The sequence below is a fragment of the Sitophilus oryzae genome, unplaced genomic scaffold (genome assembly GCF_002938485.1).
Source record: "Sitophilus oryzae breed Bouriz unplaced genomic scaffold, Soryzae_2.0 scaffold_1188_pilon_pilon, whole genome shotgun sequence".
Classification (NCBI taxonomy): domain Eukaryota; kingdom Metazoa; phylum Arthropoda; class Insecta; order Coleoptera; family Curculionidae; genus Sitophilus; species Sitophilus oryzae.
In genome coordinates this window covers 190205-766920 of record NW_022145824.1, presented here as the reverse complement: position 1 = coordinate 766920, position 576716 = coordinate 190205, and the positions used below count along the sequence as shown (strand labels likewise).

The window sequence follows — 576716 nt, the reverse complement described above, 5'->3', positions numbered from 1 at the left end:
TGTTACGGTTAATATCTAAAACCTGCTAATGTTAACTAGAGTTCAATAATATTAATATTTAGATTGCAAAAATAGTTTTCTTTCAACATTGGGAGAGAAATATGGAAATTATCTAGCCAAAGTCTGAAGTAATTATAAAAATTAAATGTCTTTAATTGAACATTAGCTAACTTTGTCATACTAATTTAGCATACATATAGGTACATAGTTAATATAGAATATAACTGAATAATTCTGATGTTCAAATCGTGTTCAAATTTCAGGTATTAACTACCTATAACAGCAACAGCTGTTTTATTCAGCAGATATTAGCCATAACATACACAATTTTTAAGATATTTATAGCGGTTTCGAATGTTAGTTGGTACTTAGATATAATATAAAAAAGGTTTTTAAATGTTAAGTTGAGAACAGCCAGTATTACCTCTGAGCATTTTTTACCACCAACTGTAACAGCGAAATGGACAAATACTTAAAATAATTGACTTAAAACGTAGATCGGTTTTGCCAAGGTTTTGCCTGAGGTCTAACTGAGGATAAGTCTAATTTCACAATCAAAAACGACAGCAAATAAGAAAATATACGTATTTTTGTAATAATCTACTTATAACTAAAAGTACTTAGATACGCTACTGTAAAGGCATTGCTAAAGGTAAAAAAATGTAATAACACTTACCGTCCAAATATCAATCAGGAGTTAGAATAGTCCACCTTTAACAAACTATGCACTGGTGAACCATTGTAGATAGTTAAAAAACTACTTTAAATAGTTTTCTTTGCAATAAACACTAATAATTATTCGAAAGTTGTCCGAAATCCACAAACACTTCCAACGGTCGCAGAAAACTCGCAACAATGCTCCGTTGGACAAAAGTTGAATGAATACGTCAAATGTCAGCGTAATTTCTACAGATTCCGACAATTCGTAGTAAAAATTAATCCGTAGCGATGCCGGATTGTCTTAGTAATTTCCCTAATATATTTTAATCGTAATTTTAATATAATTTAATTAGAAAACTAATAATAATTTCAAAGGTATAATCCTAGTATAATTAATGTATTATAATTAAACTTATATATCTACACAAATATTTAGTCTAATGACCTTGTAATGACAATAGCATTTAGAACTCAAACCGTAATCAACCGAAATCTACCACCGGTCACTTAAAATTGGCATCATCGATTTTTGTGCAACACGGTTCGTGATCGCGGTAAAATGTAAATTGTTTCGTCTCCTTTTATTTAGATGTCTTTGGTCAGAAGTTACAAAACAAAAAGAAGAAAAACATAGTAACAAGTCGAGGCATGAAACTGATTATGGTAAATTCCAATGTTCTTTTAATATTTGGCATTTTAATTATTTTGATATACTTTTAGAACCTAAACAAAATGCTGAGACCCGCCTTCAAGCCCTCAAATTCGACAATTTAACATCGGACCCACTTGATGCAACTTGGAAGGCCTGTTGAAAATTCGTCTAGACGTTATCAAGTCTAACAATACAGCTAATATAATGAAGAAATGGTCTTTTTATAGAAATCCCTCAGGATATCGACTGGTAAATTAATTTTCTTATTATAATTTACCCTAAAATTAATAATAACATTACTATTCTCTTCGTCGATTCGATATTTTTTTAATTTTTAACTTGTATTTAAAAGAATTCATAAATTATTATTAGTTCATTGCACTTGTTTTTTATTGTCCTATAATGGAAAAATTTACTGTGCGCGTCAGTAAGTCGGCACTATTGGTAATTTTGTTACCTTTGTAGCTAAGGGCTTGTTCAAATGGAAATCTATTTATAGTAGAATTATTTTAGGTAGTTGGCTGGGAAATGACTATCAATGACATTTCATATCAATGACAGGGATCTTCATCATCGATTATACGGCACAACAAGAGGTACTAATAGTGTCGACTTTTAAATGTATAACTAAACAGGTTATGAAATTGTTTTACTGTATTAAGATACGGTTCATTAATATAAGGATTTGGGTATATTATATTAATGAAATCTGTTCTTTGTACCAATGAATGTGTTCTTCAAATTAATGAACACTGTTCTTGATTTAATGAACTTAAAGTTCACAGAGTTAATGAATTACTTTTCATTGTGCCAATGAAATCGTTCATCGGCTCAAAATTAATGATTTTATTCATTATATTAATGAACTTTTTCCATTATATTTATGTCGACTTTTGGTTCAGTGTATTATTGATTTTAGAAGTTAACAACTACTTCGAGTATTAACGTATGTACTGCAAGCTTGATATACAGGCTGGTCCGAATTTTATTCAGAAAACTTCGGCAGCATATTCTGCAGATAAAAATAAGCAATAAATATATCTTATAAATGTATCTCCTAAAATGATTCGTTTCGGAGATACAGGGTGTAGGGGTTTCATTTTTATTTCGATTTTTTCCAAATAATATCTGAAATAACGTCAATATTTGGATGAAAATTGGTGTCTGCCAGTTTTTTGACATGACAAATTTGATTACGGTGTCAATCCTACTTGTAGGGGACACCACCTACGTATTTTATAATTGGAGCAATAACTTTTCGTCCGTACCTGTACAAAACTGCTGAGTGAGGAAATATGCATTTCGGCCGGTTTTTACATAAAAAGGTATCTTGGTAAAACTTGCTACGAGTTATTTAAAATCGAAATAATCAATACATTATAACAATTTTTAACGGTTATTCGTAGTGATTTTTATCAAGAGGCCATTTTTGTGCAGAAATGTATATTTTTTCACACAGAATTTTTATACAGGTACAAACAAAAAGTTCTCTTCAAACCAGTTAAAACTTATGTAGCTGACGCCCCCTACAAGTTGAAGTCAAAAAAGTACAATGATATCAAAATCAAATTTCCCATGTCAAAAAACATTCAAACACTAATTTTTATCCAACTATTGACATTAGTTCACAAGCTATTTGAAAAAGGGTGAAATAAAAATGAAACTTCTGCACCCTGTATCTCAAAAATGAAGCATTTTAGGACATAAATTTATGTGAACCTTTTTTACTTATTTTTATCTGCAGAATATGCTCTGCCGAAGTTTCCCGAATACAATTTGGACTACCCTGTATATGTTATTACAAATACCTACCACATTCATTACACCGAAATTTCAGTCTAAATAAAATATTTTTTGATATAATAATAAAACATTATTTTTTTAATAGGGCTAGGACCCCCTATGACAATTAACTAAACTTTGTGACTTAAGTTTCAAAAAATGTGTTAGAAATTAATACAGAAAATACAAGGATAGTATTAATATATTAACGAATATTGCTATAAAAAGGTAAAAATAAAAAGGGACTTTGGATTTTTGTTTTTGTTATTTCAAATAAATTTAGTATAAAGTTTTTTTAAGAGATCCATTTTAATTAAAAAGTTTTTACAAAGTTCTTATAGTATCTTTAACAGGAGTTAGTAATATAATCCGCGATATCATGAGCAAGGTCTTTCATACATCCCTTATAATACTCGTCACTCCAAAGCAAATCTATCATGGCTTTTCTATTATCCTTAACGTAGTAATCAAACTTCTCTGGATCGAACAACATTTCCTCTCTACTTTTTGTGCTCATTTTTGCCATATGAGATAATATACACGTAGCTGATAAGACAGCTGATTTAATATATTCTATACTTTCATTAAACTCATCTCTTGAAAAAACTTCTTCCGGGTCGTATTGAAAATCTCTTAAATATTTGCTAATGTCCTGATAATAATCGTCGACAAGCTGATCGATGTATTTTAATCTAGTGTCTCTTGACGAACAAGTGTAAATAAAAAACAATAGCTCAAAAACTGGAGGTACGTAACGTAAAACTTGGAAATCTACTAAGATAGCTTTGGAAACGATATCGTTTTCATCGGAAGAGAACATCATATTTCCTAGATGCACGTCCCCGTGAGTTATGACATTTCTAAACTTATCAGAGGTTAAAATCTTCTTATAAACCGACTCGTACAGTTCATCGGTTCTACGAATAATTTCTTCATGACCCAAACCAGTTTTTTCAGTAATTTCTGGGGACCGTTCTAAAAGGTAATGTATAGCAACTCTATTACCATTGAAAAATTTTCCTATTGGCGTTTCTGTAGTATTTAGGTATATAGTTTCCCTGAATTTTCCTGGAAACAGTTTATCCATACGAACTTTTTCTCCATTCTTCCTGGTTAAAGTTTCTTCTAAAATTAATGTAGAGGCTGCATACTTAGCTAGCAATGACACTATCGCCTTTAGACGAGAATAGTCTAAGTTTTGGTTAAGTTCTAAACAACGAAACCCTTCCTTTGCCAGATCTTCTAATACTAACATCCAGTTTTCTCTGCTCAGAAAGCACTGTGGAGCGAAATCTGATAAACCTTCCAAACCGTGTTCATTATACAAGGGTAGAAGAGTATTGTAGAAGAAATGTTCTTTCTCGGTTGGACCATTTTCGACAATTGCTCTTAAAAACTCATTATGGGGAATTATAAGTTTTACAAAAAGCTGTAATGACTGAGTTTCCCCGTTAAGATTAACTGTAATACTTAAATTAAAATACTGTCCTAGATGACCGCCATTGCTGTTTAACTGTTTCATGTCGTAGTCAACCAGTTCGAAATCAGTAGAGTGAAATTTGTTTTTTATAATTTCGTAGATGTCTTCTTGATTTATGAGAGGGTTCTTCAGAAATCTCCAGATATTTAAAACCAGATCTTCAGGTTCATGAGAATTAATTGTTTTATTTGAATTAATGATTTGAAATTTTAATACTGGGAGTAAAACTCGTACTGACGTTTCCCTGTAATAATTAGTTAATTTTGATGAGTATTCTGGGATGTTGTCTTCTATAGATTTCTCTAGTTGGCTAAAATAAGATTCTAGTAGCTCCGAAAAATGTTTTTGACGAAATTTTTCGCTACTCAAAACAAACATGTATAATAAAGCATCGAATACTGGTGGAATCCTGTGTACATTCCAAGATTTTAACTGTACATGTTCTCTGTTATTTATAGGAAAACCAAGACTGTTTACTAGTAATCCAGATTTAAATACTTTGCCGGCATCCAGTTCTAAACATTGCGTTGCTTTATCCAGAGTGTCTTGCTTGATATCCTTAAATTCATATGTCGAACTAGTGGTGTCAAGCAGCTGTCGCAACTTGTAACTACCCGTTTCATCTACTAAAGTCTCTTCAGAAAGTATATTTCGTGACTGATATTCTGCCAAAGCCTTTAATATATCTTTCAAATAACTTATTAGGCTTTCTGGTTCCGTACTCGATCGTTGGAAGGCTATATATTTTTCTGTGTCACTACGTTGAAAAGTAAATACCTGGGGCAATGTAGAATTCTCTTTAACATCTTTAAACCGTTGGATTTTATCTGAACAGATCGCTTCAACCGTCACATATTGTTTTCGCACTGAATTGAACTGAAGGTCGAGAATCGATAAAAATGTTACATTTTTGCACGGTTTTAAAGTAACGTTAAAAGGTACATCACTCGGTAAATCAAACACGCTTTGAACAGCACTTGTTATGTCGAGAGCGGCCATGTTAAAACTAATGAATGTTGTTGTATGGTGTGGGTTTTATATTTAGATTTTACCTGCTGATATAAGTTCCTAAAATCCTATCTCAACGGTTTATTATTGTTTGGTTGGCAGTTAGCTGTGGCCATTAGGTGAACCGATGTTTAACGATAATATTGTGTAAAATGTAGTCATATAATCGATAATAAATTTCGATCAATAAGTAATATTTGGTTTATGCAATCGGTATCTAAAGTATTTATTAATTAGTTTAAATACCTGACGTGTGATAAATAAAAATAAGATTTAGTAAAATATTTCACAATAATGCAAAATGTTTCTTTTATATAGGCTCTACGCTGAAAAAAAATGTAGGTAATTTTACAAAAAAAATTATTGATACATTAGAGTATTAATGTATCAATATTTTTCAATAAGAAACTTGTAAAAATAAGATTTTTTTACATGTAATTTTTAAACAGTTTATTAATATTAATGATTATTACTAAACGATAATATTTTCACAATGATTTTGTGAGTTTAAAAATTAAATTTAAATCAGAAATACAATCTTGTAGTAAAATCGCATCTCTCTAGACATATTCACAAAGCTTGTGTGATTTAATTAAATTCGCACGTCGCGTGACTTCTTGTGGAACTGATGCATATTAGCATAGTATAAGGTAACGAGTAGCTTTACTCCTTTTGAAATCCTTTGTTCTTTTTCTGCCATTTTATATGACCTTGTTTTCGCGTCCCGTGACCACTGACGTTGCTGTATAGTCGTGGTCTATAACTAGGCAAAGTATAGTCGTGACACTCGCCATAGTTTCACAGAGATGTATTTAGGAAAATATGAGTTAAAATAAAATAAAATAAAAAAAAAACTGATCATCGAGTAAAAATTTGCTTAAAAACAGAATATTTTCACATTTTGTGTAAGTAACAATTCTTCTGTATCTGAAGGGAAGAATGCGGAAAAAATATATAATGACATATTTTTATATTATTATCTATTTCAAAGATCTTCTACAACTTTTTTAATTTAAAACAAGTTCAATTTTAACATGGTTATGACACGTTATAGCGTTTCCGGAACCGGAGCTATTTTTCGGAACCGGTATTTCCAGTTTTTTTTTCTGTACTTTCGGTACTAGCAAATTTTTGTTTAATGATGGTGCAGTTCGTTAAACAGCAAGCAAGAGATGGTTGTCAAAAGCAAAATCGATAAAAAAAATTGAGGTTTAAATCTAAATAATATCAAATTATTAAGTAGTAATCAGTCATGAAAAAATTAACCTGAACACAAGCATGATCACAAATGACTCTCAAACATTTTTTTTAATTATTACTACAACCAATAGCAGCACACAGTAAGGCACTCATTTTTTGTCAATCCCTCTCTGTGCTGGGACGCAACGCTCGAACCTCGCTGATCCACGGACGCAACTCAACTGAAACGCTCTGCAATCTGCCGATATTCGACAGATTGTAAAAACTGGCAGAAAATATTTGGGAGAGTGCAATTACTCTTTTCCTTCTACTATAGTATTAAGTCATCGGTTGAAAAATGTAGTTAGAGGAAAGACGAAGAACATTTTAATCTCAGCACTTTTTTTGAACAGGTGGGAGTTTCAGTGCATGAGTGATTAGTGTTTTTATAATTTAAGGATAAGATATTTAACTAATTATGTTTATATGTAGTTTCTGTAAATATAAAGCCAGCTCTCTTAGAAAACATATTCTCCATTTATTATAATTATTTGCATTTTAATTTTAGCGATTTATTTATGTAAACATAATTGTTCCATGATCCCTCTATATCAACATATCTCTAAGTACCGTATGATCGAATAAAAACGGCGTCAGCGATGGTTATGAATTGAAGATCTCTGTCATTTTATATGAAAAATTATATGGGAATTGTCATCGATCGTCATTTCGTGGTCATCGCTGACGCCGTTTTTATTCGATCATACGGTATTATTTATTCTTTCAGACTATTTCTGAGGAGAAATTTAATAGAGAACCAAAGTAGGGGACTCTATACATCCATAGTCTCTAAGTTGGTAAGTTGACTGTTTATTAGATACTAAAAATAGATATTTCTTGCATATTTTTTTTATTTATTATCTAATGACAGTTTTGTTCCTATTTTGGTTAGGCGCAGAATGCCAGTTAGATTCTCCTAGACAATAGATGCAGAGTATCTTATATAAGTTCTATTTTGTGACTTTTTTATTAACCTTTATAATAAATATATTATAAACACACGATTTATTAAACTTATTAAAATTTATTAACGATTTATGAATTTACAAAAGTAATAGAAATGTTCACAAAAAAATTAAAACGTGCCTACTTCTCATTTAGTCATTCATTATGACATTAAAACTCAGTATGCTAAATTTCATAACATTCCATAAGAGGCTTATGCCTCAAAAATCCGTGCGAAATTATCGTTATCATTTGAATCCGCTAAACGCGGCCTGACGTCACTGCTTCGATCGGTATTTCCGCGCGAGTAAACGGTGCTGTCTGCACGCTGTGGAATTTCTAACAGAACAAGCTAGAATACGACATATCGCGTTGTGCTCGGATGTAGTTTGCATATTAAATTTGGTTTATTGTGATTAATATTTGGAGTTTATTACTAGTTTAAAAACAAAGATACTTAGTGAGATGGAGGACGGGTTTACTTGAAAGCGATAACAAACAACACTTGGTTTTTGACAATACAAAATTATTGAGTTTTTGAGCTGTCAGAGGCCCGTATTTAGGAGGAGGTGGCCAAATTTTAAATTTTAATTATCATATTAAACTGAAAATTTGCATGCGTATATAGAAGCTAAGACAATGTAAAATTATCGTATTGTTGATCTGATATAGGGCCGTATTAAGGAGAAGGAGCCAAATCTTAAAATTTAATTGTATTGATCTGAAAATTCGCACACGAATACAGGGTGTCCAGTTTAAAATGAGGTACTTACATGGGGAATAATGGGGATCTTGAAGACCGTTAAAGTTAGAAGATCGGTTAAATAGAAGAAAAGTTGCGTTTTTGTGTGTCCAAAAATAATCTAGGTCTATTTTATTTCATATTCATATACCGTTACGTAAATACAGGGAGAAAAAGAAAAATGTGCATTTTCTAAACACCACCATATTTTCTGTATTATTAGAGCTAAGGTCATCAAAATTTTTACATAGGGGTAAGGCAATATGGAAATTTTAAAAATCATGTTCAAAAAAGTCTAGGCTTACTACGTTGCGCATGGCCGAAGTGCACTTTTGCTTTTCCTATGGACGCCATATTGAAATACACGGTTGAAAACATTTTTAATAAGGATTTTTAAAACGCCAAAGTTAAATATGGCGCTCACAAGAAAAATAAAAGTTGACCCCGGCCGTGCGCAACATAGAAGGCCTAGGTTTTTCTTGATATCATTTTTAAAATTGCCATGTTGCCTTGCCCATATATTGAAATTTTGATTACCTTAGCTCCAATAATACAGCAAATATGGTGGTTTTTCGAAAATGTTAATTTTTTTTCTTTTTCACCCTGTATCTACATAACGGTATGGATTTAAAATAAAATAGACATAGATTATTTTTGGGCACACAAATACGCAACTTTGCTTCCATTTAACCGACTTTGTATCTTCATCGGTTTCCAAGATCCCCATGTACCTCATTTTAAATTGGACACCCTATAGGACCCATATTAAGCGAAAAATTTACAAGTGAAAAAATTGATAAAAAAACTTTTTAAAAACAAGCTTAAAATTAAATGCACTTAAAAGTAGAAAATAAGAATTATACGCAAAGTAACGATTTAAGCTTCTGTGGATTATTTTTTGAAGTATTAATACACCCAGGGACAAAACACCACTTATTTGAACTCATTTTACTTCTTCAAAATACCAAAACAATGAAAATAAACAATACACCTTCGCGAACGTCTGTAAAAACAATGCGGCAAGTGCACGATCGTACGGACGCCATCGATCGGTCAAAGCAGTGACGTCAAAAACAGGTAGCCTCGAGCCGGGTACGTTTTCTAGCCTTGCTGCATTTCTCAATTTTGTTTTGCGTTTATGTGAGAAAATTATAGTTTTTAAGAAAAATTTTGAGTGCCACGTTTTTTACTCATATGTAGCTATCCAAATTCATTGAAATTAGAAATTAGTGAACATGTCTATTGAAGTTACTCCTCTCCCCTACCTATACCTGTTGGTATGGTCGGCTAAAAATAAAAAAGTTATAGAGGTGAAACACACATACTTTTCACACATCTTGTATAACTATATTTAAAATTCTTTAACAGATTGTTAGATACTAATATCATACTCAATAACACAGTACAAAGTTCAAGGACTAAATCATAAAAATAGAACTAATTCCGTGGCATCCCATTCATTATTTTAAAATTAGTATTGCCTAATAAATTTACATTTTTAAAATTATTGGTAAATATACGAGGACTGATTACATAATAATAAAACTAAATATGTATAAGTATCTGCTTTGAAATTAAAATAAAATAAATACATATCAATAGCAGCGCTAATTATTATAAAAATATATTTATTGATATGAAAACTAGGAACTAGTGGAGTTGCAGTCCGAAGGGTTTGAAATCGAATTAATACACTTTGTTAATTGTCAAACTTTCGGAATTTATTTAGTCCTTTCTCGGGACACTGAAATGGAAATACATAAATAACGTGTTTCCATTTCAGTGTCCTGAGGAAGGAATAAATAAGTTCCGAAAGCTTGACAATTAACAAAGTGTATTAATTCGATTTCAAACCCTTCCGACTGCAACTCCACTAGTTCCTAGATTTTCTTTCTCACTAGTCAGTCGATACTACTGTCTGTTTATTGATATGTATAGAGTGATTCAAATAATATTTAAGTATAAGCAAACAATAAAATAACTCAATTATTTTTTGAATTTATTTGAAAAACGATAAAGAGAAAATACATTTCTTTTATAGAAATCTACCAGCCCGGAAAATATTTGTACTTATTAAAAACTCCTTCCCCTAGGAGATGCAAGACCTTGTCTTTGGTGGGGAAGCTCCTGGTCAGGTGCTGGGGGGAATCCCCTAGCGCTTGGCTTGGTCTAACAAGCATTTCACTCATCGTCTTGTCCCTGGCTATAGTGTCATGGCCAGAGAATTGCACCAAGACATATAACGATGCCGGACGAGGCTACCCCTATCCGTCATACCAGGCACCCTCTACTGACTGTGGTCATATCTCGCGGGTAGAGGGTGTGGGGGGGGGGCTTGGCTCAACCGCCTGGACCAAGAGGAGACAACCTCACCAAAAACCTAAATCCTACGATGGCGGGACCAGGTCAAAGGGATGCGTGGTTAGATAGAGGACTAGCCATTATTGGCCTCAACCTTGGGGCATCAGGGGGCACCCCAGTGTATTTACCACTTACTTCTACATGCGAGGCTCTGTAGAAGTGGACCGACTATCCCTAGCGACTCATGGGAACACTATGAGATCTAGCATTAAAGACACCACCGGTGAAGCTGTGGGGAAGCCCTCTAGCAACACTGGGAGCATTACAAATGAAAGTTCCAAGGGACCAAATCGAAAGGAAACTTAGAAGAGGGGCGTCTGATACTTGCTTGAGATCATCCTCCACAAGTGGCACACAAGCTACCACCTTCTCCAGCAATGGTCGAGAGCCTACCTCTAGACCCAATAGGCGACACAAGCTACCGTTTCGTCTACCCGGCCTGGGTCAACCAGGCGGGCTAGACGATCCTCTGGGAGTAGGTCGTAGCAGAGCAGAAGCACGGAGATACCTCCGACTGCTCGACGAAGGACTTGCTCCAGAGGAAGCAAAAACGAAAACACTCCTCCGAAAAGGGGAGTGTAAAGAAACCAAGAAACAACCTGACTCATCTCCATCAAAGGGCAAGAGAGGGAGCGAGAACCTCTCACCATGGAAAGCCGTCCAACACCAAGAGGTAAGCAGGGACGTATCAGCTATGCCGGTATTGTTGGACAAGTGAAAATGGCGGTGCTGCCAAAGGATTTCCCATAGGTTGCTCTCACCACCGACTAGCAAACGTCTCTAGAAGAGGCTGTACTGGACGAAGTAGTGGCGATCGGATTGCAACACAACGATCTGCAAAATGTGAGTCAGCTGCGTTTTGCGGGGATACACTTTCGGGTAGGCATGATCCTCAAATCGTAACTATGTGGAAATCGCACCTAAGCGTAAAAATTGGCAGGGGCCGGAACTGGTTGCAGTGAAGGGAGAAAACAGGAATCCCTAAAGGGGCGGCCATCACGGTCTTTCTGCCGAGGAGCAAGGGGAAAGACACCACCTACCTGCTGAGCCTTATCCAGGGTCAGAACTTCAATGTAAGGTCATCGAGTTGGCGAGTCATCAACTCGAGGGAGGAGGCTCATGGTCAGGTCCTCACAATAGGAATTGACCTCAAATCCAAGACAGTAATAGAGAAAGAGGGACATATCTCTATTATAGATACGGGACAACACAGGTTGTCTAAGGAGAGACTAAGTTAAAGAGATGGAGAAAATGGAGACAGATCCTCCAGCCTCCATATCACGGATTCCTCAGCTGGAGGCAAGCTCCTCGACTGTGAAGGGCGGCACGGAGGGCCAAACTCCAACCGTGGAAGGGTGTGTACCCTCGGAGGAAGAACTGTTGTCAGAGGGTCTGTGCGATGACAAAAGGAAGGGGGCACAATAGATCTTTAAGGTCGCAGTGATTAACCCCCACTCTTACTCATTCTACATTCTACATTTAAAACTCACCCTGTATATACACTCAATTTGTTCATATTAGTTTAGTTTTAAGCATCTGCTGAATTATTTTCATATTCATTAAGTCCATAATAGCGTTATATTTGTTCATTAAAAATGCATGAAAAAATTATTATTTTTTAGACTTGTTGCTAAAAGTCTGATCATTATTTAACACACTTTTCTTTTCTATAACTTTATTAGGAAACATAGTTTTACAATTTTATAAAATTAAAGGTTATTAAAACTAATATATACTGTTAGTGATATTCAGCAATAAAATCCATAATATCTCGAACCATATCTTTCATGCACTTGTTATAATACTCATCATTCCACACCAAATCAATTAAAGCTCTTTTGTTTTTATTAACATAATAATCAAACTTCTCTGGATTAAAAAATACATCTTCTCTAATCTTAGGCTGTAATTTGGCCATGTGAACTATCATACAAGTAGCTGATAGGACAGCTGATTTAATATATTTGATACTTTCAATAAACTCATCTCTTGGAAAAACTTCTTCGGGATCGTAATGGAAATCTCTTAAATATTTGCTAATGTCCTGATAATATTCCTCGACAAGCTGATCGATATATTTCAGTCTCGTGTCTCTCGATGAACAAGAATAAATAAAAAACAATAATTCAAACACTGGAGGTATGTAACGTAAAATTTGGAAATCGACTAAGATAGCTTTGAATACAGCATCGTTTTCGTCAAAATGGAATAACATGTTTCCTAAATGCATATCTCCATGGTTCATTACGTTTCTAAACTTTTCAGATGTTAGAATCTTTTTAAATAACGATTCGTACATTTCATCCGTCCTGCGATAAATTTCGTCTTGTGTCAAATTACATTTTGCTGTGATCTCTGGACAGAGATCTAAAATATAATGTATAGCGTCTTTAGTACCATTGAAAATTTTTCCTATTTGGGTTTCTTTATCATCTATGTATATGGTTTCCTTAAATTTTTCCGGATAAAGTTCATCCATTCGAACCCTTTTTCCATTACTTCTCGACAAATTTTCTTCTAAAATTAACGTTGATGCAGCGATCTTAGCCAACAACGATACTACCGCTTTCAATTTGTTAAAATCCAAGTTTTGATTTACTTCCATCCCGCGGAATCCAGCCTTTGCCAGGTCTTCTAATACTATCAACCATTTTGCTCTGCTCAAAAAGCATTGGGGTGCGAAGTCTAGTATATCCTTTAAACCATGTTCTTCATATAAGGGTAAAAGAGTGTAATAGAAGAAATGCTCTTTCTCAGCTGGACCACTTTCAACGGTATCTCTCAAAAATTCGGTGTGAGGAATAATGACTTTGACAAATAGGTGCAGAGTATTACTTTCGCCTTTACGGGTAATTTTGATAGTTAAATTGAAATACTGTCCTAAGTGGCCATTTTTAGTGTCCAACTTTTTCATATAATAGTGGTCCAGTTTATATTCCTTGGAATGGAATTTGTTCTCGACAATATCATAAATATCTTCTTGGTTAATAAGTGGATTTTTTAGAAACCGCGATGTGTTTAAAATAAGGTCTTCAGGTGCTTGTGAATTAATCACGATTTGAAATTTTACTATGGGAAGTAAGACTCTGAGTGATGTTTCTCTGTAATAAGTTGTTAGCTTTGATGAATGTTCTGGAAAGTAATTTTCTATCGATGTCGTCAGTTGCTGAAAATAAACTTGAAGAAGCTCAGAAAAATGCCTTTGTCGAAATTCTTCTGTAGTACAAATAAAAATGTACAGCAAGGCATCGTATACAGGAGGAACAGCTGTATCACTCCAAAATTTTAAATGAGCATTTTCTTTGTTTCTTACAGGAAAACCAACACTGTTTACTAGGAAACCGGCTGTAAATATTTTCCCGCCATCTACCTCCAAAGATGTTACTACAGTATCTAAATTGTCTTTATCGGAATCTGTAAATATATTCGTTGAAACTGATGTGTTAAGTAGGGGTCGTAACTCATAACTTTCAGTCTCTCGTGGTGCTTCTTCGGAAGCTAGATTTCGTGATTGGTAATAAATAGCTAAAGCCTTCAAAATATATTTCATATAAATTTGTTAAGCTTTGTAGTTCTGTGCTGGTCCTTTCAAATGCTATATATTTTTCTGTGTTTTTACCTTGAAAAGTCACTACTGGAGGCAGTGTGGAAATATCTCTAATATTACCATATTTACAATATCCTTTGATCTTATTTGTATTGATTTTTATTGATATAATATTTTGTAGGAGTATATTTCAACCCAGAAACATGTATGATGTTTTTTTCGCGAAAGAAAATATTTTGAAAATTTGGATTTTTTTGAAACAAAATTTGGAATTTTTTTAGTTTTTTCGACATTCTTTAGTAAAGAATGTCAAATATGACATTCTTTAGTGAAGAAAACCCAGAAAAGATCCAGAGGTTCTTAAAATTTAAGAAAAGATACCTATATATTTTTTAATTTTCAAAGTAAAATAACTCAGTTATTTTGAACTTGAAAAACATTAAAATGAAGACAATATGTTTCTTTTATTGAGATCTTACCAACCCTGAAAATATTTGCATTTATTTAACACTCACCTTGTATATACGCTCAATTTGTTCATATTAGTTTATCTGCTGATGATGCTAACATGGTTAGAGAAACGCGCCTTCAGTGTTAAAATTAAAGTGGTGTGGTATATATTGTAGTTAATTTAGTAATTATGTGTTCCATTTTTAAATTATTTTCATATTGATTAAGTCCATAATAGTGTTATATTTGTTCATTAAAAATGCACGAAAAAAAATATTCTTTTTTAGACTTATTGATAAAAGTCTAAGCATTATTTGACACACTTTTCTTTTCTATAACTTTATTAAGAACATATTTTTACAATTTTATAAAATGAAAGGTTACAAAAATTAATTTATACTCTAGTGATCTTCAGCAATAAAATCCATAATATCTCGAACCATATCTTTCATGCACTTGTTATAATACTCATCATTCCACACCAAATCAATTAAAGCTCTTCTGTTTTTATTAACATAATAATCAAACTTCTCTGGATTAAAAAATACATCTTCCCTAATCTTAGGCTGTAATTTCGCCATGTGAACTATCATACAAGTAGCTGATAGGACAGCTGATTTAATATATTTGATACTTTCATTAAACTCATCTCTTGGAAAAACTTCTTCGGGATCGTAATGGAAATCTTTTAAATATTTGCTAATGTCCTGATAATATTCCTCGACAAGCTGATCGATATATTTCAATCTCGTGTCTCTCGATGAACAAGAATAAATAAAAAACAATAATTCAAACACTGGAGGTATGTAACGTAAAATTTGGAAATCGACTAAGATAGCTTTGAATACAGCATCGTTTTCGTCAAAATGGAATAACATGTTTCCTAAATGCATATCTCCATGGTTCATTACGTTTCTAAACTTTTCAGATGTTAGAATCTTTTTAAATAACGATTCGTACATTTCATCCGTCCTGTGATAAATTTCATCTTGTGTCAAATTACTTTTTGCTGTGATCTCTGGACAGAGATCTAAAATATAATGTATAGCGTCTTTAGTACCATTGAAAATTTTTCCTATTTGGGTTTCTTTATCATCTATGTATATGGTTTCCGTAAATTTTTCCGGATAAAGTTCATCCATTCGAACCCTTTTTCCATTACTTCTCGACAAATTTTCTTCTAAAATTAACGTTGATACAGCGAACTTAGCCAACAACGATACTACCGCTTTCAATTTGTGAAAATCCAGGTTTTGATTTACTTCCATCCCGCGGAATCCAACCTTTGCCAGGTCTTCTAATACTATCAACCATTTTGCTCTGCTCAAAAAGCATTGGGGTGCGAAGTCTAGTATATCCTTTAAACCATGTTCTTCATATAAGGGTAAAAGCGTGTAATAGAAGAAATGCTCTTTCTCAGCTGGACCACTTTCAACGATATCTCTCAAAAATTCGGTGTGAGGAATAATGACTTTGACAAATAGGTGCAGAGTATTACTTTCGCCTTTACGGGTAACTTTGATAGTTAAATTGAAATACTGTCCTAAATGGCCGTTTTTAGTGTCCAACTTTTTCATATCATAGTCGTCCAGTCTATATTCCTTGGAATGGAACTTGTTCTCGACAATGTCATAAATGTCTTCTTGGTTAATAAGTGGATTCTTTAGAAACCGCGATGTGTTTGAAATAAGGTCTTCAGATGCTTGTGAATTAATCACGATTTGAAATTTTACTATGGGGAGTAAGACTCTGACTGATGTTTCTCTGTAATAAGTTGTTAGCTTTGATGAATATTCTGGAAAGTAATTTTCTATCGATGTCGTCAGTTGCTGGAAATAAACATCAAGGAGCTCAGAAAAATGCTTTCGTCGAAATTCTTCGGTAGTACAAATAAAAATGTACAGCAAGGCATCGTATACAGGAGGAACAGCTTTATCGTTCCAAGATTTTAAATTAGCATTTTCTTTGTTTCTTACAGGAAATCCAACACTGTTTACTAGTAAACCAGCTGTAAATATTTTCCCGCCATCTACCTCCAAACATTTTACTGCGGTATCTAAATTGTCTTTATAGGAATCTGTAAATATATTCGTTGAAATTGCTGTGTCAAGTAGATGTCGTAACTCATAACTTTCAGTCTCCCGTGGTGTTTCTTCGGAAGCTAGATTTCGTGATTGGTAAATAGCTAAAGCCTTCAAAATATCTTTCATGTAAATTGTTAAGCTTTGTATTTCTGTGCTGGTCCTTTCAAATGCTATATATTTTTCTGTGTTTTTACCTTGAAAAGTGAATACCGGAGGTAGTGTGGAAATTTCTCTAATATCACCATATCCTTTGATTTTATTTGAACTGATTGCTTTTACTACCACGTATTGTTTCGCTCCCGTACCGAACTCGATATCAAGAATAGAAAAACCTTGTTCGTTTTTGCACTGTTGTAACGTAACATTAAAGCGCGAGTCGTTGGGTATTTCAAACACACTTCGAAGCGTACTTGTTATGTCGGGAGAAGTCATTTTAAACTGATGAATCTTGTTGTAGTCTACTGAATATATACATTTAGTATCTGTATCTAAATAAAGAATAGGTACCAAAATTTTTATCGTAACGGATAATCTTATGCTTATATTGATTTACCTGTTATTTATCAATGATTAATAGATATTTATGTAGTATTGTATAAAATGCGTGTATTATATTAATTGATAAAATCTAATTAATATGTGACTCATAATATCCTTATGTCGATAAACAAAAGTATGTGTCATAGTTTTAGGAAAAAAATAATATAGCCGATAAATCAAATTATAATATTGTGTTAAAGTATAGAGCTTATGTAAAAAAATGTTAAAGACACGTTTTTCGGAAAGCAAGAATTTGCTCAATTAGGAACGATTACTTGGGAGTGTTTGAGAAAATGTCTGAAATATTTCTTTTTCCCATTTTTGTTTCTCTGTTTTACGACTCAGGTAAGATTTCGTATGGCATATCATTGTACTCTGGAGACCGAGTTCTTTCAAAACTTGAAATACAAATTGCAGGTCTGTATTTAAAAAAATAAGTTGGGCTTTGTATCCCACAAACTATCAGCTAATTTGAAAATCTAAAAATACTATCAGATAGCCCTAATAAAGTGACTATGGGAATGTGCAATTAGTTTTTTGATTTTCTAAAAAGTAATGACAGGAAAAAATATAATCTTCAAAAAATCATATTTTCAAAAAAACTCCGCAATCCTTGAAATTTTTTTACGGCATCTTGGTGAACATCTCAAAGAGCAACTTTGCCTCAATTTAAAACCATGTTTGTATCTATTACGTTTACCGAGATATCAATGCTCGTACCTCGAATTTGTAGCACCCTGTATATATATCCGTCATGCGTCGTCGCTTGTTGTTCTTAAACAGTCTTATGTTTTTTTTTCCAAAAATGACAGATCATATTCCAATATGATTGAAGTGACGAGTATCTCGACTTAAGATTTTTGTAACTTGTCAAGCTTTTATCAAATTAAAGGTTATAATTTGTGCCAAATTATGCGAAACAAACGGTGTTCTGGAAAATAATAAATATTTCCCAAGTAGCATTTTTGGACATTTTACGTAGTGTTTCTAATAATTATTGTGTCTGTTTCTTGACACAAAAGGGAAGCCACAAATAGGAAACATTTTCGAAACCTATATATTTTATATGGCTTGACATGTATTTCCAATGTGGTGGCACTAGCCGTTTCCTCAAATGTTTCGATGCGGAATCAAAATTTTTAGAGGAACGGTTTCGAAACATTTTCTGCAATTTGTGTCCAAGTTTTCAGAAGCCACTGTTTCTAATTTGATTTCTTTTCATATTTTGAAATAATCATTCGTAACTAAAATAAAATTATATTAATTTCCTGCTTTGCATTCCAATTGTATCAACTTATTTCTTTGTAAAATAAAATAAACTCTTTGAAATAAAAATGACAGACACATCTATCGCTGTAAAGGGTTTTGGTATTGGAGAGACTATATTAAATTGAAAAATTTTAATGAGACCTATGTATATATCTCTCCATTAATGTTCTTTTCAGACAAAATAAAACAACAGTCTATCTTCAATGCATTCAAATATTTAACTATAAATTCCGGACACGTATTTTGCTAACCATGTAAGCATTATCAGAAATCCAGGGCAAAATATATAGACTTTGTGTATACATATATATATATATATATATATATATATATATATATATATATATATATATATATATATATATATATATATATATATATATATATATATATATATATATATATATATATATATATTAGTCGGTTTAGAACGTTTATCTACGTTGTCCGATACCCAATTTCCAGCCTGTTCTATTCGTACAATCCTCTGTTGACAGGTTTCTTTCATCTTATCTTTGACTCTGACCTCTGACTCATCGCTTTGTGTACGCTTTTTTGCCATTCCAGGTTTGGTCTTCCCTGTTTTCTTCTGCCCTTTGGTTGCCAATTGATTATTTTCTTGGGCCATCTAGTGTCCTTCATTCGTTCTACATGTCCGTACCAGATCAGCTGCTTTTTCTCTATATCCTGTGTTATCGTACCTTCTATACCCATTTGTTGTTTTATGGTATTATTTCTTATTCGTTGTTGTCTTGAAATTCCCATTGATCTTCGAATGACATCCATTTCTACGGCCTCTATCCTCTTCTTGTATCTCTCAGTTATTCTCCATGTTTCTGCTCCATACAGGAGGTTGCTCTTTATCATGGTTTCATATATATTGAATTTTCTTCGCTTTGTTATTGATTTGCTCCATAAGATGCCATTTTGACATCCGATTATTTTTTTCGCGTTGATAATCCTTTTCTCTACTTCTCTGCCGTCAGTTCCAGTGTTCCAGTGTGTTCCAGTATAGACTTTGTCCAGAGTACAAAATTAGGTCTTTTAGTGTGTTGTGGTGAACTAGTTTTATTTCGTTGTTGTAACGTCAAAAGTTCCAACCTCAAATGTATTCTATTCAGTAGTTTTTAAAAAGAAACAGTTTTTGTTGAAAATACAATATCGAGAAAAATAAATAACGAATGAAGATATGAAGACAAAAATCAACTTCCAAATAACTCAGAAGTGATATTCAATTATTCAATTCCTTTTTTTACTAAGAAAACATTAAATTTTGATGAACCCCCTCATAACTATGTATATTTTGAACCTTAAACTTTGAAATCTATTGGATAAAAAGCCATGAAATGGAAGTCTCTGCGGCTTGTGCGCATATATTGTCATTCTGTAAATTAATGAAAATTGATAATATAACAATTTACTCAAAAATAAAAAACAAACAAGAGGATACTCACAATTTGTATCATAAGAGAGATTATATTAAATTAAAACTTCTAATTAAAATTTAGGTCGAATAATTAAATCTGCATATTTCTTTTACATAATAATATGTTTATAAGTTCGTCATTTTATAGACATTTAATAATTGAGTAACGTCAGTAGTTCTAATAATATTTTCAAATGACATGATTACCTTAACCTTGGACGTTGCCAAGGATAATTTATCTATTACGATCTGTCTATTAAACCAGCTATATCAATTGATATTTAACATAACCAAATATAGTAGCACACTTGATATGTATATAAATAATTCACAATTGCGCCACATATTAACTAGTGATTTGGTTAAGATGCATCTCTAGGAATATCGTCATTAACACATTAGATAAAATTTGACAACAACGATTGTCAAATGGCAAAAGAAATATTTCAAACATTTTCTCAAACACTCCCAAGTAATCGTTCCTAATTGAGCAAATTCTTGCTTTCCGAAAAACGTGTCTTTAACATTTTTTACATAAGCTCTATACTTTAACACAATATTATAATTTGATTTATCGCCTAATTTATCGTCTGATTTATAAGCTTATAATTTGACTTTAGCTAAATTATTTGACTTTGTAGTATACCTTTCTAAATTAAAAATTAATGTTTCCATCTGTCAGTTATACGAGGGAACAATAATTTTTGAATACCTGGTAAAAGTTTGAAAAACCATGTGGAATGAGTTAAAAAACCACGAGGAATTTGAAAATAATTTTATTATATCGGTGCATGTTTTCTCGATAGTTAATTTTTTTAATATATAATTGCAGCAAATCTATAGTTTCGTACATGCGTTTTTGTCTTTATTGCCTCGAGGTGTTTAAGTAAAGAAATGGCATGACATCGTGCGCTGGAAGAACATAAAGACCACTTCGAAAATCCACCAGCTAACAATAAACAACCGCATCATTTTTCTTTAACATATCATTTAAAGCTCAAATATCACCGTGGCACAATACATTACAATGCTTTTTGGATGGTTCAACTTGTCGATAAATTTTATATATAGATATGTTTATAGAAAATCTAGGAACTAGTGGGGTTGCAGTCGGAAGGGTTTGGACTAGCAACTCAACTCAGTTGCTTTGCGCCTACATGCCTTAGATTGAGATGCAATTGAAATGTGCTCGAATATCTCGCAAGTATTTACAACGTTTTATTTAATAATCAGGCGGCTTAATTGCCCCAAGATATAGTCTGTGAAACGAATATCTTTGAATTTGACAGTTCCAGCGGGCTTTTCTAGTGTTAATTTTATTAGGTTAGCAACTTGCGGCCATGCTGACGCAATGCCGTCTCTAATAGAACAGCCTCGAAGAGAGATTTATAACGTCACGCTAGTTAAATACTACGGATTAATAAATATCTTGTAGAATACATGGAAAACATAATAATTCCTCGTATTTTTGGTTTGTATTTTAAAAATGATATAGTTTACATGAAATATACATAATATACAGTTAATAAATACAATATATATATACCTATTTATAGTAATAAATAACTTTCGCAAATAAACCAAATAAACTATGAACCATACAAATGCAGCAAATGTTTTACAATATACAAATAATGAATAGGTACATAAGATAATGGGTAAAATGTAAAATATATTTTAAATTTTGGTGTTTGAAAATCGATCTAATTTAACAAACAACATTCAATATCTACTACTTACTATGGCTGAAATCGTATTCCATAGTCAATGTAGATAGTTTTAGTGTCAAGAATAATAACTTAAAAAATACGTGGTCATCTTTTGAGAAGTTTATGTTAGTTTATTAATTGCAGTAAACATTATGTGGTGTGAATATTTTATATGTAATTTTTTGGATTATATTCGACACTATTTTTTTCATATAACACAACTCTGCTGAAGGCTATAATGTTAGCCGAAACGTTTTTTTTAACCAAAAAGAAATAATGAAAAAACAAATGAAAACTTAATCAGCGTTTTTCCCGAACCTAAATCCCAAGAAAATAAAAAAATTTAGAATAATTTTACATATAAAATGACAGCGATCTTTATTTCATAGCCATCGCTGCAGCCTTTTTTCTATGATATTGTATTATTTGCAAATATAATTTTTCGAACATTGATACTGGCAAAATATACATATACATTTTGTGAATGCAAATAATAATACATCACTATTAGTAGATATTGAATGTTTTTTGTTAAATTAGATCGATTTTCAAACCCCAAAATTTAAAATATATTTCACATTTCACCCATTATCTTATGTACCTATTCATTATTTGTATATTGTAAAACATTTGCTGCATTTGTATGGTTCATAATTTATTTGCCAAAGTTATTTATTACTATAAATAGGTATATATATATTGTATTTATTAACTGTATATTACGTATATTTCATGAAAACTATATCATTTTTAAAATACAAACCAAAAATACGAGGAATTATTATGTTTTCCATGTATTCTACAACATATTTATTAATCCGTAGTATCTAACTAGCGTGACGTCATAAATCTCGCCGAGGCTGTTCTATCAGAGACGGCATTCGTCTGATATTTAGAAATGTCAAAAGCTGATGACATTTTACTTTTGACAATTGTGTTGATTTTTGTAAGAAGAGGAAGAACTGTCACTTGTTTTATTATTTTCCTTTTCTATTTCACGAAAGTAAAAAGAGTTACCTATCTGATTCGTTCAGGCACTCAATTTAAAGAATTTCAGTAACTTTTTGACAGAGGAATTTTATATTTACCATGTTGGTAAAAAATAACGGTCAAAATTCAAAGTTATTCATTTTATAGACTATAGCACTTAGTGTGGTTGACTGGTCAGTGATGTTTTTCCTGTGGAGATCCAATGTATCTCTCAAGCCTATTTTTTAATGTAGTTCTTAATGATGTTTTTTTTTTACCACGTTGATGTCCTGAGGATGGAATAAATAAATTCCGAAAGCTTGACTATTAACAAAATGTATTAATTCTAGTCCAAACCCTTCCGATTGCAACCCCACTAGTTCCTAGATTTTCTTTCTCGCTAGTCAGTCGATACTACTGTCTAATATTTTATATACACTCACCGGCAAAAAAAACCGGCCACTAAAACTAGTCCCAATTTCAGAGTTGGATTTCTCGCGAACCACCCATTAGATTTTGATGATTTTTTTTTTAAATTGTAAATTAATTCCTTCTTAACGGATGCTACGTCAGAAATTTTTATTCCGAATTTATTTTGAGCATATACAGGGCACAACAATAATACGAAGTTTTTTGCTCGAACTTTGTGACACCCTGTAGGGTGCAGCAGTTGTAGTAGCTATTGCTACTGCAACAGCTTTGTATGTATCAAATCACATTGTAGCCTCATCTTTTGTGAGCATTTTGTTTTTTTTTAATCACGACATTATGTCTGTATGTACTGGAGATACGCTGCTTTAAAACGAACGTCTCGGAAAAATGCTTTGCAGGCAAAACCGCTATCAAACCAATTCACATGTAAACGCGCAAACTGAAGACGTGCTCAACGATGTCTTGAAAGTAGCTGGGGTCCTGTGGCAGGCCTCCTTGCAGACAAGCTGTTTTCTTTTAGTCTTCGTTGGATTGTTCCCTCACTGACTTGAGTTTTACGCACGCTTTGTAGCAGATGTTGATTCTGAAACGCTGTAATTCTACGATTTCGTAAAGTATTCAAGACAATAAAGCGGTCGTCAATTGCATTTGTCTTCCGTTTTCTTCCGGAGCCCACTCGCCTGTTGAAATCTCCCGTTTCCATATACCGATTCCAGGCATCCTGGACTGTTGTTCGAGCCTTCGGCCATCCTCAATTAAAGCGACAATACGAGCAACATCCGTCACAGATAATGACATTTTTTAATTTGACAATCGTTGTTGTCATATTGCAAATACTCATAAATCCGTTTTCACCTATATCGCCTTGAACATAAAACTTTCTGCCTGCGAAACATTTTTCCGAGACGTTCATTTTAAAGCAGTGTATCTCCAATAAAAAGTGAGGTAATGTCGTGATTAAAATACAAAATGCTCACAACAAATGAGGCTACAATGTGATTTGATTTAGCAATAACTACTAGAGCTGCTGCACCCTACAAGGTGTTACAAAGTTCGGGCAAAAAATTCCGTCTTATTGTTGTCCCTGTATATGCTCAAACTAAATTCGGAATAAAAATTTCTGACGTAGCATCCGTTAAGAAGGAATTAATTTACAATTTAAAAAAAATCATCAAAATCTAATAAATGGTTCACGAGAAATCCAACTTTGAAATTGGGACTAGTTTTTAGTGGCCGGTTTTTTTGCCGGTGAGTTTATATTTAGAAATATTTTTTTCATGCCTTTCAAGAAGTTCTGACTACTCATTAAAGTTTCCGGCATTTGAAACAACCTTATTCAATAAAGAATCTTTGTTTGGAAAGTCGTCACTGTCACAATATAATCCTTTAATCTGTTTTCATTGCCATTTATTATTCTAAATATTTCTCCAAACCGATTGGACTTTTGTTCTTCGTCGATAAGGGAACTAGTGTGAAGTTGCGCTAGAGATTGCAGAACAACTAAAACAGTACTAAAATCGAAACACTTAGATTTATCTGGCATTTTATACCCTTCTTCTAGTAAATTATCCAGTAATAGATAATCATTCGATTTTAATAAATATTCAAGTTTATTTATGTAAAATTAGTGAATAAATAATGAATAATCGGATGAAAATGTGACATTAATTGAAGATATTGTCAAGCATATACAGTTGAAAATTTAATATAATTTTTCGAAAATGCAACTAGATTTAGAGAGAGATATTTGGTAAGAAATAATTTAAATATAAACACAACCTCTAGTTGGCCTTATAATATTCGGTTAATACGTTGTACCATTTGTAGAATTTTATTATATAGTTTCATTATTTTCAATTTGGAAAGCTATATCGCCTTACTTATGAGCGAATTTCATGTTGTTCAAATTTATATTTATTCGAAAAAACATACTTAAATTTTTATTAGTTTATTTCAATGTGATTTTGGTAAGTATGGTAGGTTATTTGAGTAAATATTTTATTTTTATTGAGACTATATTATCATAAAGAACATAAGTTATGGAAAATCTAGAGACCTGTACGATACATATCTCTTAGATTTTTTGTCCGTCGCCCAGCATTAGGCAGAAATCCTTCAGGTGAATGTGTTAAGACCTTTCATTTCTTCTGTATTTTACATATACCTTGCTTATTTTCTTATTAGATAAATCAAGCAGTTTTATTTTTATTTAGCTATTCACTATTTAAACTTTTCTTGGAATACCGATAAACGAGTCAAGACTATCCTATAAAGTTAAGATATTCTATTAACCTCAATGGTCTGTAAACTTTGCTAATACATTTAGATTTGTAGATTTATCAGTGTTTTCATAAAACCAGATAAAGTATTATCTAAATAATAATTAATCAAATTATGCGGCTTGTAAAAAGTAGACAGCTTTCAGAAATTTTATAAAGTTTATTATAAATCATAATATTATATTATTACATCTTGAAAAGTTGATTGTATAAAAATATTAGAGAATTTAATTCAAAATACTTTACAGTCGATTAAAACGATAGCCTGTTTGTTAGAATTATTTCAATTTCCAGGAAACAATTATTACTCTGTTTTTATATCATAATAATGGCACATAAGATTATTTAGCCAATATTTAAGGCTTATATTAAAATGATGTTACACAATGTAAAAATATATTTATTTTTATTTTGAATTACAAAAAGTACAAATATTTGCTGTGAGATTTTACTGAGTAAATACAGTTTTACGAACACATTGTTATGCTACTTGTTCACATTGTTCCCGAAGGTCTTCAATAGATTCCTTTGCTCGTTCAACGTACCACTTGTACTTCTGATTTTCATAAAATAAGATACTTCTATCACCTCTGAACACCTTATTATACAGCTCATTATCACACAGAAAATTTTCGACAATATCTCGATCTGCCAAGATTAATGGTATAATATTTGCAGCTAAAAGTACTCCAAACAACTTTTGTTCTTCACAGGAATCCAAAAAAGCATCAAATGTAATGATTTTATTTATTGCAAAGCCGGCGTTTTTCAGATATTTTTCTAAATAATTGTAGTAAATGCCGATAGCTTCGTACATGCGTTCTTGTCTTAATTGCCTTGAAGTGTTTAAGTACAGGAATGACATGACATCGTGCGCTGGAGGAACGTAACGACCACTTTGAAAATCTACCAGCTTACAAGAAACAACCGTACCATCTTCATTTTCCTTTAGCATGCAATTAGAAGCCCATAGATCACCGTGACACAATACATTACGGTGCTTTTTAGATGATTCAACTAGTCGGTAAATTCTCGGAAATAATTCTTCCACGCGTTTCATAAAGTTCTTACCATTCTTTAAAGTTTCCGGCATTTGAAACAACCTTATTTCACTTTGAATGCATTTGAAAGTTGCATCTACCGAATCTTTGTTTGGAAAGTCGTCACTGTCACAATATAACGTGTCCTTTAATCTCTCTTCATTTCCATGTAGTATTCTAAATATTTCTCCAGACCGATTGGACTTTTGTTCTTCGTAGATAAGGGAACTAGCATGAAGTTGCGCTAGAGATTCCAGAACAACCAAAACAGTACTAAAATCGAAACACTTAGATTTATCAGGCATTTTATACCCTTCTTCTAGTAAATTGTCTAGTAAAAGATAATTATTCGGTTGGTAAACATAGCACCGGGGAGTGCATTTAGTAATAATATCAATTTTATCGTTCCTAAAATCTGAAAATAAATCATATACAAATTCTTCTCTAGTAAACGAGCCAGCACCCTCAGCGAACCCTTTTAAGCACTCTTGTTTGGGGAACAATTTTGTAAAAAAGCTCACATTGATTTCATTATTCGAATCTCGATTGAGAACGTTGACCCTAACAAAACCATGATCTCCTAAAAGTCCTACTTTTTCTTCTACATAGCTAGTATCATAAGATAAAATCTCAAGGTTACTAGTGCCAAGTTTCGTAACTAAAGCTGTTAAAATATCATCTCTAGATATTTCAAGCGACATTCTAAAATTGAATTGTATTTTTATAGAAAAAATAGTTGTTAATTTGCATGCAAACCTACCTTAAGAATATTTTATAACCTTATATGGATAATTTTCGGTCAGTGCACACTCTAACGCTTTTTCTAAAAATTATGTATATTTCAAACATATAATTTTGCCATATTATTTCTTATCTATTTTCAATGATTCTGCTTATCTCTTATCAAATGTAAATATTTATTGTTCTTAATTACATAATTAAGAATGGTATTCACTCTGAACATCGTTTTTTAAACTTGTAAGATCATTCAAAAATTCTACCTAAATAAATAATCTATATGACCGCAATAGTGCGTCGGGCATCTGTAGCTCCTAGAATAAAAAACTTGAGAATTTTGTTTAAGTGTAAACCTAAAGTATGTACCAGGATGTATTTCAGGAAAATAGTTTAACTTCTATAGGGTGTTAAAAATTCTATAGGCTTCTTAAAAAAAATATTAAAAATACAAGAACTGTTCTGAAATAAAAATTATAATAGGTATTTGCTTTAGATGGTCTGTACTTACTTTGCTATAAATATGAAAATCGGAAATCATACAGGATGTTCAAGATTCTAGGCCAAACTTTCTAAAATATAAAATAATACTTCTTCGTTTTTTTTAATGGAACACCCTGTATATTATTTTTTTTTTTGAACAGACTGAGAATTAAAAAAATGAACATTTTTGTATTTAGAGTATGCGGTATTTGCGGTTTTATATTTTATATGGCATTTTCCACAGTAAATTTTTATCAAAGCCACCCAATGATTTTTCTCTCGTATTTTACCATTGAAAGCGCCATATTAAATAATACTGCGTGTATCTGCGAAACCGTTAAAAATTTTGAAATACTCTAAATACAATCTCTCCACCTAATAAAAAATAATATACAGGGTGTTCCATTTAAAAAAAAACAAAGAAAACGTATTTTATATTTTAGAAAGTTTGGCGTAGAATATTGAACATCCTGTATGATTTACGATTACCATATTTATAGCAAAGTAAGAACAGACCATCTAAAGTAAATACCTAATCTAGTTTTGATTTCAGAACAGTTCCTGTATTTTTAATATTTTTTTTAAGAAGGGCTCAAAAATATATACAGGGGGGTCCGAACTGTATTCCGGAAACTTATCAGCAGCATATTCTGTAGATAAAAATAAGTAAAAAAGTTCGTATAAATGTATGTCCTAAAATTCTTAGTTTCGGAGATACAGGGTGTAGAAGTTTCATTTTTATTTCGATTTGTTCCAAATAATTTCTGAAGTAACGTCAATATTTGGATGAAAATTGGTGTCTGGGAGTTTTTTGACATGAGAAATTTGATTTTGATGTCAATATCAATCCTACTAGTAGAGGGCGCCACCTACATATTTTTTAACTGGTTTGAAGACTAATAACTTTTTGTCCGTACCTGTTTAAAACTACTGAGTAAAAAAATATACATTTACGACACTTTTTACGTGAAACAGGTCTCTTGGTAAAAATCGCTACGAGTAACGGTTTTCGAGATATTTGGAATCGAAATTATCAATACCGGTCATGATTGACATAAATTAAACAGGTTGATTAAATAGTTATTAGACTGAAATGATAAATTTGAAATATTTTTGTGCCAAAAATTCAACAGAAACTGTTTTATCATCATTTTTTGCAGAAAAATTTATGATTAATTTAAAAAAATAAAAATTTCACAAATGTATTATCTCAGTGAAATATAACTATCTATTCAACGTGATTATTTTTCGTCAATAATGACATGTATTGACTATTTCATTTCTAAATATCTTAAGAACGGTTGCTCGTAGTGATTTTTACAAAGAGATATTTTTGACGTAAAAAGTCACAGAGATGTATATTTTTTCTCTCGGTAGTTTTATACAGGTACGAACAAAAAGTTATTACGCTTCAAAACAGTTAAAACACATGCAGGTGGCGCCATCTACTAGTAGGAGTGATATTGACATCAAAATCAAATTTATCATGTCAAAAAACTCCCAGATACCAATTTTCATCCAAATATTGATGTTACTACAGAAATTATTTAGAAAAAATCGAAATAAAAATGAAGCTTCTACTCCCTGTATCTCCGAAACTAAGCATTTAAGGACATAAATTTATACGAACTTTTTTACCTATTTTTATCTGCAGAATCTGCTGCCGAAGTTTCCGGAATACAGTTCGGACCACCCTGTATATTGAATTTATTTTTTAATATCTCTGAAACTATCGAAATATATTTATTCATATCTTAGGGTTATGTAAAGTGATCTGAAAGGAAGCCAAAAATGCAATAATATACAGGGTGTTCCATTTAAAAAAAAATCATCCAGGTCCACTCACACTTTTTTGAGCCACCCTATAGAAGTTAAAATATTTTCCTGAAATACATTCTGGTACATACTTTAGGTTTGCACCTTAAACAAAATTCTCACATTTTTTATTTAGCGGAGCTACAGATGCCCGACGCACTATTGCCGGATCCTGTATGTAGTTTAACAACAATAAAAATGACAATAAAAAAATTGTTAAGTCACTATGGGTGCATATGAAGTGAAACTTCCCACTAACAGCTCTTAAATTGAAAGACTTGAAGGACATATTTGGAAAAATGTAGTTTGAAATGTTGAAAAAGTAATAAATTAAAAGAATATTTTTACGCCTAGAAAATAGTTTTTTACGTGTAACAAATAGCTTTTAACGTGTCACAAATAGTTTTTTACTAGCAAAAAATATTTTTTTTTTGTGAAACAAATATTTTTTTACGTGTAACAAATAGTTCTTTACGTGTAACAAATAGTTTCATATTACGCGTAAAATAAAAAAATTAAATAGTTTTTACGTGTAACAAATACTTTCTTACGTGTAACAAATAGTTTTTAGGCGTAAAAAATAGTTTTATATGCGTAAAATAGTTTTATATGCGTAAAATATTTTTTACGCGTAAAAAGTAGTTTTTACGTGTAACAAATAGTTTTATACGCGTAAAATAAATAATAAAATAGTTTTTTTACGTGTAACAAATAGTTTTTTACTCGTAATAATTTGATTCACTTTCACAAAATTTGTATTAAAACATTTGAAATGTTGAAAAAGCAAAGAATATTTTTTTAAGCGTAGAAAATAGTATTTTACGTGTAACAAATAGCTTTTTACGTGTAACAAATAGCTCTATAAGCGCAAAAAACTATTTTTTGCACACAAAGTAGTTTTTTTGTAGTTGTAAAAAATAGTTTTATATGCGTAAAAATACTTTTTACACGTAAAAAGTAGTTTTACGTGTGACAAATAGTTTTATACGCATAAAATTAATAATAAAATAGTTTTTTTACCTGTAACAAATATTTTTTTTACTTGTAACAAATAGTATTTTACACGTAATAATTTCACGGAAGATTCACTTTCACAAAATTTGTATTAAAATATCAATATTTTTGATAAACATGTGGATTGCTCACCAATACAAGCTACGGCTGTCCTTGCCACTTTTCGTTACAACTAGCTCGTGTGTCACGGCCTTGTCTTGTTATTATGTTATTAAAACAAGTAAAGAAATCTTATCTCCCTATATAGTAAAGTTACATCATTATCAAAAGGAAATTCAGCATGTTGCATTTTTATAATGTATTTTCTTACCTTATAGGTACTACACAAAAATCATACGAAAATATACTTATTAAATCAGCTTTTAAATATAGTTTTTTTTCTTTAATTCGTAGTTAGTCGGACAGCTGGGGCTAGATATAGACTAAATAATGGTCTAGCTCTCCAAATAGACTATTAAAATAAATACAGGTTTTATAAGCTATTTAATGCCTACGAGGTGAACTTCATAACTTGAAATATATTCAGTTAAAGAGAGAAAGAGAGATAAACCGTGAAAAGTTTTTTTTTTATTTTTTCGGAAAATAGGTCGATTATTATTTGAAATTGCAGTATTTTTCACTCAAGAAAATTTTATACACTCCCAAATTTGGGATATTGTATTTATTTACCATCAAATTTTTTATCCAACCTTATTTTTGTTTATTATTAAACTTAACATCTACATACATAAGCTTGACGAATTTTAAATTTTTATTCCTATAAAAATGGAGGCCAATTATTGATGGCTTAAAAGAATGAATAATAAGAGAGGAATATAATTTATTTTCCGGCAAAGTAACCGACAATAGCTTTTATTGACTGAATCTATTACTGGTTAGAGAATCACCCTGTATATATCTATCTAAATATTGGAAATGCCAATTTAGAGTAAATAAAACTAGTCTATTTGCATGGATTTATGATCTAGCAACATAACGTTGAAAGCTGAACTCATTTGAATTTTTTTTATTTAATTTATTGTTTTAAAATGAGAATTAAGCACTATCTATAATTACATATTTTAAAATAAAATTTTGATATTTATTATCTTATAAATAAAAAAATGATCATGCTACAATTTATGTATATTTTTATACATATTTTTTATTACCCTTTATTACGCTGATTTATTAAGGCTGAAAATTTAATTATCTAGGAATAACAAGCTTTATGTGATTATTTAATTTATTACCACTCTATAAATTATCAAATAAAATCCCTATATTTTGCATTGTACATACTTATTACTTGACTTGAAATTATTGACAAAATGGTGAATGAGATTTGCTGGCTTTTTAATTTATTTATTCTTCAAAATAATAATATACCATTAAAATCAAAGGTTAAAATTACATACCCGCCAAATAGTACTAAAAAATAGTAAATAAACGAAGGTCTCTATGAGATCTATAAACAACTTTGATTTTAGAACACATTCTTTTTTAGGCTCTATATTAAATTTAACACACGTTACTGTTTCAGAACGAGATCTATCGATTAAAAATATTTTCAATATGGCGGCATTTCCGAAAATACCGTAAGTTGACAGCAACTTTCTTATTTTAAATGGCCATTATTCTTATTTAAACCCCCATTTTTTATTATATACTTAAATTCTCTGTATAATTTTATGAATTTTGATATCAAACACCATACCTAACATTAACCGTTTTTGAGAAAAAAAATATTTAAAATTTTTGGAGGAAAAAAATGTGTATGGTCTAAACGACAATTTTAGTGATTACCACAGCCACTGTGACATAAAGAGAAGAGATGGCTATCTATTTCAAAAATTAAATTGTTCGAATGTCATATATTATTGGCAGTAGCTGTGATGAAATTGAGAGATTAAAAAATTATCATAAGTCATTTTACTTTTAGCTTATGCCATCGACATATTGCAAGGTGATTAAAACATAAATTTATTTTAAATTTCATATATGTATTTAAATTGTTTAAATTCAATCGTAGATAGCTCGTTATCTTGCTACTATGACCTACCCGAAATTCAAGATGTATTCATTTTTCTGCTTTTAATGATACTGAATAGGTCCTAAATAACAGTGATTTAAAATATACCGGGTGTTTTTCAAAAGTGGCAAGAGGAAACAACCTCACCAAAAATCTAAATCCTATACGATGGCGGGACCAGGTCAAAGGGATGTATGGCTAGATAGAGGACTAGCCATTACTGGCCTCAACCTTGGGGCATCAAGGGGCACCCCATTGTATTTACCCCTTACTTCTGCATGCGGGGCTCTGTAAAAGTGGACCGACTATTCCTAGCGACTTATGGAAACACTATGAGATATAGTATTAAAAACACCACCGGTGAAGCTGTGGGGAAGCCCCCTAGCGACAATGGGAACATTACAAATGAAAGTTCCAAGGGACCAAATCCAAAGGAAACTACAGGAGGGGCGGCTGACACTTGCTTGGTATCATCCTCCACAAGTGGCACACAAACTTCTCCAGCAAGGGTCGGGAGCCTACCTAATAGATTCAATAAGAGACATAAGCTACCGTTTCGTCTACCCGGCCTGGGTCAACCAAGCGGGCTAGACGATCCTGAGAGTAGGTCTTAGCGGAGCAGAAGCACGGAGATACCTCCGACTGCTCAACGAAGGACTTGCGCCAGAGGAAGCAAAAGCGAAAACACTCCTCCGAAAAGAGGAGAGTAAAGATACCAAGAAACAACCTGAATCATCTTCATCAAAGGGCAAGAGAGGGAATGAGAACCTTTCACCTCTTCTCCGACAAGGAGAGAAAAAAGCCAGAATGGAAAGCCGTCCAACACCGGGAGGCAAGCAGGGACGTATCACTAGCTTTGCCGCTAAAGGATTTCCCAGAGGTTGCTCTAACCACCGACCAGCAAACATCTCTAGAAGAGGCTATACTGGACGAAGTAGTGGCGATCGGATCGCAACACAACGATCTACAAAATGTGGGTCAGCTGTGTTTTGCGGGGATACACTTTCGGATGGGCATGATCCTCATAGATTGTGTATCTCAAGAATCGGCGAATTGGTTGGTGGAAATCTCTCCTCAGCTTAAAAATTGGCAAGGGCCGGAACTGGTTGCAGTAAAGGGAGAAAACATCCCTAAAGGGGCGGCAATAACGGTCTTTCTGCCGAGGAGCAAGAAGAAAGACACCACCTAAGTGCTAACCTGCTGAGCCTTATCCAAGGTCAGAACTTCAATGTAAGGACATCGAGTTGGCGAGTCATCAACTCGAGGGAGGAGGGTCATTGTCAGGTCCTCACAATAGGAATTGACCTCAAATCCAAGGAGGCAATAGAGAAAGAGGGACATATCCTCTATTATAGACACGGGACAACACCGGTATCAAGTCTAAGGAGAGACCAAGTTAAAGAGGTAGAGAAAACGGAGACAGATCCTCCAGCCTCCACCTCACGGGTTCCTCAGCCGGAGGCAAGCTCCTCGACTGTGAAGAGCGGCACGGAGGGCCAAACTCCAACCGTGGAAGGGTGTGTACCCTCGGAGGAAGAACTGTTGTCAGAGGATGATGGGAAATACCCTGTCCCCTCTACAACAGGGGTCTGATGTGTTATAGATTGTGTGATGACTCAAGGAAGGGGGGCACACAATATATCTTTAAGGTCGCAGTGATTAACCCCCCTCTTACTACATTCTACATTCAAAAGTGGTTCACATCTATAACATTTTTCCAGACAAAAAAAACAAGATTCAGTATATTAGTATACTACTTAAATCAGGATTGATTGAGGTATTCAATTATTTGCTGTCAGTTCCTGTTTCACTGGGAATGTTGTGTTTGCACTTTATTTGTTTGTCTCAATAAAATAAAAAAGTTATAGGGGTGAGACACTTGTGAAAAACACCCGGTAGGTAATAAGGAAATCGGCAATCAGTAATACAAGAAAATTTATATTAACATTTCAAAAATAGGTACTTAAATTGAATTTTGACGGTCTTGACTTGACGATAACTGTTATTTTAATTTGAGTAATTTTGCCAACAACTAAAACCACAGTCACAGATCATACTGCTTAAATCAAAAAGTCTTTAGAAAAATAACTTGACTTGAAAGAGAATTATTTAAGTCAAAAATTTAAGAAATCATTTGAACTTCATGTTAATAATGACTTAAGACTTAAGTTTTAAGTATTTTTTAAACTGATTTGTTGCACCTCTGAAATCAACTGATGCATGCAATATGAACTGCGACATATTAAAAAAATATAATAAAAATATATTATTACGATGCAGTGCCGTTTTAACATTTTTTTATTATCATAATATGTCTATAGTTTTTTAATTCTTCACACTTTATACATTTATATAATTTAATTTTTTTTTTATTTTCCATTGTATATTTCTGATAAATAAACCACTTTTATTAAAGTTTATTTTATAAATCCGAACAAAAAGGAAAGGAAAGGTAAAAACAATACATATAAAATCCTTTGGTTTCATATATTATTTGCCATACACCTATTATTATTGTATTTTTCCTTGTTCTTTAGTTTATCTAAATTATCATATATCTAGAACTATTTTTTTTAGAAAAATGATGAGATAAATATACAGGGTGGTCCGAACTGTATTCCGGAAACTTCGGCAGCATATTCTGCAGATAAAAATAAGTAAAAAAGTTCGTATAAATATATGTCCTAAAATGCTTAGTTTCGGAGATACAGGGTGTGGAAATTTTATTTTTATTTCGATTTTTTCCAAATAATTTCTGAAGTGACGTCAATATTTGGATGAAAATTGGTGTCTGGGAGTTTTTTGACATGAGAAATTTGATTTTGATGTCAATATAAACTTAGTAGTAGAGGGCGCCACCTACATATTTTTTTAACTGGTTTGAAGAGCAGTAACTTTTCGTCCGTACCTGTATAAAATTACAGAGTAAAAAAATTTACATTTACGATATTTTTTACGTGATAACGCTCTCTTGGTAAAAATCGCTACGAGTAATGGGTTTCGAGATATTTGGAATCGAAATTATAAATACCGGTCATGATTGACATAAATTAAACATGTTGACTAAATAGTTATTAGACTGAAATCATAAATTTGAAATGTTTTTGTGCCAAAAGTGCAACAGAAACTGTTTTATCATCATTTTTTTTGCAGATAAATTTATGATTAATTTAAAAAAATAAAAATTTCCCAAATTTATTATTTCCGTGAAATAACCAAAGATATTTTTTAAGTATCTTTGTAAATAACTATCTACCCAACGTGTTTATTTTTCGTCAATAATGACATGTATTGACTATTTCCATTCTAAATATCTTAAGAACTGTTGCCTGTAGCGATTTTCACAAAGAGATATTTTTTACGTAGAAAGTCACAGAGATGTATATTTTTTTATTCGGTAGTTTTATACAGGTACGGGCAAAAAGTTATTACGCTTCAAAACAGTTAAAACATATGTAGGTGGCGCCCTCTACTAGTAGGAGTCATATTGACATAAAAATCAAATTTCTCATGTCAAAAAACTCCCCGACACCAATTTCCAACCAAATATTGACGTTACTTCACAATATATTTAGAAAAAATCGAAATAAAAATGAAACTTTTACACCCTGTATCTCTGAAACTAAGCATTTTAGGATACAATATTAATTTATACAAACTTTTTTACTTATTTTTATCTGCAGAATATGCTGCCGAAGTTTCCTGAAAACAGTTCGGACCACCCTGTATACTTATTCTACGTGCAACTGATTTATGATATTTAACTATGTCAACTCCCTTATCAACTATAATAATTAGTCGACTGAATTTAAAAACAGTTTATTTAAAAGCAGTAAATTATTTCTCTAAGGATTAAATCACATGTCTGAGTTTATAGTATATAAGTTAATGTATTTTTCCAATTATAAAATATTCGCGTTTGGTTTACATTTATCAAAATCCCCGAAAAATATCATATTTCAAACTAGAGGCACTCGAACTTTAACATCCTGTAGCTACGAAACAAATCAGAATAGGACCTATGTTGATATGAAAAATAAATCTTTTTTAGGTGAAGAATCTCCCCACGAGGAAATGGCACATGTTTTTTGAAACACCCTGTACCTTACCCTGTATTTCTGCTAAAATCAATTATATTTTGTCTTTTATTCTACATTCTTAGCTCAATTACAAAATAAGTTATATTCGTATTTATTAAGAACAATATCCAAAATAACCTTTATCTCAAAAATAATAAATAATATTGCATGAATTCAAAAAATAAATATTAACTGCTGCTGCTACTAAGCTTCTGTCATTATGTCTATGTTTGTATATTATCATAACTTTTGTGTGAATCTCGGTTAATTATAAGTTTATCGAGCAAATGATATATTCTATTCGAAGCTATTACTGCTCAAGTTAATCTTATCGATTAAGATAACTACGCTTTGTTTAATGCGGGAACAAAGTGCATATTTTTGCCAGTCATTCATGGCTTCGATCAAATTTTACGCAATGTTGTACAATTAATATTTATTTTATGCTCGGTAAGTGTATAATAGATTTGCTGATTTATTTTAGCTCTATTATCAAGTTAGATAATTTAATACATTTATTTAATCCCAATTTAGCGTCGGTTAGGTATAAGTAGACAGTATATCTGTACAACTCTCACTCTGAAACATATAATCATATTGAATAGTCAGTTAAAAATAAATATGTTTCAGGAAACGGTTATTGCTAAGGTTATTTTTAATTGCAAAACACGTGACAAAGTTAGTGTTACGAATGATATCAATTCGTTTAACTTTTCTACATTTAAAAATAATTTATCGTTTCTTAAGTTAGTTCTATCGTCGTTGGTGGAATGTCAAGAGAAAGTGTTTGAAGAAAGACTCAACGTTCAAGATAATGATTACAAAATGGATGTGCCAAAGGAGCTGTTCGAGCATTTCACAGATAAGTCCGAAATTGAGAAACAAATATCGTATTTAGAAAAAGAATTCAATCAGTTGCCAAAGAAAAATATTTTCATTCCGACCTTTGCTCCAGCTTTTCTAAATAGAGCTTCAAAAGATGACAAGAAGAAACCAATTATGTATGATGTATTAACCATAATATTTACACTGACTGACTCCAAATTTAGACAGAAACATTTTAGAGAGTTACTGAATTATTATTATCAAACATTTAGTAAGTCTGCTACTCGACTGAAAACTGTTAGTGATAGAAATGAACTTGACTATCAGTTAAAAACTCTTTTACCTCTGGTGAAATTTGAAACTTTGATATATTTGCTAAAGTTTGAAAATACAACTGAACAAAAAGAACTGGTAAATGATTTGAATTACTATGTTAAATATCCTCAGTTGAATAGAGAAGATTGTATTCAAATAATATCGAAAGAGATAGGAACATGCGAATTTGAACTTATGGATTACGAAATAGTTCGTTTGGGTCAAACTCATGGCTATTTAGGAGCGTATTACTCCTTTAGACCCACAGTAAGACATAACGGAGAAATAGAGAAATTTAAACTGTTTGTTAAAGTTTTAGTAGCTAGCAACGAACAATTAACAGCAATTGCACAATCCGGTGCGGCAAAACTAGAAGATATTTTTTATAATACCTTAGTGCCAGAGTTTGCAGAAAACGGTTTGGGCCCTTTACTAGACTTTGCACCCAAACAATATTTCAGCAGACATAATGATGTTTTAGTACTAGAAGATTTGATTGAGCTGGGTTATAAAGCAATTCCTAATGATGCAACGCTAAGTTACGAACAATTAAAAGCCTGCTATATTGAATGTGCGAAATTTCATGCTGTATCATTTATTCTAGAAGACATACACTCCAAACGGGAAGGTAAAATAGTTCGTATAAGCGACCTCTATGGTGAATTTGAAGACTGGATTTTTTTGGATAGAGAAGGTATTCCTACCACTCCACTCTGCACAAAAAATAGTGGTCCTGGTACTTTAGCGCTCATAGATAGTTTTCCTCAGTTTTCAGATGTACTTACCAAGGATGATTTAAAGAAAAAAGTATCAGAAGTATTGGCGAATATTTCTAGTAAGTTGAGTGCCCACAAAACGTTTAGAAATGTTCTTTGTCACGGAGATTTATATGCTAGTAATCTATTATTAAAAGAAAACCCAAGCGATAATTCATGGAGATGTAAATTAGTTGACTTTCAAGCAATGCGTTACGGTCCTCTATTCCAGGATATATTGTTACTTCTCTATTCCAACGCGGAAAAAGAAACTAGAGATAAATATTTTTATATCTTGTTGGACGACTATTATAACGCGTTAACAGCCTTTTTGAAAGAATTTGATTTAGATATTAAAGAACATTATCCACGAAAGGAGTTCATGGAGGAAGCTGAATATATGAAAGGTATACTACTTATTGTCGGAAGTCTATACGTTCAATTACTTATTACACCAGAAAAATTGAGAAAAGAGGTACTGCAAGATAACGAGAAATACCATTATTATATAAAAGTCAATAGGGCAGAGTACATGGAACGATTATTAGCACTTTCCGAAGAATTTTCCAAATATACGGAAGGCATGGTTCGAGATATGTACGATTTTTTTAAAGACTAAATATTTTCTCTATCTTATAGAAATAAGTAAATTTATTAGTACATAGTTTTATTTGTATATACAAATAGATTTTTTACCTAAATAAAATAGTTTATAATTCACTATTGTACGTTTATTTTACTAATGTATGTTTATTGTATTTATGTCTTTTAAAATGTCTGCATTTTAATTTAACTAATTATTTAAAGTTAGTAAAGCGGTAGTTGAGGTGAAGCAGTCAACATCGGAAGATATACAAATCAGACGGGGTGTTCGGTAGGGTTGCGTCTTGTCTCCGCTCCTGTTTAACCTGTACTCGGAGACTATATTTAGAGAAGCACTGGATCGAATCCAGGGCGGAATCAAGTTCAATGGAATCCCAATAAACAATATCAGATATGCCGATGATACGGTTATAATAGCCAACAATATACAAGAACTGCAAAGCATTATAGATTCCGTAGTCCACTATAGTGAGATGTTTGGACTGCATCTCAATGTCTCCAAGACCAAACTATTGGTCTTTTCTAAGACTCCAATAAATGCACACCTGCGTGTCAAGGGACAAACAATCGAACAAGTGACCTCAATAAAGTATTTAGGAGCTAACATCAATAGTCAGTGCGACCCGAAAAGAGAAATATTTTCAAGAACTGAGCAAGCGAGAAAAATCTTCGTGAGAATGAAATCATTTTTTACAAGAAGAGACCTCAGTGCGGATCTCAGAACTCGAATGGCCAGATGCTACGTCTTCTCTGTGTTACTCTATGGATGTGAGAGCTGGACACTGGATTCACAGACCGAGAAGAGAATAGAAGCCTTCGAAATGTATATATATACAGACGGATGCTGCGAATCTCATGGGTACAAAGGATCACCAACAATGAAGTACTCCAGCGCATGTAGAAACAAAAAGAGATACTGAACACCATCAAGGAAAGAAAAATGCAATACCTGGGTCATGTGATGAGAGGTGGTAGATACGAAATACTGCGCCTCATACTTAATAGAGGGCAAAGTGCAAGGGAAAAGATCAGTAGGAAGACGCCAGAACTCATGGCTGAAAGAATTGAGGAGATGGTTTGAACGCTCGTCTGCGGAAATCTTCCGGGCTGCAGTTTCCAGAGCCACAATTGCCATTTGGATCGCCAACCTTCGGCAGGAGAGGGCGTAATAGGAAGAAGAAGAAGAATTATTTAAAATCAGAAATGTTTTAAAAAGTTACTGGATTATTCATATCAAACATTTAGTAAGTCTGCTACTAACTCGACTGAATACCGTTAGTGATATAAATAAACATGACTATCAGTTTAAAATTCTTTTGCCTCTAGTTAAACTTGAAATTTTGATATATTTGTTACAGTGTGGTAGTACAACTGAACAGAAAGAACTTGTAAATGATTTGAATTACTATGTTAAATATCCTTAATTCAATTGAGAAGATTGTATTCAAATAATATCGAAAGAGATAGGAACATGCGAATTTGAACTTATGGATTACGAACTAGTTCGTTGGAGTCAAACTCATGGCTATTTGGGAGACTATTGCTCTTTTAGACCCACAGTAAGGCACAACGGAAAAATAGAGAAATTTAAAGTGTTTGTTAAAGTTTTAGTAGCTAGTAACGAACAATTAACAACAATTGCACAATCCGGTGCGGCAAAATAGAAGACATTGTTTTTATGGTACCTTTGTGCCATTAAAAAATAAAAAAAAATGTATTTAGAGTATTATTTTCGCGGTTTTATATTTTATAAGGCATTTTCCACAGTAAATTTTTTATCAAAGCCACCCAATGATTTTTCTCTCGGATTTTACCATTGAAAGATTGTTCATTTTTTAATTCTCCTCTAATAAAAATATAATATACAGGGCGTTCCATTTAAAAAAAACAAGAAGAAATATTTTATATTTTAGAAAGTTTAGCGTAGAATTTTGAACACCCTTTATGATTTAAGATTTCGATATTTATAGCAAAATAAAAATAGAGCATCTAAATACCTAATACAGTTTTGATTTCACGACAGTTCTTGTATTTGTAATAATTTTTTGGTTTATTTTTTAATATCTCTGAAACTAATTGAAATATATTTAGTATCTTAGGATTATGTAAACTGATCTGAAAGGAAGCCAGAAATGCAATAATATACAGGGTATTCGATTTAACAAAAATCAGCCCGATCCACTCACACTTTTTGGAGAAGTTGTGTACAATATTTTCCTGAAAAACATCCTAGTACATGTCGATAAGTTATAAGATAACCAAGATAACGAACGGGGTCAAAAATGCAACATTTTCAACTAGCCATGTATTTCAGTAACCAAAGGGTCTAGGAGAACAAATCTATCTGTAGCATCTTTAGTTTTATAAAAAAAAAACGGCACAGAGATGTGAAAACGGCATCTTTGTATCTCTATTGTTAAACGAGAAACCCTGTAAAATAGACGAAAACTAGACATCCTGTACATATAATTAATAATTAGTGCACTTGCAGCTTCCGATTGAAACTGTAGGTGTCAACTTTTGATTTACTGCGAACTGCAAAAATGACAACTGATATTAGACGTGGAATATTCAAAGACAATGAAATTAATTTTCTTCCCCTCTTTAGAAAACAAATTAAACGGGGTGCAAAATCAAATTTATTACCTACCAATGTAACTGAATTGTAAGTACTCATGAGAGACAACGGGATAATTAATTTAATTTTTTAAATCCTTTAATTTGGTGATTGGTGATTGGTCTTATATGGAGGTAGTCGTGTGGCATTCACTTTTTTCCTAAGGTTGTACACCCCCAAGTATAGAACTACGTGCCTAAAAGTTTATGTAATAGACAGACAAGTTATAAATTAGTTCGTGGTAATAGTTTTGTTAAAGATTATTTTAATCTCATATATATTCAAACCTTCACCATTTTATCAAGAATTATGGAATTATTGATTCATCGGAATGGGCAGAACTGAGAAAAGGAACTATAGAAATGTAGTTCTAGAGAAAAGCTTAATAGAGATTTGTTAGAACTTAGTAAAGGTATTTTTATTAGATAAAATACCATTGTAACTGACAAACGTACGAACTCACCAAGTGAGTTGGCTGGTTCTTTCTTTTTATTCTTAATCTAAGATTCTTTCCTCTTTTTACTTGACTTGCCTGCTGTTTTTTCTCTATAGTTGTTATATCCTTTATAGTTTTGACTTTAACGCTATATATCTTCTGACTAGGGTGCTTTTTTCCTAATTTAGCGGTTTCTAAAGATGCTTATACTCACTCTATACCAAATGCACCGAATAAATATAGCTAAAACATTGACTTATCTGCTTTTTCCCCTGATCCTTCATTTTGATCATAAATAATGTATTCATAAATAGTTAATACTTTTAAGTACATTTTTTATTGACGGTGAGTAATAATTTATATAGGGTGTTTCAAAAAACATGTGCCATCTCTTGTGGGGAGATTCCTCACATAAAAATAAGATTTATTTTTCATATCAACATAGATCCGATTCTGATTTGTTACGTAGCTACAGGGTGTTAGTCTTAATATTTTTTTGATTTATTATAATTTTCTTTCAAGTACTTTTAGCGTTTCGAATGAAATTTTGATGCTAAAAGTAACTATAAAGGCGACATATGTTAAAGCTAAAAAAAGTGTCGACATGTTCACCAGGAACGTGCATATGGGTTATCACTAGAATATTTTTCAAAAATGCATGTACGCCACTGACTTTTTTTCTCTTGTTAGCAAAATAGTGTAAGCAATTTAATGCCGATTAAAAGTTGTCTCTTGATATTTTGTCGATTTCGGCCTCCTTGATGAGATAAACGCAATTTTATTAATTTGTCTTGGTCCAAGTCGATAACAACCTTTAAAATGTTTTAATATCATTAACTTGCGAAAGTTTTAAATAAGTACTCATTGATTCTTCATCAAAAATATAAAAAAAAGTTCCTATAAACATGGGTATGGAAATGCATAGTTTTAGAGTCTATCTCTCGGTTTATCTTAAATACCATTATTTTTTTATTTGAAACTGCTGTATGTTGTATATTGGATTAATAGTAATAATAACTTATAGTAATAATATTAATAATAAATTAGGTGAAATATATAATTTATTATTTTAATTTTAATTTTATTAATTGTGATTAATAAAATTGCGTTTATCTCATCAAGGAGGCCGAATTGGACAAACTATCAAGAGATAACTTTTAATTGACATTAAACGGCCTACACAATTTTGATCACAAAAGAAAAAAAGTCAGTGGCGCACATGTTTTTTTGAAAAATATTCCAGTGATAACCACGTCCCTGATAAATTTATTGACATTTTCTTAGTTTTGGTTGGGTTTGGTTATTATCATTAAAATATGTAACACTTATAGTAACTTTTACCCCCAAAAATTCATCCGAATCACTAAAAGTACTTGGAAGAAAATTATAATAAATCGAAAGATTATTAAGACTTTAACACCCTGTAGCTACGAAACAAAGCAGAATCTGACCTATGTTGATATGAAAAATAAGTCTTATTTTTACGTGAGGAATCTCCCCACGAGAGATAGCACATGTTTTTGGAACACCCTATATAAAAGTCAAAATTAGGTATTTCAATTTTTCAATACGAATAGAAAAAAAAAATTATAAAAATCTAACATACAGTTTTTGATCAGTTCAGAACAAAATATTTTTTAAGATTTATGAATGATGGTACAACAGCGTTTGATGGAGTTTATTTTCAGAAAAGTACTAAAATAATCTCCTTATCTAAAGAAGTTTATTTTCAAATACTCTTTAAATAACTACAGGATGGATCCAACCTGACGCCCTGATTAATTTTCAATAAAAATACAACATTGGTTGACGCTATTAAAAATGATATTTTTTTTTGTATACACAGGGTAAGTCTTAATATTTTTTTGATTTATTATAATTTTCTTCCAAGTACTTTTAGCGTTTCGAATGAAATTTTGATGCTAAAAGTAACTATAAATGCGACATATTTTAAAGCTAAAAAAAGTGTCGACATGTTCACCAGGGACGTGCATATGGGTTATCACTAGAATATTTTTCAAAAAAGCATGTACGCCACTGACTTTTTTTCTCTTGTTAGCAAAATAGTGTAAGCAATTTAATGCCGATTAAAAGTTATCTCTTGATATTTTGTCGATTTCGGCCTCCTTGATGAGATAAACGCAATTTTATTAATTTGTCTTGGTCCAAGTCGATAACAACCTTTAAAATGTTTTAATATCATTAACTTGCGAAAGTTTTAAATAAGTACTCATTGATTCTTCATCAAAAATATGAAAAAAAGTTCCTATAAACATGGGTATGGAAATGCATAGTTTTAGAGTTTATCTCTCGGTTTATCTTAAATACCATTATTTTTTTATTTGAAACTGCTGTATGTTGTATATTGGATTAATAGTAATAATAACTTATAGTAATAATATTAATAATAAATTAGGTGAAATATATAATTTATTATTTTAATTTTAATTTTATTAATTGTGATTAATAAAATTGCGTTTATCTAATCAAGGAGGCCGAATTGGACAAACTATCAAGAGATAACTTTTAATTGACATTAAACGGCCTACACAATTTTGATCACAAAAGAAAAAAAGTCAGTGGCGCACATTTTTTTTTTTGAAAAATATTCCAGTGATAACCACGTCCCAAAATTTCATCCAAATCACTAAAAGTACTTGGAAGAAAATTATAATAAATCGAAAGATTATTAAGACTTTAACACTCTGTAGCTACGAAACAAAGCAGAATCTGACCTATGTTGATATGAAAAATAAGTCTTATTTTTATGTGAGGAATCTCCCCACGAGAGATAGCACATGTTTTTGGAACACCCTATATAAAAGTCAAAATTAGGTATATCAATCTTTCAATACGAATAGAAAAAAAATGATAAAAATCTAACATACAGTTTTTGATCAGTTCAGAAAAAAATATTTTTTAAGATTTATGAATGATGGTACAACAGCGTTTGATGGAGTTTATTTTCAGAAAAGTACTAAAATAATCTCCTTATCTAAAGAAGTTTATTTTCAAATACTCTTATACTACAGGATGGATCCAACCTGACGCCCTGATTAATTTTCAATAAAAATACAACATTGGTTGACGCTATTAAAAATGATATTTTTTTTTGTATACACAGGGTAAGTCTTAATAAGTGCAAATATTTTCTGGGCTGGTAGATCTTGATAATAGTATATTGTAGTAAGAGTAAAAATGATATGAGAATTGTGGCGAGGCTGTACGTTTGACGTACGACATACAGCCGAAACGTTTGACGTACGACATCACAAACGAAACAAATATTTTTTTAAACAATTTCAAACGTTTCAAATAATATAAAAATATTTAAGTCATACCTTGCATGTAATTATACCGGGTGCGTCTCAAAAGTGGCTCACACCTATAACTTTTTTTATTTTTTGAGTTAAAAACGAGGTTTGGTATGTTAGTATATGACATAAAGTAGGATTGATTGACGTATTCAATTGTTTTTGGTCATTTCCTGTTTCACCGGAAATAACTGCAACTTTTGATGTTTAAATGACACCCTCGCTATTTTTTTACTTTAATCGATAGAAAATAACACTCTGAATAGAATGTCATATCATATGTCAACTTTTGACATTTTCGCATATGGTTTATTTGACATTATAACTTGCGGCTCGTAATGAAAATTTGACTCAAAATACCACGTGTATGGTATCAAATTATTCGTAAAAGGATGCTTTTTCGAAATATGCTAATGAGCCACACTCCATCCATTTGAAAAAATTGAGATATTATTAAAAATACGATTTGACCATTTTCTAACTGGCCAGGACAAGACACTAAAAACATTAGACGATCAAATCTATTTTTCCATGGCTCCTTGATTAAGAATTAGTGTTTTTAACATAGCCATGGCACACTAGATTGAATTTTAAAATACGATTTTTTATTAAGCGAGAATGTCAAAAGTTGACATATGACATGTTATTTTATTCAGAGTGTCATTTTTTGTCGAATAAAGTAAAAAAATACCGAGAGTGCCATTTAAAAATCAAAAGTTGTAGTCATTTCCGGTGAAACAGGAAGTTGACCAAACCAAAAGCAATTGAATACGTCAATCAATCCTAATTTATGTCATCATATACTAACACACCAAATCTCGTTTTTCTTTTATCTGAAAAAATAAAAAAGTTATAGGGGGTGAGCCACTTTTGAGACGCACCCGGTATATCGAGAACTATAGTTACGCTCGTTGAATTTAACACTTTATGTCAGTTTAATAATATATTTTCGTACTTTTATGCTTAGGGTAAAAGTTGCGTAAATGTGCTTTACCTTTATGCCTAGGCGTTAAAACGATTTTTTTATTTTGTCAATCAGGTCGCAAAAATTAATATTTTGGTGACGTTTGAAAAAAAAAATTCTGTTTGCCGTTTTTGAAATAAGTCCATAATAGTCAAGTTATTAGATTTTAAATATACCCTTTATTAACTTTAGAAAATTTATACATAAAAATTATTTTTCGCTTTAATTTTGAGAACTACGGTATTTTTTTATTTTGTTGTTCTTCTAAATTTGACGTACTACATATTATGTTGCCATATTATCAAAATATAAACTTTTTAACTGAAAATTGCTTTCGCCACTTCAACCAACCAACCAAAAATATTTAGAGGTTAAACGACTTACCTGTAAGGAAGTTCAATCCTCAATTATACGAGATAGCCCCGTCCGAAGAGATCACAATGTAGTCTGTGCTACTCAGCTTTTTCGGCGTAATGTTTACAAAATTAAAAAGATTTATGTCCCTTGGTCGTCGCCAGTGTAACACAGCCTTTTCATTTTTCATTATGTTTTTCTATTTCCCCGGATCGAGAATTTCTTGGGCTGCACCGCTGTAGTGGTGCGCGGGGAAGGTGGGTGTGATCTCTTCGGACGGGGCTATCTCGTATAATTGAGGATTGAACTTCCTTACAGGGAAGTCGTTTAACCTCTAATTATACTTCGATAGCCCCGTCCTCGAGATCACAATGTAGATGTTGAAAGCATATGTTCTCGATCTGAGTCTGTACTTTCATGTTCACTACGAGAGTAGTTATATTTGTTGTTTAGTTTTACTTGAACAAAATATTTATTCACATTATTTTAAAATGTGATGCCTATTACCAACAAAGTTAAATCTAAAGTAAATGATAAGTTTGTATATAAAATTTTGATTAGTTTAAGTTGTCTTTATTTTCCCATTATTAACGAAATATTGTGCTTATAACTTAGAGCCTTCATGTAGAGGCCTATTATAAAATAAATTAAATGTATTGGATTTATAGCTCTATCCAGCTGCACCTCGAATGTTTTCGATATTTAGTCCTCGTTGAAAGACTGCTGATGTTGATGAGTGTCTCGTACTATTTGATTTTAAAATAGATGCTATGCAAAGACATGGATTTTCTCTAAAATATGGGAGTACAATTTTTGGTTAACATTTCCTCGTACAGACGGTTTTATAATATCTGTTAAATTTTTCTCTAGTCTGTCCTCAAACTGTTTTATATTACTACTAACTGTTTTATATTGTTACCTAATTTTCGTGTTTGTATTCTCTGACTTGTTTTAAAAGCTAGTAAAACTATAGATTTGTAGGTTAGTTTTTGAAAGGCAAGTGAATCTTAAGGTTCTAATGTTTCTAAATAAGAAACGGATTTTCGTCCCATGTCTCATTGTACCTTGGGAAAATAAGTCTTTGTCTGAAAACCTCCTTCATAAATCTAGTTACTGATGCCCTAATATGGGGAATCAGACTTGAGATTACCATTAAGAAAATATGACAATTCCTTTAGCTTTTCCAGCTATTATCTTCTTTAAAGCCTTATTAGTAAGAAGGGAAAACGATGGAAAAACCAAAAAAAATGTTTTAAAAAATTTTATTGTTGATTCACAAATTTCTTTGGTTACTGTATTTAATTCTGGAAATTTTATTCCTCCCATTCGATTTACATAACAGATTGTAGTGGTATTATCCATTCTCAGTAATATAAATATATGGCATTCTCTGTGCATTTTTGAAAAGGTTTTTAACCCGTTAAAAGCCTTATTGGTTCTAAATGGTTTATATGAGAGGTGCGTTCTACATTATTCCAAAACTCTCTTGCCCTCACACGTAGCCCCCATTCATAAATACTAGCGTCCGGGGTTAGCGAATATATTTCCTTTCTGAAGCTCGTTTTGCAATCAGATATTTGCTAACCACCAAGCGAAAACTTGCTGTAACTTTTTGGTATTTCTATTGTTTCGTCGTAGTCTCCGTAAAATTTATTTAAAGCTTTATACTTTTTTTTTCAAACATTTTATATGAGCCCAACCATACTGAATAGCTGGGTAAACGGAGACGAGGACGCTCCCTATTTTCGCATATTTCCTAATTTGGGTATTTGTTTTTGCTTAAGATTTTTTTTTAAGTGAAATTAAGTTTTCGACCTTTTCTTTGGGTAATGACATTATCAAATTATTGCTGCTGTTAAACTAAAGGGCAGACATGTGAATTCCTAAAATTGATCGTTATTATTAAACTTTAAATATTTCCTTTTTTTTTAATAATAAGAATAAGAAAATATGCATCTTTTAAATCTATGGTTGTCATTTTTCTGCATAATTTGCGTAACGGTTCTGAAATCCAATTTAGAGTGGGGACTCTCAATGTTTATTCCTCAAGAAATAAGATGATATTCATGAATATTCATTTTACAATGTTTCGTTTTTGAATAACACCTATTTTAAGCAGGTTATTTATGTTCTCCAGTATTTCTGTTAGCGAATTACTTTTAAATATATTTAAAAAAATATTCCTCTGGACTGGTCGCTTTATGAAAGGAGTTTTATATCCTTTCACTCAGCTTAAAATTACTTTATTTGTGCTGATTTTTTCTCAAGTGTGAAAAAAAAACTAATTTTGCCTACATAGCTTATCTCCAGTGTCGTCGGTTTCTGTTGGTAGCGGTCTGGAAAAACCTAAAAAAGGCCTATATCCAACACTGGATGGAACAAGGCTGAAAAGAGGAAGAAGATAAAACCTTTGTTTCCCGCGACCCTCTATGAACGTTAGATGTGTTAAGCTGGCTTGTGTGCACGCGTAATCCGTGCACTCGTAGCTTGATGATATTGATAGCTTGTGAGATTGATATTACCGTCAGATTGGGACTAGTGTTTGGAATTTTGGGTGTGGCTTAACACGACAGGTTCGGGCTAGGCAGATTTCTGAAATATAATATATGTTTCCTTCGGCCACACACCTGCTTTACCCGACCCCTGACAGCGACCCGAACAGTACAGCGTAATAAACTCGTAACGCCAAATAAAAATTCGACGAAAATTTTGTATATACGTTTTTCGTATGACGAATTGTTTTTGCAGTAAATAATACTAATGAGAGAAAGACAATTTTTTGTCTCAATGAAAAGTGATGAATTTGAATCACCTTATACAAGATATAAATATATCAATAAATGCGTATTTCATTAATATTTTATTTTCATAAGTGCTTAATCATGGAGTTATTATTTAATAAGTAGGTAATAAAAAATGGCTTTTCTCTATGCATTTATAAAATATATTTACATAAATATATATAGGTATGTATTACTAATTATAAAAGCAAATGTTACATACTGTTAATCAGCAAAATTTTATTTCAAATTCTTTAATACAAAATTGACTTAAATTAAATATGTATATAACGTTATATAAATTAAATATGTATGTAAAGTATAAAGTTGATAAATTTCTGTAGATCCTTTTCACAAATACCAGGCTTTTCACAAATACTAGACTTATCTCTAAACCCTCATTGTAATTTTTTCAGTAAAAATTAATTCCATAATATTTGTGCCTAACAACTAACTAAATAGATATGTCACACAAATTTGCTAAATTGGAATACATTACAGTTTATGAAGACCCTCTTCACAAACATCACATAAATCTTCTATCAAATCTTTCAGAGTTTTCTTGTAATAGGGATGCTTCTCCATCATCTCTTTAACAAATTCCGACCTATCTTTAAGCATTATTACATCGAACTTTTCTTGGTTTGTAAACACATCTTGCCTCTCTTCCACCAAATTGATTGGACCATAAAGCAATGCTTGGCATATTCCCTCAGCTTTCATATAATCGCAACTTTCCAGGAACTCCTTTTTTGGCAAGATCTTTTCGATATTTAAGCCAAAATTATCGATGATATTTGTTAGGTTTTTGTAATAGTCTTCAATGAAGAACTGTAAGTATTTCGTTCTTGATTCTTTTGCAGTTGTGAGGTAGATATGCGACATAAGATCCTGAGCTGGCGGACAGTACCTGGTCAGTTGGTAGTCGACGATTTTACAGTCTATGGGACTTTTATTTTGGTTAAACTTGAATAAAACGTTTGTAGTCCAAACGTCTCCGTGACAGAATGTGTTACGGAATTGTGAGCTCGGCTTTAGTTTGATATAAACGTTTCTAAAAGCTTCTTGACTCCTTTTGATAAACTCTTCCATTGAAATTTGTTTCGGTATGTCGGTAAACAGAGGAATCAGATACTCTGTTATAGCCTTAATACCAACTATCGTCATTTGAGCCACATTATCTACCTCTTCTGTTTGGAACAATATTTCTTTCAGATATTTCCCAAATGTACGGTTCATTCTAAATTCCTTGCCTTGTTCGATTGATTTCATTTCCTCGTACACCAAAGAACTTGCGTGCAGTTTAGCTAATTGTCGGATAGTTAACCTTGTCATGTCGAAGGTGTAAAAAATCGGAGGTTTAACCAGTTCGTAATTTGATAAAGCTAAATTATCCAAAATCAAAACATAGTTCACTTTGCTAAAGTAACACTTCGGAAAAAAATCTAAATACGGTCCTAGACCTACCCGCTTAAAATCCTTTACCAAGGCTGTGTAGAAGAAGTCTTCTTTTTCTGAAGGTCCACTTTTAGCCATAGAGTTAGTAGATTCGTTTAAACTTGGCAAAAATTTTGAGAATAAGTTTATTTCTTGATCTGTCCCATTTATTCTATAATGTATGTTTAAAATGTAGTAATCACCTAAATTACCTTCACGTTGGTTAATTGAATTCCAGGAAATAGTCTTCAGTTCAAATTCCGAATATCCTAAGTAAGTTTTCAATATTTCGCGACAATCTTCGTTGGATAATTTAGGAGAAAATGTTTTTCGTGAATCACTTTTATTTTGTTGACTTTCAGCGGACTCATTATAATTCGTTAAACTCTGTTTAGAACTATTGTCACTGTCCATCTTTCACCGCAGACTGACGAAAAATAAATGAAAAGCAACAACTTGGCGTACCTGATATAAAAAAGAAATTATTCGCTGCGCACTCGTTAAGCTAATCATCGTGGGAATGAAATGACTATTTTTAGCTTATCGCATATAAAGAGAACGGTTGGTGTACAATAGTGCTGTTTTAGTAGAATGTAGATATTACATATTGTTAACATTTTTTAACCAAATAATTATTTTCCGCGGTAACATACCTAAGATCGCGCATTTGAAACGTTAACTTAATGATTTCCATGTTTTGTCGATACTACTTACTTTCGGTACTAGCAAATTTTTGTTCAATGATTATTATTGCAGTTCGTTAACCAATAAGTAAGGAAGGGTTTCCAGAAGTAAAAGCGATAGAAATGAGTTTTAAATGAAAATTATATCAAATCATTATCAAATTATTAAGTAATCTGTCATGAGAAAATTAACATGAACACAAATGAACACAAGCGCATAAAAAAAAACGAAAAATTCGTAGGTATCTTATACATCAAACAAAACACCGAATAAAAACGACGTCAGCGATGGCTATGAAATGACGATCAATGACATTTCCCATATAATTTTACATATAAAATGACAGCGATATTCATTTCATAGCCATCGCTGACGCCGTTTTTATTCGATCGTACGGTATAAATCAACTTAACCAAATTTGAAAATGAACCCTAAAAATTCCTATAAAAATATAATATAAATATAAGTAATACCATATGATAGAAAAAAACCGGCGTCAGCGATGGCTATCAAATTAAGATCGATGTAATTTTATATGTAAAATTATATGGGGAATCTCATCGCCGTTTTTTTTTCGATCAAAAGGTACAATTTAGCAACATTATACTAACTAATAAAATAATATATTTACACATTTACACAATAATTGCTAATAAATATTATAGGAACTTCAAAAGAACTTCAGAAGTAAGAACAATAATACCGGGTGCGTCTGAAAAGTGGCTCTCCCTATAACTTTTTTTATTTTTTCAGATAAAAATAAACGAGACTTGGTATGTTAGTATATGACATAAATTAGGATTGACTGACGTATTCAATTGTTTTTAGTCACTTCCCATTTCACCGGAAATGACTACAATTTTTAGCCGACCATACCAACAGGCCTGCCTGCCTACCCGTCTGTAACACGATAACTCAAAAGCCGCTAAACCGATTTTAACCAAATTTGGCACAAAAATACTGTGGCACCCGAGAATCTGGCCATTAGATTTTGGTGGGGGTGGGGGGTTGGTAAGGGGATATGGGAGGGGGTTAAAAATTTTAAAAAATCGTAACTCCGAAATTACAGTAGCTAGCGAAACGCGGTTTTCAATTTAAGATTAGGAATAATATTTGCAACAAAATTTGGAATAACATCAAAATCAGTCAAAGTCGCAGTTTTTGAGATAAAAAAAATGGAAAAATTCGTTTACTTTGAAACTAAAATAATAATTTCGAGTCCCGGTTCTTGTCCCGGTATGTTGGTGAAGTGTTACGTGTTGCTATATAAAATAACGGCTTTATAAAGACGTCAAAAATTGGTTTGGCGTTATTATTATTAGCGCAAATAAAAATAGAATGGATTGAATATTCAACTAGCCAATTTAGGGAGGCGGTTATAAATTTGGTCCAGTTAAACTATACACGTGGCAAACTACATGGACCTTGCCGGATTAAACATATCCTCTTTCCGATAATGATAAAAAAAAGGATGGGTTAATAAAAAAAATTATATACAGGGAGGTCCGAACTGTATTCCGGAAACTATGAACGACAGTCGGACGACTGTATGAGTACGTTATTTTAGCCAGCGTAGTTCACACCTTTCCGATACGTGATTCATCCCCGCTTCTACTCGATTCCGTTCCTGCATCCGTTCGTGTTCCGATTGTCAGTCTATTCGTCGATGCCGGCTGTAGGACGAGTGTCGTTTTGAACTATTTTGTTTGTTTTTGTTTTTGCTGTGTTATTTTTAGTTTTTTACTAAAATAATAAAAAATGTCAACAAGAAAACCGGAGGAATTAATTGAAGAAGTGAGGAAATATCCAGTGCTGTATGTCCAGACCAAAGAGCAGTACCGAAACTCCGACTATAAAGATATGAAATCTGCTTTTTTGGCTGTTCTCTATAAAAGCTTTCCCATTTTCCTCATCTTCTTCTTCCAAACAAAGTTCCACCATGGCTAAATCACTGTGGCTGAAATTATTAAACATTTTGCGCACACGACTTTATGCGATGATTGTTGAATCAAGACTGGCGATTGTATCCAGCCGAAGCCCGAAATCGTGAAGGAGTCGGAAGCATGTATGACATGTGTTTACTCACTATTTCCGATCCCACAGCGATCCGCTTCTGGGGCAAAATCGGACCGGAGCCGGATCGGAAACGTGCATGATAGGTGTGTCCCGGCCTTAAAATAACGTACGATTTCCCTCTCATACAGTCGTCCGACTGTATGATCGGAGCCGGATCGGAAACGTGCATAATATGTGTGTCCCGGCCTTTATACGTAATATTGTCATAGATGCTTCCGACTCCTTCGCGATTTCGGGCTTCGGCTGGATACAATCGCTACGATGTAGGGCCCCAGTAATTATTAGTAAATAGTCTAATAAATATTTAATTACTAAAAATGAGAGACTTAAAAATAGAATAATAGGTAGCTAAATTTTCTTTTCTAAAAAAATTCTATTAGCTGCAATAAAATGTGTTGGGCACTAGACGAAATGTAATGGTGTACTTTCAACAGTAAAGAAAATCGTGCTAGAAATCCTTCAAATATACTTTTGAACAAAAAAGATCAAATTTAGCGATTTCTCATGTCTAAGTTAAAAAGGTTCTTCTTCACTTATCTCTTGAAAACTTCAAATACAGAACAACATCCTTTTCTCTAACCACTCGAGACTAGAGCGAAAATCAATTTTTCGATAAAAGTATTAATATTTGAAAAACCTCTTTATCACCTGATACAATTTTTTATAAAGTCGAAGCACTCATCAAAGACTTTATCTATTCAGGAAGAAATCATAAGGTATTAGCTTTGTATTAGATAATTATTCTGTTAATTGCTTGTATTTATATTGATGATCTTAAGTATTGTTCAGAAATATGCATATAGAACATTAAGTGTAATATTATCCATTTCTTCTAAATTCTGTCCAACGAGTCAGAAAAGATTTCGAAGACGACATCCAAAAAAAGACACATTTAATATGTGCATTAAAATGACAGACAGAACTGTCACTATCGTGTATCCTCTCGATAGACAGACCATACTTCACACTTAAGGCCGTTATGTACTAATAATAGGAATTCGGGATAAATAAACGAGATGTAGGGACAACAATATACAGGGTGAGACTTAAATAAGTGCAAATATTTTTAGGTCTAGTTAAATTTACAAGATAGATTAAATTTACAAGAAAGGAAATCAAGAAAAGATCCAGTAGTTCTCAAAATTTCTTTTATCGAGATCTACCAGCCCTGAAAATATTTGTACTTATCTAAGACTCACCCTGTATAGCATATATTTAACTTGTGACCTATATAGAGGGTGTTTCAAAAAACACGTGCCATATGTCGTTGGGAGATTCCTCATGTAAAAATTCTTAACAACCTTTAACTACGATTTATTATAATTTGCTTCCAAGTACTTTTCGTGATTCGAATGAAATTTTAAAGGTAAAAGTTACTATAAGTCCTACATATTTTAATGCTAAAATGTGTCGATAAATTCATTATGTGCGCCACTGACTTTTTTTTTCTTTTGATATCAAAATTGTGTAAGGCGCTTAATGTCAATTAAAAATTATCTCTTGATATTTTGTCGAATTCGGTCTCCTTGATGAGATAAACGCAATTTTATTAATCACAATTAATAAAATTAAAATTAAACTAAATTGAATAAATTATATATTTTACCTAATTTATTATTAAATAATATTACTATTAGTTATTAGTATTATTAGTCCAGCCTACACAATTTCAAATAAAAAAATAGTGGTATTTAAGATAATTACAAAAAACTTAATTTTAAAAAATGTTAACATCCTGTAACTCTAAAACTATGCATTTCCATACCCATATTTATAGGAACTTTTATTCATATTTTTTTTTATAAGAAAGCAATGAGTACTTATTTAAAACTTTCGCAAGTTAATGATATTATTTTTTAAAAAGGTTGCTATTAGCACAGATTAGGTATACTATATGTATACAGATAAAAATCTTATCCCTAATTCGTGGTACGAAAATTGTTTTTATGACGATGTGCAAACGAGTAAAATTTCCTGTGCGCAAAAATAAACTCGCGTAAAATAACAATAAACAGCGTAATAGAGAGATATCGGAAACCGAATAGCGTGCATGGACGTTAATAAGGCCAGATGTTATTTCCTTTACGTGAGGTGGTACTAACTCTCTTCATTTATAGTTATCGGATCGGAAAGAATTCTGTTCGCGTCGCGTCGCTATTTAAACTTAACCTAACTTTGAAATTGTTTTGTTTACTAGCTATTTTAAAACTAAAGGGCTAAAGTGCTTACTTCCAGTGCTTTATTGTTCAACGTCTGCCAGTCGGTTTAGGGCAACAAGCAACAAATTCTCTTAGAAGGGCTAAGTCGTCTTCTGCTGTAAACCTAAGCCTCTTTATAGGTTCTTTAATATTGGAAGAGGTGGAATCCATATTTTGGGCCATATTTATTTAATTAACACTAATCCCAGCTACTTAAATATCAAATTACCTAATAAAACTAAAGTAATAATTCCAAATAATTCAAACATAACCTAAAATAAAAGATCTCGCCGGCCGGTCCCGGTTGTCAAATACCCGCACATGTCCATTTAAGCAATTTTTAAACGTTATTTTAGAAATAGCGCTTGGCGTAATTGATCCGCAAATTACGTCAGGCGGTAACGTTATTAGCGGGTGTTGCGTTAAAAATTGACTCGCGCATATCGTAACCATGATAAGGTACACGTAAATACTGCATGACGCTATTCGGTTTTCCTATATCTCTCTGTGTGTTCCTATATCTCTCTAACTGTGCCGGTCAGGCGCTGTGCACAATTTTAGAGGCCATAAGTGGGCGTGCTATGTGCGCAAACTAGTAACCTAACTAATGCCCGATTCCGAAAATTGGACCCACGAAAAACAATAAAGAAAAAACAAAGTTTATAATCTGTGCTATTAGACTTGGACCAAGGCAAATTAGTAAAATTGCGTTTATCTCATCAAAGAGGCCGAAATCGATAAAATATCAAGAGACAACTTTTAATCGGTATTAAACTGCTTACACGATTTCGATTTCTAATAAGAGAAAAAGAAGTCGTGGCGTACATACTTTTTTCGGAAAAATATTCCAGTGACAACCCATATTCGTCGGCTTTATGAAAAGGCGTATCTCGATTTTTGGCGATTTTGAGATATCAACGTCATGACATACCCAATGGGTCATATTTTAACATAACGAATTTGCGCATCTCAATATTGTACCTTTTTTGTTTTATATTCATTTAAAAATTTGCCCCATCTCAAATACTACAATTCTTCGTTATGACGAAGAGACGTATGTTGAGATAGGGCTCTTTGTTATATCAATTGTTACACCAATTGTTATACTACAAGAAAGATGGAATTTGAGATAGGTCCTTTTGTTTTAAGTTATGAAAATGCATGCGAGGGAAAATCACGCCATTCTCCCTAATTATTTTCTGATGGTTGCTTGGGACAAAATAAAACTTCTATCATGGCAGCAGCTCTCTTTTACAGTGTGATTTTAAGTCTGTTTTTTTTTGCCAAAAACCATTGTTAGAATGAGCTAGACTCTGCACATAGCTGTATCGGGTATGCAAACGATTGTCCGAGAATAAATGGCCGAAGAAAAATTGATCGAAAGCAAAACAACGAAACGAAAATTGTCCTAATCGAAAAATTCCCCAAATTATAATTACCCTAAGAACATTTAAGCGAACCAAAAACTTGCCCGAAAAATACAATAATTTTTATCTCATTATCATTGTCAGACCATTGGCATTGTTATCCCTCTCAATTTTTGGAAAATTTTATTTATTGTGCCTATCATCATCCTGCATAAACAAGTAGAATGGAAGTCGAATTTGTTATCATTGAACAGAAACTGTTAGTCCACAGTTATTTGTATCAAAAAGGCACGAATGAAGAAACATGTTTTGTTTTTGTTTAGTTTGGTTTTTATTAAATGGACCGTCAGTTTAAATGCCTTGTATTAATGCCCTCAATTAATTGAATAATTACTAAAAATATATTAGTTAAAAAATGTATTTTTGTATAAAAAACAATTTATTAAAATAAACTAGATAAGTGTATTTTAATTGATTATTGTCTTTGCTTCTGGAATAAAAATTGTCTTTGTTTTCAGTTGATTTAATCCAACGCGAATAAAAGTATTTAATATTTGTTTCTGATTTTTTGGTGATTTTCAGATTTTTTCTGTATGTATTGTATTTTCTTGTATGTATTCCATAATGTGAATATTGATTTTTTTTTTCCTTATTAAGAACACTTTACCATCATTTTTAAATTTATTTTACATGGGCGTATGTATACTATTCGTTCGGAAATAAATTTATTATTATTACAACAAAAAGGCCTATCTCTATTAAACAACTAAAAAGAAATTATTTATTAGAATTTACGCACAATTTATCTTCAGAACGTTTCCTCAATGTCTCCGTTTAAGTGTTAATACAAAAACACTATTAAAAAATTAAAGACTTTACATTTATTGGCCAAATAAAGTAAGTGATTTTCTTTAAATTGCTCTGCTGAAAAGTAGCAAAACTCGAGATACGCCTTTTCATCATCAAGCCGACGAATATGCACGTCCCTGGTGAATAGGTCGACACTTTTATAGCTTTAAAATATATCCCATTTATAGTAAATTTTACCCTCAAAATTTCATTCGAAACGCTAAAAGTACTTAGAAGAAAATTATAATAAATCGAAAAAATATTAAGACTTTACCGGTTGCACACCCGGTAGCTACGAAACAAAGCAGAATCGAATCTAGGTTGATATGAAAAATAAATCTTATATTTACGTGAGGTATCTCCCCACGAGAGATGGCAGATATTTTTTGGAACACCCTATATATATAGTAAAAAATATTTTGTCTCGTCTTGGTTTAGTCAATTAGCATTTAAAATGTTTAGCAACGTAAATGCAATTTTGACTGAGCTATTCATTTCAATTATGTCCTCTTAATAAATCATTTTAATTTATTTTTATTAGAAATTAGTGTTGGGTACTTACCTGTGTTTTGTGACGGGTATCTCGAATAGCCTTAATCATGTGCAATCCCATTTCGACGCAGCAGTGTGCATGATTCGCTCGTGGGACAGGCAACCCTGATACACAATAGTAGCAATCGCCTAACAATTTAATCCTCAAGCAATGGTTTTCCTGCAAGGAATTTAAAATAATTACATAATATAGTATTTTGTTCCTACATTATTTAACCGTGTGTTTTTCCGAAGAGGTTCAACCCTATAACTTTTATATTTTTGTATTTTTTTATTTCTGTATTTATGTATATTCAGACAAAAAAAAACGAGATTTGGTGGAATTTTTTCCGGTATTTCCGCCATATTGAAAATATTTTCTTAATCGATAGATCTCGTTGTGAAACAATGATGTGCAAAAAATCTCCGGTCTAGATATTGTGGTTCTCTAGAAACTGCTAATGCATGCTCAGCCTGGAACACCCTGTATTACATTAGGAAATAATTTATAGAGTTGCCCAACAACCTAAATATTATTATCTGCTCTTAAATCAAATCAAAAACTAAATTCTAAATACGTTTTCTTACCGCTGCTAACTTATCAAATCTTGCAAATAGTTCATTCAAAATCTTGACTAGTTCCTGAGCACTGCATTTGGTAGCCAAAACTGAAAACAAGTATAAATAAATTACTTGATACGAATAAGTTTTAAAACTAACCAGTAAAGCCCTTGATGTCGGCAAACAAGATGCTGACGTTCTCGTATCTGTGTATGTAAATTTTGTGAAATTGATGGGGTTGAAAATGTCCTCCTCGTTCTTCTTTTTCGATATCTCGAATCATTTCTTTGGCAACAAAATCTGGAAGCACTAATAAAGAAATGCATTAATTTGGCTTAATTTATCTATGTGTAATCAATTGGTGATTTGTTCAAAATTTATTAATGTCACTATTTTCCGTAAATATTAGTTTTACTTATGTAATTCATCACACATCATTATTATTATTATTACCACTTATATTTATAAAAATGTACCTGACAAGAGTAATTTTTCTTGTTTATCATTTTCCACCTGTGTCCTAAATCTAGTCTCCATCGATCTGTGCGTTTCCAAAAATGCTTTCCTTTGACTTCTGTCAGTTAAATATTTTGTATACATGCCTGCAAAGTTGACGCAGATGTAGAGAATAATATTGGCTACTATTCGCTTGATTTTGCAAGCGTCTTCTTCCTGCAACTATACAAAGAAAATTAATAAATAACGGAGCACAACGGTTTCTTTAATCTCTCTAAAGTTTAAACAGTGGCGGATCTAGGCGTGGGCAATGTGGGCACCTGCCAACGACGCCAGGCGCCAAAATATGTCCGAAAGCAATAGGTGAAAACTCTAATCACGTACCGCATGCACACATAAGGTATGTTAGTAGTTTCTGCAAACATCATACCTACAAGTAAAATTTCGGCACAGGGGCGGAAAAATATAAGTATGTCCGAAACCAGTAGTAAAAACTCTAATCACCTTTTATATCATACAATAAAATAGTAAAATTTAGATAGAAGACGCTACCTAGAGCGTGCGGCAGGCACTTCGCTCATCAGCGAATTTTCGGTGAATGCGCTGGAAACATCTATGATGTGGCAATAATTTTCCGATTATCCCATGTATTTACCATTGCTTGCAGCGGTACGGGGGGGGACGTGTCTACACATTTTTTGAATTGTGGGGGCGCCAAATTCTGTCTTTACCCACGACGTATTTTACCCTAGATCCGCCACTGGTTTAAATAATACTGTAGAGTAAATAAAATATAAAAACAATATTTTAAGTAACTTAACCATTAATAAAATGTTATTAATAATCCCTCAATTAGTAATATTATTAATTATTAATTTAATTACGAACACAAGATAATGAGAAATGGAGACAGTTGGGGAACAGATCTATACAGGCTGTCCCAGAAATAACTGCAAGTGTTTTAAGGGATGGTAGATCTCGATAAAAGAAACATATTCTGAACTTTCAAAATTTTTTTTTCGCGTAAGAAACCTCATAGACGTGTTTCTGGAGTATACTACCAGTTAAAATACTTGCACTTATTCCTGCGACACCCTATATAATTCTCTAAAATATAATCGTCATAATTCTCAACTCATTTTTTTCCATTGATACATATAAATTATATTTAGAATCTATATTTCCAATTTATTGGGCCGTCATTATCTTTTATTTCAACATGTTCAGTCTACTTTTGGTTCTCTAGGCGCGGCACAGACGTCCACTGGTCAATATTCGTCGTTTGTAACTAATCAAAATCTTATTTGAACAGATATATTGACAGTTTGTCCCGAAAGTACTACATCTTAATCTACTCCTGCCAATAAAATTAATTTATTATGAACTATACTATAGGCATGAATCAACGTATCTTCCAAGGGAATTAGATACCCTTATTTGCTATAGAGTACACTACTTTCCGGGAATATTTATTTAAATTAAAAAAGTATGTAGTAGCTGGAGGAGCTCGTAAAAGTGGACAGGATCGATTAGCTAATTTACGACACCCAATAAAAATCACGTTAAAACGTGCCACCAATGACCTATAATGACATCATATTACCACAGATATTACTTAATAGGGCTCATTAAATCCACGGGACCAACACAAACACAATATTAATACTGTTCCCTAATTATTGGGGAATAAAAATATAGATTGCTCAACTAACATAGCCAAAAGTTTATAGCCTACTTGCAAGCAAAATTTAAAAAAAAAGAAATTTCTATATTTTTCGTTTAAAAAATATAACAGGACTTTTAAATTTTAACAATATTTTGTAATTTCAATTAAAAATTGGAAAATCGACAGCCAACAGCGTTCTCTCTATAAATTACTATAGCGAAATATTATGCATCACCGAAGAAAAAAACTAAACGATGTCAATAATTTATTAATTAGTGTATTTTAGTTTAATTTTTGTAACTTTATTGTATCAATTTTGCTTGCTGGGATTAATGATGGGATTACTCAAATTGAAAATAATTTATAATTCATATTACAAGAATAATAAAAGATACACATAAAATAATCAAAGAATTAAGAACAAACTGTCACACAAGACGTTACTTTGCTCGAGTCTGATATTTTTGAGTACGACTCGGAGATAGGCCAGAAATAGCCAAGTATCATGAGTGGCATCGACTTCAAATAAAAATATTGGACCAATGAGAATTTATTCCTTACCAAAATTAGCCCAAGCATGTGACAGGGCAGAGGTCTCTGATAGAGCTGCATCTGAATATAGTTAATTCAAGTGATACATCAAAAATAAATGACAGAAGTAATAGATAAAGGAAATAAAATTAGATTGGAATGCCCGTCAAAATTTTGGGTCGCGAAATTATTTTGGGTCCCGACCGTTGTACGCGATCTGGCGCTGGTATAGCGGTGCTAAGAAAAACCGCAAACAAAAACAGAAATAATTTTCTGTTGTCCATATCTCTTGTCAAAGTCAGATTCTCCAAAAATTATAAAATCTTTTAAAATGTAAACCGCTCTCATTGAAAAAATTCCCAAAAATTTTTAAAGCGTCCATTTTCAAAGTAATTATTGCTATCTTGTGAGTTTATTTTAAGTTTTATTTACTCTAACCCGTGATAATTGTGAAAAAGTGGCATTAAAAACTTAAAAAGGTGTGCTGTGAACTGTGAACTGCAAAAACCATCGTCGAACGTGGCATAAAGTCGCCGTCGGTTTCCAATGTTTCATAGGTACTTCATACCATGTCCTTATATAAAATAAAGTTTCTTGTATGCAATACACTGTATTTTATTTATAAAATTAAAAGAAAATAATAATAAATTTGAATAAAAATTATTTGGCGATAAAATTCCCGAAAAAGCCGAACCGCTCCGAAAGTTTCAAAAGCTATGAGTCGCGACCGTTGCAAGAATAGCGCCAAAAAATAGTGTTTACATTGTCCTTATGGGCACTTTCCAATCTAAACTTGTTTCATTTATATATGTTATTATCGTAAAATCAATGTAACAGTTTGACAGATCATTGACAATGAATGGCCAAAAAAGAATTTTATGACTGTAAAAAAACATGTAATGTGTTACTTACTTCGTACTTTCCAAAATAATACACCCTGACGCACACCAGTATAACATGACTTATAGCAGATATGCATCCGGCCATTATACACCATCTTAGTGGCAAAGGCAACATAGCATAAGATACGAATATGATAAAGAGGACGTACCATACCATACTCTCCTTCAAACCGAAACCAATACCTTCGCTGCAAATGCCTAAAATAATAATAACATATGTAATAATATTTATAATTATAAAATAGATTAGTGATAGTCGTAAGGCTCCAACCAAAAAAATGACTTTTTTGTATAATGTTTCAACTAAAAAAAATATATATATTTGTAAAATGTACAGGGTGGGTCAAATTCGACGCTTTTAAATGGAAACACCCTTTTCTATAGGAGATAGACGAAAACTAATATCGGTGTCTGGAGCTCAATTTTCATCAAAAACATGATGGTGAAAACCGCACATCGATATCTGTTACCGTTTATGAGTTACGGGGTGATTTTAAAAAATGTGCATTTTTAAGAGATTGCTGTAACTTTTTTGCTATGGAAAATTTTGTATTTCTATGAAAACATTTCCAAAGCACCTTTTTACGTAGAATTTAATTGTTTAAGTATAATTTTTTTAAAATTAATAATTTAAGAGTTATCAACAGAAAAATTGATTTTTTATTTGGGACACCCTCTATATTTTTAATTAACTGAAATGAATTTAAAATTACTTTTGCAAAAATATAGCACACTTGATATTTTGTTATAATTCTCTTCGAAATACAGAATTTTTCAGTTCGCCACTTTTAAGTAGTAGGCTTTGGAACCCTTATTGATGATATGCCCTTAATGGAACTCGAAAACATATTTTTCCAGCAAGACGACGCACCGCCTCTAAACGCTGAAGTTATCAGCAGATTTTTGCAGCCAATTTCAAGAATAATTGAATAGCTAACCAAGATCCCAGCCGTTGGCCGTCGAGGCCGCCTGACTTAGTGCCCATGGATCTAATCCTATAGATATATTTGCGGAAGAATAAAGATTCCTTATTCTTCCGTATAATTTAGACAAGAATTAAAAATACTTAGCAGTTATGAGAGGGTATCTTTCACCCCCACTGAGTTAATGATTCCGAGAGAAATGTTCAAAAACTGCCCCGTCTGTCCATAACAGAAGACGGTCGATATGTCGAACACCTGTAGCAAAATCTCATGTTTTGGTTTGCTATTTATTTTTATTGTTATTAGATATAGTTTAGATGTGTTGATGTTGGTTACATATTTTTTAAATTGTTATAAAATTCTGCATCTCTCATAGCAAATATTATTTTCGTTTTAATTGATGCTTACAGATAGATTTTTTTTGCATTACAGCCGGTGCCGTTCAAAGCCTACCTATTTAAAGCGGGCGAATTTTTATATACTCTATATCTCGAAGAGGAATCGAGCAAAATATCAAGTGTGTTATATTTTTGGAAAGGCAATTTTAAATTATGTTCAATAAATTTAAAATATACAGGGTGTCCCATATAAAAAATCAAATTTTCTGTTGATAATTGAAGGGTCGGCCGTAACAACGTTGTATATAACAAAAGGAGTGAATGGAATAAATCACGAAAAACGATAAGAGGTCATTTAGGTGATGATAAAACTTCGTATTTAGTATAGTTTACTAAAGTTGCTATAACTATACTGATTTATAATTTTTAAAAATGCTTATTACGAAATATCCAACTATAGAGGTCATTATTGTGGAAAATGCATGTAACAACGTTGTATGTTCATGTAACTTACAACGTTGTTACACGTAAGCAATGTATATTAAATTAAAGCAAATTATTTTTTAATAAATTTACTATATTAATAAAGGTTTTAAAGAAAGAACTTACATAACGCAAACATTATTTTCAAAAAACTGGTTTTACAAAATAAAATCTTAGTACTAGATAAATTAGAATATTGCTCTTCGGCATCTCTTGAACGTTTTCTCGCGTTTTGTTTCCAGTTCTCTATATTTAGTTTCCTTTTTCTCCCCTATTTAAGTGGGAAATATCCGCGGGTGAAAGTTGCACCGCCCTCTTACTAAGCGCTTAAACGCACGTACAACGTTATTATCGGGAATGCAAGGCTGGCACTGACTGAAGGTCGCCCTATTGCCAGACATCGGGCAAAATTTTTCGGTTCCAGTTGCGCCAATACATTCAAATATGCTTATAAAACGTTGTTTTAGGGAAACATCACATTTCAGCAAAATGTTACATACAACGTTGTTACGGCCGACCCTTCAATTCTTAAATTATTAATTTAAAAAAAATATACTTAAACCATTAAATTCTATGTAAAAAGGTGCTTTGGAAATGTTTTCATAAAAATACAACATTTTCCATAGCAAAAAAGTTACAGCGATTTGTTAAAATGCATACTTTTGAAAAACACCCCGTAACTCCGGAACGGTAACAGATATCGATATGGGGTTTTTATCATCATGTTTTTGACAAAAATTGAGCTCCAGACACCGATATTAGTTTTTGTCTATCTCCTATAGAAAAGGGTGTTTCCATTTAAAAGCGTCGAGTTTGACCCACCCTGTACTAATGCTGGTATCCTCAGTATAAATGTTAGTGACAGATCTGACCAAAACCTTGCGTAAAATTTCCAATTTAAAGGAACATCAGTCCGAGAAGATATTAACTTTTTCAAATTGTACGTATTTATATATTTAGAAAAGAGATAGGAGTTATGAACTAACTAAAGATTATGCTTTTCTATAATTTTCTACGCTATGGAACTCAATATAATTATAAAGTTGACGTAACTATTTCTAAAGTCTCGTTAGAAAACTTACAACCGCGCTTGTTAACGACTTTCACGGCGTTGCGATGTCCAATTTGCCAAGAACAAAACTTTCACGCTTCGCCGTGATCTCCCTTTGAAACTTGAACCAACTAATTTGTTTCGAACCAAAACTTACGTTATAATTACGAAAATAAGTCTCTTAAGGTAGGTACTATATCGTGGAGGAGCAGAACTAAATGAAAAATGAAAGATATGACAACCTATAGTAAAATCTTTGGTAAAATCAAGGGTAAAATCAAGGGTAAAATTAAGATGTATAATTTTATGTTGTATGTTTTTAGATTTTTATAGTTGTATAATAAAAATATATATATATAAACTTCTCGTGTCATATTTTCTATGGTAATATTTAAGAAGAATAACCATTTGGAATTTTAATTACTTGATACTTTTTTAATCATTATACGATTTTTAAACATCCAAATAAAAATTACATATGTCGACATCGAGGTCGACAACAAATACTAAAATCTGTTATTCCCTGAAATGCATAGTCGTTCCGCGTATTGCCAAATAGCGTAGCTCTTTAATTAGTACATTGTTTGACTGGATGGATCTTTATTTATTTTTTCTAATTTTGCTGATATTTGACATTTTTAAGCAATACTCGCATTGGAAAAACAATAGTTTTACCTTTTCACCATGTTAAAATATCGAAACCTAGTTCAAATAATTTATTGTATATACAGGGTGATTCCTGTAAGTCGGTCATGCTTTCGAGGAATGATAGGGGACGTCGAAATATTAATTTTGATATAGCACACTATGGGTCGGAAATGCCTCTTACGCAAGATACAGGGTGTTAAAGCCTTTGAAAAATTAAAGATTTTCTTTAATAGTTTTTTAACAGTTGAAGGTATCGTTATAAAATTTTATTATAGGAATCTACCTAACAAAGACACTTTAAATGTAAATAGAAGAGGTTTTAGTTTCAACCAGTTGCGTAGCTGTGATACGCATCGGGTAATTTTTTCAAAAAAAGATAGTACGCAACTGATAAAAATAAAAATTTGGGAGTTTTTTTATTTACTCGGTTTTTTTCCAAGAAAAAATGTCTCTTGCAACTTTCTACTATCTAACACGATTTTGTCACAATTTCAAAATAAATAAATTTTTTAACGAGAATCTTAAATACAGAATTATTATAACTAGAGGGCAGAAACACATGTGCCTCGTTAGCTCCCTTCATCTTGGGTAACTTTAGTACTTTTTACTATTAGCACTAAATAAATTTTTTAAAAATTATAAATTTAAACTAGAATTTTTTTATTGTTAATAATAAAATTCGTAGTTTTAAGGTAGTTATAATAATTCGCATATTTAAGGTTATCATTAAAAAAATATTTATTTTTAAATTGTGACAAAATGGTGTGATATAGAAGAAAGTTGCAAGAGACATTTTTTCTTGGAAATAAACCGAGTAAATAAAAAAACTCCGAAATTTTTATTTTTATCAGTGGCGTACTATTTTTTTAACCATTTCCGACCCATAGTGTGCTATATCAAAATTAATATTTCGACGTCCCCTATCATTCCTCGAAAGCATGACCGACTTACAGAAATCACCCTGTATACATCACTCAGAAAAAAAAACAGTTCTGAACATTATAGGCTGTTATAATTAGCGATGATCTCTATTTCTGAGGAATTTTTTTTTTGATAAATAATTTTAAAAAACTATCTAGTTCATCAATTATAATACGTTAAGTACACTAAAACTAAAAAATTGGCGCCGGGAGGCACGTATAGCCGCCCATACTAAAATAATATTTTTTATTAACATATTATATTATTAACACAACTTTTTATTAACATATTACGTTAATAAAAAGTTGGTAGGCAGTTCTTTTAGTTTCAAAGTAAAGGAATTTTTCCAATTTCTTTTTATCTCAAAAACTGCGACTTTGATTTTGATGTTATTACAAATTTTGTTGCAAATATTATTCCTAATCTTAAATTGAAAACCGCGTTTCGCTAGCTACTGTAATTTTGGAGTTACGGTTTTTTTAAATTTTTAACCCCCTCCCATACCTCCTTACCAACCCCCCACCCCCACCAAAAACTAATGGCCATATTCTCGGGTGCCATCATGTTACAGACGGACAGACAGACGGACGGGCAGCCAGACACAATGAAAATATTTTGTATTTAGGTCATTTATGTGTGAAATTAAAAAATCTTTTTTTTTGCCGATCTTAATAGCCTACCATACCTATTGGTATGGTCGGCTAACAAAAATATATATATTGGCCACTAAAACTGTCCTATAATGCACTTAATACACGGAAAATCTTTAGAAAACAATGTAAAATTGTTTGTAAACAGTAAACAACTGCTGAGAACAAAACTGCTGAGCACCACACGATGACGCGCAATATGGCGACAAATGTCAAGTTACGAGGCAACCTGTTTAATTTAAAAGCCTTGTTTAATGCCAATCGAATGTCACAGTATTATGGTGACTTTTTATGATACTGTTTGATTTTCTCGTCGACGACAAACATTGAAATGTCACGTCAAAAGCTAAAAGTGTTCTTTAATCCAAAATTTTGGAATGAAGCTGAAATCCAGCCTATAAAAAATCTGCTATACGCCTCCTATGGGGATAGACGGAACAAGTCATCCAACCAACTTGTACTTGTAAGTATACTGGGATTTTCGTTTTAATTCGACGACTGGGAAGTTAATATAGATAACGGAAGACCGGCCATTTTGACTTTTCGCATGCTAGAAGGAATACATTAATTTACAATGGAGAATAGGTACTCTGTAAACAAACGACGCGACGGTTCTTTAAAAAACGCGTGTTATTATTTTACCTCACCTACAAAAATGACCCCTAGCCGCCTGCACTGATCTAAATATCGCCATAGATCTTGGATTACTATTTGCTTTGATATAGCTTAAAAATAATCTATCGATATTTTAGACATGAATTTCATTATAATAAACAATTTCTATCTCGTTTTACAACTTTTCAGCGTCTGTCAGTAGGTATTATTTTTAATTTCTTAGAAATGAAGGCATTTAAATTAAAAATCATATTTCAAAAGAATAATGGCAACTTTTATGACAGAATTCGATAATAATTAGCCTTTGTGGTTTGTTTGTTGTACTAATAGAAAAATATATAAATTGAATACAGTGGAAACGTATACAACCACTGCGTATAAACGAATAACTTTTAACATTTATAATTACATATTTATTTAATGCTAAATTAATGTTGACTAATTAATGGAATATGGCGATAATTAGATAGAGGAATGTGTTTAATTAGGAATATGAGACCACACCTGCATATACAGGGATGCACTGACACTAAATTTCAGGTTTTGACAAATTTAATTATTAGCAGCGTCTTATTTTGTTTCTGTACCGGTTGTCAAGTTGAAAAGAGGTAGCATGTGATATTACCTGTAATAATTATAAGGGTGCAACTGTTGAAGCGTTTCTTTGAATATTGTAGACAATATAGGCCAATCAAATTAGGGGGTTTACTTGGAAAAAAGTGTTGGAAAGCTAATTATGATCTTGATCTGTTCAGTTGATATGAAAGATAAGTATCCTAGTTTTACACGGTTGCTCGACCGCCGCTCGACTCAGGAGAGCCAAAAGATGGTAAAATTCTTCGACTTTTTTTCAGATTTTCGCCTATAGTTCCGAAATGTTGCGTTCTAGCCTAGTTCAATTTGTTCAATTCGGTCTAGTAATATGGCAGAAATCGAAAGATGAACAATGGTGATATTTACCTATTTTGCTGATAAAGGCATTAAAGTGCCTTTCAAACGTTGGTCACACTAAAAGTTCTAAACAGATCTATTGCTCTCAAAGAACATGGAGATGGACCGGGTTTCTCATACGTGGTTACTTCTAAATTTACAATATATAGCTGTTATTGTTGTCCTAACAACGATATAGACGACTTAGATAGCACTCTGTATGAAATAGGAAGGCGAATCAGATTCAACAAAAAGCATGCAATAGTTGCTGGCGACTTCAATGCTAAACCTCTGACGCTCGTGGACTTGCTGTAGCAGATTGGGTTGCCGCAAATGATCTTATCATATCAAATCAAGGTAATAAGCCGACATTTCAAAGACAATATGCAAGATCTATACGGGACTTGACTTTCTCTACCTCATACGAAACAACCCTTATTTCTAAATGGGACGTTAGTGATTTAGTAGTAACAGTAGTAGGTATGTCCTATGTATATGAAAAATAGGTAGTAAATAAACACTGTTTTTACATTTTTAGATGCAAGAAAATGGTGTTATAATCTCTTTGATCGGCGATTTTTTTGAAAATGGAAACAATTTACAGCAAGGTAAGATCATTTTTAACTATAGCCAACATTAGTTATCTCCAGTATGTGCGATTTATTGTGAGTAATGCAATAAATCGGACTGATAATCTGATTATGTTATCCGACTAAAGTCTCTTTTTGCTTCTTTTTGATTTATAAGCCAGGTCTCTTTGGGAATAATAGACGCTTTTTTTAAACAGTATATTTATATTTTTACATTGTTAATTTTAGCATAAAAAAATTGTTTTTCTGTTTTCAGGTTTTTGTATAAGGCTCCCGTTTTCATGTTCGTCCCAGTTTTCTGTCTCTGATGGCTGTGAATACGTGTATTTATTTACAAATTACTGTAAGGCATGCTGATACCTTACTAATTTATGTTAAAATTGCATATAATTAAGTAATTGCTGTAGAAATCATTCAATTCTTTATTTTTTATATTTATTTAGTCACGTTGTCTCATATTTCAAATAAATATGTTTGAATAAAATTTTGTTTTGTTTTATTTATGATAAGAAAGAGTACAAAATAATTTAAACTAAAAGAGGGCCCGCCATTGCATAACCGGAAACGGAAATAAAAATGAAGCCATCATGTCAACCTGTCAATTGGAAAATTAGTTCTCCAGACGACAACGAAGGCTTTCGGTGGCGTATCGTGTTTCCACGATTTAACACAGAATTGAAACTTCTTTCTAGTTAATTATTTTATGGTTTAGGCCTCCAGTTGATGACGTCACGAATAACCTGTCCAGCCTTGTTATTACGGTGGTTACGGCAAAACTAGGATACTTATCTTTCACATCAACTGAACAAATCAAGACCATAATTAGTTTTCCAACACTTTTTTCCAAGTGATCCCCTATAATAGACCTTATTTGACTGGTCTAATAATTCAGTATTGAAACTTAAAAATTCGTACTTATTTATGTTTACCTAATAATTTCAAATTGTGAGGAATTCAAATTATTAATGAAAAACAGAGTTTTCCTCATTCTGTAAATAAAAACTATTTTTTTTTTAATTTACTTATACGTTACACTATAAAACTATTACGCATTATACTCTGGAGTAATAAAGTTACGGTTAAATAAAAAAACCCTACTTTAAATTCAAGAAACGTAGAAACATCACAGAGAAGCGGAATTATTCAAAAAATATTTTTCAGCTGGCAAAGTAAAAAAAAGTCCACGGAAAAATATGTCGCAAAAGCAGAAATATCTGAAAGGTATAAAAATTAAGAAATACGATGAAAATATGGTTGGAAAAGATGGATATACGAGAATAGAGATATGCGCGTTTAGGACTAGAATATATTGTAATTCTTCTTAAAAAATATTCCAATGGTGTCAAAAAAAAAAGAAAAGAACAGAAATCGAAACCTACTTCGACGTTTTGCTTTATTAAAACCTGATGAGTATTAAATAATAATTGGAATATACAATTGGAATATACAAATATACGAATATATCGTATATATGTAAAATACTATTAATTAAATATATCTTAAAAACGTGACAACATCCATAGTAAATTAAAATTAGAAGAACAAATTACAGATAAATCCGGTGGCTCTCAAAATTTTTTCAAAAAAAAAACATTTTTTTTAAATTTTCATACTTAAATAACTCGGTTATTTTGGACTTATTTGAAAAATGACAAAGATAAAATATGTTTCTTTTATTGAAATCTACCAGCCCTAAAATATTTGCACTTATTTAAGACTCACCCTGTATATAAGATGCTTCCTACCTACTATAAAAAAACCCATATTCATTTTAAATTGGATACTCCACAAATTTTGACACTGTTCACATCAGTTCCTTCCTTCGTCAAAAGAATTTATAGCGTGAAAGACAAATAGACTTCTTAAAAGCAAAAACGAACTTCAAGCTTTATTCAATTTAGACAACAAAGATGTGAAATATATCAAAAGTCCAATTTAAAAATCAAAAACACAAAGTGTTGCTTATTCATATTTACAATTGTCTTCATAAATGTAGTTTGATTATCATCGTTTATTTTTGCGTAAATCATAAAAGGAAAAGGATTATGTTTGAAAGAAAAAAAGTTTATATGAACATCGGGTCTAAGTACAATATGATCGAAAAAAAACAGCGTCAGCGATGGGTATGAAATGAAGATCGCTGTCATTTTATACGTAAAATTATATGGGGAATATCATGAATCGTCATTCCCAAGCCAACTCGACGCTGTTTTTTTTTTGATCATACGGTACTTCCTTTTCGAATTTAATTGCTTTAAAATAAATGGTATACCGCTGCGTTTTTCTAGGAAATATTTTTTTCTTGATTTTCAATATTTTTTTTTAACAAAATTGATCTCTAGAGTTTTTCTTGTTCATTGAACGGTTTACGAGAAAAAAAAATAAGGATGGACAATTAAGACAAAAAAAAGTTTTCTCCTAAAAAGCAGTAGCGTACCAGTTATATCAATCAAATAATCTATGTATATACGTATACGCACGCCAATGGTTGGAAGTAGGAAAACAAGAGTTGATGAAAGCGAACCCTTTTTATACCTAGAAACCACATACCAAAACTGAAGAAAATATCTATGTAAAGTAGTTTCCGACATAGTGCAAAAAATTCGGTTTGGTGACTACAACACCCTGATGTAGTCCAAAAAGGAACACTTTTAGAGCCCATGTTTGTATAAAACTCCTTTTTTTAAAGCATATGAGAAATCATTCTCTGAATTTTTTTAGAATACCCCCCCCCCCTGAAGCTCCCTGAATATTGAATACAAATGTAACATACCTACAATTCAATAAAAGCAACTTTTCAGGCTATAAACTTTCCTAACCGTCCAGTCGGAAAAATGTATACGGTCATTAAAATATTGTATTATTAAAAAAACAACGCCAGGTTGGCTTGGAAATAAAGATCGATGCCATTTACCATATACCTAATTTGTATATTAAATCATCTAGTTTCATTACAATAAAACATCTATTTTGATTTCCAAGCCAGCTCTGATGCGTTCTTTTTTTGATCGTATGATTTATTAATATTGACTATTATTGATTATTTCTGTACAAGTTTAGATTTTCTCAAACATTCTAACCAAAAAAGACAGACATACAGAGCATACCCTAAGTTACTTATCCCTCTTCTAATTCACACCACTCTCGATAAAGAAGGATCCTGTTTCTCAAATACTGTAATATGACCGCTTCTCGCTCCATTTTGGAGAAGGTCTTATGTTTCAGAGTAGGGGAGTATTTCATAGCCAAATTGTTTTATCAGAGTTTGCATATATTTTAAAGAAAATTGGGAGTTTATGCATACATCAAAAAAATTGTATTCTTTCTATATATTATATAATTTTTTACGATGCTGTTTAAATAGTTGTCTGAGTAAAAGTAAATACAGGGTTGTTCACCATATACAACACGGAGTATCGTAGCTAAACGATTAGATTTTTACAAATTGTAAGTTTTGGGTTCGTTGAAGGACTATTAGAGCTACAATTAAAAAATATTTTTTTAAGATACAGAGTGTCCCAAATAAATAAAAAATATCAAAGTTGTATTTTTTTAAATGGAACACCCGCTTTGAATTAGGTCATTCATGTCTTGATTCATGACTAATTGCCCTGGCAAACTTCTATGATGCCTTGAACCTTTTAACCTATTAACTTTTTTATACGAAAAGAACAGATAATTTGATTTTAAAGTGTTTGTTTTAGAGGGGAATTTTCCAAGGAGCTTAAAACTCCGATGTAATTACCTATAGTTCTGAACTAGTTCTAGTTTCAAAGAGACTTCGCAGCTTGGGCGTCTTGTCTCGGTAAATTAGGCATCAAAATACCATAAAAATTGTTAATAAGTACTTAATTAAGTTTATAGAGGTAATTACTGCAACTTTGTAGTTATATTGAGTTTTAAATGAAGAAAAATGCAGATGAATGGGCAACTGATTTTCTTTTAACTGTTCTTATCTTACAAATTGGATATAAGTAAGTAGAAAAATATGATCAATTAATTATTGTTGCAGCGAGAATAAGAATGAATTTTAAACAAAACCATAGAGGGTAATTCCAATTTGACCCCAACTATTAGGCTCGAAAACTATAGGAGATACGAGGATAGTTAAATTAGGGAAAAGTAGTGCATTGATGTGTCTAATAATATTCCGTTTAAAAACATCTAAAATTCCAAGTAGTTCCGGCAGTATTTGAGATCAGGAGATTGCGTTGGACATTTAACAGGTCTTTTATTTTCCATCCATCTATATGTTGGAATTTTTGGTTTAAGTAATATTTTATTTTGTCATTTTTCAAATAAGTCCAAAATAACCGAGTTATTTAAGTATGAAAATTTAAAAAAAAATGTTTTTTTTTTTTGAAAAAATTTTGAGAGCCACCGGATTTATCTGTAATTTGTTCTTCTAATTTTAATTTACTATGGATGTTGTCAAGATATATTTGAGAGAAGATACGTTTTTAAGATATATTTAATTAATATTATTTTACATATATATATATATATATATATATATATATATATATATATATATATATATATATATATATATATATATATATATATATATATATATATATATATATATATATATATATATATATATAAAAATGAATTGTATCAACCTAAAAGCACTTTTGAAACTAGCAAATACATTCACTTCGAATTTTAAAACTGCTTCAAGTAGTTAATTATTTTATGTTTCAACTGTTTTATGAGTTTTACCTACTCTACGATAGGGGCGCTGTTAGGCTTTAGAGTTGTGCTTAATAGTTATTTTCAACTAATTCGCGCAAACTAGTTTCAGAGAGAAACACCTAGTTTATCTCTGCTAGTTCATTTAGTTCTCATCAGAGACAATCCCACTAAATAATAGTTCTAATAGGTCGTTCGCAAACTACATACATCTACGCAATTAATTTAGTCCTAAATGATCTTAAAACGTTCGCCGCGAAATAGTTCATTTTATATCTGCATAAGGATGCCGCTCTCTAATAAGATATTACGCCAAAACTACACAAAACTATCAACGACTTTGACAGTTGACACAGTAACAGATAACAAAACAATGTTAACTATTTTAATTATAAAATAAACGAATAATCGTTTTTAATTTTGTTAATTAAGCTCATTATTTTCTTATTTGAATTGCAATGTCACAAGGAGATAGATAGGAAAAATTTTGTTCGTGCAATTTGTATGAATTGGGAAAAAGTGTTTGGTATTTCACGGATTATGTATCTATAAATGAGTGCAAAAGTATAGTTGGTTTGGTATATTGTGGAGAATTAGTGTTTTATTTTGATGTTGTAACACCAAAAGTTCCAAGGTTCCAACCCTCAACTGTAATATAAATTAGGTACAAAAGGTAAGACACTTAAAATCGAATAAAAACAATTTATTATACTCAAAACACACGTTTTATGTATTCGTTATTACAGGTAGGGTTAAAAAACATATATAAAATACTCAAAAGGCTGTGAAAATACCAAAATAAAGCAGTAGTTCACCACAATACACCAAAACACTTTACTCACACCAAAAACGGCAATGCCAAATAATTATTATTTTTATTAATTAAAAAAGAAAGAATCACGAAAAAAAGTTGAAACCAAAACAAACAAAACCCATTCCTGCAACTAACTGTTGTTATATTTTTGGAAAGGTAATTTTAAATTCTTTTCAATAAATTAAAAATATACAAGGTGTCCCATATAAAAAATCAATTTTTCTGTTGGTAACTCTTAAATTATTAATTTAAAAAAATATATACCATTAAATTGGAAATGTTTTCATAGAAATACAAAATTTTCCATAGCAAAAAAGTTACAGCAATTTGTTAAAAATGCGCGTTTTTGAAAAACACCTCGTAACTCCGAAACGGTAACAGATATCGATATGCGGTTTCCACCATTATATTTTTGACAAGAATTGACCTCCAGACACTGATATTAGTTTTTGTCTATCTCCTATAGAAAAGGGTGTTTCCATTTAAAAGCGTCGAATTTGACCCACTCTGTACACTCTACTGGTATTTTAAAGTTATAATCTAGTATAAATCGTTAAGTGGGCATGTTTATGTCTGAAACATAAACCAAACATAATCTCTAAATAATCAATTGTAAATATTTAAAAAAATCAATCTATAATGTCGCTGGACAGTAAATATTTTTGTTCTTTCAAAGAGACATAATCCAGTATTATATCTTAAATTACAGTAAAGGTAAGTCTACGACAATCTAAGATAAATACACTAAATAACTAATAAAACTAAAGTATTTTAAGTTAACGTTTCCTTTTTCGTGCTAAGGCCAATCTGAAGGGGGTCTATATTGTTTAAGCGGAATCCAAACTGCGATCTTCGCCCATATCATTTTCAATGGCCTATACCGACTTGGTGAGTGTCTAAATCGTCTCAGATACAGACAAAATCTTCATTCAGAATTCCTCCTCGCAATTAGTGGAATAAATTAGTGGTTTCAATTAAGCTTCACTCAGAACCTCACAATTAGTGGTTTCAATTATTAGCGTAGAAGTTTGTTCCTCTAATTTTAATGTAAACATTCGCAACGTCAAAATTAGTGGTAGTAATTTTCAATTTGTGGAAAAAGTTAAAAAAGTTGTAGCTTCTCCACTAATTATACTTATACAAAATTTGCGAGGAATGTCATTTGCGCCATCATCCGTCAAGTAACAATGCGGTTAGAAATCAAATGTTTATTATTTTATAAGCTGAATATTAGGTTTTCTCTATGAATACAACTGATTACCGCAAGCTGTTGCTAAGATTCTATTAATTTAAATTGTGTTTATTTAGACATTGTGAATGATCGTCAAGTAAAAAGTATAAAGTGTAATTGATACCACTAATCTATTCCACTAATTGCGAGATTCTGAATGAAGCTTTAAGTTTGTTAGCGTAAAAGTTTGTTAACTTTTTTCACTAATTGATTACTACCACTAATTTTGACGTTGTCAATGCTTACATTGATATTAGAGGAACAAACTTCTACGCTAATTGAAACCATTGATTTATTCAACTAATTTTGAGGTTTTGAATGAAGTAAAAAAGTTACTACTTCTCAAACCAGTTAAAAAATATGTAGGTGGCGCCCACTACAAGTACCCTCATCGTTTTGACATCGAAGCCAATTTTCTCGTGTCAAAAAACTACCAGTTCACCTATTTTCATCCAAATATCGACGTTAGTTCACAAATTATTGGGAAAACATCGAAGTAAAAATGAAACTTCTCCACTCTATATCTCCTAAATGAAGAATTTTAGGACATACATTTGTAGGTACTTTTTTACTTATTTTTATCTGCAGAATATACTGCTGAAGTTTCCCGGGTAGAATTCGGACCACCCTGTATATTCGATATCTAAGTAGTATTTTTTGTCTAAGGGATATTATATATTGATTGCTACTTTTCAAATTGTTACCCTGTATAATTTATATAAATAAAAGATATAAATTATTTTCCTTTTATAAAGTTAAAGAATGGATATATCTTTAACACCAATATTAATAAAAAATCGATTACTATGTAGGTTGTGGCGTATTGGCTTTTTAATTATAACGATCTAGACCTTGAACCCTTATAGAGAATATTTTCTCAATGATTCTATTTTAATAGGGCTTTGATCTAAACCTTAATATATTACTTCTACATGGCTGGCAATAAGCAAAAGAATAATATATTTTAAGGGCACGGAGAAAAACCAACGCTTAATGCCTCTTTCTATTAATATTTATTTCTATTTTATGTTTACCCTGAATTAAATGTGTAAATGTACATACATCAAATATAAACCCAAAGATCTCACTAATTTGAGATTTCAATTTATATTTATGATGTACAACTTAACAAGTATAGCTAGAGACGTGAGAAATATAAATTAACACGCGACCGGTGCTATCTCCAAGTCTCTTCCTATATTTATACAACTGTACTTACAATTATTTCTTTTCTTTTAAGTGAAATAACTAATAACGTTACGATTTAAGAACGATTAATTTTGCAGTAGTTATTTAAAAAAGTTGAAAGAGTCAAATTACAACATTGTAAAATATATTTTAAAATATTATTTGAAATATTTTTAAAATTAATATCAAATGACTCTTAAGCGGCCCATACATTATCAAACAAATTGCGCAACACAGGCTGTTGCGCAACGAGTTGCCAATGTATGGTAACGTTTGATGTGTTGCGCAACTGTTTGGTAAGTTTCAAGAATGTTGAATTCTTTTGTGCAACAGGCGTTTGCGCAGCGCGTTGTGTAGTGTATGTGTGAGTTGCGCTTCGTTCTGCAATGTTTTAGTTTTTTCATCCAAATGCTTTGTTTTCATTTTCGTTTTTTGGTTTGGTTCATTGACATCATCTAGGGTATATACTATAATAATTGACCCAATGGCAATTGAGGACATGATTATTTCTCAAACAATGTTCAACTTTTAATAAAAAGTTTGATCAAAATTTTACTAAGTGCATGGGTGATGTAGTTGTGCAACGGAACGTTGCGCATCGCTTTGTTGCGCAACTTGTTTGATAGTGTATGGACCGCTGAATCATTTGTGCAACGCAACGTTGCGCATCGCTTTATTGCGCAATTTGTTTGATAATGTATAGGCCGCTTTAGCCGATCTGATTATACAAGGTGTGTCTTAAATAAGTGAAAATATTTTCAGGGCTGGTAGATCTCGATAACAGAAACATATCTCGTTAATAGAAACATATTTTCTCTCTACTGTTTTTCAAATAAGTTCAAAATAACACAGATATTTTACTTTGAAAATTAAAAAAAAAATATTTTTTGCTTAAATCTTGAGAACCAGTGGATCTTTTCTGGGTTTTCTTCCTTCTAAAATTAATATACTACATAACTTGCCATATTATCAAGAAATGATATTTTTTAACTAAAAAAATTTCCAAGAAATGTTTTCAATTTTTTTTCGGGAAAAAACACTCATAATCGTATTTCTGGAGTCGAAATATACTGCACCTAAAAATATTTGCTAAAGTATAATAAAAATATAAAAAATTGTTAAAGTACAAACAAATTATATTGACGAGTATTTGTAGAACTTCGCTCTGATTAAATTCTTTATGATGGCCATAATGTTTTGTTATACATTGTGTCAATTTTAAAACTTCCCACCCTTAATATCTTTCTTGCAGTTAAAAATATGAAAAATCGGAAAGACACGTCAATTTTATTTTTAAAGGGGGCACTTTCAATGAATATTTTTAGCGTTTTTCTTTCAACCCCCTAGGAGACGTAGATGTCACCTTTACAATCTTAAATGGGAATGGGGGTCACGTAGCACATCGTTTTAGAGGGCGTTTAATTCTCTTTTCAGTGGTATCCTACTTGTGGTGTTGCTTTTTTTCAGAGGTTTCCGAATAATCGCGTTTCAAAGTTGCAGAAACAATTAAACATGCCTGCATTGAGATTTTGGTTTTCACGCTAATGTTTACATAAAAATCATTGCAATGGATCTCCTTGTGGTACAGATGACTAGAAGATTAGGTTACACCACTTACGCCCTATCTTATAAGTTGTTCAAAATGTTGCCCATTTTCCTGTAAACAATAATTAGTTAATGTTTATGATGTTTTCTGTTAATTAGTATTTCAACCCCCCTAGAAAAATGTAACGACTACGTCCATGCTGCCACCTAATCTTCTAATTATTTGTACTACAAGGAGACCCATTGCAATAATTATTGTCAAACAGGCATGTGTAATTGTTTCTGCAACTTTGAGACGCCATAATTCGGAAACCCCTGGACAAAAAGCAACATAGTAGGATACCACTGGAAATAGAATTAAACTGCCTTTAAAACGATGTGCCACCTGATCCCCATTCCTATTTAAGATTGTAAAGGTGACATCTACCCTTCCTAGGGGGTGAAACAAAATGGATAAAAATATTCATTTAAAGTGCCCCCCTTACAAATAAAATTGACGTGTCTTTACGATTTTTCATATTTTTAACTGCAAAAAAGATATTAAAGGTGGGAAGTTTTAAAATTGACACAGCGTACATACAATAAATACCATACCATATCAATGTTTTTCTAATACCGATATTTTGGATGAAACAGCTTTACCTATGTTTCTTTGAATGTGATTGACAATGATTCAATATTGATACTAAAAGGCTTTCGGGCTTCTACTTTCGGGCGCCATTTTTACTTATATTACACAACGTTTCGGTCAGATTAACCCTAACCGTTATCAAGTCTAAATAAATAAAAAAAACTATGATGCCTATCTAGAGAACATGTATACAGGTCCACCTGTGACGGAGTAGGGTATAGCTGTGGGTATAGTCAAGCGTGGAGTTGTCCACCTAGGATGCCAGTATTGGTACATTTTATAAATCGTTGCCATATTATAGAAATTTTTATACTTCGATTACTAATCATGTTAACTCCATACAAAAATATATGTACACCACAAATACAAAAAAAATGAAAATCTCTACGTATAAACAATATTCTAATCGTTTCTTCACAGATTACTAAATATTTAGTAATCTGTAGTTTCGTCATTTATAAATTTTACGATATAATTAATTTTGGTAGTACTTACTTTGAATTGTGAGCAGCAACCAAGTGCAAGAAGCAGCCCAATGCAAATAATTGTTTGCGAAACATCGCCACCAGCCCAAGACGCAGACAGCGATGTTAATGGAGATGCAACAAACGGACCAAATTATCTCATCAGTATAATGGTAGAGATTCAGTTCTTGTTCGTTGCTAGCCCAGACAACTATTAACGCCACCTATAAAAATAAAAGAAATAATAGTTGTGCAGAAATGAACGGAAAATCAACCGTTGACTTTATGCGTATATTACATATTATAACCAATACTTTTAAAAAGGCAGTTTATTTACGTATTATAGAGGTATAACTCTTGTCTACCAATAAGGTCGTTGTTTCGAATCCTGCACCAACATGTCTTCAGTCACCTCATTTTGGTGACAATAACAATAATTTGGGTATCTAGGTTGACTCAGCCTTTATTTAGTACCTAGTATTCATCATCCTTAAGAAAATAAAAAGAGATTGAAGCATTACTAGTCAGACTACCTACCTATTATACCAAGCTCTAGTATAGCAAGTTTTACCTTCCTACTCTCAAGGTATATAAACGCTATACGTGGAATAATCTATATCACTACATACATATAAATATGTAAATTATTTCGTTGAAGTAATCATAATTGAATTGCAAAATAAAACACTAATTCACCACAATACACGAAAACAATTTATTTTTGCACCGGACGCGCGTTTCGCTAACCATGTTAAAGTTATTTCTGAAAAATTCGACTTTTCAAGTGAAGAAAGATACGTCAAGTTATTTTCAATACCGATTGATAGAGAGTTATCCCATGGTTTAAAAAGAATTTTTAAGAATGTCAATTATAAACTTGTGTATATTGCTAATAATAAATTACAACAATTATTATTAGGTAATCCTAAAGAGATAACACCTCCACTGGAAAGGTCGGGTATTTAGGAAATTTTGTATAAAGATTGTTATCAGAAATATGTTGGGCAAACTAGAGAATAAATAATAACTAGATTTAAAGAACATATGGGTCAGATAAGATATAGCAAACCAGATAAATCTCGCATTGCTCAACATATTTTTAATAAAGAACATTGTATAGTTATTAATAATTTAAAAAATTAATTAAACAAGTCTCAAATTACAGTTAAAACATTTTTAACGAAACGCGCATCCAGTGCAAAAGTAAAATGTTTTTGTGTATTGTGGTGAATTAGTGTTTTATTTTGCTGTTGTAACACCAAAAGTTGTAACCACCCTGAACTGTAATCATAATAATTATTGGATTCTTTGGATTTTATTTCTTTTTTCTAATCTTTCATGCAGACAACTCTACAGCGACAAAATGTTCTTATTAAAGCATCAATATCAAAAAATAATACCCAATCTTCTGATATGCTCTGTACACAGCGTAGATGACCTGGTGCATATCATCAGTACTTCACAAGTAAAGGAGAAACGTTCAGCGATGACACAAGATAGACATAAAAATATGAAAAATATAACTTAAAATACTAATTAAACAACAATAATATTCATTATTTTAAATAATAAAAATCCTCAGCTGGCGGGGATACACTTTAGGGTGGGAATGCTTCTCATAGATTGTGTATCTCAAGAAACGGCGGATTTGTTGATGGAAATGGCACCTAAGCTTAAGAACTGGCAATGGCGGGAACTGGTTGCAGTGAAGGGAGCAAACATCCCAAAAGGGGCGACCATCACTGTCTTTCTACCAAGGAGCAAGAAGAAAGACACCATCTACGTGCTGAGCCTTCTCCAGCCTCAAAACTCCAATGTATAAGGACTTAATATAATTACTCATAATAGGAATTGACATCAAATCCAAGGAGGCAATAGAGAATGTGTCATATCCTCCATTATAGTTTTGGGAAAACACCTGTATAAGTTCTAAGGAGAGACCAAGTTAAAGAGGTGGAGAAAATGGAGACAGATCCTCCAGCCCCCATGTCATGGGTACCCGAGAAAAGCTTCTCGGCTGTGAAGGGTACAGAGGGCCAAACCCCAACCATGAAAGGGTGTACAACCTTAAATAAAAAACGATTAATTTAGGAAAATGTATTATGAGTTATAACTCACGGCACAATCAAATATTTAAAGTCGCAGTGATTACCCCCCCCCTAAATTAATAAATTATGAAATTTGCAGATATTTAACTAAAATTTAGTTTAAAAGGAGTCAATTCTAACCGTACATAATTTGGTTTGTAGGATAAAATAAACATCTTATATGAACGATATATTTAAATAATATAATTGCAAAATTAGACATTAAGAAACAACTACAATGAAAATAAGATCAGTCCAAAATAAGGTTTTCAGCAATTAATCAGAAAATGGCGAAATATCCAGGGTTTTGCTGATAATTTTTTATATAAAATACGGACTTAAAAAATAATTCAAATATTAAATTAATGTTCAAATTAAAAAAATATCTTAACCTGTAAAATATAAATAATATACAATTATTATAAAACTTAAAAATCTATACATATCTATATTAATTGTATAAGTAAATCTAAGCTAACTAAAATGATCAAAATTAAAATGATTTATAAATAACCGTTTTTACATAATTGTACAAATTCAACTAAAAGTTCTTTCATTGCTTGTTTATATTTCTCACTTTCCAATCCCACATCAACGACAGCTCCCCTAGCAAGCATTTGTTTTGGCTTTTTTTCGCCAAAAAATAGTTCTTCTCTAACTTTGGGATCCAATTTCATAACAACAGAATAATATAATGACTGCATTACAGCTTCAATTCGCATGTATTCCATACTTTTGACAAAATCTTCATGTGATAGGATGTTATCAGTAATAATACCAAAATTTTCTAAATTCTTAGACAGGTTTTCATAATACTGTTCAGTTAATTTAGTTAAATATGTATCTCTCGTTTCTTTAGAACTATTTTCATAAATAAAGAGCAATAAGTCTTGAACAGGAGGACAGTATCTTAGTAGCTGAAAGTCGACAAGTAAGATGTCCTGACAGATAGTACCACCATAATATTTTAATAATACGTTGGCCACGTGCATATCTCCATGGCATATTACATTGCGAAATTGTTTGGATTCCTTAACTCTTTCGAACATTAATTTCCAGCCTTTCTTCAATTTGTCTTCAAGTTCCATAAAAGTGAATTCATCATATATATTAGGAAACTTTTCTAGCAAATATAATAAGTTATCAAAAGACCTATCGAAATTTGGGGTCATAGAATGACTTTTATTGTCTATTAAAAATGCTTCGCAAAGATATTCACTAAATACCTCCTTAAATGTTATTGGATTTTTATCGTTTCTGTTCCAAAGCTCCTCTAGAATGATACACGAAGAGTGAAAATTTGCTAATTTTGAAATTGTTAAGCTTAAACAATGAAAATCCAAATTTGTATTAGGTGTAACACCTACATATCCCGCCGTAGCCAAATTATCTAGAACAAGAAGATCATTTTCTCTGGACAAATAGCATTGTGGTGCAAAATTTTGAAGACTTTCAAGACCGTATTCCTGGAGCAATGGCAAGTATGTTAAATAGAAAAATTCTTCCTTTTTGGAACATCCGTTTTCTATAATATGTTGTAGATGGTCTGATTTGGAAAAAATTGATTTAACGAAGAAATTATAATGTTCTATATTATGTTCAAATTCTAGGTCAACTTTTAAACTAAAATAATCACCCAAATGTCCATTCCTTTCTTTCAGTTGGACTAGATCATATGAAATCAATTTGTAATCACTGGATTTCAATTTATTTCTGAGAATAGCATAAACGTCCTCCTTGTGTATTTTTGGGTATTGGAAAAAAAGTTTTAAGTTGCCTAAAAGCTCTTTTAGTCGTATTTTGCATCCAAATTCTTGAAATATATTGCACACGTCGAATTTAACTATAGGCAGAAGTGTCTTAAACTGTTGTTCGTATGCAATTTTTGTGGGTGAACCATTATTTTTTAAACAACTATAAAAATATTCTTTCAAATCGTTGAAATTAATTTGGCGAAAGCTCTCGTCAGAATAGGTAAAAATATAATACAAAGCTTCATATACAACAGGAACTAATACATTCTGAAAATTACTTCGAACGTAACTACTCGACTGTTCAAAATTTTCAATAGAATTTTTTATTTGCTTGATTTCTTCTTCTATAACTTCTGTTTTGATATCGGGAAATAACTTAAACCAACGCGCTTCGTTAATTGAATATTTTTCATAACTGCTTTCAGCGGCATTTTGTGTTTGATAACCTGCCAAATCATGTAACTTCTGTTTTATGCCTTTCAAATCGTTCACTTCACATTCACCCATTTTAATTTCCACTGATAAAACAAATAGTTAAACCATACATTGCACTGTTAATATTTTTTAAATAATGAACAACTTGACAATATTACTATTTATGTCTAGCTACTATTTGCTAAGTAATCGTTATTTAAAAAGACTGGTTCAGTTGTCAGGTGATGCTGTTATTTTATATGTAGATTTTGTTTAAATATTGTGAAATAAAGAATGAATAAACGCAAATATAAGTAAAGCTCACCTAAAATTAACAACATATTTTTGTTGATTCTTAGTTCTCATTAATATGACCATGTATATTTTTATAATTATAGTGAAAGATAGTAAGGATTAAAGTGTGTGTTGTTGCTTTTTAACATTTAAAGGAAGAAATTATAATTTTGTGTGTCATGATGAACAAACAAAAATAAATTGAAATATAATTAGGATATTATTAATTAATAAATACTATCTATTAACTAAACCAAAGTATTTTTTGTGATAATGTCATAAAATTAATTTAAAGTGGATATGTATTTATAAAAAACATCAAATCTAATTAATAATTTACTGCAGCAGAAATTGAACATATTCAATTATGTGTTTTTGTAGTATAGGTATATAATTTTAAATAATATAAATTATTGGAGATATACACTATGTCCCCGGATTGTATTTAGAAGAGGAAAAAACTTTTTTATTGTTGGTATTTTGAGAAAAATGCATTTTTCATAAACTTATTTGCTTGTTCTAAGTGGTTAATCTTCCTATCTACCCTATATTATATATTTATACTTTTTTTATATTATTATTAGGTGTGGATATTTGGAAAAGTATAATCGGGATTAACCACTTTAGAACAAGCAAAAGTTTTTATGAATAATGCATTTTTCTCAAAATACCAACAATAAAAAAGTTTTCCCTCTTGAAAAGACAATTCAGGGGACATACTGTACATTGTAAGCCAAAACTAGTTATCTTTTTTATCTTATTTTCTTTTGCTAGTTCAAACACGCTTTTTTTTTGTTTGTTACACTATTTGAAATAGGAATGAAGAAAATGTAATATCTAGTTTTTACTAGCGCATACACTAAGTGATATATTTTAGATTGAAACTCAAGGCCAATCAGAGGTATAATAAAATGTTCCTTTAATAACCTCTACACTACTCGCAAAGTAACCCGAAGTAGGTCAAGGTTAAATAGTGAAAAGGGTTATTTCGTATTTCCTCGCCTAACTTTGTCTCGCCTTAGCTTATTTTCATTCGGCGGGAAAACACGAAATCTTCATTATTCGACTTTGACCTAGTTCGGCTTATTTCGCGAGTAGTGTAGTGGCCGATTTTCAGTTATTGGTCATATTGCCTGTTATTACCTAAAATTTATTCAGACAATCGAAACTATACTCCCATTAAACATTTAGAGTTCATCTGTTTTAAATTAAATAAAATTTATAATTAATGTATTGGGTTACTACTATAATCAAACAACAGTAATCATTATTATTTTATTTTATAAAAAATACATTATCATTAAGATATTTAACTAAAAACTATTTAAATCTAACTGTACATATTTTAGTTGTTTATAATTTTAATAACGACAGTTTGATTATATCAAATAACTATAATATATTTGATCATTGAGGTAGGTATAACTTAAATAGTAGACTTAGATTGTAGAATACTGTTACGTTTTTCGTCGGTTCCGTGTGGATAGAAAGTCACAATTTATTTAAACACTATTTATTCAACACTAATTAACAAAACTAATAACGATAAACGACTTATAGAACTATTTACAAACGATTTATAACTAAGAATTTATTTTGAATTTTAGCGCGTCAACTGTATATTTATAACTGCCCTCTCTAGGCCACTGCCGCCGGCTTTTATACCGACAGGTAAAAGAAATCTAGAATAGTCCAAAGATCGTTAGGCGCATAGAGAAGGTTTTCGAATGTTCTCGTATGTACGAGTCCATTCTAGTGGGTCTCGATTCTTCTCGAACGAATGAATCATTGCGGTGTCTGTGCGATGTTAAGGTCATCCGAGGGCGGGCCATATTGTGAGGTTAGGTCGAGTCCACACCGGCTCGCAACAATACAAATACAATTAAACATTGAGGCACAAACACCATAACAAATCAATATGATATATTTTAAAAAGGTCCTTATTTATTAGTTACTCTGATGGTCAAAAAATGCCAATGGACATAAAATTTAGTAAGATTTTTGGTAAAGGTGTGGATCCGGTGGCTGACCTTGAAGCCCATATTTGCTGCATTTGATCATCGATACTACGCAAGCGCACATCGTCGATATTGCCAAATTGCACTTTATTTTCGAATTATTTGCAGTTGAAAATTTTCTTTTGAGTGTTAATCAATAATAATACAAATTCTCTAATTAATTTTATAATTTCAGATTTATCTTGATATCCAAACTTAAGGAATAATATATAAAATTGTAATATTAATAACATTTATTTATATATTTACATTAGAATTAAAAATTATCATTTACGAATTTTTTCTTAATGGTTTTAAACTTATTAGAATTATTTTATTTCTTTCAAATTATTTAATTTCTAGTTATTTACAGGCAACAATAGTTCTGATTATATGTATTGATGTATTGAAGTACTCCCATGACGAGTCTTATAGAACAATACACGTCAATGGGAGATAGAGGTAACATTTTACCTATAATGTTACTAATATAATATACTTTGATTATAATGTTTGTATCATAATTTCTTAAAAATATCAAGTTAGTGGATTAATAGCAATTTTAGACATATATTTTATCGAAGAGTGTGGTGATAAGACTAAAATAAGCTTTATGTTTTATCTTTTTCTCTTTATAAGGGAGATGGTTTGTGTCGTAGAATTACAGTATTTAATATCGTGTAGTTTGATATTCTTTTCTTAATTTACTGTAATTTTTTGTTTCCTATAATGCCAAATGTTGTCAATATGGTGAAGGTTGAGTTTTTATCTTATTAGTTTTATACCTGTGTTTATACAAGACCAAATTAAGACTTAGTTTGTGATTTATTAAGATCTTTCTTATAATATTTGTTATGTCTTAATCTTAATACTATATTATGCTTTGTCTGGAAAATAAATGTTAAATATCTTAATTTTGCATATCCTATTCCATCCTTCCATTAGGAAAAATATGGTTTATAAATCATATTTTGCTAAGAAAATCACATAAATTAGGTGTAAGAATAGAGATCTTAAGGTAGCAGAAAAATTAATGCAATATATGTATAAGCAGGATTAAACAAGGTAACTGTTAATGTTGCTGAAGCTGATTCTACACAATTTTAATTACGGAGGCTAAAAGGCCTTTTAAGGCCTCCGTAGTTTTGATGGAATGTTAAAAAAACTATTATGAACATGACATGAAGCTACAGCATTTAAAAATTAAAAAAAAAAGAAAAAACTTGGACACATCCCTTTTAATTTCCCGAATTTTTAATAAAGCCCTTTTTAAACGTAGCATAATAATATAGAGCAATTAGATTAATTATAGGAATCTAGAGTTTTATTTCTATTTAATTTTATTGACTATGAAAATACATAATAACCGTTCACGTGTTGTGCGAAATATTAAAATAATAATATAACTAATGCCGCGTACTATGATTGAAAAAAAATAGCGGCAGCGATGATTATGAAATGAAGATCGCTGTTATTTTATATGGGAAATGTCCTCAATCGTCATTTCCCAGCCAACTGGACGCCGTTTTTTTGATCATACGGTATATATTGACAAAAAAACACTGAAAAGCATATATTTGTTTTCTACTGAAAATAATTCCAAAATAACTTGCAATCTGGCAACATCGAAGATGTGCGCATGCGTAGTGTGACTATATGCAGCAAAAACTCGTTTCAAGGTCAGCCACCGGATCCACACCATTACCAGATTTTTTATATAATGTAAAGCATAGCCAAAACCTCGCAAGATTTGAACGAAATAAAAGTAATATTGATTTCAACAAAATAATATACAGGGTGAGTCTTAAAAAAGTGCAAATATTTTCAGGGCTGATTAATCTTGCTAAAAGAAACAGAGTTTCTCTTTACCGTTTTTCAATTAAGTCCAAAATAAACGAGCTATTCAAGTTTGAAAATTAAAAAAAAAAAATGATTTATTTTAAAAAAAAATCAGGGTCACCGTATTTTTTTCTGTATTTGTATTCCTTTTAGTGCTGTAACGCCTTTATCCATGGTAATATCAGAAACTAAGAAATTATATCGTGGAGACATTTACGGTAACGGGCAGTTCTAAAAAGTGTTTTAAAATATAGCGGAAAATTTAAAAGAAAATCACAATTTTCAACATTTTTTTGGCGAAAAAAGCCTCATAGACGTGTTCCTGGCTTCGAAATATACTACCACTAAAAATATTTGCACTTATTTAAGACTCACCTGTATAGTTAAAGTAAAATTTAGATTTGCTGGTGAAAATAGTTGCTATTATTTTTTTTATATACATGTCTTTATCTGCGCTGGATGTCTATATCTCTGTTGTTTATAAAGTCGCCTTTTTTGCTTAGTTGGTCACATTTTATATAAAGTAAGAACTAGATAAATAAAACAGTTATAATAAATCTACGTTTAAATTACAAAATATTTTAAAGTATAAATATTACATACAAATTATTTAAAAGTATAAACAGAATAAAATTTAAATTTAAATATTAATATTAGATACAAAAATTAAACTAAACTAAAAGCTATACAAATAAATTAAATTAATTTATAGATAACCATTTTTACATAATTGTACAAATTCAACTAAAAGTCCTTCTAGAGCGTTTTTATATTCATCACTTTCTAATCCTATCTCAACAAGACCTCCCCTATTAAACAGTTTTTTTGGCTGCTTTCCACCAAATAATACTTCTTCTCTAGTTTTGGGATTTATTTTTAGGATTAAAGAGTAAAAAAATGCATGACTTATAGCTTGAACTCTCATGTATTCCATACTTTTGATGAAATCTTCATATGATAAAATAGTATCGATATTAATACCAAAGTTTCCTAAATTATTAGACAGAATTTCATAATACTTTTCAGTTAATTTAGTTAGGTATGTATCCCTAGTGTCTTTAGAGCTATTTTGGTAAATAAAGAGCAGTAAATCGTGAACGGGTGGACAGTACCTTAGTAACCTGAAAGTCGACAAGTACGATGTCCTGACAAATATTACTATCGTACTTTAATAACATATTGCCCACATGCATATCTCCGTGGCATATCACATTATGAAATTGTTTAGATTCTCTAACTCTTTCGAACATTAATTTCCAGCCCTTTTTTATTTTCTCCTGTAATTCAGTAAGAGTAAACTCGCCATATAAATTAGGGAACTTTTCTACGAAATATAACAAATTATCAAGAGATCTATCGAAATTTTGGGCCATAAAATGATCTTTACTGTCTACTAAAATAACTTCATTAAGATATTCACTATAAAAATCCTTGAATTTGATTGAATTTTTGTCGTTTCTATTCCAGAGTTCCTCTAGAATGATACAAGATGAGTGAAAATTTGCCAATTTTGAAATTGCTAGGCTTAAACTGCGATAATCCAAATTCGTGTTAGGAGTAACACCTATATATCCCGCTGTAGCTAAATTATCTAAGACAAGAACGTCATTTTCTCGGGACAAATAGCATTGTGGTGCGAAATTTTGAAGACTTCCAAGGCCATATTCATTGAGCAACGGTAAGTATGTCATGTAGAAAAATTCCTCTTTTTTGGAACATCCGTTTTCTATAGCTTTTTGGAGATGTTCTTTTTCGGAGATGAGAAATTTAACGAAGAAATTAAAATGTTCTATCTTGTTTTCAAATTCTAGATCAACTTTTAAACTAAAATATTCACCCAAATGCCCATTCCTTTCAGTCAATTGAATAAGTTCATATGAAATAAGTTTATAACGAGTTGATTTCAGTTTATTCCTTATTATGGCATAAACGTCCTCCTTGTGTATTTTTGGATAATGGAAGTAGAGTTTTAAGTTATCTAGAAGGTCTTTTAACTGAACTTCGTGTCCAGTATCTTGAATTATATCGTTGCACACATCAAATTTAACTACAGGCAGAAATAACTTAATCTGGTTTTCGTATGCAATTTTTGTTAATGAACCATTATTATTTATACAACTATAAAAATATTCTTTTATATCGTTAAAATTAATTTGTCGGAAACTTTCATCAGAATAGGCAAATATGTAATACAGAGCATCGTATACAACAGGAACTAATACATTTTTAAAATTACTTTCAACAAAACTATCCGATCCTTCTAAATTTGCAATCAAACTTTGTACTTGCTTGATTTCCTTTTCTATAACTTCTCTCTTGACATCAGGAAATTTCTTAAACCAATTTTCTTCGTCGACTGAGTATATTTCAGAATTTCTTTCTGTCGTATTTTCCGTCTGATGTACTGCCAAATCCTGTAACTTCTTCTTAATGCCATTTAAATCGTTTACTTCACATTCGTCCATGTTAACTTTCACTGATAAAATAAGTAGGTAAAGGTTTTATAAATTTCACTGTCCAGAATATGTTTTTCCAATAATTAAAATATTCCTGCTTATGACGAGTATTCGTAAAGCATATTCTTCAAATAATATCGAGAATATACTAAAACTGGTTTAGCTCCCAGCCGATACTTTACTTCATATATATAGCGATATTTTTTCTAAATATTGTGCAATAGAGAATAAATAAATGCAAAGTTAGATAATCTTCCCATTTAAAATTAATCACGCATGATGTGTTGTTGATCTCTAATACGCGGTAAATTAGAATGGCCATGGATTCTTATCAACTGTATTGAGAGATATTAAAGATAAAAATAGTTGAAGTTTTTAACAAACATATACAGGGTTGTTCACCATATATGACACGGAGTATTGTAGCTAAACGATTAGATTTTTGCAAATTGTAAGTTTTGGGTTCGTTGAAGGCCTATTAGAGCTGCAATTTAAAAATACTTTTACAAGATACAAAGTGTCCCAAATAAATAAAAAATATCAAAGTTGTATTTTTTTAACAGGAACACCCTGTATATTATTACATTTTTAGTTTCTACAATTAAAATAAAGGTAAATTCGATTAAGGTTTACCGCATTTTAATCTTTTTTATCGTTTTTGAAATATTTAGGTTTTTCTCAAAATACAGTACCTAATAATTTTAAAGCTTTATTTCTCCAGGCGTATTTCAGTTTTTAAAACCAAATATTGTACTGAAGTTTTGGTATTTACTAAATTTTGTGTGGCGATAATAAAAATTATACTACCTTATACAGGGTGTCTAAAAATTTATTTTAAATAATTATTAACTGTAAACAGCATTAACCTGTTTAATTTAAACGGAGCACCCTGTATATTTTACTAGAATCAGATGCACAATTTAATTGTCTATCAAATTGTATTTTTTACCTATCTCTTCAACTTTTCGTAGAAAATACATTTTCTTATAATATAGACCTCATTTATCAATATACCCATGGAATATTGACATTTTAGATTATTTTACAAGATGTAACAAATTTTCAAAGAGTAAAGATACTAATATTGTCAATATAGATAGCTTATTTTATTAAAAAATAATAAACCTGTTTAAATATTTGTTAAAGAGGACCAATTAATATGATCCTAGTATTCAAACTACATTAATTGACTGTTTACGTTAATTAATAATAACTGATCCAAATACTAAAAAACTGAATTTTGTATTTTGTATTTGTATTATACAGGTAAAAAGTAACACCTTATAAATTTTATTTAAATTTTTGATGAATACTTATTTATAACAACAGCGGCATTCATTTTCATAACTTATTATTATATTGGTTTCTGATTCAAATCCACATTTATTTAGTATAATTTTTTTAACAAAAACAATGGAATATGTCATTAACTATTTTTTGGGTGGAAATAATGGTGGTATATTTAATTGGTATACTCTTTTACAAAGATTTAAATAGTTTTCTTTTTGTAAACAAATGGGCTTGCAGTATTATCGTTTTTAGCACCTCCGCATTTTATATATTTGTTGCTTTAAAAAAATCTAAAATCTCAATATTCCATAATATGGGTATCTTGATAAATGAGGTCTAAATTATAAGAAAATCTACGAAAACTTGAAGATATAAAGAAAAAGGTAAAAAAATGGTATAATACAATTTGATAGACAATTAAATTGTGCATCCGATTCTCGTAAAATATACAGGGTGTTCCATTTAAATTAAACAAGTTATTGCCGTTTAAATCTAGTAATTATTTGAAATAAGTTTTTAGACACTCTGTATAAGGTAGTTTTAACACAGAAAATTAAAAATATTTAAAAAACGGTAAGGTTTAAGCAAAGTGTGATAAACCTTAATTAAATTTACCTTTATTTCAATCGTAGAATCTAAAAATAGAATCATTTTCACGGCGTTCATTTAAAAAAATACAACTATAATATTTTTTACTTATTTCAGAAACTAAAATCTTGTAAAAATATTTTTAAATTGTTGCTCTATTAGTCCTTCAACGAACCCAAAACTTACAATTTGTAAAAATCTAGTCGTTTAGCTACAATACTCCGTGTCGTATGTGGTGAACAACCCTGTATTATAATTTTTAAACTCATGCGATGATCAAACAAAAATAAATTAGAAGCGATGCATATTGAATATCATTTTTTTTAATTTCTTAGATATTGATAAATTAATATTACCTATTATCTTAAACAAAATAAAACTTCGTTAATATAATGTCATCACATTTATTTTTAATATATAGTTTTTTTATAAAAATAATATAAAATTAAATCTGATTAATAAATTAATATATCGTAAATCAAAATCCTAAAATACACTTTTATTAATTTTATGTATAGTTAATGTATTATCTATTTCATTAAATTAATTTAAAAATAATGAAATAAAATCTATCTATATATAATATACAGTGTTCCTGAAAATGTGCTATATTTTAAATTTACTAAGTTAAGCTGTTTAGTATACTAAAGTTTTCTTTTTGTATTATCCTTATAGTTGTTTTGAAATATGGTACAAATAAACTAAATGACAGGCTACGGCAATAACGACCTTGTTGTTGACAATAGTTGGTCCAGTTTTGTAAACAGCTTTTAAATATCCCCTTTTAAAATAAGTCGAGACTAGATAAATCTGGGGCATTTTAGTATTCTATTAATTGGTGAATGCACACTGCAGTCACCAACTATTAGAATCATATTAATTCTCTCTGATGTAGGATAAGTTTCCATTTTCGGCAAATTTTTGAGATTTTTGTTGTTTTAGCTGGCACAAAATAATAACTAGTTGTTAAAGTTGAACTAATGTGACGGCTATGTTGAAGTAACGTCAGACATCAAAGCCACTTAGATTTTGTCAAATAATAAAGATCTACTGGCGCTAAATCATAAAAATCAAAATATCTAGAAAAAAATTTGTTTGAGGGATATGTAACCTTAATAGTATTTTGAAGAGATATAAATTCCCATTTGAAATCGGAATAATATACTGAATATTCTATTTAAAATAATTAAGTATTTGCTGTGAAAGGCGACCAATGTTCAATATTAATTTTGTCTCACCCTGTGTAACTTTTTGAGTAAATTTTTGATTTGATTTAAAGTCCAATATAGTTGTTTTAACTACTACAGTTTAGGTGGCTTTTATTGAAATTTAAAAATTGTTCTTCATTTCTAGAAAATGTTAATTATGTCACCGTAATGAAACGCACCTTTATTTTTCTTCTAGAATCCGAAAATCAATGAATATATAGGGTGTCTGATTATAAAAAAACACTAACTTAATCTGTAACTTTTTTTAGAGACACCTTGGAAATCTCTCTATTTTCTTAAAAATTGCTCTAAATTAGCCTTAAAATGCATTTTATTTTAATAGGAACTGTCGTTCTCTTTGGAGCCTCCGAGTCGTATGAAAGGCGCCACCCTGTATATTTAAAGGAAAACATTAGATATGTTTTTCTTAATATATAATAATTACTTAAAGACAAACTTTTAAAAAGAATTTTACACAAGTTTACAAAAAACCTGACATCAAAATGTACAAAAAGTTACAATTTGAAATATCCTATAGACATAGTTTTGAAAAAAAAACTATCGGAGAATTTAATGACAAAAAGCTATCATTTGTCAAAGTCTGGCCAAGCATATTGAGCGTAACCCAGAGGCCTCTCCAACATTTTTTATATGATTATAAAAAACTCGAGGGAAAAGAAAAGAAAAACTCATTAAAGATGATTATTATAGAGTGAAAAAGTCCACGAAAAAAGAACTAGAAGAAAAGACGAAGATTAAGCTCGTTAATCATATTACTCAGAGATATTATACCTCAACTATAATTCCGGATATACAGGGCGCATGTAATTTCACAGAAGAATTTTTCTTAGTATACATGGTGGTCCGAACTGTATTCCGGAAACTTCGACAACATATTCTGCAGATAAAAATAAGTGAAAAATTTCGTATAAAAATTTATGTTCTAAAATGCTTAATTTCGGAGATACAGGGTGTAGAAGTTTCATTTTTATTTCGATTTTTTTCAAATAATTTCTGAAGTAACGTCAACGTTTGGATGAAAATTGGTGTCTGGGAGTTTTTTGACATGATAAATTTGATTTTGATGTCAATATGACTCCCATTTGTAGGTGGCGCTATTACATGTGTTTTAACTGTTTTGAAGAGTAATAACTTAACTACTGAATGAAAAATATACATCTCCGTGACTTTTTACGTATAAAAAATGTCTCTTGATAAAAATCGCAACAAGTAACCGTTTTCAAGATATTTAGAATGGAAATAGTCAATACATGTCATTATTGACAAAAAATAAACACGTTAGTTGACTGAAATAATAAATTTGGTATGTTTTTATTTTTTTAAATTAATTTTAAAATTTTCTGCAAAAAGATGATGATAAAACAGTTTCTGTTAAACTTTTAGCACAAAAGCAGTTCAAATTTATGATTTCAGTCTAATAACTATTGAGTCAACATGTTTAAATTATGTCAGTGATGACAGGTATTGATAATTTCGTTTCCAATTATCTCGAGAACCATTAGTCGTAGCGATTTTTACCAAGGGGCATTTTTACGTAATGTCAAAAATATATATTTTTTACTCGGTAGTTTTATACAGGTACGGACAAAAAGTTATTACTCTTCAAACCAGTTAAGAAATATGTAGGTGGCGACCTCTAGAAGTAGGAATCATATTGACATCAAAATCCAAACTTCTCATATTAAAAAACTCCCAGACACCAATTTTCATTCCAGATATTGACGTTACTACATAAATTATTTGGAAAAAATCGAAATAAAAATGAAACTTCTACACCCTGTATCTCCAAAACTAAGCATTTTAGGACATACATTTATACAAACTTTTTTACTTATTTTTATCTGCAGCATATGCTTCCGAAGTTTCCGGAATACGGTTCGGACCGCCCTGTATATTACCCTTAATAATAAAGCTACCCCGTCACGAAAAACGAAACGCAACATTAAAAAAATTAAATTAAAACGATATCTTTGTACGACATTATACATATAAAAGAATATAAGTTCAAACCACAGAACTTTTAAGTACTATAAAAAAAAACAGGGAGTATCCCAATTTCTTGTGTTTTTCAGGATTTCTAGTTTATGAGTTAAGATACAATGATTTGTAGTTTATTTTTATGAAACTAATGATATAATATAGATATGTAAGGTCGCTGTGATTAACCCCCCTCCCACTCATTCATTCTAACTAAGGATGCTACACTGCTACACGCAAATTTGTTGTATTATTATATTATACCAATAAACTAAATTGCCTAGAATCTATATACAGGGTAAGTCAAAACTAGAAAAAAAATCTTCATTTATTACCCAAGTGGTCTCACAATTCGACTTTGACCTACGGATTGTTTCGTAGAGGCCGTTTTTCAGTTGGAGGTCATATTGCATGTTATTACTGTTATCTTAAAATTTCTTCAGACAAATTTCAAATCAGACAAATTCAATTCAGACAAATTTTCAAATCTATACTCCCATCAAACATTTAGATTTCATATGATTTAAAGCAAATAAAATTTATAATTAATATATTGGGTTACCGTTATAATCAAACAACACTAATCATTATTGTTTTATTCTATAAAAAAATACCTTTACATAATGATAATTAACTAAAAACTATTTAAATTACTTATTACATTATAAACTAATTATTTAAAAAAAAATTGAAAGCCACCGATTTTTTTTTGTTTGCAACTAACTATACCGTGGGAAAATTTGCGGTGAACAGGCAGTTCTAAAAAGTTTTCTAAAAAAAGAAAGTTTTACAAAAAATTACAAAAAAGTTTTACAAAAAACATCATAGACGTGTTCCTGGGGTCTAAATATACAATTAAATACCCCTAAAAATATTTGTATTTACTTAAGACTCGCTTGTATAGTTACTCAGCATATATGTGGTATTTGTCATTTAAGTTCAAAAGTAAATTTTATATTTGCTGGTGAAAATATATATTGTTAATTTTTTTTAGATGTCTTTATCTGCGATGGATGTCTTCGATGGACATGATGTGTATAAAGTCGCCTCTTTTGCCTAGTTGGTCACATATTTTTTTCTGGTATCGATCACCAGGATCATTAGCCATATACAACTTGTATATTAATAATGCAATTACAGGGATCTATCTCAATATCCTCAAAGAAGTTTATTCTTACAAAGAAAATTCAAAATTTAAAAATCAACATTGACATGAACATTACAAGTTGGGTGACAAAGGATGAAAAAATAAACACAAAAAAAGTAGAAATACAAAATTAGTCACATATTATATAAAGTAATAACTAGATAAATAGAACAGTTCTAATAAATCTAGGATATCTTCATATATCTTTAAATTACAAAATATTATAACCTATAAATATTAGATACAAAATGTATAAACAGCATAAAATTTAAATTTAAATATTAATATTAGACATAAAAATTAAACTAAACTGAAAGCTAAACAAATAAATTAGAATAATTTATAGATAACTATTTTTACATAATTCTATAAATTCAACTAAAAGTCCTTCCAAAGCCTTTTTATATTCGTCACTTTCTAATCCTATCTCAACAAGGTCTCCCCTATCAAACAATTTTTTGGGCTTTTTTCCACCAAAAAAGATTTCTTCTCTAGATTTAGGATCTATTTTTAGGATTAAAGAATAAAAAAATGAATGAGTTATAACTTGAACTCTCATATATTCCATACTTTTAATGAAATCTTCATATGATAAAATAGTATCGATATTAATACCAAAGTTTCCTAAATTAGTAGACAGAATTTCATAATACTTTTCAGTTAGTTTAGTTAAGTATGTATCCCTAGTTTCTTTAGAGCAATTTGGTAAATAAAGAGCAGTAAATCGTGAACGGGTGGACAATACCTTAGTCCCTGAAAGTCGACAAGTACGATGTCCTCACAGATATTACCATCGTACTTTAATAACATGTTGCCCACATGCATATCTCCGTGGCATATTACATTACGAAATTGTTTAGATTCTTTAACTCTTTCGAACATTAATTTCCAGCCCTTTTTTATTTTCTCCTGTAATTCAATAAGAATGAACTCACCATATAAATTAGGGAACTTTTCTAACAAATACAATACATTATCAAGAGATCTATCGAAACTTTGGGCCATAAAATGATCTTTACTGTCTATTAAAACAACTTCATTAAGATATTCACTATAAAACTCCCTGAATTGAATTGAATTTATATCATTTCTATTCCAGAGTTCCTCTAGAATAATACAAGATGAGTGAAAATGTGCCAATTTTGAAATTGCCAAGCTTAAACTGTGATAATCCAAATTTGTGTTAGGAGTAACACCTATATATCCCGCTGTAGCTAAATTATCTAGAACAAGAAGGTCATTTTCCCTGGACAAATAACATTGTGGTGCGAAATTTTGAAGACTTCCAAGACCATATTCATTGAGCAACGGTAAGTATGTCATGTAGAAAAATTCCTCTTTTTTGGAACATCCGTTTTCTATAGCTTTTTGGAGATGCTCTTTTTCGGAGAAGAGAAATTTCACAAAGAAATTAAAATGTTCTATCTTGTTTCCAAATTCTAGATCAGTTTTTAAACTAAAATATTCACCCAAATGCCCATTCCTCTCTGTCAATTGGATTAGTTCATATGAAATCAATTTGTAACGGCTTGATTTCAGTTTATTTCTTATAATGACATAAACGTCTTCCTTGTGTATTCTTGGATATTGGAAGAAGAGTTTTAAGTTATCTAGAAGGTCTTTTAACCGAACTTCGCGTCCAGTATTTTGAAGTATATCGTTGCACACATCAAATTTAACTACAGGCAGAAGTATCTTAATCTGGTGTTCGTATGCAATTTTTGTAAATGAACCATTATTATTTATACAATTATAAAAATATTCTTTTATATCGTTAAAATTATTTTGTCGAAAATTTTCATCCGAATGGACAAAAATATAATACAGAGCGTCGTATACAACAGGAACTAATACATTTTTAAAATTACTTTTAACAAAACTATTCGGACCGTCCAAATTTGCAATCAAACTTTCGATTTGCTTGATTTCCTCTATAACTTCTCTCTTGATATCAGGAAATTTCTTAAACCAATGTTCTTTGTTGACTGAGTATATTTTAGAATTGCCTTTGGTCGTATTTTCTGTCTGAAGTACTGCCAATTCATGTAACTTCTTCTTAACACTATTTAAATCGTTTATTTCACATTCACCCATATTAACTCTCACTGATAAAATCAGTAGGTAAAGGTTTTATAAATTTCACTATCTCAGAAAATGTGTTTACAACAATTAAAATATTGCTGCTTACGCCGAGTATTCGTTAAGTATATCTTTTAAATACTAAAACTGGTTTAGCTGACAGTCCATACTTTACTTCATATTACAGATAGCGTAACAATATATAAATGCAAACTTAGATAATGCTACAATCGTGCTTCCATCTAAAATTAATCTCCAATTTGCGGTAAATTAATATGGCCATGGATTCTTATCAATTATATTGAGAGTTATTAAAGATAAAATTGATTTGATGTTTTTAATAATCATATATTATAATTCCCAGACTCTTGATTATATAAATTCTATACGAAAGTACAACTTTAACTCCTCTTCAAAAAATCTAATATAATTTTTTTAAAATTATCTGGGGAGATAATATTTGACTTTTTCAAAATTTACATAGGATTTCCTATGTCCCGCGTGTTCCGGTGTACCACATGGTACTTATTTCTCCAAAAAAATCCTTTATAGGTATTTCGCCACTGCACTGCAAGAAAATCTACAAAATAAAATATGTAGTTACTTTTTGTAAACACTTCTGCGTTAAACCTAAACGGACACTGCTTGTCAGAAGTTATGTTTACAGTTATACAAATTTGCCCAACAAAGAAATGCTTAACGTTTTGGAAAGTTTATCTTTCCGTCGTCGAAAGCAAAAAAAAACATTTTAAGAGAACGTCAACGGTTTCTTGTAGACGTATCTGTTTTAAAAAAGTAAAGTGTTCTCGAATAGTTCAATTTAAATATTTTAATGTTTTTTTTTTCTTTATTCTTTGTATTTTTTTTGCTTCCGACGACGGAAAGAGATAAACTTTCCGAAACGTTAAGTATTTTTTTTTCTTTGTTAGGCAAATTTGTATAACTGTAAACATAACTTCTGACAAGCAGTGTCCGTTTAGGTTTAACACAGAAGTGTTTACAAAAAATAACTATTTTATTTTGTAGATTTTCTTGCAGTGCAGTGGAGAAATACCCATAAAGGATTTTTTTTTGGAGAGATGAATCCGCCACATGATATATAAAAAATATATTTATGTTTAAACATGACAAAAATTATATAAATTAAGATAAACTAAGAAACTTGCTATTTACCTTTAAAAGTAAATCCACTATATTCACAATAATGAGCGCTTTCTGCCTTTGTCTATGCGAATATCTCAGATAAGCCAACTCCAAATGTTTGCAGTGAAAACTGTTGGTTAAACTCGGCCAGTAGATGCCCTTGTACATAAGACCTTTTTTGAATACCGTGGCAAAATCTATCAGGAAAAAAATCATTACTTATTAGAATTTTCACTAACTTTATACTTTACTTTTGTCAGTACTGTCCTCGAAATAATTCCTGTCTTGTTTTAGACAATCGCTGAGCAGTTCCAATCTGCTCTCCACAGTGCCGTTTGAAGGAAGAGAGTCGTCGGCTATCGGAATTCTGGTTTCATTATTTAGTCTGTTGTTTTGCTTTTCCTAACAATAAATAGATAAAATAAAGTTTATATATTACAGTGTATGTAAGAGGTTTAAGAAGTAATAATTGTGATCTCATAAATATTGGTTCGTTACTAGCAACCAAAAGATATTCATGGTAACTTAAGTCTGACAAATTTTCTATATTTATATCTAATCTGAGGAGGATCGGGATATCTCAGGAAACCAACTTAAAGCAGAATTCAGGAATCTGGAAGACTCCATCCGTAATCTGGAATAGGAATTCTTCAAAGACACTCGAAGAACCTTCTCAGAAGTTACGACCGAGAAAAATCAAAGATTTTCCTAGATTTAACTAAGAACAATCTTCGGATTGTCACGGTTTTTTTTTAACAGGACACTGCTTCTTAATGAACACCTCAGTAGATTGAAGCTAAGAAACAAAGGCGAATGCAGATTCTGTGGGGAAAATGGGGTAACACCAGAACAACCATTGGTCCCATAAACTTTGGTACGACTGATATCGGAGACAGAGAACTAACCTCTGTAAAACCGTCTAAGATACTGGTTTTTGTCAAAGCCTTGAGACTGTAGGACAAAATGGATCTGTAAGTTGTTTTCGAGTGTCTTAGCGACCTTTGTAAGGTCGCAATTAATTGGTGGCCAACAAATCACTAGAATGGTGAAGAAACTCACCATTACACACAGACCTGATTACACACAGACCTGATAAGCAAAAGGAAGACAGTCAAAGCTGTTGTGGATCTACTAACAGGGCCTTATAAGCAGAATAGGCATCTAAAGCTAATGGAATTGACGGACAAAGCCATGTGTAGATTCTGCCAATCTGAAGAAGAAACGACAGAACACATTTTATGTCGGCACGGCAGTCTGGCAAATGTGCGGTTCTCGGTAATAGGCAATGATGTGTCACTGCCAGGGAGCTGCATGAAAGGTTCAGCCTCCAAGTTGCTAGACTTTGTAAAAAGGATAGGACTGGAAAGTGTAACCTAAGGATCAGAAGAGGACAATAGATCTGAGAAAGTCGCAGTGGAACAGACCGATAGCCACCTCTAATCTAATCATTTTCCCATACATTTTACATTCTACATTCATATCTTTTTATTTCTAATTTATTTATTAATGACCTGAAAACAGTACAATAACTGGCACCGAGGCCTAAAATCTGAGTGAGAATCTGAGCCTAAGGAAAATAACAGGCATTAACTCGATATTTTGAAAATATGTTCTGGATAAAGAAAAACGAAAATAATTTATCCAAATTTTAAGTAAGATTAGAAACACTTTACCAACTCAATGAAAATGCATACAAGACGAGAACTGCAGAAGGTCGGAACGGCTAGCTTGACGTATTTTGTGCCTAGGAACCTTCGTTACAAAATCGTGGAAGTGTCGCTAATGTAACGCAATACATATGTATGGAATCGATATTCCGATCACTAAGTCTCAAGCAAGTAATGCAAATAAACACAGAAGGATTACTTCTAAATTTAAATTTGGTATATATACAGGGTGTTTCAAAAAACAAAGCAGAATGGGGCCTAAGCTAATATAAAAAATAAATCTTATTTTTTACGTGGGGAATCTCTCCATATATATTAATTTGGTAGAATATTAATTTTTATCATAAAAAAATGCAATTTCTTGTTTAAAAAAAAACATTGAATAGTAAAAAATAAGAAAAGGGTCAAATATTATTTTATACTAATGGTTTATCCACAAAATCGACAAAATTGTAAACCCTTTTTGCCAATTTTGTGAGTTTTCCTTTTCGCGTATTTATTTTGTATTAATTCTTGAGTATTTTATAATTGGTTTTATGCAAATGTATTAATTTAGAATAGCAGAATAAATTAAAAACATTATTATTATTACAAAATGAAATTATGTGTTACAAATAGTAAATCAATTATGATCTTCTTAGTCAGCTAATTATGATTAAATTCTTACGTTTTACATTTTTTACTAAATATCAAAAATAAATTGGATACACATATTTTTTGAAAATTGCTTTTTTAGTTGTTTCACTAACATAATATCTGCATTTTTGTTGATAATTAATTATTATGATTGTTGTTTGTTCCCAGTAGTTAGTACGCAGAAAAAAAATCGTGGGTGTTAGGGAAGGCTCGAAAGGAAACAATTATGTTTTTGCGACATTTCGCGACTTAATTGTCGCTTCTTCAGGCACTTCAGGTATATAGTACGACATACACCTAGCATCGGTGTGCATCGGGCAAAAAAAATAAGTTTCTGTTCGTTCCCCAAGTTTCTGTTCGTTCGTCTGTACGTGTCTTAGTGTTGGCGGTTGGAATCGCCATGAATAGGCATTTGGATTAATGTATGTTTCAGGTAAGTGGCTAGCTGATTTTGTTTTTATATTTTTAAAACATTGCTTCCCCTATAGTGCCTGAAGAAGCGACAATAAAGGGAAAACAACATAATAGAGATCGAACACTCCGAACTAATGCGTACCTACCCTAGCATCCTACAAGCAGAAGACTACGCTATCGAAAGATGATTATAACTTATCTTAGATAGAAACTATCGGAAACAAGAAATAGCCATCTTATTTGATATTCAAGCAGCGTTAAAAGCGATCAACTCAGTATCAATCCATTCGAAGTTGGTGAAAGAATGCCTAGAGAAGCTGAACAAATTAGGCAAAGTCCTCCTACCCTGGATGCCAGCTCACCTAGGGACAGAAGGCAATGACGACATACACCTAGATAGAAAAGGCGCGAACACTCCACTAACTGGACTATAACCGTTCTGCTGCCCAAGTGGAAACCAACCAAAAGCGGAACTCAAGAACTCAGAAAACTTCATCAGTAACCTGAAATGAGAATGCTGCAACGGTCTAAGACACTCGAAGAAGTTTCTCAGGACTTAGGACCGAGGAAAAGATTGATTTAAGTAAGAACAATCTTCGTATTGTGTCTTCAATGAACACATCAATAGATTTAAGCTAAAAACGGTGAATGCAGATACTGTGGGGAAAATGGTGAAACACCAGAACACCTGATCACTGTATGCGCCGAGACGACAACAATTCGTACCATAAATTTTAGTACGACTGATATCGAAGGTGGAGAACTATCCTCTGTAAAACAGTCTCAGATAATTCGTCTCCCGAAGTTTTGTCAAAGCCCTGGAACTGTATGATAAGTTATAGCTCAACAAAGGAGGACATAATAAATCTGTAAAGTCGCGGTAATTAACCCCCCTCCCTCTCATTCTACATTACAACATTTATTGACCCATCGTAATACAAAATCAGCAATTTATTAAGTCTACCCTACTTTATATTTTAATAAAAAAAATAAGCAAGTAGATTGGAGTTCTAGTCAGTAATATTATTACCCCATTATAGCCTCATTAATTTTTATACACTCCTTTCTTAGATTTTTAATTAATTATTAAATGCGCATAAATTTATACTTACGTTATTCATGGCGGTGGAATTAAAGTTTAAGCTGTTGATTCCGAAATTCTTAGGTGATGATGGTGGAGTGAGAGTGATGGAAACGTTTTGGACCTTGTGTTTATCGACTAAGGATATGGCCACGCTCGATAGCTTGTACTTTTTCCTTTCCTTGGACACCGTCCTCACTGCCTTCTCCCATAATATCTTGGTATTTTTTCTATTGCTGTAAAGAAATAAATAATGTAGTATAGTCTACGGCCTCAAATTTATAAATATAATTTGTAGTATTGCTCATTAATCTGGCAACATCATTAATATATCGGGCTGATAAGAAAATTAACTTATTAATTAAATTAAACCTAGTAGTTTGCCAAGCTTCGTTATAAGTGGTACCAAATGAGTCAGATTAGAACACACTGAATTTAGTGATAAAAATTCTAAAAATTGTCATAAGACCAAACCAAACCAAACCAAATTAACTAAGTTACTAATTAAATTAACGATAGTGGCTTACCAAGCTTCTTTATCAGTAGTACCAGATGGGCCAAAAAAGAAGGCACTGCATTTTTAGTGATTAAAATTCTAAAAATTCTCTAGATTTTATTATGTGTGTGACTTATTTATACCGGGTGGTGCATCGAAACACGGGACATAGGAAATCCCATGTAAATTTTGAAAAGGTCAAATATTATCTCCCGAGATAATTTTATGCAAAAGTTGTATTAGACTTTATTGAAGAGGCGTTAAAGTTGTATCTTTATCTAGAATTTCGTTTTATTTGGAATAATCATTTAAAAGTTATTTGCAAAAATCTACCTTCAAATTAGTAAAATTTGTAATACGGTCCAGCAAAAGCTACAAATAAAAATACCAGCAAAAATGTGATTGTGTCATTGTCAAATTCGATGTCACATTTTTTTGTTTACAAGAATAATTACAAAAGAGTAATTTTGTATAAAATAATTAAGATTTTAGCAACTTCTCAAAAAATTACGATGGTTAAACGGAATTTTGCTGGAATAGTATACAAGGCATACTGTATCAGATTTGTTCGCAAATCAGTCTCCGGGACCCCTATACCAAATAAGTCAATAGTTTAAAGAACAAACTAGACAGAGATTTGAAACTAAAGGTACGGTATTAATCCCATGGAAGTGTGAAGACAAAAAAAATTGAACAGGAAGAAAACAACAATGACTTGAATATTCTTCTTGTTGAAGAAAAGGAAAACATTGACTCCCGTGTATGAGGGTTACAATAGGAAAATTTAATAGGAAAAGACCACAGGATCTTTCGCCGAACGACTTCTTCCTGGGGAGATCACTCAAAAACCGTCTTTATGGGCATATTAAATACAGAAATTTAGATGAACTGAAAACGACATCTCTGTGGAATGCTAGAGATTCTCTCATTAACAGCTTGTTTAACCTTTGTATTGTAAGGCATGAATTTTACAATCATTTAGGGTATTGTTTAGCTATGAATGGGGGATTATGTAAATATTTTATTAATTTGTATATTTTAATAAAGTTCCTTGAGTTAAAAATATTTCTTTTATTAGTTAAATTATTGTGGATGTATGTGGATGAGAGCCTATGGCGCCATCGCCAGCCTGAATTTCTTCAAAAAGCTATATCTACCTTTGTGAAGACCATTTTTAATGTAAGTATTTAGTTAAATTTGGTTTAGTTTTGTTTGATTTGGAAATTGATCGATCAGGCCGGATTCTCACCAGATCGGACCGACCCCAATCGTCCAGATTTCGATCGCGCGACGAAGATCTTGCACCTAATCGCAAATGGGTACGTGTCCACTGACAATATTTCAGTCGTGACCGATTTTAAAGAAGTGTCTAGCCCTAGTAGCTAACTGCTAAAGCTTGACCAATCAGGCTGGTTAGCGTGGTTATTTGGAGGGTGTTAATTCATTTGTGTTTGTCAAAAACTCTAACGTGATTGGTCGGGCTTAATAGTTGCCTGCTAGGGCTAGACACAAGTCATTTTAATCGGGCGATATTAGTCGTACGCGACGCTGCTTGCAACGTCCTTGGTCGGTAGTTGGGTCTGACAACCTGTTGTGTTTGGTGCACTATTTATGTGTTCTTAATGTTATGAGAACTCTTTCTTCCACTGACACACATTTTCTGTAATTTGTATCTCGTTTGGAAATATACTGCCGCACCATGTTACATAATAGGTTAAAGCTGTCTTTCCACATGCGGTACATAGCTCTGAACTTGTCGTCGTGGTATGCCAATTCACGAGCGCAAATAAAAGCACCTCTGTTTTGATTTTGTGCTATGTACGGATGTACCCAAAACCGGCAACGACGGCGGCGTCCTCGTCTTACATACGCGAGTGCTACAACAACTTCGTCTTCACTTGACGACATCTTGGAGGATCTCCACTTTAAAATAAATCTGACCATAATCTTCCCGATGCAATCCGATGAACACATTCAATCGATTACGGTCGGAACGGCCACAATCGAATCGATCTGGATCAGGACGATTATGGTCGGTCCGATTTGATGAGAATCCGGCCTTCTAAAGCCAGATTTTTCGTTGTTTCTCTTCGATAGGCTAATGTTAAATGTTTTTCCAGGAGTGGAAAGTGTCATACCTTTGCAACCTGGTACCGTACAGTGTCGATAAATCATTTTGCATTCGAAAATTAGTAAAAAACCTCGCCGAAAATCGTAAATGTCAAAACAAAATAGTACCTCGTGACGTCACTATCAGAAGCGCGGTCAAAGCCGACGTTTTAGCGGGCTTCTCATCACTTTGAATTTTAACCATTTATTACGACGTTAATACACCAGATAATTTTAAAAATATTTTGCTTGGGATCTAAATGATCATTTTAAGACAATAAAAAAATACCCGCAAGAGGCCTATTTCACGACTAGTTTTGAGGCTCTTTTAAGAAAGGAAAGTAGGTCGAGACAAACCGAAATAGGTCAAGGCAATCAGAGAAAAGCCGAAACGCGACAAAGTTAGGCGACGAACACGATCCTGGCCTACTTCGTACTATTCTCCGAATAGTGTAGAGCGTGTATTAAATTTAATATTAGATAAAATTATTTTTACTTTATATTTGGTAGACAAATCCTTTTTGTATGCATTAGGTATACGCACGCCCCTGGACGACAAATTTCATCAAAACAACATTAAATACCTCTGATAGCATATTTTCTTCTGTTTACGCCACATTTCAAGTACACAAAAATATAAAAATAATCCTCCATGTTATTCAATAAGTTATTTCCAGTTTAAAATAGACGTCCCTAGTGAAAGGATAATATGTATTCCGCAGAGAGGTAAACAGAAAAAGAGCATTTCTTACATAGAATAGACGTAAACCCATTTCTGAAGACTTATTGTTATAACATTATTTCCCTCACATAACCTACTTTTACTCGGCAGGTAGAAAAAATTCGTTGTTTTTTCCTTTTCTTCATAGTAGAATGAAATGGGAGAAGGAAAATAAAACTGAAAGAGTATCCGGAGGGACTTATTTCCGGCGTTATTTAAAATTTAATATCGGAACGCTTAGAAAAGTTTCTGTATCTTTTCGAAGTACGTTGTTTATGCTAATTATTGTATTAAGATTCCCTATTTTAAATTCATTTCTTAGTTCATACTTATCTGCTATAGAGTGTGACTCGAAAAAAATCATCGCAGGATTCCTCATTCATATTATATTAACTACAAACTTTTTTGTAAATACATGCAAGCAATGCAATGGGGCCGATTTTCAAAGATATACGAGGATGATTCAAATATATTTATGCATTTAAATTGTAGTTTCTAAATGCAATGTTGTATATTTTAATATATTCTGTTTTTTTTTTCTCAGGTAAGATTTCGACAGTCGGTGACAGAAGAAAAGCAAATGAAGTCCATACCATTCTATTTATTTCAATAAAAAAAGTTTCTAATATTTTTTAAGTTAACCATGGACAATGGTTTATATATAAATCCGTCATGCGTCATCTCTTGTTGTTTTTAACCAGTTTTATTGGTTTATTTCAAAAATGACAGATATTATTTCAATATTATTGGTTTGACGGAACGATGAACGACAAACGGACGCTGATGCGTATAAACTTGACTTAAGATTATTGAGACTTGTCGAACTCTTGCCAAATTATAGGTTATACTTTGGCAAGCATTAAAAACACCCCCGGTGAATCTGTGAAGAAGCCCCCTAATGACACTGGGAACATTACAAATGTTCCAAGGGACAACCAAACCAAAGGAAACTACAAGAGGGGCGGCTAACACTTGCTTGGGATCATCCTCCACAAGGGGTACACAAGCTACCACCTTCTCCAGTAAGGGTCGGGAGCCTACCTCTAGACCCAATAATCGACACAAGCTACCGTTTCGTCTACCCGGCCTGGGTTAACGACCATAGGCGGTACCACGGGCTAGACGATCCTCTGTGAGTAGGTCGGAGATACCTCCGACTGCTTCACGAAGAACTTGCTCCAGAGGAAGCAACAGCGAAAACACTCCTCCGAAAAGGGGAGAGTAAAGAAACCAAGAAACAACCTGAACCATCTCCATCAAAGGGCAAGAGAGGGAGCGAGAACCTCTCACCTCTTCACCGGCAGGAAGAGAAAAAAGCCAGGATGGAAAACCGTCCAACACCGGGAAGCGAGCAGGGACGTATCACCAGCTTTGCCGCTATTGCTGGACAAGTGAAAATGGCGGTGCTGCCAAAGGATTTCCCAGAGGTTGCTCTGACCACCGACCAGCAAACGTCTCTAGAAGAGGCTATACTGGACGAAGTAGTGGCGATCGGATCGCAACACAACGATCTACAAAATGTGGGTCAGCTGCGTTTTGCGGGGATACACTTTTGAGTTTGCATGATCCTCGTAGATTGTGTATCTCAGGAATCGGCGAATTGGTTGATGGAAATCGCACCTAAGCTTAAAAATTGGCAGGGGCCGGAACTGGTCGCAGTGAAGGGAGGGGCCGCCTAAAGGGGCCGCCATCACGGTCTTTCTGCCGAAGAGCAAGGGGAAGGACACCACCTACCTGCTGAGCCTTATCCAGGGTCAGAACAATGTAAGGACATCGATTTGGCGAGTCATCAACTCGAGGGAGGAGGGTCATGGACAGATCCTCACAATAGGAATTGACCTCAAATCCAAGGAGGCAATAGAGAAAGGGGGACATATCTTCAATTGTAGATACGGGACAACACCAGTATCAGGTCTAAGGAGTTAAAGAGGTTAACGAGGTGGAGAAAATGGAGACAGATCCTCCAGCCTCCACCTCACGGATTCCTCAGCCGGAGGCAAGCTCCTCGACTGTGAAGGGCGGCACGGAGGGCCAAACTCCAACCGTGAAAGGGTGTGTACCCTCGGAGGAAGAACTGTTGCCAGAGGAGGATGGGAAATACCCTCCCCCTCTACAACAGGGGTATGATGGGTTATAAACTATTTGATGATTCAAGGAAGGTCGCGAAGGTCGCAGTGATTAATCCCCCCTCTTACACATTCCACATTCTCTACATTCTACATAGGTTATAATTTTGTGTCAAATTATGTCAAGTAGAATTGGTAAATATTTTGCATATTGGACTGTGTTATTACGTGTGTTTCGTGTTTTTTAAAGTTAAGTGGAGGAAAACTCGAGGGAAAATTAAGTGTTGACACAGACCATAGTTTACAGTTAATATTTCGGTGCCTAGATACCGCCAGAGACAATGGCCAGAGAGTTGTATTAGCTACAAACAAAGTTTGTATACTATCTCGATAGGTACCAAAAACTGGAGTATCTGAAATAACATCTCCACGATAGGTAAATAATTGATAAATATAACAATAAATGCAGGAAGTTGCTTGAGCTTGAAAGTAAGAAATATTTATTATTTTATTTTTTGGCATGTGGAATTTGTTTAAAATATACCCTTGCATGCTTTGTATTAACACATATCGTATTTTTTAATAAAATAACTCGATTAGATTTTTTCAGTTTTATATTTTATACATTTTTTTTCAGAATATTTTTAAGTAATCACTGGACACTCAAATTTTAAATATATTATTTATGCGTTCCAATTGTACCCAACTTATTTCTTTGTAAAATAAAATTAACTACTTTGAAATTAAAATGACGGACTCATTTATCACTGTCAAGGATTTTGTTGTTGGACAGACTATAACTGTGAATTATTTGTCATAACATTGCCTTTCCAAACATACAATCATGTCATAATCTATATTGTATGGTTGTAATATGATTAGTTTTATCACAAACTAAGTAAGTATGTGGTTTTAAGTCCCATACTAAATATGCGCTGATGCGATTCTTATGCAGTTCGGCAATGCGTCGATTTGATGCGCCAATGGGTTTTTGCGATGAGTTGTGCGGCGATTCGACGGAATGTCGTTTTTTGAGCGAACCATTAAAAGAAACATCTCGAATACAATGGACGATTTTCCAAACTAGCGAATCGCATCGAGATAAAGCATCATACTAGTTATGCGTTTATAGGTGCATGAACGCATCAAATCGATGCTTCAACGCTTATATGAAAAATTATACTATTTATTTTTATTTTTTGCACAATTAAAGCTCTTTCAAGTTAAAATGTAATATAATTAAGTTTTGCTATTTTTAACATCATATCTTTTGATCCGCTTAATGGATTTATAAAGAGACGTTTTGTTTATACCTCCGCAACATAGACTTTTCAGAAATAATTTTTCTATTCACTCTGTCTATTTAGATGTATTTCTTCGTAGCTCCCGCTGTGACAAAACGTATTTTCTCATTTCATGTAAATATAAAATGTATTTTGCAAGTAAATATCTTAATTATGTTTACCCATTTTAATTATGTTTGCTCCCTGTTTACACGCGGAAATTGTAAAATAAATTCCCGAGTTTAAATTTAACTGTAAAATTAATCCAACCATTTAACTCTAAATGTAAAATTTGTTTACTTCGGTAATCTCTAATTTTGTACTAATTATCTGCTTTAACTAAAGATAACGCTGAAACAGGAAAAGATTTATTTTAGTAAACAGCTTTTCTTATGATCTCTAATTACTGGCAAATTTCGATATACGCATCTCTACTACAACATACAAATTTAAGGAGATAAAATGTATTGCATTCACTTTTTTTTTAAATTAATGCAGTTTATTGTGTTATTTATGTTTAAACATATTATAGACATAATAAAAAAAAATAAAATAAAAATATTACTACATACATGCAATAATTTTAAGCATGTGTGCAGAATGTTTCCCTTTTATTTTTAATTAACATAGTCATGGATAGAGATATCTATGTTTTCAGAATTTTTACCAAATAACGTAAAACGCGTCAAAACAAAAGGCAGCATCGATATTTTGTACGCCCATTGTTTTATGAATAAAGCCTGGTTGATTAGTTTTAATTCAAACTCTCTATTAAATGAACTACGCTGACACTTTTTTACTAAATTTTCGTATTTCGTGTTAATTTTCATATTCAGTACTGTGAAACTATTATAAAATCCAATATTATAACATAGAACTTCTTTAATTTAACAACTGAATTAGAGTCTAAATGAAAAAATATAGTCTATTAAAGATTACATTATGCATGTAAAGATGAGGTATAGTCCATCCAACGACCAACGAGTCATGGAAGATTTTGTCACGCAACGTTACTGATTTATTATATTCATTATTTATCGATAATTTAATACAATATTCTATAAATAATTTTTATTATGAAATGTACAGCAAATGACGTCGTCATCAAATTCATCTTTTTATACACATACAATATAATCGAAAAAAAAAAGGCGTCAGAGATGGCTATGATATGAAGATCGCTGTTATTTTATCTGTAAAATTATATGGGGAATGTAATCGATGGTCATAGAGATCTCTTCAAGATAGAGAACTCTTCCACGAAATAGTCATGGAGATTGCCAACGCCTGAAGACAGGCACAGCACCGCAAGAAGAAGAAGATGACTGCGCTCTAGTTGCAAAAACGTTGTAGCAATTACAAGGAATGTTGAACACATATATCTGGGCATACGAGGCTTTGGGCCTCAAGCTGAACATCGGCAAAACTAAAATCATGTGCACTCCCCCGGAAGATCACAACAATGCTATAAAAATCGGAGAAGAACTATTGGAATATGAATATGAAGAAGTATTCAATTACCTCGGCATCGGCAGTTTGATTTCGGAAAAGGCCAATATCGACTCTGAAATTCAGCACAGGATTAGCAGCACCTCAAGAGCATTCTGGAAATGAAAAAACAGGGTTTTCTACAATCATGACTTGAGCACAAAAACGAAATTTACAGTGTACCGAGCAATAATATGGATAAAATTCCATATAACACCATTTCGAAACTGGGTGCCGTACCGCCGACACATGACCGCATTAAACAAGTTGCAACAGAGACATCTTAGACAACTCTTAAGAATAAAATGGTTCCATCATGTCTCAAACGTATCGGTCCTTGATAAAACTAACTGCGAGAGTATTGACGTCATGATTACAAAGTCCCGCTTAAAATGGTCTGGTCACGTATGCAGAATGCAAGAAAACCGCATACCAAAATCGCTGCTTTACGGTGGGCTTGTAGACGGAAGAGGAGGCCGGGTGGACAACTCAAAAGGTTCAAGGATATTTTCCACGAAAACTTAAAGGGAATTAACAAGCAGAATGAGTGGGAAGAGGCAGCTCACAATAGAACGGAATGGAAAAAAATTGTAAAGTCAGTTAAGAGCGACAACCAAAAAGTAAAGAGGCAACAAAGCAATGAGATTTTTGAATGTCTGGAGTGCGGTAGACAGATAACATCACGTATCGGGCTTTTCAGTCACAGAAAAGCTCATGAAAGAAAACGCCTTGCGTAACCATCTTCTGATGCGTGTCAAATACTCGTCAGCGAGTAATGGAAGTAAATGGTAATGGTAATTATTAATCCTGTAACACTGCTAATTATTGTACGATTTTTTTGGTTTACGTAACAAAATACAAATAAGCAAAGGATTTCCTATACAAACAAAGTTTAATTCTATTTATTCAAATGTCGAATAGTATGTTTGAATTTGAGATGATTTAATCTTATCTAGAAAACCTATTAAAGAAACATAAGGTTTGCGAAAGTTGCAACGACAACCGCAGTTTCTCAAACTTTTAATAGATATTTGCAGTACCTGGTATTTAATACAAATCTCGGAATTTACTCAGAAATTCAATATTCCACGGATATTCAACTTAAAACTTTTACGTAATTACGTTTTCTTCGAACATGCTTCATTGTTACGTAAAACAATGTAGACACATGAAATATTGATAGCTTATCTCTTTAGGTACTAAATATTAATTCACCAGTATCGATTATTTTATGTCTTTATACTTTATTGGTAATAATACGTTTTACGGGAGGTAAAGCCCGAATCTATTTAATAATAGATTTTATATATGAGACAAGTATATCAGTATGGTTAATGAGGATTAAACAAACGTATATTTCTGGTCAAGATACTTAATCACATTAGAGCTCACTTATTCCACGTTTGGTCCAAAGACAATGTTTGTAAATTGTAGAAGAATAATAAGCATTTCCCACTAAATATCGGCCCGAATCTCCCAGTTAGAGGGAGGATAACATTGTACAAGAAATAAAAGAAAACAACTGCAATGATACGGTCATTTACAGCGAATGTCTGACGAGAAAACCAACGCAAGCAAGTAATGCAGGGGAGACCTACAGGTCTAATAATGTTTGTGATAATAAACTTTGAGAAACACCTCACTGTAGTATTGAGTAATAAAAAGGATTGGAAGAAAGAAACGCTTACTCAGCATATAAAAGACCATACCATCACGTGGTATACTGATGCTTCCAAAACCAAAGCAGGGACAGGGATAGGAGTATTTGGGCCGAAAACTGAATACTCCGAACCAATGGGCACCTACCCCAGTATCCTTCAGGCAGAAATTTGCGCTATCGAAAGATGCGTACATTTTATCTTAGATAGGAACTCTCGAAAACAGGAAATTGCCATCCTATCCGATAGTCAAGCAGCACTTAACTCGATCAACTCAGTAACCATCAATTCGAAGTTGGTCAAAGAATGCCTAGAGAAGCTCAACAAATTAGGCAAAGAAAATAAAGTCCTCCTACTCTGGGTGCCTGCTCACCAAGGGATGGAAGGCAATGAAAAATCAATTATCTAGCTAGAAAAGGAGCGAACACTCCACTAACTGGACCAGAACCGTTCTGTTTTCCAAACGGGAACCAACTGAAAGCGGAACTGAAGAATCTAGAAGACTCCATCCGTAACTTGGAATGGGTGTCCTCCAACGGTCTAAGAAACTCGAAAAAGTTCCTTAGAACTTATGACCGAGAAAAATCACAGGTTTTCCTTGATTTAAGTAAAACCAATTTTCGAATTGTCACGGGGTTTCTAACAGGACACTGTCTCCTCAACGAACACCTCAGTAGGCTGAAACTGAGAAACAACGGCGAATGCAGATTTTGTGGGGAAAATGGGGAAACACCAGAACACCTTATCACTGAGTGCGCCGAGACGACGACCATTCGTGCCATGAACCTTGGCACGTCTGATGTCGAGGATGGAGAGCTGGCCTCTGTGGAGCCGTCTCAGATACTGGCTTTTCTTAAAGCCCTGAGTTATAACTCGTTATAACTCAAGAAAGGGGAACACACAATAGATCTATAAGGTCGCGGTGATTAACTCCCCTTCTAAACATTCTACATTCTACATTGTGATAATACTTTTAAGTAAAATTGCCCAATATTAGTTCTACATAAAATAAATTGTGAGTAATCATCGACTATGCGTCTATAAATAAATCAATTTCTAAACTTATTTCCCCCCAATATTTTTATAGTGTTATATGTTGTTTTAATGCCTTCGAACGACTACGTTTAATGTTATTTTCGAGTGTGCGATAAATGATATCTGATAAGAACGCCATATGTTCTAAATGGTTGTACAACCATTTTGGATTAGAGAAAACAAGGGATAATATAGATGATTTCTCTTTGTCGCAAATGCAGAAATTGCGTGAAATATAATTTAAATATCTATTGTTTTATACAAAAAATGATTTTTTTTTAACTACTGATTTTTTTAAGAAATATTTCCAAACACAACATCCAGTGTTTTAGAAATAAATTCAAATTTAATTTTATTAAATCTTAAATCAGTGATCAGATTGGAATTAAATAGGTGAATTAATGCTAAAGGTCTCCGACTGTCTAGTCTAGAGCATGCACTATGCTTCCAATTAAGAGCAATCAACTCAGTAACTGAACAACAGAGAAGCTGGACAAATTAGACAAAGAACATAAAGTCCTCCTACTCTGGATGACAGCCCACCAAGCAAAGGATAGAAAGCAAACGATCTAGCTAGAAATGGAGCGAACAGTACTAGACTAGAACTGTTCTGCTTTCAATCAAACCAACTTAAAACAGAATTCAAAAACCTGGAGGACTCCATCCGTAAACTGCAAGGAAATTTCTCAGGACTTACGACCGAGCTAATTTAAAGATATTCCCTGATTTAAGAGTCTATCGCGTTGTACTGTTCGGATCGCTCTCAGGGGTGGGGTAAAGCGGGTGTGTGGCCAAAAGAAATATGTATTATATTTCAGAAATCTGCCTAAGGCTTAGCCCGATCCTGCCGTGTTAAGCCACACCCAAAATTCCAAACAAACGTGCTTTGATTAAAACTTAACTATGATTAAAATTAATCTAAATTATCAGTGTAATACTAATACTTACAATTGAATAACAGAAATTTTGATCAGACAAATATTGTATCTTTCTTTAAAGTTTTATTAAATTAATTATTTTTATTACTACAAAACTATTTTTTAAAGATTTTCTACGTAGAAATTAAATTCAGTAGAAATGTATAGAAAAGTGCAAGACGTGGAAGAGCCTTGCAGCAAGACCCAGATCAAGACCGCTTCTTATCTGCAAGACCAAGACCAAAGTGAGTCTTGGTCTTGATCTTGCATTTGCTCATCACTTCTTATTTTCTAGTTTTCGTACATGATTATTTTGTCTAAACTTCTGATCAATTTTGCATATTCTGTGATAATTGTATGATAATTAATGAAATTCTAAACCATTTCAGAACAAGCAGAAATTTGTACGAATAATACATTTTTCGCATAATGTAAATAATAAAAAAAAGTCTTGTAAAAATCTTGTAAAGCCAATCCGGGGACATACTGTAGATAGATATTAATTGTATGTAAATGTGTAATACATTATTCTGATATTAACATATTATGTTATTTAGACACACCTAGAAGGTGGGTATCACAGTTTTACCACAATTTGAATTACCAAATATTTATTTATGCAATTTTAAAACATCTATCTCAATTACCTAATAGATTTTTTTCGACTGCTTAATAAGTGTTTACATCCAGATTGATAAAAAAATCCAACAACATCATTACAACATAACAAAAAGAAATAATGTACTCGATTTGACAAGCACTCGAACAGTAATAAAGTGTTCCACGTAAAATTTCAGTAACGCATTCTGTTTTCCAGCAAATGTCCGTCCGTTGGAAGAAAACCTCTTTGCCGAAGGTGTATCGAAAAATAAATGAGACAGTCGACAATCGAGTGCCCTTTTTTGCACAAAACTCTCATGTACAAATTTGGGAAATTGAACGAAACGTTTTTTACGCATTTCTTATTTGTAAGCAACAAAAGGAACCAGACTAACGTACCGAAAAAAAAGCGAACTGAATATTTTAAAAGGAAACATACATATTTTATTTTCTTTCGTGTGGTTACATCCATATAATACAACACGAAAGAGATAAAATTAAGAAATTTCTTACGACTGTTGCTGTTTATTATCTGATGTTAGTCCAACAATAAGAAAGATATACAGGGTGAAATAAGTGGAAATATTTTTAGACGTGGTATACTTCGACCATTGGACCCCCACCGTCGACCCCTGAATACCCCACATGAAAATTTGGTGTTAAAATAATGAATTATTTTACTTCATAGTTAAAAAACATAATATCTTAATAATATAGCAACATTGAAGAAAAAGAACCAGAAAAAAAATAAGCAAAATAATTTGGTATGTTAGTATATGACATAATTTAGGATTGATTGACATATTCAGTTGTTTTTGGTCACTTCCTGTTTCACCGGTAATTACTAGAACTTTTGATTTTTAAATGGCACTATCGGTATTTTTTTACTTTATTCGATAGAAAATACATCCTAAACATAATGACATATCATATTATGTCAACTTTTGACATTCTCGCTTAATAAAAAATCGTATTTTAAAATTCAGTCTAGAGAGCCATGGACTATGTTAAAACACTAATTCTTAATCAAGGAGCTCTGGAAAAATAGATTTGTTCGTCTAATGTTTTTAGTGTCCTGGCCAGTTAGAAAATGCTTAAATCGTATTTTTAATCAATCTCATTTTTTTCAAATAGAACGAGGGTGGCTTATTAGCATATTTGGAAAAAGCATTTTTTACGAATAATTTTATACCACACACTTGGTATTTCGAGTCAAATTTTCATTACGAATTGCAAGTTATAATTTCAAATAAACTATATGCGAAAATGTCAAAAGGTGACATATGATATGTTATTCGATTCAGAGTGTCATTTTCTATCAAATAAAGTAAAAAAATACCGAGGGTGCCTTTTAAAAATCAAAAGTTGTAGTCATTTCCGGTGAAACAGGAAGTGACCAAAAACAATTGAATATGTCAATCAGTTCTAATTTATCTCATATAATAACATACCAAGTTTCGTTTTTTTAACTGAAAAAATAAAAAAGTTATATGGGTGAGCCACTTTTGAGACGCACCCGGTATATTAAAGTATGGTAGATTTGCGTCCTTATGTTATATATGAAATGGCGTTCGCAGGTTTAGGACCAGAAAATACCTTTTATTTAAAAAATTGCCGACGTTTTGACGTGTATTTTCCGTGACTAGCTGAAAATAGCCTTGATAAAGACGAAAATACAAGTCAAAACGTCGGCAATTTTTTAAATAAAAGATTATTTATTTCCTGGTCCTATACCTGCAAACGCCATTTCATAACTCGATTACTTTGGAGATATTTGAAGAACGGTAAAAGGAAAATATTTTATTATAAGTTTCTTCTTTATTATATATTCTTTTTATATATTTAATATAAGTTTTTTCCATAGCAACTGTTAAAATTGCCTTATATATATCAAAAATAGTAGATAAAATAGTACTTTAACCGCAAGGGTAGATTAAATGATACTTTAACAGCGAGGATAGGTTAAAAACTTTATTTCTTCTCGCACGCTTTTTAATTGCTTCCATTTTTGAAAAATTTTGTGCGAAAAAGCGAATGTGCCATTTAAAAATCAAAAGTTGTAGTCATTTCCGGTGAAACAGGAAGTGCCCAAAAACAATTGAATATGTCAACCAATCCTAATTTATATCATATACTAACATACCAAATCTCGTTTTTTTATCTAAAAAAATAAAGAAGTTATAGGGGTGAGCCACTTTTGAGACGCACCCGGTATCAAGTTAATATTTGTAGTTCAAATTTCTATAAAACGACAAACTGTAGAAAATAATTTATATATGTGTATATTACTTTACAGATGTTTGGTATGCCAACTCAACTATCAGTTAATTGACTCAGCATTTGAACCGAAAGAATTGAGACGAAACTTTTTGGGGAAACAGCGAAGAAGAAAACTCACAGGAGAAAAATGATTTCACTTCTTTCCAAATAAGATTCTGTTCTTTAAAAAATGGGACATATTAAAATAACGATATAAATAGATGAAAAAAACACATTTTAAGTCCACAAAAATAAAAGTATCTGTATAAAGTAAAAGTACTTACGTTTAGGAAATTAGAATTGTAAAACAAAATAATTTATAATAGTACTTTTTGTATCGTATTTTGCTGGAACAAGCAAAAAGGTATTTAATACCAAATAAAAATCAATGTAATAATCTTTTTTACATGAAAATAATTTAATTTTAAAGGCACTCAACTTATGACGCATCCATCTCATAGATTGTTTAAAAATAGTGTAAAATGCCAAAAACCAACTACTTAGGCGAGTACCTAAGTAATAATAATGGAACAAGTATTACTATATATTTAATAATGTATAAATTGTAAATATTTACTAAAATAGAAGATATTAAGTATGCATTTAATATGCATCGAAAATTGAGAAATTGGTTCGAAATTTAAACACATAATTCGCAATTACCTATTATAAGAATAATTTTTAAGAAAATTAAACATTTCTTTACCATTTTGTCCATGAATAGACATTTTTAAAAAGCCAGAATTAATATTTAAAAGCAGTCATTTAGTTCTATTCGAAATAACTTCGCACTTATAAAAACGTTTCTAAAAATAAAGTGTGTATCATAAAATATAAAATTATGATAAATTGTGAGATTCTGTAGAATGTAAAAATAATGATATAGTTTTCGTATCCTGTAAAAAAATGTAGTTTAATTACCTATAAAAACCAAACTATAAAAATAATGTATAATATAATATAGGTAGATTAATTTACTAAGGTTTCGTATACCAATTCAATAAATATTGTTGTATGTAGAGATTATATATGAAAACCTTACAAACCTCACAATGTATAAGAAGCAATACGTATATTACTAATTAATTCAATAAAAAAAGTGATAAAAATTATTTTTTTAAATTATAGTATTTTAAAATATAAGTGTATATTAATATGTTTAAAATAGGCGCGAAATATAGCAAGTGTTTTATAAATTAGGACACTATTTTTACTAGTACACTTTGAAATGATAAAAACTGATATTAATATTAATAGCACAACAAATAGAAATAAGAACCAATATTCAATATACCTTTCGTTGTATTGAAAAGGAGAAAAACAAAAATTAATTTGCAATCGGCCATATAGTAAAAAATAAGCCTAACATTGTAGTACACCTCAACGTCTCCTAAAATTAGATTATTTAAATACTAAAGCAAAATCGCTGTTAATGCCGCTAAGGTCGGCACACGCTTATAATATTTAAAAAGTAGAATTGTTGAATATTTGAATAAAGCTTTTGAAACATTTCTTAGTAATATTTTATTTGGCGTTATAAGGTACTCATGTCAGATTAATAATTAAAAACTTGACACTTTTTTGACTTTAACGCCTGTGGAGATGTCTATGTGTGGGCTTACACAAGCTGAGGCTTACTTTGATTGAACAAGACCAGGGTAGTAATAATAGTATATAGTATAATAATTTAGTATATAAGTGTTGTAGGAAGTATTTTATACAAGCAAGAAAGTAGTTCGAGCATTTAATTTTCTTTAGTACATAAAATGCATCTAAAATATGAACGTTTTATCCACAAACACAGGTATATATTTAGTTAAAATTTCTAGGAAAAAATTAGTTGAAAGCATTATTTTTAAAACTCGAATTAAGAGAGCGTTTATTGTTATGGTAACTATTTCGTTTAATATTACGTTGTGTCTGGGTGCACGTTAACGTGTACCCTATTATAATATTTAGGTACACGAGAAGCACTAGAAGCTTTCCGCACTAAGCAATGCCTAGCTATAGCCTGGTTACAAAAGCGGGTTAGGGTTACATACGCTTGGTTCTAGCCTGGTTACATACGCCGCGCCGTAGGCGTGTTTTGATTGCGTTGGTTAATCTCTGGGGTTAATTTTTTTTTTGTTTAAATTGCACGCGAAATACCCGTTTCGGGTGCACCAAAGTTTTATTTTTAGTTCACGTTAACGTGCACCTAGACACAGCGTCAATGTTAATACAAACAGAAGTTTCACAAAAGTAAAATTCGAAGCTTGTGTCATAAGAATTTGCAGAGGCAATTTTAAAAATCACGGATAATGCAAAGAAGATGGTGCAATTTTTGCGGCAGCTCGAGAAGCAACTACCCATTTTTCGTATAAACAGTTTTTTTAAAAAAGTGCATCAGGGTGATAAAAATAAATAAAAACCGATATTGTTTCATTTTCGGCAATTTTTAAACTTTCGAGGTCTCGCGCGGACTCTCAGTCCCCAGTTAAAGGTTTAAGGTTAGAATACAACATAGCCTAAAAGGCAGAGGCGTAGCAAGGCGGGGGCGGAGGGGCAGGCTGCCCGGGTGCGCCCTGTACGCAAGTACCTGCGGGGCGACAAAAAATTGTTATAAAGGCGGCGAACGTATTCTGTAGGGGCGGCAAACTTCTCTCCTAGAGACTCTCCACCCCGGGCGCTCTTAACCCACGCTACGCCACTGCTAAAAGGGGTTAAAATGCATTTAGAATTCTTACATTATATATTGCTTGTGAAGTCTAGAAGATTGCGAAAGAGGTGTTCTCCGAATTTATAGAGTGGAGAGAAAAACGGAGGGTAATGTCAAAAATGTTGTATTTTTAAATTTAGTATTCTACACTAGTGGTATAACGTTATTTTATTCCACTAGAAAAAATATAATTACTTTAAACGCATCAAACTCATATTATTGTATGATTGTAGATAAAAAATATATTTAGATACGTTGTTTTATCAAGCAACAGGTAATGTATAATTTTAAGAGATATTTTGATCCCCATAATATGTGTATGTCCGGTTTTACAGCGTCCTTCGTCGCCCTCCGGTCTCCAAGCGCCACCTCCGTCTATTGTCCCAAACTTCTGGTAGTAAGTTCCTTTCCGACATGGCTCTGTCGATTCCTTGATTCCAGGAGAGTTTAGGTCGGCCTCGTTTACGTCTGTCTGTAGGGGTCCACTGCAACACTTGCTTTGGTATTCTATCCTGTGATTCTATCGTCAGCCATTCGTTGTACATGGCCGTACCACTGCACTTGTTTTTCTTGTATATCTTGTACAAGTATATCTTGTACATCCCCATAACAATTACATCAAATGTAATTAGAATTGGTTTTGGTTCATTAGGAATTACTTTATTAAAAAGGTATAGTTTTAATTAGTAACAAATATAATTTAAGTAATATCAATAGTGAAACGTGAAACTTTACAACGCTAGTAATAATTGTGTTAATTACATAATATACTATAGGTATGGGTTATAGTATTTTTTTAATTAAAGTTTTAAGCGATAACAAAGGTAAACCTTGCAAGCTCTGAACATCTATTTATTGTTTTACTTCGAAGCTGAAGAGAGCTCAGTTTTCAGGTCATAACCAACTTTATATTAAACTTACTGAGACTAACTTACAAAAGTATAAATTCAGTTTTAGATTACTTGGTCATTTTAAAGAAAAAATAGTGTTAATTTTTATTTCTTAGTGGTCGAGTTTTATAAGAAGATATTAGTTTTACTTAAAAACTGAATATGAATGATGGATGTATTTTATAGAGAAAGGTAAAGATCATAGATTTATATACCGTGTTGGCAACTCTTACTTTTGGATCGGTATTTACATGTGTGGAAGGAAGTAAATCGCATAGGGATCTTATTAAGTCGGAGTGAGAGACATGCGAAGGTGTGCTGTTGCGGCGCTACTACATTTCTCTGGTACGCATTTCTCTATCAAGTAAAGTAAAATCACGATCACAAACCGCTTATTTTTAAAATAATTTTATTTTCAAAAAGATAACTAGAAAAAATCATTAGATATGTTTCTAAGCATCTGAAATCGAATTATAAGGATATCGTTATGGTGTCCATTTTGTTTATAACGAGAAAACGTCAGTGATCGCGATAATTTAAAAACTCAACTTTTTAACATATAACAACGCGATAACTCAAGAACTACTTTAGATATTGAAACTTTTTTTTATTTTGAAGTTCGTTTACAAGATGTTTACATTTAAAACAATCGATAAGCTTGTTTTTTTTTCATTCAAAATTAAAAAAAAATCCATTTACTTTTAGTGTGTTGCAATTTTCAGCGATCATGTAACTTTTTTATTTATAAATATTTTTACATACTGACTGCGAAGAAAATATAGCAGAAATATTAAGAAAGTTTTCGAAAAAAACTACAATCAATTATTCCTAATAGATTTCGCGATATCGATTTTTAAATTAAGACTTCTAATAGCGCGACCGCTGTGGAACACCAACTCAATTCTAGTTATTTTTACCAAAAGTGCAAGTGTTTCTAACTTGCACTTAAAAATTTACAAGCTATAGGGAAAATTACAACGACTCGTTAATACATAAACAAATAAAGTATCACAAGACGTAATAAAATCGTGAAGCGAAAAAGTGTAAATCATGCGTTCATGATTTACACTTTTTCTTAGAATTTTAACTGCTGATATGGTACTGATTGAATCGACCGGTCGACCGCGACGAATCTGCTATATTCCTTTCCACGTCTCTTAGCAAAGTGCACAATTTCTCGGTTTATTTCATATGTTTGGCGACGTTTTTACTGTTCTCTCTTTGTTCAGTACATAATAAATGCCCCGTTGTACTCTTCTTACGTACGGAAATATCTGCCCAGGACTAACTTTTGCAAGCCCTTAATATAAAAATTTCGTATAACAGTTTCTGTTACCGTTAGTCCTCCAAAACGGCTAATTTATCGGTGTTTTTAATTATTAAATCTATTTTTTATACCCCTAACTGATAAGGGTGGTCCATCCCAATTTTTTTGGGAAATTTTTTTATTTTTATTTTATTGTGTATTGCGTTGTCATTTTCTAGATGTTGCTTGTCGAAATCTTCCCTGGTTCGGTGTACCAGGAATTATTAAATAACTCATGGAATGTAATTATACCAAAAAAAATATCATAAATATTATTAAAAAGTAAATATATAGAGTTAACGTCACCATAAGGCTAATGTGGAAGGAGCCTACTTTGTCGACGTAGCTGACCCGTTGCTTGTACAGTTTGACAAATATAGGAAGAGACTTGGGGATAGCACCGGTCGCGCACACGATAGAGAGAGAACGCATTCGGCGGAAGAGAGATGCAGTTACGCTACGACAAATCTGATCAAAGCAAATTTGTGTGCTGTCCACTGCGCATCGAGGGACGTCCCTTATTTTGTATTTCTCACGTCTCTAGCTATACCTGTTAAGTTGTAAATCTTATTATCCTTTATAATCATTTCGTTTGTTTGTCACAGAATTAATTTTCCTAAATTGTTAGTTTTATGCCTACTAGGAATATTGGATACCTACTTATACATATGAAAGTATGTGTGTATGTAATTTTCCTAGTAGGCACAAAACTCACAATTTTCCTGGTATATATTTTTCCTGTTTTTCTTTTAATTAAATTTAATACGTTGCAGCTGTATTTTCCAAGTATTTCCAGCATTATTTCATGTTTTACGGCTGTATTTTTATATACATATTTTATTCGTAAAATGTTTTAAATATTCAGACAATAGCAGTCATTAAAAGTTGGAAAAATGTTATTAAAAAAAATATAGAAAAAAAAAGGAGATGAAGCAGATATTTACGAAAAAATTAAATGAATGTTTAAACTAGCAGCAAATTATAAATAAATGAATTTTGAGTGAAATTCAATTACTGCAAAAAATCCGGGTATATTGCAACTGAAAACAGAAAAGTTTATAAAATCAAAATAGTTATTTTTTATTAAACGCCACTGAACTTGGAATTCATAGACACAAACTTCTCAGTATTTCTTTATTCAAGCAGAAAATTTAAATAACCAATTAAAAGCAAAAACTGTCGTTTTAGTTAAATTTCGATATTTCTACAGTTTTCATTTTATTGTTTTTGCTTTAAATGAAGGGGAGATACAGCTCTGAACTTCTTGATTGTTTTTTAAAATGTTGTTGAAAAATTTATCAAAGGATCACTAAATTTATATCCGTAGATTTTAAGCACCATAAAATTTTATAAAAATACCGGGTGCGTCTCAAAAGTGGCTCACCCTATAACTTTTTTAACTTTTCACATAAAAAACGAGATTTGGTATGTTAGTATATGCCATAAATTAGGATTGATTGACGTATTCAATTGTTTTTTGGTCACTTCCTGTTTCATCGGAAATTACTACAACTTTTGATTTTTAAATAGCACCCTCCGTATTTTTTTATTTTATTCGATAGAAAATGATACTCTGAATAGAATAACATATCATATGTCAACTTTTGATATTTTCTCATATGGTTTATTTGGAATTGTAACATGCGGTTCATAACGATAATTTGACTCGAAATACCAAGTGTGTGGTACCAAATTATTCTTAAAAAAATGCTTTTTCCAAATCGTACAATCTAAAAATAGAATAATATACACGGTGTTACATTTAAAAAAATACAATTAAAATATTTTTTATTTATTTGGGACACTCTCTATCCTGTAAAAATATTTTTAAATTATGGCTCTAATAGTCTTTCAACGAACCCAAAAACTTACAATTTGTAAAAATCTAATCGTTTAGCTATAATACTCCGTATCGTATGTGGTTAACAACCCTGTATATTAAAGAAAGAAGCACAACTTTTAGTACTTTTTTAAAAAATAGCAATATGACATTAATTAAAATTAATACTAACATGGTACGTGAAAATGGTACGTGAAAATACTAACATGGTACGTCTTTGGATTCTTCTGGGTATTTTTTGGAAAAAATGTCAACTATATTTTCATATTTTGTATTTTTCTCTAAGACGGTATGGAAATTATTTGGAAAAGTATAAACGGGATTAACCATTTTAGAACAAGCAAAAACTTTTAAAGATAATGCATTCCTCTCAAAAAGTTACTAATAAAATAACATGTTTCCTCTTGTAAAGACAATCCGGGGACATACTGTACATTAAACAAATTATGCACTGTAATACATATAAACACTCCAAGAACGTTTAAGATTTTCCACTTTCCATTAGACCGCTGTCCTCATATTAATTGATGATATTACTAATTGCCATGTTCAAATTTGTCTTAATCTAATGACAGTTTGAACATGAAAACTCACATTTTTTTGTTAAATAAATGTATTTGTACCCCGATATCTATTTATTGTTTTCAACAAACAAATATTTTAGCAGTATTTCAATATATAAATTTATACAGTCGAAGAGAGAGAGCTGAATTAAAAAACAATTATTTCTCGTTGCTTCAACACAGATATTCGTTCCATTTATTAATTGGAAACTGATAGAGATTATTTGAAACGTAAATATCCGAGTTATTTTTCAATTTTCTCTTTAAACCTCAACATTTCTTGTGGTTATTTAGAGGAAAACTATATTTACGGTCTAAAATATAATATACATAAACCGTACATATTTTTTCGTATTTAATTTAATTAATTTAATTAATATGGCATAAGCGCAATTTTTATAATGCAACCTGGAAGTTAGCCCATGTTTTTTTTTACTTTAGGTTTTACTGTTTTTAGGTATGTTATTGTTATTTTGATATTTTACTGTTCATTATAGTCATTATTTCTTGTAGAAGAAATAATAACCATAAAAGCTCGCGGATCTCTACTGCTAGAAATCAACAGACAATTAAGTTGACATGGAGTACTTATGGAAAAAACTCAATCATATTCAAATATAGAATGCCACTTTATCGAAAGTAGAAAACATTAGGCAATGTGTACTACCGGTCATGACTTATGCATGCTAAACCTGGACACTTAAAGGTTGATTCTCACTATACCTTCCGTTTCCATTCCATATCCATTCCATATCCGTTCCGTATAGGATTTTTTTGAGAGATGAATCCGCTACATATGTATAGACATTTTTTTCCATACTTTTTATTGTACAATTATATTATTATTATTTATTATTAAAACGAAAGTTTTATTTTAAAAATTTGTATCTAATAATCTAATATCTAATAAATAGATTTAATTAAGAGGTGAAAGAATAAATAAATATTAACAAAATGTTCACAGAGCTGGTACAAATGTAAGAACTCGACAACGCTGTTTCCGATAAGCTTCAGTCCGTCCGCCAAAAAAATGTATGGAAGGAAAGGATATGGAACGGAAGGGAAACGGAATGGATAGTGTGCATTGTCCTACTTATTTACATGATATAATGTTTTACGTAAACGGAAGGGAGCTGATACGTAAAGTATAGTGAGAATTAACCTTAAAACGGACATTATAAAGAAACCACAGGTCGCGCAACGCTCAATGGCACGAAATATGCGGAGAATAAAGCCGGGTCCACATATGTAGCATCTTCGTGTATCATATCTCCGTCGCGTTGCACCAACATGTTTCATGATCGCTAGTTTGGACGCCGAATTAACGCGATCATATGGTACACCTTTGTGATACCGTATCTGATACATGCCAATCCCAATTTTGGCGCGTATCTTAACACTGCGTATCGGATACACGTATCACGATCTGTCATTTGGACGTGTATAACGAAACAATTGACTTGATACGCCATGACCCGTCTTGAGCCGGGTCCACATATGTAGCACTCTATTGTATCAGGATCATGTATCACGTATCAAGAGCTTGTATCGTAAGTATGGACGTTTATTTGGGCTGTGTCGACTGAATATGCATATCGTGCCAAAGTAAGCGTCCATACTTATAAAATTCATAGGTACCAGCGTACAAGCGTGCGTATCATTGTATATGGACGGTACAACAAATCACCTTGTATCGTCGTATCATGTTCATCAATTCTTCTCAGCGAACCCTCAATGCCCCTTTGATGATCGGAAAAACCGCCTCAAGGCGGGTCACGGCGTATCAAGTCAATTGTATCGTTATACTGTATCAAAACACGTCCAAATGACAGATCGTGATACGTGTATCCGATACGCAGTGTTAAGATACGCGCCAAAATTCGGATTGGCATGTATCAGATACGGTATCACAAAGGTGTACCATATGATCGCGTTAATTCGGCGTCCAAACTAGCGATCATGAAACATGTTGGTGCAACGCGACGGAGATATGATACACGAAGATGCTACATATGTGGACCCGGCTTTACTTTGGCACGATATGCATATTCAGTCGACACAGCCCAAATAAACGTCCATACTTACGATACAAGCTCTTGATACGTGATACATGATCCTGATACAATAGAGTGCTACATATGTGGACCTGGCTTAAGGTGTGTTAAAGCCGGGTCCACATATGTAGCACTCTATTGTATCAGGATCATGTATCACGTATCAAGAGTATGGGTCGTAAGTATGGACGTTTATTTGGGCTGTGTCGACTGAATATGCATATCGTGCCAAAGTAAGCGTCCATACTTATAAAATTCATACGTATCAGCTTACAAGCGTGCGTATCAGTGTATGTGGACGGTACAACAAATCACCTTGTATCATCGTATCATGTTCATCAATTCTCATTTATATTATCAGGACGGAACCCTCGATGCCCCTTTGATGATCGGAGAAAAACCGCCTCAAGACGGGTCACGGCGTATCAAGTCAATTGTATCGTTCTACTGTATCAAAACACGTCCAAATGACAGATCGTGATACGTGTATCCGATACGCAGTGTTAAGACACGCGCAAAAATTCGGATTGGCATCTATCAGATACGGTATCACAAAGGTGTACCATATGATCGCGTTAATTCTGCGTCCAAACTAGCGATCATCATACATGTTGGGGCAACGCGACGGAGATATGATACAGCAATTTGCTACATATGTGGACCCGGCCTAAGCCACCTTGATTTTTATCAACTTGCTGATACTGTATCATAAAATTGAAACTAACTAGAAAAGTGTTTGTCCGAAAGGATGAGGAACCTTAAAACTATTCTGAACAGACATGATTTCTGCATCGAAAACCAATATATAAGGGGTGTTACTCTTAAAATAAAAGAGTAATTTGCTCTTAATAGTTATCAATATTGTATTAAGATACCATATTAATTTTATACACTATAAAAATTTTAATATTCAATATTCATATCTAAGAAACCATTTTTGTCGGAAGCCTACAAATTATTTCTTGATTAGAGAGTCTGGGATGCAGCACCCTTTATATAATTTTTTAATTTTATCCTTTCCATCTTTTCAAAATATATTCTTATTTTTTTAGTATCGACAATATAACTGTCATACATTCCATGAGTATAGTATACAGGGTGTTTCAAAACAAATGCGAAAAATTTCAGGGGGTGATTCCTTGTTCAAAATAAAGGGTAGTTTGCTTTATAAACGTTGGGTCAAAAGTCAACCATTAGGGAGATATCGCGGTACAAAGATGGCGGAAAAATAATGTTTTTATTTTTTATCTTGAAAACGAAAAGAAATAGACTAATGAAATTTTATGGAAGCATTACTGTTATGAAAACACACTTTCTGGTAATTTTTTCATTTTTTTAAAATGAGTGGAAGAGGTTGAAATAAACTGCCCCTATCATTCTTGTTAACGAAATTTAAAGAAAATCTTATCAAACACATGCAAAAAATTAATTTGGATAGCTTAGTTTGTTTAGAAACTTTTTATCTCTTGTGTTTTTTTGATAAAACTCACCGATTTGAAATTAAAAAATAAAATGTAAAGCATTACATGTCAGGACAAAAACATTTTTTAGATTAAGAATCTAGTGATAATAACGATAATAATAATCATCTAGATAATAACGTATTGCAGTAGAGTAATGTCAAATAAAATAATATTAGGAACATCCTAAAAAGTAACAGCGGCCGACTAGATTTTTTCCTAAAAAAATTACAGCAGCCAACTAGATTCTTTATCAGAAAATGTTTTTGTCCTGACATGTAATGCTTTACATTTTATTTTTAATTTCAAATCGGTGAGTTTTATCAAAAAAATACAAGAGATAAAAAGTTTCTAAACAAACTAAGCTATCCAAATTAATTTTTTTGCATTGTATTTGATAAGATTTTTCTTTAAATTTCGTTAACAAGAATGATAGGGGTAGTTTATTTCAACCCCTTCCACTCATTTTAAAAAAGCGAAAAAATTACCAAAAAGTGTGTTTTCATAACAGTAATGCTTCCATAAAATTTCATTAGTCTATCTCTTTCTGTTTTCAAGATAAAAATTAAAAACATTATTTTTCCGCCATCTTTGTACCGCGATATCTCCCTAATGGTTGACTTTTGACCCAACGTTTATGAAGCAAACTACCCTTTATTTTGAACAAGGAATCACCCCCTGAAGTTTTTCGCATTTGTTTTGAAACACCCTGTATAATTGATCAATAAAAAAATAGTTATTAGAACAAAAAAAGGGCATAGGTAATACAATAATAATATTTCATATTGTCATATATGATATTACATTAAATAAAGAAATTTTATTGTTACGAGCATAATGATGAAATAACTATATTAATAATAGTCTCATTAAAATTATTTGTGCGGCATAAATTACCAGCATATTGCAATAATATTATTGAAAATGTAATTAATATTTAACAATAAATTCGGTATTATTTGACGTTAATAGCTCACTAACAATACCGGGTGTATCTCAAAAGAGGCCTACCCCTATAACGTTTCTATTTTTTCAGATAAAAAAATGAAATTTGGAATGTTAGTATATGACATAAATTAGTATTGATTGACATATTCAATTGTTTTCTGTCGTTTCCTGTTTCACCGGAGTTTTTTAACTTTGTTCGATAGAAATGACGAAATATGAAATGACTCTGAATAGAATTACATATCATATGTCAATTTTTGACATTCTCGCTTAAAAAATTGTATTTTAAATTTAAATCTAGAGTGCCATGGCTGTGTTAAAAACACTAATTTTTAATCAAGGAGCCTTGGAAAATAGATTTGATCCTCTAATGTTTTTAGTGTCTTGTCCTGGCCCGTTAAAAGATGCCCAAATCGTATTTTTAAACATATCTCAATTTTTTCAAATAGAACGAGGGTCGCTCATTAGCATATTCGGAAACGTATTTGGTATTTCGAGTCAAATTGTCATTATTAACCGCATGTTACAATTTTAAATAAACCATATGCGAAAATGTCAAATGTTGAGACATTATATATCATTCTATCCAGAGTGTCATTTTCTGTCAAATAAAGAAAAAAATATTGAGGATGCCATTTAAAAATCAAAAGTTGTAGTCATTTCCGTTGAAACAAGAAGTGACCGAAAACAATAATTGAATACGTCAATCAATACTAATAAAATGTTGTTTATCTCGAAATAATGATTTTGGCACTTTGAACATTATTTACTTCAAGTCTTCATGTCATATACTAACATACCAAGTCGGTTTTTTTATCTCAAAAAATAAAAAAGTTATAGGGATTATCCTGAGAATGTCCACTTTTAATAAAATAAAATGCCCACTAAAATAATACACCTCAGTCATGAATTCTTGTTTAAGTTAAAGTACCCCTAGCAAATTTCTGTTCGCAAATTATCTTGAGTTTTAATCATTTAAATTAAATTCTCTCTCATACAAAAAATTCCCGGAGAATTACTTGTTATAAGTTCATTTGTTGCAAACTCTGTAACAAAAAAAAAGGCATTATGTTCTGTCACTATGAGGCGCTCTCAGAAGACAGAAAATACAGCATATTCTACAGATAAAAATAAGTAAAAAAGTTCGTATAAATGTATGTCCTAAAATGCTTCGTTTTGCAGATAATGGGTATAGAAATTTCATTTTTGGTTTGATTTTTTCACGTCGATATTTGTATCCTCCTATCTTCACTAATAACAGAGATACCGTATTATTTCAACTAAAATGGGTCACCCTGTACTTAACTTATAATAAAATATTTTAGTTAATAGAATATGGTTGCCGTGCAATAACCAAGTCATTATAATTATTGAAATAAAGATCTGAATCACGAAACGAGCGCCCAATGCAAAAGTAAAGGTGTTTTGGAATTTTGTAGTGAATTACTGTTTTATTTTGCTGTTGTAACACCAAAGGTTCCAACCCCCAACTGTAACGTAAGAATCCTTGTTTAATCATAAGTATAACATCCATAAGTATCCTTGTTAAAATAAATAATAAAAAAAATTGCTTAATTTAAATTAAGAAACTAATATAAAATTAAATTGTGTATTACAACCTTGCTTCGTTTCGCTTAATATAATTAGTAAAGTAAAATTAATCTCCCTAGCAAATTATATTAATGAGGGTCTAATTTCGTTTAATAAATTAAGTGGATAGATGTAGAGAGCGACCTGACTCTCAGATCTCTCGATTTATTTGGATAGGCTAAAAAATATACTTTAAAAGATAAAATTATTTTAATTTAGTACAACAAAATACCGTACGATGGAAAAAAAACGGCGTCAGGTTGGCTGGGACCTTTTTTAAAATACGGGACCTTTTCTGGGTTTCCTTTCTTGTAAATTTAATCCACTAATAACCTAAATTAAAAAAAATGATTTTTCACTTAAATTTTGAGCACCACTGGATATTTTCTAGGTTTTCTTCCTTGTAAATGTGCTACCACCAATGTTACCATATTATAAAGACATTATGTTTTTTGACTAGAAATTAAAAAAAAACATATTTTTTATTTTGAAACTTGACAACCCTGCCTTACTATACAGGGTGTTTCAAAAAACCTGTGCCATCTCTCGTGGGGAGATTCCTCACTTAAAAATAAGATTTATTTGTCATATCAACATAGGTCCGATTCTGCTTTGTTTGTTAACTTAATTTTCTTCCAAGCTTTTCGAATGAAAATTTGAAGGTAAAAGTTACTATAAACGCGACATATTTTAAAGCTAAAAAAGTTTTGACATATTCACCAAGGACGTGCATATGGGTTATCACTGAAATATTTCTAAAACAATCATGTACGCCACTGACTTTTTTCTCTTGTTAGCGCAATAATGTAAGCAGTTTAATGTCGATTAAAAGTTGTCTCTTGATATTTTGTCGATTTCGACCTTCTTGATGAGATAAACGCAATTTTATTAATTTGCCTCCATCCAAGTCTAATAGCAACATTTAAAAAAAATAATATCATTAACTTGCGAAAGCTTGAAATAAGCACTCATTGATTCCTCATCAAAAAATATTAAAAAAAATTCTATAACCAGTTACGGGATGTTACAACTTTTTAAAATTAGGTTTTTTGTAATTATCTTAAATACCTTTTATTATTTTTTTAAAATTTACTTGAAATTGCTCTGTAGGTTGGACTAATAGTAATAATAACTAATAGTAATAATATTTAATAATAAATTAGGTAAAATATATAATTTATTAATTTTATTTTTATTTTTATTTTATTAATTGTGTTTAATAAAATCGCGTTTATCTCATTAAGGAGGCCGCATTCGACAAAGTATTATACTTATATAACTTAGATAACTTTTAATTGGCATTAAATGGCCTACAAAATTTTCATCAGTGACGCACATGCTTTTTTTTGAAAAATATTCCAGTGATATCCCATATGCACGTTCCTGATGAATTTATCGACACTTTTTGTAACTCTTATCTTTAAAATTTCATTCGAATCACTAAAAGTACTTGGCAAAAAATTATAATAAAATGAAACAAAGCTGAATCGGACCTATGTTGATATGAAAAATACATCTTATTTTTACGTGAGGAATCTCCCAACGAAAGATGGCACACCATTTTTTTGAAACACCCTGTGTATAGGTATACATACCCTCTCCTATATTTTTAATACACTTATTCAATAACGAAATTAGAAAGTCTTCAGATTAAATCCCTTTATTGCTCATCTAGTCGGCTATCACATTATTATGGAAAACGGATGTCATCATATCATCAAATAATTAATCATATTCATGAACTGAAACTTCTTTACGCGCGATGGGAGTAAGAGTTTAAGGCCGTGACACACGAGCTACCGTCACGAAAAGTGGTAATGATCGAATAACTCATGCCCTATGTGAGCTAGGGGGCTGAAACCCGGAATGTTTCTCGGAAACCCATCTTTTTTAAACTGAAAGAGGGCCCGCCATTGAATAACCGGAAACGGAAATAAATACGAAGCCATCATGTCAACCTGTCAATTGGAAAATTAGTTCTCCAGACGACAACGAAGGCTTTCGGTGGCGTATCGTGTTTCCACGATTTAACACAGAGTTGACACTTCTTTCTAGTTAATTATTTTATGGGTAGGCGATGTGAGTGACGTCCCATCCTGCAAAGTTGGACACTTTACAGTTGAGGGTTGGAAATTATGGGTCGATTGGAACCAAACTCGGCACGTGGATAGAGGTATTCGAATGGTGTCCTTAGACAGACACGGTCATTTTAATACAAATTTTGTGCAAGTGAATTATTCATTAATTTTTAATTTGCACACACAATTTTTTTGACGCTAGTGATAACAGTCAATAAACATAAAAAATGTCTATACCTATGTGGCGGATTCATCTCTCCAAAAAAATCCTTTATGGGTATTTCACCACTGCACTGCAAGAAAATCTACAAAATAAAATAGTTATTTTTTGTAAACAGTTCTGCGTTAAACCTAAACGGACACTGCTTGTCAGAAGTTATGTTTACAGTTATACAAATTTGCCTATAACAAAGAAAAATATGCTTAACGTTTCGGAAAGTTTATCTCTTTCCGTCGTCGGAAGCAAAAAAATAGAAAGAATAAAGAAAAAAACTATTTAAAATATTTAAATTCAACTATTCGAAAACACTTTACTTTTTTAACACAGATACGTCTACAAGAAACCGTTGACATTCTGTTAAAATTACATTATATCAAGTTAAACTTCGAAATTAACAATTACTACCTGATAACAATTTCTTAATAAGGTAAAACCAAAAAGCCCCAAACTTTCTGTATGATTATTTTTAAATTTTACGTATGTTATGTTTATTTATGTTATGTTCTTTAAAGTCAAAGAAGCGATTGTCATACATTACTAACATCTACAGATGCATGAACAATACATTTATTTTTATTAGATTGGATTAAAAAAGCTTTCTTTTATTTTTCTTTTAGAGGCTATCGCTTCTTTCATTATAATTTTGGCGTTATTAAAATTTATTCTGTGCCCTGTGTCCCATGAATGCTGACAAATCTTAGATATAATATAACTTTAGTCAATAAATATGCAAATATCCTTTACCAATCAAACGAACAAAATCAGAATGGCCAATTATTTTAATCATTGTTAAAATGTATGTTTCGCCAGAATGTTTCGCAAACCTCCGTAATGGAAATATAACATAATTCAATATTTGAATAATAATTTTTAATTCAACGGGCATTAGAAAAACTCTACGTTTTCTCAGTTTGATTAAATTTTTGAAAACCACTCACAATGAATAAGAGACAGTTATAAAACGAGAACAAGGAATATAACTTTAAAATGTCTGCGTACAATAGCAAGATAATCCGCATCATGTATTTTTGATTACGAACAGCTTTCGAGGAGGAAATTCTATTTTCTCCAACCGATTAAAACTTTCTAATCTTCTGTACACTCACTTTATGTTTTAAGCCCATTGAAACTAGTAGCTAAGCTTAGCTCTTTATGGTCGTTTTCCAAAGAATAAAATGAAATTTTACAATTAGGATTAGTTAGTTATGATGCGCTTATTACTTTTATATATAGGTTAATCGCCATATATGGGGATTACTATTTTCTATATGATAAAATTTTAGTACTGCGTAGAAATGATCAAGGGATACGTATAAAAGTTTTAATAAAGGATAATGCTTTTAAGTTACAGGACAATAAAGTAAGTCATAGTCTAATAAACATTGAAAACCAGTAACCAACTATTTAGAGGGGGAATGTTTAGATAATGATCTATTTAACTTTCCAAAAGTCCCATTTGGTACCAGTAATGGAAGTTTGAAAAAACGGCGGCCCCCTGTACTGGTAGCGACACAACCCAAGGTTTGTCGAAGTGTGATTTCCGTTTCCATAAATCGTAGTCTACACCTATGGTCTACGCTACTTGCAAAGTTATCCAAAGTTCACCGAGAGCGATAGTGAATGTGGAATGTATAGGATGGTCGCAAGTAAAGAAAGGGCCTGGAGTAGGTGTGACAAAATATCCGTAGATAAATAAAGAAATCAGTATTTATTGTTTAATACTTTTTATTAAGATTAAACCTTAAATAGCACAAAACAAATATTTTGAAGTGAAACTTATTTACGTGCGATGGGAGTAAAAATTAAAGGCCGCGACACACGAGACGCGAGACGCAAGAGGAAACGTTGTAACGTTGACTTTTTGATCTTAAAGCGTCCTAACTCGGGCCCTATTTGAGCTAGGTGGCTGAAACTCGGAATGTAGATGTGGTTCTTTGAGCCCCATTTTTTCATGATATTTTGACGACTTTTCGTGATCTACGAAACCCCATCATCAATGAATCAAATCAAATAATCGTCCGATTTAAATGAAATTTGGTATGTCGATAGACCGAACCTAGGCCAACTTTACCGTGTACTACACGTGCCACTGTGACAGTTAGGTTTGACGTACGAAACGTCAAAAGTTGAGTCGTTCAATCGCGATCAAATTTGGTGGGTAGGCTATGTGAGTGACGGTGCACAGGATCCCACTCTGCAAAGTCGGATACGACGCTACGTCTTATTCACATCTTCATAAAGGTGGGACTAAGGATTTGACATTGAAGAAAAATGCGTGTCGATTTCAGCATAATTGGGGACGGGCTACAGAATGACGTCCTCGACGTTTCGAACCAATGCCACTAAAAAACAAATTTCGAATAATAATACCAGGCAGGGAAGACTGGATTAATGTTATCTCATTCAAGACGAGGCAGCCTGGTATACAGAGAGTTCACGATAACTTTCCCCGTAAGTCTACAGTATCTCCTCGGATTGTCTTTAGAAGAGGACAAACTTTTTCATTATCGATATTTTGAGAAAAATGCATTCCTCATAAAAAGTTTTGCTTGTTCTAAAACGGTTAATCCCGTTTATACTTTTTCAAATATTTCCATACTGTTTTAGACAAAGACAATCCGGGGACTGTAGGTATATACGGGTGCGTCTCAAAAGTGGCTCACCCCTATAACTTTTTTATTTTTTCAGATAAAAAAACGAGATTTTGTGTATTAGTATCTGACATAAATTGGGATTGATTGACGCATACAATTGTTTTTGGTCACTTCCTGTTTCACCGGAAATAACTGTATGTAAATAATTTTTACTTTATTCGATAGAAAATGATATTCTGAATAGAATGACGTATATCATATGTCAACTTTTGGCATTCTCGCTTAAAAAAAATTATATTTTAAATTTCAATATAGAGTGCCAAGGCAATGTTAAAAACACTAATTCTTAATCAAGGAGCCTTGGAAAATAGGTTTGATCGTCTAATGTTTTTAGTGTCCTGTCCTGGCCGGTTAAAAAATGCCCAAATCGTATTTTTAATCATATCTCAATTTTTTCAAACGGAACGAGGGTGGCTCATTAGCACAGTGTTACCAACTCCGGGTTTTTATCCCTAAATTTGGGGAGAAAAAAACTATATGGGGATTTTTTTAGGGAGTAAAATTTTTTGGGGATATTTTTAGGGATAAAATTTCAATGGTATTTTACCGCTACCAAAGAGGAGATAAGACCGCTACTACTATTTTTCAAAATTAATAGGAAAGTATCAATAAAACAAAATAATTTATTTATTTTAATCACCGAATCTTGGATAACAGTTGTGGGGATTTTAGTTGTTTGGATTTAAGAAGGTTTGATATTGCTTTAATGGAAAGTTTTGAACAGTTGGCTACATTGCTGTGATCAGACGTTTCAAGGTCAAGCAGTTAAAACACAACAAATTGTTTATTTATTATTATTTATATTTTAGGATTTTTTCGGGATATTTTTTTAGGTTTTTAGGGATATTTTGGGGATTTTTGATGCGAGTGTTTAGATTTTTAGGGAGCTAAATTTTTGAGAGTTGGGAACACTGCATTAGCATATTTGGAAAAAGCATTTTTTTACGAATAATTTGATACCACACACTTGGTATTTCGAGTCAAATTTTCGTTACGAACCGCAAGTTCTAATTTCAAATAAACCATATACGAAAATGTCAAAAGTTGACATGTGACATCTTCTATTCAGAGTGTTATTTTCTATCGAATAAAGTAAAAAAATACTGAGGGTGCCATTTAAAAATCAAAAGTTGTAGCCATTTCCGGTCAAACAGGAAGTGACCGAAAACAATTGAATACGTCAATCAATCCTACTTTATGTCATATGCTAACACACCAAATCTCGTTTTTTTAACTGAAAAAATAAAAAAGTAATATGAGTAAGCCACTTTTGGGACGCACCCGGTATACAAGAAAGTCACAATTTTCCAGGCAGAAATTATGGCAATCAATTATTGTATGGCAGAAATAAAGGGTCTGGAATGAACACAAAGTTTGGTTGCCATCTTCACAGATAGTCATGCATTGCTTTATAAAGGCACACGATTCCATAGATCGTAGTTAATGCTAACTAAATATATTGAGAGATAGTAGCAATATTACGTTATTCAGGACGGGGATTTGGGCATGATGGACACTCAAGGCAACGAAAAGGCAATTAGAATACCCAAACAAGGCTTGTTAATAAAAAAATAAAACATTAATTCACCACGATACACCAGAACACTTTACTTTTGCAGTAGACACACGTTTCGCTAACCATCATCATCATCATTAGCATCTCAGTGGCGCATGGTTTTCGCACTTCAGAAGAGGGCTGTGAGAGTTATCGTAGGATTGAGTTGTCGGCTACAGGGATGATTGCAGAGAAACCTTTAAAAATTTAGATATACTGACTCTCCCAAATCTTTATATATTGGAAAATCTATTATACGTTAAAGTCATTACAGAAAAATATCCCACAAATGCTCAGCATGGCTTTCATGACATTCGTAGGGCAGAGCACTTCAGTATCCCTATACATAGGTTAGAAAGGTCTCGAGATGAACCTAGACACTGGGGTGTGAAGTTTTACAACAAACTACCGGATGGGTATAAACTATTGTCAGATGAGGTGTTTAAGGGTAGGGTTCGTGGCTGGTTACTTGAAAATCCACTGTATGATTCGAGGGAATTTCTTTCAAGTGACATATTAATCTCAATTGATGGAAATTCCTTCTACAAATTTCTTTAAAATAATTGTCATTGTGTACCCATCTAATATGGTAATTTTAACTTCATGTCTTTTGTGTTAATTTTTAAGTTTGGTTTTTTGGAGTATTTTACATATGTGTTTTATTTCATGTTCTGACTTATGTAAGCCACTCCTTGTATGGTATTGACATCAATAAATTATTCTATTCTATTCTATCATCACCAGATAATTAAAACTTAGCGAGACGCGCGTCCAGGGCAAAAGTAAAGTGTTTTGGTGTATCGTGGTGAATTAGTGTTTTATTTTGCTGTTGTATCATCAAAGGGTCCAACCCCCAAATGTCACTGTCACCTCATAAAATCTAATCTGATGTAAAAAAGAACAAAATAAAGTGGGTAAAAAAATACAAAATTAGAAACCATTTTCTTCTGCTACTTTTTTTAATTGACATACACAACATATAAATATTAATTAACGATTATAATTACTAATACTATTAATATGCATTAAAACGTCGATATAATTAGACCTTTCAAATAAAATAAAAGGAAATTTCACTCGGCCTCCGAAATATCCATCGGAAAATCTTAAGCTTCCCGTCGGAATTTTTAAGCGAGATTATTTTCAACGTTAAACAGGGACGTTTTCCGACCCTCATAAATATGCATCGGACCTTTCATAACAAAATTAATCAGAGATCAGTGATTAGGAAAACCCCTCGAACTCGTTCATCGTCAAAGAGGATTGGTTTTAGCAGCAGATTTACGCCCCAGTAAAGGAGCCAGATGACTTGAAACGATAACAGAACGTCAGAATTATAAAAATTCTTTTAAATGCAGACACTTTTTACAGTCTGATCTACTACAGTCAGTTAAGGATTTTGTACTATACCGTGTGGTGCATCGGAACACGGGACAGAGGAAATCCCATGTAAATTTTGAAAAAGTAAAATATTATCTCCCCATGATTTTTGCAAAAAGTGTATTAGAATTTTTGCATGCTTTTTCCGAAGAGGCGTTATAGTTATACTTTCGTCCAGAATTTTGTTTTATTTCGAGTCTAAAAGTTGTTATTTGCAAATATCTACCTTCAAATTACTAAAATTTATAATACGGCCCAGAAAAGCTACAATTAAAATACCAGCAAAAATATGATTTTGTCATTGTCAAAGCTGTTAAGTTGCTGCTGTTAGGGGGAATCTTTAGTATTCTACAGAGATTTCGTTTTTCAGTTCATCTAAATTTCTACATTTAATATGCCGACGATTTTTGAGTGTTCCCCACAGGAAGAAGTCGTTAGGCAAAAGAGCATGTGGACCTTTTCCTACCGTATCCTCAACAGACGGGAGTCAATGTTTTTGTCCTATTCAATTATTTTTGTCTTCATACTTCTATATGCTTAATACCGTGCCTTTAGTTTCCAACAACCTCTGCCTGGTTTATTCTTTAAACTGTAGATTTATTCGGTATAAGCTTTCCGCAGACTGAGCTGCGAACAAATCTAACACAGTGGGAATAATATTTCCAGCAAAATGCCGTTTAACCATTCAGACTTGCCGTTCAACTTTTTCAGAAGATGCGAAAATCTTAATTATTTTATACCAAACTACTCTATTTGATAGGTACCTTCAAATGTTTGTAAACAAAATGTGAAATCGAATTTGACGATGACACAATCACATTTTTGCTGGTATTTTAATTATTAGCTTTCTCTGGGCCATATTAAAAAGTTTACTAATTTGAAGATTTTTTTTTCAAATAACTATTCCAAATGTAAAGAAATTCTAGACGAAAGTCCAATTTTAACACCTCTTCAAAAAAACCCAATACAATTCACGTAAAATTATCTGGAGAGATAACATTTGATCTTTTCAAAAGTTACATGCGATTTCCTATGTCCCCTATGCACCACACGGTACATACCGAGTTTTTTTCAATAGTGCTCACCCCCATATAACTTTTTATTTTTTCAAAAAAAAAACGGGATTTGGTATTTTACTATATAAAACGACATATTGTTATTGACATAAATCGGGATTGATTGAAGTATTTACTTATTTCCGGTTCCTTCCTCTTTTACCGGAAATAACTACAACCTTTGATTTTTAAATGATACTCTAGGTATTTTTTACTTTATTTAACAGAAAATGACATTCTGAATAAATCATATATGTCGACTTTTGATGATTTAAATTAAAAAAAAATATTTTAGATTTCAAACTAACGTGCCAGGGATGTGTAAAAACTGATTTTTAATCAAAGAGCCTTGGACTAAAAATTAGTTTAGTATTTGATCATCTAATGTTTTTCGTGTCTTTTCCTGGCTGGCTAAAAGATTACCAAATTGTATTTTTAATCATAACTTAATTTTTCCAAACGGAACGAAGTTTACTCATAGCCTATTTGGAAAATCATTTTTAAGAATAATTTGGCACCATATATTTAGAATTTCGAGTCAAATTGTCGTTAAATTTATTGTCATAACAAAAAAAAGTTTTTGGGGTGAGCCACTTTCGAAAATCACTTGAGATATGATTTTAATTGTCTTCCCTAAGTGACTTTATAGGCCGATTCCACACGAGCAGTTAAAACGTAACCGTTTTGCAGCTAAAATCTATCCAACGGGCCAGGGAATACTTCGACAGATGACATCCCATAAAGGTCAGAAACTACCATTTATATGTGAATTGAAATGACAGAGAACAAACTGACTGAAAAATATTAAAAAATTATATTTCCTACATTTCTTCTTTCCTACATTCTTTTAATAGATTTAGCTTGTGGATTTATCTTCATTGACTTGTTTCATTAATCTTCATTGACTCATATCTTCATTGAGATTGTTTTTTATTGGATGTTAATATGATATTTGTCAACGCTTTCTGTACATTGATGTTCCTAGATGTTAAAACTAACGGAGCATCTTATCGGGATGACCATCGTGTAGAGTTTAATCTTTTTAATGTTCTTGATCTAGATCTAAGTTTTGAACATCTAAGCAAACTTTACATACACTTGTTCCACAGGTAAAAAAAGTTGCTGATTTTAGAGACGCTGTTATTTGGGACCAAATTAATGGTCGTGACACAAGGCCTTGAATGACCGCCGTGACGCGCGAATGCCACAAGCTTAATTCGGGGTAATAATTTACCCCGATGAAAAATAAGCTTGTGGCAACACTGGGTAACGATCCGTGCCATACGAGGCTAAGAAAATCACTATAATAAACTTGATACTGTACCAAGCTTGATGTGTACCAATAGTCTGGTTGTGTACTAGGAAGTAAATTTTCATGCATATTGTTGCGGACCCGTGTGGACTCGGCATAACCTAACTAGCTAAAATTTCCCGCCCATATATGACCTTAATATCGCATTAAAGAATAGACACCGTAATGATTCATTCGAACGTTCGAGAACAATCGAGCTCCACTGGAATGGAGTAGTACATACGAGAACATTCGAAACCTTCTCTATGCACCTAATGATCTATGGATTCTTCGAGAAACTCTTTAGCTGTGGTTATAAAAGCCGGCGGCTGGGGCCTGAAGAAGACAGAAATAAATAGACGAGTGCAGTTGACGCGCTAAAATTCAAAATAAATTCTTTCTAGATAAATAGTTATAAATAGTTTGTATATAGTTGTTTAAGTCTTTTAATCGTTATTGTTTGTTACTTAGTGTAAATAAATTGTGTTTAAATAAATTGTGATTTTCTATCCACACGGAACCGAGAAAAAAACGTAACAATATTTTCATCGATAGGTTTTTTAGCTTCTGAATAACGGTCTAAGTAAAGGATCTAGCTCATTTCCCAGCTGATAATTAGAATTTAGAGTTAGTAACTCGCATTTTCATTGGAGGACACTGACATATTTATTTCAAACCAATAATCAGCGAGAATATTCGTATAATTTTATAGAATTACTGTAAATCACTATAAATAATGAATTGTTTGTAACTGAACTGCAGTTTCTGTATTATTAATCCGGTAAATGATGGAGATAAACAATTGTGATTAATTAAAATTTTATTTTAAGATAAAACGCATAAATAAAGGAAACACGTTTAGATTGGAAAGTGCCCATAAGGACAATGTAAATACTCTTTGGCGCTATTCTTACAACGAACGGTCGCTCTCCACCACTTTTGATAATTTCAGAGCGGTTCGGCTTTTTCCGGAATTTTATCGCCAAATAATTGTTTATTAAAATTTATTATTATTTCACTTTTAATTTTTTAAATCAAATACAGTGTGTTGCATATATAAGAAACTTTATTTTATATAAAAAAGAACAAAAAAGGACACGTATGAAATACCTGAATGAAGTATTGGAAACCGACGTTATGCCATGATCCATGATGGTTTTTGCAGTTCACAGTTCAGACAGCTTTTTAAGTTTTTAATGCCACTTTTTCACAATTATCGCGGGTTTTAATAAATAAAATTTAAATTAAACTCACAAGATAGCAATAATTACTTTGAAAATGGACGCTTTAAACACTTTTCCGTATTTTTTCAATGAGGGCAGTTTAAATTTTAAAAGATTTTAAAATTTTTGAAGATTCTGACTTTGACAAAAGAAAATTATTTCAGTTCCTGTTTACGGTTGTTCTTAGCAACCGCTAGAGGAGCGCCAGATTCCGTACAGCGAACGTATGAACCCTAAAACAATTATAAGTTTTGGCGAAAAGCCGGGCATTCCAATCTAAACTTGTTTATTTTTTCTATGATAAAACGTTTGTTAACAGCATTCTGAGAATTCGAATAATGAATTGAATAATGACAAGGCAAGTGACATTTGTCTAAAAAAGACATGACATAATAATTTTAAGGTGCAGTAGTATTTTAAGATAGCAGTAGTAGAACAATTTGGTTATGTAAAATTTAGAGTGACAATTTGGATTATGCAAAAGAAATATATATTCTATGAGTTTACTGGTTGCCTAACGATTAACATTAATTTAAAAATAAATTCCCGACATGAATAATGAACAAAACATTTAAACAAAAACAGACCACACAAAACAAATTATTGGTTAGTAGCAGTTAGTTGTAATCAGAGATATGTATAGGTGTAGTAGTATTTTGGTTTAATGGCCACAGCTGCCAGGGCTATCCGGAAGGGTGATGAATTATCGTTTTTTGAATAAAAATTAAAAAAACATTATAAAATTATAAAGCTGGAATAGTATACATATATATATACAATATATTAACTTTAATTTTTTTGAAGTTTATAAGAATCATTCATAAAAAAAATATAATATATCGTTAAAATCCTTCAATTTAATAGCTGTTAGTAAGAAGTTTCACTTCAAATATGGACACAGTGCACACACAATTTTTTATTTTAAATTTAGTTGCAGAATAAAAAATAAAGTAAAATTTTATAAGAGTGGAGTAGTTATTTGAACACCATGTGACATTTCCAAATATGCATTCAACATTCTATGAAATTCACGTTTTTATTAATTTTGAGTTACAAGCAATCATACTATTTTATGTATTTGGTATTATAATGACATTAAATCATACATTTCCTTAACAGTTATTTTAGTCATGTTTTAGGCTAACTTCCAAATTAATGCATACCTGGTTTTGATAGCAAGCAAAGCAAATATTATTTTCCTAAAACAGGCACTACGAATTCTGTTTATATTTATTTTAACCGGCTGGAATGAGTCTGTCCTGTAATTTACCAGCACTGGAGAGACGTAACTTTTGTATTATATAATTATTTTCTGCTTACAAAGACGCGGAGGAAACTGGTTTTAATTAAATAATAGTATTTAACTATGTGAAGTCATGTAAGTCTAGGAATTAAAGTATATGTTTGTATACTTTGTAAAATTAAAATTATTTTAGCTTTATTATTTTATAGAAACAAAGCTTCAACTCTCTTTCATATTCAAGTAATTGTATGTATTATTTTCCTAAAAAGAATTGATTCATAAACAGCCTCTACACTATGCGAAAAACTCTTCGAAACAGGCCAAGGTCGCGTTTCATCGCCCAACTTTGTCGCATTTCGGTTTATTTCCAATTCTTGTCTTGTTTTACAATTTCCGTCTTGACCCACTTCGGTTTGCCTCGATCTACTTTCGACTTCTTAAAAGCGCCTGAAAACTACTCGTGAGGAGGGTGTGGAGGGATTTTTTAGCGTTTCTTGTTGTCTCGTTCAATTTTGTTTCGTTTTGAGCTATTTCCAAAACGTGGCGGTATCTGTGCCCAAGGCAAAGGCCTTTTTTTTCACAAATCTGAATGAAATAAGTAAACCTAGACGTTTCTAAAATATCTGTTACGATGATATTTCGTTAATTACAACTCAATTTATGTTGATATATATTCCTCAAAATTAATATTTGGACACGCGTTTCTAAATATGTATAGTAGATATTTAAGAACAAAACTTTTCACTTAAACTGCAGGAATATAATTACAATATTTTTATGATTTAATTTTATAATAATTAATTAGTATGTAAAATTTTATATGATATGTTTGTTTATGATTAAATGATTAATATAAGAGTAGTATTGCTTGATGAGTAATATTGGTAACATTATCAATATATCGAGCTGATTAGGAAAATTATTGACTGACCCGATGTCAACAAAAGTATGGTCGACGGACATTTTTTAAAAGCAATGTTCCTTTATTGTTCTTAAGAGAAATCTGTAAACGTTACTTTTATTAGCACCCAGCATGGTTTCAGATAAATCAACTTAGTCAACTAGTATTTATTATGCACGGATTTCGACAATTAAAACTAGGAAAACAAAACCAAATTCGTAAACTAAACTTTGCTAGACCACAGTATAAATGTTACTTTACAATAACTAGAAATAAGAAGTAATTAGACGTTTTTTAAAATAATTTTGTGTATATTTTGTCCATGAGGCGCAATACCGTGGATTATAAGCCGATAAATGGTAGACCGCTAGTTAGTCACTATTTTATATTTTTTTAATATTATAATTAATAATATTAGACAATGATTAAACTAAATATTCTTGTGTAACCTTCTAGGAATAGTCAATTTAATTTACCATCGGTAACTGTTTTCATGTCAGTTTTTCCATGTTTATTTATTTTTCTGAAGCCACCACAATCAAACGTTGTGATGTGGTTTGATCTTGATTGCTTCGTGCTATTTCACAAAATATTACGATAAATATAACCCCGTGTTATAAAAATTAGTTCTCACGTTTCCTGAAATAGATCAGATTACTACCTTTTCCAGAAATGTTTTGCGAAATGTTTCACGAAATATTTTCAGAAATATCTCGTAAAACATTTCGGGGATAGTGTAGAAGTGCTGTTATAGAAGGTATGCAATTTTTTATTTATTCCCTTAGTTGAAATTTGACTTCGGCAATAGTTTTTTCGTCGAATTAAATTAAAAATAACGGAATAATGGATTTCAGATTAATAACGTATTAATTTAGTGTGACAAAATTACATGAAATAAATAAAAAAAATACTATCAAACTCAAAAATACTGAGACCTCTTTAACATAAAACAGTTTGATAGTAATAACAAGTATAAATTTCCTGTAATATGTATAAATTTTACAGGTTACAAATATAAAGATAAATAAATATCTATCACAGTATTTTTTATCGAATGTGTCTTTTGCAAATGGAAAACCCTTGTCAAAGTATATTTACAGGTATTGTATCGATAATGTTTCCCTTCTGCGACCTCAACGGAAGAGTTTTTCTTATTTTACTTTTTGTTTGGATATAGGTCAAATAAATAACTGTCAGATTCTCAGAATCTCTAGAATTTAATACTCTCGACATTTGTACCGGCATATGTCTTCTTCAGGACTTAAAATTAATATTAAATTAATTTTTAATCAAGGAGAAAAATAAATTTCATCGTCTACTCGTAGTGTTTTCCTGGCAGGTTAAAATATGTCCTTTCTGAAATTTAGCACAGGATTAGCAGCGCCTCAAGAGAATTTTGGAAATTAAAATACAGGGTTCTCTACAATCATGACTTGAGTACAAAAACGAAACTTGCAGTGTACAGAGCAATAATAATCCCCACCATGTTCTATGAAAGTGAAACCTGGGTGCCGTACCGCCGACATATGAACGCATTAAACAAGTTGCAACAGAGACACCTTAGACCACTCTTTCGACTTGACTTTCCACAGACAGGTAAAAGATTTATATAGTTCTATAAACTGTCCCATAAATTCCTGATTTCAAATTTTATTTGAGTTAAAAAGTTGGAGCGTCGTTTATACGTTCATGCATTTGCGCCAACCACAAGCAAATCTGGCCGCTCCAGATTCACTCAAGTCAAACTTTTTGGCTTGTGCAAGTTTGCGATTTCCGTTTCATGCAACAAGTTACTTGTGCAAATCGGACATGCACAAGCCAATTTGCGCCAATTGCATGAGAGTGAAAACGCACCTTTAAGAATCAAATGGTTCCACCATGTCTCAAACATATCAGTCCTTAAAAAAGATAGCTGAAAGAGCGTTGAAGTCATGATTACTAAATCCCACTTAAGATGGGCTGGTCACGTATGCAAAATTCAAGAAAACCGCCTGCCAAAATATCTTCTTTACGGTGAGCTTGTAGACGGTAAGAGGAAACCGGGTACACTGAACCAAAAGTCGACATAAATATAATGAAAAAGTTCATTAATATAATGAATTAAATCATTAATTTTGAGCTGATGAACGATTTCATTGGCACAATGAACAGTTCATTATTAAAATGCATTAACTCGATAAACTTTAAGTTCATTAAATCAATGAACAGATTTCATTAATATAATGTACCTAAATCCTTATATTAATGAACCGTATCATTAATACAATGAAACAATTTCATAACCTGTTTAGTTATACATTTAAAAGTCGACACTATTAGTAACTCTTGTTATACTGTATAATCGATGATGAAGATCGCTGTCATTGAATGTCAAATATGAAATGTCATTGATAGTCATTTCCCAGCCAACTACCTAAAACAATTCTACTATAAATAGATTTCCATTTAAACAAGCCCTTAGCTGCAAAGGTACCTAACAAAATTACCAATAGTGCCGACTTACTTACGAGCACAGTAATTTTTTCCATTAGGGCAATAAAAAACAAGTGCAATAAACTAATAATAAATTATTCAAACTTGATATAGCATATACAAGTTAAAAATTAAAAAAAAATCGAATCGATGAAGAGAATAGTAATGTTATTATTAATTTTAGGGTAAATTATAATAAGAAAATTAATTTACCAGTCGATATCCTGAGGGATTCCTATAAAAATATCATTTCTTCATCATATTGGCTGTATTGCTAGACTTGATAAAGTCTAGACGAATTTGCAACAGGCCTTCCAAGTCGCATCGAGTGGGTCTGATGTTAAATTGTCGAATTTGAGGGCTTGAAGGCAGGTTTCAGCATCTTGTTCCGGTTCTAAAAGCGACGTATATCAAAATAATTAAAATGCCAAATATTAAAAGAACATTCGAATTTCCCATAATCAGTTTCATGCATCGACTTGTTACTATGTTTTTCTTCTTTGTGTTTTTTATCTTCTGTTACATATTTGTAAACCGCTGTGTTAATGAATACCCTCACCAGAGATCTCACACAGCGGAATTTGATTTGACAACACAACAAATTAACTACAATACGATAGGACTTTTATTTAAAATATTTAAAATATTGAAGAGAACACTTACCGCTCTAATGAAACTAAAGCCTCACTGAATAACACAACCACACAGACGTTATTAAAGTGCCAAGTAACCGATCAAGATGGCCACCATTTAAGTCCTAATATTTTATTCCTGATATTAATAATCGCGTACATTAATATAATGTAGTGTGTTCCTTGCATTAATAACATTGTTCATTGTCACAATGTATAACTCATTAATCAATGATTTAGTACATTAATATAATGAATATGTGTTCATTAAAGTTTCAGCATTAAAATAAAGAACGCATTCATTGGGACAATGAACGCGTTCTTTATATTAATGAAAATCTTACATTAATTTAATAACCAGATTTCCATTATATTGATGAAATTATATTCATACTATTAATAAATCAGTCATCGATCTATGATTAACAAATCGTTAATATAATGAAAAAAAATCATTGTCCCAATGACACAACAGTTAATAATCAATGTTCATTAATATTATGAACAATATTTTTTTCAGTGTAGACAACTCAAAAGGTACAAGGATATTTTCCACGAAAACATACATAAGCATGCAGAATCAGGTGGAAGAAGCAGCGCACAATAGAACGCAATAGAGAAGAATTCTAAACTCAGTTAACAGCGACAACTAAAAAGTAAAGAGGCAACAAAGCAATGAGATTTTTGAATGTCTGGAGTGCGGAAGAAAGATAATGTCACGCTCTTCAGTCACAGAAAAGCTCATGACAGAAAACGCCTTGCGTAACCATCTTCTGATGCGTGTCAAATACTCGTGACTACCGCTGACAAGTTGGTTGGACTAATGCCAGCGGTGTTTATAAAAAATAACTATTTTATTTTGTACATTTTCTTACAATACAAGTGACGAACACATTTTTTACGATTAATTTGGTACCACACTCAGGTATTTCGAGTCAAATTGTCGTTATGAACCGCATGATAATATTTCAAGTAAAAAATATGCGAAAATGTCAAAAGTTGACATATGATCTGTCATTCTATTCAGAGTGTCATTTTTTATTGAATCAAATAGAAATATACCGAGGGTGCCATTTAAAAATCAAAAGTTGTAGTAATTTCCGGTGAAACAGGATGTGACCAAAAACGATTGAACACGTCAATTAATCCTAATTTATGTCATATAGTAATAGACCAAATATCATTTTTTATCTGAAAAAAAAACATAAGAAAAACATAGAAACTGAAGTTATAGGTGTGAGCCACTTTTGAGACGCACCCGGTATAAAAACGAAATCAACACAAAATTTTAACAAATAACTAATGAATATGTCAAATGCTGTTCAATAATTATAATGTAGTTATAATTATTTTCATATTTTTTACACGATAAAACAAATACTACAAATTTAATTAATAACTGTACTTTCCGAAACATTTAAAATATAATTTATTTGCACATAACCCTGTTTTGTTTGTATAATTTAGAATTCGTCTTAATTAAGGCTCCCTTAACAACGCCTTTATTTAATTTTAAATTAAATTAGTTTCAAATTGCTTTTTGTTAGAATTCCATTTGCGCGGGGGTTAATTTTATTTTCTTCTCATTAAGGTAAATACTGATTGGAGTACCTTATAATATAAGGTATATTTAACTCCGGTTCCTGTTCTTTTCTAAAATATACAGGGTGGTCCGAATTGTATTGCGGAAACTTCGGCAGCATATTCTGCAGATAAAAATAAGTAAAAAACTTCGTATAAATGTATGTTCTAAAATGCTTAGTTTCTGAGATACGTATTTCGATTTTTTCCAAATAATTTATGAAGTAACGTCAATATTTGGACGAAAATTGGTGTCTGGGGTTATTTTGACATGAGAAATTTGTTTTTGATGTCAATATGACTCCTACTTATAGAGGGCGTCACCTACATATTTTTAACTGGTTTGAAGAGTAATAAATTTTCGTTCGTACATGTATAAAACCTGTATAAAACTACTGATATATGAAACTACTGAAAAAATATACATTTACGACGGTTTTACGTAAAAAAGGTCTCTTTGTAAAAATTGCTACGAGTAATGGTTCTCGAGATATTTTGAATCGAAATTATCCATACCTGTCATGATTGACATAAATTAAACAAGTTGACTAAATAGTTATTAGACTTGTGTCAAAAGTTCAACAGAAACTGTTTATCATCATTTTTTCGCAGAAAAACTTATGATAAAAATTTAAAAAAATATTTATCATCATTTTTTTTGCAGATAAATTTATGATTAATTTAAAAAAAATCCCAAATTTATTATTTCATTCAAATAACTATCTACTCAACGTGTTTATTTTTTGTCAATAATGACATGTATTGACATTTCCATTCTAAGTATCTTGAAAACGGTTGCTCGTAGATTTTTACCAAGAGACCTTTTTTACGTAAAAAACGTCGTAAATGTATATTTTTTACTCAGTAGTTTTATACAGGTACGGACGAAAATTTATTACCCTTGAAACCAGTTAAAAAATATGTAGGTGCCGCCCTCTACAAGTAGGAGTCATATCATCAAAATCCAAATTTCTCATGTCAAGAAACCCCCAGACACCAATTTTCGTCCAAATAATCATCTAAAATTGACGTTACTTCATCAATTATTTGGAAAAAATTTAAATAAAAATGAAACTTGTAACCCTGTATCTCGAAAACTAAGCATTTTAGTTTGTATTTGCTGTAAAATACGAACAAATTTTTTAAATTGATTGATTTTACTTAAATAGGATCCACTGACAAATTTGCTTCTATATAATATTAAGAGAAGGTATCCTAGAGGGTATTCTTCATAAAAATAGATATGTATATACGGTTTTCTCTAATGTTCTCTACAGGTATCTCGGAAACTACTAGAGCTAGGGAGTCAGTCAAATGGAAAAAAGTAGCAGTTTTGTGACGATACGGTTTTTGTGACGACACGACACCTTTCGGATTTTTGAAAAAGTTTATGGCTTACTAGATATTTCGAAAAAAAAGAAAAACAAGTTTTCATATAAAAGTTGTAGATAATCACATTCTTAATGAGATTGTGTTTTGCGTTTTTTTCTAAAGCCTGTCATTTTTGACATATGACACAAATATATGTTTTTTTAAATGGAAGCCATAGTTGGCAATGACTGAAAAACCGCCATTTTTTAAGCTTTTCATCGATATAATAAGCTATATGTTTTTTTTCGAAAAAATACTGAGGTATAGCCAATATTTATCCTTTTTAAACATGTTCACTTAGTTAGCCCTGGAAATAAGTTCAATTGTCGTTGCTCTCAGAGATGTCAAACTGTCACATCCAAACAAAAATATTTTATCGAGACGCAACTAAATTGCAAATACGAATTTTTCAAATGAAGAAAAGCGTGTGGACTTATTGGTTCAACTCTTGTTAGGATATACATTTTCGAGGATACGTTGACCGGTGAACGTTATTTACGCTTCTTAGAGAATGGTTTTCAAGACATGTTAAATTTAGCGCATCAATAGAGTGGTTCCAATATCACTTTCATTATGAGGCTCCTTATAATGAAAGAAATGTTAAAAATTATTTATATCACAACTATGCAAAGTCATGGATAAGATGAGGTGGACCAATTGCATGGGCCTACTCGGTCACCTAACCTATCTATTTTAGATTTTTTATGCGGTATGGTTAATAACAAGGTTTTACAAGAAGTTTAATAATGCCGACCGCCGTTCTGTGAGAAAAAAAAAGCTTGTAATTCAGTTTTTAAAAGATGTATTTTATGTACTCAAAACTTTGGCGGATTTTTTGGACTTTTGCTAACTTAAAAAGTAATGTATGCAGTGATATTCAGTTTTTAATGTTTTAATTTGTTTAATGTAAATTGTCAAGAACCGTTTAATAAAATATTCTTTCTCTTATCTTTTTAATTTAGAAATCATAATAGAATAAGAATACTGTACCATTTAACTGAAATTAGTCAAAAAAGATCAGAATTGGCTATATCATTATAATGTAATTTTTGAAAAAAAAAACATAGCTTGTATTGCTGGAAAGCTTTTAAAATGCCGCTTTTTATGAAGTCATGGCCGACTATGGTTTCCATTAAAAAACATATATTTTGTGTCATATGTCAAAAATAACAGGCTTTAGAAAAAACGGAGAATATTTTGTCTAAAATAATGGAATTAAGGAGTATTTTAAAATAGCCGAAATTTTTTTTTTTTTCAAAATGTCTAGTAAGCCATAAACATTTTCAAAAATCCGAAAGGCGCATATGTTTGGCCTCACAATACTGCAATTTTTCCCCATTTTACTGACTCTCTAGAGCTAAAATAGTTTCCGGGTATCTCTATGGAGAATATCGTACAAAAATCACTCTGTATTATGTTGATTTTTACGGCTTTAATCGGGATATTCCCAAAGTAGTGAATATTGCAGTAAACACATGAGTTAATTATAAAAATTACTTACCATAAGTGGTTTCTCTAATTTTCCAGTATTTAGATAATAATTAGACACATACTTAGGTATATACCGGTGCGCGGACAGTAGTCACACAAACTAATTCATATGCTTTCATTTAAAAACCACCAACTAATTTCCACGTATTTCTTGATAAATTATTTGCTTTCAATTTGCTTTTATTTAAGAACAATAACAAACAGTAACTAAAAAACTTTACAAGAACTATAAGAAATTCTTCGACATAAACAACCTTGCCGGATACGTTTTATGTCATACCTATTATAATTCCGTATAAACAAAACTGGTTCTCAGTCTGTTTTTTAAATTCCAATATCTTAATTACTTGATAAAACCCTTTAATTATACAGTAGTATGTCCCGGATCGTCTGTACACGAGGAAAAACTTTTTTATTATTATCATCTTGAAAAACATGTATTCTTTGTATTCACTCTGAATAGAATGATATATCAGATATCAACTTTTGACATTTTTGCATATAGATTATTTGAAATTGTAACTTGCGGTTCAGAACGACAATTTGACTAGAAATACCAAGTGTGTGGTATCAAATTATTCGTAAAAAATGCTTTTTCCAAATATGCTAATAAATCACCCTCGTTCATTTGAAAAAATTGAGATATGATTAAAAATACGATTTGGGCATCTTTTAACCGGCCAGACCAAGACATTAAAAATCAAAATCAATCAAATATTTTTTTCCAAGACTCCTTGATTAAAAATTAGTGTTTTTAATACAGCCATGGGACTCTAGACTGAAACTTAAAATAAATTTGTTTTTGCGCGAATATGTCAAAAGTTGACATATGATATGTTTTTGTTTGTTAAGTTAACGTCTCCTTTTTGCTGCCAGGGCTAAACAGGAGGGAACCTACTTTGTATACGCGAAATCTGAACCGCAGCCCTTGGCCATATCATGGTCAATGGCTATATCAGTGTCTAAATCGACTCTTACTCACGAGATATCCGATCTCATCCAGCCTCAAACCCGCCTGAATGAGCAGTGTGTGTCAACAAATTTTACACTCTTGCCTTTGGACAACAGCACGACACAGAGTTTCCAACCGGTTACCCGTCCATCCACTAATATCGCGTTACGTCGCTTAACTTCGGTGTTCTAACGGGAACCGGTGTTTCGACGTAGCTGGGCTATTGCACTTTGACATATATGATATGTCATTCGATTCAGAGTGTCATTTTCTATCGAATAAAGTAAAAAAATACCGAGGGTGCCATTTAAAAATCAAAAGTTGTATTGTAGTCATTTCCGGTGAAACAGGAAGTGACCGAAAAGAATTGAATGCGTCAATCAATCCGAATCTATGTCATATACCAACGTACCAAATCTCGTTTTTTTTTCTGAAAAAATAAAAAACTTCTAGGTGTGAGCCACTTTTGAGACGCTTATATGTACTTTGAAAAACAATGTAGTACTTCGAAAATATGTGTATGTCGATCTGTATAAAATAGCTAATAAATAAAGTTATTTTTAAATCCAAATAAGCTTCGAAATAAAACAATATTAAATTTACATTAGTAAAAGCCCCCTTTAGAGCTTTTACTTACATGCAATTAAATGAAAGTAAAAGAAACGCTCTCTTGCGTTTGTTCAGGCATTAGAATAATGAAATAATAAAACCGTTTCTGTTTTTTATTCTAGAAATTTTTCTAAATATAGACACGCAAAATAAGTGCCATAATAGGTATGGTGCCGTATTCATATTTTTTTTACCAAGGTATATAGTATATAATTAATATTTTGTATGAATGAAGACACTACTAAACCAAAAAAAAATAATTAGGTACTAACTACTAAGGACTAAGAGTATGAGTGTATTATAGGTTAAATGTGAGTTATTTTCTTCAATTTTGTATCGATTCAAAATTTTGGTTTTCATATTGGCACTACCCTTCTTAATTGGTACAAGCCGCCTCTGTACTATGTTAATATAAGTTTAATACAGATAGGTACTTTATTAACGTAAAATTATACAAGGCTCATGATTTTGAAAACCCTTGAACTTGAAAATGGAATGCAATTTACAAGTTTCTTATTGCATTAGATTGGTTATTACGAAGGGAATTGAAATGAAAGTTCGGAACAGCAAAAGATTGATAACTCGATCTTATGCCGGTAATAAGCAAATATAAGTGGCTAAATAAAAAATCAATATCCCTCTTTTTAAACAGTATACAGAAGAGAAATGCAGTAAATTAGCTCTTGTTACTAATATATTAAAATACCTAGGAAAGTGTATTAAAAAACTAGTAAATATAATATTGCCAAAGTCACACCCTTGCCAACTGAATGTTCAGCGGTCGTTCAACGTTACGTCATCATTATTTGTCAAATATGCGTTTTAGGGTATGTCTGGTAGGCGAGATGGGCTAAATATAGATTTCTAAATATGACACGAGAGTGTCAAGGTACAATCAAGTTCATACAAAACCGACTAGTAGACGAACTACAGTCGAATGAGATTCTGGGAATGATCTCACATCTCACACCACCGGTCCAACTCTTGACATACATCTACAACGTCCTATTTCCGAATAGGGACGAATGGGATAAGCCAAGAAACGGTGTGTTACATGCGAAAATGAGATTTGGTACACAAACAACAATACACCGGGAAAACAATTAGCATATTTTCGGATAGTCAAGCCGCGTTAAAAACACTTGAGGCAACGAAAAGCACTTCTATTCTTCATTGTAGGAAACTCAATATATTAGGAGATAGGAACAAAGTATCGCTAATATGGATACCCGGACATGTCGGCCTAGAGGGAAACGCACGTGTTGATTCCCTCGCCAAAACTGGTGAAAATCTCAGAAAACGCAGTTAATTTGTGGTTACATGAGACAAAACACGTTTGCATTGTACTTATCAGTATCTTTTTTTGCGTAAATTAATTAATAAACTTTGCGATGAGAACTCGTTCATTCTCGATATGTCAGCACGCATTTTAGGAATAAAATAAATCTCTTTCGCTTTTTTTCTTTCAATTTTCACTTTTGTAACTATGTAATCGGTTGACACGAAATTGCATGTGAGACCCTAGCCTTAACGTTGTAGAGATAACATTTATTTATTGAGAAATCCCTAACATCAGAAGTGGGATTCTCTCGCTAAAAGTATCATAAAATTGCTATTAGTGCGAATTAGTTGTGATACGTGTGGATCAATAAATATATTTAATAAATTACCCGCTGAATTTACTAAGTAATAAAATAACATCAATATCCAAAATGAAAATTTTGTGAAAAAACAGTATGTTTGTGACGAACGCCGCTATACTATCCAAATTTAAAGTATTTTAATTTTACTGCACAATAATTTTCTATTTTAGTTTACTTTATATTTTGCTATTTAAATATTGCGTACTTACATTCAAACATATAATGGATTATCTAAAAAATATATTTAATTAATGTTTCCAGTTTAGTCTGGTTAGTAATATGAAATTGGTATTGTTATTTTTTTTAATTTTTAAAATAATTTAAAGTAAATTTGTAATTTCATTACTTTTCATAACTACTTGAAACGTTTTCAAATTCAATTTTAATACCTATACCCTCCCTTAATGCCTCCCCCCTGCCCTAATTGAATCGGTCATTGTCTTGACGAGCCCAATAAGTAGCATTTTTAGACACAAAATCGAAACAAAATCTCGGCTGAGAAACATTGCGAAACAGTTTCGTCACATTTTTGATACATATGTATCGCAACATAAATCGCTTAAACATTTTACCAAAATATGGTTTCGCTGCATAAGCTATAACAATAAAGATCTTAGTTTCACAATTTTTTCGAAACTTTTAAGAAACAGATGTGGCTCACATTTACAAAGATTTCGTACTCGTTTTGTTCCTGAAAAGTTTCCATAATTTATTTGATGTTCTGTCAGAAATGAGAACATAACCTTACTTTATTGTTTTGATTTCGTTCTGCAGTTTTTACATTTAAGCATTCTTCAAGTTTTTTTTTAATTATAGTACTATAAAAGAAGATGAAAGGACATATGGTGAGTACAAATACAGATATGTTTCTTATACATTTTTATAATAATTTATTATACGCATTACAGAGATGATTTGTTTTAGAAATAAATGTAATAACAGCCACTACTCATACCCAACAGGAGACCGAAGAAAAATGTTACCGGCAAACGTTTTTTGAAAGAAACAGACACAATTATTAGAAAGATTACCTAAAGTGTGTCCAAAAATGCTACTTGGGAGGAATACGAAAAAATAAATAAAACTGAAAATCCAGCATATGCATATGGGCTCTTGTTTCAAAGACCGATTCAATTATAAATAATAATTTGTGCTAATTTATTATCAAATGTATCAATGGTCAGCATGTTAACCGGCTGGTTATTTCTGTTTACACGACCTCTCCGCGGCACCCAATATTTACGTTAATGTAATTAGGCTATTGCTCTTATCTAGCCAACATCGAGATATTGTTATCGCCGAGTCGGATCGATAGTAAAGTTGCAGTGAATAGAAAGATGTGTACTTTGAAAAACAATGTAGTACTTCGAAAATATGTGTTTGTCGATCTGTATAAAATAGCTAATAAATAAAGTTATTTTTAAATCCGAATAAGCTTCGAAATAAACAATATTAAATTTACATTAGTAAAAGCCCCCTTTAGAGCTTTTACTTACATGCAATTAAATGAAAGTAAAAGAAACGCTCTCTTGCGTTTGTTCAGGCATTAGAATAATGAAATAATAAAACCGTTTCTGTTTTTCATTCTAGAAAGTTTTCTAAACATAGACACGCAAAATAAGTGTATAATAGGTATGGTGCCGTATTCATATTTTTTTTACCAAGGAAGTAAATATTTTTATAACTAAATTTGTGTTAACTTTAAAAATTAACCTTTCATTTATATAATTTAACCAAATAGACCGAGTGCGTCTCAAAAGTTGCTCACCCCTATAACTTTTTTTATTTTTTCAGATAAAAAAACGAGATTTGGTATGTTAGTATATGACATAAATTAGGATTGATTGACATATTCAATATTCAATTGTTTTTAATCACGTCCTATTTCACCAGAAATGACTACAACTTTTGATTGTTAAAGGGCACCCTTGGTATATTTTTACTTTATTCGATAGAAAATGACACTCTGAATAGAATGACATATCATATGTCAACTTTTGACATTTTCGCTTTAAAAAAATCGTATTTAAATTTCAATCTAGACTGCCATGGCTGTGTTAAAAATACTAATTTTTAATCAAGGAGCATTGGAAAATAGATTTGATCGTCTAATGTTTTTCGTGTCTTGTTCTGGCCGGTTAAAAGATGCCCAAATCGTATTTTTAATCATATCTCAATCAAATAGAACCAGGGTGGGTCATAAACATATTTGGAAAAAGGATTTTTTTACGAATAATTTGAACCACACACTTGGTATTTCGAATAAAATTCTCGTTATGAACAGCATTTTACAATTTATAATAAAAAAACCATACGCGAAAATATCAAAAGCTGACATATGATATATCATTCTATTCAGAGTGTCATTTTCTATCAAATAAAGTCAAAAAAATTCAAAAGTGTCATTTAAAAATCAAAAGATGTAGTCATTTCTGGTGAAACAGGAAGTGACCAAAAACAATTGAACACGTCAATCAATCCTAATTTATGCCATATACTAACCTAACCAAGTCTCGTTTTTTTATCTGAAAAAAATAAAAAAGTTATAGGAATGAGCCCAACAAACCAACTACTATCATTTATTTTTACTGCTATCGCCAGAAACTGTTATTAATAAATATTTCACTAGATGACTGAATTGGTATACTTTCGTAAAATTAAACAAGAAACAACTATTTCCAATAAAAAGGTTATCAAAATTCGACCAATAAACCCATTTTTTAGCCATTTATTTTTTTAAATCTCAAATTTGACAAATACCGGTTAAATCCTTTCTGTCATGTTTAATCCAATTTAAAACCAAAACTAATGCCATACTGAAATTTCACCTAAATCAATTATTAAAAAATGTTCCATGTGATGCGGATTTTATCTGCGTGACTCTGTATGTATCTATTAAGTCTAAAAGTGTCTTTATATCCACTCCCATATGAATTACATACGTGACCCAATTAGCGAAACCCATTGAATTGAAATGCGGATACGTATCATGGTTTTGTTTTTTACATTGCACATGTGTTTCGAAATTAATTTGTATGCATAATGTTCCACCTATCCCTTATAAAATCGCTTTATATTGGAAAAAAATGGAAAACGTAAACACGGAACATGGATCACATTAAAATGGAAAATATGGTAATGGAAGAATTAATTTAGCTTCTATAATTTAGATTTAACATTAAATCGTACGCTTTTATTGTAATAGTATATACCTATACGTAGTTAAACACAATTTTAAAAGCGTCCAATTTGACCCACCCTGTACAAGAAATAAAAAAAATAAAAGTTTAAAGACAATATAAAATTAATTTTTTTCTTTGTTAATGACTTGGCAATTGCACGATATGATATTCTATTCTAATTAAAAAAACTCTATTTTTAAAGGCACTGTTTAGATTTACTTAGTAATCAAGATGGTAGATTATTCTTTTATAATTATGGTGCAATTGCCAAGTCATTATAATTATTACAGAAATAAAGATGACTAATATTGATACTAACAATTTATAACAAAATTGTTGAATAGGTGCTTAAAGAGAGACTAAATAAAATAAACTGACTTGGTTTTACATGAGATCTCACAACTTCTTATAGTCGAAGTAAATTGTCTTGCGAGACTTGGCATTTTTACACTCTATGTTTTTGATGGGATTCATATTTACAAATTATATTAGCACGTGTAAAGTCAATATGAAATTATTTTTGGCAACAACAAATTTAATGACACTAAAAAATTAAATTTAAAAGTGGCATGTTTGTTATTTGTTATTCTATTCAGGACCGTATTATTTTTTTTTTATTAATTTAGTATTTTTGTATCTATCATAACTCAATAACAAATAAATAAATGCCTTTATTGTAAAAAAAATTTACAATTTGTAGACAAAGCTAAACTAAACAAACAATACAAAACAAACAAGGTACACAAACAAACAAACAAAAGATAATACAAAACATTATACAAATAATATTGTCAGTCTTATTGTTTAAAATAAACATTTATAAATGTTTACAATGTCAAAGAACAAAAAAATAAAAATAATATTCAAAAATATTTAGTTACTTTATAGTAAAATATCAATGACCTCTAATTAAATTTATTTCGATGTCATTAGTAAATATAGCAATGGCAAACATTAGACCAGTGTTTACAAGATCAAATTCAATTTTCAAAATATAATTCATTTACGGCGTAGAAAGCCTTGTCTAGTAAATAAGAGTTCAATGCTTTGCGAAATGAAGAAAATGATGTTATGGATTTAATTTCAAATGGCAGGTGATTGTGCATTTTTTTTCGAGTTGTATAATATTGAACTTTTAACTAACTCTGAGCGTGGGATAGGTAGATAAAGATCTTGCTCCGCGTTCCTGAGTGGATAAGTGTGAGATGGCCTTTCTTGAGAAGCGATACATGCTTACGTATTAGGCAAACGGATTCAAATATAAATAAGGAAGAGTTAATATTTTTTTAAAAAAGTCCTAGCAATGAATTCTGCTGTTTAGTCCCAGTGAATATCGAACAGCTCTCTTCTGGAGCTTGAAAATGCGGTCAAATTGAGTCGCACAACACGTACCCCAGAATGGAATGGCATACCTGAGGTGCGACTCAAAATGTGCATAATAAACAGTTCTGGCCACTGACAAATTAAGCTCCTTAGAAACAGATCTTAATGCAAAACAGGCAGAGCTCAATTTTTTCGACAAAGCTTCGATATGCATGTCCCATTTCAGAGAGTTGTCTACAACAAGCCCTAAGAATTTTACAGATTTTACGACGTCAATGGTGGTGTTGTTAAGTACAAAAGGCTGCAGCGAGTTTTTATACGACAAAGCTTTAGTTTTAGAAATGTTGCGACTCAGGAGGTTCGAATCGCACCAAGATTTAATGGTGATTAAGTCAATTGATATAATCCTATGAAGTGCCGTGACGTCCTTGTTGCTCCAAGTGAAGCTAGTGTCGTCCGCAAAAAGCCATATTTTGCCACTGATGTTTATGTTAGCAATTCGGATAAATCATTCATAATGACAACAATTTGCTTCACATTAAGAGGTTCTTTAAAAAGTTTTAAATAAATTTTTGTGTAAAATAAAATGGGAAAAACTTATTCATCATTTTTAAATTTTACATAGGATTTCCTATGTCCAGATCGGCGATGCAACAGACTGTACAATCCTAAAGGAACAGCTATTAATTTTTTAATATAAACTGGTCCTCTAAAAACTTTCATGACACAAACTGCTGGAAAACAGAAAAACTATTCTCGATAAAGTTTTATTATATACACCATATGCTACCAAAATCTGTACGGAGAGAGACTTTTCTTTTATTAAAACTTTGAAAAAAAGTAACATCGACTGGAAAACTTACCCGAACCTGATCTCTGTGAAAACTATGAATATGCTTGCCTCATTATGTATTGCCTCACATATAGTGGCGGTTCCTCATTAAGTGCACGTGTAACGTAAACATCCAAATATAATGTCTCTTCTTAGGACAAAAAGTAATATAAATTATATTATACTCATTCAAAAAAAAAATCGGAAAAGAAACTTCGGAAAATATCTTATCCCATCAAAAACATAGAATGTAAAAAATGCTGTCTCGCAATACAATTCTTTCACTATAAAAAATTGTGAGATCTCATGTAAAACCAAGTCAGTTTATTTTATTTAGGTTCTCTTTAAGCACCTATTCAACAATTTTGTTATTAATTCTACAAATTGTTAGTATCAATATTAATCATCCTTATTTCTGTAATAATTAATAATGCCTTTCGGCCAGTAAGCGCATAAAAGTAGATATAAAGTAAAATAAAGTATCACCTCCGAATTCTTGATACCCGCACCGATTGACGTGAAATTTAACAGTGAACAGAAACAAAACTATAGTAGCTATGTATGCTTTCACCCTGGGAGTGAGTGCTACCCCTTCTCGGGGGTGAAAAATAAATCATCCATTTTAATTGCGGAAAATAAAGGGATGAATTCTAACCAAAAAAATGTTCTATAACATTTTTTCAGAAAATTAATATTTTCCGAGTTATTTAGGATTGAAAGTTTTCATATAAAAACTGCATATTTTCTGCCATTTTCTATAAATAACTGGAAAACCTTGCGTTTTATTGCAAAACTCATATAAAACAAAACTGAAGCTTTTGAAATATGAATCGATTAATTTTTTGTTGATTACCGTAGGTGTAATTATAGCCGAGTTATCACTCTGTAAAGGTGATTTTTTTTATCGAAAACTAAATTGCACACTTTTACGTAAAATAATGGCGAAAGAACACATTTTTGGAAGAAAATGAATATGACCGTTTTTAAAGTGCTTGAAAAGACCTTTTAAATACTTTTTTAAAAGGATTTTTTCAAATTCGTAGCTCAAAAACTCGCGGAGTTATAATAAAAATGAAATGGTCACCTCATTTTTCGGAAAAAAATTAACAACAAAATCCATAACTAAAATCATAAAAATACAACCTATCAATTTGTAGGAAATTACACAAGCTACAAATTAACCTCTATAGTTGAACAGTCTTGAACTCTTCATTTTTACGAGATTTTTGGGTTCAAAGGGCTCAAAGATGGTGGTCGTTCCACGCAAGTCAAACTAAAAAAACATAATATCTACGAAATAAAGACACCTACAGAAAAATTGAAGGAGAGCAAAAATATTGCAAACAAGTATTTCACTACAGTACTTTAATAATTTTATTGTACTTACTACCCAAATTGTGTTTTTGAGATATGTCAAAAAAATTAAAATTTTTTTAAAAATAAAAAAAATATTTTCAGTATTATCAGCTTTTTTCAAATTTAGGCATCCTATCCGCTGGAACTTGCAGAGCTCATTGTTGGTATTTAAATATAGCCAACTGTACATGTATTACGCTTAGTTTGTATTTTTATGATTTTAGTCATAAATTTTGTTGTTAATTTTTTTCCGAAGAAATGAGGTGACCATTTTATTTTTATCATAACTCCGCGAGTTTTTGAGCTACAAACTTTTTTAAAAACGCATTTAAAAGGCCTATTCAAGCACTTTAAAAACTGTCAAATTCATTTTCTTCGAAAAATGTGCTCTTTCGTCATTATTTTACGGTAAAATGTTGCAATTTAGTTTTCGAAAAATAAAAAATCACATTTACAGAATGATAACTCGGCTATTATTATACCTACGGTAATCAACAAAAAACGAATCGCTTAGTTATTCTAAAAGCTTCATTTTTGCTTTCTATGAGTTTTGCGATAAAACGCAAGGTTTTCCAGTTATTTAAAAAAAATGGCAGAAAAATATGCAGCATATATGAAAACAATATGAAAAATCAGCATATTCAATCCTAAATAACTAGAAAAATATTATATTAATATTCTGAAAAAATGGTATAGGACTTTTTTGCTTAGAATTCATAACTTTATTGGTTTTTGTTTTGGTTACCAACCTAACCAAACCTCATCCCTTCTCGGGAGTGAAAGCAGACATCGCTATTATGTAACTTTTGTTTCTTACATATATCTCTATTATTCACTGTTAAAATTTCACGTCAATTGGCGCTGGTTGTTCAGAATTCGTTTAAGAATTCGGACCCTCCTCGCTTACTGGCCTACTTGGCAATCGCACGATATGATATTCAATATTAATTAAAAAAACATTTAAGTGCACTGTTTAAATTTACTTAGTAATCGAAATGGTAGATTATTCTGTTATAATTATGGTGCTGTGCAATTGCCAAGTCATTATAATTATTACAGAAATAAAAATGATTAATATTGATACTAACAATTTGTAACAAAATTGTTGAATAGGAATAAAAGAAAGAAAAACCATCCATACCCTACTACATTTTCTTAACGTATGTCCTATAATTTGTTAGAAATGGATTCGCAAAGACAACGACAGTTCGTCGACTTTTGCGTTTAAATCCGCACAGAATCTCGTTTTCTGTCCACACACATACACAGGCCCATAGCCACAGATCAGGATTAAGTTTCTAGCTGACGATAAATCCAGACAGCAACCCTTAATCTCGGCGGGGTATTTTTCACGGGTGCATTCACCCTATTTCGATCGACATTTAAAACAAACTTTGGCTTATTCTACTAAGATTTTTATCTGTTTTCCAGTTGCAATTGACGTTTTATATTCAATCGATTGCAATTGGTCGCCAAACTGGGTAGTAAAACCGTATTTTTAGCTATTTTTATACATCTTAGTACTACAATAATTTAAGTTAATTAACTTGCTAATCAAAACAGAACAAATGGAAAAGTGATATAAAACATACTTGACTGACATTGTCTTTAATTTTTAAATTTTAAAATTAAATTTCATATCAACTCGTATACAAGGTGTCCCAATATTCCGTGGATATAGAACTACTACGTGTTTCTAGAATCAAAATAAGTTTACTGGGCACAATTTACCTCTATACAAAAGTGCTTCCTTCATATATCCGTTAGATGCCTTCAAACTTTAAAAAATAAACACATGTTTTAAGATATTTGAAGAACTGTCAGTGGCGGATAGAGAGGGGGGGCCATGAGGCCCGGGCCCCCCCTAAAATCTGCAAATTGTCTTAAATATTAGGCTTTTGGGTAAAAATTGGCGCACTAAAAAGCATATTCTACATTACTTTTTATTTTGGGCCCCCCTAAAATAAATTCCTGTATACGCCCCTGAGAACTGTTATTCCAATTTGAATGAGATTTGGGGTGTCTATAAATAATGTCTAAGGGCTCGAACACACTGACGACCTGGCCGTCCGTTGGTCGTTGCGACCAGTAGACTGCACTAAAATATTATTATTTTCTGCCGCTTGTTGCCGGTTTTCTCCCAAATTAATAATTTTCCAGATGAAATCCCTCAAATTCAACCCATAATATTTTATTTTCTATAAGATATAGTGTTTTAGTGTAGTTTTTGCACACGTGCAGTAAATCTAAAGAAATAGTATACAGACTGGATCAAAGGGAAACTTTAATCTAGTCCCTCTTTTTAGCAAGGGTCGATTCTATTAAAAATTCAAAACATTTTTATATGACCTACTCTATTTATGGTTGGTATGATACCTGTTATTATACCTTCGAGTTTCGATGTTAAAAAATAAAAAAAATCATATTTAAAGTTTTTCTACAACCACTTGTTTTTTTTATTAAATTAGTTTTTTAGTTGTATTGTAGTCATGTACAAGGAGGACAACTGTATTTTAAATATTATATTTAATTTAACGTTTTTCAAACAGGGTCCGGTAGACTATATTTCTACTAGGTACATTATTTAAAAAAAAAGAGTAAAAGTAACTTAAACATTCATAAAAATAGAAGTATTTAATGTTGTAGATTCTCAGTAGCAATAAAAAAGAGGAATTTATATTGTAAACATTGAAATAACTGGAAGCTAAATTTTCTCCCTGTTTATATTTAGAGCCAGTGTCTGACGACCTTGTTTCACGATGGCCCTAATATGTTTACTTCTAAAGTCGATAAGAGCCATTAGTAGAAGTCCATATCAGTAGAAAAAAAAAACACACACAATGCTTTTTGTTCGGCCTGTTCGTGCGCGCTCGGTTCGTTCGGGCTAAAATGCTCGAGTCTGGACGCACCTTTAGGAACAATACTGTTTTTGTCCTTTATTGATATAATGCTAAAAATCTCACGAGTTACATTTGTCAGTCTACACATATTAAATTACATAGACGTAGCATGTAGAATATTCTGTTATGAAACGACTGATGCAATAGCAGGCATCGCGAATTTGAAAAACATGGAAATGACGACGTTATCGTGTAGTCGGGGTTGGAGATTTTACTTACTCCATACCACACCAGTTAAGTATTTATTAACGAAAAATCTAAGAATATTTTAAATGCATTATTTAATATTAGAACATTTAATAAGCTCATGAATAGCAATTTCGCTTGGATATTTTAACATTTCTGAAACTTAATTCTTTCTGAAACAATATTTTCTAATTGGTAAAACGTAAAAAATCGTTAGATCTGACAACTCTGTTGAAACTGGTCGTTCATCTGGCCGCAGCAATAAACGCAATGCATCCGGCCAACCGACGGCCAAGTCTGACCTAGTCGTCAGTGAGTTAGAGCCCTAACGATGGAATTGGAAAATATTTCTACTAAAATTTATGAAGGGGTAGAGTTTTTTATCCTTCCCTTACTTTTTCTTTTGAAAGTCAAAAAACATAGGCACACCAAATCTCATTTGTGTAAATCTATAAGGATGAAATCTTTTTTGATTACGTTCGTTCTTGAGCTGGGATAATATTGGATAATAATTCTATAGATGGTACAATAAGGATAAAATCTTTTTTGATTAGTTATATTAGCAGCTTTTAATTGTTTCCTTGTCTATTCGTTCTTGAGCTGGAATAATATTGGCAATTTTATTCTATATTATATATTCTATACCTAATGGATTTATGAACATATTGGTTGCAAATAATCTTGAAAAAACCCTACCGACTAACTTCCACCACCATGGTTGGTTGGTACAGCATCTTTAGTATATTTTTTTTGTCGATGGCTTCCCGTAATGATCTTTTCAGTATTGGATCTCCTTGAACAATGGAATCTCGAAGTAACTAACAGTCCTCACAGTTACTAATAAGGAAACTGGATCTAATAGCCTCGAAATTATGCACCAAACTTCTACAGGAAGTTGTGGTAACACTGTAGTATAGGCGCAGATAATGGGTAGCAGTTGATACATTTTCAGGCAGGTTTCACAATAGGAGTTAGGATAATAATGATCACAATTCTTAAAAACGTGCTATTTATACCTATGTGTGCCCAGTCAACCATGACAAATGCAGTAAAGCGCATGAAATAGTCAACCATCACATTTTATATTGTTTGGAACAATTTTACATGTTCTCAATGACAAAATGGAACAAGAAGATGGAACTATTCTCCTCAAATTTCCCAAAATATTGCTTCTGTCTGGCGCATCCGGGGTAATCACAATAAAAGAAATGTTTGGAGGTTGAATGGAAAACACAACGGAGGTTCCTGTATTTCATTTAAATTGTTTGTTATACAGTTGGCCAAATATTACCTCTTTAACTTTGTTGAATGACCCTGGGTTGATATCCAAGCAGGAACCAATTAAAAGAAGAACTAAATAATCTCGAAGACTCCATCCGTAACCTGGAATATGGATGTCCTCCAACAGTCTAAGACACTCGAAAAAGTTCCTCAGAACTTACGACCGAGAAAAATCAAAGATTATTTATTTTAGTAAAAACAATCTTCGGATTGTCACGGGGTTTCTAACAGGACACTGTCTCCTCAATGAACACCTCAGTAGGCTGAAGCTGAGAAACAACAGCAAATGCAGATTCTGTGGGTAAAATAGGGAAACACCAGAACACCTTATCACTGAGTGCGCCGAGACGACGACCGTTGGTGCCATGAACTTTGGTACGGCCGATGTCGAGGATGGAGAGCTGGCCTCTGTGGAGCCGTCTCAGATACTGGCTTTTGTTAAAGATCTGAGACTGTATGATGAGTTATAACTCAAGATAGGGTCTCGGTGATTAACTGTCCTCCTAAACATTCTACATTCTATACTACAATATGATGACAGAATATTAAATTATAAAAATAGTATATTTTAAAACCTACGGGAACATTTAATATTAGTTAGCCGAATGGCAGACTGAATTATTTTAAGTGGTCCGCTTCCGCAGCACTTCTGGCGACCTTTCTGCCGTAATCTCGTTAAGGGCCCCAAGTAGGAAAAGCGAAAATTAACTTACTGACTCCCTCTCTCTTAATAATAACTAATTCAATTAGCTAATTTTAATTTTTTTCTTTTTACTTCAGAGCCTATCCGTTATTTTTTTCCGTTCTTTTACACGTATTTTTTAAAGTAGGATCTTCCATAATATTTGGATTAAAATCTTATAATCCTATTAAACTGGTAATTTTAATTAAAATTGTGTATAAAAAAATTGTGTGTGCATATTTGAATTGAAACTTCTTAGTATCAGCTATTGAATTGGTGGATTTGAAGGACATGCTGAAAAAGTGTAGTTTAAAATGTAAGTAATAATGTGAATGAAATGAAACTAATTAAAAGGTGATAAATTAAAAAATGTTTTTTGACTTTCAAAAGAAAAAGTAAGGGAAGGATAAAAAGCCCCACCCGAAGAATCTACAACAGTAGTTACTTCTGTTTTTATGAATGTTTAAGTTACTTTCTTAATTTTTTTTTCAAAATAGTGTACCTAGTAGAAATATAGTCTAATGAACCCTGTTTGAAAAACGTTAAATTAAATATAATATTTAAAATACAGTTGTCCTCCTTGTACATGACTACAATACAACTAAAAAAACTAATTTAATAAAAAAAACAAGTGGTTGTAGAAAAACTTTAAATATTGCATAAAAATATTTTTTTACGTGTAACAAATAATTTTTTACACGTAAAAAATAGTTTTAACGTGTAGCAAATATAGAGGGTGAGTCATAAATAAGTGCAAATATTTTCAGGGGTGGTATATTTCGACCCCAGGAACACGTCTATGAAGTATTTTTCGCAAAAAAAGAATGTTGAAAATCGTGCATTTTCTTTTAAATTTCCCTGTATATTTTTCGAAAACTTTTTTTCACCGCAAATTTTCCCAGGGTATAATTTCTTAATCTCTGATATTACCATAGTTACGGCTTTACTCCATGGTTACGGCACTAAAAGGAATGCAAATACAGAAAAAATCCGGTGGCTCTCAAAATTTTTTGAAAAAAAATCATTTTTTTTTAATTTTCAAACTTAAATAACTCGGTTATTTTGGACTTATCTGAAAAATGGTAAAGGGAAAATATGTTTCTTTTATCGAGATCTACCAGCCCTGAAAACATTTGCACTTATTTAAGACACACCCTGTATATAATAGATTCTATTATTATTACTGCAGCCACCAATGCAGTGTGCATTCACCATTTAATAGAATACTTATATGTTGATATACTCCCAAAATTTTATTTCTATATAAACTCCCGTTCTCCTTGGAGCCTCCGCGTCGTATGAGAGGCGCCACCCTGTATAAGTTAAATAAAGAAAAACAATAGAAGTCAAAAATTCTGTTAGTTTTAATATTATTTATTTTATTATTGTTGTTAAAATAATTAAAAAGTTAAATCCTGTTATAGTGGTATAAAATAAAAATTCTAACACAGCACACAACCCTACAAAAACTAAAACAGAAACTATATAGCGTTCAGTTTACACTCCAGCTCCTAAATTGATAATCTATAAACCTTTTTGTAGTAAAGGTTAAAGTTTTTTGCGCTTTTTTGCTCTTACCTTTCTTTAGTCGAATCGACAATATCCCCCGGGTCAGGAACAGATGCTTTTTGGAGACCCGTAACTTCCGAACTAGTTTCCACCTTCATCTCCGTCTCGTTCATCAAATGCTTGATTGTTGCCGCATTTCAGAGCGACTTGAGAAGTGGAACTAACATTTTCTGGAACAAGAAAAATCGAATCAAATTTAAAAGTTTACTTTTTCACTAAAGTTATACGTAGATAGATTTCAGTCTTTAGCGCTGGAGCAATAGTATTTTAATTTCCAGTTTAAAAGTATAATCTTAATTATACTTAAATAATTGTTCATTAATTTTTTCGATTGCTTTTATAATAATCTGTTAAATATATGTTATATAACCTGTAGTAATGACGGAAAGTGCCAGTGTACAAACTCTTCCCAGAGATTTCCAAGGTTTGCTCGCTAAATATGCTCCAGAAGTAAAGGTATTAGTTATGTATATGTGAAATCCATAAAAGTAGTAGTTTTTGCAACTAATGCAACACATTTGTTCGCAGAAACTACAGTGATAGACTAATCGATAGATATCTACCTATAGAAGAAGACTAAAAATATTTAGATGATAGTTTCATCTTCTTCCAGTGGCTAAAAATACTTTTCAGGATATGTAAAAGGTTCTGTTTGGTATATTTTATTATAATATGCTCGATAGGATTTAGTTTTTGTGAGTTGGAAATTCTATTTTTTTATTTTGAATACTAATTTAACCAAAAAAAATACCAATCCAAGTATGTTTCTTCTACAGTCACAAAACATTTCAACGCATGTTTAATTTAAACCTATACCTACTACACCTCCCAGACTCAATCTGTAAACTAGCTAGAGATTGATTAGCGAATGCTCGTGTTACAATACGTTACGTTACAACGCTTGGCTCAAGTCAAACTCCGTCTTTTGCGAGTCCGACATTACACGGGCGACGCAAAAAGTACATTTTTACCCCGAATGGAACATGCCATTTTTTTCAAACGTTATAAATAATTTTTTAAACAATTTTGCTGAGTGCTGAGTGCAACAAATATGCCGTTTGCACATGTTGCACACAACATTTTTTCTACGATCGAATTGAAATTCTTATTTAAATGTTTATTAAAAAGATTTTACAATAATTCTCAGAATAATATTACCACTAACAATGACACTTTTTTTCTGAGTTTATTTTAATTTTAATGTCGCAGTTTGAAAAATTTGCGAAAGTAGTTGATGGACAAACTTGATTTCCAGTACTTTTTTGAGTTTTATTTTCATTTCTGCTCGTGGAGGTCTCGGGTTCTTGTTATTCACTTAAAACTCTTATTCGTGACATTGCTGCGAGGTGTGCAGTACTGGTACTCTGTTTATCTTCCAAGATTTGACAATTTTTACAAAAATATACTAATTTTTTTTCTTTAGTTAAAGTTGTCATTAAAAAATTTGACTTTCAAAACAGTAGATAGTGTAAAAAATTGGTACTTTTTACACGATCGTAGAAAAAAGTCACTTTTACTCCCAATAGAACATGCTATTTTTTTTCAAACGCCACAAATAATTTTTGAAACAATTTCAAACGTTCCAAATAATATAAAAAGATTTAAAACTAATACCTTGTATGTAATTATATATCGTTGCGCTCGTTGAATTTAACACTTTGACACACACGACTCGAAAATATGATACTATGTCAGTTTAAGAATATATTTTCGTCTTTAGGTGCGTACTCACTAGAGCATTTTGGTCCGGACGAACCAAGCGAGCCGAGCGCGCACGAACGAACTCAATAAGGAAAAGACCGCGATGTTCAGAGTGCTTGTTGCGTTCGCTGTGTTCCCACGTTCAGTTGTATTTAATTTTTATTCGCGCTTTGAATCTCTATCTACACGTGATTGCTTCTTTACAGCTAGGTTAGAAATCATGTGACATTTGCCAAATCTTTCCATTAAAAAAACAAGCTTTATTGTTATATTCGTTATAATTTGTGTAAATGTACCTTTTCCCATTCCAATAGATTGGGTTTACAATCATTTTTCCATTCCTCTTCTCCCTTCTGAAACTTGCCAGAAGATTTTCTTTTTTTTTTTCTTTGCTTCTCCAGAAGCACATCCCATGATCTCATATATCTGCCTCCACGCATCAAACTTCTTAACTTTATTATCGGAAAGTGCCAGTGTACAAACCTTCCCAGAGATTTGGTTTGCTCAAATATGCTCCAGAAGTAAAGGTATTAGTTATGTATATGTGAAATTCATAAAAGTAGTAGTTTTTGGCAACTAATGCAACACATTTGTTCGCAGAAACTACAGTGATAAAACAATCGATAGATATCTACCTATAGAAGAAGACTAAAATATTTAGATGATAGTTTCATCTTCTTCCAGTGGCTAAAAATACTTTTCAGGATATGTAAAAGGTTCTGTTTGGTATATTTTATTATAATATGCTCGATAGGATTTAGTTTTTGTGAGTTGGAAATTCTATTTTTTATTTTGAATACTAATTTAACCAAAAAAATACCAATCCAAGTATGTTTCTTCTACAGTCACAAAACATTTCAACGCATGTTTAATTTAAACCTATACCTACTACCTCCCAGACTCAATCTCTAAACTAGCTAGAGATTGATTAGCGAATGCTCGTGTTACAATACGTTACGTTACAACGCTTGGCTCAAGTCAAACTCCGTCTTTGCGAGTCCGACATTACACGGGCGACGCAAAAAGTACTTTTACCCCGAATGGAACATGCCATTTTTTTCAAACGTTATAAATAATTTTTAAACAATTTTGCTGAGTGCTGAGTGCAACAAATATGCCGTTTGCACATGTTGCACACAACATTTTTTCTACGATCGAATTGAAATTCTTATTTAAATGTTTATTAAAAAGATTTTACAATAATTTTCAGAATAATATTACCACTAACAATGACACTTTTTTTTTGAGTTTATTTTAATTTTAATGTCGCAGTTTGAAAAATTTACGAAAGTAGTTGATGGACAAACTTGATTTCCAGTACTTTTTGAGTTTTATTTTCATTTCAGCTCGTGGAGGTCTCGGGTTCTTGTTCTTCACTTAAAACTCTTTTTCGTGACGTTGCTGCGAGGTGTGCAGTACTGGTACTTGGTTTATCTTCCAGGATTTGACAAATTTTTACAAAAATATACAATTTTTTTTCTTTAGTTAAAGTGGTAATTAAAAATGTCAAGGTGTTTTTTGCCCTAGTGCAAAAACTATATTACGAGTACTTTTTGCACTACTTTAAAAAATTTGACTTTCAAAACAGTAGATAGTGTAAAAAATAGGTACTTTTTACACGATCGTAGAAAAAAGTCACTTTTACTCCCAATAGAGCAGTGATTCCCAAAGTGGTCCAGGTGGACCCCCAGGGGTCCACGGGAGACTTGCTGGGGGTCTACGTAGGCGTGAACAAAAAATGGGGGTCCATAAGATGTTAATGGGGGTCCACGAAAATTTATCTGCTTTTGATAGTAAAGAGCAAAAATGTAAGCATAGTTTTTATAAGGGCCTACCTACATTGTTTTAAGTACCTATCTAAGCAGATAATATTTTAATAAGGCAAGCGACTGTTACTTGTCCAAACTTGCGTATTCGATATTACGTACAATTTCGTGTACAGACTTGCAAAGCGCTATCCGCCCGACAATGCTTAATGCTTGTTCAGACATGAACTTGATCACCACTATAAATACTTGATGCCAAAGGCAAACGCATTCATTTGTTTCGGAATTTCGAAAAAAGGCGGAATTTGGAAAAAAAAGTTGTGAGAAAATTTATATCTGTGTTTGCTAGTGCCGGAGAAAAGTAAGTAACCTACCTTTTTTGTTATAGTACTTAAGTATTTTGTTTTACGTGTACTAGTCGGTTGATCACAACGGCCTGTATAGATAGGTAACTTAGTAACTTACAGATATTTTAATTGTCCTCTTTCGATTTGAAGACAAACACAGCACGTTTTATTCAATTGTTTTTTCACGAGAGAAACACTGCCTCTCTAAAAAGGCCGAATAAGCAATATTGCAGAGCAATTAATTTTGTAATTTTTCTTGCAAATAACTACTAATTTTATAAAACAGTAATTTCATAATCATTTTAAATTGGTTTTGAAGTAACTATTTTATCAAAACTATTCATTCGCGCTCGGTTCGTTTGGCTCGTTCGGAGCAAAATGCTCTAGTGAGTACGCACCTTTTGATTTGCATACTTTTGTGCTTAAGAGTTAACATAGATAAAGGATTGTTTCCTTTATCTATATGTGTTAACGTGCTTTACTTCTATGCCTATGCGTTAAAATGACTTTGACGCATTTGCGAATAGAGATAAATAGTGTATAATTAACTTATTTTAATTCAAAAAATACATAGTCGAACTATCTCCACGGAATATTAGAACACTCTGAATATAAACGCTATAAGATTATTTTTATTCGATCCCTCAAGAGGATATCGCTTCACCAATTTCGATGATTGTTTTTAAGATGAAATGACTCTATCCCCAAATGGATCATAAATACATAGGTAGGCATAGGACATTAGACATTAAATACGTATAGAATACAACAATTTTTTAACAAACAGTAAAATTGTTTTTGGGGAAGCAATATTACCAGCTAGAAACGTGTGTTGAAGATCAATAAATATGTTTTTAGATTTAAAAATACCACAGCTCTACAATAAGAGTTACAAAGTTGGTAGAAGATTCATTTAGATATAGAAAAGAAAATAAAAACAAAAATAAAAAATAAATTATATTTACACTTCGAAAACAGATGTGTGTTCTGGATTAAGATAAATTGAGACAAATATTGTGAAAAGCACGAAACAACTAGAGGCGCTTAGTATCTGTAGACAGTACAGGAAATTTCGCAATTCCAAAGGACAAACAGATATTTTATTGTTATTTCTCTTCTGATCAAATAACTATTTTATACGCTTTTCTAGTTTTCCCGACTTCATACCGTGTTTCCTATTTGTTTCCATTATCTTATCGATGGCAATTTATAAACCTGATAAATTTCCTTATCGACAAAGTAATTTTGGCACTAAATTTGTGTAATATTAGTTTTACAATTAGTAACAAAAGACTTTATGTACATAAATAAGATTAATATTATGCTGGTCATTTGTTAGCAAATCCGTAGTGCCTGTACACTTCTTCTCTTATTTACTTATAATAATATTAATAATCTGAATATCGATTTCAAGTAAAGAAAAGTTAAAAAAGTTAAACATATACAGGGTTGTTCACCACATACGACACGGAGTATTGTAGCTAAACGATTAGATTTTTACAAATTGTAAGTTTTGGGTTCGTTGAAGGACTATTAGAGTTACAATTTAAAAATAATTTTACAAGATACAGAGTGTCCCAAATAAGTAAAAAATATTATAGTTGTATGTTTTTAAATGGATCACCCTATATATTATTCCATTTTTAGATTCTACGATTGAAATAAAGGTAAATTTGATTAAAGTTTATCACACCTAAACCTTACCGTTTTTGAAATATTTTCAATTTTGTGAAATTGCAGTAAAAAATTTAAGGTTTCATTTCTCCAAGGGTATTAAAGGTTTTAATACTAAATATTTACCGAAAATTATTTATTGATCAGATATTGTGTTTTTAAAATTATATTACCTTATACAGAGTGTTCAAAAATTTATATTAAATAATTACTAGCTTTAAACGGCAATAACTTGTTTAATTTAAATGGAACACCCTGTATAGTTTACGTGAATCAGATGCATAATTTAATTTTCTATCAAATTGTATTATAGAATTTTTTACCTGTATCTTCAAGTTTTCGTAGAAAATGCACTTTATTATTTATATTTATTTAGTTAATTACATACTTAATTGTTTTAATTAATTAATTATTCTAAATAAATGTGAATTTGACTCAGAAATCAATACAATAATAAGTTATGAAAATGAAAATAAGCATTCGTCAAAAAATGAAATAAAATTTATAAGGTGTTACTTTTTATCAGTGTCTAATACATATACAAAATTCAGTTTTTTAGTATTTGGAGCAATTATTATTAATCAATGTAAACAGTCAATTAAAGTAGTTTGAATACTGGGATCATATTTAGTTTTTTTATCTTTTAATGAAATAAGCGAACTATATCGACAATATTAGTATCTGTGCTTTTTGAAAATTTATTACATCTTTAAAAATAATCTAAAATGTCAATATTCCATGGGTATAGTGATAAATAAGGTCTAAATTATTAGAAAATGCATTTTTTACGAAAACTTGAAGAGATAGGTAAAAATGGTATAATACAATTTGATAGACAATTAAATTGTGCGTCTGATTCTCGTAAAAGATATAGGGGGTTCTATTTAAATTAAACAAGTTATTGCCGTTTAAAGCTAGTAATTATTTAATATAAATTTTTAGACTCTCTGTATAAGGTAGTATTTTGTTTATTATTGCAACACAATATCTGATCAGTAAATAAACTACAGTAAATATTTAGTATAAAATTAGTAAATATAATATTAGTAAATATTTAGTATTAAAAATTTCGATAACCTTGGAGAAATGAAGTCTTAAAATTTTTCCTGCAATTGCATAAAATTGAAAATATTTCAAAAACAGTAAGGTTTAAGCGTGATAAACCTGATCAAATTTAACTTTATTTCAATCGTAGAATCTAAAAATAAAATAATATACAGGGTGTTCCATTTAAAAAAAATACAACTATAATATTTTTTACTTATTTAGGATTTTTATTTTTAAATTGTAGCTCTAATAGTCCCTCAACGTACCCAAAACTTACAATTTGTAGAAATCTAACCATTTAGCTACAATACTCCGCGTCATATGTGGTGAACAACCCTGTATAATAAATGCAGTAAATAGTAAAAATAAATATACAGTGATATATATTTTGAGAAGCTCATATCAAGACGGATCGAAATGATTTATACATATGCAGGGTGTCCATTTGAATAAAAAACATAACTTTATGTCATATTTTCAAAAATATTATATTCGTAGAAAAACAGACTACACGACTGTATTCTACGTAAAAAGATCTAAAAGAACCAGTTTTCACTTTCTCGATATCATCCACAATACTGTAAATAAGCCCCCATATTTATATATAATAAGCCCTCAAATTGTGAAATTTTCGAAAAGACTGTAGCTCAGAAACGAATGAAAATTTTGTTAACAGCATCTTCCGTGTGACAAAAAAGTTGGAGAGGTTTGTGCAAACCGCATCTTCCTATCTACTAATAACAGAGATACCGTATAATTTTAACCAAAATGGGACACCCTCTACAATTTTAGTCACAAATGTACCAGACATAATATTGATGAAAGCTCATTCAATAGATGAAGAATATTAGATTTCTTCTAGCCTCAGTCTGCCACTACGCAGGGGTTTGAAATCGTTAGAGGTAAATACGTTACAGCTTTCCGTTCACGCAGAATAAATCGAAATTAAGAAACCAGGTCGACCGATAAAACCTAACCAAATCAAGGCAATCTTGTTCAGAACTTTCAAAACCGTTAACAAATATTGTGAATATTGACATAAGTATTAATCAATAGCTTTTAAATATAAGTTCCAAAAATAAAGCGTAATAAAACGAGCAATAAAAATAATCATTAGTCAAATAGTGCATTATATATATTTATGTTTTCTGTAAAAATATAAAAAACCATAATTCGTGTTTTGTGCTGAATGAACTATATTGTAATCTACGGAGTCTTAATTTCTCAATTACTTTTTGAGGTCAGAAACTAACAAAGAAGAAGACAATACCTAAAATATACACTTATTTTATACCACTAAATCAAGAAAACCAATAAGGAATAATATGTTTTAAAGCTTATGCTAGTTAGAAATTTAATGTTGAATAATTCTTACAATTTTTAATCAACTTGCTTATAATTTGTAACAGTCTGTTGTAACAGTCTGTTGAAATGTCACCACTCCTCCCTGGGAATTAATTACCCCATCAATGAATAATACACTCACCAAACTAGACAAAAAAGCACCCCTCCATCTTTAATAAAAGCGTCATTTTACGGTATTATTCAAGATCTATCTCCAGGTAATATAATATACACGGACGGTTTCAAATTATCCCAAGCAGCAGGATGCGCCGTATTACATAAAAATATGTCTTATAAATATCGCTTACTTCCTACCACTAGCATCCTTTCTGCCGAACTTTTTGCTATTAAGGAATCACTAAGAATAATCTCCAACCTACCTCTTTCCAAATGTGTGATATGTTTAGATTCACTAAATGCTTTAAAATGCCTAAACGAATTATCACCAAAACATCCTCTAGCCGTTAAATCGCTCAACTTGCATCACTCTTCAATATCTAAAGGTTCAACTGTGGATCTAGCATGGATTCCTAGCCATGTGGATATAAGAGGTAACGAAGGTGCTGATAAGATTGCTAAGACTGCAGCAAATGATGGATATTTTATACCACTTGCATTTTCTATCTCAGGCCGAGCACGATCCGAGCTTCGCCGGAACTCGTCCGTGCCCCTTTCCAGAAATGTCGGCGTACATTTTTTTCTCGGATCCGCTCCGTTCCCGCCACGTTGCGGAAAGCTTGAATGTACTTTTCCTGGTGCCCCGACTGCAATCTGCAGTCATGATATAAACAAAGTACACTTTTTATCATGTCTGTAGTAAGTATTAGTGAATCTTAAAGCAGTCATAATACTAGACAATGAAAGGATGTAATGAAGAAGATAGGTCCTTCATATTTTCCTTTGAGCAGGTGTTTCCCCTGCAGGTGTTGTTCTTTATTCATCAACTGCAATTGATACCATTTCCAGTTGCGAGAACTTTGGCATTACTCGTATTAAATCTTCGTGTGTCTATGGGGCTGTGTTTTCTAATATACTCGAAACTAATACGAACCCCGTTATCAACTCGGTGTTGCATGTACAGAAGGATCGGACGTGGCTCGGTGTCTACGTCACGGAACGTGCCCGGCTCGGGCACGGTCCGGTGTACTGTGAATCATCCTTTAGTTTTAAACTGAAAATTATTAACAGCATAATAAATTAAATCCATTAAATACATACGCATGCTATATAATACGTTTGTCAGATCAAATAAATAAGGCAAAGCTTTAACACAGAATATTTCAAGAGAAAAATAAAATATATTATAGCTTTAGTGGACAATAGTTAAATAATGAGAAAACATTTACTTTACCTTTAATAACATTCTTTATCACAATATTCAAAATTTACAAACAAAAATAATATATATGCACCTCAAAGGGTGGTTTTCAAGCTATTACCTAACACCTATCATTGTCTGTTCATTGATTTTCCTTACCCTAGTTTGCGAATAAATATTTTAAAAATCATGTTATATTTAGTGGAGTGACTTAAAATTGAAGGATATAAATTTAAAGAAATTTGTTTATTTTTAAATAGGCAGTTCATCTGAAACTGACACATGTGATTTGCTTATTAAAAGTTTGTGAATAAGGACTTTAGATCATTTCTTTTAATTGAAGATGAATTATTCATATTGACTTTACCAAAATTTAAATAAAAACAAAGTTGTAATGGTATTTAAATTTGGTAAACAAAACTCTTATTAAATATAAAAGAGAAAACGTTTTAATTCATTTATAAATATTGACTAATTTTGAATTAATAGAAGCAAGGGTAATCACCTACAATATCAGGTATTGTCTATTGAAGAATTGTTCTGTCTAATAATAGATAATTGACTTCAAAACTAGTAGACTTCAAATCCTTTATTTTAATTAAACATGAATTATTTGCTATGACTTAATCAAAATTTAGATAAAAACAAAATTGTAATGATATTAAAAATTGATAAACAAAACAAACGTTTTAATTCATTTATAAATGACGACTAATTTTAGATTAGTAGAAGAGAGGGCAGTCACCTCTGGATGTTTTTCTCGCTTAATGTCGACTGTCAATGGAAAAGAAAGACACAGAGCAGCTAATTTAAGTAAATTACTGTAATTTGTCAACTTTATACTTATCCATTAAGTTTATTATTCGAAGAGTAGACAATAAAAAAAGCATAATCAATGAGCTTATAATGGTCAATTAAATTGATTATTTCAAGATATATGTCTTAATTTTATTAATAACTTAAAAAAATAAACTTGTTGGCCTAACATTTTGGCCTAAAATAATTATACCGGGTGCATCACAAAAGTGGCTCACCCCTATATCTTTCTTATTTTTTTAGATAAAAAATCGAGATTTGGTATTTTAGTATATGACATAAATAAGGATTGACTGCCGTATTAAATTGTTTTCGGTCATTTCCTGTTTAAGCGGAAATGGTTACAACTTTTGATTTTTAAATGGCACCCTCCGTATTTTGTTACTTAATTTGATAGAAAATGACACTCTGAATAGAATGACATATCATATGTCAACTTTTGACATTTTCAAATATCGTTTATTTGAAATTGCAACATGCGGTTCATAACGACAATTTAACTCAAAATACCAAGTGTGTGGTGCCAAATTATTCGTAAAAATGCCTTTTCCAAATATGCTAATGAGCCACCCTCATTCAAAAATTCAGATAAGATAAAAAATACGATGTGGACAACTTTTAACCGGCTAGAACAAGACACTAAAAACATTAGACGATCAAATCTATTTTTTCAAGGCTCCTTAATTAAAAATTCGTGTTTTAACACAGCCATTGTGTCATTTTCTATCGAGCAAAGTGAAAAAATACGGAGGGTGCCATTTAAAAATCAAAAATTGTAGTCATTTCCGGTGAAATAGGAAGTGGTCGAAAAAAATTGAATATGTCAATAGATGCTAATTTATGTCATATACTAACATGCCAAATCTCGTTTTGTATCTGAAAAAATTATTAAGGTCAGCCACTATTGAGACGCACCCGGTATATAATTTATAATATTTTAAAAATAAATTGTGTAGTATGATAAACTTTATATTTGTTATATCTCTTCTTATTGTTTTTGCTACCTAGTTAAATCCATTGCTTTTTGTAAATGTTCTATAATATAATAATTATTAATTTTGATTTAATGTTAACACGCACAAGATTTTTTTTAATTCTAAGTTTAGTTTACTATAGTAACTTTTGAGGAATCGACAATTACAGCAAGCAATACAGATGTGTATGTAATATTCAAATTTTAATAGGTGGTACTTATTGTAGCATAATGTCTTTGGTTATGATGAGCATTTTGTTATAATGTATTTTTTAAACAAAAACAATAATATGAGTATTTGTATAAAGAAATCAGAATAAAATAGTGACTAATATTTGCCAATTACATTTGTTCAACGTACAATAGATTTTATTTATAAAAAGCTGCCGTTTGTACATAAATATTGCTCATAAATATTTCTCTTGGTATTTAAGAACTGTTGTTATTAAATAAAAACGGGTATTTAACATTTGATTTACTTATTTAATTTTATTTTTATAGGTTTTCTTATATATTTTTCTATATGGTATAGCAGAACTGTAAATTATATTTTTATGTGGCGAGTCCATTTTAGCTTAACATTTAACACGTTGAGTACGGGTGTGAAGTGAAAAAAATCATGCCGGAGGACGGGCCATTTTTGGTCTATTAAGCCTATTTTCGATATTTTGTGTGTTTTAACTAAAAAAAATAAAATTTTTGAAGTCTAGCTAAACTTTTCTATTACTATAGACTATAATTTAAAAATTGTATTAATTACTCTATTACCGACCGCTTTTATATAGCCAAGGATGATATCTTCATTGAGAAGTTAATTTTAAAATTTTGTAATTATATTTCTATTTTTTTTCGTTGGACTTTCTAAATACCCGTAAAAATGACTAGAAAGTGTTTGTTGTGTGGTTCTGATATAAAGGTCCCCGAATTATCTTTTCATAGGCAAGTAAAGTATTAAGTTTTTATTTATATTAAACCACATGCATACTTTCTGGTTAGATTTCCTAAGAATATTGATATTTGTACGGAGTGGCTAAATGTATTTTTATATAATTTAATTTTTGTGACAATAAAATATATGCATTTTCCAAATTAAATTTTTAAAATTAATGTTCAAATTTGGCGCGTGGACGCTAGGTCCTCGACAGAGATAGAAGCACCGCGTGTGCATAGAAAAAGAAGATAAATGGAAGTCGTTGATATGTTTGCAACAGTTTCCATAGTGATTTACTTATCCGCGTAAGTATATATGATCTAGGGTTTCTTCTCCTTCTGAGTCGTAGTGTGTAAACCGATATCGCATTGAGTGTCAGGCAAAAGTATTAGGTAATCCCAAAACATCAGTTGTCTTTAAAAGATTATACAACGAAATAAAGTACATATATCCTTCATATCTTAAACATTTTTATTATAGAATTGACGGGATATTTTGTGGAAGTGACAGAAATTACTTCTGAATTAATATTTCAAAAAATGACAATTACAATATGGCCACCAAGCGATAATTACATAAATAATTATCACTTATTAATCACATCTTTCTATATAGGAAAAATATACTTAGAATTGTATAATATATGTAAATATAATTTAATCAGTGTAATTCTGCATAATCTTATTGACTATGATGACCCTTTTGTTAATAAAACTAAAACTATAGTATATAATATATTTATATATATATATATATATATATATATATATATATATATATATATATATATATATATATATATATATATATATATATATATATATATATATATATATATATATATAACAGAAGTTGTTTTATATATATATAAAACAACTTCTGTTAAAATCAATTATAAACACCTCGACGTGATGGAGGACTACTAATCAAAATAATTAAATGTCGATGAAATATATCTATATTTTTAGCATTATAATTCAATACAAAATAAATAATGTAATAAAGTAGAAACAAACTGTCTATTAATAGACCTTTTTTAAATGGTAATATTCTACTTTTTAGGTTGTTTACAAACAACAAATTAACATGTTATTTGGGTATAAAATTTTATGTTAAATATAATTTATACTCAAATTAAAATATTAACCTCAATTTAATATTTTATTGAAATATTTAAAATTTGTAATTATTATGAATTTATTTAACAAAACATATTTTTAAAAGAATTATAAAATGCAGTTTTATGCTTTTAGTTTAGTTATATTTCTCAGCCCGTGAGAGTGATAGTATATACTTTGCTTACAAAGATAATATACAACCAAAATCAGATTCAATTGCAAATATTTATTTAACTTTATTTTATTTGCCATTAGATTGATAGTCACAATATTACAGATTTCAGATTTAATACATTATAATTATCTTTTCGTATGTGATGAATCGTACTAACATTATCAATATCAAAAGTAGATGAGTTGGATATATAGCCACAAAAATAATAAAATATTCCTATACATTTTTTCTCATTAATCGCTCAACTTAAATTTAGGTTTTCTTAAAATATAACTAATAAGTTAATTAACCAAATTTTTATAATACTTTCTTTTTAATTTGATCAGAAAACATAAGTTAATTTTACTTTGCATCAATTAAGTCTAATTTTTTGCAATTTGCGATATTGGTACGAATGTAATTTTCGCAGTTTCAATTTGCGATTGGAGAATCGCAGTTTTGCTCATCTCTAATATGAACAGAGATAATGCATCTATTCCTTTTCATTCTTTGCATTTTACATTTTTCTAGTTCGTTATTTTATTGTACCCCGTTTTTGTTATTCTCCCGCACATTGCTAATTTTGTTACGCTTAGTGACAATGCCAACAGAGCGCCTATATAAACGCCCAATTTATGTACGTTGTTTTAAGCATATGCCAACAATAGTAACATGGTTAGCAAAATACTCGTCTAGCGAGTGATTTATTTTGCCTTTATAACGTCAAAGTTTAGAACCTTAAATGTATTTTTAGCCATCTCTGTATAAATATGCGTCCGTTTTACCTGCTAAGAAACTGAATTATATATTCGTTTAGACAGAATCGTGTGAGGAATATACGGCTCTATAACGTTCTATTTCCATAAACGGAATAATACTTATGGGAAAACCGAGATGCTTTGTGGAGAACAATCTTTTGAAATAATACACCTTTTTCTTTTGTTTGTGTTTTCTTTTTATGCTTTCAACGGAATAAAAAAGGCTGTTAACAAGCGTATGTAAAGTATTGTTTTCTTTAGATTAAAGTTTTTCTCCATGTAACCCGTATTGTATGGTATTATTCAATCTTCTTTTTTATAAAATATGCAAAAATAGTATTGAAACACAGATTCTCAATGTTAATTTACTAATTCTATAACTAATATCTATGAAAATATTCGGAAATGCACATTTAGTATTTGGTACAACATTAAAATTATCTCTTCGGCATACATATCGAAGCTTTGTCGAAAAAATTGAGCTCTGCCTGTTTTGCATTAAGATCTGTTTCTAAGGAGCTTAACTTGTCAGTGGCTAGAACTGTTTATTATGCACTTTTTGAGTCGCACCTCAGGTATGCGATTCTGGGGTACGTGTTTGTATTGTTGTATTGCGACTCAATTTGACCGCATTTTCAAGCTCCAGAAGAGAGCTGTTCGATATTCACTGGGACTAAACAGCAGAACTCATTGCCAGGACTTTTTTAAAAATTTAAAAATATTGACTCTTCCTTCCTTATTCATATTTGAATCCGTTTGCCAAATACGTAAGTATGTATCAGCTTCTCAAGAAAGGCCATCTCACACTTATCCACTCAGGAACGTGGAGCAAGATCTTTATCTACCTCCCCACGCTCAGAGTTAGTTAAAAGTTCAATATTATACAACTCCAAAAAAATGCACAATCACCTGCCATTTGAAATCAAATCCATAACTTCATTTTCTTCATTTCGCAAAGCATTGAACTCTTATTTACTAGACAAGGCTTTCTACGCAGTAAATGAATTATATTTTGAAAATCGAATTTGATCTTGTAAACACTGGTCTAATGTTTGCTATTGCTATATTTACTAATGACATCGAAATAAATTTATTTAGAGGTCATTGATATTTACTATAAACTAACTAAATATTTTTGAGTATAATTTTTATTTTTTTGTTCTTTGACATTGTAAACATTTATAAATGTTTATTTTAAACAATAAGATTGACAATATTATTTGTATAATGTTTTGTATTATCTTTTGTTTGTTTGTTTGTGTAAGTTGTTTGTTTATTTTGCTTGTTTAGTTTACCTTTGTCTACAAATTGAAAAAAAAATTGTCAATAAAGGCATTTATTTATTTATTTAGTTTTAGATCGCTGTATATTTTAAACAATTTGGACTATTTTAGTTTGATCACCATAGAAGAAGACATCAGTATAAATTACATTCCATCTGAAAAGTATCAATATAATTTGCAGTTTTTCAATTTTTAAGAGAGGTTTATATGGTAATCGGTATAGAGAACAAAATTTAAAAATAGTCATATTTCAATAACCGCTGGGTATAGAATATGACATTGTTATATATTTGTTAAAAGAAGTTTATGATAAATCTACTCAGCAAAAAAAAACATTCCATTTAAAAAATACTACTTTAGTTAAACTCACTACTTTAGTTAAGTTTCAAAACTTCAATACGCTGATGACTGCGCTCTAGTTGCAAAAACGTTAAAACAATTACAAGAAATGTTGAACACATATACCTGGGCATACGAAGCTTTAGACCTTAAGTAAACATCGACAAAACCAAAATTATGTGCACTCCCCCGGAAGATCACAACAATGCTATCAGAGAAAAATCGGAGAAGAACTACTGGAATTCAAGAACTAGCGGAATTCAATTACCTCGGCAGTTTGATTTCGGAAAAGGCCAATATCGACTCTGAAATTCAGCACAGGATTAGCAGCGCCTCAAGAGCATTCTGGAAATTAAGACTGGGTTTTCTACAATCATGACTTGAGTACAAAAATGAAACTTGCAGTGTACCGAGCAATTATAATTCTCACTATGTTATATGGGAGCGAAACTTGGGTGCCGTACCGCCGAACCAGAGCCAGTCAACTGAGATATACGACCTTGAACGATCTTTTTTGGTGTAGTAATTTCCTGGAGCGCTAGATGGCGTATTTTTTATTTTAATTTTTCTAGTTGCCTAACAATTGCGTACAAAATTGTTTTTATAGTTGCCTAAATAGGCCTATTAATTATGTTCTGTCATTGTTCTGTATGTCAAATCAGTTTTCCGTTTCCGGCTTCCTCCTTCCTCTTCAGTTGTGTTTTGCAGTTGAACGGAGATGTGCGTTTCGCTGTTTTCTGGTTGTTTGGCTGTGTTTTTTGCAATCTTCATTTTACAATCGTGATTTTGTATTTTTTAGCACTTTGTTTTGTGTTTGATTTTAAGATCTTTATTAAAGTAAGGTTTAAGTTAAAGGTCTTTGATTTATCTAACAATTTTATTTAATAATCCGAGAAAGTGAGGTGAGGTAACCTAACCAAGTCCAAATGTTTGTGAATTTTATTTTTTAACAATGTAATATTTACAACGCCATATATTTTTACAAAAAAATATTGATCAACTCCATATTTTTGTACATAAATTCCACAATGTGATATTACACAATTGTTCAAGTCCATAATGTAAAAAATACACGTAAATAAAACATTGTTTCTAATGGACGTCACTTTCTCTTGTATTCCAACGATATTTGTTATGTGTTCTTAAATCTGGTACTATAATAAATATTATACTTTTAAATCTGTTGTTTTATTTGTCTGTAAAATGTTTCATGGTATAATTTTCTGTAAATTAAAATAAATTATTTATTGTAGGTTTTTATGCACATAAAATGATATAAGCAAACCATTTAACACTTTACAATAGTTTAACCTGGTTTAACCTTTATATATAAATCCTTGTTTTTTACCATTTGACTTGTTTGCCAACTTAGGACCAATCAGATGACTACACATTATTTTGTAGAAATCTGATTGGCTCTAACTGGCGAACAAGTCAATACGTCTTGCTTAAAAATAAATTGCATCTATTTAGATTTGCCGCCACATTTGTTACTTTCCTGGGTGGCTAGATGGCGCCACTTCAATATACAGATTACAGATTTCTTTACAAATTTGAAACCGTTTTGAAACTAAAAAATGCATGGGAGTTAGCGTTCTTCTTTAGTGTGTTCTGTGCGCCGAACGCATTAAAAAAGTTGCAACAGAGACACCTTAAACAACTCTTAAGAATCCGATGGTTCCATCATGTCTCAAACGTATCGGTCCTTGAAAAAGCTAACTGCGAGAGTATTGAAGCCATGGTTACAAAATCCCGCTTAAGTTGGGCTGGTCACGTATGCAGAATGAAAACAAAAAAATAGTCGATTTTTTTGACCCACCCTAATATACACCCTGTATATACAAATTTGATAACATTAAATTAGCACAGGTGTGAGAACGTTAGTGGTAATGTTCTCATTAAATCGCATCTAAATCCTACTAACTTACTTTTGAATTACCCAATAACTATATTCTTTTGATTTTTGCCAAAAAATAGGTCACACAAACAGACTTATAATAAAATCGGACGTTTTAAAATATAAAAGCATATGACCTCAGTTTGTGGATCCGATATATAAAAGAAAGCAGAAAATAAAATAATGTAAAAAAAGTATCTGATTTATAGGCATACTTATATACTGAGTTATTTTTATTTCAACACACAATATGGCTAGCATATGTATTGAAAAATTGAGTATACGTTTTTCATTTCAATAATATCAATGTAACGTTAATATTTAACGATTAAAAATTATTATCGCAGTAATGAATATCATACAACTAGAAAACAAAATATTTAATCTAAATAAAATTGTACTTAGAATGAAATGGATTAAAATATTTGTTTGATAATAGCTAAGAAAATAATTATTTGGGATTTTTAATAAATTTATTTGTATCCGTCTAATGTACAATACAATCAACAGAAAGTGGCAAGTTGACTTGGAAATATTGAAGATAGCTATCACTTTATATGCCTAATTATATGACAAAATTTTTTGTTTTCAAGAAAACTTGACGCCGTTTTTTTACCATAAGGTAATTTTATGTTAAATTTAATAACATTGGTATGAGGCAAATACACAAGTCAACACAAATTTTGACTTTGATATAAGAGTGTATGATATTCTGATAATATACATATCGGATTCTAGAAGAAAAATAAAGGCGAGTTTCATGAGAGAAGTATATGACTAAAATGCAAGGTTTTGGACATATTTAACATTCTCTAAAAATGAAGAACAATTTTTTAAATGTCAATAAAAGCTACCTAAAGAGGAATTTTATCGGTATGGCCTAATATATGTAGTTAAACAATTTTAATATTATTATTATACTTTAAATTAAATTATATTTTAAATAAAATTAAAACTTGATGAGAAATGATTGTGGTTGCTTTTCGAAATAAAACTCCACATACCTTTTAACATGAAAAGATTTGTTCAAAAGATAATCGTTTTAAGCAGTCAACACGAAGCTTTTGAGTATTTCATTTCATCTAGGTAATGTTTGTCATATCATTATACGTTTATATCTAGTTTTAATTCTGTAATAGTTAAAATATATTTAAAACGTGTATTTTTAATTACCGTTGAATATTTTACTACATCCTTTAATTTTAAGTGCCATAAACTTTGGTACGACTAATATCAGAGATGGAGAACTAGCCTCTAGAACTTTCTCAGATACTGGCTTTTGTCAAAGCCCTGAGGCTGTATGGTGGGTTATAATTCAAAAAAGGGGGACACAATAGATCTATAAGTTCGCGATGATTAAATCTTCCCTCCCACAAAATCTACATTTATACTCTAATTTTAATCTACTACATACTTTTATTAGTATTGGTTTAGAAAATGACAATATTGTTTAGAATTGACAACAAGTTTGGAAAAAAATAAACTTGAATGAACTAAAATGGACCTGTGGCGTCAGTAGCTTTTCTTTTCTTAGAGATCTTTAAATAAAATTGGCACGCATTGCCTCTTTTCTATATCAAAGAGATTCGACCTATATAAAGAAATCTATTCGACGTACAATTGAATAGCCTTTCTCGAGTTAAGTGGTTTTCGCTTTGCAGTTCCATTTGAAAAAGGCTAAAAGTTTTTATGACATTTTATATTTATATGGCCATTTCAACCAATCAAGGACGGTAAATCATGTATTATAAAGACAACAAACTCTGCTATTTTTGAAATACTTTTTGTGGATTATTACAAAAATATATTATGTTACAAAAATATATTTATGTTTTACAAAAATATATTATATTATGTTAATATATTATGTATTTTATATATTATGTTTTATTTATTTTTATTTATAGTGTTCCCTATTTAGGGAACACCCTGTATATTTATACATGGTGTTTCTTAATGACATGCTAATGTTTCAGCATGTAACTCTTGGACCTATTCTAAGAAAAAAACTTCATATGAATATATGTCATAAACACCTTAACTTTTCAGATAGAGGGTGGTAAAATTTTCTATTTTTTTTTTCAAAATATCTCTAATATGATGGATTTTTTATTAAACTTACCACGCTGTATCTCAGAAATTAAGATGTTTAGGACATAATATATTCATATCAAGTTTTTCTCTTAGATTAGGTCCAAGAATCACGCCCTTAAATATTAGCACGTCATTAAGGAACACCCTGTATGCTAATATTTAAAGGAGATATTTATGATTAATTTTATAAAAATAAACTTCATACGAGCCTATTTCCTAAATATCTTATCTTCTGATATACAGGGTGGTATAGTGTACAGCTTATTTTTAAATAAAAAAAAATTACTTTATGCCATTGAGCATTCTTTTTGAAAACGACGTTTGTAAAAATACTATATTTAAAGTGTTCACATCAGGCAGTTTTTCAATGTGTCGATGCGATGGGTTGTATGCCGGTTTGGTGGAATGTCAGATTTTGGGTGAACCATCAAAAGAAATATCTCATTATATGCGTGCAAGGACGTGGTTCACAAGCTAAACAGAAGCTGAAACAGAAAAAATAAAAAAGTTATAGGGGTGAGCCACTTTTGAGACGCACCCGGTATATTGTGGATCATCTTTAATGAGATATGAGATTGTGTTCTCCATTTGTTTCTAAAGCTTGTTTTTTATTTTTGACATATGACACAAACATATGTTTTTTTATGGAAACCATTGGTTAGCCATGACTCCATAAAAAGCTCCATCTTTAAAGCCTTCCAGTGATATAAGATATGCTATAATATGTTTTTTTTTCAAAAATTATTCAGTTATATAGCCAATTCATGTCTTACACTACCTACCCTAATAAAGTGTATGTTGTGGCCTATTTCACTGTAAACTTTACAACTCTAATTTTGATTGTTATATAGCCAATTCATATCTTACACTACCTACCCTAATAAAGTGTATGTTGTGGCCTATTTCACTGTAAACTTTACAACTCTAATTTTGATTAAGCTACTAATTAAAAAGGGTAAAAAAGATAAAAAGCAAAGCGTGCTAAGAGAAAACTTTATAGGAAGTTGTTCTCCGTCCGTCGCCACGTAATTAATTTCTTTTTGTTTACGTCAGCTAGAAATTCGTAGAGAGCAAACCATGTAGGTTCTGAATGAGTTTCGTTGGGAAAATAACGAACCAACACGATATATAATTAAAATTTAATTGATTTTTTACGGATGAAAAACCTGTACTTAGAACTCCAATTTAAAAAAAATTGGTATAAATGTTGTCAAACGAAAATTGTTTATATAATCAAATTATACAGGGTGTTGCAAAAAACAGGTGTCATCTCTCGTGGGGAGATTCACGTAAAAATAAGATTTATTTTTCATATCAACACAGGCCCGATTCTGCTTTGTTTCATAGTTACAATGTGTTAAAGTCTTAATAATCTTTCGATTTATTATAATTTTCTTCCAACTACTTTTAGTGATTCGAATGAAATTTTGAGGGTAAAAATTACTATAAGTGCTACATATTTTAATATTAAAAAAGTGTCCATAAATTCATCAGGGACGTGCATATGGGTTATCACTGGAATATTTAAAAAAACGTGCCACTGATTTTTTTCTTTTGATATTAAAATTGTGTAGGCCCTTTAATGCCAATTAAAAGTTCTCTCTTGATATTTTATTAAATTAATTTAATATTAAATATTATTACTATTAGTTATTATTACAATTAGTGCAACCTACAGCAATGTGAAATAAAAAAATAATGGTATTTAAATAATTACAAAAAACCTCATTTAAAAAAGTTTTAACATCCTTCTAACTTCCATACCCATGTTTATAGGAACGTTTTCATATTTTTTGATGAAGAATCAATGAATACTTAAACTTTCGCAAGTTAATGATATTAAAAATCAATCGTCTATGTGGATCTCTATTAAACCAAACCAAACCAAACCAAAAACTAACATTTCTCTCATTCTTAGAAATACATAGATACCCAAAACTTTATATCGTTGGAAAGGGTTAAACGCCAGCATTTTTTTAAGTTCATAACCAACTATGATTTCCATTTAAAAAATTATATTTTTCATTACTTCTGATAAAAAGACCAAGCATAGAAAAAAACTGACTACGCCACTGGATTGTAGTTAAAAAAGTGCCTTAAGAACGTTTTTACAGAATTTTATTATTCCGCGAAATAAAAAAGTTATGGGCAATTTTCCAAATGGTAAAAAATTCAAAAAGACCCCGTATCTCAGTTAGCAGTGAAAATATCAACAGACGGTTTACGCCATTAAACGTTTCTTAGGAATCGAGCCCATGACATCTATGTCCGTTTTGCTCTATCTAGTCAGGAAATAGGTTTTCTCTATTAAAACAGACCAACTTCGACCACCCTGTACAGAGTAATAAATGAGTATTTGCAGTTTCAAAACTCTATTGAAACACATGTTGTGTCGCAGATTGTAAGATCTATAGACCAGATACTGCATATTCGGTCGGGTTAGATAAAGTCTCAATGCTTCAATTAATACAACATTAAGATACAGAATTTTTTTAATAAAAATACAAATAAGGTCAAAATACAAATGTAAGTGAAAAAAATTAAAACAGTTTAAGAATCAATATCGTTTATCCTAGCCAAATTTACCCATTTTTAAGTATTTGTTTTAAACTTTTAATATTTTTGTTCTCGTTAACTTTTTTACAAGGGATCAAAGAAATATATTTTTTCATCTGTAAATTGAGTAAGGGCCAGCCTATTATCATGTCTGGACTCTCGCCCTCGTCAATATATCTAATAATAAACCTATCCGTTCGATTTACTAATGCTCCGATGCGACTTGTTCCGTTTTAAGCCGGTAAACGTTCTATAATACACGTGTATTCCATGTCTATATTGCTCCGGAAGAACAGGTTCAATCTTAATCTGTTCCGTTTTAACTATTATTGAATAAACAGTACCACGGCGTGATTACATAGATAGCTTTTCAATTCGAGTTTAACTAAGAAAAATTTCAGCGATAGACCTAGTTAAATTTAAAATTAATACCGTATTAAAAACTAGAGATGAGCAAAACTGTGATTCTCGAATCGCAAATGAAACTGCGATTGCGATATTAATATTTAAATATTGTACTAGGTATATGATTTTCTGTGTATGCATCTATAGCTTAACAGTTCAAAAGAGTTAATCATAATCAGTAGTTTAGTTTTTAAGTTTCTTTAACATTGAGTTACGACGCTCCAAAGACCCATCACTCAGAACTCGAATGGCCAGATGTTACGTCTTCTCTGTGTTACTCTATGGATGTGAGAGCTGGACATTGGATTCAGAGGCCGAAAAAAGAATAGAAGCCTTCGAAATGTAAAATGTATATGTACAGATGGATGTTGCGAATCTCATGGGTACAAAGGATCACGAACAACGAGAAGTACTTCAGCGCATGCAGAAATAAAAAGAGATACTAAATACCATCAAGGAAAGAAAAATGCAATACTTGGGTCATGTGATGAGAGTGCGCCTCATAATAGAAGGCAAAGTGCAAGGGAAAAGACCAGGTAGGAAGACGCCAGAACTCATAGCTAAAAGATTTAAGGAGATGGTTTGAACGCTCGTCTGCGGAAATCTTCCGGGCTGCAGTTTCCAGAGCCACAATTACCATTTGGATCGCCAACCTTCGGCAGGAGAGGGCGTAATAAGAAGAAGAAAGACCCATTAAATCGGACGATTTTTCGCCATTGATGATGGAGATTCACAGTGCATGAACGCCGTCAAAATTTCATGAAAAGACGAAACCCTTCCGATTTTCTTTTTAGAAATGCAATTAAATGGACGTACTTACTAATATCTGTATTTTTCTTCACTGATATAACTGAACGTAGCATGGAATAATATACCCAAAGTGATGAAGCCTTCCTATGTTTGAAAGATGTTCAAAATATGCCAGCAGAACCTTTTCGTTACTACTATTCTGGATTCCTTTCCCTTTACACCAATCTTCCAGTTTTACATAGGCTTGCTCGTACATTTTTCTTGATTTTTCCGGAAGTAGGGAATCGACAACGTTTCGCGCAATGCCTTCAATATCCGAAGGGACACTTTCAGAATCAGAATCACCCATATTAATATTATTTTTTGCTTTTTGCTAAAACTGAACGTTTAACACAAAATTGAACATCAATAATTGAGTTGTCAAAATCAAAATGGAAACAATCAACAAGCACGGTTACCACGGCGTCGACTAATATGGGCACCTGAAAATTTTGAATTTTAATTTTTATGAGGATATCTCTGATCTTTTAAATTAAATCAAATCTCTTTGGATCGTCCCTCCTGTCGCGTCGTAGATTAAATTTTGAATGATACACGTTCGATACGAACTTTTTAATGAAACTTGTGTAACTAAGCCACGAGGCGTTAGCCGAGTTAACACGTTAACGTTACACGCGTTTCATTATGATGTTCGTATCGAACTTGTATCATTAATAACTATAATATCATTTTACTTGCGATAATTTTAAATAAGTACTCATTGATTCCTTTCAAAAAAAATATGAAAAAAAGTTCCTATAAACATGGGTATGAAAATGCATAGTTTTAGTCTTACAGCATGTTATAACTGTTTAAAATTATTTTTACCATTATTTTTTTATTAAAAATTGCTGTAGGTTGAACTAATAGTAATAATAACTAATAGTAATAATATTTAATAATAAATGAGGTAAAATATGTAATTTATGAATTTTATTAATTGTGATTAATAGAATTGCGTTTATCTCATCAAGGAGGCCAAATTCGACAAAATATTTAGAGATAACTTTTAATTGGCATTAAACGCCCTACTCAATTTTCATATCAAAAGAGAAAAGTCAGGGGTGCACATGTCTTTTTTTTAAATATTCTAGTGATAACCCATATGCACGTTCCTGATGAATTGATCGACACTTTTCTAGCATTAAAATACATAGCACTTATAGCAACTTTTTCCCTCAAAGTTTCATTCGAATCACTAAAAGTACTTCGAAAAAAATTATAATAAATCGAATGATTATTAAAACTTTAACACCCTGTAGCTACGAAACAAAGCAGAATTGGACCTATGTTGATATGAAAAGTAAATCATATTTTTACGTGAGGAATCTCCCCACGAGAGACGGCACATGTTTTTTGGAACACCCTGTATATGAAATTTGCTTAAAATAAGATTCTAAATAATTATATGGGTGTTTTACTGACTGGGAAAATAAGTAACGAACATCTTCACTGCCTCCTGGACTAACTGTGAGTTGAAACAGTTAATCATAGTCATAGATAATGACTTATCATAATCACTGAAAAATAAGTAAAACTGTATAATCATTGTCATCGTCTACTTTAAAAAAGTACACAATACATTGCACACATCTGTCACAGCGCAGAAATAAGAACTCATTTCTTTATTGCTATTATTGTTAAAAACACGCATCGATATGATATTTCGAGTTAAATTATTGTATAGATACACTTTTTTCAGATTCCTAAAATATTGTAAATGTAAAATATTATATCTGCATATAAATACGAAAAGAAAAACTTACCTTAAAACTCTCTGGAAAACTTTCAACTCGAGGAAAACGCCGATCGAGATTTTGATAAATTTTCCGCGCCGATCTGCGACGATAACCCGAACGGTGCGAAACTGAAACTGAAGCTGAAGCGATGCGAAAGTTTTAGCGCTCTTCCTGTTGCGTCCTGCTCAGTGCCGCACCAATAAGGACATAAAAAAAGATAAACATTCTGAGATACGTTGTTAATCGATTGATTACTTGATAAACCTACACTTTAGGGACCACATCGACTAACATGGATTTCGATTTATACAAAGGAAAAGTAAAAAAGGAAAAGTACTGCTTAACGTAGATATACGGAGCGATAAAAAATGATTCAAAATACTTGGCAATAAAAGATTTTAGGTACAGTTCATACCAAATAAACTTTTAGTCAAGTTTCGTTTACAAGGACTCAAGTTTCGTTTACTTAAAATTTGAAATTAGTTTTGTAAGAAATATTTGTTTATTTAAAAAAATTTCTGCGGAAATGCATTCCTTTCGAGTTTTTCACGTTTAAAATAGCTGAAATCAGGGCTATTTTCGTTTACTTGCAGTGCCGGATTTACCAAATTTCCGCCTTACGTCACTTAAAAAATGCCGCCCTTATTTCGCTATAACAGCAAATATTGAAAATTTATTTTTATAAGTAAACAACAAATGAATTCGTAGAGATAAAAAAAAAATAAATAATTTACGCCGGGATTTAATGGCAGCAAACGAATCAATAATGTTGTCAAAATTTATACTTGTAGTTAAATCTGATTCTATTGTTAATATTGTTACGGCATTTAAACGATCTTGTTCCATAGTGGCCCTTAAATAGGATTTTAATCGTTTAAGTGTGGAAAATGACAGTTCCGCTGAGCACACTGTAACCGCCATGGATACAAATATCCGTAAAGCAATTTCCAGATTTGGAAAAACTGCTTCCAAATTATGAGTTCGAATATATGAAAGCATATTTGACAGTGTGCGTTGAATATCGGTCTCTTTTACTATTTCTAAAAAATGTAAGTTTTCTGTTGTAAAAGCATCTTCCAAGTCATCCTTATAGAATGTTTGTAAGTTTTTGGTGCTTTGTATTAATTGTTCCTGGGAAATTTCTTTGAAATCAAAAAAGAATATAAACGTTTTAAACACGCTGTTGTACGCCTCTTGACGTTTCTGCAGTTCCATTGTAATCCTATCCAGTATAACAAAATACGTTTCAATTTTTAGCTGCTCCCTCCCTGTTAAAATTGTATCTCCATCTCTTGTTTCGCCTGGGAGAAGTGTGTTCTTTTTCGATTTTTTGAGGGTCATCATCGTATTTTTTCTCCATAATTTTTTTTGCCTTGTCTGCTTATGTTTCAAACATGACTGAATTTCTCAAAGATTTTACAAAATTTATCAGAGCCAAGAAGAGTTCAATTACGTTACCAGTATCAATATCGACGCTTTGTAGAACTTTGTTGGTTTTATAGAATTGGTCTAATATGTTTTCCCAAAAAACTGACATAAAAGTTCAAAAGAGTTAATCATAATCAGTAGATTTAGTTTTTAGTTTCTTTAACATTGGTTACGACGCTCCAAGACCCATCACTCCAAGAACTCGAATGGCCAGATGTTACGTCTTCTCTGTGTTACTCTATGGATACTTACAGCTTACAGTTACTAGAGCTGGACACTGGATTCACAGAGACTAGAAGCCTTCGAAATGTAAAATGTATATGTACAGATGGATGTTGCGAATCTTATGGGTACAAAGGATCACCAACAACGATGAAGTACTCCAGCGCATGCAGAAACAAAAAGAGATACTAAATACCATCAAGGAAAAAAAAATGCAATACTTGGGTCATTTGATGAGAGGTGATAGATACGAAATACTGCGCCTCATAATAGAGGGCAAAGTGCAAGGGAAAAGACCAGGTAGAAAGACGCCAGAACTCATAGCTAAAAGATTTAAGGAGATGGTTTGCACGCTCGTCTGCGGAAATCTTCCGGGCTGCAGTTTCCAGAGATAATTACAATTTGGATCGCCAACCTTCGGCACGAGAGAGCGTGATAAGAAGAAGAAAGACCCATTAAATCGGACGATTTTTCGCCATTAATGATGGAGATTCACAGTGCATGAACGCCGTCAAAATTTCATGAAAAGATAGGGCTCTTCGAGCCCATCTACATTCCGAGTTTCAGCCCGCTAGTTCACATAGGGTCCGAGTTACGACGCTACATCTTACTTCAATTTTCAATTTTTACACCCATCGCGCGTACAGAAGTTTCACGTCAATACGATTTGGGGATCTCTTGACTGACCAGGAGAAGACACGAAAAAGTGTTTTTAACACAGCCATGACATTCTAAATTTAAAATACAATTTTTTAAGCGAAAATGTCAAAAGTTTCCATATGATATGCCATTCTTCAGAGTGTCATTTTCTATCGAATAAAGTAAAAAATACCGAAGGTGCCATTTAAAAATCAAAGTTGTAGTAATTTCCAGTAAAACAGAAAGTGGCCAAAAACAATTGAATACGTCAATCAATCCTAATTGATGTCATATAATAACATTCCAAATCTCGTTTTTTTTTATGAGAAAAAAAATATGGGAAAATTTGCGGTGAAAAGGCAGTTCTAAAAAGTTAACCCATGAGAAATACCCGGTATATTATAATCGTGGCTCTAGAAAAATAATACCTTCTCTATAAATAAATAATATGAGAGAGAAAATTTAATCGCAGTTTACTCTAAAATGCTTCAATAGACCACAAAATTACATTCGCAACAATATCGCTAATCGCAACGCCTAAAAATTCAAATTCGCAGATATAAGGTTATCACGGTCCTAGTTTACAAAATCACAGTCGGAGTAAAATTTTTAGGGTATGAGTTACTATAAATGCGACATATTTTAAAGCTAAAAAAGGGTCGACATATTCACCAGTGACGTGCATGGGGGTTATTACTAGAATATTTTTCTAAAAAAAAGCATGTACGCCACTGACTTTTTTTCTTTTACTAGCGAAATAGTGTAAGCAGTTTAATGCCGATTAAAAGTTGTCTATTGATATTTTAACGATTTTGGCCTCCTTGATGAGATACACAAACGCAATTTTATTAATTTGCATTGACCCAATAAACAACCTTTAAAAAAATGTATCTACGACAATGTCATTATGACACATTTAACATTGTCATTTGGATGTCATTATGGCTTTCATAATAGCACTAGTGCTATTATGAATTCATAATAACACGCAAATTTTAAAATGAGAAACAAGCAAAAAAAGGTATCTAAAACGTTTATTTCTTGTAAACATTAATTATAATATCACTACAATTAGTTAAATTAATTCCAGACGATGACAGGTGAGTTGAATTTTTAGAAAGTAAATTGAGTGCTTGAACTTGTTGAAGACCATCATTGCCAGAAATGTTACCCAAAATATTACATGACACTTTTTTCTTATTTTCTTTGGAATTTTCTATATAGCTCTCTGCCACTGTGTTAGAGCGCCAACCACCATGTCTTTTAACAGTTAATAAATCTACTCCTGAATCTGCAAGCAACGACGCAGACGATCTACGGAAACAATGTTCAGTGTATTGTTGTGGATTTGGAAGAGTTACGACCGATGCTATTTTATACGGCATCTTCCCTAAAGTATTAATGCCAACGAGTTGCTTAATACATTTTCCATTTCTGTACCCCACAAAAAATCGAGTATGCTCTGTGTTGCTTGGCCGCATAACTATATATCTTCGAACCATTTCCACCATATTTATTCCTTCAACATTCCCTTTCGTTATAAAAAAATCTCGTCATATCTTTATTTTCGTAAATGGAATAATGATATTAATGCATTGTCCTTCATCTTTAACATTTTGCAGCTGCAGATTTGTCAACTCGATACTCCGGCAGGCTCCCGCAAATCCCACTATCAATGAAACTTTTGTCAGGAAATTTTTGAAAGGATTCATTGATTCCTTTCAAAAAAAATATGAAAAAAAGTTCCTATAAACATAGGTATGAAAATGCATAGTTTTAGTCTTACAGCATGTTATAACTGTTTAAAATTATTTTTACCATTATTTTTTTATTAAAAATTGCTGTAGGTTGAACTAATAGTAATAATAACTAATAGTAATAATATTTAATAATAAATGAGGTAAAATATGTAATTTATGAATTTTATTTTAATTTTATTAATTGTGATTAATAGAATTGCGTTTATCTCATCAAGGAGGCCAAATTCGACAAAATATTTAGAGATAACTTTTAATTGGCATTAAACGCCCTACTCAATTTTGATATCAAAAGAGAAAAGTCAGGGGTGCACATGTCTTTTTTTTTAATATTCTAATGATAACCCATATGCACGTTCCTGATGAATTGATCGACACTTTTCTAGCACTAAAATAGCACTTATAGCAACTTTTTCCCTCAAAGTTTCATTCGAATCACTAAAAGTACTTCGAAAAAAATTATAATAAATCGAATGATTATTAAAACTTTAACACCCTGTAGCTACGAAACAAAGCAGAATTGGACCTATGTTGATATGAAAAGTAAATCATATTTTTACGTGAGGAATCTCCCCACGAGAGAAGGCACATGTTTTTTGGAACACCCTGTATATGAAATTTGCTTAAAATAAGATACTAAATAATTATATGGGTGTTTTACTGACTGGGAAAATAAGTAACGAACATCTTCACTGCCTCCTGGACTAACTCTGATTTGAAACAGGTAATCATAGTCATAGATAATGACTTATCATAATCACTGAAAAATAAGTAAAACTGTATAATCATTGTCATCGTGTACTTTAAAAAAGTACACAATACATTGCACACATCTATCACAGCGCAGAAATAAGAACTCATTTCTTTATTGCTATTATTGTTAAAAACACGCATCGATATGATATTTCGAGTTAAATTATTGTATAGATACACTTTTTCAGATTCCTAAAATATTGTAAATGTAAAATATTATATCTGCATATAAATACGAAAAGAAAACTTACCTTAAAACTCTCTGGAAAACTTTCAACTCGAGGAAAACGCCGATCGAGATTTTGATAAATTTTCCGCGCCGATCTGCGACGATAACCCGAACGGTGCGAAACTGAAACTGAAGCTGAAGCGATGCGAAAGTTTTAGCGCTCTTCCTGTTGCGTCCTGCTCAGTGCCGCACCAATAAGGACATAAAAAAAGATAAACATTCTGAGATACGTTGTTAATCGATTGATTACTTGATAAACCTACACTTTAGGGACCACACTTGCTAACATGGATTTCGATTTATACAAAGGAAAAGTAAAAAAGAAAAAGTACTGCTTAACGTAGATATACGGAGCGATAAAAAATGATTCAAAATACTTGGCAATAAAAGATTTTAGGTACAGTTCATACCAAATAAACTTTTAGTCATGTGATTAAGCTTGGCCGGCACAGCTTTGGACTCAAGTTTCGTTTACTTAAAATTTGAAATTAGTTTTGTAAAGGCGGGTTCTCACTTGTCAGTTTCGCTGACGCAGTCTGACTGATTCAGTGATACTGAACAAATAATGAACGTCAGAACACATTTTCATGTTAAATGATCAGTAAATTCGTACTTTCAGTTAAAGTGAAAACCAGTTCTACTTTTTTCATTTTTGACTGATCATTATCGAATAATCAGGGCTATTTTCGTTTACTTGCAGTGCCGGATTTACCAAATTTCCGCCTTACGTCACTTAAAAAATGCCGCCCTTATATTCGCTATAACAACAAAAATAAAACAAAAATGTTATATTGAAAATTTATTTTTATAAGTAAACAACAAATGAATTCGTAGAAATAAAAAAAAATAAATAATTTACGCCGGGATTTAATGGCAGCAAACGAATCAATAATGTTGTCAAAATTTATACTTGTAGTTAAATCTGATTCTATTGTTAATATTGTTAAGGCATTTAAACAATTTTATTCCATAGTGGCCCTTAAATAGGATTTTAATCGTTTAAGTGTGGAAAATGACCGTTCCGCTGAGCACACTGTAACCGCCATGGATACAAATATCCGTAAAGCAATTTCCAGATTTGGAAAAACTACTTCCAAATTATGAGTTCGAATATATGAAAGCATATTTGACAGTGTGCGTTGAATATCGGTCTCTTTTACTATTACTAAAAAATGTAAGCATTCTGTTGTAAAAGCATCTTCCAAGTCATCCTTATAGAATGTTTGTAAGTTTTTGGTGCTTTGTATTAATTGTTCCTGGGAAATTTCTTTGAAATCAAAAAAGAATCTAAACTTTTTAAACACGCTGTCGTACGCCTCTTGACGTTTCTGCAGTTCCATTGTAACCCTATCCAGTATAACAAAATACGTTTCAATTTTTAGCTGCTCCCTCCCTGTTAAAATTGTATCTCCATCTCTTGTTTCGCCTGGGAGAAGTGTGTTCTTTTTCGATTTTTTGAGGGTCATCATCGTATTTTTTCTCCATAATTTTTTTTGCCTTGTCTGCTTATGTTTCAAACATGACTGAATTTCTCAAAGATTTTACAAAATTTATCAGAGCCAAGAAGAGTTCAATTACGTTACCAGTATCAATATCGACGCTTTGTAGAACTTTGTTGGTTTTATAGAATTGGTCTAATATGTTTTCCCAAAAAACTGACATAAAAACAGTTTCGAATCGGTTTAGGCGATTTTTATCCCAGTTGTCTCCGTTCGAACTGTAACGACGTAAAATAAATCGTCCTATTGCTGCCAAAAGTCTCTAACTAACATTTTTCCGAACAACCAAATTCAATCACTAACTATGTTTTGAAGCGGAGAATCGATTGCAAAAGTCATTAACTACGATTTCTGGCTATTTATGTTTTATTTTAATACCGAATAGTTACTAACTATAACATCTTTATGCAATGCAATTCTTCTTTCGACGCATTTTTCTCGGAAGTAATAAAAAGTAAGTTAGTGACTTTTGGCAGCAATGGGACGAAATATGATATAGATTGACCACACCAGAAATATTTATTTAATTAAAGTTCGGATTAGCATTCGATAATCTTTTTAAATAATTCTGCTGGCCTTCGTTGCATTTTTTATTATTTTTTTGACAACTTGCCGCAATTTATCGTATTTTTTCCTGAAAATTTGCCGCCCCTAAAAGTTTGCCGCTTTACGCCTGGGCGTATTGTGCGTAATGGGAAATACGACACTGTTTACTTGAAATCAGTTATGTAAGAAATATTTGTTTAATTAGTAGTTGGAAGGGGGGGGGTCGAGTTTTTCAACTTTAAAATAGCTGAAATCAGAGCTACTTTAAACTTGGAAGTACTTGGAAGCTTTTCCAAATAGTAAGTCACGAAAATTTTTCTGCGGAAATGCATAATTTTCAGTTTTTCAGCTTTAGAATAGCTGAAACCAGTTACATGGAAACACGTTTCTGTTTTTCATTCTAGAAATTCCTCTTGTGGAAGTGTACCATTTTCATTTATTGATAAAATATTGTAAAATATAGCAAGAGTTGAAAAGTACTCGGCAATTGGAAATCGTAAAAGACGCGTTTTAGCTTACAGCGTGCTTTCATTGCTTTGGTTAGGGTTGTTTTGGTTTGGTTTGGATTAATGCTTTATTTTTCTGTATTTTCGTTTTTTCTCGGTATGATATTGATGTCTAAATTGTAGTAAAATAAGTTGTAGTCATGTTGTAGTACTACAACAACCTACACAAGATAAATGTTCAGAATGTAAAGCAGAAACACGTTTTCATATAACTGATTTCAGTTATTCGAGAGTCAGAAAAAATATAATGATGCATTTCCGCCGAGAAATTTATATGATTTTGTGTTTAGGGAGGCTTCTATATACTGGATGTTTTGTTGTTGTTTTTTAAGTGATTTCAAGTAAAAAAAACTTCACCCCAGCGTTGGCCACTTTATTTTCTTTTAAGCAAAATTATTTAAGGAACAAAAATAAATTGATTACAAATATATAAACAGTTAGGGCGGATTTACCCAATTCCTTACTTGCTATTCCTTAATTCTTATTTCTTATTCGCTAAATTATAAAAAGATAAAATACGTGTTATGCAGTTAGTTTGCTTATACAATGTCTTAATCCTTAATTCTTAACCACGGTTCGTAATTCTTTATTTTGAAAGTTCCCAACTTTTAACTTTTTAGCGATTACGAATTAGCGATTAAGGAAAACGTGTAGATGCGCATGCGTGAAATTTTGAAATGTTAATTTTGTGTGTATTTTGTGAACTGTTATTCGTCCCATTCAAAGGAAGGCATGTTTGTATTAGAGTTCCAAAATTGCCTTCCATGTCCTTTCTTCTATTCATGGGGCGAACCCCAAATCGTCTACAACCTCGGTGGCGATTCACGAGAGTAGCGACACAACAAGCCATGGTTATAAACAAACCCGAAAGTGCTACAATTTTTTGTATGGACTTCATTGCACACAATAACACAACGAAATAAAAACGATTTGATTTGATCTACTAGTGTCAGTTTTAAGAATTAAGAAATATGGATTAAGACATTGGATAACTGTCTCTAAAAAAATAAGGGATAAAGAATTGTGTATTAAGAATTACAAATTAGAGACTAAGAAATAAGAATTAAGGAATAGCAATTAAGGAATTGGGTAAATCCGCCCTTAATATTTACATCAACAAACTCACCTTTTTAACAGCACTTAAGGAACATAAAGGATCATTACTACCGCTTTCCCTTGTATCACTTCGCACTAAAAGAGGTTCTAAAAAGAACAATGTTCGACTGCAAGGTCTGCTAGTAAACATTTTTTAAGCTTAAAGTATCACAACACTATTTATTTAAACCAAAAACTTGTAATATAAAAGTAAAGTGTCAAAACGAATGACAATGTCAGGAAATAAATAAATAAATGCCTTTTTATATGCGGCAACTTGATATTTTTTACAGCAGCGCTACCAACTGAATCACCAGCGCGAAATTTAAATTCCAGTTAGTCAGCAGAGAAGTGTCTAGTTCTAGCAGTCAACTATTAAGCTTGACCAATCAGGTTGGTTAGCGTGGTTATTTGGAGTGTGTTAATTCATTTGTGTTTGTCAAAAACTCTAACGTGATTGGTCGGGCTTAACAGTTGCCTGCTAGGGCTAGACACGCAAGTGTCAGCAGGGCGCCAAAGACGGCGCTGAAATATGTCCGTTAGTTGGCAACAATTAAAAAATCGCGCCCTAAGTAAAAGTTTAATTAATATCAAATATATGTAGGTATTGCTTTTCAGATCCTATAAAAAATAGAATAAATATATTCTCATTTTCCAGCTTAATTAAAGATAATTTAATATTCTGGTATAAATTATAAACAGAATGTATATGACTATAATGTAAAATATAAGTAGTAAATTAAAAAAGAATAAAAAAACGCTGTACGAATACATTTTTGTTACAATGTGCGTCTATGTTTTTATCTAGGGTTTTTATATTTCAAAACTTATCTGTCCCGTAAATTCAGATGCTGTCACCAACCTTCTTCCAACTTTTCTGGTATTGTAAAATCTTGAAGAATATGTACCATAGATAAATGCAACAAGTTTAGATTGGAAAGCCCGTAAAAAATTTAGGTCGCGAAATTATTTTGGGTCGCGACCGTTATACGCGATCTAGCGCTGCTATAGTGGTCGCTAAGAACAACGGCAAACAAAAACAGAAATAATTTTCTCTTGTCAAAGTCAGAATCTTCAAAAATCATAATAATCTTTCAAAATCTAAACCGCTCTCATTAAAGAAATTCCGAAAAGTGTTTATAGCGTCAATTTTCAAAGTAATTATTGCTATCTTGTGAGTTTAATTCAAGTTTGATTTACTCCAACCGGTGATAATTGTGAAAAAGTGGCATTAAAAACTTTAAAAACTGTGCTGTGAACTGTGAACTGCAAAAACCATCGTGGATCGTGGCATAACGTCGGTTTCCAATGTTTCATAGGTATTTCATACTTCGTCCTTATATAAAATAAAATTTCTTGTATGCAACACACTGTATTTTATTTATAAAATTAAACGAAAATAATAATAAATTTAAATAAACAATATTTGGCGATATAATTCCGGAAAAAGCCGAACCGCTCCGAAATTTTCAAAAGTTTTGGGTCGCGACCGTTGCAACAATAGCGCCAAATAGTGTTTACATTGTCCTTATGGGCACTTTCCAATCTAAACTTGTTTCATTTATCTATGATATGTACTTAAACAGAATTATAAAGAGATAACTGTCAGAAACTTTTATAATATATCTCTAAAATATATTCAGATAGATCTGATATTTAGTTTAGTGGTGAACATTAAATATTTAAGCTATTCCATTAGCACTTTTATGACTCTCATTAAAAATTTACTTATTTTAGCGAATTTGCCCTTAAGTAAAATGACTTGAGTCAAATAATATACTCAAATTTAAAATTGAGTAAAATTTATTACAATTTTCTAAATATGCTTAACTAATATTAATAGCTATGCTGAATACTTTAGCATCTTTATTTTTAGCAAAGTTCCCAACCCAGGATAAATTAATCTATTTTTATTCAGATAAAATCTTTAATTTGTTTTATTTTTAGCTGTCGATTTTTATTGACGATACTTTTATATTTTATGACTCGTCAACGAAATGCCATTAATTTTGGAAGGTGCTTATAACACAATAAAATATCAATAAATGTATAATTAAACTAAATCATATCATCGGCTTTATAACGAAAAGGCTCTCGATTTTCGGCAATTTCAAGATGTCAACTTCATGACGTGCCTAATGGGTCATTTTTTAACGTAACAAAATTGACGTATCTATACTTTTATGATTCTTTGTTCATTTAAAAATTTGCCCTCTATATCTCAAATACTAGAATTAATAAATAATTAAAACTACTTAATTGCTGTCCTGAAAAGTAGCAAAAATCGAGATACGGCTTTTAACCATAAAGCCGACGATATGCTAGATTTATGAAGCCCAATACTGACCAGTCGCCAACATGATACAAAGAATACAAGGTATGATATTGCGCAGGTTGGTCACTACGTCACAGGTGATAAACGGCACCATTGGTCAGCAAGTTCCGCGCGCCAATTTCAAATTGTCAAAAAATTATCAAACAGATGACACAATAAATGTGAAAATAATTTTTCAAATGTCAAGCTCGATGATTGACATAACTTTTGGGGTTTTGTCCTAATTCTTCCCTATTTTAGGTCTTTTTTTATTAGTGGCAATTGAACAATATGGATATTTTTTTGTATGGTGTATGACGTCACAGGTGGTATGCGCAAACTTAACGAAATTGGACCCGCTATCGATCATACCTTGTTTTCTTTGTACCATGAGTCGCCAACCCCAGTCTTCTCAGTTCAATTGATTACCTAGCCATCAGTTGGTTTACAAAGTTCCTGGTCAGCTTTAAATCTATTATTATCTAGTATTTTGCCAAAAAGCGTCCCACGTATTTTACCAAACCAAACCAAGTATCCATTTTAGCAATTAATCTTTTAGATTAACAAGTTTATATATAAATTTATTTTTTATAAGATTATCCACATCTTAATACTTCCGGTTTAATCATAAATAGTTAAACTGCCACATTGCGATTCCATCAAATATTTGTAGTTAATTCTATAAACATGCTTTCGGAAATCTTACAATAATTATTCCATTTCAACTAATTTTAGATCTAAAGTTATGATGTTATTAAGTTGTAATAAACACACATTACACTAAATTTATTTTTTAGACACCTTAATTATTTTGAAACTATAAAACTTGTTTTAAATAAACTGTATGCAATCTGAGAGTACCTATGGCCACTTAAAAAATACTTAAAAGACTTGGAAAAATAAATATCGGAGATTCCTCAAATTGTCAGTGGATCTATACATAAACGTGCAAGTTGTTTATATTAGCTATATTTTTATTTATTTTTTTTATTGAAGGCAGACATAACATTTTCTGAAAGAACTTAGCTGCCTTTTAAAGGAATGATGGGGCTCTTCAGATGCTCTCTCTTACTGTAGCTCGCTTACTGCAAAGTTAAAGATAAGTGATCAAAGTTATGGTTTATCTTATTATGGTTCCTCGCTCTCTCCAGTGATGTAATAGATAATATGTGTACTGGAATGGTTTGAGACTCATACCTGTAGCTCTGCACTAGTCAAACCTAAAATCTGGCTTCGATATATTGATGATACTGATACATTATCTGAAATGGAACCGATAGATAATTAGATTCATTTCTCAATCATCTTAATTCAAAAAATCACTCCATCCCGTCAAATTTATTTACGATTGTAGGAGACAAAAATCTCTCTTTGACGTCTCTAGATGTTTTTGTTAATCAAAATGGAGGATCTATTGACACTGCTGTGTATAGAAAACCGACACATATACGGAACGATATTTAAGTTTTGTAGAGTGTAGAATGTAGAATGTTTAGGAGGGGAGTTAATCACCGCGACCTTATAGATCTATTGTGTGTTCCCCTTTCTTGAGTTATAACGAGTTATAACTCATCATACAGTCTCAGGGCTTTAAGAAAAGCCATTATCTGAGACGGCTCCACAGAGGTCAGCTCTCCATCCTCGACATCAGACGTACCAAGGTTCATGGCACGAATGGTCGTCGTCTCGGCGCACTCAGTGATAAGGTGTTCTGGTGTTTCCCCATTTTCCCCACAAAATCTGCATTCGCCGTTGTTTATCAGTTTCAGCCTACTGAGGTGTTCGTTGAGGAGACAGTGTCCTGTTAGAAACCCCGTGACAATATATTTAAGTTTTAGTCAAACCATTAAAACGTTAAAACTTTATAGTCTGTCCTTACGTCTTTATACTCTAGAATAGAAGACAATAGACACCGCAGCGTAAACTGTAGAGTACATATACAGGATAAAAGTCTGGATATGATGATTTCTTGTAAAATGGATAAATGATTAAATACTACGTATTATTAACAATAATTATAATTTATTATAACATAAATAAAGTGTATATTCTATCATAAATGTAGCCCCCCAACGAACGCTACGTACTACGTACTTACTTACTGCCTTTACTCGCTGACGGGTATTTGACATGTATCAGAAGATGTTTACGTAAGGCGTTTTCTTTCATGAGCTTTTCTGTGACTGAAAAGCCCGATACCTGATGTTATCTCTCTTCCGCACTCCGGACATTCAAAAATCTCATTACTTTGTTGCTTTTTTACTTTTTGGTAATCGTTGTTAACTGAGAATTCAGTTAACTTAGTTTTAACTGAATTCTTCTCCATTGCGTTTTATTGTGCGCTGCTGTCTCCCACTGATTCTGCATGCTTATCACCTTTAAATTTTCATGGAAAACATCCTTGTACCTTTTGAGTTGTCCACCCGGTTTCTCTTGCCATCTACAAGCTCACAGTAAAGAAAATATTTGGGTAGACGGTTTTCTTGCATCCTACATACGTGGCGACCAGCCGATCTTAAGACGGATTTAGTAATCATGACTTGAGCGCTCTCGCAGGTAGCTTTGTCAAGGACCGATACGTTTGAGACATAGTGGTACCATTTGATTCTTTGTTGTTGTCTCAGGTGCCTCTATTGCAAAAAAATTAAAAGTTAAATGCGTTCATGTGCCGACAAACAGACGGTACAGCACACAGGTTTCGCTTCCATATATTATGGTGGGTATTATTATTTCTCGGTACACTGCAAGTTTCGTTTTTGTGCTCAAGTCATGATTGCAGTAAACCCTATCTTTTATTTTCCAGAATGCTCTTAAGGCGCTGCTAATTCTGTGCTGAATTTCAGAGTCGATATATTGGCCTTTTCCGAAATCAAACTGCCTAGGTTATTGAATTCCGCTACATATTACAATAGTTTCGATTTAATAATAATAATTATAATTAATTATTCCGATTTTTATAGCAACGTTGCGTATATTACTAGTTTACGATATTATTTTTACCTATATAAAGTGTTTCAAATGCTTATCGTAGCATGTTTAATTTACTTTTACTACAATCTGACTAACAAAAATATGACGATGTTATCTGGCAAATGTATATTGTTTATTCTGTTCTGCCAATGAAGAGCTTTTATTGTATGGCGTTCGCTTAGTTTAATTAAACATATGGCTGTTTGCTTTCAGATATTTACAAGATAATCAGTTGCTATATTCGAGACAATAAACTTAAACCTACATCGATTATCCTGGTAATTATCGCATCCAATCGATAGTTCTTATATCTGTTACAATATACAAGGAGTCCTGAAAGTTCGTACCAATTTTGAAAATCTATGAGTAATTTGAATCAAATAGATACGATGTTAACTGCATCAGAATATTTTTACTCGGAAAAAAAAAATACGGAACTGATATTAGGTTGGATTGAGATTACGCATAAGACCTGAGACAAACGAAGACGAATTTTTCTCGTTGTACTATCAGTCTTAATGAACGCAGGAAAGTGATCAATCAAAACGGAGAGGATTATTGAATGAATTTGTCATCATTATACGTTCATTGGAATATTGAGTATGATACAACCGTCATCTATTCTGAATCGGACTATACGAGTATACAGGGTGCTACAAATTCGGGGTACGAGAATTGTTATCTCGGTAACCGTAATAGATACGAAAATGGTTAAATCGGGACAAAGTTGCGCCTTTATGATATTCACCAAGATGCCATCAAAAAAAATTTAAAAATTTCAAGGATTGCTGAGTTTTTTGGAAACAACGCATTTTTTTGAAAATCAATTTTATCTTTTCCTGTTTTTGAAAAATAAAAAACTAATTGCACATTCTCGTAGCCACTTTATTAGGGCTATCTGATAGTATTTTTAGATTTTGAAATTAGCTAATAATTTGTGAGATACAGAGGCCAACTTATTTTTTTTAAATACGGACCTGCATTTTTTATTTCAGGTTTTGAAAGCACTCGGTCTCCTGAGTACAATGATATACCACACTTTATATTTTTTTTGAATTCTTCAAAATGGTCTAAAACAACTTTTGTAGAAAATCCTTTGTGGAGATAATATATTTGACCTTTTAAAATTTACATGTGATTTCCTATGTCCCATGTTCCGATGCACCACACGGTATGCTTATTACCAATAATAATAAATATGTCGCAATAAAAATTATACATTTAATCAGAGTTCGGCGACGCGCGACGTCAATAATTTCACGTCGATAATTGAATTGAAGTTGAATTATTGATTGCGTCAACTGTGATGTCTACGTCGCCTTCGACTTTCTAAGTAACGTCGTCAGTACCGGGTGCGTCTCAGAAGCGGCTCACCCCTATAACTTTTTTATTTTTTCGGATAAAAAATCAAGTCACTTCCTCTCTGTTTCGCCGGAAATGACTACAACTTTTGATTTTTAAATGGTACCCTCTGTATTTTGTTACTTTAATATTTTTTGTATTATTATTATTTTTTTTGGAAAAATTTTGAGGGTCACCGGCTTTTTTCTGTATTTGCATCCCTTTTAGTGCCGTAACCATAGAGTAAAGCTGTAACTATGGTAATATCACTGAACACATTACTATGGTAATATCGACTGAACATGAATCGCTATATCAAAGCATTCAAACCCAAGAAACGCTTACAAAAGATCTCGCATCCTTGAAAGCCTATTTTATAAAATGGAGACTTCAGCCCAGTGCAAATAAAACACTGGCTACCTTCCATCTTAATAACAAGCTGGCGAATACTGAAATAAGCGTCCAGTTTGGTAACAGCACTCTGCGTAATTACAAATATCCAAAATATCTGGGGATTACTTTAGACCGTACACTCTCATTTCGAAAACACCTAGAAAATGTTGCTGGTAAAATCAGAACACAAAACAACATTATACAAAAACTTTGTGGTACTTCTTGAGGTGCAAAAGCAACAACACTTCGGATCTCCGCCCTTGGCCTGGTATTCAGTGTGGCAGAGTATTGTGCACCCGTGTGGTTGAACAGCCACCACACAAATCCAGTAGACAGACAGCTGAACAACACCATGAGGCTGATTACAGGGACAATCAGATGCACACCTAGTTAGTGGCTTCCAGTTCTGAGTAACATCCTACCTCCAAATCTACGCAGAAACGAGGCTCTTCTTAGGGAATTTGATAAAATAATACCTAACCCAACGCTACCTGTTCATGAAACACTTCCCGCTTTACAGATGAATAGACTAAAGTCGAGAAATCCACATTTGCGAACAGCTGAACAACTTAAAAGCAGTAACTACAATTCTCGAGAACAGTGGCTTCAGTTATGGAGAAAAATGGCCGATGCGCACCTATACCCCTGGTTCAAAAATAACTATTTCCAGCCATAACTATTGCCAGCCATGGTCAACTTTGAATAGAATACGCTCTGGCCATGGAATATGTGCGGATGCCACTTTATAAGTGGGGTAAAATACCTTCCCCAGAATGTGATTGCGAATCCCCTGACGAAACCATCCATCACATAACTAGAAAGTGCAATCTACGCTCTTATGGTGAAGACTGGATGGACTTTCTGGAGGCTTCTCCAGCAGCTTTAGAATGGATTATAGGGCATCTAGATGTTAATATATAGTGTTCGTAAATGCGGTTTTTATGTAGTTTTTTTTATCAAATACTTGTTTTTGTATATTATTTACATTGTAATGTTTTCACTTACATTGTAGTTTATTTTAATTATATCTATGTTTAAGAGTCTGGTTTTCTTGCATGTATGTATATGAGCCATACGATAAATAAATAAATAAATGGTAATATCAGAGATTAAGAAATTATACCATGGGAAAATTTGCGGTGACCAGGCAGTTCTAAAAAGTTTTCTTAAAATATACAGGGAAATTTAAAAGAAAATGCACGATTTTCAACATCTTTTTTTTGCGTAAAAAAACCTCATAGACATAGGGGTCGAAATATACCACCCCTAAAAATATTTTTTGCGCTTATTTAAGACTCACCCTGTATATATAGCTAAATCGGCAATGATTGAAAATTAATAGTTTGTATTGTGGTATTTTTATGGTATAATTAATTAGTGTGTTGTAGTTTTTAGTTGTTTAGTAAATTTGTTAAGTATATTTTATGTAATATGTTTAAATATACGGAATATACCCCCGCGGAATCCGTCACAATATACTAACCCTGATATAAAAAATACGTTATAAACATATATTTTCATTAAAAATTAAAATAACATGTTACTTTACGCCCTTACATAGATTTTATTAAAGTACCAGCGTTTTTTAATAAACATAATATGGGAATCATAACTGATTAAGTTATGAAGAAACGCAGTTACTGGGACAAAAAACGATAGAAAGTATTTCTTTGCTCGGTACATACGAACTATCGGTACATACGAACAATTCAATGGTCAATTCAAATTTCAATTGCAAATTTGTAACTAAAAAAACTTGTTAGTGCTTTATTTTTCATAATTTATAAAATTATGATTGTATCGTATTCGTAAATTGTCTAAGAATGGCATAATAGAATTCCTACCAATCAGTAATGAAAAATACAGTTTTTTAATGGAGATTTAGGTAGCTACACATTATCACTATATTTATATCAGTATTGTAAGTCTCCGCAACTCAACCCTAAGAAAACTAAATTTAAAAAATTTAATATATGACAGTGTATGAATAACTATAGGATAATTAAGAGGGTATTCAAGCGAATGAATTGATAAATACCCCGGTTAGAACCTTTATTTATAATATTGTTGACTATCATGTGATATTCCCTTTTAACAAATAGTGGCAGAGTCAGTAAGGGCATGTACCTAACTGTAAAAAATATACTGAGTTCGCTGACGTTTCTTACGCTTGCTCAACGATTGAGCTTGCTGATTGGACTGTTCCAAGTCATATGTTTGACAGATTATCAAAATGCTTTAAAATAAACATAAAGTTATCAATAAAGTAAAAATAACAAATATTAAGCAAATACCAAACATGCAGTAAATCATCTTAAACTTAGATATCTAAAAAATACAGAAAAAAAACATTCTACTTTTGAAATAAAATGACATACGACAGTCATTTCACTGGACATACTATAATACATTTAGTCCTAAGAAGCAATATATAATATGGGTGAGTTTAATTTTAGGTAAAATTATTTTGAAACATTGTTCAGTTATATAGGTTGGTTTAAACCAGGGTTGGCATGTATCAATAATATATATATCGGATATATATCACTGATATATATCATGATATTTATACCTCGATATATATCATGATATTTATACCTTGATATATATCATGATATTTATAAAAAAAATAAAGCTCAACAATAAGTAAAAAACAAAAAAGATAATATTGATTGGATCTGGGACAATTCAAATGTACCAAAAACTTTGCCAGAAACAGTATCAATTGATTCTGACTGACGAATCTGACGATGATTTACCATTAACAAAATTAATAAATCAAATATAAATTTGTTTGTTGTTGGTTTTAGAATATCTGTTTATTTTTTTGAATTTCCGTTTATTTTTTAGAATTTTCTGTTAATTTTCAAGAGAAACAGCGGTTTTTTGAGCTTGGCCCTTTTCCTACGGACCGGCAAATGATTTTCAATACGGGGTGGTGTACCCTTGTCATCTGTACATCGTTTCCAAGTGATCTCGTTGCGGCACAACCCTTAATAAATGAGCTATAAATTTTTTTCTGTTAATTTTCAAGAGAAATAGCGGTTTTTTGAACTTGGCCCTTTTCCTACGGACCAGCAAATGATTTTGAATACGGGGTGGTGTACCCTTGTCATCTGTACATCGTTTCCAAGTGGTCTCGTTGCGGCACAACCCTTAACAAATTGGCGGCGATTTTTTTTCTATCTAATTTTAGGTAAAATGACAGTTTTTTGATTCTGGCCCTTTCCCTACCGACCGGCAAATGGTTTTGAATACGGGATGGTGTACCCTTGTCATCTGTACATCGTTTCCAGGTGATCTCGTTGCGGCACAACCTTTAATAAATGAGCTACAATTTTTTTTCTGTTAATTTTCAAGAGAAACAGCGGTTTTTTGAACTTGGCCCTTTCCCTACGGACCGGCAAATGGTTTTGAATACGGGGTGGTGTACCCTTGTCATCTGTACATCGTTTCCAGGTGGTCTCGTTGCGGCACAACCCTTAATAAATGAGCTTCAATTTTTTTTCTGTTATTTTTCTGCTAATTTTCAAGAGAAACAGCGGTTTTTTGAACTTGGCCCTTTCCCTACGGACCGGCAAATGGTTTTGAATACGGGGTGGTGTACCCTTGTCATCTGTACATCGTTTCCAGGTGGTCTCGTTGCGGCACAACCCTTAATAAATGAGCTTCAATTTTTTTTCTGTTAATTTTCAAGAAAAACAGCGGTTTTTTGAACTTGGCCCTTTTCCTACGGACCGGCAAATGATTTTGAATACGGGGTGGTGTACCCTTGTCATCTGTACATCGTTTCCAGGTGGTCTCGTTGCGGCACAACCCTTAACAAATTGGCGGCGATTTTTTTTCTATCTAATTTTAGGTAAAATGACAGTTTTTTGATTCTGGCCCTTTCCCTACGGACCGGCAAACGGTTTTGAATTTTTAGAATTTCTGTTTATTTTTTAAAATTTCTGTTTATTTTTTAGAATTCCTGTTTATTTTTTAGAAGTTCTGTTTATTTTTTTTAGAATTTCTGTATATTTTTATACATTTTTGTTTTAATGTTGTTCCTATTATGTGCAAAGCAACAATAATTAAGTTGAAATAAAAATATTTGCTTGAGCTCTTGATTTTACTTAATACTAAACGCAGTTTTACATAAAAAATAAAAACAAAAATAAATATCAAAACTTGATATATATCGGATATATAGCCGATATTTGATATTTATATAAATATCATATTTGCCAACCCTGCTTTAAGCCAGTGTCTATTATTCATAACCAGGGGTTCAAACCAAGCAAAATATAGCAGTCTTGAAACTGTTAGTTGGTGAAAAAGCTTGGTTGATTTTGAAAGGGTGAAAGTAAGTAATAAATATTCTTCTTCTTACAGTGCCATACTCTATACAGAGCGTCGGCTACCTCTCGTATATACTTGTGATGTGTGTGATCAGCGTTTCACAAGTACACGGGACCTACAGTTTATCGCCAAATCCGAACGGCACTGTTTGAGGTGTACAAGGCAAATATACTCAAGGTGGTTTGTCGTTGCCTTCCTTGAGATGGCTCTATCTCCAATCGCTCTATTTAGATAAATATTTTTATTTAAATAAATACAACGATCCTACTGGCTGGGGATCGGACCTAGTACCTCTCGCATCGCAGATCGACACACTATTGCCTGCGCTACGACCGGCCACTAATAATAAATAATAGAATATGTTAATAAAATAATATTTATTTATTGCTGATGTATAGGAAAAATCGACATTTGGAAAGGCATCATGATTTCATGCAGGTAATATAAAATATTACAACACCCATACTTAGTAATAAAATTAATATAAATCTAAATAATAATATAGAACCTAAAATATAATAAATATGTTAAAAAAGAGAATTAAAAAAGTGACTTATTAAAAGATTTATATAATGAAACGTCAACTGGTGGATTTTCATATAAACTATTGGATAAATCTGTATAAATAATTGGATAATACTGAATCCTGCCATTAGACCAACCAATAGATAAGCACGCTCCAGCATCAAAATTTTGTTGAAAACTCAATATGCTAGGTTTCTCCTCTGATAAACCCATAAGTAATGCACTAAAACATAATAATAAATTTGCACAAATACCTTTATTATACCTAGGATTAACTTACCTTGGTATTACTTTGAGATCAGGTTGTCTGACAATATTAAAAACAGCAACTGTGTTAGTTTCTTGAAAAATAACAGCAAGATGTTTTCCATTGGGGTCAGTTTCCATAACCTGAATCAATCCCCCTACCGTTATGCCATCCAAATCCACTTTACTTGTGTCAAACATTGGTAATGCTTGTTTTGAGGATGACTCTAAAAATATATATTGTTAGGACTTTTATATGATTTTAAAATACAAAAAAAGACGGCTCTTAAAATGGAGGAGCTTCATATTATATGATCATGACTTTTAAAGACATTAAAAATATGACTATAAAAATCTTTGATAAAAATGTATATCACTAGGACATTTATATGACTTAAATACATTGACAAGTTGAATCTAAAAATGCATACATAATAATATTAATAATAATAATTGCCTTTATTGAGAAAAAGAATAGATACATAGAAGAAAAAGAAATTAAATACGAAAATGTCAGTGCCTTGGCCCGGCGCAGTCTACCTCCAGGTCAAGGCACTGAGATTTGATATGACTTTTATATATAACAAGAAGAGTTATGTGTATAAGAAGAGTGAGCTTATAGTTAAAAAATAAAAACTAATAGTAATAAGAAATATATACAGGGTCCGGCAATAGTGCGTCGGGCATCTGTAGCTCCTAGAATAAAAAACTTTTTTTTGGTTAACTGCAAACCTAAAGTATTGTTGCGGACCTGTGTGGACTCGGCATAACCTAACTAGCTAAAATGTCCAGCGCCCATATGACTTTAATATCGCATTAAAGAATAGACACCGTAATGATTCATTCGAACGTTCGAGAAAAATCAAGCTCCACTGGAATGGAGTAGAATGTAGAATGTTTAGGAGGGGAGTTAATCACCGCGACCTTATAGATCTATTGTGTGTTCCCCTTTCTTGAGTTATAACGAGTTATAACTCATCATACAGTCTCATACTGGAATGGAGTAGTACATACGAGAACATTCGAAACCTTCTCTATGCACCTAATGATCTATGGATTCTTCGAGAAACTCTTTAGCTGTGGTTATAAAAGCCGGCGGCTGGGGCCTGAAGAAGACAGAAATAAATAGACGAGTGCAGTTGACGCGCTAAAATTCAAAATAAATTCTTTCTAGATAAATAGTTATAAATTGTTTGTAGATAGTTCTTTAAGTCTTTTATCGTTATTGTTTTTGTTAATTAGTGTCTAAATGAATGGTGACTTTCTATCCACACAGAACAGACAAAAAACGTAACAGTATGTATTTCAGGAAAATATTTTAACTTCTGTAGAGTGGCTCAAAACAGAGTGAGTGGGTCGGGATGATATTTTTTAAATGGAACACCCTATATATTATTGCATTTTTGGCTTTGTTTCAGAGTTTCAGATCACTTTATATAATCCTAAAATATGAGTAAATATATTTCGATAATTTCAGAGATATTAATAAATAAATAAAAAAATATTTATTTTTCAACCTTCCTTAAAAAAAATATTACAAATACAAGAACTGTCCTGAAATCAAAACTATATTAGGTATTTACTTTAGATAGTCTATACTTACTTTGCTATAAATATCGTAATAATCTTACAGGATGTTCAAAATTCTACGCCAAAGTTTCTAAAATAAAATAATTTTTCTTTGTATTTTCAAATGAAACGCCCTGGATATTATTTTTCTACTAGATGGAGAATTAAAAAAAACATTTTATTGTTTTCAAAATTTTAATGGTTTCCCAGATACTCATATGTAGATCCCAGATTTCATATGTCTCTCCCAACGGTAAAATACGAGCGAAAAACATTAGGTGGCTTTGACAAAAATTTACTGTGGAAAATGCCATCGGAAATATAATAACAAATATCTGCGAAACCGTTAAAAATTTTGAAATACTCTTAAATACAAAGTATGTTTATTTTTTTAATTCTTCATCTATTTAAAAAATTAAATATGTACAGGGTGTTTTATTTAAAAAAAAAACGAAGAAAAATTATTTTATATTTTAGAAAGTTTAGCGCAGAATTTTGAACATCCTGTATGATTTATAATTACCATATTTATAGCAAAGTAAGAACAAACCATCTAAAGTAAATAACTAATATAATTTTGATTTCAGGACAGTTTTTGCATTTTTAATAATTTTTTTAATTCTGAAAAATATATATTTTTTATTTATTTATTAATATCTCTGAAATTATCGAAATATATTTACTCATATCTTAGGATTATGTCAAGTGATCTGAAAGGAAGCCAGAAATGCAATAATATAGAGGGTGTTCCATTTAATGCAACCTAGCCACCCTACAGAAGTTAAAATATTTTCCTGAAATACATCCTAGTACATACTTTAGGTTTGCAATTAAACAAAATTCTCTTTTGACGGACCCCTGTATAGTTAGGACATTTATGACTTTTAGATACATTTACAAGATGACTATAAAAAATGTATATAGTTAGGAAATTTATATAACTTCTAAATGCATCAACGCAAGAGGGCTATAAAAATATATATAATTAAGACCTTTATTTTATGACAAGATGACTCGGAAATGTACATATATATGTTAGTACATTCACATGACTTTTAAATTCATTTAAAATAAAATCCAAATATTTACCAGTGTCACTTGCAAAAATTAAATCATTTTTCACAATAACTCCATAAATAATAGGTTCAGTAGTAGTAGCAAAAAGTAAAGTTGTTCCACAATTTGACCAACAGGCTGATTGAACTCTGCCACTTAAAACAGTCCATCTTTCACATTCCCAATTACGATAGTCCCAGACTCTACAAATCAGTTTATCATAAATTCAATTATCACTAATACTCAGCAGATAAATAACCTAAAAACTAATCCATCTGAGCATGTAACTAATTTCTCACCAGTGGGGGACCATTTAACTAATGTATTCCCAAAACCTCCAGCCCTCTTTAAGGAACTAGTTCTGTTTAACTCAGGATCCCAGACAAGAATAGTATTGTCACAAGCCGATACACTTACTAGTTTGTCACCTTTTGGAGACCAAGCAATACTCATTACAGGTCGGTGCTCTAATCTTTGAAGAATAATTCCATTGCTAACTGATGGCCTGGACACCTAATAAAACCTAACTAAATATATATACTAATCATTTGGCATAAATGATATAAGTACCAAAGAATTTGGATCAATATTCCAAATAATAATTCCATTTTCATGTGCTACAGCTATTTCTGTATTAGACAAAGGTCTCCAGGCAACACAAGTAATATGCCGTTGTTCTTTACATCTTAATAGTGGACAGTATGTACTATCACTGCTATAAATCCTTACACTATCATCACAAGTTGCTACAGCTACTTTTGTGCAGTATGGATGCCACGAAATATACCTTATGGTACTACTATGCCAATTTTTTGTTTGTCCTAAATTATTTATTAATATTGGTCCACTGCATGTAATATTTGGATTTAAAATAAGTCTCACTTTTTGAATATATTTTACTGCATTTAATAAAATGTTCGCTACTTGGGAAATTAGAAATCTGTTATGTGATTTTGCATAATGCAGTGCTTCAACTGGGCCCTGTTCATAATACACTTGAGTAAGTTGCTTAAGAAAAGATACATTGACAGGTAAAAAAAGTGCTTTTCCTTCATCCCCTGATGTTGTTGCATGAAGCTGATCTCGAGTAATATGTATATTTGGATGATTTTCGATCTAAAAGAGAAACTATTAATTAAATTACTGCATTTTTTTAAGCCTAAATACCTTATTTGTAAAAGTCGAAATATTGGCATATTCTAGATTCATATAATGAACACGTCCATTTATCTCGCATAAAGCAGTTTCACACTCATTCGGTATCTCAAAATCGTGTAAGTTTCTCATTTTATTCTTAGTTCAACAACACTGTGAACAACACACAAATTAAATTTTTAAAAAGCAGGAAGCACGGTTATTTTAAACTGTCAATGTCAATGTCAAAGTCAAGCCAAAAACGAGACCACAGACCATAGTACAGGATGTATCTTGCCACAGACGAGACATAGACCCAGTAGAAGTTCGACCTAAGGATTTTAGAAAGGATTTTAGCTAACCCAAAATATACCATGTCCTTGACTAACCCCAACCCTGAATCACATTTATATATAAAATTTTAATTGCAGATTGCCAGCAAAGATAGCTCTTGTTATCTATATATCTGCCCGATCTGCCCATTATCTGCCATCCTGCAAAAACCAAACAACGAGGTACGTTTAAGTACTTTCCATTGTTTGTATTAATCAATAGTGAAAGATGACAAATCAAACATATTTCGAAACTAGAAACGCTAGAAACTACTAGAAACGCTTGAAACTACAGTCAGCGCCATATTCACATTCACAGCCATATCAAAGGCCATATTGACTTCATGCTCTGAGTTGTTTCAGACATACGTTGCTAAATTGCAAGACTACAAAACTCAGACGGACGTCCTAATAATAATAAAGAACAACAAAAATGGATATCGGTCAATATTTAACAGCACCTTTACAGATTGATAAAATTTGTAGGGCTTGTTTGATGGAGAGAAAAGACATGAAGCCACTTTTTGGTGCCTGTTTGGATGAAATGCTTCAATATTTTACATCCATTGATGTGAGTAGAATATATAGTTTGAAGTTATTGATTTTCATTTTACATACCTATAATCATCTTAAATTACTAAAATTCTCTATGAATTTTTATCTTTTTCGTAAGGAATTGGAGGGTAACCGAATTGGAATTACATATCATGTCTCATAATTTATAGTTATTCCCAATGGATTTATTTTAGATGTCTCCAGATGATGATCTTCCTCATCTAATGTGTATTCAATGTGTTTTACAATGTAGCCGAGCTTATACATTTAAACAATTATGTGAAAAGTCTGACTCAATACTTCGACAATATCAAAGCCCAGCATTTCAAGTATTATCAAAAAAGTCATTTTATTCTCTATTTGCATAATAATTTTTTTAAGGCTTTACTAAATCAACAAGCCGATGAATCTCACAATCAGGTAAAAAAAGAGTTAGAAGAACAATTAACCTTTCAAGGCAGCGAAGTAAAAATTATTATGGATCATAGCAAAAATGATTTCAACAATGAATTTGTAACTTATGAAGATAAAAGTGACAATAACTCAGAAGTAACTGTTCAAACTGCTGAAGTAAAGTGCTGTACTTGAGAGCATGAGAAAATATCCTTTATATGTATTTTTTAGATACATGGAGAAATATACACTGTAGAAACAGTTGAAACAACAAATGAGGAGTTTTTGGAAACTGTATCAATGGAGGAATTGAACGATAGTTATGATAATGATTTGAGCAATGTTAATAATGAAGAGGACAAAAAATATAAATGTTCAAAATGTGATGCATGTTTTGTCCTCAAGGTTGATTTAAAAGTATATAATAACAAACCTTTAATTGTTCTATTTTATAAATTGATTAAATATATATAGGTCCATATGATGTCCCATCCTAAAGAATTAGTCTTTTCTTGTAATGTTTGCAATAAAAAATTTGAAAAGGCTCGTATTTTAAAAAGACATCAAAAAATTCATCTGGATTATAAACCGCATCGCTGTGATGAATGTGATATGTCATTTGCAGAAAGTTCCAATTTAAGTAAGCATAAAAAGAAACATACCGGAGAATTGCGAAATATTAAAGTAATGTGACACTAAAAGGTTTTATGATTTAACATACATAAATTCAATTTCTAGGGAAAACCACATTTATGTTCTGTTTGTGGTAGGGCATTTAAATGGGCCTCTAGTTTACATAAACACATGAAATATCATACTGGTCATAAACTATTTAGCTGTCAATATTGTCCCAAACAATACGTAGAGGTAATGATTGAGAAAAATGTTTTAAGAACACTAATCTCTTTATTTAGGAAAGAAGTTTAAAAATTCATGTCAGATCGCACACTGGTGAAAGACCATATGTTTGTGAATTTTGTCAAAAAGGTTTTACCCAACGTTGCAACTTAGAGAAACATATTCGTGTACATACAGGAGAAAAACCTTATACATGCACAGTGTGTAACAAAGGGTAAGAATAATGCTGCAGGCTGTAACAAGAATCAAATTATAATTTTCAGCATGCTTTCTTTTTTCAGCATGCATTCTTTTTAAAGCCATAATTAAGAATATGTTACCATTTTCGTAATTATTGGGAAAACTGGAAATTGTATGATTTTCACCAAAATTGGTATACACACTATTTTGAGGTCATAGATTACGAATCTGAACTTTTTTCTTGGCGGTCTCTTACCGTTTATTAGAAGCCGTTTATTTACCGCTTAGAAGTTATATAAAGACTATTTACAACCTCGAAGTTGCACGAAAGAGTTTTGATTGCATTGGTTTTAACTTCTTTGCGGAGGGGGTTAATTTTTTTTTTTTATATAATATAACAACAAAAGATTAATTAATTAATGCAATCAAAACTCTTTCCTGCAACTTCGTGGTTATAAATAGTCAGATCTCGTTGGTAAAATAGCAATTATGGGAAAGAGCCGTTCTTCTGGCGACCGCCTTTCGTAATCCCAGAATGAGCGAAAAAAACACGATAAATTTAGGTTTAGCATTGGCAACGTTGCTTTAAATGCCAGAAACACATAACCCAACATTTTCAGATTGTTTACAAATTTATTTTAGCAAATTTTCCTCTATTATGCATAGATTTGGTTAAAAAAGTAACAGAAAATAGCAATAACATCATTGTTTATTGAACACCTAACAAAAATATGTGCTAGAAAACCTTAAAAATATGAGAAATTAAGAAAAATTCGATGTTGAAATAATTTTCCGTTTTTCCGAAAAACGGTAAGAGACCGCCAAGAAAAAAGTTCAGATTCGTCATCTACGACCTCAAAATAGGGTGTATACCAATTTTGGTGAAAATCTGACGATTTCCAGTTTTCCCAATAATTAGGGTAGAGTGGGGCACGTTCGGACATGGGGCACCTCCGGACATTTTAAATTTACCGCTTTCCAAAACTAAATACGTTTTCGCATTTTAACAGGTGGTAATAGTGGTTCTTTCATGTTGCGAGCTAAAATTTTGTGCCGGTGCCTAAAGAAATTTTAAAGTTATTACCGAAATAAATATATAGTGACCTCAAGTAAGTATTATGTATATTAACTTGTAAGGTTTTACACGATTGAGTGTTGTAATTTCATTGTTTTAAAGGAATATGCCTAGAAAGTATGATAGTTTTATATCACATAACCTATCTTTCAAGAATCCACAAGCGCGTAATTTGAGTATTTTTTCGGTTGTTTGAATTTTCTACATGTGGGGCACATCCGGACAGTGCAAGGTGGGGCATATTCGGACTGTCCGGTGGTGCCCCACATATACAGGCTACTAAACATTAATACACCCATTTGTACTCAGATTATAAATGATATACTTATTATTTTAAGGATGGTTAGAAACTATGTTAGGAAGCGAAACGAACCCGTGGTTTCCGAAGCAAAAATTCGAACAGCGGTTCTAGATGTACTACAAAATAAAATTTCCATACGTATTGCTAGCACTAAACATGGGGTGAAAAAATCAACGCTTCAAGACAGAGTTAAAAAAGCCAGGACTGCCAGGGGACAAAATGCCTTTTCTGATTCTGGAAATGAGAGTAGTGATGAGGATTCGTTGCCAAGTATTGGCTTATCAAAATATGCGACAAGGCAAGTATTTTCTGTGCCTGAAGAAAATGAGCTAGAATCATATCTTAAGCAATCATCACAAATTTTATATGGTTTGACCTATCAGGCAACTCGCAAATTAGCTTATGAATATGCAGTTAAATTAGGAAAACATTTTCCTCAACAATGGAAAACAAATGAAATAGCTGGTGTCGAATGGATGCGCTCATTTATGAAGCGGCATCCAAGGCTATCATTAAGGAAGCCCGAAAACACCAGTGTGGCACGTGCGTCAGCATTTAACAAATATAATGTTGAAGACTTTTTTAGAATTACTCTGATGTGCAAACTAAATACGGGTTTCTTCCTAATCGTATTTGGAATACGGATGAGACTGGTATATCCACAGTAATTCAGGCTCCCAAAGTAGTTGCAGAAACTGGTAAAAGAGTTGTAGGACAATGTGTTTCTGGAGAAAGGGGCACATTAGTTACATTTTGCGGCATTATATCTGCTACAGGTAACACAATTCCCCCAATGTATATATATCCTCGGGCTCGAATAAAAAACCATTTTTTGAATGGTTCTACTCCTGGTGCCATAGGGAACGGCTCAGAGTCTGAGTGGATGACTGCTCAGTTATTTGTAAGATTATTAGAACATATCAGCAACCATACTCAGAGCAGTCCAACGAATCCCATACTTTTGTTAATGGACAATCATGAGACTCATGTGTCAGCGGAGGCTATTAATTATTCCAGGGATCATAGTATTGTACTGTTGTCATTCCCGCCACACTGTACACATAAGATGCAGCCTCTTGACAAAGCAGTGTATGGACCATTTAAGCAAAAATGCAAAGTCTCTTTTAATGATCATATCCTGAACAACCCAGGAGCACCGATAACGATTTATGACATCGCTAAGCTGACGTCAGGACCCTATCTTCAAAGTTTTACACCAAAAAACATTACAAGCGGATTTTCAAGCACCGGTTTGTGGCCCATTAATAGGCTTATTTTCTCTGACAGTGACTTCTTTGGAGCCTACGCCACAGACAGGCCTCAACCTGAAAGTACCGGAGATCTTACGTCACAGCCGAACGACCATCTTAATCAACCATCTACATCTTTCAATCATTCAATTAACAGTTCCAATATTCCGTCCACCTCTTCTGATCATCCGCCTTCCGCTTCTGATCATCTTACATCTTTAAATGATGTGTCCGTTCATTGTGTAACCAAAGAAGTTAAAACAACAGCCATGATTCGTTCAATAATTGATGAAATCATCGATGTAGTAACAAAACCACCTGTTAATATTATTTCTGTGCATCCTATTGTTAAGCCATCAGATGTTAAACCGTTCCCAAAAGCACCGTCACGAAAAACTAACAGGAAATCTCGTATAGGAAAATCTAGAATTTACACCAGCACCCCAGAGAAAATTCGAGTTGAAGAATTAGAAGACATTAGAAGGCAAAAACTAGACAAGAGTGAAACCAAAAAAAAGTTAGTGATTCAAACAAGCGCAACAAAATTGAAAAAAAAATCCCTAAAAACCAAACCAAATGTTCAAGAGAAGCAAACTAAAAAGACTTTAAGAAAAGTAACGAAAAGAGCTAACGAAAGTCCCACATCTTCAGATTCTGAATCAGAATATTTTAAAGCAATGAAAAAGAAAAACAGATTCCTCGAGTCTCCATCTGACTCGGATACTGGCATGGAATCTGACTGCGATGAATTCACTAAACTTCTAGGTAAAAATGTTTGCTTTATTTTTCTAACGGTTCAGTATCTTTCATAATTATTTTGTTTTTTCTAGATGACGAGACAATTTCATGTGACGACTTTGTTCTTGTAAGATTCCCCACAAAAAAAACAGTTGTGTATTATGTCGGACAAGTAATAGAGCTTGCAGAATACGGCGAGTTTGTTATAAAATATTTGAGGCATTCGCAGAACCGTTTCCATTTTCCTTTTGTGGATGATATTTCAAATGTCGCAAGATGTGACATAGAGGCAAAACTGCCCAAACCAACTACAGTTGCTGGGAATGCGCGCTTGGCTAGTTTTTTAAAATTTAACGTTAATTTTAGTTCTTTTAATTTAAAATAACCCACTATTTAACAGAAACTTATTCATTTATGTTATTATTATTGTCTTTTCTTGTTATTAATATCAGGAATTTAATTTTGTAGGTTTAAGTGCTAAATTTCCTATGTGTTTACATGTTTATTTTTGAAGTTCCTTTAGGTTATAAGTTTTTATGTTACTAAATAATGATATTTCAAAGAAAAAAGTGTTTGTGAAGTATATGTCTGGATGTACCCCAGGGGTGTCCAAAACTGCCCCACCATGGGGCACCTTTGGACAAATGCAACACATTTGTAATTTTATTTTTTTCAAAAAACGATGCAGGTTTTATTGGCATCTGCTAAATTATTGGTTTTAAAACATATCAACCAAGCTATTGCCATCTCTAAAACATTTAATTTGGCAAAAATAAAAGTAAAATATCACCTTATCCAAAACCGTCCGAACCTGCCCCCCTCTACCCTACCACCATTTTTTACATTTTACTTCAATGCTCAATTTCTTGATATAAATGGTTTTATATGATTGCCAATTGTAATTGAAGGGCCCAGGGGAAAAATATGATGAGCGCCATTTTACTAATTTTACAGGAGAGCACTGGATGGCTCGTGGTTATCAGGTTCTTTCCCTGTATGTATGTCGTAGTCTCATAGTGTATTCCGGCCTTTCATGAACATCCTAGTCACTTAATGAAGAAAACTAACCTAATAACATAACTAAACTCCTAACCTAACCGACGCTTCATAAAGTTAGCTAGGATATGGAATACACCATGAGACTACAATATACATATACACTGCACATATATGCACAAATTTTGTTTTTTGTTTACATTTGGGGAAAATATGGGTTCAACTTTAGTAGATGAATGAAACAAAATCTTTTCAAAAGATATCATCTACTTCGGGTATGTCGCCAATACCGCGCCTAATAAGGATTTTTAGGAATATCTCTGTAACTCTGCAACTAGACAGAACGATGACCTATATGTGTGTTATTACTAAATAAAATTTAATGAAACAATGATAAAGTCGATTATACAGATTCCATAGCGGCAGTCGCTTAATTTTTAGTCAAATAAGTCAGCTTTTTAAAAGTGCTTCTATTGTAAAATATTAAAGACGCAGTTGAACATATCGTTAGATTTTTCTATAGATGGGTAGCTTACAGACGAAACCGATAGACCTGGCAACTCTGTGATGAACTGACGGGAGACGGAATAGCGAGTTGTGGACGCGCGGGAAGGGAAATAAAATAATGGCGATAAATTAAGGGCAGGGGGATGGGTATCATGAGTGGATGGGGAGTGGCGGAATTTCCAAAATTTGTTATCTTATTGGAGTTTGTCTAAGTAGACAGTCGTAGTGGAAGTGGAAACAGGGAAGTTGTTGTCCATCTCAGTTTAAGCATAGACTTTTTATAGGCGTTTCATTCCAATGCATGTAATTCCTATGCCTAGAGATCAATTGCCGGGCCTGTATATATTTTTACTTGGCACATATTATGGGATTTAACAGCTTATTGCCCCGCAGATTTTATACATTTTGTAGGGACCTGTTAGACCCACTACAATATTGTAAAACCTAAAAATTAAGAAATTGGCGCTTATTATGTTTTTCCCCTGGACCCTTCAATTATTATGAGGGTTTTGAATCCATCAATAATAGACATTCTCAAAATATTACATACATATGTACCTATCAACCTTAATGAAAATTATTGCCAATTTAATTTTTCGAACCTACACTTAAAAATACAATATAATCGAAAAAAAACGGCATCTGCGATGGATATGGCTATGACATGAAGTTTGCTGTCATTTTATATATAAAATTATATGAGGAATGTCATTGATGTTCATTCCCAAGCAATCTGGGATATTGTCTTAATTCTTAAAAAAATTGTTGTGCACTATGTGCGCATATTTGAAGTGAAACTTCTTACTTCCGTCTGTCTGTCTGCCCATTTGTCCGTCTGAGGTCTCCATTCGGGTACCTCTATCTACGTGCCGAGTTTGATTCCTCGACTCACAAGTAAAAAAATCCTGATGATTTTGACAGGCCATGGTCCAATCTATCGACATGCCAAATTTCATTTCATTCAAATCGGACGATTTTTTGATATGATTCCTCCTTGAGCCCCATCTACATTCCGAGTTTCAGCTCACATAGGGCCCGAATTACGACGCTCCAAGATCGTTACCCCTTTTCCTCTCGCGTTTCGTGTGTCACGACCATGTCGGCTCGTGTGTCAAGGTCATATTGGCTCGTGTGTCAAGGCCATGTCGACTCGTGTATCAAGGCCTTCAATTTTTATTTTCTTCTTTTTTAATTAATCTATTAAAGTTAGCACTTATACGAGTGAAACAAATTCTGAATAACTTCTAATATTCTCCACTTCTAACTCTCTAACTTCAGTGATTATTCACGAATAGTAATTTTAATTTATTAGTAAAATTGAAATTCAAATGAATTTTATTATCTTGACATTATATTTTATTTAGAAAAAAGAAATTAATTAGTTTCAGTCAATCAGGATATGTAACTATTCACATGCGCACTCATACAGGAGCACGTCCTTATGTATGTCATGTATGTGGTAAGGCATTTTCTGGATCCAATACCCTCACACTTCACCAAAGAATCCATACTGGTGAGAAACCTTACAGTTGCGAGATGTGTAATAAGAATTTTAGTCGTCACGAGACTTTGGTCATCCACGTACGGTAAATTTGTAATTTCTCCATTAAATAAATAGTTTAAATATGATATTAATTTCAGATCTCATACTGGGGATAAGCCACATGTATGTATCGTGTGTAAGAAGGCTTTTGCATCATCTGGACAGTTATCTGGGCATATGAAAACGCATACGGGTGAAAAGCCATATACTTGTGAAATTTGTGGTAAAAAGTAAGTGTAACTTATCCTAATATTGTAGATGAAGTAAATCAAGTATTTAATTATTTTTATTCAGATTCTCTGGATCAAGCAGCTTAAAGGTACACCTGAAGTCACATCAGATACCAGATATACAAATAGTACAATATACGTGTAAAATGTGCAATAAGAATTTTGCTGATGATACCACATTCAATGAGCATATTTTGGAAGTTCACACTATACAAGCGCCAGCACTTCGAACAACCGCAATACAAATTAAAGAAGATTTAGAAAATATAGGTGACATACAGATTGCTGAAATTATGTAGGTTTTAAAAATACAATCAATTCAGAATTCATATTTGAATTTTTCTAGTACTGCAGATGATCAGACCGTGCAAGCAATAAATTCAATATAGATGGAAATTTTTGGATACTGTTAGGTTTTTGTATATAATGTAAACAATATAATGTATATTATGTAATAAAATATGAATTATTTTACATCAAAAATTGTTTTAGAAAATATTTATTTCAGTTAAGTTTAGAATAGACATAATATTCTGGGCACAAGTAATAAAAAATAGGTATTTAAATAAAATTGAAAATAGATAAAAAAATGTATTCGTTACTAAAAACAAATAAGAAAAAGATTAATTAGTTTTGCTTAAATTAAAAACATTTATATAAACAGTCCCTTTGAAAGTTATTTAACAGATGTTTTAAACCTTTCTAATCTAGCAATTTTGGCTGCTTCTGAATCTTTTATTGTGTTATTAGAAGTAGCAGTTATGACGCCAAATCGTTGCTTTCTCTTCTCCATTTTTTCTTGTTTTTCTAAATCGGACATTACACTTGAAACAGACACACCAAAACGAGCTGCTCTTTGTTTCAATACATCAACATCAGCTTCCTAAAAAATCAATATTTACTACCACCATTATATATGAATAAAAACTTCCTTTGGATACCTTGTTTCCAGACTTTATGCTACTTGCACTAAAATCTGTTGGGTTTGCTCCAAATCTTTCAGCTCGAACAATTTTCTTTGCATCATCACTTAAAGCTGTGACACCAAACTTTTTTGCTCTCATTTCTAATCTCTAAAAGCAACACACATTTGTTAAACAGTTTATTTGCAACCTATAACAAAATTTTACCTCTTTGGCTGAAAGTTCTGAAAATTTAATAACTTTCTTATCTTCTATCTGTTGCCCATTTGGAGTTGTGTCTTCCTGAACTTCATTATTTTTTTCATTTGCAGTTACAGCTTTACTGGTTAATGTATCACTATTATTTCGTTTCAAAATAACCTTTTTAGGAGGTCCATCAATATGGGATTTATCTGTTCCGTCAAGTTTTCTTTTCTGTGCTTTTGGTGAATCGTCCAAGTTATTATCTAGCTCGTTAATAATCGAATCCCTTTCATCCAGATGTTCATCGTCATCTTCTTCCTACAAAATAAATTAAAATTAGTTTAAATTACTTGCCTTGTAACAGACATTAACATTTAGAAGATCCTCTTCAATTTCATCAATTAATTCTGGATTCGTCGGGGATCTTATTGCCGCTTGGAGTCTTTCCACTAAATCATTTTTATTTCCGGTAGTGCTTAGTCCTCTATTTTTAAGTTCCTTTTTCAGATCTGGAACCTAACAACGAAAAAATTCCACTAATTTTCAAACAATAAAAAATATGTTGACTAATGTAATTCTTTACAACTATTTGTATCAATATTAAGAATAGCCAGTATTATATTAGTATTTCATAATTTACTTATATTTACCTTTAATTTGGAAATATCTAGAGCAGAACTTTCTTCTAACGACTCGTCCGCCATTTTCGGATTTCGGACTGTTTCGCACATTTCGCAGCTGTTTCGGTTCGGATTATGTTCGTTTGATGTTCGGATACCTTAATTTAATTTACTACAGATTAGAAAAATATAAATCGACCAAAGACCATAGTCAATTAAAAATTTTCAGGGTTGTTATCACATGTACAGCCCGATTTAATATAACATCATATAAATTATATATGATAGTGGTTTATTAATTTATTTTTTCGTCGTAAATAATGTGTACTCTGTATTATTTCGGTCTTGCTTTATCTATATATTGTTCAAAAACTGGTCGTCTAAGTTAAAATAATAATGCAGACATATTTTAACTAGTGATCATATTCACAGCTAGTGATTGTCCATCAAAAATTAAAAATTTGTTTATCGCTAACTTCACTTGACAGGTCGTTGACTTCCTTCTGTCAAAAATCGTAACATTCTCGAACAAACTTCGTACTAGTTAATACAATATGGCGTCGTGTTTTTCGTCGTGAGTGGACTGCGAAAAATGTGTGCAGTATTTTCAGAGTTTCTACTTGTGAAAGTTGTGCTTTTTTTGTAAATAATGAGTTCATTACAATATGTTGTACATCCTTTGCCCGGAACTGAAGAACAGTTCAACGACAGGTATGAGTTTTTACTATTAAACACTCCGGTAAAACTATTGCCATGGAGGTCTCCATTTTCGATTTAATGTCGTTTGTATGAATTACATCAACTAGATAATTTTGTGTCGGTAAATTTGGTTTTCATTTAGTTGTTCGAGACTCTATGTATATTATTATTAGGTATGGTTGAAAAAATAGAAAATGGTTTAATTTGTAACATAAGTATCATTGAAATTATTAGAATGATTGGGTATACTCGCCGACATATTTAATGAACGGTTTTCATGCTATTTTTCCTATACTCCAGTCAAGTAATCGAAACCACGTTATTGTAGATTTTACTTTGTTAATAAAAACGTACTATGTAGGTAATTGTTGGTATTTAACTCATGTATACTTTTGTGTCTTCAATTTAGTGTCATTTGAAGAATAAAAATTTAATTAAAGTATGTAATATAAATTCTGTCACTCTACCACCTTAATCAAATAATACCAGAGATAATACTGATCGGTATGTTTTATGTAGGTATGATATTAAGCAATAGAAAGATTTGATTTAGTTTTTTTCAATTACAAGGAGATATTGGTCCTACTGGTAATCGATTATTACTATATTAAATTTTATTTCTTTCTAATCCTTCTTTCTAAAGCACTTATAATTTTTGTTCATTGTCAAGTTTCATTTGTTTGTTTAGAAATGTTTCATTGTTAAATGATAATCAGTTGTCTTAACCCAACCTGAGTTTTCTAGATATAAAAATTGAAAATATTCATTATTAGCTAAGAAATTATTGAAATATATTTTTTTTTCAATAACTTTAGGCTAAAGGAAGTTGCTGACAGAATCAATCGCTTAGGACTCAACTTACACCCAGCTTTGTCAAACCTTCGAGTGGGTATAAAGAAGATCTGCATCAGTTCAGTTTATATTGCTTTGCTTCTAGAAGATGGTCGTATTTGCAGAGTATCTTATAATATTCTTTCTGATAGATTAGATTTGAGTAAAAATGATTCAAAAAGGTGAGTTAAAAGAGCATTCAGTGTATTTTATAGTTCATAAAGTTCTAAATTTAAAGATTTATATTTTCCATAAATGAAAGAAACAATATCTTAGAGAGATACTTTTGTTAACAAATTTAAATATAATTCTACTTGAACATAAAAAAAAACAAATAAAACTTCATTTAGGTATACTGGCCAGACTTTGCTAACAATGACTCAAGTTTAATATTTCTATCAATTTTATTTTAGCAAATAAATAACTTCGTTTTATATTTAAAATAAAGTTTTAATCAAGACATAAATACATTATCTTACCTAAATATATTAAGTAATTTAAGTTAACATTCCCTTCTTGCTGCTAAGGCTAACCTGGATGGGGCCTACTTTGTTTACCCGCAATCTGAACTGCGGTCCTCGGCCATATCATTGTCAATGAATTACCGACTTGGCGAGTGTCTAAATCAACTCTTTTTCAAACATTCCCTTCGTGCTGCTAAGGCTAATCTGGATGGGGCCTACTTTGTTTACCCGCAATCTGAACTGCGGTCCTCGGCCATATTGTCAATGAATTACCGACTTGGCGAGTGTCTAAATCAACTCTTTTTCACAAGATATCTGATCTCATCTCAAACCTGGCGTGAATGGGCGGTGTTTGTCAATAGATTTTACACTTTCAATGGAACAACAGTTTCCAGATGGCCACCCGTCCATCCACTTTTATCGTTTAATGTCGCTTAACTTTTTTTTCCCCAACACGGAGCCGTCCTCTGCCGGAAACACTGCGACCTGTGAGGCCTATTGTGTTTGTCCCCTTTCTATATCTGCACCCATTCTGATATACCTATACCCTGCACTAACTTATGCAGGTCCTTGATAGGATGGGAGCATAGTTCCTCCGATTCTAGCCTAGCTTTCCCAAATAAAAAGTGTCGCTTGCGATCCAGAGCTTCGCAGTGACATATTATGTGCTCCGCTGTTTCAGGATTTTTATCGAAGAGTATGCAGCAAAGACTTCCTTGATACAGGTTGAGCTTGTTCAGGTAACATTTGACAGCCATGGGTCCCTTCAAGAGGCCTATTGTAATCCGCACTTTATTCCTGCTAAGCATTGGCAGTTCTTTTGCGGCTTTAGAGCTAGGTCCATGGATGGTCCTGTGCCTGTGCCCCTGTCTGTTTCTCCAGTGGACATTCTGCTTTTCCCTTATCCAGAGTTTGAATTTTTTTTTGATTTAGGCATTTGCCTAGTCGGTAGGCCATTGACCATGATAGGGTCGAGAACCGCGGTTCGGATTCCGGGTAAACAAAGTGGGCCCTATCCATATTAGACTCAGCAACAAAAACATCACATATCCAATTGGATATTCATTGAATTTTCTCAACAAAACTTTGCTGCAAAATCCGACTACATCAAATTCAACAAAATCTTAATACATAGTATAGAGACTCCATAATCCGAAGAACGATAATCTTAACTAACGCTTTTCTGCACACGACATCGACAATCATCGTTATCGGTAAGTTACGACAGCTCTCGGTACGTACGCCCAATGAGCGTCTTGTTAAGGTAGTATTTTAATATAGTAAGGATCGGTATCTCTACCGTCCCCTTCTTAACTCCACAGTAGAGATACCGATAGTCGTCGGTACAAATTTGCCATATGTCCTATTAATGACAGCTAAAACTATGACAACAATAATTAACGACGATGCTCATTGGTCGTGCTTCCCGATAGCTATCGGTAACTTACCGATACCGACGATTGTCGATGCCGTGTACAGAATAGCGCTCCTGAGAATGAATTTCTTGTGAACGCGAATGCTTGGAAATTTTGCAGTATAGGCCAGTCAATGTGGAGGTTGAGGTAGAAAAAATTAGTAACCAACCGATCTCAATGGGAATGTGTAGATAATGATCTCCTATTTAACCCCTCAAAAGTCCCATTCGGTCCCAGTGGGGGAAGTTTGAAAAAAACAGCCGCCATCTTGGATTTTTTCGTTTTTTTCAAATATCTCCGTTTGCATAACTTTTTTCGAAAAAAGTAAAGAAATGTTTCTTGTAGAGAATTAAATTTAGAATATTCTACCTTCAATCGTTTTTTTCTAAAACAAATAGTTATAGAGATAGAGCAATTTTCCAGTTTTTTTAAACCAATCAGCTATAATTTTTGCGAAGTGTAGTATTAATATATGTATATAAACCAAGTATAAATTTAAGCATTAAAACAATTACAAATAACATTTAAATATTATTTATTAAACAAAATTATTGTTAAAAACATTATTATTAAATTAAAGTTATTAATTAAAATCTGCTATGACGTCATCCTGAGCATCATATTCGTCCTCAACTAAAATACAAAAGTTTGTGCAACTGATTCCGTAGCACAGACCACACTTTTGAAGAACATTTAAGACCCAGTTTTCTACAAGAGCAATTTTTAAAGCACTCACTCTTTGCAATTGCGAAAAATTAATTTTAATAGGTCAGGAGGCGCCACATCGTCTGTTGCTTAAATAGGTGTCAGATTGCCTTTTTGATCTTTCTCCCATCCATACTGTAAAGGATCTAACTTGTTACCAATCCATTCTTGAATCTAAAAAGTACAACTTATGACATTTTCTCTAATAGATATATCTTTACAGTTACCTGAAATGCAATTTATAATGATCTTTGGAACCTATTTCGAAGATAAATCAAGTAAGTAGGTATACCTGTATACGTAGCGGCAAGGGATGCTGATTTTCTTATCGCCTCAACAGCTGTGGAATTATCTATGTCATAAAAATATGTCCATGCCTCGTCCGGGAAAAGCAGCAAAAGATATAATAAAAAATAAAATATCTGAGCTACAAGACAAAATGGCACATTTAAAAAAAAACAGATATTGTTTTTACATTCTCTCTTGGGCTGTGATACTACCTCCTTTTAATTTATAAAAATAAAAAGACTGTGCCTGTCGGTACTGAAAAAAGATAACGATCTTTGTCAATACCTCGACGTATTTTTAGAAATAAAAAATGCTAACTAAGATGACTTGTTTCAGTCAGGATTATCTTTTAAAGCTATATCTCTCTCTCTCTCTCTCTCTCACTGCCCAAGCTATATTAAACATATTAACCATCTGAGATACACTCTATACAATAGGATTACATCAAGACAAGCCCTTAAGACTACCTTTATCTCCGCAAAACTACATTTACTCAGGACATATTTTCAGGCAACTGTAAAGATAATATCTATTATAGAAAATGGTATAAGTTGTACTTTTTAGATTCAAGAATGGGTTGGTAAGAAGTTAGATCCTTTACAATATGGATGGAAGAAAGATCAAAAAGGCAATCTGACACATATTCAATCAACAGAAGATGTCCTGACCTACTTAATTAATCTTTTGCAATTCCAAAGAGAGTCAGTGCTTTAAAAATTGCTCTTGTAGAAAACCGGGTCTTAAATGTTCTTCAAAGCGTGTTCAGTGCTACGGAATCAGTTGCACAAACTTTTGTATTTTAGTTGAGGACGAAAATGACGCTTAGGATGACGTCATAGCAGATTTTATTTAATAACTTTAATTTAATAATAATGTTTTTAACAATAATTTTATTTAATAAATAATATTTAAACGTTATTTTTAATTGTTTTAATGCTTAAATTTATACTTGGTTTTATTAACACTATACTGTTAACACAAAAATTATAGCTGAATGGTTTAAAAAACTGGTAGATTTATAAAACGCATAGTAAAAAATTGCTCTATCTCTATTACTATTTATTTTAGAAAACAAATGATTAAAAGTAAAATATTCTAAATTTAATTCTCTACAAAAAACGTATCTTTAGTTTTTTCGAAAAAAGTTATACAAACGGAGATATTTGAAAAAAAAACGAAAAAATCAATGATGGCGGCGGTTTTTTTCTAACTTCCCCCACTGGGATCGAATGGTACTTTTGAGGGGTTAAATAGGATATCATTATCTACACATTCCCGTTGAGATTGGTTGGTTACTAATTATTTACAATATGATGAAATTCGTTCATTGCGTTCGTGATAATTTTGTTTGATGGTTTGCCGAAAAACCGATATTGCTCAGAACCGCTGCACAAACCATCTCATCGACGCCTCAAATCAAAGCATTGACGAACTGTATCAGCGCATGAGTATGGGGCTGCGAATGAATTGTAATATTCGCCACTTGTTCCCTCGGCTTTAGATTTGTGAAAATAAAATATTTTTATTGATATTCCATAAAAGGAATGAAATTTTTTCATCACATTGTAACTCTCTTGCGCAAATAGGAGCTATTCGATGTGTGTTATCAGTAATATATGGATGAACTTAAAATCAGCAAGTTTTTGGTTTAGAGGTGGGCCAGTCTGCGATTTTTGTGGAGCTGCTACGCTCTGCGACTGCTCCAATAAAAGCACTGTGACAAGTAGCAGCGATTTTTCGGAGCAATTAACCTATAAATTAAAAATGTAGTTTTATAGGTTAATTGCTCCGAAAAATCGCACTCGGTGTTCGGCACCGTTCGTTGCATTTACTAAAAAAGTACAGGACTATAGGTGTGATTATGATAGGCAACATCATCGTCTAGTTTTTATTTATTTATATCATATGATCGAAAAAACGGCGTAGCGATAGCTATGAAATGAAGATTGCTGGCATTTTATATGTAAAATTTATGGGGAATGTTATCGATTGTCATTTCCAAGCCAACTGGACGCCGTTTTTTATTTCGATCAGTAGTGGCGATTTTAACGTCTGTGCAATCGGGGTAAGTCACCGACGGGCCCCAAGCCTCCCGGGCCCTTGCGAACAAGATTCGAACTTTTCCGAACTACGGGCCCCTAGAGCTCTTAAAATCGCGGCTGTACGGTACTATACTGATGTCTTAGTTTGATAGATGTTGCTATATTTTTTTAGTCTATTCAGAAGAATTTGAGTGTTTCTAAGTACCAAGCACTTTGCTATAAATATCTTAAAGAGTCTGTTCATTTTCACAGAGTGGTGGCCCATGGTAAAAACTTAATGTTATATTCAATTCAAAGTCGAAACTGTCAAAAAAATCTTTATTAGTGACCGGTTTCGGCTATTTAGCCATCATCAGACCTTAAAAATAGATATAAATAATAAAACTTATATGAATGTATAAGATCAAATAAAAGATTTAGGATATACAACAAAACACAGATACAAAATTAACTAACAAATAAACATACTAACAAGTTAAAAATTACCTTTGTCAAAAACATCTGTTTGTGATTAATATATAATACATAAATATCTTATTTAGATTCATGAAAGAAAAAGCGAACGCTGCTACGTTTCCCGTTCCCAAACTCCCAACAGCTCCAGTACACAGAATATACTCAATATACTATGCTCCAGTCGACTGCGACCTGCGACGACTGTGACTGGAACAGTCTGACCGGGCGACGGGGCTAGGAGCATTTTCAGAATTTACACTATTGCCTGCTATTGCTCCTATTGCTACTCACGAGCGCAGATGTCCTAAACTTGTAAACTGCTCCGAAATGTCACTGCGATTTTCTTGGAACTGGAGCAGTCACATACTGCGACGTTGGTGGAGCTGTGACAAAGTAGCGGACTGCGATTTCACAACCCACCTCTATTTTGGTTTGACTTTGTTTAAAAGTGACATTGCTTCGGCGATGCGCGACACTTCTGCTGTTCGCGAACATAAACGCACAAGGTTAGCGTGCACACATAACCGTTTACACTTGAGCATTTGTGGTGGATCAGTGCAATCGTGTTCTGGTCTAAACGCATATTTATATTGCGCAACGATGCGATGATTTTGGTTGCGCTTTTTTTATGGGTTGGAACCAACCCATTATTTTGTAATCCTGTCTAATCACTATATTTATCAGTAAATTTTAACACACATTTTTTATACAACCAAAGGTCTTGGTTGTTGCGTAGCACTGGAGGTGCCGGAAATGGGGGTTCAGGCAATGGTGGCTCTGGAGGAGGCTCTGGTGGTGGCGCTGGAAATAAACCTGCAGGAGGGGGCAGAGGTTGCAGGACCCGAGCGAATTCAAGATTGATAACAGGTCAAAGAAGTAATACAGCTATAAGAGGTGGCAGTAATAGTGGTAAATATAATTAATTTATTTGCTTTAGTACGGAGTGATTGATGATCTTGATTATGTAAACTAATTAGGCATAGGTGATTGAAGAAACTATTTATTTAGGTAATATAAAATAAATGATAAATTCGGATGCAAAGTTTAATGGACGCGATTAAAAGTGGATTTGTTAAAGTTTATTTTTTGTATATCATCTTCAGAGTTATAAAAATGGTGAATCGAATATAATAATTATTAAAAAATGGTGAATGGTTATCGACACTATATTTTTCGGCAACCAAACCATTATTATCATAATCTGAAAGAACATAATACTTTTGCAATTTTAAAATTTGTCTTTCTCGATGGGTTTAGGAACCACAGAGTTCAAAGGCTTATTAATGGATTAGAATCTTTCCGATTATAACAAAGAATTTGCATGGTCGGAAAAAATAGGTTTGGTGTCTACATTCCCCATTTGGCATGGATATAGTCTTTATGGCAGATTAATTTAGCAAATGAATTTTTTACAGGCCAGTTTACATGTATTTGAATGAATCGCATATTAAAAGTCTAGGGTTAGACAGAAATGAACAACGCTTTCTTCTTTTCCACCTCCATTATGACTGACGCGTTAAACAAACTCTCCTCTCACATTTCTGCAGTACATCTGCCAAACCGGTATATACAAAAATATGTATTAACTTGTCCGTTTTTGAATCCATTAACCAACTTGCTATTTCTTTATTATTAGCACAAGGCGCTAGGGTTGAATCGCCATACAATATGATCTAAATAGAAGTTTTATGATTAAGTGTACTTTGTATTATGGCAATAAAAATTGTAGAAAATTTCAACAAAGTCTAGGTCCATTTAATTATAAAACTCTTTGATTAAGATAATTAGTACTTCTTTCTAATTTGAGCACAAGTGATGGCTGACATTGCGGATGCTTGACTCTATTTTTTACTCGAACAGATTTTTTTTATTTATAATTTTTTAAAGTTAATTACATAGTAACCATTACATGAATCATGTCTAAAAATACTTTCAAATATTTACATTATTTTTTTTTACATTATACTATTTTATCAGAGACTTCTGAAGAGTTGCTGCTTGCTAAGCATTAAGTTAAATTTCGCCTATTCCAAATTCAAATCTACTTTCGTTTTTTTGTAAAATATGAGTAACAAATATGTTATAATAAAGCTTTTCTGTCTTAATCTATTAAGAAAATAGCCAATTTATATATATTGTCTATCTAAAATATCTATTTTCTGTCATTATACATCATGTTGATTCCAAAAGTAATGGATAATTCAATTGAGGTACTTTATATTATCTAAGGAGATTACATTATTGTAAAGCCCCTAGAAAGACAAATCCCAATCGCTTTTGATTTATATCTCACAAATTCACTTTTATCAATAATTATAGTCTATAAAATGAATAACTTTGAATTTTGACCGTTATTTTTTACCAACATGGCAAATATAAAATCCCTCTATCCAAAAAGTTACTGATATTCTTTAAAATGAGTGCCTGAACGAATCAGATAGGTAACTCTTTTTACTTTCGTGAAATAGAAAAGGAAAATAATAAAACAAGTGACAGTTCTTCCTCTTCTTGCAAAAATCAACGTGAAATGTCATAATTGACAAAAGTAAAATGTCATCAGCTTTTGACATTTCTAAATATCAGACCAATGCCGTTTCTAAAAGAACAACCTCGGAGCGAGATTTATGACGTCACGCTAGTTAGATACCACGGATTAATAAATATGTTGTAGAATACATGGAAAACATAATTATTCCTCGTATTTTTTTCCTCGTTGGTTTGTATTTTAAAAATGATATAGTTTACATGAAATATACATAATATACAGTTAATAAATACAATATATATACCTATTTATAGTAATAAATACTTTGGCAAATAAACTATGAACCATACAAATGCAGCAAATGTTTTACAATATACAAATAATGAATAGGTACATAAGATAATGAATGAAATGTAAAATATACTTTAAATTTTGGGGTTTGAAAATCGATCTAATTTAACAAAAAACATTCAATATCTACTAATAGTGATGTATTATTATTTGCATTCACAAAATTTATATGTATATTTTGCAAGCATTAATGTTCGAAAAATTATATTTGCAAATAATACAATATAGAAAAAAAGGCGTCAGCGATGGCTATGAAATAAAGATCGCTGTCATTTTATATGTAAAATTATTCTAAAATTTTTGATTTTCTTGGGATTTAGGTTCGGGAAAAACGCTGATTAAGTTTTCATTTGGTTTTTCATTTTTTGGTTAAAGAAAAAACATAGCTAACATTTATAGCCTTCATCAGTGTTGTGTCATATGAAAAAAATAGTGTCGAATATAATCCAAAAAATTACATATGCGAGGAATAATTATGTTTTCTATGTACTTATTCTACAACATATTTATTAATCCATAGTATCTAACTAGCGTGACGTCATAAATCTCGCTCCGTGGCTGTTCTATTAGAGACGGCATTGCATCAGCATGGCCGCAAGTTGCTAACTATGGAGGGCTTAAAAGACTCCATATTACTAACCTAATAAAACTAACACTAGAAAAGCCCGCGGGGACTGTCAAATTCAAAGTTATTCATTCGTTTCACAGACTATATCAACTGGTGTTCCATCTGGGGTTCCACCTCTATACACAGACATGTCAGTTCTACTGATATCTATTTGACTGGCCTTTTTCTGTCTTCATCCAATCCCTGAGAGATGGTGCCGGACGCTCTATTTTTCTAAAATTTCTAGATGATATAAAAGTACCGCTATTTTTACTCTATTTTAATTCCACTTAGAAGCGGCAAATTTTGGTCCTTTTCAACAATGCTGATGATTGATAAATTACATAAGAAATCGCAAAAAATAAACTCAGTTTGAGAAAATATATACAATTATTCTTTACATTTTATTTCTGTCAGACAATTGCAATGATATTTCGGTAGTCTTATTCCGAGAGTACTGCTATTGACTGACTATTCCCAAGTTACATAAAAAGAATTAACTTAATTTTTTAAGGAAATATCTACTTTTGATCGAGGAATTATTTCTTAGGAAATAATTCCTAATTATTTAATTTTTTTAGGAATTAATTATAAGGAAAATATCTACTTTTGACATTTGACTAATATTAAAATAATCTAAAATCTGGTTATTTTTTAAAGTAGGTAGCTAACTCATATATTTTGTATGCTAATAGGTAGTCGAGGTAATCCAGTCATTATAGGAACTTCTACTTCGGGTAGTGGTCGTCCTATGGTAACAGTACCCGCTCCATACGTCCCAGAGGAATTAGTCTCGCAAGCCCAAGTTGTTCTGCAGGGAAAGAGCAGAAATTTGATTATTCGCGAATTACAGGTATGTTCTATGCTTCTTTCAAAAGTGTAATCTTAGATACAAAAAATAATTTAGATATTATATACTAACTGTGTAGTTAACAAAATTATAAATAATTTAAGTGGTATATTAAGTGAAAGTACAGTAAAATAACGTAAATATAATATTCTGTATACTCAAAGAGATTTCCAGTGATTAGTATTCCATATCAGCAAGAGAAGTCTTAGTCGTGGGTCTGTATCTCCATGTGTTGGAGTGAATTGCTATGGCGATTTTGTAGGTCAGAGAGAGAGAAAAATGCGAATCGTTTATTACATAACCACTTAATCCGACGCTAAATTTAATGTGTTTGGGAAAATACTAGCTCTTTTTTATTCATTTCATCTTATTGTTCTAAGCATTTTGACTTGTTACTTCATACACAGGAAAATTGACACCCATAGCTAGAAATGCCGATTCGATATATGAATGTCTGAATATTGACTCTTTGTCTATTATTTAATTAATTTAGATTATTTCTCTCGTTTTTGTATCTTATTCAATTTTAATATATTTTCGCGAGTAGTGTTAGGGGGAAACCTCGGATTTACTTCTTTCCTCGCCAAACCTTGGCTTACCACGGGTGATTTCCACTCTGTTTCGGAATTTGCGACAGTTATTTGCCAAGGTTCGTCGCAACATAAGAAACCTATTCTTACGGCTTTCAGTTTTTTCTCAACGCCATCTTTTTTTTATTGAAACATTACTAGAATTTTATTTTATCCATTTAGAGAACAAATCTCGACGTCAATTTGGCTGTAAACAATCTTCTATCTCGTGACGACGAAGAAGGAGAAGAAGGTGACGATGCCGCTGACTCATACGTGCCCGAAGATTTAATCTCATTACTTGACGGCGGATTTCATTCAGATCATTCGGTTATTATCGATGCGGATGCTATGTTTTCCGAAGATATGTTTGGATATGCTGGAATTAGAAAGTAAGTGATTCATTTCAGTTTGTATTATGTACATTGTGCACTATTTACTTAAATTTGAAATAAAATATCTTTTTGGACCAGCATTGTCTTTAATGTTGACATTTTACACTACGTTTTGACTTGTATGGTATCACAAGCAGCGTTGTTTTAAACATTTCATTTTTAAAAAGATGTTTTTAAAACACTATTGCTTGTTTTAAACTTCTTTTAGACATTTCTTTAAATCTAAATAAAACATGTTTTAAACATCTTTTTTTTCAATAAAAATAAAATCAAAAACAAAAAGCGCCATTCAACTCTATTTTTTACCACTTTCAAATTACTTAAATTAATTTTTAGCCGTGGAACCAGTGGACGTAGCGGAAGTCGTTTGCCGGATAGAGACGTTCCACCAGGAGGTGCCGGAAGTAACAGCTCAGATAGAGACAGAGAAAATTTCTCTAGATGGCGAGATAGGCAGTACTTCGGTCCACGAAAATGGTTGGAGTCGGCGTTGAGAGAAAATCCTTACGAAAAAGACTCCGATCAAAAGAAAAAGGAGAGTTCTTGCCCATTGTGGATATCAGATGATTTAGAATTTTGGCCGGAGCCGGCACCAAAGTTTAGTCAAATAGCCACATTATATAGTGAACTGATAGCACTTTCAACTAACGGACAATTGTATCAGTGGAAATGGAATGAACATGAACCTTATAAACATCCAGAGGTAAGATCATTTTAAATATTTGTTAAAACCACTTTTCCATTACCTTCTTAACTCTTCTCATAACCATATTTTTGAGCCATTCATTTTTGAAAAGCATTTTTATTTGATGTATTATATTTTGCTGGAATTCCTACTATATTTTATTTACAGGATTATGTATACATCGTCCAATAAGTATATCATTAAGTTTGACTAATTAGAAAGTAGTTCATTTGTCCGTTTGCTTGACTGGTTCTTTTGCTACTGCAACAGACGTAGGCCATTCTAAATATTTGTCATAAAGACTTTTCAATATTTAATAAAAAAAATACTTTTTAACTGATATGACCATATTTTAAACTTGTTAATTTTTTAAAACCTATTTCTTATAACTATTTAAGACATATTTTTATTTGATTTTAAATGTTATATTTTGCTGAAATTCCTGCATTAGTGTATTTGCAGAATCTGAACATACATAATCCGAAAACTACACCAATAAGTTTCACTAATGAGAAAGCAGTTCACTTGTCCGTTTTCCTCGACCCGTTTTTTTACTACTATAACAAGCGTAGGCCATTCTAAATATTTGTCATAAGGATTTATCATTAATATAATAATAATATATGGATGAGTCTTAAATAAGTGTAAATATTTTCAAGGCTGGAGATGTTGATAAAAGAAACTTATTTTCTCTTTACAGTTTTTCAATAAGTCTAAAATAACCGACTTATTTTACTTTGAAAATTTTCAAAAAAAATGATTTTTTGTTTAAATGTTGAGAACCATTGGTTCTTTTCTGGGTTTTCTTTCTTGTAAATTTAATCTACTACCTATATTTTGTTGCCATATTATCAAGAAATTATGTGAAGAAGAAATTATGAACTAAAAAAATTTCCAAAAATTCTTAATTTTTTAAAAAAAATTCGCGAAAAAAACTCGTAATAGTCGTATTTCTGGGGTCGAAATACAGGGTGGTCCGAATTGTATTCCGGAAACTTCGGCAGCGTATTCTGCAGATAAAAATAGGTAAAAAAGTAAGTGTAAATGTAGATCTTAAAATGCTTAGTTTCAGAGATAGTGGGTGTAAAAATTTCAGTTTTATTTCCATTTTTTCCAAATAATTTCTGAAGTAACGTCAATATTTAGATAAAAATTGGTGTCTGGGAGTTTTTTGACATGAGAAATTTCATTTCAATGTTAATATGACTCCTACTGGTAGAGGGCGCAACCTACATGTGTTTTCACTGTTTTGAAGAATAATAACTATTCGTCCGTACCTGTATAAAAATATACATTTCCGTGGTTTGTACGTAAAAAATATCTCTTTGTAAAAATCGTTACGAGCAAAAAAATGATGATAAAACAGTTTTTGTTGAACTTTTGGTACAAAACTTCAAATTTATGATCTCAGTCTAATAACTATTTAGTCAGCATGTTTAATTTATGTCAGTGATGACAGGTATTGATAATTTCGATTCCAAATACCTCGAAAACCATTACTCCTAGCGATTTTTACTAAGAGACCTTTTTTACGTAAAAAGCGTCGTAAATGTATATTTTTTTACTCAGTAGTTTTATACAGGTACGGACGAAAAGTTATTACTCTTCAAACCAGTTAAAAAATATGTAGGCGGCGCCCTCTACTAGTAGGAGTCATGTTGACATCAAAATCGAATTTCTCATGTCAAAAAGCTGCCAGACACCAATTTTAATCCAAATAGTGACACCCTGTATCTCCAAAACTAAGCATTTTGGACATACATCTATACGAACATTTTTACTTATTTTTATCTGCAGAATATGCTGCCGAAGTTTCCGGAATACAGTTCGGACCACCCTGTATACTAGCCCTAAAAATATTTGCACTTATTTAGGACTCACCCTATAAACCTAATCCAAGTTTGACACCACATACACAGTGAGAAAGTAGTTCGTTCGTACGTAGATACGCTTCTACGCGTACTGTTGTTAATGAAATAGGTATAGACTATTCTAGATATTTGTTATAAGGTTTTTAATATTTAATAGTACCTGAAAGAATACTTTTTAGCTCTATCATGAGGCGCTCAAGGCATAATTTTTGAAAAATATTTTATTAAGGATGCATTTTTATTTTATATGAAACATATTTAGATTGAATTCCTACATTATTATTTTTTTGCAGAATCCTAACATACATCATCCAAAAACTATACCATTAAGTTTGACCAACGAGAAAGTAGTTCATTTGTCCGCTTGCTCGACTCGTTGTTCTGTTGCCACTGAAACAGGCAAAGTTGCGACATGGTTAGATGAGCTTTTGGCTCCTGCTTCAAACAAATTAGAACATGCTGCTCAAGCCTATAACGAATTTCAAAGTGATAAAATCGTCGCTTTGCATACATGCCCATTGTATACTGTTGCGAAGCTAGATAGTGGAGCTTTGTATTGGTGGTAAGTTGGCATTGAGAGATTTCCAAACATTTTTTGATTTTATTATGTTTCTCCTTTAGGGGAGTTTTACCATTTGTTCAAAGGAAGAGGCTTTGGGAAAAATATCGAGCAAAATGCAGAAAACAAAGGCCTTCTGCAAGTCAATCGGAAATTGTAGCCGGTTCTCAAGTTTGCATGAAGAATAGTCCGATGTATCAACCTGGCGCTGTTGGTAAGTTCAACATCAGCGAAGTCTCACTGTTATCACGTTTTTATCTTCTAAAATGTATTGTTTTCAGTTCATTTTGAATTAAAAATATTGATCTTTTATGAAAGTAAAAATATTAATAAACATAATAAAAGACGTATTTGGCTCTTAAACTTTCTTAAGCCCCGTTGACACATAACGTTTACCTGACAGTCTTATCTGTTATCAGTCAAAACAAATCAAGTATATCCTTTTGTGTAGACGAAAAAAAACATTTTTTATTATTTTTGTCCATTTTTTTAACTGAATTATGACGGCAGACCGTCTAGAGAACTGACGGGATTATTCATTTTTATAAAATACTAGCGTGTACCAGCGACTTCGTTCGCGTCGAATTAATCATTTGTAATGGTGATGATAAAGCAAAGCAAGAATTTCCATTAACATACAAACTGGATTAAATTTTCTCACATTTATGTCAGCATGAGAAAACACATTATGACGATATTATTATATAACTTGGTAATATTTGAGGGGTAGTTTCATCTCGTTGGAATTTGACTTTCGAAAAATCCGTTTGCCAAAAATAAGCTTTTTACGTCAAGCAGTTTAAGCAGAATCGTGGTTAAGAAATTACCCAACTTTTTGGAACACCCTGTTTGATTTTTTAAAAAATTTCAAAATATGTAAAAAAAAACAAATAATATCGTCGTCTTATATATCGTCGCGATACAGAATGTTTGAAACTGGACTATGAGAATGGATGTAATGGAGAAGATAGGCCCTTCTTCTTGTCCTTTAAGCAGGTGTTGTTCTGTCTTCATCAGTTGCAATTGGTACCAGTTCCACTTTCGAGAACTCTGGCATTGTTCGTATTAAGTCTTCAAGCACAGACACGGCCGGGTATACTGTGAATTATCCTTTAATCTTTGAGAAAAAATACTTTTTTTTTTCATTTAAAATTTAATACTCGCATTTGCAAATATCGACGATTGCAATAATATTTCTAATCTCACTAATAAGGATCTCCAACTATTCTATTTTAATTTTTCGTTACAGGTTTTACCGTTGCTGCGGGTGTTCCGAAAATGGGCCAACTTCAAACTGCCGCGTGGACACTAAGTGATACTTGTACATTTAAAATTATGAATGTACAAACTCCACACACAACCGAAAAGGTCAACAAAGAAGAGAGAGCAAGTACCAGCTCCTGTGCATTATGTAAGTAAAGTAGTTTAACAAGGGGGAACAGGAGAATTAATTCTTGCGCTAAATCTTTGCAACTCATCTTTAATGCATTATATGTTACCATTCTAGATGTAATTAAGAAAGGCTCATCCAACAAGAGGACGGATGAAGCCTTAACTGAACGTAAGTAATCTTAACCCAGAGAAGTTTTGTTACATTGGAATCAGAAAAGAAATATTGTGTTTGAACATATTTTTTTAAATGTTGTGCTGCACTTGAATTGCAATATTTGATCAGTAGTAAACTACTGCTATGACATTGTGGTTTATCCATTAATCTGACTATAGATCATGCCAAATAAACTTTTAGTCACGTGAAAAAATTTTAGGAATCAAAAATTAATTAATTATAAATATATAAACAGTTATTTATTACTTTAACAAAATTTACCTCGTTAAACAGCACTTAAGGGATATAAAGGGTCATTATTACCGCTTTCCCGTTCGAAATGTTCTAATAAGGTTGCATTGAGTTTTTTGCAACAGCTGTTAAGCTGCTTCGGCATCTTGTACACTTCGCACTACAAGCAGTTCTAAAAAGAACAATTTTTGACTGCTAGGTCGGCTAGTAAAGAATGCTAAGCTTAAAGTATTACAACACAATTCTCTTAAACCAAAAACTCTTAATACAAAACTAAAGTTTCAAAAGCATGGAAATGTTAGGTAATAAATAAACAAATGTGGCAACTTGATGCGGCATTTTTTACAGCAGAACTACCATCTGAATCGCCAGCGGGAAATTTAAATTCCAGTTAGTCAGCCTGGCGCCGAATATGTTGGTTGGCAACAATGAATTTAATAATCGCGTCCTCGATGATGTAACTAGAAGTTTATTTGGTATCGATTATATGCAACAGGATCACTAAATTATCAAATTATGTTTATATTGAATTCGTTCAAATTTTATAAAATACTGTAATATTTTTTTACAATTTATTGCATCTGCAATAAAAGTGTCTTAAGACATAATTACTTGAAATATTCTTCAAAATTATATGTATTTATAATAATATTGATACGTATTTCAAAACCTTAAAAAAGTATTTTTATTATAAAAATGGTTTATTCGTATTGTCACGAGTATGTTTGGATATTTTATGTTAAAAGCAAAATTCAATGACAAAGTTGTATACTAGATATTTTTCTATTGCAGCAACTTCCTCCAAAGGCTCTAATAGTAAAGAAAACACTGATAGGCTTGATATGCCTCCACCCCCGTCTCCAGCTTCAAGCACTTGCAGCGATACAGGAAGTACCAGTCATAGTAAGTGAACATCATTATAATGTGAAATATTGTTTACAATCTTTTTATCTGCTGTAGAACGTCAAAAGAAATTGGTAGTAACCGTTGCCGATATAAATACCGATAATCGCAAAGATGAGGAGGAATGGCATCTCAGAGATGTCATTTTCGTGGAGGACGTACGGAGTGTTCCGACTGGGAGGGTACTAAAGGTAGATGGCGCATACGCAGCCGTCCGTTTTCCATCTTCGCACTCCAGGGAGAAAGATGCCGCTAAAGATCTGGATGATATTTTTCAGGACTGTCGGCTGATGCGAAAAGACGATTTACAGGTAAGGTTATTTTAAAAACTGGCTGGAAATAAAAATTAATAGTTAATTTTTAAAGAGAAGAAACATAAATAATTCGGATATGGCGCGTTTTGTTGCAGTAAGGTGCATATTTCGGGTTTTGCTACAGCAAGATATTTGATTTAATATATATGCTATTTTATTAAAATTTGGTAAGGATTTGAAATGGATAAAACGTCAGTAGTAATATTATACTTGTGTAAAAAGCCTACAAAGAAATGCGGGGTTTGCAACAATAATGACAATAAAAAGCGGATATAAGTGGATAAGACAGATTTTGCAGCAGTAACGTAACTTGTAGTGAATTTTATATAGGAATAGGCTACTTTTACTGCAGTTTGGGACTATGATTATGTTGGACCACTGTTAATATATATGTCATTAGGCAATTTTCTTTTAAATGGGTAAGGCCGGTTTTGCAACTTCACGCCTCAAATATCTATCTTAGTTTTAGAATAAATCAGTTGGTACCGGTGTATTTACAGATACTGTAAATGTTTATGTTCTTGTAAAAGAAGTCTAGATGTAGCTCTAGTATGGTAGCTGCCAATGACGTTTAGTATGTCATTATTGTTTATACACGTACTTAAAAAAAATAAACTGAGAAATATGGAAAATAAAGAAAATAATATGTACTGAAATTTACTAATTTTAATAACACAATTCAAATTTGGCCATTTCAGTAACAAATAATAAACAGAACGGTTAGTTACATAATAACACAAGTATTAATTATTGTATAAATACTTATTTAGAAGCAAAAACGAATAAAAAAAGTTACATAATAACACAAGTAATAATTGTATGAATATTTATTTGTAAGCAAAAACGAATAAAACCTTGCAAATCAAGAGAGTTCAAACAAGGAGTTCTTTCTACTACTATTTTTTCAAAGCTCTTATAATCACTATCAAGGATTTTTTATTAAGGAAAATCTATCATTTAAGAAATTTCGACATTAGAAACGCTTTAAATAATATTTTTATTTACATTTAATAAAAAATCAGAAATTTATTTCTGTTCTCACTACCTTGAAAATGGCAAGCTGATATCTAAGATAAATCTACCCAGTTTTCTAAAGATATGTATTGGATAACTTATTTAATAGATTTTGTTTTTCGTTGTGAAAATAACCTGTGAATGTCAATTTTACCATTTATGATAATTTCCGCGTTTAGATAATTGTAGATAAGGTGATTCTTGTCACAGTTAACCTATCGGTTGTTTTTTCTATTTACAACTAATTTTACTAACTACCTTGGTTTGCGACTTTACTATTGCAGTGTCCTACATCAACTAGGATTTACTACTAGTATAGTTTCCTACATGAAGTAAAATTTTCTCATAAATTACATGCCTTAATAAGACCACTGTATAAAGGCAATTCTGTCTTTCTTTTCATTTTATGATAAAAAGAGGGAAGTTAAATATGGAATACTCCCATTATGAATTGTAATAGAAAATTTGATATTTTTCTTCTACGATAGGGAATGTATGTACATAACTTACATTTTACGTAATTCTTACCAAACTAGCTAAACAATCCATTGAAAATTCTATTTTTTTTAATACAGGTAATCAAATCAAGCTCAAACTCGAGAGTACCAGACTGTTTCCAAAGGACACCGCGTAGGATTCAAATTTCTGAGAACGTAGGTCAAATATTAACTATTGCTGTAGATGGTCAAGGCATTCACGCTGTCGTTCGAAATGGAACCAAACTTAGCTATGCTATATTTAATATTAGTAGTGGACGTGTTGAGCAAGATAATCCTTTCCCTAGCGATTCCGCTGCGTTTATGGGACTCTACCCATCTTTGATTAATCTCACCTGTGCAGGCGAAGTAAGTCTTCTTTCTAAACGTGAGAACTTTTTTTAATAATACATTTTCAGAGCAACGATTCAGTGCTAATTTTACGCGATGGGAACAACACCATTTATCCTTTGGCTAAGGACTGCGCTGATGCTATTCGTGACCCGCAATTCTTAGATTTACCACCAGTAAAATGTGTAGCCGCTGGGACGATGGCCTTAACTGGAACAAGTATGAATATGAAAAATCAAGTAGCGATAGTGGTATTTGCGTTGGAACAGCAACTCCTAATGCCGAAAATATTAAGATGCGATACTGAAGGCGTTAGACAGGTGTTAACTCAACTTGACCAGGATAATAAAATGGGGAGTTTTACCAGACCGTCGATTTTGAATGAACGATGCGATGGGAATAGAAATATTTTTCACGCGGTTATTAATATGTGCACTCCTACCTCTAATAAAGATAATGATGATCACTTTATTCAGGAAGATCCTATTCCCACGCAGAGTTGGCCGCCAGAATCTTTTGATGTCGCTTCAGGTAAGTTAAGTTTAATTTCTCAAGGCAAAGTTTGACTAATACTGATTATACAAGCCTGGTCATCCTAAAACAGTGGTTTAGATTTTAAAGTTTAAAATGCAAACTGGATGGATACATTTGGTCTATTTAGCGAAGAATCAACTTATAGTCTTTTACATTGAAATATGTGATCTTAACTAGATATTTATCATATACCGGGTGTTTCTCAAAAGTCGCTCACTCCTATAATTTCTTGATTCTTTCAGATAAACGAGATTTGTTGTTAGGATATGACATAAATTAGTAATAATAACAATTCCTGTTTCACCGGAAATTATTACAACATTTTAGATTTTAAACACATTTTAGATTTCAATCTAGAGTACCACATGGCTGTGTTAAAAACACTAATTTTTAATCAAGGAGCCTTGGAAAATAGATTTGATTGTTAATGTTTTTCGTGTCTTGTTCTGGTCAGTTAAAAGATGCCCAAATCGTATTTTTAATGATATCTCATTTGTTTCAAATGAAGCAAGGGTGATTAGCATATTTGCAAAAAACGTTTTTTTTACAAATAATTTGGTACCACACTCTTGGTATTTTGAGTCAAATTGTCATTATGAACCACATGTTACAATTTATGATATGTCATTCTATTCAGAGTGTTATTTTCTTTTGAATAAAGTAAAAAAAAATACCGACAGTGTCATTTAAAAATTAAGAGTTTTTCTGGTGAAACAGGAAGTGACCGAAAACAACTGAATACGTCAATAAATTCAGATTTATGTCATATACTAACGTACCAAATCTCGTTTTATTTATCTTTTTTTATCATTAGAACACCGAAGTTAAACGACGTAAGGCGATACTGGTGGATGGACGGGTGACCTGTTCGAAACTCTGTATCGTGCTGTTGTCCAAGGGAAAGGTGTAAAATCTATTGATACACACTGCTCATTCACGCCGCGCCGGTTCGAGGCCAAATGAGATCGGATATCTCATGAATTGATTTTTTGAGTGCTCAATAAACTGTGTGCTTAACTTTAATTGTTATTAATTACTCTTTGCTCCTCGAATTAGTATTTTTTTCAAACCACTAATAATTTATTTCACTAAATAGATCAAATCCTACTGTCTATTTGTCAAGTAAAAATGTGGTTTTTTATTATTTTTTTTTGAAGATAAAATATATGAAAGTATATTATTTTGTTGCTGTTTAATCTAACACATACCTTTTATAGGAGACGAAGATAGTATAATGAGCCTAGGAAGTAGCGCAGCGAATAAAAGCAGCAGTCATAATCATACAATGTCGGGAAATGTATTGGAGCCATCAGAACGACGTTCTAATGCCATGCAAATTCTCCATGCATTGCTTTACGAGTCTTCCACGATTGAAAGCGATTTGATTGAATTGTTGTGTTCTAAAGATGCCCAAGGCCAAACTCCATTTATGTTAGCTGTCTCGTCGCGAAGCTACCCAGCAGCTTTAGAGATATTCGAGAGAATAACTAAATTAGGCACACCTCAAGAACGGGAAGAGATGATATTTCCTCAGGGTTCTAATCCAGATCATTCCCCCTTACACGTCTTATGCTGTAATGACACATGTAGTTTTACATGGACTGGAGCGGAGCACATCAATCAAGACATTTTCGAATGTCGCACCTGCGGCCTAACAGGCACCCTGTGCTGTTGTACTGAGTGCGCTAGGGTTTGCCACAAAGGCCACGATTGTAAGCTGAAGAAAACTTCTCCAACAGCTTACTGTGATTGTTGGGAGAAATGTAAGTGCAAGGCACTTATTATGGGTAATCAGTCAGTAAGATTTGAGCTACTTAGCAGGTTAGTCAAAGAGACTAATTTAGTTTGTTTACCAAATTCGAGAGGCGAAAGTATTTTGCTGTTTTTGGTACAAACTGTGGGCAGGCAAAATCAAGAGCAGAGACAATTTAGTAAAAGTAGACCAAGGACTAATTCAAGAAATAAAACCCCGTCTTCTGACATAGAATCCGATATGCCAGAACATGATTTGGAACCACCTAGATTCAGTAGAAGGGCGCTGGAATGTTTACTGTCGGACTGGAAAGCTGTAAAGAGTATGATTATGTCTGGAACAAGAGATCCCAGCGATCAACAGGTAATTAGAATTATTTAAAGTCTGCTAAATACTATATTTGTTTTTTTATGCAATAATATATCTTAATTGAAGTAACATTTAACAATAAAGAATAGCAGGGTCACCTAACATTTTTTTCTGCAAATTCTCAAGTAAATAAAGGGTGACAACGGTAAAGCTTACAATTAGTGGAATAAATTAGTGGTTTCAATTAGCGTAGAAGTTTGTTCCTGTAATTTGATTGTAAGCATTCAGAACATCAAAATTAGTGTTAGTAATTTTCAATTAGTGGAAGAAGTTAACAAACTTTTAACTTTTCTACTAATTATACTTCAAAATTTGCGACGAATGTCATTTTGGCCTTTGATTCCGACCTAACCATTTTTGGTAAAAATAAGTGGAATTGAGCTGGTGTTCGACAGTGGTCGCGCTATTAGAACTCTGAATTCAAAAAATCGATATTTCGAAATCTATTAGAAATAATTGATTGTAGTTTTTTCAAAAACTTGCTTAATATTTCTGCTGTATTTTCTTCGTAAAATTACACGATTGCTAAAAATTGCTATGCTCTAAAAGTAAATTGATGAGTTGTTTACAATTTTTGAATGGAAAGAAACATCCTTATCGAATTTTTCTTATAAAAGATCCGATCAAAATAAAAAAAATGTTTCAATATCTAAAGTGGTTCTTGAGTTATGGCCTGTTATGTGTTAAAAAGTTGAATTTTTAAATTATCGCAATTACTGATGTTTTCTCGTTATAAAGAAATGACACCTTAACGATATCCTTATAATTCCATTTCAGATACGCAGAAACATGTCTAATGATTTTATCTAGTTATCTTTTCGAAAAAAATGTCTTAAAAATAAGTGGTTTGCAATCGTGATTTTACTTTACTTGATAGGGAAAGGCGTACCGGCCACGCCGCAACGGCACCGTCGCATTTCTCTCACTCCGACTTAATAAGATCCCTATGCGATTTACTTCCACACATGTAAATACCAACCCAAAAGTAACAGTTGCCAGCACGGTATACCCAATACCCTATTGTTGTATATCAAAATTGTTAACCTATAAATAATGGTATCAAGATTATTATTGGCCATAATTGATTTTATTAAAAAACATACATGTATGAATTATCGTATGAAATTCACACTAAATATGTTTTATTGAATAATTATTTTATTTTTAGTTTGTTGATCAACCATATGTATCAGGACAGTCTGGAACTACATTGCTCGACAAATTCACTCACTGTTTTCTTGTAAAATGCCAGATGTCAACTGATATTTTAGTAGAAACCTTAATCAAAGAAATGAAGATCTCTGAAAAGAAGCAGGCTGAGTTTGCTAAGTATGTCTTACTACATTATTATAGAAGTTATACTTTATTCTTATGTTTTAATTGTTTTTTTAAATAGATTTGTCGCAAGAAGATTTGTTAGATCTGTGGTGAGAATATTTGTAATATTCAGCATTGAAATGGCTCCAACTTCGGTTAAGAGGCGGGCTTTGAACAATCAAAACCAGCCATTAATAAAGTGCAAACGCATCTTTCAATCTTTGAGTAAACTAGCTATAGAAGAATTGTGCGAAACTGCGGATTCTTTAATTGCACCAGTCAGATTGGGCGTAGCTAGACCCACAGCGCCATTTTCTCTAGCCACTTCCCCAAGCGAAGTTTTAAATGTAAATATTTTAGTTCTTAGTTTTATTTTCTTGTCTGTTCATGTTTTATTTTTTGTAGGGATCTGAAGAGTTATTTTTGGTTGATCCTTTGGCTCCTAGCACTTCTAGACAAAATAGTAACCAGAGTTCTACAGATTCGTTTTCGTACATCGGCGATTCGATCAGGAGATCTCAGGCAGCAAGGGAACTTCTGAACATTGTTGATCCCGAAGGTAATTTGAAGATTAAAATTACATTTGTTCAATACTTATGCACTCTATTTTTTTATCCATTTTATTTAGTTGAATAAGTGTCTAAAGTTCAATTCATGAAAAAAATGTCGATTTTGTCATCCTTTATAACTTGATATGTAGCTTACTACTATTTAACATGCATTTTAATGTAGGTATGGCCATTGATAACGACGATGATGCTGCCTCTGAGCATGAAGACAATCAAGGAGACCGTGAATTAAGTCTTGTAGGTCAAGCGTCATTGGCTGAAACTGAAAATCAAGATCCACCCACCGATCATCAAGAGAGTCGTTTACAGGTATGATCAAGTTAATTGATGGATGATTGATATTTTATTTATTATAATTTTGACATTAGGGAGAAGATTCAGATCCAGAACTGGACTTACTTGCCGAAACTGAATCAGATAGTGATGATAATCACAGTAATCAGGATGCTGCTAGTGCCCAGCGATCAGTGCAGACTGGAGCTACAGCTGGAAGCGATACTGGTAAGTGTTTGTGAAATATTTGATTTTGATTATAATAAAAGATATTTGTTTTTAAAATAGTTTAAATTCGAAATGGCGGTTTTTATTTATTAAACAAATATCTTTTATTCTTATGTGTGTGGAACTATAAATGTCTTATTAGGTGGTCTACTACTATTTCCTGAAGACGAGAGCGGCGAATCTAGTCAGCAAGAGGAGGAGGAGAGTGAAGCGGGTACAGATGAACCCGATAATGAAGATTACATTAATGACGAACAACTCGAGAGGAGAAGGTATGATCACAATGTGCCGATATTTGTTCTATAGAGACCTGGACAATCTAAATCAGTAGTTTGGATTTGAATAACTGGAACAATAACTCTAAGCACTAACTGACTCTCAAGTATTGACTCATGATGCAAAGAAAACAAGGTATGATCGATAGCGGCTCCAATTTCATTCATTTTGCGCATATCACCTATGATCTCATACGCCATACAAAAAAATATCCATATTGTTCAATTGCGACTAATAAAAAAAGACCTAAAACAGGGAAGAATTAGGACATAACCTCAAAAGTTATGTCAAACCATGGAGCCGGACATTTAAAAAGTCATTTTCACATTTATTATGTGTCACTTTTGCCGATTTGAAATTGACGCGCGGAGCTTGCCGACCAATGATGCCGTTATCACCTGTGACGTGACGTAGCGACCAACCTGCGCAATATCATACCTTGTTTTGTTTGTACCACGGTATTGACTTGTCGGGCAGACTTTAGTTAATTTTCTACATATTTTGACTACCTATATTTTTGTCTTAAGCTTCATTCAGAACCTCGAAATCAGTAGACTAAATTAGTAGTTTCAATTAGCCGTAGAAGTTTGTTTACCTAATTTTAATGTAAGCATTCAGAACGTCATAATTAGTGGTAGTAATTTTAAATTAGTGGAAAAAGTTAACAAACTTTTGTCTTTTCCACTAATTATACTTCAAAATTTGCGAGGAATGTCATTTTGGCCTTTGATTGGCCTTTGATTATCACCCGTCAAGAAAAATTTTGGTTAGAAATCAAAAGTTTATTATTTTATAAGCTAAATATTATGCTTTCTCTATGGGTACAACAGACTACCGCAAGCTGTTGCTAGGATATTTTATTAATTTTAATTGTGTTTTTTAGACATTGTGAATGATCGTAAACTAAAAAGTAGAAAGTGTAATTGAAACCACTAATTTATTCCACTAATTGGGAGGTTCTGAATGAAGCTTTATTAATTAACATATAAACTACCGATTTAGAATGACCAGGCCAGTTTGTGCACGAAAATCAGATCTTTATTTATTACCTTTTTATTCTCTAGTTTGTTTCTGAATGTTTATCTATATAAATTTTCCTTTTCACAAAAGAAGCCGTTACAGCACTGCTACGGGCGGACAGGGGCAGCGCTCCAACTTGGCACCCCAGAACATGCAGTGGGCTATCAGATCGAGAGAGTCCGGCAGATCGGCCGGAGTGCGTCTGTACGATTCCAACTTGGTGTTTATCGATCCTAGTTCGTTGAGAAGGTCGGCTTCTGGCAACGCTGCGGTGGCCGCTAGTTCCGAACCTATTACCATGTCGACAACGGCGAGCTGTTTAGCCAGAGCTTTTGGTGAGTATGCATTTATATAATTTATGTTTCAATATAATAAAGTATGATCTGATCTAAAGTACCATATAATGATTTGGCGATGTCAATCTCTAGACGTCATTTAAGAAAAAAAGGCATAAAACTCTTGTCAAAAATTAACACTAGAGAAAGATTAAAAAATTATACACAAATCTATTTACAAAAAAGTATTTTTCTCAAATTTTAATCTACACCATTTAAAAGTCATTTTTACTCGATATATTAAAATAAATTACATCTTCTTTTTCTGTGGAAAGAATCAGTGACTCTGGAAACATCCAATTCCCAATCCATTCCAGATGTGGCCACTTGCCCTGACAGCATTCAGCCAGCACTACTAAAATTACTAAAATAATATAACTACTAAAAGCACTAAATAAACTACAACCTTCCGAAGGCCAGCTGGCAGTAAGTGCCATTAAAATATAAAGAAGAGTATAGGTTAAGTAAATGACGCCTAGGGCTTGGTCTTGCCAAAATTATCATCGATTGTCATTCCTCAGCCGTCTTTGACGCTGATTTTTTTTCGATCTTACATTGTTTTTTTTTTATTATGTAACATAAAAGCCAGTATGAGAGACGGGTTTACAGATTTCCGATATCAGTAGTAACAAACTTCATGGCACGAATGGTTGTCTCGACGCATCCAATGATGAGGTGTTCTGGTATTTTACCATTTTCCAAACAGAACCTGCATTCGCCGTTGTTATTCAGCTTCATTCTACTGAGGTGTTCGTTGAGGAGACAGTATGTGTAGTATGAGGAGACAGGTTGTAGAGTATTAAGGAAACAGAAACCCCGTGACAATCCGAAGATTGTTCTTACTTAAATCAAAGAAAATCTTTAATTTTTCTCAGTTCTAAATTCTGAGAAATGTCTTTCAATGTCTTAGACCGTTGGAGGATTCCCATTCCAGGTTACGGATGGAGTCTTTCAGGTTCTTAAGTTCTGCTCTAAGTTGGTTTCCACTTGGGAAGCAGAGCGGTTCTAGTCCAGTTTTCATTGCCTTCTATCCCTTGGTGAGCTGGCACCCAGAGTAGGAGGACTTTTTGCCTAATAGGAGGTATCTTTGCCTAATTTGTTCAGCTTCTCTAGGCATTCTTTGACCAAATTCGAATTGATGGTCACTGAGTATCTTTGGGAATACTGTAATGATTCCAGAAAAAGTTTTTCAATAACTCATGACTGGCCTTTCTCGTATTTCTCGCGATAAAAAGGTATTTCTCTTAATGAGCATTGTCCTCTTTTATTTTTCTACAGGCTATCTTTTTTTAGTATAGAAATAATTGGAATGTTCAGTGTTTATTATAAGTCTCTTATAGGCTGTCTATAACATTGGATATTGCTAAGTCTGGATCATTTCATTGTTAAAGTTTTAAAATTTTACACTGCAACTGTTAATATACTTAATTCAACTTTGAATCTTTCTTTTCAGGAATTGTCGTTCGTCAGATAGCTGACTTACTTGGAAATATATCAAACAATAACTCTACAGGAATACCTCTGTCTGCGTGTATGGCTGTCTCACCAGATGACATTTGCAATGTTCAGGTAATTTTATATTTACATTTCCATAAAGTTAAATAATTAACCACTTTGAGTTTATTATATAAATTTCTGATATATTCACTGTTGCAAAAAAAAACTTGTGAGTCATTTTCTATGATAATTAAATACCATTTTTAAATTATATGCTAGCGTTGCCTGCTTTTTTAAAACTGCAGTAAAACTTAAAAGAGATAACTGCATAGACCTTTTTCGGAAGATTGGGCCCCCTTGTATTTAAAGAAGTTTATTGTTAATGTCAAAAGCTATAAATAGTTTATTATTTTGCAGATATATCTTGAATTTCGCCTCAAACCTACCTGGGATTGGTTATTGACAGTAATGGACGCCACAGAGGCACAATTGAAATTTGGAGCTTCATTGACCAATTCATTGGATGGAACGGGTGGACCTGCTAGTGGAGCCGCCTCTGCTCAGCATCCAACTGGCAGCTCTGGTTCAGGAGGTGGGCATCGATACGTGCCTGCTCCCCCCTTTTTAGCATCTTTAGCTGCTTTAGGTTACTTGTGTGCTTGATAAATAGGCTTTTTAGCTTTTAACATTAGATTTTCGATTCTATCAGTTACTCTGCAGGCTGGTGACGTTTGCTTAAATTTATACGGAAATTTTATCTTATATTAACAACTAGCCTTTCAAATTATGCAAAGAAATAAAAAAAATGTCAATTTAGAAAAAATACAAAATACAACATGAAGCTTTTTCTGTAGTAGGTTCAAGCGGTTCCAGTGTCGTCAGGTCGAATCATCGTCATGCAGTTACTGGTACTACTAGCGGTTCCGTTGGTAGCAGAATAGTAGGGTTTACTACAAACGTAGAAAGTGGTCGTTCCCGTGCAGACAGAGACGGTAAAGGTATTCATTTACAATTCTATTACTATTTATTAAATGTTGATTTATTATTTAGGTACAAATGCTCACGCTGCAAGACGAGAATTCCTCTCCTATTGTTTGTCCTTGATGAGAGCTCACAATAGTGAACATTTGGATTCATTGCCAATTTTAGATGTTTCAGCCTTAAAGCACGTAGCTTACGTATTTGACGCTCTTATTTATTTTATGAGATCAGGAATGATTGACCATAGGTAGGTTTAGATCGATCATATTTTAATATAGACATTAATCGATCGTTTTTACAAGGGATGACGACCTAAGAAACCAAAATAGTAGTCTGCCTTTACCGCCCTGTTATGATCAAGATGAAAACGAAAATGAGGAAGCGGAAGACGAAATCGCTCTGGCGATGGAAACGGATTCTCTAGATGATCAAGAAGTATCAAACTTAGCCAGTAATATGTCTAGTAATCTTAACAGTTCTTCTCAACAAGGATTTTATGGGAAAGGAAGGAAGCACTCTTTCTTTCAGGTATTCAATATTATCCTTTGCATATTCCTTGTATTCTATGTATTTTTTTCCTCTTTAAAACAGCGATCAGAATCTACCCTTTGTTTGGGATGTCCTCCGCCAGATCCATTTGAAACACCAATGTCAGAAGCACTTCCTCTAGCTGACCAGCCTCACTTGTTACAACCAAATGCTCGTAGAGAAGACTTGTTTGGTATTCCTAAGCAACCTGTTACTTTAAATTCTACTACAGGTTAGTTTATTAAAGAAAATTTAAGGGCTTTTATTTTATATAAAAATCATCATTTTTTTTCAGGAAATTCCGATAATCCTTTAGAACAGTTACCCACCAAATTAAGTTTATCTACTAGAACTACGGATTATGCTATGGGGCAACCAGCTCAAGCAAATCATCCTATTTCGAGGTCGTTAAATGTCATGGGTCCCAATCCACTGACATACCCAAGGAATTACAATCCAGAAGGCGATGTGCCTAAAGAAGTACAGGTAGGAAAATTTATTATAACAGTTAGGTTAGGTTATATATAACAAAGTTAATGTATATAAATCTGGAAAGACATCGACATTGTGGATCTGAATTACAGTGAGATTATTGTGAATCTTAGAACTTGACTTAAATTTTCTTTATTTTGACAGCATAAATTCACATATTAAAAACAGGTTTTCTTCTTTTTCTAATGCAAACCCATTAATGGATGTTTGCAATAACATTTTTCATTGCTTCTCTAATTTTTACTAGTAGGTAATTATTGACTGCATTGTGCTCTCAACGATGATTGTGCACACTTGTTTATTTGCATTGTAGCTGATAATGACATTTGTTTCCAGATTCAAACTGATTTAAGCCAGTCAAGCTCAGCAAGGGAACCCCAGGCCGGTCCCAGTAGTAGTAATTTGAGCAAAGACGTTAAGAAACGGACCATGCAGCCATTTGAAAGTCTGCTGGCAGCTATCGGTAATAAAACTAGTGGTAAGTTAGATGTTAAATGAGCAGTTTGGGTTAAAATGCTGTCTAGCAATATAAGCATTAAAGTTTATATTTTTTTTAACAAATACACCAACAATATTTTAATATTGCTTATGCTGTTAGTTAATGCAAAGAAGGTAATTTATATTTATATATGTTTTTATTTTTGCAACAAAAACTGCTCCTTTAAGAACTCTAAAGTTTTTCTGCAAAATGGCTACTTTAATATGAAATCTGATAATGCCAAAATACGTATAAATAATTCGGTAATTATTTGATTACCTTAAGAGGAATTTAGAGATTTCCATTTTAACTATGATTTTTTATGTCTTGTACTATTTGCTCGCACTGGTCGACATTATCAATTTAATGGATTTTTTATATTATTACAATCCTCACAACATATTCATCACTCGTTATATACTATCGATACCAAATAAACTTTTAGTTACGTCATCGAGAACGCGATTATTAAATTCATTGTTGTTAACCACGGACATATTTGGCGCCGGGCTGACTAATTGGAATATCAGTTTTTCGCTTGCGATTCAGGTGGTAGCTTTGCTGTGAAAAATGTCAAGTTGTCATATTTATTTACTGATATTTTGACACGTTTTGGCAGTATAGTTTTGTATTACATGTTTTTTGGTTTTTAAGGGAGTTGTGTTGGGATATTTTAAACTTAAATTTGTTTACTAGCAAACCTTGTAGTTGATAATTGTTCTTTTTAGAACAGATTGTAGTGCTATATAGTGTTTAAGATGCCGAAGCAGCTTAAGGACCGTTACAAAAAACTCATCTCTTTTCTATTGAAATATTTCGAACGGGAACGCGAAAGTAATGACCCTTTATGTCTCTTAAGTGCTGTTTCCCTCTGAGGTGAGTTTCGTTGATGTAATAAAATGTTTACATGTTTATAATTAATTCATTTTTGTTTCCTAAAATATTTTGATTAAAGGAAAATATGTAAAAGTCGGCAACGCTTGACCGGCAAGCTTAATTACGTGACTAAAAGTTTATTTGGTGTAATCTATAGGTTGCGTATTATATAATTTATAGTATAATGTCTGAAGAAAACTTAGTTGCAAGCTCTCACTTTGATGTCAATAATTGCTGTCCTCCATTCACGCAGTTGTGCAGCTCTGAACTATTCATGAACGCGATACTCTGACTCCATTCAATTGAGTCATAAAGTTCAGAACTGTTCCGCGCCATATAAAGGCAGTAGGCTATTGCGCACAGCTCCTTTCAGAACCGTTCTCGAGTAGCCCAGGGCGTAAAGCACTGGAACTTGAAGTTCGCGAAGGACAGCAACTGTAGCATATTTTATTCTAGGATTTGTCTGCAAATCACCTATTTTTTATGGCAATAAATAATTCTATAAGTTACATAAATCAATAACTTATATGTATATACAGGGTGTCCCAGAAATAAGTGCAAGTATTTTAACTGGTAGTATAGTTCAACTCCAGAAACACGCCTATGAGGTTTTTTTCGCGAAAAAAAATTGAAAATTCGAAATTTTTTGAACATTTCTTTGGAATCTTTTTTAGTTTTTAGTTAAAAAACATAATTTCTTGATAATATGGCAACATAGGTATTAGATTAAATTTACAAGCAAGAAAATTCAGAAAAGATCCAGTGGTTCTCAAAATTTTAGCAAAAAATCATTTTTTTTTGAAAATTTTCGAAGTAAAATAACTCCGTATTTTGGACTTATTTGAAAAACGATAAAGAGAAAATATGTTTCTTTTGTCGAGATCTACCACCCCTTAAGATATTTGCACTTATTTCTGGGACACCCTGTATAAATCACGCAGATGAAATAGTGCAACAAGTTTGTGGCATTTTATAGTTCAATTTCAGTCAGAGTAATGGCATTGGCAAAATAATAATTATTATTTGTTTATAAAAGATGAATTCTTGACAGATATCAAAGCAGAGCTAAAGACTGTAAAGATTCTATAGCAGTCAGTGCTACACTAGTTAAAAATTTCTATAGTGTGCGTGCTCTAAATACAATGAGTCTTAAATAAGTGCAAATATTTTCAGGGCTGGTAGATCTCGATAAAAGAAACATATTTTCTCTTAACAATTTTTCAGATAAGTCCAAAATAACCGAGTTATTTAAGTTTGAAAATTAAAAAAAAAATATTTTTTTAAAATTTTGAGAACCACCGGATTTTTTCTGTATTTGCATCCTTTTTAATGCCGTAACTATGGTAATATTAGAGATTATATAAGAAATTATACCGTGAGAAAATTTGCGGTGAACAGACAGTTCTAAAAAGTTTTCGAAAAATATACAGGGAAATTTAGAAGAAAATGAACGATCTGGGCTCCTGGGGTCGAAATATACCACCCCGGAAAATATTTGCACTTATTTAAGACTCACCCTGTATATTGGGCGAACGTAGGAATGTTACTTTAGCCATGGTAGAGCAAGCTTGATTAGCCTTGTTTGGCAATTGTAGAAATCTTGTTTCTAGATTCAGGACCCGTCTGCGGTGCTCAAAAAATGCCAGTAACGTAGGAAAATGTATCATTACCGTGACGTGACATGTATCATTTTCAATATTTTGTAGATGTATCATTACCGTGACGTGACATGTATCATTTTCAATATTTTGTAGATACAGGAGAATCTACATTATGTCTCCAGATTGTCTTTACAAGAGGAAAAACTTTTTTATTAATGACATTATGGGAAAAATGCATTCTTTATAAACAACTTTACTTGTTCTAAAATGGTTTATCGCGTTTATACCTTTACAAATGTCAATACCGTTTTAGACAAAATTAAAAAAAAACAAGTTCTAAAAATCAAGTAAAAATTAAATGGCGTTTCTATTGTAATGTAATTTCGATCTCATTCTTTGATAGATAGTTATTTGTCATGGCACAAAGAAAACAAGGTATGATCGATAGCGGCTCCAATTTCGTTAAGTTTGCGCATACCACCTGTGACGTCATACGCCATACAAAAAAATATCCATATTGTTCAATTGCCACTAATAAAAAAAAACTAAAATAGGGAAGAATTGGGACATAAACCCAAAAGTTAAGTCAAATCATCGAGCTTGACATTTGAAAAATTATTTTGTAGAAAAATTATTTTCACATTTATTATGTCATCTGTTTGACAATTTGAAATTGATGCGCGAAGCTTGCCGACCAATGGTACCGTTTATCACCTGTGACGTAGTGACCAACCTGCGCAATATCATACCTTGGGTTATTTGTTATTAATTTTGATTAATGTCATATTTTGCGATAACTATTATAATATCACCCTTTTCGTAGTATTGAACTAAATAAATTTTGTGCTTCTTCTTTAACATTTTAAAACAGCAAAAAATACTACGTTAATTAAAATTTTTTCAATAACAATGTATCAAAGAATGAAGACGAAATTATATTACCATAGAAACGCGTTTTAATTTTTTTTTAGTTTTAGGAAAAAACTATATTTATTTTCAAGTTTTTTTATTAATTTTGTCTAATATGGTATGGAAATTTGAAAAAATATAAACGGGATTAACTTTAAAACAAGCAAAAATTTATATGAAGAATGAATTTTTCTCAAAATGTCAATAATCAAAAAGTGTTTCCTCTTGTAAAGGCAATACGGGGGGATATACTGTATATTTTATTTTTCCTGTAAAATAGAAAAACATGACAAAAAATTGCATAATTGGTTATGAACTAAAAAAATAAAACAAGTAACAGTTAGAGCAGAATCACTAATATATGTTTTTCTTGGCATTGTAGTTCAAATTATAAAAAATATGTTTTTTTAGAAGAAGCGATAAATGAAAAACCTCAGGATCTATCATCGAAAAGTAGTTCAAGATCTGTAACACCCGCTCCTGTTGAAACACCTTTAACGTCTAGACCACAAATAATAGTGTCGCCTAGAAAATCCGACTCGTTGGAATCAAACAGCCAAGAAATGCCGCAATTAAATTCTCTTCCCATGTTTCAAAATTCTGAAAGTATGGATTCTTGTAGCGCGGTCTGTGGCGACTCCACTAGTTCAGGGTCGTCAAGAAGTCCCAGTAAGAGCGTTATCGTTAGAGCAGGATCCTCACAGGTAAGAATTCTTTGTGATTTTTATTATGGTCTCTGACAAATATTTTACTTAAATTGCCTCTTTGGTATAGAAAAAAGAGCTAAATTAGAGATAAGTTAAGCCCCGTTCTCAGAACATCGTATTGTCGAACGACACGTCAAAAGAACCAATGAGATTTGCACAAAATTCAAAATTGACAGCTGTTTGAATTTTATACAAATCTGATTGGTTCATTTAACGTGTCGCTGGCAACAGTCGATGTTCTGAGAACGGTGCTTTAGAAAAGATTTATGCTAAGGTACTAATTTTATACCTTTCGTTAAATCTGAAGTTTTAATTTTTAATTTAAGCCTCAGCATTATAGCAGCTTAAATTAATTTTTTTATCATTTTGAAATATCAAATATCCATATTTTTAGCTTTAAATATAGATTTTTCAAAACATTTTAACATGATTTTTTTGTTTCATTAAGAGTTTCATCATTTGTTTAATTCATTACTTAATTTACGTTTCACTTACATATACACACTGTTTATACTTTTTGTTAATTACAAAGAAATAATTTGGTGAGCTGTAAATTTTTTTTAAAAACAAACGTATATTGTATTGTAATGGAAACTAAATACGTGTGTACATAAAATATCATAATGTATACATCACTAAGTTTCCAAAACTATGTCTTTGATAAGTCACTGCTCTCTGATGACCGCAGTCGTTTGAGGTTTTGGCTGAGGACAGATACGGAGCATACATTTATTTCTTAAACAGTTTGTGTGATTTCTTCAATTTCTTTATAAAAAAAATGAAATAAGTGAATTTAGGGCAATGTAATAGGTTTGATGTTAACGCGATAACTCAGTATCGATGAATTTATTTTTCGACTTTATAGTGTAACAGGACCATTAGTATTATTACTAGTTTGTATTTGACAGGTTTTTACTATGAATATTTGAGCATCTTTTTTTTATTACGACTCTAATTTAACATAGTTGTCGGGGGAACATTAACCAGATGTATCAGTATACAGGGTGGTCCGAGCTGTTTTCCGGAAACTTCGGCAGCCTGTTCTGCAGATAAAAATAAGCAAAAAAAGTTAGTATACTTAAATGTATGTCTTAAAATGCTTAGTTTCGGAGATACAGGGTGTAGAAGTTTCATTTTTATTTCCATTTTTTCCAAATAATTTCTGAAATAACGTCAATATTTGGATGAAAATTGGTATCTGGGAGTTTTTTGACATGAGAAATTTGATTTTGAAGTCAATATGACTCCTATTTGTAAGGGGCGCCATCTATATGTGTTTTAACTGTTTTGAAGAGTAATAACTTTTCTCGTTCGTACCTGTATAGAACTACTGAGTGAAAAAATATACATTTTCGTGATTTTCTACATAAAGAATGTCTCTTGGTAAAAATCGCTATGAGCAGCCGTTCTCAAGATATTTAGAATGGAAATAGTCAATACATATGTCATTATTGACTAAAAATAAACATGTTGAGTAGATAAGTTATTCGACTGAAATAATAAATTTGGGAACTTTTAATATGTTTAAATTAATCATAAAATTTTCTTCCAAAAAATTGACGCGAAAACAGTTTTTGTTGAACTTTTGGTACAAAAACATTTCAAATTTATGATTTCACTCTAATAACTATTTAGTCAACATGTTTAACTTATGTCAATGATGACAGGTATTGATGATTTCGGTTTCAAATATCTCGATAACCATTACTCGTAGCAATTTTCACCAAGATACCTTTTTTACGTAAAAACGTCGCAAATGTATATTTTTTACTCAGTAGTTTTATAGAGGTACGGACGAAAAACTATTACACTTCAAATCAGTAAACATATGTAGGTGGCGCCCTCTAAAAAGTAGGAGTCATATTGATGTCAAATTTCTCATGTCAAAAAACTCCCAGACACTAATATTCATCTAAATATTGATGTTACCTCATAAATTATTTGGAAAAAATCCAAATAAAAATGAAACTTCTGCACCCTGTATCTACGTAACTAAGCATTTTAGGACATACATTTATACGAACTTTTTTACTTATTTTTATCTGTGGAATATGCTGCCGAAGTTTCCGGAATACAGTTCGGACCACCCTGTATATAATCATTTTTATTTAATCATCCAGTAAAAACATTAACAATGTCTATCTAACAGTTAAGAATAAAATTTGAATATTTATTACTATCAAAGAATATTATACGCTATAGAAGTCGTCTCGCATCAAATTCGGTTCTATATGAATATTAGGCTGTCTCATATAGACGGACCTATATAAGGACGGAAAATATCAAGCAGTAGAGAATATAAGACCAGACTTTCAATAATTCTAAATTGGTGTTACCAGTATTGTCAGTTGTTTCTTGTCTCTGTGTAATTTACTTGTTAGTCTAGATTAGATTAGATTCTTAGAGGTGGCTTTCGGCCTGATCCACTGCGACCTTCTCAGATCTATTGTGGTCCTCTTCTGATCCTTAGATTACATTCTCCAGTCCTATCCTTTTCACAAAGTTTAGCAACTTGGAGACTGAACCCTCCATGTAGCTCCTTGGCAATGGCCTATCATTGCCTATTACCGGGAACCGCACATTTGCCAGGCTGTCACACCGACATAAAATGTGTTCTGACGTTTCTTCTTCAGATTGGCAGAACCTACACATAGCTTCGTCTGTCAATCCCATCAGCTTTAGATGCCTATTTAGCTTACAATGCCCTGTTAGTAGACCTACTACAGCTTTGACTGTTTTTCTGTCCTTGCTTATCAAGTCTACCGTGAATTTTGGCGAATGTTCTACAATGAACCTTTTCGCCTGTCTCTGCCCTGGTGAGTTTCTCCACCATTCTGGAGATTTGTTGGCCACCCATTGTTCCGTGGCCATTCTCGTGACCGCCTTTGCAACGCCGCAGAAAGGTTCTTCTGGGCCTATGAATGGCATTGATGAGCTCTCCTTGCTTGGCTCTTTCTTTTTTTGCTTGGCTCTTTACTTGTTAGTCTAACACGCACCGTCAATATTTTCTACTCTTTGCATTTATTATAGGGCCATTACCTTAAAGCCAAATATAAAACTGAATTTAAAAAAAAGTACATCTTATTTCTTAATTCTATATTGATTATTTTATGTAAATTGTATTTTAGACTAATACTAATGTGACAAAAAGTTGTGATTCGGGAATTCTTATGGATGTCCAACTTGAAACATTGGAAAATCAGGAAATATCTGCTAATGTTACTGTAGTCACAAGCTCGGCACCGCAGGAGCTTTCAAAACCTAGTATAGGACAGCTTGTCTCGCATGATTTGCTCTTAGGTATTGTATTTTCTGCTGTTTAACGATATTTTTTGGGAATATACATCATTTATAATTTTAGGTCGATGGAGGTTATCTCTAGACCTTTTCGGTCGTGTCTTTATGGAAGATGTAGGATTAGAACCAGGATCGATTGTGTCCGAATTAGGCGGGTTTCCAGTTAAAGAAGCTAAATTCAGGAGGGATATGGAAAAGCTTAGAAACAACCAGCAACGGGATTTGACACTTTCGAAAATCGAACGCGACCGAACTCAGCTATTATTGCAAACTTTTAAAGAACTCAACACACAATATACTAGTTACAACAGAAGAAACTCTTCGTCTCCTCCGTTAGCGGTAAACAGGTATTTTAAATCGAAAATATAAAATTCAAGAAGATAATGAAAATATTCATTACAGGGTAAAAGTTACATTTAAAGATGAACCAGGAGAAGGTAGCGGGGTCGCTCGTAGTTTTTACACTGCAATTGCCGAAGCTATTTTGTCCAACGAAAAACTACCAAATCTGGAACCAGCGCAGGTTGATAACAAGTACAATCAGTACAGTGTCCTGCAAAGGTTAGTAAAGTAAGGGAACCTTCTAAATAATGTCGATACTTTTGTAGGGAGTTTAAATCTGGAAAAAACGCTAGGTATATCGCGACTAAAACATAAATATATTTTTTTAATGTCTCTGAGTTAAAATTCTAACGGAAACTGACTTGTGTGCTTTTTACAAAAAAACTTGGCTTTTTACAAAACATTTTATTAACAATAATTTCAATTCACCAAACACTGAATTTTATACCTTATAAGTTTGTTAATTAATTTTAATCTTATTTTTTAAACCAGTATCTTTTGACATAATCTCTCTACAGTGCTAAAAGGCTTTTACATATAAAAATCTTTTACCTATCGTATGATGTCTTAATTTTACAGCTACTTCAGTTTTTAATACCATATACGAGATAGTATACAATTTTTTGGTGGCTAATACAACTATCTGGGTCTACACTATTCTCTCGATTTTTCTTCCACTTAGCTTTAAAAACACAAAACACACGTAATAACAAACGAAAATGCCAAAGCAATTCGCAAATCTTTATCATTTTCCGGAACGTTGGTTACTTGACACAATATATTACCTTTAGTTTGACATGTTTCGAAAATCTTAAGTCGAGTTCATACGCATCTGCGACCGTGCGTTTTTCCTTCACTCCAATTATATTGAAATATGATTTGTCATTTTTAAAATAAACCAATGAGACTGGTTAAAAACAACAAGAGACGAACCATGATAGATTTATATACATATAAACTATAAAATCATCCATAGTTAACTTAAAAAACATTACAAACTTTCTTTAGTGATAAAAATGGATTGGTATGGACATCATCTGTCATCGTCTGTCGAAATCTTCTCCTTGTCGGAAAATAATATATTTTAAGATACCTTAGTTATTTTCAGTTTAGAGACTTTATTAAACTTATATACCGGGTGCGTCTCAAAAGTGGCTCACCCCTATAATTTTTTTATTTTTTTCAGATAAAAAATCGAGATTTGGTATATTAATATATGACATAAATTAGGATTGATTGACGTATTCAATTGTTTTCTGTCACTTCCTGTTTCACCAGAAATTACTACAACTTTTAATATTTAAATGGTACCCTTGGTGTTTTGTTGCTTTAAGCTTGATTTTCATGCATCCGTTATCCGACGATACGATGATACGATATTAATTTTATTGGTTGGATTTAAAAATTTTGATTGGTTAGAAAATTCCGCAGTTTTTAAATTTATTGCATTTTCATGCCTCCGTTTATCGGATATACGTTGGTGTCATTTTATATTTTCGTTTCCATAACGATTTTGCTATTTTACTTATATTTTTATTAAGGTTAGATTAAATTTGCCAAAAAAGTGTCAAAACGTCCGTTATCGTATGAACGGGTCCGTTGACGGGCTGAAGTAAAATATTTATGGATAAAAAGTGGCGCGAAAACGCTATGACCAATCAGAGCACCATCGGACCATCGTATCAACGTATAACAGATGCATGAAAATCAAGCTTTATTCGATAGAAAATGACACTCTGGATAGAATGATGTATGTCAACTTTTGACATTTTCGAATATGGTTTATTCGAAATTGCAATATGCAATTCATAACGACAATTTGACTCGAAATATCAAGTGTGTGGTACCAAATTATTCGTAAAAAAATGCTTTTTCCAAATTGCTAATGAGCCACCCTCGTTCCATTTGAAAAAATTGAGATATGATTATAAATACGACTTCAGCATCTTTTAACCAGCCAGGATAAGACACGAATAACATTAGACGATCAAATCTATTTTTCCAAGGCTCATTGATTAAAAATTAGTATTTTTAAACACAGCACTCTAGATTGTAATTTAAAATTCAATTTTGTTTTAAGCAAAAATGTCAAAAGTTGACATATGATATGTCCTTCTATTCAGAATATCGAGGGTGCAATTTAAAAATCAAAACTCGTACTCATTTCCGGTGAAACAGGAAGAGGCCGAAAAGAATTGAGTATGCCAATCAATCCTAATTTATGTCATATACTAATATACCAAATCACTCAAAAAGTTATAGGGGTGAGCCACTTTTGAGACGCACCTGGTATTAATTTTTATTTATTATCTAACGCGTTCTGATAAAGTGTGTTTAAATAAAGTCAAGATCAAAAGGCCGAAAAAAATATTTTAGGTTTTTCAGAAATTTTTCAAGTATCTCGTCGTGCAAAAACCTAAAATAAAGAAAAATCTATGTCTTGAATTCTTGGACAGGTCATCCGCTTATTTTGTTTTGCTTGTTTGCAAGGTTTATATTGTGTAGTGATATTTTTAAAGAAAAAAATCAAAATAATTTGTAAGATTTTTTCTTATGTGAACCATTTTTCCAGAAATGTCACATAATAAATGAATTTGAATTTTTGTGTGAAAATCATTAATTTTGTCTTTTTCAGATTGAGACAACGAGACAGGGAGGTGCTTCGTCGCTCTCTTCCGTCGAGAGGTTCAGGCCGAAATCGCGATCACCATCGCAGAACGATGAGCGTGGATGCTCGTCCGTACGTGCCCGGTGAAAATCTGCACAACAACACCGAGGCTCCGTCTATGCCTGACATATCGGCAAACGTGGGACAGAGTAACCCATTGACTAATGATCATCTGACCAGTCACCAGCAGCAGTTGGGTGATAGATTGTATCCGAAAGTTTTCAATCTTCATCCTACTTTCGCTGGAAGGATTACGGGTAAGTGACATCTCAAGAGTCTTCTATGTATTTTATTAAATATAAATTCTTTAGGAATGTTGCTGGAATTATCCCCAGCTCAGTTGCTCTTACTTTTGGCCTCAGAAGAGTCTTTAAGGTCGAAGGTGGAGGAAGCGGTTGAAATGATTTTAGCGCATTCTCAATCTCATGCTGATATGGGCCAAGATGCACTATTAGGTAAGTACTTCTGGATTTTTTTTATATTACTTGACCTACATACGTGATGATACAAGCCTTACTGTTTTGAGAAGTGAAACTTTGCCATTAATAAAATGCCATATAAATTTGGTCAATATGGGATTTATTAAAGTAATAGCATTTTAATAAAAATACTAATTTGATCGACATCAGTTGATTTGAACAAATTCCCACCGCAGCGCACTCTACGTCAGAAATCATAAATTATCAATAAATAGTTCACGCCGCCGTCATGTCGATCGCATTAAAATAATATTGAAATTAGGGTTTTGTCGTAATATTTCAGTATTTTAGTTTTTTGCTAGTGCAGTCATTGAGACTATAAAACACTCAGGTACGAGGTTTGTGTGATGTAACGCTGTTTCGGATAGTAAAAAATAAGCGAAAAAAAATTCGAACTGGGCGTCTTGTTGTGTTGTGACAATTTCAAATGTTAATAAAATTGCCCAAAAAAATGTTAACGCGTAAAGAGAGCGTAATTAGGGCGTTGTTGGATGCAATAACATTCAATAACTCAACATTCCCGGATATTCAACTCTCCCGAAACAACATTTTATAGCTTCATAGTTTCTCACACCGATTTGATCAAAAGCAAAAACGGATTCAAGCAGTTCGATGAAACAAGTGAGTAAACAAAGTGCTCGTTACATAATCAAAAAATTAAATAGACATATACTATGAGAGGATGAAATATAATTTGCAATATTAATGGTATACTTTTTTAATCAACTAGTGATTAAATGTTTTATGAACATCTTCTAAAATTATAATTATGTATCTTTAAAAAATCTCGTTATAGCCGAAATAGCTCCAATTATGCCCCATTGGCAAAACCGGTGATAAGTCTATGCTCGCTACCGTAGTTAAACTCTAATATAAATAAGAATAATAAATTATAATGCAAGTTAGACCTTCTGAAGATATCAAAATATTTCCCTTTTTATTTTTTTGTTTAGAATTTCCACAAATTATACATTCTAACACTTTTAGAATAATTATATTCTAATTTTTTCGTTTACTCGCCATTTATATTGTATTTCGCCATTTATATATTGTATTGTTCTCGCCATTTATATTCTGTATTTGTATATGTTCGTTATATACGATATTCTCGGGCGGTGGCAGCACCGGCGGTGAATGCACCAAGCCTATAGCATCTCAAGTTTTTTCATCAGTTATTTTTTAGTATTTTTAAAATATGTAGACTAACCTGGAAAAAAGTGGTATATGCGCCTAAATTGATATATTATAAGACGGTCAAAATACATGAAGACGTAACATACCCTACATGAATTTAATATAAACAGAACTCGCGCTCGTTGGGCTCTATCATCACTCTCGTAATTCAAAATATGTGTTATTTTATTTTTATTTTTTCTCTAGAATTAGACGTTTTTTCATTGAACGAAAGAGGTTCGAAAAAAGCCGGCGGTTCCAGGACAACCAGCGCCGATAATTCTGTTACAGAAGAGGGCGCTCCCGAGGAAGAGGACAATGCTCCTCTGTTTTACTGTCCAGGCAAAAGAGGATTTTATGCCCCTCGTCAGGGCAAAGCCACATTCGAGAGATTAAACGCTTTTAGAAATGTTGGAAGGTAAGATATCTAAATATTAACTTTTTTAGAATTTCTTGTTCGGTTTGGTTCTATATTAAAACCATTTTTAATAAGTGTTGCTGAAATATTTTCTTATTGACCAGCGGTAAAATTGTATTCTTTATATCAATTACATTCTTGTTCATATGCCGTGTGATCAAAAAGTTTGATGATCACTTGTCATCATTGACAGTTAAATAAAATCTAATCCAATTTCCCATAAGAATTGTTTACCTGTTACATTGAACAAGATAAATTAATGAAGTAATCACAAACTTTTTATAGTTATAAATGTTGTGTGGAAAACGGAAGCTTGCTATTTCTTGTTTATTTTATATTGGTTTTATTCAAAATGAAATAATTTAAATCTGAAAAGACATTTGTCAGAACTTGAATTACAGTGATGTTATTATGAATCTTTGAAATATACTTCAAAAAATGTTATTTCTGTAGTATTCGGTCGTTCCCAGATTAGAAATATAATAATGGACATTTTTCACTAATAAGTAATTATACATACCGATTTGGTCTTCGAAACTGTACAGTCTGGTCTATGAAAAATGTTGCATCTAGGGTTGGAACTTTATTTTTCACTATTAGTTACTCATTTTACTAAAGCTGTAATAGATTATATTTAGTGTAGATATATTATCATCGTTTCAGTAGCATACACGAAAGGTTTTTAAAATAGCATATATTTTTCTACACATATTTTCCTACAAACTTGCCATGATTCATATATCATTTATTAAGTCAAATGGTCATACAGATAAAAAATATTAAATCGAAAATGTTGAACATTTTTTACAATAAAAATGACAATTTTCATGATAATTTTAATATGCAGGAGCTATAATTTAGTCGATTTTTATTTGAATATAAACTATTATGACTATATTTCCGTGTATATAAATATGTAGGTTAATTATCGAATGTAATACCACAAGATGTTTCGGGATTACCGAATAATACATTTACCTGACACGAAATGCGTTACCCGGTATCGCATTGAGTGCCAGGTAAAAGTATTAGGTAATCCCGAAACATCGAGTTGTATTCAAAAGATTATACAACGAAATGAAGTACATATATCCTTCTTATCAATCGTTCTTCAATTACAATATGGCCACCAAGCGATAATCACTTAAATGATTATCACTTATTAATCACATCCTTCTAAATAGGAAAAATATACGTATAATCAATATTACGTTTTATTTGGGATCTTAATATATTTTTCTTTTTTCAGATTACTCGGATTATGCTTGTTGCAAAATGAACTCTGTCCCATCTTTTTGACCAGACATGTTTTGAAATCTATTTTAGGAAGGCCAATCAAGTTTCATGATTTAGCCTTCTTTGATCCAGTGGTTTATGAATCCCTAAGACAGCTGGTAGTAGACGCCGAAACTAAAGATAGCAACAGTCTATTTTCGGCCTTAGATCTGAATTTCACGTAATTAACGACATTTTTATTATTACATGTATAATATTAAACCTTCTTATTATTTTAGGATTGATTTAGGTCTCGAAGAGGGAGGTGGCACTGTCGAAATTATGGCAAATGGAAAAGACATTGAAGTAACCTCATCTAATGTTTACGATTATGTTAGGAAATATGCTAAGTATAGAATGATCAAGGTTCAAGAAAAGGCAATAGAGGTATGTTTAAATTAACTAAATGACATTTAAATAATATATCTTAATTGTTATATGAATTCCGTTTCAGAGCATACGAACAGGAGTGTTTGATGTTTTACCTGAGGGATCATTGGATGGCCTCACAGCTGAAGATCTAAGACTGTTGCTAAATGGTGTTGGAGATATCAACGTGTCCGTGCTGATATCGTACACGTCGTTTAATGATGAATCTGGAGAGAGCAGCGAGAGACTCGTTAAATTTAAACGGTGGCTGTGGTCCATTGTGGAAAAAATGACACATTTAGAAAGACAGGACTTAGTAAGTACAATTTTTATTTTTTTATATTGTATAGTATTTTCAGCAAGAGATTATGTGACATATAATGACAGTTTTTTGTCATTTTAATTAAACTGCATTGTGAATCTATTTTTTTTATGTTTTCTGTGGAGGTCATATTCTCTTGTTGATCAGACTATAAATATGTCAAAATTATTAAAATTGTTGATGGTGGTCATAATTTTAAATTCGTCATCATAGACTCACTATTTTCAAATTTCCGTTTAGTTTAACACCAACGCACAAAACCGATGACATCCTTCTTTTAGACGCTTACAGGCAAGTTTTAAGACGAGGTTGCGACAAAAAATGGCATCGAGTACAGAATTTATTTCTGTCATTTTTTGAATGAACCGTGTCAAATTATTATACGTTTTACCGGACGAACTAGACCGGTTGAGCCTCAATACTGAATAAAGCCAAACAAGAATTTGTGTGATTATTTGTATCTTTGTTTCACCCAAGGATTGATAATAAAATCGCGATAAGATACACACGCTGAATCCGAACAGTATCATTGTCAATGGATAACCGACTTTGCGAGTGTCTAAATCGACCCTTAAGTCTCGGTTTCTTACAAAGCTGTAACGCTAAAGAGCGACAGTTTCTGCCGACGAGTAGTACGGCCGCTTTGACGGTGAATATTATTGTAAATTAACATTAAAAACGGTGGCGTTAAAATACTGCCGCTTTTCGCTTTGAGTCAGTTCAAATCAAATATAAAACGCTAGATCACTGCACTGGAGTAACGTCAAAAATGTGTTTGCAATATCCCACCGTACAGAGCGGCCGCTTCAGAAATTATGGTGCTGTTTTTTTCGGGCTGAACGCTTTGGAGAAACACACGTCAATTTGCAAGAACATACACGCTTTTTAGCAGCGTAGCTCGCCGTCAAATTACGACCGCTTTTTAGAGATACTGCTTTGCCATATCTTTCTAATGACTAAATGGTTACTCTTAAAATTTTCAACTGGAACGATTTTTAAGTGAATTTTAAAGTAATTTCGTTGAATTATAATCATCTACGGTCTACCACGTGTGTTTTGATATATTACGACTCATAACACATATTTTTAAATTAGAATATACATATATATTTTTCAATTTGCTAAAATTTAATAAATTTATAACAGGTGTACTTCTGGACGGGTTCACCGGCACTTCCTGCCAGCGAAGACGGTTTTCAGCCAATGCCTTCGGTAACTATTCGACCAGCTGATGATGCCCACTTGCCAACAGCTAATACCTGTATCTCGAGACTTTACATCCCACTTTACAGTAGCCGAACAGTGCTCAGACAGAAGTTATTGTTAGCCATCAAGACCAAGAACTTTGGTTTTGTTTAAACTCGTTATATTATTTTCTTTTGTTGTAAGATACTTGCATCTAGAAACTGTTCTAATAAAATTTTAATCGTACTTTAGATTAAGCGTTTATTATGTTTTGAATGTGATGTATAAATAAGACTCGGAAAAGTGATATGTTAAGGTGTATATGAGTAAAGGGTCTTTTTAATCATTATTTTCCGTTTTACTATGTAGTGAAGTCTGAAAAATAACTATAGTAAAATCATTTCTAATGTAAATTATAGAATGTAGATTATTTTAAAATTACTTCTCGAAAAGAAACTGCTTACTCTGAATACAAGATGATGGAATACACATATTGTTTTTAATTTATAACCTAAATAGATAATAACACAATGAATTTAAAAATATATCTTTATTGATTTTATTTGAATCACAAGTTCCGTCAATTATTTTACTACTTATAGTAATCAATTATAAATAAATACCATGTTAATAAGATAAAACCATAAAAATACCAATTTAGTACTATACAGTATATACAAGTTTTAATAAAATAAGGCACAATATATTTAATTCTAGGAATGATTGATTTTCAAAGTTAAATGCTGCTTTTTAATACTTTCTTAGTAAATACATCTGTTTAAAGTCCTAATGACTTAGTTACTATTTGATTTTAAGGTGTAAATTAAGAATGTAACTGGAAACGATCAGTCGGGGCGTGCAATGGTGATGATTTCCATGGACTCGTTAAAAATTGGTCTCTTGGATTTAGATTGGGTAGCACTATTTATCACTTCTATCCATCTAAAATTAGAAAAAAAATGATTCAGTTTGATATTTAGAAACATACTGCTTAACAATTGAAATGGATTAATTTGATTTTAAATTACACTTATTATAAGTACTACCGATTCAACTGATTTACAGTTTGATTCATGAAGGAGGACAACTGCATTGTACTGAATATTCCGATTAAGGTAGGAAGGCTGCGATAAGTAACAATTTTTAAAATAAGAAAAATACAATGTTTTTTTATCTACAAATACTACCATGTAAAATCTTAGTTCTTATAAACTTCATAATATCTAAGCATAATTTTTTACTGAAAATTAAAATATTGAATTATTGATGCGATTTAGCTCCTAGTATCTAGCTTAGTAATTATTATGTCCATGATACCGTATGATTGGAAAAAATACGGCGTCACAGACGGTTGGAGAAGGACAATCAATGATAATTTTGGCGCGGTCAATCTCTAGACATTTATTAAAAGTTGACATAAAACCATATACTTATAAAGTTCTATACAGATTATCGCCTATCCCTGCAATGTGCTGGAGTTGAAGCCGAGTTAGAGACAACTGGGTATCCGATCCATGTATATTTCACATAAGTTCGTCTGTTAGGCAGACACTGGCGCAAAAGCGCAACTCCAAAATTCCGAATATCGATTGTCTGTCCGAGGACTCCATTCGGGTACCTCTATCCACGTGCCGAGTTTGATTCCAATCGACCCATAATTAAGAAAAATCCTGATGATTTCGTCCATTTAGAGCCATCGGTTCGAAACGTCGAGTGCGTCATCCTGTAGCCCGTCACCAATTATACCGAAATCGACCCACATTTTTCTTCAATGACAAATCCATAATCCCACCCCGACGAAGATAACGAAACGTCCGTCGTATCCAACTTAGCAGGGTGGGGCCGTGTGCATCAACTTTTGACGTTTCTTACGTCAAAACTATCACAGTTACACGACTTTGAATTCTTAGGTTTGGCTGCACTCTAATAGACCGCCCTTCACTGTTTTAGAATGTATGGCCAACTAATTGCAAGCAACTTGGCAGTCATACGTGGAAGTAAATAATTTAATTACAGATAATTTTTTCAATATGTGTGGTGAATTTCGCTTTAAATACTTTAGGGTGATTTTTAATTTAGTATTTCTAAACGCATTATATTTTCTCCTTAAGGTGTACGCGCACTGAATCGGTACCAGTCCGGCGAGAAACGGCGAAGGCGGTGACTCGACTATTGTAGATAGGTAGAGGTAGTAATCTGGCCTCTACAGGCCGAAATGTTTTAGTGGACGCCGGCGCCGTCTATATGTACGATGGTCGCAGTCGCTTTTCCTGGTCGGTCCGATCCGATGCAGTGCGCGCCAAGCCTTATTCTATATTATAATTTCCCGAAATATCCATTTCCATTGCGCAGCAGTGTAATTTATTACAAACCTGTTATAAGTATATTCCGATTCTGCTCTGAAGAAATACACATGATTTTTGTATTGCAATTTAAACACATAGTCTTTTCCTATTTGGTCCTCTGTTGAAGGTGGTCCAACACTGTATCCTAACAAAGGCAACGATGCTAGCGGAAAATCGTCCATGCAGGCTTTGTAAAAAAATAGGCAAAATGATGTAAACACTACCCAGAGCTTTTGCCACCCGTTCGTGCTTTTAAATTTTCGGAGCAAATAGCCGGAAAGTTGATTCTAAAAATTAATGATTTTGAATAAATTGAACGTTAAAAAATGTCTTGTTCTTTTTATACCTCTACAGCAAGTAATTCATCTTTCATGCTGATACTGGTGCTACGATGCCAACAAACATGGACGGTTGTATTACTTCTCTGGGCTTGGGGTTTCGTTTGAGTACTTGCTTCATTACTAACTTGTTCGACGTGTTCATCTGATGAGCCTACAATTTATTATAATATAATTGAATGAGAGAATGTGGAAAGATTTTTGTCTAATATCATAAGGTCAATTGTATGATTACTGAGAAAAAACTGTGTTGTTAAACTATACCGAGTGATGGAGAAATTATTACACAGACCCCGTATTTTGTTTTATTTTGTATTATATAAAACTCAATGCTGATTGACTAATGTACCAACGCACAGCCGAAACCGCTTGTCCTAGAAGCAAGAAATTTGGCACATAGGCTCCTTGAATGACGAAAGTGAGCACTAAGAAGCCGATTTTTGGAAATTCAATACCTACGGGCGTCAAATTTGATAAAATTATTCTAGGAGTATGAAATTTTGCATAGAGAGTCCTGATGTGTCGTAATTGGGTAAGAAGCGATTTTTGTAAATTCGCTCTCTAAGGGGGTGAAATGACGGAGGTAAATGTAAGAAAAAAATAAACTCTGTCCTAGATTTATGAATTTTTGCACAGAGGTTCCTTTACTGGAGTTATGAATACTAAGAAGCGATTGTTGGAAATTCTCCACAAAAGGTGGTGAAACTAGGGCTGTAAGTCCTAGGAGTATGAGATTTTGCATAGATGTTCCTTAAGTGGCGTAGTGCCAACCAACACCATGAAGCGGTTGTTGGAAATTCGTAGCATAGGGAGGGAAATTTTGTATAAAAGCTTACTTTTAATATTACCGAAAGGCTCATTAAATGATGAAAGTGAGTATACAAAGATTATTTTTGGAAATGCGTTCTCTAAAGGTGCGTATTCACTGAGCGAACGAATGCCGAACGACCAACGAACTCCGAATGATTCGTCAAGTGTGTACGTAAATGCAAAGGCGAATCGAATGGCATTTTTAAGTTCGGTTCGCCGTCGCCTGCGTTCGGTCGGAGAGCGGTACATCAAAGAGATTCGCAGTTCGGTGTTGACGAGATTCGCGGGTTTTTAATTTTTTGGGGGAACTCCGAATTCGAATTTGTATTATTTGCATTTGGACGCTGTGTTTTTAAGTTAAAACGATTCAAGATGTCTGATAAACTTCAATGGACAGACGACCTTACAATTGATTTAATTAAAGCATATAGAAATAAGGAGGAATTGTTATGGAATCCTTCCCGACTTTGATAAACCTTTGACATCCAATGTTTTCTTTTCCTTTTTTGTTTTTTTTTGCTTTTAGTGATCCCGCATAAATTATAAAAGCTGATGCCGCTATAATTTTGTCACACATTTTTTCTGCTAAACAAACAGCGAACTTTCTGCATTCGTTTCGGATTCGCTCATTGGTAGGGTACCTGAATTACGGCCCAGAAGAAAACGAACCCAGAACCTTCGTTGTTCGGACTTCGTTGTTTGTTCGGCATTCGTTCGCTCAGTGAGTACGCACCTTAAGAGGGTAAAATTAGGGCAAACTTTGTACAAGAACTTATTAAAATCGGTTCTAGATGTATGATATTTGGCACAGAGGTTCCTTAGGTGACAACTGAATTCTAAAGAAGCGATTTTCGAAAATTCATTTCATATGGGGGTAATGTGACGAAAGTAAGGGTAAAATGTCTATATTTAAAAAAAAAACTGCCCTAGGAGTATGACATTTTACACAAAGATACCTTAAATAACGAACGTGAGTAAAGAGATTTTTGGAAATTCATCCTCTAAGAAGGTGAAATTAGGGGTGAAAGTTTGTAAAAAATTTGTTAAAACGGTTCTAGAAGTATGAAGTTTTGCACAGGGGCTCTTTAGGTGACGACAGTAAGTACTAAGAAAAGCGATTTTTAAAAATTCATCCTTTAAGAGGGATATATCAGGGTTGAGAGATCGTACAATTTTTTTAAAATTTTGTACAAAGCATCCTTAAATGACGTAATTGAACTATAAGAAGCCATTTTGGGAAAGTTATCCTCCCTATTAGTGATATGGTTTAGATACAATATTTCAAAGGAAACATTCATTTTTGTAATTTTTTTATCGATATAGATTCTTATTACTGAACCGAATAACAGTCTATATATTAAAACACAACATTAATAAAACAGTAACGCAAATTCAAACTGTTTACTAATATCACAGATCGTCTTTCAAGCTGAATTTTAATTAAAAATAAACAGAATATAAGAAAATTTGAATAATATATTCATTAACGCATGGTAATCTGGACTTTATGTGTACAATTATTATTAAGTGTATGAGACATATGTTTATAATCTATTTTTTTACTGCATGTGATTAAAGATCGTGATTCTAATTGCAATGAGAACATGTTTCTTCAAAATAAACAAAAAATATTACTCCTATAATTACTCAAACAATGAAACAAACTTACTGCAACTTTTTAGGCTCAAATAAGTGATTTTGGTATCGAGCTTGTCCCTGGCTTGCTGTATAGCTGTCAATAAATCTTGCTTCCATCTGTCCTTTTCTTCTGGCGAGCTGGCGGCCACAGTCAGAGCTCTAGTCCCGCCGTAAATTATAAGACCATTAATTGCCAATTCTCCTTCGGGTTCTTCTATTAAGACACCCCTAAGGGGCATATGACCATGCACTTTAAATTGTAATGTCACCTGGGATCGGGAAGTGTACAGCAGTATATCCGAAAACTGAAAATTTCCAATTGTGGCGTTAGTTGACATCAGTTATATTTGCTTAAAAGCTATGTAATCCATTAAAGTACCATTTTATTTTTTTTTTACAAAAGAAGAAGCCTAAAATCCAAAGACCACCTTGACCAACAAAAAGCCTCTGCTTCAAATGTTTTTAATTAATGTGTCAAAATGGTTCGTTGGGGTGTGTAAACGGTGTAAACGTCTTATTATATGAAGGGGGTCCAGAGGAAAAATGCTAAAGCCGTTTTACTAATTTTACAGGAGAGCCCTTGACGGCTAATGGTTATCTGGTTCTTTTCCCGCATGTATATTTTTAGTAGGGATATATCAGGATTTAACAGCTTATTGCCCTGCAGAGTTTCTACATTTTGTAGGGACCAGTTAGACCTACTATACAGGGTCAAACTAGCCAGCTATTTTATCAGCAGTTTTCAAACTAGCCAGCTTTTTTACAGAAAGCGCTGTTATTTTGTTGGTTAAGTGTTAGTTTGCGATGGTGGTTGTGCTGTTTATTTGCAAAATAGCTGGCTAGTTTGAAAACTAGCCCAGTATCCATTTTAGCCGTAACATACAGGGTGGTCAAAGTTGTATTCCGGAAACTTCGGCAGCATGTTTGGCAGATAAAAATAAGTAAAAAATTTCGTATAAATAAATGTATGTCCTAAAATGCTTAGTTTCGAAGATACAGGGTGTAGAAGTTTCATATTTATGTGTCTGGGAATTTTTTCACTGGATAAATTTGATTTTGATGTCAATATGACTCCTATTTGTAGGAGACGCTACCTACATGTGTTTTAACTGTTTTGAAGGGTAATAACTTTTCGTCCGTGCCCGTATAAAACCACTGAGTGAAAAAATATACATTTCCGAGATTTTTTTTCGTAAAAAATGTCTCCGTGATAAAAATCGTTACGAGCAACCGTTTTGAAGATATTTAGAAAGGAAATAGTCAATACATGTCATTATTGACAACAAATAAGCCTGTTGAGTTGGTAGTTCTTTGACTGAAATGATAAATTGGGGAACTTTTTATTTTTTTAAATTAATCATAAATTTTTCTTCGAAAAAATGATGACAAACAATGATGACAATCGTTTCTGTTGAACTTTTGGCACAAAAACATTTCAAATTTATGATTTCAGTCTAATGACTATTTAGTCAACATGTTTACTTATATGTCATTGATGACAGGTATTGATAATTTGGATTCCAAATATCTCGAGGACCATTACTCGTAGCGATTTTTACCAAGATATTTTTTTACGTAAAAAGCATTGTAAATGAATTTTTTTTAACTCGGTAGTCTTATACAGCTGCAGACAAAAAGTTATTATTCTTCAAACCAGTTAAAAATATGTAGGTAGTAGGAGTCATATTAACATCAAAATCAAATTTCTCATGTCAAAAAACTCCCAGACACCAATTTTCATCCAAATATTGACGTTGCTTCGGAAATTATTTGGAATAAATCGAAATAAAAGTGAAACTTCTACACCCTGTATCTTCGAAACTAAGCCATTTTAGGACATACATTTATACAAACTTTTTCACTTATTTTTATCTTAAGAATATTCTGCCGAATTTTCCGGAATACAATTCGGACCACCCTGTATAGCCATACCAGTTGTTTACGATATTCTCCTATTGTGGCAGCACCGGCGGAGAATGCACTAAGCCTATAGAAAACTGCCATTTCTTTTTATATTCGACGAGTCATAAACTGTGCCGTAATGATACTGTTAAGGGTTACTAACATTGTTTGGGTATTCTCCAAATGAGCTAATTTTATCAAAAAAAATTAGATGGTATCACAATTTATTTTGTTGTTGTAGAGACCATTAAATAGCGAAATAAAATGAGATCCTCATTAAATTAAGAAAATTGATGTTGGTCTCTTGACCAACTACGGCGGATTGGAAAATCTTGCCCTATTGTAGAGGAGAAAAAGCTAACAATGGCAATCAAAATCAATCCAAAATGCTAAATCAAATTTGGCTATACTTGCCCAATGGCAAAGTAGATATTATTTTCATCACTCATTACAATTAATCTTAAAATTTTAGGAAAAGTAAAAGCTTTTTTTCCTAGACATTGATATATTTTGAACGCTGCATTTAAACGAAGTTATCTTAATAATGCGAAATTGACTAGCATTCATAAAACATAATATGGTTACACCCGATTCTAAACATTATCATACTTACCAAAAAGAACATTCGTGGTTGGTATCCTTTCCTAGATAGTTTAAGCAGACATCCGTGCCTAATAAATTTCCTACCCGGATGTACTAGATTATCAAAACCAACAATATCTCTCTGTAACTCGCAGAGTGTAGCCAAATTCTCCGAGTGTTCGAGAGTTTCTTTAACTGGTATCATAAGATCTTTCAGCGTATCACTAGCTGTCAGACAATCGGACCTGTCGGGATGATTTGGGCCGTAGTGATTGAGGAGCCGTTCAAGTAAAGATTGGTATTGAAGTAACCTAAATATAAAGCAATATTAATTAGTGTGAGACAAATTAACTTTAAATAGATTTATTACCTGTGTAAGGGTTTTAGAACGAACGTGGTAAGAGGTAAATAGCATACTTTTTGTGTCTCGAATTCTCTGTACAGTTGCTCAAATTTGGCATTTTTCTTAAAGGATTCGTCTAGCCTTTCTAACACTAATATGTGCCCATCAAGATATTCTTCATATATCTGTAAGTATTATATAAATAAATGCCTTTATTGTCAATTTTTTTACAAATTGTAGACAAAGGTAAACTAAAGAAACAGAGTAAACAAACAAGGTACACAGACAAACAATTAATGATATTGACATTAATTTGTTTAATTGAAGTGAAACTTCCTTACGCGCGATGGGAGTAAAAATTGAAGGCCGTTACACGAGACGCGAGAGGAAATGTGGTAACGATCTTGGAGCATCGTAACTCGGGACCTATGTGAGCTAGGAGGCTGAAACTCCGAATGTAGATGGGGCTCGAAGAATCTTCCTATCTTCTACATTTTATCTTTTCATAATATTTTGACGACGTTTCCTACACTACGAAACCCCATCATCAATGAATAAAATAAAAAAACCGTTCAATCTAAATGAAATTTGGTATGTCGATAGGATGGACCAAGGCCGACTTGATCGTGTACGACACGTGTCACTGTGACAGTTAATTTTGACGTAAGAAACGTCAAAAGTTGATGTAGTCCGATCGCGACCAAATTTGGCGGGTTGGCTATGTGAGCGACGCGACGCCATTTTGTTTACATCTACATCAGGATGGGACTAAGGATTTGATATTGAAGAAAAATGTGGATCGATTTCGGTATAATTGGGGACGGGCTACAGGATGACGCCCTCGACGTTTCGAACCGATGCCTCTAATGGACGAAATCATCAGGATTTTTCTTAATTATGGGTCGATTGGAACCAAACTCGGTACGTGAATAGAGGTACCCGAATGGAGTTCGCAGACGGACAGACAGACGGAAGTAAGAAGTTTCACTTCAAATATGCGCACATAGATCTTTTTAATGTTTACATACAGGTAATAATGGTGGCAAATGAGCCAGAAGAACGTCAGCTATTCTTCCGGCTGTAGCTTTTGGTCCTCCTCTGCCATCCCAACCATGTAACCTTTGTTCTAAATCTCGAACCAACAAACTATGAGCTTGTGCCAACGGTGCAATCAGTGAGAGTAAAATAGAGCACTCTTCGGGTTCTTCTTTACTAACTTCGTCTCTAAACCACTAAAAACATTACATTAGTATTTATTCTTTTAAAAGCTGTTTAATTAAATACATACAATGTTGATTACGTCCAGATCTTTTTTGTAAGTCAACTCTGTCATAAGAATTTCTTTGGCAATGTAATAAGTTTTATCCACTAAATGTCTGCTTTTTATTTTCTTAACATCGTTTTCTATATCAGCGATAATCGTGGTAGTATTTGTGCTATTGTTTGTTGTTTTTGAATCTACAAACAAAAATTGATTGATAAAAATAAAAAATGAAATTGAAAAAAATTATAAGGAGTATATCCATAAAATTCGCGAGAACACAAAGGAGTTCAAATACCATATGATCGAAAAAAACGGCGTCCAGGTGACTTGGATATGACGATCGATGACATTCCCCATATCATTTTCTATATAAAATGACAGCGATCTTTATTTCAAAACCATAGTTGACGCCGGTTTTTTTTTTCGATCATATTGACTATTGATGAAGTGAATTCAGATCTATCAGTTAGCCCTTCAATTTCTTTAAAATAATAAAATATAAGTGGAGTTTAAAGTTTTCAGGGATATTTTTACTGCGATATCTGTAGGTTTATCTACTGGAAGTGGTAAAAAACCTTTAATGTAGTTAATCCGCTGATTAAACAGTAATACAAAAACGATTCACGCAAATATAGACAAACTATATCGGGTGGTTAACTTTTTTATCTTTTCATATAAAAAAACGAGATTTGGTGTGTTAGTATATGACATAAATCAGGAATCAATTGCTTGCAATTTTCGATTACTTACTGTTTCACCGGAAATGACTTCAAATTTTGATTTTCAAATGGCACCCTCAATATTTTTTACTTTATTCGATAGAAAATGACACTCATCATATGTCAACTTTTGACATTTTCGCATACGTTTTATTTGAAATTGTACCATGCGGTTCATAAAGACAATTTGACTCGAAATACCAAATGTGTGGTGCCAAATTCGTAAAAAAATGCTTTTTCCAAATATGCTAATAAGCCACCCTCTCCCCATTTGAAAAAATTGAGATATAATTAAAAATACGATTTGGGTATCTTTTAACCGACCAGGACAAGACACAAAAAATATTAGACGATCAAATCTAATCAAATCTATTTTTCCGAGGCTCACAGCCATGGCTACCTAGATTGAAATTTAAAATACGATTTTTCTATGTGAAAATGTCAGAAGTTGACATGTGAAATGTAATTCTATTCAGGGTGTCATTTTCTATCCAATAAAGTAAAAAAATACCGAGTGCGCCATTTAAAAATCACAAGTTGTAGTCATTTCCGGTGAAGCAGGAAGTGACCGAAAGCGATTGAATATGTCAATCAATCCTAATTTATGTCATATATTAACATACCAAATCTCGTTTTTTTATCTGAAAAAAATAAAAAAGTTATAGGGGTGAACCACTTGAGAAACATCCGGTGTATGTTTGAAATCGGAAGAAAAAGTCCATACAAAAAGACAACTTCTAAAAAATTCCTTAATTTTCTAATCGTATCTTGTTTATTTTAATTTCCCTTTCTGGTGGCCCAGGTAAAACTATACAACTCCTACATTAAAAGTTTTCTACTTCTTCCATTAAATAAGCTTCCACTAATCTATCTTTGAAAATCCTGTACCTACACCCAATAGTTTGATGTTTTGTTTTACGTTTGGAAACCAACGCACGCTGATGCCACGTAACAATATTTAAAGTCTTTTTCAAAGATGATTTATACTACTGTTACGTTTTTCGTCGGTTCCGTGTGGATAGAAAGTCACAATTTATTTAAACACTATTTATTTAACACTAATGAACAAAAATAATAACGATAAAAGACTTATAGAACTATTTACAAACGATTTATAACTAAGAATTTATTTTGAATTTTAGCGCGTCAACTGTATATTTATAACTGCCCCTGTAGGCCACGGCCGCCGGCTTTATACCGGCAGGTAAAGAACTCTAGAATTGTCCATAGATCGTTAGGTGCGTAGAGAAGGTTTTCGAATGTTCTCGTATGTACTCGTCCATTCCAGTGGGACTCGATTCTTCTCGAACGAATGAATCATTGCGGTGTCTATGCGATGTTAAGGTCATCCGAGGGCGGGCCATATTGTGAGGTTAGGTCGAGTCCACACCGGCCCGCAACACTGCCCCCTTCTTAGGTACATGCTCGTCCCGAGATGTATACGGTGAATGAAGGTATTTGCAAAGCTGGCCCCTGGTACATTGCGAAGTCTGGTAGAAATAGCAGTCTACAGTTTTCTCTCCCGATCTCAGCTTTGGGTTGTAGCAGCAAACGAGGATCTCGATTCCCGTAAATCTGAACAAGACTTCAATCATGTTCCGGATTGTACGCCAACTCAAACCATCGAGTCCACACGCCAGCTTCGGAATGGCTAATCGTGCAATGTTGTTGTTTAGCAGGGCTTCTCTCAGTTCAATCAGGGTCTTCCATAGATTGAGATAAGTCGGCTTACTCGGGGACCATTCCTTGGTGACCAGGTAGAAGATGTGCCTTGCTTGACCATGTGCATTGTCGGTTAGCCTCAAGACGCTTCCAACCTCTGGATCCTGTCGGCGTAGTTCTCCGACACGCCCAAACTTCTCATTGAACGTCGCAGCGATTCCTCTGGACATCCGCAAATCTCGAGCCACACAATGAGCGAGCGAATAATCAGGAGGCACGGAAAAGAGGTCTCGTTGATCTTCTTTGGTTACACCATAGCGAGCCTTCTCACTGCTGTTGTATCGGGCCATGAAATCGTCAAAGGACATCTCCGAATCAGGGGGATCAAAGCTGCAGGTTCTCACGGTCCCAGCACGATCTTCTATTTCGCCTTGGTAGGGGCTCAAACGGTTGAAATGGACTACCCTCGGTTTTCCTTTTGGCAATTTTCTGATACGGTATACGACGTCATTAATTCTATCCATGACTTCGTATGGCCCTTCCCACGAGGATTGTAGCTTCGGAGATAACCCACGACGTCTCTGCGGGTTATATAGCCACACCAACTTCCCTGGTTGGTATCCTCCATGCTCAGCTTGAATGTCGTAGTGTTCCTTCATTCGGTCACTAGCACTTTGAATATTTAGGCGGACTCTCTGATGAATGTCGTCCATCCTTTGACGTAGTGTGTGGACATAATCTTCTCCGGCGACTTCTTCTCCCGGTCGGCAACCAAATTTCAGATCACAGGGTAGGCGCACTTCCCGTCCCATAACGATGCTGGCTGGAGTTTGCCCTGTAGATTCTTGGACGGATGAACGGTAGGCCAACAGGAACAGGTGAAGAAATTTGTCCCAGTCTCTTTGGTGGTCAGAGACTACTTTGGCCAGATAACGGTTGATAGTTCTGTTCATGCGTTCAACCATCCCATCGGATTGTGGATGTAGAGCAGTCGTCCTGGTCTTGCGGATGTTCAGGACTTCACAGACGCCTTGGAACAGATTGGACTCAAAGTTTCTTCCCTGATCTGAATGAAGCTCCATGGGAACACCAAACCTGCAGATCCATTCTTTAACAAGGGCATCAGCAATCGTGGACGCTTCTTGATTTGGCAACGCGTAGGCCTCGACCCATTTGCTGAAGTAATCCATTACTACCACAATGTATTTGTTGCCATCGTTCGTCTCCGGGAAAGGACCAGCCACGTCGATCGCTATTCGTTCGAAGGGACTACCAACATTGTACTGGCGCATAGGGGCTTTACCACGCTTTTGTGGCCCATTAATGGCTGCGCAAATGTCACATTTCTTACACCAGGCCCTCACATCTTCTTTGCAGTTCACCCAGTAGAACCGTTCACGCAGCTTGCCAAGTGTCTTGGTAACACCAAGATGTCTCCGCTGGTTCCATTGTGAACTTCCTCCAAGACTTCTGGGACCCTCTTCTTTGGAATGACGATCTGCCTTCTCTCTTCTTGTCCCTCCGGTCTCTCGATCACACGGCGAAGTAGTCCGTTATCTATTACCAAGGAATTCCACTGGGCCCAGTACGACTTTACGTTCGGCGAATATCTGCAAACTTCTTCCCACGTTGGTCTTTGGCCTGTGTTTTTCCAGTTAATTACTAAACCTAATTCTGGGTCACTGGTTTGGTCATTTGCAAGATCTTCAGGTTGCCAACTATCATTAACCACAGTTGTTCTTAGGAGTTTCACTTCTTTCTCTTCAGCTCGGGAACAATGCTTACAGTCCTTAGCGCAAGGTCTTCTGGAAAGTGCGTCGGCATTCCGATGGATTGCCCCAGCTCGATGTTCTGTGTCGAAGTCAAATTCTTGTAATCGTTCAATCCATCTAGCTACCTGCCCTTCAGGATTCTTAAATTGCAACAGCCATTTCAAAGCAGCATGGTCTGTTCTTAACAAGAACTTTCTTCCATAGAGATACTTGTAGAAGTGTTCCACTGCTTTAACTACTGCTAGTAATTCTCGTCTGGTTACACAGTAGTTCCTTTTCGGTTTTGACAAGGTCTTACTAAAATAACCAATGACTTTTCTTGACCATCCTGGATCTGAGACAGAACAGCGCCTAACGCAACATTGCTAGCGTCGGTATCCAATATAAAGTTTCCGTTGCCAAGAGGGTAGCTAAGTATGGGCGCACTAGTCAGGGCCTTCTTCAATTTTCGGAATGCCTCGTCAGAATCTGAGTCCCAAGAGAAACGCCTCTCGCCTTCGGTAAGTCTGGTCAATGGTTTTGCGATGGTGGCGAAACCCTGTACATAGCGGCGATAGTATGTGCATAGTCCCAAAAAGCTTCGTAGTTCATGTTTATCTTTAGGTATCGGCCACTCTTCCACTGTCTTGGTCTTCTGTGGATCTACCGCAACTCCTTGGGAGTAGTGTACCTTTTCTTGACACAGATGACATTTCTTGGGGCTAAGTTTCAAACCAGAGCTCCCTAGTCGCTTGAAAACTTCTTCCAAATTCTTCAGATGCTGGTCAAAGGATTTCCCAACCACTATGATGTCATCCAGGTACACTAAACAGGTAGTCCAGGATAGTCCCTTTAACACAGACTCCATTAGTCTCTCAAAGGTAGCTGGCGCGTTGCACAATCCAAAAGGCATGACGGTAAATTGCCACAGTCCGGAGCCCACCGAGAACGCTGTCTTCTCTCTGTCTTTCGGCGCCATGTCGACTTGCCAATATCCACTCTTCAGATCTAACTTAGAGAATATCGTTGACCCCGCCAGCGTGTCTAGAGTATCGTCTATCCTCGGCAGGGGATAACTATCCTTCTTGGTAACATTATTGAGCTGCCGATAATCAATACAGAACCTGGTGGTACCGTCTTTCTTCTTTACTAGTACTACCGGCGATGTCCACGGGCTGTTAGATGGTTCGATGACACCGTCTTCTTTCATTTCTCGAAGGATTTTATCAGCTTCTTCACGTTTGGCGAGCGGAAGTCTTCTCGGATTTTGTTTGATTGGTTGTGCATCTCCGGTATCAATTTTGTGTTGTACTAAATTGGTACGACCTCTCTGTCCTGCTTCTCCTTTATCAAACACATCTTGATACTTGATTATCAGGTTTCTCAATTTTCTACTATTTTCAGGAAATAATCCCTTAACGTTTACTAACTCCTTCACCATTTTGTCCGGAATTTTTGAAGTCGAAACTTTGGAGGCCTCCACGCTTCGAATGACTGAGGAGACCGAACAACAGTACCCTAACGGGGTTCCCTTCTTCAAGGATACAGAATAATAATTCGTGTTCATTACTCTCACCGGTACAGTCTTCTTCGCTCGTAGCAGGGCTTTTCCAACAGCGACCCCTCGTCCTATTTCGCTGTCATGATTCCTTGGCTCCAACAGAATAATACTCCCATTATTCATTTTACCTTCCAGGCAACCATCCAAAAATGTCTCACAGCGCTCAGGGATCGAAACATCTTCTGCTACCACCATACGAAGCGTCTCCTCACATTTTCGATGCAGAACCACTTCTTCTTCATTTATTTTCAAAATTCCTTGTTTGAGGTTTAGCTGAAAACCTCTAGTGGTCATGATGTCCATTCCGAGAATAAGTTCATCTTCGATGTCTGCTACTAACACTCGATGATTAAAACAGGTGCTTCCGATAACAAAATTAAGATCTACCTCTCCATGGATGAGAGCGGAGCTTCCTGTAGCTGTACGTAGTCGCCATTGTGTTGTTTTATCCTTTTTGATGTTTTAAGGATATCCGGCCTGATGATCGTTTTGGTCGCACCCGTATCCAAAAGCATGGTTCGTAACTCTCCATCCACGAAACCATCCACAAAAATGCTGTTGAACTTGTGTTGTAGCGATGCGACTTGAGCAGTTTTCGTTGGAACCTGTTGGGTACTGCTCGATATGTGTCCCTTTGATTCGACACTTGGCGAAACCGGGTCCACGTCCTTTTCTTTACAGTGACTTCTTACGTGTCCTGCCTGGCCGCAATTCCAGCAACAAGTCGGTCCTTTCTTGCCCATGTACTCCTCCATGACTTTCCGCACAATGCTTTCCACGGATTCGTCGGAACATTGGTTGACCGCCCGTACTCTCACTAGAGACCGAGAACTTTGTTTCGCGGCCTCAAATTCTAGGGCACGTGCTAAAGCATCCACCAAGTGCGTTGGGTGGGCTAGGAGAAGTGCTTGTCTTGTCTCGTTATCACGTAAGCCGTCGGAGAATGCCTGTACTGCCAACCGCTCCATAACATTCTCTGGCGTAGCAGGGTACGCAAGGCGAACGAGGCGGGCTACGTCGGCTTCAAACTCCTGCAGAGACTCATTTGACTTTTGAATGCGATTTTTTAGCTGGGAATGATAGACATGTTCCAAATGAGCTTGGCCGTACCTCATTTCTAAATGTCGTACCAGTTGCTGATAATCTCCCTGTTCCGATGGTGACAATGTCTGCAAGATATCAGTCGCATCTCCTCGCAGTGCGACAGTCAAAGCGGTAGCCTTTTCAGCGATTGTCCATCCGTTCGCTCTCGCAGCGGCCTCAAACTGGCAAAAATAATTGGCCCAAGCGGTTTTTCCGTCAAACTGTGGAGGCTTAATAACTGACTTTGAGATATACTTATTTTCGACTAGTTTCGGCCCCTCCGATGTTTCTTGACATTTTGGTGAATTTGATTTCGCTATTTCTTCTCTTAAAATTTCGATTTTTCTATTTACATCTTCCTCAATCTCTGTTATTTTGTCTTGTGTATCTGTTATCTTCTCTTCTAATTCCCTGGAATTTTCTGTTATCTTTTCTTCTAAATTAAGTATTTTATTATTAAAGCTGGCCTGTATGTCTTTAGAATTTTCTGCGATCTTATCTTCTAAAATATTAATTAAATCCTGGGAATTTTTCATCATTTTATCTTCTAAATTATTCAAATTGCCGTTTAAATTGTCTTGCAATTCCCGGGAATTTTCTGTAATTTTGTCATTCAAATTGTCTTCTAATTTTTGTAGGCACGAGTCAAGGTCACCTTCAACTCAAAGCAAAATGTGTCAGGATCCTCACCTTCCTCAATCAAAACGTCTCTCAGTCTGGCTTGCAAAATGCTTTTCTTTCCATCTGTCTCGCATTCCCTCTCTTCCAGTATGCTTTTTAATTCCGACACTTTCAGGTCTTTCAATTTTTTTGGAGCCATCGTTAGTCTTTTTATTTTTCTAGTCTATCACACACGCCACACTTGACACCAATTGTTACGTTTTTCGTCGGTTCCGTGTGGATAGAAAGTCACAATTTATTTAAACACTATTTATTTAACACTAATGAACAAAAATAATAACGATAAAAGACTTATAGAACTATTTACAAACGATTTATAACTAAGAATTTATTTTGAATTTTAGCGCGTCAACTGTATATTTATAACTGCCCCCTGTAGGCCACGGCCGCCGGCTTTTATACCGGCAGGTAAAGAACTCTAGAATTGTCCATAGATCGTTAGGTGCGTAGAGAAGGTTTTCGAATGTTCTCGTATGTACTCGTCCATTCCAGTGGGACTCGATTCTTCTCGAACGAATGAATCATTGCGGTGTCTATGCGATGTTAAGGTCATCCGAGGGCGGGCCATATTGTGAGGTTAGGTCGAGTCCACACCGGCCCGCAACACTACGATAAGATTTTCTGAGATTTTCAATAATCTCACTGTAAGATGTGTCACAACGTTTTCCAGATTTATAAACCTTTCCATAAAACCAATTAAAAAAATAAATAAGGATATTGAAAGTTAATTTATTTTAAAGGGTTAATGAACAGGAAAGAGTGAACTAAATTGATAAGAGAGAGAAAAGGTGTTTCAAAATATCTAGTATGGTGTAACCTTAATGAATGAATATTAAAATTTTAATAAATTTTGACTCCTTTCTTAGCCTTTTTATTTAACGTAAAGACTGTCTGAGACTGTTATTCAGTCATCGTTCACCGTTACGCCATCATTATTTGTCAAATACGAGTTTTAGGGTGTGTCCGAGATCAGTATATATTATTATATGTTACATTAATAGTTAATATGCTGTCACGTCACGTGTGACGTTGAACGATGGCTGGAACATTCTATAGAATGTTCCAGCATAGGTATATATACCTATAAAGTCTGTCCAACCAGAAAATAAAAATTACCCTGGAATTAAAATGACACACAATTGTCACTGTCATATCTTCTCTCGTTGGACAGACTATATGCTTAATGTAAAATTTACTTTACCATTGATACTATTCATAAATCGTTCGTTTTGGTAATTTTTGTTCGGGCTTTCATCAACCCTATTCGATATCACATAATTGCCGTTTGTAGCATCGAGAGATAAATTCGAAATGTTCCCATTAACAGTCTTGGACGTAGGCGTGGAAGTGTACAAATTGTTGTTAACGAGTATCGGATCTGGTGTTTGATGGTAAGGTATGTCATCTGCAAACAGAAAATTTTAATTAGCAAGGAATTAACAATTAAACTGTTCTATTAATTGCGTTATTGAAATTATAAGTAATTGCGCAAAAATACATAAAAAAGAATGTCTAATTTGAGTAAATAGGTGGAATACAAGCATGAAATAATATTGACCGAAAAAAATATAACAATTTTACAATACTAACTACAAAATATTTAAAAATATAGTTAATATAAAGCTAAAAATTGAAAAAAAGCCTGTTGGTGGATGAACAAACGCTTTTAGTGCTTATATCATTGTAGAGTTGTAGAGCAATTCCTATATAAATTTAAATTAGATTTTTAAGATAGAATGGTGTTCTACAATTTTGACAAAAGGTTTTTACTAGAAAAGGGGAGTTCCTCGTTATTACATACAATTCTAGTCATATCAATTACAGCGCATAAGTTTGTCCTGTAATGTCTGCCTAATTAAAAAATCATAAATGCTGCAATCATAAATAATGATCATTATTTGATTCAGTACTTTGTAAAATAAAACAACTTTTAAGTTAAAAAAACAACTTTACAGGATGAGTCTTAAATAAGTGCAAATATTTTTAGGGGTTGTATTTTTCAACCCCAAAAACACGTCTATGAGTTTTTTTCTAGAAAATCGGATTTTCTTTAAATTTTCAGTTGAAAAACATAACAACTTGATAATACGCCAACATAGGTACTAGATTAAATTCAAAAGAAAGAAAACCCAGAAAAATCCAGTTTTCAAAATTTAGACAAAAATATATATTTTTTAATTTCAAAGTAAAATAATTGGGTTATTCCCTTGTTATTCCGGACTTATTTGAAAAGTTAAGAGAAAATATGTTTCTTTCATCGAGATCTACCAGCCCTAAAAGTATTTGCTCATTTAACTCACCTTGTATACAGGCTTACCCTGTATACATGATATAAACGAATGAGATTATTTTTTGTCAGTGATAAAAATTAAAGAGGTAGTTATGTTTTTAAAATTTTAACTTATACAGGGTGTTTCAAAAAACATGTGCCATCTCTCGTGGGGAGATTCCTCAGGTAAAAATAAGATTTATTTTTCATGTCGACATAGGCTCGATCCTGCTTTGTTTCGTAGCTACAGGGTGTTAAAATCTTAATAATCTTTCGATTTATTATAATTTTCTTCCAAGTACTTTTAGTGATTCGAATGAAATTTTGAGGGTAAAAGTTACTATAAGTGCTACATATTTTAATGCTTAAAAAGTGTCGATAAATTCATCAGAGATGTGCATATGCGTTATTTACTGGAATACTTTTGAAAAAAAAACATGTGCGCCACTGACTTTTTTTTATATCAAAATTGTGGAAGCCGTTTAATGTCAATTAAAAGTTGTCTCTTGATACTTTGTTGAATTCGGCCTCCTTGATGAGATAAACGCAATTTTATTAATCACAATTAATAAAATTAAAATAAAATTGATATATTATATATTTTATCTAATTGATTGTTAAATATTATTACTATTAGTTCTTATTACTACTAGTCCAACCTAGAGTAATTTTAAATAAAAAAATAATGGTATTTAAAATAATTACAAAAAACCTAATTTTAAAAAAATTAACATCTTGTAACTCTAAAACTATGCATTTCCATACCCATGTTCATAGAAACTTTTTTCATATTTTTTAATGAGGAATCAGTGAGTACTTATTTCAAATTTTCGCAAGTTGTTGTCAGACTTGGATCAAGTCATATTAATAGAATTGCGGTTATCTCATCAAGGAGGCCTTATAGCCATTTTAATGGGATTTGCAAACATTTTTTGCTATTTTCATTTTCCTGTTCAGCTTTTTCGTTGTTTTAAGTTTATATAAACATTTTTATCAAAAAAACATAATGATATATTTTCAAAATATGTGTTTCTCTATTAACGACTTATATTTAAATCTAAAATACTGCATGCGACAAAATACACAAAAGAAAAAATATGTATCGTTTCAAAACATAAAAATTCTCACCTTTCTCCATATCAACAAATAGGCTTGTAAAATTTAACGAATGAAAATGCATATAAATTTGTATGGATTTATTTCCATGGCCTTACAATATAATGAGACTATAGTGCTTTAAATTTTGATAAGAATAAATTAATGATTGTACAAGCTTAAATACAAAAAAGGTTCCTAAATTTTAGTATTACTGAAAAAAATGTGGGAGATGATAGGAGATATTTTAAAAAATTGGTACCGATATAAAATTACTAATATATAAGGTAAAGGATATATACCGTATATAAAGAAATATGAGCTTGTTAAATTTAATACCATATTGGAGATTCTGTACTGGTCTATATCCTTATTTCATGGAACTTCGTGTTACAACGATAATATCGCATTGTAAAATCAGTAAAAACTTACACAATAGGGGAGGACATTTCATGTATCCGCTTAACAAAATCCATCATAGAGGTCAAAAATATTTACAATTCTAAAGATTAGATTATTATTCGTTATTAACAATTAAATATCACAAAAACTAAAGTTCTGTCGGGTTTATTTTTAAATATTAAATATTTTTCATTGACTACATATTATCAAGATCTGTATTTAACTTGTCATGGAAAACTATTAAACAAATATTAACTATAACAGAATTCTTAACACACGCATATACAGGGTGGTTCGAATTGTATTCGGAAAACTTCGGTAACATATACTGCAGATAAAAATAAGTAAAAAAATACGTATAAATTTATGTTCTAAAAATGCTTCATTTTGGAGATACAAGGTGTAGAAGTTGCATTTTTGTTTCGATTTTTCGAAATAGTTTCTGAATTAACGTCGGCATTTGGATGAAAATTGGTGTCTGTGAGTTTTTTGACTTGATTGTTTTGAAATTTGATTTCGACGTCAATTTGTAGGGGGCACCACCATGATACAAAGAAAACAAGGTATGATCAAAGAGTAGATAAGACAAGAGACGACAGTGAACAAAGAAGTCGAATTTCGCGAGAGAGACGCAGATATATTAAAATTTAAAGGTCCCATCAAGTCCCATTTTATCTGTTGCCAAGTATATTTCTTTGAAAAATAAACAAGATTTTCTGAAAATAAATTAATAATATAAGTAACGTATGTTAATACGAAAATTTTTAGTTTAGGTTGGTTTAGGTTCTTTTTTCGCAATGTACTGTTAATATCAAAGAAACAGAATGACTAACTAAGTTGATCGATTTCAAAGATAAACGATAAAATCTGAAAATCTGACAACGGCGTATTTTACTTATTCTAACCTATGATTTTAGGACGCTAATCAGCTGTGCTAATCAGGCTAGAGTTTTTAAGGTTTAATTTTAGTATCGTTTTTGTTGCGTATTAATTTGTAATTATTGTTAAATATGAATACTGAACAGGACACGAGTAGAGCAGGAAAAGACGAGATGGTGGCAATGTGTGTGCTTATAAAGACTGCAAAAATAGGTCTTATTCTTCGACAAACATAATATTTCCCTCGTTTCCAAAGGATCCTGAAAATTATTTTTTTAGAAATATACTATATAATTATGTTATTAAACTAAATGTAATCCATAGATCGAAGACATGGTTAGAAGCTTGTAATATATTTTTACAAAGAAAATTGAGCAACACTATTTTTTTGTACATAAACTCCACATTGTGATATTGTATGGAGGGGAGTTAATCACCGCGACTTTATAGATCTATTGTGTGTTCATTGTAATATTACACTTGTTTAAGTCCATATGTAAAAATATACACGTAAATAAAACACTTCTTACAAATCGACTTGGTCACTTTATCTTGTTTACCAACGATATACAAAATATTGCTTTCATTATCTTTATTCCCCGACAAATATGTTTCTAATTATAATTTATTTTATATAATATTTATAAAACTTTTTTTTTTCGTTTCTATTTATTTCTTTACCCATACAGTAAATATTTACAAGCTATACAGGCAAGTTTTAATAATAGTCTATTTCAAATTTCCCGCGAAAAAGTTACGAAAATTTAAAGGGACAAGCGAGACGAGGTCACTCTCCCCACCACTCAAACATGAAAGGTACCGCGCGAACTGACGTCTCTTGTCTTATCTACTCTTTGGTATGATATTGCGTAAGTTGGTCGACGTAGTGATAACGGCACCACAGGTGATAACGGCACCATTGGTTGGCAACCTCCGCGCGCCAATTTCAAATCGTCAACTGACGATTTTTTTGACAATTTTGACAGTTTGACGATTAAAAATGACTTTTCAAATGTCAAGCTCAATGATTTGACGTAACTTTTGAGATATCCTAATTCTTCTCTATTTTAGATCTTTTTTTATTAGTGGCATTTGAACAATATGGAGATTTTTTGTATGGCGTATGACGTCACAGGTGATTTATATTTATATATAAACAGTGAACATATTTATTTTTTGTCAAAAATGACATGTATTGATTCCATAACATTAACATTCATAAGTATTAACATTCCAAATATCTTGAGAATTATTAGACATAGCGATTTTAATAACAGTCTATATTTATATTTTTTCACTCAGTAGTATTATACAGGTATAGACGAAAAGTTATTATTACTCTTCAAACCATTTAAAAAATATGTAGGTGGCGCCACAACAAATAGGTGTCATATTGACATTTAAATCGAATTTCTCTTAACAAAAAAACCCAGACAACAATTTTTAACCAAATATTTACACTAATTCAGAAATTATTTGAAAAAAAAATCTAAAAATGAAACTTCTACACCCCGTATCTCAGAAACGAAGCCATTTTAGGACCTACATTTTTAATTATTTTTCTACTTACGTTTATCGGTAGAATATGATGCCGAAGTTTCCCTAATACATTTCGGACCACCCTGTATAATGAAAAATACGATATTTCAAATATATCTTTGAAACACGCTACTTAAACTAATAACTAGGCCTTCAAATTACGGAAAATATTTTGTCAAACAAATTTGTACTAAAATGATACAGCCACATATTTATGTTACAAAGTAATATCACTAGAACCTAATGTCGTTTTTAAGGAAGCTTTTTTACTTAACGCTCAACGATTTAGTATATTCTTTCTCAATGGGTCTTTGATCCCTAAAAAACGAACATCAGGTCATTAAACAGCAGATCACTTAAAGCAAAAACAATAACTTACATTAAAACTTTGATTTTCTTAATTTTCAACATGGTTTATTTACAATAACTTTATATTTTCAGTCTTCAGGCTGCTGCAGTTGATTGAACGATTGAAAAAAAAAAAATTTTAAAGGCGGAAAAGAAAAAATATATAAAATATTTTGTTAACTGTTACTGCTGCGCCTGATTCAATTAGAGGAAAAATATGGATCTAATAACTATTCTTAGGAATACAAGAAATAATTAATATACCACCAAGCACTTTACCGCATTACCACACATACAATTTTACATTTCTCTAATCATTTTAACATTTCATACTATTCAAAGTCTCTTTGATATTTATCGAAATTGAGCGTTATATTTTAAGTCTAAGTAAACTTAATATTTTCTCAATCAATTTCTATGACATAATAATGGGCTTATTTAGTAATAGTTTAAAGTTTAGTCTGGGGAATTAAAATATTATTTGAGACATTAGACTAGAAAGTAATGATTATGACCTACGAAAAATTCGAGAGACCACAGACTTTTCCAATCACAATAATTCTTTTAATATTGTTTCTTTTTGGCACAATATTTTCTCACTGTGGCATTGTTATAGTCTTATAATGTCTTTTTTTATTTCAGTTTACAGGTTATTAGCTAAATGTGCGATGTAAATACATACGTTGCTTAAGACTAGGAAAATAATGAGCAAATATTTCGGCTGTGATTCGGCAAAAAGTGAATAATACTTACAACTAATAATTATGTATTATGTAAAATTCTATATCAACAACACGAAGAACTAAGTAATTCAAAAAATATACCTATTCTCACAATTTTTGATTTGTTATTATGACGACTAATAATTTTAATAATAAGAACATTATGATATACAAAGGTAACACTTTATTAAATTTATTGTATTATACAGGTATTAGACACTGGATTATACACTTGGTCAGAAACACCATGAAAATAGCTACTTCACATATCTTCTATTTAAATATATATGTGAATACAGTTCATACCAAATAAACTTTTAGTCACGTGATTAAGCTTGACCGCCACAGTGTTGCCCACTTATATATTTACTTTTAATCAAAATATTTTAGGAAAAAAATTATTTTAAATATTTAAATAGTTATTATTTACATCAACAAAACTCACCTCCTTAACAGCACTTAAGGGACATAAAGGGCTATTACTACCGCTTTCCCGTTCAAAATATTCTCATAAAGTTGTGATGAGTTTTTTGCGGCTATTAAGTACCACTTCGTACTAAAGGAGGTTTTAAAAAGAACAATTTTCGACTGCAAGATCTGCTAGGAAACATTTTTAAGTTCAAAGTATCACAACACTATTTATTTAAACCAGAAACTAGTAACACAGAACTAAAGTGTCAAAACGAATGACAATGTCAGAAAATAAATAAATAAATGCGGCAACATGACATTTTTTACAGCAGAGCTACCATCTGAATCCCAAGCGCGAAATTTAAATTCCAGTTAGTCAGCCAGGTGTCGAATCTATCCATGGCAACAATGAATTTAAAATTACGCCCTCGATTACGTAACTAAAAGGTTAATTGATATCAAATATATATAACTTAATATTTGCGTTAAAAAAGTTGCAGAATAGTTAATAATAACCAATTATTTCCTATAGAAAAAGTTTTCAAAATTTCATGGTTTATTAATTTTGATAAGTATTTTTATCACTTTTTATGAGTACTAAACCTTATTAAACGTAATTACTTTTAAGAATCGTGATATCCTCTATTTATAAATAGCAATAGCCTTAAGAATAAGATGAATTATTAAGACATTTTATTATAGATATAGGTATTACTATTCATATACCGAATGATCGAGAAAAAACGGCGTCAGCGATGGCTATGAAATGAAGATCGCTGTCAATTTATATGTAAATTTATATGGGAAATGTCATCGATCGTCATTTCCCAGCCAACTGGACGCCATTTTTTTTCGATCATACGGTACAACCTGCCATTGAATTATGTTCGGGACCAAAGAGAACTTCTTGCGCTTTCACAGACAAAGTTGATGTCGGACAAATAAATAGACAAACGTTACTGTACATACAAAACGAAGGTATAATCTTTGTGGTTTTACCCAAGATAGGGAGAGGATGATGAAATTTTATTAGATAACAAAGCAGATATGTAATCAAAAAAATGCTTAGCACTTATTTATAAAAAAAAATATATTATAGAAAATAATAGTAATTATATAGCCGATTATACCAATCTGGTCATTGAAACTTTGTGGTCTGGATTTTAACGTGTAAGACAGTGATGCCGACAGCTTAATGGAAAATCAAATGTATTAAAAAGATATAAAAGTTGGGTTGATACATTTCTTCTATGCGGTATTGCCGGATTTTGCATCAAAATTTCAAACAACACAAGTAGGCGTTTATGAAAAATGTAGCATGTTGCGGTTGGAACTTTATTTTTCACAATTACTAATTTTGCTACAGCTGTAATAGAATATATTTAGCTTAGATATATTATCTTCATTTCAGTAGTATATGTTCATGAAAGTTTTTAGAATAGTTTATTTTTTTCTACAAACATAAAACCGGCAACACTGTATGCTGTTTTTTTATTTTGCCTCTCTGTCTGTCAACCGGCCATTTATATTTATCTCTGTCGCATGCATTAAAATATAGACCACAGAGATGAAGTGACCGGGCCAATATATTTTTTAATTCTTGTTTATTATTAATATTTACTGCCACGTTTCTTTTATTTAAATATTTATAGAGTTATGGTTATTGATATATAATGTTTATTTGTTTCTATTATGAATAATTCATAATATTACAATTCAGAAGTGAAAAGTGATTGAGTTGTTTATATACGCATTTTTAAAACTTACGTGTTTTTTTTTGTGAAAAATATGCGGTTGGACTTTGTGAGACTATCCTTTCTTATTGTAATCCAAACAGTACGATGGAATGTATAAAATTCATAATTCGTGAAATTTACAAACATAACCTTTAACAAGTAGATATTTTGTACAGTAACGTGCAATAGCCTCGATCTATTTTATCTGAATATGTAAGATACATTTGATATTGTAGACTGTCCTGAAAACTGTACTACTGTAGACTGTCCTGCAAACTGTACTACTTTTACTGTAAATACTATATCTTATGATATCATGCTATTTGACTTTAAATTATTATTAGAATTAGTTCCTAAATGGGTTTGACGTAAAGAGACAGATATTTATTTATTTAACATCTAACATTATTTCCGCACAACACTTAAATCATAAGGCTTATTGCGTTTAATCTGTTCATTTACAGACAGGTCAATAAGTAATTTCTTTACATTATTGTCTTAATCCGAAATATAATCTTGGTTGTCTATACAACTTCTATTTTCTTCAGATTAGCGTCTCAAAGGAATACAAAGTGTGCTTCATTATTTCTAATTTGCACGTACATGCTTAGTAAGATGATCTGCAATTTTACACAGCCGGTTGCTACACAGATCCTTCTGTTTTTTTCTTACAAGATTGGCTAATAATTTCCTTATCATGCTACTGTAATAATCGAGGTAATAGTAATTACTACTACTTCACCGAGATCGTGAAATGAATCTCAAAATATAATTAATATGGATCATATAATTTAGATGTTTTTATCACTACTACCTAAAAAAATGAAATATTTTTTATTAAATACCTAACTAGTCTGAACATTTTTTCAATTTAGTATTGAAAAACTGTTAAAAAATGACACAGTTAAGTCTTTCACACTTGAATAAATGATAATGTTAATAAAAAAAGACGTTCATATATATCTAATCCACTGCTACTTTAAGTGTTACCTAAGTATTACATATTGCTCTTGTTTAACAAACTGTAAAGAATTCAACGAAAATAAGGAACTCGTAAGCGGCCAGCACGAACGCAACAGGACCAGAAATCAATCCGAAAACGATAAGAACAAGCTGTAGCGTTTCCTACAATACAGCCGCCCTATTAAAATCAAATATGCGCCGAGGGATCGCCCTCGAAATCGTCCTCGAGAAGCGGGGGCGGGATGCAACTGACGTCAAACCCTTCCACTCCCTCGAAACGATCCTCTTCGTCGCGTTCCATCCGAAAAATATCCGACCCGGATTGAGAGTCGCCATCGGGAAAATAGCCCTCTTCCAGCACCTCGGCGTAGCGAGGTCCAGGACTATCTTCGGCCAGGCCTGCCTCGTACTGGAAATTCGAAGCCATCTGCTCCATGTTTCTTTCCCGGATGTATTCGTTATACTCCGTAAGACCGTGTTCGTGCTCAACGTAATAGTATTCGTCGACAACTACTTGTTCTTTTTCGGTTTTCGATTTGTTCCTTTGATTTTGTAGCTGGCGCTTTCTGCGGTACCCGCGTCTTTCTCTTTCCGATTTGCTTTTCGGCGATTCTACAGAACTAGTGGAATCGTTTTCGCTTGGTGGACTCTTAGCGTGGGTTAAACTCCTCGACATCGGCTTCCTATGTACCCGAGTAAGCGGAACCGTAGCCGTCTTGTTAATTGGTACCGGACTAGTACCAGTCAGAGGAGTGCTTTCGCTGCTTAAACTGCTAGAATAATAAGGGGAACATTTAGATAATTTTAAGTTAACTTTTACTGGTCTATCTGTGCTCTTGGAAGCTGTCGAGCCAGCTGAATGATATTTTTGGAGGTACCCTTTTTTGTCTTTGTCATAACGTTGTATATGAACAGTTTTTTGTTCTACAGAACTACTACTTTTCTCAGTATCAGACTGAATTTGTGCCGGAATAACGATTGGTCGTTCGGTACTTTTAGTGAAAGTTTTATTTGAGTCAGAGCGTGATTGCAAGGCACCAGAAAAAATTGAAAAGTCTTCGGAAGGAATATTCTTTGGACTTCTTTGATCGTGTACTATATCTTCAATGTCAACGCTAGACCCCAATCTAGTAGGTCCTCCAATTTCAGGGAAAAACTGCTGCGGGACTAAAGGCTTTGCATCAGAATTAGACCATTCAGAAATACTAGGTATCAATTCGGTTAAAGTACTTTCCCCAGTAGATGTAGTACTTGACAGCTTCTGAAAGGGATGGCTTGCAGATTGCGATTGGGCTTTCAACGTACTACTGTTCGTTGATGACCATTCAGAAATACTTTGTGCAATATCAGTCAATGAATTTTCGTCACTTTTCAACCCTGAACTGCTTTTTGTACCACTATTGCTAGATAAATTTTGAAACTTAACCGTATTAGTACTGTTAGACCATTCAGATAAACTTAATGCTATGGACGTGTCTTCCGAATGTGAACTGTGGGTACATTTGGTAGGTTTTAAAGCAAATCTAACTGTTCCGTCCTCTAAGTTAGTACCCATAGAACTTGTACAATCTTCCTCACTATATGAGCTATGAGAACCCGCTGGCGAACTTCTCTGTGAACTCCGTTTATCACTTCTAGAATCGTCCGATGCCGTACTTCGCCTTAGAGCTGTTGGTGGACGTAATTGTTCACTTCTAGGTACTGCCTCATTTGTATCCATGAATACATCGTCATTGAGATTTGAAATATTCAGATCTTCGTCTGAGTTCGAACCCTGTGATTTTTCTTCAAGAACTATTTTAATTCCACTAGGTCCGACACTTAAACTTTCAGATAAGCTTTCACTTACATATTCTGATATAGCAACATTTTCATAAGTATGATTCTTTTCTATGTCAAAATCTATTGCTTTGTAATCATCGGAATTTGAGTCATCGTATGTACTCTGGGTAGTAGTAGTAGATTCTACTGTAACTTTAAAAGCTTCTTGAGGTGGAGATATATAGTACGTTTCAACCTGATCAGTTATCGGAGGATCAACAACGCTAGATGGTGGACTAGGCCATTGTTCGGAATCTTGACTTTTTAGAGAACTTCTCAAACCAAACGTTTTAGGGATACTTTTGTTAGGAGGCTGATAAACTTGTGTTGTTAGTTGAGAGGTATCTGAACTTGGTACCTCATGCATTGCTAATAATGGTTTTTGATTTTGGTTCGGAATGTCAGGTAAAGGCCAATCTTCACTTTCTTGGCTACTTTGTTTTTCAACTGTTACAGGTTCTTCAAAACATTCTTCGTCAATAATTGTGTCATCTGAACCCTGCCGTTTTAACCTTAAACCCCTCTCTGATGTTATAATTTCTATATCATCCATTGAAAGTTCAGCCATTTCTGCAGAAGTTCGCCGGTCGTCAGAAATTTGTCTTTGAAGTAAACTACTCAGATTAGGCATTGGATCAGTACTGTGTTTGTCACTCGGCTTACTCGAATCCATTATTTTACTACCTCTTTCGTTAAAAGAAGTAGGTTTTTCATTCGTAGGAGTTTGTTTTTCGTTCTCGTAGAGATGCGCATTACTTGGTGATTCGGAACTAATGCTAACTTGCGGATTACTTGATGCCATTGATTCGTCATTTAAACTATCGCTTTGAGTACTAGCTTTAGTAGAATCCTCTTCTAAACTGGATTTCTCCGAATTTGTACTACGTTCTGATATTCTAGATAATGTTCTCGACAAAAATGCACCTCCAGAATAACCAGTAAGAACGTCTGTAGCATTAATATTACTCAGTGTAGGATAGCCAAAATTAGCATGAAAGTTTGCTAAGTCTTCTGGTAATTCCGTGTCATCTCTACTATCGTCTGGTTTATAATACACATCAGCGACAGCTGAAAATTCTCCTGAGCTACTATCTTTGCAAAGAAAGTACTCTTGTCTATCCAGATCCTGATCAGGAGGCAACAAGTTATCATCAAAGCTTTCTGATCCAGAACTATCTAAAGGGAAAGGTTTCCAAGTGGAACTTAGTTCTTTAGGAATATCTCCTGATTTCTGCATTCTAACTGCAGCGCCAAAACTACCTGAACTAGATTCTGTATCAATTGAGTTCCTAGATTCAGTAGAAAGTTTTTCTACTGAAAGTAAATTTGGTTTTTCTAAAGTGCTTCGTTTACTAACTGAAATAGATTCATCCATGGAAGATAAACTTCCTTTTTCAGCAGAAGACAATTTTTTTGACAATTTTTTGTGTAATTTTTGACCAAGCTCCGAGTCATGCGACCACTTTTGTTCAAATGGATAAGGTTTTCTTTTGCCATGTTCTAAATCAGAAGTTTCTTTATTAAATTCTTGAATAGGCGTTAGATCTTTCGGTATATCGTTGGCCTCATCTGAGCTAGAGTCATCCAATTTTTGCGACCCTTCATCGATAGTAAAAGTTCTACCTAGCACACATATACGCGGACTTCTAGGACTTTTTGGAGGTTCGTCTGAATAATGTGATGATGCTTTATCTACTTGTTCTTTTGAAGCAAACATTTCAATATTCTGGCTTAATCCTATGGCTCGACCCATTGAACAACTTAAGCTAGATTCATCTGTTTCTTTTACATTACTTGGACTAATCTCCTTTTCGCCACTAGTCCAAGATCCAGTATCGCTAGATCTCGATTGATCCGAACTCTTTTTTAATAGTTTAAGTTTTGTTTGCTTAGTATCTGCACCTAAGTACCCAAAACTTTTGTCATCGTGTAATATTTCCTTATCTGGTTCGGAACTTTTTCCAGGAGATTCTAAAGTGGCGTTATCGTAATCTAAAGAGCTTTCAGTACCTACATATTCCTCGTATTCCACTGTCATCCAAGAACCTGTATCTTCGGATTTACTTCTTTCTATGCTTAGTTTCAGTAAGGCATCTTTATGATCGGTCACTGTAACGGTCAAAAGATTTTTATCTGTTTCCAATACTTCTGGTTTTAGTTCGCTTACTTCAGTTAAAGATTCGTCCTCGCTAGTAATTCTTACTGGCCCTTCAGCTATCACAGTACTTTCTTCCGAATCCTTCCTTCTCCTTTCTAATTTTCTCTTAATAAATTTACTTACAGTATTTGATGCCTTTTGTAGTTCCTCTATTAGTTCTTTATCTTTATCAGATTTGCACGACGACTCTCCCGATTCGTCTATATATTTAATATCCAATGAGTTACCTAAACTCAACTTCTCCATACTTGTCGAGTCCGAAGAGCTCTTGCTCTTGGTATCCATTTTTGCCAAGTCAGGTGCTTTTGGGGACGTACGTTGTTCAAAAAAATCGTGCCCGTCTTGTACCACTTCTATATCTTTTAATTTCTCTTCTTTCTTTTCACCGACGGATATCCAAACATCAAGACTAGTGCCTTCCAAGATAACATGATCTTCTCCCGCAAGTTCTGTGTGAATATCGGCTGTTACAGTTTCTTGAATTGCACAAGTTTCAGGAGAAACTTCCTCTAACTTATCTCGATCACTAATGGTACGTATTGTTTCAGGTTTAAAATCAAATTCTGTAGATTTTTCAGCCTCATCTTCAGATTTACTTCTTTCTAAATCCAAACTCTTACCCATTCTTTGGACGCCTTTTTCAAGAGCACCTCCTTCATTTAAGTTTAATTCTAAACTTTTGGTAAGTTTTTTATCTAATTTTTTATCAAGTTTTTTAGGACTTTTGGTAACTATTATAGCTTCTTCTAAAGACACTGACGGCTCGATAGTATTAATACTGATCTCTAGTTTACCTCCTCGTTCTCTCACTGTTTCTTCAACTTGCGGAAATACGGGTAAAACGTCCTTTACTGGGCTTTTGAGTGTTTTGGTTTGTTTTATAGCTGTCTCGTAGAGCATCTGTTGTAACTTTCGTCGTTCAGCAATAACTTCCTCGCTCTCCTCTTGGCTTTTTGTTCGTTCCTTACTCCCCATTCTTTTCAATTCGAGCTTTTCTAAAGATTTTGCTTTTTCTTTTGGCGGTATCTTACGTGTAGGCTCCATTTCTTGACTTTTCGTTCTCTTTATTTCGGGGAGAGTTAAAGATGATTGCGTGGGCAATGATTTTTGAGTAGAAAATGTTTTGTTTTCGCCAGTTTTTAAAGCTGATTCCGCGGAAGTAGCTTTTTCACTTAACATCTTATGTTCACTGGATTTAGTCACTTTAGATTCACTAGCACTCTTTGAGATTGTTTTAGGTTCTGCAGAACCTGACTTTATTTGTTTGTCGTCCTTAGGTAGAGTCTTTGGATCTGGAGCTTTAGGTCTACCTGTTAATTTTGTAGGAGTTTGTCTAGATAATTTTGGCTTTTCTTTTATGGTTTTAGAAGCCTCTTTCGTTTGCGGAGGTTTCTTGCCAATATACTCTTTCGGAGGTTTCGGAGGTACGACACCTTTCGGGGGAAGTTTTGGTTTACCTTTAGTTGAAATACTTAATGGAGGTTTCTTTTTTGTATGTGCTACATCCGGTACAATCTGATCCCTATCCTTAAGTTCGGTCTTAGTTTTCAATTCTTTGCTTATCTGAATTTGTTCAGGCACTATTCCATTATCTGGAATACGGATTTTCTCGCCAGTTTCAGCATCTGATACTTCTGTAGATTTGTCGCTAATCAAATAGTTTTCCAATCCACTATCTCTGTCTGTTTGTTGTTGATCCTCCTCTTCCACAGTATCATCTTTACTCGAGAAAGCATTAAGTGGCGGTAGTTTGTTAACTGGCACGACAGGAGCATCCAGACTTCTGGCACGTCTGCCAGGAAGGGGAGAATCAAGAGCTTGCTGTTTTTGCAATAATGAAAATGCAGAACCCTCGGACAAGTTTAATCTTGCATGGGCAAAAAGTAAGGGACTTTGTCCTTTACTGCGTAGAGAGGGAGATATTATTTCTGTAATTTTAGTTTTTGGTGGGACTTTCAAGTCCTTAAGATCGTTTTCAATTTCGGCTCGCAATATCGCCTTTTCTCTTTGCCTTTCATCGTCTATTGCAGTAAGTTCATTATCTGTTATTTGATCATCCTTCAATGTTTCGTCTAAGGATTTTTCAGCATCCTCTCGGTCTGCCTCTTCGACAGTTTTTAATATATCTGGTGTCTCGGAAAAAACGGGTGCCATATCAGTAGTTTTTATGTTAAATTCATCCTCTGAACTGGGTATAGAAAATGATCTTTCCGAAATCCTCCTCAATTCAGTTTGTTGGACATTAGGATCCAATCCATTTTCTACTTTTTTTTCTACTTTCTTGCGTGTAGTCGGAGGTGAACCTTCAACCTCCGTGGAAGACATCGTGTACTGCAAATACTTTCTCTCTGATTCGAATTTCAAAATGGACTCCATCTCTTTCCTCATCTGTGGTGGAGAAAACTCAATTCTTGTTGGTGTTGCTTCAGCACTGCCAAAAACATCATCAGAGTCAAGCGACTCATCGTCAGAACTAAACGAAGTTATTCTGACTTTTGTTTTATTAGACTTATTTACTTTTTTACCCGGTTGCATTCTAGGTTTTATTACTCGCTTTGGCTTGTCAGTCTTAATTTTATCTTTAGTTTTTGGCACTTCTACTATGGGTTTAACTTCTTCACTCTTTTGGACGGCCTTCTCCTCCGTTTTTATTTCCTGTTTTGGTGGTTTTTCAGGGGCAACAGCAAATGATTTTAGATGTTTCAGACTTTCAGTTTTCGAGCTAGTAGGGGAATCACTTTCAATTTGACTTAACTTGGAGTTAAGTGTTTCCAACATGATAGGGTCTATATGAGTGATGTCACGTTTAGGACTGGAGATATGCTGAATTGGTGGTACAGTTTTATCTACTTCTAAAGTAACTGGATTTACTTTAGACAAATCAATATTTTGAGTAAATAAGAACGACGTTTCAGATTCACTTTTTATTACTTCTTGTTTTTGCTTTTCTTTGCTTTGAAGAGATTGGTTACTTGGCATTTCTTTAACTTGAAAATCGATTACTGTTTTCTTTCCCAAATCCTTTTCGTATTTTTTAACTTCTTCAATCATTGCCGTTCCGTTCATTATATGTCGTTTGTGTAATACATACGGAATATCGTCGCCCTTTGGAGGCAAGTTTATAAAGTCTGACTGGTTCTTCACTCCCAACACTTCAAACTGACTTTTCGGCACTTCGAACTTTGTTTTCTGGCCCTCAATTTCTCTTTTTAATATATCGAAATGGCCAAATTCAGCCGTGGGAATCTCGAAATGCGTTCCTTTAAATTTGGTAATAGGGGGCGCACTAGGAATTTGTTTATACAAGTAATCTTCATCACTAGATTCAGCTGGTGTTAAATCAATAGACTTTTGATGCATCAATAATAATCTTCTGGAGTTCGAGTTCAATCTTTGCCTAGCTAAAGAATTTGGATCCGATTTGGTCCGTTCTATAGGTTGATGTAATGGCAAATCGTGACATATTCTGGGTTCAATTTCCATAAATACGTCTCGATAACTTTTCACCTCTTTTTTCTTCGATTTTGCATCAATGTTTGGCACCACACCAAAACCGTGATCGCTGAAATCACTGCTTTCTTGCAAGGATTGAATTCGATCTTCATCAAAACTGAATATATTACTTTCTGATTCTGTAGAACGTTGACCGCTGCTGTGTTGGTGTTTGACACCTTCAATTTCCGTTGGCAATCCTACAATACTTTCCGGCCAAATATGCGTCGTTTTGGCGGCTTGAGAAAGAGTATTCTGTTCTATATCGTTTAAAATCATGTTCACCCTCATACTTTGTTCTGTTTCCATAGAACCGTTTGTAAAATCTGGATAGGCTGGAATGACAGGTTCAACTATATGCCTAGGTTTTTGAGTACCGTAATTTCTTTCGAAGTTAATTTTTCGGTCATAGTCAACTCTTTTGGAGTATCGTATTTCTTCAGGCTTTGACGGGGCATCAAAATATTCGCTTTTAGATTCCATGCTAGAGGTCCTCGATTCACCGTAATGATTCTGTTCTTCCAGACTATCGCTTTTGTTTTTACGTAATGTCCTTTTGTTCTCATAGTCGCTTTTGGATTCTTGACTTGAAGTTCTAGAGCCTATATCTCTAGATTTCTTTAAACTTTCTCTACTCGATCGTGATGTTTTTGATTCGTAGTAATCGCTTTTAGATTCTAAGCTTGAAGTTCTTGAGCCATGTTTAAAAGCTTTATAGAAACTTCCGTCCGATTTTCGAGGCACAATTTCTCGCGGAAAATCTCTAGGATCTTCCATTAGGAAAATATCCTGATCGCTAACGCTTTTGTATTTATGCCGTGAACCATGTTCGGACTCACTATCTGAGGGTAAATAATTTCCCGAATCTAAGCTGCAGCTTCTAGTGTTGAAGGCTTTCGATCTTTTGTATTTATAATCTCCGGAAGTACTGTCATCAGATTTCTCGATGAGTTCATAACTGTCGTGTGATAAATCGTCCTGAGAGTCGCGCAAATCGTAATTTCCTGGATCTTCAACGGACTCTTGGGAAAAGGAACCTGTGCCTGGAAAACTACTCGAGTAAATCTTTTGGGATGATACCATAATATCTTGCTGAATCTCTAAACTACTATCGCGAGAGCTAGCGCTGTAAAGTGCCCGATGGTCATCGTAAACGGTGATAGGAGAGTCCTGTTTGCGTTCGTCCAAGCTGATGGCCGCCTTTTCCAACGGTTTGGGTGATTTGGCGCGACGCTTCGATCGACCCGTCTCTTCGAAGCTGAAATCGTGTAATTCGCGACAGCTGGCGCTGCGCTGCCACATTTTTCGTTTGGATGGTGGAGCGCTACGCGCCACCTCGATGGGGCTAATGGGACGCGGACCCACGTCAGTCTGTGATTGAGTCTGGGAGGGGCAATGATCGCTAGTAAAGACCTGGTGAGTATGATCCAGGCTACCCTCCGATTTGTGACTAGAGGGCGTCCGGGTGGAAATGTGAGTGCGCATGATGGTACCTATACCGGGTTAGTAAAATCAAATTAGGATATATGATGTTAGTAGCATAACATTAAATCCCTAACTACATGTTTCATGACTCAAGGCCAATACTTGGGAGTACTAGATGTTTGAAAATAATTTTATAAAGAACAATAAAAACGAATTTGCATTTTTTATTCTATTTTTATTAATTTATGAGACTTAATGTCTGAAATATCACATATTGCCTATATCAAAATCTGTAGTAGGCTTCATAAGAAAAATCTAATAATAAGCACGTGTATCGTGTTTATCATTCGTATTTGTAGACCGATTAAACAAAGTCCACAGGAGAAGAATGGGAAAGCAACCTAGTAGTGAACACTCAAGAGATAGCAGTCTACACAGATGCTTACGTGGGTAAAGCTTGTGAGACGGAATATTTCCAACGACGACGACTGCAGAGAATGCGGAGAGGAAAAAGAAACCATGCAGAGAGGAAAAAGAAGACCAGAGCGCCTGTTGTGCCATTGTCCGGCACTGGAAAAGCGACGCTTTAAAACATTAGAGCATGGTTTATTTAGAGGGATTAGAGGAAGCAGCAGAAGAGAGAGAGAGAGAGCCAACATCAACGACCTCGGGAACTTTGTAAACAGCTGGAAGTGCTTTAATGCAAAGAAAGAGTCAGAGGAAGGACAATAATACAGGGGTATCGCAATGGGATCAAGGCTTCCAAGTGAAGGATCAAACAGAATCTCAAACCCCAGCAAGCTAACCTAAAGAAAGTGCTCACTTTATTGCCCTTTTATAACGTTTCTACTGTATCTCACTATCAATTCTTTGCCAAACCAATACATCTTCTTTGATACTCTCTAGTGTTGGCATTCAGTTATGAGACCTATACTATTACGAAACGGGCAAAGGTACCTGTGTCTGCTCTGTGGACAGCCGCGCGAACGGCGAGCGGTGACGCAGGCTTCCGATTGGCTGTGGCTCCTGTGGGCGTGGCCTGGGTGCGACGGGGCGAGGCCAGTGGGCTCGCGGTCTCCGAACTCTCGCCCGAGACCGATCGCGTCTCCGTCGGAGAAGGCGAGCTCGTCGTCGGAACAACAGCCGGCGGCCGCGGTACCATAACACTGGGTCTGGTACTGGTACTGGTGGTGTCTGGTGCCGAGCTCCAGGACGTAGCTGTGCCTAGGGGGCGAGAGGCTGATCTCGTCGTCGGAGAAGCCGGGCGCCGCGACCCATCCGATGCCGGAACTGCGCCCATCGAGCCCAGGGACGCTGAGAGCTTGGACGCTTCCACTAAAACATGGTGGATATCGGTTATACATCTAGTATTATAAAGCCTATGGTAATGGAACTATAGTATATTTTTTTCTACAATAACAATATATCTGCCAAATCGATGAAGAAAATGTTGTTTAGGAAATATACCTTAACGCTTAATGATTCTCATAAAATGATACTGATGTATGTCAAAACTCGATAGAGTAGTGTTTCTAGTTTCTTTTACTTATATCTGGAAAACTGTGACTCCTAGAGAAAATTATTTTGTATACACAGGGTGTTCCTTAATGACATGCTAATATTTAAGGGGGTGATTATTGGACCTATTTTAAGAAAAAACTTCGTTCTAAACATCTTAACGTTTGAGATACAGGGTGGTAATATTAAAAAAAAATGTTTCAGAATAAATCTGAGGTTATTATAATTATCTTTATGGAACTTCATACACGTCTTCTATGCATAAAACTGAATTTTTGTGGCGTACAAAATTTTTTTGACGTATCTCTTAATTTCCATCCAGCCGATGCAGAAATGATTTCCACACAACAATCACCGCATCAGATTTTTGGCGATTTGACTTTGAAGTAAAATGATTTTTATTTTTTTACACAAAAACTATGCATCCGACGAAAAAAAACAGGAGATGAAAATTGTTTAGAAATGAATGAAGATTTTGAAAATAATTTTATTCTAAGAGAAGTCAGTGGCGTACCATTTTTCCTTCAAAAATATTCAATTCAAAATCCGTATCGACGACACTGGTTGAAATAAATAAAATTGGTTGTACATCAAAATAGGTATTTGAATGCATAGAAAATGTGTACCAAATTTCATGAAGATATCTATAATAGCATCGGAGTTATTACGAAAAAAATATTTTTTTAGAAAAATTTACAACCATGTAGTTATAAAAGTTAAGGTGTTTAGGACATACATTCATATGAAGTTTTTATCTTAGAATATGTCCAGGAATTGCCCCCTTAAATATTAGATCTGAGATCTATTTATAGAACATATTTACAGCTTAATGTAATAAAGCATTTTACAATAAGTATTATGTACACTGCTTTGAATAAAAATATTATGTGGAAGGAGTATAATAATGCTATCCATGGACAGACGGACAGCATGGTAGATGGACAAAGGGCTCTAGGGTGGGGATCCTTGACAGTTCTGTTTGACGATTCATTTGACACATATGAATTTTATTTGAAATTTTGTGGATTTGTCAGCCTTTACTGAGCTTATTTTATGTTATTTATTATTTATTCAGTTTATTCTACTACTGATAGTTGTTTAAAGGTAGTAAATCTAGATGGAAATTGTGGCAGAACTTAAATTAACAGTGACACTATTGCGATTTATCGAAAAATACTGTAAAATAGTTGGTTGTGTAGCGTGCGGTAGATCTCGGTCAAAAATCGAAGGAAATAATGGAATAACTTTTCACTAGTAAGTGACTATATATAATATACATACATGTAGTAAACCGATCATTTATGAAATTCACTTAAAATTAACTAATTATACATTTTTTCTTTTATTTACTATTTGTCAAAGATTAGATGTCAAAAAATTTAGATACGTTAATTTGATTTACCTGCTTCAGTAGCGTATCGGATGTTTGTGTTAATAAATAATTATTATAAACTTATCTATTTTTATTAGAATTATATATTTTTATAACAATTTTAGTAACTACCAACATTTATTCACAACGTAAAATAAAAAAAAACAAATTATTGAGTCTACACGACAGCATATTTTTACATGTTTTGAATAAAATTAGAACGGCACTGATAAACCGGAATTTAAGTCGGCCATTTTAGGACCCCGTCGCGTTCGATCTAAGATTTTTGATACGCTCCTTCCTTAATCTTTTTATTCAAAGGTTTATTGTTGAGTATTTTTTTTAATCTTAGGTTATATATGTACAATTGTATAACTTGCTTAAAATTAGAAGGGCCTAGAGGAAAAGCTTGATAAATACCAATTTCTTAACTTCAGGGTTTTACAATATTATGGTAGGATGATAGTAGGTCTAACTGGTCCCTACAAACAAAATGTATAAACTCTGCCTGGCAATAAACTGTTAAATCCTATGATATATGCCTAGTAAAAATATACATACAGGGAAAGAACCTGATAACAAGCTGTCCAGGACTCACCTGCAAAATTAGTAAACGGTTAGTCGATTATCATGTTTTTCCCTGAACCCTTCATTTTATAGACAGATTTATAGATAAAATTCCTATTCTCTATTTAATACAAGCGTAAAACCAATTCAATTTTTCCCTGAAACGAAGCCATATCATCAATTATGCCGGCTAGAGGATTTGTACGCAAAGCCGTACCATACCTAGGTAATATGATCTAAAATAAGGTGCTACCTACCACTCAAACTGCTGTCAGCCAAAGGGAGGAGGGGGTGCGCGGAAATGCTGTTCCCGACCGCGCTCGTGTGCATGTTGGAGGCACTCGAGTGCGCACTCGAATGCCGGAAAGAGTGAGACCTAGGCAAGAGAACGAGGAAAGTCAGTCTCAGCATCGGACGGAAATAATCTACTAACTAATACACGGCTATTACAGTACCGATTCAACTGGAATAAGCTGAGCTTTTTTCTATTTTTTTTTTATTTGGCCTTTAAAAGTGAGTTGCTAGTTGTCGATTGTTGATAAATTAATATCAGCTACAGTATAGTTACAAAAAATGTTTTTTATTGTTATTTTTCGAAATTTTTCTTCGTTTTTGTGATTTATAAATACTAGTTTTAAGATATATCTCAAAATAATGATGTTTTCTAAATATTCTACGTACACCCCAAACCTCTGGACGTTAGATATATAAGTAAACAATTTCATGAAAAAAAAACAAAGTGTTTAAAAGTGTTACAAACTTAATATTGAGAATCTGCTCCAAAAAACTTATTATAATTTGTCTTTTTAAAATAATGCAGCATTTTTAAACATCAACAATTGTTTAATATTTATACCAATTTGGTAGGTAAATGGAATTCTACAAATAAAAACAGCAATATGTTTGGTAACATTTTAGTAACATTATGTTTCCCCATCTGTACCGATCAACTTGCAACTCTGGCACTACTGAACCAAAGAAAAAAAACAAATATATAACTAAAACCGACATATATTATAAACATAGAACTTCTCTAGTGGACATAGATTATTTTTAACCCTTTGAATAAACTCTTTAACCTCACACACCCTCTTCAGATATAAATAACAGCGCCAAAACTTAAATTTTCATCAAATTAGAACAATTTTTAGATCGCTTTCATATGTAATGTGCAAATGTGTTTTATGATGCGTCTATGATCAAGCTGGCTTTTATTTTGATAGTTATCCAATATCTAGTTGTATTTCTCAAATAGTTACTATATTTTTTAGAAATACTAAATTCTCTTACCCTTTGTCATCTGCATGTAACAACAACAAAGAGATAAGCATATCTGTAGCTGGTAACGAGTAATAGGTATTATTTTTTCTTTTTATTTACGATTTGAAAAATGTTCTTTCAAAAACGCATTGTATTTACTGGAATAATTAAAACGAGGGATATATTCTGAGATCGAATGGAAACGGTGCCACAATAGGCTTATAACATTTAATTTTGATTTGTACTATGTGTACATCTATTGAGAGCTGATCATGAGCAGTTTAAAGTAATTGACAAACGTTAAAACTACACTATTTATAATAGGTAAATAATTTAAATAATGTTCAAAAAAAATAGTTCTTAAATTATAAAAAAATAAAAAATAGTGTCCGAACAAACACAAGAGGACGTTTCTTTTACTTTCATTTCATGACATGTAAGACAAAGTACTGTGCGAGGCTGTTTTGTGCTAGTAAAGTCCAAATATCAAGTGGAGCGTGCCATTTAATTTATTTTACTGTGTTGCTAAATTAAAATATGTAATTCTATTTATAGAAGATGTACTGTATAGAAAGATTAAAAAATGAGAGAACGTTTCCAAACACACAAATCTATATAAAAAAATTGTCGAATTTTAAACTACACCATTTAAAAATTATTTTTACTCAGTATAAAAATATATTACAATATTCTTAAAACCATCTGGCAGTAAGCGTCATTTAAAAATAAAGAAAAATTCGTGCCTGGTAAATGACAACTTAGGATTGACCTCGCCAAAATTATCATCGATTGTCATTTCTCAGCCGTCTTTGACGCCGTTTTTTTTTTCAATCGTATGGTACTTTCTAACTACAAATACATTTATTTCTTTTATATTAAGTAAGTCATTCAAATAGCTAAAAATGCTCGCATTGAAAAAAATATTAATGTTTATTTCAATTTCTCTGTCAATGCATGGTTGCTTACATCGACCACCATACATCCCTCATGAGAGATGTATACAGGATGGTTCAAACTGTATTCCGGAAACTTCGGCAGCATATTCTGTAGATAAAAATAAGTAAAAAAGTTCATATTGTTGCGGGCCGGTGTGGACTCGACCTAACCTCACAATATGGCCCGCCCTCGGATGACCTTAACATCGCATAGACACCGCAATGATTCATTCGTTCGAGAAGAATCGAGTCCCACTGGAATGGACTAGTACATACGAGAACATTCGAAAACCTTCTCTACGCACCTAACGATCTATGGACAATTCTAGAGTTCTTTACCTGTCGGTATAAAAGCCGGCGGCGGTGGCCTACAGGGGCAGTTATAAATATACCAGTGCAGTTGACGCGCTAAAATTCAAAATAAATTCTTAGTTATAAATCGTTTGTAAATAGTTCTATAAGTCTTTTATCTTTATTGTTTTTGTTAATTAGTGTTAAATAAATAGTGTTTAAATAAATTGTGACTTTCTATCCACACGGAACCGACGAAAAACGTAACAATATAAATGTAGGTTATGTCCTAAAATGCTTAGTTTCTGAGATGGTACAGGGTGTAGAAGTTTCATTTTTATTTTGATTTTTTTCAAATACTTTATGAACGTCAATGTTTAGATGAAAATTGGTGTCTGGGAGAGAGTTTTTTGACATAAGAAATTTGATGTTGATGTCAATATGACCCTACATGTGTTTTAACTGTTATGAAGAGTAATAACTTTTTGTCCCTACCTGTATTAAAACAACTGGGTGAAAAAATATACAGTTCCATGATTTTTTACGTAAAAACTGTCTCTTGGTGAAAATCGCTACGGGCAGCCACTCTCAAGTTATTTACTCAGATTAAGAATAAAAGTTATTTACAATGGAAATAATCAATACATCTGATTATTGACAAAAAATAAACATGTTTAGTAGATAGTTAATTAGTTATTTGACTGTTTTATGTCAATGATGACAGGTATTGATAATTTCGATTCCAAATATCTCGAGAACCATTACTGGTAGCGATTTTTACCAAGATACTTTTTTTACGTAAAAAACGTCGTAAATGTATATTTTTTACTCAATAGTTATATACAGGTACGGACGAAAAGTTATTACTCTTCAAACCAGTTAAAAAATATGTAGGTGGCGCCCTCTACAAGTAGGAGTCATATTGATATCAAAATCAAATTTCTCATGTCAAAAAACTTCCAGACACCAATTTTCATCCAAATATTGACGTTACTTCAGAAATTATTTGGAAAGAAGCGAAATATAAATAAAATTTCGACACCCTGTATCTCCGAAACTAAGCATATTAGGGCATACATTTATACGAACTTTTTTACTTATTTTTATCTGCAGAATATGCTGTCGAAGTTTTCGGAATACAGGTCGGACCACCCTGTAGAGAAACGGGTTTTCGTCGAGCACATCTTAGACTCAATGTGTGTGAGCTATACTGATTAACTCAATGAAGACATTTACTCTTAATTTTATATAATAATAAACCTGAAATCTCTTTAATATTAACAGGAATTGGTTGAATTAATTTTATTTTTACTTTTAGTTTACATTATATTAAGTCCAAGAAAGTGTCAAAATATAATGCATTACGGATTTATTATAATACATATATACAAATAAAAATTTATTACCTAATAGTCATACCGAAGTTTAGTTAAATAAAAGCGACCAAAAATTGCTTTAAGAAACTACCCTTCCTCCTTCCCTTAACCAGGAACGAAGCAAATTGGTTACCAATCAATAATATGTATGTCGAAAACAGCATTTTGCATCAAAAAATATGTATATTCAAAAGGCTAAAAACAAACATGCTCCACACGTCACAAAAATACTACTGTCAACGTCTCTTTACAAAATGGAAAGGAAAAATAAAAATCTTTCTAAAAGGTCAAATATGGCGTTCCAGAACCAACAATAAAAGAAGCAACTATACCAGTGGACTTTATTTTGATCAATGCTGAAAATATACTGAATATTTAAAAAGCCTGAGAATATTCAAATATATGAAAAATTAAGTAAATGAGAGCAATAGCTATATTTATTTGTAGATACAACTTTTCATTTTCATCAGTATTTTCCAGAAGATAAGAGTTCTTAACATTTATAAAATATGATTAATGTTATAAAGAATATCGTACTCATTGCTACGTCATATTGTAGTCATAGTTAAATTTCTACAAAATAAAGATACAGAGTTGTCAGTTGTTTGAAAACAACTCCATAGAGAGTTGTGCCCGTCATTTTAATTTAACAAGCTTCTAGTTTGCTCAACATATTTCTGATTACAATCTTTACATGAAATTTCATAAATATCCGAACTTTCCAGTGCAATATTAACTAAAAATTTAAAGAACATATTATGGTTTAGAGGGACAAATCTTGCGTTGCTCAACATATTGTTAATAAAGATCATTATATAGGCACAGATTAGGTAAACTATATGTATACAGATAAAAATCTAATCCCTAATTCGTGGTACGAAAATTGTTTTTATGACGATGTGCAAACGAGTAAAATTTCCTGTGCGCAAAATTAACTGGCGTAAAATAACAATAAACAGCGCAATAGAGATATATCGCTAAACCGAATAGCGTGCATGGACGTTAATAAGGCCAGGTGTTATTTTCTTTACGTGAGGTGGTATTAACTCTCTTCATTTATAGTTATCGGAAAGAATTCTGTTGGCGTGGCGTCCGCTATTTAAACTTAACCTAACTTTGAATTTAAAACTTTGAAATTGTTTTGTTTACTAGGTATTTTAAAACTAAAGGGCTAAAGTGCTTATTTCCAGTGCTTTATGGTTCAACGTCTGCCAGTGGGTTTAGGGCAACAAGCAACAAATTCTCTTAGAAGGGCTAAGTCGTCATCTGCTGTAAACCTAAGCCTCTTTATAGGTTTTTTAATATTGGAAGAGGTGGAATCCATATTTTGGGCCATATTTATTTAATTAAAACTAATCTCAGCTACTTATTTTATCAAATTATTAATATCAAATTACCTAATAAAACTAAAAAATTATTAATATCAAATTACCTAATAAAAGTAAAGTAATAATTCAAAACAATTCAAACATAACCTAAAATAAAAGATCTCGCCGGCCGGCCCCGGTTGTCAAATACCGGCACACGCCCATTTAAGCAATTTTTAAACGTTATTTAGAAATAGCGCTTGGTGTAATTGATCCGCAAATTACGTCAGGCGGTAACGTTATTAGCGGGTGTTGCGTTAAAAATTGACTCGCGCATATCGTAACCATGATAAGGTACGCGTAAATACTGCATGACGCTATTCGGTTTCCGATATCTCTCTAATAACTGTGCCGGTCAGGTGCTGTGCACAATTTTAGAGGCCATAAGTGGGCGTGCTAGGTGCGCAAACTAGTAACCTAACTAGTGCCCGATTCCGAAAATTGGAAACACGAAAAACAATAAAGAAAAAACAAAGTTTATAATCTGTGGTATAGATAATAACAATTTAAAATTAAACAAGTCTGAAATTACAGGCAACTAGATGCACAGAGAGCGTTAAAATTAATAAATGTAAAGATAATATGAAGAGAGATAATGGTCCAATTCCTTCCATTTCTCTGTTTTTATTGCTCTAGTCTCGATAATTAATTGTTACGTTCGGTTGGTTTTGACTCGCTTGGCGAGTTTTGCAGCCTTTGGTCAGTGCCAACAAGCGCCTATATAAACGTTAAATTTGTAGATATTAGTTTAGTTTTAATCATCAGCTGATGATTCTAACAACTGTTTTGGTGTATTGTTGTAAATTAGTGTTTTATTTCGCTGTTCTGACACCAAAGGACCCAAATGTAAACGTTGATACAACGCTGCTTTGTCACAGTTAATCACTCTGTATATTATATTAGGCCATAACGGAAACACAACACAAGAAAAATAACTAATAGTAAAACTTTACTGTAATCTGAAAATTATTATTTGTTGATATGACAAGAAAATTGTATTAAATTTATTGCTCTGCATTAACTATCCTTCATGTATTTGAAATATAAGATGCTTTTTAAATATCCAGTTTTAAATCTTGAGTATCTCCAAGCAGGTGCTTTTCGATAATCAATTGGAAAGTCATTACCCGTCAAAAATATCGATCTACTGTCAAAAAAAGCTCAAGACGTAGCAAATTCTACTAAATGCATCGTATTATTAGGTGTCGGTTTTTATTAACAAATGTTTTTATGTTGGTATTAGCAAATTTAATTATTTGTTTTCTTTGTTTATAATATCATAAGTTAAGTGAAATACATGCAGCGTACCTTTGGAAAGTCTGCCTTTTGACGTAATTATCTCTGACGAACTCTACAACTTGCTTCTGCGTTTTGCCGCTATACCTAAATAAAGAACAAAAATATTTTAAGAAAAAAATTATATTAAAAAAAATCAGCAATAATTATATTTAAATACAGGTGCGAGGAAGTCCAATATAATCGTCGTTGTCGAATATACAAAAAAAGTTTTATACAGATGTTGCATTGTTTATAAAGGGGCATATCCTCAAATTATTTTGTGGTATAGAGGGTGTGCCAAAAAGTTATGATAAAGTTTTAAGTTTTTTTTTTAAATTGCACCCCAGTATTATATCGCTTCCTCAGGCAAACACATAATGGCACAGCTAAAAGTATCTACTACAAGATATGTAAAAATTGTCAAAGTATGAACAAAATTATTGAGTTATTAAAAAAAGTATATAAAAAAATTATTTTAAGCATTAGAAACTTTTAGCAATTATTATTCTTGCCGGTGTGAAAATAAGATACATCGAAATTATTATCCAACTAAATAACTGAGACTGCCATTTGTGTCTTTCTATTTATTATCCTCTACCTTTATTCGATTGAGTAGAAAAATTCCACTTACCTAAACGAACTACCTCTCGAAAGTACCCTTGTTTTATGCCTTGAAACAGTCTTTACCGATGAACATCTAAAGAAACCATGATTTTCTACACACTTTTTCCAAAAATTTTTACATTCATTTCGGCCTTCAAAAAAGAATTCTACCGTATCTTTGTAATAGCCCTAAAAACAAAATATGATGATTTAAAACGATAACAAAAGCCTTTACACTATTAATATATTTAAATTCTTGTTTAAGGAATATATCATACGATCGAAAAAAAAAACGGCTTCAGTGATGGCTAGAAAATAAAGGTTGCTGACATTTTGTATGTAAAATTATATACGAAATAACATCGTTCAAAGTCAACTGGACGCCATCTTTTTTTCGATCTTACGGTATAATATTGTAATTTATTTTCAGGAAGTTATATTGACTGTTACACTTTCACCTTTTTGTTCTACTGTAACATTTGGAAATAACAGAGTTTTGCATTTTTTTTTCAAGTGTATTTTATCGATTTTGTTCCTTCAAAATATACTATAGTAAACGCCACGAATGTTTGGGAGTGATTCATCGCTTGATGAAGTTAGAATCGACACGCGCGCTATCATTTTTACATTAAAAACGTAAATTTTTACCGCAGACGTAGGTTTTTAAATGCCCGGTCTAATCATCTGCCTGCGCTCCTCCTACTTATTCTAAAATGTTAGCGTGATTGACAAAGACGATATTATATCGCGTTTCTTTGATTGATTCGTTTCTATGCGTCAGTCCATTGGTGTGCTTGCAGTGCGACCAATGGGGCATTCCATTTTATATTTATAACCAAATATATTTTTGACAAGACTTTGACAGTTAAAACAACAAATTACAACAGATTATATATTGATTATTATATGACTTGAAACACCACGGCACTGGAATTAAGTTTTATGTGACCTTGAACAGATTAGTTCACATGGTAGCGACCGATGAATCACTCCCAAACATTCGTAGGGTTTACTATATTATTAATCATTTTAAGTCATTTTAGTATAAATTACCTTTATTTAGAGCTTATGACGAATCCAAGGTGACAATTTTGAAACTAGCAATCGGGAAAATATATTAGGACAAAAATACTATCAGAAGTATTTCAACTACATATCAAATGATTGGAAGCGGAGCATCCCAACCTGTATTTGAGACCTGTATGGTGATTTTTTTAAGAGAGTCAAAAATGTTGCTTACTTTTAAATACCGACATTGAATACTAATTAATTATAAGACATAAGATTGTGCTATAAGAAAATCGATTGCTATATTGTCACCCTGTATAGTTCTTTAAATAATTTAAGATTTTACATTAATTCTTTAATACCGTATGATAGAAAAAAAACGGTGTCAGCGATGGCTATAAAATGAAGATCGCGTCATTTTATATGGGAAATGTCACCGATCGTCATTTTCCAGCCAACTGGACGCCGCTTTTTTTTTCGATCATAGGTACATTATATTAGTAATATCGTTGATTGAAGAAATAAGATGTGCAAATTATGGGCGATTTCACAAAACCTGTCCGAGGTCTAGTTAGCGTTACCGTTACATGTCCGAGATTTAGTTTAGCTCTGCGCCGCTGGGCGCTGATAGTCGTTTATAGCGCAGCGGATAAAGAATACTGCTTTCAGTCGACAGAGTGCCTGGTTACCGGAGACAGTGTTACCAGAACTACGGATTAATCCGTAAATTTACGGATTTTGGGCACAGTACATTAATAATACGGATTTTCTATCATTAAACAATTTAATATAATATTATATGATTAAACAAAGAACGGCGTCAGAGTTGGCTTGGAAATGAAGATCGCTATTATTTCATATGTAAAATATTATGGTAAATGCCAATAGTTCGTCATTTCCAAGCCAACTAAACGGCTTTTTTCGATCATACAAAATAGTCAGTACCTAAAAAAGATAAATTATTTTTGTTGTTTATTCTATATTTAACACGAATATATTTTTAATACATAAACGCGGATTTTTCATCCCAAGATATTTCCTTCAAACGTATTACAGATAATACGCCTTTTAATATGGCAACACTGTCGCTTTCAGTTCCACACCGCCTACGATATGTCTTCGCTGGCCGAATTAGAGAAAATAAGTGTTTTATGCGTTGGCCGCAGAACGAGTAGAGGCTCCACCGTACAGCACTTGAGACGTAAGGGGAAATCAAATCAACCTTGTCACGAATTCGCCAATTAGGTTGCATATCTTCCCAGTTCTTCCAATCAACGGTAATATTTAATAATTAAATACTAAATCTAAGCAAACAAATACATATCATCTCAGTTTCTTCCAATTAATTTTAACTGAAATTTATTTAAACCCAAAACTTCAGTTTATTTATAAAATAAACAAAATAAAACAATTTATATATTATTTTTAATTCCACAGTAAAAGGCGCAAGTTAAAATATAAGTAGCACATTAGCCATAGTTCCTGTTTAAGCTGAGTGGGAAAAAGCGGATCGAGAGTAATATTAATAATAAATAAATTTTACTTAACGTACATATCCTTCCGGATGCAGTTTGATTAAAAATCGTTTCCTTTTGAATGAGATTTTCCTAATTTTCGCCCAGGAGAACGTATTAATTTTCGTATAATTCTGGAAAACTATAATGCCCATATGAGCAACTGCTAAATTTAAGGAAACATTCTCGTGGTCCTTGGCCTGGTGCATTTTGATTCCATATAATTCGCACCTTCTGGCTGTTTCGAGTAAATTTAAATCTGCTTCGGCTGGTGATTGACCTCTGAAATTAAAATAAATATTAAACAGGTATGTATTGAAAATAACACTTTCAGTAGTTAATTGAAAATCCAAAACCCAAAAATAACAGCGGTAAAATTTTGTGCTTGGCGATCCTAACATCATCAGCTGTTATTTTCATACCTGTTATTTTTTTATAGTTGTTGTGAAGTGTTACCAAATAACATTTTATTTATAAATTATTGTTAAATAACGTGTATATACTTAAAAATTGTAAATATATTAAAGGTTTAGATATTTCTTTGCAAATACATGATATTTTTAAAATTTACCATTTAGAATGCATATCTGTATAAAATGTATTATTTTAATTTTATATTGTGTTATTGTTTATCATGATATTCTAGTCATTTAGGCCAAATTGATAATAAATTAGTTTGATACACATATTTTGCTTCTTGTAGCGTAGCTGACTAGAAATTATAATGCTGTTTTCACAATGAGTCTGAAGATTATTAACAAACAATACATTTTTAATAATTCATAGAATTGTATAGACGATATTCTTTGGAAAATTGTCTGTTGAAATTGTTTGGAAACAAAGTCTACTGAATGCTATAGTGTTACAAAGGCAGTAGGTACCTACAAAGACATGATAATAGAATAACAATGTATTGTAGAATAACTGTTGTATGTTAATCTCCAAAATTGTTGTAGTTTACGTAGCTGTTATTAGGTAATAAGTCTATATTTTTTTAGAAAATTCTTTAGCTAGATCTCTAAATAAATTTATTAGCTCTAGTAACAGATTATTAAAGAACACATTGTCATCTCCTGATATTAATCAAAATTCATCTATTTTGTGAAAATGGTATAGCCATTCCGGCACCACTGTTAAAGTTGTCAAATCAAACTCAATTCCAATCAATGACTAAAGAATATAAGGACATGTAATGCCCATATTCGGGCTGCAGCAGAATTTTGACATGAGACGCCATTTTTTTGATGGCGACGAATGAGTCATCAGCTGGTGGTCATCAGCGACAATTTTAGCGATTTTTAATAGTTTGCGTATAAACTTTGTATACATTTTATTAGAATGGCGATTAGTTGTTCAGCTTTCAAGTGTAAAAGTCGCAGCGATAAGAAAGAGCCAGGAGTTTCATAGGTAAATAGACAGTCCGCTCCACCTTTTTAGAGTTTTCTTAGTTTCCTTGTTGAATTCGATAATTATTTTTCTGGCATTATATGTACTTGATGTGTGCTATACGTCGATACTAGTTTTGTACCTTTTGTTAACATTTTAATACGTTTTTTTCGTAGTTAATTAGTATGATACCACACCATAGGCGTAGTCAAAACAATTATCAAAAAATATATAAATATCCCTTCAAATAGCTAAGTTAAGAAAAATATGTGCCACGGCACTGTTTGGTGTCATCGTAAACATATCCTATCCTAGTTCTATAAATGTTTATCTTTTTTTATCGAATAGGATATGTTTACGTAGACAGCTACAAACCAACAAGAGTTGATTTGCAATTTACAATTTACTTACGCATGCTTTTTATGATTTTCCATAATCTTTTTTTCCATTTCGTGGTCTTGTTGAGGTACAAATTTATAACTAGATAAGTAGGTGTGATCTGGGTAGTCTTCTGGAACAAAATCTCCACATTCCGCTTGCACGATATAACTTGCCATTAAAGCTGCCGTATTTTCATTGCACTGCATAATTCCTAAAACATCACGAAGTTAAAAGAAAATTATTAACACGGTTTATAAAGTTAAGCTTGCCGTTAATTAATTACTAATTATTTTATTAATTAAAATTTCGACACATAGCTCTGGACTATTGGACTGCCATTTAAAGTTATTGTTTATTAGAGTTTAAACTAATACGATTTTTGATTATACGAAAAATGAATCCTGGTGTTCACCACTTAGAAAACGGTTCGCTCAATTGATCGATTAGTCGATTCATTATGAAAAATTGAATCGTGTTATTCGATTCACTAAAAACATTCGTAATGCCCGTCACTAATTCGGATACCATATTGTTAATGTTACGTTAATAAACCATTACTGTTAATGTTATGTAGCCCAACAAGAATCTATTTAAAATTATTCTTTGTCAGATGTTTTTGGCAGTATATGTATTTACTACGAATTTTCTATAAATAAGGTATTGATGACACATTAAGGGGGTTTGTGATCTGTGTTCAAAGTTAAAAAGTAATAGTTAATATATCATCAGCACTATCGTCGGTAACAACAACCTCTAGAAAGTCTAAAAATAAATACTTCTTAATTTATATGATTTTACAATAATTGATCATTGATGAAAAACACTTCTTAATTTTTCGTCAGTGATCTTGTAGAAACATTTTTATGTATTTTTTAGTATGATATTGTATGAGTGTGATCGAAAAAACAGCGTCAAGTTACTTTAGGAATATCGATCGATAGTATGTCGTATTATATGTATTATATTAATCGTATTAATTATATGGTGTATGTTATCACTCGTCATTTCTAAGGTAACTTAACGCCGTTTTATATGTATATAAATAAAACAAATAATATAATCTCGGACACCTTTTGAGATTTTTATTATTTATTTTTTTGACAAAGGTTGCGTATCTTTATTACTACAGTCAAGAGTTTTGGGCACCATACTCACTATGCGCTGATGCGGTTCGTCAGTGCATCGATTTGATGCGCGAATGTGTCGATCCGATGTGGCGGAGTGTCAGTTTTTGGGCGAACTGTCAAAATATATAATGAATATCACGAACACAATGGTCGAATTTCCAAACGAACTAACTAATGAATCGTATCAACGAACCGCATCGACACATAGCATGGACGAACCGCATCATACTATGGGTGTATGGATGCATGGACGCATCAAATCGACGCATCAGCGCATTGTGAGTATAGGGTTTTACACTAAATAAATTAGGCCTCGCCTAGATTAACTCTACCTACTACTACTCTACTGCCTAGATTAACTGTACCACAGATGTGTCTTAACTTTCTTTTCTTTAAAAAAATATGACAAAAGTTATAAAACCAATGAAAACACTTTCTCAATGGTTTTATAACTTTTATCGGAATTTTTACTTCGCTTACCTTGCGCTAAATCCCTTTTAACTTGTAAGCAGAATAAATATCGGGTATATTCTTCTTCAAGTTGAGCGGGGTCGGGTGTGTAAAACTTAACGCAGAAAAATAATAAAGGATCGACTAAAGATAGACCTAACTGCCTGGAAATTGGTTTTTGAAGGTCCAGCCAATACTAAAAAAGAAACAAAAAAGTATATATAGAATACATATTTATTGAAATTCACAAAAAAATAGTAGGTAATGTCTTAAAGAAGGAATCACGTTTTTAAATCAATCCTTTTTGTTGCACTTAAAATTTCAACCATCTCAAAAATATTGAATAAATTTCTACTGATTAATACCGCCGAATATTAACTAAAGAGTTATTTCTATGCTAATGCCGTACATAGATTTGAATATCATTTATATTTTATTTTATTCTATTAATTATTTATACGTATAGTAGGTATTTACATTATGCATTAGCTACATATTGTGCATATATCATAACCAGCCATAAAAACATAAAATATTTATGTTTACATCTGGTTTAATAATTTTATTAATGTACTGCAGTACGGCAGATTTTTTTTCTGTAAATACGCATAGAAAAAAGTATATGTAAATTTAATTATAAACGTCCGTCTAGCGGTAAAATTAAAGTGTTTTGGTGAAGTAATGTTTTATTTTGCAGTTTTAACGCCGAACTTTCCAACCCTAACTGTACTTTTTTAGATTACATTTTTATGTCGCATTAATTTTTAAAAATGAGATAGTATAAGGTATACGAATTTTGAAATTATAGAGATAACAAAGATTTACTAATATTTATTATAAAATACTAATAAACAAGCAGGCTTTCTGTTATGCGGCTTCAGCACGATTGATCACATATATGAACTGAGAGAAACAGATCAGACGAACAACAGAATACGAACTTCCACTAGCCTTTATAGACTTTGAGAAGGCTTTAGACTCAATATATCCTAAGACAATAATAGAAGCCCTAGCGAAACAAGATATAGACAGGCCTGATAGTATAGAAACTCTCGCCAATATATACAAAGAAGCCAAAGCAAGAGTAATGATATATAAAACAACCCCAGAGTTCCCAACTGCCAAAGGTGTACAACAGGGAGACGCGATATCCCCAAAGCTATCTCCAGCAACACTAGAAGAAATCTTCCGTCAACTGGACTGGAGCAACAGAGGTTTGAAAACAGATGGAGAATATTTTAACCATCTAAGATTCGCTGATGGCATAGTCCTAATTGCCAATAGTCCAGAAGAACTACAAGCAAAAATTAATGAACTAAATACAGCCCGCAATAAAGTGGGTTTCAAAATGAATTTAGCAAAAACTAAAGTAATGTACATAGAACTAGTGGAAAGAAAAGACATTCTAATAAGTAACACTGAGAACATTTAGCAGAATATATATATATATATATATATATATATATATATATATATATATATATATATATATATATATATATATATATATATATATATATATATATATATATATATATATATATATATATATATTTGGGACAGCTAATACACAGCTTGGGATCTCTACTACCAAAAATCAACAGAAAAATTAAGTTAGCATGGAGTACTTATGGAAGAATCTCAATCATATTCAAGTCTAGAATGCGACTCTATTCACAACCTATGCATGCGAAATATGGACACTTAAAACGGACATCATAAGAAAGCTGCAGGTCGCACAACGCTCTATGGAACGAAATATGCTGGGAATAACCAAGAGAAATCGTAAAAGAATAGAGTGGATACAAAAGACCCAGGTAATAGATGTCATCCACAGAGTCAAATCTCTCAAATGGCAATGGGCAGCACACAAGAAGAACGGACAACAGATGGACCACAAAAATTACATCATGGTATCCACGAGGAATTAAGAGACCTAGAAGAAGACCGAACCGGAGATGGGACCACGATATTAGGAAATTAGCAGGGATAACTTGATTGGGCTGAATAGCCAACAATAGACAAAAATGGGCAGAACTACAAAACTACAGAGAGTATCTAAATATGTGAGGGAAGCATTGTTGAATAAGCTGAAAACGATGATGCTGATGATAATAAAATAAAGATTATAATAAAAGAGACAATTTTTCGATATATAAAAGAAAAAAACAAACTATTCGGCATGATTACAATATAAGAAATTATTAATTTTAATTAGTTATAGTATGTTTTTTTCATGTAACAGATGAAAATAACATTAGCCTGACAATTTCATTAAATAGATCTTCGATTTTATTTATGGGGTCGAATCAAGAACGAACATGGATAAATATCAATTTAATGGCATTAAAGGTCTATTCCCAGAAGGAATCACTGACTAGTCAGCACGTTTCTCATTGGTTAAAATGCATAGAAACCTGATTGTTAGTCTGGTTTCTACACATTTCAACCAATAAGAAACGCGCTGAATCAGGGATTCTTCTGGGAACGGGCCCTAAAATGAAACTAAAATATACGTTTTGATATTTTGACGTAACCAATTTACTTCTTTTTAGACCTACTACTATAATTTATAGTTTTATAATTTTTAGACCTCATAGTTCTAGACGGTAGCCTATCATTATTTGTTCTCTTAATATCTCCCCTAGAGAGACGATAGGAAATTGCGGTTTGCGCTGATATTTTGGAAATATTGTGCTCTATTTAACTGTGCAAAAATAAATATGGTCTATTATTTAATTTTTTTATGCAAAAGCGCAATATCTGTAATGATGTCAAACAGCGCCCCCTAGCTACTACGAAAAAATATATGGAAACAAAATTTATACTGGGCATCATTAGGGAAGAAAAGCTCTCATAAACGAGTTCTAGTTTGTTTAAATCGAATAAGCTAAAGAGTCAGAGTTCTTCTTATTTAAATAAAAGAAAGTTTAACCTTCCCCCACCACTTTATTTTATGAGATAGAGCAAAATACGCTATATCAAAAAAAAATACAAATTTTCCATCGATTACAACAGCAATATTTAAAATACCTCTTCACCTGCATATTTTTGAGAATAATCCTCTTTTCCGATTCACAATCACAGATGCGCCCCTTAGCGGACATTTTTCGAACTTCACAAATAATTTCCAGCGATTTATCTTGGTCGATTTACTTATAACAATTTTTTTCCCAAAGTTATACGAAAAGAAGTTTTTTTTTGTCGTCCTTTTTTAGTTGATCACCCGATACTATGCAGTTTTTTTCACTTTGCTGTAATGCATACATAGATTACAAAAACTGAACACTTTTTATTACTGACAAATTTTTTTATCACCAGTCTACCCCTCCTAGATGATAAACATGTATAATATGTCGCAGGCGCGGAGAATAATTCGGCATTTTGCAAAAAGACTAGGCATATTATAAAACGCCGCCTTTTTAAACAAAAGAAGGTATTTTACAAAAAGCCTAACTATTTTCAGTCACTTTGCAAAAAGCCTAGCAATCAGAATTAGGCATGTTAAACAACGATGAACACTTCTGCAAAAAGACTGCCTGTTTTGAGTCTTACAAAATGCCAAATCAAGGCAAGGCAGATTAGACAATGATAAAAATTTACTTAGTTAAGAGCATAAGCATATTGAATATTTTACGCTTTAATAAAAATACTCCATATTTTCTATACAAAAACAATAATTTATGTCAAAATTTTATTTTGTTTAGACGAAAACAAATTTTTTTGAACCTTATTTAATAAATTATAATTATTATAAGTAACATAATTTTAAATACAAAATAGATATATTAAAACCTTAATATTAATATCTCGTTTAATTTATTATACTCTGTAATTTGATTCTGTGCACAGGGCTGCCTCTTTGTGGAATTTTGTTTTCTTTTTTTGGAATTTTTATTCTTTTAGAATAAAATGAATTTGGATATTTATAATAATCGTCCTTAACCATACCTACTCAATTTAACAGATTTATCATTATTTTCTAATTTTGAAATAGAAGTTCAAAAAATGTCGTTGGATAAATTTGGTTAGTTTTACTAATCCCGAGTAAAATGTTTTATGCAATCTGACTAGTCTTCATTAGGCATTTTGCAAAGCCACTGAAAACAGATAGGCTCTTTACAAAATATCCTTTTATTGTTAAAAACGTCGGCGTTTTATAATATGCCTAGTCTTTTTGCAAAATGCCGAGTTATTCGATACGTCTGCGACATATACGCCACTGGTTTTTAATACCCAAAATAAATTTCCGACTTAAGCACCGCTACTGATTACAGCAAACCTACGCTATTTGTTCATTTTACTGCTGTTTGTGAAATTGTCACAGTAATTAAGTGAGTGTTAATTTTGAGAAGCATGAATGTTATTTTTTTCCTTTGAACAAATATGGAATTAAATAAACAACACGATGGTCATGGATTAAGCTCTTTATGTATTTCGATGATTTAAATTACATGTTGGCGTTTATTTTTATTAGTGACCATAATGATTATGTAATATTTATCGAGATGGAACTACTCGAAAGTGGCATAAACCTTAATTTGTCAGTGCCGCGATAATAATAAAATAAAGAATCATTAATCACTTGTACAAACATTGCATCGAAATAACATAAGGTTAAGTATGTTAGCAACTTTATCTCTAACTCGGTATTTGTAAATATTTAATTAGCATACCATTTAATTACTGATATTTTTGTATATACATTTCTGACTGATCTATGTTATTTTTTTATTAAAATCTGATTTTTATACTTGGATAAAAATACATAGTTATATTCATTTCGTTTTGTCTTTTACTCCTACGTGGAGCATAGGGCTTCAATAAATGTTCTCCAGCGGGTTCGGTTGTTGGCAATTGATTTGACATCTCGCCATGATCAGTTTACTGCTTGGATCTCCTTTTTAGGGTTCCTTACCCAAAGGGTAAAAACGGGAACCCTATTACTAAGACTTCGCTGTCCGTCCGTCCGTGCGTCCGTCTGTCACAAAGGTCTATGTTATGAACCGTTATAGCTAGGCAGTTGAAATTTTTACAATGTATCTACTTATATGTTGCCGCTATAAGAACAAATACTAAAAACAGAATTAAATAAATGTTTATAAAAAATTGGTCAAGTGCGAGTTCGACTCGTATATAAAATTCTTACTTAAAAGATAATGTTTAGTAAAAGTACTTTTTTATTTATAAACATTTATTTAATTCTGTTTTTAGTATTTGTTCTTAACATTGGCGTAACTAAAGGGGTGCCCGGGTGTGCCCTCCCCCCAGGTACTGCTGGGCACCCCCAGAGAAATCCTGGATTATGACTCTTGGCTACGTATTAATTTTTATTTGCTTGTGATGCAGTAAAAATGACGTTTTCTAGTTTTGTTTAGTTAATATTATTGTGTTCAAAAAATGTGTTAATTTTTAAGAATATTTGTAGGTATTTTAGTATCTACGGGAACACGGTTTGATAACCAAGTCTATGAAATTTATTGATAGAGAAATTCGTGTAAGCGTTTTATTCAAAAAATGTGTTTTTTAAAATTATTTTTCATTTAAAAACAAAAGCACTAGGCCCCCCCGTGTTCAAACCCGGCCATCTTTATCGAATTCCTGGATTTAACTTTGTTGTCTAGCCAAATAGATAAAAATCTACAGCGATAACGATCTATTGTAAATTAATAATTCCTATTTTCATAAAATTTATGGAGATTAGCCATCAATCTCGATCGAATCGGTGGGAACCTCTTGTAACCTAATTTCCTTCATCTCCCTATTTAGCGTTTTTTTCTGTTCAAATAAATTAATCTGTGTGAATAAATCATCTACCTTTTATTAAAAGGGATTTAAATCGAGGGAAAACGAGTTTCTTTATAGGCAGGTAACGTTAAACTTTATTTGAAGCTGAAGGAAAACCATCCATTTAGATTTAATGTCGTTAATGTTTATTTTTTATCTTATATTTTATTTCTTGTTATTCTGTTATTTTATATTTCTTTATGAGTGTATTTCTTAAAGGTTTTACTTAGACAACATAAATAAATAAATGCCTTTATTGTCAAAATTGTTTACAATTTGTAGACAAAGGTAAAGTAAACAAACAAAAGAGAATACAAAACTAGTATACAAATTACATTGTCAGTCTTATTGTTTAAAATAAACATTTATACATGTTTACAATGTCAAAGAATAAAAAAATAAAAATAAGATTCAAAAATATTTAGTAAGTTTATAGTAAATATAGTAATAGCAAATATTAGACCAGTGTTTACAAGATCAAATTCGATTATCAAAATATAAGTCATTTACTGCGTAGAAAGCCTTGTCTAGTAAATAAAATTTCAATGCTTTGTGAAATGAAGAAAATGATGTTATAGATTTGATTTCAAATGACAGATGATTGTACATTTTTTTCGTGTTGTATAATATTGAACTTTTAACTAACTTTGAGCGTGGGGTAGGTAGATAAAGCTCTTGCTTCACGTTCCTGAGTGGATAAGTGTGAGATGGCCTTTCTTGAGAAGCTGATACATGCCTACGTATTAGGCAAACGGATTCAAATATAAATACGGAAGGAAGAGTCGCACAACACGTACCCCAGAATGGAAGGGCATATCTGAGGTACTCAAAAAGTGCATAATAGACAGTTCTAGCCACTGACAAGTTAAGCTCCTTAGAAACAGATCTTAATGCAAAACAGGCAGAGCTTAATTTTTTCAACAAAACGTCGATATGCATGTCCCATTTTGTTGAATTGTCTACAACAATCCCCCAAGAATTTTACAGATTTTACGACGTCAATGGTGGTGTTGTTAAGTACAAAAGGCTGCAGCGAGTTTTTATACGACAAAGCTTTAGTTTTAGAAATGTTGAGACTGAGGAGGTTCGAATCGCACCAAGATTTAATGGCGATTAAGTCATTGATATAATCCTATATGAGGTGACCGTGACGTCCTTGTTGCTCCAAGTGAAACTATAGTGTCGTGCGCAAAAAGACATATTTTACCACTGATGTTTATGTTAGCAATGTCGTTAATAAAAAGAAAAAACAAAATAGGGCCTAGTACTGAGCCTTGAGGTACTCGTTACTACATTCTATTGGCTTGCTAGAAGACAACGTGGCATCCACCCTCACAAGTTGACTTCTGTTGCTCAGATACAACTTAAACCATTCGAGAGAGCCATCGATCGAAAAAAAACGGCGTCCAGTTGGCTTGGAAATCACGATCAATGATATTCCCCATGTAATTTTACGTATAAAATGATAGCAATCTTCGTAGCCATTGCCGACGCCGTTTTTTTATCATATTTTAGTTTGGTCATGCACCACGTTAACGAGCTGTTATATGATATATCAAAACCATTAGTATACAAACAATTTCTTGAGGTGAGAACCTCTTGTAACCTAATTTTTTTTCCGTGCAGTTTTTTATCCTTTTAAAGAATTTATCTGTGTAAATAAGTCATCCGTCTAGTTAAGGATTTATATACTTTAGAGGACAGATAAAAAAAGATTTAATTTAAGCTTAATAAAATCCCATCACATATTCTCACGTTTATTAAAGGCTTACCTTCGTAGCATTGGTATCGGAGTATTCAAGACCAAAGTAGTCCGCTTCCAACAGGTGCAACTGTTTACATACTTGCTCGAATAATACGCTGCCCAATGCTTTGGCCTGAAACAAAAAAATGTATTCTTATTATAATGAAATATTAATATGGAATAGACAAGACTATAACACTTTGCTATAACTAAGTTAGTAAATATACGCCATATGATCGAAAACGGTATCAAGTTCCCTTAGCAAAAATTAACTGTATGATTTATAATACATATCATAAATCGGAATTTCTAAGGTAACTTGACGCCGCAATTTTTTTTTTGATCATGTGGTATATTCATCGACAGTTTTATGCTTATATACAGCTGTAGCAGTTTGATAACTTATTTTGAAGTGCGGAAGTCCATACTCATGACTACTTTTACCTTCTGTGCTTTTACCATATCTAACATAATACAGAGTGTCCCAGAAATAAGTGCAGATATTTTGAGGTTTGGGTTCTGCCACTTTGGTCAAAAGAAACATCTTTTATCTTTACCATTTTTAAAATAAATAAAATCCCCGAGTTATTTAACTTTGAAAAGTTTAAAAAATAATGGCAACATTTTGAGAACTGCTGGCGATAACCATTAAGAGATTTTCACGAGGTTTTTCAGGTTATTCGACGCCCTGTGTTGCCAAATAGTCAAAAGAAGTGTATGATTAGTGAAATCTGAAATCCCTGGAATGAGTTGTTGTGTGTCGTTCGTATACGGTTTATTTGTCTGATTTTGTCGATGTTCGGAATAGCGAATTTCAATAAACATGTTGGTATTTTCTTATATATGATCTCAGTAAGATAAATATGGTGAATTGTTTTATTAAATTTAGTTCTAAATAAAGTTATTTTGCGGTATAACCATGATGTCCGTAAACCTCATAAGAATAATTTTACCCAGTTTGGTTCTCATTGAAAGGGTAAATACAAGCAAAATATTTAAAAGAATGTTTTTTTATAGAAACTACTTCGTAATATGGCAATGTTAAGAGTTATTTTTTTAAGTATAATTAAAAATAAATATAAAAATGTGGTACCTATGCCTAAAAATAATTAATGTGGTTTGTTTCTAGAATTGTTAGGAATAGACACTGATATGATTAGAATTAATACTCGTAATTTTTGTGTACAAATTTAAAATTACAGTGAATATAAAAATAATATGTTGAATATGGATAATGTACGAGGTGGCAACACTGCAAGGTTTAGATACACCGCACAATGGGGCCGATTGCCATTTTTGCGGCCAGAACCTTATAAAACAGAAGTTGCTTTTTCAAAAATTTTGATGACCATAGAATACAGAAAAGACCTAAATATTATATTATGCACAGAAAAAATTTTTGGATGCAGATCTGTAACCAGTGAAGGGCTGTAATGTCGAAGGTTTAGTTCTACCGTGTATAGTAATTGCAATTTGTAGGGCCCGAATAATAAGTAAAATTTCTTGATTAATTTTTAAATACAAATATTTTTTTGCAGTTTTTATAAAAGTACAATACTACTTGACTATTTCTAGCTATATTTTGAAAAAAAAAACTTTTTCACTGATGCATACTAGATTAATTAATAAATTAGTATAATATAAAAAATAAAATATGCTATTTAACCTTGAGTTTTGTTGAGTGCCCAAAGTTGCCCAATTTATTGGCTGATGTTTTTTGAAAGATGGGACATTACCCTTCATGTATTTGTTACCATCTTGCGCAACTTTGCGCAATTTAAAAAAAAATATTTTTAAATGTAAGTATGTCCTTGGTATACTTTGAGTAATAGATACTATAGGTCTTTATGATTTATTTAAATTAAGTTCGTGTGATTTTAATAAAATCTGATACTCATGAATCGCCTGTAATCAAGCACATAGTTAGGGGGTCCAAGGGTCCTAGACCCTTCAGTCCGACCCCACCTCAAATCTACAAATTTTGTGGGTTTTAACTGAATTAATGCTTAGATCGAGGCTTAGATAATATACAACTCCCCACTCCTTTTTTATCTTTTTAATGGAACAACATGGAGATTTGAAGTAAGGCAATATGTTTAAAAATATTACGTTTTAGTCTAAATATGACAGTTTAAAATTTCAAGATGGCGGCTTAACTTATTAAAATATCCGCACGTAAATTCAAACTATGATATGTACTAAAATAATGAACCGATTTTAAAAATTTAACCATTTAAACAAATTATTTTTAACTAACCTAACCTAACACATTACATTACGCTAAATTTCAAATCTTTTAGTTGCTCTAATCCAAAAATAGAAGGAGAAAAAAAAATCCGGCACCCAAAACCACCCTTCCCCAGAAATGGTTATTAAAATTTTTGGAACCCCCTCATTATCCGAAATTTATTTTTTTACATGCTTGCCTGTAATAGGTACTCGAAAAATCTAGCCCATACTTTCTTGATTACGTGCCGACTACTCATTTTGAGACATGTGAGACCACGATTGAAAATAATTATTTTTTTACTTCTTCAAAACTAGAATCCAAAAACAATATTTATTTTTTTTATCAAAGTTGTTGGTTACATACGGATAAAAAAATATATCAAACAGACCGATAAACAGACAGACAGACACACAGACATGCCACAAGACAACAATATTCGAAATGGCTTGCAAGGCAAAAGTGTTTTGTCATTCGGGTATTTTTTCTCACATTATATTGATTTGGTTTGGTTGGCTAATATGATGGGTATATACGTGAAGTATAATTTAATTAACTAAAATTTTGAAGATTGACTACCTAGAAATTCAATTAAGCAAAAACTGTTAAATTCTATATATTTTTGGTTGATCCATATATCTTTGAAGGTTTTGGCCAACGATTCTTCAATCGGCCCCACCGTGCACCGTGGAGAAATCTCAGGTGAATAAATAAGTGGCTCTAAAAAGTGCTTTAAAATTTCGCTAAAAAATCAAGAAAAATATAAAATTTTCAAAAATTTTTTTTCGAAAAAAAACCTCATAGGCGTGTTTCTGAGGCTGAAATATACCTACTACCAGTTAAAATATCTGCACTTATTTCTGGGATATGCTGTATATATACGGATTATACATGGTAGACTATGTAGAATATAGTATATGACAAATATTAACCACTGGTAATGAAAATTAATGAATAAGCTGCGCTACAGCCACAAAACTAAAAACCAACCTATTTTTTAGTCAGATAATTAGGAAGTTATAAAGCAGTTTTTGTTATTCTCCCATTTGTCATGATTAATTTAAGCTCTTGTACGATAAACACTTTTACCTGACCGTTTCAGTAATTTGTTACGACTTTTTGCCGGAAAATAATCTACTTAAACACATTATATTTAATTTTTTGTTTTCATTATAAACCTCGTTCATGTTTTTTAAATCCTTTTAAATTCAAACCAAGCCATTGTTTTATATTAATTTTATTATAAACTTTGCTTTATTTGTATCATATTTAAGTCGTATATAAATGTTGGTGTGCGACGACTGGTATATTTTGCACAACTTTTTTACGCTAAAATTCTATTTATATTAGTTTTAATATGGGCAATGAAAATATAGGCTTTAGTATTACCCTTGATTATGTATGTATGTATTACCATAGTCCTTTTTTATTATTGATATTTTGAGAAAAAATCATTCCTCATAAAAATGTTTGCTTGTTCTAAAATGGTTAATCCCGTTTATACTTTTCCAAATTTCCATACCGTTTTAGAGAAAATTAAAACAACATGAAAATATGGTTAAATTTAATAAAAAAATCAAAACGCCATTCCGTTTTACCCGGCAAGCAAAAATGACAGGTAAAACATTATTGCCATTAAATTTCCATTCCAAAAATACCTTAATATCATATACCTACTATAACGAGTGGTTTTTGAAATATTTATAACCTTTTTTAAACTAAATTTACTGCTTATTTAAATTAATTGCCCCCTTAAAATTCGAAATTCAAAGTATTTTAATTATTTTTAACAGGAAGTATTGTATAATAGTGTCCCCTCTTCATAATTCGGTCTACCAAAATTTGCAATCTTGTTTGATATACAGGGTGGTCCGAATTGTATTCCGGAAACTTCGGCAGCATATTCTGCAGATAAAAATAAGTAAAAAAGTTCGTATAAATGTATGTCCTTTCTGAAGTAACGTCAATATTTGGATGAAAATTGCTGTCTGGGAGTTTTTTGATATGAGAAATTTGATTTTGATGTCAATATGACTCCTATTAGTAGAGGGCGCCACCTACATATTTTTAACTGGTTTGAAGAGTAGTAACTTTTTGTCAGTACCTGTATAAAACTACTGAGTAAAAAATATACATTTACGACGTTTTTTACGTGAAAAAGGTCTCTTGGTAAAAATCGCTACGAGTAATGGTTTTCGAGATATTTGGAATCGAACTTATCAATACCTGTCATCATTGACATAAATTAAACATGTTGACTAAATAGTTATTAGATTGAAATCATAAATATGAAATGTGTTTGTGTCAAAAGTTCAACAGAAACTGTTTTATCATCATTTTTTACAGAAAAAGTTATGATTAATTTAAAAAAAATAAAAATTTCCCAAATTTATTATTTCAGTGAAATAACTATCTACTCAACGCACGTGTTTATTTTTCGTCCATAATGACATGTATTGACTGTTTCCATTCTAAATATCTTAAGAACGGTTGCTCTAAGCGATTTTTACAAAGAGATATTTTTTACGTAAAAAATGTTGGAAATGTATATTTTTTCGCTCGGTAGTTTTATACAGGTACGGACAAAAAGTTATTACGCTTCAAAACAGTTAAAACACATGTAGGTGGCGCCCTCTACTAGTAGAAGTCATATTGACATCAAAATCAAATTTCTCATGTCAAAAAACATCCAGACACCAATTTTCATCCATATATTGACGTTACTTCAGAAATTATTTAGAAAAAATCGAAATAAAAATGAAACTTCTACACCCTGTATCACTGAAACTAAGCATTTTAGGGCATACATTTATACGAACTTTTTTACTTATTTTTATCTGCAGAATATGCTGCCGAAGTTTCCGGAATACAGTTCGGACCACCCTGTATAGAGGGCGAGTCAAAACTAAATGTTGTAATTTTCTCCACTGTATTAAATGGAACACCCTATATTTTGTATGATCATCGAACAACGTTTTGTTCAATCTTTTTGTTTTATTAGGTACTTCCTATACCTGAAATCTCATAAGAGAAATAAGAGAAAATTACATTTTTTGAAAATATAAGACGAGACCTGACTTTCGCTCTTTCAAATATCATTAAAATTGTTATACCCATCTACAACAAAGTAGGAAAACCTTTTAATTAACTCAATAATCAATTTTTAATATGGCAAATTAATTAATATGATTTATTGTATTGGAGTAGCTGAAAAATTTTTTTACCAAGAAAAATTTATCATCAAAGATATCCAAATTTAAGGGCACCACAAGTATCCCTAGTCAAGAAATTAAAAGGAAGGTTTGATAGTATGGACGGACAATGTGGGTTATACAAAAAAAAAATGTTAGATGTTGTATAAAAGAAGAGAATAAGCTGAATGTATTATTATTATTAAGAAGAAAATTCTAATACTTCTTTCCTCTCGAGAAATATAAGCATAAACGGACGTTTCTCAGAGTCGTGTTAATAGAATTATTATAAAAACACATAAATTTCATCTTTATCAATAGGAACTATATACATCAAGATCTAAATGACTTTAATATGTTAATATAATAGAATGAATTTCTCAATGCATATATAATACTTAATTCAGTTCAAGATTGGGGCATTTAACTAAAATCTTATTTTTCGTTGAAGCTATATTTAAAAGTAATGGTTTGGTAAATAGATGTAATATTCAATATTATGTGACAGATAGTCCACACTGTAGTAGATAGATTTGACACGTTTAATGATGTCGCCTAGTATTGAAATAACGAAAGTCAGATCTTGTATATTTCCAAAAAAACTCAATTTTCTCATTGAATATCGATTTTAGGTATGGGAAGACCATAATATAACAAAGAGATATATGTATAAATGATAAAAGAAACAAAACGTTGCTCGATTATGATACAAAATACATGTTTCATTTAAAATAGTGGAGAAAAATATAAAATTTAGTTTTGACTCGAGTTTTGAAGAAGACGCTATTATACAGTAGGTACTTGCCGTTAAAAATCTTTCGAATTCTTTGAATTTTGCATTTTACCAGAGCTTTAAATACGCAGTAAATTTAGTCTAAAAACGGTTATATTTCAAAAACCAGTTAATATAATAATTCCAAAAACCACAGATATAGTATATGACCTTATGGTATTTTTGAAATGTAAATTTAATGGCAAATCCACTGAGTTAAAAATTATATAGTATTCGATTTAAAAAAAATACAATTTTTGTTAAAAATATGTTTCAATCACTCTGCATATCGACAAAAATATTCTCAAAATGTGTGTTACCATTGCTCCCATATTACCTTAAAAAACTGAAATGAAATTTACAGAGCAAAAACCTAATATGAGCTTTTTCGGAAGTCTGATTCACCCTGTATATCCTTAGTATTATTATCAGAGCCACAACTTTCCTTGTAGACTAAATAATAATTTTAAATGTAATAAGACGGCTTATTTATTTTGCACTTTTATCTCAAACAGTATTTTGATTTAGTACCAGTCTCGATAAATTAAATTTCTCAGTTTCTTAAACCAGCTGAATGCTCGTTAAGCGCATCATCACACTGGCCTTAATTGGTTTAAATAGAAAACCGAGATGGAATTTTAAAAATTTGCTTGGCCGAAGGAATGCAGTTTAATTGGCAGGGTGTAATATCATTAAATTTAGTTGATTAAAAATAATTCTAATTAAAAAATACTTTGCTTAATTGTCGGAGGAAAATATATAAATGAGGCGTTTCTGAACATTAAAATTTGTTGACAAAGGTTATAGAAATAAACAATGTGATTAGAAATAGGTATTTTTAACTTAGAGGTCGCCATTGCAATTAAGTTTAATTAGTTCCGAGAAAATAATAATAATGTAAAAAAATATAGATGTAGAATATAGAATGAGTGGGGGGTTAAACAGCGCGAACTTAGAGATCTATTGTGTCCCCCTTTCTACAGTGATAACTGATCATACAGTCCCAGGACCCTGACAAAAGCCAGTATCTGAGACGGTTTTAAAGAGAGTGGTTCTCCATATCCGATATCAGCCGTACCAAATTTATGGCACAAATGGTTGTTGTCTAGGCGCACTTAGTGATTCATTCTCTCTACAGAATCTGCATTCGCCCTTTTTTCTTAGCTTCAATCTACTAAGGTATTCATTGAGGAGACAGTGTCCTGTGAAAAACCCCGTGACAATCCGAAGATTTTTTACTAAGACCAAGGAAAATCCTTGATTCCGACCTGAGAAACTTCTATGAGTGTCTTAGACCGTTGCAGGATTCCCATTCCAGGTTACGGATGAAGTCTTCCAAGTTCTTGAGTTCTTGAGTTAGTTGGTTTCCATTTGGGAAGCAGAACGGTTCTGGTTCAATTAGTGGAGTGTTCGCTCCTTTTCTAGCTAGATCATTTGCTTTCTCTTTACCTTCTACCCCTTGGTGAGCTGGAGTAAGACAACTTTGTTTTCTTTGTCTAATTTGTTCAGCTTCTCTAGGCAATCTTTGGCCAACTTCGAATTGATTGAAACTGAGTTGATCGCTTTTAACGCTGCCTGACTATCAGATAAGTTGGCTATTTCTTGTTTCCGATAGTTCCTATCTAAGATAAGTTGTACGCATCTTTCGATAGCGTAGATTTTTGCCTGTAGGATGTTAGGGTAGGTACCCATTGTTTCAAAGTATTTAGTTCTGTTGCCCATTGGTTCGAAGTATTTAGTTCTCGACCCAAACAGTCCGATATCTGTTAGGTTAGGTTAAGTTTGCATTGGTTTTGGAAGCATCGTACTATACATAAGTTATGGTATGATCTTTTAACTGCTGAGCAAACGTTACTCTCTTCCAATTATTTTTATTGCTCAATACTACATTGAGGTGTTTCTCAAAATAGTGCATTCTTATTATGTCATCCACTGGGAGTTGGAGGAGTGGTATTTCATTTTTGAGGGTGTTCCAAGCCCCTGAGCTGACAATTCTCCCAGTACTGATTCGTAATCATTCCGTCATTCTAATCATCGTCGCAGTGTCGCTAACCCAACGTTGCGTTATTTATTTAGATTAGAACATTATACAATTTTAATTATTATTATTTTTATTGTTTAGCACGATTAAATCGGTTTTAAGGAGATACGGTCTAAGACAAGTTATCTTCCTATTGTAAGAACTTTCCTACTGAGTGGCATGAGGATAGTATGCTTGCTTTTTGTAGCTCAATATAGAGATTGTGCTGAAGTTTTAATTCCTTTAGTGATTGAAGCAGTTTTGTGGTGGTTATCCCAGTTGAGGATAATACAATTGGGACGGTGTATAAATGTTTTTGTTTCCAAATCCGTTTAATTTCAGAGGAGAGATCAACATATTTTTGAATTTTTGTGCTTTGTGATGATGAAAGGTTTTTGCTACCTGGTAAGCTGATATCAATAAGATAAGTAATTTGTTCTTTTTTGAAGGTAAATATCATATATCCTGCCTATTGTGTGGTATTGTTCTGTCCGTTATACCACTTCTGTCCCATAGCACTTTATGATTTTCCGACTCTAGCACTGGATCAGGTAAGTATTTAAAATAGGGAAGCGTTTCAGTTAGTAAACTATTCTTAACTGCTAGGTTGTTATGACTATTTTCGCTACATTGTTGTGTCTTTCTGTATATTCTACAGGTGCTAATATTTGACATCCGTTTAGTATGTGCTCAATAGTTTCTCCGATCTTGCCACATTTTCTGCATCTATCTTCAACTCCAGGAAATTTAAGGATGTATTTTTGGTAATTTCGTGTAGGAAGAACTTTGTCTTGAATATCGAACAAGTAGCCTTCTATCTCAGCGTACAGATCTTCATTACTTAACCATTTGTTTGACGCTTTGATGTCAACATTATCCTGGTGCAAGTCAGAGAAATGCCCGCCGTGAATCGTTTTTTGAGCCCATCGTTGTAAAAGGGCTTGCAGGTTCAATTTAAATTTCCATTGCCCTGTTCGCCATATTTCGCGAAGTAAAATTCTTATCAGCTTCTACTACCGTTCCATGTAAAAGTGAAGTTTTACTGAAAAAATACCTTCAAAGTTTACGGATTTGGCTGTTATGCAGATTAAGTTCCACCTTCACTTCTCGGGAGACTCCACCTTTCTGAACATGAGTTGGGGTGTTGATGTCCATGCTTATTGAAAATTGACCGCATTGTCCTCTCTACTTGGTTAATGCTAGTCTTAAACCATTTTATGATACCAAAAGAGTAGGTTAAAACAGGTAAAGCGTATGTATTTATTGCTTTAGTCATGTTTCGGCTATTTATGTGACTATCTGCAATTTTACGCGTTGTTTCGAAAACAAGTTTTTTAAAGTCTTTTCAAGTTTTTTTCTTGTTCCAACGCGATCTATGCTGCGTGCTTGTTCTAGACCGAGATATTTATATAGGTCATGTGGTTCCATGGGTTGAATTTCCGAAGCTCCATCATGATTCCTTAATTATTAGATAATTATTTAATCAATTAGTGTACAGTGGCACTATACAGTGGTAGTATAATATTGTGTATAGTTCATATGAAATAAACGATGTTCGACTGCAAGGTCTGCTAGTAAACACTTTTCAGATTAAAGTGTCACAACACTATTTATTTAATCCAAAAACTTGTAATACACAACTAAAGTGTCAAACCGAATGACATTGTCACAATTGACATTTTTACAGCAGAGTTACCACCTGAATCACCAACAGAACATTTAAATTCCAGTTAGTCAGCCCGGCGCCGAATATGTCCATTGTTGGCAACAACGAATTTAAGAATCGCACCCTCGATTACGTAACTAAAAGTTTAATTGATATCAAATATGTAACTTAGCAAGTAATGTAATTAAATAAATAAATAAGTTTAAGAGATTGCAGTAACTACAACATCAAATGGATTCCATAGTCAATGAATGATAAGGTTTATATTCATCTGTGTTAATTTGGTTCACACGTTGATAGGTAAATGCTGTTAAAAGCTCTTGTCACCGGCCTACCGCTGAGCCGGTGGGGGAGCCGCGTCGGCATTTGAACAGACGCGACGAGCCGGATGCATGCAGTGTTAATATTTCCTTATTTATTATTCTTCTGACTAAAATATATACTCGTCTCTAGCCTCCAGATTTTCGTTATAACAGAGATATGTGGATATGCATGTAAATTGTTTATTATAAGAAGAAAAAGAAAATGTAACTGGAGGTCTGTTTAACACTATCTAATTTACAATATTTATAAAAATAACCTGTTATGTGTAGCCACAGAGTTAATATATTGTGCACCAAATAACAGTTATTACACGATTTTTAAATTAATAAAAGTTTAACAGAAAAAGAATCCGGTCTTGGTAAAACAAACACGCATATAACATTATAACAAATATCATATCATGGTTTTCTTATCCAGGTCTATCAAAAACATCTAAAATTATATTGTACAATATGTCCCCGGAATGTCTTTACAAGACGAAAAACTTTTATTTCATTATTGACATTTTTAGAGAAATGCATTCTTCATAAAAATTTTGCTTGCTCCAAAATGGTTAATCCCGTTTATACTTTCCCAAATTTCCATACCGTTTCAGAAATAATTAAAAAAATTGGCACCGGGAGGCACGTATAGCCGCCCATACTTGATAATTTATCATACTGATTTTTTTTATCTCAAAAACCGCGACTTTGACTGATTTTGATGTTATTCCAAATTTTGTTGCAAATATTATTCCTAATCTTAAATTGAAAACCGCGTTTCGCTAGCTACTGTAATTTTGGAGTTACGATTTTTTTAATTTTTAACCCCCTCCCATACCCCCTTACCAACCCCCTACCAAACCAAACCAAAAACTAATGGCCAGATTCTCGGGTGCCATAGTATTTTTATGCCAAATTTAGTTGAAATCGGTTTAGCGGTTTTTGAGTTATCGTGTTACAGACGGACAGACAGACAGACAGACACGATTTAATTTTGTCGATCTTAATAGCCTACCATACCTGTTGGTATGGTCGACTTAAAAAAAATTATGAAAGTATGGTTGAATTTCCTGAGGTTGAAGTATTAAAAATCAAAAGGCGTATGCTAATATTATTTAGATTTCATTCTTTGATAGATTAGTTAGTAAAATTTTGATTAACATCATTGCTATTTTTTGATATTTTAGTTAAAGAAGCACACAATTTATAATCACCTTCTCCGTAGCACTGAACTAAATAAATTTTGTACTTCTTTAACATTTTTCTTTAACATTTTATAACAGCAAAAGATATAACGTTAATTAAAATTCCATCAGGTAACAATCTATCAAAGATGAAAACGAAATTGTATTACCATAGAAACGCGTTTTAATTTTTCGGACTAGGAAAAAAAACCAATATATATTTTTTTTAATTTTCTCTAAAGCGGTATGGAAATTTGGAAAAGTATAAACGCAGTTTACTATTTTAGCACAAACAGCAATTTTTATGAAGAATGCATTTTTCTCCAAATGTCAATAATAAAGTTTTTCCTTTTGTAGACTAAATCCGCAGACATAATGTAAAGGGTGGGTCAAATTCGACGCTTTTAAATGGAAACACCCTTTTCTATAGGAGATAGACAAAAACTAATATCGGTGTCTGGAGCTCAATTTTTACCAAAAACATGATGGTGAAAACCGCATACCGATATCTGTTACCGTTTCGGAGTTCCGGGGTGTTTTTCAAAAATATGCATTTTTAATAAATCGCTGTAACTTTTTTGCTATGGCAAATTTTGTATTTTTATGAAAACATTTCCAAAGCACTTTTTTACGTAGACTTTAATGGTTTAAGTATAATTTTTCTAAAATTAATAAGTTAAGAATTATCAACAGACAATTTGATTTTTTATATGGGACACCCTGTATATTTTTAATTTTTTGAAAATAATTTAAAATTACCTTTCCAGAAATATAACACACTTGATATTTTGCTCGATTCCTCTTCGAAATATAGAGTATATAAAAATTCGCCCGCTTTAAATAAGTAGATTTTGAACGGCACCGGCTGTAATGCAAAAAAATTCTAGCTGTGAGAATCAATTAAAACGAAAATAATATTTGCTATGAGAGATGCAGAATTTTATAACAATTTAAAATATATTTAACCAACATCAACACATTTAAACTATATCTAATAACAATAAAAATAAATAGCAAACCAAGACATGAGATTTTGCTACAGATGTTCGACATAATATCAACTGTCTTCTGTTATGGACAGACGGGGCAGTTTTTGAACATTTCTCGCGGAACCATTAACTCAGTGGGGGTGAAAGATACCCTCTCATGTGCTAAGTATTTCTAATTCTTGTCTAGATTATACGGAAGAATAAGGAACCTTTATTCTTCCGCAAATATATCCATAGGATTAGATCCATGGGCACTAAGTCAGGCGGCCTCGACGGCCAACGGCTGGGATCTTGGTTAGCTATTCAATTATTCTTGAAATTGGCTGCAAAAATTTGCTGATAACTTCAGCGTTCAGAGGCGGTGCATCGTCTTGCTGGAAAAATATGTTTTCCAGTTCCATTAAGGGTATATCATCAATAAGGGGTCCAAAGCCTACTAGTTAAAAGTGGCGAACTTTTAAAAATTCTGTATTTCGAAGGGGATTATAACAAAATATCAAGTGTGCTATATTTTTGGAAAGGTCATTTTAAATTCTTTTCAGTTAATTAAAAATATAGAGGGTGTCCCAAATAAAAAAATCAATTTTTCTGTTGATTGAACTCTTAAATTATTAGTTTTAAAAAAATTATACTTAAACCATTAATTTTTAGTTTTTTGTCTCTAAACCTTTTTTTTATATGAAACAAGTAATTGCAATATAATGTTAATTAAATTAGTAATTCTAACATAAATATGTTAAAAAATGCTGTATTTTGTTCTCAAGTAAATATGAAACAGTAAATATACTTCAAAATTAAATACTATTGTCAGTGTTAAATTCAATAAAAAATTTATATTTAGACTTGGGCCATTTGTATCTGTATAGAAATTATTGTATCTATTCAACAATTTTTTGACACAAAGCGGAGACATATTTCAGAGAATAATATGGAAATATCGATTCTATCAGGCGTCGACATTATTGTCCCTAAATTACATTTGCAGTTCTAAATGAGCACGAAAACGGCACAATACAAGCAGGCTTTTTTAACAGATCAATATTTGGATACGCATTTTTCACACTTAACGTGTTGGTAATATGTAATATTTTTATTTATATAAACATGTATTAAAATATTCCTTGCTTAGTTGTAGTTACAACAGACGAAAGTGAAGTTGTATTGAAAGTGAAGTTTAGTGCACAATATGTATAAACGAATTGTTATTTATTTCTATTTATAAATGTTTTAAGGAGCTGACTATTTTCGTTTTTGTTGGAAATGATATTCTTGATCGACGACAAGGCCGAGCACTGCAGAGTGGTATGCCACTTCTCTTCATTTTGTGCAGTGACTTGGCAATGTCCGATTAGTATTTCAATTGTAGTCCGAAGACTACTTCTAGACCTAACCAAAAATATCATTGTTGCTTCCTTTTTGGGGGTACTGCTAAGTTTTTTAAGTCCATTATTAATCATCCGTTTCATTCCATTACTTCTTAAACTTTTTAGGGCTGTATTATTATATAGATTTATCTCTCCCATCACTGCGATCGTTAATAAGTTAAATGACGACTGTTGAAATATATTTAAACCTGTTGCCTTCTTAGCCAATCTCTCAGATTTTTTGTCACCATTACATTATGTGTGTCCTATGATCTACCCCAACGTAATCTTGTTACCGGCTCCCATCAATGTTCGATGACATTAGGTTAGGTTATGTTAGGTTGCTGGGGTTTCAGATTTTGTTTGATCCCTCACTCGGAGGCCTTGGGCCCATTGCGATACCCCTGTATTATTGTACCAAACCTTCCACTCATTCTTTCTTTGCATTAAAGCACTTCCAGCTCTTTGCATAGTTCCCGATGTCGCTGATGTTGGCTTCTGCTGCTTCCTGTAGTTCCCCCAAAAAACATTGCCTTAAAGTTTTAAAACGTCTGTATTCCAGTGCCGAATAGTGGCACATCATATTTATGCTCTATGGTTTCTTCTTCCTCTCCGCATTCTCTGCAGTAGTCATCGTTGAAAATCCTCCATCTCACAAGGTTTACCCCCGTGGTAATTTCCAGTTTTTTTTAATGGTAATTTCCAGTAATTCCAGTGATGACACCTGCAACCTACAATTATGCGTACTAGGCTTGATGACATTACTATGCAGCAAAACAATCCTGCATAGCAATTATTGCCCCATGTTATCCATGGTCCATAGAGTGGACCCTCTTGAATTTTCAGCTTTGAAAAAATATTTTACAGCCCTTCCTTTTTAATCCGTCTTATAAAGTTATTAATTAAACCTTCAGATACAGTCTCACCTTCTCCATGAACGTCTCCATCTTGTGGGGCTTACAGGGCCGTCATTATTGATATAGAAGGGTTTAAATTAAGATACCTGAGGCGCAGTACAGCTGTTGTTGTCACCTCGGCAAAATAGATATCTAAGGGTGGCATAGATTCTCTAACATTACTTCCATCGTCCTTATTGGTGTTGTCCGAAGCTTCGTAAAGAATAGTCTTGGGAATAATTATTTTCGCTTTATTTCCTGGGACAACCCTTGCCTTAGAATATATTACGTGAGAAAACTATTTGATCAAGATATACAGCCATATAGATCAAGTCAAAATACTACTCATTTTAAACTAACGCTGAAAGTTATATTTGTCTGCCAAATAATGACAAGAACTAAAATTAAGACTAACTCGGATTTATATAAATTTAGTCAGTCCTGTTGATATAAAAACAGGAGGCCACAGTTGCATAAAGTCGGCCTAAATATGTTTTATAAGAAACATTATTAATTAAAACAATTAAAATAACAATCGGGTCGACGTGAACAAATGCGAGCAACTGAAGGTTAAGTTCATCGCGGTCATCGCCACAGGTTAGTGGAATTATATAGTAAACTGTTTAACTACGTAATCGCCGATGATCAGCGATGCCAAGATTGATATAAAAGAGTATAAAGATCATAGCGAGCAGGGTTGTAACTACCAGACAGTGAGTATAGTAGTTAGTCAGGATGATAGTCTTGCAGTTAGTTAGTTAGTCTCAGAGTCCTCCACCTCAGCTGGAGAGAAGCAGCTCGACTGTGAAAGACACGGAGGGCCAAACCCCAACCGTGGAAGGGTGTATACCCTCGTAGGAGGTAGATGTCCTCCTCGGAGGAAGAACATCTGTTGTCAGGATGGGATCCTGTCGCCCCAATAATAGGAAAATCCCCATGTATGATGAGTTATAGGGTTGCAGTTGAGGGTTGGAACCTTTGGTGTTACACAGCAAAATAAAAACACTAAATCACCACAATACACCAAAACACTTTTACTTTTACACTGGATGCGCGTTTCGCTAACCATGTAAGTCTCATTCAAGTCTCAAATTACAGGCAATTAGATGCATATGAAAGCATCAGAATTAATAAATGTAAAGATAGTATGAACAGAGACAACGGTCCAATTCCTTCAAGTTCTTTGTTCCTACTACTCTAGTGGCGGAAATCTAACTGTTACGCTCAGTGGGCTCTGACTCGGTTGGCTAGATTTTGCCACGCCCACTCGGTGCCCACTGGGCGAGTATATAAACGCTCAACTTGTAGATTGTACTTTAGTTTATAATCATCTGCTGATGATGCTAACATGGTTAGCGAAACGCGCATCCAGTGTAAAAGTAAAAGTGTTTTGGTGTATTGTGGTGATTTAGTGTTTTTATTTTGCAGTTATAGGGTAACTCAAAAAAGTGGGCACAACAGATTTTTAAGGTCGCGGTGATTAACCCCCCTCCCACTCATTCTACATTGTATATTCAAGTCTCAGAGTGTCAGAGCCTCACAGATCATGATCGGATTCATATAAAAGTATATGTGTATCTCTTGTAGTATACTAATAAAGCAGATTTGGATTCCCAATTTCATTTATTTGGTGTAGTTAATACTATTTAATTAATAAATATATTTTTTATATCATGATCAAAAGGGTACCTAGTACCTATGTGGCCCTAGCCGTAAACCCCTAGACTCGGATCGTGACAATAGCTTTGTTCGCACAGCAAAATATCTAACCGATGGTCAATATGTTTCTACGGATCGTTGGTTTCCAACTGATCTCAAACCTGGTTGTGGATTACACTTCTGCGAACGATCAATCGAAATCAAATGTCAAAAGTCCGAAAATGACATGACAATTAACCTTTGACAGTTATTTATTATGATTGAATGTAATAAAATAAATATTTTTCTTGTGTTTTCATAAATTATTTTTGTAATATTAAATATTATTAAGAGAGAGAGAGAGAGGTATTGATTTATAGAGCGCGTCAACAGCGGGGGTTTTTTAGCGCTCAATAATAAGCTTTATTTAATATGAGGTTATTTTAAATTATTTTAAGTTAGAAATTAAAGTTTTTTCGTTATTTTGATGCTGTCTAAGAATTCCATAACTTTATTAATCTTTGAAATGTTAAAAGGCGCGAAAATATTCTCATAGGTAACAGCATTAAAGAATCTAGACCTATGGGAGGCAACAGGTAAGCATTCAAAAAGAATGTGTCTCATTGACATTAAGTTATTGCATAAGGTGCATTTCGGATGGGGTTTATTTCTGATAATATGTGATTTGGTAAGATATGAGTGTCCTGTGAGGGTTCTAACAACTTTACAGAAAGATCCTCGTTCAAGAGAATATATATTTTGATACAGATGAAGAAGTTGCATATGTGATCTAAGTTTATTAGTTCACTCGAGGATGTCCCATTCATTTTGAAGTATACTGAAGTACACTTTTTTGTGGAAATTTCTGAAAACAACAACGGATGGAGTTCCTTCAATATTTTGTAAGAGCGTTGCCTCGTTAGCCAGTTTGTCTGATCGGTCATTATCAGCAATGTCAGAGTGTCCAGGAATCTACATAAAGTTAACATTGTAGTTTCTTTCAGTAAATTTATATACTAGATCTCGAATGCTGCAGGTTAGAGAGTTTTTGGGGTTTAAAGAAGCAATACTATTGAGGGAACTAAGTGAATCAGATAGTATTAATGCTTCAATCGCTAGCATGCTCCGAATTTGGATAAGAGCCTGATAAATAGCTGTGAGTTCGGCTATTAAAATGCCAGAGAAATTAGGTAATTTGATTTTTTTATTAGCAACCGGGCTGTAAAAAGCACAGCCAAAAAAATTTGTGTAAAAACAAATATAGTCACGATATTTTTCGTCTAAAATTTGTATTAGACTAGTTTTGTAAAGATATCTGGATGTTTCCGATTTTTTTAATTTACAAAGTTCCATATTAACTGAAATAGGACCCTTCCATGGAGCTGCCCCCTCCATGGAAGGAACAATGTGTCGGAAAAAGTGGATACAGGAATATTAGGAATGTTTTGTTGAGAGGAAAATAGGTGGTATCTTATATTAATGGGGCGTTGGTATTTTGGATGAACGGTTTTTTATAGGATACAAGAGTTTAAATAATGTAGGTAAGTTCAAAATGTTTCATAAAATATAAAATATTTTTCCGCATTTAATTGTTTTAATGATGTCAATAGCAAAATATTTTGTTTTTACTCACGACAATTCGTCATCAAAAATGCACATGGCTAAAAGGCACATGGCTTTTCAGTCACAGAAAAGCTCATGAAAGAAAACGCCTTGCGTGACCATCTTCTTTATGTGTGTCGAATACTCGTCAGCGAGTAACGGCTGTGTGTATGTATGTATGTACATGGCTAAAAAAATTCTTACTAGTAGGACTGGATCTGACGATTAGAAATCAGTTGGAAACTTCAAATTTTTGTTCTGCAAATGCTGGATTTTTGTTGAGAAATCACGAATTTTGCTTCTGCGATTGATTTAAATATCATGCGCATGCGTCGGACCGTTGTAAACTATTTCTGACTGCGAACGAAGAACGAAGCTGATAAAGACATTTCAGCACGCTCCACCTGATAGGATAAAATAGATAAAATATTTTATTTGGATTATTTCCTTCCTGTTCCTTTTATAAGTATATTTCACTTCTGTCAAATTATCTGTACATAAATCTGTTACGGAGGACGATGGGTTGAATCTTATTAAAAAGTTCCGATCGCGCCTAAAAGGCGGTGCCGACTCTTTAATAACCGTAAAGAGAAGCCGGATGTGAGAGCCGTGTTCTTTTTCAGTTACCGCGACGATTTCGAGGCTTATTTACGGAACGTGACAGTTTTTACGACTGCCATCCGTTAGTCCTGTTTACACTAAGTCGGATTCAAACGTCAGCCGAAATAGAATAAGACTTGTACCTATCGAAATCCCCCAGACAATAGACGACTTTTTTACGAATTCGTTTGGGAAATCGTTAATGGAACTAGATGGAACATATGGGTTTAATCTTAGCATCTTCAATTTAAAAGTGTTTTTACATATTATACAGCGTACTTCAATGTTCCGTGGACATAGAACTACTCCACAAAACGATGGATGGCTAACAAATCTCTAGAATGGTGCATAAATTTATTAGGAGATAGACAAATATATTGTACTACTGCCATTACTCGCTGACGAGTATTTGACACGCATCAGAAGATGGTCACGCAAGACGTTTTCTTTCATGAGCTTTTCTGTGACTGAAAAGCCCGATACGTGATGGCATTACTCTTCCGCACTCCGGACATTCAAAAATCTCATTACTTTGATGCCTCTTAAGTTTTTGGTTGGCGTTGTTGACTGAGTTTACAATTCTTCTCCATTGTGTGTTTCTTCCTCCCACTGATTCTTCACATGTTCATCCCCTTTAAGTTTTCATGGAAAATATCCTTGTATCTTTTGATTTGTCCACCCTCTTACCCTCTACAAGTGGCTCAGTGTAATCTACGGCTCGGTGTAAAGAATTTTTTCATGGTAAAGAATATTTCGGTAGGCGGTTTTCTTGCATCCTGCATACGTGGCCAGCTCATCTTAAGCGGGATTTAGTAATCATGACTTCAGCGCTCTCGCAGCTATCTTAAAAACTGATACGTCTGAGACATGGTGGTACTATTTGATTTGGTTTGGACTTAACAGTTGTCTAAGGTCTCTGTTGCAACTTGTTTAACGCGTTCGTGTGTCGGCGGTAAGGCACCCAAGCTTCACTTCCATATAACATGATGGGGATTATTATTGTTCGGTACACGGCAAGTTTCGTTTTTGTGCTCAAGTCATGATTGTAGAAAACCCTGTCTTTTAATTTACAGAATGCTCTTGAGACGCTGCTAATTCTGTGCTGAATTTCAGAGTCGATATTGGCCTTTTCCGAAAACAAACTGTCGAGGTAATTGAATTCCGCTACATATTCCAACAGGTCTTCTCGGATTTTTATAGCACTGTTATGATTTTCCGAGGGAGTGCACCTGATTTTAGTTTTATCGATGTTCAGCTTAAGGCCCAAAACCTCGTATGACCAGGTATATGTATTCAGCATTTCTTGTAATTGCTGTAACGTTTTTGCAATTAGAGCGCAGCGTATTGAAGTTCTGTGATGAATTTTGTACGTGTTTTTACCCTGACTCTTTTTATGTTGAACAGATCGCCGTCATATCTGTATCTAACGCCATTTCCTCTATCTAATTCCTCCTCTATCTAATTCCTAATTTCCTTGTATCTAATTCCTCTTTCCTGCAGTTTACTGTCCACTATAATAGAGAGCGCTGCCATAAATATGTTGAAAAGAAGAGGCGATAACAATTATCCCTGGCTAACTTCTGTATTTGTTAGGAAGGGGTCGCTCAGTGATCCACGATGTGACACTCTAGACTTGTTGTTACTATGGAGGCTTTTACATACTCTAAGAAATTTGTTGGTTACCCCGAACTTTTGCATAATTGCCCAAAGTGCATCTCTGTTTATAGAGCCGAAGGCTTTTGTTGGTTCGATGAATACAACATAAAGTTTACTCTGCTGCTCCTTTACTTTTTCCTGTAGCTGGCACGGAGAATATGGAATCAAAGGTACCGCGGTTGATACGAAAACCCGTTTGCGATTCTGGGAGGATTTTTTCTATATGTGAGTGCAGGCGGTTTGATATAATTTTTGCAAGCACTTTTCCTCCGATAGCCAGTAGTGAAATACATCAGTAGTTACCGTAGTGATGCACTTCCTTTGTTCTTAAATATATTCATTATATTCGTGTTGCAAAAGTCTTGAGGTACCTCTCCGCTTTCCCATATCACATCGAAGAGAGCCTTAAGGTGACCAATAAGTTCTTTATTTGCACACTTATAGATTTCCGCTGGAATCGCGTCACAGCCAGACGATTTGTTGTTTTTAAGTTATTTTATGGATGCCTTTTTTTCCTGTTCCGTTATTGGGATATCTAATATACCGATGCTGTTATACCAAGGTATTGTGTTTCCATATTGGGGATGTTGTCTTGGTTAAGGATATGGCTGTAATGCTCTTTCCAGATTTCTGATTTGCTCTTCCCCTTTTATAAGTTCGCCGTTTTGACCCTGATTGGGCAATTTACGCATTGCAAATAACGCATGGGTGAGGGGTGTTAATAACTTTAATACCCACATTAAAAATTATAAAGAACTATTAAGTTATTAAAAGATTAAGGGAGTATTGTCTTGAAATGATAAAACACAAGGTATATTTCAACAGTTAATTATAAAAACGATCGACTACACCTTGTGTTTTCGCATATGTACCGATAAATAAAAAATATTTTTTAAAGAATTCTGCCTAATTAAACTAGGTAATATTAAGTATAAAAATCAACAAAAAAAATTGGGTGAGCACCATGTGTGCAAATTTTAAGTGAAACTTCTTCTTAGTTTCGTCTATCTGTCTGTCCGTCCGAGGACTCCATTCGGGTACCCCTATCTACGTGCCGAGTTTGGTTCCAATCAACCCATAATTAAGAAAAATCCTGATGATTTCGTCTATTTAGAGGCAACGATTCGAAAGGTCAAGGGCGTCATCCTGTAGCCCGTCCCCAATTATGCCAAAATCAACCCACATTTTTCTTTAATATCGAATCGTTAGTCTCACACTGATAAAGATGTAAAGAAAACGTCGGCGTCGTATCAAACTTTTTCGAATAGGATCGTGTGCACCGTCGCTCACATTGTCTACCCGCCAAATTTGGTCGCGATTGGACAACATCAACTTTTTGACGTTTCCATTATTGATGGGGTTTCACAGTGCACGAAACGTCGTCAAATTTCATGAAAAGATAGGGCTCTTCTAGCCTCGTTTACATTCCGAGTTTCATCCCCCTAGCTCATGCATATGGCACGAGTTACAACGCTTCAAAATCGATACCATTTTTGTGACGCTTGGCGACCTTGGTTTGACGCTTCACGTAACGCTAGCTCGTGTGTCCACCGTCTTGAATTTTTACTCCCATCGCGCGTAACGTGTTTCACTTTAATAATGGGTTTCACTTCAATGCAGTTTCACTTCAGTAAAAGAATTAGAAACTTAACTAAGAGGTCAGAAATTAACAAATAAAAGAATTGCAAAACTAAGAATTTAGAAAATAGAAATAGAAAAATAGAAATGCAACGCAAAATAGAAAAGAAACTTCACTTCAAATATGCGCACATAGTGTACACACAATTTTTTTTAAATTCACAATTAAGTTTTTAAAAATTAAGCTATAGATAGTTTTTTTACAAGAGATGTAGTAAATGTAGTACAAAAATTCAAAAATGTAGTAAATACTAGAAGGAACATTTGAACCAGTAGGGTCCAAAAAAACTGCACATTTGTCCAGGAACCGAAGATTTTGTCATTCCGCCGTTTTTTCTTCTAATTGACAGTATCTACATTTAGCTTTGTCTGTAAACCCTGCATCAGCATATCGAACTTACAATACCTTAGTAGTAGATCCACTACAGGTTTGCAGCTCTGCTGTATTTAGGAATATTTAGCAACAACAACTGAGAGATAAATTATTATCAAATAAATAGTATCCACGCGAACCCACTTGCTATTTATTTTATGGTAATGTCCTTTTTGCACACTGCATTTGCGCCTAACAGGGACCAAACTATGCACCTATCATTTTAATTAATTCGTATCACAATTTATATTTTGTACGCGCTTCCGTATTCTGTATGCGTACCGTAGAAGAAGAACTGCTGCTTAGTAAGTGTACGCAAATAGAAGAGCGCGTATAAACACAGAGTTTATAAACTTTTATTTCTGAATTGAAGAGGAAGTAGGTACATGTTAAAATGTCGACAATATAATCTTAAATAATATTTATTTGGAGGAAAACTAAACATCCAAAAAATCATTTCTTTTATTCAGAATTGCTTTTTTCGTTGTCTGTTTTCAAAGAACATTTTTGGGACGAATTCTTCAGGATTTTAAATATGGAAATTCAAATTTTAAAAAATGCACATTTAAGGTTCACTAAGAAGTGTTACTGTCTTATTAACAGTTTCAAATAAATTTGCAGAGATAAGAACATGCTAAAATATTCGACAATATACCGGGTGCGCCTCAAAAGTGGCTCACCCCTATAACTTTTTTATTTTTGCAGAAAAAAAAACGACATTATGTTAATGTATGACATAAATTGGGACGCATTTAATCGTTTATGGTCACTTCCTGTTTCACCCGAAATGATGAGAACTTCCGATTTTTAAGTGGGACTCTCGGTATACTGTTACTTTATTCGATAGAAAATGACACTTTGAATAGAATGACATATCATGTCAACTTTTAACATTTCCGCTTAAAAAATCGTATTTTAAATTTCAATCTAGAGTGCTACGGCTGTGTTAAAAATACTAATTTTTAATCAAAGGGCTTTGGAAAAATATATTTGTATGTCTAATGTTTTACGTGTCTTGTCCTGGCTGGTTAAAAGATGCCCAATTCGTATTTTTCATCATATCTCAATTTTTTCAAATGGAACAAGATTGGCTCGTTAGCATATTTGGAAAAAACATTTTTTACGAATAATTTGGCACCACACACTTGGTATGGAGAGACAAATTGTCGTTATGAACCGCACGTTACAATTTCAAATAAACCATATGCGAAACTATCAAAAGTTGACATATGATATGTCATTCTATTCAGAGTGTCGTTTTCTATCAAATAAAGTAATAAAATACCGAGGGTCTTATTTAAAAGTTGTAGTAATTTCCGGTGAAACAGGAAGTGACCAAACACAATTGAATACGTCAATCAATCCTAATTTATGTCATATACTAACATATCAAATCTCGTTTTTTTATCTGCAAAATTAAAAAAGTTATAGGGGGAAGCCACTTTTGAGACGTCTATGACTTTAAACACAGTCTAAAACTTAAAAAAAGTCTGCGACGTTAAAACCAGGCAACCAATCAGGACATGGATTTCATCGTTTACATGATACGTGCACTTATTATTGCAAATCATGCACCGATGAGGGGTGCTAAAAATTTTAATACCCACGTTAAATATTACAAAGAACCACTAAGTTGTATGATACAAAAGAATAGGGGTGCATTGTCTTGAAAATGAGAGACAGGGTATATTCGGTTAATGAAAAAAAAAAACGGTCGACTACCCCTTATATTTTCGCATTAAACTACGTAAATAAAACATTAAGAACTAATAAAAATGTTTAAACAAAAAGTGCGTTGATGACTTTTACTGATACATGAACAAAAAATAGTGCCTTATATACATGCTTCACCACAATACACCAAACTTTTAAACATTGGACGCGCATTTCGTTAACCATGTTAGCATCATCAGCAGATGGTTAAGATCTGAAGCTTTAATCATCTGCTGACATGGTTCTAATATTCATGATGCTAACATGGTTAGCGAAACGCCCGTCCAGTGTTTAAAAGTAAAGCGTTTTAGAGTACTATGGTGAATTAGTGTTTTATTTTGCCGTTGTAACACCAAAGTCTCTAACCCACAACTGTAATCTACGTGCTTAAAGCAATTTCGTTCGAAAAGACGAAATTTTCCTTCTCATAAAATATAATAAAACATTTTTCCTTTGTATCATAAATTATTTTCTAAATACCGGTTCGGACTGTATATTGTACTCGATATACCCATATGGTAACCAGTATTAATGTGCCTCCATAGTGCACCGGCTTCCTGCTTCTCGCTATATCGCGGCAGAGTAGCGGGGAAAATAGAGGAACAACATTATGCGCGTGGCCATAGTGCACCGGTCAGCCAGCTTCAACCAGCTTAAACTGCCTTTACCCGCTTTTAACGGAATAAATTATTGTTTCCTTTTGTTGCTTGCGCGCTTCACCCGCTCAACAGTTTTATCACAGCTACACCATTTGAACTTCCCCTAGGACATGCAAGACCTTGTCGTTGGTGGGGAAGCTCCTTGTCAGGTGCTGGAGGAATCTCCTCTAGCACTTTAGCTCGGTCTAAGAAGCATCTCATTGTCTTGTCCCTAGCTGTATTGCCGCTATTGCTGGACAAGTGAAAATGGCGGTGCTGCCAAAGGATTTCCCAGAGGTTGCTCTGACCACCGACCAGCAAACGTCTCTAGAAGAGGCTATACTGGACGAAGTAGTGGCGATCGGATCGCAACATAACGATCTACAAAATGTGGGTCAACTGCGTTTTGCGAGGATACACTTTCGGGTGGGCATGATCCTCATAGATTGTGTATCTCAAGAATCGGCGAATTGGTTGGTGGAAATCCCACCTAAGCTTAAAAAATTGGCAAGAGCCGGAACTGGTTGCAGTGAAGGGAGAACACATCCCTAAAGGGGCGGCCATAACGGTCTTTCTGCCGGGGAACAAGGGGAAAGACACCACCTACCTGCTGAGCCTTATCCAAGGTCAGAACTTCAATGTTCATCAACATCGAGTTGGCGAGTCATCAACTCGAGGGAGGAGGGTCATTGTCAGGTCCTCACAATAGGAATTGACCTCAAATCCAAGGAGGCAATAGAGAAAGAGGGACATATCCTCTATTATGGATCCGGGACAACACCGGTATCAGGTCTAAGGAGAGACCAAGTTAAAGAGGTGGAGAAAATGGAGACAGATCCTCCAGCCTCCACCTCACGGGTTCCTCAGCCGGAGGCAAGCTCCTCGACAGTGAAGAGCGGCACGGAGGGCCAAACTTGGAGGAGGATGGGTAATACCCTGTCCCCTCTACAATAGGGGTATGATGAGTAATAGATTGTGTGACGACTCAAGGAAGGAGGGCACAATAGATCTTTAAGGTCGCAGTGATTAACCCCCCTTTTACTCATTCTACATTCTACTCCTTTTAAAACCAATATAACTCCTTCGCTCCCCCAAACTTAATCTACCCTGCTCGGCTCATTTCTAAACTTCCAATAAAGGTTATGCTCGAACACAATTCAAGCTATTTACTTACAAAGTTATTAAGAATTAGTCGATTCTAATCATAACCATCTTGTGTACATCTATACATTTTGAAAATTGCAGCATTTTTTAAACGTTTTTCAATTTTGTTTGAAATATACTGATAGTTTCTTTCTCCATGCGGAAATATTATGGTATGATATTTACCAAATTCAAAACGAGACCGATTAATTTCATGAACGCGAGTAGTACTTTTTGTATCAGTTTAATATGAACATTGCACTAGCTAATAAAAAGACATAATAGATCTCCACGGAATAGCCCCATGATGCGAAATGACATTTCCGCTTCCTGCAAGCGGTTGTTAATGACCGCTACCTGCTTCAATGGCGCAGGTTCAAAAAGCGATAAGACCTGCCGCGAAATAAGCCGGCCACCGAAAAGCGGAAAGCCGGTGCACTATGGAGGTACCTTTAGTTATGTCCAATTTTACAGATTAGTCAGTAAATTTTGTGAGTGATTATTGAAATACATGACTTTTGCGTCATGCTCTATGTTTCAGAGCCGCCATGGAGAGTGTCGCATCGAAAATATTCTCTTTCAGAACAAAAAATATATCGTTATCATTGGAGAAACAAATAATGAATGTAAATAAAGAAAGACAAAGAAAAAAGGGTGGTGACTGAAAACAATGAGAAATGGGGTGGATTTCAAAGCGCAATTATACAACCGGTCGATGAACTCGCACTACAATTTCGCGTATGTACGTTGAATAGACGGTTATCCGACGAATTTTCACATAAAGACGACGGATAATCGCTATCATTATTTGCTTTTCCTTTTAAATTACGCGGAATACCTGATAAAGTGCATCTGTTTTTTGTTCGTATTATTAACCCTAGAATACTAAACAAAAAAGACAAAACCGCAAATAATAACCATCCGTAAATTTTATAATATTTTCCTAACAAATCAGATATAAAGTATAAAGTGCAATTAAAACAGGGTTGCCACCTTTTGTAGTTAATAAATAGGGACAGCAATTATTGTGCAACCTTTTTTCAAAATTTTATGTGCTCATTGAATTTTGAAATAATATTTAATGCCTTTTTGCGTTAACTTAAAAAAACTATTCGAAATTTATAAATAATTATGAAAAAATAAAAAGTTGAAAACAAAATTAGTAAACAATCAATTAAATCTAAAACAATTAGAGCAAACCTAAACAAAATCAAAAGCTTCAACAAACATTTTTTGGCAAAATAAAACACTAATTCACCACAATATACCAAAACACTTTAAAATATAACATACTTAGTATACACAAGCATAAAAAAGCCTTAACCCCTACAAGTGCACAATAGTTGCACAATAGTTGAAATTTTATAAGCTAATTATTAGGCTATTTCTATCTGACTACGCAAGTTGTTCTCCAGTATGAATGTAAGGACCTCAGAGTAAGGTAAGGACCTACTGTGGCAAGACAAGGTTGCACAATAGTTGATTGTTTTATAAGCTAATTATTAGGCTATTTCTATCTGACTACGCAAGTTGTTCTCCAGTATGAATGTAAGGACCTCAGAGTAAGGTAAGGACCAACTGTGGCTTAACTATAGATTTTGTTATAAATAACATTCTATAAAATATACATGTAGGTGCTAATATATTTCTTTTAATATTGATACAAGATAAACACTATCTAGTGAGCGATAATTCCTTGGTAAATAAATACCTCCGCCTATTCTACTACAAAGTGTAAACTTTAAAACAAGTGCAGGTATGCCTTAGTCCAAATGTTTAGTTAGCATATAAACACATTTATGTCGTACGCAACTTGATCATAAAAATCAAGTCAAATAAAATTAAAAGTCAATTCTAGTGTGAATTTTCGTTGCATTTATGTCAAATAAGAAAATGAAAGACTAAATATAAATAATTCAATTTTTAGTAATTAACAATTCTTCCCGGTGTTCAAACGTTAGAAATTGAACGTAATCGGATAAATAATTTTAAATCGAAACAGAATTTTGAGCACATCTTAATTATAGGTTAAATATCAAAAACGCATAGCTAAACTATTTTTTACGCGTTAAAAATATTTTTATTTGTTATACGTAAAAAACTATTTGTTACGCATAAAAAACTATTTTATTTCGTGTTAAAAAATAGTTTTTTAATATATTACTTTTTCAACATTTCAAACTACACTTTTTCAAACATGTCTTGGGTTCGGAAAATTACATATGTTACTGTTGAAAACTACATAAACTACATTACATGTAGTTAATTGACGTAGATAGTGTAGTTTATGTAACTTTCAAATATCAAAGATTTGAGGCAGGTTTTGGGTTATAACATGTTGAAGATGAGTTGAAGATTTAGAAAAGAGAGGAAATATGGCTTTAAATACAGCCTTTATATCGCCGATAAGGCGTCAAACATTATTTACACCCCCCATACAGAGAAATTTGTATTTTATAATAATTTTAATATATTTAGTTATTCATTATATTTTGTTTTTTATGTGAATTGATCACTTTCTAATTAAATAAATAATTTATGCATTACATGTTTCATCAAAATTATCATTTTTATTTATAATATTGTTCTTCTGTCGTAATAACAATATATAGTTTACTGAAGTACAGTTCATGCCAAAATAAACGTTTAGTCGCGTGATTAAGCTTGACCTTTTGATTTTAATCAAAATATTATTTTAGAAAACAAAAATAAATTAATTATAAATATACAAACAGTTATTATTTACATCAACAAAACTCACCTTCTTAACAACACTTAAGGGACATTAAGGGCCATTCATTACTACCGCTTTCCCGTTCAAAATATTCTAATAAAGTTGCGATGAGTTTTTTTACGGCTATTAAGCTATCTTGTACACTTCGCACTACAAGAGGTTCTAAAAAGAACAATGTTCGACTGCAAGGTCTGTTAGTAAACATTTTCAAGCTTAAAGTATCAGACACTATTTATTTAAACCAAAAACTCGTAATACAAAACTAAAGTGTCAAAACGAATAACAATGTCGGAAAATAAATAAATAAATGTGGCAACTTGACATGTTTTACAGCCGAGCTACCAACTGAATTCCGAGCGCGAAATTTAAATTCCAGTTAGTCAGCACGGCGCCGAATATGTCCATGATTGGCAACAATGAATTTAAAAATCGCGCCCATGATTACGTAACTAAAAGTTTAATTGATATGAAATACAATTTTCATGTAGTTAATGAACGAGAAAAGACGTAATTTTTGGCAGAAAAACTACACGTACTTAATCAGGTAAATTACGTCTTAATTAACTACTTCCGAACCCTGAACATGCCCGTCAAATCCTTCAATTTGTTAGCTGTTAGTAAGAAACAACAAAGAAAGCCTCCTATATTTTTACCTCCACATTTAATAATAATAATAATAAATAACGCTTTATTGTACAAAAAGCCAAAATAGCTTCGTCGACAAAGCATTTACAAATCAAACAAAAGCACAAAAAATATACAAATAATAAAAAAATCATACAATTCAAAAAAAATTAGTCATTAAAATTACAAATAGAACATACACGGACATTGCAGAACACAAAAAAAGGCATATCAATAAAATTTTGCAATAGAAAAAATTACAATAGGAAATGGATATAATCGTTTAAGAGTTATAAAATATTAAATACTAGACTTTTAACCAGTGTGTGAGATGATCAAAATTTTAAAATTCAAAATTGTGCATGATTATCTAAACATCAACAAAAAAGTCGTTTACCGCATATAGGGCTCTCTCCAGTAAGTATGATTTCAGAGCCTTGCGACAATTTGAAAATATATTCTTTGTGGCAAAAATATTATTAAGGTACAAAATAATTTATGATATTATTTTAGACCGGCGTTTATATTATACAAAGTTTATATTTTTAACCAAGGCATCAGTAAAAACGACTAACCGGCGGCGTTACAGCTCCCTAATTAGGAAAAGTGCCTTGGCCTAATGTGGGCAGACGGTTAACGACTATATTAAATACAGTTTCTTTTTTTAAGCTATGCGGACTTGTAGGCGGCCGCTTAGCATTGGAAAAACTAGTTTTAATGCTAGAAGGAGCGTTTCGTAATACAAACTGCTCGTCGTTGGCTCGATGATGTAAGCCTTTATATGTATATTATCTGCGGAAAATATTAAAGAGAATGGTAAAGTAAATAGTTTTTCGTAGCACTTATACTATAAGGTATATACCGAGTAAGAACGAAATCATTGCACAATCTACAATCTGATAGCCTTTATCGAATAAATTTGCAATTTAGGTTCAATATATAGTTCATCAAAATTAACTAACTTCCGGTTTAACCGGAAATAAATCTAAGCGAATGATTTTAAATATATTCCTGTATATTTTTACATAACTATACTAACAGCCTTAAATTCTATTTGCAATCACCTCGAACCGCTTTCTAAAATATAACTCAAAAGTAGCGAAGGGAATATTCGAATACAAATAGAAATATTCGATTCTGGCATATATTCTAATTCATTCGATTCTCAACGAATTATTCGAATACTAAAAATAGTCGAATTTCGGATACTGCGAGTTTTAATTGCCTATGGTCGAGAGAGAAACCAAAATAGATGCTTTTTAGATTTATATCTATCTAATAAAGTGGAAGAAATACGAATTTCCACTAGCCAAGGTACAAGGAATACACGAATACTAATGATAATGCCTATACTAGACTAATAATGCCTTATACAGAAAATATTGTCAAGATATACAAAAAAGCAGAAGCGAGAAGCGTGTAGTACGAGTATATAAAACAACCCCAGAATTTCCAACTGGCAAAGGGTTACGATAGGGGCACGTGATATCTCCAAAGCTGTTTACAGCAACACTTTCGTTAGTATGGAATACATTATGTGGATGAAACCCAAATCTTATCAAAGAAGAAAACATTCGATCACAATCAATCAACCAGTCATGACCCATGCGTGCGAAACTTGGGCACTTCAACCGGACAATATAAGGACAATGCAGGTGGCACAACGCTTGATGGAACAAAATATGCTAAGAATATCCAAGAAAGACCGCAAAAAAGTAGAGTGGATACGACAAAACACCCAGGAAATAGATGTCATCCACAGAATCAAATCCCTCAAGTGGAAATGGGCCTGGCAAGAAGGAACAGATGGACCACAAAAATTACAGCATGGTATCCACCAGGAATTAAGAAACCTAGAAGAAAACACTAAACCTAAATTGGGATCAAGACATTATGAAATTAGCAGAGATAACTTGAGCCCTCACAGCCAACAGCATAGACTGCAATGGGTCCAATTACAAAGAGATTATCTAAATATGTGAGGGAGGTACCATATAATTGGAAATGGTTGAATAAGCTCAATATGATGACAATGAAAAAAGTGATTTATTTGATATATTTTAAAAACCATTCATTGATTTTGCACTTACATTACATTACAGGTAATAAATATTGCGATTTTTATAATTACTGTCTCAAAAATAGCTGAAGATGACATACATATTGTTGTTTTTTGATGATTAAAAAACTCACAGTAGTATAATATAAAGTAATACTACTAATGTGTTTGGCACATCGTGTATTTGACACACAGTAATGGAATAGCGGTTAATGATAAATCTTATCATTAAACGCTATTTATTTATTTATTCATCGTATGGCTCGTACACATGGAATAAAAACAATACAATGTTCATAAATATAAAACAAAACATCAGAAAAGTACAAACACAACAATATAAGGACGAACAGAATGTAAAAAAGTATGTATATCAAATATTTACACTCATAGAATCAATCCAGTCGACTGCTGTCTGAGGAAGATCAAGGAAGTCATTTACTGTGCCAGTGCGATAAGCCGTCATCTCGCAATCCTGCACTATGTGGCGGATGGTCTGGTTCCCCCTGCCGCAGCTGCACAATGGATCAGCGATCTTTTTCCATTTATGAAGCGAGTCTCTACATATTCCGTGGTTTGAACGTATCCTATTAGCGATTTTCCAAACACGACGTGGTAGATCGAAACCAGCAGGTTTGTTATCAGGGTTTAGGCGAAAACTCACTTCTGGGGTAACTACTTGACACCACGAATGTTTCCATGTCTCGCTGATACTAAAGTTGTCATCACACAGCTTTTTGGCGGTCTTGACAGTAGGAAGTCTAGATTTAAGTCTACTCGACGATGCCGCAGTTATATCCTCGTGTATATGCGTCATAATTTTCTTGTACTCTCGAATTAGAGTCTCTTGTCTTCTTAGTTCTGGTGGTGCTATATGGCTCAGTGTTGGCAACTAGAAGGAGGGAGTAGTTTATATACAGCCCGTGATGAGACGCATGGTTGAATTCAGCTGTACATCTAGCTTGTGGGTGTGGTGGCTATTCAGCCAGACTGGTGCGCAGTATTCAGCAGTACTGAACACAAGACCCAGTGCTGCGCATCGGAGGGTGGAGGCAGTAGATACCCATGTCGATCCGCATAATTTTTGTATGATATTATTCCTGGACCTGACCTTCGCTGACGTCTTCTCCAGGTGTGGCTGATATGTAAGAGTTCTGTCAAGTGTGACACCTAGGTATGTTGGTGTGGGATTGTGCTTAACAGGGTTTCCATTGAAGTATATGCTAAGTCGGCGAGAAGCTTGCTTGTTGTTTAAATGAAAACATATACATTCGGTTTTATTTGGGTTCGGAGACAGCCTCCACTTTTTATAGTATTTCCATAATACTTCCAAGTCGTCTGTCAAGACGGCCTCCTTACGGCAAGGGCAAGGTCGTCGGCGTACGCAAATTTTCTACTGGTTGTCGTTGGAATGTCGGAAATGTAAAGGTCGAAGAGAGCCGGTGCGAGCACAGATCCCTGAGGCAATCCATTTTTAATGATCCTTTGTTGCTGTATCTCTAGTCCATTACTACACGAAAGAACCTATCGCATAACATATTATTTAGGAGAGAACTAAGTGTTCTGCAGGGGATAAGTTTTAGGAATTTATACAGTAGTTCCTCTCTCCACACCGTATCATAGGCAGCTGATAGGTCCACGAATACTGCCGATGTTTTAGTTGTCTCTGAAAGCCTGCTTCAATATAAGTTGTAAGGCTGAGGACTTGGTCAGTACAGCTACGACCTCTTCTAACTTATTAACCGCTATAATTCTTGGTTATCCCATCTCTAGTTTGTCACAGTTGAGGGTTGGAATCTTTGGAGTTACAATAGCAAAATAAAACACTAATTCACCACAATACACAAAAACACTTTATTTTGCACTATACGCGCGTTTCAATAACCAAGTTAGCATCATCAGCACATGATTAAAATAACTCACAGTAATATATAAAGTAATAAACAAAGTTTTTTGCAGTATCTGCTGATACTGCCTAACATGCTTAGCTAAACGCGTGTCCAGTGCATAAGTAAAGTGTTTTGGTATATTGTGGTGAATTAGTGTTTCATTTTGCTAGTGTGTTACTAAAATTTTATATGTGTTTAAGAAAATGGAGCGTGTAATATGTTAAAAAGCGGTCACAGTGACTATATTAAAAAAATAATATTAGGTGCATCATAAAGTTAAATAATGAAAACAAACAAATTGTTTTTATTGCTGCTAACTAATAAAAAAAAATAACTGAAATCATGAGCTATGATGCTCCAAAATTAGAGATGGTGTATATTGTATTCGCAATAAATAAACCCGAATGGTTATTTATAGTAATATATAAATTTATGTGTGAGTCACACATACGAAGTACTTCTACTAACTGATGAAGGGTTGTTATAGTTTTATTACACCGAATATTAACTTAATAAACTGTGCGCATTACTTTCAATTACGTTTGAACGTTGCAATGTAAGGTCACTAGCACTTTTTTGTTGTAAATTTTACCAATCTTTAATAAAATATTGCTAAATCATTGCTGACTTTTATAATAGAAATAAAATTTCAGAATGTCTTACATTGACATTTTTCAGTTCTGCTTCAAGTTAAACAAAAAACAAATAAGTTAGAATTAAATAATAATAAAAAATAACTTAATTAAAAATAATATAAATACCATACGATCAAAAAAACAATGTTCAAGTGGGCATTGACTTTGATCATTTATTAGGTAACTTTGTTCATATTAGACACGCTTCTACTTAATACTTTTTGATCATACTACCTGTATATCAAACACGAGATATTCTGCAATATATTCATTACAAGATTAATAATCAGATTAAACGTTTAAGTATGTTGAAATTTAGGTTATGTTAACTAGAAGGCGGATGTTAGCCAACAAAAAAGTAATTTTAATGGCTGATAGTTTAGTAATATCGAAGACTCGACGTTCTTTTAATAAAAAAAGTATTTGCATATTCCGCGAATCGGGTTTTGACGACATTTACCCACCCTAACGCCGGAAAGTTGTAAATTAACCGCCTCTATGCCGGCGAAAAGTTTTTAAACCGTTGTTAGCCCGAAAGCGACCCTTAAAAACCTTTTAAAGTTTGCCAAAGGCCAACTTTTTCCTTTCAGATGCTTCTAATAGCATTTTGTTGTATCGACGTTACGGTATATTTGTCTTAACGGTGTACTGATTGATATATTTAACATACTGAGTTAATTACAACTCGTTAACATTTTAATTGCGATAAAACGTAAACAAAGTCTTCCAGGCTGCATTTAGAGCTAATTGCATATGCGTTTAATTATTTTCATTGCATTTACGGACATTATTATTTAAGTTAATGAATATGAATCATCATATAGTCTTAGAACTTGGATAAAAGCCAGTACCTGAGACGGTTTTACAGAGGTTAGTTCTCCAACTCCAATATCAGTCGTACCCAAGTTTACGGCTCGAATGGTTGTTGTCTCGGCGTATACCGTGATGAGGTGTTCTGGTGTTTCCCCATTTTCCCCAAAGAATCTGCAACTCGAAGATTGCTCTTACTTAAATCAATTTTTGATTTTTCTCCTCTCCCTATCCTCTCCTGCCCTATCCTATCCCTTTTCCTGCTTTGGTTTTGGAAGCATCGGTATACCACGTTATGGTACGATCTTTTAACTGCTGAGCAAACGTTTCTTTCTTCCAACTCTTTGTTGCTCAATACTGCATAGAGAAATTTTTCTCAAAGCTATACATTCTCCCAAGCTTCTGAGCTGACAATTCTCTTAATACTATTTCCGTAGATATTGGCATATCTACCAATGACAATGTGTAGAGGTGTTAGGTCTGGAATGTTCTCCATTGCTGCTGTTGAACAGGCTCTCATGGCTCCTGTGATGCAGATGCATGCCACTCACTGTATTTTGCACAGATTTTCCTTTGCTATACGTTGCTTTAGTTATGGGACTCGATGCATATTAAATTAAATCTATCGAAAAAAATGTGTGTGCACTATGTGCGCATAATATAGTGAAACTTGTGATGCTTGTGATGCAGATGCATGCCACTTTCTGTATTTTGCACATTTTTCCTTTGCTATACGTTGCTTTAGTTATGGGACTCGATGCATATTAAATTAAATCTATCGAAAAAAATGTGTGTACACTATGTGCGCATATAGTGAAACTTCTTATTAACAGCTATTAAATTAAAGGATTTGAAGGACATGTTTGAAAAAGTGTAGTTTGAAATGTTGAAAAAGTAATAAATTAAAGATTAATAAATAATTTGATTTACTTCCACAAAATTTGTATTAAAATGACTGTTTGTCCGTCTGAAGACTCCATTCGGGTACCTCTATCCACGTGCCGAGTTTGATTCTAATCAACCCATAATTAAGAGAAAATTCTGATGATTTCATCCATTTAGAGGCATCAGTCCGAAACGTCGAGGGCGTCATCCTGTAGCAATTATCCCCAATTATGCCGAAATCGATCCACATTTGTCTTCGATATCATATCTTTAGTCCCACCCAGATGAAGATGTAAACGAAAACGTCGTATCCAAATTTGATGGCGATCGGACGACATGAACTTTTGACATTTCTTACGTCAAAACTAACTGTCACAGTGGAGATGGAGAGCTGACCTCTGGGGAGCCGTCTCAGATGCTGGCTTTTGCCAACGGCCTGAGACTGTATGACGAGTTATAACTCGTTATAACTCAACAAATGTTAATAATAGAGAATAGACTTACCTGTACTTGGAAGATTGTATGCGTATCGTCGAGCATCTGCACCCGAATGGCGAGCATTTTCCCACCCTTTTTTGGAGTGGCTGGTGGCGTACGAGCACCCGAATCTACACCGGCCGGTGTGGACAGCGAGTGGTGCATCGTGTGTCCGGTTATGCTGTCCACACTGCTGGAGAGCGCCCCTGTAGAACCGTGACCGCTCGTACCGTCCATCTTATGTTAGCGATTGAGTTTATTATTCCTGAAACAAATAAGAACAATAAATAAATCAGATCAATAAATAAATGGGAGAATAAAAAAAATATGGAATGGGGATATCACCAAACTTGGCAATGGACTTTTCAATTTAGCATTTTCAAATATTTCCTCTAATTCCTTCTTGCTGGAAATATTGCTTTGCTATTTTCCAGGTTTAGGCAATAAAAAAAATTTCCACGTTCATGCTCCATAATATTTTATGTACTAATGTAACGTTAATTTAAACGCGTGACTTAAATTGCATTTAATAATCTTTATTGCATGCATATAACTTTTCATTTACTTTGATTTTTCCAATGTACCTATAGTTTATGCAAAAACTAAATAGGTATAACTGTATTCATTGTTATATTTTTAGCCCTATGGTCATAATATAATGCGTAGCGAAATGGTGGTCAATATAAGGTGTGGTGTGTGGTATATTAGATCACCAATTATCATATTATTGATTATTTAAAAAATAGCTAAAGTTCATAGCTATATTTTCATATTTTAAATAGCATTTGAAGCGTCGTTAGTTGTTAGTTTTTAAATTCGTCGTTTTTAAATTGGTTAGTTTAGCATGTAAATAGTAATTGACAAACCTACAGTTTATAGTACCTATAGTTTATGCAAAAACTAAATAGGTATAACTGTATTCATTGTTATATTTTTAGCCCTATGGTCATAATATAATGCGTAGCGAAATGGTGGTCAATATAAGGTGTGGTGTGTGGTATATTAGATCACCAATTATCATATTATTGATTATTTAAAAAATAGCTAAAGTTCATAGCTATATTTTCATATTTTAAATAGCATTTGAAGCGTCGTTAGTTGTTAGTTTTTAAATTCGTCGTTTTTAAATTGGTTAGTTTAGCATGTAAATAGTAATTGACAAATATTTAATAAATGAATATGCGAAGAATGATTTATGGTATGGAAGATGAATGCTTTATGGTATGGAAGATGAATGCTTTATGGTATGGAAAAAAATGAATGTTTTATGGTATGGAAGGTTGGACATTGAAAGCAGCTGCCATTAATAAACTAGAGGCTTTCGAGATGTGGCTATATCGCAGAATTCTGAAGATACCTTGGACGGCTAGGTTAACAAATGAGGAAGTTCTGAGACTTGTCAATAGACAGCGCGAATTGTTTGAATTGATTAAGAAGAAAAAAACCGCATACCTGGGGCACATAATGCGAAACTCCAAATATCAATTCTTGCATCTGTCAATCGAAGGCAAGATCGAAGGCCGGAGGGGTATCGGAAGGAAGAAAATGTCTTGGCTGAGAAATGTTAGACAGTGGACAAGCCTACACGATGTACAGTCGTTAATAAACACCGCCAGGAATAGAGAAGCGATGGAAAATGTTATCGAAGGAGAATATGTGAATACTTTTTTATTCTTTTTAAGTTTTTATTTAGTATCAATATATTCTCCTGATGACGATGTAAATATAATTATTTATTAGTAATCTTTAGATTGTGCTTCAATCTTATTCTGTACTACTTTTGTACCAACAAACAATTAAGGCGGATTCTCACGACTGGCGTACTTGACAAGTACGCCAATATTTCCGTACTTGGCAAGTATCCCCACCAGTCCCCACTTTGTACTACATTGGCAAGTGTACTTGGCAAGTACGCCAATATTTGCGTATTTGCCAAGTACCCCTACAATCCTTGGCAAGTAAACAGTATAGTCGCATCGATGGATACTGGTCGTCCGGAAATTGTCGTTCCTAGTGATTCTTTTTTCTTCTTAAGTTCTTTTACTGTACACTGCAATACGATTTCTATGTTCTTTATGTTTGGCCATCCATATAAAGGGCTCATTTTCGTATAAATCCCTAAATTCCAAAACAACATCATTTGAAGACTACACGGGAAAACCCAATTTTGTCCATTTTAATTGGAGCCGAGAAAAATGCAATTTAGTGTTTTTAAAGAAATATGTTATTTTCGGTTGAATAATTAGAAAAATATTTATATTACTACCAATTCTGAATTATTAATATTGTGAATTATCGCCATATTCTGAAATATTGAAATAAAAATCTAAATAGATAATCTAAAAAAAATAGTCAAAATGCAAAACAAAACAGGAGAAAACCAGAGATGTTCAATTAATTAAAGGTTGTATAAAACCTAAATCTAAACTATTATTTTTTTTTTGTTGAAAATTTATATTTAAGTGGGTTTTTATTACAATATATAAATTTATAACCATATAGATAACGAAAAAGATATTCCGTATATACGTACATAAATTAATTACTTATGTGTATACCTTTAAGATTGTTACATAAGGATAATATTTTTCTATCGATCGTATCAGATGATGTTTTTGAGAGATTTGTTGATTCATCTATGTTTTTCGGTCAGTCGAGATTATTGTTGTTTATTGTAAGCTTCGGCAAGTTTCGAGCGGAATACATTTGTTTGTGTTTTTGATTTTCAACGTTTATTTTCTGTAATATCCCTTGTTTTAATAATATAATACTAATTGCAAGATGCATGCTTGTCGCCCATGCGTAAGTACATCTCTGGTTTTTGCCATCTACGCGTGGACTACTCTGGTTTTTCTTTTGTACGGCAAAATAACCAAGCTGTAATATCTCTGGGACTAAGCGTATTGTTGCTTTTTTTGTCGAATGACGTTAACATTTGTCTATAAAGTTTTATCTTGATTTCTATGAAAATGTGACATATCTGGTTTTTCCCGTGTAGTCTTCATTTTTCCACTCCATTATTGCTGTGAAAACGACTTAAGGCGGATTCTCACGACTGGCGTACTTGACAAGTACGCCAATATTTGCGTACTTGGCAAGTATCCCCACCAGTCCCCACTTTGTACTACATTGGCAAGTGTACTTGGCAAGTACGCCAATATTTGCGTATTTGCCAAGTACCCCTACAATCCTTGGCAAGTAAACAGTATAGTCGCATCGATGGATACTGGTCGTCCGGAAATTGTCGTTGCTAGTGATTCTTTTTTCTTTTTAAGTTCTTTTACTGTACACTGCAATACGATTTCTATGTTCTTTATGTTTGGCCATCCATATGAAGGGCTCATTTTCGTATAAATCCATAAATTCCAAAACAACATCATTTGAAGACTACACGGGAAAACCCAGTTTTGTCCATTTTAATTGGAGCCGAGAAAAATGCAATTTAGTGTTTTTAAAGAAATATGTTATTTTCGGTTGAATAATTAGAAAAATATTTATATTACTACCAATTCTGAATTATTAATATTGTGAATTATCGCCATATTCTGAAATATTGAAATAAAAATCTAAATAGATAATCTAAAAAAAATAGTCATAATGCAAAACAAAACAGGGGAAAACCAGAGATGTTCAATTAATTAAAGGTTGTATAAAACCTAAATCTAAACTACATATTTTTTTTGTTGAAAATTAATATTTATGTAGGTTTTTATTACAATACATAAATTTATAACATACCTATTGATAACGAAAAAAATATTCCATATGTACGTACATAAATTAATTACGTATGTGTATACCTCTAAGATTGTTACATAAGGATAATTTTCTATCGATCGTGTCAGATGATGTTTTTGAGAGATTTATTGATTCATCTATGTTTTTCGGTCAGTCGAGATTATTGTTGTTTATTGTAAGCTTCGGCAAGTTTCGAGCGGAATAAATTTGTTTGTGTTTTTGATTTTCGACGTTTATTTTCTGTAATAACCCTTGTTTTTATAATATAATACTAATTGCAAGATGCATGCTTGTCGCCCATGCGTAAGTACATCTCTGGTTTTTGCTATTTACGCGTGGACTACTCTGATTTTTCCTTTGTACGGCAAAATAACCAAGCTGTAATATCTCTGGGACTAAGCGTATTATTGCTTTCTTTTTTCGAATGACGTTGACATTTGTCTATAAAGTTGTATAGCTATCTTAATATCTATGAAAATGTGACATATCTCGTTTTTCCCGTGTAGTCTTCATTTGTCCACACTCCATTTATTGCTGTGAAAACGATTTAGGTATGTCGCCAATATTGAAGTTATTAATGTAAATTTGATATTACATAATCTATTATTGTTTTACCGTTTTAAATTATCAGCAATTAACTCGAAAAACACTACGATCCGGAAATAAATCGGACATACGCTATACAGTAACATTATTTACGCAGTCGTTTTTTTGCGCCTCGGCAAGTGTAACAAGGCTGGCCAAGTATACTTGGCAAGTGTACGATTAATCGTTTGACTCGGGCTATATTTACCGGCAGAGAGTGGGGACGCGACAAGTGACCAAGGAACCCGTTCTCACGACATGGCAAGTATATTCCAATAACAAATGTTTGTCAAGTACGCCAGTCGTGAGAATCCGCCATTAGGTATGCCGCCAATATTGAAGTTATTAATGTAAATTTGATATTACATAATCTATTATTGTTTTAACGTTTTAAATTATCCACAATTAACTCGAAAAACACTACGATCCGGAAATAAATCGGACATACGCTATAACAGTAACATTATTTGCGCAGTCGTTTTTTTGCGCCTCGGCAAGTGTAAACAAAGCTGGCCCAGGCTGGCCAAGTATACTTGGCAAGTGTACGATTAATCGTTTGACTCGGGCTATATTTACCTACAGAGAGTGGGGACGCGACAAGTGACCAAGGAACCCGTTCTCACGACATGGCAAGTATATTCCAATAACAAATGTTTGTCAAGTACGCCAGTCGTGAGAATCCGCCTTTATGTGTATGTTTAATTTTAAAGTACAATAACACTCAGTTATTTAGACTTACGGAAATAAGTACTCAGCTTTCTTTCACTTAAGCACTAAATTGCCGCGACAGAAAAAAGGGCTCAACGTTTCAAAAGGTACTTATTTTTGTAAATGGTATAATAGGGGATTTGCATTGTTTCTAGAAAAAAAAACCAAATCAGAAATAACTAAGTAAATTAAAAATTAAATCATTTGATTTAACTAAGAACAAGTCAATAAGTGTACAGGGTGGTCCGAATTGTATTCTGGAAACTTCGGTACCATATTCTGCAGATATAAATAAGTAAAAAGTTTACGTATTTTTTCACTGCTTTGGATAGTAATATTTTTTCGCTCATACTTGTATTACAATACTGAGTTTAAAAAGGGTATGTCTTTAATAATAATAATATTATTAATTATAACCTACATATATAAAATGCTAATGTTTATCTGTGTCGTCTCTACTGAAGTAACGACTTGCTTTAGTAAGTTGCTTTTTTTACTAAAATATAGCTAATTAGCTCTTCTATAAACTGTTGTCGCCGGATTGTATGTATGTATCTATATGTATGTATCGCCGGATTTTTTGTTTTTCATTTAATTAAACAAAAAAGAAAAAGTATTTTTTTCTTCATGTCGTGGCAGATGCGCCAGGCTTCAACTAGTATATTAAATAAATATTTAATAATAATTGTCGCTACGAGTTATGGTTCTCAAGATATTTAGAATCGAAATAATCAATACTTGTACTACTGACTAAAATTAAACATACCTATTGACTAAATAGTTATTAGACTGAAATAATAAATTTGGAAATGATTTAGAACTTTAAAACGCATAGGTATCTGTAGGTGGCGTCCCCTACAAGTAGGAGTCATATTGATATCAAAATGAAATTTCTCATGTCAAAAACACCTAGACACCAATTTTCTCCAAATATCGACGTTAGTTCACAAATTATTTGGAAAAATTCGAAATAAAAATGAAACTTTTAAAAACTGTATCTCCGAAACGAAGAATAACGTAATAGGACCTAAATTTATATGAACTTTTTACTTATTTTTATCTACAGAATATGCTGCTATAGTTTCCCGAATACAAATCGGACCAACCTGTATATTGGTTTGATATTGGCCAAACATAAATAATATATTATTTGAATTGTTTCAGAATTTTGATGTATTTAGTTTTAGTACAACTTGTATAGCACCAATAATGAGTTGTTTCTATTGGAATAAATTTCGTTTAATCCACATAAGTTATTTAACTTCTAAAGACCCTACTTCTTCATAAATATGTAAATATTTTAAATACCAATATATTATTTTTATATGACTACCCACATTTTTGACAGATAAAAATAAGAAAATATTGTAATTCCATGACTGTTTTTCCATATACCGGGTGCGTCTCAAAAGTGGCTTACCCCTATAACTGTTTTATTTTTTCACATAAAAAAAACGAGATTTGGTATGTTAGTATATGACATAAATTAGGATTGATTGACGTATTCAATTTTTTTCGGTCAATTCCTGTTTCACCGGAAATGACTGCAACTTTTGATTTTTAAATGGCACCCTCGCTTTTTTTACTTTATTCGATAGAAAATAACACTCTCAATAGAATGACATAGCATATGTCAACTTTTAAAAATTTCGTTTAAAACAAAATTGTATGTGGCTGTGTTAAAAACACTAATTTTTAATCAAGGAGCCTTGGAAAAATAGATTTGATCGCCTAAAAATAGATTTAATCGTTTTTAGTGTCTTATCCTGGCCGGTTAAAAGATGCCCAAATCTTATTTTTAATTATATCATAATTTTTTCAAATTGAATGGGGGAACTCGGAAAAAGCAAATTTTTATAATTTGGTACCACACACTTGGTATTTCGAGTGAAATTGTCGTTATGAATCACATGTTGCAATTTCAAATAAACTATATTCGAAAATGTCAAAAGTTGACATATAATATGTCATTCTATTCAGAGTGTCATTTTCTCGAATGAATGAAGTAAAAAAATACCGAGGGTGCCATTTAAAAATCAAAAGTTGTAGTCATTTCCGGTGAAACAGGACGTGGCCGAAAACAATTGAATACCGTCAATAAATCCTAATTTATATCATATACTAATATACCACATTTCGATTTTTTATCTGAAATAATAAAAAAGGGTGAGCTACCTTTGAGACGCACCCGGTATAGCCTATAGAAATATCCATTAAATGATAATTTGACGAATTAACTAGTAGAAGAAAAATCCTAACGCGCAAAGCACCCATCTCCATTCAATCATCGAGGTTCCTTCGACACCATAAGCCCTTCGGCAAATAACTTGACCTGATTTTGCGAACGCGATGGCGCTGGCTTTTTCCGCTAAGATAGCGTAACGAGATTCTCGGCTAGCCCTTAAGAAATCGTTTTCGAATGCCGGCAACGAGTTAAATCGACAAATATGTTCCATAATACGTGATGGAATTATGTCAATTTCGATTTGTTCGATCGATCACGATCTTTCATAGGCGTGGTTTTGATTTTTATCGATGGACCATGCAAGAGCGGTATGTATGGTACTTTAAAACATCTTCTAAAGTAAGAAGTAATACAGAGGCGGGGCAGCTAAGGTCTTTAGCTTTTCATTGGAGTGCATATTACTCCATAATGTTACTAGCTTCTAGTCAACTACTTACGTCCCACTAGTCAACTCGCATACCCAACAATGTTGATATGTTGAAATGTTGCCGTTTGTTGTCGCCTTATTTAATGAACGGTTTACATATACAAGACATACAGAAAGGTCCACAGACTTCGGGACATGGGAAAAGTCCATTTAGCGTGTGTCGCAATTTTCACAACTTAAAAAATTAGTTTTGACATTAATGTATGGCCAATTGCACCGTGATATTTAACGTCTTCTTAGCTTAAGTCGAGTTATAACTGTGACTTTTTCTTTAAAAACCTATAATTACTATGAAACTAAGAGAATAAAGAGTGTCCCTATTCGTTTATTTATGTTTTTTATAGCAACTGCAGCGACTATGAAAAAAGCTGTGTGGTTTTCATAGAAAATAAGGGCACCTGCAATTCATTTGAGAGTGTTATAAATCGCTAAAAGAGGTTTCAAGTCTCTTGGATTTCTATTAATATTAAATAAATTTTATTAAAAATTGAACTAAAATTGTTAGTATCATTAAAAACAATTCAAATTCAAAAATTGTATCAGTCAAGTTCCCTCATTTAAGGTGAAGATTAAAGTAAATATAAATACAGCTCATTCTAAGCTCTACTAGGTAAGCAGGTCTATTTAGGTAATGGGTAAACGGTAAAAAAACAGAATAATGAAATTTAAAAAATTACAAAAATTGTTCAAAAATGCCTCCCTCTTGCATTAAACAATAACCCAAACGATCATAAAATCCCCTATATATTCAAATTGGATAACATATCAGGGGTGACAGTGTCAAAGGCATTAAATATTTTCTGCCGTAACTGCTCTAAGTTTTGAATTTCTTCATGGCCGTAAATTTTAGATTTTATGTACCCCCATAAAAAGAAATCGTTCACCGAAAGGTCACGTGACCTTGGCGGCCACAAGATGGTTCCATGCCCACTAATTAGTCTATTGCCAAAAGTATTGTTTAAATATTCTTGCACAATACGACCATTGTGTGCTGGATATCCATCTTGTTGCCACCAAATATCACCAAATCTCTCGCCAAATAATCGTCGAATCGCCGGTACAATTTGCTGTTCAATCCAAATATTTCGCAGTATTTAAATTGCCTTAAATAAAAAATGGTCCAATAACGTGTTCCCCTACAATACCGGCCCAAACATTTAGTTTTTGTTGATATTGGGTTCGCACATTATAAAACCTATGCAAATTTTCTCTTGACCAATATCTCACTTGCGAGTTTTGCCGATTTAATAAGGAAAAGGACTCATCAGTAAAAACAATTCTCCTAAGGAAATTTTCGTCAAGATCTACCTTTTCCATCATTATTTCGCAAAATTCCATACGGCGAAATTGATCGTCGGGGAAAATTTCATGAACCTTTCTAGCTTTTCTTGAACGATAACCATGTTTTTTAAGGATCCTTTTAACTGTTGTTGGACTTGAATTTACTGCTTCAGCAACTTGTACACAGCTTCTATTTTGGATTTTCCTCAACTGCAGCGCATATTAAGACTTCTGTTTCCTCACGAGAATTATCTTCAATTTTTGGTTTCTTATGCATGTGGGGAGTAACGCAGCAATATTTTTCAAAATTTTCTTTTATCCTGTGAATGGAGGCTTTTGAAGGCATCAGTCTATTCTCGAAAGCTTGTCTGAATCCCGTTTTTATTTCTTCAATCGACTTGTTCTGATAAATCCACTTAATTATCTGATTCTTCTTTCAATAACGTAATACACATCCATTTTTAATGCAATTCAAGAATCTGAGATATTCATCAATCTGTCATTTTTGAAAACTTGTCAAAATTTGGACACACGCTAAATGGACTTGATTTTCCTATGTCTCGAAGTCTGTGGACTTTTCTGTATACCGTATGATCTTGGAATTGAACATCGATGACATTCCCCATATAATTTATTTGGTTAATAAGTAAGTGAAATAAATACCAGTAATATATGATATAATGAATGTAATAATAGCAGTTTTGTGTGTTTTAGTGTGCTTCGGAAACACTTTAAAAATTTTGTATGATGTCATAGATCTTAAGACCGTTTGAAAGTAATAGAACTACTGAACTACTATAAATGTACATAAAATTTATTATTATATATAAAACAAACCAAACAAAAAGATGAATCAGAAGTAATATTACTCATATAGTTGATAACAATGATCTTTGTAATAAGAAGAAAGAACTGTTGGAAAATATATCACGAAAAATTCTCAAGGGGCATTGAAAACATAAACCAATTTAAAGCAATAGAAAAGATTGCTGTTTCTATTGGACCAACACTAAAAGCTCTCCAGTATACAACTATACCACCTTTGACACAATGTAATAATGAACCAAAAGAAGCTGGGAACAAAAATAATATTCAACAAAGAAAACTTTTTAGCACATAAAAACGTCCAAGAAAAGCCTCCAGAAAGCTTATTAAACCGTCTGAAACAGAAAAAAAACAATATGGCTCTTAACTAATTACTATAAAATGAATTAAAATTAAAGAACACTGTTTATACATTGACTTTTATTATTTATTAAATAAGTTAGTATTAACGAACACACAGAATAATTCATCAGCTTTTTTGCAATCTTTGAGATTTTCATTTCTAGATGGTTTGATTAATGTTGGCTCTAAATAAAATTCAGTGAAAATGTAAATCAAATAATACTTTATCAAAAGTAGTTTTTGTTAATATATCTTATAGATATATTTTTATAAACCAAATATAATAGCAAAATATAATACTAAATCAACGCAATACACCAAAACACTTTTACTTTTACACTGGACGCGCGTTTCGCTAACCATGTTAGCATCATCAGCAGGTGATTATAAACGGATAAAAGTTTATAATGGTTAGCGAAACGCGCGTCCAGTGTAAAAGTGTTTTGGTGTATTGTGGTGATTTAGTGATTTATTTTGCTGTGTAACACCAAAGGTTCCAACCCCCAACTTTTACAACCAAATATAATATTTGAAATTAATTTTTAAACAAATTTTAAATCTCTAGTAAATATTAGATTATAGCAGATTAAACAACCTACACTAAACCTTAGCTAAAACGCACAAAACTTGGTATTCATTTCACTTATTCTTACTTTATCTATAGTATTCTGATTACTATTAAGAACGTTCTAAAAAAATATAAACCAAATAACAATAAAACTTTGAAATAAACCGTAAAAATAAACTCTATAGTTTAGCTGACAATTAAAAATCATAAAATTAAGGGACAACAAAGCGCAACATTGTTGGGTATGCGAGTTGACTAGTGGGACGTAAAAGCTAGTCATAATGTTAACTTGAAAAAAAGTTATGGGTGAAAAACGCAAGTGTCCAAAACCGGCAGGTCTCCCCTATACATGGGCACATATTGTTTATCAGCTGAAAGATAATTGTTGATCAAGCCAATATTGGAACTCTCTATAAATAAAGCTTTATCATTAATATATATGTATATTTATGAATTTGTGGCCATTTTAAGTAATATTCAACACTTATTGAATATCCTTCATAATAAATCACAACAAATCCATTATCTGTTTGAAAATCGGTTACATAAATCTGTAATAAGTTGAGGTTTTGTAGCTATAAATAAATCAATCAATAAGAATCAATAAATATCGTTGTCTAGATATTCCTATCTTATTTGTTAGTCATCGTTTAGATCATTAATAATAAAAACTCTTTTTGTCATAATAGAACCGTCTACGGAATTACAGAAACTTAAAAATAGTACTACTTCTTATGTATAATATTCTTCTATATTTTGATTTACAGGAGATGTTTCAATAATGATAAACAACATTAATAACATACGATATTAAAAAGTAATAAATATCAATGTTATACCTCTCTGTACGTTATTTCTCCTACACCCCCACTGTTAAACTACAAGTAGGTATTACTATTGTAAGTGTTGAATTTTAAGTCGACAGTATTAACACAGTCTATTTATTTAACATCCAGTCGAAGCTTCAATAAAGTCCTTCTGTTACAGAGTCCGACTTGTTACAGAACATAATCATCATCATCATTTTCAGTTTATTCAACCATTACCAATTATGGTGTGCTTCCCTCCCATATTTATATACTCTCTTTGAAGAAGGAAATAGTAGAATATAATATATTTAGGACAACTAATACACAGCTGTGGCCGGCAGTAGCTCCAGCGTTAGTGTGTCGATCTGCGGAGCGGAAGGTACTGGGTTCGATCACTTGTGTCTAGCCCTAGCAGGTAACTATTAAGCCCTACCAATCACGTTAGAGTTTTTGACAAACACAAATGAATTAACACCCTTCAAATAAGCACGCTAACCAACCTGATCGGTCAAGCTTAATAGTTGACTGCTAGGGCTAGACACTTCTGGTTCGATCCCCAGCCAGTACGGTCGCTTTACTTGTTTAAATAAAAATATTTATTTATTTAAATAGAGCGACCAACGAGCCGCCACCTCAAGGAAGGCAATAGCAAACCACCTTGAGTATATTTGCCTTGTACAGCCTCTCAAATAGTGCCGTTCGGATTCGGTAATAAACTGTAGGTCCCGTGTACTTGTGAAACACTGATATATAGAGTATGGCACTGTAAGAATACACAGCTCAGGATCTCTAATACCAGAAACCGACAGAAGAATTAAGTTAGCCTGGAGAACTTATGAAAGAATCTCAATCATATTCAAATCTATAATGCCACTTTATCTAAAGAAGAAAACATTCGACAAATATGTACTACCAGTCATGACCTATGCATGCGAAACCTGGACACTTAAAACTGCCATTATAAGGAAACTGTAGTGCGCACAACGCTCAAAATATGCTGGGAATAACCAAGAAAGACCGTAAAATTTATTTATTTATTTATCGTATGACTATACATGCAAGAAAACCAGACTCGTAAACATAGACATAAAATAAACTACAATGTAAATGAAAACATTACAATTTAAATATAAAAAAAAACAAGTATATGATAAAAAGAAAACATAAAAAACGTATTTACGAACACTATATATTGACATCTAAATGCCCTATCCATTCCAAAGCTGCTGGAGAAGCCTCCAGAAAGTCCCCCCAGACTTCACCATAAGCGCATATTACACTCTCTAGTTATGTGGTGGATGGTTTGCTGGGGGGATCCGCAATCACATTCTGAGGAAGTATAGGTGCGCATCGGCCATTTCTCCCCATAACTGAAGCCACTGTTCCCGGGAATTGTAGTTACTGCTTTTTAGCTGTTCAGCTGTTCGCAAAGGTGAATTTCTCGACTTCAGTCTATTCACCTGTAAAGCAGGAAGTGTTTCATGAACAGGGAGCGTTGGGGTAGCTATTATTTTATCAAATTCTCTAAGAAGACCCTCGTTTCTGCGTAGATTTGGAGGTAGAATGTTATTCAGAACTGGAAGCCAGCAACTAGGTGTGGATTTTATTGTCCCTGTAATCACCCGCATGGTGTTGTTCAGTTGTTCGAGATTTGTGTGGTGGCTGTTCCGTAAAAGAATAGAGTGGATACGATAAAAGACCCAGATAATATATAGCATCCACAGAATCAAATCCCTCAAGTGGCAATAGGCAGGACACCTGGCAAGAAGGATGGACTACAAAAATTACATGGGCATGGTACCCACGAGGAATTAAGAGGCTTAGAAGAAGACCCAACTTGAGATGGGACTATGATATTAGAAAAAAAAGGAGGAATAACTTGGGCCCGCATAGCCATCAATGGGCCCAATTACAAAGAGAGTATCTAAATATGGCTGCACCATAATTGGATATGGTTGAATAAGCTAAAAATGATGATGATGATCTAGAAATGTACGCGCAGTTCCATGTAAATGATCGTAAGTCGACTGGCTGTCTAATGAATAGGCTATGGTATTATTATTACTAACATATGAGTATATTTTTTTGTTAAGATAAACATAAACGAAGCAATCTGAAATATCTATGATCGAAAAAAAACGGCGTCCAGTTGGCCTGGAAATGATGATCGATAACATTCCCCATATAATTTTACACATACGAGTATTAAAATGGCAGCAATCTTCATTTCATAGCCATCGCTGACGCCGCGTTTTTCTTTATCAAATTGTATATCTACTAAAACACTCACATTAAGATTCTGAAGAACACTTTTCCAGTATAGGACGTTTTTCGCTACACATAAAAGAAACTAATCGGACTCATTCATTTCAAAGTACAAGAGGTATAACACATTTTACAGATATGCTGCTCTTAATCAACAGTAAGTAGATTAAGAGAAGTGGTCGTGCCAAGAGCTTATCTTATCCTGACATATAATCCTCTAAAAAAACGGAACCCCATTAAAGCGAAGGATAGCATCGAGTTTGGTCTATACAGTGGCGGCTCTTGGTGAAGTTTTTAAATAATAAATTAAAAATCTTACCTATTTATTATTAATTAAGTCTAAGTATGCTATGTACTTTTTTGCTAGTATCGTTCTAGTATGATTTGTTATTACTTTTGTCTTTAAAATTTCATTTTTCGTAGATTTTTTTTAACAGCTAGTATGTAAAGAGCTGTTAAATTATCCTCGGTCTTGAATTTCCAAGACACCTTTTGATTCGATTTAAAGTTTAGAAACAATGTTTGGCCTCTGATACAATCAGTTAAATCAATTAGCATTGTGTTTAGTGAACTAAAAAATAGGGAGTAATATTCCCTATTTTACTACAAAAATGTATATATTTATAGTTTACATTTCATTTGTAAACCCGCAAGGCTAATTGTGGAATAATCAACAATTTTTTAAAATTACGTTCTGAAATTAATGAAAAATATTAGATTTTTAAAAGTCGCTTAATAAAGATGCAATATATTCATATCGGTTTTTGTAAATTTACTTACATTTTAGTGAGGCAAAACGCCACTTTTGTTGTAAAACTGAATGATCCTGTTAGTCTCTATACGTTATTCCATCTTAGTTCAAGTAAAACTGTCCGATTTTCCGTCTATATTAAATGTTTTACTTCATTCATTTACTAAACAGGTAAGACGACATGTAAAACGTTATTTGTAGACGAGGCTTATTATTCTATCTTGTCATTAATTGTGGTAAAAACCATTTCTAGGTACACAATTAATTATTATTATTATCGGCGGTACATAACAACAGATATGCACGCACGGTTTTATTTGATACGTTTTAGTTATTTTAAAATTAATCTTAATGTCTCTAAATTTAACGACGTTATTATAAATGAATCTAATAATTTCAGAATATTTAATAATTATACAGAATTACATATAACGCGTTTAAATTCATCTTAATTAACTTTTTATTTATTTCTGGGTGGTGTTTTAATAGTTATACCATTATTTTTAACTCCTTTTAGTCCGAAGTTTAATGTCAATTAATTGTTTTTCATTATTATACTAATATATTTGACCCTTTCATCAACCCTCCAATCAAACGACAAATTATGAAATTAAGCTGTAAAATACACATATAAAGTGAACGAAGCATTTCGTAAAAATCAAGAAACCCTTGAATCCTTATAAATCCTTTTGAAAATAACTTGACCTAATTTTTTCGTTAAAAACGTTAGGATGAAGCCGTCTTGGTTAAGACGGCCCAATAACTCTTAGAGAGGATCGTTTTACAATAAATGGAATGAGTTAAGTCAGCAGATATGTTTTATAATACCTCGTTAATAACTTTCGTTAAGTATCTACCATCTTCTCTTTCTATATTTAATTTTTAGTAAGTGAGGCAATAAGCCCTTTTGCTTTTTGTTAACAAGATGTTACTTAAAACTACTTGTAAAAAAATATATATTATTCTTTGAATAAGAAGACTAAGGAAGGAGCATATCAAAAATCTTAGGTCCACCGCGATGGGCCTCAAATATGGCCGACTTAAATTCCGGTTTATCAGTGCCGTTCTAATTTTATTTAAAAAATGTAAAACTATGATGTAGGGTAGACGTGGAGTAGACTCAATAATTTGTTGTTTTATTTTACGTTGTGAATAAATGTTGGTAGTTATTAAAATTGTTATAAAAATATATAATTCTAATAAAAATAGATAAGTTATAATAAGTATTTATTAACACAAACATCTGATACGCCACTGAAGCAGGTATCTAAATTCTTTGACATCTAATCTTTGACAAGTAGTAAATAAAAGCAAAAATGCAAGAAAAAATATATAATTAGTTAATTTAAGTGAATTTCATAAATGATCGGTTTACTACACGTATGTATATTATATAGTCACTTACTAGCGAAAAGTTGTTCCATTATTTCACTCGATTTTTGCCGAGATCTACCGCACGCTACACAACCAACTTTTTTCGATAAATCGCGATAGTGTCACTGTTAATTTAAGTTCTGCCACAATTTCCATCTAGATTTACTACCTTTATACAACTATCAGTAGTAGAATAAATAATAAATAACATAAAATAAGCTCCGTAAAGACTGACAAATCCATAAAATTTCAAATCAAATTCAAATGTGTCAAATGAATCGTCAAACAGAACTATCCAAACAGGATCCCCACCCTAGAGTCCTTTTTCCGCTCACCATGCATGACTTTGATGCATGAATATATGGATAGCATTATGATCCTTCCTTAGTCTTCTTATTCAAAGATATTATTTTATCACTAAGATGATAGTGATAAAATAACATATTGCTGCCAACTGCTTTTTTCTACAGTTTATTCAGTGCCTCCTTCGCATATTCTAGCTTCATTTGCGCTTGTGTATCATTTTCCTGCTGTAACTGCTCGTTTTCTAATGTCGCAGTTTCATTCTAGATAAGGGCGTATCCTTAGTTTTTTTAGTTATTTTTTCACGCCCATTGGTCCTTTTTCGTACGACCGGTGTTGCCAGATTGTTATAGCTCAATTCTGGGATAGTAAGCGGGGCCAAAAAACAGCAACTAAAAAAAACGGCGGCGATCCATTTTCAACGATTTAATAGCACCAGTCATAACATACGGCTGTAGAACTTGGACACTAAAATAAGAACTCATAAGAAAACTTCAGGTAGTACACTTACTTACTGTCATTACTCGCTGACGAGTATTTGACACGCACATCAGCTTTTCTGTGATTGAAAGACCCGATACGTGATGTTATCCGGACATTCAAAAATCTCATTGCTTTGTTGCCTCTTTACTTTTTGGTCGTCACTGTTAACTGAGTGTACAATCCTTCTCCAAGCGCCGCTTCTTTCCACTGATTCTATATGCTTATCCCCTTTAAATTTTCTTGAAAATTATCTTACTGTACCGTTTGAGTTGTCCACCCGGTTTCCTCTTATCGTCTACAAGCTCACCGTAAAGAAGAGATTTGGGTAGGCGGTTTTCTGGCATCCTGCATACATGACCAGCACTTCTTAAGCGGGATTTAGTAATCATGACTTCAACGCTCTCAGAGCTGGCTTTTTCAAGGACCAATATGTTTGAGCCATGGTTTGAACTATTCGATTCTTAAGAGTTGTCTAAGGTGTTTCTGTTGCAACTTGTTTAATGCGTTCATGTCTCGGCGGTACGACACCCAGGTTTCGCTTCCATATAACATGGTGGGTATTATTATTGATCGGTATACTGCAAGTTTTGTTTTTATGCTCAAGTCATAATTTTGTGGTCAAGTCTCACCCTGTCATTTAATTTCCAGAATGCTCTTGAAGCGCTGCTAACCCTGTGCTGAATTTCATATTGGCCTTTTCTGAAATAAAATGCCGAGGTAATTGAATTCCGCTACATATTTCAATAGTTCTCCGATTTTTATAGCAACGTTGTGATCTTCCGGGGAAGTACACATGATTTTAGTTTTATCGTTGTTCAGCTTAAGGTCCAAAGCCTCGTATGCCCAAGTATATGAGTTCAGAATTTCTTGTAATTATTGTAACTCGATTCCGGCGGAAATCTATAAGTGTGCAAGTAAAGAACTTATTGGTCATTTTGAAGCCCTCTTCGATGTCATATGGGAAAGCGGAGTACCTCAGGACTCTACTGGAACTGACTTTCACTACTAGCTATAGTAGGAAAAATCCTTGCAAAAAGTATGTCAAATCGCCTGCATCCATATATAGAAAAAAATTCCTTCCAGAATCGCAAACGGGTTTTCACTCCAACCGCGGTACCTGATTCCAACGAGTGGATAGTACCAGTCATGACATGCGGCTGTAGAACTTGGACATTGAAGTAAGAATTCATAAAAAACTCGAGGGAGTACAAAGAAATAAGTAGCGATATTTGCCTGAAATATCAAACAGCGGTCAGAAAATGATTAAATGGATATCTTATACTAGTTAACATTAACAGACGTGTTCCACATAAAAAAGACCGACAAATGCTGGACCACAAAATTTACACAGTGATGCCCAAAAGCGAAAAAAGACTAGAGCACATATTCAAAAATAAGACTATGCATTAAAAACATCAAATAAAATAGCATCAAACACATAATTAAGGAAATATTTTGAAGCAAACGAAAGAAGAATGTGCAAGAGATATTTAATGGAAGAATAAAATGGTATTACATGACAACAAATATTTTTAAAGGGTTACTTAATTCCCAATTTAAAAAATAAAACACTTGTTCTAAAAGTACAAATAATTTAATGAAAATTCAAAATAAAATTAATAAATTTAAAATTATTCTATAATATTTGTTCTAATCTCAAATAAAAATACCGATTCGGGTTCTACGCGTGACGAAAAATGATGTTGGGAAGTGTAACGTCAAGATTAATAATCAAGAGATGCGAAGCGCAAATCTGACTAGATAGCTTGAAAGATTAGTGGGCTAAACCTGGCTAAACTGTTTGTTCATCGCCAATCGAGCGTATCTACACGAGGCTCAATAAGTCGTAAAGATAACCGCAAAGAAGTGATTAGGTATATTGGCGTTTATCGTTCAATCGCACGAATTTTCGTTATTATAGCGGCAGATGTGATACTGATATTAAGTGTCAAATATTACAAATTAATAAATGTTATGGTTTTACGACTTTTTATTGAGTAACGTGACGTGTTAATAATATATGCTATTAAGAGTAATTCAATTGATCTATTCTATAGAACATAGAGAAATACCTAATTGTAGCTGGTTACATAGGTTAAGTAAAAAAAATATCAGTTCCAAAACAAAGGATCTGTTTTCTACGTAAAAAAATATACTCAATTTTAGCCAATCTGTTCTTTGAAACATTATGCCATAAATTTCACGAAGACAAGTGAATTTAAGTACTGCACATGTCTAGAAAGTCTCTGAAACCAAATACATTAGAACCCATTGAAATACACAAACATAAAAATAGCACAGATGTTGGTTACCCTTTTAAGTGGCCAAAATGACCTGCCTTCTTCCAGACAGTCTGAGAGAAAAAATAAAGATTACTGTAACGTTCTGGGATTATCTGCGAAACTTATAGAAAGTATACTTAAAAATCATAATAGAGGTGACGTTATTTTGTTCTATTTCATCATAAAATCGAAAATACTTAACATTTTATGAAGCGGATGCCTTTCACATATCGTCGGCTTTATGACGAAACGGCGTATCTCAATTTTTGCTACTTTTCAGGAGAGCAATTTAGTATTTCTAATTCTTTATTAATTCTAGTATTTGAGATAGGGCACATTTTTAAATGAATATAAAATGAAAAAGGTATATAATGAGTTACGCCATTTTCTCATGTTAAAAAATGACCCATTGGGCATGTCATGACGTTTAAATCTCGAAATCGCCAAGAAAAGGAGATTCATCTTTACGTAATAAAGCCGACGGATTTTTTATGAACAGGTCAATTTAGACTTTGATAACAGTCATTGACGAGACATAGAGAACTTACGATAATGAAAAATCAAAGATTTTTCTTGTAGAGTAAGAACAATTTAGTTTGTTTAAATCTGCCTCTTTGCGGACGATACTAGTTTCACTTGGAGCGGCCAAGATGTTACGGCACTATATAATACTATATCCAGTGACTTACGCACTATTAAATCTTGGTGCGATTCTAATCTCCTATGCCTCAACCTTTCAAAAACTAAAGTTTTATCATATAAAAGTACTATACAACCTTTTGTACTTAATAACACCACTATTGACGTCGTGGACTCTGTGAGATTCTTACGACTTGTTGTAGACAACTCGTTAAAATGGGACTTGCACATCGAAGCTTTATCAAAGAAACTAAGCGCTGCCTGTTTTGTGCTAAGATCAGTTTCTAAGGAACTTAACTCATCAACCTCTAGAATGGTCTATTATGCCCTTTTTGAGTCGCATCTTCGTTATGCCCTTCCATTCTGGGGTACTTGCTGCGCGACAAAATTTGATCGTATTTTCAAACTTCAAAAGAGAGCAGTTCGATACTTATTGGGACTAAACAGCCAGAATTCTCACTGCCAGAATTTCTTTAAAATTTCAAAATACTGACTCTTCCTTCCTTATTCATTTTTGAATCCGTTTGCTAAATCCGCAAGCACATATTTTCTATTCCGGAAAGGGCTTCTCACAACTATCCACTTAGGAATGCGGAGCACGATATTTATCTGCCAACCCCGAGCTCAGAACTAGTTTAGGGCTCAATACTGTACAATGCCAAGAAAATATACAATCATTTGCCTTCGAATATCAAGTCACTTTCATTCTTTCCCGCATTTCGCAAAGGTCTGAAATCATACTTACTGGAGAGAGCCCTATATGCGACAAACGACTTTTTTGTTGATGTTTAATCATGAACAATTTTGAATTTTAAAATTTGGATCATCTCACACACTGGTTAAAGGTCTAGTATTTAATATTTAATATTTTATAACTCTTGATTTTATGATATACCTATAACATGATTTTATCCATTTACAGTTTTCCTTTTGTAAAATTTTCTAGATACGCCTGTGTTCTGCAATGTCCATATATGTTTTATTTATAATTTTATGACGTACATTTTTTTGAATTGATTTGTATTGTATGACATTTTTTTTAAATTATTTGTATATTTGTTTTTGTGCTTTTGTGTTTTGTGAATGCTTTGTCGATGAAGCTGTTTTGGCTTTTTGTAGAATAAAGCGTTGTTTTTTTTACAAGAAAATTTTAAGTAAAAACAATCTTCGGATTGCCACTGGATTTTTAACAGGTAAATGTCTCTTTAACTAACACCTCAGTAGATTGACTACTGCATGGTTTTTGTCAAAACCCTAACTATGATGAGTTATAACTGAAAAAAGGGGGTCACAATAGATCTGTATATGGTCGCGGTTATTAACACCCCTCCCTCTTATTCTACATTCTACCCTTTTAAATGGCCAAAATGACCTGTCTTCTTCCAGACAGTCTGAGATGATTAAGACAGATTACTGTACTGTTCTAGAAATATCATCTGTGCGACACTTATGAAAAGTACACTTAAAAATCATAACAGTTCTCTAACATCAAAAATAATTAATTAGCATTTTATGGAGCATATGTATGTATCACATTTAAGCAAAGCCTTTAAGTGATTGTTTATGCACATGCGTTTATTTAATTTTTAGTATAAATTTTCATTAGATAAAGTTACATTTGGAATTACCAATTACTATCCACCTAATGATGGACTACCTACCGTGATGTACGTAATTAATTAACCCTAACATCATTATTAATGAACATCCTTAACATCGTTAACAAACTATATAATGATAGTTAACTAAGGAGGTAAAACCAAAATACTTTGACGTATTTTGTATATTTTATGTTTTTTGAAATTAGATGGCAACAAAGAATGACCATTTAATTTTAGGTAGTCGATCTTCTCTTTATAATGCCATGCAAAAAGTTACAGATGTATGTACTGTAAACTTTGCATATAACATTATATTAAAATCTGTAAATTTTGACTAAATGATATAGTTTTACAGTTACGAGAGGTCGCCTGCGCTTTCTACAGAGATGGCCGTCTGTAGAATGCCTAGGCTTAGAAGACCGGCTACCTAAAATTATCATCTCGATTATCATTCTGAATTCAATTTAATATGAACAAATGCATTGTGTATCTGTATAGAATCCCATCTTGGTTGTAAACGAGGGTTACCTTGTTTATTAGCAAAGATTGAATTAAAAAGGTGGTCGCAATAATGACTGTAATATACAACAGAACTGTAAATTTCGCCCCCAGTGGTAAAATGTAAGTAAATTTATGAAAAAAATAATATGGAACTATATTACAGCATCCCATACGGGAACAGGGATCGGAGTATTTGGGTCGAGAACTAAATACTCCGAACCAATGGGCACTTACCCTAGTATCCTACAGGCAGAAATCTACGCTATCGAAAGATGCGTACAACTTATCTTAGATAGGAACTATCGGAAACAAGAAATAGTCATTTTATCTGATAGTCAAGCAGCGTTAAAAGCGATCAAGTCAGTATCAATCAATTCGAAATTGGTCAAAGAATGCATAGAGAAGCTGAATAAATTAGGCAAAGAAAACAAAGTCCTCCTACTCTGGGTGCCTGCTCACCAAGGGATAGAAGGCAATGATCTAGCTAGAAAAGGAGCGAACACTCCACTAACTGGACCAGAACCGTTCTGCTTTCCAAGTGGTAACCAACTCAAGGCGGAACTCAAGAACTTGGAAGATTTCGTCCGCAACCTGGAATGGGAATCTTGCAACGGTCTAAGACACTCGAAGAAGTTTCTGAGGGCTTATGATCAAGAAAAATCACAGATCTTCCTGGGTTTAAGTAAGAACAATCTTCGGATTGTCACGGGGTTTTTAACAGGACACTGTCTCCTCAATGAACACCTCAGTAGATTGAAACTAAGAAGAAACGGCGAATGCAGATTCTGTTGGGAAAACGGGGAAACACCAGTACACCTCATCACTGAGTGCGCCGAGACGACAACCATTCGTGCCATGAACTTTGGTATGACTGATATTGGAGATGGAGAACTACCCTCTATAAAACCGTCCCACATACTGGGTTTTGTCAAAGCCCTGGGACTGTATGATGAGTTATAACTCAAGAAAGGGGGACACAATAGATCTGTAAGGTCGCAGTGATTAACACTCCTCCCACTCATTCTAAATTCTAAAAAATTCTAATATTACAGCATCTTTAATTTAAACATATTACTATATTACAGCATGTTTAACAAGCGATTTAAAAAAATAACTATTTTTGCATAGTTTCGCAAATTAAAGTCATTTTACAAAATTGTTTAGAGATATTTAATGGCTAGTTCCAAACGATACTATTATCACAATTATCTTTGCGTGTTTACACAAATGAAATTTAAACCATAAATATAATTTTGTAGTAAAATTCCGTGGTTTTTCTTTTCAGCGTAACTAAAAACAATGCTATAAATTGATAAAACCGCGGGTAAATTGTCAGACTGTCCGCTAGTCTTTACCTGAAAGATAAAAAGCTATATGTCTAGACGGGGCTAAGACGGAAGACCTGAAAAAGGGTACGGAAGCCACAGAGACAAACAAGTGTTTAAGTGTTTTTTTTTGAAATTGCTCACATAAATTCGCCAACTAATAAGGGATATAAGGCATATAAATAAGACAAAGCGCCAGAAATTTTAGGAATAATTTTTTTACAAGGCCCAGGGAATTTATATTAACATAATTAATTCTGGTTTTAGAGACACCATTCTCTACGTTAAAGGACCGTTTGAAATGTAATAATTTGTCTAAACCTCAACTCCATAAACCAATTTTTACTAATAACCAGGAGAGTAAAATAGTGCAACATTGCATATATTTGGCAAAAATGTTTCTCTGACAAAGCATCCACTGTAGGTCAGCTTAAAAATATCAGCACTTCCAAAGATCCTGGCTAGAGAGCTAAAAGATCCGTTCACAGGATCCGTTCACTTTAAAGAACTATCACCAATAGTCAATAACAAGCAGTGATGCCAATACGTGGGAAATTTCCCGATTCGTGGGAAATTTCGAGAACCAGAGGGAAAAGGGAAATTTTAACCCAAAATACTATATTCGTGGGAAATTCTAAATTAATGTATTATTCGTAAAAATTAGTTATCGTATACGCATTTCTCAACAAATTGACTAAATTAAAACTAGTATTACCGCAACTAAATACACATTTTCGGTTAGCACCAGACATTAGTCTTGTACCCCCTCCCCTGGAATAGATGGTTCATTTTTAAATAAGTGCAAATACCATACGATCGAAAAAAAAATGGCTTGCAGTTGGCTTTGCAATGACATTGACATTCTCCATCTAATTTTAGATATAAAATGAAAGCGATCTTTATTTCATATTATGTAAAATTAGATGGGGAATGTCAACGATTGTTTTTTTTTTCGATCATACGGTATTTCTAGGGATGGTATGTTTCGATTCCAGGAACACGTGTATGTGTTTTTACGGGCGAAAAAAAATTGAAAAGTATATTTCCGAATTTGTTTAGAATTTTTAAATTTTCAGTTAAAAACATAATATTTGTATTGTGTTGACGACTCTATATTATTCGATTTGAGAACTTGTGGGAATTTTTAGGATTTTTTTTTGTTTGGTGCGGGTTGTTTAAAATTGGTTTTAACCTCAAATCAATATCATTTTTTAAGTCAGTTGAGCCCCCCACAAAAGACTTGAGTTCTCCATAAGACTCCCCTATATTTGGGATTTTGTTTGTAGGATACATTCATTAATAATAGACAAATGTTTCAGTTTCTACAGAATGTGTTTGATTTTGTTTATTTACATTTTCTGAAATAATATTAAGTTTCTTGAGCGGGCTATCCGATATGATGAGGCGGGTGGGCCGGTTTACCAAATTTGCCGGGTACCCCCGACCAAAGCAGACTTTTTTATAAAAATTGACTAATCTCAATGAAAACACTTTTTTTCTGTTAAAATTAGCATATGCTCACAAAAACAATGGTCCAAAGAATTGAATAAACTATTCAATAAACCATTAAAAAGAAAGATAAGTATCACAGATTATTTTTACAAGTTAAATAAGTTTAGGTAGGCGGGGCTGTTCTGTTCTCCCCTACTGTGTTATCGATAATTTGAACTGACAAGAGAACGTTATCTGTAGACAGGACTTTAATCGCAGGCGCCAAACCTGCATCATCCTGTACATAAATGGTCGTGTTTAGGGTGTCGATTGCATCTAAACAAACGCATACCCATGTTAACGTAATATTTATGTTGCATCGTTTTCGATTCGACGAAACAAGGTCGGCGGTGAACCTTGAAAACTAGTGGAACAAAAGCGATCACCGGGAAAAATATGGCCGGTGCTGGTACCTAGGCACTTAATCGTCGCTGTTGTTGCTACTAGAACGTCGGCGGTACAAACGGAAAAAGTTAAAAGTCCGAAGCGTAGGTCTGACTCGGTAATTGACAGGTCGACGTGAGGTTAATAGTTCTAAATATTTTCGGTTCCATTATAAAGCATAACATGCAAAGGTGTCGATATACCGGGTGCGCCTCAAAAGTGGCTCACCCCAATTTTTTATTTTTTCACATAAAAAAAACAGATTTGGTATGTTAGTATATGAAATAAATTGGGATTGATTAACGTATTCAATTGTTTTTAGTCACTTCCTGTCTTCCTGTTTCACCGGAAATAACTACAACTTTTGATTTTTAAATGGCACATCAACTTTTGGCATTTTCGGTTAAAAAATTGTATTTTAAATTTAAATCTAGAGTGCTATGGCCTCGGCTATGGCAGTGTTAAAAACACTGATTTTTAATCAAGGAGCCTTGGACAAATAGATTTGATCATCTAATGGTTTTCGTGTCTTGTCATGGCCGGGCAAAAGATCACCAAATCGTATTTTTAATCATATCTCAATTTTTTCAAATGGAACAAGGGTGGCTCATTAGCATATATGGAAACGGCTATACGAATAATATTGTACCACACAATTGGTATTTCGAGTCAAGTTGTCGGTATGAACTGCATGTTACAATTTTAAATAGACCATATGCGAAAATTTCAAACGTTGGCATATGATATGCTATTCTATTCAGAGTGTTATTTTCTATCGAATAAAGTAAAAAAATATCGAGGATGCTACTGAAAAATCAAAAGTTGTAGTTCCGGTGAAACAGGAAGTGACAAAAAACATTTGAATACGTCAATCAATCCTAATTTATGTCATATACTAATATCACAGATAACATAGTGCTATCTGTGCTAATATGCCAAATATCGTTTTTTATTTGAAAAAATAAAAAGTTATCGAAGTGAGCCTTTTATAGAAGTGAGACTTTTGAGGCGCACCCGGTATAGCATGTTTTCTATAGAGTGTATTTTTTAATAGGCCTATATATATTTTTTCTTTATAATTAACTTTCGTGACTAACAATATTTCAACCTATTTTTTAAAGTACTGATAATAATATTCCCCCCATTCTCGATCATTTTTTTGAATATGAATTGAATACACACATAATATTATGATTCACACATAATATAATGCACATAAGATAAGTAAAGAAAAATATAACGATACTTAATATTATTAACGAACTGATTAACGATATATATGCAATGAGAATCAGTTTTAGATTATCTAATTACACGTTTGTATCAGAATATTTTAACAACAGAGCGCAAATATTTACCGTAACATAATAAATTCAGTTTAGAAATGGGTTCAACAAACTTCCTATGTTAAACATGACTACCGAGGGGTAATATTAAATCAGTAGCTCTTGTTTTAGTAGTTCCAGTAGTTAACTTTTATTATTTTAAATGTCATTCTAAATAGGAATAAATATGATTAAGGATAGAATATGAATTAGGATATAATTATTAAGTAAAATTATGTTTAATTATGCATTCATCAATATAATATTAATATGTAATATGCGTTATCTCATTAAACGTGAATTATATTTTTAATAAATGCATAACAGCCAAGGACGCTTGCAAATTAATACTTGTAAATTACAACACAGTTTAAAATATACCTGCACCAATTATAATTATTGGAGAACTATAAAAGGCTTGAAAATTAAAAAATATATAAATATTTAGGAGTGATATCCAAATTTTATACGAATGTCAATTTGAATGAGTTTTTAATGAAAATGCGAAGGGTATTTTATGGTTAGCAAACTGTCCATAACAACAAATTAAAAAACGTTAAAAAATAGTTATTAGGGAGAACCTATTTATATTAGCCCAAAATCTATACTGATATATAAAATCCTTAAGTGACTGACATACTGATTAATCACGATCCTGCTCAAACCACTCAACGTAAGAAGCTCAATTTTGGCATACAGGTTGATTCTAGGGTGTAGAGGTGCGATAAGAAGGGATTTTTCGAAATTCCAGTTCCAAGAGAACTAACCACCCCTCAAATATTACAATATTTTTTATTTAAAAATGGTCAAGTTTCCGAAAAAAAAACGCTTAAACACGTATATTTTATTTTGTTTTTTACATATTTTAAGATTATTTAAAAATGTATACAGGGTGTTTCGAAAAATCTGGCCATTGATTAATCACGATCCTGCTTAAAGCGCTTGACGTAAAAAGCTGATTTTTGGAAAACAGATTCACTTTAGGGTGTAGAGGTTCGATGAGAAGGGATTTTTCGAAACTCGAATTCTAAGGGGGTGAAACTATCCCTCAAATATTAAAATATTTTTTAAGCACGTATATTTTATTTTGTTGTTTTACATATTTTAAGATTTTTTATAAATTTATACAGGGTGTTTCATAAAATATGACCAATGAGTAATCACGATTCTGCTTAAACTGCTTGACGTTTAAAGCTGATTTTTGGCAAACGTGACTGTGGGGTGTAGAGGTTCGATAAGGAGGGTTTCTCGAATCTCAAATTCCAAGAGGGTGAAAACGCCCCTCAAATATTACAATATTTGTTATTTAAAAAACGGTTAGTCTTTCGTTAAAACGCTTGGAGAAGAGCATAATTTATTTGGTTTTTTTACATATTTTGAAATTTTTTTAAAAAATCATACAGGGTGTTCCAAAAAGTTGGGTAATTTCTTAACCACGATTCTGCTTAAACTGCTTGACATAAAAAGCTTATTTTTGGCAAACGGATTTTTCGAAAGTCGAATTCCAACGAGATGAAGCTACCCCTCAAATATTACCAAGTTATATAATAATATCGCCATATTTTTTCTCATGCTGACATAAATGTGAGAAAATTTTATCCAGTTTGTATGTTATTGGAAATTCTTGCTTTGCTTTATCATCACCATTAGAAATGATTAATTGGACGCGAACGAAGTCGCTGGTACACGCTAGTTCTTTTATAAAAAAAGATGTTCTCCAAACATGTCTAAAGTAGTGGAGCTGCTATCACGAGAATCTGAATAAAATCAATGATTATTTAATTAAGAGTGTGCTGCCATCTAATCCAGTTAATTGCAAAGATAACAACACGACAATACGGTTTACAAAGAATAATTATTATAATCCATAAAATTTCTGTATTCCGAAATTCGTCAAACCGGTATTATTAAAGTATTAGTAAAAAAACAATACAGCTTAGATAATAATATTATACCATACGATCGATAAAAAAACGGCGTCAAAGACGGCTAGGGAATGACAATCGAGGATAATTTTGGCGAGGTAAAACCCTAAAAATAAATATAAATGTTATAGAGCAAGAAAACCCCAGCTTCTACGTCCCGGAGACGCAGAAAGCAGGATCGAGTTTTGTAGTTGGTATTTGGGAATGTTAGAAGAAAATAAATTGTTGTTTGATCAGATTATCTGGAGCGATGAGTCAAGAATTTCAAGTGATGGTATATTCAACCGGCATAATAATCATATTTGGGCAGATCAAAACCCCAATTAACAAATAAACAGGTTAACACAAAAACGATTTGGATTTAACGTATGGGTTGCTTTACTGGGTAACAGAGAACTTGCCTATGAAATCTACGAAGGGAAAAGCCATTGTGATTTTTTTCAAAAAAAGAACCCGAGACTGCAGTATCAAAATTTGAACATTTCTCACGGTTTTCTAGATACCCTATAGAAATAACCAAAATTGTCTACCCTGTACAGTAATAGCTGATGAACTGTTCTGCAAACATACTTTTCAACATGCTTAGATGTGATTCAAATCAAAATGAGAAGAACGGGATCCTTCAAGTTGATTTTGCAAATGCTACGGGGAATTACTCAGAGATACTGGAAAATTGCAAGGATACTGCTGATACTGGAAACACACAAGGATATAGCATCAATAGAGGAATGTCATATACCGACGAATTTCGGTTTGGTTTGTGTTTTGAGAGTACCTGGCATAAAATCTTATACCCAATAGGTTCATAATTACAGAGGAGGCACAATAATGATGTTGACAGGAATTTCGCTTGGTGACTTGGTGCACTGAACTCGATTTGAAAAACTATTATCTTAGGAGTATCCTAGAAACTGTTGTTGTTAGGTCCCAATCTCGGTCCCAATTTAATAGTGACCCATGATAATGCTACTCCACATAGAGTAAGGGTAACAACAACTTTTCTGGATGTCAAAAATATTCGCATTTTAGACTGGATCGCTCAATTTCCCGATCTCAACCCAGCCCTTGGGCATACCTGGAATATGTTTAAAAGAAGACTTTGTCGGGACCAAAATCAATCTGAAACCCAAAATTAACCTTTTCAAGTTCTTGTATTGTATAGAAATCGTTTACATCGATAGACTTTCGGAATACAAGTATTCTGTATTATTGAAGTGAAATTTCTGACGTGCGCTGGGAGCAGTCGTATGTCGATAGATTAGACCAAGCCCAACTTGGCCGTGCACCATACTTCTCACTGTGACAGTTAGTTTTGACGTAAGAAACGTCAAGAGTTGATGTCGTCCAATCGCGACCAAATTTGGTAGGTAGACTATGTGAGCGATGATGCACACGGTCCCGCCCTGCAAAGTTGGATACGACGTTTCGTTTACATCTTCATCAGGGTGGGAGTAAGGATTTGATATTGAAGAAAAATGTGGGTCGATTCCAGGACGACGTCCTCGACGTTTAAAACCGATCGATGCGATGCCTCTAAATGGACGAAATCATCAGGATTTTTCTTAATTATGGAAATGATTGGAACCAAACTCGGCAATAGTGTGGATAGAGATACCCGAATGGAGTCCTCAGATGGACAGACGTACGTAATTCCATTTCCAAAAATCAAATAAAGTACAATCAATATCTATAAAATGATAATATAACACCTAAGAATCAATCATAAATTACAATCTAATATTTCCAAAATTATAAATTTTCCATATTATCATACAAATATTGTTGCCTCGATTGTTACTATCTATGGAAGTTTCCGTATCAGGTGCTCTAAAAAGGTATAGAAATAAATTATAATGCTAATTTTGATAATGTTTGTTGTTTACAAAGACAGAAATCAAGAAGCATTCATTGATCACAATTTAAGATACAATCAACCTACAACTATCCCATCCAAAATCATATAGTGTGCTAGAACGAGAGTGCTTTCTAAACACCGGATATATTTAAGTAGCACAAAGAAATTAGTAAATCATATATTAGCATAATACACATTGCTTGCATTGTTTGCTGGTTTTGTGTCAGTCTATAAAGCGAACAATACGTTCAGATGTGAAAGAAATAAGTAAACCTAGAGGAGTTAGTAAAATATATACCTACCGTTACATTTTTATGTATAACTTTCAATGTTTCATCTACTTTTACAAAAAATATTAGATGATAATACAAATTTATAAGACATGTAATGCACTGAAAATTTTGTTGAAAATTTCAACATAATAGAAAATGCATGATAATTACTGTTTGTGTCCCAATTTATAAATGCAATGGATGCATTGTTGATCTCGGAACGTGGTCAGTACGAAATGAGTATGAACTCATTCAAAACTAGTAATTTTGGCTTTTTTTTCATGACAAAAAATGTTGTTGTAACGAATCAAAATTCTACTGCTATTATTTTTTGTCTGAGATACTCCCAATAGCTACTTTTCATAGTTTTACCCTCTATGTAGAATATTAGAATATACGTTTAAAGCTCTGTATTAATTAATGGAAAATGTTAAATAGATTCAAATTACTTTAAGCCACATTAAAAGAGAATAGTTTATAAGGGTCTATCCCTTCAATAACTGAAACTTTAACTAAAAAATAACACTAATATATTTAGTATATGCTTCTAAATAACTGTTAATGATTACAAAAACCTTTGGGCGAAATCCATCATAGACACAATAAATTCCCCTTCACTTCTCAGAATTGCACCACTATTAAAGAAATATTTAATTTTATGAGTAATTTCGGATTATACTTAATAAAAATGGATTTCAAACTTCAAACCACAATGCTGTCTACTTCTATCATTTACCAAAAATAGATTTTGTATACACAAGCTATTGTTTTTCTGATACATCACTAGATCTGTCGGAAGAAACCATAAAGTTAATACAATATAACTACAGATAAAATTCCTAGATACGTCACAAACATAGTGGAGATAAGTGATATGGAGATAATAATGTTTAATTCCCCAAACAATAGTTTTAAACAATAATAATAATAGATTATAATATATGTTTATAATATACAATTTTTAACACCAAGAAGTACTCCCTAGCAACACTGTATGCCTCTTTTTATTTTGCCTCTCTGTCTGTCAACTGGTCATATATGTACATTTATCTCTATCTTACGCATTAAAATATAGAGCATGGAAATAAAGTGACAAATATAGTATTCGACACCTTTAACCAGAAGAAAAAAATGTAACTAAATTATTTATTAGTTAATAGTAAAATTATCAACTAAAGTAGATCTACTTAATCTACCAATCATTTTGTATATTATCAAGAACTTCATAATATGCACTTCAAGTACTTGGTGTTACCAAAGATTACTGGCTATTACTTAAATGATTAATTTTAATTGGCCTAATTAACTGTAATTCATTGAAATACCAGTTATAAAAGCAATGACAATCGACTTGTGTAACAGAAGAATTGTTGGGAAAATATAAGTAAAATTACTTACTATCATTGAGTAATTTTTGTTATAACTTACAGCAGAGTAATAAGTATTGATGGATACGGATAAATGAATATGAAGGATTTGTTTTAATTTCAGTCTATTGAAAACTAATCTATCCACTCTTAGTAAAAGTACAAACGGAGAATAAAACATTAACATAAATGAAATAAAATATCTTCATAGGCTGACATCTTTAATTATAAAATTTTACACAACCGAGTAATCAACGTTTCAAACGACTATGGTGAAAAATTACACAAGTTCTTCACTATACTGCAATCGTCTAAAATGACACTGAACCATAATAAGGCTAGGAAGTTAACACAAACGTATTCTGTAGTAAGTACCTCATGACGGTTTGTATTTATAATACAAGGGGGGGGGGGGAAGATTTATCCTTAAATATCAGGTAAAACTCATATTGTTATTTAAAAATATCAGCTTAAAATAACAGGTAAATATACGCTTTTAAGAAATAAGCAGCTAAAAAAAGTTAAAAGTTAGCATACCAAATCTCGTTTTGTTATCTGAAAAAATACAAAATTATAGGGGTTGTAGTACTTTTGAGACGCACCCGGGATAATCAACTCACAACAGTTACTGCTTTACAACAAAAACTGACGACTGTTGTTACCTTATTATCCACCTTATCATTTATTTGTATATTTCTTAATATTATTTTGTTGTTATTATCAATATCATCAGATCTCCAGAGAAATCTGTGTAAGTTTCGGTTTAATTTATTTTTATTATAGAAGTAATAAAATTTCAAGAAAAATTTAAGTACTAACTATGGACGCTTTTATTCGCAGTTTTAACCATTTATGGTATTTAAACGTAATACAAGGTGACGCGTTATCTTAATTAAATATTATTTAAGTTTAATGATTTTTTTTCAGGTGCTGTAACGCAAACAATTGTTTGTCCTTGGACTTATTCAAATTAAATTAACTATCTCAGTTATACCACGAAATAACACAATAATATGGCCGCAAAATAATTTGTCATTATTAGACCGAACAAATACCGGAATACGTCATATAATATATGTAAAATACGTCATGAGCTATTCATATTGATGATTTTTTTCGAATTAAGTACATTAGAAAAAATAATTTTAATTGTTTTGAAAAAATTGTGTTGATGTATATAATTTGAATATTAATATTTGTGATTGAGGGGTGTCTTGAAACAGATGAAAACGAAATTGTGACACAGATGTCAGATCGCTATTTCGTTGTTTTATAGTACCGTATGATCGAAAAAAAACGGCGTCAGCGATGGCTATGAAATGAAGATCGCTGTCATATGTAAATTTATATGGGAAATGTCATCGATCATCATTTCCCAGTCAACCGAACGCATTTTTTTTTCGATCATACGCTGTATAATATAGTATACTAGCCCTAGTCGTTTTATTTCTGTGGTTTGTATTTTAATGTATACAACAGAGATAAATAACATACCGGGTGCATCTCAAAAGTGGCTCACCCCTATAACTTTTTTTATTTTTTCAGATAAAAAAACTGGTATGTTAGTATATGACATGAATTGGGATCGATTGACTTATTTAATTGTTTTTCGTCACTTTCTGTTTCACCGGAAATGGCTACAACTTTTGATTTTTAAATGACACACTCGGTATTTGTTTACTTTATTCGATAGAAAATGTCACTCTGAATAGAATGACATCACATATCACCTTTTGACATTTTCACTGTAAAAAAATTGCATTTTAAATTTCAATCTAGAGGGCCATGGCTGTGTTAAAAACACTAAGTTTTAATCAAGGAACATTAGAAAAATCAAACGCAACCGAGTTTAAATATCTTTGCGAAAAATAGATTTGATCATCTAGTATTTTTTTATTTATATTATATATATATTTTATTTATTTATTTATTTAAAAGATGCCCAAATCGTATTTTTAATCATATCTCACTTTTTTCAAATGGAACGAGGGTAGCTCATTAGCATATTTGGAAAAAGCATTTTTCCAACGAATAATTTGGTATCCGCATGTTACACTTTCAAATAAACCATATGAGAAAATGTCAAAAGTTGACATATGATATGTCATTCTACTCAAAGTGACATTTTTTATCAAATAAAGTAAAAAAATACCGAGGTTGCCATTTAAAAATTAACAGTTGTTGTCATTTCCGGTGAAACAGGAAATGACTAAAAACAATTGAGTACGTCAAATCAATCCTAATTTATGTCATATACTAACCTACCAAATCTCGTATTTTTATCTGAAGGGGTGAACCACTTTTGAGACGCACCCGGTATACGACCAGTTGACAGACAGAGAGACCAAATAAAAAGCGGCAGGCGGTGTTGCCGGTTCGTGCGTGAAATAACATAATAAACGAAGATAATATATCTAAGAATACTCATTAATAATGCTTTCTGTTAGACAGTTGCTTGATAAGATGGTATAAAATATCTGCAGTCACTCTTTAAATACAAGCATAGAAATAAATATTCATTGGTTTGTTCAGATTAGTTCGAAACCAGTTTTAAAACTATGCAGTGTCATGAGCTACATGCCACAGAACCAATAAAATTTGGACTAAATTCAAACAGCTGTCAATTTTTACTTTAGTTACTAAACCACGGTACTAAACTAACAATTATGATTGTTGGTAGTTTCGATTTTAGTAGTTTCGCCAACGACACAACGCAGTTCTGAGACTGAGACGTAATAAGAACAGCTGTAGCAAAATGAGTAACTAATTGTAGAAATTAAAAAGTCTTGATGACGTCTTTATGAAGTGCAGTGGACCTGCATGTATCAGACAGTCTTCGAAATCGAAAATGCATTAGAATAATATAAAAACAACACAGACGTTACTTCTTTAATACATTAAATTTGTCTGCTATGTTATGAATAAGAAACAAATTCTAATTCTTCCTATCGCTTCTTCGAAACAGGTCATAAATCCTTAATGGCAAGTATATCGATATCGGTACTGCATGTGTCTAGAAAGTCCCAGAAACTGAATGCAGCAGAATGCCGTAAAATATACAAACATAAAAATAACACAGATGTTGCCCCTTTACATCAAGCAGATTGACCTGCCTTAGACACTGAAGTTTTATAAAAGAGTATATTTAAAAAAATCACGTTTAGAGGTTTTAAAACTACAAAACCAGCTGGTACCCTAATTCCATTTACCTTAAACAAATATAATGATTTCTGTTACGATGCAATAGTTATTAGTTTTATTTTAATATAATCAATTTATTTAAAAAAAATATCTGTTTTATCAAGGAACTATAATAAATACATACGGTTATGATTTGATTTTTGATTGATTGATAATTTACTCATCTAAGGATCATACATCATTTAATAAAAGTCATATTTCTTATACATTTTGAAACAAAAAGACCAACAAGTTCATCTCATCTCATATAAAAATATCAGCTGGGTTTTTTCTTCAACAACCTGGATATCATATACCTATTTTAATAATTTCATTTGGCTAAAGTATCTCTTGAAAATAAATTCATGTTGTTATTAACAAGATATTATTGTTCTTTTAATTACAATGACCCTGCGTTTTCCACCGTCTAATAAAAATGAAGAAAATTTTAGCTTTGCACGTGGCTTTTTCGAAACAAACCATAAATCATCGATATCAAATGTATCAAAGTCGAGATCAAAGTACTTGTGTATGTGTACAGAAAGACTCGATATACATATAAAAAGAAATACTATAGATTTTCAAGATATATTGGATAAAACCGAGGATAAAACAATTAACACCAACCAGTGTACAAGTGAAACATTTGTGATACATTGCAATATGCAGATAAAAAATTAGAAGAATAGGAAAACAATATAGCATACGAACATCCTTCAAACACACAATCAACTTAGATCCATTTTAACCCACACTAAACCAATTAACACAAGACAAACAAAAAATGTAATATACAAAATACCAGTGAATGTGATAAAATTTACATTGGTGAAACATATTGACCCTTAAATGTTCGAATTAAAGAACAAACTACTAGATTCTTTAAGAAAGGGCGATTTTCACAAATCTAAGATTTGTCAGCATTCATGGGACACAAGGCACAGAGTAGATTTTACCAATGCAAAAATTAATATGAAAGAAGCGATAGCCTCTAAACGAAAAATAAAAGAGGTTTTTTAAAACGGTCTAATAAAAATAAATGTGTTGCTCAGGCATCTGTAGAGGTTAGTAATGTATGACAATCGCTTCTTTGATTTTAATGAACATAAAAATTAAAAAAAAAAACAAATTAAAAAATCATACAGAAAGTTGGAGGCTTTATGGTTTTACCTCATTAAGTAATTATTAATTTTGAAGTTTAACTTGATATGTCATTTTAACAGAAGACAAACGGTTTTTATACGTACCTGTTGAAAAAAACTGAAGTGCTCTTGAATAGTTGTATTTAGATATTTTAAATAGTTTTTTTCTTTGTTCTTTAAGTTTTTTTTGCTTCCGACGACGGAAACAGATATTCTTCCCGAAACGTTAAGCATTTTTTTGTCCGTTAGGCAAATTTGTTTATTAGTAAATCACTGCTGACAAGCTGGTGTCTGTTCGATTAACGCAGCAGTGTTTACAAAAAATAACTATTTTATTTTGTAGATTTTCTTACAGTGGGGAAATATCCATGGGACTTTTTTGAAGATATGAGTCCGCCACAGATTTATAAACAAGTTTTATTGCAATATGTACCTACTTGTTTATTTTAACAGACAACAGACAAACAATTACGACAGTTTCGATCATGATTTGATTTTTCATTTCATAATTTACTAAAATTCGTCCATAATCTAAACCTAACCAGCAATTATAAGAATCATAGCTCATTTTTGTAATAAGAAAAACATAAAATCCGTCTCAAACATTTTTAACCGAGTTTCTTTCTACGTTTGACTAAAATATAACATTTGAAAATAAATTCATGTTGCTATTAAGAAAGTATTATTGTTTCTTTAATTACAACGACCCTGCGTTTTTCCAACGCTCAATAAAAATGAAACAAATTTTAATTTCGCGAATGGCTTCTTCGAAACAGACCATAAATCCTCGATGTCAAGTGCATTGAAGTTCTTACTGCATGTGTATAATTCAACAGATTTCATTCAAATATACGAACATAAAAATACAGACAGATGGTACCACTTTGAATGGGCAAATTGACCTGAACCAGACAATGTTTAAAGTTTATAAAATTATTACATTTAAGAAAATCACGTTTGATACTATTGTTTGGCAGTATGAAGCCTTGGACACGTTCAATTTGATTTTTAATAGGTATGGTGTATTGTGTTACCATGATGGTGTATTTTAACATATTCAGTTTCTTTGCAGAAATTTAACAACACGCTTACTTTGGAAGACAAAAGAATTCCATTTCAAAATAAATATTTTAATCGATTTTCCTTCCAACTTTCCAACATCTCTAGATCCATTCGATGTTCTAATAATAAACAAATAATGTAAACATAAATATTAACTTTTGCTTATTTGCTTTGATGTTATCTAGTATACTATATACTGGGTTGTGCATCAGCATTGGAAACATAGGAAATCCCATGCAAATTTTGAACTATCCAAATATTGGCTTCCCTATTGATTTTACAGCGAAGAAGGTTTTTTAAAGGTCTAGGTATGCTAAAAAAAATATCGTTGTCAGTATCACGAAGTGGCGTAACTTTACTAAAACTAATTTACTCTACTAAAACTAATTTTTTGAGGAGAGCGGTTTAAAGTTTTTTTGCGATAGATATGCCCTTCCATTCTGGGGTACGTGTTGTGCGACTCAATTTGACTGCATTTTCAAGCTCCAGAAGAGAGCTGTCCGATATTCACTGGGACTAAACAGCAGAACTCATTGCCAGAACTTAAAAAATTAAAAATATTAACTCTTCCTTCCTTATTTATATTTGAATCCGTTTGCCTAATACGTAAGCATGTATCAGCTTCTCAAGAAAGACCATCTCACATTTATCCACTCAGGAACGCGGAGCAAGATCTTTATCTACCTACCCCACGCTCAGAGTTAGTTAAAAGTTCAATATTATACAACTCGCAAAAATCACCTGCCATTTGAAATCAAATCCATAACATCATTTTCTTTATTTCGCAAAGCATTGAAATGTTATTTACTAGACGAGGCTTTCTACGCCGTAAATGATTTATATTTTGATAATCGAATTTGATCTTGTAATTGTAAACACTGGTCCAATATTTGCTATTACTATATTAATTATAAACTTACTAAATATGTTTGGTTGAATATTATTTTAAACAATAAGACTGACAATGTAATTTGTATACTTGTTTTGTATTCTCTTTAGTTTGTTTACTTTACCTTTGTCTACAAATTGTAAAAATTTTTAAGAATAAAGTAATTTATTTATTTATTTAAATAAATGCCAACATACCAGAATTTGTCAATAATTTTGTTAATGTCAAATTATATTTCCTAAACCTTAGTCTTTTGTCTAATTTGAACAAGTTTTAAATTACAAAAATCAGGCACTCTATCTGTAGGTACTATAACATATAGTAGCGTAGACAGCATAACAAATTGCATTCAATCATGTATGTTGACAACTTTAAGTATGTTTAACATTCGCCTGGTTTTGCAGTTACCTTCAGTTTTAATTTAAACTTAAATGCAGTTTTGTTAAATTAATTCAGCAACATTTGTCCAAAATTGTTCAAATTTGAAATGTGTATTCAGCATATGCTTTAATAAATCTATTTACGACTTCGCTAAAAAATCAACAGAAGAGCCAATCTTTGGATAGTTGCATGGGGTTTTCTATGTTTCCGACGCGGATAGCACTAAATATAATGAATAAAAATTCTTAATAACTTTAATCTCGAATTCAATATTATTACCAAAGATTAGTAGATATTCCTTCGTCTTTGGTATTACTCTCAGTATTACTATTAACTCTATTTTCTCAAAATTTAGGGTTCTAGAGTAAATTACAAAAGTTCTAGATTCTAGAGTCAGAGTATCACAAAAATTAATAACCTTTTGAAAAAAAACTTTTGAGTTTGTAACAATTAAATCAAAATAATTGGAAGTGTCAAATTTTATTGGTAACGTAATAAACAATACAATAGAACGATTTAAAAAAAATCAAACAATCCTAATTGGCTTTCTTGTCCAATTTTACAGTTTCTGCTTGCTTAGTGATCCTTGGCAAAAGAGTAGTGGTTTGAAAATCTTTTCCGTTCTTCTCTATTTTACCTTGGTAATATCTGTTAAATAAGAAAATGAACAATTCAAATTTGTTCGTAAACAAGATATGGGTATTTCCTTGGTTCCAAATCCTGACAAATACAACACTACTCGTAATGTTGAATTGAAAAAGAATATTGTAGACATAATGTGTGTATATAATTTTTTCTTAAAAATTACAAACGAAGAAGAACCATTTAAATGGATATTTTGCCAGTCCTCATTTTGATCATTCAGAATAACATAGTTGGTATAAATATTAATTTAATTATGTTTATATATCCAATTCGAGATGCATTTTTAATTGATGGTCTCATCTAATACATCTAAGTAGGACACTGAGGTAAAAAATATTCCTAAGCATTGTTTCTTTTTAATTTATAGGCGCGTGGGTTTCCTATAGCCAGTCTCGCATTTCCCTCCCCGATTTCACGTTAATTAAATCAGAGCACAACAGACAAGGCTGCATTCTAATCAACAGTCGTGTAGAAGAAAAAAACATATCCGGAGCGGAGAGGCCGAACGCGAAGGACGGCCTGTATTCGCTCCATTCATGACGACGTCGCCGACAAAGACGGAAAATAGGTCGTGAGTCGTAACTAAGCGCCGAAACCCGATTTGTAAACCCACCCAATGGTCATTGATCTTGTGTTTTGCCGTGTTATTACACGTACAAAACGATAAACGACGAAATGACCGTGTCACTGCATAGAAAACTCACCATTATATCCGTCGTGGAGGTAGGAATTTGTTGCAAACGGACACAAATCGACGATTTTCCGAAAACTAGTTTGAAATAGCGGCGACGCTTATATACACGCCCAAAATGTTGGGAACACTACCGCACACCGCAGTCGGAGGTGAACTGGCAATACCGCACGAGTCGAACCGACGGTTGGCGGAAAGAGCTTGTTCGAGATGTGGTGGGGCATCACTGAGATACTGACGATGATCGGCAGTTCTTAAGAAGTGCATTTAAGTTCTTGTTTTTTAACACTGTAGATATTTGCAGTTACAAGTTTTCAGTTATTTCATAATAAATGTTACCGTAATTAGAAATATATAACTATACAGTTTACTCAGTGCTGATCAAAATAATTATTAAGTTTTGTTTACAGGCTTAGGCAACAGGTAATATTATGATTATGAATATGTGATGTGGAGGCGTAGCAGTCTAGTAATAAAAAAGGTCAAAAGGTAATTAAAACTATAGAGATTTAGAGAGAAAATATACAACGTAGTATGTTGTTTAGGTACGTATTTTTGTGTAAAAAGTGTTCAAGTTTATAAAAGCAAGAAAGTGGAATACTATCTGGAAGATCACTCAACTGAAACATTTTTAATGTTTCTTATTGTATTCAGACGTCAGACGTATTTAGGAAATAAAATATCACACGTTGTTGACGCATTTATAATTTGGAGCCAAGAGTTTATAGCAGCTCCTATTATACCTAACAATATACAGGGTGACAATTTGAAAACGAACAGTATTTAATATTGCCTCTACCGATGACTAGTATGAAAATTTGGCGAAACACGTCAATTTACATATCAAAGGGGACAATTTTTGAGGCATTTGTTATCATGTTACTTTCAACCCCTTGACCCCCAGGGCACCTACCCCTAAATTTTAAATAGCAAGTCCTATTTCTTTTACCATTTTTGTATGTCTTATAGAATTCTACATAAACTGCATTATTTTTTTGAGAATTTTATAAGGAACACAAAAATGGTAAGAGAAATAGGGGTTGCCATTTAAAATTTTAGGGGTAGGTGTCCTGCGGGTCAAAGGGTTGAAAGTAACATGACAACAAATGCCTCAAAAATTGTCCCCCTTGATATGTAAATTGATGTATTTCGCCAAATTTTCATACTATCATCGGTAGAGATAATATTAAAAAATACTGTTAGTTTTCAAATTGTCACCCTGTATGTATATGATAACTAATAATAACAGCAGGCCAAATAACAACAGAGGCAGATCTTTACTATTTTAAAGGACAAGGAATATCCATATTTGGAATAAATGTAATAATTACACATTTCTAAATGAAGCATGCATTTTTCTGCCTTTCCCTTGTGAGTTTTTTAAAGATAATTAGGGTACGCACTGACATGTAATTTTTAGTCGGCCGACTATTTAGTTGCAAAAGTGAAAATAATACATTCTTATTGAGCCAATCGGCCCAATATTTGATTGCATTGCTTAGGCTAACCGACTATTTAGTTGCATATTTGTAACCGATACATCCTTAAGGAGCCACGCTCACATGCAATCAACTAGTCGGTCGATCGGCTCCATAAGTATGTATTGTTCTCACTTTTGCAACTTGATAGTCGACCGACTAAAAATTACGTCAATTACGTATTAATTTATGTCAACGCGTAGGCTTATTGTTTTGAATTTCCCTTCTCAGTATCCTATTTTTAACTCATTCCTTCTACCTTAGCCAGAACAGCTACTTAAAGAAAAGACGTTTTGCAGTTAAACAATGCGACATAGGGTTTGTTTAAAATCAGATCAGGAAACACCAGGGAAACATTTTAGGGCTCGTGCTGTATCTCATTTTACTACCGACATCCCCGTTGATGACAAAACTTTGATTTCCACGTATGCCGACGATACTGCAATAATGTTAATAAATGCCCCATCCCAGCAATCGCAACTACAAACCTCTAAAGCAAATCAGCCAACGTTACTTTTACACTACGAAAAGGTGATTGCCCACCAATCACACTAAAACGGAGACCAAATTCAACCAGAAGTTACGGTAAAATATTAAGAATGCATCTGGATAGAAGGCTGACCTGGCAGAAACATACTGGAGAAAAAGAAAAGCACTGGACGCAAAACTTCGTTCCATGTATTGGCTGATTAGTAAAAATTCTCAATTAACAAACGAAAGTAAAATAATGGTCTAAAAAACGATTTTAGAGTCAGTTTGGACATACGAAATAGAACTTTGAGGAACAACAAGTAATAGTAACATGGAAATCCTATAAAAAGTTTCAGAGTAAATCTATTAAATCTATATTCAAAATTCCAAAAGGCATCCACAACTATATTCTGCATGACATGATGCTCCACACTGTTAAACAAAAAATCGCTGCCTGAAGCCTAAAGTACCAATAAAAAAATGAATACATAATTCTCTGGCTGGTAAATTAAGAGGTTCTGGAGGTACCATTTACTCAAGACTAAGAAGAAGAGTTTCCCAGTCTGATTAATCGATTCTCCAAATATTGAGAGTGGTCATTAGAAAACTTCACTTGCTTAAAACAACATTAATCAGACATGGATCAGACAAAAAAACCTAAATATTAAAGATAATTTTTTTTTTGAGTTGGGCGGGATTTAAAAAAAAAGTTTTTTTACGGCTTTAACAACCTCAAGAAATGTGTTAAGCAAAACGAATGCTAAAAATACCACAGCCCAGAGTAATCGCAGTATATAATTCTGTGGAAAAGTGGTGCATCTTGTATTGGCAAGATTAATAGACTTTTACCAATACTCGACGAGGAGCATTAGCAAACTATATTAACGCAAGATACAGTAGTCGAATCCCAACATAATTTATAAGGAGCAGCAGTGGTGTAAAAGGAAATTCAAGAATTAAGGCTATGTGCAGATTAATCCAAATATCGTTAATCAGCAGTGATATCCAGAACATGGGGACGCCACCTGGGGCAAAATTTCTGTAGTTCGTCGGGGTAGATTTCAACTGTTTCTTGAACAATTCCTCTTGTTCATATCCAAATTCCTTTCTTTCAAGTTGTTTGCTTTCCTGTCGGGTATTCAACTTTTTGGAAGTCACATCTTTGTTGTGACGTTTTCCGGACTGACCTGACAGAAGTGGTACCACTCGTTCTGCAGGCTGAGCATCTTTTAACGTGCATTTCACCTCCTTGTTGCTTCAACACCAAATATTTGTTTATCCCTGAACTAGAATTATCGATGATATATATACTGACTAACCTTTCACTATTTACCCGTGGCGCCCAGAAAATTCGGGTGTAATGACTCGCATCGACGAACCGCATTAACGCATAATGAGTATGGGGTGACGTACCGCATCATATTCACTATGCGTGCATCCTCCCATCGACGCAACAACGGATAGTTCACAAAACTCAACGACGCATCAACAAAGATATAAACAAAACTTGCTATACTGTTAAAAAGGCAAATTTTTTGTTGTTTCAATAAATGTAAAAAAACATTCATTTTTTACATTTATTTTGATACTTTTTGAAGCTATATCGTATTTTATTTAATAAAACTATATATTTATGCAAAAACAGCAATTTTAATCAAGATGCCTTGGAAAATAGATTTGATCGTTTATTGTTTTTCGCGTCTTGTACTGGCTAGTTAAAAGATGTCTAAATCGTATTTTTAATCATACCTCAATTTTTTCAAATGAAACGAGGATGGTTCATTGGTATATTTTTTAGAAAAAGCATTGTTTACGAATAATTTGGTTTGGTAAATATTAAAATCGCAATCGCAGGTTACAGTCGCTGAGATTTAAAAATCGCAATCACAGTTTCAATTGCGATTGGAGAATCATAGTTTTGCTCATCTCTACTAATAAATAGTCTTGGTCTCCGACAACTAAAAATGAGGCTAGAAAACTTCTAAAAATAATTAGAAGCAATGTTAGGGTCATTATAGGTGCCTTCTCAAGACACTAGAAGGATCGACAATACAAGTAGTCTGTGAATACTCCGCACTAATTCGTAGCAGCAGACTTAGGATAAGTTTATATGCACCCGTAACGCGTCGTCTGTCGTTCCGTTATTCCAATGATATTTAAGTAAGAGCTGCCATTTTTGAAATAAACCAATAAACTTGTATAAAATCAACGACGGACGACGTATTATGGATGAATGTAAATCCACTCTAACATGTCTGTGTGGCAATATCACAATATCTGGAATCGAAGAGTAATTCTTTCTAAAGGAGGCAGGTCTTGAGGGCTCGGGATATGGTTAGATTCAAAATTAACCTTTGTTGAACATATAAACAAGGCTATTGCCAAAACAGACAAAACGTTTATAGCTCTGAGTAAACTGATGCATAGATTGGGCGGCCCAAAAGCATTAAAAAGAAGAGTATTGGGAAGCGTGATACATTCACAATTGCTATACGGCACCCTCGTGTGACACGTTATGTCCAAAGTAACGTGTAAAAAAAAAAGAGTTTCCATCGAAAGGTGAATCTAAAAGTGTCTAATACATGCCTCAGACACGTTGAATGTAATATCTAGCATTCCCCCCTATTACCCTCTTAGTAGAAGAACGAGCTGAAAATTTCATGCAAGAAAAATCTGGTAGGTGGATTTACAACCTTATACCTAAAATTCAGCCATGGCTACAGAGAAGCAGTGCAGACGTATATTACTACCTCAGTCAAGCATTATCGGGACATGGATGCTTTCGAAGATATCTCTATGAAAGAACTCTCTCTACAACAGACGAATGCTTATATTGTACTAAAGTTGATGTAGAACACAGCCTTTTTAAATGTTCTAAATGGGAGGAATATAGACGCGCTTTTTTTTCATTCAATGTAAAAACATGGCAGGCCTTTTGGACAACGAAAGTACGTGGGCAGTGGAGTACAACTGGTACAACTGCATTCGACAGATACTGGGGAATAAGGAGAGATATATAAGACGCGCAAACGCCTAAGCACCCTTCTCACTGATGCCCGAGCGGATCCGGTGAGAAGAGCACGGTTTTTTAGTTGGTAGGAATCCGAAACTACCCGCTGACGCCAACAAATAATTATGGGTGTCTTATGCAAGATTTTCCCCCTCGCAAAAAATAGGTCTTGAAGGCTAAAACTTCAATGCCGTAGAGGGTTAGAAGAAAGGACGCAAACGGATCTAAGTTCTGCTGCAAAAATACTCCTCTTTTAACAGCAAACATGATGGGCAGCATAATACCGGTGATTACATAGCATGATTATTTTTTTTCAGAAACATAGTAAGTAATCAATTAAATTCTAAATAGAATAGTGTAGGGCATTTATTCAAAGATTCACTACAAGTTTTATAGTAATTGTAGTTAAAGTCTTGAGTAATACGATTCATGTACAACCATGTTCCTTTTAATGTCCCCAATACTAGCACAACCTGAAAAAAAGACTAAGTAGATTATACTTTATAAAAGAGTTTGTGGTAATATACCTGTAAGAGCTAAGGTATAATCGAATTCCGTTTTAAGTATACCCAAAACTTTCTTCACTCCTTCCTCACCACCATAAGCCAAACCCCAAAGAGCGGGCCTTCCAACGAAAACCATTTTAGCACCTAATGCTAAAGCTTTGAATATGTCTGTGCCATCTGTAACACCACCATCCAAATATATTTCTACTCTATCTCCAACTGCTTTAGATATCTCATCTAGGGCTTCAATCTACAAAAAGATGTTTTATACAGTAAGTTTGGTTAATTAATTATTATTAATCAGTTGTCTTTTTTTCGAAATGAGATTCATTTAGTTTTCATTCCATTACATAATATTAAAGCAGCTTAAAAAAAGCGTAATAAGTGGCTTAGTAGTAAAACTATTGCGTGGATTACCTCCTAATCATAAAACATAAGAAAATATTTGGGTAGAATGCAGAATAAGTGAAAGGGGGGTTAATGACTGCGCACTTAAAGATCTATTGTGTCTTCTTGAGTTATAACTCATTATAGATGAGGATTTTCCTGTGGTAGGGGGACCCATCCTCTGAGGACAGATATTCTTCATCCGAGGAGTGGACATCTACCTCCTACGAGGTATATAGCCTTCCACGGTTGGGATTTGGCCGTCAATGTCCTTCACAGTCGTGGAGCTTGTTTGAATTGTAGATAATGTTTGAAATTGTAGATATTAGTTTAGTTTAAAAACTGTTTTGGTGTATTGTGGTGATTTAGTGTTTTATTTTGCTGTGTAACACCAAAGGTTGCAACCCCCCAACTGTAATATAATAGAGGATATATCTTTCTTTCTCTATTGCCTCCTTGGATTTGAGGTTTTTATTTAATTCCTATTGTGAGGACCTGACTGTGAGCCTCCTCCCTCGAGTTGATGACTCGCCAACTTGATGTCCTTACATTGAAGTTCTCAGCCTGGATAACGGTCAGCAGGTAGGTGGTGTCTTTCTTTTTGCTTTTCGGCAGATGGAATGTTTAGGGACATTTTCAATGTTCAATGCAACCAGTCCCGGCCCCTGTCAATTCTTAAGTATAGGTTTTGTTTGGTTTGATGCCGTTTGAACCAACCAATCTTGAGATGCACAATCTAAGAGGCGTATGCCCACCCAAAAGTGTATCCCTGCAAATTGCAGCTATTGCAGCTTTTGTGGATCGTTGTGTTGCAATCCGCTCGCTACTACTTCGTCCAGTACCGCCTCTCTTAGGGAGGTTTGCTGGTCGGTAGTCACTGCAGCCTCTGGGTAATCCTTGCAAGCACCGCTATTTTCACTTGTCCAGCAATAGTAGCAAAGCTGGTGATGCTTGCCTCTCGGTGTTGGTCGGCTTTCTATCCTGGCATTTTTCTACCCTTGCCCGAGCAGAGGTGAAAGATTCTCGCTCCCTATCTTGCCCTTTAGTGGAGATGCGCCAGGCTGTTTCTTGGTTCCTTTAAGGTTGATTTTCACTATAATACCTTCCGCTTCCATTCTATATCCATTCCATATCCTTTCTATTTTTGATTGTATTCACGCTATACGTAATGCTTCCGTTCCGTATCAGTTCTATACTTTTTATTGTACAATTTATATCATTACGAAAGTTTTATTTTAAAAATTTGTATCTTTTGAAAAAGGTAATAGATTTAATTAAGAGATGAAAGAATAAATAAATATCAGCAAAATGTTCACAGAGCTGGTACAAATTTAAGAACTTAACAATGCTGTTTCCGATACGCTTCAATCCGTCCGTCAAAAAAATCTGTGGAAGGAAAGGATATGGAACGAAAGAGAAACGGAACAGATAGTGTGCATTGTCCTCATCCTATCATTTACATGATAAAATATTTTATGTAAACGGAAGGTAGCTGATACGGAAGGTATAGTGAGAATCAACCTTTAATCTCCCCTTTTTCAAGAAGTTCTTTGACTTTCGCTTTCTCTGGAGCAAGTCCTTCGTGGAGCTGTTGGATGTATCTCCGTACTTCTGCTCCACTAAGATCTCAGCGGATCGTCTAGCCCACCTGGTTAACCGAGGCCGGATAGGCGAAACGGTACCTTGTGTCGCTTGTTGGGTAGGAGCCCGACCCTTGCTATAGGAGGTGGTAGCTTGTGCGCCGCTTGGAGGCTGGTCTCGCGCAAGTGCCAGCTGCCTCTCCTGTAGTTTCCTTTGGGGTTGACCCCTTGGAACGTTCACTGATAAAAAAATATTCCCAGTGTTACTAAGGTGGTTTTTTATACTACTTGATCTCATAGATTCCCACATGTAGAAATATGAGGTAAATACAATAGGGTGCCTCCTGATGCTCCTAAAATCATCAATGAGGAATATGAGGCGCTATTTTTGAGTAAAAATAACAAACTTTTTACGAGATCAGTCAAAACAAGAAAATATCGTTGAGGAAAATGGCAAGCAAATGACTTTGCTTCCGTATTTAATGTACCGGGTGGCCAAGCTCAGAATGGACGCCGGCTGTATCTCAGAAACTGCATACCGTATAACTTTGGGGAAAAAATCTAATGAGTGATTGACTCATTAGATTTTTTCCCAAGAGAAATCGCTGGAAATTATTTTCAAGTTCGAAAAATATCCGCTAGGGGGCATCTGTGTAGGCCAATCAGAAAACAGGTGAAGAGGTATTTCAAATAATACTATTATAATCAATGGGAAATTTGTATTTTTTGTTATTTCGTATTTTGCTCTATCTCATAAAATAAAGTGTGGGGGAAGGTTGTACTTGCTTTTATTAAATAAGGACAACTCTAGTGTAGGTTAGCCGATTTAAACAAACTTGGGCTCGTTTAAAAGAGATTTTCTTCTTTAAGCTTCATTCAGAACCTCGCAGTTAGTGGAATTCATTAGTGGTTTCAATTACACTTTATACTTTTTCGTTTACGACCATTCACAATATCTAAAAATCACAATTAAAATTAATAGAATATCGTAGCAACAGCTTGCGGTAGTCGGCTGTATCCATAGAGAAAGCCTAATATTTAGCTTATAAAACAATCCTCTGATTTCTAACCACAATTTCTCTTGGCCGATGGAGATTAGTGGAAAAGTCAAAGGTTTGTTAACTTATTCTACTAATTGAAAATGACTACCACTAATTGTGACGTTCTGAATGCTTACATTGGAATAAGAGGAACAAACTTCTAGGCTAATTGAAACCACTAATTTATTCCACTAATTGCGAGGTTCTGAATGAAGGTTTATTGATGTCCAGTATAAATTTTGTTTCCATAGATTTTTTCGTTGTAGCTCTCTAGCAACAAGCGCTGTTTGACATCATAACAGATATTGCGCAAACTTTTGCGGAAACCGCAACTTTTATCTTATCTCCAAGGGGGTCTATTTCCATTTTGAAGTAATTTCCCATTTTAAATAATATTTTAGTGGTTCCAAATAAATTATAACACACAATGATAATGTTTGTAAAATCTACGTTTATAAATTATTCGAATTATTACAGAACATGATGTAAATCTTACCGTTGACGATGTTCCGTCCACCTGTCGAGCTCCATGATTTGAAACGAGAATGCCGGCAATGCCGACATCGGCTGCAATAATGGCATCTTCGGCTGTTAGAATACCTTTGAGGACAATGGGAAGTTTTGTTATCGATTTCAGCCAAGCGATGTCACGCCAGTCTAGCGTCGCGTCAAATAAGCTACCTAAATCGTTTATAGCGGAACCAGTCAGTTTTCCCTTTTCGTTCGTCACTGAGGCCTTACTGCCGATAAAATTAGCCAATCTGGAACAATTCAAGTGTAAATTCATTAGTTAACTACGCATTATATTTTCATTTTTTCTATAGATATTTTTAGCCCCTTGTGCTATACTGAAAAAAAAACTGATGAAAACTGTTCCATGTCAATGAACAGCTTGCAACATTTTAATTTTTCATTAGTTTAATACACTCTCATTGATGCTAAGTTCAGGAAAGTGAAAGTATATCATTATAAAACGAATATAATCATTTAAGAATGAAAACGATGAATGAAAAAAAAATGAACGGTCATCGCGTGATGAAACTAACGTGTATGATCATTGCTGAATAAAAAAGCGCGTTCTCAAGAGTCGATTTTAGTGGATCAACTTAAGTGATCTACGAGAAAAACAAATTTGATAACCTCTTCTCTAAAATATGGTACGAATACGCCAAAGAACATCCAAGTTTCTACATAACCGATTAGTAGATGATTTAGGTTAGGTTAGGTTGCTTGGTTTTGGGATCCTGTTTGATCGCTCAGAGCCCTCAGACCTCGGAGGCATTGGGCCCATTGCGATACACCTGTATTATTGTACCAAACCTTCCTCTCATTCTTTCATTACGTTAAAGCACTTTCAGCTCTTTGCAAAGTTACTGATGTCGCTGATGTTGGTTTCTGCTGCTTCCTCCAGTCCCTTCAAAAAACCGTGCCCTAAAGTTTTAAAGCGTCGGTTTTCCAGTGCCGGACAGTAGCACAGCAGGTGCTCTATGGTTTTTCTTTCTCTCCGCATTCTCTGCAGTAATCGTCGTTGGAAATCTTTCATCTTACGAAGTTTACCTCCGTAGGGCAGTTTCCAGGGACGACATCTGCAATTATGCGTACTAGGTTCTTTTTGTGCTCTAGCAGTTATTTTTTCTTTTTGCTATCAACCACTTGCTACAGTCTACGAGCTGTAGCGCAATTCTCACGGTGTTGCCACGTCTCTTGCTACTTGGCTTTCATGGTAGTTCCTTGGTGGGTCATCTACCACGGCCTTTACCTGGCCCCGTCTTTGCCGAGTCTGTCCGTTTCTTGGTTGCCCACCATATTGTTGTGACCTGGCACCCAGCACAGTGACCCCGCCTTGACGCAGCTACGACACAGCTTTTCGGTAGTCCATCACAGTTTTCGATCTCCCTGATTGCATGGTGATGTTTTTTAAAACGCCCAAACTGCCAAATTATATCACTAAAGCTCCTATTGGTTTATTAGCGATTTTCCCTCGTATACAACTCGCCGCTTCCTTATAGCATAAAACTCTGCTTGTAGGACATTACAGCCATCCGATAGCCTTAAAGAGTCCGAATGTCCAGTTTCTCTGAGAATAAGCCTCCTGAAGTTACGGAAGCATCTTTGTAGACTGCTATCTCTTGAGTATTCATTATTAGGTTGCTTTCACATTCTTCTCTAGTTGGAATGCGAATATCATTGGCAATTACGAGTGATCGTAGTTGGTCTGGTCCACAGATTGGATTTACTTAATCTTAGGGCATCCTTAATAGCTAGATCGTTCATGAGCCAGTTGATTGATTGCAAGTCCTGCATTACTTCTAGCGCTGTGTTGTTCCTTGCTCCAGTTATACCTAGAGCTACTAATTGCTGTACTTTTGTGAGGCATTTTCTAGTCTCTTTAAGTACCGCTTCCCACCATACTAGTGCCCCATGTAGACGATTTACAGTCGGATGAGATTCTGAAAAATGTGTTGGTTTGGACGGATCAAAAATTGAAACCTGTGGACATCTGCTGGAAGAGCGATAATACGCCGGGAAATAATAAACATATTTTCGGATAGTTAAGCCGAGTTGAAAACGTTTAAAGCAACAAAATGGACGTACAATGAAGATTCGGCATTGTAAGAAACTGCTCAGTTTACCAGGAAATAGGAACAACGTGTCGTTGATATGAATACTAGAACGCTAACTATTAAAAATAGGAATTTTGTAAAATATATTAGAAAAAATGATAATATATAGGGTGTACCATTTCAAAAAATGTGATTTTTTAATTTTAAGTATCTAGTTGAAATTCATAAATATATTTTGAACACCCTGTAGCATCTAACTAAAAAATATCTTTACGTATTTAAATATCTTTTACTTATTTTCTATATCTCTATAAAATTCTTCTACCACATTTTAATTGTCCAACTTCAAAAATAATGACATTACTGACAATTTTTTATCATACTGAAATTTAACATTTGTTGAAACATTACAAAAACTATTAATTTCAGGTACCTATATAACGTTATATTATAAACAAGTTATGGAATTTTACGCAGAATCTACAAATAAAAAATCGGATTATCCTGTACAACTGAGCCATAATAGGCCATTGCGGCCACAGTGGAGGGTCCCACCTGGAACCCACTCTTAGTAAATACGAAAATATCGAGCCTCTAAATTACTCCAGCAAACTCTTACCCATATGAGTGTATAAGCAATGCGTTTCAATTTTTCACTCTTGCCTTTGAACAAGAGCAGGACGGAGATGTTCACTCGTGTAAAAAATATCGTCTAACATTTGTGATTGAACGGGAACTGATTGACGTAGCTGGGCCGTTTTATAGTAATAAAACATAAAAAAAACATAAAATATACTAAGTATGTTTCCAATTTCCAGTTTTTTAAAAAAAATTTCCAGAAAATGTTTCTAGCTCAAATTAAATGTTGCTGACGTTTTAACGAAGTTTTGCTCAACAATAAAGTTTAATCACTGAAGGAAGAGCCCTAAGAAGCAAGAAGCCAAAAGGATACAGTGAACAAAGATAAGATATTACATGTAGTGGGCGGAGCTTAAAGGTACGCGCACATTGACAGGAGCCGCACTCGCTGCAATGCGCCGCACGAACCGCACTTTTTTTTCTTGTCGCGCACACTGAGCCGTACCGAACGCGCCGCATTATTCGCTATTTTGTTTCTTTTTGCCCCTACTACACCCGTATTTGTTTTTTAATATTTCTCGACAATTAATGACAACGAACAAGAAATAATTATGAACTCCTTGCTAATAGAAGAAGAAGAAATCACGAGAAAGAATCGAACGTTATAGGTTCACAATATTTGCAAACATCCACATTATTATTTAATTGAGGATGAACTAAAAATTTTTCAATATTTCAATATGAGCCATGAAAAATTTGCGAACTTTCTTAGCATATTGAATTTCTAATCTCCTCTTCGGCTACCTACGCTACGTAGAGTGGAAAGAATTGCGTGTGACGTCAGAAGCACTAGCCGCATTTACAGAAAATCATTCTGGCCCAACAATGCTGGCCGCATTTTCGTCGATGCGATTCGTGCGGCTCTGGCTAGTGTGCGCACCTTCATTGAAAGTAACACAAACAATATTTCTTTTCGGTCGATGCGGCGCGTGCGGCTCTGGTCAGTGTGCGCGTACCTTAAGAGAAAATTACTACCCTGGTGACGTCATGCGCGCGGAGAACCAATTGCGACCGCCAAGGATCTTTTAAGATAAGATATTGCGCATGTAGTTGGGGGAGCGTTGGGAGAGCTTAACAGAAAATTACTACCCGGGTGACGTCATGCGCGGACCGATTTGCGACCGCCAAGGATCTTATCTTTCGTTTATTGTATCATGCCAGAAGGGCAAGAAGTCCAAGCTGGCGTGACCCTTTGAAGCCGCAAGTGTCAAGGCTGCTCCGTTGCATGGAGTGGGAACTGGAATAGTTTTTCCTTTTAGTTTTTCCTTTCAAACTCACGAGTGGCCACTCTTTATTGGCGTGAAAAGTGTTATAATGTTGTAGATTCATTTTTTTATTTAATACTTTATAATGTTTAACAAGAAAATAAACACGTCTCAAACTGAATCAAAATAAGGACTGGACACAGTAAGATATTAGTGGACACTTATCTTAGAATCAATCATAGTAAGTTAACAATATTTCACTTTAATCCAAATGAATTTGTTCTCGTTATGTAACATAGCACAAAAATAAATAGCATACGAGAGGGTTATCTCGACGAGCAATTAAATTCAAACAAAAATAGAAACGGGGCGCTTTTGCAAACGCAATTTAACGGGGATCCGCGTGGTGATCTTGAATTCTTTATAACAGTAACCTCGGGAATAGGTTATCATTGTTGTTTATGTTATTGGATGGTTTGTGTATTGTGATGTTCAAGTTATTATGTATTAAGATAAACATTTAGTAATGTATAATAAAATCAAAAATAAAATACTAAATAAATAGTAAATACAAAAAATGTTCATTTTTCAATTCTCCATCTATTTACAAAATAATATACAGCGTGTTCCATTTGAAAAAACGAAGAAAAATTATTTTATATTTTAGAAAGTTTGGCGTAGAATTTTGAACACCCTGTATGATTTACGATTACCATATTCATAGCAAAGTAAGTGCAGACCATCTAAAGTAAGTAATTAATATAGTTTTGATTTCAGGACAGTTCTTGTATTTGTAATAATTTTTTTAAGAAAGGTTGAAAAAAATATTTTTTTTATTTATTTATTAATATCTCTGAAATGATCGAAATATATTTACTAATATCTTAGGGTTGTGTAAAGTGATCTAAAAGGAAGCCAAAACTACAATAAGATACAGGGTGTTCCATTTAAAAAAATCATCCCGATCCACTCACACATTTTTGAGCCACCCTAAGTTAAAATATTTTCCTGAAATACGTCCTAATACATACTTTAGGTTTGCACTTAAACGAAATTCCCAGATTTTTTTATTCTCAGATGCCCGACGCACTATATTGCCGGAGCCTGTATAGTTCATATTAAATAAATTTTTAGTGACGTGATTAAGCTCCACCGGCACGGCGTTGCCCATCTTACATATTTTCTTTGAATCAAAATATTTTAGGAAACAAAAATAAATTATATTATAATTATAATTATAATATAAATTATAATATATTATAATTTATTATAAATATATAAACAGTTATTATTTAAGTCAACAAAAAACTCACCTTTTTAACAGTACTTGAGGGACATAAAGGGTCATTACTACCGCTTTCTCGTTCAAAATATTCTAATAAAGTTGCGATGATTTTTTACGGCTATTAAGCTATCTTGTACACTTAGCACTAAAAAAAGTTCTAAAAAGAACAATGTTCGACCGCAAGGTCTGCTAGTAAAAAGACGCTTAAAGTATCACAACAAATTTATTTAAACCAAAGACTCGTAATACAAAATTAAAGTGTCAAAACGAATGACAATGTCAAAAAATAATTAAATAAATTTGGCAAGTTCTTTTACAGCAGAGCTACGGAATCCCCAGCGGGAAATTTATATTCCAGTTAGTGAGCCCGCGCCGAATATGTCAATTGTTGGCGACAATGAATTTAAAAACCGCGGCTTCGATTACTTAACTAAAAGTTTAATTGGTATCCAATATAGATATTCCCTATTTGTAATAAAAAAACAATCCTTAACTGGCAATAATTCCATATAATCAATTTAAGTTTCTTTATTTATTTTACTTACTTTAAATGAGATGGCAACTGAAACTTATTCCTCATATCTGCTAATCTAAGTCCAAAAATAGGAGTATCTACAGTTAACGCTAATGCTTTGAAGCCAGCTTTTTCAACTCGCCTTACCAAACTTTTTGTCAATTCTCTGGAAAAAATCGTATATTTATTTTGATATAAGCATATTCCTAAATATATTAACCTGTCTTTATAAATATAGAGTTGAAACCATTTGGTGCATTGAGGTGCTGCTTCTGCTACTTCTTCTACACTACTAGTAGCTATTGTACTTAAAATAAATACCGTTCCCATAGCTTGTGCAGCTGAAAATTTCAATGTCATTATTAACAATTGATATTACGAGGTAACCCCCAATATTCCACAAAAAATAGATTTTCTGTTTGTGATTTTCTATTCTAAATTAGTGATGAGCAGCACTTGCACACAACACAGTCTTGCACAAAAAGCCAAGTTACTAGTGTTTGATCTGCAAGATTGCGTTGATAGCGTTTGATCTCTTGCGGTCTTGCACTATGTTCACGTTTATATGATATAAGAAATTACTATTTCTTCAAAATTATGGTTTTGATTTATTACAAATAGTGTTTTCCGATGACTATTGCAAAACATTTTAAAGAAAGAAAGCTGATTCAATATCGAGTGCGACCCAAAAGTGGCACACCCCCTATAACTTTTTTATTTTTTCAGATAAAAAAAATAAGATTTGGTGTGTTTGTATATGACATCCCAAGCAGCATTTGGACGTCGGGACAACGTTGTGTCACGCGACCAAACGTCGGGGCGCAACGTCGGCACAACCTCGTGCCAACCCTAGTCTGCACTAGTTTGGAGAATAATTTTTGGGTCGAAACAACGTTGTATACCGACGTTGGCTAGAAGCCTAATTTAGTACAAACTGCAACGTTGTTTAAAATCCTAATTCACAGAAATACAAAACTAATATGGCGTCTAAGTCGCGTTTTATCCTAAATTGGGATAATTATAGTAAAAATATTATTTTTATGATTTAGTTAGAGACATATGTCAGATGGCAGTGAAGGAAAACAAAATAAAAGTATTTAAGTGTGGAGGATGTTTGAAGATCAGAATTATTGATATACTTTAACCGACTCTGTAACTCGTTACCCAAGGCAAAAAAGTTAAACGCAAACAACTTTATTGATAAATGTATTGTTTCTACTTTGAAAAACACTAATGGGCCTTAAAATTAAAAAAGTTTTAAAAATTTTCTTGAATTTATTTTTTTTAGTAAAATGAGAATAATTTATTCGCAGTCGAAAAAATTGTTTCCTCGTGTTTTTTAGGATCAAATATTTCAAGTTAATGTATTCAAAAAGCAGGAATTGCTATTTTAGGAACGAAATATTTTCTTATTTAACAACATGGCGGCTTTCACTTTGTTGTTTTGGAGATTAAGATGGAGTAGTTCGAGTAGTCGCAAACTGGACTAATAAAGTCGCAGTTCGGCCTTAACAGGTAGTATACTCGTCGCAAGATTGCCTAATTTAGTCATCCTAGAGTCTAGCTTGTGCCGCACTCTATAATCTAAATAAACGAGGGAGTGGATAAATTATCGGTAATATATGGCGATGTATATTTAAATTTAGTTTTATATGTACCTTTCTTATGTCCCATTTTAATTAAGTTTTTTTTATAAAAACAAAAACAGCACTGAACTGTCTGACTGAACAGAACAATGAAGTGAAAATTTAAGATTTAAGGTTATGGTTCAATACAGTTGCAAAAAGGTAGTGACTCGACGTCCTACCAACGTAAGAATAAGGAAATCTAAACAACGTTGAAATTAGTAAAACAAACGACGTTTGCATAACGTTGGAATAGGTCCTGAAACTGACGTCGGAAAACTATATATTGTCCAACGTTGTAACTACGTTGTCCGAATCACCTAAAGATCACTTAAGCAAAAAAGGTTAGAAGACAACGTTTATTCGACGTCGCAGAAGCTTCTACTTTGCTCTAGTACTAGTTCAACGTCGGCACAACGTTATAAAAACGTTTAAATTTATTTTAATACCGAAGGTAGGGAGCTAACTATTTTTTGTAACTAATCCAACGTTGTGTTTAGTAAACATGTGGTCGCAAGTCGTGAAAATGCTACTTGGGATGCATTAGGCTTGATTCACGTATTCAATTGTTTTTGGCCACTTCCTGTTTCACCGGAAATGACTACAACTTTTGATTTGGTTTGGTGCTATTTAAAAATCAAAAGTTGTAGCCATTTCCGGTGAAACAGGAAGTGACCGAAAACAATTGAATACGTCAATCAACTTTAATTTATGGCATATACTAACATACCAAATATCATTTGCTTAACTGAAAAAATAAAAAAGTTATAGGGGTGAGCCACTTTTGAGACGCACCCGGTATAGTACGGAAATTAGAAATTTTCGTCAGACAAATATTCTAATAATTTCATTCTTTAAAGTATTATTTGCATTAAATGACCAAAAATACTATTTATTTAAAGATTTTTTTTGCAGAAAGAATACTAAGTAAACAGTTATTAAAAAAATCAAGACTTGCAAGAGTCTTGCGCAAGAGTAAGACCAAGACTGGACCCTGCAGATCAAGACCAAGAGAGTATTATAGTATATTTAAAATTTCTGATATATTATGAGTAATGATACAATGATAATATATGATAATATATAAGAAATTTATTTTTAGAGATGGCAAATAGTACCTCGCACATTGGCACACTCTCCCTCTGGATGAGCCATTCTTTGCATAGCCGTGGGTGAAATCCCCACTGGAATGGAAACTTTCTGTCCCATCACGGTCGTGGATAGGTCTCTTTTGGACACGTCCCTTAGACATCGGGGACGAAGTTTATATCTAGAATAGAATACACAAAATATAGTGCAGGCGTATACCTATATAATATAGTCGTATAAAAATTGTTCATCTAAATGCTGTTAAAATGCATTTAATAACAACACAAATGTAACTATTATACTACTAAATAAATATAAAATAAAAGTCAACACTTCCTTCGAAATATACGGTTTGTATACCGGGTGCGTCTCAAAAGTTGCTCACCACCTACATATAACTTTTTTATTTCTTCAGATAAAAAATCGTAAATTTGGTATGTTAGTATATGACATAAATTAGGATTGATTGACGTATTCAATTGTTTTCGGTCACTTCCTGTTTCACCGGAAAATTTCATTCACCGAATTTTGTTACTTTATTCGATAGAAAATGACACTATGAATAGAATGACATATCATGTGTCAACTTTTGACATTTTTGAATATGTTTTTTTTTTAAATTGCAACATGCGATTGATAACGACAATTTGACACGAAATGCCAAGTGTGTGGTACCAAATTATTCGTAAAACATGCTTTTTCCAAATATGCTAATGAACCACCCTTGTTCTATTTGAAAAAAAATTGAGATATGGATAAAAATACGATTTGGGCATCTTTTAACCGGCCAGGACACTAAAAACATTAGACAATCAGATCTATTTTTCCACAAATCGTGGTTTTATCACAATATTTAAGTATTTTAGTTTGAAACTATAAATCATTCATTGTCATTTGTGACAATTTTAAATACCTATTAATAAAATTGCCGAAAAAATGGTAACGCCTAAAGGAGTTGTAGGCGTAATTAAGGCGTTGTTAGGTGCAATACAATTCAATAACTCAACTTTCCCGGATATTCAATACTCTTCCGAAACAACATTTTATAGCTTCATAGTTTCCCACACCGATTTGATCAATAGCAAAAATGGATTCGAGCAGTTCAACGAAACAAGTGAGTAGACAAAGTGCTCGTAACACACATAATCCAAAATTTAAATAGACATACTATGGGAGGATAAAATATAATTTGCAATATTAAAAGTATACTCTTTTTAATCAGCTACTGATTATATGTTTTATGAACATCTCTAAAATTAAAATTATGTACCTTTAAAAAATTTCGTTATAGCCGAAATAGCCCCAATTATGCCCCATTAGCAAAAACCGATGATTAAAACTATGCTCGCTACCGTAGTTGAACTCATCTAAAAAGTTTTTTAACTGGAATAATAAATGAGGAGAGGTCGTGTCAGATGACCAGTGATGGGAAAACCAATGAATTTAAATAATCGAGTACTCGAGTTTCAAGCGATTTCAATAATCAAGCGATCACTCGAGCGAAATTTCGCTCGTATTTAAATATACGGTTTTCGCCGTCGCCGTCGCTTGTACTTGTACTCGTAACGCCAAGTAGTAAGCTGCGTGCGCAGAGCGCATATTCTTTCGGTGATGGCAAACTACAAGCGACGAGCGATGAGTAGTTTCGCTTGATCGTTCATCGAAGCCTTGGCGATGTAGGTGGTAAAATTTTATCATACAGTTACAGATAACGTGGTATAGTCCTATAACAATATGGTCCCAATCAAAAGAACAATCTGTTGTTTGAAGATATTTTACCAAAAATACTGATAAAATATTGCATGCGTTCGTCGCTTGTTCATAATCGAGCGATGTCGGTTATTTCAATAATCGAGTACTCGAGCCTGTGTTTACCAATTGTTACGTTCACAACATTTAACCACTTCGTATGTATAAGATCATAATCATATACATAAAAAAAATAAAGTTTCTAAAAATTTACTCTTAGATTTTGAATTGTAGACGGATATGTGATCCGGAATATTTTATTTATTTTTTTTATGTCAGAGTTAATTGATAAAACACATAGATTAATGAAAGGAAGATTGTGAAACAATATCTTATAGCTGTTGTTTTTAATATTGTATTAACATAAATGAAAAAATATTCCATATATAAAACAGTTTATATATTGCCGAATGTCAAAGATAAAATTGGCGATTGTTGATCGGGTTAAGTAATATATCAGAGAACCTGTATGATTACGCCCACCGACTTGCATTTATTTAACAACAAGTTTTGAAATATAAAATGTATCAATTTTAAATCTAGATATTCAACAAAAGTATGCAATTTTATTTTAAAAGTAGATTGTGTATTCAGATGTTTTGGATATCGAATCGATATAATTTCTTAGGTATCCCACTTGTTACCCAAATATTATTATTAAAGTATTTTTCTAGATGTTGTATTTTGCACATGTCTTTCATGACAGTGGTTTTAAGTTTATTACAAAATTTTCATAAACCCAATATAAATTCATGTTTATACAACAATATACTCCATCATCTGGCCGGATAAGTGGTATAAACAGTACACATCAGGCCAATCAAATTAGAAGGGTAATTTAGAAAGAAATATTTTGAATGTTGTAGACAATGTTTCAATTAGAAAAAAATGTTGGAAGGCTAATTTGTTTTGATTGATTAATTTCACGCGATGTGTTTGGTTTGCACGGTGGCTCGAACGCCGCGCCGCTCGCGTCAGGAAGCCCAAAAAATGGCGAAATTATTGGATTTTTTTCGGGTTTTTGTTTATAGTTTCAAAATATTCCGTTTTAGCAAACATTTCGCTAGAACTTCGACTATAACGCAAATAAAAGAAACTTAAATTCTACGTCGAACGAGTACCATATTCAATCTGTTTCAGTAGTCTGGCTAAAATCGAATGTTGAGGAACGATGATATTTAGCCACTGTTAGTCACTTGGCTGAAAAAGCATTAAAGTGACATTAAATCGTCCGTCACATGGAAAACACCATTTTAACTAAATAATACAACGATTGTTACAGAGCAACAAATTGTGGGTTTAAAGTTAAAGTGTATGCTAAATTTGAAATTTGATCAAGTACATGCCAAGAAAATAGCTTGTATGCCTTCTATACCCCTCTATGATATATGTATCTTAAAAAGTGGTATTATACCACTTTTTAAGATTGTATAATAAAGAATTTTTAGAATTTAGATTGTAGAATAAAGCTACAAGCTACTATGTCCCGAGTCTTGAAATATAGCAACTAACCAAAAGTAACAAAAGTTTTGACCTGTCGCCTTGCTCTTTTCAACTGACAAACAAGTCTGCCAGGTAGTTGTAAGGAGGCTGTTTGAGTACATGATACATACCAAACCAAACCACGTTAAGTCATGAGTATATGCTAGGCTTATCAGAACGTCCTGGACCTTCTTGACTGACTGATTTTTGAAGTGAAACTTCTTTACGCGCGCTGGGATTAAAAATTCAAGGCCGTGGCACACGAGCTAGCGTCACGACACGCGTCACGAAAAGTGATAACGATCGAAAAAGTGGTAAGCTAATTAGGAAGTTGGGATGGGTCTTGGGAGCATCGTAACTGCTAGGGGAATGAAACTCGGAATGTAGATAATCTATCTTTTTATGATATTTTGACGACGTTTCGTGCAATATAAAAATCATCAATGGCGAAAAAATGTCGATAGATTGGACCAAGGCCAACTCGACCGTGTAGGACACGTGTCACTGTGACAGTTAGTTTTGACGTAAGAAACGTCAAAAGTTGATGTCGTACGATCGCGACCAAATTTGGTAAGTAGCTGGGCTACGTGAACGATAATGCACACGGTCCCACCCTGCAAAGTTGGATCGACGTTTCGTTTACATCTTCATCAGGGTGGGACTACGGATTTGATATTGAAGAAAAATGTGGGTCAGATTTCGGCAAAATTGTGGACGGGCTACAGGATGACGCCCTCGAAGTTTCGAACCGATACCTCTAAACGGACGAAATCATTAGGATTTTTCTTAATTATGGGTCGATTGGAACCAAACTCGGTACATGGATAAGGAGACCCGAATAGAATCCTCAGACGGACAGACGGTCATTTTAATACAAATTTTGTGAAAGAGAATCAAATTATTTATTAATTTTTAATTTATTCCTTTTTCAGTATTTCAAACTACACTCTTTCGAATATGTCCTTAAAATCCTTTAATTTAATAGCTGTTAATAAGAAGTTTCACTTCAAATATGCCCACATAGTGCACAGCAATGCACCCAGTCCAATTTGTATAGGGGAAATAAATAACTATGGTCTTGAAGCGCTAAATACAGAGTGAAACATGGCAGTGGCTTTATAGTTTAATTTGTTTCGTAATAAAAACAATAATTCGCTTTCCAACACTTTTTTCCAAGTAATCTCTTGAATAAATCCTATTTGACTGGCCTACAGAACAACAATTGAGAAGAAAAATAATTCATTAAAGAAATATTGTTTTTTTTAAAAAGACATATGGCAGAGTATTAAGTGCTAAGCATGTCGAATATCAATAAAACTCGACAAATAAGTACATACCTTGAAAAAGCTCTTCTGTTTTCTTTTAATGTCTCTTCCCTGCCCGCACCACTCCTGTAATAGTCCAAAGCGTTTCTAGGTAGCACTTTGTAAGCGTAGTCTTCAAAATCTTTCACGCACACTAATTCTCGCATTTTTTGACCGGTCTTTGTTCAATTTTCATAAACGTCTTACGTCGTATATTTCTACCAAAATAAGTGAGCAGTGTTAGCTATTACTGCTGGATAAGATAATGGAGGTCTTGGCTCTGGCAAATCATTAATCGAAGAGCGATAAAGCTGCGGAATTTAACAATAAAGATAAATGCTTATTTATTGTCTTCACGATTCACGACATTCAAACGCAATCTTCAGAATACAAAAACATTTATTATGATATCTTTGTAGAAAACCAGATTAATCGACTTTAATACATTTGTGTAATAAATGAACAGATATTTTTTGTTCGTTGTGCATAGATGCATAGGTACCTACAGTAATTCATGGGATTCATCGATAATGAGTATAATTTTGGACATAATATGAAAGATTATTCTAAGAAATTTGCATAAATTTTACATTTTTCAGTAGGCACTATTTTTTTCGTTACAGCCCAAATAGCCGCAGTTGTGTCACCACTAGCAAAACCGGTGCGTAAAACTATCCTCGCTACCGTAGTTGACTCATTTAAAAAGTTTTATTAGCTTCAATACTTAACAACTTATAATACAGGTTAGACCTTCTGAAGATATCAAAATATTTATCTTTTTATTTTTTTTAGAATTTTCACCAATTATGCTTCCTAACACTTTTAGAATAATAAATATACAGAGTGAGTCTTAAATAAGTGAAAATATTGTTAGGGCTGGTAGATCTCGATAAAAGAAACATATTTTCTCTATACGGTTTTTCAAGTCCAAAATAATCGAGTAATTTTACTTTGAAAATTTCCAAAAAAATGATTTTTTGCTTAAATTTTGAGAACCACTGGATCTCTTTTTGTTTTTTTTTTCGTGTAAATTTAATCTACTACCTACATTGGTTGCCACATTATGAAGATATTATGTTTTTACCTAAAAAACTAAAAAAGATTCCAAATAGACTGAAGAATATCGTGAAGCTACCAGCCAACCCAATTTTGTAAATGGCAATGTCATTTGGGGGTATAGACTCTCTCTCGGCATTCTCTGCCTGTCGGAGAAAACCATAAACAGCCGACTTAAATAAATACAAATAAGAATTACGTATATACATACAGGCTGAGTCTTAAATAAGTGCAAATATTTAAAAATCAAATTTTAAGGTTTTTTTCTCGAAAAAAAATTGAAGATTTGATTTTTAAATATTTGCACTTATTTAAGACTCAGCCTGAATGTATATACGTAATTCTTATTTGTATTTATTTAAGTCGGCTGTTTATGGTTTTCTCCGACAGGCAGAGAATGCCGAGAGAGAGTCTATACCCCCAAATGACATTGCCATTTACAAAATTGGGTTGGCTGGTAGCTTCACGATATTCTTCAGTCTCCAATATTCACCAAACAAGATTCACCATTAATTATACTCAAGGAGTACATCAATAACAATCTCAGGTATGGATTCTAGGCTGTAAGATTGTAACACTCATCCGCAAATGGTAGAATGAAAACGTAGTTGGCGTCATCTCAGTAAATGCCGCAAGGGGAACCTACTAACCTCAGTACTATAGAGGAAATTGCTGATCTAGGATGGCGGACTCTTTTAACAAGTGTTGAACTCCTAATTGCACATAGGAAAACACACATTTCATTATGAGATGCTGCCTTAAGGTAAGCGCGCATTCATCGGAAGCGGACGGACGGCACGTAGCGGAAAAATATTACTAGCATAAATTTAAACGGGGCAAAACACACTAGTCGGCATCGGTACGCATCGGACGGAGAGCATTTCTAAAAATTCGCCCGGTTGTAATTTAAATCCGTACTCTGCGTCCGCTGCGTACCGGTGACGACAAGTGTGCGATACGAGACGGAACTTGCCGCAAGGGCGTAGATAAGGGGGGGTACTGGGGGACAGTACCCCCCCTGACGCTTGACGAGATACGAGAATTGAAATAGTCATTGACTATGAAAGGATTTTTTTTAATTAATATCCGACATATAAGAACACTTTGTATGCTTTTAATTATGTTGATTTATCGTTTATAATATGTTCGACCTAATTAAAAGCACACAAAGTGTTCTTATTAACCAGGACAGATTAGTGGGGTTAACTCTAATCAATATCCATAAAGATATTGAAAAAAATGTTGATGCTGTTATTGATAGGTTTTCCAAACAACGTACTAGAAAACTTGATTTTTGTTTTGTAGTTTTATTTATAGTTTATAGTTTTTATAGTTTTTTGATAGTTTACAGTTTTTTATTTATAGTTTATAGAAAATTAACTAATAAACGTCGTTGTTTCATTTTTGTTTATGTTATTTACAAATCTATATTTTAATTTTTGTGTTATGTTTTTATATCTTTTTGAAGACAAAAAAATCGCCGTCGTTTTAATTCGACAAAAAAATTCCGACGGTGATTTTTTTTGCGACTTATCATAGTACCACCCCCATAGCATACACCTATCTACGCCCCTGACTTGCCGATGGAAAAGCAATTAAAATAGCATAATTTTGATACGAATTTTGAGTAAAAACACATTGGTGGTCAGTATATCGTGAACGATACATATATTTGACATAGCCGGTCGTGCAGAAATGGAAAGCGACCAGCAAATCATTAAATAAATGACTGTATTCACCACAAACACTTCTTTTTAAATTAATTTCGTGAACCCATATTTTTCTTTTCCTTTTTTTCTCGGATTCCGATTCCAGTTCTAGCACTACAAACAGTTCCTCGTCAGAGGAATCCATTATTCAAACTGATTTCAGGAAAAATATCCGATGGTTCCAATGCGCTCTGTCCGTCTGCTGCCGATAAATTTGCGTCTGGGCTTTAAAAATGCGCTACGTCCGTCCGCTTCCGATGAATGTGCGCTTACCTTTAGGGTACGGAGTTTTATGATTTTAGACAACCTCAGGCCCTTTATACAGTGGTCCGAACTGTATTCCGCAAACTTCGGCAGCATATTCTGCAGATAAAAATAAGTTCGTAACTTCTATAAGTTCGTATAAATGTATGTCCTAAAATGCTTAGTTTAGGAAATACTGGGTGTAGAAGTTTCATTTTTATTTCGACTTTTTCAAATAATTTCTGAACTAACGTCAATATTTGGATTAAAATTGATGCCTGAGAGTTTTTTAACATGAAAAATTGAGTTGACATTGATTTTGATGCCAATATGACTCCTACTTGTAGAGAGCGCCACCAACATATTTTCTAACTGGTTTGAAGGGTAATAACTTTTCGACCGTACCTGTATAAAACTACTGAGTAAAAAAGTACGATACATTTACGATGTTTTTTACGTAAAAAAGGTCTCTTGGTAAAAATCGCTACGAATAATGGTTCTCGAGATATTTGGAATCGAAATAATCAATACCCGCCATCATTGACATATAAATTAAACATGTTGTGACTAAATAGTTATTAGACTGAAATCATAAATTTGAAATGTTTTTGTGCTAAAAGTTTAACAAAAACTGTTTCATCATAATTTTTTCGAAGAAAAATTTATTTATTGAACCAATTAATTTCAGCAAAATAAAAACACTAAATCACCACAATGCACCAAAAACACTTTTACTTTTACACAGGACGCGCGTTTCGCTAACCATTTTAGCATCGTCAGCAGATGATTATAAACAGTTTATATTCATCCAGTGTAAAAGTAAAAGTGTTTTTGGTGTATTGTGGTGATTTAGTGTTTTTATTTTGCTGTGTAACACCAAAGGTTCCAACCCTCAACTGTAACAATTCATTTCAGTCAAATAACTATCTATTATACTCATTTGTTAAGTATAAAATCACGGAAATGTACATTTTTTCACTCAGTAGATTTATATACATTTACAATTCCAAATTATCTGAATTCTCAGTAATAAATAGAAGTTGTAAATGCCCAACACCAAACACTGCTGCTATATGACTTCAAAAAGGTTCTAGTAATACTCGTAGAATATGGAGTTTTTCCTGCTACTAGAAGGCATTGATGTTCAGAATAAAGTCACCAGAAAAATCAAATGCATATCCCATCCATGGATACATTTTTAATTGCAGCTCAATATAGTGTGAGTATAATAATAGTAATAAAAAAAGAAGCTTGGGAAACAAGACGGGCAACGTTAGAACAAGATTAAATCAAATCGATTATTTATGACAGGATTCTATTTGTTTCTAAGTTTCTTTTATATCTCACGGAACTAAAACAGAAATCGTTTATAAAGTAAATAGACTTACCTACTTTAAAAATGAAATAAATAAAGGATAACAATAATAAAGCACATTTCTTAAAAAATATATATTCAATTACGTAACAAATAGTAACAAAAAGATCGGTTATCGCCTAGACAACTAAAGAAAAGTATGTGAATATTGTAAAAATATATTTAGGAAAAATGATGTGATTCTCTATCTTCTGTATGTTTGAAGCACATGTTTCAGTCATTAATTATCTTAATTCCGTTTTCCACTGACCGTTTTACGTCCGTTTCAATTGTTCAGCAATGGCATCCAAGAAGTCTTGAGTATTTAGGAACATACCATCTTTAACTTTATCGAATCCTCCCGCAATAGAGGCTGCCAAATCTTTAGTATATTTTCCGCTTTCTACGGTATCAACGCATGCCTTTTCGAGACGTTGGGCAAATTTAACAACATCGGGGGTGTCGTCCAATTTACCTCTGTGTTCGATACCTCTGGTCCATGCGAAAATTGAAGCTATTGGGTTGGTGGATGTTGGTTTCCCTTGCTGATGCATCCTAGAATAAACGATAATAAGTATTCTATAATATAATACACCAAATTTATTATTCTTGATAGAAAGTCCTCTTTTTGAAAACGCTTATTATAGTGTCTTTTTTCACTATTATAGAGGGTGGCGCACCTCATTCGTCTCGGTTGATTATACGAAAACGGAAAGATGTAGAAATAAAATATTTTATGGGTACATGTGGGGAGGCAATGTGCACAATTTTAAATTATTTTGAAAAATACAGAGTGTTTCAGAACTAAGATCCATACCAAAGTTATATTTTTTTCTTATGGAACATCTGGTATTTTATTTCATTTTTGAATTCTTGGGCCCATAAAAAGGGATTTATTATAAGGGTTAAATGTGTTTAAAATCTTTGGTTTTTGAGATATTTAAAGATATTTAAATATGCATGCTACAGTAAAGTAGATTAACAACCTGTACACATTACTTTTCAGAATTAATTCTTGTGCTGAGTTTAAAGGTAGAGAAACAAACTTTACTGAAAAAGATTATTGCCTCTTTAAATTTATACAGGAGTACCAAAAAATGCTGATCTATTTTAAGGATATTTTATATAAAAACTTCGTTATTTCAAATGCAATACCCTGTATTTTTTAAAATAAATCGAAGCAGATTCAAAAGGCTCTTTCAAACAATATTAGGATTTCCTATACCTATCTAGCTCAGATTTTGAATAAACAACGATTTTTAAATAAAACCTGGCAATCAAGATAACTGGTGTTGCCATGGCAATTTTCTAGTGACCATAAAAATTTTCAAAATCAACATTAGTTTATGGACATTATTATTTGCAATTTATAACAGTTTACTTAAATTTACATACAATAGTGTAATAAGTAGGTATTCATTATTTTATCAAGAAAAATAAAGCAGTATCTGTTGGCGGAACGAATGGATATGTTACTAGTCATTTTATTTTGCGAGGAAAATTGCTTCTTAGCCTCAATGGCTTATGCTCAAAGATGTGCAAATAGGAATCTTCCTCATAAGCGTTACTTTGAAAAACTACTTGTCCTATTTCGCACAGCTGGTAGTTTGGTTTATAAAAAACTTATTAGGCAGAAACCTGTGCGGAAGTGAAAAAAATGAATTTGCCGTAATTGGTTCTTTTATACAAAATCCATATATCTACAAGCGATCGTAAAATAAATCTAAGAACTACTTCTTCGTTATTCTTGATGAAATAATAAATACATATTTAATAAATATTATTTATTAAACTATTGTAGGTAAATTAAATAAAAGTAAACTGGTATAAATTCGAAGAAGTTCATAAACTAATTTTGATTTTGAAAATATCTATTAGAAAAAACTGTCACTAGAAACTTACCATGACGACACAAGCTCTCTTGATTGCCGTTTTATTGAAAAACTGCTCTTTATTCAAAATCTGAGCTAGATAGGCATAGCAAATCTTAATATAGTTTGAAAGAGCATTTGAATATGTTTCGATTTATTTTAAAAAAATATAGGGGGTTGTGTTTGAAATAATAAAGTTTTTATGTAAAATAAATATTTAAAATAGACCAGCAATTTTTGATACCCCTGTATACATTAAACGAAGCAATCAAATTTTTCAGTAAAGTTTATTTCTTTGGCTTGGTTTGGTTTGGTACAAGAATTAATTCTAAAAGCAATGTACAGGGTGTTGACAATCTTTTTTATTATAGCATGCATATTTAAATATCTCAAAAACCAAAGCTTATAAACATATTTAACCCTTATTTTTATGCCTTATTTTGTGTCCACGGATCCAAATATGACATAAAACACCGGGTGTTCCATAAGAAAAAATATAACTTTGGTGTGGATCTTAGTTTTGACATACCCTGTATATTTCAAAATAATTTTAAATTATGCACATTGCGTTGCCACATATACCCTTAAAATATTTTGTTTCTACATCTTTCCGTTTTCGTATAATCAACCGAGGCGAATGAGGTGTGTCACCCTGTATATGATGATTTTACTTTAAACGATGATGATAAATTATCATTAATTATTTAAATCATACTTTGTAAATTGTATCCTAAAATTAAATAATGATAAATACCTGTAATGTCTAGTGACAGTGCCGTGAGCAGCTTCCGCTTCGATGGTTTTACCGTCAGGACACATGAGCACTGATGTCATCATACCTAAAGAACCATAACCTTGGGCTACAATATCAGACTGAACGTCACCGTCATAGTTTTTGCACGCCCAAACAAAACCACCTAGAAATAGTCAACTATTAGTAAACGAATAATAAACATTTCTAAGTTTCAATCTAAGAGCTTCTGTCTGCGCAGTACTCTAATGTTTGATAGAACTAGGCGCATAAGTAGAGTTTTTATGTAAGCTTCAGTTTCAGTATACTATATGTCGCAAAAAGACTTGGCATAATATAAAACGCCGGCATTTTAAACAAAAGCTGACAATTTTACAAAGCGCTCATCTCTTCCAGTTGCTTTGCAAAATGCCTAATCAGAATTAGGCATATTATTACACATTATAATGGAAAATAAATTTCTAAAAATAAATTATATACCTAAAAACTGCAAGAAATGTATTTTCCAATATATATTTTGGGCTAACCGAAAAAAGCCTTTATTTACTATCGATAGTTGTGCCTCGGTGGTACGAAAGTACTACCATTGCACGCAGGCCGCTATCTTCCGATGCGGGACTTAATATCTTACCGCTACTTTATGACAAGTCGTATTTATATACTCTGCGCTGTGCTCATCATTTTGTGGAAATACCCAAGCTCACCTGATGATGGGGTAGGGCCCCGAAACCGGTAGTGAGAGCAGGTTGATCCACATTATGACGCACACAGCGTGGAATTAATTTCTATATTAGCAGTTCAAGGCAAAAAACTCTTATATAATTACACATTATATGATGATACATTTCTGCTAAAGACCGCTTGTTTTCAGTCATTCTTTCAAGATGCCTAATGAATACTAGTCAGATTGTACAAAACATTTTATCCTAATTAACCTATTCGTCAGATGTAATAAGGAATTCATAAAACAAATGTTAAAATAAATATATAAAAATTTTAAAGAACTGTTAAGTCCCCATATTGGGGTATTGTGAATTTAAAAAATGTATTATTATATATTACTTTTGCATAAAACTTCAAATTAAATTACCTGAAGACTTCAAGGCTTGGGCTACTTGATCATCAATTAATCTATGTTCATACCAAATCTTCTGAGCTTCAAATTTGGATTTATATTCTCTAAAACCAAAGCAAAAATTGAGCTAAAAAAAGCAGTCGCCTTTATTTATGGCTCTTTGCCATTTTGGGCGATAAATATCTTTGTCAATTGATAATACCGTTTTTTACATAAAATAACAAATTATTTTTATTCAGGTTTGCGATAAAACTTTTAAGCGTGTATTACAGTTGTTTATTTTTTAAAATGATATGTAGATTATTATATAAATATTATAATACACACACGTACATACAATAATCTATTTACGCATTTTGTTCTATATTAAGAGAGAAAATCAATAAGAACTTACTTTTCATAAATTTCTTGAAATATGTCTTTAAATCTTCCATCGTATTTTTTCAATATAGTATTCTTGGTCGACAAATACAATGGCCAGCGTTTCTGAAGAGCCATCTGGAATGATGAACGGGCGAAACCTTCGATGCTAGCATCCAAATTGTACATTCCCATAGCTACACCAGGTCCTTTATACTTATAAAGTAGATGAGTGCGTTTTTCGCCGTTATCTGGAGTGTACACTATTTCTACCTATAAAAAAACCTTATAAAGTTTTGATTAAAGTGTATTTTGTAAGATTAATGGGTATTTTTTATGGTGTTTCTTGTTTATGAGCGGACATAGAAAAAACGATTTTTGCAATAGCTTGCTACTTTTTTATGAAACCAAAGCAAAGATGCCATGTTAAGGATGTTTTGTATCTCGGTTATTTAAACAGTTATTATTTATCGTAAGTTTCTAAAGAATTTACAAGAAACTGACGACGCATGTACCATAATATTTTACATATGAAATAACAAAAATCTTCATTTCCAAGCCAACTCTGGCGCCGTTCTTTGTTTAATCATATATTATATTAAATTGTTTAATGAAAAAAAAATCCGTTTTATTAACGTATTACTACGTAAATCTACGGATTAATCAGTAGTTCTGGCAATACTGTCTCCGGCAGCCACTCACTCTGTCGACTGAAAGCAGAACTACGATACAGTATTCTTTATCCGCTGCACTGTAAACGACTATCAGCGCGCAGGGGCGCAGAGCTATGGGATAGACTGACGGCGTATATACCGTATGATCGAAAAAAAACGGCGTCCAGTTGGCTTGGAAATGACGATCGATGACATTTCCCATATAATTTTACATATAAAATGACAGCGATCTTCATTTCATAGCCATCGTTGACGCCGTTTTTATTCGATCATACGGTATATATATATATATATATATATATATATATATATATATATATATATATATATATATATATATATATATATATATATATATATATATATATATATATATATATATTAACTAAGAATATCGACTCCAAACTGTATTCTGTGCCAAGCCGGTGAAATGGGTATATAAATCTTCTGAAGGAATTTGCATAAGTCGCTCAGTTAGCTGTGCTCAAGCGTGACGGTAACGCCAGATCATAGCGCCAGATACATCTTGGACAGGCTTTGTGCCATGAAATAGCCCATAAGATTGCGCATCTTCTTATTTCTTCAATCAACGACGTGAGTAAACATAGTGCCAATTAGATAATAAAAAAATAAATAAGCATATACTATGAGCACAGAAGAAGAAATAATTATGAGAGGATAAAATTTAATTTGTTAATATTAATGGTATAGTTTTTTTAATAATCAATTAGTGCTTAATTTTTTTTAAAAACATCCTCTAAAATTATAATTATGTATCTTTAAAAAAATTCGTTATAGCCGAAATAGCCCCAGTTATGTCCCCACTAACAAAACCGGTGCGTAAAACTATGCTCGCTACCGTAGTTGTACTCATCTAAAAAGTTTTATTAGCTTGAATAATAAATTATAATAGATCTTATCTATTATAATTTATTCTCTTTTTATAAATAAATTATAGATAGATTAACTTAGATCCTCTCAAGATATCAAAATATTTACTTTTTTACTTTTATATATATTTTTAGAATTTTGATTATATTCGCTATTATTAGCTAGTATTATGTGTATTCGCTATTTAAACCCGTGTATTTGTTTAGTTCCGCTGATTACAGTATTCTCTGATGGTGGCAGTTATGGCGGAGAATGCACCAAGCCTATAGGATTCTGATATAAGATAAATGAAGAACTTAAAACATACATTATAAATATTCATTTCTATATTAAAAATTAAAAGTTGATAATTGTATTTTTTGTTTCGGCTACTAATGTTTTTAGTATGAAAAACTGGCAGAGAAAATATAAATCGTCGTAAAGTAATTTGGAAAAATGTACCAGCGATTTTGGAAAAATCTGCTGAATTTTAAATTAATTTGATCAAATTTACAGGTTTTATATATCATGTCATGCGCAGCGTTGAACAAACGAATTGATACAAAAAAATCAGGAAATACAATTAATTTTTAAATTAAAATGAAATATAACTTTCATTAATATAATATAATTTTTTCCCTAGAGAGATTATAGTTAAATAATACATCTTTTTTCTTACCGTTCCAGGCTTATCAATAACTAAATCAACTGCTTTGTATTGATCACCATGTGCATGACGCCCTATACAAATAGGTTCAGTCCAACCAGGTACAAGTTTCGGAATGTTTTTGCACAAAATTGGTTCTCTAAATACTGTACCGCCAAGGATGTTACGGATAGTTCCGTTAGGAGACAACCACATCTTTTTCAGGTTAAACTCTGAAACCAAAAAAATAATCGTAATATATAAAATAAAACATCTTCACAGACTGCCATTATTCTTGTTTTTGACTTGTACGAGCAATATATGCAATTCCGTAATAGAAAGTAAAAAAGCTCTTTGAGATGAGCTTATTAATCCTTTAATAAAGTAAGACAAATACAGATTCGCTCTGGGATCTTGGACTATATAGATATGAACAATATACGTGTAACAATGTACTATAAATTTTACCTTTAACTCTGGCTTCATCAGGAGTAATTGTAGCACATTTAATACCGACATTATGTTTTAAGATGGCGTTGGCAGCATCGACAGTCACTTGATCATTCGTTTGATCTCTAAAGTAATAAAACATATATCAGAACAGAAATAATATTTAAATTGTATTTTGAAGATTACCTGTATGGCAAACCTAAGTCGTAATACAAACATTCAATCTTTAAATAAGGGAAAATTAGGGATTCCTTAATTTTCTGCCATATTATTCTAGTCATTTCATCTCCGTCCATCTCGACAATTGGATTCTTCACCACAATTCTATTACTACTGGAATCTGAAATTATAAAAAAATATATATTATATAAAATATAGTATAAATAAAACTAATTAACACAATATATAGTATATTCACAGTTACAGTGAACATTATAGATTATATTACCTAAAAAATATCACCGCTTGCAAAATGGTATTCAGAAGAAATATGACTAAATATTTCGAATAATGTTCACGAGACAGCCAATCGACTTAGGATAATTTACATTAGCTTTGCGTATCTAACTAGATATTCGCTTTTTAATGTAGTAAGTCAGGTTCTTGAGCTTTATCAAGTATGCCTATTCTTAAATCAGAAGAAAAAGAATGCTTCTCCGCCTTACAAAATAAAAAACGTATGGCTCTTAAAATAATGCATTTTGCCGCGAATCTCTTGGCCCCCTCTGTTTCCTGCGAGAGCACCTTAACAATGAAGAACACATAGCCGCTATGGAATTTATCAACAATATCACCAACAAACATCCTCAGTTTGTCAATAATAACGAAGCCATTTTTACAGATGTAACAAATTATTGCGCCAAATCGGGTTTATGGGCTCTCGACTACGTTTGGATGTCAGTTAAAAATGTAGACTGTCTAAGTTGGTGGCAAGCAATATGTAAAAATACTCAGTTGAAATATTTAGCTGTTGCTCTGCTGTCTTTACCAACGTCATCTGCAGCCAGTGAGAGAAGTTTCAGTACTTACAGTTTTATCCATACTAAAAAAGGAATCGCTTAACTGCACAAAGAGCCGGCAAAATAATGTTCGTAGCTCATAACAATAAATTATTACTACACAAACAAAAAGTGGATATGGAACATGATATGCAACAACATGAAACTCCTCCAGAACCACTAGAATCCGTAGAGATAGAGGTTCATCCTATAGAATCAGAACCAGATGATACATCAAATATACCTGATTTGGAAATAAAAACTGACGAAGACAGTACTATTACTACTACTACTATAATACCCTATGAAGATGGGACCAGCTCGGCGCCTGAAAGTATTCCGGAATAGAATAATTCAGTTATTTGTGTTTTACGTTTTTTAAATTTATATTTCGTGCTTTTTTGTTTTTTTTTAAGTTCATAGTCATAGTTCATGGTTTATGTACAAAGTACAAATGTTACCAAATAATTTTTGTTATATGTTATGTTTATGACTTTTAGGAGTTATGTATTGTTTATTTTTTTAAAAAATATAACAACTAATATTATGTTTATTGTTTTTTTTTCCACTTACAAGTTGGTATCAAATGTCTATCTAATTTATTCATTGTATCAACAAAAAATATGTAAAGTATGTATAAATTTCCGAAAGTTTCAGAAATTTCCTGCAACAATCAAAAGTTTCCGAAATATTAACATCACTACTCATGGGTCCGTTCCGAAATATATGCTAAAATCCATTTAATACCAATTTAGTGATAAAAAGTTATAATATTCATTTGAAAGCTTAATTTCCTTTAATAAATATATTAAATTAAAATAATTACATTTTCTTCAAATTCTTGACAATTTCATAAGATTAGTTATTACATTTTTGGTTAACGCTCTAGCAACGCTGCTATGGCCTCCATCTTTAATGTATGTACCTATATAAAAATACCGGGTGCGTCTCAAAAGAGGCTCACCCCTATAACTTTTATATTTTTTCAGATAAAAAATCGTGATTTGGTATATTAATATAATATGACATAAATTATGATTGATTGACGTATTCAATTGTTTTCTGTCACTTCCTGTTTCACCGGAAATGACTACAACTTTTGATTTTTAAATGGTACCCTCGGTGTTTTATTGCTTTATTCGATAGAAAATGACACTCTGAATAGAATGACATATCATATGTCAACTTTTGACATTTTAGAATATGGGTTATTTGAAATTGTAACATGCGGATCATAACGACAATTTAACTCGAAAGTGTGTAGCACCAAATTATTCGTAAAAAAATACTTTTTCCAAATATGCTAATGAGCTGCTACCCTCGTTCCATTTGAAAAAATTGAGATATGATTAAAAATACGATTAGGGCATCTTTTAACCGGCCAGGACAAGACACGAATAACATTAGACGATCAAATATATTTTTCCAAGGCTTCTTGATTAAAAATTAGTGTTTTTAACACAGCCATGGCACTCTATATGGAAATTTAAAATTCAATTTTGTATTAAGCCAAAATGTCAAAAGTTGACGAATGATATGTCATTCTATTCAGAATGTCATTTTCTATCGAATAAAGTAAAAAAATACCGTCGGTCTCATTTAAAAATAGAAAGTGGTAGTCATTTCCGGTTAAACAGGAAGTGACCGAAAAGAATTGAATACGTCAATCAATCCTAATTTATGTCACATACTAACATACCAAATCTCATTTTTTTATCTGATAAAATAAAAAAGTTATAGGGGGTGAGCCACTTTTGAGACGCACCCGGTATTGTTAGATTCCAAACCAAATCAAGTACAAAATCCATTCAATATTTCAAAATGTAATATTTTTAATCATTAGGATAAGAAAAACTAGTTTAAATCTTGACTACTGTCAATAGACTGATAACAGCAATTCAAGAATTAACATTTTTTACTTTAACATAACATTTTTACTATAACTATTTATTATTAGGTACACTAAAACAGAACAATATCATTTTGTAATTATTGTATAATATCGAGCATACTATTATGTATAAGAAATTTGCTTCAAGTAATTAAAAATCAAAATAAATAAATATAATTTATAAGGGTTTAATTTTAAAAAAGTCAGAAAAATGCCAAACACAATTAGTAATAAAAACAAACAGAGGGGGATATTTTCCAACTAATTAAAAATAATTGTAATACTCTACTACCAGTTACATAGGTTAAAATAAATTTTACTCATATAAATTTTAATACAAAAACACGTATTTCATATCTAAAATACTCTTGACTATCAATCGGAAGCGCTTTTATGAATATTGATATGAGATGATAATAATATGAATAAGAATGCTTTCGCAATTTAAACTTAGTACCACATTAAAAACTGTAGATAGTGGATAAGAAATATAAGAAATTGTTTACAGCTAATTATAGTAAATTTACTTACGCATTTAGACATAATACAAAAATTATTTAAATGATTGTGCCTAGACTAATACTGGAATAGTAAAATCTCGAACGATATCTTGAGAACGACAGACCATTATACACTTCAGCATTCTTACTCCGAGCTTTTTTGGAAAGTTAATCACATAATTAACAATTTATAGGAAGCATAGTACTACAGATAATTTGTAATAGTATGGACATGTTACCGATTACTGAATATTACAGTTGAGGGTTGTTAAACAGAAACAGGTCGGAGTGGGCCGGGGGGACCCGTATGGCATTATGAGGAGGGGCCCGTCTCGAATTTTTGCGTGTTTTTTCGCCTTACTTTTTGGTCATTTTTTCTCTATTTACTGTCCTCCATTCACGCAGTTGTGCAGTTCTGAACTGTCCAAGAACGCGATACTCTCCCTCCATTCAATTGACTCATAAAGTTCAGAACTATTCCGCGCCGATATCCCCTTTCCCCTCGAGCACCTTCCTATAAATTAGTACTCGGAGTTCCCAGCTATTTAAGTGAGGTTAAGAATAATGATTGACGGTTGACCACTTTTTTTGGTTCCCGATTTAAAAATTAAGGAGATATGAAGAAACAATATCCACTTTATCCATCTTAAAACATCCTTTGGGATTAACTATTTCAAGTTTGACAATGTTTTCAACTTGACAATTGACATGTTTAGGCACCAGTCTATCGTGCACAGCTCCTTTCAGAACGTTTCAGCTCGTTTCAGTTCTCGAGTAGCCCAGGCTTAAAGATCTGGAATTTGAAATGCGTGAATGGAGAACAGTAATTGATTTGTTGCTGGTATTTGAAATCAACGAACTACCCGTCGTGCAATGCAAACCAAATTGCAATGCAAATGTAAATGTTGTTAATCCAAAAGAAAGCATAGCCTCAGAATATTACCGTCACTTTTTTCTGTTTCATTTCTATTTAAGAATAAAATAATGAACTATTTTACATGTAGATCCAAAGACAGGGGGCCCGCGTAGACTGGGGCCCGGCTGGTAATCGCCACCCTGACTATATGATCAGTCTGACAATGAACAGCAAAATAAAACACTAATTCACCACAATACATCAAAACACTTTACTGGACATTACAATACACCAAAACACTTTACCAAGAGACCTTTTTTGCGCACTGGACGCGCATCTGGTTAACCATGTTAGCATCATCAGCAGATGATTAAAACTGGTTTTCAGAAAATCCAGTTTTAATCAAATGGATTACTGAAAACGAAACATGAAACAAATAGGGCTTGTAAACACAATCAATAAATTGAAAAAGTAGTGATGAGCAAATGCAAGGTCAATGCCATAACTAGCTTGGTTTTGGTCTTGCTGCAAGACTCACATAATGTTATAAAGCTTAGCTTGGTATTCTGCAACATTTCTTTGTTCAACTAATTTTGATAATTTTACACAAAAGTGAGTCACTTTCGAGATGCACACGGTATATAGTTGCTCGTACCGACTTTTACCAAGAGACCTTTTTTGCGTACCTAACCAAAACAAACCAATCATTGACCAACCTATATATTGAACCGGTATTATTTTTTTTGTAAATTTCGTGAAAACACTATTTGCAGTAAATTAAAACTATAATTTTAAACCCACAAGGAACTTTTTATATCATATTTATTTGAAATAATAACAGCGAACACTCAGTTATTATTTCTTTGTTAAATGGATAATTAAAAAATAAACATTTTTTGAGGTTGTATTTAAAAAAAATGGCGCCGGGAGACACGTATAGCCGCCCATACTAAAATATGTTAATAAAAAGTTGGTAGGCAGTTCTTTTAGTTTCAAAGTAAAGGAATTTTTCCAATTTTGGTCCGCGGTTATTTCCCCTATCCGCTACCTGGGGTCGCATCCGATGGGAGTTCTGCACCCGGATTTTCTCAAAAACGGACTACGGAAACACGGAATATCTCAACTTTCTCTTCATCTCGACTTTGACTGATTTTGATGTTATTACAAATTTTGTTGCAAATATTATTCCTAATCTTAAATTGAAAACCGCGTTTCGCTAGCTACTGTAATTTTGAAGTTACGATTTTTTCAAATTTTTAACCCCCTCCCATACCCCCTTACCAACCCCCACGCCCATCACACAAAAACTAATGGCCAGATTCTCGGGTGCCACAGTATTTTTGTGCCTAATTTGGTTAAAATCGGTTTAGCGATTTTTGAGTTATCGTGTTACAGACGGACAGACGGACAGACAGACACCATGAAAATATTTTGTATTTTGGGTCATTTATGACCCAAATAACTCATTTTGAGAGTAATTAAAAAAACTTTTTTTTGTCGATCTTAATAGCCTACCATACCTGTTGGTATGGTCGGCTAAAAACGTAGAAAACTATTTTATATTATAGAAAGTTTGGCATAGAATTTTGAACACCCTGTATGGTTTAAGATTACGATATTTATAGCAATGTAAGTACAGACCAACTACAATAAATACCTAGTATAGTTTTGATTTCAGGACATTTCTTGTATTTTTAATATTATTTTAAAAAAGGACTGAAAAAATATTGTATTTATTTATTTATTAATATTTCTGAAACTATTTAATAATATCTTGGGATTATGTAAAGTGATCAGAAAGAAGGCCAAAAATGCAATAACATACAGGGGGTTTTGCAATAATGGAATAATATACAGGCATATAATAATATAAAATGCAATAATATACAAAGCAAAAAATGCAATAATATACAGGTAAACGTTCCATTTAAAAAAATTATCCCGATCTATCCACATTTTTTTGAATCACCCTTTAGAAATACATCCTAGTACATAGTTTAGGCGGTGGTTTAGGCACAGAGTACAGAATATTTTGTATTCTTTGGTTTATGTTTGCGCTTATCCAAAATTCCTAATTTTTTAATTATAGGAGTATTTTTGTCGGACCAGTATAAAGTAGACGTATTTTTGTCGGACCAGTATAAAGACCCGACGTATTTTTGTCGGACCAGTATAAAGTAGTAGAAAAAATTTCGAATCGTCGCGCGTCGCAACCCTTATTTGCGGCAACTTTTTGATTGGGACAATGTTAAAAGTGTATTCTTCTATTGATAAATATAAGCAAAAACTAGGTTTTGATTAAAAATGTGATGAGCTGCAGCCGGATCCTGTACTATTGCTTCTTAGTTTCTTCTAAATAAAGTATCTAATGCTTTCATAGCAATGAATAATTTACGTCAAACAAGAAATCTCACTGAAATAATAAATTTTTAAATAGCCTATACGAAGCAACTTAATTGGCGAGGGTGAACGTCCCATCGATCTGTCCAGTCCAGACGAGGTCGTAGGTATCCGAGATTCGGCAATAAAACAAGCTCGGGGATGAGTTCAAGAAACTGCCATATGCGAGCAAGGATTCCGCGATATTCGATTTAGCAACTCGCCGACTATTTGTCCTTCTTCTTCGTAGTAATCGTCATTTTCTCGTTTTAGGAAAACAGATTTCGGTCTAGACGATAATCTACGTTTCATATTTTGGCTCTAACAGGTTCATCGTCACCCAACGACTTGAAAAATTGCACTTGCAACAATGCATTTGGCCAAGAAATATTATAAACTATAATAGAATACGTACAATTATTTTAAATACAAGCATAAAATTAAATATGAATTGAATTTGGATATGTTTACGACCACTTTGTAAAAGTGACAAAAACAGATGATCTACCCTTGCGGTAAATAGGTTATTACAGAGAGAACACAAATTGTCGTAATCACCAGAGAATAGGTACATTGGTAATCACAGCAAAGCTGCTGTCATAGCAACAGTCAATAATAAACAAACCTTTCACATTACACCATAGATACAGGAAACAAGTTTAGATTGGAAAGTGCCCATAAGGACAATGTAAATACTACCGTATGATCGAAAAAAAAACGGAGTCCAGTTGGCTTGGAAATGAACATCGATGACATTTTCCATATAATTTTACATATAAAATGACAGTGATCTTCATTTCATAGCCAACTGGACTCCGTTTTTTTTTCGATCATACGGTATTTGGCACTATTCTTACAACACGCAATGGTCGCTCTCCAAAGCTTTTGATAATTTCGGAGCGGTTCAGTTGTTTTTCCGGAATTATGTCGCGAAATATTATTTACTCAAATTTATTATTATTTTCTTTTAATTTTTTAAATAAAATACAATATGTTTCATATAATAACCTTTATTTTATACAATAAGGACATGTATGAAATACGTATGAAACATTGGAAACCGACGTTATGCCAGGATCCACGATAGTTTTTGCAGTTTACAGTTCACACAGCTTTTTAAGTTTTTAATGCCACTTTTTCACAATTATCACGTGTTTGAGTAAATTATATTCGCGTCCAGTCCGAATGTATTATCTTGATTTTTCTATACGTAGTACCGTCCCTGCGTGCACAATTTTAAAGCTATAAGCTAAATTCCCTCCCGCTACCAGTGTAGGTGGCCGCGCCGGCCCTGGCGCGGCGGTCGGTATTCGTCTTTCGTGCACGGTGCAGTGCGGATCGTAGCTCTCCGATTTCTTCGTCGTAGATCGATGAAGCCATTTTGTTTATTCTCTACTCATTTTGGATATTACTATGTAATACACGGTGTTCTACAGCTAGGTAGAACACAAGGAACAATATGTAAGTATTGTATAATATTTATTTTTAGAGAAAAACGAAGTGGACGTAAATAACGGAATATTAGAATTAGATAAAAGAAGAAAACAATAAGAATATTATATATATCGGACTGTTGTACTCTCAGTGAGACAAAGTTCGTACGTGTAAAGAATGTCCTTCTCCTTGTAAGAGGAATTCTCATTTATATAAGGTTCTATATCTCGCAGTCAAAGAGAATATTATAAATGCCAAAGTGTTGCATCTCCGAGTGAGTCAAATTTCGTACTTTTAGAGGATGGCCATATGAGAGAGATTCCTTTTATAAGTCAATATTGATATCCCACTATCGAGAGATAAATTACAGGGATCACAGGTAAGTATCTTATAATATTTATTTTCAGGTAATTAAATAATGGAGGGAAATAATTGAAGTGGAAGCAAATATCTAAATGTAGAAATTAGAGGCAAGGAGGAGACAATGGAATTAGACAAATGGAGAAAGCAATAAGAATATCGTATATATCGAACTGTTGTGCTCCCAGTGAGACAAAGTTTCCTATTTAGAGAATGCCCTTCTCCTCGTGAAAGGGATTCCTATTATATGAGATTAGAAATCTGGCTATCAAATAATATTATAAATATCGAACTGTTGTTTTCCCAGTGACGCAAAGTTTCCTATTTATAGAGAATGCCCTTCTCCTCGTGAGGGGATTCCTATTGTATGAGGTTCTAAATCTCTATCAAGAGAATATTATAAATACCGAAGTTGTGCCGAAGTGTTGTATCACCCAGGGAGTCAAATTTCTCATTTTTCGAGAATGGCCGTCTCCGTGTGAGGGATTCCTTTATAAGTCATTGTTGATATCCCCTATCGAGATATTAATTACACGTATTACCGGTGAGTATCTTATAATACTTATTTTTAGGAAATTAAATAATGAATGGAAATAATTAAAGTAAAAGCAAATTTCGAAATATGGAAATTAGAGGCAAGGAGGAAACAATGGAATTAGACAAAAAGAAAAAATGAGAATAACATATATATATATCGAACTGTTGTCCTCTCCGTGAGACAAAGTTTCGTACTTACAGAGAATGCCCTTCTCTTCGTGAAAGGGATTCCTATTATATGAGATTCTAGATCTCGCAATCAACAGAGTATTGTATTGTATTGTATTTGACTAAGAGTGGGTCCCATAGGGGACCCTCCACTGAGGCCGCGAGGGCCTATTGTGGCTCAGTTTCTACAAGCTCTAATTTACAAGAGCGTTAAAGTTCATCCTCAAGACCCAGCCTCTTAATATAGGCCGTTCATCAACAGAGTACTATAAATGCCGAAGTGTTTTATCTCCCAGCAATGAAATAAGGTATGAAACAAAATTTTGTACTTTTAGAAAATGCCTATCTCTGGAATGGATTTCTTTTTTTATGAGATTTTAGATCTCACTCTCAAGGGAATATTATTTATATATTTAGGTGCTAAATATTTGTATCTCCCAGTGAGACAAAATTTCGTACTTTTAGAGAATGCCCATCTCCGTGTGGGAGGGATTTCTTTTATACGTTATCGATAGCCTTATCGAAAAATTAATTACACGTATTACATGTAAGTCTTTTAGAATATTTATTTTAGACGAATATTGGATGGAAATAAATAGAAGTACATCCCGAAATGTGGGGATTAGAGGAAAGGAGAAAACAAAGGGATGAGGAATATTGTATAAACACGGACTGTTCTTCTCCCAGTGTTCTTTTCATAGCGAGACAAAGGTTAGTACTTTTAGATAATCCTCTACTCCGTGTGAGAGGGATTCCTTTTTCAAGATATTCCAGAGCTCGCTATCGAGATAATATAATAACCGAAGTGTTGTTGTCTCAATGATACAATTTTTTTTAATTTTAGTGAATGCCCTTCTCCGTGTGAAAGGGATTCCTTTATAAATGACGTTCTCGGTCTCGTTATCGTAGAAGTAGATTTCACAAAAGAATTTCAAGTGATAAATCTAAAAATTTTAGACCCTCAAAAAAATAAAAAATAAACGATATATTTCAACAGGAAAACTCCCCCACACATTATATTTATAAGGCTGGACGTTCAAAAAGCAGGACAGTCGTTCTTTAAGTGTCACTATCTCATAACAGATCGAACACAAGGTCAGCAACTAGGAAGAGGAAAATAACCAAATCTAGCGATTTGTGCAGTTTGTTGGGGGAAGGGCAATCCAAAGAGACAACAGAACATTCGACTCTTCGATGATGATACATTCTTCTTCGGGAGACGAATTCAGTCTTAGCCAATGATCTGGCTTCAGCACAGAACAAGGTCCAACTTTTATATCTGAGAAAATATTTTAGCTCCCTAATTTACCAAGGAGTCATGACATGTCGCCTATCCTCTCCTGTGTCATAATTGTTAAGATGAAGTCCAGCATATTTTCGAAATCAAACTCTTGAAAAAAAAAATCTGGGTTATAAAATTTAACAATAGTCGTCGTAGACTTAATATTCTTTTAAAGGAAGAGAAAAATATTCATAAATATATCATGAAACAAATATGGACGGTTGTTATAGATACCGGACGCATAGTCCTAATGTGGTTGACGGTATCTTGTACGAAAGGTATCAACTATTTTTCCCTCTGAAGGATTTTCAAATGAAAATCATGAGGAAGAAGGACCTCTGGATAAATTTACGTTTGAACCTTGCTTAGAGGAAAAGATACAAACAACGGAATGTATCCAGATATTTGTGACAGATATTCGAATGTCTTTACCTTCCTTCTTTGAAAAAGAGGGGGGGGTGATATATGAGGCACGAGCGGCCAATTCATTAGGTACCCTCCAGTTTGCTGCCTTGCCAGCCTCCTACCATAAAATAGACAACCAACTTAACGTCGACCTCCAAGTCATTAAAAGTAATCAACTTAGCTGACCAGCTAATAATATAATAACTCAAATATGTATATAATAATAAAATAGCTAATATCCCAGATTTTCATAGCTAATATGTAGTGTGTGTGTGTATATATATAAAAAAAAAAAAAAACGTCTCCTATTTTTCTCTATTTTGGCTAAAGAAATTTCTCTATTTTGGCTAAAGCTATTCTTATGGAAATGTAAGTTTTATTCTAAATCTTAAGAACACGTAACTGTGTCTCATTTCAAAAGGAGGTCCTTATGATAACGGCTGTTAAATGCTAATTTGTTTATGTAAATCTTTGACTTTCATATGTTGGAATACTCACCATCTACATTTAGAGTTTATATTTACCCATTTCGGTCTATAAAAGCAGTGTTGTGTTTTGGCCAATACTTTTATACATTTTGACAAAGTGACAGACTTTGTGCAAATTATCGAAACAAAAGTTAGTTTTTTTCTTACAGCTTACAGTATATAATATATATTTTCTCCTCTACAATACACTTTCGAAAGAGATGATTATAATAACATTAATGTAAACTTTCGCAGACTTTGAATTTTTTCTTAAATATATCTGGATGGTTTCTCGTTGAAAGAGGCTTTTGTAAGATATGATGTGTCTAAGGTTTACTGCATTAAAATTTTACCATAAATGTTCCCTAACAGTTCTACTTTCTTATCTAGAAATTTCGGAAAGAATAGACATATCAATTAAATCATAAAGCACAAATAGTTTTCTTGCAGTTTTACGTATATAAATAGATTATATAATTCTTGCCGTGAACTGCTATGAAAAATAATAAATCATATATTGGTTTCACGTTTAACCTTAGATATCAGAGACAGATGTCAGTTTGTTTTTAGTCAGTATATAATTATATATGCATATCATAGTTACTGAAAATTATCAACAAAAAAAAATAATACAAATAATAATAAAACTTCTGGTATAAAATTGACACAGATCAATATCTGTGTCTACTTTATATCAATGTCCACAATATCTATACCAATGTATGGATCGAAACCTAATATATATGATGACTCTGGTTTAATTCATCGACGTAATTAAAGCATTTTGGAAAATAAATTATTGAGAATCTTAATTTCTTACTAAAGGCTTAAAAAGTAAGGCCTTTTAAATATTAAGCAATGGGTTATAAACACCTTAAAAATATATATATATATATATATATATATATATATATATATATATATCGGTTAAACCTCACTATAGTCGAGTTATCCACGCAGTTCTACATTGAGACAGGGATTTCTATCGACACGATGAGTTAACTGGTTTATAAAGTATAATTGAACAATTTTGGCAGAATCCTTTATGGAAAGTGCCATCTTATGGGTTTCTGTCTCTGCTTGGTATGCATATATGTATAGGTAAAATTGTCACAATTTAATAAATCCATGTATTGATGGCCGTTAAATTGGTTTCATCTTGGTTGCATTCAATAAACATATTTATAATTTCAGCTATTTTGTCTCAAAAAAAAAAAAAAAAATGTTTTCTGCACCACATTCATTAATTTGCAACCATCAGTTCTTTAAACATCTACGTATAGAAAAAATCAAGATAATACATTCGGACTGGACGCGAATATAATTATACGATCAAACGAACTTACCTGAAGTGAAGTTCGATCGTAATTATATGAGGTGTTGTCCAGAATGTATTATCTTCCCACCCCTCCCGTTTTGCCCCATGGTCGCTTGAATTAATGAATATATCTTTGAAAAATGAATACCGACCGCCGCGCCAGGGCCGGCGCGGCCACCTACACTGGTAGCGGGAGGGAATTTAGCTTATAGCTTTAAAATTGTGCACGCAGGGACGGTACTACGTATAGAAAAATCAAGATAATACATTCGGACTGGACGCCTCATATAATTACGATCGAACTTCACTTCAGGTAAGTTCGTTTGATCGTATAATAAAACGTAAGTTAAACTCACAAGATAGCAATAATTACTTTGAAAATAGACGCTTTAAACATTTTTCGGTATTTTTTCAATGAGGGCAGTTTAAATTTTGAAAGATTTTATAATCTTTGAAGATTCTGACTTTGACAAGAGAAAATTATTTCTGTTCTTGTTTACGGTTGTTCTTAGCAACAGCTATAGCAGCGCCAGATCCCGTACAACGTATGCACCCCAAAACAATTATAAGTTTTGGGCGGCAAACCGAACATTCCAATCTCAACTTGTTACCTTTATCTATGCATTACATATTATGTGATAGGTAATATACAGTCTTAAATAAGTAGGTACAAATATTTTCAGGGCTGGAAGATCTCGATAAAAGAAACATATTTTCTCTTTACTGTTTTTCAAATAACTCCAAAATAACCGAGATATTTTACTTTGAAAATTTCCAAAAAAAATGATTTTTCGCTTAAATTTTGAGAACCGCTGAATCTGGATCTTTTCTGGGGTTTCTTTCGTGTAAATTTCATCTACTACTTACTATGTTACAAAAGATATGTTTTTTAACTAAAAAATTTTCAAAAAATTCCAAATTTTCAATTTTTTTTCGCGGAAAAAACGTCAAAGAGGTGCTTCCTGGGGTCGAAATATGACCCCTAAAAATATGCCTGGACTAGAACCGTTCTGCTTCCAAAATGGAAACTAACTTAAAGCAAAACTCAATCACACGGAAGGCTCCATCCGTAACTGAAATGGATATCCTGCAACGTTCGAAGACACTTGAAGAAATTTCTCAGGACTTACGAGAAAAATCAAACATTTTCCTTGATTTAAGTAAAGCCGCGTCCAAGCTAAGCGAACAAAACGTTCGCGAACATATATAATTAGCACTATGTACTCGTAGCAGCAGGTCGTAAACGACGGCACAGCCCATCGCATCAGTCCCGAGGACTGAGGTGCGGGGAAGAATGCGACAACCAGTTTACTCTATAGATCTAGGATGCGTTTAGGCAATCGCTGTTTTTTCGAGTGCCCGGCTTAATGTGAGTTGAAAAAATAAATATGGATGATAAGGTGAAAATTGCGGCAGCTGCTTTTATTGTATTGGCTGATGCTTGCAAAAAAAAACAAAAAAAGAAACTCTGTAGCAAAACAAAATTGATGCAAAGTTGAGAAAACTACAGTGCAAGTAACAGTTTAAGAACTTTTGTCGTTGAAGCATCAATATTTAGCAGGCGGAGGGCAGAGGATCACAGGGGTCTTTTGGTAGATTATTCGTTATAGTGTATTTTTAAGACCTGTATTCATTTTCAGCCGATTCTACCAGGTGTTTCTCAAAAGGGGCTTTCCTTTTTTACTTTTTTATTTTTTCAGATAATACAACGAAATTTGGTTTGTTAGTATATGACATAAATCGGGATTGATTGACGTATTCAATTACCTTCGGTCGCTTCCTGTTTCACCGGAAATGACTACAACTTTGGATTTTTAGATTGTATCCTAAGTACTTTTTTACTTTTACTATTTGATAGAAAATGACATTCTGAATAGAATGACATACCATACGTCAATTTTAGACATTTCCAATTAAATAAAAATAGCATTTTAAATTTCAATCTAGAGTGCCAAGACTGAGTTAAAACTATTAATTTGCAATCAAAGAACCTTGGAAACAATCGCCGTAGGCGTATTTCGATTGCCTTTGGTGTGAGTTTTTTTGTATTTATAGCACGCGAAATACCCGAGCGATTTTGTATAACTCATGCGCATGCGCGGAAGCAAAGGAGCAAAAGTGGAGTGCGGCTCCCTAGCTTCTAGTTGATATTGAAGATAGAAAACTAACCTCTATAAAATGGTCCCAGATAATGGCGTTTGTCAAAGCCCTGAGACTGTATGATGCACGCGAAACGATTACTCAAGAACGGGGGGCACAATTGATCTATAAAGTCGCGCTGATAACTTCGCGCCTCCCATACAATCTACAATCTCCAAAGCTTTGTCTTAGATTTTTAGCTCTGCATTATTACAACTACAGAAACTTATACACTAGATAAACTACAGTTATTTAAATTAAACAAATGAATATAATATTTCTGAGAGTATTTCAATTTAAAAAGTACCATTTTCTTCTTACTATTTTTTCATTTTCGAAAAATATAGTTAACGGTCTAGGTCTACAATCTAGACGATTTCTATTATAGTTTTTTTCGTCTCGTTAGGTTGATCGATATACAAGAAATTGAAGGAGAAAGCAATATTCATTCACTTTAGTTAATATTCGGTGGTATTAGTAACGAATTTTTGTTATATTTTCATTTTCTAAAAACAATTTACCGTCTAGACGGTCTCTGCTCTTTTATTTTCTCGCCAAGCAGGTTCACTGCCAAACAAGGAACTGAAAAGAATACAATTTTCATGAGCGCCGTAATAGATTGTCCACTAGATTTATTTTCTGCAGTCTACAAACCAACGGAGCATGAGATTATGTATGATTTATTATTTGCATGCATAAATTGCAGAATGTAACGTATGGCAACTTTTTAAATTCTTAATATAGTTTAATTATTTATTGCCCTCTTTATATAAAAATATACAGAGGTCCGAATTGTATTCGGAAAACTTATATTCGGGCACTATATTCTGCAGTTAAAAATAAGTAAGAGTTTGTATAAATTCGTGTCTTAAAATGCTTCGTTTCGGACACATCAGAGTGTAGAGGTCTATATTTCCGTTTTTTCCAAATAATTTCTGAACTACAGTCGGTATTTCGACGAATGGTGTTTTGAATGGCTGAAAAATGGTGTTTTTGACATGAGAAATTTGACTGCGATGTCAACATGGCTCCTACTTGTCGGGGGCGCCACTTACATGTTTTTTAAACGTTTTGAAGAGTCATCATTTTTTGTCCGTACCTGTATAAAACTACTGAGTGAAAAAATATACATTTTCGTCATTTTTTTACGCAAAAAAGGTTTCTTGGTAAAAATCGCTATGAGCCACTGTTCTCAAGATATTTGGAATCGAAATAATCAATACATGTAATTTTTGACAAAAAATAAACATGATGACTACATTGTTATTTGACTGAAATTATAATTTTGGGAACTTTTTATTTTTTAAATTAATCATAAATTTTTCTAGAAAAAAATATGTTAAAACAGTTTCTGTCGAACCTTTGGCACAACATTTCAAATTTATTATTTCAGTTTAATACCTATCTAGTTAACATGTTTAATTTTTGTGAATAATGACATGTATTCACTATTTCGATTACAAATATCTTGAGAACTATTTACTCGTAGCGATTTTTACCAAGAGTACTCGTCATAAGTAAAAGACATACTAGTATCAAAATCGAATTTATAATGTCAAAAAAGCAGCCAGACACAAATTTTCATTCAAATATGGAAGTTGGTTCCAAAATTATTTAGAAAAATACGAAATAACATAAAGATAAATAAGATGAAACTTCTACACCGTGCATATCCAAAACAAAGTATTTTGGGACATTATTTTGTACAAAGTATTTTGCTTATTTTTATCTGTAGAATATACTGCCGAAGTTTTCCGATTACAATTCGGACCACCCTGTATATAAATATGTTTCTAAAAAACCGTATTTCCAAATATTATCTATATCTTTTAAACAGATCTCTGGAATTACAATAAAAAGAAGAATTGTATCTCCTTTCTGGAAATATCAGAATATCAACATGAAAAACATGATGAAAAAATGTTTTGAAATTAATTCAACATGAAAAACAAATATTTACATTTAAAAATTTTTATTTGAGAGTCTCGTAAATACATCAGTAGCTAATTTATTACAAAAATAAAATTGAGTAGTGCTTCTAAGACATTTTTCCTTAAAAATAATTTATTAAAAATTTTTACAATATTTACAATTCTTACGTTTATAATGTAGTTTGATTCGATGGCTTTTTAATAACTACTATTAATAGTTCGTATCTAACTTATTTTTGGATGTCCGATGCTAGGTATGTATACTATGCCAATTTTTTTAAATTCGACAAAAATAACTTACAATGAGAGCTCTAATTACATATTATCAAATCTCGTTTGAAACTGGCTTTAAACTAGTTGAATATTTACGTCAAAAAGTGCTATCATCTCCAAAATTTAAGAAACTTGATCAAAATGTAATATTAAACTGAAATAGCTATTTCTTGAAGAAAATTCATTTAAAAAATTATGAAATACAACTTACCTATCTAAAATAGATTTCACTGAATTAAAAACTATACAGGGTGTTTCAAAGACATGTGCCATCTCTCGTGGGGAGATTCCTCACGTAAAAATAAGATTTATTTTTCATATCAACATAGGTCCGATTCTGCTTTGTTTCGTAGCTACAGGGTGAACCTCTTAATATTTTTTCGATTTATTGTAATGTAATGGTATTGTAAAAAAAGCATGTACGCCACTGACCTTTTTTTATCTTGTTAGTAAAATAGTGTAAGCAGTTTAATGCCGATTAAAAGTTGTCTCTTGATATTTTATCGATTTCGGCCTCCTTGATGAGATAAACGCAATTATATTAATTTGTCTTGATCCAAACATCCTTTAAAAAAATAATAATTTTCGCAAGTTAATATCATTAACTTGTGAAAGTTTTAAATAAGTACCTACTCATTGATTCCTCATCAAAAAATATGAAAAAAAGTTCCTATAAACATGGATATGGAAATGCATAGCTTTTGAGTTACAGGATGTTAAAACTTTTTAAAATTAGGTTTTTTTTAATTATCACATATCATATTGAAATTGCTGTAGGTTACACTAATAGTAATAATAACTAATAGTAATAATATTTAATAATAAATTAGGTGAAATATATGATTTAATAATCTTATTTTTATTTTTATTTTATTAAACGTGATTAATAAAATACCGTTTATCTCATCAAGAAGGCCGAATTCCACAAAATATCAAGAGATAGCTTTTAATTGGCACTAAACGGCCTGCATAATTTTTATATCAAAAGAAAAAAGTCAGTGACGCACATGCTTTTTTTTAAATATTCCAGTAGTAACCTATATGCACGTCCCTGGTGAATTTATCTCCACTTTTTTAGTATTAAAATATGAAGCACTTATAGTAACTTTTACCCTCAAAATTTCATTCGAATCACTAAAACTATTTGGAAGAAAATTATAATACATCGCAAAAATATTAAGATTTTAACACCCTGTAGCTACCAAACAAAGCAGAATCGGACCAATGTTGATATGAAAAATAAACCTTAATTTTACGTGAGGAATATCCACGAGAGATGGCACATGTTTTTTGAAACACCCTGTATAACAATATTTCGCCACTCTAAAGCTCTTTCTCTAAAAGTCTACACCATTTTCTCAACTAAAAAAAACTCAAAACCCTTTTTTCTTCCCCCACCAGTTTCTCAACTAATCTCAAAAAATATATAAAGTATTGTCAGTGATGATGAATCCAGGATTTACTCTTATGAAGCCAAAAATAAACGTCAATCAGCTGTTGGAGTGTTCCGAGATGAACCAAAACCGACAAGAGTTATCCGTTCTCGAAGTGTTCCCAAAAAGATGGTGCATTTGTCTGAAAATCGGGTCGTGTAGCAACAATTCTTCTGCAACATCAAAGAACTGTTGCTGCTGATTGGTATGTATCTATTTGTTTGCCGGAAGTAATTGCTGAGTTTCCAAAAACCAACACTCAGCGACGCCATGGTCCTCCACCAAGACGATGCAAGTTCCCATCCCATATAGCTCGATAAACAATTGAGTTTTTAAAGCAAGAAAACATCGAAGTGTTGGACCATCCTCCATAGAGTTCCGACCTAAATCCTAACGATTTATTTACTTTTCCAAAAGTTAAGAATAAACCGCATTTGAAGGTACCGTTTGCAGGTACTGATAAGCGAGTGAAATAACCGCTTTCAGAATTGGTTCCCACGGATGCAAAAATGCATTTCTCTTCATGGAGAATACTTCGCAAAACAATAGTGTTTAAAAGTTATCTACTGTTTTTTTTCTACCTCTATATGCAAAATATAAAAGACAACCCTCGTATTTCAGTACAGGTAGTTGGTTTTGGACTGTATACTAGTGTGCACCAAAAAAATTTTTTTTACTTACTGTCAAAATATCGTCCATGATAATGAAAGAAAATTCTGGTAAAGTTTGAGCCCTTAATATTAATATTAAGAGGTGTCTCATCGTGATTTTCTATTTCCCATTTGAATAAAACCGGAAATTTTGTTGAATTTTATTGCTTTCTAACAAATCAGCGTGTTGTAAATATCAATACAGATTCTTGTGATTCCTGATTATTGTAATTAGCGATAATATTATTGTTATATTATTATTTTCAATGTTTTACCAAAGAACACTTGATGAACTATACGAAAAATAGGATATTTTATGTTTTTGAGTCATTATTTCATGATAAAATCTAAAAAATTGTGGAAGTTATCATAATATACGATTTCAAGTTGAACTTTAACCTTTAATAACTTTCAAAAGAGTGCATTAAACGAAAAATCATATCAGACCTTTTTTGAAGACCGTTCAATTTCCTACAAGACTATGTATTGATTTTTCAATCTGCCGAATTGTTAGAACGCAATAAACTCCCCGTGTTATTTAAATGGGAAATAGGAAATCATGATGATTAATACATATTAAGACCTTAAACTTAACCATTTTTTTTCATCATCGTGAACGATATGTTCACGGTAATTAAAAGAATGTATACACATTATTGTATACTAAAATAAAGATGCATTCGTAAATGTATGTATGTAATGTATTAGAGATCTTTAGAAGTTCAGGAGAAAAATAGAAATCGTAACTAATCCTAGAATTCTAGATCAGTTGTTTTATTATTCTGTGCATCTGCTAAAATTAAGTGTTTGATTTGGAATAAACCTTTTCTCAACAACAATAATCATTTTTTAATATAGATTTTAATTGCTGAACGATGTGGGATCAGTTCAGCGGTCGTATGATAACAATAAATAACTTTTATTCTTTACTGTTATTTAACGTTATTTCTTTTATGAGTATTTTGAAAAAAATATACATTCAAATCTACTCATTTATATTCTAAAACACATCAGAATACAGAAATTCGCACATGTAAGAGAAATATAATATATAATTCGATATCCTTTGAAGAGAGAATTGCTAGAAATACGAAATGAGAACGCAACTCCTACGCCACTGCTCGATGTTTTTGACCGCGAATACGATGCACTTTATGCAGAAAAGGTCAAAGAACCGCCGAAAACGAATTCATTATCGGGTTCTTGTTTACGAGCGAGTTTTGCCGGCAAACTTTGGACTTCTAACGAATCGAAAGATTAATCTTAAAACCCAAAGTTTTAATTAGAAAAGTTGTAATATTAGTTTGCTATAAGTAGATTTAAAAATAGAAATAAGATACCTACATAAACCGGATTTTCTTGTAAAAATACTAAAGTTTATTGACATCTGTAATCAATGAACCCACAAATATAAACATCCATGATACAGGAAATATTCAAGTTTAAAATTATGTTTAAACACCTGTTTCTAGAAAATCCTTTTCAGAAAAAAAATAACACACAGGTTAAATACTTTTTCTCGGTTTTCACGTCTAGGATAGGACCATTTCCTAAAATTTTACACTTTATTTTAACCTGCGTCTAAACTAACAAGGCTTGCGTAAACATCTGTTATCCAAAAACCACCCTAAACTGCATTTCATAGAATTTTATAAAAGCAGCAGGTCAAAATAGAAAATACGTACTTGAACCCCTACATCGCTCTACAAAGATTTGTTTGGCTAAACATATATATTTTTTATTTTAAATTTTTAAACTCTGATATTTTTGTTTGCTTTATATTATTTTAATAAGTTAGTGCATATGTGTTTATTTTTATTAAATTTGTTTTATTTAAGTAATTATAAAAATCAATTACAAAAATACAATATAATGAATGGTGCAAAATTTGCTTGTGGTTACACAAACTGGTTAGCGCAAGTACTTTATATAATTTTTTTATTATATGCAATTATTTTATGTAGGTATACCGGGTGCGTCTCAAAAGTGGCTCACCCCTATAAGTTTTTTATTTTTCTAAATAAAAAAAACGAGATTAGGTTTGTTATTATATGACATACCTAAATTAGGATTGATTGACGTATTCAGTTGTTTTCCGTCGCTTCCTGTTTCACGAGGGTCACCCGGTCACCCACGTTCCATTTGAAAAAATTGAGATATCTATCTAGTATTTCCCAAGGTTTCTTGATTAAAAAATTAGTATTTTTAACACAGCCATGGCACTCTAGATTTAAATTTATAATACAACTTTTTTAAGCAAGAATGTCAAAATTTGACATATGATACATATATCATTCTATTCAGAGTGTCATTTTCTATCGAATAAAGTAAAAAAATACCGAGTGTGCCATTTAAAAAATCAAAAGTTGTAGTCATTTCCGGTGAAAAAGGAAGTGACCGAAAATAATTGAATATGTCAATCAATCCTAATTTATGTCATATACTAACATACCAAATCTCGTTTTTTTTTTATCTGAAAAAATAAAAAAGGTATAGATGTGAGCCACTTCTGAGACGCACCCGGTATAAAATTTACATTTAATCTACATTAAACAATTTGGATATTATAAAACAGTACAATAACAGATAAATAACGAGAGAATAACCAAAGTACCAATTCAATCACACAATTTTTACATAAAAACATTTATTAAATTGTATAAACCAAAAATTTACGATTTATGATTTATGTTTATATTATCGCCTATTTTTTAGTAAAAATATATTTAAAAACAAATACATATCCCAGTAATGTCCATAGATACAGTTATCGAAAGTATTTGATGACTGATAACGGCGCCTTTCATAAAACAAAGTTGTATTTTTGCCAATAAATCTGTGATCTAAAAAGACTACTTCAACCAAAACTCTAAACCTTTGAACTCGTTGGCACGGTGGCACCAAAACATTTCAGAAAATATCCGGTGCAATTCAAGTACGTAAACAAACGGCGTTTGGTCACGAACTCGACGAAACTTCAAAACTATTATGACAGTACTTACATGTTCTGTCTCCTGCGGCAGATAATACTCCATTTCTGCTCAACGGTACCTGTCCCGAGGCGTTTCTAAACAATTTCGCTAAAGTGCCGGCCATAGTTTTGTGTTTCCTAACCTAACAAAACCGTAAATGTGTTGCGGAGGAGCGGTTGCCTGTCGTTCGAACCGTATTTTTATCAACAACCGGTGCATTCGACGTCGGCGGCCGTCACTCTGTTTCTGTAGCGCGAGCCGGTTTTGCGCACTCTCTCTTTCGTTTCGTTTGGATTTCGTGTACATGCAGGTTTCTAAACGTATACTCGGCCAATCTGGAAGTAGTTTAAAAAGGAACAGAACAAAATTAAGTAAAACTTTTTTTCTATGTCTATAATTTATGTTATTTTTTGTCAGTGTCAAAATCATTAAAGTGACAGTAACTGTTGGGTGACATTTTTAGGAGAATAAATAATATACGAGTGTAGGTATGTTGAGATGGCGATGTAAACTTAAAGACAGATAACCCTTGATCCCTGGAAAATATAGAGTTTGGACACCCATCTGTTAAAAAATATATCGTTTCAAAGGTTGTTTATTTGCAATAATATGGCGATTAAACAAACATAATATGTATTTATATTTATTGATAAAAATTTTAGGTACCTATTCAAATAAGGGCGTTTGTAGCCGCTGACCTAGCGGGAGGCAATTGGCATAAATGGAGGGGTGTTTCACTATTGGAATTACCTGTACATTTTCTTAGCAGTCATTGACAGACTTACGGCAGTCGCTTACTAAAATTACATGGCAGTTATAGGCAGTATTCTTCGCAGTCATTGGCAGTCGGTGGCCGAAAATATTGCAGTTTACATATACTGACTTACATATATTTATACTTACAAAAGTAGATTCCTAGATTTTCGTTATACTTACGATTCTATATGTGAAAGGAACATCGGAGATCAGGCGAATAGCCAAGCAGTACAAAATTAAAACTGCTTTTAAGTATAGGACTACTGTCAAAACAAAAAAAAAACAGAATCATCAAACCAAGAAAAAGAGTGCATCTAGCAGGTGTACCTTACGAGTGCGGTGAGTCGTATATTAGAGAAACAAAACGTCCTCTACATGTACTACTTGACGAACATTAAAAGTATACGCAAAGAGGCGAAACAATGAAGTCAGGCATTGCAGATCATGTGTGGGCAAAGCACTCGGTTTGTCCACAAAGAACCCCATTGGAAAAAGCGCAGATTTAAAGAGGCCGTATTTATTTCTAACAATAATAAAATCTTTAGCAATCCAAGTATGGTATGTAAACATTAAAAAAACATAAACACTGAGCGAGAATAAGTAAAATAGGTAGAAAACAAAACGAAGAAGATATGTGTTCTAAAACAATGTAAATCTATAAATGATGATGAAACATACTAGAAGAACAGACAAAGGCTATTCTTAGCTATTCTAAGCTATTCTTAACCCATTCTTAGCAATTTTGGGCTGCGTTGGGACTGTAACAGAAAACTGCTTCATTTCTCCTTTTTAGAGAAATCGTTCATTTCAATTTGCTAATATTTATTTTTTTGTTAGTCTAATTATATTCTAATTAATTAAAAAAAGCGAATCATGCTTTAGCAAATTATGCATCCAATTTACATTTCATATTTTCACTATCACAAGGATAATTTCTATTAATCTTGTTAGGAGGGGCGGATACAGGAATTTATTTTAGGGGGTGGGGTTAAAAAGTAATGTAGAATATGCTTTTTAGGTCGCCATTTTTAACACAAAAGCATAATATTTAACCCAATTAACAGATTTTAGAAGGGGCCGGGCCCCATTGGAACCCCTCTGTACCCGCCGTTGCTTGTTAAATTTGATGATAGAATTTAAGTAAAATCGGTTTTCTTATAATTGAAATTATTGTATTAAAATTTTTTGAAAGTTTTTATTGATTTATTATATTACAGAGATAGATATATTATAGAATTATAAGATAATTATTATATATTTTATCTCAGGAATGAAAAAGATATCTACATCTTCGATTCCCAATGATACTTCGCATTATCCTTATATTATCACAGACTAACCTATTTAGTTTGTGGTATTATCATTAAAACACATGTTAATGTGTAATTTAGATCTGTAAAACAGCTTTCATTAAATAAGTAAATAAAAATGTTTTAATTTTTTTAGATACTTCTTTTTAGATACAAATATGATATAATGTAGATGATTTGTGTCCGACTCCATGACATTTTTATTAAATGATGAAATAAAATTCCGCCATGTTGGCTAGTGATAGCGTTTTAAACTAAAAATATATGTTTTTTATCGGCTGTTGAGCTTTTAAACTCATAACGCGTTCTACTTACATTGATTTATATATTTTTATTTTCAGAACCGTGATATACAAATAAAAATAAAAACCTATATTTCAAACAAAAATATTCTGTAGCAACAAATTATGATATATAGAAGGGACATTAAAAATATAAAAGTACATTATTAAGTTAAACAATGAATTTGCTTTTGCAATACATTTTTTGGCGAGAAAACCTAAGAACAAAGATATTAACACAAAGAAATTATGGCGGAGATCGACATTGTTGATGGTTGTTTTTATTTTAAAATCCACACACAGATATAGGCTATTTTAGTTTAGTATTTTGTTTCTTCGCATTTAGAAACAGGGGCTGCTGAAAACGGGAACATCTTGGACACAAACTGCAGAAAATGTTTCGAAACATTTCCTCTAAAAGTTTTGATTCCGCATCGAAACATTTCAGGAAACGGCTAGTGCCACCACATTGGAAAAAATGTTTCCTATTTGGGGCATATTATTGTATATAATATAATAAAAATTAATATGTAATTTGTGTCAAGAAACAGGCACAATTATTAGAAACATTATCTAAAATGTGTACAAAAATGCTAATTGGGAATGGCACAATGGAGGACCATTGGATAGGTTTCTTTTTAATTATGTTTCTTTTTCAGCCATTGTTCCCACTGTTTCCGGTCATGTTTGCGCTTGACAAGAGAACCTTTTAGCTGAAAATAGCCTTAGAAAAGACGAAAAAAACGCAAACGTCGGCAATTTTTTAAATAAATGCTTTTTTACTTCCTGGACCTAAACCCGCTAACGCCATTTTTTTCATATTAACCATTAACGTTTAAACTGAAAAATTGCATTAAGAATTGCTTCTATTGCTTCAGCAGTCGCCATCTACTCCCATGTACACGTTTTCGCTCTCGAAAATGATTGTTTCAGTGTCCTGTAGTCGGCAAGGCATCGGAGGAGTTCAGTGTCTACCTCCCGGTTTCGATGCACTTTTCAGCCGGTTTGACCTGGGACAGCCACCTTCACGAATCCGCACCAGTCTCTGATAGAACAATAGAAATTTTCAGTAGTGCTACAATTTCGCGCCGAATTTATTATATTCCGGTAAGTATATATTATATTTTACCAAAAAAACGGACAAAAATCGAGAGCAAATCGTAATTATTCTAGACTGTATCTATACTCTATTTATATGAACTCGTTGAGAAAGTTTCGCTAGTGGTCTCGGTCGTTATGCATTTTCCTAATTTCTATAGCTGTGTGTGAAATAGGAATATCTATGCGCGTTTTCGGTTTTCTGGTTATGAAGTTTCGGGTTCTATTGAAAAAATATTTATACAGTATGTCCCCGGATGTTGTCTTTGCAAGAGACCTTTTTATTATTGACATTTTGGGAAAAATGAATTTTTCATAAAAATTTAGTTGAATTTTTGCTAAGTCTTAAAAATCAAATCACGTTTCTATGGTAATATAATTTTGTTTTCATTCTCTGGTAGATTGTTATTACATTATTACAATCTACCAGCGAATGAAAAATTCTATCAATAGATATAATTTTATTTATCGTCATATTTTTTGCTGTTTTAAAATGAAGCACAAAATTTATTTAGTGCAATGTGCAATACAACGGAAAGGGTGATAATAGTTATTATACATTATATTACCTGATTTTTAGGTCTAAACAAATTAAACCATATTTTTATGTTTTCTTTAATTTTCTCTAAAACGGTAAGGAAATTTGGAAAAGTATAAACGGGATTAACCATTTTAGATCAAGTAAATTTTTTTATGAAGAATGCATTTTTTTCAAAATGTCAATAATAAGAGTTTCATTTTGTTTAGGTTAGGTAGTGACAAAGGTAGTGCTTAGGCAATGCCTTCTATTAAAAGATCAGCCTACGGGCGGACTTTTGTTTACTTCATCAGCTGTACATACTTAGATATTGGGTTAGATTCCGTTTCATATTTTGTCGGTTGATTTTTGGTTTTAACTCTTTGATTTTTGGTATTATTTATTATTGTAGTGCAAAAAACTAATTATTTTGGTGTTGAAGTGACATAAACTACTACCAGATATATGGTCACTCTCGGTTTCGCACAAAAAAATAGAAATTTTAAAAATTACACGTTGTGCAAGTGATTTAACCTAAAAGTGCCCATACATTTTTTACTTATCGTGATTTTTTGTGTGTGTTTTTAAGACTCTAACAATTCATCAATAAAGCTTAAGTGGAGTGTGTTATTGGTGCTATGCCTCATCTTTGTTGTGTTCCCTGGTGGAAAGGATGGTTACTAAGGATAGTTATTATACTAGGCAGCCTAAAGTGTCCGGAAGAGCAAGAAAAGTGGGTACGAGTTATAAATCAAGAGAATTTTATTGAAAATATCTTTAATAAATTTAAAAATAATATTCTCCCATGATGGTATTAATGAAAACTGGACAATTATGTTTATTTTATTCATATTGTGGAATCTCCACTCCAAGTGTTGCTGGTTCAGCTTCGATAGATTCAAACACGTAAGTAGGTATTATGATCTAGGGAAAAATAAAGAATATGTGTATTAGAGATCATGAAAAGATTATTATTTTGAGTTCAAATTTTAAAAAGATTTTTGTAAAAACAAGACTGATACAGTTTAAAAGAAGAATGTGTTTTTTGTTTGATAATATATAATGTATGTTAAGCATAACATATATTTGTTCAGTAATTTTTAATGAATAGTATTGATTATTTATAATACCAAATTAATATCAAATATTTAAGTGATGGCTGAATACAATATGAATAAAATAACAATAAAATTGGTATATTTGCATAATACAAAATTAAGTTTTAAGAATAAAGGTGTTACTAAAAATACTAAGAAATTCATATTTCTTTGTTTTAATTGGTCTAATGTTATTTACATTTTACGTAAGAATTATACCGTATCATCGAAAAAAATCGGCGTCTAGTCGGCTTGAAATGAACATCGATGACATTCCTAAATAACTGTACACATAAAATAATTAACTAGAATTTTACAATCTTGGAAAATTTGATATTCTTGAACCTTGATTCTAAATATTCTAAATTTTTTGATTTTCTTGGAATTTAGGTTCGGGAAAACGCTGATTGATTTTTCATTTGGTTTTTCAGTATTTTTATTTGGTTTAAAAAAAAACGGTTCGGCTAACATTATAGCCTCCATCAGTGTTGTGTCATATGAAAAAAATAGTGTCGAATATAATCCAAAATTGCATATAAAATATGCACACCACGCACATAATGTTTACTGCGTACTCCATAGTCAATGTAGATAATTTTAGTGTTAAGAATAATAATTTTAAAAAATATGTGGTCATCTTTTGATAAGTTTATATTAGTTTATTAATTGCAGTAAACATTATGAGGTGTGAATTATATTGTATATGTAATTTTTTGGATTATATTCGACACTATTTTTCTCATATGACACAACACTGTGAAGGCTATAGTTAGCCGAAACGTTTTTTTTTTAAACCAAATAAAAATAATGAAAACCCAAATGAAAACTTAATCAGCGTTTTTCCCGAACCTAAAAATCCCAAGAAAATCAAAAATTTTAGAATAATTTAACATATAAAATGCCAGCGATCTTCATTTCATAGCCATCGCTGACGCCTTTTTTTAGATAATATTGTATTATTTGTAAATATAATTTTTCGAACATTGATACTTGCAAAATATACATATAAATTTTGTGAATGCAAATAATAATACATCACTATTAGTAGATATTCAATGTTTTTGTTAAATTAGATCGATTTTCAAACCCCAAAATTTAAAATATATTTACATTTTACCCATTATCTTATGTACCTATACATTATTTGTACATTGTAAAACATTTGCTGCATATGTATGGTTCATAGTTTATTTGCCAAAATATTTATTACTATAAATAGGTATATATGTTGTAGTTATTAACTGTATATTATGTATATTTCATTTAAACTATATCATTTTTAAAATACAAACCAAAAATCTGAGGAATAATTATGTTTTCCATGTATTCTACAACATATTTATTAATCCGTTATATCTAACTAGCGTGACGTCATAAATCTCGCCCGTAGGCTGATCTTTTAATAGAAGGCATTGGCTTAGGTTTTTCCCTCAGTTTTTCCTTAAAGTATTATATTGTTAATATTTTTTTTATATAAAATTTATATACATTGGTGTGGGTATATTTTGTTATTTTTTTATTTCCATGACATTTCCTCTGATAATTCTTTTGTTTATTATATTCATGTGATCCTTGTTTATATCAAGGATATGGTTATATTAAATATTATTAAATAAATGGAGTGCGTGTTTCAAATAATTAAATTCGCTATAATTATTAATTCTCAATTTGACATACTAAAGCAAAAAAATGTAAAATATACTATAATATATATCAACAAAATAAAACACTGAACACTGATTCACCACAATACACCAAAACCATTTTTGTTGTAACACTAAAGGTTCCAACCCCCAACCGTAATACAGGGTTGTTCACTACATACGACACGGAGTACTGTAGCTAAACGATTAGATTTTTACAAATTGTAAGTTTTGGGTTCGTTGAAGGACTATTAGAGCTACAATTTAAAAATATTTTTACCAGATGCAGAGTGTCCCAAATAAATAAAAAATATCAAAGTTATATTTTTTTAAATGGAACACCCTGTATATTATTATATTTTTAGTTTCTACAATTAAAATAAAGGTAAATTTGATTACGGTTTATCATACTTAAAGCTTACCGTTTTTGAAATATTTTCAATTTTGTGAAATTGCAGTAAAAATTTTACGGGTTCATTTCTCCAAGGGTATTAGAGTTTTTAATACTAAATATTTACTGAAGTTAATATAATTAATATATATATATATATATATATATATATATATATATATATATATATATATATATATATATATATATATATATATATATATATATATATATATATATTATTTATTGATCAGTTATTGTGTTGCGATAATAAAAATAATACTACCTTATACAGAGTGTCTAAAAATTTATTTTAAATAACTTCTAGGTTTAAACGGCAATAACTTGTTTAATTTAAACGGAACACCCTGTATATTTTTGGAGAATCAGATGCACATAATGCATGTACATGTAAACATGTACACAATGTACAGGTGCTAAAAACGATAATATTACTAGCCCATTTGTATACAAAAAGAAAACTATTTAAATCTTTATAAAAGAGTATACCATTAATTAAATATACCACCTTTATTTCCGCCTAAATATTAATTAATTACATACTTCATTGTGTTAGTTAATAAATTATTCTAAATATTGGATTTAAAAAAATAAAATATGGATTTCAATCAGAAATCATAATAAAAATAATAAGTTATGAAAATGAACGTCTCTGTTGTTATAAATAAGCATTCATCAAAAAATAAAATAAAGTTGATAAGGTGTTACTTTTTACCGTACTGTCTAATACATATACAAAATTCTGTTTCTTAGTATTTGGAGCAATTATTATTAATCAACACAAACAACGAAAAAAAAAGTCAAATGTAGTTTGAATACTGGAATCATATTGATTGGTCCTCTTTATAAAATATTTAAACAGTTTTTTAAATTTTTTAATGAAATAAACAAACTGTATCGACAATATTAGTCTCTGTACTCTTTAAAAATGTGTTACATCTTACATCAAAAATAATCTAAAATGTTAATATTCCATGGGTATATTGATAAATGAGGTATAAATTATAAGAAAATGCATTTTCTACGAAAGAATCTTGAAGAGATAGGTAGAAAATGGTATAATACAATTTGATAGACAATTAAATTGTGCATCTGATTCTCCTAAAATATACAGAGCGTTTCATTTAAATTAAAGAAGTTATTGCCGTTTAAAGCTAGAAGTTATTTAAAATACATTTTTAGACACTCTGTTTGAGGTAGTGTTATTTTTATTATTGCAACACAATAACTGATCAATAAATAAACTTCAGTAAATATTTAGTATTAAAAACTTTGATACCCTTGAAGAAATGAAGCCGTAAAATTTTTACTGCAATTTCACGAAATTGAAAATATTTCAAAAACGGTAAGGTTTAAGCCGTGGTTTAAGTATGATAAACCTTAATCAAATTTACATTTATTTTAATCGTAAAAACTAAAAATGTAATAATATACAGGGTGTTCTATTTAAAAAAATATAACTTTGATATTTTGTATTTATTTGGGACACTCTGTATCTCGTAAAAATATTTTTAAATTGTAGCTCTAATAGTCCTTCAATGAACCCAAAACTTACAATTTGTAAAAATCTAATCGTTTAGCTACAATACTCCGTGTCGTATGTGGTGAATAACCCTGTATACTATATTATGTATATGTCGCAGGCGAATCGAATAATTCGGCATTTTGCAAAAAGACTAGGCATATTAGAAAACGCCGGCATTTTTAATAAAAGGAGGAAATTGTACAAGGTGCCTACCTGTTTCCAGTGGCTTTGGAAAATACCTAGTAAAAATTAGGCATATTAAAGAATGACGATATATGATGTACATTTCTGCAAAAAAACTGCTTGTTTTGGGTCATTCTGCAAAATGCCTAGTGAAGACTAGTCAGAAATGCACAAAACATTTTATGATGGATTGTTACCTATATCTAGCCTAATATGTGATATTTTTATTAATAAAAATACTGCATATTATTTTACTACGGTAAGCTCAAATTATTCAGTACGCCTATACGCAATGCTGCTATTTTTTAATCTGCCTAGCCTCGATTTGGCGTTTTGTAAAATGACTGAAAACAGGCAGACTTTTTGCAAAAATATACAGAAAATATCATCATTGTTCAATATGACAAGTTTGATTAGGCACTTAGCAAAACGACTGAAAATAGATAGGGACTTGGTACAATTTCCTCCTTTTGTTAAAAATGCCGGCGTTTTATAATATGCCTAGTCTTTTTACAAAAAGCCGGATTATTCTATTCTGCGACATATACCCTGCTGGTCATCTAATTTATGTGGTCTGGATTTTAATGCGTGTGACAGAGAATAATATAAATGACCGGTTGACAGACAAAGAGACAAAACTAAAGGCGGCATACAGTGTTGCCGGTTTTTTACGTTTGTGGGAAAATGTGCGTAGAAAAATATAATTAAAAAATATTAATTATAAATTAAATAAAAAAAAACCTACACCTTGACAACTTAAGGTATCTTGACATTTGACTGGTTTTGCATTGTTACCTGTTTAGTTTTAATTTAAAAATAAATCCTAAATTTTGGTATTTAATCTCTATATTTGGTAGTGTACTCTCTATATTTGGCATTAGTGTACAGAAATTTGTCAGCGGTTTACCCCTCGCTTGGTATAAATATGCATTTATAATATTTTTTCCCCGTTACTTAAATGTTATTTTTCATAGAAATATGGATAATTAAATAATCATCACTAGCCATGATGGTCAGACTCAAAAACTCTCTTTTTTAGTGATTATTCGTTTTTGTATGATTGTTTACAATTTTTTCGAGAAGCAATATTGTATTAACCGCTGATTTTTTGCTGGTCGTCATAGATAGTTATGATCTGTTAATTGGTCAGCTATTATCGTTAATTACTCATATTATGCAATAACAATATATCAAATAATATTGTGGTAATGGGAAAATACCATACGATCGAAAAAAATGGCGTCAAAGACGGCAGAGGAATGATAATGCTTGATAATTTTTGCGAGGTGAAGCCGTAGATGTCATTTACTTAACTTTGAACATGTTTTATGTCAATTTTTAATAGATGGCGTCTAGATATTGACCTCCCCAAAATGATTATTCATTATCATTCTTTGAAATTTTTTTCTATCATACAGTATTAACATGTAAATATTTCGAAATTCCTGGATATTGGTATACAGCTTCATACAAAATTTACAATTTTTTCGCCGAATAAAATAAAAAAGGTCAAAAATGGGGGTTTTTACTTAAAAGGGTCTATTTTTATGTAATTTTTGTCATATTTTATGCGCAATCTGTATAATATTTAAATAATTACAATTAAAATGTAAGTATCACATGATCCAACAAAAAACGACGTCAAGTTGGGTTGGAAACTACAATCGATGATATTCCCCATTTAATTTTACATAAGATGATTCTGATTTTCAAGTGTCAAGTCAATTCTTCTGTTTTATTAATCATGTGGTTAATATTGTGGACTCAAAATAAAAATTGAGTTAAGTACAGTTCGTGCATATGAAGAATGAAGATATCATCAAAGATTGAAAGTGGTAAAATTAACAATCTATAATCTATAGAAAATGGAATAGTTAACGTACCTATATGAAATATCTAACATTATTTGATAATTAAGAAAGATTTTATTATTTATGCTTAACAAGCGCGTTTTAAATTGTAGAATCCGTTAAAGCAACAATGATTACTTTCATTTGTTATAATAAGACAAAATTTTTGGCATTTTATTTATATTTGCAAATTTAGTTAAAGCTGCAGTACAATGGATGAGAACAAAATTATTGTCCGTGATTTTATTGCTTTTATTGTATGTAAATATTCCAAACTTTGGTTCAAATGACAGTTCATCGAAATTCATATTTTTTGTTATAAATTAATTGCAAAATAAACACTAATTCGCTACAATACAGCAAAATACTTTACTTTTGCACTGGACGCGCGTTTCACTAATCATGTTAGCATCATCAGCATATGATTAAAAGTTTTTATCATCTGCTGATGATGCTAACAGATTTAGTAAAACGTGCATCCAGTGCAAAAGTAATAAAGTGTTTTGGTGTACTGTTGTGAATTATTGTTTTATTTTGTAACAACAAAAGTTTGTACCCTCAACTGTAATAAACTATTTGGTTATTACTTTCAGTATAACCCTTGGTTTTGTCAAACCATGTAGTTTATATTTTAAATTTACATATTCCATAAAAAAGCAATGAACTTGCAGACATGCAACAATTTGGTCGTTGGATAGTACTGCAACTGGATCGGAGTAAATTTTTATGATACCTAGTTATAGTTAATGATGACGAAACTCACATCCTTAAATTGATTAGTTTGGTTTTTATTTAAAATAGATAGTGCAGAGTATGTTGGTTTTTCGGTACTTCAATCTTCATCGATTTTTTCATCAATGTTTTATTACTGTAGCATACCTATATGGGGGGTTATATTAAATAGTTTGTTTTTGTTCTGATTAGATAAAGGAGTATCCATTAAAAAACAATGTTTTAAGTATGTTTTTAGATATTCAAGTATTTGTTTTACTGACGATTTCCAGTAGATTCAGTTTAAATACAAGTTAAAATGTAACTTTTAGGATATTTAAGTAATAAATTTTGCATTTTTTAAAAATCTATATTCTTTCTATTATTTCATTATCTATTATTTTAATTATTTCGTTTTCAGTTTACAACAAAGATATCATTTCTTTTTTGGTATCTAGTCTCAGAAACCGGAATTTATGTCACAATTTTTTATTACTTAGCTAATTATAGAATTACAGTATAAAATAACAAACAACATTTTATAATATCGTAGATCAACTAAATTTTTCGTATTAAAAAATTACCAAACGTTTTCATGGTCACAATCTGATCTATGTGTATTTTTTTAAAAGAGTCTAGTAAACTTTCAGGGTATTTGGCAAGCTGCCTTCATATAGACTCTCAGTTATTGTACCAAAGTTAGCTGATATTTTGTTTATTTTTAAGTTATATTAAGAGAACCTCTCTGATGTTTGAAAAAATAAGAATTTTTGGCATATAATATTTACATGTTTTTTGCGTAGTTCTTAAATAAAAATTCAGACAACCTTTGAAATTAAAAATTATAAGGAATATGTTGCCCTTTTATTATTAATAATAATGCATACGTTGTATACTTTCTTGATGAGCGATTGAAGATCTAAGAAAGTGGTCATGACGTGGTCACGTATGCAGAATGCAAGAAAACCGCATACCAAAATCTCTGCTTTACGGTGAGCTTGTAGACGGTAAGAGGAGGCCGGGTAGACAACTGAAAAGATACAAGGACATTTTCCACGAAAATTTAAAGGGAATTAACATGCAGAATGAGTGGGAAAAAACAGCTCACAATAGAACTCAATGGAGAAGGGTTGTAAACTCAGTTAACAGCGACAACCAAAAAGTAAAGAGGCTACAAAGCAATGCGATTTTTGAATGTCCGGAGTGCGGTAGGCAGATAACATCACGTATTGGGCTTTTCAGTCACAGAAAAGCTCATGAAAGAAAACGCCTTACGTGACCATCTTCTTTATGTGTGTCGAAAACTCGTCAGCGAGTAACGGCTGTAATGTATGGATGATGAGCGATTGAAGATCTAAGAAAGTAGACCATAGATAAAGAAGTAAGTAGATTGGACACCCAAATTAAAGCAATTAAAGATATTTTCTGTGTGTTTTTATGTTGCTAGCGCTGAATTTCCTAATTGAAATAATAAGACATATACAGGACTCGAAATGCCAAGTGTGTGGTACCAAATTATTCGTAAAAAAATGCTTTTTCCAAATATGCTAATGAGCCACCCTTGTTCCATTTGAAAAAATTGAGATATGATTTAAAATACGATTTGAGCATCTTTTAACCGGCCAGGACAAGACAGGAAAAACATTAGACGATCAAATCTATTATTCCAAGGCTTTTTGATTAAAAATTAGTTTGTTTAACCAACCATGGCACTCTACATTGAAATTTAAAATAGGATTTTCTTTCAGCTTTAAGGAAACCGAATTTCTGGTGGTGAATTACTAATATCGCTATTAAAATATAGGGGTTGATTATAGAAGGATGAAAATTTAGTTCTTCTCAAATTAGTTAAAAACGGCTTGTTCAAAATTGTTCAAATTTGACACGTGTAATGTATTACCTTTAATAAACCTATGCAGATCTTTAATAAACCTACTTACGACTTCGTTTTGCAAAATCAATAGGGGTTTTGTTAGGGGTAATGTTTTCAACGTCGATTTCGAGTTTTCCGGTATATCGTTTTTCTTTTTATCCAAATATACTTGAAAATATTAGCTTTCAATAACAATAATTCCAGAAATATTTGCGGTTATTTTGTAGAATACCTGATTGCGCTAGTTTGACATATTTTATTTTTTGCCGTGCATCGTATTTTGCTCTATTTACTCCTACAGTTTGTAATAAGGAATAAAATATGCAAACATTTAAATAAGAATAGCAATAAATCGTAAAATAAGAGAAAACAGTAGCTACTTAGTTAAATAAATATTTTGTATTATATTATGTATCATTAGTTAAGCTTGTTATAATTCTAAATTAAATATTCAAAGAATGGTTTATTATAATATAAATTGTTTTTTTTCTGTTAATTTAAATATGATAATGCAAAAATGTTTTAATTACATCTTAATGCATATGTGATTTGTCATATGATTGTACCGTGTCAAGACTTGCATTTATTTATTTTGGTTTACTTTTATTTGTTTCAAAAATTAATGATAAGTAATTCGTAATTTTTATAGGTTGTTATTTTGTAAAACAGTTTTAAAATGTGATTTTTGCTTTTTCATTACATAAGTTTTAGAATATAAAAATGCCCTCTTTAACTTATAGAAAGATATATCTTTAAAAAAAATAGTAAAGGTTGTAGCCCATACTAGGCCGCGGCGCCGGCGCTGGGAAGAGAATTTTTTCCGGCTGCCTTTGCACTGCATCCCTTTGGACTGCGCCCACTATAACGCTCTTCTGAAACGCGGAAACGCTATTTGGTTAGTCGAAGTGTTTTTTCCTTACTGCAGTTTAGTTTTTAAAACAGTGAGTTCAAGTTCAGACGAAAGCGTATTTGTTGTGCTTTTCTAACAAATGAAGAGGAAGAGCAGGGCAAGGAGAAACGGAATGTTTGAACTCATAAGATTAATAAAAAAGAAAGGAGTTTGGAGAATGTCACCACCTTTTTCCTAATTTAATAAAACACAAGAGAATTTTTTTTGACTTAGAGACGGAGCTTTTATTAGCATTCTGAAACGGAAAATATTATGCATTAAAACCAAATTAGCAAAAAATGGACTTTCATCGTTTTTCCCATGTACTCTTCAAATGATAAAGGAAAAATTTTATGAACTCCTCAATTGAGGGTTTTAGAAGCAAAACCGGGTATCTCCACTCATCATATTTTTTCAGAAGGGACAAATTTATAATAATGCAATAATGAATCGCTTATAGCTGACAACTTTTGATAATTCTTATTTATTCTGATGTTCCTACCTATATATTCGTTGTGTGAAAAAAAACTAATATTTTTGATAGTTATTACCTATGGTCAAAAGTATTATGGTGTATTGTCGTGAATTAGTCTTTTATTTTGCAAATAGAAACAAGTCAAGTGTAGAATATATTCATATTAAAATATAAATTTAATTCATACATGTATTCAAGTCAACGACTTTGAAATTTCAACTAAAAATAAATAACAATAAGTAAGTAAATGCATTTTACACGATAATTAATGATTATTTGAGGAATGATTTTATATTCTCAAGGTGAAGATGAATTGAACTTGTATTTGAGTACATCGTAATAAATTTATAACTAATACTTTTTTGTAAAATAACTATTAACGTCAAATAAAGACAAGTTAAGTATAGAATATATCAGTATTAAAATATGGACTTAAAACTATTCTAATATAGATACTAAAAGATTTTTGGACTTAAAAAAAGACATTATCCGAAATTATTTCAGTATCAAGCAGAGCTGCAACAAGTCAATTTCAAAAAGAATTGAATATTAAGTCTTAAGTCATTTCTAAAATCAAAATGATTTAAATCATAAGTCAATTTCAACATAAAGTTTTAATGATTCAAATCTTAAGTCTTTGACTTGCATAATTTTCTTCCAAGTCAAGTCATTTTCGTAAAGACTTAAATCAATATAATGAAATTTAAGTCTAAGTATGACAAGTTTATATTTTTGATTGAAGCTTGATTTGAGCGTCCGTAATCCGACGATACGATGATACGATATTAATTTTATTGCTTGAAACAATTGAAAATGACTTAAATTTTAAGTCTAAGTCAGCTTTCGAAAGATGACTTAAAATCAAATGACTTAAGTCATTAAAATTATTTAAATCACAAAAAGATTTAAGTTTTCTTGCAGCTCTGGTATCAAGACTGTATCATTGTCAACCCTCATTCAAATGGCTTTAATTCAAACATGTATTCAAGTCAACGACTTAGAAATTTTAATTAAAAATAAATTGCTATAAATAATTAAAGCTTTTTAGATAATAATTGGTGTTTATTTGAGGAGATTTATTTTATATTTCCAAGGTGAGGATGAATTAAAATTATATTTACTTACATGCAATGTAATCAATTTTACAACAAACCTAATCTTATTTTTACGAAAAAAATATTAATGTCAAATAAAACCAACCTAAGTAATTAATCATTTTTAAAATATGTACTTAATTCATATATGTAACTAAAAAATAACTAAAAATAAATATCAGTAAGGAAATCAATGTTTTTTACATGATAATTATTGATTATTTGAGGAATTATGTGTATTATTTCCAAGGTGCGGATAGATTAAAATGGTATACAACATATTTTGTAACAAGCCTAATCTTATTTTTTTATAAAATAGATATTAACGTTAAATAAAAACCAGTCGAGTGTAAAACCATTTAATTCATACATATATTCATGTCAATGACTTAGAAATTTTAATTAAAAATAAATATCAATAACTAAATAAATACTTTTTACAAGATACAATTATTTTTACTATATTCATTCAAAAATAGTCCAAGGTTTTACTTTAAGTAGGTTTCAGATTTGTTTTACGAATAACATTTTAACAAAATTATATCTGTATCTTTGAGGCGAGTTTATTATTTTCTTAGTATACAGAGAAAACCAGGCTACTAGTAACATAGCAAGTTGTCGGACGAATTTACGTTTGCTCGATTTGTGTTCGTACTAGAGATTCACTGCCGGCTAGTCGGCTGGTCAGACAGTACGCAGTTGCAGTTGTGCTTAGACGGGTCGGTCGTGACAATAGGAATACGACGCGAGGAGTGCCGAGTATTTATTATTTTCATTTTAAAATTAATTGTTTACCTTCACTTAAGGTAACATTTGAATAAAAATACTTAAATATTTATTATTTGAGTGTGTTTACAAGCCAAAATTAAAAATAATGAAATTCTCTAAACCCGAAAAAAACTAAAATATTACTCTAAATAAAAAAAGTTATAACAAGTGTTCAAAAAGACCACCTTCTTGTGCTAGACAGAAGCCTAGGCGGTCGTAAAATCCCCGACTGACATTGGCTAACATATTAGGGCTAATAGTTTGGAAAGCCTCTCATATTTTTACTTGAAGCTCATCCAGATTATTAGCTCTATTATGGCCATACACTTTGGATTTTACATAACCCCACCAAAAGAAATCATTGGGACAAAGATCTGGTGATCTTGCGGACCACAAAATAGTTCCTTATCCACTAATTAAACGGTTGGGAAAAGTATTGTTCAAGTATTCTTGAACAATACGGGCATTGTGGGCAGGGCAACCATCTTGTTGAAACCAGACATAGTGGAATCTTTCTCCCAATAACTCACGAATTCTAGGGACAATCTGCTGCTGTAGTCCAAATACTTTGCAACAGTTAAATTACCCTTTATAAAAAATGGACCAATCATATGCTCCCCTACAAAACCACCCCCAAAAACACTTGCTTTAACTCCTGTTCTTCATTAATCAACACATTAGGCTTTTTGTGTTTTTGTGGGGACACGCACCCATGTGTTTCAAAATTATTAATAACTCTTGATATAGTAGGTAAAGATGGAATTGGCCTGTTTACAAAAGTTTGTGGAAAAATTGTTTGTATATCCCGATAAGACCTATTTTGGAAATACCATTTTACACTCGACTATCGTAGATAGGTAGAGGTAGGAATCTGGCCTCTACAGGCCGAAATGTTTTAGTGGACGCCGGCGCCGTCTATATGTACGATGGTCGCAGTCGCTTTTGCTGGTCGGTCCGATCCGATGCAGTGCGCGCGGAGCTTAATTCGTCCGGTGTCTGCCTATGTTACTACTACGGTGGTCCGGTCTGTATATGTTACAGTTAAAGTCCGATATCCGGTTAATGTCGACATTAGCAGGTTAATGTTTGGGTTAGGTTTTGTTTTTGGTTGTTTTGTTTTGTGTTATTCTTGAGATTAATTGGGTAATGTCGACATTAACTGAATATCGGACCTTAACCGTAACATATATACATATGCGGAACCGGAGCTGTTTTTCGGAACCGCGAATTTCGGTACCGCACCTCTTAGGAACCGGGATTTTCCGTTTTTGGTACTTTCGGTACTAACTTTATTCAATAATGGTGCAGTTCATCAATCAGCAAGCAAGGGATGGTTTTCAGAAGTAAAACCGATAGAAAATTGAATTTTAAATGAAAATAAAATCAAATTATTAAGTAATGAGAAAATTAACGTCAACACAAATGAACATAAGCAAAGAAAAAAAAACGAAAAAAACATAGGTAACTTAAAATTTACATCAAACAACATAAACCAACTTTATTAAATTTGAAGATAAAACCTTACATTATTTTTAATTAAAAATGCACATGCATATAAAAATACAACATAACTAATACATTTAGCAACATTTTACTAAATAATAAAAAAATACAATACTTTGGGTATAACCGGGATTTCCCGGTTCTGAAGCCTAATGTATACACACTAATAGTCTGTGGTATACACTAGTTTCTAGATTCTAGATAATACCTCTTAGACGAGCTCTTAGATTAGAATTATTAATGGTACACATAATATGCCTAATTATTTTTAGTTCTTCTGGACCCTTTTGAAATGATATTACTAAGATGGCTAGAGGAATTCTAAGATTGACCAACAGGAAGATATTAAGTCTCCGGAAAATCACAGTATTAGAGCAAAGACATTTTTCTAGAGATAAAGATGCTCCACCTAGGGGAATTCCTTACACTAACTTGACAATAGGAGTGCCAAAAGAAGTTTGGAAAAATGAAAAAAGGTATTATATCTACTTTTTATATTCAGGTATCTAGTAGTAAAATTAAACTGGAATTAATGCGCTTTAAATATAGGGTTTATATACGCGGCGATCGGCACGTTAGCCATTTATGGAGAACCGATGATTTTTTTTACAATTTGGATTTTTACATAAAGGCGCCTGCTCTATCTTTCTAAAATATTTTCAACATTATACTGTTGCCGCATCATTTGAAAAGTGGTTTGAAAAGCATATGTGGTAAGCATAGACTAATGTCATGTACTAGAGATAGATTGGACACTGATATAAAACAAATGGATCCGTCATTTAGAGCCACCTTGTGATCCGGAAGAAATTAATGGAGAGTTTTGGCATACTAGAATTTTAGCGTTCCGTTACTTATTAACGCTAACTAAAACGGTAACGTTATTCAAGCGCAAAATTATTCTTTGTAAAATATAAAATAAATATAGACGTTTTTTACTACATTTTATGTTTTATTAAATCATTAGAAGTGTAACATGGTCAAAACAAAATTAAAAATATGTATACGCTGTACATAACTTCTCCGATTATGATAGTTACTTTTTATCATTAGAGACATAAAAAGTTGATGTTGTTCAATAGCGACCAGTGCAGTGATGAGGCTATATAATAATGCTGAAAAGGCTTTAAAAGTTAATACAAGGTACTACTTGAGAAAAAATAATATGTTAGTAAATTAAAATCTAATATAGAACGAACCTCTGTAAAGTCATCTCAGATACTGGCTTTTATCAAAGCCCTGAGGCTGTATGATGAGTTATAACTCAAGAAAGGAGGACACAATAGATCTATAAGGTCGTGGTGATTAATTTCCCTTTTCATAGATACGCCTCCACCGTTGAGTGACATTAGTTCTAATATGTAGAAAAATCGTGGGTATTTGGGAAGGCTGAAGAGGAAACAATTACATATGTTTTTTTGCGACGTGTCGCGACTTTATTGTCGCTTCTGCAGGCACTAAAACATATAATCCAAATGCCTACAAACTGATTCATGGCGATTCCAATCACTCACACTATAAGACACATAACAGAAACTTGGTGTATTTGTACTTGATGCACACCGCTGTTGCTTTTACGTGGCTACATGAGTATTGAAAATAAACAATAACCATAATTAGTTCATTTTTTTTTAATTGTATTAGATCAATTTTCAGACCAAATGGCCCACAAGAAATGTATATAACTTATTTATGACGTTCTTGGGTGCTTGTTTTTCTTAGCAAAAGAAACCTTATTTCTTTCCAATTAGAAACTCTTTTATTCACATATGTTTTATCAAGAGAATCTTGAATATTCGTTACTCCTACCAATTAGCACTGCGAGAGCCCATAAAAATAACATACATTTTTCCCCACAAAAAATCGATAATAACAAAGCGTATTTTGTACGTAAAGTATGATTATATATTAATACATTGGGCTTTTTAGAGTTGCAATTACCCCATCAGTAACAGAAATATTTTTGAAAAAGGGATTTACTGTGAATATTGAAGAAAATGCAGGTTCTCTGGCTAAGTTTCGTAATGAAGATTATGAGAAATCAGGAGCAAAGCTAGTAAACAAGGAAAAAGTTTTTAGTTCAGGTTGAAAAACTAATATCGTAAAATAAACGTAATTTGAAATAACCATGAATATTATTCTAGATATTATTCTAAAAGTACGACAGCCGCTTGTAGAAGAAGTACCAAGTTTTAAGGAAGGTTCAACATTAATATCTTTCTTATATCCTGCACAAAATGTCGATTTGGTTAAAAAATTGGGCGATAAACAAATCAACGCTTTTGGTAAACACCATCTGATATTTCTGTTCGTAGATTTAACAGATACTTATTTACAGCCATGGACTGCATACCTCGAATATCCAGAGCTCAAGTATTTGATGCTCTTAGTTCAATGGCAAACATTGCCGGATACAGAGCTGTTATAGAAGCAGCAAACCATTATCCTAAGTTTCTCTCAGGTACTAATTCTTGTCTTCAAAACATCTTTAATCCTTATAACTTAATTTTCAATCAAAACAGGTCAAATAACAGCAGCTGGTAAGGTACCACCAGCTAAAGTACTTATTATAGGAGGTGGAGTAGCTGGTTTAGCAGCAATTGGACAGGCCAAATCTATGGGCGCTATAGTGAGAGCATTTGATACTCGGTCGGTTGTCAAAGAACAAGTAGAGTCTTTAGGAGCAGAATTTTTGACTATAAACATTGAGGTAGAATTTCATAATTTTGAATAATCAAAAAATATTTTAAAACTTATTTTCATACTTTCAGGAAGAGGGAGGTGGTGCAGGTGGTTACAGCAAGGAAATGTCAAAAGAATTTATAGAAGCAGAGCATGAATTATTTGCAAAACAGTGTAAAGAGGTTGATGTTATTATATCTACTGCTTTAATTCCAGGCAGAAAAGCTCCAGTATTAATTTTAAAGGTAAATAACTGTAAATACATAAATATGATAGCTGTTATAATTTCTTCGTTAAACTTTTAAAATCAACGATACAGATGCCATGAATAGTAGTGTAAAATATTCACTGAAACTTTCAAAGAAAATATTAATCGATTTTTCCCATTATCATAACTATGTACAGTATGGGCCAAATTGGACGCTTTTACAGGGAAACACCCTTTTCTATAGTAGATAATAAACTAATGTCCAGCTCAATTTTTATCAACACATGATGGTGAAAACCGCACATCGATATCTGTTACCGTTTCGGAGTTACAGGGTGTTTTTCAAAAATGTGTAATATTTAACAACATATTCTAATAACAATAAAACTAAATAGCAACTCAAGAGATGAGATTTTGCTACAGTTGTTCGACATGTCGACCTTCTTTTGTTATGGACAGACGGGACTGTTTTTGAACATATCTCGCGGAATTCATTAATTCAGTGGGGTGAAAGATACCCTCGCATAACCGCTAAGTACTTCTAATTCTTGTCTAGATTATACGGGCAATTTTAAAATAAGAACCTTTATTCTGCCGCAAAGATAAAAATCCATAGGCGCTAAATCCGGCGGCCTCGACTGTCAACGGCTGAGATCTTGTTAGCTACCTATTCAATTATTCTCGAATTTGGCTGCAAAAATTTGTTGAGAACTTCAGCATTCTGTTTATTTAATGTAATTTAGTTAATAATAAATTTTATTAAAATTTATATCACTGATGTTTAGTGCTACCAACAGGAAATTCCAAAAAAATTGTATTTAAGATAATTACAAAAGACCTATTTTTAAAAAGGTTTAACGTCCTGTAACTTTTTAGTAAAGAATTTGCAAAGATTGATGATTTGATTGTGCACTCCCAAGTCTCAGGACTACAGTAGTAATCAAATAATTACAGATTAATACAATAATTCAATTTCATAAACTATAAATATTGAATAATTGAGACTTTGCTGTAAACCTACGATTTACGCTATCTACTTTTTTAGGATCACATAAAGTCGATGAAAGCTGGTAGTGTAGTGGTAGACCTAGCTGCGGAAGCAGGGGGTAACGTCGAAACTACTCGTCCTGGTGAAATCCATACTTTCAATGACGTTACTCACGTTGGACTAACCGACTTTCCTAGTTTATTGCCCACTCAAAGTTCAACGCTCTACGCTAACAATATATCTAAGTTTCTCTTGTCAATAGGTAAGTTAATCAAGTCAATAGGTAAGTTAATCAATAATTTGAAGTATTATTATTAGGTTATATTAGCATACCTACTAATGAATATACTGTTTCTAGGAGAACAAAACCATTTTTATATTGATTTAGAAGATGAAGTAGTTCGAGGAAGTATTATTCTAGATAAAGGCAAACTTATGTGGCCTCCACCAAAACCTGTAGGGCCACCTCCTACTCCTATTCACAAGACGCAAGAAACCGAATCTGCCAAAGTGGTTCAAGTTGAACCAAGTCCTTTTAAGAAAACTTTGGATCGTGCGTTATTAACTACAGCAGGTTAGTATTTTTTAAAAATCATATTTAATGGGCTTTTATTTCTAATAACTTATGGACTTACATTTAATGTTACAGGTGTTGGTAGTATTGTGGGTCTAGGAATGTGTTCCCCAAATCCGGAGTTTACTTCAATGCTAAGTGTACTTGGATTATCAGGAATTGTAGGTTATCATACCGTTTGGGGAGTAACTCCGGCATTGCATTCTCCTTTAATGTCTGTAACTAATGCCATTTCTGGCATAACTGCTGTGGGAGGTTTATTACTAATGAACGGAGGATATTATCCAACTAATTCAGTAGAGGTATAGTATACAAAATATTAATTATAACAGTATCAATTATTATTGATACTCTTATAATAGTACGAGAATAAATAATTAAAAAATGTAAATAAGAAATCTTCTAATGTAAAGAGAATAAATCAAAGACATTAAAAGAATAAACCAAGACTTTCTAGAGTTTAAGATATTCAGTCCTAGTCTTTCTCGGTATAATTGAAAAAGTAACTATGATTTTTTAGGCATTAGCAGCAAGTGCAGCTTTTATATCGTTTATTAACGTTTTTGGAGGTTTCTTTGTTACAAGGAGAATGCTGGACATGTTCAGAAGGTAACTTTTAAAATCATAGAAAACCGCAGAATCAACTAATTTTGCTTTGTTTGGACAGACCAGGTGATCCGCCAGACTACAATGCACTCTATGCTATACCTGCGGCAGCATTTCTTGGTGGATATGGTTATGCTGCAATGAGTGGTTTATCGGAAGTCCACCAGGCAGCGTATTTAGCAGCGTCACTCTGCTGTGTGGGAGCATTAGCTGGTTTGAGTAGCCAGGCTACTGCCAGAATGGGCAATAATTTAGGAATGGTATGAATTTGTTGATTTATTCGTTAGAGTACTTGATGAGAGTGTCCTGTATATTTCTCAGATAGGTGTTGCGGGTGGAATAGCTGCAACTCTTGGCCAAATAGCTCCTAGTACAGAAGTTCTAACGCAGATGGCAGCTGTTGCGCTTGGAGGAGGTGCTATCGGTTCAGTTATAGCTAAGAAAATTCAAATTACAGATTTGCCCCAACTCGTTGCTGCTTTTCATAGGTAAGATTAAATCTAAAATAGTAAATCTGATCAAAAAAAAGTCCTATGGGTATTCCGCCACTGTAAGAAAATATACGAAATAAAATAGTTATTTTTTGTAAACACGCTGCGTTAATCCAATGGAGACAAAAAAAATTTAACATAACGTCAACGGTTTTTGTAGATGTATCTGTTTAAAAAAAACTAAGGTGTTCTCGAATAGTTGCATTTATATATTTTAATTAGTTTTTTTCTTTGTTCTTCATGTTTTTGCTTCCGACGACGGAAAGAGATATATTTTCCGAAACGTTAAACATTTTGTCCGTTAGGCAAATTTGTTTATTAGTAAGCCACTGCTGACAATTAGTCTCCGTTGGATTAACGCAGCAGTGTTTACAAAAAAATAACTATTTTATTTTGTGGATTTTCTTATAGTGGCGAAATACCCATAGGACTTTATTGGAGAGATGAATCCAATGACTTCTAAATAAAGTAGACCCAGAATTTCATTCATAAAAAGGAATCCCACATTCATTTCTGGTTCTATGCGAGTGGGAAAAAGACGGGCTGATCGCATTTTATTTAGACGTCATTGGATGAATCCGCCACAGAGGTATGACATTTTTAGTAAACCTTTATCAAATTTAAACTCTCAGATTATAAAGAATGATTTTCTTTCAGTCTGGTTGGTTTAGCGGCTGTTTTGACTTGTCTATCAACATTCATACATGATTTTCCGACATTTGCTACCGACCCTGCTGCTAATGTTATCAAAACTGCCTTGTTTTTGGGTACTTACATTGGTGGCGTAACATTCAGGTAATTTTTAAATATTTTAATAAAAGAAATATGCATAACTATTTAGTACAATTTTAATAGTGGTTCTCTCATCGCCTATGGGAAACTACAAGGGTTACTTAAATCTAACCCTTTACTTCTACCTGGGCGTCATGTACTAAATTCTGCACTTCTGTTGGCTAATGTTGGTGCTGGAGCGTATTTATTTTACGAGCCATCATTGATGGGAGGACTAGGGGCGTTGGGAACTACAGCAGCTTTAAGCACAGCGATGGGTATTACTTTGACTTCTGCTATAGGAGGTAAATAAAATATATTAGCTTTACGAAAAATGCACTTTAGCTTTTTTTATATTTTAGGTGCTGATATGCCTGTGGTGATTACAGTATTAAATAGTTATTCTGGTTGGGCGCTTTGTGCTGAAGGTTTTATGTTGAATAATAATCTCATGACTATAGTTGGTGCTCTTATTGGATCTTCTGGTGCCATACTGTCTTATATTATGTGCAAGGTAAGTAGTCGTACAGCTAATACAAATTAACAGAGAGGTTATCTTGAACAGAATTCAGGTCGAAACTGAGTAAACGCACAATACTTACCTTCAATACCTATATATACCTTCAATACATCTTAGACTTATAAGAAAAACTACAAAATCGACTATTTCTACTAAAATATAAAGATAAAGTACAACTTTTGCAACAGACCACCGGCAGCGGCACAGTGTCATTGTTGTAATTAATCATTATCAAATTAATCATCATGTTGTAATCACTCATTACAGTTTATTTTTTCAAAAATTTCAACCCTTTTTCTTTACTATTATACAAGGCTTGAGAAGCAATAATACAAAAACAGTATACTAAAACAATACAAAACCATATACTGTCCGGTCTACTAAGCCATTTTAGGACATACATTTATACAAACTTTTTTATTTATTTTTATCTGCAGAATATGCTGCCAAAGTTTCCGGAATACAGTTCGGACCACCCTGTATAATAATAGCCAATACAGGGTGGTATTATTGGCTATTATTATACAGGGTGGTCCGAACTGTATTCCGGAAATTTCGGCAGCATATTCTGCAGATAAAAATAAATAAAAAAGTTTGTATAAATGTATGTCCTAAAATGCTTAGTTTCGGAGATACAGTGTGTGGAAATTTCATTCTTATTTCGATTTTTCCCATATAATTTCTGAAGTAACGTCAATATTTGAATGAAAATCGGCGTCTAGGAGTTTTTTGACATGAGAAATTTGATTTTGATGTCAATATGACTCCTATTTATCTCTATAAATAGGAGCGCCACCTACATGTGTTTTAACTCTTTTGAATAGTAATAACTTTTTGTCCGTACCTGTATAAAACTGCTGAGTGAAAAAATATACATTTCCGTGATTTTTTACGTAAAAAATGTCTTTTGATAAAAATGGTTACGAGCAACTCAAGATATTTAGAATGGAAGTAGTCAATACTTGTCATTATTGACATTTTTTGTCAAACATGTTGAGTAGATAGTTATTTGACTGAAATGATAAATTTGGAAACATTTTATTTAAAAAAAAATAAAATAAATTAATCAAAATTTTTATTCGATAAAATGATGATAAAACAGTTTCTATTGAACTTTTGGCACAAAAACATTTCAAATTTATGATTTCAGTCTCATAACTATTTAGTCAACATGTTCAATTATGACAAGTATTGATAATTTCGATTCCAAATATCTCGAGAACCATTACTTATAGAAATTTTTACCAAGAAGTCTTTTTTTACGGTACAAGTACGGATAACTTACTTTTACTTACAGGTACGGATAAAAAGTTATTACGCTTCAAACCAGTTAAAAAATATGTAGGTGGCGCCCTCTACAATTAGGAGTTATGTTGACATCAGAATCAAATTTCTCATGTCAAAATACTACCAGACACCAATTTTCATCCAAATATTGACGTTACTTGAGAAATTATTTGGACAAAAACGAAATAAAAATGAAACTTCTACACCCTGTATCTCCGAAACTAAACATTTTAGGTCATACATTTATACAAACTTTTTTACTTATTTTTATCTGCAGAATATGCTATCGAAGTTTCCGGAATACATTTGCACCCTTTTTATTGAATAATCAAAATTAAGGCCAATGAAGTAATTTCGATAGTGCATTGTTCTTGAAATATCTTTTTCTGTAGCTTTTACACAAAATACGATAAAATATTCGATCAAACTTATTTGAACTTTTTTATCAATTTTTAACCTTGCTTTGTTTTTTAGGCAATGAACAGATCACTTCCCAATGTTATACTTGGTGGTTATGGCACTTCAAGTACAGGAGGCGGTAAGCCAATGGAAATTACCGGCACTCATACCGAAATTAACATTGATGGAGCATCTGAAACTATTAGAAACGCTCGAAACATCATCATTGTTCCTGGATATGGATTGTGTGTTGCCAAAGCTCAGTATCCCATCGCCGAAATGGTTGAGATACTGAAAAGTAGAGGCAAAAACGTTCGGTTTGCTATTCATCCAGTCGCAGGTATTATATTATTTTTTATTTGGAAATTCTTATGTTAAATTTTGCATTGAATCAAAATCTAAAATATGTTAAGCTGTTCTCGTGTGCTTTTAAGAATTTGCTTCAAAGTCGCAATATTTATAATAATAATAATAATGATAAAAAGTCTTTATTCAAAAAAGAAAAAAATATTACAATTTATATCATATTATACAAAACATAAAATTGTTGAGGGGTTGGATCACCAGGCTGCGCGAAGTCTAGCCTAAATGGCTACTCTTACTCAACGCTCGGGCGACCTCAAGAACGAAAAAACAATGCTTTTATAAACGCTGAAATATGCGGCCAAATTATAAAATACAATATGAAAAATAAGTTACACGGGATTGAGGGGAAGAAGCAGAGGTACTGTAACTGTACTGTTTCATTAAAGGCTCCAACTAAGCTCAATCAATACTCGTTTCAGTCACTAGCCTGTTGACTAAGCACTATTTCATTTTGAAAAAAAAACTGACGTCAGTGGCGCAACTAGACACAAACTTTTAGGCGAGCACAAGTCTTTTGGGGGGCTTAGGTCACGTATAAGACAATATTAATTTGAGCTTAAACCTAATTTTAAACAACCCTTCGTCTTGAATGTTTAAACAAACATTCGTCTGGGGGGCTAATTTTGAAGTAGAGGGCTAAGCACTCCTAGCCCGCTTTAGTTGCGCCACTTACTGACGTTACGTCAAACTTCCTTTGCCTTTATTTTCTAATTTACAAGTTTTTTAATTTACAAAGTTTCGGATAGTAATATTGTAGCGACCTAGCTTTGGAGGTTTTGACTAGGCTCGCTTAGGTCCCAGGTTTTCTTCTATGATTAAAATAACATAATGCAAAAAGGTTTATTTATTGAGCAAATATTATCAAAATATGAGCGTAGTAAATATAGGAATACAAGCGGGAAGTAAAGTGTATCCTGAAATACCTTTGAATAAGAAGAATTTTTAATTTTTAATTTTTAGTCTTCTTATTCAAAGTGAAATACTTATACAGGGTTGTTCACCCCATACGACACAGAGTATTTAGCTAAACGATTAGATTTTTGCAAATTGTACGTTTTGGGTTCGTTGAAGTACTAGAGCTACAATTTAAAAATATTTTTACAAAATACAGAGTGTCCCAAATAATATATAATATATATATGTATATATAATATACAATATGTCCCAATAAAAAGTATCAAAGTTATAGTATAAATATATATATATAAAGGTAAATTTGATTAAAGTTTACCGCATTTTAATCTTACCGTTTTTGAAATATTTAGGTTTTTGTCAAAATACAGTAATAATTTTAATGCTTCATTTTTCTAAGCGTATTTAAGTTTTTAAAACCAAATATTGTACTGAAGCATTTCTATTTTCTAAGTTTTGTGTTGCAGTAATAAAAATAATGCTACCTTATACAAAGCTTCTAAAAAATTATTTTAAATAATTACTAGCTTTAAGTGACAATAACTCGTTTAATTTAAATGGAACACCCTGTATATTTTATGAGAATCAGATGCACAATTTAATTGTCTATCAAATTGTATTATGCCATTTTTTACCTATCTCTTCAAGTTTTCCTAGAAAATACATTTTCTTATTATTTAGACCTCATTTATCAATATACCCATGGAATATTGACATATTAAATTATATTTAAAGATGTAACAAATTTTTAAAGAGTACAAATACTAATATTGTCGATACAGTGCGTTTATTTCATTAAAAAATAAAAAAACGGTTTAAATATTTGTTAAAGAGGACCAATTAATATGATTCCAGTAATCAAACTGCATTAATTTACTGTTTGCGTTGATTAACAATAATAATAATTAATAATAATAATAATTGCTCCGCAATTTACAACGCTAAAAAACTGATTTTTTTATGTGTATTAGACAGAGTGGTAAAGAGTAACACCTTCAAAATTGTATTTAATTTTTTGACGAATGCTTATTTATAACAACAGAGACGTTCATTTTCATATCTTATTATATCGATTTCTGATTAAAATACACATTTATTTAGAATAATTTATTAACTAAAACAATTAAGTACGTAATTAATTAATATCAGGGCGGAAATAATGGTGGTATATTTAATTAAGGGTATACTCTTTTATAAAGATTTAAATAGTTTTCTTTTTGTATACAAATGGGCTAGTAATATTATCGTTTTTACCACCTATACATTTTTTACATTTGTTTCTTTAAAAACAATCTAAAATGTCAATATTCCATGGGTGTATTGATAAATGAGGTCTAAATTATAAGAAAATGCATTTTCTACGAAAACTTGAAGGGATAGGTAAAAATGGTATAATACAATTTAACCTTACCTAACGTTTAATGAACGTAAAAAAATGAAACATTATTTTCCCCAAATTGATATAAACCCAAGTTGCCTCTATGAACTACACAATTTATACAGGGTGTCCCAGAAATAAAAGCAAGTATTTTAAGGGGTGGTAGATCTCGATAAAAGAAACATATTTTCTCTTTATCGTTGTTCAAATAAGTCGGAGAGAAAATAACGGAGTAATTTTACTTTGAAAATTTACAAAAAAAATATTTTTTGTTAAAATTTTGAGAACCACTGGATCTTTTCTGGATTTTCTTTCTTGTAAATTTAATCTAATACCTATGTTGCCATATTATCAAGAAATTATATTTTTTAATTAAAAACTAAAAAAAAATTCCAAAAGACTTCAAAAAATTTCGAATTTTCAAAAATTTTTTTCGCAAAAAAAAACCTCATGGGCGTGTTTCTGTGGTTGAACTATACTACCAGTTAAAATACTTGCACTTATTTCTGGTACACCCTGTATACAATGTAAAAAATATTCAAGTGTCAAAAATTAATTCCCATTTGAGATTGTGCCACACGGATTCCTATATTGATGAGATTGAGATATTTTTTTTAAACATGCGACATATTCTCCAGGTCGTATGCCAGGACAATTAAATGTTCTGCTAGCAGAAGCAGGAGTACCTTACGACGATGTCTTTGAAATGGATGAAATAAACGACGAATTTTCTGATACTGATCTAGTATTAGTTATTGGAGCTAACGATACTGTCAATAGCGCTGCGGTGGATGACCCTAATTCGCCCATAGCTGGAATGCCGGTACTCAATGTCTGGAAGGCTGAACATGTAATTGTTATGAAAAGATCTTTAGGTAAGTGAACTTCTAGTTTAATTTATAGATGAACCAAATAATTTTATTTAATATAATAAATTGAAAAAGTTAAGACCATATTTCCAGCTAGTATTCAACGATCATATAATATCAAATTATTTTTAAATATATTTTTTATCAATAGGTGTTGGATATGCTGCTGTCGATAATCCAGTCTTCTTTAAACCAAATACTTCTATGCTGCTTGGCGATGCGAAGAAGACTTGTGATGCATTATTGCATAAGATTTTACTAGAAGAATAATTATTGATGTTATAGGATAAGTTCTTTAAAAATTGTACAAAAAATATTCGTAAAACATATAAATGCATAAAATAGGTAATTTTTAAAATGTACATATAATGACGAAGCTGATAAAGTGTTCCAAATTTTTAGCCGAAGGATAGTGATAGTCCATTAGGCTAGAAATATTTAGTATTAATTTCTGTAGGTTAAGTCAAGGTTTTTTCGCAAAGAAGAGATAGTGCATCAAGAAAAAGGGTATAGCTGCATTCGGTAAACTCATGTCGAATAATATATCATCATCATGTAGAAATAATACAAAGTTTATAACATTGTTCATGACAAGGAACAATAGACTGTGAGTAATGAACGTCAGTCTTGGATTGAATATAGTGTTTCGTTAACCACCATTATAATATTGATTCTTTTTGTGCAATTATTCTATCTTTCATGCAGTTTTCAGCAGTGTATTAAGACAAATTATCTTTTTATTGCAATACCCATAATTTACGACTATAGTATATATATAATTTATACCAGTAGATATAGATGATGATATAGACAGAGAAATGGAACTGTAAAGAAATCTAAAGGCGCATTCTCACGACTGGTTTACTTGGCAAGTACGGCAATATTTGCGTACTTGGCAAGTATCCCCACCAGTCCCAACTTTGTAAACAACATCGGCAAGTGTGGCGCTCACACGACGTGTTCATTTCAACAAGTACGCCACCACAAACATTTAGAGAACAACGACCTACGGTCGAATCGGCCGCATCCTGGCACGTATACGTAGACGTAAAGAATCTTGTACGTGTAAAAATATAACAAATGCGCATGCGTACGTAAACGTTTACGTGTTTGTAGGCTGTGCCGTTGTTCTCTATTGTTTAAATCCGTGGCAAGTAAACAGTATAGTCGCATCGATGGATACCGGTCGTCCCGAAATTGTCGTTGCTAGTGATTCTTTCTTTTTAAGTTCTCTTACTGTACACTGCAATACGATTTCTATGTTCTTTATGTGTGGCCATCCATATGAAGGGCTCATTTTCGTATAAATCCATAAATCCCAAAACAACATCATTTGACTACACGGGAAAACCTACTTTTGTCCATTTTAATTGGAGCCGAGAAAAATGCAATTTAGTGTTTATAAAGAAATATGTTATTTTCGGTTGAATAATTAGAAAACATATATTACTACTAATTCTGAATTATTAATATTGGGAATTATCGTCATAATCTGAAATATCGAAATAAAAATATCAAAATGCAAAACAAAACAGGGCAAAAACAGGGATGTCCAATTAAAGGTTGTATAAAATCTAAATCTAAACTAGGTATTATTTTTTGTTGTAGGAAGAAAATTAATATTTAGGTAGGTTTTTATTACAATACATAAATTTATAACATATAATACTAATTGCAAGATGCATACTTGTCGCCCATGCGTAAGGACATCTCTGGTTTCTGCCATTTGCACGTGGACTACTCTGGTTTTTCCCTTGTACGGCAAAATAACCAAGTAGTAATATCTCTGGGACTAAGCGTATTATTGCTTTTTTTTCTCGAATAACACTAACATTTACTATAAAGTTGTATCGCTATCTTATGTTCTATGAAAATGTGACATATAGGGTTTTTCCCGTGTAGTCTTCATTTGTCCACTCCATTTATTCCTGAAGGAACGATTTAGGTATGTTGCCAATATTGAAGTTATTAATGTAAATTTGATATTATATCATCTACTATTGTGATAACGTTTTAAATTATCCGCAATTAACTCGAAACACACTACGATCCGGAAATAAATGGGACATACGCTATAACAGTACAATTATTTACGCAGTGTTTTTTTTGCGCCTCGGCAAGTGTAGACAAGGCTGGCCAAGTACACTTGGCAAGTGTACGAATAATTATTGTGATCCTTTGACTCGGGCTCTATTTACCGACAGAGAGTGGGGACGCGACGACTGACCAAGGAAACCGTTCTCACGACATGGCAAGTATATACCAATAACAAATGTTTGTCAAGTACACCAGACGTGAGAATGCGCCTTAAGACTGGTCTATAACTATACCATACAATAACGTACCATGAAATTACCGAACGCAACATTTGGATATTGCTATTTCAATATGTATGTTAAAAATAATAGTGTATTAAGTAATTTATCCTAGAATGGACAAGCGAGCATATTCTTTCATATTTTAGATGTACTCTTTTGATTTTTATTGCGATTTATTGTGGTAACTCTATACAATTAGGATCTGTCATATTTTGAGGACAAAGCAGGAAAACTTTCTCATTATTTGTTGTAAATATCTGGATAATCTTAATTTTTAAAGGTTCATAATTATAATTTCAGAAGATGTTTATAAAAAAATTAAACGCTAATTGATAAAACGTAGGTATATCATTAATATTGGTCAAATTATAGGTTATCCTCATCGTATATGTTTATTTAATTTTTTGACTGTGTAACGGGTATTTTGTTTACTCACTTGTTTCTTTTTCTAACTGGAAAGCTATAAAATATTGTTCTGAAAGAGTTCTATTAAATATCGTACCTGATAAGTTTATAGTTTCAATAACTGCACTGATAAAAACCAAAATATTTAAATATTATGACGTAGCCACAATTTCAATATTATTTCAATGCGATCAATATGAACTGTAACGGCGTGAAATCAACTGGCAAGATAGTTCTGATTCTGCCGTACCAAGCGCTGCTGTCGGAATTTTAAAATATCTGTTAAAATGCACCAGACTTATAGGTGATAATATTTTCCATTATAAGTTAATAATACAAATATACCAAATACTAGATATATAATGATTTTTTCATAATGTATCTGTTAAAACCGAGGTTAAAACAATATCCTGTTAGGTACATCTTTTAATCCTATAGACTACTATAGAGAGTTAATTGATTTTTTATGTAATCATATGACGTTTGATATGATTTCACTATCTCTGCTAGCCGAACAAACTTTATATATTTATAGGGTTTAAGAAAGTAATTTTAATACTATGTACATTACAAAACTGTATTTGATCATATAAATGTTTTTTTTTCTTTTACAAACAGTATATAAATTGCAAATAGAGATATTTGCGTGCGTATTAAAACAACTCACAACTTAGTATGTTTAGTAATTTGTAATTAAAAATAAGGAGAAACATAGTCTGAGTTACTTGTACAGTTTTCTGTACAGAATGAAAAAAAAATGATATCCTCAGGAAATTATACAACCTAAGTATTTTTTGTAAACGTTGTAAATACTGCATTTTAGATGGCACATGTACTTTGCAATTATAACCACAAGTGTATTTTTTAATTAAAAGATTATTTTCATAATGTAAACCATTTTTTGTAATAAAAATATATACTCAAATAAGTTCTTAGTGTTTTTTGAACGTGCCGAAGAAATAAAAATTAATATTTAAGTTTTAAAGAGAAAAAACAAAAATAATTCGGATAAGGCAGATTTTGTTGCAGTATGATGCATATTGCGGGTTTTGCTACAGCAAGATATTTGCATCCTAACTTGATTTATTAGATATGTAATATTATAATTAATAAATCAATAATTCCTTAAAATAAAATCAATATTTTTTTAAAATATTATAATTCCTAAAAATTAGGTAAGGATTTGTAATCGATAAAACGTCAGTAGTAATATTATACTTGTGTAAAAAAAATACTTGTGTAAAATTAGGTAAGGATTTGTAATCGATAAAACGTCAGTAGTAATATTATACTTGTGTAAAAAGCCTATGAAAAAATACATGATTTGCAACAATAATGACAATAAGAAACAAATATACGTATTTTGTTGCAGTAACGTAATTTGTAGTGAAGGGATGTTTGTGATAGTGAATTTTATATAGGAAATAGGTGACTTTTGCTGCAGTTTGAAACCACGTTTATGTAGATTTCAGGGCCCACTATTAATATATGTCATTACACAATTTTTTAAAAAAATGGACAAGACGGGTCTTGCTACTTGACGTCCCATTTTAAAACAGCAAAAAATATGATTTAATAAGAATAAAAATTAATAATAACAGATTAACAGATAATAACCATCTATCAAAGAATGAAACCAAATGAAACCGAAATAATATTACTGTAGAAACACGTTTTGATTTTAGGACTGTTTAGGACCATGTTTAGGACGTAAAAATTCAGTCACATATTCTATTTTTTTAATATGGAGAACTGCAAAAGTTTAAACGTGACTAACTATTTTAGAGCAAGCGAAATTTTTTATGAAGATAGAGGAATTTTTCTCAAAATTTTAATAATTAAAGTTTTTTCTCTAATTACAAAACTTGTCAATTATCTAATGACAAAATGACAAAACCTGTCAAGTATCTGCAGGTAAATGAAAAATGTTTATGTTGTTTCAAGAGGAATTTTAGACGAGAAAAGAGATAGATAGGCGCTTTGATAGGCGTAATAGGTTGTCCCGTTACCCCAGAGAATAGTTGCCCATTCTACCGTAAGATATAAGAGATTCAAAATAATTGAAATACACACATGGCCAAAATTATTGTATATATCGTTTAAAAATATACGAAAAGGAATTTAAAGAATCTTTTTTTATACATAGCTTTGATAATCTGTAATAAATATTTTTTTGTTAAAATGGATTATGGTAAACAATGTTTATCGTTCAGACTTTCAGACCCAATATTATTACAAATTCTTGCACATTTCGATTTGTGGTTTCTTGGGTTTCAGAAGAAATTTGGCCATTGTTTTGGCCTTAAAATGCCTAGAAACATTATTTCACAGTTTAATAGTCAGAATAGTAACACTGTCTCAACAGGGCTACCGGCAAGTTGCAATAGCTGAAATTGTAGGAGTTAACCAAAGCCATGTTTCGCGAATATTAAAAAAATTCGGGGAAACAAACGAGGTTACAGACCGGCCTGGAAAAGAGCTAATAAAGAGAGTTACTACTGCTATGCAAGACTGTCAAATATCCCTAATTGCGCGACGCAATCCCCTGCTTTCTAGTACTGCTATTAAAAATGAGTTTTAGCTCGCCTTGAAGGAGTAAATGTTTCAAGAAAGACCATAGCAAGAAGACTCCATAACAGAGGATTACATTTAAGGAGGTCTCTACGTGTTCAGAAGCTTAATTTACAGCACAAAATTACGCGACTACAATGGGCTGAGGATATGAGAGCAAATAGACCTAATTGGAATTTCGTCATGTTTAGTGATGAAACAAGAATAGGCCTAGTGTCAGACTCGTGACGAACTTTGAATGAACAATGAACGAGCACACTTGAATGCAGCTCAACCCCGTGTCCCGTTTCAAGGGGGAAGCATTATGGTATGGGCAGGTATAATGCACGGAGCTCGAACTCCTCTTGTTTTTGTTGATGGCACAATGACAGGTGCCTCATATTTTATCTTAGAGACGTTTTAGAACCTATTGTACGTCCGTTTCGAGGGGCAGTGGGGGATGAATTTGTTTAGATGGACGATAATGCTCCTCCCCATCGCACTTTAGCGGTTCGCGAATTTTGTGAGGAAGAGGGTATAAGAAAACTGTGGTGGCCACCGATGTCTCCAGATATGAATGTGATCGAGCATGCTTGGGAAATGCTAAAACGCCATATTGCCAAAAGGAATGATCCCCCCGTACCTTAAAAGAGTTGAAAATTGCTGCGCGCGAAACATGGGAAGTCATTCCTCAACATCTTCTAGACAACTTAATTGAGAGCATGCCACGTCGTCTCACAGCTTGCATTGAGGCTCGAGGAGGCACTACAGACTATTAGTTGTGAGAAATAATTAAAATTGTTTTCAATATTTTCTGTTTAATTTGAAATTTGTTTTTGTTGATTTTCACTCATTGTGAAATAAAATTATAATAACAGCCTAGTTGCACTTAGATTTTTAATTTTATATTAGTTAGTCGTGTAGTCAGCCAATATGTCCAAAAATATAAAAAGAATCATATCAGGTCCAAAATAAAATAAAAATATCGTTATATGCAATAATTTTGGCCATGTGTATATAGTGGGCAAACGTTTGTTAGTGGATTTTAGAATAAGTGATTGGTACCGATTGAAAAACCAGCACGTTTCAGCAAAGTATGTCAATTCATTCACAAAACATCCCCCTTTAGAACTTCGTCTATCATGTTAAGAAATGAAAGTAAATAATAAAGCGCCTCTCGTGTTTGTTCGCACTCAAAAAAATTCAATTAATGCCTGTATATATTTTAATATATTTTTTAAATTTACATTTTTTTAATTGTAAAGTAATATATTACATTTAAATGGAATATATTACATAACAATTATGTCAATTACAGGATTTCAAGCTTGTTTTCTGACATTTTTTAAATAAAACGAATTATAAAATTTCAATATATGTATATTTGTCGTAGGTATGAAAAAAGTAAAATATAAAATGGACAAACGCTTACTTACATTGCAATAAAACTTCCACTTTTAGTTTTGCAATCCAAACGCAATATTTCTATTTCACAAATAAAAATATCCGACAACACTAAAATCACTGAAATTTCCGCGTCTGACAACGAAAACTGAAAAATATAACGGCACTTTTTGTTTTGAACCTGCATGTCAACATTACGCTGTACTATTATGTGTTTGTTGTTGAAATAATATAAAATATCTAATTATAACTTGTAAATTTTAATATTTTAACATGATTTTAACTACTTTTGACAATAACTAACTTTTTCTTATCAAGATGACATTTTAGACGGCAACTGACATATATGTCATAATATTTGAATCTTAAATATGTATGTAATATAATTTAAATTACTATAATGCAACTTTATACTTAGAAAACATTTATACATTCACAAAATACAACAAAGTCTAATAATATAGTTTGAAAGCAATGAATATTGAATTAAAATTGAAAAAGTTAAGCCCGACCTCTTGTGTCAAAATTAGAAGATTAAATTTTCGCAATTTTTACACCACTTGATGACCGGTGGCGCCTCTAGTGTTTGTTCGGGCGGTTGGGCTTTTACTCCCGCTTATGGCCATTAAAGAAAAAGTTCTAAAGGGGGATGTTTTGTGAATTCATTTTAAAATTACAAATTTTGACAGATGTTTTTGTGAAATCGACATGTTTTTCGATGTAAAACATTACTGTATTTTCATATATAATTATTAATTATAATTATTATTATTTCGTTCAACATACAAAATAAGGACTTACATAATCGTAGCTTTCTTAATCCCTTCTAGAAAATTTCTTAAGCTTCTTAAATTATTAATATTTTTAACAGCTCCTTCCCTAATTGCTTCCTAATTGAAGAGTGGAAATACCAAAGGGGATAAGTGCCAAATTTTTCAATATTAAGTTATTACATTAGAAACGTAATAAATACCATACTGCATGTCCTAATAAAAATTACAAGTGCCAAGCGAAAGCGTCTATTTTTTATGTATACAAAACCAAACTTATATGGAATCATCTATTATTTTTCATGATTTTTGAGTTGTATGAAAATTTTCTGTTTATGAATAAAACTCAGTCCTTACCAATGACTTTTAATGAAAAATAATCCATATAAGAATAAAAAAAAATAATCAGTTCCCAAAATAAACAAAATGGTATTTTTTGGTTTCTGAAACGAAATTAAGATTTACATTTTTAATGGCCAAAAAAGCATAAACAAAAATAAAATTGATAATTTTAATATTCCTTGTTGCTACCTCTAGCCCTTATGTAAGCTTTTATCCGCGCTGGTATGCTTCTTATTAAATTATCCACGTTGTCTTGGGGTATGTTTTCCCATTATGCTAATGCTGCATCAATAAGCTATGCGAGATTTCCTGGATTGTTTCGACGAGCTCTAACCCTTCTTTTGAGCTAGTCCCACAAGTGTTTGATAGGGTTTAGATCTGGTAAATAGGCAGGCCAGTCCAAAAGTATGACACCTTCCGTTTCAAGACATTCTCTAGTCACTCTGCTGGTATGGGGAGGTGCACTATCGTGGAAGAAGTTAAAATTATCCCCAATTGCAGCTCTCCAAAGACTATGATTGGTTCTAGCACCCAATCAACATATCTCCGACCCGGTGTTCAATACACTTTTAATTAGGTTAGGTTGTACCCTGTTGTACCATACAATTCCACAATACTTTTTAGCTTTGTGGACGCATATTTAACCAGTTTAATTAGCATTCCATCAAAAGATTGTTAAAATTGGACCAGTTTTCAATTAATACGAATAAATTTTATATAAATTTTAGTTCTAAGTGTTTTTGAAATGATATTACTACGATGGCTAGAGGAATTCTTAGATTGACCAACAAGAAGAGATTATTAAGTCTCAGGAAAACCACAATATTAGAGCAAAGACATTTTTCTGGAGATAATACAGATGCTCGACCTAGGGGAATTCCTTACACGAACTTGACAATAGGAGTCCCGAAAGAAGTTTGGAAAAATGAAAAAAGGTATTTTATCTAAAGGTATTTTACAGTAATTTATCTTATCACATGTTTAATTCTATCCCTAACCAATATAGAGGTATATTCTAAAGATTGCCAGTAAAAACCTATCAAAAATTTATTTGTTTTAATCTATGGGTGGTCTTTTTCCCATATGCCGTGGGACTGTAAGCGCGCGTTAGAACTTGGGATATCTTAATATAATAATTATTAAAATATTAAAAATAATATACAGATTTGTTGAAAAAGGTTTTACAGGTGGATGTTTTTTAATTCTAGAAATTTTAAACCACATTTTAAAATTTCGTCGATATTATGCTTATATTTTTAAGCTCCCAGCCGTTTCAAGAACATACAAGTGATTCAGTAATATTGTCAAGGTGTGTGGCGACATATGTTGGCAGAGCATAAAACCACTAACTACCTGTTTACATTGTCAAGAAACCTAGCGAATTGAGTAGCGCGCCATCTGTGAGACTTAAGTGGGAAATCTCGATATTCTAGAAAGAATTTACTAGTAAGAAAAAGAATACTACAGATAATTTCCGAACGTTCTGGAAGCAGCCGCTGGGATATATAAAGCGCACCCGCGCTCGGCAGTCAGTTTTGAAGTACAGTCAGTTTTTGAATAGCGAACGGTGACAAATCGGTGATGGATGTTTAAATAGTTAATTGTGTGCTGAAATCAGTATGAATTGTGTGTATATAGTGAGAAAATAAATTTGTTAAGTATTTTATCGTGAGCTTAAATTAGTGGACCCACGGAATCCGTATCAATATTATATATAAAAAAGTTATAGAATTTTACGCAGAATCTAAAAATGAAATAAAAAATATAGTGTTTCGTTTAAAAAAACATATGTTATATTCGCCACACTTTTTTGAAGCACCCTGTATACTCTATAATAATTTAAGAATGTGTATCTTAATCGCCCCTATAATTTTTATATTTAATATTTTTTTCTAAACCTCGAAACAAATGAGATAATGGACTTTACTCTATCGTTGACTCACCCTGTACATAACTTATTCGATTATTATACCTATTTAATGACGAAGACATAAAAAATAAAGTTGATGTTTTTCAACCGCGACTATTATAGTAGTAAGACTATAATAGTAATTCTGTGTACGCTTTAAAATATAGTACGAAGTACCAACAACTATATAAAAGAACAATTTGAAGTTTGGAAGATTTGGTCTTTCTATAAAATTTACACTAAATAATGTTTATGCCTTTGTGACGAGTTCATTACGGAAAATTTTTGCCGAAACTTTAATAATGTTTCGACAACGTTTTATTTACAATAAAGTCCGTTCATCACTAGAGAAAATTACAATGAAATTTTGGTATGGTTATATCTTATCATACTCAACTAGACTGTACATAATTTATCCGATTATGATACCTATTTTTAATGTCATTAAGAGACATTAAAAATAAAGTTGATGTTATTCAACCGCGACTAGTGCGGTGATAAGGCTATAAGGATAATACTGAGTACGCTTTAAAGCTTAGTACAGAGTACTAACAACTGTATAAAAGTACAATTTGAAGTTTGGAGGATTTGGTGTTTCGATCAAATTTAAGGTAAATAATTGCCATACCTTTGTGACGAGTTCATTACGGAAAAATATGGGAGTTCTTATGGCATATGATGTCGTATGTACATCATTGACTAATTAATAAGAAATACTTAACGACTCAAGAAATGTATCTTCTATTGTCATCAGGAGTAAGAAAAAAAAATTATCACGAAACCACATTAACAAATCCGTTATAATAATGTTAACCTTTAAAAAGATATTTAAATAATAATATAATAGCTAACTTTATTAATAAATAATTTAAAAGAAATATATTTAATTTATTTATGGCATTTTTTTGTTTTTTTTTCTTAGCAAAGGAATCCTTATTTCTGTCCAATTAGTAACTGTTTAATTGACATATCATGTTTCATCAAGAGAATTTTGAATCAATTTGCATATAAGCATATGTTATATGTAAAGTATGATTGTATATTAATACATTGGACTTTTTAGAGTTGCAATTACCCCAGCAGTAACAGAAATCTTTCTGAAAAAGGGGTTTACTGTGAATATTGAAGAAAATGCTGGTTCTCTAGCCAAGTTTCGTAACGAAGATTATGAGAGATCGGGAGCAAAGCTAGTAAACAATGAAAAAGTGTTTAATTCAGGTTGTAAAATTAAGAAAAAGTTAATTTGGAATAACCACGAATATTATTCTAGATATTATTCTAAAAGTACGACAGCCCCTTGTAGAAGAAGTACCAAGTTTTAAGGATGGTTCAATGTTAATATCTTTTTTATATCCTGCACAAAATGTCGATTTGGTTAAGAAATTGGGCGATAAACGAATCACTGCCTTTGGTAAAAATCATGCAATATTTCTGTTTGTTGATTTAACAGATACTTATTTACAGCTATGGACTGTGTTCCTCGAATAACCAGAGCTCAAGTATTTGATGCACTTAGTTCAATGGCAAACATTTCCGGATACAGAGCTGTTATAGAAGCAGCAAACCATTATCCTAAGTTTCTATCAGGTACTAAATTTCCTCTCCAAAATATATTTAATCCTCATAGCTTAATTTTCAATTAAAACAGGTCAAATAACAGCAGCTGGTAAGGTGCCACCAAGTAAAGTACTCATTATAGGAGGTGGAGTAGCTGGTTTAGCAGCAATTGGACAGGCTAAATCTATGGGCGCTATAGTAAGAGCATTTGATACTCGATCGGTTGTTAAAGAAGAAGTAGAATCATTGGGAGCACAATTTTTAACAGTAAACATTGAGGTAGAATTTCATAATTTTGAATATTCTAGGAATATTTTAAATCTTATTTTTATAATTTCAGGAAGAGGGAGGTGATGCAGAAGGCTACAGCAAGGAAATGTCAAAAGCATTTATAGAAGCAGAGCATGCACTATTCGCAAAACAGTGTAAAGAGATTGATATTATTATATCTACTGCTTTAATTCCAGGCAGGAAAGCCCCAATATTAATTTTAAAGGTAAACTAATTGTATACCGGGTGCGTCTCAAAGGTGGCTCACCCCTCTAACTTTTTTATTTTTTCAGATAAAAAATCGAGATTTGGTATATTAATATATAACATAAATTAGGACTGATTGACGTATTCAGTTGTTTTCTGTCACTTCCTGCTTCTCCGGAAATGACTACAACTTTTGATTTTTAAATGGTACTCTCGGTGTTTTGTTGCTTTATTCGATAGAAAATGTCACTCTGAATAGAATGACATAACATATGTCAACTTTTGACATTTTCGAATATGGTTTATTGGAAATTGCAACATGCGATTCATTTTGACAATTCGAATGCGATTAATTTCGACAATTTGACTCGAAATATCAAGTGTGTGGTACCAAATTATTCGTAAAAAATGCCTTTTACAAATATGCTAATGAGCCACCCTCGTTCCATTTGAAAAAATTGAGATATGATTTAAAATACAATTTGGGCATCTTTTAATCCACCAGGATAAGACACGAATAACATTAGACGATTAAATCTTTCTAGAGTGTCACAGTCGTGGCACTCTAGATTGAAATTTAAAATTCAATTTTGTTTTAAGCAAAAATGTTAAATGTTGACATATGATATGTCATTCTATTCAGAATATAATTTTCTATCGAATAAAGTAAAAAAATACCGAGGGTGTGCTATTTAAAAATCAAAAGTTGTAGTTATTTCCGGTGTAGTGGTTTCCGAAAAGAATGGAATACGTCAATCAATCCTAATTTATGTCATATACTAACATACCAAAGCTTGTTTTTTTATCTGATAAAATAAAAAAGTTATAGGGGTGAGCCACTTTTGAGACGCACCCGGTATAAAATAATTGTATGTAATATATGGATAATATCCGTAATAATTTCTCCGTTGAATTTAAAATCAACGATAATTATGGCATCTGTATAATGTCATGAATAATTATAACCTGTAAAATATTCACTAAAACTGAAATATACTGTTTCAGTACACTGAAACGAAATATTAAATCTATCTAGTCAGGAAATAGGTTTTCTCTGTTAAAATAGACCAAATTAGATCACCTTGTACAACATAGAATCTCCAAAATTAAATGTTTGTTTATTAATACATAGCAATCCCTAGCTACTACTATACACCAAAACAGCGTACGCGAGTTGTTCTAACACTGTTAGCATCACCAACAGATGATATAATCATATATTCAGCACCCATTTACTTAAGTTTAGGATCTAAACAAAGACTATTTAATTTAAACTATTTAAAAACAAAATTTAAGTAAACGTTTAGCGACCCAGTATGAGTACATACATACTAATTAGTTAAAATCCTCTACTGAGGGAAAAGGAGGGGGCAACATGTTTCGGGAATCAAATCCCATCCTCAGGCCGAAAAGCTAATCAAACCTAACCCAACCCAAATCAAAGTAGGTCAAATATATATTTGTTAAACGAACAAAGTCAAGTAACAAAACAATAAAATACGGATAAAAATCATACAAAGTTAAAATTACAGAATGCCAAGCTGAGCTTTATAACAAATAAATTACAATTACAATGACAGCATGTATCAATCTATACTTTCTCAAATATCAAAAAGTGTCCTTAAAAGGATTTCTGAAGGAAGCGAGGAAAATTCAGATTTAGGTGAGAGGTGAACCAAAGTAAAAAGTAAAGAAAGTAAAAGTTTCAGTTAACGTCTCCTTTTTGCTGCCAGGGCTAATCTGGACGGGGCCTACTTTGTTTACGCGGAATCCGAACCGCGGTCCTCGGCCATATCATGGTCAATGGCCTACCGACTTGGCAAGTGTCTAAATCGACTCTTACTCACGAGCTATCCGATATCATCCGGCCTCGAACCGGCCTGAATGAGCAGTGTGTGTCAATAGATTTTACACTTTTGCCTTTTTTTTGAACAACAGCACGATACAGAGTTTCGAACCGGTCACCCGTCCACAGAATGGAGGGAGGATAATATATTTTTTTCCTTCTAGCCTTCTTTCTTTATTCATTATTATGTGTTACACAATGAAAAATGTTTTAACACAATGAAAAATGTTTTAAAAAAATATATAAATAATAGAATAACTATACTTATACTTTGTAGTACTTTATATGTATCCATTACAGTTTAGATGTCATCGAATACATGTCCATAAAAAGTGGTGATATGTTTTGATCACTATGTAATATGTCGATGGCATAAGCTAAGCACTGGAGGGTTCTACGGTACTCTTCAATTACTACTTCCTCTTCAAAACTATCTTAAAAATATATAAAAATTTGACTTAAGTCTTTTTATAAAAGACAAATCTTTTTAATGTCTTAAGCTTTTCTAAAAAGACATATCTGTTTAATGCCTTAAGTCTTCTCTAAAAAGACTTAATTTATTTTCCATTTTGGAACAAAGATTTAAATCAAAAATCGTTTTGAAAGTCAGCTTTAAAAAAATGTTTATGTTTTCATGTTTGCTGAAGTTTTTTTTATGTTGTTTCATAGGGATGAAATCTAATGAACTATGATCCGATGACCCATTTGATAATTCCAGTCAAACATGTATATTAGCAGAAATATGAAAATATCAGATGATAATTAATTGCTAAAATATTCAAAATATTAAAATTTTTAATTTTCCTCATGGCTAGCATAATAACAATAGTTATTGTGTTGTTATTATAATATAGATAATTCAATTACACGAATGAAAAATATTGACTTACTGAGACTGTGTGGAAACCTACGGCCTACACTACGTTTGCTTTTTTAGGAGCACATAAAGTCGATGAAACCCGGTAGTGTAGTGGTAGACCTAGCTGCGGAAGCAGGAGGTAACATAGAAACTACTCGTCCTGGTGAGATATATACTTTTAATGACGTTACCCACGTCGGATTAACCGACTTTCCTAGTTTATTACCCACCCAAAGTTCAACGCTCTATGCAAACAATATATCTAAGTTCCTCTTGTCTATAGGTGAGTGAACAAAACCATAATTTACCAAAGCATTATTAAAGTTTACTGTTACGAATGAATAATATGATTTCTAGGTGAACAAAACCATTTTTATATTGATCTAGAAAATGAAATAGTTCGAGGAAGTATTATTCTAGATAACGGCAAACTTGTGTGGCCACCTCCAAAACCTGTAGGTCCACCACCTACTCCTATTCACCAGGAGCATGAAGCCGAATCTGCCAAAGGGGTTCAAGCTGAACCAAGTCCTTTTAAGAAAACTTTGGATCGTGCATTATTAACTACAGCAGGTTATTATATTTTCAAAATCATATTTTATGTTTTTTTTTTTATTTCTAATAACTCATGGACTTACATTTAACGTTACAGGTGTTGGTAGTATTGTGGGTCTAGGAATATGCTCACCTAATCCAGAATATACTTCAATGCTAACTGTACTTGGACTATCAGGAATTGTAGGTTATCATACAGTTTGGGGAGTAACTCCGGCATTGCATTCGCCTTTAATATCTGTAACAAATGCCATTTCCGGTATAATAGCGGTTGGAGGTTTGTTACTCATGAACGGAGGATATTATCCTACTAATTCAGTAGAGGTAAGGTAAAATAGACTAGCATTAATGTGAAACAGAGAAAATATGCTTTGTAGAGTTTAAGATACCACTTTAAATATAATTGAAAAATTAACTATATTTTCTCTAGGCTTTAGCAGCAAGTGCAGCTTTTATATCATTTATTAACGTTTTTGGAGGTTTCTTTGTTACAAGGAGGATGCTGGATATGTTCAGAAGGTAATATTTATGCCTAGAAAAATGACATAATCAACTAATATTGCTATGCTGGACAGACCAGGTGATCCACCAGACTACAATGCACTCTATGTTATACCTGCAGCAGTATTTCTTGGTGGATACGGTTATGCTGAAATGAGTGGTTTTTCGGAAGTCCACCAAGCAGCATATTTAGCAGCGTCGCTCTGCTGTGTGGGAGCCTTAGCTGGTTTAAGTAGCCAAGTTACTGCCAGAATGGGCAATATTTTAGGAATGGTAAGAAAATGGTGTTTAATCCGAAGTACTTAATTAGTGTATTATTTAGTGTCCCATATATTTCTCAGATAGGCGTTGCGGGTGGAATAGCTGCAACTCTGGGCCAAATTGCTCCTAGTACAGAAGTTTTAACGCAGATGGCAGCTGTTGCACTTGGAGGAGGTACTATTGGGTTAGTTATAGCTAAGAAAATTCAAATTACAGATTTGCCACAACTCGTTGCTGCTTTTCATAGGTCAGAAAAGTTTTAAAATAATAAACATTCGTTTATATATAAAAATATTTTGCTTTTAGTTTGGTTGGTTTAGCGGCTGTTTTAACTTGTTTCTCTACATTTATATATGATTTTCCGACATTTTCTACTGACCCGGCTGCTAATGTCATCAAAACAGCCTTGTTTTTGGGTACTTATATTGGTGGCGTAACATTCAGGTAATTTCTAAGTATTTTAATAAAAGAAATATGCATAAGTATTTAATACTATTTTAATAGTGGTTCTCTCATCGCCTATGGGAAACTACAAGGGCTACTTGAATCTGACGCCTTACTTCTACCTGGACGTCATATACTAAACTCTACACTTCTGTTAGCCAGTGTTGGTGCCGGAGCGTATTTATTTTACGACCCATCATTGATGGGAGGACTAGGGGCGTTGGGAACTACAGCAGCTTTAAGCACAACGATGGGAATTACTTTGACTTCTGCTATAGGAGGTAAATAAAATATATTAGCTTTATGAAAAATGCACTTTAGCTTTTTTTATATTTTAGGGGCTGATATGCCTGTGGTGATTACAGTGTTAAATAGTTATTCAGGTTGGGCGCTTTGTGCTGAAGGTTTAATGTTTAGTAATAATCTTATGACAATAGTTGGTGCTCTTATTGGATCTTCTGGTGCTATATTGTCGTATATTATGTGCAAGGTAACTAATAGTGTATCTAAAGCAAATTAATAGAGAGATTGTCTTGGACTTATTCAGAATGATCTGTCGTGAATCAGAGAATGCGTTCTGGGTAACAAAGCTGACTTTTGGCATTTTTACCTTTGTTTCTAAACTACAAAAGATTAATTTCACGCAAAGGAGATTATAGAAAGGGTTTAATAGAAGGTAAACAATGCAGTCCTTTTAAATTAAACTTCGTTCGCAGATTAAATTAGAAGAGGCTTTTCCAGGAAAGGAGAAGTGGGAATGACATAGTGACTCAATTTATATGAAAAAAATTAAGGGCCGATTCTACAAAGCAAGTATAAATTCAGAATAATCATAATCTCCGAACATTATATAATTTTTGCACGGAAATTTTAATAGATATTCTAAGAATTGGTATATACTTGTACTGCAGAACCGGCCCTAAGCAAACTAAGTCAAATAAAACCCGTTGTCTAAATGAAAGGTGTGTTTACGTTGAGCAACGCTATGTCTAGTCCAATGTAACTATAGAATACCAGTAACTATGCCATACCAGTAACTATGCAATGCTATGTCTAGTCCGTTCTGCTCCACACCAGTGAAACATGGACTCTAAATGTCAGTACTATGAATAAGTTGGAGGAGTTCTGAGTTATAGTGTTATCGCAGAATGTTACGGATGCATTTTGGATATGTAGTTTATGGGTACAAAATATTAGTGATGGGATAACTCGGGCGAAAATTCGCTAGAGTACTCGATTATTGAAATAACCGACATCGCTCGATTATGAACGAGCGATGCAAGTGACGAGTTACGAGCGACGAACGCAAACGATCCTAGAATGAAATAAATTGAAATCCGATTTTAATATGACATTCTCGACAAAAAGCCGAGTGAATTTTCTACATACATTGCAGGTAGCAAATTTATACGACGGCGTATATATATTTATCCGTTGCTTGTTACTTGCCATTCATTACGAAAGAATATGTGCCCTGCGCACGCAACTTACTGCTTGGCGCTTCGCGTTAACGAGTACTTACAACAAGCGACGGACGAAAACCCGTATTATTAAATACGAGCGATATTTCGCTCGAGCGATCACTCGGTTATTGCAATCGCTTGAAACTCGAGTACTCGATTATTGAAATTAATCGGTTTTTCCCATCACTACAAAATATGACCTACTCACATTTTTGATCCATGGAAGAAAGACGCTGGATCTTTTCTAATTTGTCGCCATTTTTTTAACTTTTTGAGTTTTTACAAGATAATTTGAGTATTTCTTACAAATAAATGGGGATGTTGCGGATAAGTGTATTTTCCACTGCAACATTTTTTTATGCTTGATTTATAGTGGTTCAGTTAAGAAGCAATTGTCAGTATGTATTTATTTTCATGAAAGTTGAGTTTATGTTTTCATTCTTATGGCAGATATGAAGGCAGCCAAACATTACTACAAATTACTGTCCTCCATTCACGCAGTTGTGCAGCTCTGAACTGTTCAAGAACGCAATACTCTCCCTCCATTCAATTCAGAACTATTTACGTATATGACAAAAAGAAAGAAAAAAAATTACAAACGTACATTTAACAAATTAATATAATCTATTGATTCTGGAGTTGCCAGTAGGAAATCTTCTCCTCTGCCGTTATAAGCCGTTTCGGGGCATTCCTCCACAATATGTTTGAAGGTCTGATTTTTGCCGCACTCGCAGGAGGGGCTTGGACTTTTGCCCCATTTGTGTAAAGTATAGGAGTATCTGCCATGCTGCGTTCTAATTCTATTCAGAACTATTCCGCGCCGAGATCCCCTTTTCCCTCGAGCACCTTCCTATATAAATTAGTGCTCGGAGGCACCGGTCTATCGCGCACAGCTCCTTTCAGAACCGTTCTCGAGTAACCCAAGCTTAAAGATCTGGAATTTGAAATTCCTGAATGGAGGACAGTAAATAACTATGTTCCAGTGCGTTCGTTTTGAAACTCTTTCTTGATGTCCTTTAAAACTCGATTGATTATACTACTCACTCCATCAATCGTCATCTCGTCGACGTAACCTTAGCAACCAATGTTGACCAACCAAAACCACCATATACAACTTAAGCAAAATGTTGATCAACTAATACACTTTATAATTATTATTACACTAGGAATCTTGTTGACGACGACAACATGTTGCCTGACATGCTTTCTAGTGAGTGACTTTATTTTATCTGTCATGATTTTAAAACCTACTTTATTTTTAGGCAATGAACAGATCACTTCCAAACGTCATACTTGGTAGTTATCGCAGTTCAAGTACAGGAGGCGGCAAGCCAATGGAAATTACCGGTACTCATACCGAAATTAACATTGATGAAGCCTCTGAAGTTATTAAAAACGCTCGGAACATCATCATTGTTCCTGGATATGGAATGTGTGCTGCGAAGGCTCAGTACCCCATCGCCGAAATGATTGAAGTTCTCAAAAAGAAAGGCAAAAACGTACGCTTTGCTATACATCCAGTCGCAGGTATTTTAATATTTATAACAAAGAAATTACTATTATGTTATCCGCGTATTATATATACAGGGTGCCCAGGCTGAGCGTTCATTAGATGTTTTTAGAGAACCACAATATCTAGATCGGAGATTTTTTGCACATCATTGTTTTACAACGAGATCTATCGATTAAAAATAATTTCAATATGGAGGCACTTCCGGACATACAGGAAGTTGACAACAACTTTCTTATTTTAAATGGGTGCACCTATTTTTTATTACATACTTAAATTCTCTGTAAAATTCTATGAATATTGATGTTAAACACTCTATATCTAACTTTACCGTTTATGAGAAAAAAAATATTTAAAATTTTTGGACAAAAAAAACTACCTGACAAAAAAATGTATAGCCTAAAAGTAACATTTAGTGATTACCACTTCTCTGTGGCACAAAGAGAAGACATGTGGCTATCTATTTTAAAATTAAATTGTTAAATATAATAATGGCAGTAGCTGTCATGGAAATGAGCGATTAAAAAATTATAATAAATCATTTTTTTCAAATGGAAACCCACTTTTTTATTACACTAATGAAAAGAATTTTCAATTCGTTACTTTTTAACTATACATGTTCTTATACCACAAATAAATCGTTTTCAAGTTATTTAAGATTTAATTTAAAAACGTATATTTTTCTTGATTTTATCTAGCTTCCTTTGACATTAAGTGTCAAACAGTTAAACAATTTATTTCCATCTGTCAGAAAACGAATTATTTGAATTTCCTATATTATAAATACTGCCTGCCTTAAGAGTTTAAAAAGTGTATTTATAAAAATATATATCTGGTATTTTCGCTCTTTAGTGATATCTAATAGTTGATATTATTAATAATATTCTGTATAATCGAAAAAAAAAACAGCGCAAAGTTCGGAAATGATGCTGCTGTTTGAACAAGACGTCACAATATGACATGGCCAGATCTATTGTTTTACATCACTTGACGTTTAAAGTCTTAGGTTACTGGTTAAAATCAAGAAAAATATACGCTTTGAAACTAAATATTATTAAATAACTTAAAAACGATTTATTTTAGGTATAGAAACATATACGTCATACAACGTATAGTCAAAAAGTATCGAATTGAAAACCTTTCCATTAGAGAAATAAAAAGGGGGTTTCCATTTGAAAAAAATTATTTATGGTCATTTTTTAATCGCTAAATTCCATGACAGCTGCGGTCATTATTATGTAATAATAATAATAATAAAACGTATTTATTCATTAATTTTAAAAATTGAAACAAACGGTATAGGGCGAAGTTTAGCTAGAGAGCTATTCTTCCACTTATATGATATTCAAACAATATGACATTCAAACAATTTTATTTTTGAAATAGATACCCACATGTCTTCTCTTTATGGCACAGTGGCTGTGGTAATCACTAAATTTGACGTTTAGACTATATATATATACATATTTTTGACAGTTAGTTTTTTTCGTTCAAAAATTTTAAATATTTTTTTTCTCAAAAACGGTTAATGTTAGGTATAGAGTGTTTAATATCAAAATTCATAAAATTTTACAGAGAATTTAAGGATGTAATAAAAAATCGGGGCACCCATTTAAAATAAGAAAGTTGCTGTCAACTTCCGGTATTTCCGGAAGCGCCGCCATATTGAAAATATTTTTAATCGATAGATCTCGTTGTAAAACAATGAAGGGCAAAAAATCTCCGATCTAGATATTGTGGTTCTATAGAAACTTCTAATGCACGCTCAGCCTGGGACACCCTGTATATCCAAAATATTCCCAGTATTATTTTATTTATTCCCATTATATTCCCAGTTATATTGTATTTATCATTGTTTTTAATAAAAACAGCTTTTTAAATTTTTCTTTCTTGCAATGCGGTTTCTTGCTGATAACTCTAGCCTATGACCAATGAATCTGGTATCCAAAATAAAAATTTTCCAATCAATCGGTTTGACTAAACATGATCTGCACTAGGGTTCAGAACCGGGAAATCCCGGTTCTTTTGAGACATCAAAGAACCGGGATTCAAAATTATTAATTCCCGGTTCTTTCGGTACTTTCGGGATTCGGTAATAATAATTAAAAACATATTTTTTGTTACATGGGAAAGACTTTTGATACTTTCAAACTGTCGAAATCAAACTCTTCTAAATAAATAGTGATGCTGTCTCTTACTGTTCTTACTTCTAAAGTTATTCTGGAGTTTCTATAGTGTTTATTAGCAATTATTGAAGTTTAAATGTGTTATTTTCTTATTTAGTACAATATTGCTAAATGTATTAGTTATATTTTTTTGTGTTATGTTTTTATAGGTATTTGCATCTTTAATTGAATTTGTTAATTTTTTTTTCAAATTTATTTAAGTTGGTTTCGAGATTGGTTGATATTTGATGTAATTTTTAAGCTACCTATGTGTGTTTTTTTTCGCTTGTGTTCATTATTTGAGTTCATGTCTACTTTCTTATGTCTTAATAATTTGATATTATTTTCATTTGAAACTCTCTCAATTTTTTATCGGTTTTAGTTTTGAGAACTTGCATGCTAATTGACGAATTTCACAATCATTGAACGAAAATATTTTAGTATGGTTCCGCAAACTCTAATTAGTACTACTAATTAGGGTTCAGATCTTTTTGGCCATCACAGAACCGGGCCTCGGTAAAATTATTTTTTTTTGTTACGTGAGAAAGTCCTTTGATACTTTCTAGCGGTCAAAATCAAACTCTCCTAAATAAGTAATAATGCAATTTCTTATTTTTCTTGCTTCTTTTCTCTTTTGAAGTTTCTATAATAGTTATTATGTTATGTTTTAATAGATATTTGCATTTTTAATTCAATATTTCAGGGCTTTTGTCTCAAATTCAGTTAAGTTGATTTATGTTGTTTGGTATGAAATTTACCTATACTTTTTTCTTTACTTGTGTTCAAATATTTTAATTGAAAATCTCAATTTTTTTATCCATTTCACTTTGAAAAACCATCCCTTGCTTTCTGATCGATGAACTGCACCACCAATGAACAAAAATTAGTCAGTACCGAGAGTACCGAAAAAAAACGGGAAATCCCGGTTCCTAAGAGGCGCGGTACCGAAATTCCCGGTTCCGAAAAACAACTCCGGCTCCGGAAACCCTAATCTGCACATTTGAAGTCACTTACCTACTGTGCTAGTATGTTGTTTTTAAGTATCTGCATGATAACAGAAACTGATCCAACACCTCGCTCTATTACAAATTAGAAAATAACGCTATTAGAAGACTTGACAGGTTCAAAATAATTTTTCTTTCAAACATGCATCATATTCTCTAGGTCGTATGCCGGGACAATTAAACGTTCTGCTAGCAGAAGCAGGAATATCTTACGATGACGTCTTTGAAATGGATGAAATAAACGACGAATTTCCTGAAACCGATCTAGTGTTAGTTATTGGAGCTAACGATACTGTCAATAGCGCTGCAGTGGATGACCCTAATTCGCCTATAGCTGGAATGCCGGTTCTCACTGTCTGGCAGGCTGAACATGTCATTATTATGAAAAGATCTTTAGGTAAGTGAACTTCTTTTCTAATTTTATTTAACAGCAATATATATTTTATTGAATAAAGAACGTCATTATATTACATAGGCCCTAAAAGATAAATCAAATAATTTTATTTAATATAATTATTTGAAAAAGTTAAGACTATATTTCCATCTTAAGGTTGATTCTCACTATACCTTCCATATCAGATCCCTTCCGTTTCCCTTCGGTTTACATAAAATATTATATCATGTAAATGAATAGGACAATGCACACTATAGGTTCCGTTTCCCTTCCGTTCCATATCCTTTCCTTCCATACATTTCTTTAGCGGACGGACTGAAGAGTATCGGAAACAGCGTTGTCAAGTTCTTACATTTGTACCGGCTCTGTTAAAATTTTGCTGATATTTATTCATTCTTTCACCTCTTAATTAAATCTATTACCTTTTTCAAAAGATACAAATTTTTAAAATAAAACTTTCGTAACATATTTCGTATATAAATTATACAATAGAAGATGCGGAACGGAAGCTTACGTATAGCGCCAATACAATAAAAAATACGGAACGGATATGGAATGGCTACAACCTAACCTAACCTTTACATGGGTCCTAGCAGATTCACTATTTTTTAGTCAAAAGAAAAAATTAAGACAATATTTAATTTCTAGTTAGTATTAAACGATCGTAGAAATTATACAATCATTTTTAAATATATTTTATAATAATCAACAGGTGTTGGATATGCTGCTGTAGATAATCCAGTCTTTTTTAAACCAAATACTTCTATGTTGCTTGGCGATGCGAAGAAGACTTGTGATGCATTATTACATAAGATTGTGATAGAAGAATAAGTATCGACTTCATAGATATGTTGTTTATTATATAATTATTGTACAAAAACTATTCGTAAAAAATATAAATTTATCAAATAGGTAATTTTTAAAATGTGCCTAAATATAAAGACGAAGTATAGTGCTTGCTATAATTTATGTATTGAAAATGTATTCGTGTTAAACATAGAATAAACAACAAAAATCAAAATTCTTTTATAGGTACTGAATATGTCGTATGATCGAAAAAAGTCATTTAGTTGGCTTGGAGGTGACGATTATTGAAATTTACCATAAGACTTTAAATATGAAACAACAGCGATTTTAATTTCCAAGCCAACTCTGACCCCGTTCTTTGTTTAATCATATATTATTATATTAAATTATTTGATGATAGAAAATTCGTATTATTAACGTACTGTACCCAAAATCTACGGTAAATCTACGAATTAATCAGTAGTTCTGGCAACACTGTCTCCGGCAATCACTCACTCTTTCGACTGAAAGCAGAACTAGAGTACAGTATTATTTATGCGCTGCGCTGTAAACGACATTCAGCGCGCAGCGGCGCAGAGCTAAACTAAATTTCGGACAGGCTGACGGTAACGCCAGCTACATCTCGGACAGCTTTTCTGCCACGAAATCGCCCATACTGTTGCACATCTTCTTTTTTCTTCAATCAACGGTCATACACTTATTAATCTATCTCGGTTACCTGTCTGTCTCAAGTGCCCCAATGACTAGTAGTTGTAAAATTTTAATCATAAATATTTTCTTGAAACATGAAAACTTATATTTAAAAAATATATATAAAACTAATAAATCACAATGAACTGTACGAGCTTTGTGTAGAAATTGAATCTGTTTCTTGTCTCTCTAATATTATTTGTTGCTTTTGTCTTTCTTCAAAATTCTGTAACAAAACAAATAATTAACGTTCACTAACTAAAGTGTCTTGTCTCTGGGAAATAGGACAGAAACAGGACACTCAAAGATGGGAAATTATATATATAATATCGGGAGACCTCTACTCCAAATGAGATCGGACCAAATGACCCCTCTTTATCACTACCACAAACCATTCGAGGAGAACAAAATGGATCGAGGAATGTGGACAGATATAACATTCCTTCAGGATGGACTAACCTGGTATACAGACGGGTCAAAGACCGCTGAAGGAAGGGTAAGGGTAAGGTTATCCTTTTCCTTGGGTAAACACTCAACCGTATTCCAGACAGAAATCTTCGCCATTCTACAATGTGCGAGAGAAAACAATAGAAGAGCTTATTCACATAAGCTCATCAATATATGCTCAGACAGTCAGGCGGCACTTGGGGCGCTTATGAGCCCAAAGGTATCGTCGAGACTCGTCTGGGAATGCCTAGGTGAACTGGGAGCTCTGGCTCGAAGGAACAGAATTAAATTATTCTGGGTGCCGGGCCACTGCGCATCCAAGGCAACGAAAAAGCCGATGAGCTAGCTAGGCAAGGATCATCGGCATCCTATCTTGGTCCAGAGCCAGTACTGGGAATACCCAAATGTATGGCCCGTAGTGCAATAAAACTCTGTATCAGGGAAAAGCAGAATGTCCACTGGAGAAACAGACAGCGGCACAGACACAGCAAGGCTTTTATCCAAGGACCTAGCTCTAAAATCGCAAAAGAACTGTTTAGCAGGAATAAATTGCGGATCACAACAGGCCTCTTTACAGGACACATGGCTGTCAAGTGTTACCTGAACAAGCTCAACCTGTATCAAGGAAGTTTTTGCTGCAGACTCTGCGATAAAGATCCTGAAACAGCGGAGCCCATAATATGTCACTGCGAGACTCCGGATCGCAAGCGACCCTTTTTATTTGGGAAAGCTAGGCTACAACCGGAGGAACTATTCTCCCATCTCATTAAGAACCTGCATAAGTTAGTGCAGGGCACAGGGATAGGAGAATGGGTGCAGATATAGAAAGGGGACAAACAAAATAGGCCTCACAGGTCGCAGTGTTTCCGGCAGAGGACGGCCCCTTATTGTGAAAAAAAAAACTAAATAAAAAAAAATAATGCAAATTTTTATTTACGATTTTAAGTATTTTAAGATGTGTGGAACAATAATACTTACATAAATTTATCTCTTATCTTATATAAATATATCTTATATAAATTAGCTTCGTTCGCAGAGCAGTCAGAAATAGTTTACAACCGTCCGACGCATGCGCATGATGTTTAAAGCGTTCGCAAGCTTCCAACTGTTAGTTTTAGTCATGCGCATTTTTTATTCATTTGATTACGAATTGACGTACGTGAAAAAAACAAAACATTTCTCTATCAACATGAATAAAACAATTAAATTTGGCAACAATAGTTTATATTTCTTTAAGCATTTTGAACTTATAGAGCTATATTTGACCTCTTTTACACTAGGAATAACTTCTGTACCAGAATTTCTTAATTTAGACTTAATAACACAAGAATAATTAATATATGACAAGAGAAGAAAATTAATTATTTTATTTACCATTCAATCTATCAAATAAATAAATTGTAAACAGAACTGCCAAATGAAAATTATCGCGTTATTCGCGGACTACTCGTTGACATTTGATTTCGATTGATCGTTCGCAGAAGTATAATCCACAACCAGGTTTGAAACCAGTTGGAAACCAACGATCCGACAAGCGGTTGGATATTTCGCTGTGCGAACAAAGCTATTAACTCATTCATCACGCAGGAAATTAAAAGATATTAAAATATTTATGTAGACTATGTAGAGCTATGTCACTAAAAAGACAAATATTCATTTAGTAAAAAAAATCCACTATTATAAAATAATAGATAATATTAAGTGTTTTGAACTATTCTGAAAATAGATTATTATAGATATAGATATATTCGAGTATATTATTAGACATATTTTAAAATATGGTTCAAAACCTCATTTTTTAATATACAGGGTGTGTTTTCTACGATGTTCTCTATGGGTATCTCGGAAACTACTGGAGCTAGAGAGTCGGTCAAATAGGGAAAAAATTGAAGTTTTGTGAAAACAATCATATACCCCTTTCGGATTTTTGAAAAAGTTTATGGCTTACTAGATACTTCGAAAAAAGAAAATTTCGGCTATTTAAAAAAAATGCTCCCTAATTCCATTATATCTTTTAGACAAAACGTTTTTTCAAATAAAAGTTGTAGATAATCACACCCTTGAGACTGTTCTCCGTTTTTTTCTAAAGCCTGTCATTTTTGACATATGACATAAACACATGTTTTTTTTAAATGGAAACCATAGTTGGCCATGACTTCATAAAAAGCGCCATTTTGAAGCTTTTCAGCGATATAAGCTATAATATGTTTTTTTGAAAAATTACTGAGTTAGTAGTAGTTACACAGAGAACATCGTAGGCAACTCACCCTGTATATAGTCCGAGATATAGTCTAAAAGTCAGGTGTGAAAAAAATTAATATATCTTATAGTAATCGCCTACAAATCATCAATTTCCCAATTTCGTATAATAAATAAATTTAATAATAACCTGTTTTGCAATTTTCTTTAAACTAGCCGCTGTGCCCGTTCCCGTTTTTCTTACTAACTCTGATAAATATCCAGTATTGTTTTGTAACAATATATGAGGATGATCAAACTCCACTGCTTGACCGGCATCCATAACTAGAATCTAACAATATACTACAATTTTAATAAAAAATACCCAGTCAAATTAGAAAAATCGGTGGAAATACACTCTATACGGTATGATTGTATAAGTTAACAAACATACATTTGTAGAATGCGGAAATGCAAAATTCAAAAGAACCACTACTCACCTTATCTGAATCCATAACGGTATGCAATCTATGAGCTATAGTAAGAACTGTGCACTGAGCAAATTTATGTCTAATTGTTTTCTGAATTAATTTGTCAGTTTGTGCATCTACATTTGCAGTTGCCTCGTCCATTACCAGAATTTTATTGTTTCGCAGAATGGCACGGGCTAAACATATCATTTGCCTTTGTCCCACGCTTACGTTTGCACCTCCTTCTGACATTACTTTGTCCAGACATTCTGAAATGTTAATATGGTTTGATTAAATTAAATTAAACATACTAAATGTATGAAGAGTACACACTGGTCAGAGGTAAAATTCAATTTTGTGTAACTGAACCAGTGGTGGCTCGTGCCAATTCACCAGGGTAATATCGGTATAAGAGCCACCATTTTAAATCGATTTAAAATTGAAAAAAAAAATAGTTCACATACTTATAACATGTTTTCCCCACAGTTTTCAATAATTATAAAAAATATTAATTATATACTATACCCGGTGCGTCTCAAAAGTGGCTCACCCCCTATAACTTTTTTATTTTTTCAGATAAAAAAAAACGATATTTTTTATAAATTAGGATTGATTGATGTATTTAATTGTTTGTTTGTCACTTCCTGTTTCACCGGAAATTACTATATACAACTTTTGATTTTTAAATGGCACTCTCGGTATTTTTTTACTTTATTTGATAGAAAATGATATTCTGAATAGAACGACATATCATATGTCAACTTTTGACATTCTCGCTTAATAAAATCATATATCTGTGTTTTTAATTACCAGAATTATTTAATACTTTACTATCAGAATATAAACGAAACTATAATAAAAAAGTCTTTGACCTGACACGGATTCGAACTCTGAATCATCGGTTCGTGGTCGGAAACTCTACGCACTGCGCTATGGAGACATGTTCGATTTATATTCAATACTAGAATTTATAGGACTAAATTAATAAAAAATATAGGATCTTCTTCCGATGCGCAGTAGTGAACGCAACGGGTATCGGCAGCCAGACGGGCCGCATGCTGTTCCAGAGAGCATAGTAAAAGATATATCAAAGAGACGCACAGTGGGGTATTTGACACTGATAGTTGATCGAAATTTTTTTATGTAGACCTTATATAAATTATTGTTATTTTCAATTAAAGAGGAAATAATATGAACAAAATAAAGGATAATTTGTCGATTCTAAAAAAAGAAAGAAAATCACTGTTTCAGTGTTTCCACGGTCAGTGCCAGTAGTAATATCGCAACTACTACTACTAATGCTACGACTGATCCGCGAGCAATGCCCATACCACTAAAGTCGCTACTAATGCCAAATTGTGCTATACTGCTAATGGCACTAATGTGATCGCTTTGTACACAACAATGCCATCGCGGTTTACACCTCGCATTAGTATATCACTGATTGGCAAATTAGAGGAAACCAAGAATGTTTTTCTCATTTTATCAGCAAAATCGCAAAAAGTCGCAGTATTTTATTTTACTGTATGAAAGCCCAATGTTTACTAAGCAAAACGTATATAGACAATATGCTGAATTCTTCGAAATGCGCAACTGAAATCTCTAAGTATAATAAAAATGTCACAAATTTAATCAAATTTTCTGAACGCCTAACTTTTAGTTGCAAAAAAAATCGTTAGTATAGAGAATATCAAAATAAATAATACGTTTTTGTAGAATACATACCTGCAGCTTGCTGAGCCATTTTCAATCAAAACAATAATATAGACGTAAAAAGAGCACAAGAACAACAACAATTTATAATTTTAAACATAAAATTTAGCCATTTACCTCTTATCTGTGAGAAGTAACAACTTTGACGTTTCGTTGAAACAAATGAATGCAACTAAACACACCCATAGCAACGCCATTCATGGCAGAGATGATTTAACTTAACATTTATCTTTTTTTGGGAAATCTTAAACACATTTGCTTTTTCGAATTTCGATCACCTTTTTCATGCTAATACCCCACCGTGAGACGTCTTAATATACTTTCTCGAAAACGTTGCTAGCTCTTAGACTAATGGTTTAATCGACAGATCAAATATATCGTCAGTGAAACGTGCTAACCTGCTAACTCCATTTTTTACGCTAATAAAATAATAGGTTTAATACCAATTTTTTTATGTTTTAACGACATAGACTGAATTGAATTGATTGATTTGAATTAATTGATTTAAAAAAAAAATCGATTTTCGCATACGTACTTATCGATTTTGATGCCTCAACAACAGCCTTTACTCCTTTCAAAAGCAAAATATCTTGCGTAGAAACATCGTTTTTTCTACCCACTAAATACTTTTTGATAAAGATTTTACAGCATTGCAAAATAAAACACTAAATCACCAAACTGTGTTAGCATCATCATGGTTAGCGAAACGCGCTTCCAGTGTAAAAGTAAAAATGTTTTGGTGTATTGTGGTGATTTAGTGTTTTATTTTGCTGTGTAACACCAAAGATTCCAACCCTCAAACTGTAATTTTACAGCATTGCTAAATTTCATTTTCAACAAAACATTGTTATCCTCTAATTGACTTAAGTCGATATTTGTTTCCTTTGTTTCCAATGCCTAGTATTTTCTCTTCAATTTGTCTCTGCCTTATTATACTCTTCAATCAGAGACAAATTCTTTTTCTCTTTAAGCTCATTTATATTTTTTTTTATTTTGTACGTGGATTGTTTTTTTTTTAATTGTTCTAAGTAGATTTGATTTTTTTGGTCTTGGTATTTCTGATTTTTTTTATATCTGACATATCCAATTTCGGAATAGAATGTTGCGTATTGCGTATGGAACAAAAATGTTACGTATCCTTCCTTCCTTGTTAATGCAATCCAATCTTACATTTTTTCTTCAGAAAGAGTCGTTTAGTTGGCTCTATTTTTAGCAATAGACGGTACTCCTGACTGACTCCTGCACTACAAATAAAATACTACATACTGCATCTAACATCTAACCGTGCACCATAATTATCCGGTTGATAAGACACGCCGAACTACCGGAGTGTCCGATTTGGCGCCGTGTCCGAATTAGAGAAGTTCTACTGTATTATTGTTATCTTTATCATATTAACGCATGAATATACTTGCTACATGTGTACATATTTTTTTGAACCGTTTTTTGCTCTTCTGTAAAATTGGGAATTAGTTTTAAGTAGTTTTTAGCTGTTTAACACATTTCACCAACGATATGATACTTTCTAACCTTTTCCTTTTGTCATTGCACATTTGTCTTCCACATCTACTAATGCATGCACCATCATTTGATCTTGGTATTCATTAAATGGGTCCAAGTTATATCGTAATGTACCATTAAATAGCACTGGCTCCTTTATAATCAATAGTGTTATACACATAATACAATTTAATGAATCAATATATAAATCTAATCAGTAATTAGTTACCTGAGGAATAATAGAGATTTTTCTTCTCAAGTCGTGTAATCCCAATACTCCGATATCCAAATGATCAATGTAGATTTCTCCTTCAAAATAAGCTAATCGAAACAATGTTACTATCAAAGAAGATTTACCAGCACCGGTTCTACCAACTATTCCGATCTAAAAATCTTAGTGATAAGCTAGGTTTAAAAAAGCAGTAGATTCTTTAAGAATACCTTCTGTTTAGGATATATAACAATGTTAAGATTCTTTAAGACCGGTGCTTCGTGTAGACTATACCTCATACTAGTATTAACGAATTCTATTTGACCCCTTTTTGGCCACGATGCAGGAGGTTTTTTGTCAGGTCGCTAAAAAGTCTAAACTATTTACGGTTGAAAATAATCTTTGATTAAAAATATTAAGGAAGAAACATATCAAAAAAATTAGCTTGAGCGCGATGGGGACCTAAAATGGCCGACTTAAACGGCTATAATATGCATCATATTAATCGTAGTTATTATAAATAACTTCTACAAACTGGTTTCTAATTTGTTTTTTTCGAAAGGGTTACCATCCTCCCTATTGCACAAATTTATTTTTCTTTCAATTTTATTTACAGATCTTTGAACAGATCTTTTTCTTACACTTCTGAATGCATTTTGTACTATTTATTGTAAATGTTGAGATGTATTGATTTCAGTTTTACAAATAACGTCAAGTACCTAATGCCCTTCCCCAGGTTTAGGTACCTCGCTAGCCATTATACTGCTCTACCATTTCCAATCCATCTTCCGGGGAAATGATTTGATTGTTTATATTATATTCTATTTATATTATTTATTTTATATTATTTTTTTTATTATTTTATTGCATTTGATTTTCTGTATTCAATGTTTTACCCCACGTCATTGTTAAGTTTGAAAGCTAATCAATATTAACGATGAATAGATTAAATATATTAAAAAAAACAGAGCCGGACCTAATGTCCGAAACAAAAAAAAATATTAAGTGTGGCCTATTATTGTACTCAGGAGACCGAGTTGAAAACCTGAAATAAAAAATGCAGGTCCGTATTTAAAAAATTAAGTTGGCCTCTGTATATCACGAATTATCAGCTAATTTGAAAATCTAAAAATTCTATCAGATACCCCTAATAAAGTAGCTATGAGAATGTGCAATTAGTTTTTTGTTTTTCTAAAAAGTAACAACAGGAAAAAATAAAATTGATTTTCCAAAAAATCCGTTTTTTTTTCCAAAAACTCAGCAATCCTTGAAATTTTTAAAGCTTTTTTGATGCCATATTGGTGAACATCCCAAAGCACCACTTTGCCCCAATTTAACCATATTCGTGTCTAGTACCATTACCGAGACACCAATGCTCGTACCCTCGAATTTGTAGCACCCTGTATATCACTAAAAATATTTGCACTTATTTAAGACTCACCCTGTATAGTCACTTACCAGTGAAAAGTTATTCCATTATTTTCCCCGATTTTTAAACGAGAAAACATTAATAAACTCAGTAAAGAGAAACACATCCGCCAATATGTCAAACCAAATTTAAATGTTGCAATTAGAACGTCAAACGGATTTGTCAAGGATTGGGTGGTATATGGGGACTATAATGTCAATTCCGTCCACCATGCATGAATACATGGATAGTATTATACTCCCTCCTTAATCTTTTTATTCAAAGAAAATATAATTAATATTCTGTAGTATAAATAAATTACCGAATATAGATCAGGCTCGTGTTCAACTCGTGTAAATTCTAAAACTCGTTCCACTGAAGTCATTTGATTTTCAAGTTCGGCTGATTGTCTCATACCCCACTGAATTAATCCAGTTAATCCTATGCATTGAGTTATGGCCAAACCTACATTGCTTCCATAAAATTCTGTAAAAATGTGATAATATAAAAACTATTTTTGACAAGCATTGTTATAATCAGAATCTGAATCATGACCAATAGGTATTTGTGCTGTTTTAGACATCAATTGATGCAAATTATGTACTTTTGGTTAGCTTTAGGTATTTTTAATTGATTTTATTTAACTTTTTAATAAATAGACATTATAAGTATTTTTCAAAAATACTCTAAAACGCTCTAAAATATTTAAGCCATATGGAATATATAGTGCCCTCAAAGCTCCGTCACGTTGGAACCCGCTTTCATGTAAAGTTTTCGATTTTTGGCTTATTATTAACAACAAACGATGCAATTGATTGTAGTAAATTCAATTTTTTGTAGTACTAATAATTAACCAGAAAAAGTAAACAATTGTGCGCAATGTAATAAAGAGAAACTACCAAATAACTACAAAAAAAATGAATTTACTACAATCAATTGCATCGTTTGTAGTTTGGGTACAACTAAAGACATTATGTTAATCTATGTTAATTTTCATATTTTACTATAATTCACTAATTCCAAAGATCTTTTATTGATTTTTTTTGCTACTACATAAAACTACAAACGATTTTGAAGGTTTTTAGACCTTTGTTAAAACAATATTTTATCTCTTTATTACATTGCGCACAATTGTTTACTTTTTCTGGCTAATTATTAGTATTAAAAAAAAATTAATTTACTACAATCAATTGCATCGTTTGTAGTTTGGGTACAACTAAAGACATTATGTCAAACTATGTTAATTTTCATATTTTACTATAATTCACTAATTCCAAGGATCTTTTATTGAATTTTTTTGCTACTACATAAAACTACAAACGATTTTGAAGGTTTTTAGACCTTTGTTAAAACAATATTTTATCTCTTTATTACATTGCGCATAATTGTTTACTTTTTCTGGCTAATTATTAGTATTAAAAAAAATTTAATTTACTACAATCAATTGCATCGTTTGTAGTTTGGGTACAACTAAAGACATTATGTCAAACTATGTTAATTTTCATATTTTACTATAATTCACTAATTCCAAGGATCTTTTATTGAATTTTTTTGCTACTACATAAAACTACAAACGATTTTGAAGGTTTTTAGACCTTTGTTAAAACAATATTTTTTCATTACATTGCGCACAATTGTTTACTTTTTCTGGCTAATTATTAGTACTACAAAAAAATTGAATTTACTACAATCAATTGCATCGTTTGTAGTTAATAATAAGCCCAAAATAGAAAACTTGACTTGAAAGCGGGTTCCAACGTGACGGTAGGCTTGCACTATAGTATAGTTTCTACTAAACTACTATTTCTAGAGTGGACCTCTTTTATATACTCTAATAATACACAAGAACTCTCAATTTCATTCTGAATATGATGGCAATTTCTGACTGGTGACTTTCTTATTTTAAATAGATTCGACATTTTATAGAGGGATTTTCTTTAAAATTTAATGAATATATATATATATATATATATATATATATATATATATATATATATATATATATATATATATATATATATATATATATATATATATATATATATATATATATATATATATATATATAAAATGTTTCAATAATTTATGAGAAAAAGTTTTTGGAACAAAACACTACATTAATGTATTGCCAAAAAAAGTTGTATATCTAGTCGAAAGTCAAAAACTTTGAAATATTTGAAAACAATATAGTCTAAGATCCGGCTGCAGTTTTAACTCCAAACACACTTTTAAGAGGGTGCCAATCAAAAAGTAGCCGCAAATGGGGTTGCCACGGTACAAAGTCTTTCCTACTACTTTATACGTGTCCGGTAACAGTGCATCGGGCACCTGTAGCTCCTATAATAAACATCAGACTAATCCATGTAAAAAATCATCTCGATCCAATCACACTTTTTTGAGCCACCCTGTAGAAGTTAAAATATTTTCCTGAAATACATCCTAATACATACTTTAGATTTGTACTTATACAAAACTGTTAAGTTTGATAGGAGCTACACATGCCCGAAGCACTATTGCCGGACCCGTATAAATTAGTAGGAATTACTTTGAACCTTGGCAACCCCCATTTAAGGACACTTTTTGATTGGTCCCTGTTAAAATTCCCCTCCCTGTATGGGTCCTCTCTGTAGGTCCCTGTATGTAATCCTGCTGACTGTAATAAATGTAATAAATCCTGTACTAATATGTTTAACCGAGAGAACTCATTGTAAAATATTGGTGTTCAAAAATATCCAATTTAGGTTGTAATTTGGTTGTAATGTAATTCTCCAGAAACTTCTGCTGCAAGGAAACTATAGATCGCACATCAGTATGATTTAAAAACTCCAGCCGTCAAACAAAGGGAATAGAAAGTTATATGGCTCAAAATAATAATGTCAATACAAAATAAAGTATATTATCCAACAAGTCATGAAAGATTTAGGCTGTATTCCGTTGCAAAACCAGGGGAACCAGATCGGTAAACTGCGGTAAACAGCGGTTTCTGAAAAACATCGGTTTGATAAAATACTGGAAACGTGAAATGTTGACGTTTTCTAAATTTCAATACCTCTATTGTAAAATTTATCTTTTATGCATTTTTAATGTACCTATCTGCTTTTACGTTTGCTTCTTCTTTTCAGTGGAGTTTAATATTGAAAAGTACTTTATTAATAAACTGTTAAACTCGTTAGACAGCTGAAGTGAAGATTTGCAGGTCCAATATTAAAACAGATTAATAATAAATAAACAAATCTAATCAATATTTATATTTTTATAGCTTACAAAACATTCACGATTACTTGTTGTCTTATTTTTCGTGTTTTCTTTAAATGTTTCTGACGAAACACTGGCTGCATGATAAACTTATCTATATATAATGGTCCTAAAAAGTAATTCTAATTAGTTAATGAAATTTATTTACCTTTACTGCCTAACTCCATTGCTTTTGGATGTAAATACAAAATATTATTACAAATTTTATAAATTAAATGAGAATTTCACTCGAACTTCAAATATTTGCTTGATTTCTGTGAAATAATTGGTTGACAAACAAAACCAGAAAAACCAGCCTTCTCGCGCTGGTTAGTTTGGTGACAGTTATAAACGAATTTTTCAGGAACCGTGTTCAGTAATAAGAAAACTTTCAGGAAACCGATAGAAACGGAACATAAAACCATAACCAAAGTAAGCAACGGAATACACCCTTAGATATATAAAAACACAAACTGACACAGACAGTTGTTGACACAGACAGTTGTCATTGAAAAAACCGACAACAGTTGTCATTTCAATCTACAGTATGCCCTGAATTGTCTTTACAAGAAGAAAAACTTTTTGATTAATTAAATTGAAAAAATGGACGGGTGACCGGTTCGAAACTCTGTACTGTATCGTGCTGTTGTCCAATTAAGGCAAAAGTGTAAAATCTATTGACACACACTGCTCATTCATGCCGGTTCGAGGCCGGATGAGATCGGATGTCTCGTGAGTAAGAGTTGATTAGACACTTGTCAGGTCGGTAGGTCATTGACCATGATATGGCCGAGGACCGCGGTTCGGATTCCGCGTAAACAAAGTAGGCCCCGTCCAGATTAGCCCTGGCAGCAAAAAGGAGACATTAACTGAAATCTTTACTTTTTTTAAATTGAAAAAAGATGTCCATTTTTCTCAAAAAGGCACGATTTTTCAATTATATTAAATGAAAAAAAGATTCAAAGTGATATGTTACTATAAATCTTACTATCGGAGAAAATCACAAAACTAAACGTAACGACTCCAATAAAAACTGCAGTTAACCAGTCCAACCATAAACTAAACGCTCTAGACGTGTATAGAAACATAAACCATGCGCTGCTATGAACATCTTGAAGGTAGTCAAATTCGTCAACAAGTATTTTCTCTGCATTGTTTGTTCTGATAGTGGGTAAACCTTGTAGAGTGGCATTTAAATGCGCAAATACTGGACTTCTTGCTGAAATTACACAACTTTACAATATATTTCTTGTCAAAAACACATATCCTACCGATGCCTTCTAATCTTTTTACACTTCTGCTGGTTTTCAAATAAAAATCTCTAAGAAAGTAGAACAATACAATCATAACAGCTACGGGTAATATCAACCAGTAATTTACAAAGCACACAATAATTATAGCTCCGATCAGATTTAACATGATCTATTAAAACAATCAAAGTTTATATCAATAATTATCATAACGCCTGATTTTACTCACCTGAGTTGTATCAATAAATGCATTTGGTAGTAGTTCATCAACTTGTCCCAAATCTTTTGAAAACCTGTTCAATATTCTTCCTGAAGTGTTGGTATGAAAAAAATTCATAGCTGCATGTATGATACTTACAAACATTCTGTCATGTAGCCTAAAGTTTTGAGATATATTAATTAAAAAAAATAAAGTTCGGATATCTACTTTAAAAAAAAATAATACTCAAATCAACAACAATCATTTAGTTAGTGGTAGCATCATTTGGTGATGAGTATCATTTAGTAATAACCATATCTTCATCAATATGATGTCAAATATATTCGATACCAATTAAACTTTCAGTTGCGTAATCGAAGCGCGATTTTTAAATTCATTGTTGCCAACCATGGCAACATATTCGTCGCCGGGCTGACTAACTGGAATTGAAATTTCCCGCTGGAGATTCAGGCGGTAACTGTTGAAAAAAATGTCAAGTTGCCATATTTATTTATTTATTTCCTGACATTGTCATTCGTTTTGACACTTTAGTTTGGTTGTGATATTTTAAGCTTAAAAATGTTTACTAGCAGACCTTGCAGTCAAACATTGTCCTTTTTAGAACCTCTTTTAGTGCGAAGTGTACAAGATACCTTAATAGCCGTAAAAAACTCATCGCAACTTTATTAGAATAGAATATATCCATATATATTTTTTTCCCCCTTTCTTGGGTATGAGATTTTTTTTTATTAATTGAAATTGGAAACTGCAACATTCTTCTATATAGACTGGTGGTAGCAAGGCGGCTGCGGCTTCAAGAATAAAGTGCCTGAGAAAGCCCACCATGATGAGGCGAAACGTCGCATAATAAAAAAAAGTTTCCATTTTCAATTAATAAAAAAAAACCTCATACCCAAGAAAGGAAAAAAAATATATATGGATATAATTCTAAAGGTTTAAGAAAAAAAAATAAACTTTTATTAGAATATTTTGAATGGGAAAACGGTAGTAATGGACCTTTATGTCCGTTAAATGTTGTTAAGGAGGTGCGAGTTTTGTTGATGTAAATAATAAATGTTTGTATATTTATAATTAATTTATTTTTGCTACCTAAAACTTTCTTGATTAAAAGAAAATATGTAAAAGTGAGCAACGCTGTGCCGGTCAAGCTTAATCACGTGACCACAAGTTTATTTGATATGAACTATACAGGGTGCTACAAATTCGTGGTACGAGCATTGGTATCTCGGAAACCGTAAGAGATACCAAGATGGTTAAATTGGGGCAAAGTTGCGCTTTAGGATGTTCACCAAGATACCATCAAAAAGGTTTTAAAAATTTCAAGGATTGCTGAGTTATTTGGAAAAACGGATTTTTTTGAAAATCAATTTTATTTTTTCCTGGCGTTACTTTTTAGAAAATCAAAAAACTAATTGCACATTCTCATGGCTACTTTATTAGGGCTATCTGATAGTATTTTTAGATTTTCAAATTAGCTGCTAATTTGTGAGATACCGAGGCCAACTTAATTTTTTTAAATACGGACCTGCATTTTTTATTTCAGATTTTAAAAGAATTCGGTCTCCTGAGTACAATGATATGCCACACTTAATATTTTTTTTCGTATCGGACATTTGAACGCAATCTAATTAAACTAATTTCAAATCCTCTTTTTTTTTAAATATTTAATCTATTCATCGTTACAATATTGGTAAGCTTTCAAACTTAACAATGACGTGGAGTAAAACATCGAATATGGATAATCAAATGCAATTAAATAATAAAAAATAATATAAAATTATTGGGCATTACTTCATTTTTAAAAGTGACAATACATTTCAACATTACAATAAAGAGTACAGAATGCATTCGGAAGTATAAGAAGAAGATATGTTCAAAGAGCTATAAATAAGATTGAACGAAAAATACATTAATTTGTGTATTAGGGACGGTGGTAAGCCTTTTGAATATGTAGAGCATTACTAGTTTTAGAAACTAGTTTTTAGAAGTTGATTTATTTATAATAACTTCGATTAATATTATGCATATTATAAGATGATACACTGAGATTTCAAAATCACAATAAAAAAAGTTATAAATAATATTTTTAAATTGCTGATCTGGGTATTATTTGTTTGAATCTTTCAATTGGCTTGATTCAATGTTAATTAGCGCTGATCCATACTGTTGCGATGAAGATAATCAGATTAAATAATTTAAAAAACCAGAGTGGGATTTGAAATTATTTTAAATAATAATTAAATAGTTTTGTTATTGTTAAGGTACCTAAAACAAAAAAAGTATCAAGTGTGGCATATCATTGTACTCAGGAGATCGAGTTCTTTGAAAACTTTAAATAAAAAATGCAGGTCCTTATTTAAAAAAATTAAATTGGCCTCTGTATCTCACAAATTATCAGCTAATTTAAAAATCTAAAAACACTATCAGATAGCCCTAATAAAGTAGCCATGAGAATGTGTAATTAGTTTTTCGATTTTCTAAAAAGTAACGCCAGGAAAAAATAAAATTGATTTTCAAAAAAATCCGTTTATTCCAAAAAACTCAGAAATCCTTGAAATTTTTATAACTTTTTTGATGGCATCTTGGTGAACATCCTAAAGCGCAACTTTGCCCCAATTCAACCATCTTCGTATCTCTTACGGTTTCCGAGATACCAATGCTCGTACGTCGAATTTGTAGCACCCTGTATATTTAAAATTTGCATAAACAGTTTTAAATTATTAAACTATAAGCCAAAAAGATGAAGACAATATATTGTAAATTTATTCTTTAAATTGCTGGTTCCTCAATTAAGAAAAAAAGTTTTTTTGGGTTGAGTGATTTCTCTATTTTTTTATATTAGATCAAAGACTAAATCACTACCTTAAAGAGGCCCTCATGCAAAGTGAGAAAAAGTAAAGACTTCTAAGTACTGCTAGTATTATTGTTGCTACCATAAAAATAGTATATATTCTTATACATTCCTCCTGATCAAGTTTATCCCAAAAAGTTTTCAATGTACCTTTACCAGAATTGTATCCTGACTCTTCTAAAATAACCCTTCAAGTAAAACAGCATAAGTTTAGAGTTTTTTTGAAGTGAAACTTCTTTACGGGCGTAAAAATATCAAGGTCGCGACACACGAGCTAGCGGTAACGATCGAAAAAGTGGTAAGCTAATGAGGAAGTTGAGATTTGTTTTTGAAGCGTCGTAACTCGGGCCCTATGTGTTTCAGGAAAATATTTTAACTTCTACTACTACTACTACTACTACTACTACTACTACTATTTAACTTCTATAGGGTGGCCCAAAAATGTGTTGGAGGATCGGGATGATTTTTTTTAAATGGAATACATAAAATAAATTTTTAGCCCTTCTTAAAAAAATACTAAAAATACAAGAACTTGTCCTGAAATCAAAACTATATTAGGTATTTATTTTAGATCTACACCACTTTACATAATGTACAAAAGTACTGTTACCTGGACAGGGAAATAAACAGTCAGCTCGACCACTCTATAGAGATTAAAAGGAGAATAGAAATCGCTGGTGCAGGATTCGTTAAGATGCGAAGCGCACTCTGCAACCCGCGTTTGTCCATAGGGGTAAAGTTGAGAACACTCAAGTGCTACGTTTGGTCTTTGTTGCTATACGGGTGCGAAACTTGGACTATGCCTTCTGCTCGTGCAGGATTCGTTAAGATGCGAAGCGTACTCTGCAACCCGCGTTTGTCCATAGGGGTAAGATTGAGAACACTCAAGTGCTACGTTTGGCCTTTGTTGCTATACGGGTGCGAAACTTGGACCCTAAAACAGGAGGACCTCACGAAGGTGGAGGCATTCGAAATGTGGCTTTATAGGCGAATGCTACGTACAAGCTGGATCACTAGAACAACAAATGTGGAAGTACTGACCAGAATGAACACCCGTACCCACTTAGTCAACACAACAAAAATAAGGAAAACCGCTTACCTCGGGCATATAATGAGACACGAAGAATACGAACAGCTTTAGCTAATACTTCAAGGTAAAATCGAGGGAAAGCGCGGCATAGGAAGGAAGAAGAAATCGTGGCTTCGAAATATACGAGATTGGACAAATATTTCAAACGGGAATACTTTAATACATGGAGTCCAACATAGGGAAGATTTTGCCAAAGTGGTCGCCAACCTCAACAGAGACGGCAACATTTTTGTATTTATAATATGTCAAAATTTTTAACGAGTTCGCAGATATCCGCGGTTTTATATTTCATATGGCATTTTCCACAGTATTTTTTTATCAAAGCCACCCAATAATTTTTCTCTCGTAGAAACATCAAAAGTTGATGTTGTCCGATCGTGACCAAAGGGTAGTCTATGTGAGCGACGATGCACACGGTCCCACCCTACAAAGTTGGATACGACGCGACGTTTCGTTTACATCTTCATCAGGGTGGGACTAATGATTTGATATTGAAGAAGAATATCGGTCCATTTCGGCATAAATGGGGACGGGCTACAGGATGACGCCCTCGACGTTTCGCACCGATGTGATGCCTCTAAATATGAAAAAAATCATCAAGACTTTTCTTAATGGTGGCTTGATTGGAACCAAACTCGGCACGTGGATAGAGATACCCATATGGAGTTCTCAGACGAACAAACGCAAGTAAGAAGTTTCACTTCAAATATGCGCACATAGTGCACACAACTTTTTTTTAGAAAGCAATCCAAAACCTACCATTGACTTAAGAAGTAATCACCTCCGCTAGCTAAGAATTGTGCTCCGAAAAATAGAAGCCACATTAATATAAGCCCGCAGCAATTACCTCCTGCTAAGAAATATTCTTTATAGATCCCCATGCCTACTGTTCCAAGAGTTCGCATTTCAGCTGCTACTTTAGGTCCCAACTAAAATATATTTTATTTCAAGAATAATCACATAGTTGAACGTGAAAGACAAAAAATTACTTATGATCTTGAGTAAAACTTTAAATTTAGTCTTGCATGGTCTTTATTACATTTTCGGTGAAAATTATCGGTAAACAGGGTGATTCAGGGCCATAGCACGTTAAGCTTGATTTTCATGCATCCGTTATCAGTTAATACTATGACGGCGGCGCTCTGATTGGCCATAGCATTTTCGCGCCACTTCATCCGTAATTTTTTTACTCCAGCCCGTCAACGGAGAAAGATCGTACGATAACGGACGTTTCTACACTTTTTTGACAAATCTAATCTAACCTTTTTTACCCCTTAATTAAATCTATTACCTTTTTCAAAAGATACAAATTTTTAAAATAAAACTTTCGTAATGATATAAATTGTACAATAAAAAGTATGGAACTGATACACGGAACGGAATTACGTATAGCGTGAATACAATCAAAAATCCGGAATGGATATGGAATGGATATGGAATGGATATGGAATGGATATGGAATGGATATGGAATGGATATAGAATGGATATGGAATGGATATGGAATGGATATGGAATGGATATGGAATGGATATGGAATGGATATGGAATGGATATGGAATGGATATGGAATGGATATGGAATGGATATGGAAATGGATATGGAATGGATATGGAATGGATATGGAATGGATATGGAATGGATATGGAATGGATATGGAATGGATATGGAATGGATATGGAATGGATATGGAATGGATATGGAATGGATATGGAATGGATATGGAATGGATATGGAATGGATATGGAATGGATATGGAATGGATATGGAATGGATATGGAATGGATATGGAATGGATATGGAATGGATATGGAATGGATATGGAATGGATATGGAATGGATATGGAATGGATATGGAATGGATATGGAATGGATATGGAATGGATATGGAATGGATATAAAATGATATGGAATAGATATGGAATGGATATGGAATGGATATGGAATGGATATGGAATGGATATGGAATGGATATGGAATGGATATGGAATGGATATGGAATGGATATGGAATGGATATGGAATGGATATGGAATGGATATGGAATGGATATGGAATGGATATGGAATGGATATGGAATGGATATGGAATGGATATGGAATGGATATGGAATGGATATGGGAATGGATATGGAATGGATATGGAATGGATATGGAATGGATATGGAATGGATATGGAATGGATATGGAATGGATATGGAATGGATATGGAATGGATATGGAATGGATATGGAATGGATATGGAATGGATATGGAATGGATATGGAATGGATATGGAATGGATATGGAATGGATATGGAATGGATATGGAATGGATATGGAATGGATATGGAATGGATATGGAATGGATATGGAATGGATATGGAATGGATATGGAATGGATATGGAATGGATATGGAATGGATATGGAATGGATATGGAATGGATATGGAATGGATATGGAATGGATATGGAATGGATATGGAATGGATATGGAATGGATATGGAATGGAAATGGAAGGTATAGTGAGAATCAACCTTAAAGTAGCATGTTCAACGATCACCAATAACAAAGCTAAGGTCCAGTAGCCACGCCTTAGTAATTAATGCAACAGCTGAAGAATATAATGTCAATTAAATCTGGATAACGATAATGATATTCACCTGTTCGAAACATGGCTACAAAATGTAATAAAGTCAATGCAAGTCCAAAATCATAATTTAAGAATAATTATATTAGACGTGCATAATAATGCATGCATACTTTTAAACCCTCTATATCAATCACGCTATTAAAAGCTGCACTGGTAATAGAAATTGCTCTGATCACTCTATCTACTTCTTTATCTTCTACTAATCCAGGTGGTCCACCACCACCAGCTATAGCTGTAGCTTCTTCCAACAAAGTGGCAAAGCCCACGCCGCTTTTTCTAATATCCTCGTAAGTTCCTTGTATTTGTATACTTCCGTCATTGATTATGATAATTTTGTCGGCTCTTTTTAAATACTGAAGCTGATGTGTTACGAGAATGACCACTTTATCGGATAAATACTTAACCATGCAATCTTCAAAAAGCTGCTGGCCAACCTAAAGATTATAAGAGACTATACCGTATGATCGAAAAAAACGGCGATGGATAATTTTGGCGAGGACAATCTCTAGACGTCATTTGCTAAAAACTGACATAAAACTTCATAAATCAATACTAATTATGGTAACAAGATTACAACAGGATAGATTTGAGATACACAAATTTATTTCTAAATTTCTTCGTCTTTTTTCTCGAATTTTAAACCACACCATCCATTTAAAAATCTTTTTTTTCCATAGCAACTGTTAAAATTGCCTTATATCTATCAAAAATAGTAAATAAAATAGTACTTTAACCGCAAAGGTAGATTAAATGATACTTTAACAGCGAGGATAGGTTAAAAACTTTATTTCTTCACGCACTTTTTTTAATTGCTTCCATTTTTGAAAATGTTTGTATTCCTTTTCATAAGTTATTCGGGATTTAAATGGAAGTAGTTTGGATATGGCTTTTGTCGCCTCAGCGTTCATATTTAGTGAGTAAAAAAATAAATTATTCTTGTTGGAGAAATAAAATAAAATATAGCAAACAAGGGAATATAACTTTTAGATATTGACGTTCCGCTTAGTATAAATAAAATATGATGTTTTAAAGACTAAAGTGTATACAGTCGAATCATTTTAGTTTGGGCATTTAGAGACTTTAGGATCCCGGGATTTAATATCTTTGATTTCTTATCGGGTTTGGAGACCCAAATTAGAACCTTTCGTGTGACAACCGCAAAATAAAACCTTACATTCACCACAATATACCAAAACGGTTTACTTTTAAAAATTCAGTTTTAATCATCTGCTATAATGTAAACACTAAACATTATATGCGATGGCATGTAATAGACATCGAATAAAATACCTGTATATCTACAGCCGAAAGAGGATCATCCAGCAAATATATTTCAGCGGGTTTATATACTGCTCTAGCTAAGTTAATTCTAGCTCTTTGTCCCCCACTTAGTGATATGCCCCTTTCTCCAACTACTGTTCGGTCAGCGTACGGCAAAAGAGAAAAATCTCGGCGCAGCGCACATACTTTTATTACTTGCTGATATCTTGCTGAATCGTACTCCCTTCCAAACAAAATGTTTTGACGTACGCTTCCTACGAGTTAGAATTGCATTAGTAATTTGGTAAAATATTGGTAATAATAAACTTGTGGTAGTAACTTGTGGTAGTAAAAAATATTATATTATACATAACTAGTCAATATATGACACACATGTTATCTTTATAAATAAAGTAATTTTACTAAAATTAATAAAGTACAAGAACTTTTATAGTATCCCATTTAAAAATTATTTTAAAACTTTAACTATATCTAATTTCTAATTTATATATAAATTGTAGATGCAAACTAGTCAATATACAGGGTTGTTCACCTCATACAAGACGGAGTATTGTAGCTAAACGATTAGATTTTTACAAATTGTAAGTTTTGGGTTCGTTGAAGAACTATTAGAGATACAATTTAAAAATAATTTTACAAGATACAGAGTGTCCCAAATAAATAAAAAATATTAAAGTTGTATTTTTTTAAATAGAACACCCTGTATATTATTCTATTTTTAGATTCTACGGTTGAAATAATGGTAAATTTGATTAAGGTTTAAATCACACTTAAACTTTACCGTTTTTGAAATATTTTCAATTTTGTGAAATTGCAGTAAAAAATTTAAAGCTTCATTTCTCCAAGGGTATTAGAGGTTTTAATACTAAATATTTACTGAAGATTATTTATTGATCAGATATTGTGTTGCAATAATAAAAATTATACTAGCTTATACAGAGTGTCTAAAAATATATATTAAATATTTAATAGTTTTAAACGGCAATAACTTGTTTAATTTAAATAGAACATCCTGTATATTTTACGTGAATCAGATGCAAAATTTAATTGTCTATCAAATTGTGTTATACATTTTTTTATCTATCTCTTCAAGTTTTCGTAGAAAATGCATTTTCTTATAATCTAGACTTCATTTATCACTATACCCATGGAATATTGACATTTTAGATTTTTTTAAGACAATTAGTTAATTACATACTTAATTGTTTTAATTAATAAATTATTCAAAAATATTATTATTCGAAATCAATACAATAATAAGTTATGAAAATGGACGTCTCTGTTGTTATAAATAAGCATTTGTCAAAAAATTAAATAAAATTTATAAGGGGTTATTTTTACCACACTATCTAATACACATACAAAATTCAGTTTTTTAGTATTTGGAACAATTATTATTAATCAACGTAAATGGTCAATTAATGTAGTTTGAATATTGGGATCATATTAGTTGGTCCTCTTTAACAAAAAATATTTAAACAATTTTTTATCTTTTATTGAAATAAGCGAACTATATCGACAACATTAGTATCTGTATTTTTTGAAGATTTGTTACATCTTTAAAAATAATCTAAAATGTTAATATTCTATAGTTATAGTGATAAATGATGTCTAAATTATAAGAAAATGCATTTTCTACAAAATCTTGAGGAGATAGGTAAAAAATGGTATATACTCTGTTTTTTTTCTCAGGTAAGATTTCGACAGACGATGACAGAAGAAAAGCAGATGACGTCCCATACCAATCTATTTATTTTACTAAAAAAAGTCTCTAATAATTTTTAAGTTATCTATGGATGGGTTTAAATATAAATCCGTCATATGTCGTGTCTTGTTGTTTTTAACCAGTTTTATTGGTTTATTTAAAAATGACAGATCGATTTCAATTTTATTGGTTTGACGGAACGATGAACGACAAACGGACGCCGATGCGTATGAACTCGCCTTTAGATTTTTGTCATTTTTGACGCTTGTCAAAGTCTTGCCAAATTCTAGGTTATAATTTTGTGTCAACTTTTGTTAAATACCCTGCGTTTTGGAATATGATGCATTTTGATTCGTATTATTACGTGTGTTTTGTGTCTTTTGAAGTCAAGTGGAGGAAAAATCGAGTGAAAATTAACTGTAGACCCAGAGCACAGTTTATGGTTAATACTCGCTGCCAGGGCAGAAAGTCTTATACACCAATGAAGTTGCTATCGATAAAGTTTGTATACCATTTCGTCGTAGATAAGTGCATCTTGTATATGGTAGAAGGATCAAACTAAACACATACTAAAAACTGGAGTAGCTGTAAAATATCGATATCACACGATAGGTAAATAATGGATTTTAGTACTGCAGAAAAATAATGTCAAAAGGTACTGGTTTAAAAAAATTAAGATTAAAGTTAATTAATCAACCTTTAAGGTATAAAATTTGGTAGGTGTTATTATTAATAAAATAGTTTGTTTTATTTACCTATGTTGTTTTATTTATTCCTGTGGAATATTACAAATTTGTATTTGTACATAAGTTATATTGATAAATATAATCATAAATGCGGGTAGTTTCATAAAGCTTGAAAGTAAATAATAGTTCTTTTTTATATTTTTTTTGGTATGTAGTGTCTTGTTCTTGTTTGTTTTGTATTAACACATACCGTTTTTATTAAATAAAATAACTCGATTACATTTTTTCAGTTTTATACAGTTTTTTTCACAATATTTTGAAGTAATCACTTGTCATCTTGTCAATCAAATTTTAAATATATCCTGCAATGCGTTCCAGTTGTACCAACTTATTTCTTTTTAAAATAAAATAAACTACTTTGAAATTAAAATGACAGACACATCTATCACTGTCAAGGATCTTCTCGTTGGACAGACTATAATACAATTTGATAGACAATTACATTGTGCGTCTCATTTACGTAAAATATATAGGGTGTTCTATTTAAATTAAACAAGTTATTGCCGTTTAAAGGTAGTAATTATTTAATATAAATTTTTGGACACTCTGTATAAATTATTTTTAAATTGTACCTCTAATAGTTCTTTAACGAACCCAAAACTTACAATTTGTAAAAATCTAATCGTTTAGCTATAATACTTCGTGTCGTATGTGGTGAACAACCCTGTACAATACTCATGTTATCTTTTAATAAAGTAATTTTAATTTATTATAAGAATTGCTTCATTTCGTTACACTAGAATCATAAAGACTACATAACCCATTCCTAAGATATGAGTATAATTTTCATTAAGTGGTTTGATTTTTTATTGTTTCTTAGTTTGTTTAACCCAAAAAATATTTAAAGTAGACTTTAAAAAAATGATTGGCACGTATGGAATAAATCATATAGAAATAAATATAAGTAAAACAGTCCTCAGATTAATTCTGTGTGCGTACACGAGCGCTTATTGACGAGCCCTATTTAAATTATAAATTTATTTTCATACCCTTTTAACAGAAAACATTTGCCGTTATGTAGAATTTCATTAAATATGATATAAAGAATTGTAAATAATGTATTCAAAAAAATTATCATTTCTTAAAAAAACCTTATATAATTCACCTATAAAAAGCCATGGCTCCTGCGAAGCATATGAAACATCACCCAAAACAGACAGTTTTCCACTGAACAATCGCAATTCTCCCAAAATCAAGTTAAGGAGACAACTTTTACCTGCTCCAACCGGCCCAACTACAGCAACTAATTCGCCAGCCTTAATTTGGATATTTATATTATCCAGACACATATTCTCCCCTAAATAATTATAAAAATATATTATTATTTAAATAAAAATATTTCTTGCCATATAACTGCTATTTTGTAAAATTTTCAGCTTTCAAATAATGAAAAACTGAAGATAACAAAAAGTTAATTTTTTTTATATTATTATTTTGGCTGTACTTAAACTGCCGTTAAACGGTAGCTTACTAAAATGCCGTTAATAGGTATGACGTCGTTGATGTGACGCACTTAACGGGCTTTATGAAATATAGGAATTTTATAAGAACTAACGCTATCCACCCCACCAAATAACCAACTTAACCAACGCAACTAACCTCGACACTGATAAAAAAATATAAAAAATAAATATAAATTAGTAAAAACCAACCAACCCCACCAAATAACCAACTAACCAATGAATTAACACCCTACAAATAACCACGCTAACCAACCCGCCAAATAACTAAACTAATCCAATCAAAAAGAGCGAAACCAATGCAATAAGATCACGTTATAAGCAAAAAAAATTTAAAAAGTCTTGGTCGGCATGAGATTTGAACCACGGACCATGCGCTCACGAAGCGATAGCCTCAGCCACGGAGCCACACGTGCTCTTGCAAAATGCTTATAGGTAGGCATTACTTTCCGCCGACATGAACGACGTCATAATATCTATTAACGGCATTTTAGTAGGCTACCGTTTAACGGCTGTTTAAGTACATCGTATTATTTTTAGCAGCTTAGCATATTTAGTATTAGTGTTCTTAGCGTATCTATTATTTTTATATACAAAGTGGGTCAATGTTTCGAAAAAGCTACATATTAAGTAATGTTAGAAACATTTTACAGGGTGACTCAAATATATTTTTACACTAAAGTAGTTTTTTTTAATTTGTAGTTTATCTTTTTGCTAATTGGATTTAACATAACAGTATCATCGCGTTCGCGGCGCCGCGCCGCGCGTCAATGTATACATACCATAACGTAAACCGTACATTGTGTCTAAAAACATAAATTTATAAACTCTAATTTTATATTTTCATTCAAAATGTTAAAATGTTCTAGTAATAAAAATGTTGTACAGGGTGGTCGAAATTGGTCTGTTTTAACAGAGAAACCCTATTTCCTGACTAGATAGAGCAAAACCGACATAGATATCATGGGCTCGATTTCTGAGACATGTTTAATGGCGTAAACTGCTTGTTGATACTGCCAACTGAGATACGGGGTTTTTGAATTTTTTACCATTTTGAAAATTATCCATAACTTTTTTATATCGCGGAATAATAAAATTCTGTAAAAACGTTCTCAATACACTTTTTTAAGCACAATCAAGTGGCGTAGTTAGTTTTTTTCTATGTTTACTCTTTTTGTGAGAAATAATAAAAAACATAATTTTTTAAATGGCAATCATAGTTGGCTATGAACTTAAAAAAATGGTGGCGTTTAACCCTTTCCAACGATATAAAGTTATGAGTATCTATTTCTAAGAATGAGAGAAATATTAGTTTTTTTATCTTTATATCGAAGCGGGCTTTGATTTTGTGTTGACCTATTTGCCTAAATATTTTTATCACAATTTGTATTCTATATTATTATTTATCTGCATAATTAAAGACTTTTGAACATTCTATATTAGCATTAGTAATTACAATTGAAATCGATACAATAAACAATGAACAAAAATAAAAAACGTATGTTTTGAGTGACGAATCTAGTTTTCTAAAAAAACCATCAAAGATGTTCAAACTGCACCTCCTTGTTGATTGTTGAAGAAAAGTTTATGATTAATTTAAAAAAATAAAAAGTTCCCAAATTCATCATTTCGATCAAATAACTATCTAATCAACAAGTTTATATTTAGTCAATAATGTCATGTATTGACTATTTCTATTCTAAATATCTTAAGAACGGTTACTCGTAGCGATTTTTACCTAGAGACATTTTTTACGTAAAAAATTACGAGATTGTTTATTTATTCAGTAGCTTTATACAGGTACGGACGAAAAGTTATTACTTTTCAAAACAAATAGAACACATGTAGGTGGCGCCCTCTACAAATAGCAGTCATGTTGACATCAAAATCAAATTTCTCGTGGCAAAAAACTCCTAGATACCAATTTTCATCCAAATATTGACGTTACGTCAATATTTGGATGAAATTACGGAATTACGTAAAATGAAATTTGTACACCCTGTATCTCCAAAACTAATCATTTTAAGACATATATTTATACGAACTTTTTTACTTATTTTTATCTGGAAAACATGCTGCCGAAGTTTCCGGAATACAGTTCGGACCACCCTGTATATACATAATGAACAAAGACATTACTCAACATATACACATCTTAAAATTGCTAAAGCTAAAAAATACATGAACCGTATAGTCAAAACGCGTTAATAGTAATTATTAAAAAATAATATTTGACTTCCTTATTTTTTTATTCAATGTGATTAGTTTGTTTTTTGTGTACATGTTATTTGAGAAATTATTCTTCTCGTTAGCTAGTGTATATTAAAACATTATTGGTTCAAAAATCAATTATAGACAATTACCATATTTTGCGATTGCTCTAAATATCTTTACAAGGTAAAACTCTTCACTAGATTTAAAGTCATCCATATCGCGTAAATCGAATTTCCTTGAACTGGTTGCACCTAAATCTCGAGTAGAGATAACACGAGATTTACTAACTAATTCAGTCATTTCAGGATCCATTATTGCTCGATCTCCAGCTAGAGATTCATCTGTCAATAAAAAGTCCTGAATCCGTTTTATGGAAACTACAGTTTCTGCAATCTAGAACATTAAGTTGTGCTTGTCGTTATCTTTTTACTTAACAATATACAGACGGAGATTGACTCGAGCCGAGCTTTGTAATGTAACGCTTTATAACACGAGCATTCGCTAGCCAATATCGGGAAATAATTGGCGAACCTAGCGGCTCATGAACAACAACGATGCGCTAATAAACCGACCGGTGCGACTTTTGTTGAAATCGGGTCAATTCAATTAGCTTAAGAGCTGACGACATATTTAGAGAACATATTTTAGGCAAGCTAGAATAACTAAAAATGTATAGTTTATTAACTGGTGAACCCAGAATCCTAAGTCTGGCTGGGGGGTTGGGGGTATTTCGCTACTGCGCAACCCATAACATTTGCAAAAAAATAAATCCAAAAAACATTCTTTAGGCAACTTTAAATTTGTTTATTCTTAAATTTTGGCATCTATTTAACCTAGAAATAAGTATGCCAGACTTTTTTTCGGGTTTAAAGTGTATCCTGAGCGTTCCAAATATGTTTAATTATTATAAATCAATCTCTCAATAAACTATCTTTCTCGTGCTTATAGATACTCATAAGACTTTCTTATCGCGCTCATTTAAAATCTTTATTCGCGTCTGGCAAGTATTAAATCCCATTGAATTGGTTTGGCAATTAACACATATTTTTTAATATCATCTAATAAACACGCTGTAAAAATTTTAGAATGCCTAAAGTATGTTTTCCAGGTATAATAATTAAACATATTTGGAATGGTAGGGTTACACTTTAAACCCGAAAAAAAAGTCTGGCATTCTTATTTCCAGATTAAATAGATGCTAAAATTTAAGAATAAACAAATTTAAAGTTGCCTAAAGAATGTTTTTTGGATTTATTTTTTTGCAAATGTTATGGGTTGCGCACTAGCGAAATACCCCCAACCCCCCAGCCAGACTTAGGATTCTGGGTTCACCAGTTAATAAACTATACATTTTTAGTTATTCTAGCTTGCCTAAAATATGTTCTCTAAATATGTCGTCAGCTCTTAAGCTAATTGAATTGACCAGACTTAGGATTCTGGGTTCACAAGTTATTAAAGTTTTTTTTGTTATTCTAACTTGCCTAAAATATGTTCTCTAAATATGTCGCCAGCTCTCCGGCTAAATAATTTTCTCAACCAGCTCAATATATTTTGGTTACCATTATTGCTCATCAAGCAGTTATATTAATCAATTAAGGCCGTAAACAATCATAACATAATATACAATTCCATATACTAATTAATTATAATAAAATTAAATAATAAAAATATTTTAATAATATTCCTGCAGATTAAGTAAAAAGTTTTGTTTTTTAAATATCTACTATACATATTATAAACGCGTGTTAAAAGAAATATCATCGTAACAACAGATATTTTAAAAACGTCTAGGTTTGGTTAGTCTAGGTTTACTTTGTTCACTGAGATTTGTCTCGGATGTAGAAACCGACACGTCGTGGAAGTAGCTCGTGACAAAACGAAATTGAACGAGACAACAGGAGACCAAAAAATCCAAAAGTAATTTTGAGGTGTTTTTAAGAAATGGAAGTACGTCGACAAGCAGAAATAAGTCTAGACAACCGAGAATAAGCCGAGACAAGCCGAGACGAGATAAATTTAGACTAGGAAACACGATATTGACCTGCTTCGGGCTGTTTTCTGCATAAGTGTAGAGGGTGTATTACATTACAGGCGCTCGGCTCAAGTCAATATCGACCTTACAAATGATTACCGCGTTTAATCCTTGAGGAAAGAATACTGTCAGAGTCTGTCTTACGATTTGATAATACGAACCAATTAAAAATACTTTTTCGGCAGTTATATGGTTGTCTAAAAGTACGTAAGTCATTATGGATAAGAACACACCCGTTCTTGATGTAAACATGATAAACGACATAGTTATTCCTCTTACGTAAGACGTCAGAAGCAATATTTTCAACTCTCTCCTAAAATAATATTTTAAAAATATCGATTTTGTGTCGAATGAAAGAATATAATATGACACTGACAATTGTTGTCTGTCAATTAACTCAAAAATTCAAAAGTATACATTTTTGTCTTTCGACTGTCAAAAACATATAGTCTCTCTCTTGAGAGAATATATGGTTTTATATAGGGTTCGTGACGTTCTTCGTTAGTCTCAAATTAGAGGCAATTAGCCTCTCAGTAGGCAATTTGTAAATAGCTTTTAGCCTCTTTTTCTTATTGATTGATAGCACAAGACCTTCATTATAAATGCAAAAGGCGTTTTGTTGTGTACAGTGTGACATGCCAAAAGATTGGACCAATTTTATTTTAAGGTTATATGTTCCAATAGGATTCAGACCGCTTTAACACGTTTGTAGATGGACACATCCGGTACGTTTTCGGAGAATAATAGGGGTTGCTCGTATAACAATAGGTAATAAAGATATTTTCGGGAACTGACCGCATCAGTGTAGGATTTTAGGGTTTTGAGATTTTTTTTTAAGTTTTGTTAAAATATATTTTGTTACACAATGTAAAATTATATGTTACACATATTTTTTTATTTATTTAGGTATCCGTTATTGGCATTTTCATTGGATTATACGAGTACACTCAATTGTCGTACATACTAGTGAAGAAATCTAAAGTTTTTATTGTTAAATGAATAATAATAATAATAATCTTTATTAATCATAAGAAATATACATTTCATATCAAGTCAAAAATCAATCAATAAAAATAAAAAATGCACTTATAAATAAAAAAATCACAATAAGAAATACAATGTAAAATACGTAAAATGACATGACCGATTAAAATAAGATCTGCAGGTCTCTGCTCTCTCTCAAAACCTCCTTAAAATCATCAATGGAGTAGGGTACCAAGTGCACTTTATATCTCTTAAGATGCCATTTAAAGACACTCAAGCTTGATTTTCGGAAATTTAGTGGTAGTATATTATAAGAATCCACACCAATACAGCTTGTTTTCTGTAATCTTGAGGCAGGTTTCACAAGATTATTTTTAAATCGTGTATCGTGATCGTGTACAGTTGTGTGAGATTTGTATTTATCGAGATTTTTTTTGATATAACATAATTTGGCAAGGATTATCTGGCCATACAGAGTAATTATGCGCAAAGATCGGAAAAGGGGCTTACAGCTATCAAATGCAATGCTTAACAAATACACTGTTAAGGTAAGTGCCAGCTGCGTCCCCGCCCCCCCCCCAAGATAGTATGCCATACGACATCAGGGAGTGGAAAAGAGCATGATATGTTATTAGTACCGCATGTTGCCCTGCCGTAAAGCGAATTTTCCGAATTGCAAACAAAGCCGATGAAAGTCGCTCATTCAATTTTATTATATGTTCTATGAATGTAACAGGTTACAAACCCTATATAACATAACTGCAAAAAATAATGTCACGCGTTTAGAAAAACATTTCAAAATTAATGTTAGGTATTTACAATAATTAAAATACATAATATGTAATTATAAATCATCCTCACTGAAATCAGAGCCGTCAGAATTTCCAACTGAAATTAGCAGATATTCTACTGTCTCCTCCAAGAGATTGTCAAGATCCCACATTTTTGCTCCTTTTTTATGACGTGTTTTACGGCATTGTCCAATTTTTGGCAGAGATTTATGTTAACGATATACACTCAGATGCAAAAAAGGCAACGGAGAAATTTTTGATCAATTTTAAAGTGTTATATTTCTGTTATTTTTAGCCCTATTTTCATGATTTTTTTAGAAAGCTGTACATAATTATATCAACTTTAAATCGTAAACTAAGTTTTTTATAAACTTTAATATTTGGCATATTACACAGGGTTAATCGAGCGAGGTTGTTTTTTTTTACTGTAACTTTAAAACACCCTGTGCAATAATTTCGTGTGTAAATTTTCCTAAAATATAATTTTACGGTCAGTACCATAACTCCTGAGCATTTTGTTTTTTGATTTATGTCAATACATGCTTTGGTTAATTTTTAAGAGCGAAATGAACTATCAATTTGGAATTTTTTCATTTATCATTGCTTTTTGATGTATTTTTTTAATATGACTACATGGTTTTGGTGACGTAAAAATAAACGTTGAATACTAAAGATACAGTCCTGGTTGTAATAAACACTAATAACGATAACAGAACTAACGATATTAAAGAAAACATCTGTAATAATCAAGTATACAAACAGAAAAAAAAAATGTAAAAAATAACCTAATACTTTGTATTGCCTCCCTTGGCTGTTATAACTGCCTGTATACGTTCGTTCATACTGTCATTGAGGCTGCATATATCATATTGCAATATGCTTTTTCATTTTTCTTTAAGGACCAAGCGAAGTTCATTTATTGAAGCTGGTAGCGCTTCGCGACCTCTAACCCTCCTGCCAAGCATTTCCCAAACGTCGAACATGATGAACAGTTCATAAGGGTTTATAGTTAACAATCATCTCCAAAGCCGCCTAGCACCATGTTATACAGAAAAACAACTTCAAAAACAAATGATAATTGAAAAAAATGCAAATTATTGATGGCGAGTTCATTTCACCCTTAAAAAATAACTAAGGCATGTACTGACATGATCCAAAAAACAAAATGCTCTGGAGACCAACAAAATGCTCAGGTTCTGACTGCAAAATTATATTTTAGGAAAATTTACACACAAAATGTAAAAAACAACCCCTCGATTAACCCTGTATAATATGAGAAATACTAAAGTTTATAAAAAACTGAGTTTACGAATTAAAGTTGATGGAATTATATACAGCTTGCTAAAAAAATCATAAAAATAGGGCTAAAAATAACAAAAATATAACACATTAAATTTGACCAAAAATTTCTCCGTTGTTATTGTGTTATTCCCAGCTACATATACTTTCATTTGTGCCCATATAAGTTCGGTGGCATTTAATTCACAATTGTAGGGTGGCAACCGAAGCACATTTTTTTCCATGCGCTTTAGCCATTTCGTAAGGAACATGTTTTTTAAACTGATTTGCTTTGCCTAACTATTTGTACTAGCTCCTTTTTCAACATTCCGTTTTCGAATGAAATATCCTTTTGAGACAACCAACCTATAATGTCCTCTCCTCCTCCAAGAAGTGGTTGGCAATTTTTCTACTAATCTCGAATGATAACTGGCGTTGTCCATAATAATGACATAATTTGAGAAACAGTTCAGAGATACTGAATGCACGTAATTTTTGACAGGACAACATATGAATGTATTTTTACAGCTATAAACTAGCGGTATTAACCATAAGTGATCAGGTAGCTATTATACCACAGAATAACTACAGAACGATCAGACAACGTAAAACACAGCGAACATCTTTTTTGCTGCAATCTATTTTGGGACTGCTCCAGTTCATTCAAGGGCAAAACAATTTATTTTATTAAATAAAAAAGGTTTATGATGTTTTATGGCCCCAGCCTTTCTCGCTATGCTATCAACCATTAAGAAATAGACTATAGTTTCGATTATCTACTGTTGATGAGAACATGCTAAGCGAAAAGCACGTCCCGTGTTAAAAATATGGTATTTTAGTGTATGTTGTGGTGAATTAGTGTTTTATTTTGTGATTTTGCTAAAAACTGGACGTTATACTCAATGTATTTTTAAGAATTTTTTTTGGGTTATATAAATGTTGTATTATAAATTAAAATAGAGTAAATATAAACATAAATATACTTTACTTCCTTAAATTGCTTATTAAACTGGCAAAAGCATTTTCCCACGCGTACATCTTGATCACCTGCATTGCCTGGATGATTTCGTTCATTTGACGAACTCTCTCATCGGTTCGTATTGCTCCTTTATTGCGTAAAACCGATGTGCAAAAACTTAATATAACTAAAATGGATATACAAATTATTGTCACAGAAAATGTAATACGCCGGCATTCGAAAGGGAAGGTATTGAAAGATACGATTGAAAAAAACGGCGTCAGAGACGGCTGCGGAATGACAATCGATGATAATTCTGACAATGTCAAGCCCTAGAGTCATTATTTGGCCTTTACACTTCTTTATTTTAATGGAGCTTACAGCCAGTTCGCCTAATGAAGGTTGTTATTTATTTTTATATTGAGTATAAATGATTTTTAAATAGCGTGGTTTAGAATTCAAGAAAAAATATTTTTATTTGGAAATAGATTTTTTTATATTGAGTATAAATGATTTTTAAATTATATAAGGATTCTTGCCACTTAACTGCTGATATAGAAATTTAATTCTACGCTGTGTTTGTCATAATGTGGATCAACCTGCTCTCACTACCGGTTTCGGAGCCCTACTCCATCATCAGCTGAGCTTGGACAGATCCACAAAATGACAACCACAGCGCAGAGATAGTTAATTCTGACTTGTCGGAAAGTGTCGGTTAGATATAGAGTCCCGAACGGGAGATAGCGGCCTGCGTGCAATGGCAGTACTTTCGTGCCACCACTGCAAGAAACTACGTACCATACTGCGAGAAATTTGTTTTCTATTTTAATGATTTTTAAATAGTGTGGTTTAGAATTCAAGAAAAAATATTTTTATTTTGAAATAGATTTGTGTGTCTAGAAACATTCTATCTTTTCTTAATCCTTCTAAAATTATTCTTAATTTTTAACAAGTGTTATGTCAATTTTTATTAAAAAAAGTCAACAATATTTCAGCAGACGATCCCAAAAATGACGAAAATTACATATTCTTCTTTCTGTGATGCAAAGTGGAGTGACTTTGGAGTAGTGGTGTGACTTTCTGTGATACAAAGAAGGAAAGAACAAGTGAAATTAAGAGAAGCACTCACCAGCACGAAAAACGGACAACTTAAAATTTTGATGTAATTTAAAAAGTTTTATATATTGTGATCTAGTGAACCCATTTTAATATTCTTTTAAGCAATTTGTAGATAAATTATTTGACATTTAGCATCTCTTTTTAAATTAAAAAGGAAAATTTTCATCTCTGTCAATTATACGAGGGAACGCAAAATGTTGTTATCTTGGTGAAAGTTTGGAACATCACGTGGAATACCTATGCTAAAAAACAAGGAATTTGAAAATCATTTTGTCATCTAGGTGCATATTTTCTCGATATTTTTTTATTCATCTCAATAGCTATATTTTTTTGGAGATATCCGCTTTTGAAGAAGACACTAACATTTTTTCGTAATTTTTATATTAAAACCATGCCTTTGCTTTTGGTCCCAGTCAACAGACCTATAAAATAGTGTTTATGATTTACGTAATGTCACTGATATTGAAAAATCATATAATTATTGTCTGTTGGACAGTTCCTCTAGCAGAGATGGTTTTAAGGCCAGAATTTATATTAATTGTTTTAATTGAAGATGATCAAAATGATGTCGCTAACAGATTTAGGTGTGCACAAAGTACATTGCAGTCGCTTCCACGAGACAAGTTCATATTATGCTAAACGTCCAGGAACATTCGTATGAGAACTTCGAATCGAGACAATCGACTTATTGTATGTTTGTAAGAAGATTAATCGAAGCAAATGTTATGTCAAGAAAACCTGCTTGGAGACCACAACTTACTAGGTCTGTCGACTAGGACCAAAAGCAAAGGCAGAGTTTCAATGTAAAAATTACGAAAAAAATGTTAGTGTTTTCTTCAAAAGCGACCCATACAGCACATCAAATCACATTTACGATGTGTTTACATTATTAGATGTAAGATGTAGACACAGGGTGACACAATTCCCTCGATGTAAATATGCTACGTTTACACATTGTAGTTCAACACGTATGCACAAAGGTTAAACGTCCGCCTCACAATGTAGCCACAGTATAGCATTTACGTATACACAAAGTAAGGGATATACAGTGTGCCGTAGGATACACAGTGCTTGTGTATTACGTTTAAACTATGTTTACACATTGCAGTTGTGACTATCGCGTGTATACGTATGTATTTTGCTTCGTATAATATACATTTTATGCTGGATAAAACTACTTCTTATGAACGAATTTAAGAAATAATACAAGTTTTGATGCCTAACTTTTCGTTCTTTTAAGAAATATTTATTCAATGATACCAATTATATCTTTTTAGAACGAAAATTAGGAAGGCAAAACTTTGTATTTTCCAAAAGTATCTCGATCGTAAGTTCAAGAGAAGTAGCCTTAAAATTGTTCCATTTTTGTTTTGTATTAAATGTACCATTTTTCTCCCATAAAATGGATTAAGTGGTTAAAAAATAAAATTCTTATATTTCTTTATATCGTCCTATTGCTGCCAAAAGTCACTAACTAACATTTTTCCTAACAACCAAATTCAATCAGTAACTATGTTTTGAATCGGAGAATCGATTGCAAAAGTCATTAACTACAGGGCCTATTTTTCATTTGGTCGGGACCTAAGGCCCAAGCAAAAATGCTGGCCCTCTTTTCCGATAAAATTCAAAAATTATGAATATTTTACAACCTTTAACGGGCCCTCCAGACCACCGGACCCAAAGGCCCGGGCCTTATGGGCCTTATGGGCCTTATGGTAAAATAGGCCCTGATACATAGATTAAGAGGTAGAGAGAAACAAGCTCTATAACATAGGATACAACATTTTAATGAACAGTGCTTTCCATAAAATCAATAAAATGAAAAATATACGAAATAATATGCACTGATTTCTTTCGAAAATCGACAACTATGAAACTATCAACTCTTCCTGGACACAAACGGTACATTGTGAGACAGAAAATTGTAGAGAGAAACAAGGCTTATAACATAGGATGCAACATTTTAATGAACGGTGCTTTCCATAAAATCAATAAAATGAAAAATATACGAAATAATATGCATGTACTGATTTCTTTCGAAAATCGACAACTATGAAACTATGAACTCTTCCTGGACACAAACGGTACATTGTGAGACAGAAAATTGTAGAGAGAAACAAGCCCTATAACATAGGATACAATTTTAATTTCATTTAGAGCCACTCAGTGTAATAGTAATAAAATATTATGTGTGAAAAAATCAACTTAATATTAGCAAAGGTAATATTTCCAAAAAGAAAAAAAAACTTCAAAAGCGTTTTTCTCGAAAACTGTAAAATATGACTTAGGCACTTTTTGCATTGGTCCCTTCAATTCGACAGATGGGAACTTTCAATTTTAATTTAGAAAGAGATACTAAAATGTCAAATAATTTAGCTACATTATGTGTAAAAAAATATTAAAATCGGCCCACTGGAACAAAATCTATTAAATTTTAAAATATTTATTGTAATCGCAAAATATTTTCCGATGCACGTCATCAATCATATCGACATTGACACTTATTATTTGACAATTATCCTGGTTTCAGTCATTATTTTGTATAATATCGTGTTGTTGTTGAATCTTTGTGAGTAATTCTCGTTTTTTTTTTAATTTTCATATACTTTTTTTTTAAAAATGCACTTTTAAGCAGAAATAGTTCTTTTAAGAACTAAATTTTCGAGTTTTTGTATTGCATTTCTTGAAATTGTGTTGAAAATATGCCAAAGCAATTAAATTGTCGAAGCAATGAGCTTGTAGCTTCCCTGTTTTTTTTTAACTATTTTGAACCAAAACGTGACAATAAAGATCCTTTATTACCCTTGACTGCAGTCAGAAAAGCAAGTTTGATTGATAAGCACATTATACCACCTTCAAAGTTAGTTTTTATTAAATTCTGTGATTATTAGTTTGTGCATTAATAGCACCCTCTTACTTGTTAATACCACTTATGGCGTTGTAAGATATACATCAATAAATAAATAACCCATAATGACGCTTATAATAATCTTCATAATGGACTAGAGTTTTTGCCAATATGTAATAAGTAAAACAAGCTATAAAACAAATAAATCAATTAATCACTAAAATATTAGTTATTAAATTAAAAATAAAACGTAAAACTCTTTAAAAAAAATGATATAATAAATTTGTTGTTTGTTAATTTTAAATTAAGATTTATCTCATAAATCCATCACAGTCTGGCAGCACTGTCGCCATCGCTTGTCACTCAAAGTTGATCACGTGCATCGGAAATTGTTTTGCGATTACCATACATCAACATTTTAAGGTTTTGATGTATCAAAATACATCTTGTTATTACGTACTCTGCAACGGCATTATGACAATAACAGAGAGCATCCCATAAAAAGAAGCTATTTCTATTTCAAGATAAATAAAATAACAGATCAGTGTTCCTTGTAATGGCGCTATCCAGAGATAATGCAAAAATAACGGTGCCATATCGAAGCGCATAACATCATTTGACATTAAGTTGATTGCATTACCCACCGTCTTTCCACCTAGCGAAGTCAGTCTGAGTCTCAAAACCTAAAAAAACAGTTTTATTTAAAATCAGATATGGGTAAACGTCATTTGGTTAACTTTTCGATATATTAAGGAACAACAGGCTACTCGTACTCTCATTCCCACGTGTAAGGCAGCCATTATGTACGGATGGAATGTACCAACGACTATGATGCTGCACAGCATAATAAGGCAACCAAAAAAGTAGGCTTCCGCTTTGGATATACGACTTTGTTCCTTGGAGAAATAGTAGAAAACCCTCATAAACCACGTCGGAGGATATTGTCTACAAAAATATTTAAGTTTAGTTTTTTGCTTAAAAGAGATTTAGCTTAATTATTTTAAATATTAAATACTAGGTAAACCCGGCCACACTTAAGATGCAGAATATCATCTTCGTAAAGTCGTCAGTTTCCTTTATCCCCAGCGTACTGCTAACCTTTAACCGCTAATGGAAGGAAATAGAAAATAACCGCTAACGTGCGTCTTGCATACCGCTATGCTAATTTTTATCTATAAAGCTTCATTTAGAACCTCGCAATTAGTGGAACAAATTAGTGGTTTCAATTAGAGTAGAGGTTTGTTCCTCTAATTTGAATGTAAGCATTCGAAACGTCAAAATTAGTGGTAGGAATTTTCAATTAGTGGAAAAAGTTAACAAACTTTTTACTTTTCCACTAATTATACTTCAAAATTCGCTAGAAATGCCATTTTGGCCTTTGATTATTTTTTTTTCATAACAAGGGGCCGTCCGGCGTCCTCTGCCGGAAACACTGCGACCTGTGAGGCCTATTTTGTTTATCCCCCTTCTATATCTGCACCTATTCTCCTACCCCTGTGCCCTACACTAGCTTATGCAGGTCCTTGATAGGATGGGAGCATAGTTCCTCTAGTTCTAGCCTAGCCTTTGTTGATTTAAAAATATTTGTTTTAAACAAATGTTTCGATTTCTTTATAGTAACGTCTTTACGATATAAGTTTTTAGTCTAATCTCTGACAAATAACATTCAAAGATAAATACTTACGGTTCTTTACTTAATCTGTTTTCGGTATTAAAATATCGTATAAACAATCCTATAAATATGGGTTGTGACATTCGCACAAAGACTTCCATAATAAACAATATTACTCCGTAGAATATAATATCATAACGAAACGTTTTAATGATGACTTTGGACAGGCTAGGCTTTTTCTTATGTTTGGTAGCGTGTTTCACTTCTTTGCTCCAGTTCCTCGCTAATTTATCGCCAAGAAGGGAAGACTTGTGTTCATCCAGAGGTTGGGTTAAATCGTCCTCGTCCAAATCTCTTCTTCGTCCTAGCCTGAACGTTTTTAATGAATACCTAGAGAGAAAAATATACATGTAATGTCTTATAATTTTTGTGTATATACTTCTAATAAAAAGTAGTTGTAAACAAGTAAGTTTTTAATTGATAGAGGCGCCTCAGCATCTAGGCCAATCGGTGCCTGTTTTCATAATTTTTTTTATAATCTTATATTCTTTATATTATTTCTTTTATATTCTTAAATAAATATTAAGGTCAAAAAAAAATCAAACTGGAAAAGATTATGTCCACAGACTACGTTAACGAATGGACGACATCCATCAGCCTAAATATTCAAAGCGCTAGTGATCGAATTATGACATTCAAGCTAAACATGGAGGTTACCAACCAGGAAATTTGGTATGGCTATACAACTTGCAGAGACGTCGTGGATTATCTTCGAAGCTACAATCCTCCTGTGAGGGGCCATACGAAGTCCTGGACCGGAAATTGCCAAAGGAAGCTTACTAAAAGGAAAACCGAGGATAGTCCATTTCAATCGTTTGAGCCCCTAACAAGGCGAAATAGAAGATCGTGCTGGGACCGTTAGAATCTGCAGCTTTGATTCAACTGATTTGGAGATGTCCTTTGACGACTTTATGGCCCGATACAACACAGCGCTATGGTGTAACCAAAGAAGAACAACGAAACCTCTTTTCCATACCTCCTGATTATATTCGATCGCTCACTGTGTCGCCCGAGATTTGCAAATGTCCAAAAGGAATAGCCGCAACATTCAATGAAAAGTTTGGGTGTGTCGGAGAACTACGCCGGCAGGATCCAGAGGTTGGAAGCGTCTTGAGGCTAACCGACAATGCGCATGCTCAAGCAAGACACATCTACCTGGTCACCAAAGAATGGTCACCGAGTAAGCCGAGTTATCTCAATCTATCGAAGGTCCTGATTAAACTGAGAGAAGCCCTGCTAAACAATAACATTACACGATTAGCCATTCCGAAGCTGGCGTGTCGACTCGATGGTTTGAGTTGGCCTACAATCCGGAACATGATTGAAGTCCTGTTTAGATTTACGGGAATCGAGATCCTTATTTGCTGCTACAACCCAAAGCTGAAATCGGGCGAGAAAAATGTAGACTGACTTACTGACTGACTAGTAGACTGACTGACTGTAGACTGACTTCTCAGTGTACCAGAGGCCGGCTTTGCAAATACCTTCATTCACCGTGTACATCTCGGGACGAGCATGTATTTAATGAAGGGGCAGTGTTGTGAAATCAGCCCCGTTCTAATATGCCCCGCCCTAATTTGACCTTCTAAAATCACATCTATGCAGAGCCACCACAATCAGAGTCAGACGATGGAACGAATAAAAGACACGAGAACATTCGAAACCTTCTCTATGCACCTAATAGTCTTATTATATAGATTATTCGATACTGTTTTGAAACAACCCCAGAGTTTCAAAGGCCCAAGGTAAAGTACGGCAGGGGGACGCGATATCTTTCAAAGCTGTTTACTGCAGCACTAAAAGACATCCTCCGTCAACTGGACTGGACCAAACAAAAGATTAAAAATAGATGAAGAATACCTTAACCATTTAAGATTGGCTGATGTGACAGTCCTAATGGTCAATAATCCTCTAGAACTACAAATTAACGAACTAAATACCGCCAGCAATAAAATAGGTATCAAAATGAATTTAGCAAAAACTAAAGTAATGTACAACAAACGAGCAGACAGAAAAATGTTCTAATAAATAATACATTGGAAATAGGACAAGAACATATACAGGGTGGTCCGAACTGTATTCCGGAAACTTCGGCAGCATATTCTGCAGATAAAAATAAGTAAAAAAGTTCGTGTAAATATATGTCCTAAAATACTTTGTTTCGGAGATACAGGGTGTTGAAGTTTCATTTTTATTTCGATTTTTTCTAAATAATTTCTGAAGTAACGTCAATATTTGGATAAAAATTGGTGTCTGGGAGTTTTGTGACACGAGAAATTTGATTTTGATGTCAAAATGACTCCTATTTGTAGGGTGCGCCACCTACATGTGTTTTGACTGTTAGAAGAGTAATAACTTTTTGTCCGTACCTGTATAAAACTACTGACTAAAAAAATATACATTTCCAAAAAATGTCTCTTCGTAAAAATGGCTACGAGTAACCGTTCTCAAGATATTTAAAATGGAAATAGTCAATACATGTCATTATTGACAAAAAAATAAGCACACGTTGAATAGAGTTATTTGACTGAAATAATAAATGTTTATTTTTTTAAATTAATCATAAATTTTTCTGCGAAAAAATGATAATTAAACAGTTTCTGTTGAACTTTTGGCAGAAAAAAAATCAAATTTATTGTTTCAGTCTAATAACTATTTAGTCAACTTGTATAATTTATGTCAATGATGACAGGTATTGATAATTTCAATTCCAAATATAGCGAGAACCACTACTCGTAGTGATGGGGACCTTTTTTATGTAAAAAACGACAAGGGACCTTTTTTATGTAAAAAACGTTGTAAATGTATATTTTTTTATTCAATAGTTTTGTACAGGTATGGACGAAAAGTTATTACTCTTCAAACCAGTTTAAACATATGTAGGTGGCGCCCTCTACAAGTAGGAGTTATATTGACAGGAAAATCAAATTTTTCACGTCAAAAAACTCCCAGACACCAATTTTCATCCAAATATTGATGTTACTTCATAAATTATCTAGAAAAAATCGAAATAAAAATGAAACTTTTACACCCTGTATCTCCGAAACTAAGCATTTTAGGACATACATTTATACGGACTTTTTTACTTATTTTAATCTGAAGAATATGCTGCCGAAGTTTCCGGAATACAGTTCGGACCACCCTGTATATTTGGGACAATTAATACACAGCTCGGGATTTCTACTACCAGAAATCGACAGAAGAATTAAGTTAGCATGAAGTACTTATGGAAGAAAGTCAACCATATTTAAATCTAGAATGACACTCTATCTAAAGAAGAAAACATTCAGCCACTGTGAACTACCAGTCATGACCTATGCATGCAAAACCTGGACACTTAAAACGGACATTATAAGGAAACTGCAGGTCGTACAACGCTCAATGTAAGGAAATATGCTGGGAATAACCAAGCAATACCATAAAAAACCAGTCATAGTCAGTGGATACCACAAAAGACCCAGGTAATGCAGAATAAAATCCCTCAAGTGGCAATGGGTAGGACACCTGGCAAGAAGGACGGACAACAGATTAATCACAAAAATTACAGTATGGTACCCAGGAGGAATTAAGAGATCTAGAAGAAGACCAAACATGAAATGGGACCATGATATTAAGAACTTGGACCCACATAGCCGACAATAGACAACCAATGGACCCAAATACAAAGAGAGTATCTAAATATGTAACAGGGGCTACACCATAATTGGAAATGGTTTAATAAGCTCAAAATAATGATGACAATGATAACAAAAACCTACTTAATAGGTAAACCTACTTACCAAAATGTCAAAACTGAAAATATGTTAGCCCCCTTCTTAGGATTCTCCGCTCTCTCAAAATCTGTTGATGATGAATGCATTTAAGATTAAAATTCTCACCACATTCACAAAAAACTTCACTTTGACATAATTGTTTATGCGTCAAATAAAATGTCAAAAGCATCCAAGAACAAAAAACTTTCTAACAAATCCGAAAAACGAGGTTTCTGTAGATGTTGCTCAGATGAGGAAAAGTTTAACGACACCACTGAAGCTTTTATAAACCACTTTGGAAAAGAATTTACAGAGTACGAGTATGTCATTGAAAATCTCGCAATTAGGCCAATTCCCAAAAAACTTTTGGATCTTGTTCCCGTCCATAACGCTCCTACTAGAAGCGAAGATGATATCTATGATCTCAAATGTATTCAAAAATCTAGTACCCAAATTAAAGATTGTTTAACCGCAAGTGTTTCTAATGCCGAAGCAGATTTATCAGCCGATGGTGATTCACCACGTTTAAAAATCCTATCAGATGATGATCAAAGAGTGTGCACTCGTCACGATATGACAACTGGAAGTCTTGACAAATTGGGGGTCTTGCCAGGACATAAGAAAGGAGGTCATTTTCGAAATAATAGAAACTATAAATCTCCTCAACAAGTAAACTTCCTCAAAATTATACAACAGTTTGTATACAGGGAGTTTCAAAAAACATGTGCCATTTCTCGTTAGGAGATTCCTCACGTAAAACTAAGATTTATTCCTTATATCAATATAGGTCCGATTCTGTTCTGTTCCGTTGTTATAGGGTGTTACAGTCTTAATATTAATTTTTTAACAGTCTTAATATTAATTTTTTAACAGTCTTAATATTAATATTACAGTTACAGTCTTAATATTAATATTTTTTCGATTTATTATGATTCGATGATTATTATGACTTCCTTTTCTTTGCGACATATTTCAAAGCTAAAAAGTTTCAGCATATTCACCAGGGACGTACATATGGATTATCACGGAATATTTTTCTAAAAAAAAGCATGTACGCCGCTGACTTTTTTCCTTTTTGTTAGCGAAATACTCTAAGAAGTTTAATGCCGATTAAAATTTGTCTCTTGATACTTCGATTTCGGCCTCCTTGATGAGATAACGCAATTTTATTAATTTGCCTTGATCCAAGTCTAGCAGCAACTTTTAAAATATTTGAATGTCATTAATTTGCGAAAGTTCTCATTGATTCCTTATCAAAACATATGAAAAAAGTTCCAATAAACATGAGTATGGAAATTGGAAATGCATAGTTTTACAGGATGTTAAAACTTTTTAAAAATAGGTTTTTTGTGATTATCTTAAATTTCATTATTTTTTTATTTATTAGTAGTAATAATATTTAATAATAAATTAGGTAAAATATATAATTTATTAATTTTATTTTTATTTTAATTTGACTAATTGTGATTAATAAAATTGCGTTTATCTCATCAAGGAGGCCAAATTCGACAAAATATCAAGAGATAACTTTTAATTGACATTAAACTGCCTACACAATTTTGATATCAAAATTAAAAAGTCAATGGCGCACATTTTTTGTTTTTAAATATTCCAGTGATAACCCATATGCACGTCTCTGATGAATTAATCGACACCTTTTTAGCATTAAAATATGTAGCACATATTGTAACTTTTACCCTCAAAATTTCATTCGAATCACTAAAAGTATTTGGAAGAAAATTGTAATAAATCGAAAGATTATTAACATTTTACACCCTGTGACGAAACAAAATAGAATCGGGCCTATGTTGATAGGAAAATAAACCTTAATTTTACGTGAGAAATCTCCCCACGATAGATGGCACATGTTTTTTAAAACACCCTGTATAAATTTTAAAATTACTTTTATTTCTACAAGGAAACCCGAGCTGTTGTCTCACTGTTTGAATTACATGTACATTTTCTGGCAGTTGCTGGCAGCCGACTATGTCAGACATATTATAGTAGGCAGTCTTATCCGCAATCATTGGCAGTCCTTTCCAGTTTTTACCTAAGTGAGACACCCCTCGGTGGAACCAAAAAGTTATACAGGGTGTCCCAGACTGAGCGTGCATTAGAAGTTTCTAGGTAACAACAATATCTAGATCGGAGATTTTTTGTACATCATTAGTTTACAACGAGATCTATCGATCAATAATATTTTCAATATGGCGGCACTTCCGGAAATACCGGAAGTTGACAGCAACTTTCTTATTTCAAATAGGTGCCCCCATTTTTTATTACATACTTAAATTCTCTATAAAATTTTATGAATTTTGATATAAAACACTCTATACCTAACATGAACCGTTATTGATAAAAAAATATTTAAAATTTTTTGATGAAAAAAACTGCCTGTCAAAAAAATGTGTAGGTATTATCAGGGGGGTGACAGTGAAATAGGAAAATTGGAAACAGTCATTAGTGTCATTCCTGTCATTCTCCTCACGACAAGTATGGCCGCCTAGACAAGGACAGCATTGTTTTTGTCTAACTATTATCTAACTTCACAGTTTAGAATTGACAGATTTCAGTTTCAGAGACAACTTCAGATTTGTTCTAGAACAAATTCAAAATATTCGACGCCATTTTAATTCATTCCGTTTAGTTTCGTTTTGGAAGTTCAATTTAATATTTCGGCTGAAATTTATAAATATAAAGGTAATAAAGTATATAAAATATAAATTACATGAAGAATCCTGGAGAAAATGACGTTTCTGCAGTAGTAGGTATGTCCCATGTATATCAAAAATAGGTAGTAAATAAACACTGTTTTTACATTTTTTAGATGCAAGAAAATGGTGTTATAATCTCTTTGATCGGCGATTTTTTTGAAAATGGAAACAATTTACAGCAAGGTAAGATCATTTTTAACTATAGCCAACATTAGTTATCTCCAGTATGTGCGATTTATTGTCAATAAAGCAATAAATCGGACTGATAATCTGATTATGTTATCCGACTAAAAGTCTCTTTTTGCATCTTTTTGATTTATAAGCCAGGTTCTTTGGGAATAATGGACGCTTTTTTTAAACAGTTTATTTATATTTTATACCTATTGATATTTTTACATTGTTAATTTTTGTATAAAAAAATTGTTTTTCTGTTTTCAGGTTTTTGTATAAGGCTCCCGTTTTCATGTTCCTGTGTCCGTTTTCTGTCCTTGAAGTTTGCGAATGTGTGTGTTTATTTACAAATTATTGTAAGTCATGCTTATACCTTAACTAATTTACGTTAAAAGTGCATATAATTAACTAATTGGTATTGAAACAATACAATCCTCTATATTTTTATATTTATTTAGTCACGTTGTTCCATATTTCAAATAAATATATGTGAATAAATTATTTTTTGGTTTTATTCATGAAAAGAAAAAATACAAATAACATTTGAACTGAAAGAGGGCCCGCCATTGAATAACCGGAAACGGAAATGAAAATTAAGCCATCATGTCCTTATCATGTCAACCTGTCAATTGGAAAGTTAGTTCTCCAGACGACAACGAAGGCTTTCGGTGGCGTATCGTGTTTCCACGATTTAACACAGAGTTGACACTTCTTTCTAGTTAATTATTTTATGGGTATTATAGCCGAAACGTCAAATTTAGTGATTACCACAGCTACTGTAACGTAAAGAAAAGACATGTCTATTTCAAAAATTGAATTGTTCGAATGTCATATAACAATGGCCGCAGCTGTCATGGAATTTATTGCGATTAAAAAATTATCATAAATAATTTTTTTCAAGTGGAAACCCACGTTTTTAGCACTCTTAGAAACACACAATTCTTTATTTCACCATTGAAAAGGGTTTTCAATTCCTTACTTTTTGCCTGTACATACATGTTCCTATACCTAAAATAAATCGTTTTTAAGTTATTTAAGATTTAGTCTAAAACGTATATTTTTCTTGATTTTATCTAGATTGCTTTGACATTAAGTGTGAAATAATTAGCCAATTTATTTCTCATGTCAGAAAAATAATTATTTGAACATAATTATAGGAATTATAAATACTGTTGCTTAAAAGTTGAAAAAGTGTATTTTTAAAAATAATATATCTCGTATTTTCTCTCTTTAGTGATATCTTATAGTTGATGTTGATATTATTAATAATATATCTTATGATCGAAAAAATTATTTTAAGTATAGGAACATGTATAGGCAAAAAGTGAGGAATTGAAGGAAATCCTTTTCACTAGTGAAATAAAATAAGTGGGTTTCCATTAGAAAAAAATGATTTATGATAATTTTTTAATCGCTCAATTTCATGACAGCTGCGGCCTTTGTTATATGACATTCGAACAATTCAATTTTTGAAGTAGATAGTAATATGTCTTTTCTTTATGTTACAGTGGCTGTAGTAATCACTAAATTTGACGTTTAAGCTATACAAATTTTTTTGCCAGGCAGTTTGTCTCATTCAAAAATTTTAAATATTTTTTTTCTTAAAAAAAGTGTTTGATATCAAAATTCATAAAATTTTACAAAGAATTTAAGTATGTAATATAAAATGGGGGCACCCATTTAAAATAAGAAAGTTGCTGTCAACTTCCGGTATTTCCGGAAGTGCCGCCATGTTGAAAATATTTTTAATCGATAGATCTCGTTGTAAAACAATGATGTCCAAAAAATCTCCGATATAGATATTGTAGCTCTTTAGAAACTTCTAATGCACGCTTAGCCTGGGACAACCCGTATACCAATGTTTGTTTGCACTTCTGTTTGCTTTTTTATTAAACTCATTGTGTTATTTTAAAACTACTGTTTTTCCTCCGGTTTGCGAACAGTTTAGTTTAGCTTAACATGTTTTCTGTTCTTAATTGCATTCCAAATAGCATCCGATACGCATAAATCTATGCGTCCAAAAAAAAATCTGATGCAAAGTGTCGTGTTCCTTGAATATTCCGTGTTTGTATAAGGCGCGCCACCCAGTATAACAAATCACATTTAAGTTATTTATTTCTTCTAGTAAGGTTATCACGGATCTCTGCATGGCTAGCGAAAAATCCTTAAATTTCAAACCTATTGCCGCGCCGGTGATTAGATCAATACCCACCGAAATACAAGATACGATCGAGTCATTGAAATTTAAAAAACCGCAGTTAGGATTTCAACCCAAAATCGAAAAGGACACTTTCCAAACACAGCAAATGTATTTCGCGGAAGTGACTAACGAGAAACAAAATTTGAATAGAGGTAAGATGAGAAAATGCATAATTTTGTAGTTTGTTTTAAATTATTAAATTTAGTTTATGGTCACGATTCGCATATGACTTCAAACGTGTCTACTTCTGGCGATTATGATAAAGAAGAAAACTTGTCATCGACTATTGACTCTGTTGTACAAACTGAGGTAAGAATAATAAATAATTTTATAACTCTTAAGGTATTGTGTCAGTCAACTAAATAATTCATCAAATCAATTATTGCTGCGTAAAACTTATAGGTTTGGTGCATTCTCCGCCGGTGCTGCCACAATCGGAGTATATCGTAAACAACTAGTATACACAAATACACAGGTTTAAATAGCGAGTATACGAAAAATTTATTATTTAATTATTCTAATGTTAAGTGTTAGTATTGCCATTTTTTTAGTTGTCAATTTGCTAGTAGGGCATAACTGAGGTTATTTCGGCTATAACGAATTATTTTAAAGATACATAATTATAATAATTATAATTTTAGAAGACGTTCATAAAACATTTAATCACTCTAGTTGATTAAAAAAATATACCATTAATATTGCAAATTTTATTTTATCCTCTCTAGTAGATATAAATAGTATATGTCTATTTTTAATTTTTTGGTTATCTAACGAGCACTTTGTTTACTCACTTGTTTCGTCGAACTGCTTGCATCCCAAACCAAACCAAATCTATATATTTTTGCTTTTAACCAAATAGGTGTGAGAAACTATGAAGTAATAAAATGTTTGATGAGTTGAATATCCGGGAAAGTTGAGTTATTGAATTTTATTGCGCCCAACAACGCCCTAATTACGCTCTCCTTTTACGCGTTAACACTTTTCGGCGATTTTATTAACATTTTAAATTGTCACAACACAAAACGATGTCTAGTTCGAATTCTTTTTCGCTTATTTTTTACTGCCCAAAACAGTGTTACATCACACAAACCTCTCGTACAGTTTGACAAATATAGGAAGAGACTTGGGGATAGCACCGGTCGCGCACACGATAGAGAGAGAGACCGCATTCGGCGGAAGAGAGATGCAGTTACGCTACGATAAATCTGATTAAAGCAAATTTGTGTGCTGTCCACTGCGCATCGAGGGGCGTCTCTTATTTTGTATTTCTCACGTCTCTAGCTATACTTGTTAAATTGTACCTGAGTGTTTTACAGTCTCAATAACTGGACTAGCAAAAAAACTAAAATACTTAAATATTATGACAAAACCACGATTTCAATATTATTTTAATGCGATCAACATGACGGCGTCATGCGTGAAATAAGTACTGATAATTTCTGATTTCTGCCGTTGAAGCGCTGCGGTCGGAATTTTTGAAATTGAAATTAACTGAAATACCTACACCAAGCCTATACAGGAATAGTGCGTCAGGCATCTCTAGTTCCTAGATTAAAAAACTTAGGAATTTTATTTAAGTGCAAACCAAAAGTATATACGAGGATGTATTTCAGGAAAATATTTTAACTTCTACAGAGAGGCTCAAAAAAATGTGAGTGGATCGGTATTATTTTTTTTTAAATGGAACTCTATTATTGCATTCTTAGCTTCCTTTCGGATCACTTTAAATAATACTAAGATACGAGTAAATACAGGGTGGTCCGAATTGTATTCCGGAAACTTCGGCAGCATATTCTGCAGATAAAAATAAGTAAAAAAGTTCGTATAAATGTATGTCCTAAAAACAGGGTGTAGAAGTTTCATTTTTAAGTAACGTCAATATTTGGATGAAAATCGGTATCTGGCAATTTTTTAACATGAGAAATTCGATTTTGATGTCAATATGACTCCTACTTCTCGAGGGCGCCACCTACATATTTTATAACTGGTTTGAAAAGAAATAACTTTTCGTCCGTACCTGTATAAAACTACTGAGTAAAAAAATATTCATTTAAGAAGTTTTTTACGTAAAAACTGTGTCTTGGTAAAAATCGCTACGAGTAATGGTTCTCGAAATATTTGCAATCTAAATTATCAATACTAATCATTGACATAAATTAAAAATGTTGACTATAGTACGTCTGTCCGTTCTGTAGTTACGGGGTATCCGTGAGAGGGGAAACGATATTCTCTAGATGTTTTTCGTAAAAAATTAGACGACGCGTCCCATCAACAAAAATTCGGCAAATTGGCAAGTAGCCAATAAAATGAGTGGGCGGAGCGATTTGCGGTGACGTACTCGTCAAGTCGACGTATAAAATATATTGCTGTTTATTTAAATGTTTTTTGTCCGCATTCCTTTCATAGACTCAGATCCAGCAAACGTACTGTAAATAGTTATTAGACTGAAATCGTAAATTTGAAATACCGTATGATCGAGAAAAAACGGCGTCAGTTGACTGGGAAATGACGATCGATGACATTTCCCATATAAATGTACATTTAAAATGACAGCGATCTTCATTTCCCAGCCAACTGGACGCCATTTTTTTTCGATCATACGGTATTTTTGTGCCAAAAGTTCAACAGGAACTGTTTTATCATATTTTTATAGAAATTAAATGATTAATTTAAAAAAATAAAAATTTCCCAAATTTATTATTACAGTCAAATAACTATCTACTCAGCGTGTTTATTTTTTGTCAATAATGACATGTATTGACTCTTTTCATTCTCAATATCTTGAGAACGGTTGCTCGTAGCGATTTTTACCAAGAGATATTTTTACGTAAAAGTCATAAAAATGTATATTTTTTCACTCCATAGTTTTATACGGTTTCACTCCATAAGTACGGACGAAAAGTTATTACTCTTCAAAACAGTTAAACACATGTAGATGGCGCCCTCTACAAATAGGAGCCATATTGACATCAAAATCAAGTTTCTCAAAGACTCTCAGACACCAATTTCCAGCCAAATCATAAATTATTTGGAAAAAATCAGAAATCTTATTTTCATCTGCAGGATGTGCTGCCGAAGTTTCAGGAATATAGTTCGGACCACCCTGTATATTTCAGTAGATTCAGAGATATTAATCAATAAATAAAAAATATGCAGGATGAGTCTTAAATAAGAGCAAATATTTTAGGGGTAGTATATTTCGACCCCAGAAATACGATTATGAGGTATTTTTTCGCCAAATTTCTTTTTTGAAAATTTAAATGAACCTATTATTCCATACATTACTTTGGTCAAAATCTCTACAAAATTGGCGTAGTTTTTCACAAATATAATTGTAAAATGGCATTTAAATACGAATAATAAAGTATAGGAAGCATGCACATAAGGTCTGCTTTTATTACCTATATATTTATCAATGTGTATACAATATACCGGGTGCGTCTCAAAGTGGCTCACCCCTATAACTATTTTTCAGATAAAATAACGAGGTTTGGTATGTTAGTATATGACATAAATTAGGATTGATTGACGTATTCAATTGTTTTGGTCACTTCCTGTTTCACCGGATTTTTACTTTATTCGATAGAAAATGACACTCTGAATCGAATGACATATCATATGTCAACTTTTGACATATTCCCTCAAAACAAATTGTATTTTAAATTTCAATCTAGAGTGCCATGGCTGTGTTAAAAACACTAATTTTAGCCAAGGAGACTAATTTTAATAAAAATGGTATTTTTAATCATATCTCAATTTTTCAAATGGAACAAAAAGGTGGCTCATTAGCATGCATATCTGGAATTTTACAGAATAATTTCATACCAGACACTTTGTATTTCAGGTCAAATTATCATTATGAACCGCATGTTATAATTTCAAATAAACCATATGCGGAAATGTCAAAAGTTGACATATGATGTGTCATTCTATTTAGGGTGTCATTTTCTATTGAATAAAGTAAAAAATACTGATGGTGCCATTTAAAAAACAAAAGTTGTAGTCATTTCAGAGTGAAACCGAAGAAGTGACCGAAAACAATTGAATATGTCAATCAATCCTAATTTATGTCATATATATGGAGGCTAGAAGGCCTCCATTGTCATATAGTCCTTCTAGCCTCCATAGTCATATACTAACATACCAAACCTCGTTTTTATCTGAAAAATAAAAAAGTTATAGTGTGAGCCACTTTTTGAGGCACTTACGCACCCGGCATATTGTTCTTCATTTTTATGATATTTTAATTAACTAATATCAAATAACAACTGAACATACGCATATATTTTCTTATTATTTTAGTAAATATTTTTATACAATTTTCAGCCGACAACAGAAAATTCCTTCATAAAAAGAAAGAAAAGAAATCTTAAATGGAAGATAATTATCAATAAACACTCAAATGTAAAACTTAAAGGGAATAAATGAAATGTTTATTAGTTTTCCATGTGTATTATTACAAAGTGACTAGATGTAAAACACTGATGTATACATTATATGAATATATCTATAAGATGTAAGAATAAATGTTTATATCTTATTTTAATCCATCGACAATTATCACAATATTTATATGTATAACAAATTTCAGAATTTAGCATGGGACATTGACAATATACCCACTAAAAATTATAATCAACAGTATCAAGGCAAGTATCAAAGTTTTGTATCAAAGCTATATAAACTAGCATTTTTTAGAATTTAAGTAGGTACTAATTTTATAATATAACTTCAAGTTAACATGCCAAAATCTGAAGCCTAGTAAAATCTAACTGTTTCAACTTGTTTTAAGGCACTTAATAATCATCTATAAAGTAAATATAGTCAATCAAAGAAATATTAATTCTAAAACTTCTAAGATTGAAAATATAGTTGAAAAATCGGAGTCTGTTTTTCTCCTTTTTTTCTTTTTTGGAACCTGTGAAATGGTATCTCTCTTATTAGTTCCTTCGGTATTCTTTTCTGGCTTGATCGATTGAACATCTCCTTCCTCCTGTATAATAGCCCACTGTTTATATGGGTAGGATGAATTTAAATTCTCATGTACTTCCAATATAAACTCACTCATTTCTGAATACCCATATATACCTACAGCTAAAGGTACTTGAACTCTGAAATTTATAAAAAAATGTATTATATTATGTATGACTCATATTTTAAATACGTACATTTCAGGTACTTCTATAATATCTTGTCCACAAGTAGCAGAATGCAATGTATATGTATCTGCATCAAATGTTGGATACATATTATTATCTGATATATACAAATCTGCATCACCAGATCTAACAAAGTTAAACCGATTTTACTACTACTGATAACATAAAATTTTAACTACTTACAAAGAGGATAAGTTTAAAATAACTGGCCCTTGGAACGTTAAATAGATATACGTAAAATTTCCTTGGTCAATATGACCCCAAGTTCGGGCCAATATTCTTGGTTTTCTGGTGATATCTACATTTATTAGTTTGCCTAATAGCTAAAAATGTTTAATATTAATAATAGTGAACTCTAAAGGTATACTTTTATCTTACTATAGCGAATATTACACATACTAAAATAAAAAGTAAATTGAACATTTCCACCATATTTCCACCAACTTCACCAAAATATTGAGGTTAAGAAAACAAAAATATTTGAGAGCTTCCAATAAGTCAGGGTTCTAAACCAGTCATTTTGTACCAAATTTTGTACATTTACTTTTACGCTTTATATTTATATTTTGTGGAAAATAAATAGAATACGTAATAAAATTAAATAGAGGATAGAGTAACAATGGAAATATTGAATATTTTGACAACAAAGACCGGCCTAAACAGCCACTGCAAAAACTTTGCATTCAACAAGTCAGGGTTGTAACTTAGTAATTTTGTACGAAGCACAATTTTGTATACAGGGTGCTCCTTAATGATATGCTAATATTTAAGGAGGTGATCTTTGGACATATTCTAAGAAAAAAACTTCATAGCATGCAAGACTCTTGCGGTCTTGTTTTTTCACGTCGTTGTTTTAATTCATTATAAATATAGTGATTTCCCGACTATTGCATAAAATTTTAAATAAAGAAATACTGATTCGACATAATACAGGGTGTCCCCGAAATAAGTGCAAGTATTTTAACTGGTAGTATAGTTCAACTCCAGAAACACGCCTATGAGGTTTTTTCGCGAATTATTGAAAATATATTGAAAATTCAAAATTACGTTTTACTTTAAATTTTTTTTTAGTTTTTAGTTAAAAAACATAATTTCTTGATAATATGGCAACATAGGTATAAATTAAATTTACAAAAAAGAAAATCCAGAAAAAATCCAGTGGTTCTCAAAATCTTAGCAAGAAATCATTTTTTTTTTTTGGAAATTTTCAAAGTAAAATAACTCCGGTATTTTGGACTTATTTGAAAAACGATAAAGAGAAAACATGTTTTTTTTATCGAGATCTACCTCCCCTTAAAATAGTTGCACTTATTTCTGGGACACCCTGTATATTAAAAAATAACAATTTCGCCAGACAAATATTCTAAAAATTTCTTTCATTAAAGTTCTATTTGCTTAAATATATATTTAAAATATTTTCCATGTAGAAAGTGGCTCTAGCCAAAATTTATTAAAAAATGCCAGACTTCCAAGAGTATAGCAGAAAGGCCAAGACTGGGTACTTACATACATACATACTGCCAATACTCGTCGTATTTGACAAGCATAAGAAGATGGTCACGCAAGGCGTTTTCTTTCACTGGGTACTTATTAACTGAAAGACCAAGACCAAAGAGTTTTTTCTTGTTCTTGCATTTGCTCATCACTAGTCAAAAGAAATACTCGACATGGTGAAATCGAAAGTACTGAAAGTACCGTGATATAAACAAATAAACAAATCCATGAGAACATTGCAAAGATTCAGTTTACAGATAGTCACAAACTCTAAGGTTTAGGTTACTAACTCTAGTTTTGTTGCTGTTAAGGTACCCAAAACAAAAAAAAAGTGTGGCATATCATTGTACTCAGGAGACTGAGTTCTTTCCAAATCTGAAATAAACAATGCAGGTCCGTATTTAAAAAAATTAAGTTGGCCTCTGTATTTCACAAATTATCAGCTAATTTGAAAATCTAAAAATCTGTCAGATAGCCCTAATAAAATGGCTATGAGAATGTGCAATTAGTTTCTGGATTTTCTAAAAAGTAACGACAAAAGAAAATAAAACTGATTTTCAAAAAAATATGTTTTTTTTTCCAAAAAACTCAGCAAACCTTGAAGTTTTTAAAACTTTTATGATGGCATCTTGGTGAGCAGCCCAAGGCGCAACTTTGCCCCAATTTAACCATCTTCGTATCTATTACGGTTAGGTTTTAACCGAATATAACAAGGAACTGAGGAGAGCAAAGAGATTATCTTGGAGGAGGTACTGTGAGGGCATGTGCCTCAGAATGTGCCAGAAAAATACTCTCTAAGGACTCTCAGTCCTCAATTAACTCTCTTGTAACTAGTGCAGGCGAATACACATCCACTGGGAAAGAAACGCTGACCGGACTCTTTCGGGTACACTTTCCCAGATCAACAGCCTTGGAGCAATCCCCAGAAACCTGGAAGAGTAGGGGACTTGAGTACTTCACGAGAAGAACCTCAAGGGAAGACTGGCAGGTTTCAAAAAGGGTGATTGACCTGACCAATCAAAGATAAAATGGGCTATAAGCTCATTTGAGTCATACAAATCACCGGGACCGGACGGTATTTGTCCAATAATGCTCCAGGAAGGACCAGACCTACTGACGAGCAAACTTTGCACACTACTAAGAGCTAGTCTAGCCTTAGGATATATACCGAGAATTTGGAGGCTGACCAGGATAGCTTTTATACCCAAGAATGGGCGTCTGGACTATCCTACGGCGAAGGCCTTTAGGCCCATCAGTCTTACGTCGTTTGTACTAAAGGCTCTTGAGAAACTAATGGACAGGTATGTTAGGGATGAAGTAATGGGAAAAAGACCATTT

The 576716-nt window shown here is 32.5% G+C and overlaps 22 protein-coding genes and 2 long non-coding RNA genes across 42 annotated transcripts in view; 8 read left to right on the top strand and 16 right to left on the bottom strand.

The window, feature by feature from the left end:
* The window catches only part of LOC115891618, a 1319-nt gene extending 505 nt beyond the window's left edge, over positions 1-814 (bottom strand). The window contains exon 1 of the long non-coding RNA XR_004051883.1: positions 677-814. This is a non-coding gene — a long non-coding RNA (uncharacterized LOC115891618). The remainder of the gene's footprint in view (positions 1-676) is intronic.
* The window catches only part of LOC115891600 (adenylate cyclase type 8-like), a 286870-nt gene extending 91261 nt beyond the window's left edge, over positions 1-195609 (bottom strand). The window contains exons 1-11 of one of the 2 annotated variants that reach the window (XM_030912111.1): positions 195501-195609; positions 170434-170594; positions 104813-105017; positions 101235-101385; positions 101014-101180; positions 80721-80913; positions 62983-63170; positions 59894-60095; positions 59577-59726; positions 59445-59524; positions 58888-59037 (exon numbers count right to left, since the gene is read on the bottom strand). In XM_030912111.1, coding sequence (XP_030767971.1) covers positions 58888-59037; positions 59445-59524; positions 59577-59726; positions 59894-60095; positions 62983-63170; positions 80721-80913; positions 101014-101180; positions 101235-101385; positions 104813-105017; positions 170434-170537 — 1590 coding nt within the window. In that variant the 5' untranslated portion in view covers positions 170538-170594; positions 195501-195609. Of the gene's footprint in view, positions 1-58887; positions 59038-59444; positions 59525-59576; positions 59727-59893; positions 60096-62982; positions 63171-80720; positions 80914-101013; positions 101181-101234; positions 101386-104812; positions 105018-153919; positions 154011-170433; positions 170595-195500 lie in introns of those variants that run through there. The other variant, XM_030912112.1, reaches the window with a different exon arrangement.
* On the top strand, positions 1192-7804 carry LOC115891619. Its single transcript, XR_004051884.1, has 4 exons — positions 1192-1323; positions 1381-1561; positions 7549-7618; positions 7714-7804. It is a non-coding gene; the product is annotated as an uncharacterized LOC115891619 (long non-coding RNA).
* LOC115891608 lies at positions 3385-5707 on the bottom strand. The gene has a single exon (XM_030912119.1). It carries the CDS (start codon positions 5571-5573, stop codon positions 3441-3443), a length of 2133 nt encoding a protein of 710 aa, XP_030767979.1. The 5' UTR covers positions 5574-5707; the 3' UTR covers positions 3385-3440.
* Positions 12589-14663, bottom strand: LOC115891612. Its single transcript, XM_030912124.1, has one exon. It carries the CDS (start codon positions 14417-14419, stop codon positions 12608-12610), a length of 1812 nt encoding a protein of 603 aa, XP_030767984.1. The 5' UTR covers positions 14420-14663; the 3' UTR covers positions 12589-12607.
* On the bottom strand, positions 15190-17428 carry LOC115891609. The gene has a single exon (XM_030912121.1). The coding sequence runs from the start codon at positions 17380-17382 to the stop codon at positions 15268-15270; it is 2115 nt and encodes a 704-aa protein (XP_030767981.1). The 5' UTR covers positions 17383-17428; the 3' UTR covers positions 15190-15267.
* LOC115891616 lies at positions 25963-31052 on the bottom strand. 2 transcript variants are annotated; one of them, XM_030912130.1, is made up of 4 exons: positions 30972-31052; positions 30794-30900; positions 27375-27437; positions 25963-27316 (listed from the first exon to the last, which is right to left on the bottom strand). In XM_030912130.1, the coding sequence occupies exon 4, from the start codon at positions 27313-27315 to the stop codon at positions 26056-26058; it is 1260 nt and encodes a 419-aa protein (XP_030767990.1). In that variant the 5' UTR covers position 27316; positions 27375-27437; positions 30794-30900; positions 30972-31052; the 3' UTR covers positions 25963-26055. The 2 variants fall into 2 exon arrangements, with proteins under 2 accessions (XP_030767990.1, XP_030767989.1); XM_030912129.1 differs by lacking the exons at positions 30794-30900; positions 30972-31052 and adding an exon at positions 30668-30694.
* On the top strand, positions 37265-39367 carry LOC115891610. The gene has a single exon (XM_030912122.1). It carries the CDS (start codon positions 37373-37375, stop codon positions 39263-39265), a length of 1893 nt encoding a protein of 630 aa, XP_030767982.1. The 5' UTR covers positions 37265-37372; the 3' UTR covers positions 39266-39367.
* Positions 49938-51651, bottom strand: LOC115891615. The gene has a single exon (XM_030912127.1). The coding sequence runs from the start codon at positions 51563-51565 to the stop codon at positions 50210-50212; it is 1356 nt and encodes a 451-aa protein (XP_030767987.1). The 5' UTR covers positions 51566-51651; the 3' UTR covers positions 49938-50209.
* On the bottom strand, positions 82954-85172 carry LOC115891613. The gene has a single exon (XM_030912125.1). The coding sequence runs from the start codon at positions 85035-85037 to the stop codon at positions 83280-83282; it is 1758 nt and encodes a 585-aa protein (XP_030767985.1). The 5' UTR covers positions 85038-85172; the 3' UTR covers positions 82954-83279.
* Positions 97880-100089, bottom strand: LOC115891614. The gene is given in 2 exon segments (XM_030912126.1): positions 97880-98466; positions 98469-100089. Coding segments are annotated over 2 exon segments (1752 nt in total). The 5' UTR covers positions 99856-100089; the 3' UTR covers positions 97880-98101.
* Positions 195610-215868: 20259 nt separating the features above from the next.
* LOC115891597 (aladin-like) lies at positions 215869-220299 on the bottom strand. The gene is made up of 6 exons (XM_030912107.1): positions 220070-220299; positions 219473-220018; positions 219162-219415; positions 218936-219105; positions 216312-216504; positions 215869-216254 (listed from the first exon to the last, which is right to left on the bottom strand). The coding sequence occupies exons 1-6, from the start codon at positions 220187-220189 to the stop codon at positions 216047-216049; spliced, it is 1491 nt and encodes a 496-aa protein (XP_030767967.1). The 5' UTR covers positions 220190-220299; the 3' UTR covers positions 215869-216046.
* Positions 220300-220427: 128 nt separating this feature from the next.
* LOC115891595 (zinc finger protein 2 homolog) lies at positions 220428-229525 on the top strand. 2 transcript variants are annotated; one of them, XM_030912105.1, is made up of 12 exons: positions 220428-220551; positions 220732-220939; positions 221118-221252; positions 221305-221493; positions 221548-221733; positions 221791-222000; positions 222055-222183; positions 222231-222388; positions 228604-228807; positions 228863-228994; positions 229059-229289; positions 229341-229525. In XM_030912105.1, the coding sequence occupies exons 2-12, from the start codon at positions 220802-220804 to the stop codon at positions 229381-229383; spliced, it is 1755 nt and encodes a 584-aa protein (XP_030767965.1). In that variant the 5' UTR covers positions 220428-220551; positions 220732-220801; the 3' UTR covers positions 229384-229525. The 2 variants fall into 2 exon arrangements, with proteins under 2 accessions (XP_030767965.1, XP_030767966.1); XM_030912106.1 differs by having other exon boundaries at positions 220439-220939; positions 221305-221472; positions 229341-229475.
* LOC115891598 lies at positions 224612-226960 on the top strand. Its single transcript, XM_030912108.1, has 2 exons — positions 224612-225745; positions 225811-226960. The coding sequence occupies exons 1-2, from the start codon at positions 224614-224616 to the stop codon at positions 226101-226103; spliced, it is 1425 nt and encodes a 474-aa protein (XP_030767968.1). The 5' UTR covers positions 224612-224613; the 3' UTR covers positions 226104-226960.
* Positions 229487-230896, bottom strand: LOC115891599 (SAP domain-containing ribonucleoprotein). Its single transcript, XM_030912110.1, has 5 exons — positions 230751-230896; positions 230473-230616; positions 230125-230418; positions 229936-230067; positions 229487-229877 (listed from the first exon to the last, which is right to left on the bottom strand). Exons 1-5 carry the CDS (start codon positions 230829-230831, stop codon positions 229671-229673), a joined length of 858 nt encoding a protein of 285 aa, XP_030767970.1. The 5' UTR covers positions 230832-230896; the 3' UTR covers positions 229487-229670.
* A 350-nt stretch (positions 230897-231246) lies between these two features.
* On the top strand, positions 231247-277549 carry LOC115891592 (E3 ubiquitin-protein ligase UBR5). Of its 11 annotated transcripts, none has more exons than XM_030912098.1 (41): positions 231247-231431; positions 232235-232432; positions 238339-238529; positions 241759-241916; positions 242666-242874; positions 243214-243580; positions 245727-245995; positions 246055-246206; positions 247242-247403; positions 247500-247553; positions 248583-248693; positions 248751-249004; positions 250597-250866; positions 250917-251379; positions 252600-253498; positions 254673-254833; positions 254901-255168; positions 255227-255380; positions 255554-255699; positions 255759-255891; positions 256058-256163; positions 257278-257522; positions 258976-259091; positions 259377-259605; positions 259814-259951; positions 260010-260187; positions 260243-260468; positions 260532-260700; positions 260764-260954; positions 261297-261438; positions 265236-265528; positions 268660-268831; positions 268893-269175; positions 269231-269398; positions 271806-272095; positions 272150-272293; positions 273698-273908; positions 275158-275364; positions 275423-275570; positions 275638-275868; positions 277021-277549. In XM_030912098.1, the coding sequence occupies exons 1-41, from the start codon at positions 231370-231372 to the stop codon at positions 277231-277233; spliced, it is 8781 nt and encodes a 2926-aa protein (XP_030767958.1). In that variant the 5' UTR covers positions 231247-231369; the 3' UTR covers positions 277234-277549. The 11 variants fall into 11 exon arrangements, with proteins under 11 accessions (XP_030767958.1, XP_030767961.1, XP_030767952.1 ...); XM_030912101.1 differs by having other exon boundaries at positions 256034-256163; positions 259377-259551; positions 259817-259951; XM_030912092.1 differs by having other exon boundaries at positions 256034-256163; positions 259817-259951.
* A 45-nt stretch (positions 277550-277594) lies between these two features.
* LOC115891594 (FERM, ARHGEF and pleckstrin domain-containing protein 2) lies at positions 277595-412518 on the bottom strand. 2 transcript variants are annotated; one of them, XM_030912103.1, is made up of 19 exons: positions 412365-412518; positions 372718-372955; positions 336991-337095; positions 329462-329627; positions 327885-328065; positions 326126-326369; positions 323594-323754; positions 322993-323067; positions 316713-316831; positions 313956-314333; positions 294940-295143; positions 286306-286475; positions 286046-286249; positions 285045-285202; positions 284706-284985; positions 282222-282495; positions 279751-279896; positions 279432-279691; positions 277595-278001 (listed from the first exon to the last, which is right to left on the bottom strand). In XM_030912103.1, exons 2-19 carry the CDS (start codon positions 372925-372927, stop codon positions 277905-277907), a joined length of 3432 nt encoding a protein of 1143 aa, XP_030767963.1. In that variant the 5' UTR covers positions 372928-372955; positions 412365-412518; the 3' UTR covers positions 277595-277904. The 2 variants fall into 2 exon arrangements, with proteins under 2 accessions (XP_030767963.1, XP_030767964.1); XM_030912104.1 differs by lacking the exon at positions 313956-314333.
* A 5140-nt stretch (positions 412519-417658) lies between these two features.
* LOC115891590 (hydroxyacid oxidase 1) lies at positions 417659-434602 on the bottom strand. Its single transcript, XM_030912090.1, has 7 exons — positions 434313-434602; positions 429774-429925; positions 427251-427371; positions 427062-427196; positions 421320-421584; positions 417838-418066; positions 417659-417783 (listed from the first exon to the last, which is right to left on the bottom strand). Exons 1-7 carry the CDS (start codon positions 434444-434446, stop codon positions 417716-417718), a joined length of 1104 nt encoding a protein of 367 aa, XP_030767950.1. The 5' UTR covers positions 434447-434602; the 3' UTR covers positions 417659-417715.
* Positions 434603-438721: 4119 nt separating this feature from the next.
* On the bottom strand, positions 438722-467599 carry LOC115891589 (isocitrate dehydrogenase [NADP], mitochondrial-like). The gene is made up of 8 exons (XM_030912089.1): positions 467362-467599; positions 445525-445678; positions 445357-445463; positions 444922-445121; positions 442733-442971; positions 442354-442442; positions 441267-441429; positions 438722-439196 (listed from the first exon to the last, which is right to left on the bottom strand). The coding sequence occupies exons 1-8, from the start codon at positions 467453-467455 to the stop codon at positions 438917-438919; spliced, it is 1326 nt and encodes a 441-aa protein (XP_030767949.1). The 5' UTR covers positions 467456-467599; the 3' UTR covers positions 438722-438916.
* A 3027-nt stretch (positions 467600-470626) lies between these two features.
* LOC115891588 (NAD(P) transhydrogenase, mitochondrial-like) lies at positions 470627-498509 on the top strand. The gene is made up of 19 exons (XM_030912088.1): positions 470627-470785; positions 485589-485792; positions 487246-487400; positions 487461-487601; positions 487655-487777; positions 487839-488026; positions 488088-488243; positions 489252-489456; positions 489553-489768; positions 489844-490070; positions 490289-490377; positions 490436-490634; positions 490696-490862; positions 491523-491660; positions 491721-491941; positions 491999-492150; positions 493918-494182; positions 497137-497373; positions 497519-498509. Exons 2-19 carry the CDS (start codon positions 485623-485625, stop codon positions 497635-497637), a joined length of 3168 nt encoding a protein of 1055 aa, XP_030767948.1. The 5' UTR covers positions 470627-470785; positions 485589-485622; the 3' UTR covers positions 497638-498509.
* A 3485-nt stretch (positions 498510-501994) lies between these two features.
* Positions 501995-521273, top strand: LOC115891587 (NAD(P) transhydrogenase, mitochondrial-like). Of its 2 annotated transcripts, XM_030912086.1 has the most exons (19): positions 501995-502125; positions 505885-506091; positions 508129-508283; positions 508336-508476; positions 508530-508652; positions 508714-508901; positions 508963-509118; positions 511883-512087; positions 512162-512377; positions 512457-512683; positions 512790-512878; positions 512935-513133; positions 513202-513368; positions 513428-513565; positions 513626-513846; positions 513904-514055; positions 516291-516555; positions 519868-520104; positions 520814-521272. In XM_030912086.1, exons 2-19 carry the CDS (start codon positions 505916-505918, stop codon positions 520930-520932), a joined length of 3174 nt encoding a protein of 1057 aa, XP_030767946.1. In that variant the 5' UTR covers positions 501995-502125; positions 505885-505915; the 3' UTR covers positions 520933-521272. The 2 variants fall into 2 exon arrangements, with proteins under 2 accessions (XP_030767946.1, XP_030767947.1); XM_030912087.1 differs by lacking the exons at positions 501995-502125; positions 505885-506091; positions 508129-508283 and having other exon boundaries at positions 508341-508476; positions 508558-508652; positions 520814-521273.
* Positions 521274-521395: 122 nt separating this feature from the next.
* Positions 521396-569824, bottom strand: LOC115891584 (multidrug resistance-associated protein 4-like). Of its 4 annotated transcripts, none has more exons than XM_030912080.1 (22): positions 569517-569824; positions 559901-560218; positions 558954-559161; positions 558677-558899; positions 554280-554436; positions 550338-550551; positions 548356-548599; positions 545638-545829; positions 542091-542335; positions 540911-541234; positions 538930-539099; positions 537092-537268; positions 534239-534386; positions 534031-534181; positions 533748-533978; positions 529848-530011; positions 528348-528482; positions 528136-528291; positions 527937-528060; positions 524724-524962; positions 524435-524575; positions 521396-521824 (listed from the first exon to the last, which is right to left on the bottom strand). In XM_030912080.1, the coding sequence occupies exons 1-22, from the start codon at positions 569537-569539 to the stop codon at positions 521735-521737; spliced, it is 4074 nt and encodes a 1357-aa protein (XP_030767940.1). In that variant the 5' UTR covers positions 569540-569824; the 3' UTR covers positions 521396-521734. The 4 variants fall into 4 exon arrangements, with proteins under 4 accessions (XP_030767940.1, XP_030767939.1, XP_030767941.1 ...); XM_030912079.1 differs by lacking the exon at positions 569517-569824 and adding an exon at positions 563668-563791; XM_030912081.1 differs by lacking the exons at positions 524435-524575; positions 569517-569824 and adding an exon at positions 563668-563791.
* LOC115891585 lies at positions 563791-573153 on the top strand. Its single transcript, XM_030912084.1, has 4 exons — positions 563791-564309; positions 568655-568877; positions 568931-569034; positions 573052-573153. Exons 1-4 carry the CDS (start codon positions 563818-563820, stop codon positions 573151-573153), a joined length of 921 nt encoding a protein of 306 aa, XP_030767944.1. The 5' UTR covers positions 563791-563817.
* Positions 573137-574353, bottom strand: LOC115891586 (UPF0669 protein C6orf120 homolog). The gene is made up of 4 exons (XM_030912085.1): positions 574263-574353; positions 574068-574207; positions 573894-574010; positions 573137-573836 (listed from the first exon to the last, which is right to left on the bottom strand). Exons 1-4 carry the CDS (start codon positions 574314-574316, stop codon positions 573554-573556), a joined length of 594 nt encoding a protein of 197 aa, XP_030767945.1. The 5' UTR covers positions 574317-574353; the 3' UTR covers positions 573137-573553.
* Between the last annotated feature and the right edge of the window lie 2363 nt (positions 574354-576716).

Bases quoted from the DNA above. Each gene is read 5' to 3' on its own strand.
- LOC115891595 (XM_030912105.1), top strand. From the start codon at position 220,802: ATGGATATCGGTCAATATTTAACAGCACCTTTACAGATTGATAAAATT. The intron at 221,494-221,547 runs GTAAAGTGCTGT...TGTATTTTTTAG, and splicing joins TAACTGTTCAAACTGCTGAA to ATACATGGAGAAATATACAC. The intron at 228,995-229,058 runs GTAAGTGTAACT...ATTTTTATTCAG, and splicing joins TGTGAAATTTGTGGTAAAAA to ATTCTCTGGATCAAGCAGCT.
- LOC115891586 (XM_030912085.1), bottom strand. From the start codon at position 574,316: ATGGTGGAAATGTTCAATTTACTTTTTATTTTAGTATGTGTAATATTC. The intron at 574,208-574,262 runs GTAAGATAAAAG...AAACATTTTTAG, and splicing joins TATGTGTAATATTCGCTATA to CTATTAGGCAAACTAATAAA. The intron at 574,011-574,067 runs GTAAGTAGTTAA...TAACTTTGTTAG, and splicing joins ATTTTAAACTTATCCTCTTT to ATCTGGTGATGCAGATTTGT.
- LOC115891592 (XM_030912091.1), top strand. From the start codon at position 231,370: ATGAGTTCATTACAATATGTTGTACATCCTTTGCCCGGAACTGAAGAA. The intron at 254,834-254,900 runs GTATGTCTTACT...TTTTTTAAATAG, and splicing joins AAGCAGGCTGAGTTTGCTAA to ATTTGTCGCAAGAAGATTTG. The intron at 265,529-268,659 runs GTAAGAATTCTT...ATTGTATTTTAG, and splicing joins TTAGAGCAGGATCCTCACAG to ACTAATACTAATGTGACAAA.
- LOC115891594 (XM_030912103.1), bottom strand. From the start codon at position 372,927: ATGGACGGTACGAGCGGTCACGGTTCTACAGGGGCGCTCTCCAGCAGT. The intron at 328,066-329,461 runs GTAAGCGAAGTA...GTGATGTTTTAG, and splicing joins TAAAAGGGATTTAGCGCAAG to GAATTATGCAGTGCAATGAA. The intron at 323,755-326,125 runs GTACGTTAAGTA...TTTTGTTTTTAG, and splicing joins AACTGCATCCGGAAGGATAT to GGCTATTACAAAGATACGGT.
- LOC115891590 (XM_030912090.1), bottom strand. From the start codon at position 434,446: ATGCGAGAATTAGTGTGCGTGAAAGATTTTGAAGACTACGCTTACAAA. The intron at 421,585-427,061 runs GTAAGTAAAATA...GAATTGTTCCAG, and splicing joins CAGTTGCCATCTCATTTAAA to ATTGGCTAATTTTATCGGCA. The intron at 417,784-417,837 runs GTATATTACCAC...TCTTTTTTTCAG, and splicing joins TTATACCTTAGCTCTTACAG to GTTGTGCTAGTATTGGGGAC.
- LOC115891610 (XM_030912122.1), top strand. From the start codon at position 37,373: ATGTTTCAGGAAACGGTTATTGCTAAGGTTATTTTTAATTGCAAAACA.
- LOC115891608 (XM_030912119.1), bottom strand. From the start codon at position 5,573: ATGGCCGCTCTCGACATAACAAGTGCTGTTCAAAGCGTGTTTGATTTA.
- LOC115891598 (XM_030912108.1), top strand. From the start codon at position 224,614: ATGACTGCTCAGTTATTTGTAAGATTATTAGAACATATCAGCAACCAT. The intron at 225,746-225,810 runs GTAAAAATGTTT...TGTTTTTTCTAG, and splicing joins TGAATTCACTAAACTTCTAG to ATGACGAGACAATTTCATGT.
- LOC115891612 (XM_030912124.1), bottom strand. From the start codon at position 14,419: ATGAAATATATTTTGAAGGCTTTAGCTATTTATTACCAATCACGAAAT.
- LOC115891597 (XM_030912107.1), bottom strand. From the start codon at position 220,189: ATGAGAAACTTACACGATTTTGAGATACCGAATGAGTGTGAAACTGCT. The intron at 220,019-220,069 runs GTATTTAGGCTT...TTTCTCTTTTAG, and splicing joins TTTCGACTTTTACAAATAAG to ATCGAAAATCATCCAAATAT. The intron at 219,416-219,472 runs GTACTTATATCA...AGGTTTTATTAG, and splicing joins ATATTGATCCAAATTCTTTG to GTGTCCAGGCCATCAGTTAG.
- LOC115891584 (XM_030912079.1), bottom strand. From the start codon at position 563,747: ATGCATTCATCATCAACAGATTTTGAGAGAGCGGAGAATCCTAAGAAG. The intron at 559,162-559,900 runs GTAAGTATTTAT...ATATTTTTGTAG, and splicing joins AACAGATTAAGTAAAGAACC to ACAATATCCTCCGACGTGGT. The intron at 537,269-538,929 runs GTAGGTTTTGGA...TTTTACTTGAAG, and splicing joins GATTACTTCTTAAGTCAATG to GGTTATTTTAGAAGAGTCAG.
- LOC115891585 (XM_030912084.1), top strand. From the start codon at position 563,818: ATGTCAAAAGCATCCAAGAACAAAAAACTTTCTAACAAATCCGAAAAA. The intron at 568,878-568,930 runs GTAAGATGAGAA...TATTAAATTTAG, and splicing joins GAAACAAAATTTGAATAGAG to TTTATGGTCACGATTCGCAT. The intron at 569,035-573,051 runs GTAAGAATAATA...TACAATTTTCAG, and splicing joins ACTCTGTTGTACAAACTGAG to CCGACAACAGAAAATTCCTT.
- LOC115891589 (XM_030912089.1), bottom strand. From the start codon at position 467,455: ATGGCCGGCACTTTAGCGAAATTGTTTAGAAACGCCTCGGGACAGGTA. The intron at 445,679-467,361 runs GTAAGTACTGTC...TTATAATTTCAG, and splicing joins TGCCGCAGGAGACAGAACAT to ATTCCAGTAGTAATAGAATT. The intron at 442,972-444,921 runs GTAAGAAAAAAG...GTTTTTTTATAG, and splicing joins TTATTGATAAGCCTGGAACG to GTAGAAATAGTGTACACTCC.
- LOC115891616 (XM_030912130.1), bottom strand. From the start codon at position 27,315: ATGTCGCTTGAAATATCTAGAGATGATATTTTAACAGCTTTAGTTACG.
- LOC115891588 (XM_030912088.1), top strand. From the start codon at position 485,623: ATGGCTAGAGGAATTCTAAGATTGACCAACAGGAAGATATTAAGTCTC. The intron at 487,401-487,460 runs GTTGAAAAACTA...ATATTATTCTAG, and splicing joins GGAAAAAGTTTTTAGTTCAG to ATATTATTCTAAAAGTACGA. The intron at 490,635-490,695 runs GTATGAATTTGT...TATATTTCTCAG, and splicing joins TGGGCAATAATTTAGGAATG to ATAGGTGTTGCGGGTGGAAT.
- LOC115891615 (XM_030912127.1), bottom strand. From the start codon at position 51,565: ATGGACAGTGACAATAGTTCTAAACAGAGTTTAACGAATTATAATGAG.
- LOC115891613 (XM_030912125.1), bottom strand. From the start codon at position 85,037: ATGGGTGAATGTGAAGTGAACGATTTGAAAGGCATAAAACAGAAGTTA.
- LOC115891587 (XM_030912086.1), top strand. From the start codon at position 505,916: ATGGCTAGAGGAATTCTTAGATTGACCAACAAGAAGAGATTATTAAGT. The intron at 508,477-508,529 runs GTAAAAATCATG...ACTTATTTACAG, and splicing joins TAAACGAATCACTGCCTTTG to CTATGGACTGTGTTCCTCGA. The intron at 512,684-512,789 runs GTAAGGTAAAAT...TATTTTCTCTAG, and splicing joins ATCCTACTAATTCAGTAGAG to GCTTTAGCAGCAAGTGCAGC.
- LOC115891609 (XM_030912121.1), bottom strand. From the start codon at position 17,382: ATGACTTCTCCCGACATAACAAGTACGCTTCGAAGTGTGTTTGAAATA.
- LOC115891599 (XM_030912110.1), bottom strand. From the start codon at position 230,831: ATGTGCGAAACAGTCCGAAATCCGAAAATGGCGGACGAGTCGTTAGAA. The intron at 230,617-230,750 runs GTAAATATAAGT...TTTCGTTGTTAG, and splicing joins TAGATATTTCCAAATTAAAG to GTTCCAGATCTGAAAAAGGA. The intron at 230,419-230,472 runs GTTAATGTCTGT...TTTATTTTGTAG, and splicing joins TTGAAGAGGATCTTCTAAAT to GAAGAAGATGACGATGAACA.